The 576,716-nt window shown below is 47.6% G+C and overlaps 7 protein-coding genes and 2 long non-coding RNA genes across 26 annotated transcripts in view; 3 read left to right on the plus strand and 6 right to left on the minus strand.

Moving 5' to 3' along the window:
• Nucleotides 1–77,620: 77,620 nt before the first annotated feature.
• INSYN1 (inhibitory synaptic factor 1) lies at nucleotides 77,621–89,080 on the plus strand. Its single transcript, XM_061447352.1, has 3 exons — nucleotides 77,621–77,777; nucleotides 78,075–78,802; nucleotides 88,380–89,080. Exons 2-3 carry the CDS (start codon nucleotides 78,620–78,622, stop codon nucleotides 89,058–89,060), a joined length of 864 nt encoding a protein of 287 aa, XP_061303336.1. The 5' UTR covers nucleotides 77,621–77,777; nucleotides 78,075–78,619; the 3' UTR covers nucleotides 89,061–89,080.
• An 11,476-nt stretch (nucleotides 89,081–100,556) lies between these two features.
• On the minus strand, nucleotides 100,557–104,121 carry LOC133265700 (zona pellucida sperm-binding protein 3-like). The gene is made up of 9 exons (XM_061446409.1): nucleotides 103,559–104,121; nucleotides 102,674–102,792; nucleotides 102,489–102,592; nucleotides 102,154–102,331; nucleotides 101,956–102,076; nucleotides 101,771–101,862; nucleotides 101,556–101,701; nucleotides 101,184–101,294; nucleotides 100,557–100,721 (listed from the first exon to the last, which is right to left on the minus strand). Exons 1-9 carry the CDS (start codon nucleotides 103,958–103,960, stop codon nucleotides 100,591–100,593), a joined length of 1,404 nt encoding a protein of 467 aa, XP_061302393.1. The 5' UTR covers nucleotides 103,961–104,121; the 3' UTR covers nucleotides 100,557–100,590.
• A 7,659-nt stretch (nucleotides 104,122–111,780) lies between these two features.
• Nucleotides 111,781–118,469, minus strand: CD276 (CD276 molecule). Its single transcript, XM_061447353.1, has 6 exons — nucleotides 117,734–118,469; nucleotides 116,090–116,440; nucleotides 115,145–115,441; nucleotides 113,907–114,047; nucleotides 112,255–112,296; nucleotides 111,781–111,898 (listed from the first exon to the last, which is right to left on the minus strand). The coding sequence occupies exons 1-6, from the start codon at nucleotides 117,780–117,782 to the stop codon at nucleotides 111,834–111,836; spliced, it is 945 nt and encodes a 314-aa protein (XP_061303337.1). The 5' UTR covers nucleotides 117,783–118,469; the 3' UTR covers nucleotides 111,781–111,833.
• Nucleotides 118,470–122,683: 4,214 nt separating this feature from the next.
• On the minus strand, nucleotides 122,684–130,614 carry LOC133265701 (uncharacterized). The gene is made up of 3 exons (XR_009742088.1): nucleotides 129,795–130,614; nucleotides 123,701–123,912; nucleotides 122,684–122,783 (listed from the first exon to the last, which is right to left on the minus strand). It is a non-coding gene; the product is annotated as an uncharacterized LOC133265701 (long non-coding RNA).
• Nucleotides 130,615–136,594: 5,980 nt separating this feature from the next.
• NPTN (neuroplastin) lies at nucleotides 136,595–194,470 on the plus strand. 3 transcript variants are annotated; one of them, XM_061447358.1, is made up of 9 exons: nucleotides 136,595–136,825; nucleotides 162,088–162,435; nucleotides 167,738–167,906; nucleotides 172,330–172,424; nucleotides 181,122–181,255; nucleotides 182,508–182,781; nucleotides 191,824–191,845; nucleotides 192,909–192,982; nucleotides 193,371–194,470. In XM_061447358.1, the coding sequence occupies exons 1-8, from the start codon at nucleotides 136,738–136,740 to the stop codon at nucleotides 192,967–192,969; spliced, it is 1,191 nt and encodes a 396-aa protein (XP_061303342.1). In that variant the 5' UTR covers nucleotides 136,595–136,737; the 3' UTR covers nucleotides 192,970–192,982; nucleotides 193,371–194,470. The 3 variants fall into 3 exon arrangements, with proteins under 3 accessions (XP_061303342.1, XP_061303340.1, XP_061303341.1); XM_061447356.1 differs by lacking the exon at nucleotides 136,595–136,825 and having other exon boundaries at nucleotides 161,967–162,435; XM_061447357.1 differs by lacking the exon at nucleotides 136,595–136,825 and having other exon boundaries at nucleotides 161,967–162,435; nucleotides 191,836–191,845.
• A 22-nt stretch (nucleotides 194,471–194,492) lies between these two features.
• REC114 (REC114 meiotic recombination protein) lies at nucleotides 194,493–217,556 on the minus strand. Its single transcript, XM_061447482.1, has 7 exons — nucleotides 217,439–217,556; nucleotides 216,990–217,195; nucleotides 216,452–216,541; nucleotides 203,198–203,281; nucleotides 199,254–199,463; nucleotides 197,452–197,520; nucleotides 194,493–194,749 (listed from the first exon to the last, which is right to left on the minus strand). Exons 1-7 carry the CDS (start codon nucleotides 217,554–217,556, stop codon nucleotides 194,588–194,590), a joined length of 939 nt encoding a protein of 312 aa, XP_061303466.1. The 3' UTR covers nucleotides 194,493–194,587.
• Nucleotides 217,557–225,056: 7,500 nt separating this feature from the next.
• On the plus strand, nucleotides 225,057–361,406 carry HCN4 (hyperpolarization activated cyclic nucleotide gated potassium channel 4). Of its 2 annotated transcripts, none has more exons than XM_061447355.1 (8): nucleotides 225,057–225,170; nucleotides 290,778–291,201; nucleotides 320,665–320,826; nucleotides 328,634–328,852; nucleotides 341,756–341,902; nucleotides 343,791–344,031; nucleotides 346,451–346,615; nucleotides 359,344–361,406. In XM_061447355.1, the coding sequence occupies exons 1-8, from the start codon at nucleotides 225,088–225,090 to the stop codon at nucleotides 360,897–360,899; spliced, it is 2,997 nt and encodes a 998-aa protein (XP_061303339.1). In that variant the 5' UTR covers nucleotides 225,057–225,087; the 3' UTR covers nucleotides 360,900–361,406. The 2 variants fall into 2 exon arrangements, with proteins under 2 accessions (XP_061303339.1, XP_061303338.1); XM_061447354.1 differs by lacking the exon at nucleotides 225,057–225,170 and adding an exon at nucleotides 262,479–264,025.
• Nucleotides 361,407–374,299: 12,893 nt separating this feature from the next.
• On the minus strand, nucleotides 374,300–562,221 carry NEO1 (neogenin 1). Of its 9 annotated transcripts, none has more exons than XM_061447366.1 (29): nucleotides 561,981–562,220; nucleotides 502,419–502,736; nucleotides 481,898–482,173; nucleotides 477,195–477,348; nucleotides 469,225–469,361; nucleotides 440,136–440,290; nucleotides 439,188–439,308; nucleotides 421,990–422,149; nucleotides 415,076–415,230; nucleotides 414,389–414,537; nucleotides 413,444–413,582; nucleotides 409,125–409,174; nucleotides 408,172–408,316; nucleotides 407,279–407,389; nucleotides 402,851–403,045; nucleotides 401,976–402,071; nucleotides 400,685–400,860; nucleotides 397,731–397,869; nucleotides 394,470–394,577; nucleotides 391,276–391,470; nucleotides 390,416–390,448; nucleotides 385,943–386,011; nucleotides 384,878–385,025; nucleotides 382,930–383,168; nucleotides 382,200–382,292; nucleotides 378,999–379,157; nucleotides 377,469–377,723; nucleotides 377,023–377,159; nucleotides 374,300–375,112 (listed from the first exon to the last, which is right to left on the minus strand). In XM_061447366.1, exons 1-29 carry the CDS (start codon nucleotides 562,093–562,095, stop codon nucleotides 375,029–375,031), a joined length of 4,311 nt encoding a protein of 1,436 aa, XP_061303350.1. In that variant the 5' UTR covers nucleotides 562,096–562,220; the 3' UTR covers nucleotides 374,300–375,028. The 9 variants fall into 9 exon arrangements, with proteins under 9 accessions (XP_061303350.1, XP_061303347.1, XP_061303346.1 ...); XM_061447363.1 differs by having other exon boundaries at nucleotides 400,685–400,908; XM_061447362.1 differs by having other exon boundaries at nucleotides 421,990–422,209.
• A 6,381-nt stretch (nucleotides 562,222–568,602) lies between these two features.
• LOC133266176 (uncharacterized) overlaps nucleotides 568,603–576,716 on the minus strand; it is a 19,415-nt gene continuing 11,301 nt past the window's right edge. For 6 of the 7 annotated variants that reach the window (XR_009742269.1, XR_009742271.1, XR_009742270.1 and 3 more), the window contains 2 exons: nucleotides 572,896–573,042; nucleotides 568,668–571,572 (listed from right to left, as the gene is read on the minus strand). This is a non-coding gene — a long non-coding RNA (uncharacterized LOC133266176). The other variant, XR_009742268.1, reaches the window with a different exon arrangement.

A 576,716-nucleotide genomic window follows, 5' to 3' on the forward strand; every position in this document is an offset into this window, starting at 1 on the left:
AGGGATGCAGGATGTTTGGGGTGCCTGGGCAGAGGGATGCAGGATGTTTGGGGTACCTGGGCAGAGGGATGCAGGATGTTTGGGGTGCCTGGGCAGAGGGATGCAGGATGTTTGGGGTACCTGGGCAGGAGGATGCAGGATGCTTGGTGTACCTGGGCAGGGGGATGCAGGATGCTCGGGTTGCCTGGGCAGGGGGATGAAGGATGCTCAGAGTGCCTGAGCAGAAGCATGCAAGGATGCTCAGGGTGCTTAGGCAGAGGGATGCAGGATACCTGCACAGATGCAGGGCAGGTAGGGGAGACCAAGGATGGGATTTTAACACAAACTCCCACAGCCTCCAGACATTGTCAAAGGACTTAAACACTCATTAGAAGGAGAAACAAAAGCAGGAGACCAGCAAGTGAATAAGATGAGAAAAGCAAACCCCAGGGCAAAGACAATGCTGTATGGTAAGGGCAAATGGGAGCAAGCCATTGGGATGAGAGCTAAAGGCCAACACGGACAGAGAAAATCAGGCAGTTAAACCTGGAAGAGAAGGAATATATTCCACCCAAGCAGCGTGAGCAGGACACGAGAAGGGCTGGCCTGTGTCAGGACAGCTCAAGAGAGCTCGAGAGCTGCAGCTTCAGCTCCTTCTTCATACAACTCATAAAGGAGATAAATTCAGAAGCGTGGCAGCAAAGGGCTACGGTCTCACCACGGAGGCTTCTCTGGAGAGCTGAGATGTGTAACCCCTGCTCGGTGGCCCTGGCCCCTGTCCTCAGCGGATTTAGAAGGTTCAGGTGACAATCACTGTGCCAGTATTTACCCTCCTTCCCCGGCATCCTCCCTAGATGCTGCTGCTGGATCCTGGGGGATGTTTTCTGCTGGATCTGTGGATGTGCTCAGGAAGCTTGGGACTTACCCGAGTGTTGTGCAAAGGTGGGATCCATAAACACAACCGAGGTCCCCAGCATGATGAAGCTCTTCCCCACAGCCGTGCCCATCACACAGCTGCCCCCCTTGGGGACCCGGAAAGTGGGAAGCAAGGGCAGGGAGAGATCCTATGGCCCAGCTTGTCTGTAGCCACAGAGGCCAAAGCCCCAATAACAGAGGATTCAACCCCTTTACTACAGGGATCAGCACTGCTTGGTAAGCTGGATGAGGGTTATCCCAAATGGATGCTCATGGAGAGGTGTGCCTGGTTCGGGGTAGAGGGGAGCTGGAGGCTGTAGCTGGCTGCAGGACACCAAGCCAGGAGCAATTATGGACTTTCACCACCTGGACTCTTTGATCCAAAGAGGAAGCACCCAGAAATTTAGTGTTTTCTGGAGCAAGACTGGAAGAGCCAATGGACCTCATGTTCCCTCTTGACCAGGAGATGGGAGAGTAGGAGCAGCTCACAAAAGCCTTGCTGGTAAGAGAGACAACATCCAGACATGCTCGCTATAGCAGAGGTGAGATCGGCACTGCTGGATGCCAATGGGAAAGGTTCTCCCATTGGGGCCACGCAGGACCTGCTGCCTGCTCTCCAGCCTCTGCTTTGCACAGGCAGCTCAGCAGAAGGATCTTCTCCAGCTGCTTCTTGCCCACCATGCTCGAGCCTCATCTCATGTGCAGTGTATGCAGGTCCAAGCCTGGAGAGAGAGACATCCACCTGTATTGGACACTCAGAGGTTGCTTGCACCATTGCATCTTGCACAGATAAAGGCCTTTGGGATGAAAGCGAATAGGCAGAACAAGCCTAAGATAGGGCAAAGCTGACTTCCTTACCTGCAGGACTCAAGGGGACTCCAAGGCAGCTTTTCTACCCTGATTTTGACACAGATTTCCTGCTGGCACAAGAGTCTCACCATCCCTGCTGCCACAAGTCTTGCTTACGTGCTTGCCTATGTCTGCAAGAAGTTTCAGCATCTTTCATTTCTAAAGCAGTGATTTTGTAACAGCAAGGCACTTGGGGGGAAAAAACCCCACCCAAACCTTACCTTCTTGCTTCATCTGGGTTGATTTATGCAGGTTACATTGATTTGTAACATCAATTTTGCAAGATCATTTAATATTCCTTTTGTTGTACAACTTGGAGAAACCTAAATGGGAGCCTGAATATAATAACACTCTTCACTGAAGAAAGCTCCTTTCATCCACAGCAAAAAGGGCCCAGAGGTTCTTTCCCAGCTCCCAGCTTCTCTCTAATGACATCTCTATCTCCTGGCTTTCTATATATAATCCCCTCTCTCTGGGTCACTTGCCCCATCTCTGTAAAGCTGATGGCTCCAGGCGATGCTGTAGCAGATGCCGGATCAAGCAGTCAAACGCTGCAGCTCACAGGGAGAACACAGGGAGAAAAATGCCATCAAGTGGAGCTGCTGTGGGGGTTTTAAGGTGTTCAAACACATGAGGACATGAGCTGGGGCTGGGCCTGCCAGGGGGTAGCACCAGTGGCTGCGACCCCTTAGCCTGTCACTGCTATGGGGCAAGGACACCCATCCCAGTGTCTCAGTCAAGTAAAACTCCAGCACGGATAGCCCTGGTCCTGCTGCAGCTGATGGAGGAGGGAGGATTTCACCATAACCTCTCCCTCCATCCCAGCACATGATTTTGGAAGCAGCTGGAGGTGATGCAGGACCTCCGCATGGTCTTTGGTGGCACTGACCCCATCCCTCCGGGTTAGGGACCTGATGAGGCATGCAGCTAGCCCCCTGCACAGCTACAGGGTTAATTACCCTGCAGACAGCTGGACACTGAAACTCAGGCCACTGTAACCCTGCTGGGGACCCCATGCTGCCATCAGGGAGCTGCAGGTGTAGGAGAAGCCCCTGCGCTGTGGACAGGCTCCAGACAGCCACAGCTCCAAGTGCTGTGGGCCACAAGAACCTCACGTTGGGAACTACCCCAGGAGATATTTCCACAGCTCTGACTGCACAGAGGATGCCAGGCCCTGGGGATGACAATCTGGCACCTCAGGTACCTCACCTGTACCCCAACTGGGGCCATCATCTGTTCTTGTGGCCTAACAGACCCTTGTGAAAGTGGCAACATCCCAACCCACCCTACTTGGACAAGCAGTTTCGGGTTTCCTGCTAAAACAGCCTCTATTTCCAAGATCATTGAAACCCAAACAACTCAGCAGAAATGCTTCCAGCCTGGATTTGCCCATTCCCAGATGCCTTGGAGATGTCTGGTGTCAGGAGAAGGAAAGAAGAGCCCACGGGATGCTGCAGGGACACGGAGAGCCCCTGCACCCCCTTGCACAGGGAGTGATGCTTAGCACTTCTATAGGACCAACCCCATGCCCTGTCCCCTCTTGGATGACACAACTCCATCCCCAAGGAGACAGGAGCATCCTCTCCCCAGCCTCCCCATACCCTGGGTCCCATACACCAGCTAAGGGCCTAAGAGGTCACCCTGCCAAAAAGCACTGCCCAAAGCCAACCACAAGCCAGCCCTGACCTCCCAGATGCTTTCCAGACACTGCCTGTAAGCCCAGACAGGAAAAGTTCTCTCTCCCAGCCCAGCAAGGGGGAAGCAGACTGTTTTCACAGCTCTCTGCAAGCGTGACAAGGTGTCTGGGTTTGTCTCCGAGCTCTCCTGCCTGCTTCCAGGGGGATGAAAAGCTGTTTTTAGAGGCTGAAAAAAGGAGGGAATAATAAAACAACACAAGTGCTTCAGTGTAAGAATCAATTCCCCCTTGCTGGGCAGAGCTGACTAATCCTGCACTGTAAGAAAGGGAGAAAAAGAAGCCAGCGAGTGAGAAATGCCAGCTGAGGATAAGTGCAGAGCATCACTAGGCGAAGGGATGCTGCTTCCTCAAGGGGTCATCCATTCTCCTAGGAAAACAGGGAGGAAAAAGTCAACTTCCTGGGGGTGGTTTCAAGGCCAGCTTGGAGCAAGCTGCTCTAGTGGAAGGTGTCCCTGCCCGTGGCAGGATGGTGGAACTGGATGAGCTTTAAGGTCCTTTCCAACCCAAACCAGGCTGGGATTCTATGTGGTTTCCCCCTCAGATGGCACCCAGATGGACTTGGTGAGGCTGGGGACTCCCTGAAGGCATCCTCTCCACCGCTGATCCTTCTCACCCTGTTGATGAGCATCCCCTCAGCTCTCTACAAGCAAAGGGAAAGTGGGTCTGGTCAGGCCAGGGTAGCAAAGCCCCCCTGGGGTTCCCACCGTCCTGAAGCTCATGAACCACATCAGCAACCTGCTTGGCTTCTATTGACCACGTACCGTGACTCCCTCCGTGGAAAACACAGCCCCGAGCCCACCTAGCTCTGTTTAATTCCAGTCCAAGTGTGCTTTCAGTGGAGGATAGCAGGCAAGTGCAGCGTGGGTTAGCATCACTCATTAGAAATGACCAGAGAGGAGGAATTAAAAGGGTGAAAACCAGGAGAGGAAACAGGATTGGAATCTGAAATGTCTATGTCCATCAGAAGGAACACTTCATAATGTGACTCCTGGGGCCCAAAGGCAGGTCCTGGTGGAAGGGGTGAGCAAGCAGCAGTGCTGCTGCCCAGCTCCTGGAGTGTTCCCAGCTCCAATTTAAAAGAAGGGGGAGCAGGGAAAGTCACTTCTTTAAACCCAGCACCAAACAGAAAGGGCACAAGAGTGAATTTGTGCTGGTTTCAAACACCCCATGTATGTACAGTTGGGCTCTTGTCTCCCAAGGAAAGCCACTGGGCTGGAAACAGCGTTTGGGGGACTGTTATGGAGGGGTATGGTGCAGTCTTGACCAGTTTCACTCCTCTCCAAGTGGAATAAATACAGGGACCAGGAGCACTGCCCAGACCCAGGGAACCCCATGTACCAGCAAGGAGAAGGAGGGTCTGAGTTGAGAGATGATGTGGGATGAGGCACTCGCCATCTCCCAGCTCTGCAGTGATGCTGATGCATCACCCACTCATAAGAGCAGAAGAAGGGAGGGGATCACACGCCTGCGGGGCAGAGATGTACCAAGGGATGCTGTGAGGCGGCAGGGACAGGAGTTCACCAAGATATGAGGTCCCACCGTGTTGCCAGCCCACATCTCCTCTCCAACCCAAACCCTAGCCCTTTGGCAAGGGGCTAAAGGTGCCCAAGTCGTTTAGCATCTCTTTGGGTTTGCTGATGACCCATTTACAATGGCTTGGGTAGATCTCAGCCTACATCCCATGTATAATGTGATTACAAGGCTGTGTAATTGCTGCATAATTGTCCTTCTTCCTGAGGCTGGTGCACCCTGGGGTTCCAGGCTCTCAATCTTAATTAAAAAGAATAAATCTTAATCAACCTCAATCATAATTGCAGAGCTGAGGGGGGCAGGGGGAGGATCCCTCAGCACACAACCAACCTTTGGGGTGTAAGGGGAACATGAATCCACGTGGGGAAATCAGCCTAAGGAGGTGCCATACCCCATCATTAGGGGTCTAATTGAGGCCTCGCTTACACAGTGCTTTAACTCCTCAGTGGCTGATCCTTTGGCAGAGCAATGCCTCAGGAAGATCCACCTGCTGCAGAGCATTTCCACGCATCCATGCACCCTCTGCCTTTTACACAGAGCTATCTGCCCTCCTCCAGCTGCTGGGAGGCAGGAGCACATCAGCCTTTTCTTGTCCCTGAATCAAAGGGAGTGATGCCACGTCTCGTCCGTCTCAGTAAAGGTGAGCCACAGGAGATTGGGACCCCCAACTCTCCCTTTATCCACCCACTCACAGCCCTTCTGGTTGCAGAAGTGCACTGACTCAAAGGGCCGGGGCAGTGGGATGTGAACCAGCTCCTGCCTGGAAAGCAAGAAGCCAAGTTAATGATGGGGCAGAGCTAATAAAGCCGTGCCAGGATCCGGGTGCCAAGCTGCTGCAAACCAGGGAGCACAAGGGTGAGGAGAAGGGGCTGTCCAAGAGAAGGGTTTTCCAAGGCAGAGATCTGGAAAGAACTGCTGAAGGGATGCTAGGAGTGAAGGCAGGGCTGTGAAGGAGGGGAAGCCACCCAAGGGCTGTGCAGATGCCTGCTGAACATGAGCTGTGGAGAGCCTGCTCCTGGGCATGAAGTCTGTGCCTTGGCCTCATACGGGCTGAAGTGGTGGATCAGACACACAGATGATGGAGGGGTGCTCGAATGCATAAAACGGAGAAAACAAAGAACTGTGGTAAAGGGGGCAGAATATAAAAGAAAAACAACCAAAAAGGCAGATAGATGCGGTTACAATCATAGAATCATTGAGTGGTGTGGGTTGGAAGGGACCTTAAAGCTCACCCAGCTCCAACCCCTGCCATGGGCAGGGACCCCTTCCACTAGAGCAGCTTGCTCCAAGCCCCTGTGTCCAACCTGGCCTTGAACACTGCCAGGGATGGGGCAGCCACAGCTTCTCTGGGCACCCTGTGCCAGCGCCTCAGCACCCTCACAGGGAAGAGCTTCTGCCTTAGATCCAACCTGAACTTGCCCTGTTTCAGTTTGAACCCATCACCCCTTGTCCTACCGCTCCAGTCCCTGATGAAGAGTCCCTCCCCCAGTGCAGAGCTTGCACACAGTGGGAGCTTGCAGATCCTGCCTGGTTTGGCTGCAGGCACCTCTAAGTCTGCCCTCGTTGTTCCAAAGGAACCACCAGTCATCCGGGATACACAGCTGCTAACAGCCAGGATGCACGAGAGAGATGCTCAGGCGAGAAACACTCCAGGGGAGGTTTGCCCGCAGTCCCCTCCTGCATCCTCCCATCTACAGCCAGGATTGCTGCCCCATCAGCCCTGACACATTAGGAGAAAAGCCACTGAGAGAGCAGGGGTTGCACCTGGAGAGCTGAAATGGTGTTAGGTTGCTGGCACGTGAAAGAAGAGAGGTTTAGGTACAACAGAAAGCTCTTTCAGAGTTGTTTTGTTGAGGAGTAACTGGGCCAGATCTCACCTCCTGCATTGACTACTTGGTCTTCACTTGCAGATCTGCCCTGCTCAGTGGCCAGGGAAACCTAAGCAAGTTGCAGAAGGGCTAAGAAAGAGTGAAATGAGGAGGAAAAGAGAAAAGAGTGCTCCCAAGAAGCTTTGGAGAGAGCTGACAGAGGAGGAGCACTCGGCTAATTACGTCCTCAGAAGCCTCACCACTTCCAAGATGAATTTTTGATGGCAGAAATAACAGTTTTTCCCATTATTTAACATAGAAAGGAGCAGCTCTGGAGATTGCCATAGCATCCCCCAGTATTACTGCATCGGGGCATCTCCAGACTACACAGAGAGGTGAAATAGAGCCTTTCCCAGGCAGGTCCTGACCTCGGGACGTGGGACCAGAAGTTAGTTCAGTCTCACATAGACTAAGAAAATGCTCTTTAAAGCAGAGGCAGGGAGATGGGGGCCCACAGGGGTCTGGTGGTGGTGACACCCCCAGGAGGAGACTCGCTCGAGGCCCCACTCGGTAGAGTTTTGTGTTTAACATAGAATACCCCAGCTCCCCAGGGCTCTGGAAGCAATGAGCAAGCCTTGCCTAGCACAGGGCTGCAGGGAGGCAGATGGTGCCACAGACTGAGAGCAGCCAGTGGCCCCAAACACCTCCTCCATCATCCAGCCCCCAGGATGGACTGCATCTCCACACCTACGTCATCTCCTGGCAAGGAGCGGAGATGGGCATTTAGCACCGTGGAACACGACTTCTGCCTCCCTCCACCTGCCCTCCTGGTCTAACCTCCCTCTCTGAACCGTTGCTTTACCCAGAGGACAGGGTACCGCAGCTGGGGTCTCAGCATCGCAATTCAGCTCCTTTTCAAGCCCTCGGAGCAAGGTCTGCCTGGAGCCAGAGGAGGAGGTAATCCGTCATGAGCCATATGCCATGAAAAGCTTCACTCATCCCTGGAGGTAAAGCAAGAAGTGAGTGTAGATATAAAGTCCAAAAAGGAGAGAAATTCTAAAGCTCCAGCTTCAAGATGAGAGGGAATCAACCCACGCTATTTCCAAGCAGTTGGACCCATCACCACTGGGTCCTGCCTGGGATGCTGCAGCTCTGTGCCAACTCAACGGAGCCAAATGATGGGTTGTGCAAACCCATCTTTGTTTTTGTGCAAAACCCCTTCTTTGTTTGTGCAAACCCTGTCTTTGTTTTAAAGCTCCTCCCATCTGATGCCTTCCGGTGCTCTCCTTGTGAAGAAGAGCAATTGTTCTCTGCTGCTCAGGTTTTTATAGACCTGTGCCACCAGCCCCATCCGTCATCCCTTCCCTGTGCTGAGGAGGGATGGGTTGTTTAAGCTTTCCTTGTACACAAGCCTTGCACCCCCCTGACCTCCCTCAACACCCCTCTCTATTGTTGCCTGGGGAGCTCCAATTCTCAGCACAGCAGTTGGGAGCCACAAGACACACACGAGAATGGTGCAAGCACCCTGCCATGCCTGGCTGAAACCTCTGAGAGCGGAAATGCAGCTATTTCCACCTTTAACTATCTCAAACCCTTCTGATCTGGAAGCCTGATGTCCCAGGACTGTGTGTCTGCCATCAAAAGGCAAGTTCAGCTCAGCTGTTGTGCTCTCCTGTCTTCCGGCTCGCCATGGAAGATTAAGGTGGGGGGAAGGAACATAAATGGGAGTTTCTAAGGAATTCCCAAAGAGCTTTTGTCTCCTGCTTGAGAGGGTCAAAGCTGGACCCCAGAAAGGAGCAGGGAAAGGAGGGGAGTTCTTTGACACAGCCAAGACCTCACTCAGCAAGATGGCCTTAAGAGAAATTGAAGGCAGAAAAAGGTGTTGGGATGGAGGAGCCCCTTTGGGCAGCAAACCCACCACCATCCAAATAGCTGTTTAGCTTCTCTGACAGCATCTTGCAGTGACACATTCATCTTTAATGGATTGAGGGCTGCAAACTCTCCCTCCCTGTCCCCAGTTTTGTTCTTAAAAACTGTTCCATCAAAGAGATCTATGGAAGGCTCTGTTCCCAACTGACAAGCCATCTATTTAAAGTTTATATGCCCAGGAACATTCACAAAGACTTATTAATGTAAAACTGCTGAAGGGAGCAAGTCCGTACGCAGCAGCTACACAAACATGTCTCCATTATCATTTAATGCTCCCCTGCTTGGCAAAGCAACACATTCTTGCTTCCTCATCCCATCCTCTCCTACCCCAGTGCTCAGGACTGGCTTATTCCCCAACAGCAAGAGCAGGTAGGTCTGGTAGAGAGGGACAAGACAGCACACGGAGGGCCTCCTCCCTGTGAGGGTGAAGCTGGATACACAACCCACCCTAGTGCTCTGGTTGCAACAAGGAGCAGCATCTAGGAGCTGTCCCTCCTGTATGGACCACGGGTGCTTTAGACTGCGTGGAAGGAGAGGGGCTCTCACCACAGTGGGGTGGATATGGGAATGGCAGAGTCACGTCTCCTGGGCATCGAAGGAGCAAGCAAGTTTGAGGGGGAGCAAGGTGAAACTATCCCCAGTGCATGCTGACAGCTTGGTCACCGTGCAGACCCCAGGAGGCAAATGGATGGGCTGGGTAGAGAAGGAGGGTTGGGGGCATGCAGAGCCAGAAGTTCCCCCTACACCCAGAGGCTGCTGCAGGGCATCCTGCAACCCAAGGACAAGGCTATGGGGTAAGTCCATAGGGTAAGCCTGCTGAGCTAGTCACAGGGAGCTCCCTTGCTGGAGCTCCGCAGTTCCACAAACCTGGAGAGGGTCCTTCCACCCTCCCCAAGCACTTGCCACCAGGGAAAAGCCACCTTCTCCAACCTCGGTTTTGTTCAAGCTGGAAAAAAATAGAGAAATGAACCAAAAGCGTCTTTCCCAACCCGTATCAGCTAAGAAATGCAAGTGATTGCATTCATGTACGCGAGCCCTGGGTGATGTTTTACTCCTGGCATGCTGAGAAGCAAAGCATGACCTTGGCTCCTTGAAATCCAAGATTTATCAGCGAACGCCCACAAAGCTCATCAAGCCAGGCAAGGAGCAGAGCCGAGATGAATGGACAATAAATGCATCACTCTTTCCTCTTCCCGACGCACGTGTAAATAAGTGCAGTGTTCCCAGCCAGGCAATGACATAGCAAGTATGGCCCATCCAAGGTAATTGCTTGTGCTTTTTCTGGCTTAAGCTTTCCAACCTTGGGGTTTTCCGCCTGGAAGAAAAGCCCTGCTCTTCTGATAAATCCCTCTGGCAGCGCAGGTTGTGTTTAGCTTGACAAGAGGACAAAACAATAAAAGTCTTGAAATGGAAGACTAAAGACATTAAGCATGAGAGGACTTTCTTTGTGTTGAGGGATGGAAAAACCTGGGGCTTTGAAGCTGGAATGGCTGAGACCATGGAGACAGGCAAAGCAACACACGCTGGAGAGGGTCAGCAGGGAGCTGCTGGTGCTTCCAACTCCGACCATGACCTTATGCTGAGCTCCCTGTGCAGACCACTGTCGCCAGGTAACTTCATGCTGACACCTCCATCAGTCCCACCTGCTGCAGGCTCTGGGTTTCTGCATCATCCATGACCATTTCCTACCTGGTGCGAATGCCCCCATGCCCACCTCCGAGTTTTGGAGCGATGAGGCAGCAGGGACCGAGAGTTCTGCTCTTAGCCTCATTCAGCCTTGCACTGCTGCTGGCACTGAGCATCTCCAAGGACAGAGCCACAAACCCCTTCTGCCATCAAGAGAGATGCTTTTATAGGCAGGTGAGAGCTCTGCTGTAGGCAGACAGTGCCCAAGGTGGTGCTCAAACCCATTTCTAAGCCTGCAGAGAGGTCATATACACTGACAGCAATGCCAAGCCTCGTTCTTCCCCTGCAGCCAGGAGGGAAAGGTCATCGGGGCTGGCCAAAGGCATTCCCCAACCCCCCACAAATCCATCTCATGTAACAGCCTCAGGTGTTGATTACCTGATGTGGCCAAATGAAGCAGCTGCTGGGAATTCCCACCGGGATTTACGGACACCACCTTGCGGCACATGGGGTTTTGTGAGCACACAAAGGATGCCATTTTTGGTATCATTCCATTTGTTCATAACATTCCTGCCTTTTATGGGGTCAATAAATTTTTTAGAAAGCACTTTTATTGAGCCATTTCCTAATGAACAACCCCAGCAATTGGCTTCTTGAAAGGAGTCAAGGTAATACTGGAACTTTATGTCAATGCAGTAAAAAGCAAACTAATGTTGTTAACTCCTCAAAGTTCACAGGTCCCCACCGGCATGGAAATGCTTTGAGATAAAGGCACCATAAACGTGTTAACGTGAATCACTTAACACTGCACCTTCTGCAGGGCTCAGGTGTGGGTTTCAGTAGGAAACACCCCTCTATATAAGCTCAGCTCAGTGTTTGCTGTGAGGTTCCCCATCTATTGGGAAAGGTTTCCTTTGGACAAGTCGGATGTTGTGTTGGGGCATCCCAACCTGGAGGTCACTACAGGGAGATGGGACCAATGCTGGATCTCACCTAGAAGAAGCAAGAGGAACCTAGAGAAGGAGGGCCAGATTTCACAAGGACCAAAAGAAGGCATGCAAAATACGGTCAGACATAGCGATCACGGGCCAAAACCAGCAGGAGGGAATGGAAAAGGGGACTCAGAGATCCAGACAGCTTTCCAATTGCATTGCCTCACCTTGCAGCATTGCCGATAGACAGCCCATCTGGCTCAGTCCCCGGCAGCAGGGATGGGAGAAGATGTTTGAGGCCAGAAAAGCAGCCAGGGACTGGGAATAGACAAGAACAAGCCCTCAGCTTGGTTTATGAGCTCAAAAATAGCCACCCCCCACAATTAAATCATTGGCAGGTTATTCACCGACGTTGTCAGCCCTGCGCAAGCTCCTCATTTGGAGGCTTCAGTCGATGGAAATCAGGTTTATTCGGGGTGAGCTGGAAAATTACAGGGGGCAAGGAGACAAATCACACTGAGATCACCTACCCCGTTGTTCGCTTGGAGTGAATTATATTGGTTTAAATTCAGACATGAGGTTATACCCAGGATATATTTCCTAGATAAATAAGCCACTAGCCTTTTCTGCTTGTAACCAAGCAACATGCAGACATGTGGGTGTAGGACGCCAATGAATGTTTATATTGGGTATTATAACCTTTGTTTACTGTTGGACCGGCCCTATTCCCTCATTCTGAAGGAGAAAGGAAGGGATATTGCCAAGCTGACTCCTGCCTTATAGCCAAGCCCCACATGAATAAAAACCAGAGCCATTAAATCTCCATTCTCCCCAAGCATCGGATCAAGGGACCCTGCAGCAGCTCCTGGTGTGGGGAGCAGCTCTTGAAACATTTAACACGCTCAAATCAGCAGCAAGTGAGATGGAAAACTAAAGAAAACCACCCGGAGCAGCTTGATTTTCAGCCTTTCGGGTCACAGAGCCATTAAACTTTCATGTCCACCCTTCACCTCCTCCTTGCCCGGCTCTGATCCGATTTAGCAAACACTCAGTCCCAAGGACCGGAACCTGCTGTAGGCGAGGCAGGGAAGATAAATAAGGCACCAGCGCTTTATGGGATGCTGAAATGCAAGATCCTAGCAAAAAGGTGGTTTCTTGGGGTTAGTCTTTTCAGAGTGACCGCCTCTCTGTGCCACATCTCCCTTCCACCAGCCCTACAAGACTGCCAGGGATGAAGGGGACATCAGTGATGCTATTAGAAAGGTAACCACTGTGGGCATATATACATATAGATAACATATAAATCCAAATTAAAATATATAGAGAAACAAAAATATACAAAATTTGTAAATATATATAACATATTTCTATTTTAGAGAAGTTTTCTCAAAAGGATCTCATGGGAATGATTAAAAATATATTTCTTGGGAAGCCATACTTCAACAATACAAAACACACCAAGGAAAACAAAACAGAAATGCCCAGAATGGTTCAAATTAAAGTCCTGTACTTTTTGTCTCCCCCATCCCCTGCATTCTGCAGAACCTGCCCCAGATTCTCCATTTCGCCCAGGTTTCCAACACATGGCAGCAGATTTGGGCTTTCCCTTCTGTGGGGGAAAAGCCAAGCAGGATGAGCAGATTTTGGGGTTTTCTGGGGGTTTCCATCAACCACCAGTGTGAGCAAATCACCCACATTAAAAAACACCCCCCCCCCCCCAAAGCCATGTTTTTGGCTGTCCTCCCTGCTACACACCCCATTGATGCATGGGAGCCATGGGCAAGGCTGCAGGTGAACCTCAGCAGGTTGAAGGTGTGCATTCCCCTTTGGGCACCATCCTGCACTTCGCAGGTTTCCTGCCACGGGTGCTGGGTACAGCAGACACCCCCCACCACCACCACCTTGTTAAGGGCTTAAATGACCTTGGCTTTGCTGCACATGCCTCTTTTGGGATGTCTTTCTCCACTCCAGGAAAAAACAGATCCCAGACACGCAGCTCCGCGGCCAAACCATCCATCAGAATGTGTTCCCAGATGCAGTGGTGGCTTTATGGTAAACAAGGTGCCCTCAGGCTCGGGCACAGCCTGATCCCCAGCACCCAGAAGGGTGCTCTCCCCATCACTGCAGGGGTGACACCCACATTCTATGGCAGGCACCAGCTCCCCCATCCCCATTCAGCATCGCTGCAAAGCCTAGATCTTGGCCCATAAGGAGATATGCCCATACACCAAAGTAGATGCCATGGCCAGACAGCGACACCTCCAGTGCTCCTCCTGACCCAGATGAGCCACCAAGGAGCATTCACCAGCAGTCTCCAGCTGCTGACACCCCACTATGGCACCCATGCAATAAATCCATAGGTAGGGCTCTGTACTGAAGCAACTACAGTGAAGTCCCTGGGCTGCCCAGCAAAGTGGGGACCACAGGTACCAGCTCACTCATGCTTCTTCTCTGTCCTGCTCTGTGCCCTGGTGGCACCACGCTGGGCTGGTCACAGCATCGGGCTCCACGCTGGACACTACTGTCACACATGGCCCTTGGTTGGTTTGTGCAGTGTAGCAAGCCCATAAACACAGAGCAAAAAGCCAGGAGATGCTGATGGCACCAGAGATCAAACCACGGGAGGTTTCACCCTCCCAAGGTTAGATGGGTATGGCTGTGGGATGCTCTCTAACAGTGATACCCTTAAACCAGAGGATCCTCATGAACACCAGTCAAGCATCTTTGCCTGCTGATGGGGCAAACCTGCAACCCAGCTACCCGGGGGGGGGACACGTTTGGAGGATGGATGGGGACAGACCCATGCTCGGAGGCTCTCCTGCAGCCTGCCTGCAGGCTGGGGGCAGCTAGGGTGCAGAGCATGTACCTGATGCATCTGCACCAGCTTTAAAGGGTTTCATTTCACACCACCTTGACTTAAAATTTTACTGCAATTCTTTGCCTGCTGTTTATCCACTTTCACTGCGTTTGGCCTGCTTCTGCAGAGACCTTTCTGGGACACTTTCCAACCTTCTGTCTCTGTTTATCTTGCACCCTTGATAGGGAAAGGGAAAAGAAACCACATCCCAACCTCCAGGCAGGCAATCTGGTCTCTTTGCTGCACGCTGCATCTTCATTCCTGTTCTTGCTGACCTGTTCTTGTCTCTATTCTACCCCCCCCCCCCCTTCTCCCTTTGGCTGCTCTAATAAAAACTGGGTTTAGGAGACTGAAGGAAGAGATGGATCTGTTTGGATGGAGCCCTGAAAGCCACTCTACCTGTCTTTGGTCCATATAAGAGAAGGGCTTCATTTCTGCAACCCCCAAACCCAATTAATATCAGGCTAGAAACTGCCTGACGTGCATGTTTGGAAAACAGTCACATGCCTTATAGGATGGCTTTGCTCTCAGCCAAGGATGCAAACCAGGGTGGTGATGCAGGGAGAGAAACTCCTTTCTGTTCGGACCGCTTTCCTCCCCCTCTGTTGTTTCTGACAGTCCAGAGATCAAACTTCTTCCAGTTCTTTCAAATTCCAAGCATTTTTTTGGACGCCAAAATGGGTTTGTTGAAAGAAGTTGATGTTTCCTTTCAAAGTGCTCAAGAAAGAGCAAAGAAAAGCTTTTTCTCTTGGTTTTTCTGCTAAAGGAAATACCAAAATAATGGACGTTGATGAGCACAATCTGCTCTGCTCCTGCCTGTTTCCATCCCAGGGATGCAGATCCCCAGCCTAAGGGTCCTTAGGACCCCCAAACCCCTGGGTGAGGAGTGGGGCAGCAGACCCCAACCCACAACGGAGAGTCCTGGGTTGTTTGCCTGCCTTCAAAGGCTGGTTTCCATCCAATACCACTGCAGAGAGTTGCAGAACCAGAGGTCTGAGGCTGGCTGGGAAGGGATGGAGCCCTGTACCAGGCAGCAAGGGTCTTGTTGGGGACCTGCTCCCTAAGGGGAGAGCCCATTTTGGGGCTGGAGATTATAAACAGACCCCCAAAATAAGAAGAACCAATGGATTTGGTGCTTGAATAGAAGCCTTCAAAAGCACAGCTCACAGGGTGGGTGCCCCCCACCCCGGGGGCTGTAGCAATGCTTAAGGGGTCACACAGTGTAGGGTGCAGCTCTCAACACCAGCAGCTCTTACACCTCTGTCCAGCAAATTGCCCCATACTGGGCATTGGGAGCCCTGTTCCCACCCTACACCAGTGCTTCACCGGGCACAGAGCTAAACCCTTGGGCTGGCGTAGCAGAGAGCAGCAGAAGGGAAAGAGCAACTCAAAGAGGACAGAGAGGGATAAACAGCATCAAAGGAGCACAAATAACATCACCCAGGCTGACAGCTAAGGGGGACAGGGAGGGTTTCCACCCTCGGTGTGTCCCTTGGGAGCACCGGAGGCACAGGGAGATGGGGCAGCTCCGTCTCTGGAGTAACTCACAGCATCACCCCAGCGTGAAGCAGCAGCTCATGGTGAAGCCTCCATTGGCCAAGCCAGCTCCCAGCAACCTGCCACCATAGAGACCAAGAGCTCCTCACCACCTGCAGCTTATCACCCCCTCCTGCATAAGCACCTCCCTCGCTCCACCCCTTGTTATCTCATGCGTTAAAGTAATTGAGCTGAGTTTGAAGCAATTGGGGGTGCCAAACAGGCTGAGAGATAGGAAGTGTCAGTGCTCAGAGCTAAATTGTAGGGCTCAGAGTGGCTGTCCCTAAAGAATGCTCTGGAAAAGGGGTGCAAATCCCCAAATCAGGCCTGTCTCTTCCTTTAGGGCAGCTGGAAGGGGCGTTACATCCTGTAGGAAACTCCAAAAGTCCATTTCATTTTGGTAAGTACCAAGGTTCCACTGTGCTAACATTCGAGCAGTGTAATGCAACATCTAATGCGAAGCCTCCCCATAGCGAGACCGCAGGAAAGTCCAGATGAAGTGAAAGCAACAGCATCTCAAGGAAACATTTTCACTATCAGAATGAAAGGAGATTGAAAAGATCCATTACAACCATTCTACAATAATGGGATTTTTTTGCTATTATTATGCTCCAAGGAATTTTTTCCAGTTCAATAAATCTGCACATTCTGCAAGAAAACTCCTGCAGCATCAACATCACAAAGTTCCCCTTTGGGAGCTTCTTTCAATATCCCAGAGGCTCAGGGATGGTTTTTCCTGCAGGGAGCACTGGTACGTCCAGCCTGGCACAGCCCTTGCAATGATGAGGGATTCATCGACTGGTTCCCTTCCCAGCTCCAGGGCTCCTCATCCACACCAGGCACAACACTGGGGAAGGAAAAGCAAGCAAGGGACTGTATGTCCCAAGAGCCCTCCTGAAAATAGAGAGGAAAGGGGCATTTTTGAGAAGAAACCAGCAATTTTCCAGGTGCGAAGGTGGGCAGAGGAGACCCCAGGCTGTGCTGAGGCTCCGCGGCTCCCTTTTGTCCATCTGTCCATCTTCAGCCTCATCAGCACCATCGTAGCAGTGGGAAGCCCTCCCCAGGGGCAAACAGAGAGGAAAGAAGCACATCCATCCAAATGCATCCGGCCATGGGTGATGTGGTACCAGCTCACCAAGATGCCCCCCAGCTGGTGATGCTCCAAGCAGTCCCCATTGCTCCAGCGTGCCACAGGCTCCAAGGGCATGGGGAGAAGGGAGATGTGGAAGAGGAAGAAATCCCTGATGTATGCATTCAAGATCATTTTGGTCACAGCAGAAAATTGCTGGCAGCTCCAGCTCTAGCATCTGAGCAGCTGCCATGTGGCCTCCAACCCTTCCCTGCTGGAAGCCAGCCTGGAAATGAGCTGGCCCAAGTACCAACGTCCTACCCGAAGAATGGGGGGAGATTTGTTCCTTGAAATCAGAGCCGGTGACTACCCCACCTGATTTTGCACAGGGAAATCAATGCACAGAGGGTGTCCCCAGAGGGGAGCAGAGCCCTGCAGAGCCTGCCTGGGCCCGTACAGGCTCCCCCAAGGAGATGAGAGCCCTCTGGCAGGGTGAGGAGATGCTGGAGGAGCAGAGTTAAAAGCAGGATGTCTAATACAATTGTACCAGCCTGGAAACACAGAGGAAGCATCATCTGGTGCACAGTCCCTGCAAATGAGCATGGCAACATGAGCCAAGGTGGGAGAGGACCATCTCTCCCATCCCCACCATCTGTCCTGTCCGTCCTCCTGCTGTGCACCACCAGAGTGTACAGCCAGAGCCCAAGTGATGCCCAAACACTTCCTGATGCTTGAAGGCATTGCACTCAAAGCCAAGTGTCCTGGATGGCTGCAAAGATGCTGCGCAAAGGGCAAAGCTGATGTCCCGTTTGTGCCCAGGAGAGGGAAGGGTTGGGATACACTTGCCTGGGTTGAGCCTCTGGTCCCATGGGCATCAGGTACAACTGCACAGCTGGCAGCATCACCCTCCTGCTCCATCCCCAGCACATGCCAACGCCAGCAGCAGCAACGTGGCAAGATGCCATCACCTGGCCAGCGCTGTGTCCCCTTGGCCACCAAGCTCACCCTTTGATCCCTGGAGCCAAGTGTGGCCCTCATGAGGGGGCACCTTGTAGACCCATCCTGCACTCCGGCATCCCCAGAGTCCCAGCAGGGCTGGGTCTGAGCTGATGTCCCAGCAACGGGACACGCTGGCTGGTGTGCAATGGGGTGGATGTCCTGAGCCCATGGCACCGGCGCTGCCAAGGCAAGTCTCATGCTGATGGGCAGCAAACCATCTCACAGCAGCAGATCTTCACCTTTCATCTTTCAACTCCTAGGGATGACTTGCAAAGGAGAAGTTAGCCTGTGCCAGAGAATTTGAGCTCTGCCTCTCACGGTAAGACATGATCAGCCTCCCTCCCTCCCCTGCCTCCCTCCACCCTGCTAAAATCAAATGTAGAAGGCACACTCTGCCAGCCTATCCCCAAGGGGGGCGAGGAGCAATTTCCTCTCCTCTGCATGCTTCAAAGGTGCTCGTGATCTGAGAGCGTCTCCCTCTGGTTCCCTTCCCCTGCAGTTTGCTTCCTCTTCTGGCAGGCTCTGTGCTTCCCATTCCTCCTGCTCTCTCCCTTGTCCATGTAGCTGGAATTGCTGCATGCGGATGGCAGCTCGGCTCAGCTCTCAGAAGTTAGGGACCCTCAAGGACTTTAGTTTCCCTCCCTGTTTTTGAGCTCCTTCCCTACCTATTAACTCATTCCAGCTCCATCAAGCTGGATGTGAGCTCTGCTAATGCTTGGAGAAGGGGAATCCCTGTCAGGCACCATATAAATGGAGGATCCTTTATAATTTGTCATAGGAGAGTGTGGGTTCAAGCTACAGTCTCCACCTATTCATGCTAGGAGACCACGTTCCATTCCCCAAGGTCTAGATAAGCCCCAACACCAAGCAGGTACATCCCACCCCAAGAAGATGCATTGAAGCTGGCGATGAAACTGAATGTCTCCCCAGGGCCCTTCCTACCACATCACAGGAGAGCCATTTCAGATCCACCCTGCAGAGAGAATCCAATAAAGAGACAAACTTGGGTGTCCCAAACCCACAAGAAAATGTGGAGCACGGTGCTCCCTGGGGGGAAGTTTGGGCTGAGAACAAGCGATTGCTTCTCAAACTGCTCTCATGCCCTGGAGCACATATTTACTTCAATGTTTGTGCTCCTTTTTGAGTCCAAATCAGATGGAAATGGTGAAAAATGCTAGTCCTCAATCTGACAGAACTACTTCTCCTTCTGCTGGCAGGCGGATAAGGGGTACAGGCCAAAGAGGGGACCATCTCGAACCCCAGCATGGGCAGCCCATGGTTTTCTAAGCAGAGTGGCCCCCTTGCAGGCTCAAGTTTCTCATAGAGGGATGAAACACTTGGTGAAAGATGCATTCCAGCATCAATGGGGCTGTTAATAAGCTTGAAGGAAACCAAATCCTTTCCTGGTTGCAGGAGGGAGGCACGTTGGTGTCCTACCACCTTGGAGGAGGCTGACAGGAGAGGAAACCACTCAATGTAGGACCAGAACAAGGTTGATTCCCCAGCTCTTCCCAGGATGTTACAACCAAACAGCTTGTCCCACCATTGTCTTTCATAGCTCCAGACTGCATCAACCCGCAGACCAGGTTAAACCTTGTGCATTTAACTGAAAAGAGTAGGAATTAAAAAGCCAAATAAATCACAGTTGCAGGTTGATTTGTACGGTTTAAATAAAGCCTTCCAAATGGAGGCATTATCCACTGGAAACTGTTAATGAAAAGCTAGCAATGTTCTCAGAAGCAGAAATACCCACAGCATGGAGGCAGGACGTCTATTAAAGCCAGTAAAATCAGATGAATGGGGCTCAAAGCTAGTGGTTTTTAATACACCAGTGCAACACTGCAAATTTCAGCTAAAGCCATTTGGAATTAGCTCTGCTCCCAAGGTGTTTCAAAGAGTCATTTAGCAGATATTTGAGGGACTGGGAGGTGCTGGAGTTACAGCAGATGGTGTTTTAATTCGGCTTGTGGAACCCCAAGAAACATCATGAAAGGCAGAGGTGAGTTCTGCAAGCAAGCGAGAGGCAGCAAGTCCTGTCTGCGTATTTGGGAAGTTCAAACGCCATGGGTATAATTGGCCTCATGTTAGCAGCTGTGTTCTCCAGAACAAACACCAACCAGTTGGTGAAATGACCTTCAAAACCTATTTGGACACCGAGGCCAAGACGCTTTAAGTCAGCAATCAGCAAGTTGAGCACTGAAGGGTTCTGGAAAGGTGCCCTCTCTTTGCTGCCCAAGTAGGGTTTGGAGATTCAACGGCAGGAAACTCTCTGCCAAGGATGTGTCAGCCTCTCTTCCCAAGATCCCCTCAACCCTGATGGACACATTGAGCTGTGCTGTGATTGCTGAATCCAAATAGGTGCCTTTAGAAGCATTAGGACTAAGAAATGAGTGAGGAATTAAGACAGTCAATGAGAAGATGCTGGAGAAGCCACCTGCAATGAGACATGTGCCCATGCTAGGGTCCGCAGAGAGTGGCCTTCTAAGCTGAAGGTCACCGGAGGGCTCTCAGCTGCTCTGAAAGGACTCCATGCCACAATAGGTGAGTTTCCCATTTAAGAAGAGTTCTGAAAGCCTAAACTTTAAACTTGCCAGGACCCATTAACCCTCCGTGGAGCCACCAAGCCATGTCACCCAAGGGCCCAGGGCTGGAGACAGCCACCTCCAACCAGTCCCTGCTAGAGGGATGGAGAGGGCATCTCGGCCCCTGCAGGAAGACTGAAAAGTTCCCCCTGAGCAGTGACACTAAAAGCTGCCCTTTTGCTTCTGCTGCTTACCAAGAAAAGAAGGGAAAAAAAGGGAGGAAAAAGAAGTATTTACCCTGTTTATAATATCACTGTAGATCAACATATTAATTATTGATACAACCAGAGACAATGGTAGTCTCCAAACACCTCCCACTGCATCAAACCCATGTGAGGGGTTTCCATCCATCAAAACCCCTGGAAGGGAACAGCCTAAGAACAAGTCTCCACATGGAGGAGAAAGCAAAGGGAGAGGGAAGACCACCCTAACAGGAGAGAATTCCCATGTCCACATCATCTCCAGGAGCAGCAGAGCAAGGAGTTGGTCAGAGGACATGAGCCCTGCACATGGCTTTGAGTGAGGGGTGAAATGACCCCCACCATGGGCACATACAAATCAATGTGGTGGGGTGAAGATGACAACGTGAACACAAGCTCCTCTTTGCTGCAATGAATCCGCTGTGCAGCGGGTGCTCCAGAATGAGGCAGGGAAAGGCTGGCAATGGATTAATAATTCATGCTAAAAAGCTGAACCAAAGCCCTTGATGTGAGTTTGCAGCCTCCCTCCCCGAGTCGGGCGGGAGGGACAAGCCAGTGACAGTCCTTGAAGAGGAACCTGGGCTGGAAAAAGAGGGAAAACCTCCCATGGCAACAGTAAAAACCTCCTCATTTTTCACCCAGGCAGGCACTGTGGTGGGGATTTGGGTTTGTCCCACTCCCAGAGCAGCTCGGACAAGGGGTGCAAGCAGGAAATAGCAGTCCTGACTGAAACAGCAGGGAAAGACCATGGAGACATTGGTCCACAGCAGAATTACCTGCCCTGGAGCCGATACTGGGCCTGGGTCCAGATGTGCAGCTTCATTTTGGCTGAAACATGGCTGTGGCATTCAGCTGGTTCCTTCCTCTGGGGACAAGGAAAGGCCAGTTTGAGCAGCTGGAGCAATTCTCATGCTTGAGGACAACCGTGACACCGTGGTCACAGGGGAAGAGCCCACATCACTGCAGCTCCCTGGTCACCACTGTGACATGGGGCTTCCTTTGCCCCCTGCTCACACATCCCCAGTGCATCACGTAGCAGTGGTGACAGGACTCATCCCAAACCAGCTTTGCAGTGATGGTGGGACGGGGGACCACATCACCCCAGCATGGCTTTGCAAGGGGCACAGGGATGCCTCAACCCTCTGTTAAGCTTAAGGTCACTCCTGCAAGGGACAAGGCAGGCAGAAGATGTGCTGGTTTATCTTGTCTAATTGGAGGCAGCAGTCCAGGTCCTGCTCTGATACCCGGCCAACCTCTGCCCCTGCACAAGCTGCTTCAGTTTCCCTTCATCACCAGTGGCAGGGAGGCAGATGGAGCACACTGCAGTTAGGTGCTGCCCTCCTTCCACACACTCACGGGGAGCTGGCTCCCAGTATTCCACCTCTTATGAAACCTTTCCCACATCCTTGGTGCATCCAGATCTAGATACTCCAACCCCATGAGTTCAAGCCTGCCTTTATTACCTGCAAACAAAACAACACTCAGGTAATGCACACAAAGAAGTTGTAATACTAAGTAGACACCTACAAGGCACCAAATCCATTTTAGTGGTTCCTTCCCATGGTTTAAGAGAGGCATTTTTCAGTGCTGGATGTGGCCGTTTCACTTGCCTTCAGCTGCAGGACTTTGCCCAAAAACCATCCCAACTCTTCTGATGGACGTCAGTGAAGTACTTTTAACCACTGAAGCAAACAAGGGTTTCTTGTGGTCATCCAAGAGACCCCCAAATGTGCTCACTCCAGAGGGGGATTGGCTCTGCAACTGCATGGGCCTGGCCAGGAGGTTTCACCACTCCCTTAGGGAGGAGGTGGCATCTGCCATCACCATGTGCCAGATTGATGGGCCCATCAGCCTTGAAGGGATCTGTCATCACCAGACCAACCCAGTGCCAATAGTTGAGGGGGAAACCTAAGGGAATAAAGACAAAGATGTCTTCCCCATGGTGGGAACCTTTTCAGTTGATGTTTTCATATAGAAAGGTCTCCTGCCCCCTGAGGACCTCCAAGCAGAGGTCCCATGCAGAGAGGATCTCCATGAGATTGAGAGGAGGCCTCCTCCTGCAAACAACTGCCCTGTGTACAAGCAAAGATGGCAGGGGAAGCTCCTGGGGAAGGACCTGCCATGAGGGGACACGTGCTGTGAGGGTCCCCTCTTGCTGCAAGCAAAGCTGCAGGCACAACCCTGCACGTTGCAGGAGCAACCAGCTTGGCCGGCTGCCCCCAGGTTGGAGCCTTGATTGTGGGGAGCCTCCTTTTCCTTCCAACCAATTGTGTATTCCATGAAAGACACAATGAGCCCTCCCCAAGAAACCCCCCAAGACCAGGACTCACCCAGACATCCAGGTTAGCCCTGAGACCTCACCCGGTGGCCACGGTCAAAGAGACACAGGCAGGTTTCAATGGAAGGCGCTTGGGTATGGACTGGTTTTACCTGCTGCTGTTGAGGGTGGCTCCAGGACATCTCCAGTGACAGAAGAAGGGTTTAATCAGCCCCGTTCCAAGTCCTACGTTAATTCATGGGGGACTCGCTACCTTCGGGGCTGTACAGCCACTGAATCCTTAATAGCTTGTCCTCACACAACCCAACTCCTTTATTTTCTGAGCCTGGAACCTTCCTCTTCCTGCTCATCAGCAAATCAGATTTCTTAATAGCAAAGTGAAATAACCTGAGAAGTAATGGGAAAGAAAAAAGGGAGGATTCAGTTTTCCCAGGGACCTTGATCCCTTTTATCATCTCATTGTCTTCAGAGGGGTGGTTTTCTTTCAATCTAATTATGGAGTGGATATGTGTTGCCAGCTGTCTTATGCATCCCGGCTTCCATCAAAACAAAAAGGAAGATAAATCCCCTGTTATTGTTTTTTGATGAGAAATTCAGGCTAATAATTTACATCTGGGAAATAATTTCAGCAACTTTACCTTGTTTTCCTGAGAGGTGTCCCACGGGAGCTCTGCGATGGAAGAAATGGCCATAGGAAGAGGCAGCTGTTGCCAAGAAGAAGAAAGGGATATGCACACCCAATATGCTTCTTGAAGGCCTTGACCCAAGTGTTCATAAGCTGTAATCCATGTGAGGCTTTCCATGGCTGGTGGCCACTTTTGGGGAGGGCTTCCAGCAGGTAGGGCCTGGCCAAGCTTCCTCTGCATGAAATGGAGAGGAGACAACTGTAAAATGGAAAAGGGAGGGTTAGTGGAGGCATGAGGGGTGAATTAGGGATGAGTTGACTGGGACCATGGAGGGAGTAAGAGTGCAACATGAAGACCAGGCTGGAAGGGGCTTGGAGCAACCTGCTCTAGTGGAAAGTGTCCCTGCTCGTGGCAGGGGGTTGGAGTTGGATGAGCTCTAAGGTTCCTTCCAACCCAAAGCAGTCTGGGATTCTGCAGCAAGACATGGTGGGAGCAAGGCAGGAGGTGTGTGCCCTTGAGAAAGGAGATGGAGACAGCAATGCAGGAGATGAGGGTGTGCATGGGGAAGGACAGGCAGGCCAAGAAGATAGGCCTAGGAGAGAAGGTGGACTAAGGTGGAAAGCAATAGGAAGGGGCAGCCATGGGGACCACAACAACAGGCAGCATGTGGCATCCAGTGCTGCCTGGGGATTCAAAGGCAACAGCATCTGATAATGCACGTAACTACATGGCCAAGGCTCCCTCTCCAGAAACAGCCCACCATCTCACTCTCCTCAAGCCTGACGAGGTCAGGGTCGTGCATGCAAACTAAGGGTGCATTTGGTTGTCTGTAGAAAACACTGAGCTTCTCTCTCAGGCAGTAGCGCGCTACTGGCAACATACCCAAGAGGCACTCCATCACTGTATTTACTACAGGAGAAAGGGGTGTCTGCTCTTCTTGATGGCTACTTGTGGCTAATTTAATACAATAACTAGATATTAGTGTATTAAAGCAAACGTATTAGTGCATCTGGCCAATACTTGTGACTTTTTTGCCTCTTGCTGGGGTCACTTGAGCCCTCTTTCCTTGTCATGAAGAAAGGAGAACAGGGTTTAGGCAGTGTCACCTGCACAGGTGGAGTGTCTGTGCCAAAGAAAGCATGTGGGGCTTGGAGCGGGTCGATTCACCCTTCACAAGAGGAAGGAGCACCAAGCTGGGCTAGCAGAAGAGACAATGTCCTGCCCTGGGCTGACCACGTTAAGGTTAAACATCAGCAGGATGATGGGTACAAGACCTCAGCACAAAATCACTGAGAATAAAATTAATCAGGAGCACCACGGGATGCGGCTTGGGAAAACGCATTTAACTGCCTGCCCACCCATCCCTGCGGCACAAACAGCACCGAGCTGCTCACCTCTAAATGAGAGTCTGACCTGGTCGGTGCTGCTGAGAGCTGGTGAGACGCCGTACCTGCCAGGAATGCCAAGATGCCTCTGAGTCACGCGGGCGGGAGCGGGAGGTGGAGGAGGGACCTGGTTTGAAAGCAACCCAACTTGAGGCTTGCAAGCCCTGTGGCAGCTCGGAGAGGAGGGCTTATTCCTTCCCTGAGACCATGAAGACGTCACACACCTCCTTGTCACCGATGGTCCTGCATCGTGGTCCATCGCAGGGATGTGCCTCCGCTCCACATCACATCCCCAAATGTGCAGCATACACAACTGATCAAATTCCTCTCTTATGACACATTTCCTTAAACTGCTCTGTTCCAGAGGAGTGGTCGTGGTTAGGAAATGTTGCAGCATGCAAAAGGTAGGATGACAGAGAGAAACAGCCCAAAAGCTGAGACTTCTTGTAAGAAGATGGAGAGAAAGGGAGAGATTTGATGATGATACATAAGGGCCAGAGAGATAATGCAGAAAGGAACAGGCATAGATTTATATTGAAAGATATTCCAGATAAACAGGAGACAGATGAATAGATATAAATGGATTAGATAAATAGACTGTAGGAAGGGAAAGGGGAAAAATAAAGAATGAATATATGGAGAGAATTTATTTCCCAAATAAATCCTGATCTCCCATTCCAGCCTTTGTTTTGCAGACATAAAACACACCTCCTATGACAGATGGACCAGAGACACAATAAAACTCTTCCTCACCTTTTTGCAGCCTCACAGTGCCAAGGCAGAGCTCCGTCCTGACCCACAGGGAGCTCGCAGCACCACTGGAACTCCAGCACCTCCCAGACCCACAGTCAAATGCTGCTGCTTTGCCCATGTGTGCCTACACAGCACCAGCTGTGCTCAGTATCCATAATGCCATCGATGGGGGGCTTCCCAGCCACTGCTGCTTTATTTCTAGGCCATAGGAAAGAGAAGAAATGGAAGCTGATTTCCTTGTAAAAGGTGAAAACTTGCATGAAGATGAACCTCCTATTTGCTGTCGTGGTTTACCCCATTTTCTTGCTGGTGCACCCTGTCCATCACGTTCACGGGGATCAGCAGACCTGTGAGATGCCTTCAGCCTTTGCTGGCACCAGTTCTGTGCCCTCCAGGAGTGGAAATCCTGGCAAGCTCTCAAACCACAGAAGTTGTGGCTCAGGCCTGCCCGAAGCTGAGGGTAAGAGCTTGTTGTGTGCAGGGCTGGATCCAGCCCAGCCTCACCACAGAGCCTGGCAAGAGCCATGGATGATGGGGAGAGTGAGGAAAGGCTGTAGCAGCATCACAGACCTGCTCAGTGCATGGGTAAGAGGCAACATTCACAAAGGAGAAAACACTTCCTTGCTTAAACAGATGGAGAGATATAAACCCCAGGAAGAGATGGACGGGTAGAGAGCAGGGGTTAGGGGCCATGGCCTGGTGGGAGCCATCACCCTTCCACAAGCCAGGTTTGCAGCGTACAAGCACGCATCTTTTGGAATCAGCTCAAGCAAAACCCTCCTCGAGTCATGTTGCATTTGCTAGAGGGTTTGAGCACACACACGTGTCTCGAGGGGGAAAAATCCCTTTTCTCCTAGTACAAGCCTTCAGGGATAAAAAGCGAGCGCAGGCTGCCTTGCATGGAGCACAACCAGACCCTGCCGTGCAACATCACTGAGATCAAGGGGTCTGCAAAGGATGAGTTATTGAGAGATATCCTGCAATAACATCCATCGGGAGTGATGGATGGGCGGTGCGGGGAGGGCTTGGAGGCTTGCTGCAGGGTTTCTGCTCTGCACATGAGGTGTGAGTTTTGATGGCGGGGCCGGTCCCCAAAAGCACTCACTACCTCGGGGGCTTTGCTGGTGCTGCCGGCACTAAGAGCAGAGCTTCTAAAGGAGACCCGAAGGCTAAACCATCGCAGCAAAAAATCAAACCCTGTTTTCCCCCCACAGGAGTCACCTGCAAGGGATTTAGTCTAAATATATCTCCTCCATCACAGCTTGCATTTCGAGCAGTGCATTAATACGAACAGCGGGACGCTGCTGGAGGCGGGCAGTGAGGGAGACATGGGCTGGAGCACTGCAGGCAGGCACAGGCTGTCCCCAGCGTCCCCATGGGACCCTTCTCTCGCCCTGCCCATAGTCTCTCTTTGTCAGAGCATGCAAGGAGCAGGGCAGGGGCTGGACCATCTGTGGGCCATGGTTCTCAGACAGCCGTCCCCATTTACTCCCTCCCACAGAGATGCAAGCTTGCCTCTGCAAAGCCTGGGCTCAGTGCAGTGCTGTCACTGCTGCTGGGGTACAGCAGCCAGGCTCCAATCCCTGGTGCAGAATAACCTCCTGCACCATCAAAAGCTCATGGACATGCCCAGAGTGGTCCTTGGTGCTCTCCTTCCATTTACCTTGCAGAAACACCTGAGAGGGGCCCAGGTGACCCCATGGAAGGGGAAGTGCACTCAGCATCTATCCCCATGGTCTGGCCAAAGACAGGCAGCTGCACATAGGATCACAGAATGGTTTGGGTTGGGAAGGACCTCAAAGCTCATCCAGTTCCAACCCCCTACCACAGGCAGGGACGCCTTCCACTAGAGCAGCTTGCTCCAAGCCCCTGTGTCCAACCTGGCCTTGAACACTGCCAGGGATGGGGCAGCCACAGCTTCTCTGGGCACCCTGTGCCAGTGCCTCAGCACCCTCACAGGGAAGAATTTCTTCCTTATATCCAACCTAAATCTCCCCTGTTTCAGTTTGAACCCATCACCCCTTGTCCTATCGCTCCAGTCCCTGAAGAAGAGTCCTACTCCAGCATCCTGTAGCCCCCCTCAGATGCTGGAAGGCTGCTGTGGAAGGCTGCTGTGGAAGGCTGCATCACTCCATCCAGGACAGAAGAATGACCTGAGCATTTTTACAGCAGATTTTTGCTATTTGGCATGAAATATTTTCCAGAGCTGCCCAAGAGACTTGGGCACCCCAGAGAGTTGCACATGGGCAAGTGCCAGCCAGGCCTTCCTCCTAATGAATACAAAGCTGGTCATAGAGCCTGCCAAAATCCAGAGTGGAAAAAGACAGAAGGCAGCCAGGGGAACATGCACCAATAAATAAGTTTTATGAAAATCCCCAGCTTTTATACAGTTGCTGAGCTTTGGTGCATCTCAACTGCTACTGAAGGATGCTTGGGGCAGGGTGGGACCAACCCACCTCCTGCATCCGCACATGGCGTTTCTGAAACGACTTCAAAGAAACGAGGGGTCTGTGTTTTCTTTCATTCCAAAGGGTGGCAGGGCACAACCACAAAGATGCCTGGCTTTGCTGGAGTCAAATATCACCTGGAGCAGCATTTCAGCAGATGTTCCTGCACTTGCACGGTGTTGGTGCTGCAGCATCTTGTGTGGGTGTCGCTCCCAGCTTCAGCTGCCTGGGTATCATAGAATGGTTTGGGTTGGGAAGGACTTTAAGATCATCCAGTTCCAACCCCTTTGCCATGGGCAGGAACACCTCACAACAGACCATGTCACCCAAGGCCCTGTCGTGCAGCACTGCTCCATCAGGCCTGATTCTGCACAGTCAGGAAGGTCAGCATCTCCTTTGCCCAAACCAATGGCCTCCAAATCAATCCTCTACAGGAGGATCTGCCCACCACCATCACCGAGCACACGGCTCCTCCAGCCCAGCGTTCAGCTTATACCCAAAACGTGTTTTGTGGGGATGCTATAGCCGCCTTGCAAGGCAAACCCCTCCTGACACTGGAGTCCTCCACTGCCAGCTCTGACACACAACCAAGCTCCTACCAAGTTAATCAGGAGTTGTTCTCAGGGGGGAGTCTACAAAGAGCACCAGCAGGGGAGGGCTTTCCTCTCCCCAGAATAACAAGCAGTGGAGATGGCTCCAGGGTGCCAACCCACCCTCCGAGCTCAACCCAGCCTTGGGAAGGAGCTCCCAGGAGCTGCTCACAGCCACCCATCGAAAACACCCACTTCCAGCCCACTCCTCTTCATGCCTGAGCCCTTTCCCAAGGTCCTGGGACCCTGAAATACATCAGCCCCTATCAATGATGCTTGGAGTAGCTCAGAAACCTCCCCCCGGCTCCAACACCCCTTGGCCAGCCGCGTTTCCACATCTCGCACCAGAAGCTTTGAGCAGGGTAATAACACTGCATCGTTCAAAAGGAGACTTATAAATGTTTGAAGAGCTTGTGTTGGTGGCAGCAGAGATCAAGGGCTGCAAGCAGCACGGATCCACCGCGCTCAAAGCCCACGTTGTCAGCAATTGCAAGCCTCAGTTTGATGTTGCTGCACTCTCAATGATGCCAAATACTCCCTGGTCCCATATTCCCCCTGGTCCTGCCACCCGGCCTGCCCATGGGAATCACCTGCAGGGATCCACCTGCATCCTTTATCCATGCAGATTAAGAAGGGAAGGTCCTGTACTGCTGGTGGATATGCAGGGGTAATGTGTTGGCTTGTACTAGCTCATTTTGATCCCAGCCATGAGTACATCCCTGGATGAGGTGCCTGCAGGCATGCACACAGTGGGGTTTCCTTCTGCAAGAAAATGAAAACTCATGGAAAATTTGGATCAAGTTCATGAAAAATTTGGGAAAAGGTGTTGGTGTGCTCCCACCATAAGCCTGGTAAGGAGGGTACAAGGATGCAGCGCTGCTTGGAGAGGGAAGTGCAGACGGTTAGGGAGAGCAGCAGCATCTCATAGCTTGTGGTATAAATACTTACATCCCTCCCGGGCTAGAAATGTATGTAGACTTATCTATGAAATTACATAACTTTATATAATCTTCATATACATTTATAACCCTCTGGGGAGATGTTATTATGAGTATGTTGTTCTTCTTCCTTATCTCCAACCTGAACGTCCCCTGTTTCAGTTTGAACCCATCACCCCTTGTCCTATCACTGCAGTCCCTGATGAAGAGTGTCCCCCCAGCATCCTTGTAGCCCCCTTCAGACACTGGAAGCTGCTCTGAGGTCTCCACGCAGCTTCTCTCCTCCAGGCTGAACAGCCCCAGTGTTCTCAGCCTGGCTCCATAAGGGAGGTGCTCCAGCCCCTGAGCATCCTCGGGACTCCATGTCCTTCATATGTTGAGGACACCAGAACTGCACACAGTGCTGCAAACGAGGTTTCACAAGAGCAGAGTAAAGGGACAGGAACGCCTCCTTCGACCTGCTGCTCACGTTCCTTTTGATGCAGCCCAGGATGCGGTTGGTTTTCCAGGCTGTGAGCTCACACTGAAGCTGGCTCATGTTGCGGCTGAGGCCACCATGCCCCAGCACCTGCAAGCAAATACATCACATAATCCCACTCCTAACTGGATTAAATTCCTTCTTAAAACCAGATGGCCCCTGGCTGTCCTCAGATTCCCTCCTGAAACTCTCCTGACAGCTGAAAACCTTCCACTGATTTCCTAAGTGCCTCCCTCCTGATTGTCTGTACCGCTCACTGCTGCAACTGTGCATCTTGTTCCATCTGCAGGAACAGCAAAAGCACACCTATTCCAACTTAAAAGCTGTTTTATAGCCCATCGAGGAACAGAGTGCCACTTACATTGCAAACACGCAACACAGAAGCCTCACATTTGGTACTTTTGATGGTGCTTGTGTATTTTAAACCCCGCTTCCTCCTCTGTTTTAAATCACAGTTAAAGTTTGCCTGTGCATATTGGCTACACTTTGGTATCACTAAAAACACAGCGTTTGGGACTGTACTTCCACAGCAGCTTCAACAAAGTAGGGCTGGAAACGCCATGTGCCTGGCAAGAAATTCAGCTTCAGGTGGCAGGGAAGGGTGGATGATGGCAGCACATTGATGAGCATCCTCTTCCCTTCTTCATCTGCCTTTCTATTTCTACGCCTATCAGGGAAGAGTGCAATTATTAATCATTAGGAGAATTCCGAGGGTAATCAGAGTAGGGCAATTGCTGGGTACTGAGTGCCCTGGAGCTACGGCTACATGCATAGAGCAGGGCCCTTACCTAAATGTTCAGTGCTTGCACCCTGTTTCCATTATAACTGAGGAGAAGCAAGGAAAAATTAAGCAGAGTTCAAGAGCTGTGTAGTTTCTGGCTTTTTATGCACATTAAAACACATTCTGCCTGGAGCCACAGGGCATGGATGGGGACCCCAAACCCATCCCAAACACAGAGCCACAGGGCATGGATGGAGACCCCAAACCCATCCCAAACACAGAGCCACAGGGCATGGATGGGGACCCCAAACCCATCCCAAACACAGAGCCACAGGGCATGGATGGAGACCCCAAACCCATCCCAAACACAGAACCACAGGGCATGGATGGGGACCCCAAACCCATCCCAAACACAGAGCCACAGGGCATGGATGGAGACCCCAAACTCATCCCAAGCCCCCCAGCCACAGGACATGGATGGGGTCCACAAACCCATCCCAAACACAGAGCCACAGGGTATGGATGGAGACCCCAAACCCATCCCAAACCTAGAGCCACAGGGCATGGATGGAGACCCCAAACTCATCCCAAGCCCCCCAGCCACAGGACATGGATGGGGTCCACAAACCCATCCCAAACACAGAGCCGTGGGCCATAGCCAGGAGAAACATCAACTGCTGGGGAGTTCCCTCTTCTGACCCAAACCTCCTGTTCTCTGCACCAGGCAGGACAGCCAGCATTGTACTTCTCCTCCTCCTCCTTCTCCCCTCCACTGTTTCAGTTCCACCAGGCTGGTGTGTTCCATGTGCAACACAAAGCAGCCATGTAAAGGTCTGGCAGCCTGCAGGCAGGTCAGGCAGCAGCATCCTCCTCAACAAGGCCAGCCAGCAGACATGGATGGAGCGTTTTGGGATGTGCAGTGACCCTATAACCTGCCTCAACACGTTGCCAGCTCCTCTCCCCCCCCAAGGCAAGCTGCTCCATGAAGCCAGCAGGACATGCGAGCCCACCATGCAGCCAAGTGCCTCTTGTTTTCAACGAGACACTTGTTATCCTTGCTCTCTGCCCCAAGGAGCAGCCCTGGTCCCACCCCATGCACTGAGATCCCCCATGCAGCAAAGCCATGGGAGACCACTTGAGACCATCAAGGTCTCAGAGCAGTCCCTGAGGTACCTCCAGTCCCCACAACCAGGCCACCTTGTCAAACGTGTCATTCCCCCTCAGTTTCTTTTTCCTTTCATTAAATCAGTGTTTTCCAGCAACGAAAGAAAAGAAACCAAGTGTTTCCTCCTGAGAAGCTTTTTCCCACTCCACAAGTCTCTGGGAGCTGCAGTTTCTCTCCTCCAGCCCCAGGACCCCCTCAAACCATCACCACTATTAAAACACAGGGTCTTCTCTATGAGCCCCCTTCACCCTGTGCCGCAATACCCATCCACTTGCCTCAAAACCAAAGGAAATTCAACTTCTTTGATCCCCAAACTCTTGAGGTGTGATTCTGCAACAGCTGGAGACAAGGATTTATCCCTTGCCAAAATCAAGGCACAACCCCTTGTAGCAGCATTGGCCAGCAGCAAAGGGGGGTTCTGAATGGGAAGGAAATAAAACCAAGCTTAAGTTATTCCTGCAAGGCGGGAGGCTGGGGAAATAATGCCTTTTCCTGCTGTTGGCATGCTGCTTTGATCTTTACTTTGTAGTTACCATAGTGACAAATAAAAAAGGCATAGGTGGAATAAACTGCTGGAAGTTGATGATGTCCTATGCGTGTTTCTCCAGTGCAGGCTGCAAACATTCCCCCGGCTGCTGCGGCACGTGTGGCTCATGGGGAGGAGTTACACTCTGCTCTCGTTAAGTGACATACAAGCATGTGCCAGACACAGAAAGCTCCACCACTTGGTGTGTCGTGGTCTGGAGAAAGGAGGAAGAGGGTTTGTCCTGTCTGCAAAAGGAAGCGGTAATATTGCAGCTTGGGAAAGGACCATCATCATTCTCATCTGGGACTAGAGGGGGCTTAGGTGCTGAGGGTGGGGAAGCAGCATAAAGGATATAAACCGGCCTGCAGCGGATGGTCAAAGCAAGAATATCTCCATCATCCAGAGAACATTTTCTCCAGCTGCTCGGAGGTCTGCACTCACATAGCACCAGGCTAAAGAATAAAATACAAATGCGCAAAGGCAAAAAATTACATCCCCCATTGCTTTGCTTTCCCCTGGACCGTTCACCCCAAGGATTGAGCTTTAGGACAGAAAGTTGCTGTCACTTCCAAAAAGGCCACGGTTTACCATTTCTCCTAGAAACCACCCCAAAACCACTGTCCAAGCCAGCTCCTCCTGGTTAGGTAAGATTTAACAGTCCAGACAATCTTCATCCTGGTCACTCGCAGATCTTAACTGGGGTAACCTAACCTAGAGGTACCAACCAACCTCCACCAATGCCTTAATACTTCTTTTCATACTAAGGAGCAAAACCCTATTAGCATCGATTCCTCTCCTATGGAGAGGTTCATTGCACATTTGGATAGACCACAGCATTCTCAGTGAGAAACTGGGATGTGCTCCTGCACTGGGGCAGCACCTCGGACTGACCCATGGAGCTGGCTGCAAGAAGCAATGAGATGATGCTACAGGCTCCAATCATCCTGATTCTCCCATGTACAGGCAATTGAAAATTGCTAATTCCTATGTTCCAATCGATGGAGCAGCCCAAATATTTGCAGGGCTCTGAGCCCAAGTGGCTGCATAAAGGAGCAGAGCGAACAGTGGTGATGCCAGCCCCCCATCACACACACATGGAATTAAATATAATAAACCCAGAGGAGCAGGGCCAGAATCAGCACAGCAGGGGAGCTTTGAGGGCTGAAAAAGAGCCAGGGCAAAAAGGGTTCATAAAATTACAGAATGGTTTGGGTTGGAAAGGACCTTAAGTTCATCCAGTTCCAACCCCCTGCATCGGGCAGGGAGACCTCACTCTAGACCATGTCACCCAAGACTCTGTCCAACGGGGCCTTGAAGGCTGAAGTTACTTAAGTTACCACCTGGACGACAAGCCAAAGGCACCATGGGTTATTGCACCCATCTGGCAGGCAGGGAGGTGGGGAAAAACCCCAGATACCTCTTTCCAAAGTCCCCTAGAAAGAACATAGGAGGCACCAATTGCTCCTGAGCACCCATCAGCTCCTTCAAAGAACCCACAAGGATGGAGCCATGCTTGAGGGATGCAACCAGCCTCAGGTCCTGCCAACCCCTGCCTGGCTTCGCTGCTGTTGACACGCAGCTCTGAAGTCAATCCGTGCACAACTAATACGCTGCATCTGCTGTGTGTTTTGCTCATCATTTGTTTGCTTTAGTTCTGTTGAATCTCTTCCCGTGCTCCCTGGTAAGCTCTAATGATGTGCGGCGGCTGCTGTTGTTGCACCATTACGCCGCGATAATCTTTGGACAATTATTTGCTGGATTCGCCCCGTTGCTGGATGAAATGGTGCTTTTGCCAGCTGTCAGTTACATATTGCTCTGAGCCCAAGCCAGACCGCGGGGAGCCATCCTGGCACTCAATTAACAGTTGCCAATGCCAGGAGCATCCTACAGGAGCAGCTCTGGCTTCAGACGCTCCTTAGTGATTAAGCATGAGTTGAGTCCTAGGGCGATAGGTGATGCTTACAGGTGACTCACCCGAAGTGGAGGCAGGGTTCATCCCAGGTGCTTGCACACTTAAAACCATACAATCCCAGCCTGGTTTGGTTTGGAAGGGACCTTAAGATCATTCAGTTCCACCCCCTGCCATGGGCAGGGACCCCTTCCACTAGAGCAGCTTGCTCCAAGCCCCTGTGTCCAACCTGGCCTTGAACACTGCCAGGGATGGGGCAGCCACAGCTTCTCTGGGCACCCTGTGCCAGAGCCTCAGCACCCTCACAGGGAAGAACATCTGCCTTAGATCCAACCTAAATCTCTCCTGCTTCAGTTTGAACCCATCACCCCTTGTCCTATCACTACAGTCCCTAATGAAGAGTCCCTCCCCAGCATCCTTGTAGCCCCTTTCAGACACTGGAAGCTGCTCTGAAGTATCCACGCAGCTTCTCTTCTCCAGGCTGAACAGCCCCAGTGTTCTCAGCCTGGCTCCACATGGGAGGTGCTCCAGCCCCTGAGCATCCTCGGTTCTTAACAACAACATTTCTTCTTCAAATATTCCAGTTCTTGTTTTCCCTTAACTCCTACAAAAAGTAAGGTTTTCCTAAGCCACACTCATACAAGAAGAGGCAGCAAGAGGTCACCGGTTGATTCTTCACTATGATGTCTGCTGTAAAGGTCCTTGCCCCCTCCCAAGCCAAACTTGTGGGACTCCCCAGATGGAGGAGACAGCCCATAAATCCTCTGTCACAGCAGAGGACAAACCCCATGCATCTGGTGGGTTGGAGCCTCTGGGCTGAGCTCATGGGGGAAAGCATTGCCCAGCAAAGCTGCAAGTGGAGCCTTGCAGGAGAGGAAGGGATGCTTCTGCCCTGGGGAGGCGGCTCAGGCCCTGGCTTTTAAAGCTTTTAGTCTCAAAGACACACACAAAAAAGGAGTTTTTTTCATGCTTATGATTTCAAAAGAAACCCTCCGAAGCTGATGTGACTTGGGGGGGATCCTCCTGGAACATCTCGGAGGTAACGCAGGGGCACATCAAAACACCTGGTACTTTACATGAAGCTCTCATCTTCCCTGCCACCCCTGCTGTTCCTGTAATTAGAGGGAAAGGTCCTTTGTCTCCAAGTAAACCTCCCCTTTCCCTCTCCCTTCCAGAAGATATCAGCTCCATTTGATTTTTGATGGCCAGCTTTTGGGTTTTTTTTATGACAAGCTTGCTCCTGCATGCCCCATTAGCCTGGGTCTGAGCCGTTATAGGCTTTTTGCAGCATCCTTTTCCCTGCGTCATTAATGTTGTTGCACACTAGGTCTTAAATATGCTGCTCCAACCGCTCTGCAGGTGTTCTCAGGGCTCGGTGGGTTTCTAACTGGCTGCTCCTGTTTAAGTGATGGCCACCCAGCCTGAGAACAAGCACAAGCAGCTTTAGGACCCGAGGGGTTTTTCCTCCCCACCTCCTCTTTTAAACCTTCCACTCCTCATCTCCAGGTCAGAAAGGAGAGAGCGGGCACTTCTCATGCAGCCCTGGAGCTATTTTGCCCTAGGACACGTATTAATGGGTTACAGAGATAACCAGCTGCTTACACCTGTTCTCCCATTACCTCTCCATCAATGATGCATGAACCTGTCTCCACGGGATCAACCTGTCCTTGAAAATCCAAATGCAGATAGGGATGAGCAGCTCCACCCGGGCAGACATTACACCGTTTGCTTTCATTAGTGGTGGTTAAATGCATCATTCCAGTCGTTGCAATAACCATCTCCAAAGGGAATGGAGAGGCTGTATTGAGCATAGGCCAGGATGCTTTCAAAGCCTGTCAGCAAGGACAGCCAGGAGAAAAGAAACCAGGACAGGATGTCATGCATAAATATCCAATGGGATAATAAAATGGAAGTCCTAAGGGAAAAGAGCAATATTGCTTTCAACAGTGAACATTTGCCTTCAGATGGCCAAACTTGACCAGAGCCCCAGGACTCTGCGGTGATAGATGAGGGGTATACATGGTCCCAAGCCTGGTGCTCGGTGTTTTCCTTGGATGGAGCTTATGGGATTTCCAGGGAGATGCTGCCACGTCCATTTTGTGTTCCACAGCTGTCAGCAAGCCCTCCTGCCCCTGGTAGCTCCCTTCCCATTGACACTCCTTAGACTGAGAGAGAAAATCAAATAACACAAGGTCTGGGTATCCTATGGCAGCATCAGGACCTGGGGAACAAAACCCTCTTGAAATGAAGGTTGAGCTGAAGCATCACCTTTATGAGCCTGAAAATAAGATCCTGCTTTGAACAGTGCTGCCATCACCCCAAACCCAGGGATGCTGGGAGCTCCTTTTTCCCCTGCTTGGTCCATGATGTGGATCAGACTCCTGAAGTATCCAAAAGCTCAGCAGCTGCTGGAGCATCCTTTGCGTGCCCTGCAGGCCTTATTTATACATTAAGAAAGGGTAATGGAAGAATTAGCTGGGAGAAAAACAACCAGAGAGCAGCAGAAAACGCCTGATGTATTAGAACCACTTAGAAGCCTCATCGCTCTCAGAGGGGTCTGCAACCCCATTTTGTAGCTCACTACCCCAAATCCTGCACTGAGACACCCCTACAATTCTTATGAGCAGGGGAAACAAGAGGCAAATGCATCCTCCCCAGTCTGGTATAGCACAGGGGCCATGCACAAGCTGCTTTCTGGGTGTAAGCACTACCGTTTCTGTGCAATGGACATTTGCTCTTGTCTGGTCTCCAGCAGGATGAGCCAAAGCCTGTAAAAACCAGGGAGCAAAGGACCTTTTGGCCATTGGCACGGCTGCCTTTCAAGGAAAGGAGAAAACACAGCGGGGAGTTTTTGGAGCAGCAGGAGTTAAAGAGTTGTCTTCATCTATTAGCACCACCCAGTCTCACATGGAGTTCAGGAAGAAAAAGAAACGAAGGCAAAATAAGCCTGACAACACCACATTAAACCAGCAGCCGTCCTCTTCTCCCATTACTTTAAACCATGAGCATCCTGCTTTCAGGGATAATCAAAGGGATTTTATTCCCCTGCAAAACAGATGCTCGAGTGCTCAGCACGGTGGTGGGGAAAATGGCCATGGTGCTACCCCATGGCCAAGGCACCCTCACACAACGCATCGAACGAGCATCACCGTCGGCTGCCTCCATCCGTGGTTAAATCAAGCCCAATTATGACAGGTGCAGTTTTATATCACCGTTTGGCTTTTATTGCCATCATAAACGGTCCAGCTGGCATCAGGCTGGCAGCAGTTCATAGCGAGAGAGGCGCTGAGATAAATACAAGAAGGAGAAGGGTTTTTTCTTCCATGCTGTGCCTGAAAATCCATCCCCGCGTCGTTCACACCAACCCCAGGTCCAAGGCTGGCGAAGGGAGAAGCCAAAGCATCGTAGCAGAAGATGCTCACCCACATTTGCTCTTTGACCTTCATCCGCAGCACCGGGGAGCTCACAGCATCCCCTGCTGCTGGGGTGGGAGAACAGGGATGAGAGAATTTGCCTCATAAAGCTGATGGGCTCTGCAGTTCACCCACCAGACCGAAGAGGGTGGGATGGAAAGTGGTCCAGAGCCCCTCAGCAGGAGATGGCTTGTGCCACCCAGGCAGGTATAATGCACGGGAGCGAGCATCCTCAAAGGCAACATTTTGGGTAAATACCTCACCACAGATCCCAAAGGATAAATTCTGCCTGGGGCTGAGGCTACTTTAGCATCTCCAACTCTCCATTGACTTATTCACAGGCCCCAGAGCTTGAACCTAGGGACCAGATTCTGCTTGTTGCTCATCACCTGGGACAGAGTCAAGAGCCGTTGCCTGAGCCAAGGCTCCCCCATTCCCAGGTTACTACAGAGCCTTTCAAATATATCAGGTTAATTCTCATCCCACCCAGCACACCCTGGAGATAGATGGGGATCATGGAATCATTTAGGCTGGAAAAGACATGGAAAAGATCACAAAGTCCAGCCGTTAACCCAACACTGCCAAGCCCATGTGCACCACATCTGCACGTCTTTGAATCCCTGCTGGCATGGTGACTCCACCACTTCCCTGGGCAGTCTGCTCCAGTGCTTGAAGCCCTTTCAGGGAGCTGGGCACCCAAGGAACAACTGGCATTGCTATTTAAGATGGAGGCAAAGAAGGCACTAAATACTTCAGCCTTCTCTTCATCATTTGCTGTTGTGTTTCCCCCTGCATCCAATAAAGGATGGAGATTCTGCTTAGCCTTCCTTTTGTTGCTAACATACTTATAGAAACATTTTCTATTGTCTTTTATGGCAGTAACCAAACGAAGTTCTAGCTGGGTTTTGGCCCTTCTCATTTTCTCCTTGCGTAGGCTCCTAACACCCCTCTAATCCTCCTGAGCTGCCTGTCTCGTCTTCCAAAGGTCATAAACTCTCTTTCCCCCCACCCAGAGTTCCAGCCAAAGTTCAGCCAGGTCTGCCTTCTTCCCCATGTCTTTCTGCACATGGACTCCTTTGCCCTTCAGGACTGCCTCCCAAGTCAACCAGGTTTCCCTAACTTAAAACAGGCCAAAGTCTGCCCTCTAAGAGTCCAAGGTAGTAGTTCTGCTGACCTCCTCCTTTACCTCTCCAAGAGCTGAACACTGTCATTTCATGATCACTATAGCTCCATCACATCATCCATAAACAACAGGTCCAGAGAGGATCCAGCAAGCCACAAACCCAGTTGCCCCACCAGCCTTGAGGAGAACACCTTCCCTGCTTCAGCCCGGCTTTAAATTAACATGGGAGCTTTGAAGTTAACAGGGAAAGGCCAGCCTGCCCCTTCCCCAGCTATTTAGAGCCCGTTGATGGAAGAAATGAACAAACAAGGAGCAAACGTAGCAGGGATCTCCCTGTTCACCCAAGCGATTGCACAGCTCCAAGTAAGCTCCCGGAGGAGGATGAGGTGTCTTGGCCACTGCAGTAGAGCATCGCGGCAGCTGCTGTGCGGAAAGGAGGAAGAGATTTACTATCTCTGGTGCTTGTTTCTCCTTCCCCACCCCCTCTTTTTGGTAATAATAACTGTGAAAGAGGGTGAAGGGGGGGGGAAATCTCCTGCACCTCCCCATGGTGCTGCCTTATTAAAACCACTGACAATTAGTCATTTGACGAAGCAACAAAGAGCCGGCATCGGAGAGGCAGGATTGGAATGTCAATGTGCTAGGGGAGGGATGGGGAGCAGAGGCTCTGGGAGGAGAGCTGCCAATCTCCCTGCAAACCCCACGGCCACCCTTTTCCACCCCACCTTCCTCAGCCTTGGGGTGCAAATAGAGCTGACAGCAAGCACCATGCTCCATCTCCCCCCAGATCCACCCTGACTTGCACCCCTGGCTCAGCTCACTGCCAGATTTTGGCACATGAGTGGGACACTGGGCAAGGAGGGGCTCAGGTCCCCTGAAAAGCTGCTTTGCTGTTAGAAATCATGTGCAGAAGGGATGGGGGGAACCCGAAAATCCCACCCCAAGGCAGCTGGACCCCAATGATGCAGACCCAGGGTCCTTGAGCAGCTTTAGGAGTCTTGTGTCCAGGGATGCAGGCTGGGTGGGATGCATGGATGGATGGATGGATGGATGGATGGATGGATGGATGGATGGATGGATGAAGGCTCGTGAGAAGGACGTAGGGATCAGCCCAGGACTCTCCTTCTCCACACCTCTCCATTCTTCCCCATATAATCCCTCTGGAAAGACTGGAAGGACAATGAGGCGGAAGGGGGCTGGAGGTTTAATATAAGAGCTGCATCACACCAATGCATTCAGTCTCACCCTATTTCACACTCCCCCTGAGCCCTTGGCTCAGGAAAAGCCCCAAAACATAACCCATTATCACCCTAAAGACTCGGAATCAACCCTATAATAACAGAAGCCAAACACATTTCTGACCACAGCAAAATGAGCCCAAGGGGGTACAAGGGGATATAACCCCCCCACACACCCCCCTTAGCCACAGATAAGCCCCCAGACTCCATCTACCCCAAAGAGGATGGAGGGGGGTTCCCAGCTGCCAGCCCTTCTCTTACAGCACCTCGTACCCAGGACATGGCTCTGAATTCAGAGGCAGAGAGCTGCCAGACGGAGACAATATAAATGCAGCCCCGCAGCCCAACAAATGAACAGTATCTTTATTAGCATCTTCCTTTTATTATAGCTTATAAGGGTTTCCCCCCCCCCCTTCATTGCCTTTCTCCTCCTTCTTTTATTCCCATGAACAGTGACATTTATTATTGCACTAGGCAAGCAGGGTGCTTTTGCCCAGCATCCCCCAGGGGACATAAGGCCACCCTGGGGACACTGGTCACCCTTTAAGGAGGGCAGCAAAATATGGCAAAGGAATTGCGATGGACAAGAAGGGGCTGGAGCATTTCCCCCATTATCAGCAAAGAGAGGGGGGAAAGTACAGATTCCCGAGGCTTTGGCTTCCTGAGGAAAGCTGAGGGCCCACCACCCTGATGAGCCAGACACTGCAGATGGAGGGATGACAGGCAGAGCTAGACACGCTCCCCAGCACCAAATATAGGAGACCCATCAACTCCCTCCCTTGGAAGCAGCCCATTTACACTGCAAATAAAAACTGCCTGAGTTGGAGCATCCCTTCATCCCAGCATTCCCAACACCGCATCCCCCTGGGGACCTCCCATGTCCTCCAGCATCTTCAGCCACCACCGTGAAGGCTCCCTCCCATCTCCACGGGCTCCTCTTGGTACCCTGCATCCCAGGGGAGACGGAAATGCTCGGTGACATGCTTAAAAGCGAGCTGACCTCTTTAGCCATGCATGGATGCTGCCGAACAGCCGGCGGGGCCAGGGAAACATCTGTGCTTCCTGATCCTGGGAGACGCAAACAGCCTCCGGGAGAGGCAGGATCAGGCCCAGCGTGGCTGCTGGAGGCTCAGCAATGGGGTCACGCTCAAGAAAGGGGTCCCTAAATCAACATGAATCTGTCAGGGATGTGCCCGTCCCAGCAGAGCCGTGGGCATTCCGAAAGCATCTCCACCTGCTGCTGAGGTCCCCATGGGGTTTGCCAAGAGGAGATTAAACCCCATGGTTTAATCTCAGTCGCTCCTCATGGAGTAAAGATGGGTTGTGGTTGTTGCTGTTGTTATTCTTCTTCCTCTTTTTCTCCCCATCCCGTAGGTGAGGCTTTGCATTCGGAGGCAAGAGCAGATTGCAGCTTTTAATTAAAACCTCTAAGCCTTTTCCTGCTTCGAGTTGCACCAGGAGCAATCTCTAAACAAGGCTCAGCAACGAGGAGACAGCGCTGACTGCTGCTCTGCTTCACAAAATAATGAAAACCTAAAGCAGCACAAGCCACAGAACAGGGAGTCCTTCCAACAATCTGTTTGCTGTACCCTGGAAAATAATAGCAACCCATATGGAAAGCCCACACAGCTCTTTTCCAGGTGCTTTGTGCGGCATGAAATCCATGGAATAAATCACCTGTGTGACAGGGAGGGCTGCCGGGGCTCTGCTCATTTGCTGTGGCTCATTCCTTAGGATGCAAACATGTGGCACGGGGCAGGATTTTCTCCCTACGTGGGAAATGTCACCCTAAATACCAGCAGCGTGGGGCATTGCTGTGGCAGAGCCCTGTTCCCAGCCCAGCTGGGAGCAGGCAGGAAGTGGGGGGGGGAAGAAAGAGGCTGAGGAATATGTTCCAGGCATTATCTGATCACAGGGTGATGGAATGCAATGGGTTTTCTCCATGTTGTTTACTCGAGGTGGTTATGGGGAGACTGGATCCCACAGGGGAGACCTTCATGGGGCAGAAAACCTGGCACTAAAAGGGGAAACTGAGGCCCCACAAAACAAGGTTGATGCTTAAATCAGATACATGAAGGAGAGCAGAGTAACTAATGAAGCCATGAAAGCATTCCTGTTGTGGGGATGCCAGCAGTATTTTAGCTGGTCCACGAATAAAGCCCTGGAGCCACTCGCAGGCACACAGCATCCACCTGTGCAGCCAGCCAGCTCTTCTGTTTGATGAAGGGATGAAGGATGTGGGGCCACGCACTCATAGAGGATGCTCTCCTTGGTTGGCCGGTACCCAAACACCTTGGAAAGCTGTTTTCACTCAGAAAGCACCGAAAGACACTTGGCAACTCTGTTCTAGTTCTGTCTCAGTGCTTAAACCTGGGGGGGTTATTTGGTTTGATTCTTTGCCTGGACAAAACATCCATTTGGGTACCTGCTCAGGCTGCCTGAGCCTCCCCTTCAAGCACGCACATGAGCTGCTGCAGTCCCTGGCATGGGCTCACCACCTTCTTGCAGCATCAAGCAACCTCTCATACCCTAAAAATCCTCCCTTTGAGCTCCCTAAAGTGGCTCTGAAAGTTTTTATCCCTTCTGCCTTTCATTTTTAACCCAGAGAAGCAGATCTCCATGGACAGGCTCTGCTCCAGGCCCTGGGATGGTTTCATCTCCTGGATACCACACATGGGTGGCCAGGACAGAACCAGGCTCCCACATACTGAAAACGTATTGGGGGTGCCCCTGCAGAGCCTGCTCAGGTGGAATGCAAAATGTGTTTAATTAAACTGGGAATTAGAGGCTTTCCAACCTGATGGGGACTAAACCAAGCCTTGCTCTCTGGAGAGCTGGTGCCAGCACCTCTCAGGTGAAGATGAATGAGCTGCTTTGATTTCCTCCCTCTCCCCACTAGGCAGAGCATCCAAGAGATGCTCAGCAAAGACCAGCACAAGCTCAGCACAGAGGTTCAAGCTCCCACTCCTCCTCCTGAACCAGCCTGATGTGATTTTCCCACCTTCCCATCCTTAGGCCACTTACTTACAGAGAGATACGTGCATATCCAGCCAGAAAATTAAGCGTTGTAAAGCAAGGAAGACTAATTAAAGCTCCAGTCATTCCACGCTGCAAGATCAGGTCCGTCCAGCTGGTAAATCAGAGGGGAACGGTGGCTGGGATGTTTGTCCACTTGGCTGAGCTCTTCCAGCCATTTACCTAGCATTGCAAACAGATTATGTGATTAGGAGAGAGCAATTAAGAAGCTCGACCATAAACTTTTGTAATTGATGGGTTCCTTCCCTCCTTTTATACCCGCTCCTTCCTCATAGGCAGCACTGAGCATGATGAAGAGCATCCCTCCAGGGCTAGCATGGGGCAGCATCACCCAAGGATCCACCCTGCTCCTCTCAGCCCAGCAGATATCTGTTTCATAAGGACCCCTATTCCATAGATCCAGATGTAGGTTCCAGTTCCCACATTCCACCAAGGAACAGTGGGAGCCAACCCCCATGCCTGGCAGCAGCCATGTTTTGGGGATGCTCTGGCCCAGCTTGCTCCCCAGGGAGGATTTAACAGCACTAAAGGGCTCTCTAAAGCCTTCGGACCCACCCCAAACAGTGAGAAAAGCCCCACATAAACCACACTCAACACTCGATGTCCCAAATTTAGGGGACTGGTGATGACACGGGGGAACCCCCCTACAAGGACACACACTCTTGGAATCCCCACAGCACTATAGCAGCCCCCAGTCCACACCAGTGCCTTAATAAAGCCACAGCAGCACCCTCCAGGTGCTGGTGGTTGGGGTCCTGCCCCAAGCCCAGCCCAGCTGCTATAGCAGCAGCAATTAGAACCTCCCCCATTAAACAGCTCTATTTCAGGACCTTAAATGCACTGACATGGATGTGGTAACAGTGGGACAAGTGTGGGGCTTCATCCAGAGAGGCAAAGTTGAGGGATGTTGAAAGCCCGTGCACAAGGCAGGGACTGGAGCAGAGGATGGACAAGCACCAAGAAGTTTTTTCTCCACTCAAGTGACTTTTTCTGCCCCTGATGAATCAAAAACGTGTGATCAGTGATGTCCTACACACAGGCAAGAGCTATAATGTGTGTTCCCCAGCCCTGAATCGATGTGGCTGGTAGAAAAGGCTCACGAGCATCATTTTGAGCATCCCCAGCACCTCCAGCTCCTTCCTTTGGAGCCATCCTGCTGCGAATAAGCAGCACCCAAGACCCCTTTCCCCCTGAGATACCAACCTCTCTCCTAACTCATTACTAAGATTGGCCAGTGAATAACCTGGTGGAAGAGAAGATGGCACAGACAGAGGCGTGCAGGGCTCCCTGCTCCCCCCAGGCGGCCCCTGCTCCCATCACCTCACTGGGGAGGGACCAGCACTTACCTCCATGGTTCATATTTCAGGTTTTTGGTGCTGGCTCCCAAAAACGCATGGTTTGAGCCCAGAGGGACCATCTGCTCGGTGCCTCTCAACCTCAGCACTGGATTTACAGAATAAAACCAGCCCAGGGCGTGAAGAATTTAATAATACAAGGTGTTGCATTACAAAGCCTGGAGAGTAATATCCATATTATGGCTATTATTAAATCAGAGCAGCCTCCTATGTTTTGTCCTGCCTGTAATTTAAACAGATCCTTGGCTATATTTGGGTGCTTTCACAGGGAAAAAGCCATGAGTTATAGCTGAGTACCCGTTAAAAGGGCCTGATGAGCAACTTTTCTCTTTCTAAATCCAAATCTAAATAGGAAATATATGTATTTTAAATATTTTATAGGGGTTTTACAACCTCCTAACGCTGCCATCGCCTCAATGGGTGTCTTTATCCCAGCAATGCAGACAATGGGACATCTCACATGGGGAGGGGACAGTTTCACCAGGGGACATTTCAATCCTCAGATGAGGGCATTTTGGAGATCAGTGGAGTTCCAGCCTCTCCCATCAACCTTCCCTCTTGGGAAGCATCAGCCCATGGTATGAAGATGGTGGGTGATAAAAGGGGACTGTGCATGCCCCATGGGGAGGGATTTGGGTCAGCATTATGCAGTAGAGGCCAGTGAACACAGCGTTGGGATTTACAAAGGATTTGTGCTGGCTGGGTTTAAATGCACCTATTTCACCTTTTCTAGCACCAAGGATGCTGCTCCTTGAGGAGGATGATGCTGCAAGTAGCTGGTCCAGCACTTGGCTTTCCCTGAGTGGAAAAGCACTTCACAATGTGATGCTTCATGCAAACTCTGTGCAGGAGGACTGCAGGGAAAAGGGGAATTCTCTTTCTGAATCATTGGAAACACCTCGCTCACCAGGCCTGATGAGGAGGTGATGGCCACTTGGCTGCAAGTGGAATGTGCCGTGCAGATTCCTTAGGTGGGAAGCTAAAGCCTGGGCTTTCCAAATCTAAGGGTTACCATCATTAGCTCCAGCAGGTGAGCTGACATGATGAATCAGCAAAGCCAGGCTCAGGGGCACGACTGCAGCTCATCGCCCGAGCTGGTGGCAGTTTACAGTGAGGCTGAAGGTGGCTCTTCCATGGGGAATTGTGCAGAGATGAAATAACTTCTCACCTTCAGTACCAAGTTTCCTATGGGGAGCATCAGTCAGCAGCGCCACAGCCCAGTCGGAAACGGGGCCGCTGGTCCAGTGCAGGAGAAAGCTGCTGCAGGGGCCCACAAGTGAAATGAGTTGTGTTGGGTCAGTGGGATCCCCATCCTCGCTGGACCCTGCTGGTTTCATTCCCCTTTAGGGAAGCAGGTCCCTACGGATGGATCTCTCCAGGCATCAGGGCTGGGTTGCAGCTTGTCTGAGCAAGGACATCCTGTGCGATGCTGTGACCAAGGTGGTCCCGGCCTCATGCCTCAGTTTCCACTTCTGCTGCACGCGTGCAAGAAATGAGGGGAGCTGTTGATGATAGAGGAGCTCAGCTGAGCAAGGACCATGTCTGTCCCTGCACGCCCACAAATAGACCCTAAAGCCTAAGAAAAGACCTGGGTAACATGAAGCAGGGATGCCACGCGTTGAAACCCCCAGCGAGGACCTGCGGGCAGCCTGAGAGCCGGAGCTAACGGAGCCCTTGGGCTGGCTCCAGGGCTCTCCAAATGGACAGGAAGAAAGCGAACAAAGCCCCTGAATCCCTAAAGAGTGCTTGGCAGGATCAGCTCATCCTGCAGAGCTGGGCTGGGCTCCCTGCGGAGCCCTCGGGCTCTCACAGCCCTCCACACTTAGAACAGAATAGGAAAGATGTTTCGCAGTGGGTGAAAATGAGTTTGCTTCTGGGAGGCAGGAATCACCTTTTCCTGGTAATTACGAACAAAGAGCATCATTTAGTGAACGCCTGCGAGGTGGTTAATTAGCAGAGAAGGGAGCATCTAGCAATTAAGAGGTGTTTTTCCAACAATTCAGGGTAGCAGGGTCAGGAAACAAGAGGAGGATCAGAGGGAGCGCTTGGCTCCTGCATCCACCACTGTGCAGGGACACAAGGGCAGCCCTGGATCCACACTCCCCAGGAAAGAAAGAACAGAGATGTGGCATGAGTTTGGGTTGGAAAACTAACTTCCATGTAGTCCGTCCACCTCCCATGTATTCCTTATGCTGTGGGGCTGCCCCGTGGCTCAGCTTCCCCAGCAACACTGCTAATGGGTATCCCCACTGCAGACCATCTGCTTCAAGATCTCCCATTCCCCTCCCTGTGAGCGCCTCCAGCCTGGGTAATGCCCCCACCAAGGCTCTTCCTTGGGGGCACAGGTGTCACGTCTCTTCCTGTTTGTCCTCAGCACCCCCAGGTCTCCCTTGGCATTCCTGCAGTCGTTGGATTTCAGCAGAGCCCCAGTCCTCCGCGCTCTTGGGGCCACCCCTATTTAACAGGTTATTTGCTTCCCCTTGCTGCTCCACCACATTTCAGCGTCTGTAAATATGTCCAGCACTATTTTATACCATTTTTCAGCTCAGTGACAAAGAGAGCAAAGAACAACACCAACGATCTCCAAATTAACCAGCTTTTAATCCATTTATCACGGCCTGCGCAGGGCTGTGTGCTGCTGGACTTGCATCAGGCTGGGATGCACAATTAAGTCAAACCTCTCACAGAAGTCGAACTGCATTAGGTCAAGTTATCTTTATCAACTGACCTTGCAATCTCATAAAGAAAAATAGGCTCAGGGTTGCTGGGCAAGAGCAGGCTCCAGCATTGTTGCAGGTAGGAGCAGGCAATAACCCCCTGTGTTGCCTGCTCTGGGATGGAGAAACACGTGCCATATCCTTGCCTTGATGTGCTCCTGTCACTTAGCAGCATCACTTTAGCATGTGGAGAGGATTTACATAACCCTCTGGGGAGACAGAAGCCTTGGAAAGGGCTCTCTTCTGCCCCATGGACCAGGGATTGCTAAGCCAGGGAGAGGGCAGCAGCAAGCATCCCTGGGGTTGCCCAGGAGGGGACCAGATCCCCCCATCCTCAAAGCTGTACATGCTGAGGACAAAAGTGGGTGGCAGATGGGGACACCTTGAGCACAAGGGAAGGGCTCAGCACTAGCAGGATGTGCTGGGGACATCCTGCAAACACCATGGGTTAGGATGCAGTGCTGCCCATTTGGGGTCTCCAGAGATGGGTACTGGTGAGCACAAGATGGGGGCTGTGACTTCGATAAGAAGGAGCTGGGGGGGCACTGCCTTCTCTCCCTATCCTCCCTACCTCCCTGTCCTCACTGGCATGAAATCAAAGCCATTCCCTAAGGAGGATCCCACAGCATCTGCCTGAGTCACAGGCTGCTGGTCTCGGCAGATGCCAACCTCAAGTGATGCACAAGCATTGGAAAAAGGGATGCCATCCCTGCATCCCTGCTGGGAGCCTCCAGCCATGGCTCCCCAAAGGACCTCCTCAGCTATAAACCATCCCAACTGCCAGGACTCTCCTTCACCAGGCTTCCCAAGCACTGAGAACAGCAGAGCAAGGAGAAAGGGAGGAATGAGAGAGAGGACAGGAGACAGAGGAGAGAGCAGACTTGTCCTGTTGGATAAAGTTGGGAATGATGAGTATTGCTCTGTTGGGCTGCGCAGCACAGGAGTAGATTTGGGCACCTCTGTGTTGGACTGTCTGGGCTATTCTGAGCCCCCTTTTCTAGCTGAGAAATGGGAACAGCACCAATTTTTCACCCTGGTAGGGGAAAAAATGGCGAGACTGGTGTTTCCAAAGTGCTTGCATGGCTCGGTGCCTACGCAAGCTAAGGATGCTCAATCATTGCACCATGCAAGCAGCACTTTAAAGACTATCAGCATCCAGCCAGCATCGACCTGTGGGCCAGATTTTGGCTCTTTTTTTCCCTCAGTGAGCATATTGGGCTATTCTCAAGAGCCCACCATGAAGCAGAGAAGGTCTCACACTGGTCCAGCATCAACAGAGAAATCTGATTGCAAGTGCTGGCCGCAAATGGCTGCTCCTTCAACCCCAGAGACCATGGCTGAGATTCAGGATCTATTTCCCGTAACCTGGCCCTTACAAGTGCATAGCACAGGGCTCCGCACAGACCCATCTCAGCTTGGAAAAGCCTCCCAGGTGCTCCTATGGGTTGTGGTGGCTCTGGTGCACATGATGGGTGGGTACAGGTAGCTTGAAGAGCAGGGTTTAAACATGCAGCATGGTGGGATACTGAGGTTCACCCAACTCAGTCCTCTGGTACTGATGTTCTTCAGCTGGGTGAAGAAGGAGAGAAGGTACCAGTAGAAGGTGTGTGCCTACCTCTACATGGAGCAGGTAACAGCATGGACACTTGATGCAGAGAACAAGCCAAAAACTGGAGCAAAAGGTATTTGTGTTGATGCAAACCAAACTTTTACGGAAGGATTCAGCAAAATAGAAGAGAAAGAAATGGGTTGAGGACAAGCAGAGGTGTTTTCTTTGCCTCAGGACAGTGTGTTTCTTTCCTCCAGCACGGTGTGTGCTATTTCAGGCTTTCATAGCCTCCATTTAGATCCATTTTCAAATTACAAAAAGAAATCCTGATTTACAAGGCCAAAGTCAAACCCGCTGTTGTTTGAAATGAGCCAGGACACCTGAAACAAAACTTGTCACTAGGAAGGAAATGAGATGCAAGAGGAAAGGTCTCAGAAGCTCCTCCTTCACTTCGCCCAAGAGCGAAGGTTGACCCGACGCTCTGCTCCCCACACTCATGAAACATCAGTGCCCACAAGTTGTGCTCATGGAAAAAGCCACATACCGGCTTTCTTGAGCACCCAGCCCTAGGATGGGATGTGGATGGTGGGACCACCATGAGGACAGACACCCAAGCAGCTCCCAAACCTATGTGGTCTATATGGTTCTTCTAAGTGGTGTCACCTCCATCGAAGCTCATGTCTGCAGGGTCCTCCTGGTGAGTGATGTCGAGGCCCCTTTAGGAAGGACTCAGGGCATCATCTCTGCTTGGTTTTGGGGCAAGCATGGAGGAAGTCCCCTATCCCAGAGCAGGGAGCGACCCTCTGTGCTCCAGGTCTGGCAGCAGGGAGGGACCCACATCCTTGCAGTGATGCCATCTGCATCTCTCCATCTCCTTTATTTATCAGGGAGTTTACTGTGGGAAATCTAATCACCATTTTGGAGCTAATCCCGCTATCAAACCCTTGCAAATCCCTTCATCCAGAAGTTTATTAATATTAGCTCTTCTCAAGCAGAAGTAAATTAAGCGCCTTTACCTCTCGTTTGGCTTTTTGTTCCTCTTCTCCTCACCGCTGTTAATGGGAACAATTCAATTAAGGAACAAATGACTTCCCAATAAAAATCCTTCCTTGCTGCCTCCCTCCTCCTCCTGCTCAAGGACTAAGAATGCTTAATAGGGGAAATGAGCTTGGCTGGTGGTGCTGATGGAGGCAAGGACGAGCCCCAGCAAGTACAGCCCCCACAGGCTCTGGGTATGGGGCAGAGGGACTCAGCTCCTCACAGGGATGGGAACTGCTTGGCTGGGAACAGCCTTTTGGACCTCATGATTTGCCGGGGGAAGATGTCCCAGCCCCAGCATGGCTTGTGCCAGTGCCCCGTTGATGTCATCCCGCTTGGGCACGATGGTTCGTGGAGAGGAGAACCCTTGAAGGCTGCAAGTACCACTGGGGGAAGGGGATAAAGCCAGCAACAAGGCTTGAAAACAGAAACGCTATCTATGGGTGTCACCATAGACAGGTGTCACTATCTATGGGTGTCACCCTGCATCCAAGGGAGCTCAAAGGTGCCCAAGCCCACTTCCAAGAAGTCCAAGTCTGCCTTTGCTGAATTCATCTCCGAGCATCATGCTACAACAGGCATGGTCCCCACCAAGCAGCACTGGAAGAGGAGGCTCAGCAGTGCTGCCTCTCAGCTCAGCTCCATTGCAAAGGCCACGGCCTATCCCTGCTGTCAGAAAGGATTTGTTCAGTGCTGCATGCTCCCTCCTCCACCTCCTGCAGCGACAGGGCAGCTCTTCCCTTAAACCTGGGGTTAGCCTGGGAAAGGAGGTTGCAGATCCCTGTCCAGCCCAGAGTTTGGCTTCTATCTCTGCATCAGTGGCAGGAGGATGCCGTGGACCAGAGATGCCCAGCCACGGCTGAGGTGCCACCTGCGAGGAGAAGACACGTGTGAGCAGGGTCAGGGAGCAGATCCAGAGCACAGAAGATGAATCAACTTGGGAAAGCTGGCTCAGGAGGCACATTAAACACCATCTCCCCACAGCTCCTGCTGAAGTTGCAGGGCAGCCGGACCCAGCGCCTCCCCTCCTTTGACATTCTCCACTTGCACTTCACCCCAGGGCCTGCCTGGGGATGCAGCAATAAGGACCATCCCCATACTTTCACCCCTATTTTCCCAGGGTTTTCCTTCTAATACATCCCACTAACATTTGACGTTGGTGCCTCCCTGCCTCTCCCAGAGATGTGTGGAACAGCATCCCTCTGCCCTGCTCGCTGCCACCAACGGAGGGTGAGGGATGGGCACCCAGCCTTGCCGATGGCCGCGTTTCAGCGGTGGGAGAAGTGATACAGGAATGCCTCTGGGAAGAACCGTGCTGCTGGAATGTCAGCAGCAGTTATTGTAACGGGGGGGGCAGGTTGGGCAGGCAGAGGACAGTTCACGTCAGGACAGATCCTGTGCCTGTTTGACGAGGCCGTTTCAACCCAAGCAAAGCTCCAGCCTCAGTGTCAGGGCTGGGGGCCCCACACCCTCCCTGGGTGGTAGCAGAGGGACAGAGATGGCCCTGCCAGCAGGGAAAGGGCTGCGGGATGCTCTGACAAGGGTCACATCACCCAGACTGACCTATCTGGAGGCAGGAAGGATGGCAGAGCTGCACAGCTCCATTTCCAGTTCAGTCTCTCTGGCCAGGGACCACTCCTTGGAGCTGCTGGAAAGCCTCCAAGGCAGTGCTGCAGCAAGGGCAGAGCTGCTGTGAAAAGATTTCCAGCAAAGCAGGCTGAGCATACCTGCAGTGAAGATGGGCTCATTCCCCATCTCTGGGTCTTCAGCTTCCTCAGGAGACACGTTCATAGTGGTCACATCACCAGCTTTTAGGTCTCCTCCAGGCCCATGTTCCTTCCAGATCATTAAGTTTGGTCCCTGGAGTTACCTACACACAGAGGAATCCCGTCTTTATTCCATCACAGTCGCCACATGCAGCGTGTGCCCCCAGCAAGCGGTGTCTCACCTTAGCATGGCCGAGGTGATGGAACAGCAAGTGCGCTCATGCAGGCACGTCTGCACAGGGACCATCACCTGAAGAACCACAAAAGCATAAGACAGCATCCTCGGGGGGACAGGAAAGGGACTGCTGAGGCTGAAAACAGTAAAAAAAAGCCCCAAAGATGAAGTTCTCTGCATCATTTGCTTCTCCCATACAAGGGAAAGACGCCGAACTGCTCCACAGGGCATGTAACACGGCCAACAGCGCTGCTCTCCCCCTCCTTGGCTCCACTGAAGGGATGGCTGCTCATTAGCGAGTGGTGCTAATTAAGAGAAATGAAGCTAATTTACAAGAGCAGACTGAAGAGCCTCCCCCTGCTTCCCTTTGCACCTCCGAGCAGCTATTCAGGAGGTGAAGCAGGCACCAGAGCACATTGACGTAGCAAATCCTGGCCACAAGTACATCCCACCGAGGATGAAGCAGCTCCTCTGGGGCCCACAGGCACTTGCAGACCCAGATCACAGGAGCTTCGGCAGAAACCAGCCTTTGTTTTACTGACACCACCGCAGAAGAGCGCAGTTGAAAGCCTTGCCAAGCCTTGACGTGCTGCCTTTGATTTCTGCAAAACAAAATGAGGGTTCCACACAGAAATTAATTTCTTTGCAACAAGGAGATGCTTGTCAGGCCCGCTGACATCTGCTGACCCAAAATGGAAACAGAAAGAAAAGAGGTTTTCTCCCCAAAATGAGAGATTCAGTTCACATTGACCCAAATTTGAAGGGTTTTATTATTAGTTTTGGCTCCAGGTGATGAATGGAAGAAGCAGCCACTCTCCCATCACCAGGGAGCATCTAACTGATGTTGTCAAGCATTACGAGCAGCAATAGGACAAGGGGTGATGGGTTCAAACTGAAACAGGGGAAGTTAAGGTTAGATATAAGGCAGAAGCTCTTCCCTGTGAGGGTGCTGAGGCGCTGGCACAGGGTGCCCAGAGAAGCTGTGGCTGCCCCATCCCTGGCAGTGTTCAAGGCCAGGTTGGACAGAGCCTTGGGAGACATGGTCTAGTGTGAGGTGTCCCTGCCCGTGGCAGCGGGTTGGAACTGGATGAACCCAAACCGTTCAGTGATTCTATGAGAACAGGAACATTATAAAACATCCAGATGGGATCACAATTCCCAGATGTGGAAGCTTGCAAACAGCAGAACAAGACCACGGAGGTGTTTTTCCTGAACATCTGGCGTGCCCTGTCACGGGGATGCTGGATGCTGAATCGTGACCAGAATGCTTAAAATCCCTTCAGAACCTCTTCTCCACAAGCTGGTGAAACCCGTTTTGTCCCCCAGAGCATCTTGCAGCAGGAAGTCCACAAGTGAACATCCCATTTCAATGAAACAGCATGAAAGAAATTAGGTGATCTGGGATCTTTAATTAAATTCAAAGCTATAAACCAGGTTACACAGGACAAGCTTGGCCTTGGACCTGCCAGGGAGCTTGGCAAGACCCAGCTTGCAGAGGCAAATGGGGAAGGAGGAGAGAACTGAACCACCAAGGGTTCCTTGAAGCTCTAGATTTCACCTTTAATGTATTTCAGCGCATGATTCAAGCACATTATCTGCATGAAATGCTGCATTAGCATCAAAATGAGGGGAGTTCTGTTCGATATATTAAAGTGTCTCTGATGGGTTTGAAGGTAGCTTAGTGCAAGAGAGGCATTAAGGAAGTAAATGCCACATTTGTATTCAAAAGAGCTTTCTTTTTTCATTTAAAGCCATTGATGTAAGAAGTGGTGCTTAAGACGGGCTTATAAAAGCAAGAGTGCATCTTTGCTATGAGACAAAAAGCTGTGTTGATGGTGAATGGTAAAAGAAAGCAAATAGCCCATTTAGAAGATGTATTTCTTGAGGGTTTTGACATAGGAGCTGGAGGAGAGACAGGGTCTTTGGGTGGCATCAGCACCGAGAACCATATTTTACCCTGAATATGTCCCCACGATGCCTTTGTTTGGTTCACGCCTGGAATTAGAAGCAGTTTTTCCAGGCTGGCCACCCCCACCATCATTTTTCCTGGAAAATAAATAGGATTTATTGACCCAAGTGCCTGGCAAACACCCAGTTTTCCCTTTTCTGTGAAATTTCAAGGCAAAAAAAACACCAGAAAAGGTCTATTTAGGCTTTTCTTAATGTATTTTTTTTTAATGAGGATGGCTTTCTGCTTAACAAAGCAGCTTCAGACGGCTCATTTCAACATCAGAAGTCCTGTCAAAGGAAATGGGACCAATGGATCTGCTGGGACAGTTTCAATGGGCTTGTGCACCAAAATATGCAAGAAATAGCAATACTGCTTCATAATATTCTTCATATCTTTATGCCACTCAACTGAAAAAGTCCATTTTGGAGCGGGCTCTGAGAAAGGCAGGGTTTGACCCCAAAACTCAGACCCCAATCCAGTCCTGTTTAGACCATGATGGTTTTTACTCGCTGTGTTAATGCCAGACAAGGGACATTTTAGCTCAAACCACCGGGATTTCTGCTGAATTTGGGGGATCAGAGTGGTTCAGTTTCCTGCTTTGAAGCTAACACAAACTGCACTGCAAGCTCAGGGCGAGCATTAAACCGGCTTCATCCATCTTTGCCACCTCCGAGGGCAATTAATAATCCCTTGTCTTTCCAAATTGAGAAAGTGAGGGGTTATATTAATTGCTTTTGACCACTTAATGAGTCAGGGAGAGACCCTGGGAAGCTCCTCTTCCTGCCTGAAAATCAGCCAGAGGGAAAAATCCACTGCTCTTGGCTGAGGTGCATCACTTAGGGAGCTACTCATGCCTTGGAGCTGGCACGGGTGTTATCGCTCCCCAGCCATGGGGCTGCTGGAGGTCATTGCCCTGGAAATCCAACCTGGGCTTTGGGGTGAATTAAATCAGTCAGAATGGTTGTTCCCAAGGGAAAGATGCTTTCTCACAGGCACTGGGAGGTTTTAGGGGTGTCCAGCCCTGAACGCAAGAGGCTGGATACACAGCAGGACCTCCAGTGATCACACTATCAACCTGTCACCGATGTCATCCCGCTCTGGAGAGCTGTGCCAAGAGGAAAACACACCAAGGAAGAGTTGGACAGGTTGCAAGTCTTAATAAATTAACAGCCCCTTCCTGCCAATGGCAGTAAATCACAGCCTGGAGCAGGGTCAGCTCTAATCACTCAGCCTCCAGCCTGCCTCCCTGCATGGCACCCTTCCTCCATCACCCAGACAAGAGCCACGAGGATGATCAGGGACTGGAGCACCTCCTGTATGAAGACAGGCTGAGGAAGTTGGGGCTGTTCAGCCTGGAGAAGAGAAGGCTGCGTGGAGACCTCAGAGCAGCCTTCCAGTATCTGAAGAGGGTCTATAGGGATGCTGGGGAGGGACTCTTCATTAGGGACTGTAGTGACAGGACAAGGGGTAATGGGTTAAAACTGAAACAGGGGAAGTTTAGATTGGATATAAGGAGGAAATTCTTTCCTGTGAGGGTGGTGAGGCACTGGAATGGGTTGCCCAGGGAGGTTGTGAATGCTCCATCCCTGGCAGTGTTCAAGGCCAGGTTGGATGAGGCCTTGGGTGATATGATTTAGAGTGAGGTGTCGCTGCCCATGGCAGGGGGGTTGGAACTTTCCAACCCTAACTATTCTATGACTTGGATACCCCAGCACTCCCCACCTTTCCACCCAGCTCCTCTAAACACAAGCTGTCCCAGGGACACCCAGCCCATGGAGCTGCCCCCCACACACACAAGGATGGGGCTGTTGCTTGGAAAAGCATCCCCACGTTTGTGTGGGCAAACCCTGCTCTACCCCAAGGATCTCCCATTCCCCACTTCCTTTCCCGTTCCAGCTCGTTCCCCCCTCCTCCCTGCAGCAGGTTGTCCTGTCACAGGAGACGGGAAGGAAACAATGCGGAGGAAATTGATAAGCATGGCTTGAAACCCAGAGAAAGGGAACATTTGCCTGGGAGAAGCTGTGATTAGATCCGTGTGTGTGTGCGTGTCCTTTGCCAGCGCTCCTAAAAATAGAGCTTGGCTGCACAGACTGTCACACGCATGCAGACATGCTCTCGCTGAGGCTATATTTACCAGTCTCAGACAGCCACATTCCTATATGTGAGCCTACATCCCCCCCCCCCAGACTGGCACTCAGGGTTCACATGGCCAGGAAGGGACCGCAGTGGTGGTGAGGGATGTCCCTGAGCATCCCTGCTGGAATTGAGGCACAGGAAGAAACAGGATGGGGGGCACAGGAGTGGGGAAATTCATTTCTGGAAGGTCCTAGAAGCCATGTGGAATCAAAGGTCTCCGTTTGGAGACATGGACGTGGGGCAAACTTCAGAGGCCACTCAGATGGCCAGAGGGCTCCAAAGAAGCAACCCCAAAAAGAAGTACCTATTCCCCAGCCCTTCCTCCCATATCAGCCCCAAAGCCAGCAGTTGTGGCCAGGTTACGAAATCCTGGACTGGTTTGGTTTGAAGGGACCTTTAATCCAATCCCCTGCCATAGGCAGGGACACCTTCCACTAGGGCAGCTTGCTCCAAGCTCCATCCAACCTGGCCTTGAACACTGCCAGGGATGACACCTCGATCTCCGCATTCAAGTTAAAGCTACGTTCCCTTGGCCTGTCCCTACATGCCCTTGTCAAAAGCCCCTCTCCAGGTTCCTTACAGCCCTTTTGTAGGCCCTCCAAGCCTGATAACTGCACAGCCCAGATATCTACAAGCCATGAGCTGAGGAAGGCTCACAGCGAGCTCCAGCACTTCTCCGATTCATGAGACCGCTGCTTGCGACGCATGGATGTGGGCATGAATAGGTTTGGGAGGAGGAAGGTCCCACAGCTGCTTCTTGGAGAAAGCAGAACTGGAGCATGACCTACATCTCCTGCTGGAAAGCTGCACCTCCGCCCCCCGCCGCGCTGGTTAGCCTCGTGATGAGAGGGACAACGTTGAGACAATATTAGTCATATTCATGCGGTCTCTGAAGAGGACAGTTGAAGACCGAGGTGTTATTATCTACATGTGCCTTTGCAGAGGTTGCACGCAATTAGCATTATTCAGAGATACGCAATTAACGTTACCCAGATACTTGTTTCGGGTGGGAAAATCACTGGTTTTCTTCCCAGAGAACTTGTTCTGTGCAGTTTTCTCAGCTCTGAGCATTTTGGGCCCACTGGGAATTGGAATTGTGCCATTTGCCCCAGCTTGCCCCTGGAAACGGGGCAGCCAGGAGCAAAGGACGGTTCAGCAACGGCAGCTTTTGTTTAACTGGGGGGGTTTGGACAAGCTCAGCATGCCCGCAGACCCAACAGGCACCTGCACACCCACACGGCCCAGTGCCACCTGCAGCATCATTCCCTGGTGACCACATCCCCAGCAGCTCTGCTCCCCTCCTGCCCCAGTCCAGCACTGCCTGCAGGAGAACGTCGCATCTCCAGATCAAGGACCAGAGCCACGGCTTTGCTTGCAAAGCTCCCCCTCTGATGCCTCAGGGTGATGCTTGAGCGGACCCAGGCTGCAGATGGGTGCCCATGGACGGAACAGGGGATGGCAGCTCCAAGGGTGGGCTCAAAACCAAGATGTTCTTCCCTCACAGAGAGCAGCAGAGACCCTCTGGGTCTTGTCTTCATTTTGCCCCATAAAGTTCCTCTGTTTAACCAGCTGGTTGTTGTATCACCCTGTGAAACATCATTAGCAGAGGGTGAGAGGAGAGCTCCGTGCCATCATATGAAGAAGCAGGGGGTGCTTGCTCTGAGTGGGCAGCTTTGGGTGCCTGGGCACACAGAGAGCACTTGTACTCACCAACCTCAGAGCGCAGCACTGGAGGTGGCAGAAGAAGATGCTCTCCAGTGGGGAAAGACCTATGAGGATCACTGTGCTAAGAGCCACTGGGCTTGATAGCAAGCTGAAGTACCCTCAATCATGCCACTAAACACTAAAACCCCCAGCTTTGATTTAGCTTGGTGAAGATCTGAGCTGTATATAAAGAGCATTCAGTAAATTAGGAATATGAGGGTTGTTTAGTGATGACTAGTCCATAAATCCAGCCATTTCCCCACCCCTAGCTTTAAGTTTAGAGCCCTAAGCAAGGTCTAGACCTACTCAGACTCTCTCAGCGTAACTTTACCACCAGGAGCTGTCCTTCACGTGAGGACTCCAGACAATCATTCACTCACAGCCACACCGCAAACACCACGTCGTGCTCCAGGTAGGTGCTTTCTCCATCACTGACAATTTGGTCCCCACACCCTTAGGGTCTTTGGACTGAGTGGAACTGGTCTCCGGAGACATTAGTGCCCTCAGGAGCAGACTAAGGTCAGCAAGTGACGTTTCACAGGGCTCTTTAGGGAAGATCAAGGGTGTTGGGTGTCCGACTTAGAATTGCTTGAAGGCACCAGCTGCTTGGTCATTGTGAGGTACCTTGATGTACCAGTTGACTTGCGATGGGACTGTAGAGCACAGCCCAGGAGACATCCCCATGCTCATAGCGATGCTGTGGGATCACTCATTCCCAAGTCCTTCCCCTGCCCTCCTGGCAGACAAGTTAACCTACAACTACCACCACAGAGAAACCACTCCCCATGGGCAGACATGGGCGGATGGTCCAGCCAAGAGCAGCAGCCCCTGATGCCCTGACCCCACCTCGGCCTCCAAGAGCAGCCAGGGATCGTTGCACATCCAGCCCAGCTCGCAGGGACCACAGGGGCCACCACACAGTCCTGCTCTTCCCTTCAGCAGAAGCCAAGCTCTGCAGAAACATATCCTGCCACAGCAGCACCAGCTCCAGGGCATCCCATGCTGGGTGGCTGCTTACCTTGACAGTGCCCATGGCACTCCCTGCTCTCCCTTGCTGCAGCCAAGGGCCTTTAACAAAGGAATCCCATTCCAGTCCAATCTGTTTGACCAAGTGGGGCTCCTCGATGCCATTGGGGATGGTGGCAGATGAGAAAGGGCTGCATGGACAAAACCAGCCCGTTGCCCAAAAATGCTTGTAAAAAGCAAGCAGGCTGCCTGGGTGCACTGAGAATATCTGGAAGTAGCAAGTGTGACATTGCATCCATCAGGGGTGCAACCAGCACCAGCTGCCAAAACATCATAGCAACCTCAAGAAAGGTGCCAAGGAGCCCAGTACCTGACATTAAGGTCATGAAGACTTCCCAAGGGCTGGAGGCTGAGGGTAAAGGGTGGTTGCAGCAGATGGAGGCCAGAGGAAAGCATCAGGATGAGCTCACCCCTGCTGCAAGAGATGCTGCTCACACGCAGGCAGCTCCAAGCTGGGCGGGCACTCACTCGGTTGCATGCAGATGGCTCCGCAGCCATCCTCGGGGCTGGTAAACCCCTTCATTTCCCCAGCAAGAGCATCACTTAAGCACAAGCCACAGGCAAAGCCACAAGTGGGCTCTGGAGCTAATGCACAAATTATATTTGAGCAGCACTTCTCCCCAGTGCTGCTCTGCAATACAGGGAAATTGCTGTAATAAAACCAGCCTCTCCACGTGCAAAAGGCAGCAGGAGAGGCAGGAGGGAACAGGGGCCTCATGGCCAGGCCAGCAGCAGGGCAGGCCTTTGGGAGGGGATTACACAGCATCATTCACCTCCAAGTACAAGGTGATGCTCTCCCAGGCAGATGGCCAGGACAGGGCTTTCCCACCACCACTGCTGGGACATGAAGAGGCAAAACTCTCTGGACAGGAAGAAGCCAATGGTGAGGAACCCATGCTATGAACAGCCATGAGGTTCTGGTCCTGCTCCTCTACCACAGGCCTCCAGGATGGGCTCCCCCAGGGCACAGTGACCACAGTTTCTTCCTTAGGCTCTTCCCATTGTGAGCTTTGTAAACCTGAGGGTAAGTACCCAATGATGCAGGTCATCCTTAAAGCTCTATAGTCACAGATGGAGCATCTGCAACCAGTGGCAAACCAGCACCAAGCCCAGACTCACTGAGTCTAAGAGGAGAAACCGTCCATTGGGCCCTTCATGTGGAAACCAGGCACTCCAAAGCAGGGTTGTCTCAGTAAGTCATTTAGAAGCGATTACTAGAAAAAGGATTATTTGTGCATATTATTATTAGGACAGTTCCCAAGAGCAGAGCGCACCGCTGGTGACACTCAGCATCCACTTCCTCAGGTGTAAAACCTGCTTGAAACAAGCTGCTCCAGCCAGGATCCTGAGATGAGAAGGCACAGAAGACACCTCAACTACTTGCCCTTGGATGGCCATGGAGCCCCACCGCTGACCACTGGCCCCAGTCACAGAAGACACAAACCACCATGATTCATCTAAACACGCATCCCAGTGTGGAGCATCATCACCCCAGCTACCATCAGTAGCTGGGTAGAAATAAGAGAGCAACCCCTGGAAGAGCAGCGGGTCTGTGGTTGCCAGCCAGCCACAACCATCTACACCCCCAGGGTTGGGAGAAAGGCACAGAAGCTCTCGAACCAGCCCAAAAAAGCCCCATATTTGTCTATTTTTTCTGCTTTATATAGGAGCACCACAGCTGCGAGGCCAAAAATCAGCTCCTGCCCTGGTTGCTGCTGCTTCCAGCAATGTTTGAACTGAAGGAAGCAAAGGGGAGGATCAAACGGCATCACGTTAACCAGGAAGCCCCAGCTCCTCTCCACCCTGCTCTCAGCTCCTGTTGCTGTGCAACCCCTCTGGTTTGGGAAGCTCTGCAATCACAGCTGAGAGTCAGAGATGCTGGGAGGATGCAGAGGGCGGCTGCAGCAGCTCTCCTGCTCCCAGTAACTTCCCAATAGCCCAGCAAAGGAGCACCAAGCCCTTCTCCATGCCCAGCAATAACTCATCCTTATGGCATGCTGGGATACTCACCTCTGGATCCAAAACATGGCTGGAAAACACAGCATGGAGAGGCTCTCAGGACACAGAAAGCCCACCATTCTGGCCATCTACAGAGACTCGAGCAGTGGGGGAGACAAACAGAGCATAGCAGAGCTGCGAGAGCAACCAAAGGCAAACCCATCCTCTGCTCAGCCCCATGGGGTACAGGATGAGGTCAGCCCTTTGCCCCACGGGTTAAGGCAAGGACAGAAAAATCCTGCAGGACTTGACACATGGAGAATCTCCTGGGGGAGCAAGTCACCTGGAAGGCCAGGCACAGATAGAACCCCAGCCTGGTTTGGGTTGGAAAGGACCTCAAAGCTCACCCAGTCCCAACCGCTGCCACGGGCAGGGACACCTTCCACTAGAGCAGCTTGCTCCAAGCCCCTGTGTCCAACCTGCCCTTGAACACTGCCGGTGATGGGGCAGCCACAGCTTCTCTGGGCACCCTGTGCCAGCGCCTCAGCACCCTCACAGGGAAGAGCTTCTGCCTTGTATTCACCTTATATCCACCAGGTCCTGCAAGAAGTATCGGGGAACTGGGTTCCCTACCTCTCATACAAGCCCAGGGCATAAAAAGAAGAGGCAGTTTTCATAGCAGAGGGACCATTCGAAGCTGTTTTGCTGTCGTGGTGGATCCTCCGCCCCGCTCCTGCTTCCAAACTCATGAGCCGCCATCGGAATCTTCCCTGCCAGCAGGATTGCTAATTCTGCACATCCCAAAATAAGATTTGCCAAGCAGCATCCTCACTGTGATTAAAACAATATCGGGCACTAAAAATACACAGCTCCTGGGGGAATCCTGCCTGCCCGAGACAACAAACTTGTTAAGACACAGCAAGGAGGAGCTTCTTTCCCATTAAAGGCAAAGCAAGCACATTCTCCACAATAGGGAGGCCAGGAGGGATGAAAAGCAGTGAGGGGAGTTCTGAGGGTGAAGGAAGGGCAAAAAGAGAGTGGAAGAGGTTTACTCAAGCATGAAATGCCTGTGGTGGGAGAGCCAGGGCTGGGCAATGGATAGTGAACATCTAGTGATGGGGCTCTACACCTGGAGATGATCCCAAGTATCATCTCGGTACCCTCCTGCCTGCAGGAGCTTCTTTTGCTGGTCAGGTCATCTTCCCACATCAGTCACACTGCTAACAGCTCCTGCCAGCTAACAGGCAACGTATCTGTGTGTAAGTGGATCAAGGCATCAAGGCAACTATTTGCATTTTTATTCCATCATCTAGCAAACGAATTACCAGGCAATACCTTCTCGTAGCCCTCAGCAGCGAGGAAGCACCCCAGAGAGCATCTCCCACCATGGTGGCTTTATACATTTGGCAATCCATCCATCCATCCATCCTCCACACATTTTCTCCTCATTTCCAACATATATTCCCCATTGGGTTTTACCCATTTGTTCTTGTGCCAATATTGTCTTGCAGCTTAACCTCTCCCCAGTCCCTTGGTCCTCTTCCTCTCCAGGGCATTTCCCAATGCCTGTGGGCCGTACAACCCAACACTGTTTCTGGGCCAGTGCAACCCAAGAGCTGCAAAGCCCTGGGCCCTTCCCCAGCTAAACACTAAATAATCACTTCTGTGATCCTATGATTAGCGTGGCTGGCAGCCAGCGTCACGTCAGCGAGCCCTTCCAATGGGGATCAGCCTCTGATGGATGCCCCATCACCTTCAACAGCCCGGACCACAGCAAGAGCCTCCCTAGTAGATGCTGGGGCAGGTCCCTGCAGAGCAGCCCCCACAGCAAGCTCTAGTTTTGAACTCAGCCTGCTCGCTGCTCCCTTTGATCTCCCCTTCATTAGTGTTTCTCCTTTGCTTTCAAACGTAATTAATACTTCCCTGATCAAAAGCCCCAGCACAAGGAGAGCTTTAACAACTCCTATTTCACGGTGTGTTCCTATTAAAGCAGGGCTCAGGCAGAAGGGAGGAATGAGACCTCATTTGGAGCCTCAAAACCGCAACAGTTTCCCCTCCCTCTGCCCCATCCCCAGGCTCTCACTGCCAGTGCCAGCCCTGGAGTCAGAACATGCCATGTCCCACTTCCTCCCCACACCCAGCCGCCCCAGCACAGGGTCCCCAGGGGACACAGGACCTACATGGTGGCTGCTTGGGGTCTGGCCAAATGCTCACCTAACCCAGCAGCAGCACCCAGAGAAGAGGAGCAGGGCTTCCCCCAGCACCCAGATGCTCTCACCTCACCCCAGTCTCGTGGAGAACTGTCTTGTGTATACCCTTCACTGGTTAGATATCCAGCCCTGACCTGCTCCAGTTCTTACCACTCAGCATCAGACTCTAACCCAAGCTTTGAGCATCCCTGATCCCCTCCCAAAAGCCTTATAAACTTAACAGCATTGTTGCTGGGTCACTTGACCAGCAGTCAGATGATCCAAGAGCTACATGGTCAAAGCCCCCCCGTTTAACCTCCTTCACTGGCACAGACCCCCAGCAGATATCCCATAAGGTCTTAACTGGCTCTTGGGGCTGTGGAAAGCAGCCACAGGTGCTGAGACTGGGGTAGCAGCACAGGGCAGGAGGTGGTTTTTGAGGTGATTAAGAGCATCAGGCACCCACAAAGCCCAGCTCGGTCCCTCCATCCCAGTGCAGACCCTCTGCAGACCATTAGATGCTGCTTGCAAGGGGCACGAAGCATCACAAGATGTCTCTTCTGCCAGCCACATGCCCCTCACTGACCAGAACCACCCAGGATCAGCCAGAGCCAAGCTGCAGCCCAAGGCACCAGGAGAAAGGTGTAGATGCAACCCCAGGCTTTACTGGGCAGCAGGGGCCTCCAGAGCTGGGGCAGGAGATGCTGATCTGACCTTTTCAGTCAATGATCAGTTTAAGTTTGCTGGGAAGAAGAGAAAACAAATCCATCACCCATGGTGAGCCCTGGACAGGTACATCCGGATGCTGCTAGAAGTCCATCGCTTTCACACAGCATCCCCACAGCATCCTTCTCCCCTCCTGCTTCCCCTGCAACCAAAGACAAAAGGAAAAAGACATTTCCCCCATCAAGGGCTGGCTTTTTCGGGCTCACCAGACCTTTGCTAACCCGCTCATGTCCTTTTGCATCAGCCAGGACAGCAGCACGTCCCCATGCAGGGACCCGCCGGCACCGGCGCCAAGGTCACTGCACCCAGGTGACATTACCCAGCAGGCACATCCAAGGGGTTGGCTTTGCTCCCTGGCACCGGCAACTTGGCCAGACCTTGCAGAGTCACAGAAGGTGACATTTTCCACAGGATTTAACATGCCCTGATAAAAAGCCAGCTAAAAAACCCTCCCGTCTGCTCACATCCCCGCTGGGAACCAGCGCCCTGGGGGAGCAGGCTGTCTGTACCGGCATTTACTGGGGGAAGGAAAGGGAACAAGCTCCTTCCCAAGGTAGGAGCCACAAGAGAAGACTTTTCTTCCTTTGAAAAGGCATTTGGTTGGGCTCTTTCTGTTACTGTGTGCTGTGGCAGGCACAGTGATACACATCTGTTCAAAGGCAAAAGAAGAACACGGCGCTCTGATCCACTCGGACAACCCCAACTGCCCCCCTCCATTACCACGGTTCAGCTTTCCTCCTGCTGAAAACACTGGCTTTTATTCCCCTTACAAACAAGAAGGAAACTGAGCAGCCAAACACACCATGATGTCAAGTCCTGGCAGCCCTCAGGCATTCGGGGAATGAGCCTCTGCCCCTGAAAAGCATGGATTTTTCCTCCTTTTCATCATTAAAGCAAGCAGGAGGATGGATGCTTTAGGGTAAAAACCAGGGAATAGCATGAAGCTTCCTCTGTCAGGAAAACCACAAAACAAAGCCTAATTTCAAGTTGTTTTCACAACCTTCCCCTTGCTTAAAGCTGCTGCCACAGACGCAAATCACAGTCCCCCACTTGGGCAGGCCCGGAACTGGAAAACAGTGCTTTGGAGCAAAGGTTTGCTTTGCTTTGCCTTAGTCTTGTGTTGATAACATAAGAGGGTGGGAATGGAGTAATCTTCCACCTTTGGGAATCGCCCTGGGGAGCTGGCTGCCCGGCTCCTGTGGCTGGAGAAGGGGCTCAGCAGGGCTGGTCCTTCCATAAGGAACAGGGAAGGAGCAAATTAAATGAGCTAAAGGAGATGCAGTGCAAAAAAAGCCCCAAAGCAGAGAAACGAACAGAGCCCAGAGCAGAGAGGATGCTCAGTGCATGCTGAGCGCAGGAGCATCGGGTCCTGCTCCCACCACTGCCTCCTCCTCCTGCAACACAAGGATCCATGCCCAGGGATCACCAGCACAGCCCAGCAGCCACAACGTGCACTCAGCCTTTCTGCAAGCACAGGATTAGAGGCATGGAGCTACTCCTTTGGCTGGTTGGCTGTCGATGCATCCCTTAAGATGCCACACCATAGCTCAGATCCCAGCCCATCCCAAGCTCCAGCTGCTCCCCCCAACTAAGCTCCATTTCCTTCCAGCAGCAAATGTCTTCTACTCCTTAAAAGCCATTCTAACACCACTTTAAAATAACTCAGTTACTCTCAATGTCTTTACCAGCAAGGAGATGCCCCCTCTCAAAGCCCTGGGTAGCTGTCCCCATGCAGAGAAGCCTGTTCAGCATCTGTCCCAGGCAAATCCAAGCCTGCAGCAGGCTGGAAGAATTCATCCAGCCCTGAACACCATCAGGAAGCATTAAAAGGAAAAAAGTCAGGAAAAACCTGGCACAAACGAGGTTTATGCTCCCAGCAGCAGAAACTGGGGAATATTCAAGCAAAACTGAGCACAGGACATTAGGAAAGGCTCCTTTTCTTTCAGTTCTTTCCCGTTTATTTCTTGCTCTCCCACTGTGGTTTCCCAGGATATGGAATGTGTAACCTCAGGATAAACCTCCTCTAACAGATGCACAGAGACAGGGATACAGGGAATTATCATCGGAGGAGTCAGCACTTCAGGCACTAAGTTATGGAGGTTGCGGAGTCTGGGGCACTTTTTTCCCCTTCTCCATTGTTTTCCAGTGGGATGACATAACCTTCTCCAAGCTATTTTTAAGCCCTTGTGACTCGTTTCATCTCAGGACAGATGCTGATCCCAGGAGCCAGGGGTAATTCCTGCACAGTAGCATTATTCCGGGCGAGATGGCACAGCTTTGGCTGGTCACCTTCTATGCAGGCTGAAACAGCTGCTAAAAATACCCAATTTGGGGTGTTTTTGTAACAGAACCAAGGGAGCTGGAAAGAAAAAGGGGAAAATGTCCCAGTTTGTCTTTCCTGATGCATTTCCTCACCGCTGCGCTCACCAGAGGACAGACAGCCCCATTTGTCCTTCTCAGACACTCTCATGCTGGAATCCATCACCAGAGCCAAGGGGTTTAACCCGTTTTGGATAGCAGAGACCTCCAGGACCGTCCCTTTCTTGGGGGACCTCTTCTCAGGACACCCCTTTGAGCCTGGAGATAGCTCTGGATGTGGTATCCTGCATGTCCCTATGGTATCCATAGGGGCAAGGTGCAGGAGACATCCCAGGCTTTGGCCTCTGGGGTTGCTGTACCAGAAGGAAGGGCAGCATGTCCTCCAAGGTCCTCCTCTGCCTCCGAGCTCCCATCTCTCCCCATTGCTCTCCCACCTCTCCCATGCAAGGAGGTTTTAGAGGTCTCAGACTCAAAATGCAGATAGCTGGGGCTAGGGAGGGTCTGTGGGACACCCCCAAGCTGTTGGATTCGCACATGTATTCTGGTTGCACGAGGGAGCGCATAAAGATGGCTGGATAAGCATTGGGGTTTGGGAAGAAGCTGTGGTGCTTCTGCTCCTACAGCCTCAGCATCCCCTGGGGCTTCCCACCGGGAATGAAAACCAGCCCTCCTGCCCGGTCCCAGCCCCTCTTCTCCCTTTCTACAGCTGGACAGGGAAGGCTCAAGGTGGGAGAGAAAGGGGAGAAGACCCTGGTGAGATGCAGTCAAAGCCAGCCCTAAGTACCCTCAGTCTCCACACAGCACCACAGGAGGATGGCTGCCCCCTTTCGTGTCCAGGTTGTCCCCCTCCAACAGATGCAATGCTCTGAGGAGCAGGTATCACACCAAGATGCAGGTCCCACCCATAGCCCATGTGGGTTTACGGGGTGCTGTGCCCTCAGACACAACAGAAAGCTTCCCAACCCCAGCTTCAAAGCCTCAATACATGCTGGAGAGCACATCCCAGAGCCATCCCAGGGCACCAGCCAGCAGTCTGACACACGAGGGTTAATTCTGCCTGACTTCCAGCATGGAGAGAGCTGGTGCTTGGCTTTCATCGTGCAGGAGTGGAACAGGGCACTACCAGGGTGGGGAAGAGCATCCTCCAGATGCACCAGCAGCACCTCACCGCCAGGGCTGGAGCCCAACCACAGCCAGAGCTCGGGGTGATGCGAGCACACACGTGGGTACCACTACACACACCCCACAGGCTCAGACACTCCAGCAGCACGTCCCCACCTCACCCAAACACACACGGCACCCGCCCTCGCTCCTGCCCACGCTCCCACAGCGCTGCTTAAACAAACCATCCCAGTTCTCCCAGGAGCTTTAAGGGAAGCAGTACATAGATACTGCAGTGGCTTCCACACTGAAGCACTCGGCTCCCACCGAAGGAAGGGAGCAGAGCAATGGATAATCCAAGCCTTGGAAAGGTTGATGCCATGATACGGCAGTGATGCTGACTGATGGCACGTACACACGCACACCTCGTCTCTGAAGCAAAGAAGGGTTGAGGGATATTCCTCTAATCCTTTCCAAGTTGAGGATTTAAATCCTTGGTGTTTTCATCAAGTGTATTCCAGCTCACAAGGACGAACAGATCCCCTCTGAGCACGTTGACAAGAGCGGAGTCAAGCATGCTGCGGGTTGGGAGCACTTCTCCACAGTATCCTATCCGCAGCCCATCCCTTACAGGGCCTATAAATCAGTCACAGAGGTAGTTACCTCTGTTTTCCCCAAAGCTCGGAAGCATGCGGCCGTGTTCTGTCAGCCTGCCCCAAAAGGCTCCTAAAGAGAGGCCACCAAAGCTGGATAATTCCGAAAGCAATAACAGGGATGCACCTGGGGATGTCCTCAGGCAGATACAGCCCACAGGGACATCCCATACCCTGCAGGGACCCCATTTCTTCTTGGGGGGATGGAGAACTCCTCCTTCACACCATTCCTGGGGAGCAAGCAGTTCACCCAGCCCCAGGAAAACCAGCTTTTGCTTTGGAACCAACAAACAAGGGTAACCACAGCCACATGATGCCCAAGACACGACAGCAGACAGTAGGAAGGACCTGCTGGTGGAAGAGTTGTAAACCCCGGGCAAGCAGCAGAGTGAGGGACAAGGGACTGACACCTAAGCCCATTTTGCTCATTCCCTGTTGAGCTGGGAAGTGGGGACAGCTCCTCCCTCCTCTTCATTTCCTAAGCGATCCAAAACCCTGGAAATTCCAAACCTCCATAGGCTACAAAGCCCTTTCCACCAGGCTGACACACGGATGGCTCCTCATCAAACCAAACCCAACCCAACCCAGCACAGCCCTGCCTGCAGCTCCCAATGGGCTGAGATGTTCCTTGCCATAGACCTCAGTTGGGAGCATCCCCCGGGGCAGGGGACACCCAAATGAACATCGCTTCATGGAAGGAGGAAAGAAAACATCAACTGGAGGAGGAACTGCAAAAAAGCAGCAAGATGAAGCAGAAAATGTGGAGCCCTTGGCAGTCGGCTCCTCGAGGCTGGAAGGAACACTGCCTTCGTTGCATCAGCTGCGAGAACCCATTAGCATCTTGCTAAAGTCCATTGAAATATTCACCTGGAGGATATCTAATGCTAAGCTGCTGCCAAACGTGAAGAGCCACATTGAGACCCTCCTGTGGCAGCCACCTCCCGCTGGGGTTAGCGGAGGTGACAGCGGGGATAAAGGCATGGCATGAGCCAGGGGAAGGGACAAGCAATGCGAGGAGCCCCTTGCCAGTGCTGGAGGGATGAAACCCAGAGCAGAGCCTGGCTCGTTTTCCAGCCTGGTTGCATCCGTGGGTCCGCACAGCGCAACATGGGAGCGTCAAAACGTGCAGGGAAGGGGTTTTCCAGGCTCCCAGCCCAAAGCTAAGAGGGATGCACAAGCCCTTTCCTTCACCCAGGAGATTTTAGGGGGGATTCTTGACTTCTTCTCCCCCCTCAAAAGCACCAGGGCTGTTATTCCCCTCCTAGCGCTGCCATGGAGGGGAACTAGAAGGCGAGTGGCTTCTGATTAACGAAATACATTATTAGCATCCCAACGTGAGCCTTGCCAGTGCCTATAAATACAAGCCAGCAGTGACTCAGCAAAGCTGTAGCTATTTCCCTCCCCAGTTTCCCAGGTAGTTGCATCTTGGGGTGTGCGTGTGTGCACGGTCCTGGCTCCCGGGATGCTGCGCAGGTCGTCATGGAAACCCAACGCTGCCAAAACCCATCCCTGCTCCAGGAGAAACCTGCACTAAATGTCCCCCTTCAGCAGCAGGGAAACCCCAAGAAGATACAGGACCAGGTTGTGGCATAAATGGGCAGCACAAGGAAAAGGAAAAGGTGGGTTTGGGCTTTTACTAAGCTATTCCTGGCCTTTAAAACAACCTGGGCAGCAAGGAAGATTCTCTGTTGTCTCATATGAGGCTGTGCCCATCACCTTGCTTGCATTCAGCACTCAGCCCAGGGGCTTAACATCATGCTTTATAGTCTTTTTAACTGTTAAGGCTACGTGTGCAAGAGAAACCAAGGGAGATGACATGAAAAGGCACATTATTCCATGGGTTTCCCACCATCCTGGTCAGCTCTGCCTATCACTAATCAATCCTGCCATGAAACCAAGGAGATTTAATACATCTGCCCCCCCAAAAGATCAACAGCAGTAACATTTGGTGTTTCTAACAGCCTTTCACACATCACATTAGCAGACTCACCCAGCCCCAAGGCACAAACCCTCCCTTGTTACCCAGCTTAACAGGTTTTCCTTTGCAGATTCACAGTGCTAAGCAGGCCCCTGGAGCACAGACAGCCCAAGTTTGCCAGGGAAACAAGAAAATCAGCCCAAAAAAACGCCACAAAATGGCTGGCAACCCCCAAATTTCCATGTCTTGGTCCAAGTTTCAGAGGGTTGTTTGTGCCTGGAGGATGCCAGCGCTGGTTTACTGCAGCATTTGAAAAGCCACTGCCACGGGGAAGGAGATTTGCATTTGGAAACTCCCCGTGATTTTGCTTTTCCGTTCCTATTGCAAAAACCAGGATTTAGCTTGAAAGCAGTTTTGTTTGGAATTTCTGTTTTGGCTTCCTAGCAAATCACAACTGGAACAGCACAGCATGGCTCAGACCCTCCTGGACTGGATACCACGGGGATGGGCACTGCTGGGCGAGGTGGGAGGAGCAACCAGCTCCATTGATATTCATATTTCCAGTAGCAGCTTCCAATCCATCATATCCTGGGCTGCATCAAAAGGAACGTGAGCAGCAGGTGAAGGAGGGGATCCTGCCCCTTTGCTCTGCTGTCGTGAGACCTCCCTTGCAGCACTGTGTGCAGTTCTGGTGTCCTCAACATAAGGACACGGAGCTGTTGGAGCAAGTCCAGAGGAGGCCACGAGGATGCTCAGGGGCTGGAGCAGCTCCTGTATGGAGCCAGGCTGAGAACATTGGGGCTGTTCAGCCTGGAGAAGAGAAGCTGTGTGGAGACGTCAGAGCAGCTTCCAGTATCTAAAGGGGGCTGTAGGGATGCTGGGGAGAGACTCTTCATTAGGGACTGTAGTGACAGGACAAGGGGTGATGGGTTCAAACTGAAACAGGGGAAGTTCAGGTTAGATCTAAGGCAGAAGCTCTTCCCTGTGAGGGTGCTGAGGCGCTGGCACAGGGTGCCCAGAGAAGCTGTGGCTGCCCCATCCCTGGCAGTGTTCAAGGCCGGGTTGGACACAGGGGCTTGGAGCAAACTGCTCTAGTGGAAGGTGTCCCTGTGCCGTGACAGGGGTTGGAACTGGATGAGCTCGAGGTCCTTTCCAACCCAAACCATCCTATGATTAAAGAGGAGGTGGTGACCAAAACAAGCAGAGCTTGTCCCCATCCTAAGTCCTGCTCCAGAAGCAGCTGCATCCCCCTGCCCGCAGCCACTCGCTGCGCCACTGCCCTCCATGGCCAGAGGTCCCTGATTAATTATTTATCATTGCACACCATAAATCGTGATGAATTTGAAACAGAAGCCTGCCCGTGCAACATGAGCAAGGTCACCTTTCCCCTGCCAGGCAGAAGAGCTCTCGTGTTCCAGGTTCAACAGCGAGATAGCAGCCCAGCAGGAAAAGATGCTGTAATTACATCCCGCCCTTTTAATGGTCACATTCAGCAGCTGGAGAGTCGGTTTCCCCATCCCAGCAGCACAATGATCCAAACCAGCAAGGACTGAATCGGGTTTGGGGCGACATCATTAGGGAGCATTAAATCCTTAAACCCAAGTCGTCTCCAGGAGCATCGCTGTGGCCAGCACCACTGGTCCCAAGGGATGCTCAATGGGCTCATGCAGAGCTCGGCCCTGCAAATCTAACTTGGCTCTTGGAGACCCCTAAATAATCTTAGGGGTCTTCAAAGCCAGCAGGGCAGCACCTCCCTAAACCTGCTGATTTCATCCTTCCTATCTGTAGTCATGTCCCCAGCCTCACCATGCATCTCCGAGCCCTCACCAGCACAGCTCAGTCCCCACAGAGCTACAGAAGACAGATGAGAGCCAGAAACTCAGAGAAGGGCATGGACAAGGCTTTTATAGATGTAAATGAAGCCCAAGGAGATGGCCTAATCCTGCAGGCAGGCTCTCTGCAGCAAGCAGAAATGAGATTAGCACAAGGTCCCCTTGGCGTAGGTCTGGCCCATCTGCTTGGTATTCTCCTTGGAGAGGGTATTCCCAAGGAGAGGACTGATCCCAGAGCTCCCTGGGACATCTCCTGCCCCAGCACCATCCTACTCAGGTATAATCAACCTGCCAGGTGTCAAATGAAGGTGGCAAAAAGATGTCATTTGGGGCCAAAGCAGCAATTCATTCACAGAACATCACTGCTGATGCTGCAGCCCTCAAAGGGAAAGTGCAAGGGAAGCTGGAAAACCCTCTTCCAAAGCTTTGGGGAGAAGCTTATTTTAGCTTTCAGCATTTATTTGGGTAGGGTTGGGGCTTTTTTCCCTCTGAAAAGCAGCTGGAAAAATCTGCTTTGCTGTCAAGCTCCATCACTGGCTCACAGCCCATGGTCACTGCTGGGGCCTCTCCAAGCCCAGCCTTGCTCCATCCCTGGTACCTCCCCAGCTGGGCAGCCCCAGAGAGACACGAAGCCCGTTCCGTGCTTCAGCATGGTTATGAGAGCTTTCCACTTCAGCCACAGCACTTCAAACTCCAAATCAGATGCTCATGTACAAGCTGAGGATGGCAGGAAAGATGCTTCAGTGCTTGACCCCAGCAGATGCTTTCCAGGATCTCAAATCTAAGACCAGGTTAAGGACCAGAATAACTTATTCCCCCCAGTTCCTGGTACCATTTACCTGCTGCCCAGACTCCCTTATACCTTCCCTGCTCTCCTGGAGCACTTTCAGCCCAAACACAGAAACCAGAGGGACACTGGAGCTCAGCAGGAAGCATCACCTGGGGGATTTCAGCCCCTTGCTTTCCACTGGAGCCTCTTGCCCCCCTCAGCAAACACTTTTATGTCTCTAACAAAGCCACAGATGTGCATTTTTAAGGCTCCTTATTTCAGGCACCCCCAGCTCCACCGGGCCCCATGCTCACTCCCCACTCAAGCACCCATGGATGCTCAGGGGTCTCCCCTCTAACTCCCAGCTCTGTTTGCACAGATAAGCCATCCCCGAGCAGACTCAGCTCCCCTTGCCAGGGTGATTAATAGTGGGTTTGCTGGTAAAACAAAAGGCCATTAAGAACGCTAATATTTGCTCTCCCTACTCCCTGCCTACTTCATTTCATCCTTCGATGCAAGCCCTGCACACTTTCCCCAGTGAGAAATTAATAAGGGCATGAAGCCACATTGATTTCCCCTGCTGTGGTGGATCAGATACATCTGCTCAACCCCAGGCACCCAGCCCCACTGGCTGCAAAAGCGAGGATGGTCCCAGCTCCATGCATCCAAGAAAGGGATGCATCCCAGAACAGGATGAAAATTACATGGATACACTGTCTCCATCTGAGACTGAGGGGTTTTAACATTAAGGAGAAGAGCAGCATTTCCACAGGGCTTTTAGGTCCCATATCCATCCCCATCCCACCCTGCAGCAACAAGGGCCTCATTTAAAAAAGCTTCATTAAAAGCAGCTCCAAGCACTGCAGACCTCACAGCCTCTAAAGGATGAAGAAAGCAGGAGGGAAACCCCAAAGGGCCAAACCCTGGACAGAAAAGCCCCCTTTAGTGTTGCTCACCATTCACCAACGCCAGCTCCTCCACAGCTTGCATAGGGATAACCTCCTCTTGCCAAAACCCTCAGCACAAGAAGAAACCTCCTTGCTCCCAGGCCCTTTAGATGGATGCTGAGGCCCTCAAACCCTTTTATACCAATGTCCCCACCCTCCCCAGGTGGGATGTATCTGGGCTAAAAGCTCTGGAGAGGCAGGTTGAGTGCTTTTGGGTGTATTGGGGTTATGACTTGCTCCAGTGCTTTATACAAGAGGCAGAGAAGCCAGCATCACAGAGACCAGCACCCCTCCATGATGGGATACACGTTTTCCACCAAGATCCACAAATTCAGTCAAATATGACATTTCTCTCAGCATAGGAGCAGTTTCCCGATGAAAACACCTTTGGGAAGCAGCTGTGAACGTTCCCATGTCCCATTCCCTGGTTTCACAGCTCACACCCATGTTGTCCCTCCATTTTAATCCACTTTTTTCCTCTCTACCTGCTTAAAAGCAGCAAGTTGACCTGAACGACCACAGCACGTGGCCGAGCAAAACCATTGCTGCTCAACACCAGCAGCAGTTTCTGCTCCTCATCCTCAGCACGGCCAGGCTGTGATTTGAAACTCAGGGATGCTCTGCTCGCTGGGATGAGCGGACACTGGGAATCTGGGGATTTGGACCCCCCGTGATGTGGCTTTGGGCTGGACTGTAGTGCTGAGTGCGCTGAGCATGGCACCAACACAAGCAGAGCAAGCAAAGATGGGCACCAGGCTCTTCTGGTGCAATGGATTGAAGCCCTCCCAAAGGATCCCATCATGGATCATGTCACCAAAGGTGAGGAATTTCATTTCACCCCAGCCCCAGCCCAGCGGGAAGGGGAGCCCCCTTCACCCGCAGATCCTGAGCATCAAGGACCCCATTGTGCACCGTCTCAGAGATTAACTCCACATGCCATGTTTCAAATGGCCCAAGGGTAAAGTCCATCCGGGCTGTTTTACCACGAGCATCCTGTGGGATTTCTCCCAGGAGAAGGCACCTGGGAGTGCTGCAGGATGGGACTTGAGGCTCTGCAGGCCAGGTAAGGGCAATGGAGATGGGGAAAGGAAGAGATTTTGAAACACCATTTTGAAACACCAGGCTGCTTCAGGGGGCGTTTGCTTCCTCTTTCCCAATTCCCTACCTTATTCTCTGCAGGTTTTCCCTGGGCAGCTGGGACCCGAGGCGCTGCTAACACGTAGCTCTGTATTGTCACATCTCTCCAAGGTAATCTTTAGGGAAAGGGGAATTGACAAACCGGTGGAAACTGACTGACACTCCGATCAAAACACAAAGGGAACAGAAACAAATGGCTCCGCAAAGAATCGCTATTTAATTAGGAATTAGATCTGTGCCAGTGACTCACGGCAGGAAGCGACACAACAGCGGGCTCAGCGGAGGGCACCTGCAGCAGCATCACAGCGGGGACCAGCTCCAGCCCGTGGCTGTGCTGGGACATTGCCGGAGGGGGACACACATGCAGAGGGGACTCCCGCTGCCAGCATCCCCTTGGCTTTGCCAAGCCAAGAGGCACGCTGCAGGAAGCAGCCTGGCGTGACCCTGGGCAATCAGATGCGTGCGAGCCCGAAAGCTTTGCAGAGAAATCCCCTCGCAGCAGTTTTGCTGCTGGGATGGGAAAATCCCAGTAAATCTGATCTAGGGAAAAGCCCAAATAAAGACTGTGGAATGAGGGAGGGAGGGCGATTAGGGAGGTCGGAATAAAGCTGCTCCTCTCTCTCCATCACACTCCAGTTGCAACCCTCCTGTGGGGAAACCCCAGCCCTCCATCAGTAGGGTACCAAAGCTGGGCAGTGCTTGGGAATCCCTCTCAGCTCCTCTGGGAGACATTGAGGAAAGTGAGATGTAATTGGAGAGGATCTGGCAGGGGTGGGGACCACAGATCAGTCACAAGGGACATGACACGCTGAGAGCAGGGTGGTCCATGACCCCCCTCAGATCTGGGCTGGGATGCGCAGGTGGGAAGCAGCATCCATGTGGAAGCTCCTGCTGAAAGCTGTATCCTTCATTGAGTTCTTCACAGGGAGGAATCAGGAGCAAGGCAGAATGGAGGAACATCGCTCCTCATGGCTACCTCTTTGTCCCTGGTGCTGGGTGTGCTGGGGGCCAAGGGTGCCCCTCGGCATGGATGCAGCTGGCGATGGTCATGCAGGGCTTTGGAACAAAGGAAAGCAGGAGCAAAGGGTGAGGGATTCTGCAGGCTTGGCTTCTCAGGTGTCTCATTCTATCCCCTTTCCAAGGGGGAGCTAGCTGCCACCCCTTCATTTCACATTGTCATGACACCATCCAGAGGGTTGTAGGAAACACAGCTTGGGCCTTTGACCTCATGGTGGAGGCTTTGGACATAGAATCATAGAGCAGTTTGGGTTGAGAGGGACCTTAAAGCTCATCCAGCTCCAATCCCCTGACACAGCTTCTCTGGGCACCCTGTGCCAGCACCTCAGCACCCTTACAGGGAAGAGCTTCTGCCTAAGAGCTTATATCAGTCTCCCTCTGTCAGCTTAAAGCCATTGGGCGTCCCTGCAGGGCCATTTCTGCTGCATTAGCTTCACCCCCATGGACAGGACTTTCCAAGCTGGGTTCTTGGGCAGTGCTCACTCAGAGTCCCACTCTCCAGTACTGGTAATGGGTATTTTTGAGCATCTTTTCTCAGTCTGGCTTGGAGCAAAACTTCCTGGGCTGCTGGTACCCATCACAAAGGTGCCGAGCAGATGCCTATGGAAAAGAGCAGGGCATGGATGGAGCAATGCCCATGTCTCAGCCACTGTATTTTTCCCCCACTCTAGCTTATTCAAGTCATCTGGCCAAAATCATTTGGTATCTTCCATCTCCTTCCCCAGCTGCACTGAGTGTGTCTGGAGCTGAGACCTCACCCGCTCCCACAACACCGGTCTGAGGCGGATTTCCCAGGCGCAGCACCTCCACCTCCGTTTTACCACCTCCACAAATGACTGTCCTAATATCCTCGCTGAATTCCAGCTGGGGAAGAGCAGAGGCAGAGCATGAGCTGGCATTAAGCTGCTATTAGAGGAAATCGGAGCCTGAGAGCGGAGGAGAAAGCGTCGTGGCTGTCAGGTACCCGGGTGGCCGCGTGGACCGCGGCTGAGCTTCGGGTACCAATTGGTGCATGGAGAAGGTTCCTGCTGAAAACTTCCCACCAGCCACAGGCTTACCCTGGGAAATATCATTCCAATGGGGCTGTGCACTGAGGGATTGCACCCCAGCCCTCCTGCCAGTGCGGGGATCCACCGCTGGATCCCCATCTGAACAGTCTGTGGGAAGCAGAAGAGCCCCCAAAAGCAGCATCTCACGACGAGCTGCTCGCTGAAGGATGAGTCAGCCCAGGAACACGCCAAAAAGTGTGTTCAGCACTTTTGGACGTACCCGGTAGGAGGCAATAAATAACACATCTGCTGAGAGGCGGCCTCGCCTCCTGCAGACCTGGGATTGCCACCTATCGTCGAGGTTCAGCTCTAGGACAAGAATCTCTCCTTGCTCCCATTCCTGTTAAAGTGGATGGATTTTCCCACTCTGGATCCCCTTGCTTCGGGCCCATGCCCTCCCCTCGTTAGGGAGCATCCCACACACACGTGCACATCCAGGCCCATGGCTGTTATTTTCCTCCTCCTGCCCAAGCAAGCCCGACAGGAGGGCCCCTTGCTGGGATGCTGCTGCCGCATCCTGGGTGCACTGCTGGTTTTTTACAGATGCTGCAGAAATTGGTCCTAAATATGACCCACAGAGTGTGTGGGGGGGGGAGAATTCACATCCAGAAGGGACCGGCTTTAACGAGCCTATTACAGAGCGGGAGCGAAACGAGTGGGGAAACTGAGGCACAAACCTCCCCCCAAAGAAAGGGACCCCCCCATCGCTGCCTCAGTTTCCCCGGCGCTGCCCCCCCCGCTCCGCACCGCGCAAAGGGGCTCCCTGCCCCTTTAAGCCCCCCCCGCCCGGCGGAGGCTCGGCCCCTTTCTCTGACACAGCAGCCGCCGGGACGAGCCGAACCGGGAGCCGCGGGGAGGCTGCGGCCGGGGCCGGGGGCCGGGCGCCCACCGCCGCTCCGCCCGCCCCCCCCCCCCCCATGGCCCTGCCCGGGCCGCCGGGCGCCGCCCGCCCCGCTCCGCCCGCTGGAGCCATCGCTGCTGCTGCTGCCGCCGGTCGGTCCCGGGGGCATCGGGAGCGGGGGGTGCGGGCAGCGGGGGCAGCGGGGATGCGGGGATGGAGGCTGCGGGTACCGGCATCCTCCTTCCGCGGGGATGCGGGGACCGGTGAGGAAGGATGCGAGCAGCGGGAATGGAGGATGCGGGGAGCTGGGATGGAGATGCGAGCATGCCGGGACACCCCCCCCCTCCTCCCTGTGCGCACCCCCGAGCTGGGGTATGCGCTCACCCCACTCCGCCTCCTCCCGTGCTTCCCCCTCACGGGAATCGGGGGGGGGGGGGGGGGTATTTGGGGGCAAGGTGGGATTTCCCCCTTCCTCGACCGAGGCGGGGCTGGGGCTTGAAGCCGGGAGGAGGATGGTGGTGGGAGGAAGCTGCCAGACCCCCCCCACCCCAAAGCGAAGGGGTCCCCTGGACCGTGCTCCCCCGCTGCGGGCTGTCACCTCCGGTAACGTCTCACCCCTTCCAACAGCGACCTGAAGGAAAGTGGCCCCCGGACTCCTCTTGTGCCACGGAAAAGCCCTGAGGGAGGAGGAAGAGGAGGAGGAGGGGGAGGAAGTAAGAAAAGGAGAAGGCATTAAAGAGAAGGACAAGGAAAGGCTTGGGCTGGAGCCAAGGGGGGTCGGGATAGCGACGGTAAGTTCCTGAGCTGCTTGTCTCTCTGTCTGTCTGTCTATCCATCCATCCGGCTCAGCAAGACCCTGCTGTGCCCAGTCTCCTGGTCTCAAACTGGGGAAGGGGCACAAAACTGGGGGGTGACAGGCACAGGGTCAGGCTCCATCCTGCCCCCCCAATTAGGGGGGACCACTGTGGGGGTACCTGGGAGCTTGTTCTCATCCCAGGGCTGAGATCAAAGGCAAGGCAGCAGTGGGCCCCGCAGCTGTCTGCCTCCAGAAGGGATCGCTCCCTCACGCTGTCTGTCTGTCCTTGCAGGAGGGGAGCTTGGGCTCCCCAGGGCACCTGTGGAGACCCCACCGCCAGCACCCAGCACTGGAGCTGGTGACCCCGGAAAGAGGGCCCAGCACAGGGAGCAGCATCGCTCCCTGGGGACACCCAGCCCTGCGTCCCCCTTCCCGGCATCGGAGAGCGGGCAAGGAGTGAGCCGCTGGATTTTAGCTTCCTGGGACATCCAAGGGACTCTTCCTCCTCCTCCTCCTGCTCACCTGACCAAGCAGCACTCACCTCTTCCGCTCGCTCCATGGCCACCCTGCATCTCCCCATGGCCACTGGCTGAGCCCCCTTTGCAGCAGTCCCGACTCCGCATGCTGCATCCCGACCCTGCTCCCCGCTCCGAACCAGAGCCCCCCGACCTCGCAGGGAGGCGAGCGTGCGGCTGGGACTTCCTTGGAGGCAAGGGAACGTTAAGATGTTGAAAGCTCCCCAGCCGAGAGGGGCTGCACGGACGCCAGGCCACCCGGCTAGGGGGGAGCAGGATGGACAGAGCCGTTGGGGCCGGGAACCAAGGCTGGTAGGGAAGGATGGACTCCCAGACCTGCCAGGACAGGCAGCCCAGTGACCACCCCAGCAGCAGCAGCAGCAATTGTAGCAGCAGCAAGAGCAATTGTGAAAGGGAAAGGATCCGGAGCCGGATGAAAATGGTGATCGGGCAACTGGAAGGCATCTTACAGGAGCTCAAGGAGGTGGCCAAGGAGCTCCGGGAGGTAGGAAAGCCCTGGGGTGCCATCGCGTCCCTGCGCGGGTCACGGGAGCCCAAAACATGGGTGCTCTGTCCCTGTCCCCCTGCCTCCGGGGCCAGGCGGGGGTACCAGAGCCAGCTCAGCATCCACCAGCCCCTGCAGGGACTTGGGGGGCAGAACCCGGCCGCGGGGCAATAGGGCATTCAAAAAGGGAGGGATAAATAGACCTGGCTGTAAAATTGCTCTTGACCTTGACACCAGGGTCTGCTCGAGGTCAGGGCCCAGCCAAGGCACCAGCCCTGAGGGTGCTGGTAGTAGGAGAAGCACCACGGGGGTGACACAGTGGGGCTGGGGCAGCCAGTGCTGTTGGTGCTGTTGGCACCGTGTCACACTCAGCTCTGCTCTGCCTTGTGCCAGGCCCCTTTCAAACAGGGAAGTGGATGGAGAGGGGATGATGGGACCCTCTGGCATTGCAGAGAGCCCTGAAATCATGGCATCAGCCCTGGGGGGTGCTGCTGGGGCCAAAACAGCTGGCTGTCAGGGTCCATTGCTCTTGCAAAACCTATTCTATGATTCATATACATACATATATAAAGTGTGGTTGGACTTCCAGTGTGGAGGAATTTCATACTTAAGGTTTGGTGGGGAATTCTGTAGCTCAAGCGTTTGGGCCACACATGTCCAAGGTGGAGGGGAAGGGGATGTGGATGGGACAGGTAATTTAGGACCACTTGCAGGCAATGGCGATGGGGTAGATGGAAAGTGTGTGGTACTCTTCACACAGCTCAAGGCTTGCTTTTGGAGTAGGGCAGGTTGGTGTTTGAATGCTCTCCGTGGCCTGAGCCGAGCCTGGGGTTATACCCAGCACTGTGCCAAACCTTCTGTCCCCCCAGGAAGGGCAGGAATTGGTGGAGGTTTTGCCATGGGGCCACCACAGAGCAGCCCCACATGGGTTGGGGACCTTTGGGTACCACCAAGAGAGTGCTGATGCAGGCGGACCAGCATCATCCTCAGTGCAGACACAGACCTGGTCAGGGAGGCGACATCTTCTAGCCTGAAGCAGCCCCTGGGAGGCAGCGTTCCTCCTTTGGGGTGGTTCTGCTTGGTCCAGGAGATTTTAGGGAGGCTGTTCCACTTGGAAAGCCAGTGGTGGGAATGCCAAATCCCACCACACCACCCCCTGGGGCCCTGTGAAGGCTCAACCTGGCCGTGGCATCCGTAGAGATTTTCCTTTCTCTCACGGCTTTGCTGGTCCTTTCTGCAGCAGAAAGCAAACCCGGCCATCCATAGCACTTCCCCAGTCCCAACGCCACCAATGGGGGAGCCCAAAACCCCTTCTACAAACCTCTGATGGATTAAAACAGTCATAATAGCATTAGTGGGGAGGCAGAGCTATTTGCTGTTTAGCCCAAGCTCACTTCATGCTCCTTCAGGGTCTTAAAGAGGCCTTTAAAGTGAGGATGATGGCAATTGGCCCCTTCTCTTGTGCCCATGGATTTAAGGCCAGGTGGGACCATACAAGCATCCCTCCGGCTAAGGATGCACAGGGGTAAAAAGGATGAGACCTTGAAGTGCTTGGTGCTTCCCACCAAGCTCTAGCTGGCTCTGCAAGGTCCCCATACAGCTCTTGGAGCCAGACAGACCATGAGCATCCCTGCAGTATCCATGGTAGGGTGCACCAGTGTCTCAGAGCAGAGAAGAGGTGGTCAGGAGACACCCATCCTTTGCCCCTCAGCCCAGGGAGACCCTGCTCCTGTACCAGCGAGGGGACCCATGCCCCATGAGGGGCTTCTCCCCTCTCTCCAGAGGGCACTGGGAAGCTCTGAGGCCTGGGGATGACTTTTCCACGGAGCTGGCACATCCCAAAGCACTGGTGACCCCACAGCCTGTATCCCTTAGCTGCCCCGCACACCATGGGACAACAGCATAGAGCCAGCCTTAAAGTGCCCACCACGAGGTGGATCCTGACCTTAAACCCTTCTCAACAGCTCCTACAAATACCCACATGGCAGCAAATACTTGGGTTTATACAGAACAGCACAAACTCAGCACAAGAGCAGGCTCTGGAGCTAAACCACACCGGTCCGACCGGGCTACACCAGGCTCCGGTGACTGCAAGGGACCAGAGCTCTGGTTCTCCCCAAGCCAAGCAGATGTTGGGTACGAGAGGCGTTAGGAACGCAACTCTTTGTCCCCAGGTCACTCAGAGCAAGCTGGATGGGAGCACACCATGGGCGACAATCAAAGCCACCCAGAAAAGTCTGTAGTAGGGACCAGGCTGGCAAACTGTAAGCTCCAGGATATCGGAGGGAGAGAAGTAGAACACAAGGCTCTGTGGTTGTCTGCCTTGCACATAGCAATGCTCTTCCTCAGCTGGAGGGGAGGGCCAGCACTTGGGGACAAGGACCTGGGGACCAATGGCCCCGAGGTCAAGTGGGCTCAGGGATGGGGGTCTCAAATGGGGCTGCTCAGGGCCACCAAAGCCCTTCAGTGACCACAGGGCCCTGGCACTTGTGATATCAGTGTCTTCTCCAATGGAGACACCATGAAGGGTTTGGAAACGTCCATCCCTGCATCCAACCCCTCTGCACCGGTGGCTTGGGGCACAGGGCTGGATGCGCTCAGTGAGGGCAGTGGTGGGCCCGATCATGCTGTGCCAGGGTCACCCATGGGGCTGGAAAACCTTCACTGGGTGATGCTGGACCCGCTCCTTCCAGCTCCAACACAAGGGGAGCTGGGTACCAGGACTTTACAGGTCTGGGAGAAGCAGCCAGGTTAAAACCACCCTGACAAACATTACCCCCAACACCACCAAAGCCCCTGTGTGGGCACAAGCGCTTTCACCCAGGCACGATTCCTGCTCCAAAAGCACTCACCAGCCCCAGCCGGGATTGCGGGATGCTCCGGAGGGATGCTTCAGTGGGTGCCCCGCTCTGCTGGCCCATCCCTGGGGATGCAGCGTGGGACCGTACCCTAGTTCAGGCTCCATCGCTGGCTCCCCGGAGCGGTTCCCACCTGAAGGCTGTCATTCCAGATGTCCGTTAGCTCCAGGATGCTGTTTTACCAGCTTCCCACTCTCCCTGCCTCCCTCCTTCCCTTTTGTGTATATAATTATTCCCAGCGCTCCATGGCAGGGCTGGTTTATGTGCGGGGAAAATGATTATTAAAACCTTTGATTGAAATTGCACACTGGAAGTAGAAGTGAGGCAGGAGGCAGGCGGGGAAGGCGCTTCCGCCGAGCGCTCGCCACGCTGCCTGCCTTCCCACATTGCCTCCTGCCAGCCCCAGCCTTTTCCCGCCGGGATCAGGGTGATGCCACAGGGAAGATGGTACCCAGGAGATCCCAGCCACCTCCGCTCCTTCCCAACCCTAGGGGTTAGTGCTGGAGGTCAGGATATAGGCATATAGGGAGGTAAAACCAATAAAATCCCATATATAGGGATATAGGCAGAGGTGGGAGGTAAAACCAATATCGGGCACGGCTCCCTGTGCGCAACCCCCCCTAGAATCCCATGGGAATGGGGCCTATCAACCCTGCATCCCCTGCTATGGGAGCACCGGGGGAAGCAGCAGCGAGGGGTCCCCCCAAGCCTGTGGCAGGAGGAAAATCCTCCCTGCAAGCCCTCGTGATAATAAACACCCTAATGATGGTGTAATCAATAGGTTCGATTCGGCGTGAACTTCCCTGAGCTGGGAATGCTTGGGAAAGTTCGCAGTGAGAAGGCGGCTTATTATCCTAATAATAACACATCCCAGAGATCTGCGCCGTGATTTTGAACTGTTTAGCAGCTGATGAGCTAACAAATGATCCCGAGATCTGCAGCGTGCTCCTTTGTGAGCAGCAGCTCAGGGAGGAGAGGCCCCTGGAACCCAGCAAGCTCCAATTAATCTTTTATTCCTTATTAAATATTTACCCACCTTTGCCTGCGCTGGGAAGTGGTTTGGGAGATGCGGGATGGGCCCTGCTCCAGGAGCTCTGGGCTGTGGGGTCATGGAGCTTTGGGGTGGCTCTTTGCCCCCCTGGAGGGAGGAATTGAAGTCCAGGGTGATGGCTTTGGGGTGATGTGATGCTCTGGGGATTTGCTGCGTGGTCCCATTGTACATCCCCCCCAGTGCATCAGCTGGCAGCAAAGCACAGCACAGGGCCAGGCGGGTCAGATACAGGCAGGGAAAGCAGCTGTGGAGCATGGGAAAACACTTTGGGCCCCAAACTATGCTGCTGCAGGGGTGCAGCGGGTGCTGGGGATGGATTCAGAGGCTGCGGGAGCATGGGGAGATCTCCCAGGACCAGATGCTTGGCTCTGCATTGGGAGAGCAGTTGCATGTGCAGGAGGGCAGCAGAGGGGACACGCGCACCGGTCCCCTCCTCACCGAAGCAAAGACATCCCAGGCAGCACCACTCCATCCCCCTGCTTTGATCCCCACACCCTGGACCTCCCCCTTCACCCACTGGTACCCCCGCGAGCGCCGATGCTCTGCGCCCACCCTCTTCAAAGGCCGTGCTGGGATGAAGGGGCCGTCAGATCGCAGCACTTTGATCCCAGCAGCTCCCAGCTCCTTCCCCAGCCTCGGGAATACGCGTTACCAATTACCAACCATGAAGCCTTTGAAGTCCACTCTCATCCTCCCCCCCTCATCCCTCACCTTTCCAGCATCTTCTCGAGCTTCCAGGGGGGGTAGCTCCTTGGCAAGAAACAGCGTGGCCAAAACGTGGAAGCTGGAGCCACCAAGCCCAGCTCTGGACTTGATTTGGAGCCACTGACCAAAAATCCCATTCGAAACCAACAGTGCTCCAGGTGTTCAACATCTGCCTTTAGCTGGGGAGGTGAACACCCATCTGGAAGGTTCCTGGGTGCCAGCAACGTCCATGGGTGCAGGGATGGTTTGAGAGGCGAGGGAAGCACCCGGCATTCCCAGTTGGGCTGAATGGTGGGAGCTGGATTTTGGGGTGGGGATGAACTGGTTGTAGCGCATCCTTGCTCCGTGCTTATCCCTATGGGTTACCTCAGGGACATGGGCACAACCCTCTGCCTCACTCCACTTCATCCTCTGGCTGCTCAAAGCTCTTTGGGCAAGAGCGGAGCACCCTCGGCCTCCCAGCACCTGCTTTCAGGGCACTTGGGCACAGCAGGATGAGGCCCTTCGGTGGCGAGAGGTGAAGGGGACTTATTTTTGCTCCCCCTTTTCCTGCTGCAAGACACTGCTGGTTTGAGCAGGGATGCTCTGCTCTCACCAAAGAGGCAGCACTTTGCAGCAAGGTGAAACCTAAAGGCAAGTGAGGATGGGGACACAAGGCACCTCCAGCACATGCTGAGGACACCCCAACCATCTCCACTTGCTTGCAGGGGGACAGAGTGACCCCAGTTCACTGGGGGAGAGAGCATCACCCCAGTATCCATCCCAGGTGTGGTACATCCATCCCTTCCTCCCTCCCCATCCCTCTCATCCTGGCTCCCTCTGACAGCAGCAATGGCCTCAGCCAGGAAAGCTTTGACAACCTGCCTCGGGAAGGAGCAAAGCCCAAATCCTACTTTACATTTAAATCCTCAGTGGGTACCAAGTGTCACATAGGTATTTAACACCCCCCTCCGTCCCGCACCACCATCACCCGTCTAAAATAGACATCACTCCTAAAAATAGCCCCGAGTGAGCCACTGCCGATGTGACACTAATCCCCATGTGCCACTGCAAGGACCGGGATGGGGATGTGCCCCCCCCCCGGCACCAACTGGGCCCCGGTGACAGCAGGTCCCTTTAATGAGGGTGAGGAAGGACCTGGATGACAGGAACCCAAATGGAAGCCCATGAAGATGCTCACCCTGAACCCAGCACTGCAACCACAAAGCTGCTGTGACAGCAGAGGTGATCTCATTTTAGCTGAGGAGTTTCAGCACATCATTTGCTGCCTTATTAAAACCTAATAATAGCTGGGTGTTTCCCAAAGCCAGCTCATTTCCACCTCTTTTTCCTAAGGCTTTCTTGCCACCAAGAAAGAATGGGTCACTTGTCTTCTTCCCTTGAGTTTTGCCCTTTCTCCCCCAAAGAAATGAGGAAGAAAAAGGGGAAAAGATAATAAATCTGGAGGTGCACTGGGAGCAGGAGAAACCATCTCATCTCATTTCCAGACTTTCTCACCGATGCTGATGCGGATGCTCCTTGCCCTCAGCACCCTTCAAAGCCAAAGCTTGAAGGACAGATGGGTCCCTGCCCAGCCCCCATTGCGTGGGCAAGGAAGCAGGAAAATTAAGTTGGAGATCATGAGTGAAGAGCTTAGGTAAAGCCTGCTGCCTTCTGCTGCCTGCGATGAGAGGCACTCAGGTCATTATCCCCAGCACCACCCTCCGTTGGGCACCCGAAGTCCCTCCTTCATCAAGACAGGGACTTGACGTAGGTCTAAGCTCCATCCTGCAAGCAGGATCCAGGGTGGGCTTCGTGAGGCCCAGCCAGGAGGGAAACCACCCATGGGGCCAGCACATGGGGCTGGGAAACAGCACAGCTCAGGAGAGGGCTTCTGGACCAGGGCTGAGCTTATATGGGCTCCTGGGCCATGGGCAGGGTGAGGTCCCAGGCGGGGCTCATCAGGGCTGTTAAGGTGTGTTAGTGCCCATCCCTGTGTGCTCAGGTCTGAGGATGGGATCACTCCCCTTATTTCCAACCCACCCTTTTTTCCCCTGCAAAGATGCGGTTTGGCATCTTTTATTGCAGCAGTCTCCAGTCCTTCCACCTTCAGCTCCTGGTGACCCCCTCTGTCCCATCTCAGAACAGGCCTCCCCATTCCCAAGTCGCCCCAATCCACGTTTGCAGCAGGCAGCAAACGCACACATCCAGCCCCTTCACCCTCGCCCAAACTGCATCAGCGCCCTGTGCCCCTTGGGATTGTGGCCCCATGGAGGTGACGCCAGTGTCCTCCAGAGACGTTCATCCAGGTCACACGGTTTGGAGGCCCCAGGAATGGTCCTGGCACAGCCAGAGCCTGAACGTGCCCCATGCGGCTGATTTAAAAGAGGGGGGGGGGCTGCGTGCGCACGGCTGGATGGCCCCAGAAGCAACTGGGGGGTTGGTGTGCCCCATCCTTGGTGCCATGGCCTCGGGAGCACGGCAGAGCAGGAGCTGCACGGGCAGGGCTGTGGAGCCAGGGAAATTTGGAGCTCGGATATGAGAATTCCATGAAAATGAGGTCAGCAGAATGTAAGGAGCCACTTGGCTGCGGCAGCATCCCCCCGGGCTGCTGGCTCCAGATGCCCAGACATGTTCAATTACCCTTAACTCTGCCCACACGTCCTCATCCACCACGAGGGCTTTGTGAGGAGCCTGCCCGGCCAAGCCACGGCTTATAGCATTGGCCCAAACCTCCAGCAAAGGGCTGCAGAGACCAAGGGCAACCTGGGACAGCAGCTATGGGGTGCCCTCCCTCGGCTACCCAACGTGAGGATGGGATTGGGGTGTCTGAGCCCAAGGACTCGGTTTCCCCTAGGAAAACTGCTCAGGAAAGCATGAAGTTATGGGATAAGAGATGCATAAAAATCACAGAATCATGGAATGGTTTGGGTTGGAAAGGACCTTAAAGCTCATCCAGTCCCAACCCCTGCCACAGGCAGGGACACCTTCCACTAAAGCAGCTTGCTCCAAGCCCCTGTGTCCAACCTGCCCTTGAGCACTGCCAGGGATGGGGCAGCCACAGCTTCTCTGGGCACCCTGTGCCAGCGCCTCAGCACCCTCACAGGGAAGAGCTTCTGCCTAAGAGCTCATCTCAGTCTCCCCTCTGGCAGGTTCAAGCCATTGCCCTTGGCCTGTCCCTACATCCCTTGTCCCAAGCCCCTCTCCAGGTTTCCTGCAGCCCCTTCAGGCACTGGAGCTACTCTAAGGTCTCCTGTTCAGGAGCCTTCTCTTCTCCAGGCTGAACAGCCCCAAAAGGATGGGGAGATGTGCCATGATTCATTATTCTTGGTGGATGAGAAGGTCAAACACCCATTGACAAACCCTGGGACTGATGGAGATGCAGCAGAGCCTTTTGGTGGCATAAGGAGAAGGAGAGGAAACGTGTCTGGCAACATAATGTCTTTTGTGAAATCTGTGGCTGATTTCCACCAGGAAAGGACATGAGGAAGGGCAGCAGAAGGGAAAAGATGGAGAGGGAAAGGCAGTAATGAAAAATAACCAGGAAAGATACTTGTGCTTGGAGAAACCACCTGGGAAAAGCCAAGCAAAGGGGGTGGTTTGCTCCCAAATGTTCCGTGTTCAGGACGGGAGGCTGGGGAGCAGTGGGAGGGACATGGGGCCAGGGTGCCCATGCTGGAGAGGGGGGAGCACATAGAGCATCCACTGGGTGCACAAACAGGTCTGAGGAGTCACCCTGATCCCTGCTCCCCGTCTGCGGCTGCCCACCTCCTGCTTGGCAGCACTGGGATGGATGGGCCAGGCCCTCTGCCAGCTCCTGCAGCGCACCAGGAACACCCCATTCCAGTGCTGCCAAGCTGGATGCACGCATCCTGCTCTGCCTCCCGCACACAACCACACTGCACCCCACACACACACACAGCAACACCCAAGGAACAGCCCTCACGGCAGCGGGGGCTCGGCAGGGACCGGGTTCCCTGGGCAGGATTAGTGCGGTGCTTGGCGCTGGGCAGCGCTGAGCTGGATGGGGCTAAAGGCTTTGAAGGCGGGTGAGGAGTCTCTTGCATCCAAAAGCCTGGCAAGGTCGTTGGATCATAGAATCACAGACTGGTTTGGGTTGGAAGGGACAAAGCGCATCCGGTCCAACCTCCTGCAGTGAGCGGGGACATCTTCAGCCGGATCAGCCTGCCCAGAACCACATCCAGCCTGGCCTGGGACGTCCCCAGGGATGGGGCAATGGGGCATCCACCACCTCTCTGGGCAACCTGTGCTGGTGTTTTACCACCTTCATACCATGCTCCACGGTCCATAGAGGGAAGGAGGCCCTTCCTCCTTCCCTCCCCTCGCAGCCCTGCCCATGGCTCTCACACCACCTAGGACACAGCATCTACTATTTCTAATGCTTTAAGGATCTGCTTGACCCAGGGGTCCATCCCCTGCAGCACAGCAGTGCCATGAGCCCGCCCCCAGGCCACCACAGCTCTTTATATACCCCACACTGCAAAAGATGGAGGACCAGGGACCAACCCCATCAGCATCCCAGCCAGGGCAGGGGGTGACAGCGCTTTCCCCGCAGTCCTGCACCTTCCCATGTATTTGTCCCATGACTTTGGGACATTTTCCACCTTTGCCTCAGTTTCCCCACCCACAGAACTGCATTGTCCAGGGGGAGGAGGTGGCAGCTGCTGGTGGCTTCTCATGGACAAGTGCAAGGGGATTTGGGGTGGCACTCATGGTCCCGGCACCGGCAGGACCCATCCTTCTGCACCAGGTGCCATGGGGTTGATAGGGCTGTGCCACCAGGTGGGTTTTGGTCCCTGCTGAGGGACTCCCAGGGTGGATCTACTTGGGCTGAGACCTCCCAGCTCATCACACCGGTGGTGCCAGGGGACATGGCAGAGCTTTCGGGATGTGCTGTTACTGCGGAGCCCAAACAGGAGGCTCCTGTTCAGGGGCTCCTGTCTGCCCGTCCCTCTGTCCGCAGGTGGTGAGCCAGATCGACCGGCTGACGTCCGACTTCGAGTTCGAGCTGGAGCCGGACGACTGGACAACGGCGACGGCCAGCAGCACGTCCAGCAGCGAGAAGGGCGGGGGCGCCTTCGAGCTGGGACCCCTCGATTTCCCCGCCTCCGACATCCTCTCCGACAGCTGGGAATTCTGCTCCTTCCTGGATACTTCCACCCCCTCCGACCCCGGCGACGGCCCCGACCCCCCCCGGCCGCAGCCGCAGCCCCCGCCGGCTCGCCAGCCCGATTACCGGCTGATGAATGGGGGGCTCCCCATCACCAACGGCCCCCGGGGCGGGGGGACCCCGGATTCATCCAGCGAGGAAGCCTTTGGCGCAGCGGCCGTCCAGAAGATCTCGCATCACCGCCCGGCCGGCACACGGGAACGGGTCCGGTTCAGCGACAAGGTGCTTTACCACGCTCTGTGCTGCGATGACGACCGGGACGGTGACAGCACAGCATCCCCAGGGGATGACGGCCCCGAAGAGCCCGGCCGGAAGGCGCTGGTGGGGCCCCCCTCCAAGCATCCTTCCGCTGGTGGTGGTCCCCCGGCGCGGCGGGTGATGAGGAACAGCAGCACGCAGACCGTAGCCGATAAAAGCACCCAGACGGTGCTGCCTTACATCCCGGCCAAGCAGAGAATCAAGAACAAAAACTGATGCCGGCTCTGCCGCATGGATTTGGGGAGGGTGGGGAGGGGATGTGGGGATCCCTGGGGAGGGACACGAAAATCAAGGAAGATATATATATATAAATATATATTTAAATAAATCGATACTACTAATAAAACTCAACATGAAAAGGTGGCAAAGAAGACGAATGTCCCAACTACCTACCCGTCATTTTTTAAGGCTCAGGGAATTTTAAACTGCTTCTTTTTTTTTAGATCAATAAACCATCCATCATGGAGAAATAACAACAACAACATATATATATTATATGTATATATGTACCAAAAAGGGAAGCCTCTGTGGAGGGGAGAGCCAATGCACCTGGGGTTGTGGCTGGGGGATGGATGGGGAGATGCGGATGCAGGAGGTGGGGGGTGGCTGGACCAGGGAGGACAAATGTCCCTTCCTGGGATGTTTTATCCCTGTTTGGTTTAAGAAGAGCCTGTGTGATCTGCTTTGTCATAGCCAGTGTCTGAGTGGAGCGGGGATGTTACCAGGGACATCAGCCCCATAGCCAGGATGTGGCCCAAGAGGGATGGAGAGGGGCTTGCAGAGAGCAAAGCCACAGCAGTGATGAGGAATCGAGGTGAGGACGCCAATTCCACACACAGTTTCCATCTTTATACCAGGTCCAAGGGAAATATTAGTGACCTCCAAGTCTTGCAACCATCTTAGACGATGAGGGAGATGTCTCCAGCTTTCCTTTAGGTACTCGCTTCTGGTTTTGCCCTGATCTGGAGGGGAAAAAAAAAAGCTAGATTTGCTATGAAGGAATCTGGACTTCCAAATCCACCCTTGGCATTTTTTTCAGTTTCCAGGTTTTGCTGAAGCCTTCAGAATCCAAAGGGATCCATGCAGCACCTCCTCCTGGAGCCAAACCCCTCGTGTGCTCCCTATCTGCTCTTCCTCCAGCAGGGATGCATTTGTACCACCAGCCCTCGAGCATCCCTGGCACAGTGGTGTTTTTTCCAAGCCTGGCAGTAAAACCCCACCACCTTGAGTCCTGATTTTTAATCCAGGTCAGAGATGCTCCATTTCAAGCCTTCTCTCAGGGTCACCCTAAAGCCAGGACCCCCTCTACCACTCAGCATGGCTACCACGAGCAAGGGATGCTCATGTAAAATACCCATTAAAGAGGAGGCAGCAGCAACCAAAACACTCTCTATTCAACCCAAATCGTAGCAGGACAGAAGCCTTTTACCCAAATGGTGTTGAATCACTTTCTTAGGACCCAAGGGATGTGGCATCGCTTGGAGGATCAGTGTACATTCCCACCATGTGCAGAGCCCGGAGGGTTTGGTGCCTCTGATCCAAGGAACATCCATCTGGATCCCCACCGGGACACCCCAAACTGGGACAAAGCCAGGAGGAAGAAGAGCCCTACGGAGACGACTGCGAGGGGAAGATGATGATGCTGCTGCTGCATCAGGTTCCTCTGCATCTCACCCCCTGCCCAGGGCTGGGACCCCCAGGGGAGCATGAGGGAGTTCTTTCACACCGAGCCAGATCCTGCATCACAAAGCAGGGACAGCCGGGCTCGCCCAGCACCAGCATGGGGAGATGTGGGATGGGACAACTTCCCCCTGCTCCCGCCATTACTCTGCATGTCATCAGCTGGTTACTTATTTAAGAGCTTTTTCCAGCCTGGCCCCATTGTAAAAGCATGATTAATAGATGTAGCTTTGTTCTTTAATAACTCGTCCCAAAGGATGCCGGGAGGAGCACGAGGCACAAACCCAGAGCAGCTGAGATGCTCATCAACTGATTCGGACTGGGGGGAACCCACATCCCCGGAATGAGCCAGAGGGGAAACTGAGGCCCGGCGCAGGGATGCGAAGCTGCTCACCTTGGGGCTGGGGATTTAAAGCCAATTGCTGCAGGCAGGGCTGTGTGGACAAGGGCAGCAGCTCCTTCCCCCCACGTTTCTATTAGGAGTGGATTTACAGCCGTACAAGCTTTATTTCACGCTCTCTGATAAATCCAAGTGACGGCGGCAGTAAGTGCTGTATTGACCTTCTGGGCCCAGGGATGGGAAACCTCCACAAACCAGGGGTAAACAGAGATGAGGGCAATTCCCCTGCTCCCTTTGCTCAGGGTAAGGGGTAATAAAAGCCACCATTGACATATAGAGAACCAGAGGCGATGTCCTTGCTGCTCCTGCGCACACCCAGAGGGGTTTTGTTATTATTATATAGCAGGAAAAGCTGCTGGTTTGGGGCTTTTTAGGGTAAAAATCAAGCAGGTGGGAATTTTTATTAACACAAATATGGAGGAACCGTTCTAACTAGAAGGCTTTGTTACACCAGGAGCAAAATTATGCGTGATGTTATTAATTGCACCACCAACCTAATCATCTCTAATGATGTTGAATGAATGGACTTTGGACTTGCAGGGACAAGGTGCAGCTCATCAGGGTTCCATGGCCACAGGGAGGGTGATGAGGGATGGAATGGAGCTCGGCTGGGAAAGCACTTCATCTTCCTCTTTGTTATTGTCACTCTATATTAACAAGTATTATACATTATATATTAACAAACTAACGAGCCTTTCCCACTCAGCATCCCAGCAATATTCCTGTGCTCCAGCCCCAAGCCCTTCCCAGACCTCAAAACCTGTTCAGGAACACTCCAAACAGCAACCAGAGCCGGCAAAGGAAGGGGCAAAGGGCTCATGTTTCCTGCAAGAAGCAATAAAGAAACCATCAGCAAATCAAACGAGGACACGGGCTGCTGGTGATCCAGAACTGCGGAAACCTCTGCCATGCATCCCGCTGGGTTTTGGCCGGGAAGGATGCTCAGCGGCTGCTCCGGCCGGAGCCAGGGTTTGATGGGTTTAAAGCAGGATTTCAGCTTCGCATCGGAATCCTCCAGCTCTGACCCTCCCCACGGCTCCTGTTGGCGTTGACCTGGATTGCGAGCGGCTCTGCTGGGGTTGGTGCTTTGAAGAAACTCCTCTGAGCTCACCCAATCCCGCCGGCTCATGAAATCCAGCTGGGAAGTTTCCCCCTAGAAGAAGCTGTCTCGCCGCATCTTGCTTCAGTGAGGGATGAAAATAGACCCTGGGTGCCTGGAGACTTCACTTCTGAGCTCGCTGACATGAAAGGCAGCCATCAAAGTGGATAACAGGATATTTTCCAGCCTAAGGAAGAGCTCCGGATCAGGCTCAGGCTTTGGCAAGGCAAACTGTGAGGGGGATTTGATGCACTTGGGACCCCAAACAGCACCCATGGGTCGCTGTGCTCACCCCAGCCCCCTGGAAAGCCAGAACCAAGCTGTCCCTCTGCACCGGAGCATCTCTTTTCGCTCAGATCTATGATAATCCATTCTTACATGGAAACCGTTCCCCCTGCAGAGATGGGCTCTTTCTCACATAGCCCTAGCTCAGACCAGGCTACAGCCAGCACCCTTGTAGCTCATCAGCTGGTAAAAGCACCCCTGGATTTTAGCTGCAGCACCTGGGGCTGGTCGCTCGCTGTGGTTGGAAGACAAACGCTTTGTTTTTGAAGGGAGAGGCTATTCCTGTGCCTCTGCTAATGCGCAGCATTGTGTCTTGTTTGTTCCTTGCTGTTCCGCAGCTGAACTGCTGCAAGTGATGTACCAGTGCCTCAGACGATGCTGCTGCTTCGGAGCTGCAAGAGGAGCGCTCCTTCGTCCTCTCAGGGAGTTAAATCCATTTTGTGCCTTGCGAGTGGACCTCCTCGTCTTCACCCCTCCAGCCAGAGTGTTCCGCTCCATGGGGAGAAAAGGAGCATCCCCCAGAGGCTACGGTCCCCATGGGGCAGTGCAGCTCGGTTCTGCTCCGCAGTGCAGTGAGCTGGGGGTCACATCCCCCCCACTTCTCCTTATCTCCAGCCTCAGAGCCTGGTAACTGCCAGACAACAGCTATCTGCTCACAAGAAAAGACTGCATGGGAAGCAGGCAAGGAGCCCTGCACCAAGCAGAGTGGATCCACACTGCCCACAGCACCCCAAAGCTGTGCCCCTGCCGAGCACAAACCCAGCCCTCACTCCCTGGGTTGTTATCGCAGCATCCTGCATCCCATCACCTCCTCATCCCCAGCCCAGAGCACCCCTGTTGCAGGAGAAAGGCGGGTTCAGAGGCACCCCTAAGCTATGGAACAGCCACTCCAGGACTCAGTGCTGGATTATGGATTCACTCCAATGCAGCTTGGCACTAACCCACACACACACCAGAGCAGCTCCCCTGCTCACACTCCTCTCCAGGCTCCATCATCTGAGCCCTCCTGGCAGCCATGGCATGGAGATGGCCCATGTCTGGCTGAGCCTGGCCAGACATGAACCTGACACAGATGCTCATGGCCATGGCACCCTCATTAATCCCTCTGTGGGGGATCAAACTGAAATAGGGGAAGCTCAGATTAGGTATAAGGCAGAAGCTCTTCCCTGTGAGGGTGCTGAGGCGCTGGCACAGGGTGCCCAGGGAAGCTGTGGCTGCCCCATCCCTGGCAGTGTTCAAGGCCAGGTTGGACACAGGGGCTTGGAGCAAGCTGCTCTAGTGGAAGGTGTCCCTGCCTGTGGCAGGGGTTGGAGCTGGAGGAGCTTTAAGGTCCCTTCCAACCCAAACCAGGCTGTGACACCTGAACAAAAGCCCCTGCTGTGCCAGGAAAGGGAAAGAGAAGGATGAGGAGCTGGGATGGATACCCAGCAGCAGGGCAGGAGCCATCATCCCACCCCAGCAATGGGGATGAGGGGCTGCTGTTGTCAGTGGATGAGGATGAGGCAAGTCCAAGGCCAGGTGGGAATGAGTCTGCGGTCAATGCACATGGCTGGAGAGCAGCATCCCTGCAGCCCAGCTCAAGCAGGGACCCATAACTCCAGACTGATCTTAAATGGGCTGGTGGGGGCCCCAGGTGAGGCTGCCCAGGCCATTTAATGCTCCCAGGGTGGTGGGAGGCCAGAGTCGAGGTGAGGGTCTCTGCCTGACGAGCTGAGCTGGCAGCTCCACCACCTCCAGCCCAGCAAAACCCATTGCTCCAGTGGCTCAACCCTCCCGTACCTGCTGCGCTGGGCGCTCTCTGTGCATTGATCGCGTTACCTTGCGCTGTGAACCGCGTTTCCCGGGTGAGGAGCGAGTGCTCTCCCACCACCACTGGGTGGCAGTGGGCACACATGCGCCCGCACCCGAGTGCCCCACGCAGGGGCTGCTCCAGCCCCATCACCCCGGCAGAGCCCTCCGCCAGGCACCGATGCCGTGGTGGCCCCGTGTCGCATCACCGACCGGTGTCACTGCCCCACGGCCAGTGCCCAGGGAGCTTCAGCCTGGCCACATCCTGCTTCCTCCCCCCCCAAATTCAGCCAGAAAGGGCAAATTTGAGCCCCAAAGCGCTTCTTACCTCCATAGCCCGAAGGCAGCCGCAATCTGAGCCTTGAGTTGACCCTGGGACAAGGGGTGCTTGATGGGAGCACCCCTCTAAAAGAGCCCCAGGCCCCTCAGATCCATCAGGTCCAGCTGCGCTTGCTGCAGTCCGGCCCCACCAGAGGAGCCCTGGAGATACTTGTAAGACAAGGGATGACATGCTTGATGGAGCTCCTTAATTAGAAGTCTCTAAAGCAGAACGTACCGGGGCTCCCCCGGCAGAAACATGCCAGACAAAGCATTCATCACGCTCCAGATAAATAATTGAAACCTTGAGGATCTTGGAATGGGAACAAAATAGAAGAGGAAAACCCAAAGGCATCAGCACCAGCCCATGGGAAGTAGCGTTGGTTCTGTGCTGAGTGATGCCCCGGCCTCGCTGGGGAGCCACACAGTGTCCCCAAAGCCACCTGAGCCTGGTGGGACCAGACCGGTTCACTGAAAGCTGTGCCCAAAATCCCAGCAGGTGTCAGGATGAGGTTTGAGACTCTAAAACCTCATACCTGGAGCTGTGGGATTACATCCCCATTGCAGCTCTATGTTAAAACGTGTCTTTTCGTTACTATGGGCTCAAATGGTGGATTAAAACCGATTGTTTGCCCACTGGCTCGTGCAGTGCCCTGGGATATCATCCACAGTCACCTTTGGGATGCTGGAGGATGCCCAGATCTTGGTCTCTGGAAGGAAAAACTTAGGAAACACTTTTGGGAGAAAAACACCAAAAAAAAAAGGCTTGCAAAAAGCAAGCTCCCCTTCCCCATCCCCTCTCAGCCAGAGCAGAGGCGAGGACTTCGTGTTAGCAGCACAGAGCTGAAATCATGCCTGATGGAGCCATTTGCACCAAAGAACAGGACTGAGCGGAGCTGGTCCTGGTCTTCCCAGCTCCCTGGCCACACAGAAGGGATGGAGGGAAGGCTTCCTGGGAGAGTGCCTCCCCCATCACAGCATCAGCCTTGGACAAAACCTCTGGTGCAAGTTTACAGCAGGAAAAAGGTGAAAAGAAGAGGTACAGGAGGCTGCAGAGTGATGCTTCCCCCTGCATCGCAGCCACTTGGGTACCATCTTCAGGTACAAATGGCATCCATGCTCTGCTTTCTTCTTCTTCACCTTTCCTACAAGGAGCTTATAGAAAAGCAAAGCCAGGGCTGGCTGCAAAGCTGGGATGGAGCTGCTCCTCTCACCCTGCCCATGAGCCAGCAGTTGGTGCTGTATTTAACTCAATAACCATACCTTTAGCTCCTGGTTTTCCTTGCTAGAAGGCTGCAATGCAGTGGGGAAATGGGGTGTTTCATGCCAACCCCACGGCCCTTGGGTGCGCCCACCAAGAGGTGATGCTGAAATGCCCAGAGAAGCTGTGGCTGCCCCATCCCTGGCAGTGTTCGAGGCCAGTTTGGACACAGGGGCTTGGAGCAAGCTGCTCCAGTGGAAGGTGTCCCTGCCTGTGGCAGGGGTTGGAGCTGGAGGAGCTTTAAGGTCCTTTCCAACCCAAACCAGGCTGCGACACCTGAAGAAAAGCTCCTGCTGTGCTGGGAAAGGGAAAGAGAAAGATGAGGAGCTTCTTACCCAGAAGGCACCCATAAAGCCTCAGCGGTGGGCAGCATCCCTGACCTTCCTCCTCCTCCTCCTCCTCCTCCTCCTCCAAGCCCCCCCCCAGCACATCACCTGGGTACAGAGCCTGCTGGGAAGGAAGGACTCCACCAAACCCTGCTTTACTGCATTAATATTTGCTGGTAATGAAGGCAGCACTTCGAGTTCCAATCAAATTAGGGAAGCTCTAATGTACAAGGAGTGGTGCATTAATTCGTTAGCAGGGAATTACACTGAATTATCCCCACTAATACAGCATGGCTTCCATTTACCAACGCTGTTTTCAAATGGCTTCTGCCACTTCATTTACACCCCAGCACATTTCTTCTGGCAGCAAAACCCGGGAAGTGAATTAGCTTCAGTTCCTTGGGGAAATGCTTTTGTCTCTCGGATGGGAATAACCACCCATAAGACGTACCAAGAGTTTTCCTTTCGGCTTCTTCTGCACAGGGAAGATGGGTATTACTTGCAGCAAACAGCTCAGGAAACACCACTGGGAAGGTCACTGCCTGTCAGAGCTCCACCAGCAGCATCCCAAGGCTTAGAACAACGTCCTGCTTTGTTGATCATCGCAGAAAGGGAAAAAGGAAGGAAAAAGAACGTGGCAATTCCCTTGGACACGTGCAGGCAGGGCATTAATAACGTATATCCTTGGGAAATGAGCCTTGATGCTCCGCTGCACATGCTTAATGCATGCATTTGGGCAGCAAAGCTTACTGGCCTCCCTAGTGCCTGTTTGCGGAGGGCTGAGAAAGGACACAACTTGTGTCATGTCCCTTGCTTGCATGACTCTGGAGATAAACCCCTTGGCATCCAAACACTCCCCACCTGGGCTAGCACAGGAGCCAGCCCCATGTAACATCAGCAATGCAGGGGCAGAGCATGGTTGAAGCCCCCAGCTGGGGTCTAAGTGCAGCCAAAAGAGCAGGGTGAGATGCAGAAGACACATGGAGAAGAAATAGGATCCTTGGGACTTCAGGGAGCTTATTCACAGGGGCAAAATGAGGGGGAAAAGGAGCCCTTTGCACCACAGGGCACATGTGCCTCAGCCCCCTCTCTAAAGAGCCAGGTCTGCACTGGGATTTAATGCAAGAGGGCACTTGGCTTGGGAAAAGTAAATGTAGAAGGCAATAACTGAGGCAGGGAAGGCCTTGGGCTGAGCTGATGAACCTCCCTGTGGTGGCAGGGCTCCAGGAACCAGGTTTGCTTTGTACTGAACTGCAAGGCAGGCAGCTCAGGGACAACGTGGGAGGCTCCTTCCCTTCCATACTGGGGAAGAAACCCCTCAAGTACGACCCTGGCTGCAGTGACCTGGAGGTTTCCATCACAGGTGGAAGGTTTGGTTGCCTTTGATTGTTTTAAGGCTACCCTGTGGAGCAGGAATCCCTTGTGGAAAGGTCCCTTCTGCTGTAGGACACATGGCAGGGCCATGAAGGGGATAGTCCCATGGAGAAGATCTTTAAAGCCATCAAGTCCAACCTTGACCTCCAGCCTGCCCTCAGTGCCACAGCCCTGCAGAAGCTTGTGCACCCTTCCCTGGCTGTCCAAGCACCCAGACCAGTCCCAGGATGCTGCCATCTCCTTGACGTCAACCCCATGGGGATGGGACCACCTACCCCCAAGGCGCACACAACAGGAGCTCCAAACCCGCCCAGGCTCCCTGTAGGCTTGCAAGAGCAAGTTGCTACAAGCCGCAGCTCACTCGATGGAGTCTTCCATTAATTATTTTGCCCTGCCTTCAATGGTTCTTGCTCTCTAATAACAGATGGGCCATGCCCAGGGCCACCTCTGCGCAGGAAGGAGAGGGGCATTGATGCTCACACCACTTCCACAGGATACCACAACACTGCAAACAAAAGGGCCAGCAGCTCCCTTTCCCCCTGAAATTCCTGTAAACATCATTTTACTGGTTTTCCTGTGGGATAACTTCTTTTCCTTTTAATTAACTGCCTCAAAGGCCACTTGGAGCCTATCACCACCATCGCCATGTAACGGGACACAGCAACCTGGAGCCACCTGTGAAGAACCGCGCTGTATCCCTGTTCACATTATTAATTCCCACAAATTGATTGTTCTTCCAGCATCTTCCAGCTTTCTAATTAAGTCTGTTCTCAGGAGGGTGAGGGAAATGAATGCTAATAAAGCTCAAAAGCAGAGGTATGGGAGAGGGCTTGATTGGACTCAGAGCAGATGAGGTGGGCATCACCCCCAGCATAGGCAATGTACTTCCCCTCCGCATCCAGCAAGGAGCTACACAGGGCTCTGTTAACCCAGGCAGGAAGAAAAGGACCAGCAACATCACCTACTGCAGCTCCAGCAAGAGGGCTCAGTGCTCTGGGGAACCTTACAGGTTCAAGCTTAAACAGGGGAAGTTCAGGTTGGATATAAGGGAGAAGCTCTTCCCTGGGAGGGTGCTGAGGCACTGGCACAGGGTGCCCAGAGAAGCTGTGGCTGCCCCATCCCTGGCAGTGTTCAAGGCCAGGATGGACACAGGGGCTTGGAGCAAGCTGCTCTAGTGGAAGGTGTCCCTGCCCCTGGCAGGGGGTTGGAAAGGGGTGAGCCTTAAGGTCCCTTCCAACCCAAACCATTCTCTGATTCTATGACAGTGGAGCAGCACCTGGAACTGCTCAGCTCTCAAGAGCATCCAGTGACAAATGCCTGCCTGGTCCCCTAGTTCAATAATCACGGCACCATCCTCCATGAGGCACCTTTTGCCTCTCTGCCTCCTTAATCCCTTTACAGCAACCCCAGCTTTGGGAGCCATAACTCCAAATGACCCCCCCAGATTCTCTCCCCCTTTCCTAGCCTGGATGCTGAAGCCATTAGAGGGGCATGGTTTAGCGTGAGGTGTCCCTGCCCATGGCAAACGGGGTGGAATCTTAAGGTCCTTTCCAACCCAAACCATTCTATGATCCGAAGAGGACCATACAGGTAGGGCTGCCTACAGATGACACAGCAGTGCCTCCATGCCCTTAGGAAGGGCATCCCCACTCCCTGCCATGCCCCAGAGCTGTTTCTCAGCATTAGGGAAGCACAGTTGCAGAGCTGGAGCTGGCCCTGGCCTTTCTTGGAGCACCCTGCAAGGAGAATCAGCATCACTGCACTGCAGCCCGATGGCTGGGGGAGTGCAGGCCAAAAGAGCTGCTATCTGTAGGTAATGCCTCTAACACTGTCAGAAGGCAAAAGGCAAGGACCAACCCTGCTGCTGGCATTGCTCTAGGTCAGCCTTGCTGCTTTGCCCGTTGATTCCTAGGGCTAAGAGAAGGCTCCTCAGCTCAGGAAGGCTGTGGGAAGCATCAGGTCTTTCACTTTCCCCAGCACATAGGAAGCAGGGACAGGAGGCCATTCAGACAGAAGGAGGGAGGGGAAATCAAGAGGCTTGGGAAGCTCCCCCTGCAGAGCACACAGCCAGGGGACATTCCTGCTTCTGACGCCAGAAACAGGAGAGGTATTCGTGTTCCTCAAGATCCCAAGAGGCAGAACTGGTGTTCATCCCAGCCCATTAGAGTTGAGACACCCAGAGCTCACACCCAACTTGAATCCCAGCAGGCAGAAGACGCCTCAAGCCTTCAGCAGCCCAAGCCAAGAGGTCAGGTTAAGCCTTGCTGCATAGGAGGGAAAGCCACAGGGCAAGGAGAGCACTCCAGCATCATTTCAAGGCCCGTCTTGTGCCTATTGACTTAAGTGTGATGAGGACTGCTGTGTCCTATAGCACAGCAGGAGAGCCCCCAAGGCTGCTGCAAGGAGAGGCGATTATAATCCAGACTAAGGGCTTCCCCCACCCCTTTATATTTACACTCAAGACCTGTTTAGAGCAGATGGACTGAGAGCTTCCCATATTTGCCCTCTTAACCACCAAGTTCCACCTCCCCATCCAGCCATTGCTCCCATTTTATCCATGCAGCCGAGGCCACACCACCTACAAGCAACGCTCACCTTCTGCCCTTCTCCAACACCAAGTCCCTCGAAGCAGCAGAAGCCACACTCAGCACCCACACCCCCCCCACTTAAAGCTGCCCTTGTGTCCTTGCAGAGGACAGGGCCCCCTCACCCAGGCTGCAGCAAGTCCCACCAACAGAGCTGCTCTTCTCACATCCCCACTGCCACCCCCGTGAAGGCAGAGCAAAAGGGACTTCTGGAGTCAGGAATCCACTCAGCATCTGGGAGCAGCACCAGTTCTTCCTTTACTACCTGTAAATAGGAGCCATACCTTGTCTGCAACCAGTATTTAGGGTTCCTCATTGTCTGCACCAAGGGTAGACCATACAGAGAGCCTCAACAGCAGCACTGGGCACTTGGGAAGGCCTCCTCAGAGAGGCAGCCTCCATCTCCACCAAGCACTGCTGTTTGAGAGATGCTTTCAGGGGGTAACAGCTCTCCCTGTATCTGGTCCATTGGTGGCTTCCCGAGAGCTTGCAGCCACCCCAAGATGCTCCTTACCTGCAGGGTGTGCATGAGCACGACCCCGACACCCAGCCAAGGCTGACCTGTGTCCCTCCTCCCCACTGAGGACACAAGGGGAGGACAGAAGCACTTCTCTTTATTGGGGTGGGGAGTTACAGGGGCACCCCAGGAGGGCAGCTGCATTTTCTGCACACAAGAAACAGTCCCAGAGCAGTTAAGCTCAGCATGGTGGCAGCTGCGAGCACGGCAGCTTGGACCAGCATGGAAAGTCCTTCAGCAGCACCTGGAAGACACAAGAGACTCTCAGGGGCTGCAGCAACAGGACAAGGGGTGATGGGTTCAAACTGAAACAGGGGAAGTTCAGGTTAGATCTAAGGCAGAAGCTCTTCCCTGTGAGGGTCCCCATCCCTGGCAGTGTTCAAGGCCAGGTTGGACACAGGGGCTTGGAGCAAGCTGCTCCAGTGGAAGGGGTCCCTGCCCGTGGCAGGGGTTGGAGCTGGATGAGCTTTGAGCTCCCTTCCAACCCAAACCAGGCTGGGATTCTATAACAGACATTAGAATGTCTTTTCACCACCCATGAGGGGATGGACTCACAGCTTCAGGAAGGAGTCCCCCCGAATGTCTCCTGATGATGCTACCAGAAAGCCTCCCCATGAAATCACTGTAGATTCATGACTCCATCAACCTGGAGCCACCCTCAGGTGAGACCCGAGGACACAATCAAACAGAAAACCCATGCACTTACCATGAGCCTTCCCTGCTGGTGCAAGACCTCCTGAGGAACTCCATAATCCCCGAGCTGAATCAAGGATTAACAGTGGTCCAACCGAGACTTCAGCCTCTGCCGAGGACCCACCTAAGAGGAGATGAACATGACCGAGTTCACAGGGGAGGCAATTCCTGCTTAGCCTGGATTTCAGGGCAAGGTGGACCCTGCAAGAGCAGCTTCCTGGTAGCTGTGAGGGTAAGGACACGCAGCCACCGCTACTTGCTGGGGTAGAGCCGAGCTTGCCCTTAAGGCGAGATGCATTTGGTAAAGACCTTCCAGCATCTCAGCTACCCCATCCTCGATGGTCGCCCTGCCCTGGGGGTGCGCAGTGGCTGCACAGAGCCCTACCTTGCTTGGAGGAGAGGTCTCTCCTCAAGCGTCTCCCTGGCCATCTGGCTGCAGGGTTGGGTCTCTGGGAGTATCCTCCATACAATGGGCAGTTGCCGGTCTCACAGCAGCTACAGATGTCTCCAGTACCCTCCACAGGAGCCCACCTGAAACAGAATGAGCTGTAAGCCCTCTTCTGGAGGCTGGTCCCATCCCTGTGGGCATCAGGTACTCACAGGCTGCTGGCTTTGTTGAAGGAACAGGCCTTATTCAATGGGTCCGGGGCTTGGTCAACTGGGGAGACCTTCAGGTGGCAGGTGATGTAGATCTGGAAGGGAAAAGAACCAACATCCATGACTGAACTTGTCCATGCACAGCTTCTGGACACACTACAGGAGGTGGGATGGGTACCACATCTCACCAAGTTCCTTTCATCTCCCGCAAACCGGAACGCATCAACCATGAACTGCAGCGTTTCCTGCCTTGGCCTTGGAGAGATGAAGGCTGAGGTGGTGTCATCCAATCTCCCATCCACCAAGCACCTGGGCAAGGGTCAGAAGTCATGGGCAGCCCAACCAGCCCCAGGAGCACCACCACCACTCGGCACTGCACCCCTTACCCGCTGAGGTCAACCAAGGCGTATCGGGGTGAGGAGTTCCTGTCTGGGCTCAGAGTAGCAACGCAGTCATCCACAAAGAGCCTCAGAGGTATGTGGTTCCCAGCAGCCACATCCGCCTGGAGGTGCAGGCTCTCCCCCAGCTGGAAGCCATTGGATTGTCTTTCAGAGCTCCAGTCATCTGGAAGGTAGAGCCAAGAACCTCGCACACCCCTTAAGTGAGCAACAACCCCACGGGTCCCTTCCGCAGGATGGGATTTTAGCCCAGATTCAGCCGTTTGGGCTCTCGGCACATGGCCGAGACCTGGCAGGAGCAGGGCAGCCAGGTCTGCACCCACCGTTCATGAGGCGCAGGGAGAACATCAGCTTCTCCTCTGCTGACAAGGTGGAGCGGAAGGGAGCCCACGTGGGCCGGACGGCGCTGCTGCTCACGTTGCTCCTCCTAAACCAGGGAGAGGTGCGTTAAAGATGGCACCATCCCCACGGGTGTGTCGAGGCAGAGACACAGCCCCCATTTGCTCACCTGGGATAGTGGCACTCAATAGGAACCACAGCTGGATTGGTCCTGACAATGACCAGGTTGCCAGAAGGAGTAGGTTTGTAGGACAAGTTCATTTTGTAGATGAAGGAATCGGGGGTCATCTGCAAGGAAGGTTTGGGAGAGGTGAGAAGCCAGTAAAACAAGCACATCAACCAGCACCATCAGATGCCCAGCACTGATCGTGCTAGGACACACAGGCCCACCAGCTGGAAAAGCACAGGCTGTCCTCCACATTCCCAATCCAGTACATACAGGGCACCACGAAGCTCAGTACCGGCATCCCAACAAGGTGCCAGCCCCACAGGTCAGACTTTGGCACCCCAGTGAGCACCCACATGAAGCGGGTCAGGGCTGTGGGACAGCAGGTCTGCAGACCTCCTCCCCAGGGTGGGCTGGGGCACAGCAGCTCCAAGCAGCCCTTCCCCTCTCCTGCTGAGGAGGGCAGCAAGCCCCATTCCCAGTGACACTGCAGTGTAAAGCTCTGCTCGTTTCTCCCCTGTGCTCATCCAGTTACATGGCATGCACATCCCATTACAACTGAGCCATAAACCCATCACAAGCCTTGTTGAGTGTGAGCCTCATCTAAGGCTTGAGGAGCGTACCCAGGCTCTAAGACACAGGTCTGCAGCGGTCACACCACCCCTCGCTGGACATCTACTGCCTCCACACAAGGCCCCTCCTCACCCCAAACCCTGCCACCACCTTCACCGGCTCACTCCTAGGACACACATGAATCGGGCAGCACAGCAGCACGTCGCTCCGACGCTGCCCACCACAACCCCCATTCACCACCGCAGTGCTGGGGTCCATTCCCCACGCAGCACTACCAGCGGTGCCGCAGCCCCTCACCGCAGCGCCCCGCCTCACCTGCAGGGTGCTGCCGCACTCGTGCAGCGCGGCCACGAAGGTCACGGTGCTCTCAGCATCGCTCTGGGCCCCCGGCCGGCACCCAGCCGAGCCCAGGCTCAGCTCCGCAGCCCGGACCAGGCGCCCCGTGCCAAAGAGGTCCCTGTGCACCGTGACCATCACCTGCGCCTCCTGGCACCGCACAGCCACAGGGTGCGGCGGGGCTGCAGCCTGCAGCTGGGACACGTCCACCCATGCCCAAGGCTGGGAGAAGGAAGGAACGCGGGGCCGGCTCCAAGAGGAATCCCCCCGCATCCTCAGAGCCCCAGAGTCCCTTTGAGGGAAGCCCCAGGGACTGTAGGACACTGCTTCAGCCAATGCCCAGCAGAAAAGAGCAACCCCCAGGCTGCCTGCAGACCCCATCCTGACCCCAGGATAAACCAGCTCATAGGGAAGGTGCTGCCCGGGACCCTTTTATACCAGATGGGGACACCTGGGGGCTGCAGGAAGGCCCCCACCCAGCGAGGAGCAACTCAGGACAATGGGACCCAGCTGGGATCATCCCTCCCTCTTAGAGCATGGAGGGTGATTTCCTTGGACCTGCACCTGGGAATTGCCCCGGAGCAGTTTGTTCCAGGTCTCTGTCTTGCCTGCTTGGGGTGGCACCAACCACTGCCACCTCGGTGGCCAACTGGCTACAAGCCCTCTGCTTTTGTCCCTTGTCCTTCTGCCTGTTTCCTTCTTGTTGCATGAGACGGAACCAGTTTTGGCCACCCACATGGCAAGGGCTCAACAGTCAGGCTCCTACAAGCGTTTCTCCCCATATCATCAGCATCAGTGATTCCCCAGATCCCAGTTCCTGGAGCATCGTTGAGGTGGCACGTTCAGAAATGGAGAGGAGTTGGGCTGCAGGATCCACCTGGGCTCTGGCCCGGGGGTGCTGGTAATCTGTCCATGCTGGATTTCATGCCTATCTGCCCTGGGTAATTGTGTGTCAAGTAATGAAGGCATCATAACCGATGTATTTGCATAGAAAGCAGAGGTACAAAAGCCGATAGTCCCATAATAGTAGCTGATAAGTGAATGGCAGGCGTAATCAAGAGATTAATTGGCCCTCGTGTGTTAATTATGCTAATTGGCACAGCTGCTCATGTGTGCAGCACGGTGACTAACGGCTTCACAGCCCCATGTGAGCTGGATGAAGAGCTTGGGGTCACCCGAAGCTGCTTGCTGCAGTGGCAGAGCCCGGCGAGGGGGGTCCCTCTGACATGGGGGTGATGTCCTGTGCACAGTGGTGTGGCTGGACAAGCCAGGAGGGTGCTTTTAGCCTGAGTGGTTGCATTCATGGTGTGTTTGTAAAGGTGCTTTACAAGGGTGCCCATGGAAATGGCGTTTATTGGCTGAAGCATCTTCCCCCTGGCCCGTTAGGATCCATGGGGTGGGATTGGGAAGGGGTGACTGGCACCATTCTCTGGTAGGGGAGACTGCAGCGATGAGCTGGGTGAGAAGAGCTCCCACTGAGACCATGGGGGTGCATCCAAATTCCTGGTGGGATCTCCTTCCTTGCTGGCACATGCATGAGGCACTGGCTGTTATCTCCCTGCAGCATGAATAATGCCACACCATCCTTCTCTGGCATGATCTCCGTGTCCCGGCCTTGTCCCTGATATATTTATGAATGATGAATAAATGATACAACAAGAAAAACCTCTCTGGCAGCTCAAGCCCTCTTTATTAATTCAGCAAGCAGCAGGGTTTCTCCAGCCCCAGCTCATCCCTGTGCTAGGTTGATGTCTTTCATGCCTGAAGCTGGGTTTGTTCATGGGGGCTCCTGCAGCCAAAGGCACCCAGGAGACTGGGAGGTGATGCTGGTGCTGCCCACAGCCCCGTCACCCAGCCTGGCAGCAGGACATGGCACTGGGTGTCCAGGGGCTGATTCACCCAGCCTCCTGCAAACCACCTTGATGGGGACCCAGGTCCACACGCATGGGTGCCTGCACCCCTGTGCTCCTGTTCCAAAGGGAGAGGTGCAGCTCCTCCAGGTACCCCAGGAACCACGCTCAGCCCGAGCCCCGTGTCCCACACTAACAAACCCCAAGTTTCCCTGCTCTGAAGTGGGTTTCTCACGTCCCACAATAGCTCCAGCCAAAGGCTGACAGGTCCAAACACCAGGAGCGGGGTGGTGAGAAATCAAGTCAGGAATCTGGGATGAAATGGGGATGGGAGATTCACTGGCATTAAAAGCCTGAATCTGTTGGGTGAGGAACAGCTTTTATTCTTGCTTGAGTGCAAAAGAGATCAACAGGCAGCAAACCCCCCCATCCACCACCTCCTGGCTCCTGCACCGCAGTGAGGGCTGCATCCATCACTGTGAGCCCTTCCTGGCTGCCAAGTCCTCTGCAGGCTTCCTTCAGGACTGAAGGACATTGAGGACCTTGTCCTTTTCGCTGTCCTTCCCTGGGCCACCAGGAGCTCAGGGTCTTCACTGAGCCCCTGCTCGATGGGGAAGGCCGCTTGCCCCCCATCCACGCTCCTTGGAAAGCCTTCGGCTGAGCAGGACGAGCGCCGCGGTGGAAGCCTTTGCTGCGCGCTGTAGGAAGCAATATCGCATCCTCCCTTTGGGATGGCTCTGTTATGAATTCTCCATTTGTCTACACAATTTCAGCTCGTGAGATGAGAAAAGTCGTTTCTCTGCCAGGCCTGGCGAGGAACTGCACTGTCAGTGCCTTTCCCCTCATCCAAGGGGTCTATTTACCAGGGTGCTTTTCCACTGGAGTGTTAAATACTGTGTTTATAGGGGAAGTGAACCCTCCGCTGGCACTGTTCAAACAACAGCTCCTTACCTGCGGCACCGCAGGCCTCTCTAAGGCTCATTAAGCAACACCAACCTCTCTTCAGTGGTCCCGGAGAAAACGATGCTGCCGCCGAGCCTGCAGCGCACCGGCTCGGATCCCGCTGCCGGGGGAGGATGCGGTGTCACCCATCACGAGCAACGAGGGTAAAACAGCACTGAAATGATCACAACGTGACACTGAAACGTCCCCATGCCAGGCACCCCAAGGGGAAGCGAACCCCGCTTGGCTAACACAGGGAAAGGGGAATGGGAGTTGGGAAAGTGCACATTAATCCTCCTGGCTGGAGACAATTCCTGCACGCCAGGTAGTGCTTTTTCAAGCAGCATCACTGTTTCGCTTCCAACCTCTCTCCAACGACTTCTGAGTCACTGCAATAAATACTCCCCGCGCTTGCTTTCTGCTTCAGAGCCCTTCTAACTGCTGATGGATAAATTGCTGGAGTTACCCGGGATAAATCATGCAGGGCAGACAAATCTGTAATTAAAACGTCTCTCAACCCCTCAGTTAAGGCTGCCTCAGAGGGACCGGATGCATTGCAGCTGCTGGGAATAACCTGCTTGGGATTGGGCTCTGAAAAATGGGTCCTGAGAGGAGAAAGTGACCATTCCACGCAGCTCCCTTGGGAATACCGTGGAGCTGCTTCATTCTCCATCAAAAGGACCGGGGTACCGGGACTGATGGCACAAGTGGGGAGCTTCTCAAGACCTTTTAGTGGCTGAAATGGAGCTTTTGAGTGTGCCAGCGTTTTGCATTGGTGCGTGGAAAGCAAATCGCTGGCGCGGAGCTGGGTGGTTTCTCCATCCCAGTTGTTGCACTGGGAGGAAACACAAATCCTGGATGTTAGACCAAACTGTGGGGAGGGAATGCTGCTTCCCAGGAAAAGCCACCAGCAGAGGTAGAAAGCGATGCTAAAATCCCTCTCCTCCCAGTCTCACAGCCCTGGCCTTGGGGCTTTGCTCCTTGCTTTCAGCAGCAGAGTGCAGGAAGATGCAGCCCAGGGGCAGCTTCTGGGCTCTGCTTTTCCTGCGAAGGCCACATATTACATTTAGAGCATCCTTAAATCAGAGCCAGGCTGCTCTGAGCTGAAGTCAGGTCTGGCCTGGCAATATGGGTTTTACGAATTGGCTGTTTGGGTGCAGCGCAGGAGCTGGATCCTGCTCATCCTGATGGAAGGCACATCACCCCATGGAAATAACCCTGGGTTTTCAGAGCATCCCCGTGGGGACACAGGCCCATCTGTGAACTGGGTCAGGACGAGGGGACAACAGGGACAGGCAGCAACCCTGCCCCGGCACCGCAGGGGCATCCTCCACCCCGTCCCATGCCCCTAAGGTGCTCAGGGGAAGGCAGCCACCAGGCTCAGCATCTCCATCCTCCCCTCTCTCTGCAATGAGGTCACGGGAAGGAGCAGGGATCAGTTTATTGACGGGGAGAAGGGAGCTGCATGGATGGGCGCTGGGGACAGCCTGGCCCAGCAGCCTGCAGTCAGCTGCCAAACGGGACTGCGTGGTTGGGCTTTTTACACACGGAGGGTGCGTGATGAACTCGCAGCCTCGCCTGCTCCCAAGAGAGGAGAGCAAACACGAGCGAGCTGAGCTCCAGGCAGCTCCCAGGGCTGGGTTTGCATCCCCGTTGAATCCCGCTTCCATGCCTGCCCCGTTTGCCGTTACCCTGGAGCAGCGGGAGCAGGATGTTGGGAATGGGAAAACGCCTGCGTCGTGGCTGACCAGCCTTGTCCCTGCCTGGCTCTCATGCACGGCACCCACACACCAGTGTGTTGCATTGAAACCTTGACCAAGAGGCCGGATAGTTTCCTCCCCCCCAAAAAAGACCCACCATCCTGACAGCTCCAAAAGCAGGATGGCACCTGGGGACAAGGGGACAACTGAGCTCCTCCTGGGGTGCTTTACCCCATGCCAAAGCCCAGCGCCTCCTCCCAGGGACAGCGGTGAGGGGCTCAGCCCCAAGCAGAAGCACAGCTTGGGCTGGCCCATCATCCTGAGCCACCTAAGCAGTACTTCCCCTAAGCTGCCACAGCTTCAACGGTGATTTTTCTCCCTCGCCACCCTCAAGATCTCCCTTCCCTGCATGGCCCAGACCCAAAGAGATGCCCCCAAACCTTCCAGCTGGAGGAGACATCCCCAGTGATGCTGGCACCAACTCAACACCTTTAAAGATGCCCTGGATGTGGGGACAACTCACCCCACCACGCACCAAGGAGCTGGGGATGATGATTTCATCCTCAGCCCAGCGCCTCGATGCTAATATTAATGCTGCTGCTGAGCACCGGGTTGAAAACTGCACCAGCTCTGAATGCAGGCTGTAGCTCAACCCCCCTAAATGAACCCACCATCATCCCCTTCCTAAGACACCAGCTCATTTCCCCCTTCTTTGCTTTTAGAAACAGTTCTTCTATAGCACATGATGCAGGCAGGCAGCAATCCAGCACTGGAGTGGCTGTCTCCCTGTGCTGAGTGATGGATGAGGGCAGCGTAAGGGCTGTGGTGGCAGCAGGGGACAAAAGGACAGGGCTGAAAGGGGGACATAAGGGTTTGGGTTGGAAGGACCTTAAAGCTCATTCAGTTCCAACCCATGGACCCCTTCCACTCGAGCAGCTTGCTCCAAGCCCCTGTGTCCAACCTGCCCTTGAGCACTGCCAGGGATGGGGCAGCCACAGCTTCTCTGGGCACCCTGTGCCAGCGCCTCAGCACCCTCACAGGGAAGAGCTTCTGCCTAAGAGCTCATCTCAGTCTCCCCTCTGGCAGGTTCAAGCCATTGCCCTTGGCCTGTCCCTACAGGCCCTTGTCCCAAGCCCCTCTCCAGGTTTCTTGTAGCCCCTTTAGGCACTGGGGCTGCAATAAGGCTCCCTAGAGCCTTTTTTGAGCCCAGATCCCCCAGTGCCATTAACAGCCTCAGGGACAAATCCAGGGTTAAACTCTATTCAGGAATAAGTGGAATTAACTCGTTTCTTTTCTGTGAATTTGGGACAGAACAGAATCAGATGACTGAGAAAACTCAACTCTTTTTCACCTGGTTTTGTGCAGTTGCTTCAATGGATCTTTTTAACCCTTCTTAGACCATGGTGAGCTGGAAATCATTGTCCAAACCAAGCCCCCCCCCCCCCCATTTATTTGTCAAGGCACAAAATTCCCCTTCAGATCCTGGATTTTAAATAAAACCAAAACCCAGCACAAGAGTCCTCGAGGGACTTCACCCCCGGAGCAGGACCAGGGCCATGCCACCTCGGTCACCCTGGCAGCTTGGATGCCCCAGGTACCCAGCAGCAGTGGGAGGACCCCCAGACACGTCCTGGGGCAATGCCCCCCAATCCCATGCTCAGCCCCATGCACCAGCTGGGTTTGTCCTCACCAGTGCTTCAGCCCCCAAAGCAGCACTGTCACCATGGGGAGGCCAGGGGGGCTTCACCCGGCCAGCAGGTCCCCCCCCAACCCTGCCTTTTGTCACCTGGGATAATTCAAGGCAGGAGGTAACCGCCCCGAGGGCACTTTGCATTTAAGGCAGAAATGAAAGTCCAGTGGGAACCACAGTGGTGCAAGGGGACAAAAGTCATCCCCACACATCCCCAGAGTGGTACCTCCATCGGGGACAAGAGCACCAGCTCTGCCCCACCACGCCTGGGAGTCCTGCACGCCCCATCCATCTTCCCGGAGCCTCCAGGGCTCCGTGTGTTGCTCACTGAGCCCATCACCACTCTCAAGGCCTCTGGGCTTAGAAAGGGCAGCAAAGTTTGCCCTGGAAGGCACCTGGAAGGTGGCTGGCTCAGCTGCAGCCACGCAGGAGCAGGAACAGAGGGTGATGGGGAGCGGGGGGGAATGGTCAACCCTGGTTGCTCTCGGCCCCACGTGGGGATGGACAGATGGACAGGGAAGAGCCTCCACCCCACATCATCCCTGGGAAGGATGCGCCAGCCCTGGGGGCTCACTGGGGATAGAGAGATTCAACCAGCCCCAGGGCACCCCAAAGACAAGACTGGGGACAGAGGAGGGTGACGGGGCTCAGGATGAGGGGTGGCAGCAGCTCCGTGCCCTTGCCAGGGGACCTGGAGCTCATCCCCACTGCAGCTGGTGCAGGGCACAGGGCGCTGCCTGGGGGCGTCCCAGCTCCCATCAGTCGATTTCTTGCTCATTATCTGGGGAGAAAAAGAAAAGACTGAATGAAAACGTGCAAAGACGTTAACAAAGAGTCATTCCCAGGCCCAAGTGAATGAGCTCATCCAGCTGATAACTGCCCTGGCCTGTCCTGGCTCTGGAAAACTGGGATCCCCACCCCCAGGGCTGATGCCAGCCCCAGGTAAATCACCCTAGGCACATGTAGGTGTGTTTTTATCCCTCCATCCATCCTCCTGGATAGACAATCCCCCCCCCCACCGGCTGGCAAACCCTGGGAGATGTCATTATCCGAGCTTTATTGCTCCTGTAAAAGTGGTTGAGGTGCAAGCAGGTGTCTTTGACATGGGGTTAAGGAAACAGGGCCCACTGTGGCTGTGAAGCTGAGCGTGGTCTGGAGAGGGAGATAAGGGCAGGGAAGAGGAAAAAAAGGAGGAGAAGTGGAGCTGGCTGATGCTTCAGTAAAGGTGGGAAGAGGAAGGGAGAAAAGGCTTTTATTAACTTACTGGTGGGGAGGCAGAAATGGCATGAGAGGAAAACCAGGGCTGTTAATAAAAGAGGAAGGAGGGTTAAAGGAGCAGAGAAGAGTGGCAGCAGAGGCCAAGCTCTGCCTCTAATAGGAAAGGGAATGAATTAAAAGATTGAGATCTTGGAATGAGGATGAGCAGGGCTGAGCAAGCATGGAACACACTGGAGTGCGTCACAGGGCTGGGGTGCATGATGGGCTGGTGGCAGCACCGAGCCAGGATGTTGGAAAAAGGTCCTCAAAGGTAAAACCAGGAGCTGGGGCTCCACTTCCCACGAATTCCCATCAGGAATTCAGCATCAGGCTCCTGCTGGGGAATTCTGCATGGGGAGGGATGCAGCTCACGCAATGTGAGGACCAACTCCATCCCTTCCTCTCCTCTTGGCAACACTCAGAGACAGACCCAGATTCCTCACAATGACCCAGGCTGGTGGCAGGAGGCTTTTCCTGCCCCCCACCAGTGTCCAAGAAAAGGAAGGATAAGAGAAGAAACACCATGTCAAAGCCATCAACTGCATCACTCCATCACTGCTGGGAGATGCGAGTGGTGGCCAGGGCAAGTGCAGCCCTAACTGGAATGGAAATGGGTGATGGGAAATAACTGATCTAAGAAAATCTGATTGAGAACTGGGGGAGAAAATGAAATAAATATGAACAAATTAAGACACACACACACCCCACCCCCCCAGAATCCAATGATGGATGATGGAGACGCAATAGATGCTTTCCACTTAGATCACCTCCAGTGCTCTGAGGAAGAAACCCTCATCATGAGCCAGCTCATGGTCCTACGCTGTTGCCTGGCAAATGCACTCACCCTCTTTGATCTCTGTGCTCTTCAGGAGCTGCAAAGCTGCAAAAAGCAGATTAGCACTTGGTCAGTCAAGGAGGAAACAACCAAGAGCCCTGTTTTGGGCAACCCACCCCACTAATTGCCGATTTCCACTGCAAACCAACCCTGGTCCCTAAATCTCACCGGCAGGAAGGAGCCAGCATCGCAAGCGGGCTCCTGTACAAGCAGATAAAGGCAATCACTGGGCACATAATTCACCTGTTTGATGACAGCAGAGCATCACAAGCACTCTACTCTTTAGAGATAGGGTGGTGCACTGGGGAGCGGGCGAGCACAGGGGGCTGAGCACAGATGGAGGATGTAAAGCACACCGCGGTGGCACAAGCACATGTATATGATAAGCATCATGCACCCACCTGTCTTGGGTTCTCCCCCCTCCTCATCCTGCTCCTCCGTCCCTGCAAAAGAGCAAGCCAGAGAGTGTGAAGCTCCACCCCAGCTCCCTGAACTAGCTCTGGTGGGTGTCCCTTGTATCGCTGCCATCCCCAGTGCTCAGAGCCACCCATGATCACCCCATATCCCAAGGTCTGCTCAGGAGCAGGTGCTGCGGAGCCACTGGTGATGCTCATGGAGGAGGTGAGTGGCACCCACCTGCACCCAGCACCCCACGGTGGGGATTCCTGCAGCACAAGGCTGGGCTGGCCTGGCCCATCCCCTACAAGCAAAGCAGGAAAAGCCACAGCTCCGGGTGATGCAGCGCAGCCGCTCGCCTCCCTATTTATAGCACAGCCACCATCTGGAGCAGTGCTTGGCAAGGGGCTTAGCAGGGAGACCACGGATCCCCCAACGCCTCCGGGACACCCCATCAGCACTGAGGGATGAGCATCCCCTTCACACCCACCAGCTGCCACCCTGTCTGGGAGCCCAGGAGCTCTGCACCCCATGGGTAAGATCTGCCACCGTGCCAGAAAGCCCAGCAAAAATCACTGCTCCTGCCTCCCGTGGCTGCCAGGCCCACAGGCAGGGGCCCTGCCTGGGTTCTGGCTGACCAAGAGTGACAGCAAAAGGTTATTGCTATGGGCATGCAGCCATCAGTGCAACACATCACGAGCTGGGAGCTGTGTCTTGATGGTAAAGAGCTGAGGTCAGCTGGCCCGGGGCCACAGCTGAGCATCACAGCACTGCAAATCCCCTGGCCAAGGGGAAAACACTCTGTTAGAGGGGGAAAAATATATATTATTTTATATATGTATCTCCTGCAGACCATTCCCAGGATAAAACTCTCTTGGTCCCCACTGCTGGGGGGACCCCACAGCCAAGCATCAGGGGATATGGGCACAAGACAGAGAGAGGAGGAGCGAGACAGGAACCCCTGGGGGGGAAGGCTGCAGGTCCCAGCCCTGCAGCATGGAGCTGGCAGGGAAAGGCTCTGGCAGAGCAAACGCCTCGGGAGGCAGCAAGGGGAAACAAATGGGAACACCAGGAAAGCTGCTTCTGCAGCCATTTCAGAGCACGGCAGCTTTTTACAGCAATAAAACCTCCCTCTTTTGTGCAAACACGTCCCCATGATAATAAAAAAGCCCAAAAATACCCCAAGCCACCAAAGAGGAGGATGCAGAAAACCAGAGCGTGGAGCATCTCTCTCATGCCATTTCAGTGTCAAAGCACTCGGCGTTTCCATGGTGGCAAGCGCTAAAAGCACCTTCTCAAGAGGAGATGCTCCACGCACACCCAGTTGTGGGTACCCGACATGCAGAGGATGCTCGGAGTAGGGAGGTGAAAGGGGGAGAAGGAAAAGTAGGGAGCACTTTCACTGGGGAGGGGGAGTGGGGGGGGGAGGAAAACCCAGTGTATGTTTGAAAGAGCTGCCTGGAGCAATGCACGCAGCCAGCACAGGTACAGATCTGCTGGTGCCCACTGACCCCAGCAGCTCCGAGCATCTCTTCATCCTCTAACAGACGCCACCACCAAGGCAAACCCACGCTGGTTAAAATTTGCCCCGGCTCCCCCCATCCATGGCCCTCTGCAAACCTCATCCCTTTTCCAGGGGGGGAAACCACCACATTACCTGCGTTTTCCTCCTCTTCCTCACAGCTCTCGCGGATCTTCTTCTGGCACACGTAGGCCAGGACGATGAGCAGCCCCACGACGCAAATGGCAAGTCCCACTGTCACCCAGAGAGCCACGGCAGGGAAGGCGAGGTGTTGGCCTTGCAGGGGGAGGAGAGGGAGATACCACCACAGTGAGCAGTGCTCCTACAGGGGGGATGCGTGCCCAGGGGACATCCCTATGGAAGGAGTTGGTGGAACAAGAGGTGGTTTTGGAAGTAAAACCATTGGTGCCTCTGATTAAGGCCTCCCCCAGCAGGTCTGGATGAGCAGAAATAGCAGGTTGAGGCACTCGTTAAAATACTTCATTAACTTTTAAGTCATTGCACATAATGAATTCAAAAGGCAGGCTGAGCTTTCACTTGCTGGGGAGCTCCAAAGAAGCATCAGATGATGCAGCACCTGCTCCCTTTCCCCTCTCATCTTAGCCCAGGAAGGATGGGGACACCTTCCCCAGCATCCAGGACAGCCTGGCAGGGACCGCCAGGACTTGGGGCTATCTCCTGGAGAACCAGAATTCCATTTTTTCCCTATAACAGTGCTCCTTCAAATGAAGTCTTGCCACAAACCCTGCCCCTCCACAGATGTCACCCCAAGGCTGACCATTTGCTCATGAGGCCATACAAAAGCCACCCCCTCTCCCCAGCCAGCAGCATCCACACAGGTTTCCCTGCAAGAGTTTGCTGCATCCAGCCAAAACATTAATGCTCCACCAGGGACCCACCTTCCCAACCCAGTGCTGTACTGAGGGTAATGAAAGAGCAATTAGTGCTGAGGAGCACACGAGGTTCCAAAGGCATCCAGGAGAGCAGAACTAGAATGGACAAGGTGCCCAATGAACTTCTGCAGCCTGTATTTTTGAAGCAGGATTCCTGCAGCTGGGATGGAGAACTCCAAACCCCAGAGCATCCTTAGCATTGCTAAGGAGAAGACAAGCACCGTGCCCTGTGCTGGCTTAGACTGGGATGGGCCAACTAGCAAAGTGAGAGACTAAGAAATAAGGATGCTCACTCTAGCTGGGACGCTGGCCTGGGGTGACAGGGAGGACAGCACAGCCTCAAGTCACCCTTGCAAGTCCACGGGGAGAGAGGATGAGCAGAGATACAGGGCAGCAACCCCAGTAGGGATCCCAGTGCCACCACAATCTTCAGGCAGTGCCCTTCACTTCCCTTCCCCAGTTTGGGCCCCACAGGCTCACCTGTGATGGTGACAGAAGCTTGGGTCTCCTGCTGCAGCACCGGGTTCCGCACCACACAGGAGTAGGTGCTGCTGGGCTCCACCAGCACCTGGAGCATGCTGTGCACGTCAAAGAGACCTTCTTCATTGGCCACCTGGGACGTGGTGATGTTCTCTGTGATGCTGCTGCCCTGGCTGTCCTGCCAGAGGACGTGGGCCTCAGGGTAGCCACGGGAAGCGTGGCAAGTCACCGCTGCCAGATCTCCTGGCTTCAAGTGCTTGTTAGGCTCCAGGTTCATATGGGGCTTGGAGTAGGGAGCTGCAAGGAAGAGGGCAGCCAGCATGAGCAAAGGATCCGGATCATAAGGAACCCAATGAGGCTGGGCAAGGACAGACTCTTCCAGCTGACAGAACCAACCAGATGAAGCCTCCCCAGCTTTGGTTCATGGCCCTGTTTCTGTAAGAGCCTCTACATTACTGCAGGGAAGGGACTGCGGCCCCCACCAGCAATATTTCGGGGAGATTATAGAAGCATAGACTGGTTTGGGTTAGAAAGGACCTTAAGATCATCCAGTTCCAGCCCCCTGCCATGGGCAGGGACACCTCACACTGGACCATGTCCAGCCTGGCCTTGAACATTGCCAGGGATGGAGCAGCAACAGCTTCTCTGGGCACCCTGTGCCAGTGCCTCAGCACCCTCATAGTAAAGAACTTCTGCTTTATATCTAAGCTGAACTTCCCCTGTTTCAGTTTGAACCCAGCACCCCTTGTCCTATCACTACCGTCCCTGACGAGGAGTCACTCTCCAGCATCAATGCAGCTCGCTGGTCTCTAACAGAGACCTGACTTCATGAGGAGACCATGGCAAGGCGGAGAGAGAAAGAGACTCGAGAGAGGAACAAAGCATGATGGAGAACCCCTCTTTTTGGGCAGACATGTAGGGACACCCCAACTCTCCATCCCTCACCTGCCACCTGCAGCGTCACAGCCGCGCTGTTGTGGTCCTGGACCCGGACAAAGCAGGTGAAGCTGCCCTCATCCGAGATCTCCACACGCCGGAGCAGCAGCGAGACGTTGCCCTGGGCCAGCTGGTCATAGAACAGGGCTGTACGGTTGGCGTAGCCCCCACCCTGGTCTTCCAGCTGGTCCCGACCACCAGAGAAGCTGTGGACCAAGCGCTTGGTGTCCGTCAGCTGCCAGATGAGGCTCAGGTCGTTGAGGCTGAAGTTGGCCTCGGGAGAGAAGGAGCAGTGCAGGGTGGCGTCTTGGCCGAAAAGAGCCACCACGGGCTCATCCGGGACCTGGATCTCAATGGCACCTGCAGGAGGGTGGTAAGGGCAAAAGCATGTGGTGGTGAGACCCTGCAGAAGCACCTCCTTAACTCTCCATCTCAGTAACATCAAAGGAAATCAAGTGATGCCCATGGAAGGGACCCAGGGGTAGGTGGCATCTCAGCTGTGACCATGGGCACCTCAACCTGTACCCCACCAGGACAAGCAGCTTGGTTTCTTCCCATGGGTAGAGGACGCAGGTGGGTGACAGCAGTGGGGACACAGCCCCATGTCCCCAGGATGAGCCAGCAGCTCCGGGCAGCACCATGGCCAGGCTGGAAGGCTCTAGATGGCACCAGTGCTCCAGCACAATGCCAACCTCATCCCAGTGCCACAGCACGATGCCAACCTCATCCCAGTGCCACAGCACGATGCCAACCTCATCCCAGCGCCACAGCACGATGCCAACCTCATCCCAGCGCCACAGCACAATGCCAACAACCACGGTGCCAAGCCATGGCAGGACACCAACCCTGCCATTGTATCAGGGAGCAACGCCAACCATGCCAGGGCTGCTGGACCCTCCACACCTGGAGCTGGTCCTGGGGTGCCCATTGGTAGCAAGCAGAAACATCCTCTAAAGCAGACCCAGGGCACTTCATTCACCACAAAAAAGCTCCCCTCAGACCAAGGATTTGCTTTATGTTCCAACCTCAAAACTATTGCAGAACACAACAAAGGTGTTACCTATGGCAAATACCTCTCTGGAGACAACGGCAGCAATGAGCCATTACATTTTAAGCAGGTGGGAAGGATGAGGAGCTGTGGGAAGGAGCCAGGCAGGAGAAGAGTGCTCAGGCAGCATGCCTGGCTCTAGACTCAAGAGCATCAGGTATCCCTCCGGCTAACAGACAATGCCAGTGGGTTTTAGGATGTACTACCCAGCCTGGCCAGAATCACTGCTGAGTGTTCCGAAAGGATTCAGTCCCAGCATCCCTCCCAGGTTGATGTGACGCAGCCTGGGAGACCAGGAGATGCAGTGCACGGGGACAGACCCGGGGGAGTCAGAAACCTTCAGGATTTCCTTCTCCCTTGGCTCTGCTGTTCAGCTGTGCCATGCAGGAGGTGGTGTCCCTGCTCTGAGGGCGGCCCATGTGCACCAGAAGCCATCACACCCACTGTAAGACCCCAAAAACAGCAGAAACACCTCGTGGGTGCTGCCACCGGGGACCACGGGTCAAAGGCAGCTTTGTCAGGACGAGCGTGGCACGAAGGACACCTCCTTTGGGGTGCTGACATGCAGGCCCCACCAACCCCTAAGCCTCCCAAGCCCCACTCACCTGCCAGGCCGAGCACCAGTGCTCTCAGGGCAAGCAGCGGGCAGAGCATCCTTGGCTCGAGCAACGACTGGGAGAGGAAGCAGAAGCGAGCGCAGCCCTGGGTGTCCTCACGGGGTTTCCTCTCTCATTACAAGTACCCTGAGCTGAGGAAAAATAGAAGGAAACAATGAGATGGTGCCAGGGACCAGGGACAAAGAGAAGGGAGAAGACCGGCACCAAGCAGGGGATCCCATGCCAGCAGCACCCGGAGCACCCACCCCGTTGTGAAAGGCAGGAGGGGGTTTGCTTCCAGCCTGGAGCCAGCCAAGTCCCAGGGTTTAAGAAGCCGACGGACCCGGAGGCAGCTCTTGCGCTGGAGGCGTTGGCCGGTGCCCTGGGGAAGCCACGTGAGCCTCTTCCCCTCCTCGCTGCTTCTCCTCCCCTTTTGTTTCTCTCTTTCCAAGCACAGTGCTGGGCTGTTACATCCCTGTGCTCCAAGAGGAAGCAACTCGCTCCCGAGGTCCAAAATCACTAAAAGCTAAACATAAAGAGGTCTGCAGATTCCTGTTTCTGCCAACAGCGAGAGGGCTGCGAGGTTCATCCCCACTCATGACATGGAAGTCCCTGGCATGAGGCTGCCCTGAGAAAAGGGGAATAAAATCAGAGCATCTCGGAGCTGGATGTGAGGAGAGGCGAGGGCAAGCTGCCCGGCACCGCTGGCTACCGTAGCTCGCTTCCCGAGCATCCCTCCCTGCCGTGCCTGGAGCAAGCCAGGCCCCTCGTGACCGGCATTCCTCCCTCATAGCAGGAGCTGCAGCCAGCATCACCACTGCCGTGTCCCATCCCATCCCATCCCGGTGCCCCCTGCTCTGCCTTTAGCACCGACAAGTTCTGACACAATAGCTCCCCTTGCAATAAATCAGTGTCACGGCACCGGTGTCCCGGGGTGCAGAGGGAACTTCAGCCACCGGCTCCTTCATCCTTAAAACCCCTTTAAGTGGGGAAACAGCAGCCCTGAAGCTCTGCTCGGCTCAGTCCCATGGGGGAAACGGAAGCACAGGGCGAGATGGAGGCACGGGGGGGAACTCAGGCCCAGGGGGAAACTGAGGCACAGCTCTGCTCCAGCATGCCCTCTCCTTCCCTCCCGAGCACGAGGTTCCTCTGGGGAAAACAAATTCCCCAGCTCTTTTTCCCAAGCCATATCCCTGAATCTCACCTTTTCCCAAGGGGATGAGCCCAGAGCCAGCCCCAGACGGGTGGGAAGAGAGGGACGTGCGGTGGGAGAGGGTGACAGGGTAGTGCTCAGCTGCCCGTTGAGTGAGTCACCTCCTCCTGCTCACCTCGGAGCGCTTTCCTTTTCCTGGGGATGCTCAAACCAATTCCGTTTTACAGGTTCCGTGATCTGTGAGTCCTGCCAGACCATCCCAGAGGAGTCCAGGGAAGGGGACACCCATGTCCCCAACCCTCCTTTCAATGGGGCTCTGGCCTTTCCATGACTCGGTTTCCCCATCCCTGCGGGACGGGCTCTGCCCCAGACCTGAGCTTCTGTCACAAGCTGGGATCTAACGAACCTCACAAACATGCTCCCATGGAAAACCAGGATGGCTGAACCCCTGGGATAATGAAACCCTCTGTTGCAGCAGGACTACAAGTCACCCTGTTAAATATTAACTACTATTGCCAAAACACTTCCCTTTTATAACACCCCAATTATCAGCTGCCAAATTATCCCCCGAGACGGTGGAAGCGCAAGGAGGGCATCTGCCGGTGTAGGGAGAAGCCCCGGACCAGCCCGGTTTTTGCGGGAGCCCCTCGGTTTGCTCCTCACCTCCCCGGGGTTTGTGCCGGCAAAGAGCCCGGCTCTGCTCTAGACTATTTTTAGTCCCAGCTTAACTTGTGGGTGGGAAGGAGAAGTTCCCCGCTTGCACAGCAGGACCCTGTGGGGCTGGGAGAGGGGCGGTAGACAAGAGGGGTGTGCGAACCCCGGTCCCAAGGCAGTGATTTGGGGTGCAGTGCGTGGCGGTGGAAAGGACGGGTTATTCCTCCGGGACACAAAAAGGGGAACCACCGCTTCCTCCGGAGCCGGGATCCGTCTCACGCCTGGGAGCGTTAAGCGGGGCATTTAGGGATGCCGCCTCCCCTGCACCCCCACGGGCCTCGGCGACGGGAGCCGGTGGGGACACGGCCGGGACCCCCGAGCCCCCGCACAGCCCCGGGGGCAGCTCCATTCATTGCGCCCTCCGGGAACAACGGCCGCGTGCCCAGCCCGGGCCCGCCGCAGAGGGAGCGGGAGCAGCGGCGGCTCCGGCGGCCGGGCCCTGCCCCGCGGGCCCCGCTCCCGGCTGGGACCCACCGGGACCGAACCCCCCCCCCCCCAACGGCTCCGGTCCCCGCCACGTCCGCAGCGCTGCCCCCGCCCCCCCCCAGCCCCGCGGGTCCTTACCGGGAAGGCGGCGGCCAACGGGCGGGAGAGGAGAGCGCGCGCCGCCGTGGGCGGGCCGCTTGCGGGGCGGCGGCTCCGGCTCTGATTGGCTGAGAGCGCTTCCTGCCGCGGTCCCGCCGGGAGAGGAGGAGGGGCCGGGGAGCGGGGGGCACGGGGGTGGGTGCACTGAGATTGGGGTGCACTGAGATGGGTGCACCGAGATGGGGAACGGGGGGCACGGGGATGGGTGCACCGAGATGGGGAACGGGGGGCACGGGGATGGGGGCACTGAGATTGGGGTGCGCTGAGATAGGGAACGGGGTGCACGGGGATGGGTGCACTGAGATTGGGGTGCACAGGGATGGGGGCACTGAGATTGGGGTGCGCTGAGATAGGGAACGGGGTGCACGGGGATGGGTGCACTGAGATTGGGGTGCACAGGGATGGGGGCACTGAGATTGGGGTGCGCTGAGATAGGGAACGGGGTGCACGGGGATGGGTGCACTGAGATTGGGGTGCACAGGGATGGGGGCACCGAGATGGGGAACAGGGGGCACGGGGATGGGGGCACCGAGATGGGGAACGGGGTGCACGGGGATGGGTGCACTGAGATTGGGGTGCACAGGGATGGGGGCACCGAGATGGGGAACGGGGGGCACGGGGATGGGGGCACCGAGATGGGGAACGGGGTGCACGGGGATGGGGGCACCGAGATGGGGAACGGGGTGCACGGGGATGGGGGCACCGAGATGGGGAACGGGGGGCACGGGGATGGGGGCACCGAGATGGGGAACGGGGGGCACGGGGATGGGTGCACCGAGATGGGGAACGGGGGGCACGGGGATGGGGGCACCGAGATGGGGAACGGGGGGCACGGGGATGGGGGCACCGAGATTGGGGCGCACAGGGATGGGGGCACCAAGATGGGGAACGGGGTGCACGGGGATGGGTGCACCGAGATGGGGAACGGGGTGCACGGGGATGGGTGCACCGAGATGGGGAACGGGGTGCACGGGGATGGGTGCACCGAGATGGGGAACAGGGGGCACGGGGATGGGTGCACCGAGATGGTGAACGGGGGCACGGGGATGGGGGCACCGAGATGGGGAGCGGGGGGGCACAGGGATGGGTGCACCGAGATGGGGAATGGGGTGCACCGAGATGGGGAACCAGAGCACATGGAGCCAAGGGTTACACACAGCCAGAGCATTGGGATGCACAAAGCTCGGGAACTACGGTGTGAAGCCCCCCCATCAAATCCGGGAGATGCAGACCTGGAGACCCAAGGGACTGGGATGCACCCAGCCAAGGGTATTGGGGTGCAGAGAACCTCAAAACGGGGACTCAGGCCCCCAAATGTGGGCCTAGGGTGCATGGCAAGGCAGGAGTGTGAGCATCTCCGCTGGGATGAACAAAAGGCAGCTGGAGTTTCCAGCTGCAGGGATCAGACACAGGCCACTTCCCAGGGAAAAACCCGGCTAATGATTCACCTATGCAGAGGAGCTGCAACCCCACACCGTGCTCAGGAAAAAGTGCTGCTGGAGGGTAGAGAGGGACCCCAAACAGTTGGGAGCTGCGGTGCTAGAAGGGGACACCCCTGAGGTGCTTCCACACACAGCATCTCCTTTATACAGCCTCAGGCAGGCACTAGCACCACTCCCAACATACACAGAAGGGATGTAGCCAGAGCAGGGTAGAAAGGAAGAGGAGGAAGAGCAGGGAGCTGGGCTCTTTGTTAGGGTGATTTTTCAGCAGCACGCACACACACCCACCAGATGTTTCCCCAAAGGAAGCAGCTTCTTGGTTTTAAGCTGATTTTCTTTGGGGGTTCCTCAACACCAGCAGCTCTTGTTGTGTTCTCAAAGGCTCCAGCAGAGTCAGGCCATGCCCCAGAGCCAGGTGCCCATGTGGGAGGTTTGGATCCTGTTGCTCCAGAGCAAAGGAAGCTCCTCACCCTTTTTGATTACAGAGGGGAGCAGGAACACCCAGACCTGCAGAGCTTAAAATTAAAAGGCAAATAAGAATAACCTGAAACATGCTATATTTAAAACCATTTGAGTTTTTCCCCTCACACTTCCAGACAGGGCAGGATTTTTCAGTGACAAAGCACACCTTGACCCAAGCACTTTGGCTGATAGCAGCAAGAACGAGAAAGGGTGAAGCCAATGTACTTCAAAAGCCTTGCAACTAAACTGGGAGCCCTGGGCTCCATTCGAGATGTGCCCTGCAGATCAAGTGGCTTTCTCTTTCTGTGCTCAGCCTGGATGTGTGGACAGCCAATGGAGAAGATCCAGCCATCAGCCCCTCAGCGCTGCAGCAGGGAGACAGGGGTGGGTTGCAGGGACCTTCTGCATGAGATGGTTCCCTCTCCCACAAGCAATAGGTCCCTGGACTTCTCCTGCACCAAAGCTCAGCAACCCAAAAATGCAGGTGGAACCGAAGATTTTGCAAAGATGCCCCCCCAAAAGACACAACCTTGCCCAGGGCAAAGTTTCACACCATCACAGCTCCATCACGTTGTCCCTTCTCCCAACAGTTCACATGATCAAAGCAGCATCACAGCTTTGATACCTTAACTGCGAGCGCAACTCTGCTCCTGTTAGTCTTTGAAGATCCAAAGTGAGCATCGGAGCACCAGGAGCTTTCTTACTGTTAAATAAGGAGAAACTAAACAGCTTGGAAACAAAGACAGGTTTTTCAACATCAAAACTAGCTAAAAATTCAAATCCATGCTGTTTGCAAGCCTGCTCATGATTAACAATGAAAGGCCTTCCGGGGAGGGATTTAACCAGTAGATGTTCTCCATCACAAGTGATTGTTTTGGACTAATTTTCCTTCCTCGAACCCTTCAGTACACAAGGCATGTGCATCAAAATGTGCATAGTAATGACACAAAATACAGAGAGGCAAAGGAAAGAACTGCAATTTGCCAGTTTAGTTTCACAGGATTTGATCAAGGGGAGGAAGAATAACCAGAAAGAATGGATGGAGGTACTGGAGCAAATCCAGAGCTTCCCAACAAGGTGTCCATAGCGTGTGGGCTCTGTGCACCCCAAGGGAAGCTTGCATGGCTGTTTCTCCTCCCCATCACAAGCATGGAAATACTACACAGCACCAGCACTTTCCAGCTGCCAAGGATGTAGAAATCAAATCTGCAATGCTCAGGAGGATCTCCTGTGTTTCCTTCCAGCACAGGACATGTGGCACACAGCATCTTCATGACCAATTCAGTACAAGGCAGGAGGGTAAATCCCACCTTGGCTACATGCAGATTTCCAAGCCCCAAAACTACCAGGATCATCTATTTTGGAGCACTTTGGAAGTGAACATCAATCAGCTCTATGCAGTGGTAACTGGGTTACCCCTGTGGGTGAGTGGCTGGAGCTCCTTCAATGCAGGATCCTTGGACATAGGGAAAACAGCTCTGGCTCCTGCTGCAGACTCAAAACCATCACAGTGGCAAAAAGCAAAGGATCTGGAGAAGCAGGAAGGGGGTTTTGAGGTTGCTTTGAACCAAGAGGCAGAGCAGTGAGCCAGTGCCAAGAGAAAACAATCCCAACACTAACCTGGGAGCCTCCCGAGCCGTTTTTGATGAGGCTGCATCCGGATAACCTCAATCCTGCTCACTCAGGAGGAACAGAGCTGGAACACTTTGGATGTGGCCATCCTGAGGCACAGGGTCAGGGCTGGGGATGGCGAATCACTCACCACCACCCGAGCACAGATGGTTTAGGCCTGTGTGTGGAGCAGGAGGCTGCTTTGGAGAGAGTCAGCATTTCTGTGGTACACAAGGCTCATTCATAAGCAGAGGGCCCAGCAATGGACTCCAGATGCAGAACCACCCCAGGGGAAGCTAGCGAGGAATAGAATGAATCCCATTCTGCACCAGGTACACACCAACCCTTCCTCCTCTCCTTCCCAAGCACAGAAACAAGACCCCACCACCAGGAGACACTCAAAACAGGCTTGCAGCCTTCATCTGTCCTTCATATCAGCTACAGCAAATAGTTCCCCTTAAAATCAGGGGGGGGCTTTATCTGTCCTAAATGACAATAGCTAAAAGTGCTAGATGTTGCCAGCGCTGGTGCTCCCACAACTGCAGATGAACCACTCTTGCTGACTTGTGTTGGGATCAGCAGCCCAGATTCACCCTGGGGAGTGGGGCACAGCTCAGGAGAGCTCCTTAGCAGGACAGGTCAGTCCCCAGAGCAGAGCTGGGGCACATGAAGGGGTTTTTGCCCATATCTGGGCTCCAGGGATGTCTCTCTGCCTTCGACACCCCAAAAAACACACCTTCCCCTGCTTCCCCACTTCACACAGGGCCTCTCAGGAGCAGGAAGATGAAGCTGCTCTGTGTGCAGATGGTTTCGGCAGCCTGCTTTGGAGCAGCCGCTGCAGGATGAAAAGGCTCCTCTTTGTTCCAGCTGCATTGCCTCTGAGGCACACAGGGAGGAAGAGCAAGCTGGTAGGCAGAGCTGTGCACCAGGCCCTTGGAGAGCATTTCCCCTCCCCCAGACATGGAAAATGAGCCTTTTTTTCCTGCCCTTTTGTTTCCACATCCTTCCCAGGCATCCCCCAGTCCTTCCACCCAGCCTTGCAGCCATAAGCAGCTACAGCATGAAGCACCTCTGCTGCAGCCACCACCGCTTCCAACAACCCTACTGTGCTGGGACTCATCAGCACCCAACAACCAGCAAGGGCAGGATGAATGAAAACACCTTCCAATACCACCCCCCCCAGTCTAAGAAACATAAGAACTGCTCCCCCAAAGGCATCACCCCTCTGTGCTCATCTCCAGGTATTGCCAGAGCCTTCATCTGTCCCTGCAGCATCCTCTGCTGTCCCATAGCCACCTTACAGCAGCACAGCCAGGGCCTGCTCTCCCTCATCATCCTCCTCCAGTCAAGCTGCGGTGCTGGCCTGGCCAGGAGCAGGCAGGAACAATGCACACATGAGACCCGAGGTGAGAAATGCCCCAAATCCAGCACTGATGGCTTTGCAAAAGGCATCTCCCTGTCCTGCAGGGACTGAGCACCCCAGGTCTGGTCCTGCCATGGGTCCTCTTTGTAGAGTGAGGCAGAGGTGGGAAGCTGCAGAGTCCACCCTAACATGGGATGAAGATTCCATAACACTGGCAGCTCCCTCCCAAGAGGAGGAATTCCACAGCTGGGATGTCTCAGAAGATGAATCCATGCAACCTGTCCAGGCAGACACACTTTCCCCCCTCTTTACCTGATGGATACTCCCATTAAAGCCCCAGCTTTAATTGCTTCCTGATGATGCAGCTCTCCAAACACCACCATGTGACCCTGTACCCATCATCACGGTGCTGTGGGCTGCATCTCCTGACCACACCAGACAGATTGCCAGCTCACAGAGGAGCAGGCAGGGAGCACAGGGCTTTCTGGCTCACTTACAAAGCATGTATTGCATTCTCACCTCCCAGGAAATTCATTCAGTTCAGAGCAGGCGATCTGTAAACATTAGTAAGGTATTTTCTTATCAGGGAAAAGTCACAAAGCTTTTCCCCAGGAACACCTCTGCAAGATTGCTTTCACCAGGACTTTCACCAATTTATCATTAAAAAAAGGAAGTTTTATCTCTAAGGCCTTTCCTTAAGGTGTTTTCTCCAACAGTCCAGACTGCAACAATAAGCAAACTCTACGTAGAGAGCACAGCAGCAACACCACAGCCAACCTCAAGTGCACAAGCAAGGGAAGTGAAGCAGAATAAATACCTGCACAGGGCCAAAGTGGAAGCACAGCACAGCAGGATGGGGTCACCACGTCCCAAAGAAAGCAGTGACACCACAACCCAGCCATGCAGAACTTCAGATCTCAGACCAGCGAAGAACAAACCATGCCTGGTCCATTAGGTATTCAAGCTACTTACACACAAGGTAAGGGATACATGCTGTGTCCACACGAACACCAGGTTTGCCTGAAAGCTGCACAGACTCTTAATGGTGACTCAACACTTCTATTTACCATCATAAGGTATGTGAAGTTGGACTGACCCGACAGCAGAGTGCAACTGAGCTAATGCAAAGCTTTATGCTACTCCCCCCAAAATAGAACCTTAATCATCCCTGGGGCTGACTTGATGTAAGCAGCAGGGAGCCAGAGACTGTATTACATCCTAATGCACTTTGGACCTCAGCTCCTGTGTGGGAGATGCCCACCAGAGACCGTGCAGGGCCTGGCAGAGGCACAGACAGCAGGTCTCACTTGGCAGCCTCCACCCCCTGGTTGCTGCTCACCATCTGCTGTGAGAGCTCCCAAGGCAGAGCCTGCTGTCAGCTGCAGACAGACACACAGCCCAGACTCTCCTGCTCAGCATCCCAACCCCTCCACACCACAGCAGCACCCCTGAAGTAAAGGGACCATGATGCCGTTAGTGTCTCTGCTTTAGACACTCCAAATATCCCTTTCAGTCCCAGTTTCCCAGGGAATCTAAGTGATGATCACAGTGCTTACTGTCCCTCTTCCTCCCTTTAGAAAACTTTAGCTAAGTCTGAAAGGAGGTCAAAGCCTAAGGGATGCCTGGGTTCCTACCAGCTTGGTTAGAGATTAAGCAGGAGTCAGAGGCGCACTCACAGCCCAGGGTGGCAGCCAGCTGGCATCACAGCACACATCCTGGCTCCATCCTAACCATAATCGGTGCCATAGCTGTCCTGATAGGTCACTGGGGAGAAGGAGTTAGTACAGCAGTGGGAAAGGGATGAGCAGAAGGAAAATGAAGCCCTGGGAAGGAATAACCTCCACACTGCTGCTCCCAGAGCAGCTGATTCAGGAAGCTGGGTGCTAGTGCACCACATCTCCAGACTCACCCACACGTTTTTGGAGCCCACCCTTGTGCTGCACAGAACAGAGCTTTTCTTCCAAGAAAAGCCCTTCCCAAAGCAGCTCCTCCATCTCACCACCACCATCATCCTCCTCCTCCTCTTCCTCCAAGGCAGCTGCCTGCAAGGAAGGGAATATGGCAACTGCACAAGTCACTACAAAGCTTGTCTGCAGCTGATTCTTTAGCCTCCTAAACTGCAGCTGTCCCATGGCAACGTGTCAAGTGTATCACATAAAAGATGCCATGTTCACACCATTATCCCCATCCCAGTCCTCCCCATCACCATCTGTTTGGAGCTGGGCCCCCCTCGACAGTTGGCTGGTGGGACAGCAAAAGGAACCAACAGCTTTTTAGGGGATCTTGCAGCACAGGATACACCGACTGTCTCCCAAATATCCTGCCTCCTGCTTAGGAACAGTCCCACCAAGAGATTCCCACTCATGAAGCCAGGCAGAGACGTTGGCATGACAAGCTGAAGATGAGCTGTTTGTTCCCCCACGTTCTGCAGCAGCTTGGTGAGCCTTAGGGGAGGTTTGCAGCACAGACCCCACTGACCTGCTGCAGGATATGACCACAGGTCCTACCTGCCCTGGCCGATCCAAGCAAAGCCCCACCAGGAATGCAGGTGGCTTCAGGACAGTTATCTGAGCTCCTGCAAACACATTCCTCATGCAGCATTTGTTTAACCCTTTAGCCTGTGGTTTGTTTGCACTGTGCTTAAACCAAGCCTGGAGAAGGCCAGACGTCAGCACAAGCCTGAAATAACCACATACCTCTGCACCCTCCTCAGCTGTTTTTAATGGAGACAACTCGGGACCAAGCTTTGCCTGAAGTCTGGAATCCACTCCCAAAGCCCACCAGCACCACAAGGTAAAACACTGTGTATGGAACCTGGAGAGGGGATAGAGGGTGAAGAGATGCTCGTGGTCGCAGTTCCACCCCTGCTCCTAGTATCCCAGCCTCGCTGGAGCACAGCCATCCTCCACCACCCACCAGCCGCAGGCTTTGGGAGGCAATCCAGCCAGGACTGCTGGCAAGGGCCTCTGGACATGAGATTCCCAGCCTTCCTGCCACTCTTCAGGCTTCCCCAGCCTTTCCCCTTGCTCCTGGCACACTCAGAGCTGGTTCACTTCCCATCCATCCACCCCTCATGCTCAACATCCCTCTGTAATGTCCCTTTTAACTCATCCTTTGCTCCTCTTCAGCCATTGCCCTGCCTGATTTATCTATTATTTCCTAAACTAGTTCTGCTTTCTGAAAGTACATGGGAAAGAGGTTTCAGACTTTCCACTTAAATAGGCTTTTTCTTCCACCCATGCTTCCCTGAAACTGTAATTCAAACAACTTTAATTGTACATTATTGTCTTTCTGAGTCGCCCCTATGGATAATTCATCTTCCTTTAGTGTAGCCATAGGGAGCACAATCTTATCTTTCAGCTCCAGCACCGCTGACAGTTTCCTATCTTGTGATACCTTCTGCTCTTTTCCATGCTGGGGCTTTGTTATAGAGTTGATTAAAGCCAAATTGCTTTTTGCTGCAATTTTACTGCAATCTAACCCAGCAATGCCCCAAGAATCAGAGTCATCTTTCACAATGCTCATCCATTCACTGCTATAAAAGTCCTCCCTGCTCAGGGTGGAGGAGCTCTAACTCTGTATCAGCCACAGTGTTTGCCATCAGTTAAGCCTCCCCTGTGAGATAGGGGTGAGACACTGAAGCTGAGCCCCTGGCCACTCAGTGCCATCCCCCATTGCTCATTTTCTCTTATTAATCAAAACCACTTCTGCTCAGAAATTGCTTTACTTTCTGCATCTGCATCCAAAAAGCTCTTCCCAAGCCCTTTCCACAGCAGCTTTCTTGTTTCTCAAAGATGCCAGAGGTCTGAAGCCCAAACATTATCCCCAACACACACACACACCCCCAACCTAAAGCCTCCATGAGAAACCCCCAATTCTCCCATTTTTGCTCATTTCCAGGCCTTAGCAGGGCATGGCACTGACCAACAAAGCGCCAGCCCTGAATCCAGGTTCTGGGGGTTATGAAAGGGTTTTTAGCTACTCAGGTGACTCAAGGACTCCAGCCATCCCCAGCCACCTGGGAGAAGGCTTCTGGATCTGCACAGTGCACGACTCCAGAGTTTCTGAAAGGATTTCACTGCCCCATGCTCCATCCCACCTCTTCCAGCTCCCAAGGAGGGATAGAGCCAAATACATCACAAAAAACCAGCTCTTTTCATTCCCCTGATGCTGTCTTGAAGTCACACTGGGTGAGCCCATGTTGCTGGATGAGGAGGTCAAGCTCCTACCTCCAGGGAAAGGGGTAAAACAGACCCCTTGCAGACCAAGGGTCAGACCTGGCATTGCCCAGGGCAGGATGCTAGCAAGACCCTACCTGCTAGAAGGGGACATGCAAGCCCTCACTTCAGCCACCAATACACAACAGGCACAAAGTGAAGCTGAAGGAATAGCTCTTATCTCAGTCAAAGGGGTTGAGGCTCCTGACAGCCCCCCAGGCCCCACACCAAGGGTACCCATACAGGAAAAAAAAGCTGGCCTGTGAACAACAGACCCATCACTCCCTCAGTGCCAGTGAGGAACAGGCATAGGACTGAACCAAGAGATAAAAGCAACCACAGCACAAGTGGGAGCATCATACTGGACCAAGCAGCCCCAGGGAAGATGACTGGATTGGATGAGGTCCATCTAGAGACAGGAAAACAGAGTTACCTACACAAAATACATAGGCCCCATGTCAGAAAGTCCAGCCCAGGCTAAGACAGACTAACTTACAGACCAGCTCAAAGCAAGAGCAGCTACCTGGCTCCAAGCTTATATGGAGCAATGGGCAGAGGGTCAGTGGGGCTCCCAGGTGAAGCTGCTCAAGGCCACTAAAGCTTATTAGTACCTACATAGCTGAGCTCAATCCTTCCTCATGACTGCTGTTTATTTTAGGGAGAAGGGAGCCTCAAGTGTCATCAAATCACTTTTAGTAAACCATTACATCATTAGCTTATATTAATGTGGCCCAGGCCAGCACAGACAGCCCCATCTCAGAAAGCCTGATCAGAGGAAGCCAGTAGATCTTTTGAAGCTAGAATCATAGAACAGAATCACAGAATAGTACAGGTTGGAAGGGACCTTCAAAGGTCATTTAGTCCATCCCCCCTGCAATGAGCAGGGCCACCTTCATCATAGAAAACCCCATAGGTCCAATCTGACCTGCACCACATGGCATTCAGAAAATTGTAATCTAATTGCCACAAGGCATAAAGGCCAGCTAATACCTTTAGCTTTGATTTAGCTGGTAAAGCATGACCTGCAGGGGATGCTGAAAATAACCCTCATGTATAATAGATCCGATACCCACACGTGTGATGCACAGTCCCCGCTGCACTATCACGAGCAATCTGTGCTGCCACAGGCTGTCTGTCAGTCATAATGAACTTCCCCCTGTCCTCCCCACAATGATCCATCCTGATGCTCTTCATTTCATTTTAATCATCAGCGTTTAGTGAAAGGCATCGGCATTTCTGCCTCGTTGGCTGCGTGCGGCCGGACCCAGGGGGGAGGCAGCAAGAGGCTGCGGTCGATGTGAGCCATGATAGCACAGTTGTCATTGATGTCTGGGTCACTGGGCTGCCTCCAGCTCCCCCAAACCAGGCTTCAGCCCCTATGTGGGTGCTCCTTTAGGAAGAGGTGGAGCGGGGACCAAGAACCATGAGCTCAGCAGGGAAGAGCAGAGGGCCCGGGTGGCACAGACAGATACATAGAGTCATAGAATAGTTAGGGTTGGAAAGGACCTTAAGGTCATCCAGTTCTAACCGCCAAGATGAGGACCCATGCGGCTCACTGAGGTGTCCCCTGATGTAATAAACAGTGTGCAGTGCTTTGGGGATGGCACAAGCTCATCTATCTCTTGAGCAACTGATGCCTGCAGGTTGGGTGACAAGTCCTGAGGATGCCAATGGCCCTGAGCAGCCCCACCTGGGACTCACACCCACACGTGCCTGTGGGCTTTGCAGACTATTTAAGCTTAGCCCAGGGCCCTCTATCCTTGTTTGTGCTGTGCTCCTGGGGTGCTGGCCTCTAGCTGAGCTCTAGCTACACCTGTGCATAATTATGGGTCCTATCGATCTGAATCCTGATCCAGACTGATTTCCACCTTAAATCAAGGTCTGTTTTGTCACCTTGAACCTGCCTGGGGCATTGTCCTGGCTGTGTCTGACTTTGGTTGATCCACCAGAATTGATCCTGAGCTGTGGGCTGATTTCTCAGCTTGGCCTCAAGCCTACCTTACTGCTGTGAACATGCCTGAAGACTGTGGCTCCTGGCTGCCTCCTGCCCTCCTTAATCAGGTACCTTAGGGCTGCTCCATCCCTGCTAGCCATCATGTCCCCTTGCTTCCCCCTGCCTTAGGGAGCACTGTCCTTGGTGCTTCCTGGTACAACAACCCTACTTGCTGTGAGCATCCCTTGGCCAAGGCCAAGTTCACAGGCTAACAGAACTCCAGCCTGGTTTAGGTTGGAAGGGACCTTAAAGCTCACCCAGCTCCAACCCCTGCCACGGGCAGGGACACCTTCCACTAGAGCAGCTTGCTCCAAGCCCCTGTGTCCAACCTGGCCTTGAACACTGCCAGGGATGGGGCAGCCACAGCTTCTCTGGGCACCCTGTGCCAGTGTCTCTGTCCTCAGAGTAACAGATTTATTTCTCATATCTAAATCTCCCCTCTTTCAGTTTAAAACCCTTGTCCTGAATGACCTATGTGTGATAGCCCCAGGCCACCCCCCACAGGACACAGATGTCTCTGCATGCAATCTACACATCCCTGTTCTGCTCTTCCAGATGAAGCCAAGCCCTAGCTGCAGGCACTGCTCAGCCAGGCTCACGCTCACCCTGAGCAAGCCCTGCGCTAATCCATGGGTGCCACCTGCCGTCTACTCCTGACGGCATCAGCCACAGCTTCACCTCTGCATCACTGCCAGCTGCTCCAGATGTTCAGGTTTCCCCCTGAGCCCACTCAGAGGTCTCTGGCTGGGACCCACGGTCTCCAAGAGCAAGTTGGGTGTAACATGGGTGTCCCCCCGTGTGGCTGGATGGAACAGCTCCCAGCGGAAGCAGGAGGACAACGTTATCGTTTTCCTTGGGATAATGAGGTCAGGGAACAGCTCTTGGGTATCTGACTGGAAACTAAGTTATTGGAGGCACTTCCCTAAAAAAGTGGGTGGAGAAAACCAGTATTGTATGGATGAAATAATCACAGTTGAGAGAAATAACTGTGAAGTTGGGTCAGGAAGGGGGGAAGCCCTTTCCTTTCTTTCTGTCCTTCTTGCTCCTTTTCTGCAGAAAAGAAGGTTAAACAAACTTAAGACTTTTGTCCTAACAAAGATGAAATCAAATATGCTGGTATTTGTCACTGGACTCTTTGTTCACACTACAAATGATTCTGATCAACACTACCCTTTCTGTCACAATGATTGTTCTGTGTGAAAACACAGTTCTTTTCGGGAAGAAGGGGGGGGGGGGGGGGGGGATGTGATCAGTTAAAACACTTTGACCAGTTCCGACAGGAACATTCGAACACAGAGCAGGATGGGGGATTGCTGGAAATAACCAAACTGCCGTTACCCAGTGGGGTTGGGAGGTGTAAAGGGAGCTTTCTGCAAAATAAGAAAGCACATCTATATTCTCTTATTACTACCCTGGGAGCTTTCTTCCTTTTCTTCCATTTTTCTTTTTTTTTTTTTTCCAGAAAGCCACTTGTCTCCAATTTTAGAAGCTTTTCCTCTGACTCTCATTCCTCAGAACATGTTTCTCTATAATTTTATGAGCTTTTCCTTTGTGCTTCTTTCCTCTGAGCACTACTTTATGTTCCTGTTCAATCTTTCTCTGCCTCTTTAGGATGAAAGCTTGTAAGGAGTCCCCCATGCAGCACAGCTCTGTCTGTAAGAAGAGCCAGAGAACTTTTGTGGTGACTCACTGGGATAGGTGTCACCTCTGTTTGATAGCTCCATTCTGTTCCTTGATTAGGTTAATGGTGTTCCCTGCCTGCCATTGTGCCTTTGGAGAGATTAATCTGTATATATCTAAGATACATTAAGCGTATAACCCAAAGGCCAGGGATGCTTTTTGGGATGCTTTACCTCCAACTCCTCTGCCATGCTGCAAGGCAAGCAAGGAGCACTGAGGGCTGGGGTCTGAGTCTGGCTGGCCCTATATAACATATGTGCACAGATGTGTTGCATTGTGTTTGCTCATTCATCTCTCCCCCGGCACGCACAAAACAAACATGTTATCTTGATCATGCACTTGACAGTGCAGTCTGGTTTGCAAATAGACTCTGTGTGTGTGTGTCTGGCTACAAGCTGATTGGAGCCTGTTGGAGATGGATCTGGGTTTTCTCTAGCACGTAGCTCTCACAGTATTACCTGGTGTTTCTCAGCCCTGAGAGCAGCTGCAATAGCAGGGCTGTGCTGCTAGACGTCAGCAAGTGCTTTGTGCTCTATCCTACATTTTCAACTTGCCAATAATAGATGCAAATGAAGGTGAGTGCAAGTGAGCCTTCTAGAGGCAAAGCTTGCTTCAAGTGCTAAAACATATCAATAAACACATCTGAATAACAGGGATCTCTTAAGCCCTTCCTGTCACAAGAAGACAGGCTGAAAGATCATGCAGGAAAAAGGCTGATGTTGCTTTGAAACATGAGAATTGAAACTTTAATGAATCTGCTGCCGATTACGTGGGGTTCTTGTTCTGAATCCAACATTTTCTTACCACCTTTTGCTGAAGACTTAAGGAATTATCAGAGAAGAACCAAAACTGAGACATCCCAGGTGAAAAGATGAGCCTTGCTTGAAGGGAAAATGCAGGGATTTTGAGTTACTGTACTTGGAAACTTTGACATGTCAGACTTTCCCCTGCCACTCATGAGCCCTGGAATCACCATACCCACACGAGAAAAGCCTGGGAAGGCTCAGCCTGGTGGAATACCAGCCTTTGTAAGAAACCTCTTTCCTCCCTACCAAGCCACTAGGTTGACTTTGTCGCTGGCAAATCCTCATTTTCTCCACTACAAGTGCAACCTGTTGCAGGAGGAGGTACTCAGACGTGGTAGAACGGGTTTTTACCCTATACTAGCCATGGCTGGATGCTGGAATATGGCAGGAATAGGTCTTGTAACATATATGTTTCAGGGAACTGTAGGAACCCTGTTTGCTCCCCAAAGGGCTCTTGAAGGCAACAGCAAGCTTCAGATCAGGTCTGTCAGCACAGTCCTCCTCTGGCCATGGCAAAGACCTCTTCAGTTTCTTGTGTAGCATGTTCACAACATCTTAGGTCTGCACAATCTTCATTAACCGCTCTGGGTAACCACCTCAGAGCCTTCAAGGGAAACTCCAGCAGAGCAAAGCTCCCAGTGAGCACACACACAGGGTGAAGCTGGCGGTAAGCAGGGCAGTGTGTCTGGGGATTGTCTCCAGCACAGAGCCAGAGGAACGTGATGGGTGAGTTATGCAATTGTGGGGAGAAGATCTAACAACACAAGAGTGTGCTGAGCTGGTTATGGAAGGGGAAAGAAGAAAAAGCCTTCTGCTAACTTTGGCCCAGGCCTCTGGCAGCATGAGTCACTGTGAGCTGCCATGGTTACGAAACAAGTATTACTGTGCAGATACAAACCATGCTCAGAGGCAAGAACATTGCTAACTAGTTCCAAACTTGGAAAACAGCTGAGTGTAGGTAAGGCCTAATGCCGAGTGGGTGTCTGCAAAAAGCAGTTGAAGCAGAATCCTCTGGAGCTAACATTCAGCAGGTGAAACAACCTGCAAAGAGCAGGAGGATGGGCACCACTGTCCGAAACCTTGACTTCTGGCTCTTTCTGCCTATCCCTTCTGGTTTGCAAGGGCTACTGTCAGAACTGTTCCACAGAAAGGGAAGAAGAGGATGTTTCTGCACCATGGCAAGAAAACAAATAGTAGTGTCACAGATGATTCAGCTGGCACGACTAGTGAGTCATGGAAATGCACCATGGAAATGCTCCAACACGGGTTGCACAGCACAGTGGAATCTCTGATGCACATCAAATCTACCAACACAGCATCCTTGGAGAGTTAGGGGCAGCCAGGGTTATATACAGCACTAGCATATGCCCTAGTGCTTCTCACATGTGACCTCAGCCCTGTGAAGCTGCAGTTGTGAATCTGTGATCATCATGAGTCTGAAACGCTCAAGCAGCAACTTCCCCGGCTTCAAGCGAGCAGCAGGCTTTTCATGGAAAAGGTGTGTCCCGTCCTCCTTCCCAGTCTTTGAGTCACACCAACACTGAAAGGACTCAGAGCCTGTTTGCTAACGATCAGCTGAGCATAAGCAGGGCAAGGAAAGGATGAGAGGTACCAAGTGAAGCGCCTGCTTTGAGGGATGAGGGGGAGCAAGGCTGCAGCCTGTGCCCTGGTCACACAAGCTCTCACTGCTGCAGCAGGGCAGGTTGAGGAATGAGGACAGTTTTGGATGTTGCCACACTCCATTGTGGGCACACCAGTGCCTGCAGAGATGTCTGGACTGGAGACAGAAGTGCAGAAAAATCCGGTTTTGAGGGATTTTCCCTTTTTTTTCTTTTCCCACCCCAGCATCCTTCCCTGCTGCTCTGTCCCATGGTCTCCTGCAACTCTCATACCTCCCCACTTTGGGTGTCCATTACAATGATGGGCTCCCATTGAGCTGCAAGCTCTAGCCCTTTGCTTTGACCTGTGAGGGAGAAGAGTCGGAAACCTGGCTTAAATCACTGCGTTAGGCTTGCTGTTGGCTGCGGGCTCCAGCACAGCACAGAGCAACCAGTGCACAGAGCACTTCTGACCTGGAATCGGTGCTCTACAAACAGCAAAGTGCAGCAAGAGCTGCCCAAAGCTCAGCAGAAGCTGTTTTCCAGGGCACTTCTCATGTCTGGCAATCCAGGAGCGGGCTCCTCTGCTTTCTATCCCCAGCTCCACCACTAACCTGGGGCAAACGCTGTCGCTTCTTGCAGCCTCTTATTTGTGCACGTAAGGACAGGGCCCTTGAAGGAAAACACATTCATTATGGTTTTATGCATGTATCTGATTGAGCAAACAGTGTTTAAGGTAAGTTAGGTCTGTTGTGGCTGAACACTTTGGGGTAGATTGCGTTCATCTGACACCCCCCAACTCTGCAGAATGGCACATAAAATCCTAAATTACCTTTGCGCCTATGACCGGAGCCGAAACACCGCCTGCCCCCTTTCCCCTGTATCTGCTGCTCTTACAAGCCCCTGAAGAACCGAACGGAGGAGGCGTGCGGTGCTCCTCACACCAAACGATGGACTCCGCCATTCCCCACCTCCACCTGCCCCGAGGTGACCACAGACACGCGGCCCACCCCGCAGCACCCGACAGCGCCGGTGCGAGGCCCAGGAGCTCGGCGCCTCAGGACGGGAGGCTAAAGGCTGGGTCGGCCGGTAACGGGGCCGGTAACGGGTGACGGCCGCCAACATGGCGGTGCGGGCCCGGTGGGGGGGGGGGGGGGGTCCGGCCTCGCGTCTCCCCCCTTCCCCACTCAGTGCCGCCCCCCCGCCCCGTCAAATCTCGCGAGAGGCGGCGGCGGCGTCGCGAGAGCTGGCGCGGCGCTGCGGTAGGAGGTCGGCGGAGAAGGACGGAGCCGGAGCCGCTGTGCGCCCGCCGGTGCCCGCCTCACCCCGCCGCCCCCTTCCTCCTCCTCCTCCTCCTCCTGGCTCCCCTCCCCGGCCGCGGACGGAAGGATGCCGCGCTCCGGGCCGCTCCCCGCCGCATTCTCGCTGCTGCTGGCGACGGCCGCGCTCCTGCCGGGACCCGCCGCGGCGCAGAACGGTGAGGGAGGGAGGGCGGGAGGGCGGCGGGCGGGGGGGGGCGCGCTGCTGTGGGGCTTGCTATGGCGGTGGGACGAGAGTCAGCCTGGGGGGGGGGGGACGACACACGACACGATAGCCCAGGGCTCGGCGGCTGCCCCCTGAGCCAGGCGGGGTCCGACCCCGGTTTAGGGGGGAATCCCCCGTGTTTAAGGTCCCTCAGGGTGAAGGGAAAGGGGGGCTGAAGGAGAGGGTCGTCCCGTGTGTCCCCCCCACCCTTCCCTCCGCTTCTCCTGAGGCGTCTCGTGCTGCCGGTAAAATGGAACATCTCCTCCCGCCTACTGAACCTGCATCTGCCGGTTTAATTGCTGCCTTAAATCATTTATAATGCAATAAACCCGTAGTTCCTTAGCAACTAAAGAGGTCTCCTGATAGGAGCGTAAAAGAAGAAGGAGGAAAAAAAAAAAACCCATAGCAAGCCACCCTTCTCCCTATCCTCGTAGGATAGCATGAGCTAAATGTAGCGCACCGTGCCTCCTCCCCGATGAGCTTGCAGCCAAGTGCATGACAATTAGTGGCAGAACAAAGTGGGGCCAAGAGGCTGGCCTAGCCGAGCCTCCGGCTCGGAGCGCGCTCCTGCAGCGCGGATGGAACGGCCGCCTTCCAGGGGCTCTGTCTGCTCCAGGCTTCGGGAGAACGGGCTTTCTGGAGCGGCTTCCTCTGCTGCATCACGGGGAGGCTGATGGCAGGGATGCTTTGGCCTGTAAACGCTGTGAAGAGCGGGCAGCTTGGCTCATGAGAGGCTCTCCGGTCTATGTGTGCTAGGAACATATACCTAAAAGGGATGGGTCCCTTACTAATATACCAGATTTTCATTGTTTCATCCTTCTTTTCTGCTCTGCAGATGTAACTCAGTCCTAGCGTTTTCCTCCTGCTGAGGTGAATTTTGCCTTGCAGCATGAGGTCAGCTTCGCTGGCTGTTTGCTGCAGAAGAAACACTGGGGCTTTCAGCATCTTGGACAATAATGGGGGAGATGCAGATGAAAGAAATAATGTCCCAAAGAGCCCAGATCAGAATTATTGCCATTATACGTGCAGGTTTGGCAGTCTGAAGCCAGAGCTGAGCCTTATGTCTCTGTTAACCAAACAGAAGCAGCTGTGGCATCCACACTGTGTGAATGGAAGCTGTGGCTTTCTGCAATATGAAGGACTTTCTGTGGAGCCTAAAAGAGTGTGGCTGAATTCCACTGGAGTTCAATGGGAATTACGGACCTGGCTTCCAGGAGCTCCCAGGAATGAGCTGGCTGGGCTGAGTTGTGGCTAAAGTCTGGTTCTCTGTCATGGAGATGCTGTGTGGTAGCATCCTCACGGCAGGGTTAATCTGCCCGTGCTGGGTTTCCCCTTGTACTTGGGTGGAGGGAGGAAAGCAAGTTAAATGGGTCGTGTGCCTGAAGCTGTTCCTGTGCAGAATTAGCAGGCAAGGCGTCAAATGCTGGCAGCTGCTATAACAGTTCCAAATAGCTGGTAGGCAGTGCAAGCATGTGGTGTTTGACAGTAGTTATGTGTCTGGAGGTCAACAATGAAATGAATTTTTGGGATAGATGGAAAGCCTTTCAGTTGTCTAAATCATGACTTCCATTCCTGATGGGAAGCTCACCAAGCAGTAGCTGCTCTTGGCATGAGGTAAGACTGCAGAGCCCAGGTGGAGCCTGAAAGCTCATTTATTTTTATTTGGTTAACTGGGGTCATCCAAGCAATTAAATGGGAAGGGAGACTCTGCACTGCTGTAGGGGTTTATTCGGGTGAGGGAAAATCATCTTGGAAAGGAGCAGAGTATTCTGAAGCCAACTGAAAGGTGGAGAGCCTTCTGAGTAAGGTTTATTGCTGCTGTTGAATTTTTACTCAATTTGAATGCTGTTCTAACATAGGAAAGCCAACTTCACGGTTGTAGGCCCTCCTGCAGAGGAACTGGTTGGTTTGCTTTATTTCAGCAAGAAATGCTTCATGAGACTGAACAATTCCTCTTTTGCTTTGGCATGAAGAGCAGGTACAGCCATTTCCTGAGTTGTGTGTACTCATTGTAAGTTGTTAGGGAAAAGATGTGGTTTGAACAGATGTGTGCAAGTATGTGAGTGACAACTCCTTCATAACATGTCTAACACACAGGTGTGTGCTTTGAAGGTATAAGGAAGGATCCCAGGGTGTATATGCAAGAATCCCCTTATCCATTATTGATACGGAGCTGTCAGTGTAGTGAAAGCTGATAGCCCAAGTGCTGTTGAATGTACAGTAACACCACACAAGTTTAGGATGGTGAAAGAACCATAATGTACTTGTTGGAGCTGCAGGGCAGTTCACCACTCACCTGGAACAGAAAATGCCCAGTAGGATCCTGAGTGGCTATGGGAAGCTGCCTTTTTTGTCTGCTTCTGACAGGAGATGGCTGAAGAATTGCTAGGGAGTTTTCCAGAGTGAATGTAGTGCGGAATACTCTGAATCAGACTCACCTATGGATTTAAGCTTACTAAAACTGGAATAGCTTTTTGACACTTGCATGGATTGTTTTTTAAAGGTTTTGCATAAACACCTAAAGATCACAGGAAAGTTTGCATGGCAGAAGTGTAACTTTTCCTGAATATTCAGAGGGACTTGTTGGGCTCTTTGAGGCTGCATTTCTGATGCACACCAGCTTGTCACTTGTATCCAGAGCATAGTTTGGTGGAGTAACAGAAGGCAGTTAGACGAGGCATAAGGAACAGCTGGAAAAAGCCAGTCTGTCAAGAAGATCCGTGTTAAACCTGTAGTTTGCCATTGGTATTTGCTGGAAAATCACTTTAGAGCTTCAAAGAGAAAGCTTCTTCCTCATGGAATGGTACTTTGCTTGCTTTTTTGGTGATGAATAACATGTCTTTTCCAGTTGTTGGTTGTTAACCTATGCAATACCTTTGTTTCTCCAGCTCCTTGTTTAAAAATAAAGACTTTAGTGTACTAATACTTCACCTTAGAAGGTCTGGATTTAAAGGAGCAATGCTGTATTTTTTTACTGTCATCTAAAATAGATGCTTGGACTGCCCCCATGAAATCCGCAGTGCTTCTTCAGTGCACCAATATGTGAGTTGGATTGCTAGGAGTTTTTCCAGCGCTTCCATTTTCAGAGCTTTGGTCTGGCAAAGCGCACTTCAAACCAGTCTTTATCATATATTGTGTAGAGAAGGGAAATCTTGCATTTCATCACATCTGTAAAACTGAAAACTGGCTTAATAAAATGACTTGGGTTGTGCAAAGCTGGAAATACAGATTAAGTTAGGTGGCAGTTGCTTAGCTCTGCTCTCCTCCTCCTCTGGATGAGTGAGGAGGAACTAACTAGCTGGCTAAAAATGGAACCTGGCTTTTCTGTTGGCAGAAGCCACTATAGAAGTGACCATAAAGTCAGGGAAGAGTGATTGCTTAAGATGAGATCCTTCTTAAAAGAGCAAGCGAAACCCCCTTCCTTTTATCCTTGTAACGCTATTTCTGACTGCTGATTCTCATCCATTTTGCACGGATTGTATTCTGACATGACTTTAATGGTCTGCAGATAAAACTAAGAACCAGTTTCATACAGCATTTATGGAGCGTGAGTGTGGGCTGAGCTTCGAGGAGAATGTTCAAAGTTCTGGTCTCTTTCCCACCGTTGCCATTCTCCCTCCTACCACTCCTGCATAGGAAAGTTAAGTACAAGCTGTGTGACTAATGCCTAAACACTGAAATTGCACTGAGTTCTGACAGATCTCTGTAACAGGTAAAGAGGATATAACTGCTAGAACTGAGAGGTCCAACAATAGTTTTAATTATGTTAAGAAACACTCAAAGGGAGGGACTCCGTGAACTACATTTCAATGCTGAAATACTGAGTGTTAACTGTCCTTACAACATCCTACTGTATGAAGACTACTTCTTGTGAAATTCATGAATGAGGTGCATTATCTCCTTCACAATGAGCTGTTTCTTTTGCTGCAAGTACTACTTCAGAGGAGGCAATTGTAAGAACTTCCATTGTAAAGGACAATGCTAGCCTGTGATTCATCCTTGGGTTGTAAAGCCACAATGTTCAAGCTCTTCTTCACTTCCAAGTGCTGGAGGTGCTGCAGCTCCCACGGTTGATTGAAAGTTAGATAAGCTGCTTCTGTTATCTATTGGCTGGAAAGTTCTGTAAATCTAACCCAAACCTGTTTTCCTATCAGTTTAGGCTTTTTATTCTTATTCATGCCTTTTAGAATGGGGAGGAGGAGGTTGTTATCTCTCATTAGCAATTCTGTGCAGGTGAATTGTCATGGTCATTCTCGATAAGCTGCATTTTCCTGGCCCTTCTTGGTGCTTTTCTGCACATTTTCTTCAGTCACGTTTTCTGGAGTGTGATGTGTAAAATTGGATGCTTCTAGCTGGGACCAGACCAAGGTTCAGTGGAGTGGAAGGATCACTCGATGTGTCTTGCATATGGCATTCCCCTTTGCATCACAAGACCTTAAGAACAAGGTTTCTTATTGTGAAACATTTGACTCGCGTCCAGTGGGATCCTTTGTGGTGGTCAGATCTTGCATTGCAGGGCTGCTACTTTGTGTTTCTTACTACCTAAGTCGAGTAGTTCTTGATAAGTGGCATCTCACCTGCTTCTGATGTCTTCCTCCAGCTGTTGAAAGTCTTTTATCTTCTGGAGCATGCTCCCCTACTTCAGCTTGCTTTGGTTTTATCTGCTTAAGAGACCCCTGGAGCCCATCATCAGTCTTATTTCATTCTGTTTTCCATCTCCTCGCGTACTGTATCGCATAAAACCCACACACATGATACACCAAGCTACATTAATGAGATTGTATTTTTGGTTATGAGGCCCTTGTACAGGGAAGTATTAAAAGCTTTACTAAAATTAGGAAAACTGCTTCTGTTCTTTCTCCTCTAGAGTCACCTTTGGTTTTTATTAACTTTGTAGCAGGAGGTCAGATAGTCATGGGCTGTATCAAACCATAGGTATCAATACAGCTCGGTTCTTCCCTCCCCACAGCCATTCTGTGTTTCTGAGCACTTCCAAGCAGATTTGTTCTTGTGGGAGACTAAAACTGAATTGACTGGTCTGCAATTCCATGATCTTTCCATTTTAATGTTTTAAACATGGGCACTGTCTGCCCTTTTCCATTCACCCAGCTTCCACAGGGACTGCAGGAGGACTTGAATTAAACCCAGCAGCTTGACACCCCCAAAACTTTCCAAAGCAACCTGTAACCTGGTTTTAGAGCTCTTCCCTGAGACTGTTGATTCCTCTATGATTGTGCTTTGTTTTGAACAGCATATGGGATGGTAGGATCTCCTTCCTGTCTTCTCCATCCACCTGAGCTTTCTGCCCACACCAGAGTTGTGCTGGCATTGCTGCCAGTAACCCACCAGTGGTTTAGGTGCTGCTTCTCCTGCCAGAGCTGGGGGCTGAATGTGCACCTTTAGTATCTGATCCTGCACACAGTCTGTTATTAGATGCTTGAGAAGAACCTTTATATGTTGAGTTAAACCCCTTTTAACCAAGCTGCATCTCAGGATTCCATGGTGATTGTAGTGGCTTGGCATTTCCCCCAGTTAATTCTGGAATATAAAACCTGGCTTGTATAAAGTCAGTTTACACCTTTCATAAAGGTCTAAAGTTAGAAGAGGGAGAATGGCTGTGAAAATATAACTCAAGAGTTATGAAAGCTGCTTGTCAAATACAACATCCAGTTGTTCAAATCACAACAGTTGTCTGAAATACTGTTTGCATGCCTTTACTAATCTTATTTGATATGTGAAATGTATTTTCACTCTAACACTTTTTTGGATGTCTTGTACTGCGTGACCTTTTGGTGTTGAAGGAGATGGAGTCTAAACATAATTCCAGCCTGGATTAAATGTCTGTGTCAAAAATTGAAAGTATTTTATCCCCAATGTAAGATAACTACTGTAGACTTTAAAAGATTCATGCCCAGTTGATAAGCTTGAAGCTTATTTGGTTCATCCCTGTGGTTGAAGTCACCACTTACACTCTGACATAAACTCGGTCAAGAAAAGAAGACAGTAACTTTTGAATCTGTGAAGGGTTCTTCATCATGCAGTGACAGAAGCTGGAGATCTCTGTTAGAATTAAGAAGGGTTTCGAGAGTAAGATGGGTTTCTTCCACACCATTCCTCTTCAGGATGCAGTGGAAAACGGCACCATCATACCAGCACAGTGTTTTGGCTGCTTGAAGGTGTGTGTGGGAAAGTGGCCTCTGATCCTGGGAAGCTTATGTTGAATAAATATGACACAAATGGCACACCATTGAAGAGCTGTAGGTCAGGAGAACCTTTATCCTCCTCTTAACAGCTTTGATGCCGAGATGGGGTGGGATAGCCGAGCTGTGCTTTGCAGCTGCTTTTGAAGGAGGAAGAGGCCTTGTGTCTGTCTTCTCTTTGGAGGTCTAGCTGCGACTTGGGTGTGTGACGTGGAATCTCAGGGACACATGGTTTTTATCAACTGTGCCACCTTTTGATACCAAGTTGAAAACCTTTTGATACCAAGTTGAAAACCTTTTGATACCAAGTTGAAAACCTTTTGATACCAAGTTGAAAACCTTTTGATACCAAGTTGAAAACCTTTTGATACCAAGTTGAAAACCTTTTGATACATTAAAGAAAAAGCAGGGATGTTCTAGAAGAACAAACATTCCAGATGAGGGAAGTGTCCAGGGTAGTAGGTGACTAACTAAATGGATTTGCATCCTGAGACCTTTTTAATAGAGGAAAATCAGATTATAATGTCCCGTTCTGGTTTGAATAAGGAAAAATAGGTCTTGAATTGCTCTAATTCATACAGGCTTTTTTAACATTGCGTGTTTTAAAATGCCACATTACCAAAACTATTGAGTCAAAATGCTACTCAGCGTAGCTAAGTAGTATAGCTACTTGCTACTTACTAATTCCTACATCTTGTGAATTATTGCTAGCTCTGAGTGCACACGGGGATCGTGGTTGCTCACCCTATAGCTTGTGTGTGTGTTTGGAAACTAACTGCCTTCTCTAACAGACTTATTGAAGACATGAGAATATAAGAGGAAGGAAAGTACACTTGGAGCACTGCGTGTACTTCTGGTGTCCTCAACATAAGAAGGATATGGAGCTGTTGGAGCAAGTCCAGAGGAGGCCACGCTGAGGCCACAGGCTGAGAAAGTTAGGGCTGTTCAGCCTGGAGAAGAGAAGCTGTGTGGAGACCTCAGAGCAGCTCCCATTGTCTGAAGGGGGCTACAGGGATGCTGGAGAGGGACTCTTCATTAGGGACTGTAGTGATAGGACAAGGGGTGATGGGTTCAAACTGAAGCAGGGGCGATTGAGCTGAGCTCTTAGGCAGAAGCTCTTCCCTGTGAGGGTGCTGAGGCGCTGGCACAGGGTGCCCAGAGAAGCTGTGGCTGCCCCATCCCTGGCAGTGTTCAAGGCCAGGTTGGACACAGGGGCTTGGAGCAAACTGCTCTAGTGGAAGGGGTCCCTGCCCATGGCAGGGGGTTGGAACTGGATGAGCTTTGAGGTCCTTTCCAACCCAAACCATTCTGTGATTCTGTAATGATCTAGAAAAGGGAAGGTGTGATACAATCAGTGCAAAACCCCAGTTACAGTGGGTGAAAAAAGGGATTTAATTCTGGGAAGTTGGTAAAACTTGCACTGTATTTTAAATTAGAGAGAATTGAACTGCAGAGCTTAGAAAAGAGCTCGAGAAGGCTTTTGGCAATGCTGCAGTCTCCCAGCAGACACCATGGCAGACTGAAATAATTCAGTGAAGGCGTACAGCAGGAGTTTGAAAAACCAGATGCTTGAGTGCATTTTTAAACCCCCAGTAGATACCAACTTGCCTGAGCACTCTGGGAATGGGGGATTTTTTTTTTGCCTGGTTTGTTAGAAAAGCTTCGTGGTGCTTAACCAGGGTAATCAACCTCTGTAGGTGCAAATGGAGAAGTGTTTGAATTCCCATCATACTCGTTGAAAACGAATAATCGAGTGAGGCTAAACTGGTTTAAATGTAGTTATAAATCAGAGCTCAGCTGCACTTTTGCTGTTAGTCATCTTAAATTCATGCAAGTGGTGTAATGGCTCTTGGCTTTCTATGATGCAGTGTTCAAGGCCAGGTTGGACAGAGCCTTGGGTGACGTGGTTTAGTGTGAGGTGTCCCTGCCCATTGCAGGGGGTTGGAACTAGATGGTCTTAAGGTCCCTTCCAACCCAAACCATTCTATGATGCTAAACGTAGTGTGTGATGGCTGACATAATGGTTTAAAATATTACATGATGCTTTCTGACTTGAGGAAAATCTGAAATTAATATTGCATTCCAGAGCTTAAAAGAGCAGTGAAAACTGTTCCAGAGATGGGTGTGTGAGGTAGGGATGCTTGGCCTGGGAAAGAAAGGTGCCTTGATACAAGATCTGAGACTGTGAAGGCCACCAGGAGAATGAGATATGGGTGGGTTTGTTTTCTGTTCAGGGTGCTTTTTGTTAATTCTCCATACAAGAAAGGATAATGAAGAGAACTGAGATGAGGTCTTAGGCAGAAGCTCTTCCCTGTGAGGGTGCTGAGGCGCTGGCACAGGGTGCCCAGAGAAGCTGTGGCTGCCCCATCCCTGGCAGTGTTCAAGGCCAGGTTGGACACAGGGGCTTGGAGCAAGCTGCTCTAGTGGAAGGTGTCCCTGCCTGTGGCAGGGGTTGGAACTGGGTGAGCTTTAAGGTCTCTTCAACCCAAACCAGGCTGGGATTCTATGAACCGTAGTTGAAAAAGGACAAAAGAAACCCTACGTGAGAATTGCTTTGATCTGTGATAGACAGCTCTCTGTGGCACTGTGAAAGCTGGGCACAAGACTGACAAGATCAGCCAGGCAAGGATTATCTTTCCCCTGAATTACTGCTGGGGTGAGAGTAGCAAAAAATCCCCAGTGTTACACAAGGTGGACCACTTTTAATTCCCTGTTTGAGCAGGTTGGAATCGTTGTTACCAGGAGGTGATGCAGACTGATGGAGCAAAGAATTACATACAGTTTGCAGTTACATTGTTGATCTTGGTTTCTGTGTATCTTCCTGCAAGGGTAGCAGATTCCTGTTCGGTTATCATTTGGTTGCTACTGTCTGCTTGAGGTTTTTTAACCCGAATATGCAGATGGTTTAACTAAAGCAGGAAACTGGATAGCTTTTTGTCCTCTGCTTTAAGCCTCCAAGCAGCTGACTCCCACTCTCTCATTTTATAATGTTACCTATTTGTATGATTTTTATAGATGTGTGATGACATTAATTCATATTTCGGGGGTCTAGTTTGAAATAGGAAAAACTTGCATCACGGGATGTAACCTGAAACGGTTTTTAGTTCTGCCCTGATTCTTCCTCTGTGCAGTCCTGTGGAATCTTGATTTAGAAAGGGGAGGGTAGAGCAGAAAAAGATGGAAAAGTATTCCAGTGAGGTTTGAGGAGAGAGTTAAGAGGCTGAGATCAAACGAAGCCAGGAATAAATGACACGGAGGAAAGAAATGTGTATATATAAAGCAAGACTGCTGGGTTTAGTATAGTAAGAAATGTGGTAACAGGATGTACAAATTGCAGCTTTAAGCCAGATAGTCACCAAATAAGCCAGGTTTTATTCTGAGCTTGAGACATTATCCTGTTTCTCAAGTTTGTAGCTGAAGACTTGCAGTGTGGGCTCCATCAAGCAGCTCGGTTTAGACTTGTGATGGATTACCTTAATGACTCTAGGAAATAAATAGGAAGCTCATTCTTTGGAGTGATCCTTTTATTCAGGGTTTGCATATGGCAAGACAAGTTCTGCAGCTGCCTTCTTCCTCTTGTTCTGCCTGCCAGCTCCATAAAGAGCCAGTTCAGCAGCTGGCTGCTGTTGAGGTTTAGCACTTACTAGAAGAGAGCTGCCCTGGGGCAGTGCTTTCAGAGTCCTGAAGCTGCTGAATGTCTTGGGTCTGTGACTCAGAGCACCTGGTCTTTGGAAGCCTCCTGTGGATGGATTCTTCCCTGTGGATGTAAATTGGGAAGCTAGGGCTCCCATCCCACACTAGGTTTTCCTCCAGGGGGGATTGGGTTAGGGGGCAGAGCTGTTGCTGTCTGCTGCACTGTATATGGCCTATCCATTAGAAACAAGGGACTTTATTTAACCTTATGGTAAAATCTGAGTATGTCTTGGATATACTGGAGGACTTGGTACAGGTGTTTCTAAATTGCAGGTGAAAGGGTCATCTTTGGCAATTACTTGAATAAATAAGACACTTGAGTGATATTTGGAAAGCTTTCTGTAATTGCTCTAAATCTGCACTAAGGGAAAGATACATTCAGGGTGCCATTCCTTTTGTGCTTCATTCCACTTTAGGAAGTGGTATATCTGGTGCCTATTTGGTCCTCATAATCTAGAAACTAACACTGCCAGTTATTTCTGTTTCTTGTTTCATTCAGGAACTTGGCTTTTGGCTCTTAAAAGCTTCACCCTTTCGTGCAGGCCTGATGGTGACCATTGGTCTCTGGTCTGACACCAGTGTTTTCAAAAATGCCCTTAAAGCTGCATTCCTCAAAAAACTAGGAGACCAGTGGTGGGTGCTGTTCCTCAAGGGTGGATGTTGGGACTAGTGTTTGTAACATCTTTGTCACAACATGGACAGTGGGATGGAGCACCCTCAGCAGGTGTGCTGATGACACCGAGCTGTGTGGTATGGTTGAAACACTGGAGGGAAGGGATGGGACCCAGAGGGACCTGGGCAGACTGGAGAGGTGGGACTGTGTGAACCTCATGGAGTTCAACAAGGCTAAGTGAAAGGTCATGGCAGTTGGTGAGGGCAATCCTGAGTGAGTCCAGAGGAGGCCATGGAGCTACTGCAGGGGCTGGAGCAGCTCTGCTCTGCAGCCAGGCTGAGAGAGCTGGGCTGGGGCAGCCTGGAGAAGGCTCCTGAAGGGGAGACCTGAGAGCAGCTCCAGTGCCTAAAGGGGCTGCAGGAAACCTGGAGAGGGGCTTGGGACAAGGGCCTGTAGGGACAGGCCAAGGGGAATGGCTTGAACCTGCCAGAGGGGAGACTGAGATGAGCTCTTAGGCAGAAGCTCTTCCCTGTGAGGGTGCTGAGGCGCTGGCACAGGGTGCCCAGAGAAGCTGTGGCTGCCCCATCCCTGGCAGTGTTCAAGGCCAGGTTGGACACAGGGGCTTGGAGCAAGCTGCTCTAGTGGAAGGTGTCCCTGCCTGTGGCAGGGGTTGGAGCTGGGTGAGCTTTAAGGTCCTTTCTAACCTAAACCATTCTGTGGTTCTGTGATTCCGTGAAATACCAAACCATTCTGGTACTGTGAGAGCTCTTCTGCTTGTTATCAAAGGTGAGGGTAATAGGTAATATATATATATATATATATATATATACATAATTTCCTTCTATTGTGTTATTTGTTTAGATTGGTTATGGTACAACTCTTTCTTTTCTTCCCCTGTAACTGGTAGAGGGGATGGCACATGTTAATGCAGCCTTCCCTTCCTGCCTGTTGGCTTCTAGAAACAAAGTACTTGATATAGATGGGACAGTTTGCACCTCTCCCTGTTTTTGAGGGTAGTGAACCTAATATGAGACTCAGATATGCAGTATCAATGGTTTACTTTCAGACTTAATTTGAGAGATTTTAACTGACAGGTTTTCCAACACTTTGCTGCAAGTTCTGTAGTGCTCAGTAGCAACTTCTGGTCTCACTTAAGTATAGAAGATAGTTTTAAGCAAAGCTGCATGTTTTGGGTCTCAGACTCCTGAAGCTCCTATATATAGCAATACCAGGATCGATTTAGTGACCTCAATCTTGAGCCATATGGAGTAAGGGGAAAAAAAAGTCCGTTTTGGTTTCTAGGAAGGGAATCAGTTGGGAGAATGGAACAAAAATGACAGGACAGAGAGAAATAGCTTTTAAAGAGCTATAAAAGGCAAGGCAAGAACTGCAATAGGGCATGGATGAATACAGTCCTGTTTGGAGTATTTTTTTTACCTCCACCTTCATCTCTTCAAATCCTCTAAGTAGAGGTATGTGGCTCTTCACTACCCAGTAAGGAGCTGGGAGTCACAGTTGTTTGTCAGTGGCCTACATTCATGTCTTTCAGCAAGGCATTATCACATTCTTTTTTGTTGTCCCTTTATTTATGCCTCTTCTAGGCAGCAGAATAACTGCAGAGGTGATTGATGCTTCAAACAGCACCTACCAAATGTTAACCTGGCACTGGCTGCTCAGTCAGTACCAGTATGAGCATGCCGTGTCCTGCCTTGCTGTGCTCCCCTCTTTGGGGCCTCAGTGTGACAAAGTGAAATGGCTTTATAATTCCCAAAGGGTTTTCCGTATATTACACTGTTGTCCTCGTTTTGCAGACTGAAACAGGGCTCTTGCCTCTCAGAGATGGAAAATGACTAAATAAAGCTTTTTGGTTTCTTTGCTTTAATGAAAATGTCCCCTTTAGAATGCTCAGCAGCAAACTCTTGAAGGCCGTCAAAAGATCACTGTATGTTTGTCCTTTTCTCACATTCTTGCCACAACCACTGCTGTTAAAGGCTTGATAGACATTGTAAAATAGCTGCACACTTGAATGTGGTCTTTGGTTCAAGAGCACATGAGAAACTTCCTGGTGTTGGCATCGTGTTGTTAAGTATTGGTAGCTCTTTAACGCTGCTGTGATACAAAATAGAAGCAGGACCTTTTCTACTTCACTTTGGGGAGATGATTCAAATGAGATTTTAACCAGTTTGTGCAGGTCACCATTTATATTCTTCTCCAACAAATCTTTAAAATGCCATTAAACACTCTTAAATGTCTCTCAGCTGTGCCTCTGGATTCCCTGGTATGTTGAGTAGGCTGGACTGGAGTTCTAATGGTTCAGGCATGCCAGGTCTTCCACTGACTAGTGTAGTACTGCAGGAGGGTGATTTCTGCATGTGGATTAGGATGCATGGTGTGGGTTAGGCTTGCATTCATCCTGAACTTGAATTTCATGTCACAAATAGTGATATTTGATGTCTTCAGAAGTTTATTTCTATACTAATAATCTAAGTGGTGTCAGTAGGGCATGTGAGATCCAACTTCTGCTCCAAGGAAGGATGTGGTTTATGGTGGTGCAGCTGCGTGTACTGGCACAAAGCAGTGGGAAGGGCAGGGCTTCTTCTATTGGCATGTCCTTATATACATGTGGTAAGTGTTGGTAGACAGCTTGATCGTAGAACCATAGAATGGCAGGGATGTGTCACCCTAGACCAACCTGGCCTTGAACACAGCCAGGGATGGAGCATTTAATGCTTCTTTGGGCAACCTGTTCCAGGGCTGCACCACGCTTGTAGGAATGAACTTCTTCCTTATATCCAACCTGAACTTCCCTGGTTTAACATTGAACCTGTTACCCCTTGTCCTACCACTACAGTCAGTGATGTGGGGATCTGAGTTAGGAAAGGCTTCTTGTGGTCAAAGGCATGTTTTCAGAGTAATAGATGTGTCAAACCAGGGAGAAGCCAAACTCCGCTATAGAAATGGGTTAGGCAAAAATAGGGCTCAAAAATGCAGTGTGGAAGAAGCAGCTCTCCATTGCAAAAGGAGCACGCAAGTTGTGGCATCTCTGCTAATCTTTAATCTATTTCCTTCCTGTTTTCCTCTTCCCTGTAACTGGAATGCTCTTTACAGTGTTCTGGGGAGTAGCTTGTCTTTGGGCTGCCTGCTGCTGCTTGTCTGTGCTTCGTAGCTTGGCTGTCCAGGGAGAGCAGGACCTGGACTGCTAGAGATACTTACTCTGAAGTTAGTGATTCTCTCCAGCTTTGGAAAACATAAACTTCAGAAGTACATGAAGCATCCCTTCTTTAAACCCGTCTCCCACAGTGAGGCCAGTTTTCACATGTTGTCGTCAGGCAGACCCTGCTCTGTTCAGACCTGAACTCTCATTTACATTTAAACACGTTTTGTACCTAAAATGCATTTCACCTTCTGCTAATAGCATTTCTTGTGCACGCAGAGGAATGATTTTTTCCTGGATGCCTGGTTCTCAGCCCTGCCTGGGATTGTGTGACCTCTTTACATAATCCAACCGTTCTGCAAAGGGCATGTCTTTTCAAAGGTCGCTGTATTAAAATGCCCTGCTGCTCCCTCACAGACGAGATGGAGCAGCTCCGACTGCTGCAGAATGCATAAAAGGGGCAAAAAAGAGGTTTTGCCGTTCAGTGTGCATTTCCTTCATGCTAAACAGAAGTGTAATCAGTCTCCTTTCAAACACACCTTTGTTGGAGCAGGAAAGGTCAAAGCAAAATTGAGGAGTACTTGAAACCTTTAGAGCTATACTGACGTAGTCTGAGCATTTTAAATAACTAATCTGAACACAAAGTGTTTTTGTTATCCTCACCAGTGGTTTATAACATCTTTAAGGTGCAAATCTAGTGGCCTTTAAAATGTTAGCTCTGTGGCATGCAGGCTTCAGTTGTGCTGTTACATAGGAACACCAGCCAAATTGAAATTGCTGTCACCTCTGCTGAATTCCTTCCTGCTTATTTCCAGGGAGTGGGTTCCTAGTTGTTAACCATTCATTTTTGGCATTATACAGAAGTCTTTCTGATTTAGAGAGATTCTTACATATTCCTTAGGTGCAACAATAGTATTTCTGTAGTGACTGAAAGAATTAAACTAAAAATGCTGGCGTGTTTGATTTTCTGTCTTCTGGCTGCATGGATGATTGTGAAGTCTTTCTGTCCCCAGGATGTGCCAGGGAAAAGCGTAAATGGAAAGAACAGAAGGATAATGCCTGCCTTTTCTGAGGATGATGCAAGTTTAATCTTTGGAAAAACCTTTGAGAAACGAATCTCCAGATTCTCCATGGAATGAAATCTCTTGTGTTAAATGCTGCTTGATGCATTCAAACCAGCTTCGTGACAGCGTGTGCCCTTTAGAGCAACTAGGCATGGAAAAGCAGCGTTTGCTACACAGTTAGATGGTTTAGAAAGGCTTGGTGTAGCATCCTGAGCTATGCCAGCATCAGGCAAGCAACACCCCCAGCTCTTTCAGATGATGAGTATGGGCACCTGATGCCAACAGCCAGTTTAGTCTTTGTTCTGTAAGTGTCTGTGGATCAGGGGATTTTTTGCCTTCAGATTAGAATACTTCATAGTTCTACTAGAAGGATGAGCAAGGATCCTTCAGAAACCTGGTTACCACGTAGATATCTGATTTGAATGCCTGATCACTTGACTAGAGAATAAAAACTACTCAAGTCACTTGACTCTTGCATCAATCCTCCAACGCAGAGCCCTTTATTTTGTAGTCAGCCCTGGGTAACATTTTCTAGCCGTGCTTAGTAGCCCTCAGGAACATGATGCTGACGACAAGTCTCTTTGGGGGTTTAAGCCATTTTAATGTGAAGTCTGGCTTGTGTTCCACTTGTGTTCGGGGCCTTGCCCCAAGCTGTGATGTGCATCCTCTGTGAGGAACAACTTGCCAGTTTTCCTGGAATCAATGGCTTCAATGGTTTTGTCATTCCCATCTGCTTAACTGGCATTATGTAAGTTGGAATACAGGCACAGCCCAGTGAAGCTCCCCAGACTAGCCCTTCTTTAAAGCACGCGACTGAAATGCCACAAAGCTAAATATAACTCTGTTTAGGATGTTGTCTTCTGGGCTGCTTGGGGTGTATGTGAACTGCTTCCAAGAAGGCTAGGAGTAGCTCTTGACTGATGTCCTTTAACCTTTGAAATATGAAGGAATGTGCTTTTTAAGGTACTTAACAAATGCATGGGCTTGCTGTTGTTCCAGGTACCATTAGGTGTTTCACAGGGAAGTCAACATGTGCTTCAGATTGATCCGAGCTGGCTACATAGCATCATAGAATTAGCAAGGTTGGAAAAGCCCTTTAAGCTCATCAAGTCCAACTGATCCCCAGCACTGCCAAAGCCACCGCTAACCCTAATGGCCTCGTCTCCACGCTGTGTGAACACTTGCAGGGACGGTGACTGCAGCCCTGCCCTGGGCAGCCTGTTCCAATGCCTGAGCACCCTCTGGGGAAGGAATTGTTCCTCAGCTCCATCTAAACCTGCCCTGGTGCAGCTTGAGGCCGTTTCCTGTTGTCCCATCCCTTGTTCCTTGGGAGCAGAGCCCAGCCCCTCCTGGCTCCCTCCTCCTGTCAGGCAGCTGTAGGGAGTGATCAGGTCCCCCTGAGCCTTCTCTTCTCCAGACTGAACCCCCCAGGTCCCTCAGCCATTCCCCATCACACTTGTGCTCTGGGCCCTGCACCAGCTCCATTGCCCTTCTCTGGACCTGCTTCATAATGTTTCTATCTCCTGTTTATCTGGAGAGCATCAGTCCAAGTGTTAGAAGTAAAGGAGAGATTTTTCTATACTTCCTATAGAAGTGAATGCTTTAATGTCATATCTGCAGTGATATTTAAGCTCACAGCACAGGGAAGCATGGAGCTTTCTAGTTTATACTTCTTCAACACCTTTGGGAGGATGCGCTTGAAACAAAAAGCAGACTTTAATAAGGAAACTGTTATGCATTGACGATAGAGCTTGTCCCGATAGAAAATGAGCTGGAATAGGGACTGCAAGAATGCATTTTAGGGGCAAACTGGTGGAAACCCAGCATCTTGTTACCCCAAGTTTGCTCCCCATGTGTCATCCAAGTAGTTTATACATGTAAAGTGCTGCTTTAGTTATCAGCTCTTCTAAATCATTTGTGGAAAAACATAGGAATTGGCAAGTTAGAGATCCTTAACAAAGAGAGCAATTAAATGTTGTCATGAAGCTTTGCTTACTCATTTAAAGTGGAATGTATTTCAGTTTTGTTCCATTCTTGTCTCAGTAACCAAGCAAAATACCAAGCTTCCCAATTCTTTGTAACAAAGACCTAATTCAGTGTTCCAGTTACTTCAGACTATGCTCTTGTACTGCCAGAGAAGTAGAACTTTGTTCTATCCAGCTAAAGAACTAGGGGAAAAAAGATCTGTAAAGCAGCAGGCTGACATCAGTATGGAGCCAAACTGAGGTACTCATTTCTTGTCCTGATCATTCGCTTGCCGGGCATTCCAGACTTGAATCCATTATTGCATCTTCTACCTTATGGAATCAAATATGCAGGTATGGGGTTGTGGTAACCACTGTCCAGAACTCATGAAATTGTGTGTGAATGAGGAAGATGTTGGAGGAGGTTTGAACCAACAGCTCTATATAATAAGGATGTATTAGGGGTGAAAGTAATTTCCTGCAAGTGGAGGTGTGTAGTTGTAATTGCTATGACACACCAGTGTCTCTTCTACCCAGTAGCGTTCCTATGAGATGTGCTTTGATGTGGGGTGTTTTCAGTGAATTACAGTTACCAAGAGCAGCTTATGCACAATAAAAGTGACCATAAAATAATAGTTGCACTTAACTTCACACCACAATGACTTTTAAGTGTTGGGGTTTTGTATTCCAATGAAGCTCTTGAATAGAAGCATCCATGATGTGAACCTTGAACTTCAGTGCCTCAACCTGATGGATGGGTTTTGTGTTTGGTGAGGCAGCTGGACCAGAGGCCCCTCAGAAATCCTTTCTAGTCTGAATTCTCTGGTTTATAACCTAGAAGCTGACTGCTGTGTCCTTTCTCCATCCATATGTGCAGAGAGGTGTCTCTTGGCTATGTGGGACATACATCCGGGATGGTCACACAACAGCAGAGGCTCCGAACCCATTTACTTAAGGACTCTCTGAATTTTACTTAAGCAAACAAATGGAATTAGTTTGTGCATGAATATTTTTGGGTGCCAAATGAATAAGGTTTCCTAATGCACAGAGACAGTAGGACAGTTGGTCTGAACTCAGAAAATGTTAATCATTATGTTCATGGACCTGGAGAAAGTAATCCTCGGGTTTCCCCCCTCTGAAATGATTCCAGTGCTCCATCATGGGCTCATGCATTTTAGATGATGCTCTCTGGGTAAGGTTTTCCTCTGTAGCAAGTCAGAACCTACCTTCAGCTGTTTAAAGCTGCAAGATGCCGTTGCAGGAATTAATTCCATGTGTTGCTGCAGTTCTCAGCATCCTTATAGATGGTATAGGCTCATCTGGCTATTTGATACACATGTCAAAGGGCTGGGCTTTAAACCTGCTTCTGCAGTTGGCTAAAGAATAGGGGAAAAATAGACAAAAAAAGGGCAATTTCTTTTTAGTTTATGGAACTTGGGTGGAGTGTTCTGGGGACTTTAGCTCCAAATTGTGTGATAGGTACATGATGGTTACTTCTCAGTCAAAGAAGACAGGGAATGCACTCTAAAACTTAAACCCATTTCTTACCTGTGAAGCGATTGTGACCAAACCCATTTCTAATCAGTGGTATGATTGCAAGCTGTGCCCTCCCGGTGATGTGAGACTATCAAACCTGCTAGATATGGTGGGTGAAAAGAGGCAAGGTGCTTTGGTGCTCTCTGTTGAGTTGAGGTATCTTCAACTCCTCCATCTGGAGTACTGGCTCTCACTTCTTTGTTTTATTTCAGATACCTCAGTGAAGGTGAGCCTGGGAAAGAAACTAGCCATGAATTAGGTTGCCTTTTTTCCATCCTAAATGAAGAAAATGTAATCCTTTCAGAAAGTGATGGTGGTTTTTTCCACCCTCAAAACGTTTATCGCTTCATTAACACCCTTCAGTGAAGGAGAAGGTGTTAATAGGACTGGTACCAGTTGAAGTAAGTAGCAGCCACCTGGAGCTTGGCTTTTCAAAGCCTGGATTGCAGTAGGAGAATGCTGAGAGGGGAGAAGAGCAGCTTCTTACTGCAGTTTTCTTTGGTCCTCTGATGCAAGTTCTAAATGAGACTGCTGCCATGAAATCAAGGTGAAAACAAAGCTATAGTTAGGACAGAGCAAAGGCAGCTGAGGAGGACTGCCCAAGATCATCTGGGCTTTCATGTTTTAATGAAGTCTTTACAGCTAGCACTTTGGTTTCATCCCCTTTCCTGAAACTGCAGTTTGTCTTGGTCCAGCCTTGGAGCTTGGATCCTTAATTCCACCTCAGAAGATCCAGAGATTTATCGAGTCAGATGTGCCAGTGGTGGTAAGGCTTTGCTTTCTTTGCCTGGGCAGAGCCTAAGGGTACTTAAAACATCATTCCAGCTCTTCCTGTTCTTTTTGAGGAATTAAAAAGTCAGCCTGCATAATTCAGAACACCAATTAGGAAAAAGGTGTGCAAACAGCTTAATGAAAGCTTTTACCCTAGTGCCTATTTTTGGTGGCAGAACATTGATACTAAGGGTCTAGCATTTGCCAGAGTAACATATCAGGAGCATTTTGGGTCTATAGGGTGTATAAATAAATACAGATATATAAATGAATACAGGACACAAAAAACTCCACTTTGGCAAAGATATTTGGCTTTTTGCTATTCCCTTTAGGAAAGGCATTCCTGAATAGGGCGACATTGCCCTCTTGCTGTTTACAGGATGGGTTTCATTGTAATTGTGACCAATGTAAAGTACAGTCCCCCAGTAGTCCATGTTTTATCTGTGTATTGTGAAAACGGGGCTCATTTTTGCACCAGCTTTGCAAGCTCTCTTTTTGAGCTCTGAACCTTGTTTTCTTTCTTCATGTAAGTGGAATCCACCACAAGATAAAGTACAGGATTGGAGCATTACCTTGCTCGATGGAGACATGCACTGCTTCACCCCCGACTATAAACTCGCTTTGTTACCTCTGTATTCCTTGTGGTTGAAAATATCCTTGGAAACACATTGTGTTTCCTTCTTTTGGGTCACCTCTGTGTGTTCTCGTACGTGTGTCCTGCTTTGAACCTCTCCGAACAGCCCCTTCTGCTCTTGGGCTTCAGAGCTTCTTGTTCCGCAACCTTTGCAGACTCTGTTTTTGAGACAGTCTCCCCTTGCCATTTGATGGTCTTGTACTTGTTTTCTGCTTTGATATTCATGCTTGATACACATAAGCCCAAGAGAAATAAGTTTGTTCTGCATCACTGGGGCTTTTTGCAGTACCTGCATTTCATTTTCACCTGGTTGTCTCTCTTTGCTGGACTGGGTTAACATTTCCTTTCCTCAGCTAGCAACTTACCTGCATTTTCTTAAAGCAAAACATAGCTTTGGGTTTTTTTTTAACCCCTTTCTTTAGACCAGACTTAAACTTGGGGACATTGGTATTCTCCCTGCTTTACTTCTCCAGTGGCTTTACAATCAATTCTGTTGTAACCTAGTGCATCTTGTGTTAAGTGTCAGTAACAAAAGGATATTTAGATCAATAGCTCAATCACTTCTGCAGCTCAGGGCTGATACTGTCAGGCACTGCTTTCTGTATGTTCTTAGGCTGGTAGCAGCCTAGCATATTGGTGTTACAATAGCTGTTGATCTCTCTGTCAAGATCCAAATTTGTGTGCTCATCCTAGGAGGTGAGGAAGTTGGGGAAGCCTTTTGGTCATTGCATGACTGGTTTTAAGCTATTCAAGGGGGCTCCAGCTAAAGTAGGACTCAAGCTGCTCTACAGGCTTCTGGAGTTTGTTGAGATTACAGTTAGATGTTTCCACATGCTTGTAATGTGCATAAATTTAATCCTCCAGTTCCATCATCACGTCAACAAGAGGATAAGTCTTGTTTCTTCTCCCACCTACACCTCTTCTAGAGGAACTCGGTTGCTGCCTCTTCTCTGGCTTGTGCCAGTGAGGGCAATAGGTGCAGTTGGAAGGGCATTGCTGGTATGTAAAGCTGAGAACGTAGCTTGGCTTGGCCTTGCCTGCGTTTGTCCAACAGGTAGCTCATAAGTACTGGCAGAAGAAAAGCGACTCTCTAAAAGGTGTCTTCCATTAGTAAAGCCTCCTCAGTGAAATCGAGTTGCTCAGGAGTGGTAAAGCTGTGCCTTTGTGCTCCTTTAAGCTGTCCATCTTCAGGCTCGCTGTCCGCTCTCCTCTTCTGACCTCAGCATTTGGCCAACATGGAGCTTTTCCAGCTTTCTGGCTCTCCGAGGCTGCTGTACATATTTCTCCTACTGCATATGGGATTTTTTGGCTGGCTCTGAGCTTCTCCCCCACTCCCAGTTCAGGTGCACCTGGCTTTCAGAATGCACTTTTTCTCCAATTAGATTTAGTGGTTCTTCACCAAAATACGCATTTTACTATGGGGGGATTGCGAATGTGAGGAGCCCTGCTGGGAACTGGATTTCATTAGCCTTTGGCAGAACTGTATGTGGAGGCTAACTTGTTTCTCTGCTGTTAGAGCATTAGTCAATTGCTTTCCTCGCCTTTATCCTCACAGTGATGGCTGAGATCAACTTCTGCAGTGATTTAATGCTGTTGCCACTTACTCTTTCTGTCCTGCATGCAAATAACCTTCAAGGAATAACGACAAAGTTATGATTAGTTGGAAAGATAATGGTGTACTTGAGTAGCTGCACCTTGGACCACAGTGTGTGATACTTCTTGCATTGTGGTATATCATGAAGACCTCTCAAGCCCCTGGGAGAGATGTTTAACAACAGGTTTTCCCTTGTTCTTTATGCGTGATAGCAACTGGCTTTAAAGGTATCCCAAACCTGAACAACCCTCCCCTTCAAACACCTTTGAATGAGAACTTGCTACATAACAGAATAACTCATTCACGACTATAATGCAGTAAATACAGCTGCTGATAGAATGAACAGTTACAACACAATTTTCTTGTAAGCCCTTGAAGGTGCTTATTCCTGTTGTATTTGACATTAAGGATTCACTGCAGATTTGGGCTATTCTGCTTCTTCCTTCTATATGATCTTAAGGTATGATCTGTGGATTATTGCCTCCTTCCTCCCCTTCCCAAGAGCCCTGACCTTTGTGAGCTTTCCAGTGTTGGCTGCAGTTTCGCTCTGCTCTTGTGTAAAGGGCTGACACTCATACACCGACAATGATTCTTCCTACACTTTACCCTTTGGGAATCAGGCAGCTGTAAATCACAAATCAGGGCAGGTTTTCAGTTTGAAATGGCTCCAGTATAATCACTTTAACAAAACCTTGACCTCTTGGCTTGATCTGTTTGTGTTTTGCTATGTATTTGTTCCCTTGGTGCTCCTGTCTCTAGACCAGAACACGATAATAATGAGGCAGCAGTACTGTGCTTGGAGAAGACCAAGTAAGGAAACTATTGGGCTCTGAAAGCCTCTTATGTAAGCAATGAAATCTGGAGAGTGTCATTTTCTGTCTGGTTTTGAGCAATAATGGAAATCACTGACAATTGCCAAAAAAGCAGGAGCGCTTTACTTCCCAGGCTCCTGTGGTGTTCCAGGGAGTATTCCCTGTAATACGTAGCCTTTTTTCCCTGTTATTCCTCCCTTCCTCAGAAACATGTCTGCTTGGAACTGGCAGGTTTCAGCTCTTTTAGCTCCTAGCTACAGATCTTACTGGGAAATGGCCCTCTGGCAGATGTACAGTAGCTGCAAGCATCGCCTCTGCTTACTGATGCTGTTTGATGTCTTGCCTTTGCTGTTCTGAATGACTGAAATGAAGAACATTAACCCCAGCCCTTTGTAATGCAAAGTGTTTATTAACTTGTATATGGAGGCTTTTCTACTGCCTTCATTCCCATCTGTCCATTCAGGATTTTACTGTAGCCTGGAATACCTTTTTTGAAGAGCACTTTTACCTCTTGCTGGGGTGGGGAATGCCACCAAGTGAGCACCATGGTCTAGTGTGAGGTGCCCTTGCCTTTGGCAGGGGGTTGGAACTGGATGAGCCTTAAGGTCCTTTCCAACCCAAATGACTCTGTGATTGTATGAAAACATATTTGTGTGTTTTCTTTGCCATCTTAATGTGTGCTGATAACAGGGTTGCTCAGATGAACATCAAGCGTTGCATTGAAATATATCATCATCTGAGATGTTGTTTTTCAAGAGGATTTGAAATGGATGGAAATGTAGGTTTAAAACTTCAACCTGGGGAATATTTTCTAAAGGGGCCTATTGCTGCAGTGGTCCAGTTTAATCTTTTTAGATTATTTTTAGGCTTTGTGCAGAAGTTACAGTACTTTTAACAGCTTAGTGAATACAGAACCAGATTCAACCCTGAAAGCTTTTGACAGCTTGTTTTAGTCAAATTACTGAGAATGCTTTTAATAAGAGGATTTACAGGACTTCCATCACTCTCTCATGCCACATATGTCTATTGTGTACCCCAGCAGGAGTGCAGCTCATATTATGTTAAAATATGCAGTTACAGCCTTTTATCCCCGCTACAAAGGCCAGGCAAGGAGGTGTTCTTGAGGAAGTGGTTGCTTAGTAGCCAGGACAGCTGGAGAAATAGGATTGAATTAGGATTTGGGATCACTTGGCCTTTGACTACAGGGATGCATTTCATGATGCATCTTTGTGACAATGAACCTGTAGAAGGTGGATCCCTTCTTGAGCATCTTCCCTGAAGTGCTGTCATCTCTTTGGCTCGTCTCGGTCTTATGGTGGAAGGTAGGAGAAAAACGCTTTGGTATAGGAGGGAAAAGCACTAAGATTTGGAAAGAAGATAGTCTGTGTCCTATGCCAGTGCTTCAGCCTGTTGTGTCTAGTAAACCATGTTGAGGTAGATGTCAGCCTCTCTGTTTGATTGGTGCCTCTGTGGGAATAGTTTTCCTATTTCAGCATCCATTGAAATGGGGACAGTCCAGCAGAGCAAGATCATAACCCAGGCTCCTGTGTTACCTCGAACAGCAGTGTGAAACCAGTGTGATCCTTGTTAACCTCAAGAAGCCACGACAGTGGTCTTGGAGCAGTTTACTACCACGAGCAATTAGAGGCACTTGTAGTGCAATAGCTTTTCGTCTTTCTCCCTGCAGCACTGGATTATTTGCTGTAATATTTGATCACAGAGCTCACCTCCTCTAGTGTTAGAGTGTGAGGCTGGAGCATCCCTGTCAAATGAGGTTGTAATTGAAACCATTTCTGAGGTTAATACTTGCTATTTTTTGAGTGTTCTTGTAGCCGTTCCTTGCAGCTACAGCACAGTTGCTCTTCAAACTGGACTGTGCTGGCAAGGAACAGGCTATGTGTGTACTCTAGGGACTCTTGGCCTTGTTTTCTTGCCCAGATTATTCTTTAGAGATCCATCTACGGTGCAGACTTCCCATGTAGTTGTCAATGTGCAAACATTTCATGAGCGTGGCCACGCAATGGGAAGGGGAATGCTATTTAATGAGTGCACATCAGAAATCTTACCAAGGCTTTAACCTTTCTGTGTTCTAATATCCATTGAACTGCCTTTCAGTCCTCTCCCTGAAAATAAGCCATGAATTTGAGGAGAGGGATGACACAATCTGAGGTTTATCAGCTGTGTGGCACTCTAACCCTGCTTGCTAAAGGGAGCACTGCAGTATATGACAGGTTTGGCGCATAATCTGTCTGGCCAGCTGTATTCTCATCCTGTAGTTTGAGGGGGGGGCTGCTGGGGGAAGAGTCTAGCTTTAAGGCAACACTGTTTTCAATGGATACCTTGGAAAATAGGATTAAAGGACAATTTAAGATGTCCGTGCTCTTAACACAGCTCTAAAGCTGGTAAGTATTGAAGGATTCCATGCCATAATAAAGATATTTTGGCCTGATCACGAATGTCAGCTCAGCATCTTGTTTCAGAAGGCAAAAATCATGTGCTCTGTCAAAATACCTTTGATGCTGTTGATTTCCCAGCTATCAGAAGGGTATTTTGGCCTGTGTGTGTATATAGCACTTTACCATAGCAGGTTGTGAGGCTTCTGGAGCTGTGGTGGTCCAGCTACTTCAGGAAGTAGGTCACTTGGATGTCGGGGAATTCCCTCCCTTGGAGGTCCAAAATAGATGGCAGGAAAGGTCAAAGCAGGGTTCAGAGTCATGAGCTGTGCAGGCCAGAAGGTGAAAGTTTTACCCTTTGTCCCCTGTGTAGATGGGTCATAGGAAGCCAGAAATCCCTGCAGAGAAAAGCCATCTGGCCATGAGCACTCAACGCTTGCCAGTTACAGAGTCCACACAACTGAAAGGGGCTTGAAAACCCATCAGTCTGCTCGGAGGTACCTCCGAGCTGGTGTGTGCTGCAAGCACAGCTGCCACGGATGGATCCCCCAGTGTGGCTGGAGAAGCACTTCATGCCATGAAGCCATGCTCCAAACGGGAGTGGGCTGTTCCAGACTACCTCCATCCACCAGTGCCCAGGGTTGCGCTTTTCCTATGCAAGTTGTGTTACTGTAGATGCTAATGTCTCCTCTAACTCTTTGTTTTCTGCACCCCATTGCTTTGTTCTTTATAAGCTCTTTTGTTTTCTGCCGCTCTGTCACTGCGTTTCTGCTGCCCCTCCCTCTAGCTGGGTTTGTCAAGTCGCCCATGTCAGAAACTAAACTCACGGGGGACGCCTTTGAACTGTACTGTGATGTGGTTGGGAACCCCACTCCAGAGATCCAATGGTGGTATGCTGAAGTCAACCGGGCTGAGTCTTTCAAACAGCTGTGGGATGGCGCTCGGAAGCGCCGTGTCACCATTAACACCGCCTACGGGGCGAATGGGGTGAGTGTGCTGAGGATAACCCGCCTTACCTTGGAAGACTCTGGGACTTACGAGTGCAGGGCCAGCAACGATCCCAGGAGGAATGACTTGAGGCAAAATCCCTCCATAACGTGGATTCGAGCCCAGGCTACTATAAGCGTCCTTCAGAGTGAGTCCGGCACCCTACAGTAGTGGCACTGTAGTATCTAGAGGCAGTCTAGTGACCCTCACCCTCCTGTCACCCCCCATCCAACCCTCTGCTCCCTTGTGCTCTTGTTCTGAACCCAAGACTGCTCCTTCACCCGTAGTGCTGCCGTTGTCTGCCCTCTGTGTCTCTTCTCCTTAGGATCAAAGGACTTGGGAAAAATCTGTGGATTAGTTTCAGAGCTTCTGTGTGAAAACAAGCCCAGTGTTGAATCTATGTTTATTCCCTCCCCCTTAGTGTTATAGTAGGTTTCTAGTCCCCCTAACACTGGCTTCTTCATGAGTGCCTTCATATTTGATTTGTGTTCTTCCCAGGTCTAGCCATTTCATTTTGATTCTGTTCTCTTGGAGTTCTCTCTGAATGCCTTCTCGCATGGTTTCGGTTGCATATATGCTGCTGTACAACTCCTTCCCTTTCAGTTACATGTGGCCTTTAATGGTGAGATTTTTCCATGAAGTCGTGGTGTTTTTTCTCCTTTCTGAATTGCAGCATGTTCCTGGTGGCTTCTCTGATGCAGCAGCACTGAACTGATGCAGCAGCACTGAACCTGATGCAGCTATTTTTAACCCAGCCTATGAAGGAAGGGGGGGGGGGGGGGGAATATCTTCCTCCCCAGTGTTGAACTAATAACATTTAGGTCATGATTTTCATCTGAGAAGGCAATTTTGGACAGCAGAAAAAGCTTTCAAAAGCAGAGAATATAGTTGACGCAGAATGGCTTTTTTTGTTCTTTATTGTTAGAAGACTCTCCTGCATTCAGCTCACTTTTAAAGCAGTCCCAGATGAGCTTGGACATTTATATTGCAGAGGTAGTAGGAAGAACCCCGTTTCATTTGGTGTAAGGTGTAAAACTCTTGCCTTCACTAACAAGAGGAAGCAAATGTCTAATGAGTTATAGGTAGAGTGAACTAAATGTGCAACATGAGCATGGGGTTACAGGAGAGCTTGCTTTCTCTGTGACGTCCTAACATGGCAAAGAGTGTAGGCTTTATCTTGTTCTTGCGCTCTGTGCCTAAATAAACCTCTTCTGTGAGTACCCCTTTGAGATTTGTCTGGGCACAAAGATGCCAAACTCTGTAATTATGTCTCAGGTTTTGGAACACCTTTAAATATCAACCCCAAACTCTTTCTAAGATGTGGTGCTGCAGTCAGTGCTTGCCTGGATCAGAGACCTTCCCTCTGGGAAATGGAAACAACATGGATGTATGTGGAAAAATTGAGAGGAAACCCAAACTGTGGACTGACGTGTGGATTTAAGTGGCACTGGGTCATTCAGCTCAAACCCACTCAGCTTTCAGTCCCACTGCTTGGTTCCTCCTTTGCCCTTTGAGGTCCCAAAGGATTGGATGTGTAGATTACTTGCATGACCTACAACAGCAAGAGCTATGTAATTGGAGGAAATGATACGACCTTAAGACAAAGCTGAAAGATTTGTCTTCTAGGAAGTATTGTCTCCTGGACATCCCCTCTGCCCCTGTAAGACCTTTAGCTCTTCTGGAGCGTGACAAGCCTGGTGTCCTGTGCTCCCCTCTTTGTGACCAGTCAGTGTCAGTAACCTACTGAGGGAAAAAATCCTTTTCATATGAAAAGCCACCATTTGGGATTGAATTACTGTGAAGATGTCTCCATATGGAAAGTGGGTTTTTCCTCTCTCAGGCCTTTGATACTAACCTGCTCCAGGGATTGGAGTTTAACCTTTCATTTACTCCCCAGTTGCTATCATCTTGTTGCACCTGATGTTAATTCTGAAGTGTGTGTTGTGACTTCATTGCCAAGTGCCTTATGCCCAGGGTAATTCTGCTGCTTTGTGGTTTACTCTTGTATTTGAACCAGTTACTTTAACGCTTTAACTCTGTAACGCTGTGTATGAGACCAGCTTCTGCTTGGGAAACAGACCACTTGGACATCAAACTCCTGCAACACCACGCTGGAAATGGTGATAATGGGAGGGAAAACAGGTTTCCGAGCTGTCCCTGGAAGGTGGAGACCATCTGAAGCTGCCTAAAATGTCTCAGCTGTGCTATTGTGTGTGTGTGACCACGATTTGTCATCAAAATGGGAATTTGTGATTAAACACATTGGAGTTTCCAGCTAACGATGGCCAATTTGCTGCTGACTTCACATGGCATCACTGAAACGGAACGTCAGATGTATCAAAAGAGCACTATCCTTTCAATCACAGCTTGTCTCAACTACCAGCATTTGAATGCAGAGAGGCCAAGTGCAATTTGATTTTGAAAATCAAGTTTTAGCCCCAGGAACAAGCATCTGGCTTCTGTCTCATTCCTCATTTAGGTGAAGAATTTCACTTACTGAGGGGTTTGGCTTGGGTTTTTTAACTTGAAAACCTGATCTCACATAAAATGGGCAGTTTGAGTGATCTGTGAAAGAGACTCTTCAGCATTTTGCTTTTTCAAGTGGATGTTCTTTGGGTGTTGCTGTCCCAGTAGTATTCCATTTGCAGTTTGTCCCCTAGAATTAAATGAGACTACAACAGCCTGATTGCTTGTTTATTGAGCTCGATCAGAATACCATAAATTCAGGTAAAAAGATGTAAAGGAGATTGCAGTTGCCTGTGTTTTCTTCACCTAAAAGTTAAAAAGCTGCAAGTCAGGCACAGAAAGCCGCAGCCAATTCCAGCACAGCAAGCTTGGGAGTGCTAAGTGTTGTCTGGACATTGCAGCTTAGCAGAGATGTAGGTAAGAGCTGCAGATCCAGGCAGGGGTTTTTTTTCTAATGTTCTTTGTTGTTTTGTATGGTTTTTGTAGTTTTTTTTGTATGTGCGTAAGGCCTGCAGGGACAGGCCAAGGGGAATGGCTTTAACCTGCCAGAGGGGAGACTGAGATGAGCTCTCAGGCAGAAGCTCTTCCCTGTGAGGGTGCTGAGGCGCTGGCACAGGGTGCCCAGAGAAGCTGTGGCTGCCCCATCCCTGGCAGTGCTCAAGGCCAGGTTGGACACAGGGGCTTGGAGCAAGCTGCTCTGGTGGAAGGTGTCCCTGCCCGTGGCAGGGGTTGGAACTGGATGAGCTTTAAGGTCCCTTCAGCCCAAACCACTCTGTGATTCTGCTTCACCAGTGTTGAGGCCAAGGAGTCCCCTGTCAATAGAACATGAAAGCAGATTCCCATTGTCAGCCCCCTTCTGGATTAAGTCTTTAACTTTCCAGTTTATGTAGGGACTAGGTCCAGGTTTTCTTAGTGCCTTTTTCCTGGTGCTGGCATTTGTGCAGCGCTCTCTGATGGCAGCATGTGTGCTTCCTGTTTCCAGGATCCCTACAGGCTGGTCGCTGCTTCAGGTTGTGTCTCAGCCCAGCACAGACAGCATCAGCATCTCTTCCAGCAGCACTTGCTGGATGTGGTGCTGTCCTGCCAGGGACCTCCTCCTAAAAGGAAACCACAGCACTTATTTTGCAGGCTACAGGCTTGGAGACCCTGCCTTGAGCATCCAAGGAAAAAAAACATTTATTTTCTACCCCATAGGACCCAAGTATGGGGAAAATGAAGCAGAAACTCAGTTGAAAGTACATGGTAATAGCAAAGTGTCAAACCCCCTCCGTTACTCCAGCACCGGACAGTTTTTCTGCACTGAAATGATAGTCCTAGTTTTAAATAGATGTGAAAAGAAGCTGTGTAGCTGAAGAAAGGGGGAATAGATGCACAGAACTGGAACGCCTTTGTCAGGTTATTAGTAGGTGAATGTTTTTATTCCCTGCCTCCCCGGGCAATAGTCTAGTACTGGACTATTGGCTAGATGAATGTTTTATGTTGAAAAATGCCATAGTGGTATTTTCCACTTCCCCTCATTCTGTTTCATAACTGGTGTTCCAAGCACTTTGCAGATGAATATCCAAAAGGCTGCATGGCTGTGACTAAATTTATATCCCAAATATGTTACCAGGAGGCATAACTAAATGTACAGCATTGAAAAGCCCTGTGCTGACTTGCAGAAGTGACAGAGGTTCATCCCTGCCCGACTTCCTCACCTGACCCAGCACCATGGGAGCGTGGTGGGTGAAATGAGCAGCAGGTAACAGCTACCTCTTTGGAATTCATTTCACCCTTGGAAGTCATGAGATGCATCAAAGGAGAGGACACACAGCAGCACTGCCATGGTAGACGCCGCTATAGCAGCGGCCTTTAGCTCAAGCTGAACTATAGCCACTACTAAATGTGGATGTGTTTGGAAGGCTGATAGCAATACTACATTTCCTTCGAGCTCTGTCATCCTGGGATAGGTTTCTGGGATTTACAGAAAACTTGACATGAGACCTTCAATAAAAAGGTCTTTTTTTTTCTCCAAGTTTGGGAAGAAACTTGACTATCCTAAACTCTCATCAACCTTGTTTGTTAGAGGGTAATAGCCATCTACACAATCTTAAGAGAATGTGGTTATCAAGTAAATGTAAGGGCAGTGCCCTCATGCCAATAGTATCACTTTTGAAAGGCTGTCCCCTAAAAAAGGTGAGTTTGTTCCCAGGTAAGGCTGTAATGTGCCACAGCCTGGCTTCAGTGCCTGTTGCAGCTGTCACCATGTATAATGCCTGTGGTCTGCTTGTGCAATGAGGCTTGCCTTTGCTTTATGCTCTTCATAAATGCTTAAGGTTACTTTAGACATGAAATGGTTCCAGACTCTGATTTTAACATGGTGCATATTCTTACTTCTTATTTTTAAGGGCTGCTTTCAGCCATTCTTCATCAGACTCGTGCCTTGTTCACACTCGGATTTCAGACATCAGCAGAGTTGGGCCATTTGAAATATCTTGTGTTCACAGGATGTTTTCCATACGTAGACATGAGCCTTTTTGCAGGAGGAAGTTCAGAAATATTATTCAGAGGACTCTTTAACTTCTCTATAGAAAATGGGTTTATTCCTAAACCTCAAAGTAGAGGAACCAACTTGCGGCCAGAAAGAAGTTTATGCCGAAGGCCTGGCTGGTCTCTTATGTGTGGTCACAGGACATGTATTTTTCCGTGTCACGGTCAGTAGTGTTGAAATAAGCCATTGGTTAATGGTGTTACACAGGAATCTGTAGTGATGTTGAATATTAAACAACCTCAATAATTCCCTCTTTCCCATCTAGGAGTGCTGATCCATAAGGTGTTGCCTTCACCAAGTTCTATTGTGACTTCCTTGCTGTCTCCCAAATTAGTGCACTTACGTTCCTTGTGTAGTCTTTTTTCCCTTCCCAATTCCCCCTTTTGGATTTTAGACTAGCGTGGCACAGTTGCCAGGGAGGATTTGTGGCTATTTAACATGTCCTTTGTTTCAGAGCCCAGGATCAATGCCAGCGAGGATGTAGTCATTCACCTGTACGGTCCGGCTGTCACATTGCAGTGTAACCTCACCACAAGTCCCAGCCCCCTTTCTGCCAGTTATTGGGTGAAGAATGGAGAAGAGATCCCTGGCACTAGAAAACCTTCAAACACTACAGAATACAAGTAAGTCCTTTCGGAATCATCTTCATGGGAGAATGATAAACCTGGTAGAGCTATGGCTTTGGAACACACCTTGGGATTCCAGGCTTCCTGGTTCAGCTTCACAGTGGTCAGATGAACGGAGCTGATCTGCACTAGAGGTTCCACAGAGTATGAATAGTGCTGAAAGAAAGATTCTGGGAAGTTTGTTGACTTCAGTATATGTCTAAAATGAAGATGGATCTGCAGCTGTGCATCTTCATCACAGAGGGAATCCCAGCACACAAATCACTGCTGAATTCAGCTGGCTTAGTCATTTTCTGGGCTTGGGAGATAAACTCTGTGTTCTGTGAGTTGTCAGGTCACTACTATGAAATGATATCGCATCTTGATTAAGCCATTGCAGCTGTATCGCTCATGCTTCTTATTTGTCAGTACTCCACGTTTTCAGCTTTAATCTGTTCCACATGCACATGTTCTGGCTTTGTCTCTACCTTCCATCTAAGGGTGTGAAGGAGAACAGAACATGTGCAGCCATCTCTTCTGTTCCACTGTAGAATCAAGTATCACAGGCTGGTTCGGGTTGGAAGGGACCTTAAAGCTCATCCAGTTCCAGCCCCTGCCACGGGCAGGGACACCTTCCACTAGAGCAGCTTGCTCCAAGCCCCTGTGCCCAACCTGGCCTTGAGCACTGCCAGGGATGGGGCAGAAATCCTTGGAGGGTTTCTGTATTCCTTCAGTGGGGCTATCTTGCCATGGAGTTGATGAGAGCATGTGAAGCTCGCTCTCATCTTGAAGTGGTGCCATCAGAGATCTGTTTTGTCTGTGCCATTTTCTTGCTTTCTTATTTTGTCCTTCCATTTCCTTCACTCCAGGCCAGCAGGGATAGCAAATCCAGCTTTGTGGTCAGTGTCAAGCAAAGATGAAGAGCACTTAAGGAATGTTTTAACCATTGGTGGTAACTCATTCTTTGGAGACATTAGACCCCTTCTGACCCTCCTACTCAGCTCTTAACACCAGGACGAGGTGCTTATGTCTGGTCAGGGCCCACTAAGTTACATATAGTGCTGCTTGTTTAACGTTCCTTGGCTGTACAGTGAAGCAAGGAAACATGCCTACACACTCAGTGGGCTTTTTTCCATCTCTAGCAGAGTACTGTGGGCTCTTTACCACGCTGGTGTTGCTTCTTGGTACAGGATGAAGAGATATTCCAGGTTTTCCTTGCCTTAGTAAAACATCCTTTCATCCACGGGATTATGGAAGTGAGGTTTGATTCTGATAAAGCTGTGTTCAACTTTTCACCTTTTGCTCCCACTTCAGCTCACCTTGCATTAGCTGTTCAGTTTTGCAGTTAAAAAAAGTCTCAATTCCATAATTCCATCTTGTTACTTCCTGCCTCCAGTGTTTAACACTGGGGCTGAGTTTTGAAGGCTCTGCTTTCTTATCTAGCAATTAACTTGATGAGTAGCTTTGTCCAAAAGCACCAGTTTGAGTGGTACAAGAGGCGTTTTGCATCACAGGCACTGAAAATTGCATGTTATTATTCAGGGAACTAAGGATCAGTCTGACTTCTTTGCAGGCTGTTCCAAGCCAGGGTGGACTTTCCCTTCCAAATTCCTTTGTAAAGGAAGGATTAGACTTATTTTCAGTTTTCACTTCCTGGAGAAGAAAGCAGTGAGATGGGCAAACCATAAAGTCCCTTTGCTCCTGGTGAGTGAAGTGGTTGCTGGACCACACTGCAGTCACGGAGACAGCTTGAGAAATGGGTAGATCTGCCCTTGCAGAGTAAAGCTTGAATTCCTGATCATTTTTGAGCTGCTTTGCTGCGTTTTGTGGGTTCAGGCTTTCTGTGGCATCTTGTTGCTGCAGATGATCACACAGTTTGATCTGTTTGTTAACTTCTAGTTTGAGTTAGTTACTCTTTAAATCTAGCAGTACCAAATCCTGCCTGCGAGGATCCATGCAGGCAATGGCAGCATAGATGTGGTTAAAAGAGGAGATTTAACACCAGCATTGGTTAATCTTTTGTATTCTCTTAATTTTCCTTTAAAAAGTTTCAGGTTCTTGGCTTTTCAGTCATTAACATGCATTGGCTGGCTGTAGAATGTTGTTAGTACTCGAAGGTCAGTGTTGTTTGCCATCCAGGAAGCTTCAGAATTTATAGGTGCAACTACTTTAAACCCCTTGCTTCAGACAGCATTAGAGATGGAATACAGTGTTCTTAATTCTTCATTCCACCTTGGTGGAGCTGTTCTTGCTGGAAAGCAGCTAAAATCAGGATGTTCAGAGTTAAATCTGGGGCTTTAGTTCAGCATTTTAATGACAAAGGGGCAAGAATTACTTGTAGTGTATTATTGTACAGGCAGAAGGTGCCTGGAAGTGGTTCTGGCCATCCTGTGCTTTCATTGCAGACTCTTGTCTGCACTCAGCGTTCGGAGGACAGAAGTAGTGAGTTCTTTGCAGACTTCTCAGCAGTTAATTCAGACTTCCTGAGCTAAACCAATCCAGCCCTTGGGGTTTATTTGTAGCTCTTGTTTCGCATCTGCTCAAAAGGCTTCGTCTGCAAAAAGCTGGGCTCCTCCTGAAGCCGCAGGCCTGAAGGAAGCTGGTGCTAAGGAGGCTTGTTTCAGGGGCTTGTCTGTCTTTAAAACTTGGCAACTGGATCAGTTTCCATTTGCTTTAATGATTCATGGTAATAATACTCGAGTACTGGCTCTTGTACTTTCACACTGTAAGAAAAGCAGTCTGTGTAGAACTGAAAGAATACAGCATCTTTCCCCCCAGCTTTTAAGTATTGACTATAATGGATAAGAAACAGCAGCCGTCAGAGTACCGTAACTTAATTGTTAAGGTCCTAAATGCGATTATAGAAAGCCAGGTGTTTTCTGCCTACCCACACTATTGCAGATCCTTAAAATAGATGAGCTGAAACATAACAGCAGCTTCCAGTATCTAAAGGGGGCTACAAGGGTGCTGGAGAGGGACTCTTCATCAGGGGCTGTAGCGATAGGACAAGGGGTGATGGGTTCAAACTGAAACAGGGGAAGTTCAGGTTGGATATAAGGAAGAAGTTTACTGTGAGGGTGGTGAGGCATTGGCACAGGGTACCCAAAGAAGTGGTAAATGCTCCATCCATGGCAGCGTTCAAGGCCAGGTTGGATGGACTCTTGGGCAACATGGCCTAGGGTGAGGTGTCCCTGCCCATGGCAGGAGATTGGAGCTGGGTGGTCTTAAGGTCCTTTCCAACCCAAACCATTCTATGATTCTATGTATTAACTTCATAACCAACTTCAGGCTTTCACCAGCGATTCTGGAAAGTAAGTGCTCTAACCAGTGAAGACCTGAGTCCAAAGGTTGTGTGTAACTGAGCAGCTTTTTCCATGTGTCTAAGCAGTTTCCATGTATAAGGAAGTAGTTGAATTATTTCCTTACAGTGCTCTGTGCAGGGTCGCTCCTCATCTGCATGTGATTTGCTTCATGTGTTTTAATAAAAAAGCAAAGTCAAGAAGCCTTTCAGTAGAGGGGGGGATGAGGAGAACCCGTGGAGATGTAAATTCTGCATCACATCATCATATGCTCCCCTAGTCTAAGATGCCTTTTGTAGCTCAATATCTGAAGAACATATGCATAGAGCTGTTAAGTATCCACAAGCTTTCTGAAAGACAACAAAAGCTGGTGAACTTGAAGGCAGCACCATCTCTAGTGTAACTTCATCTTCATTTTTGGGTGCCTGGCATTTGTCATAGCTCAGCTTTAACTCTGGCTGGTTTGCATCTGGTTTGCCCTCAGCTGGTTGTTACTGTGTCGGTCTTGCCTAATTCTCAGCGGCATCAGACTCCTGTGTGCTGTCTTCCTTCAGGAGTTGACCAGCTTTTGTGTTTTTTCCACATCCAGTTTGAATCAGAGGAAACTGTTAATGGAGCAGTCTCATACCTGCTCTGGAGAAAGGAAAACAGCTTTGAAGAGGAGTGTCAGCCTTGGTTGTACTTGTAGTGTGTTGCTTCCAAGTGGCCATGCTATCCTACTGATGTATAGTAGTATACATCTCCATACTCAATGGAGGTAGTACCTTCAAAGCCTGTTTCCCACTCAGTGGGAGACAATACCTGCCAAGTAGGCTACTGACTTGAGGATGACTTGCATCAAACTAACTGTAGTGCTAGTTAACTGATGTTGGGCTCCTTCTTTGCTTTTGAGCTAAATGCAGCTTTTTCCAGCTAAATTGCTCCTGACTTTCCAGACTAGAGCTCACCCTTTTTCTTGGCCAGCACCAGCCTTTATTTCAAGTAGGTTCATCTGTACACCACACCTTGAAGTAGCAGCCAATAGCTGTGAAATTCAGTGCAAAGATTAATGTGTGTGGGGAAGAAATAAGCTCCTGGCCTGCTTGGGTTTGGTTGCTAACACAGTATTTAACACGGCTCCTGTGTTCTCTCCCTGTCTGCAGGATTTTGAAGCCCAGAGCAGAAGAGTCAGGGGAATACTTGTGCGTGTTTGTGTTTTCAAACTCTCCCATAGCCAACGCCACTATAGAAGTGAGAGGTACTCTCTTGTTTGCTTCTTTTTTGTGTGCTTTTCGTTTCCTCTCCCTGCAAGTGAAATGCTTTTACTGCCTCTGTCGTTTGCTGTGTGTCTGTAACTCGAGGCCTCCCCTAATGATACAGAGCCTGTGTCCAGTCCCTGCTTAGGATTTTAAGGGAAAGTCATAGGGGAAAGATCTCATGGATATGGGAGCGTGGCCATTGCGTTTGTGGCCCACACAAGGGATGCTAAAACACCCCCTATGCTCCTTTGGTAAATCCGGCTATCAGAGGAGAGCAAGCCTGGCCAGCAGGATGAAGATTGCTGTAGAACATGTGTTTGCTCCTGCAAAGGCTGTTGCTTCCTCCCTGTCTCACAGTAACTCAGGCCATTTGAATGCATTCAATGTACTTTGAATTTGTCCTGAAAAGAGTGTGGCAGCTTGGAACTGGTTTTGTCTGCAGGAGCTATTTCAGTTCCTGGGAAGGCCTGGGTTCTGGTTAGGACAGATGCCCTGTGCCAGATAGGGGGTTTCTACTTTCATGCACCCTTTTTTGTCACTGTCTTGTGCATGTTAGTAGCTTCCTGACATCTTCAGGAACCTTAAATCATGGATAGAAACTGCAGAATGTGAAAGGTTTGCACTGAGCTTTGCTGTAGTTGCTGAACAAAACAGCAGGGTTTCTGTTAGATGTAGAACATAGGGGTAATAGGATAATATGAATATATAGGGTATATGGAGGTGATGGAGTTTTACACAGTGTTAAACTCCTGCCACAATGCAGTTGAATAACTGAAAATCACTGCAGGAGCCTTGGTTTGCCCCTTCTGTGCTGCAGTAGGTTGGAATTAGGGCATTAGGGCAGCTTTGTTAACCAAAGGTAGGCGAGTTAACCCAAATCCATGTTTAAAGTCTCACAACCAGCCTATATGTGCCCAGGACTATGCTGATGCTTGCTTGATGGAGGTGTACTTACTGTCAACTCATCTGAAAGTAAGCCAGCATTCTTTACCATCCTCCTTAGAGCCCTGGTTCAATGTGAGCTTCCCCTGCTGCTGTTTGAATATAGCAAGGGAGAAGGAGGCTGCTTCACACTGTGTCTCAGCACCCCTGCACAGTGATGCAGCTTAGCCCCATGTGTATTGTGATCCTTGCTGTTTAAATCAGGGCCACAGATCTGTAGCAAAAGCTGACCTCTTTCCTGGGCATTTCTGGTGCATGGTCAGGCTCCCGAATCCAAAGGGAGGAAGTGGGAGTAATTCAGCAGGCTGTGGGAAATGACAAACGGGCAGTATTATTCTGAGTGCCATCTTTCCTCTCCAGAGAGCAGCGGTTTTGAACCATGCAGACATAAATATTGCCAGAGGAATGAGCATTCTGACTGATGCTGTACCAAGAAAAGCTTGCTGATTTGCTGGGTTGATTTTTCAGATTGCTCTTCCAATGGTCTTGCGTAAAACAACCTGTCAAAATGTAGTGTGGAAGCAAATCTGATGCAGAAGCTGCTTCTGCAAGGACAAAGGAGATGTAAGTCCATGCTCATGCTCATTCTCATGCAGCACAAGTTCATGCTGGCCCAGCTGAGAGGTGTGTGCCATGTGGACACATGAGAAATGGATTAGTAGTGATGAACAATCTGACTGCCCCACTGAAAGCCCTTATTGCCTTGCTGGCAGCAAGCTGAATTCAAACTTGCATTGCACTTCTGGTGAGCTCGTGTGCTGGGTGCTCAGGGTACAGAAGTACAGGTTGGGTTTTCTTTCCTCTTTGGGGATATTTGCTTGCATTCTGCTCCTACACTCTCCTGGCTAAATCTTCTCATATTATCTTAATGAAGATCTTAAGCCCTTTCTGCTTTCTCAAGGCTGCTTTGGGCAGCAAACCTCTTCTAGAGACTGAACTTTGGTACTAGACTGGGTAAGACCTTTTCACAGCTTTGTATGAGTTCTCAAAAGAGCTTTTGGAAACGTTTGGCTTGGGGCTTCTCTGCTGCCAGAGGCAGGGACACAGAACTTGGCAGAGAGCTTTACAGGGACACGGGATTTCATGTTGGAAAAAGCAAAGCCCATAGATCTGACTGGAGTAGTGGCACAAGGGGCAGAGAGAGATGAGTAACTAATGCTACTAACAGCTTCTCACAGGCTCTTTATACATAAATACAGGTAAGTAACCATCAGGTAAAGGGTGATGACTCCAGCACTGCTCTGGGGAAGTTTTGCACCTGCATCTTGCTCAGCAGTCACAATTGCAGGACTTGGTGACCCTGTTCTCCAGCTCCTCCTCAGCATCCCAGAGTAGCTGATGGGCCTCAAACTCCTCCTTGGCAGAGACAAGTACCAGGGCTTGACTCGGGTGGGAAGTACCTTGTCCAGTCTTTTGCAAAGCAAATTGGAACAAGTGTATGCTTCTGAACAGCCACTTTCCTACCAACTCCTGTAGTAATGAATTGGGACTGAATTCAAAGCACCACTTGGAGAACGTTGCAGTCTAATTGCAGTCCTAGTGCTGTACGTAACTTCATTAGATCAGAGAGTATTCCTTTGAGCTAGTGCTCCTGCAAGAGCTGCACAGCTCTACTTCAATGGCATCGCACCCGTTTTCTTGGCTGTAAATGTCTCTGAATAATATCCATGCTATTGCAAAGAATACACAGGCCCTTTGTTTCATTTTCCTTTGCAAAGGAAGGCAGCTTGGGGTAAATGTTGTACACATTCTGTCAAAGCAGTTCTAGTTCTCAAAGCAAACAGCTTTATTTTGACGCTATTTCATGTTACCTACTTGTTCATTGTGATCTATTAGTGATGCATGAATCTTGTTAGGCCGTGCAGATGCTGTAATTTCATGCTTACCTGCATGTGTGGCCTGTCACAGTACACTTGTGGTTAAGCAATTAGACACAAATGTCATTGCTTAACAGCTAATTAAGATGATACTGCAATTTTGAACTGCTGATGTACATAGAAAAGATGGTTCTGACTTGTGGACCAAAATAGGGCCTTCCTGACAACTTGTGAACAACTTGAACAAATGCCTCGCAGCAGATGTAGTCCAGGATACACCAGCACCAGTTGCCTTTTATGTAATGCTGCCCCTTTTCTTCCTGCATCCCTACATGTGTTCTGCAGGAAGCTAAAAATGCAGGAAGACAAGCGTGGCTGAGGGAATTGCTGGACTGCAGATTTCAAGCAGATTTTCTTGGTAACAAACTTCCTAAGGCAGCAGCGGAAAATAGTGGGGTTTAATGTCAATCTCCTGGAATTCCCAGTTGGCTTTTGGCTGAAGCGCCTGCTGAAGACCTAGAGTATCCTCTCCAGTCCCTCTGAGCTGTTAGGGGCATTGAATGAGTGCAGCTCTAAGCCTGAAACGACAGCCTGAGCAATTGGTGATATTAGGGAGCTTCTGCCTTAAAACAGGGATTCTTGTCCCCACGTGCAGCAGAGCTGGCTGGCTGGCAGCACTGCAGGTAACCAGGCTGTGGTGTGTGATGGGGCTATTTCAAGCAGAAGCAGTGATGATGCTCCTGCCAGGCCTGCTCCCCATCTGGAGGTAGGCTTTTGGAATTGCCGTTGCCACACAGCGGGAACACCTGCAGTGCTGTTGCCGTGCGATGCCAGAGCTCTGGAAACGTGAAGATTAAAAGAAAGGAAAATAACCAGTGAGCTACAAGCCTGAGGAATTCTGCCTCTGCAGTCTTTCTGCTCTTATAAAGATCTTGGGGAAGGAGGAGGAAATGGGTTTGTGTCTTCTGATACTCCAGACCATCGTCTGGTGCGCAGCAGCAGCAGTGAGAACCGGATGGGGAAGAAGATGCCCTTTAAGTAGCAGGAACATCAAGGAAGATGCTGATGTATGTAATATGACTGATGGAGGGCAGCTGTCCTCTCCACCCTGCCTTCCCATCAAAGACTCCCTTCTTCCCATGCACCTGGAGAGGCAGAGCTTTTTAGTGCCTCTTCCTGCAATGCCTTTGTGCCATTATCTCACCAAGGGAATCTTCTGACTTCCCTCCTCATCCCTTGCTCATTTTCATGGAATTCCAGACTGGTTTGGGTTGGAAGGGACCTCAAAGCTCATCCAGTTCTAACCCCTTGTCACGGACAGGGACATCCTGGCCTTGAACACTGCCAGGGATGGGGCAGCCACAGCTTCTCTGGGCACCCTGTGCCAGCGCCTCAGCACCCTCACAGGGAAGAGCTTCTGCCTAAGAGCTCATCTCAGTCTCCCCTCTGGCAGGTTCAAGCCATTCCCCTTGGCCTGTCCCTACATCCCTTGTCCCAAGCCCCTCTCCAGGTTTCCTGCAGCCCCTTCAGGCACTGGAGCTGCTCTCAGGTCTCCCCTTCAGGAGCCTTCTCTTCTCCAGGCTGCCCCAGCCCAGCTCTCTCAGCCTGGCTCCAGAGCAGAGCTGCTCCAGTGCATCCCAGCATCTCCATGGCCTCCTCTGTGCTCACTTCACCTTTACCTGTATCCTCCCCAGTTGGTGTTGGTTTCCCAGTGACAGCAAGTGCTCAGCCCTGTCCCAGTCACTGCTTTGGAGAGATATAAACCAGCTTTTTAATCCCCTCCCAGGCTCAGCTGAGCTGGGCTCTTGTTCCACACGTGATACCTGCACTTGGAATGTTACTTACCCGCTTTCATTCTGGCTCCAGCCCAAGCAGTGTGCTGGGAAACGAGTGGCTATTTCAGTGGGTATTTCTTGGAAGATCCTGGTTTCCTGGCCCTTGGCTGTCTTCACAAACCTCTGCTGCAGCTTCACAGCACTGGCCCAGAAACTCATTAATAAATCAGATGCTCTCTTAGCACAGCTGCATCTTAGAGTGGTCTAAGGCATTGCACAGAAAATGCACATCACATTCTCCCTGCAGAACCTTTGGTGCCTCAGCTCCCTGCCCAGGCTATGAAGTTAGTCAGGGATACAAACTACAACACAGAAAAGAAAGGTTCCAGAGCCCTTTTACTGGGGCACCCATAAACCATCATATTTTTAGGCGCTTCTGCCCTTGCTTTAATTTTGTCTGTTAATGGGAAAACTTGCAGAGGTTTTGTTAACTGGGCCATGGTTTGGAGGTGTTACACGTATTAGTAATGCTGGTACCATATCCTGAAACTAGCTGCAAATTAAGGGCTGAATAGCTCCTCGATATGAAGAAATGACATTGTAGTAAGACAAAGCAAGCTCTGGCACAAACCCGCTTTCTGCTGTGATTCAGTTTAGAGCTAGCCAAAGCACTGATGCTTCTCAGAAGTTCGCTCTGATGTGTCAGAATGGCTAAATCCGTATTTATTGGGGTTTTTTTGAGAGCAGTTAATTGAAACTGCCCCTCTTTTTGCTCTTCCATGGGCCCTGGCAAACAAACTTCCAACGTTCTCTGTTTCACAACGTAAGAATGAAACCCTTGCTGCCTTTTATCGGGGCCGTTGCTTGGGTTCATTGCTGCCGGAGCTGACATAGCATGTTGTGCCCACGTCTCGGCAGCCAGCTGGATATGAACAGAGATGTGGATTCTGCTGCTTAAAAGCTGAAGGGAAATCTAAATCCTTCCTGAACAAAACCTGCTTCATTCCGTGCTTTATCCATTACTGGCACCGGAGCAGGAAGGTGTCAGAAGGAGCTTGACTTGATAAGCTTCCCAGGCAAACATCACTGCTGCTAAATCTGAGGTCAGCTGCCAGTGATACGTGAATTGTAGTCTGTACAGCAGAACCCAGCCAGCTGGGTAGAATAAGCGCTGCATTAATGTCTCAGCCAGAACTAGAAGCTGGCTAGCATCGTGCCCTGGATATATGAATACTCCCTGTGGCACTCCCCTCGGAGCGAGGACAGAAATAGGCCCTGTCCCAGCAGAGCTGGAACCGGCTGCAGCAGAACTGCGCCCAGGAGGAGAGAGCAGGATGTGTTCTTGTCACTTGTGCTCTCATTGGGGTGACCTGGGGGAGATGGCCTCCTCTTAACGGCGCATGGTTCCCTGCGGGCTGCCGGGGAGCGTGGGGTGAGGCTGCAGTGCAGTGCAAGTTCACATGTCCTAGAAAGCTTTCCCTCTTTATCTGTCAGCAGCTTTAGCGAAGAAGTGGGCCAGCCGCAGCGCGCTCACTGCGCCCTATTCCCCTGCCAGGTTCTGCTCTGACTCCGCTGTCTGCTGGGAGGTGGCAGTGACAAATGACAGATGGAGACTGTGTGGGGCTTCAGCTTTAAGCTGATGAATCCTATTTCTTCTTTTCCTAATGGGGGTAATTTGTGATGGCTTCTGACAGCCCGCCAGTGCCTCTCTGGGGACTGTCACTGTGCCACCTTCCGTCTGTCTCTTGTGCTCTGCTGCCTCCGGCCTTGCATTTTCCTTAGGCTGGGTGAGGTCTCTGAGTATCAGCCCCAAGTAAGCAACCACCATGGGGAGGTCCCGGGGCTGGCTCCATGCCTAAGGGAGCTTTCCAGGCCTGGCAAGGAAGAGATGAAGCCTCTCAGTCAGTGATGAGGAGAAATTCACTTCTTGTTGAACCACCATCTCATGGAATAAATGCTCTGGAGGCTGCTGGCAGTGGTTTGAAAGGACATTGCAGGTGCATATCGGAGCTCAGTATCCGGGATGTGTAATGCAGTGCACTCAACCCCAAGGCTGATTGATTTTCAGCTGAAAACTTAATTTCCTCCTGGTATTATTGCCTCTTGTAGGCACAGGTAGTATGGGCTCATTTAGCAAGTACAGACTGTGCTGTCCAGCTTGCTTCGGTTTCTCTCCCTGGCAGCTTCTTTTTGCACAAGAGCAGAGAATTATTATGATCTGGTGTCTTCAGGCCATGTTTTATGTGTCTCGGTATTTTTGTCTGATGTGTGCATGAATACATCATTAGGTACCGGTAAAGATGGATAGAACATTGTGCCTTGTTCTTACATATCATGGTTATGGCCAGCATCATCTTGGAATTAGTCAGCATTTGTCTAGCTTCATCCCTTGCTCTGCCTAGATAATCATGTATATTGCATGTTAGCAAAGCTGCTATTTGCTTGGGTAGACTTGGATCAAGTTCTTCCTTCCCCTTCTTCCTTACGGGCTGATACAACCATAAGATTTGTTTAGGTAATGAGCTCTTTTTCACCTCACTGCTGAAAAGGTGTTCACTTAAATTCAGCTGAAGAGTTGATAATGCTCCAAGCAGCATGTCATGGGCTTCTTTACATGCTCAATGGTCACAGCTTCTGCAAAGCTCCCAGTGTGCTGGCAATCCTGTTTTGAGAGAAGCCTGGCTCCATCAGCCTCTCCTGATGGTGGCTTTCAGGTGAATACACACACACTAAGGGATGCTGCAGCTGAAGTGTTCTTACAACCAGGATTCTTCCATCACTCAGAAGCCTAATTCTGCTTCTGAGTTATCAGTCAGCTGCATTTCAGTCCAGAAGGACTCTTGCAGGAGCACGGCGTGGGATGCCTTCTGCATTGGAAAGCCCTTGAAAGATGAAAACTCCTTTAGCATTTAAACGTGCCAAACACCTTTCCTGAAGGGTTGTGCTGCAGCTTGGGGGAGGAGCAGGTTCAGCTGATGCCGGCTCGTTGCACAAGATGGGTTGCTCAGTTTTCATTGCTGCAACTGTGAAATGCAACTGCTTGAATCCTTTTAGCTTGCAGCTGCAGATAAGCTGCCACAAAGCTGTGCTCCCTCCCTGTGTGTAGGGGTTGCTGGGCACGAAGGCAGCGCTGCTCAAACAGACCCATGTAATACATCCTGGTGCCTGGGGGTCTTTTCCTGGAGCACTGGGATCGGGCTTTGGCTGGATTAACAGATCAGTGCCCTGCGATCACACAGCAGGCCACGTGTGACACCATTAGCCAGCTAGAAAGCGACTGACCAGGCTTTAAAGGTGGTCACTACAGCACTGGAGCCATCTGCTTCAGCGAAGGTTCAGCTCGGGCAGCCATTGATCCAGCATAATCTCTTGTGAGGCTGCCCCAGGCTGCTGTGACAAAGGTGGCGGAACAGCAGTGATGTTATCACTCAATGACTTCAGAAGACCCTCTGCTGATGTTCAGGGCTGCGTTTTGCTTGCAATTGCCCAGCTTCACCTGCAACTCTCCTTAGAATATCTGGGTTTGTGTATAGGCTGAATGAGAGGATGCTGTGCTGGAGGGATTTTGACTTCTGCTGCATCACAGGTACCCAGGAGTAGTGTTGCTGTAAGGCGTAACAGGCGTGAAAAGTCACAGTGTGTCTGTGGAGCAAAGCCAAAATCCTGCTGCAAGGGGGAGAATCGCTTGAGTCAGCTTTCCGAAGTTCATGTTCAGACAGTATCAGTGCAAAGTCCTGACGTGGTGAGCAAGTTGTAACCAGAATCGCTGTCAGCTCTTTCAAAGCTGAAGGCACTGCAGGGACCTCCTGTGCGCTGGGCAGGGAGATGGAGGTGTTTCTCAGCTTCCTGCACAGGGGAAGGGCTGGGCTGTCTTAACTTTTGTAGGCTTTTGGTAGAGAACTCGAGTCTGATGCTGAGATTTTTCCCCTGCCCATCAATTTGCCTGGCAAACCAAACCTGGAGGACACAGCTCTTCAGTTGAGGGGCTGCTTGGAATCGCATGGGACTTGCAGTTTTTCTCCTGCAGCATAGGCTCAGTGTGGGAAAGGAACAGCACGCAGGGAACTTGTCACTTACTTTCTGTTCAGCTTCTCCGGGCTTAAAATAACTCTGTCTTTAATGAGCAGCTTGTAAACACGGAGCTTTTCCTTCCCTTTTGCAGCTATTCCCGACATCACTGGCCACAAGCGGAGCGAAAACAAGAACGAGGGGCAGGAAGCACTGATGTACTGCAAGTCCGTGGGCTTCCCGCACCCCGAGTGGGTCTGGCGCAAGAAGGTCAATGGTGTGTTTGAGGTAAGAGAACGGAGACGTCGGACAAAGCCTGCCAGAGCCCCTGGTAAAGAGGGAAGCGAGCACCTTGGGCTAGGGCTGTGTTATTTCGGGTGCCTTCTCCAAACACAGTTCCTCAGAAGCGTTGGTGAGTGAAGGTGGAATCTCCCAGCAGCGGCACGTGCAGAAGGGGTATTTCTGCTGGGGTGTGAATGGAGTCGCTCGTTGCATTGCTGCTGGGTAAAGTCAAGCACTGTGCAGAACGAGACGATATTCAGGGTGTCTGCTACAAATGGCAAGATGTGAGTCAGGAAATGGGACTTAAATGCAGTTGAATATAAATTTCTTAAACTGTTTTACTGGAAAAGATTGGATTTGATTTAATTTAATTAAGATTTAACCCGAGGATGTGGCAGTGATACCTGTTAGTGTTAAAGTCATTGTATTTTTCCATGTAGCAACTGATCTAGTGAGCAAGAGAGTTGGACGAGCAGTTGGAATAGCAGAAGAGAAGCTGGAAGTTGCTAAATCCTTCAGCCCACCTATTTTTATATCACTGTATGATCTGCCAGAGAGGTAGCAATTTGATTGATAGATGAAGAAAGATGTGAAGTAAGTAAGAGGTAGGGGTTGATTGTTCAGTGTTAAGAGTGAGCTTACATTTGAATGGGGCAGTGCTATATGGGTGATGTAGTGAGCACTGCCAGTTCCCTGTGGTGGGGTGCAGGTTTTCCTTCTTGCTCTGGCTGGTGAAGCTATGTGATGAACTGATCCAAGGTGAAGCTTTGGGAAGATCACACATCCATACTTGGTCCAAGTTTTGTCCCTCTTTTAAATTCTTTACGTGTAAGCAACTCTGGAATTCTCTTTTCAAATGTAGAAGGAATGTGGAGCCTTGAATTTGAGCTTCTCTGAACATTCCTGAGGTCCCTGACCACAGATCTGTGAGAATGCCTGTTTCTTTTAAAAACAGCAAAGGCAAAATGCTGTTAGGGCCATCATACCTGAACTGGTTAGCAAACCCTGCCTAATGTGGCGTAGAATAATCTGACCTGGTACTCTTTGCCCTGGGTGCATTTCTTTGTTGTGGCTTTGCAGCACAGCTCACTTTAGTGAGAGACCCAGGACAAACACTAGTGGTGGGCTTTCCTCTTGCGTTACGAACCAGTCTCTTTGCAAGAACCCCTCAAACCTTTTCTAGTTTCCATGACAGAAACGAAAAGGCACCAGAACTTGCTAAAGCTCTTGCTCTTTTCCACCTTTCCCCTTCCATCAGGACATCAACAACTCCTCGGGCAGATTCTTTATTCTAAACAAAGACAACTACACTGAGCTCAGCATCACAAACCTACAGATAAACGAGGATCCCGGCGAGTACCAGTGCAACGCAACCAACCAGGTCGGCTCGGTCTCGGTCACAACCATCCTGCGTGTCCGCAGCCACTTGGCTCCCCTCTGGCCCTTTCTGGGCATCCTGGCAGAGATTGTTATCCTCGTTGTCATCATAGTTATCTATGAGAAAAGGAAGCGGCCGGATGAAGTCCCAGACGGTAAGTGTGCTCAAAGCCGCTTGTGAGGAGGAGACCAAAACCCCAACCAAAGGCACAGTGAACTTGTGGAAGCAGGATGGAGCGGGGCTTTGTGGCAGGAAGGATCAGCAGCCCAGTTGGGTCAGCTCTGAGCTCTTTGCTTTCTCACCTCTTCCCTCTCCAGACATTAGATTAAGCCCAGCACGTGCAGGGGATGCAAGTAAAGTCTGTGAAGACCTAACACTGAATATCCTGCACATCACAGACTGGTGGGTGGGGGGTAGGGATTTCCATGTCTTTAAAGCTTTTGTTGCATGAGGGGTCTCCTGCTTCTGTCTCTTCCCTGCTATAGCAGCCCTGAGAAGCCCTAAACACCAGTCCTAAGGAGTGTAGGGCAGAACAGGGAGAGAGCCAGGAACACGCTAATCCTTGATGGCCCTCCCTCTTCCATGTGGCATCTGCATTGGACACTGGGCAGGTTTTGTAAGGAAACACATTTAAAGGGATTGGGACTGCAGAGATGCTTCAGAAATAAACCATGTTTTTAATGTTAGAAGAGTGGGGGCTCTTATTTTGGTGTGTAACTGAATTTGTACTTCAGTAATGCTCTGGAAACTATATCTAATTGTAACGGCCACTGAGTTACATTTCTAAAGCTTAGGTTTTTATTATCAGCTTTAACAGTAGCACTGATGAGTTAAACTGTGTTTAGTACAGAAATACAAGTAATAACTGTTTCATTTTTGAGCTGTTTCTGCATAACTTCCCCTTTAAAGCAAGGGAGAAGGGGCAGTTTGAGGCTCAAAGGAGTACTTGGAAGAAGCACATTGAGAACCAGGCATTAATGTGACACCAAGCTGCTCATTTTTGTGAAGAGAACCTGTTTTTATCAAGAAACCCTTCCCAGTGATCCTTGTGGGAAGCTCTGGTACACCATCGTGCTGTTGGAACAAGTAATGGAGCAGGCGCTTCAGAGTACACAGAGGGCATGGTGCTGGATCCACAGGGGAAGCACTGAGTCATTAGTGGCTTCCTGGCTTGGAGGAGCCCTCCAGCATGGTAGACGACTTCCAAAAGCAGCTGTGTTGTAGCTTGTGCAGCAGTGACTAGTTGTTGTGGAGCTGCACAAGGTGTGTGTGCTAACACAGCATGACATTTGCCCTGGGGGAGCTGCTGAACCCAGCATCTGCCTCTGAAGTTTGGACAAAACCAACTTCAAGGTTCCTGAGCTACGTTTCAGAGAATGAAAAAACCCCCAAATCTCCTCAAACAGATGATAAATGTTAATATTTCAAGAATGGCTGAGGCTTGGATGACTTCTGTAGCAGATCAAAACACTGTCTTTAAGTAGTGCATACCTAGAGGAAACTGGCTTTTGATTGTAACCTCTTGAGTAGCATTTACTAACTGCTTACAGAGCATGCATTGACTCTGGTCTAGGTGTGTATCCAACAAAAGCTGCATCGTGCATGTTCCTCTGCATAACTAACAGCTTCACAGGCGCTGAGGGGTTTACTGCAGCACTTTGTCCTCAGAGTGGCTCTCAACCAGCCCAGAAAACTTCCAGAAGGACAGTCTGAATCTTCTCTTGCACGTCTCCCATGGTGCTGTGCTACGTTGGCCTGGCTTGGATGGCCGGAGAGGATCTCACCTCTCTGTTGGTGGCTGTTCATAGCTCCCTGCATTCCCAAATTTCATCTGCTGCGGTGTCCCCAGGACCAGACCAAAGATACCAGGTTGGAATGTGAGCATTGCAGGCAGCCTCAAATGGCCTTAAGCCAACAGAAACTGGCTTTGCCTCGACTGGATCGCAGTGCAGCTGCCCTGGTGGCACGGTTAAGCACATGTTGGAGGTGAAGAGGTCCCTACCTGTTAGTTTCAAAGGCTGAAGTTTTCCTGGCTGGTTTGGCTGCTCTTTGGGTGCCTGAGGGGTCCGGGCTCACCATCTCTGACGGAGGAGTCCAAGATGATGAGCCAAGTAACTGAGGTTCCTGTATTTGCTTGCTCGGTCTGCTGGTAGTTTACAGGCAGCTAAGCTTGAGTCTTGGAGAGTGATGCACCTCTGTGATGGGCATGCGTTTTCTCTGCTCACTTTCTTGGAGGACAAAATCCAGTCCTAAATATCACAGTCAATACCTGTGTATTAAGTTTGCCTGGATGAAGAGACACGATTGGCATAACATCTTCTCAGCTGGAGGCTGACTTGAGTCCTACCTTCCCTTGGATACTCTAGCATTTTCCTTAAAGGCATTTAAAGCTTTCTGTGATACCGTGGTGGGCAACACCCTACAAGTAGGGGCATTTGACAAATGCATCTGTGAGAAGCCCTGGATTATCTGCTGATCTCCACCCTTGGATGTTTTACGTGGGCTAGTCTTCATTTTCTTATTCTCAATACCTCGTTATGAAATGCCAAAGTTAACATTTGAATGCAGTGGTGTGCGTATCATGTGGAATTGAAACTCCCTGCTTCCAAAATCATCCAGCCACCTCCGCATGCTGCAGTGAGCAGTAGCAGGAAACATCAGTGAGCCTATAGCCGAGGCAGCAACATGGGCAGGTATTAAGCTACATATTGTATTACTTGATACAGAAATTATCAGGCAACAGCCGTGATCTCTCAGCTATGAGCTGGTTTTCTGAATTCTCTCTTTTAGCGTTGGCTTTGATGTGTTTAAGCTTTAAGGATGAGGGCTGTGGTTGTGCCACAGTCTCAATACAAAGCAGCTGCAGCAGTGATGATCGAGCTGTTAGTGCCTTCTTGCTGCACAGGGAAAACCTGGCAGCCTCAGCAGCGCTTCCTCACTGAAGGCCCCTCTTCCTGGGATGTGAATTTCATCCTTGGACCACTCCAGATGTTTTCCTTAGACATTGAGATTCCTTCACATTCACCACCACTCCACTCCCTCTCCTCCTGTGGTGGAATAACTCCGGACCTCCTTTAGCCCCCAGGTTTCTCTGCTATTCTTCCTTTGCTCTGGAATAGCAGGTAGAAGGAGTCATAAAACCCCTGGCTGTGTTTGTGGATGGATCCTTTGGACCACTGCCTGGTTGATCGTTGTCACCCGGCTTGGCACATCCTCCTGGCTGCAGGCTCTGCATTCCTCCACGTTCAGTGTCTGCTACCAGTAACCAGCCTCAGTGCTGGGGTGGAAGCTTTGTACCTGTAGTCTTGCACCTCTGCAGTGCTCTGGGGTGCCATAGATGCTACCTGAGGGAAAGGTGCCTCCCGTGTTCAGGTTCCCCTTGAGGATCCTCTGGCTGAGGGCTGTGCTGTTGAGGCTCCCTGGAGGGGAGGGTTTCTGCACAGACATAGTGCAAAGGTGACTGATTCAGGGCACTTCAAGGACTTCTTGAAAAGCTTTGGGAAGAAAACCAGTGATGCTAAATGTACCTTCCCTGTATACAGAAAGCTCAGAGCTTTCCTATAGCTGAGAGTGGGAATTTGGCAGGGTAGAAGCGTACCTGCAGCCCGTGCAGAGCCTGGCTGCTGATGGTGTGGGATGAAATGCTGTTGAGCTGCATTTATCTTGTTGGGAGATGCTGGTGCCCACGCTGAGCGCTCACCTCGTGCAGAACCCAGGTGATGTCGTTTCTAGGGCAGGCTTAGCTAAGCCTACACGAGTTACAGGCGGTCCTTTGGGGTGCGCTGTGCTCAGCTCCTTGGACAAAACCAGGCCAAGCCAAACGCTGGAGCAGGATTGCTCCAGACTTTGCTAATAACAACAGGCGGAGTCCTTTGGGGTCCTTTCTACCTTGCTCAGCTGTGCCACAGCAGAAATTGCTCATCTTGCCTCTCAAGCTAGGCTTGAGGGCTCTACCTTCTTGGTGAGCCTACACAAAGTGCCAAAAAGCACTTTGGATAACTGATGCCAAACAGAAGCACCCAGTTACTGGTGGGGGATGCAACGGCTTGGAGACAAACGTTACCTCTCTCCTGGAAGGTGCCTGGGATGCTTTCCAGAGCGCTTGGGAACTCCACCTGGCCAGCCAAAACCAAGGCAATTGAATGGATTGCCTTTCCCCCTCTCTCAGCTCCATGTTCTACAGGCTAAAACTTACCTGTCCTAGTGTGCCCGCTACCTCAGCTCCTCGTGAAGGGGGGAGCGATGGGTAACCTGGTTCTGTTGGAGCAGCTCTTCTCAGCTTTCTGTGTCCCCACAGAGGGAGGCTGCTCAGGTGGCAGGGGCTGGGGGGATAAAAGGCTGCTCTGTGTTCCAAGACCCCTTCCCAAGGGATCTGCTGCCCTTGCAGAAGGTGTTACCTCCATCTACCTTCCAGCAATGCCATGCTGGAAGCGCAAGGCTGCTCCTTTAACTTTGGCATTTCCTGACTGCAGGGTGGGGGCTTTTTTGTTGCATGGACCTTGCTTTCTGTGTGGAGTGGATTTGCTTTTTGTGCCATGGAACAGGGCTGCTCAGTAGCTCCTTTGCTAATGTTTCCTCCTTCACATAATTTAGATTTGTGACTTTGCACCCAGGAAATCTGTGTTTCTGACTAGAAATTGTGGCACTGGGGATGCCTGGTGCAGGTTCTTGCTGTTGTACCTGTGGATGAGGGGCATTCTCATCCTCCTGGAAGGAGAGGTGACTGCAGTGAGCCCCCTTGCATCCAAATTATGTGCTGGAAGGAGGAAGGGAGGGCAGATGGCGCTTGAATTTGTGCATCCTCTGCTTTACACATGGTAAAGCAATAGACAGATCCCATCCGTTTTCCAGAGGGATTCCAGAGGTTTTGTGTAAAACCGGGGTGGGTGGGTGGAGAACGTGCAGCTTCCCATGGCTTTGGGTGATGAAAGCTGCATGACCGTGGCATGTGGAGGCCAGAGGCACTGGCACGTCGCTGCATGCCTGACGGGAAGCGGTTTCAGCAGGGGACTGCTGATGCATTTTGCTCAATGCGAGTTGCTTGGGCTTCCCTTGACAACAAAAGGAAGCAAATAGCTTTTGATTCCTCTGTGGTATAGCTTAAGCTGCTTATTTCTGATAGACGTAGCGATCAACTGTCGTGACCCAGATGTAGTACATGAAATATTCCTAAAGAAAGTGGGTTTCTTTCTCTTGTTGGATCCAACAGCCCAATATTAGCAAAGATGCTGTTGTAAAGGGTGTGCTCTGGGGTAAGTAGAAAGTAAAAACTCCTTCCTGCATTCCCTGCAGGAATATGAACAGTTTTTACTTGACAATCCATATTCTCTCTGACCTTTAGTTCAAAGCCATGAGGTGACTGGGGTTATAACGTGTCCTTTTTCATTCTTCCCTTCTCATTTCTCAGCTTAATACAAAGACTTGCCATTAGTGTGTTTCTGCTCTGGCTCTGCAGAAGCTCCATCCATATCCCCACATTCTTTCTAATGTTGATTTTTTTTCCCTCTTGACTTTCCCTGCTCCTGCTATTACTGTAAGTAATTCCAAGAACAAAATGTTTTCACCGAAACAGTTTTGCCTTGCAACAAGTGAAATTTGGGGGTTATTTTTTCCTTGACCTGCACCTTTCTCTCCCATGCCTAAAGTTCTTCAAGGGGAGAAAATCATCCGATAGGCACGTTGCTGCCAAGGGCCAGCATCATTGTATCACAGTGCTAATCAAACAGCCTGGCTCCTCTGGGCCTTTGTGCACTAGGTATGTTAGAGGAGCAGGGTTCCAGTGTAAGTATCTTGGCCAGAGAGCATCCAATACGCTTCTGCCTTTGTTCCCTTTTGGAGCTCGAGTGTCTCTGTTCACTGCCTCTTCCCCCTCCCTCCAAAACACTCCTGTTAACGAAGGCAAAGGGAAGAGCATTGCTCCGAAGCCAACACGGACTGTGGTGGTAGATGCTGCCTTTGAGCGCAGCCAACCTTAAATGGGTTAATGCTGGCTTTTCCTTTTGCTTATGTGACCCCAAATTGTCATTTTAATACCGCTCCAGTTGGCTGTTGAGCTGTAAGGGCAGGTCTGAGGGTGCCATGTGCCACTGTGAGAGCCGCTGCTGGAGCTGCTGCTCTCAGCTCCTCTCTGGAAGTTTCTTGGCAAGTTTTAAATCGCCAATCACAGAGTCCCTTTGGATGCAAAAATGTGGGTTTTAGTGCTGGAAGGACCCGATAATGTTTCATTTTGGACTTGCACCAGGCTACATGAGGTGAATTTGGTGTTAAAACTAAACCCTGGAGCTTTCCAAAGGGGGTAAAAGAACTGAGCAACAGGTAAAATGCCTCCTAAATTAAGGCTGAAGGAAAGGGGGTGGCAGCACAAACCACCCCCCTTCCCTGACTGCCCAAGCACGAGTTACATTCCCAGACAGTTCGTACAAGTGGAGGAGCTGAAGCAAACCTGATTTGTCATCACCTTGCGATTTTAACGCGCAGATGGTTTTTGCCTGGAAGGGTTGATTGCACGTGTTACACGATGCGTTAAATCCATAGCAAATTCTAACCTTGCCCCTCCAAAACGGGCTGTTTCAGGCAGCGCAGTGCCCACAAGGAAGGCTCAGGTGGTTGGGGTGTTTAACTCTTGTATTGTATCAGCAGTGGGGTTTTTGGAGTCTGCAGGTCCCCTCCCAGTCCCAAAGGCAATGCCAGCAAAAGGAGGGGTTACACACGGTCACCTGGCAGCGCTGTGGGAGCCCCAGGGGCTGGAATGCAGCAGCGTACTGGGAGGACGTGCTCTATGGCCATAGGGTGTCCGTCCTGCGAGCAGCTCGCCTGCCTTAGAGGGGTTGAGTGACGTTGATGCTTGTCGGTTACTATGACTTCTTTTTTTTTTGTTTTTGTTTTTGTTTCCCCCCCTTCAATTGCATCATACCCTTAAAAACCTGGTGGTAAGTGAGAGCTCTGCATGCTTTGGAGTTTGTTTAATCTCCGCTTCAGTCTATACAACGCACAAGCCATAACGTTAACACGTGGTTTTGTTTTTTTTTCCTCAAAACTTCTTCATTCACGTTCACAACTAATTTGGAGTTTTTCAGTTTGCTGTTCTCTTAAACCTTTCTTTAGTCTGATTTTTGTATTGGTTTTTCTGTTGGTCCGTTGCCCCCTGGTTTCACTACGGTTTCGGTCTCTGTCTGTACTGTACTGGGGATGCTTTGCCAGCAGTTCAGTGCCTGACTGGGAGAGAAGCGCACGGAGAAACTTCCCTCAGGCTTCTTTTATCTCCATGTAGGTTATAGATGGGAGAGGGATGAGCGGTGGTGATCCACCCTGTAGTCTTAAGTGTTCCAATAAGCATTTTTGTTGGCTCTTTGTTAGGAAAACACCCAATGGCAGCCTTTATAAACGTGATGGAGTTGTTTTTTAAGCATGCAAAATGACTTAGCTGCAACAGGCATGAAAGTATTTTAACAGAGAAGGAGAACTGGTTATTTGCTAGTGAGAGGGAGCTTGTGTCTTCCTGGTGCAGTTTGGTATTCCTGAAGTGTGGCCAAACAAACTCTCAAAGATGTCTGATGCTTGTCAGAGAGCCAAGGTCCCGAGTGCTAGTGCAGAGCGGCATCGGCAGCATCCGGACCAGGGGAGGGAGGGAGGGTGCTGTCAGGCCGAGGCGCTTCCCACCCGGAGTGCAACTGGCTTGAAGATCTTTTGTGAAGCAAAAGATGTTCGTAGAAGGAAGTTCTAGATTTACTCTACTGTGCTTTGTGTTTCAGTACCTGATGTGTCTCTGTATATCTCCACTGTATATACAACAGCACATTGATGTCTGGTTGTCCTTACTAGTCCTAGTTCTCTCTGTATCTTGTCCGGTAGTGTACTGTTGCTGGTAATGGACTTCTGTGGACACTGGTGTGTCGCTAGTGTGTTACTTTGGCTGTAAAGCTCTTGGTTTGTGGTTAGTTCTTTCTTTTCTTTGAAGTATTTATTTTCTGTTCCGGTCACTGTCTGTGCTAGCAGTGGCTTTGCCTATCCGTTGCCTTGAAGGTACAGGTGGAGTAATGTCCCCTTTGACCGACATTACTCCTAGCGTGTGCTCATGCGGATGCCCACACTGTTGAAACTGTAATTTCCATACCTGCTTCATGTGCACTAAGCACCCTTGTGGAATCCTGCTGAGAGTTTCTTAAAGGCTTCAGTGACACATCCCTCCAACCTGAGGTGGGAACAGCAACTGCTGAGTGCCAGAACCAGCAGGTCCTGAATTGGTCCCCTCAAAATACCTCTACAGGAGTGTTAACCTTTTGGATTGATTTTTGTACTGCTGTTTAAATGCACTTCTGCCTTCCATATTGCAGCTTGGGAGCAAAACAAGGGGGTTTCTAATTCAAACCCCAAAGTTCAATTGGTCACTAATGTTAAACATTACTCATTGGCAGAGTTCTTCCCAATTCTTTAAAGAACAGTTTTGCCGTGAGACACGAGCAGAACAAGGCCGTGTCTTGCATAGCTGGTGTGTCTGGAGGTGTTACAACACCCCTGACCCTGCCTCTTGCCAGCATGTTGAGCCCTGTCGGATGCACGCACGATGCCTGCCGCTGCCCACGGACTGCGTTTGGATACTTGAACCAAGTATTGAACCTCCAACCTCCTCCTAACCAAGTCCGATCTAATCAGACCTTGAGGAAAGCGGAATATGTAGAGGTTGGATCAGCCAGGGGAAGACGAGCATGTGGTGTATATGCCCTGTGAGGTATATACCAGTAATTACCCCTCAGCAGTTGAAGAATGGCTTATAAAAAATACTATCTATATTAAAGCAATATCAATGCAAGCAAACAACCAGCAGGATTTTACAACTGAATCGTTGGTTTGTCTTCTCATCTATTTTTTTATGAGATTGAACCACTGGAACTTGGGGACAAGATGAGTCTTGACCATATTGCAACAATCTGTCCGCTACAGTTGCAGTTCTTCATGACCAGCATCCCAAGTGTTAACTAAACGCATTGAGGCAACATACCTGCCATTAAACCCTGAATCCAGACAAGCAGCTCCATGAACCTTTGCACTCCCAAGTGGAATGGCCTTTAATGCTGTAGATAGATCGGTTTGCTGTTCGCGGCTTGGCCAGTGCACGGTGCAAAGACTGACTCTCTTTTTGTTTTCTCCCTTTCCTTTCCTTGTCTTTCCCTGGATCACACCGGAATTCTTGTTGCAGATGATGAACCAGCTGGGCCAATGTAAGTGTGTTTTCAGAAAAAAAAAATACTACTTGGCTTAATCTGAGAGTTTAGGGGAGTTCACATGATACAGGGTTGATATTATGTGTGATGTTATTATTGGTCATAGAATCCCAGCCTGGTTTGGGTTGAAGGGACCTTAAAGCTTACCCAGTTGCACTAGAGCAGGTTGCTCCAAGCCCCATATCACAGTATCACAGTATGCCAGAGATTGGAAGGGACCTCAAAAGATCATCTAGTCCAATCCCCCTGCCGGAGCAGGAATACCTAGATAAGGTTACACAGGAATGTGTCCAGGCGGGTTTTGAATGTCTCCAGAGAAGGAGACTCCACAACCTCCCTGGGCAGCCTGTTCCAGTGTTCTGTCACCCTCACTGAGAAGAAGTTTCTTCTCAAGTTTAAGTGGAACCTCTTGTGTTCCAGTTTGTACCCATTACCCCTTGTCCTATCATTGTTTGCCACTGAGTAGAGCCTGGCTCCATCCTCGTGACACTCCCCCTTTATATATTTATATACGCTAATAAGGTCACCCCTCAGTCTCCTCTTCTCCAAACCTGGCCTTGAACACTGCCAGGGATGGGGCAGCCACAGCTTCTCTGGGCACCCTGTGCCAGCGCCTCAGCACCCTCCCAGGGAAGAGCTTCTGCCTAAGAGCTCATCTCAGTCTCCCCTCTGGCAGGTTCAAGCCATTCCCCTTGGCCTGTCCCTACATCCCTTGTCCCAAGCCCCTCTCCAGGTTTCCTGCAGCCCCTTTAGGCACTGGAGCTGCTCTCAGGTCTCCCCTTCAGGAGCCTTCTCTTTTCCAGGCTGAACAGCCTAGCTCTCTCAGCCTGTCGGAGACCCCTTAGGTTGTTAGTGTTGCAGTAAAGAAAAGGGAGAACTATTGGCGGTGCTCTTGTGAGGTGAATTGCGCTGGGTGAGAAGGTGGCAAGATACAAAGCCTAAACGTATTGTCTTTAGCCACTTAGGAGGAAAGGTGCAATGGTGTTTGACTGAAGTACAAAGACTTTTTTTCTTATGCTTTTGCTTGATATTGGTGCATTTTTTTATGTTATTTCTCCAGGAAAACCAATTCTACAAACAATCATAAAGATAAAAACTTACGCCAGAGAAACACAAATTAAAAATGCTTATCATGTAAGTATGACCTGTGGGCACCTCTGCAATGGGCAGGCTAAACCCTCCTCCTTCTGTAGCGCTTGGGGTGCGTAACAGGACCTCCTCCCTGCATTAAAACACTGTGGGCTGCTCGGGCAACGGTGCTGGCCTTTTGCGCCCTGCTGTCCAAAGATATCCCAAACCACACAGGTAGTTTAAGACCCCACAAGCTGTCAGGCTCTACATCATCCCTACTATTGCTCATGAAACAAACCCCAGCCCCTGCCTCACTCAGTGTTAAAACGCAGAAGCAATCCAGTCGGGAAGCCTCTACTTTCCCTTCGTTGAGCGCTTTGTTTGCACGCTGTTTGAACCGTTCCCACCACTGCCGGGCATTGACTAGCACCTTTTCTCATTTCTTTTTTAGAGCTTTAAGTTTCTGAGAGACTGATGGCAATATGACCTGCTAAATTTAAGGGTTGGAACTCTTGGTTCTAGAACTCCAGTTCTGTCTGATTTTGTTTTCATTTATTTTTCTCCTTTTCAAGTGAGCAACGATATGACTGTCTAAAGCATGCCTTATTTAGCCTCTCTGCAAGGATCACCTAGCCAGATACATTTTAATAACGCTTCAGTGTAGAAGGTGTAAACTATTTTGGGCTTTGATGTGCTGTGAATGTTGCTTTTCTTCTTTTTCTTTTTCCCCTCTTTTTCTTTCTTTCCCCTCCTGGATCTATTTAACCGGTAGAGGTAGTTGGGCGAGTCCCGCATGCGCTATTTTTTACTTCCTGTAGCTGTTCAACCGGGCTCTGAACCGCACCGCTGCCATCTAGTGAGACTTTTTGTAAAGTACAGCAAAACGGAAAAGATATATACAGTATATATTTATATTTTGGGGGAGGAGGGGGTAAAACCAAAATCCAGTAATCGTGTTTCATTTTTAAGCTGCTGATATTTCATTCCTTACTGTATGTCTGAAAGATGAGAGAATTCGAGTGTGCTGGTACTTGGCGAAGTAATGTATCTTAAGGGCTTAACCTCTAGAGAGAGACTTGGGTGTCCTATGATCAGACTTCCAAAGGCAGAAGGGTCGGACGTGGTGGTGGAATGCAGTGGAAAACAAAAACCTTCAGTTTATAAATATATATATATGATTGCTTTTTAAGTGATGATTTTTTTTTTTGTTAACTCATGTAAATTCTCAACTCTTTTTGCACTGATGTGTTCAACATATTCTTGTACATTCAATTCAGGCAAACTTTTGTAATTTTCCTTTTTTTTTTTTGGGTTTTGTTTAAATGATGAAATGTTACAGCATGGTGATATTCTATGCAACTAGTTATACTCTTTAGTTTGACACTGTAAGTTCTCATGATTTAAAGATTGTAGGAATAGACCTAACAGGGTTCTCATGATGTGCGTAACTGTAGATGCATGAACTTGTGTTCTGTGTATTTGTTGAAGTGCAATGATGTATAAAAAGTGGATTCACCTGTTTTTAAAAATAAAACACTGACCAAAAAAAAACAACACCCCCAAAAACCGTGTGTGAGACTTACTGAAACGTTTAATCCCACGTAACCTGCGTATCCCTGTGCCGGGAATCCCGGAGCCTGCATCCCAGCAGCCACAAGCTGGTGCTTCTCAACCTTCTGTAAGCTTTTGCAGTTCCCTCTCCACGGCTTGCACAAAAGCTGGGAAATGCTGATCCAGGAGGCAGAAGCGGATGAAGGGCCCCAGCTCCTGGGTGCTCCACATCGGGTGCCAGGGCGCAGGGGGCAGCTCAAGGTTCTTGTTCAGCACAGACTGGGGAAGTAAAAACCAAAGGGTTGTGCTAATGCAGGACAGAAAAGGTGTAGTAACGTTTACGTAGTTAAAGGTAAGTGAAGGGTAGGTAGGTAGGTAAGTTAAATGTAGGTAAAGGTAAGTGCAGCTACATCAAGGTTTTTTTTGGTATTTAATAAAGATGCATCTGCCATGTTATTTATGCTGTTTGGATCCTTTCAGTCGGGTCAGATTTCTCCAAGTAATTCTATCTCTATAGGGTTTTTTTCTCTGTCTTATTTTCTTCCCTAGTTCCCTGGGCTTCCTCTCAAAGATCCACTCCGTGTTAAGAGAATAGGATCTGGTACAAAGCACGTGTGCTGCCACTTGAATTGTGTGAGGGTAACCAAGTGTGCAGTGCAAAGCTCTTTGTTTAGCAAGAATTCCAGACTGGGTTGGGTTGGGAGGGACCTTAAACCTGATCTAGTTACCAACCCCCTGCCACGGGCAGGGACACCTTCCACCAGAGCAGGTTGCTCCCAGCCCTGTCCAACCTGGCTTTGGTGGCTTTTAGAAGTAAATTAGGGGGCTTTTAAGAATTAAAACATCCTTTCCATGCAGATTTAACCACCTCCTCCTGTTTTTCCCTTGGTGGTGGGCAAAGTACGTCCCCACTCAGCCTCTGGCTTTCTCTACCCATCTGCACTGAAGCCATTAAGTTACGGATGCATTTTGGACACTTGGGAGAGCAGAAGCAAAGACAATCGTGGATGTGTTGCTTTCCCCATGAGGTAAGTGTGATGTACAGAGGGAGTTAGTGATCAAGGTGAATAGTTCTGGTATCAGGGGAAGTTCCCAATGCTGCTTAATCTGTGCCTGGCTTTAAATAACTTCACATGCTTAGTTTGGCCTCTTTTTTTGATGTGCTGAGCCAAGCTTCTGCTGCTTGAACCCAAAACAGTACAAGACAACTGGCAGATGGACCAGGCCCACTGGTGCCTGGAACACAATGGGGAGGCAAACAAAACTGTAGCAAAAATATGATCTTAGTGTTGGTTCACATCCCAGGATTGTTCTTCTGGTGGAGAAAAAGATCTTTCAAGATTGTTGAGATATATTTTTAAATAAAAGAGAATGTTTAAAGCCAGTGCTTCTGCCAGCTTCCTGAAGTGGTGGGAATGGAGATCCTGAACTCCAGCACATCCCAGAGCACCAGCTGAAAGCCTGTTTGATGTGAAGAAGTTCAGCCTTTCACAAAGCTTGTGTGGGTCAGGGCTTGAAGCACAGTTGTGTTGACTTCAGTAGTAGAGGGACAAGTAAAGGAGGATGTAGTAAAGCTACTACACCACAGCCATCTTGTGCTGGGGAATAAAGTGAGAGATAGATGAATGTGTGTAGTAAATACAGGCCTTGGGCAGAAGGCTTTGTTTGAAGTGGGTATTGTCTCTTGTCTTACACAGGGACCACAGAAAAGCAGTTTTTATGAGCTTGAGTTGTTTGTAATGGTGGTTTACAAGCTCTAGTATTGCCTTGTAAAGCAGAGACTGGTCATGAAAAAGACAGTTGCTAAAGGCCAGCTGCCTTGTTTGCTCCCTCTGGCTCAGTGCTGCACTCTTGCTGCATTGTATAAGGATAGTACCAAAGCTACTGGGAATGGAACAGCAGGGCATGTAATACAGCTCTCACTGCTGAGGAGGGCACAGCAAGCTGCCTTCTCAAAATAGAGGTGTTTATAAAAGGCTTTTTTTGGGTTTAAAAGATGACAGATTTGTAGTAAGAGCACAGGAATTGTCCCTTAATACTACTGATGAGAAGAAATGTTGAGCTGATCATGCTCTGAATGTGGAAGAAGGGTAAAAAAGATCCATTGAAGCAACTGCACAAAACCAGGTGAAAAAGAGTTGAGTTTTCTCAGTCATCTGATTCTGTTCTGTCCCAAATTCCCAGAAAAGAAACGAGTTAATTCCACTTATTCCTGAATAGAGTTTAACCCTGGATTTGTCCCTGAGGCTGTCAATGGCACTGGGGGAATCTGGGTTCAAAAAAGGCTCTAGGGAGCCTTATTGCAGCCCCAGTGCCTAAAGGAGCTACAAGAAACCTGGAGAGGGGCTTTGGACAAGGGCCTGTAGGGACAGGCCAAGGGGAATGGCTTGAACCTGCCAGAGGGGAGACTGAGATGAGCTCTTAGGCAGAAGCTCTTCCCTGTGAGGGTGCTGAGGCGCTGGCACAGGGTGCCCAGAGAAGCTGTGGCTGCCCCATCCCTGGCAGTGTTCAAGGCCAGGTTGGACACAGGGGCTTGGAGCAAGCTGCTCTAGTGGAGGGGGTCCCAGCCTGCGTGAGGGGATTGGAGCTGGAAGAGCTTTAAGGTCCCTTCCAAGCCAAACTAGTCTGGGATTCTATGACTGATGTTTCCAGATTTAAGCTATGACTGCTGATGTCATTTCTGCAGTAAAGAGAATGACAAAGCCACTTATTTGGATGTGACATCTTGGGTGTTTGCTCTCAGTGTGTGGTTTGTTCTTATGCAAATGGCATAATGACACCATGAAATACCTGGGTTTGCAGCTTATTTCCTAGCTCTGGATCATTACAGGAGATCCCGTGAGTTTTGTTGGTATAGGTGATGGCATCCTGATGTTCGGTGAAGGCTGGTGTTGATGGAATGTGAGATACCTCGAGCTCTTTCCATGCCCAAGAGATTCAGGTACAGGGTGTAAATGTTAGTTGTATTGTTTTTGCTTTACCTGGGCGAGCTGTGGTACAGATCTTCTTTCTCCAAGGCCTGCACAGGAATCTGGTAGAGGCTCATCTGGCTAGAAAATGTCAAATGCAAATAAGGGCTTGTTACCAAGCAGAGTGTGGGTATGTGCAAGAAGGGAAGTAGTTCCATTTTTAGAGATAACAGGGAGAGAATGTGCTCAGCTACCTTCTGCAGTAAAAGGCAGCTTGTTCTGGAACCTGAATGCACATCTGCTCAAGTCTTTACACATGAAAGACGTGAAGTAATGGGCCTGCCGTTAACCTGTCATGTCTAAGCTAAGCTCAGTTTGAAACTGCTTTCTGGAAGTCAGTTTCAAGCGGCTGTGCAGGAACACTCACTAGGAGCGTGCTTTTTTCCTTCCCATGGGCCACATCACTGAAAAGATGCTTGAAGCTGTCAGTTCTATTTTCTGAGTGAAGTTTTCAGTTTAACCTCTGGAGCAAGAGTTGCTCATCCCAACAGTATGACTGCTGGGCTTCTGCTACCAAATGCTTTCTTTACCTTCCATTCTTTGCTTTAGCTTATCAGGAAATGAGCAAAGCCCAAAGTATAGGTAATCTGCTTGAAGAACAAATAGTATATCGTCACTATCAGCTGTTGAAGGCCTCCCTTGTGCCTTCCTGGAAATGGTGAGAGCCAGATTGACACTTTCTCTACTAAATAGGATTTTACTGCGTGGTAGAGTAGGATCTTCCTAGATTACACCATGAAAATGATGTAGCTGAAAGCTTTGACATTCCTTTTTCCAGGCTCAGTCTCAGTCCTGATATTTTTATCCTGTATCCAAGAGCTTTCCTGGCTAAGTTAGTGCAGGGATGTTTTTAGAGCTGGTAAATGTGATCCTCTGGATACTCAAGAGAGCATATATTTAAGAGGTAGTCATCCTCAGAAACACTCTCTGTCTTTTGCCTTTCCCATTTACCTGGAGTCTTTGTCTTGGAAAATGGAAACACTCAGTTTGTACCCAAAATTGCTTTCAAATGTGTCAGGTTAAGATCAAATTGCTCCAATTGTATATTTACTTAATGGCTCTGATCCTGTACCCTGTATAATACATCTGAAAGTGCCAGGTTCCCAGTAGCCTTTGCTGGAATCTACACTGATGGAATTGTAGATGTGGGGGTTTTGGTAACTATTCAGCTCTCCTCTGCTGCTATTTATTAACCTCAGCAGAAACCACCTTGATCTTTCACCAAACCTGAGTGGGAATTGGTAATTCCCTATATTGGTATTCCCAAATAACTACTACTTGGCTGGAGCATTTGCAGCTGTTTCTTTTAATGGTTACTAACTTCCTCGGTTTGTCTGAGTCCTGCATAATTTGTTCTCTTCATTTCCCTAATGAAATGTAAGTTCAAACCCCAGAGCAAAGGTTTTACCCTACATATGAATCCCATCCCGTCTGCATGCTGATATTCTTCCTGTGATCACATGAACTGTATACTGATTTTCGTTCTTGGTGACCTCTTGGAGGCCAAAATGAGAGAATTAATAATGCTCTGAGATAACTTACAGTAAGCTTGAAGAGCTCGAACCACTTTTGAGCATTGTTAACTTCTCTGAGGTAGGCTAAGAAATGGGAAGATGGTGGCTGGCTTCAGCAGCTCACCTCCTGAATAACTCTCTCTCTCTAGGTTTCCCTGCAGGATATTTGGATTTCCCAACTCATTTCATAGAGATGGTCTCATAGTTGCAAAAAAACTTTGCTTAGAAGTCAGATTTGCCACAGATCTAACACTAAGGGTTAATTATTTTTCTGTCTGTATGTTGTTGGTTAGTTACTGCCTGTAGTAGCGATGCATTTAGTTCAGCGTTCCTCACCTGGCTGTCACCGTAGGCCAGCTGACTGAAGCTGCGATAGAGCTGCTGGCTTTGCTCCTCGGTTCCTTGCACTGGCACGTACTCTGTGAGTTTCTGAACACAACTCCAGCAGTTTGCCAGCATCTCTTCCTTTGAATCACCACCGAATTGAACACGAAACATGCGGCCTTCGTTCTGAAACCAAAGAGAAAAGAAAGGAATCCCCTCAAAATGAGTTAATTCAATTCCTATTTGGTAGTTAGGAAGAAGGTGATACATGTTGTGTTCTCTGCACCAACTTTAAAGCACAGAAACAAGTTTTCCCTGCTCTATCTTCATTATTCCCGGCAGCTAAACCAGACTGATTCCCAGTTTGAAAATCAGTTAAAATCAGTCCAAACTGGTGAGTAAGACCATTTACCAACTAACTGAAGGTCTAGCCAAGTCAGAAAACCTTGCCATGACATGAGTTTTTACGTGTATAGCAGGGAAATAAAGTTCTTCCTGCTGCAGCAAGTAGTGTCCTATATGGACAGGATATGCCAGCTCTTGAAGAGTTATTTGTGACAACAAATGAAATGACATTAAAGTAAGTGGAAGCTAAACTGAAAGTTCTGGGAATAGTGTGTTCCAGTTTGGATTTATGTTACTGTCTGTGCCAAAGCCTTACCAGCCTACCTGGGCTGCCTCTGTGTAGCCAAACAGGTAAATTCAGTTTAGCACTCTACCTGAATGCTGCTGTTCCTTGAAGAGATGCTAACCCAGCAGACTGGGAGCACAAGACACTCCAATGCATTACTTCAAATAGTGAAATAATACTGGAAAATAAAAATAAGAGGTAGCTCTGACATCTAACCCCCCGTTTTAGCTTGTGATGCTGTACCATAAATTTTACGTACATGAGGTTCAGGAAATGGCACTGAAAATGGAGGACTGAAGAGTATGTCATGCATGGTAAGAATGTCCTATGCGCACTCAACTGATCGAAGACAGATGCTATTGAATGCTTTGGTTAAGGAGTGAGTTAATGGGACTTCTGGTTTGATTTTGAGGTTTCAAATGTAAACCACAGGCAAAGTGCTAGAAAAGAAGCATGTTTTTCTTGGACTGAGCCAGCTTATTCATCCTTCTGTGGCGTAAACATGAAAACCTTTTTATAATGCCTACACATGCTGCTAGATGACATGAGTACAAGCATATCTTTCATGTTACAGGCTTCATCTCACAGGTAAGCCAGCTCTTGATGACAGCCTTTATGTTTCTATGCATGTTATTTTAAGATGCTTGTATTGCATGAAGTGATTTTGGGGCAGTGTAAGCAAAAAAGCTTGTCTCAGTGCCTTTCAAAGGGAAAAAGCTAACTGGAACTGGAGCACTCATTTTACCAGTGCGTGGTTACATTACCTCTAACTGAGATGTCAGCTGGGTCAGACTGACATGGCACTCCCACACACAGGTCTTGGCTAAGTGGTGAATTCTCATTGAAATGACAGGGATCTTGCGTCTTCATTTGAATTCCTCCTGGAGACTTTCAGAGAACACTTGCTTTGGTTAGCCCTGCAAGCCCCAAATCACTTTTCAGTCCAAGGTATTTGTGTTGCCCTCTGCTATTCCACAAAGACTACTGAATACTTAAGACTGCAGTTTATAAACACCAGTAGACTTTGTAAATTTAACACTTTTCCTTTATGGAAAGAGAGGGAATGCTCAAATTCAGCTATGATGATGCCAAGTTTTAGCATAAACTGAGTACTGGGCAGTAACACCTGAACCATACAAGGGCTGAAGTATTAAAGAACCTGGAGGTCACTTAGATGAGGTAAGAGGTCACTAGAGATGGAGCTGCACAAAGGGCAGTGGCAGCCACACAAGGCAAGTGTAAGACACAAGGTGCATCTGTGTTTGGCTTTGGAATTACACACTCGTGTGCTCCGCTGAATAAAGCTTCCACTAGTACAGCTGATCTGCAACACAGATCTTCTCTACAGATCTTGTTCCTTCAAGTGTATCAACACTAAGCTTCTCCAAAGAGAGTTTATAAACTCCTGCTAGCTAAGAGTCCACAGTGCCCTATTAAAACCACATTTCTTAAGTAATCAGTAAGCTTCACTACCAGTGTAATGTAATGACTTGTAAAAGCAAGAGGTACAAGGTAAATCAGACATGAGAGTCATATTTAGTTGCCCATGCTCCTTATTTGCTCTGTGCACTCAGATACAGCAACCGGTTTTTGGAAACCCTGTGCTCCTCTGCTTGAATCAGCTTTGATTCTTCCCTTACTTAGGTTTAGCAGGGATAGGATGTAAAGCCTTACACAGTGTGGCTGCTTCCTGAAACACGTTGTGGAAGATCAGCACAGGAGTTATATGCACAGATGTCCCTTAAGAAATCACTTCAGCTACAATTTAGGATACAAAGCAGAGGAACGGTATGATAGGACCAGTGCAGTGCCACTAAATGCAGTTTGTCATGTGAATTTATGATAAGTAAGCATTAAGATGCACAAAAATAAGACTCTTGCTATCCCTCCTTTTTTTGCACTGTCCCTCAGAGCTTTGTTTCAGCCTCACACTGATTGTGCTGTTCATTTCTCTTTATTTCTTGTGAGATGCAGCAGAATCCCTTAACGCTGTGCTGGGGAACTGGTTCTTGGCACTGGAGAGGCAACTGATGATGCACTGACTGAGCAGAACTATGACTGCAACTGCTCAATAGTCAACTTCAGTGAGATCCACTTTTTATAAGCATCTGACAAAAATCAGAGGGCCAAGGTGGTTTAAGCTCAGGCAAGCACAGCCCATGGATTTAAAATGGTTTCAGGTATTTATGAACTTTCTACAGGCATCATCAGATGAAGCTGATTCTGAAATGAGTCCCTCCTTACATTTGAACAACGTATGTTATGCCTCACATTGGCTTTTTTTCTTGCAGTTCACAAGGCATTCCCCCATCTGCAAACTGTATTGTTTGGTTTGTAACATCCTCTGAAGAAATCTCTGTGCATCTTTAAAACAGAAATCAGGTAAAAGATCAAAATACAACTCAAAGGAATTGTTACAGTTTTCAGCTATTCTGGATATTGCTGTTCTCTGTCATTACAATAACACAGCCTGTACCTGTCAGGAGAATGCCAGAACATCTCTGATAATTGAGCTATTTTTATGCCCTAATAGCTCTGGGAATGGGGGAAAGAGTTAAAACCAGTCTTAGCAACTGCTGAACAAGGGGCTCAACATGTTCCAGAATTCCTGTTTCTGGCTTAGAGATGAGTTCTCTTGTCAAGAGAGAATTAAGCTGGAGGCAGCTGTCTCTGCTGAAACAACAAAGCCTCTTAGAAACTATCATGGAAGAAAGGAGAACTCATTTGAAACTGCTCCAGTGCTTAGTATAGATGAAATGAAACTTCTCAGGGTTCATCTAAGAACCAAGAAAACTGGGATTTATAAGCAGGCTCGTAACAAGCAAGTGCCATTTAATTAAAGGCTTTTCTTGAGATCTGAAGGGAAGATCAGAAACCCAGGTTCCTTCACAGCCCTGAAGCACCAGCCTGCCAGTACTGTGCCAGCATCAGGGGCCAAAGCATTTGTTTAGATACTTCATTTGCCAAACTGAAGTGTGACTCAGAACTGTGTTAGCTAAGAGGGACCTTCATCAGGGACTGTAATGATAGGACAAGGGGTGATGGGTTCAAACTGAAACAGGGGAGTTCAGGCTAGATATAAGGAGGAAGTTCTTTACTGTGATGGTGCCCAGAGAAGCTGTGGCTGCCCCAGTGTTCAAGGCCAGGTTGGATGGGGCTTGGAGCAAGCTGCTCTAGCAGAAGGTGTCACTGCCCTTGTCAGGGGGTTGGAACTGGATGATTTTAAGGTCCTTTCCAACCCAAATCAGGCTAGGATTCTATTAGAAATACTAAACCCAACTGTGCTTACCTTGGCCTGTGCATGAAGGAGCAGGCAGTCTGCTTTCCTGACTATCTTTAGCCACTTGTGGGAATCAATCAGTGAGAAACCTTCCTGCAATAAAGCAGAACACAAACGGCTCACAGAGCAAACATGCACCACTCAGAAGTCCACACTTGTTATGTGAGGGAATTTAACCCCTAATGAAGATGAGTCACCTGCATCTGTGCAACTTCTGTATCTGTAAAACAATTACCAGTATGTCATTTTTAAACAAACAAGGGATCGAATCTGTAGCTCCAGTTCCAACGTTGTCAATTATGTTCTAATTTTCATATATACTTTACATTTAAATTGGTGCATGTGATGGAAGTCTCCACGAAATGCACAATAAAACAGCCACAACGGAGCTTGAAATCCTTCCTCATCCCGTGAAGTTGCCCGAGAGGGCAGCAGAGGGCAGGCAAACCTGGGGAATGGGCTCGCAGTCGGTTTAATTGCTGCCCAGAGGCATTTCCTCCAGATGGCATTCAGGTAAACAAGAAGCAGCTTTGATCGCTTGATGATGTCTTTATACGCCGGTTGCAGTAACTGTCAGTCTCTCCCAACAAGATGGACTGCTCAGCACTGTGAAAATACCCTGGGAAGCTGAAAACATGAGATAAAAATGGCAAGGCAATGGACTGTGTCTCCCAAGGTACCTTCCATGGACTGCCACATAGACATTATTTAGAAAAGTCGGGGAGGGAGGGCAAAACCCAAATTTAAGGGCAGGGAGGAAATCACTTATTTGTTTTATCTGAACTTTTAATGCCTTCAATGACCATGGCTTATTGCATAGGCTGCTTTTCCTACATGTCCTGAGGGTCAGAAACCACAAGCCATGTCCACCCTGGACTGCCTGCAGTGTATTTTTGCAAGTTACTACATATCTGCCACAGGTCCAGGCAGGGAAACCATCTGCCTTTCTATTTTGGTACAAGAAGTCACCTCAGGCACTGCTGGCACTGGCTTTATAGTCTCATGGAGCAATCGTGTGTAGATTTATAATTGAAATTCTACAGAGAATGTCTAGAAAGCATTGAAGATTGATGTTTTGCTAGAGAAGCAAAGCGGATCACAGACATGAGGCTGCTCAGACACCAGCTATAACAGACTCCAGAGTGGTAAGGCAGCAAGTTCTGAGGTTCACAGGTCAGTGAATTCAGAGCAACAAGAAAGAAGAGCACAAAAACCCTGTCCCTTGTTGCTTTGTGTGAAGCTGAGAGGATCTCTGCCAACATCCAGGAGCTAAGTGTGGCGTAGATCCTGGCAAATGCATGGCAATACATTGAGATTATGGTCCATTTCTGCCTTTCTAGAGGTAATGAACTGGCTCTAAATCTGCTCTGGATGTATGCACTGGCAAAGGAAATACTAGTATCCCTCCAGACTGCTGCTCCACCAGGCTGACAGAAATACAGAGCACACAGCTGCTGTGGCACTGTTCTTGGGCAGGCAGCATCCAGAGCTGCTTCACATTCCGAGTTGGGCTTTGCTCAGCAGCATTGCCATGAGCAAAGACAGATGGCAGTGTAAGACTGATGAGGAATACAGACCAAAAGGCAGCCTAGAACTGGGCAGAAGACATAAAATGTTTCCAATATGAGGAGAGAAATGGCAGGGCTTTTCTAAGTGTGATCTGATGTAGATACTCATTCTCCAGGATCATACTTGTAAGAACCCTGTATTAAAAGAAAACAGTTTCCTACATCTCTGATAAAAACCTAAGTTGCTCAGAGGAAGGACCCTAAGAGGAATTAAGCTGAAGCAGGAAACAAGCACAAGACCTTTCCCAAATCTTTCAGAAGCGGGCAAGATGCAATCCCACCATACATGAGGTAGGGAAGGCAATGCTGCTGCTCTAGCCTGCCAACCAGCTAGTCCAGCATTAACTGGGAGATACTTTTGTTCTGATTACACATTTCAGCATTCCAAGAGCTGCTGGGTGCTGAGGCCTGTGGTTCTGGAAGGTGCTGTGTGTTATTTATGAATATTGTTATTATTGTATCATTTAGAAACCCTGTGGTGCTGAATGACACAGGAACCTAGGAGCAGTCTGTTTCCTGCTAGATTGCAAGGCCTTTAGTCAAAGCCTACCTTAAGTAAGAATGAATACATATATATGTATATATATATAAGAAATGTTAGTTGTGTACCAGCTCAGCTCTGCTGCCTTCCATCAATCAGTTTGGATTCACTCATTTATGAGACGACTGTTTCCAAATGAAACTGTACTATGTGTAAGCAATACCTTAGGAGGAACTTTCTGCCACAAATGTTACAGACTCTGCCCTTAAATTACAACCAGTATTAAAAAAGACATACCCCAGCTGCCACGCACAGAGAGACACATTCACCAGCTTGGCTGCTACTTAATGGGCTCATGCAATGCAAATAGAATTTTGTTGTCAAGAGTTCCCAGTTCACCATGAATATAATACATACAGTGATAATCTCCTGGATTAAGGAGTCACCTGGGTATCCCCCACCCTGGGAATATGCATGTGGAAGAAATGATGAGTTCAGCATGAGATCAAAGGAATTTTATTGTACGTATTAATAAATATCCTAGTGCATAGCTGACAGAATGGTCCTGTCTGCTAACTGAAGCAAGACTGCAGAAGACAAAAGCTGAAGGCCTCAGGCAAGAGCCCGCTTGCACCTTTCTGGTTCAGGCTTGGCAGCACCATGACACACAATTCCCAGAAAACAGAGTGATCCTCTACTTCCAAAGGCCAGGCTCCATTTCCAGAGAGGCACCAGTGACACCTCCTTAATCCATTAATTTCCCCAGGTAAGCTCCCAAAACACAATTTAGGGAGCAAAACTAGCTTAGTAGCCCTCACAGTGCCTCTGCAGGGGAAAAGAAGGGATCTGGGGAAAGCACTTTGCTGGGGAAGGGCAGGATCCTCTGCTCTCTGAGCACTCACCTGCAATACTGCACAAAACAGATGGCTGAAATGACCTGCTGCTTTCCTCAGATGGAGATGGGTCCCCAGTGTGACCTGTCTAGGTTCCACTGTCCCATCCAGAGCTCTGCACCATGGGCCTGCTCACCACACTGAGGTACAGTGAGAAATGCTTTCAGAAACACTATTTACTGTCTAGGTTTAAAGTGTGATTTGTTAAGTTACAAATATCAATGTTTTGGATCTCTAATAGTCTAGGTACTATTATTATTTAACATTTATACTGAATACCTTAACTTGTTCTTAGAAGTGACTAATTTGGCAGCAAAAGAACAGAAATATTATTTCCAGGTATCTACACAGTGTGGTTAATACATCTGATAAACATCTGCAGCAGAACAGAAATGCTGTACTTGAGAAGACTGTCAAGAGACAATAAAAATAAGGATGTGAGAGCAGACAGTGTGAAAAAGCTTGTAAATTATCTTCAACTATTACATGGAACACTAAAGAGAAGGCAAAACTGAGATGCTTTGAGAAAAGCGAAATTGGAAAGCATGGTTACAAGTAAGTGTTTTGATGATGACCTCTTTGATAGGGATTTAGTTATTAGTAAATTGTTACAGTAAGAGCAACTGTGCATGCTTGATACTTGGCACATAGGTTATAATTCAAATTCTTGTATATATCTGAAAAATATTAACTCATTGCCTTTCCAACAGAGAATGAGAGTTGCCACTTTGCACTTCTAAAATGAAAAACTGCTTACTCTGTAAAAAAACCATAAAATTCTTCCTTTCATTAAGGATTGTAGAATAAAAATGTAATTCCAGCTTAAAGTTAGAACTTAATTCCTGATATGAAACATGTATTTCCTTAGATCAATACCATACTTAAAACTCATGGGTCATTGATGACTGTCACTACTCTTTAGAAACTATTCTAATAGTTGCGTTCAGAAGAACTAGGGCAAGAGAAAATTAAAGATCAGGACCCTTTAAAACTCTTTACTGCTGCCAGTCACCAGTGCACACAGCATCCCGGAATGGTTTGGGTTAAAGGGACCTTAAAGCTCATCCAGTTCCAACCCCTGCCATGGGCGGGGGGGACACCTTCCACTAGAGCAGCTTGCTCCAAGCCCCTGTGTCCAACCTGGCCTTGAACACTGCCAGGGATGGGGCAGCCACAGCTTCTCTGGGCACCCTGTGCCAGTGCCTCAGCACCCTCACAGGGAACCACTTCCTTATATCTAGTCTAAATCTACAATAGGAATGCATCATTATACCAAACACAAATGGGGAAGCTAAGGCAGAAAGAATCATAGAATAGTCAGGGTTGGAAAGGACCTTAAGATCATCTAGTTCCAACCCCCCTGCCATGGGCAGGGCCACCTCACACTAAACCATATCACCCAAGGCTTCATCCAGCCTGGCCTTGAACACTGCCAGGGATGGAACATTCAGAACCTCCCTGGGCAACCCATTCCAGTGCCTCACCACCCTCACAGTAAAGAATTTCCTCCTTATATCCAATCTAAGCTTCCCCTGTTTCAGTTTTAACCCATTACCCCTTGTCCTGTCACTACAGTCCCTAATGAAGAGTCCCTTCACAGCATCCCTATAGGCCCCCTTCAGATACTGGAAGCTGCTATGAGGTCTCCATGCAGCCTTCTCTTCTCAAGGCTCAACAGCCCCAACTTGCTCAGCCTATCTTCATACAGGAGGTGCTCCAGTCCCCTGATCATCCTTGTGGCCCCCTCTGCACTTGTTCCAATAGTTCCATGTCCTTTTTATGTTGAGGACACCAGAACTGCACACAATGCTCCAGGTGAGGTCTCACAAGAGCAGAGTAGAGGGGCAGGATCACCTCCTTCGACCTGCTGGTCACGCTGCTTTTGATGCAGCCAAGGATACGGTTGCTTTCTGGGCTGCGAGTGCACACTGAAGCTGGCTCATGTTCATTTTCTCGTTGACCAACACCCCCAAGTCCTTCTCCTTGGGCTGCTCTGAATCTCTTCTCTGCCCAACCTGTAGCTGTGCCTGGGATTGCTCTGACCCAGGTGTAGGACCTTGCACTTGGCATGGTTAAACTCCATGAGGTTGGCATCAGCCCACCTCACAAGTGTGTCAAAGTCCCTCTGGATGGCATTCCTTCCCTCCAGGGTATCAGCCAAACCACACAGCTTGGGGTCATCAGCAAACTTGCTGAGGCCGCACTCAATCCCACTGTCCATGGCAGCGACAAAGATGTTGAACAAGACCAGTCCCAACACCGATCCCTGAGGGACCCCACTCGTTACTGGTCTCCAGTCGGACACTGAGCCATTGACCACAACTCTTTGTGTGCATCCATCCACCGAGTGGTCCATCCATCAAATTGATGTCTCTCCAATTTAGAGACAAGGATGTCGTGTGGGACAGTGTCGAACGCTTTGCACAAGTCCAGGTAGATGCCATCAACTGCTATACCCCTGTCCATCAGGTCTGTAGCCCCATCATAGAAGGCCACCAAATTGGTCAGGCAGGATTTCCCCTTAGTGAAGCCATGCTGGCTGTCACCAAGCACCTTGTTGATTTTCATGTGCCTTAGCATGCCTTCCAGGAGAATCTGCTCCAAGATTTTGCCAGGCACAGAGGTGAGACTGACTGCTCTGTAATTCCCCGGGTCATCCATTTTCCCTTTCTTGAAAATGGGGGTTATATTTCCCTTTTTCCAGTTGTCAGGAACTTCACCTGACTGCCATGAATTTTCAAATATGATGGCTTAGCAACTTCATTCACCAGGATGATTCACCAGGAATTCATCATGGGGATGGATTTCATCAGGTCCCATGGACTTGTGCATGTTCAGGTTCTTAAGATGGTCTCAAACCAGATCCTCTCCTACAGCGGGCCCAAGGTCTTCATTCGCACAGTCCCTGCGTCTACCTTCCAAGAGCTGGGTGGGTTGATCAGAGCCTTTGCCAGTGAAGAATGAGGCAAAGAAGTCATTCAGAACCTCAGCCTTCTCCAAATCCTGGGTAGCTAGTTCTCCCGATAGATACTCAGCTTGTCCAAAATAATCATGTCCACAGTACATGATTCCTTCTCCTCTTTCAGAGAGCAACCATAGGACTTTTAATAAAAAAACCAACCTTTCTCTTGCTTTGCAGTGTACAACCACTGAGCAGCATTAGCAATCTGCTCATTTCCCTGGTCTTCTGTCATATGTCCTCTTTTATTCCACAGGGACCTTCCTCTACCCAAGGCACTGTTGTGAATATCAGCTCAGGAATTTGGTGCATGAGGTTTCAGGTACTGCAAAGAGAGCTTTGAAACACCACAATGTCTGCTGCATGCCCGCCTAATTAATGAGTTAGAATCTACTGTATCCAGAGCACTGTTAGATTATTAGAAGCCACGAGGGGACCAGGAGGGCATGAAGGACATTTAGTGTACACTTTAAAAGATCAGGTCACAAATCAATTACTCTGGATTAATTTGATCCTATTAAATAAGTCCTCTTCACAATTGTAATTTGTTTAACTTGTAGGGTATGAAGAATGCCAGCATCAGGATTAATGGCATCAAATAAACCACCGAAATAGAATTCTCATGATGTACTGATTTGAAGGAGGGAAAGGAAAGAAGAGTTGTGGTAAACAGAACATGATGTATCATCTTGAGAGTATTGCCACAAATCTACAGAGATGCTGTGGAGATATTCCTGTAAAATTCCATTATCGACAGTATGCAAGTATAAGATTTTTATACCAGAAAATAGTCAGTGTGTCAGGTAACATTGCAGCAAAAACAGGCCCTAATAATATGTTATAGAGTTTAACTCCAAATGAAGAACTTTGTTTAAAAAACACCCCAACAAACAAATCACAACACCCTCTGATTTGCGTTACACCTTGGGGATTTTTGTTCCCTTTGCTCTCCGTTTCATGCAGTTGAGCACACAAGCAGATTGTATTTTTAAAGGAAAACAGTTGTTTCCTCATTAGGACAGTTTCAAGTATGTCTCTGGCAGCATCATGAAAGAACATCTGAAGTGATCTTGAACGTGTTCCCGTTCCCCAGAAGACTGCCCATTAAATTAAATAATATGTTTTCTTTGAGCAGCTGATGGAAACACTGACCATGTCCACAGTTATTTGTTCTAGGAGCATGGAAGTACTTCAATGACCAGTTCTGGAGCATTCTCCAAAACTATGACACCTCACCATGTACAAGTGTACACAGCACAAGGTATTTTTACTAACCTACGTGGTTTATAAGTGCTGAGACTCAGTGCATACATTGTAGCATTCTTTTGGGCAAGAAAACAGTTATTTCAGCTTCCATTAGTATAAAGACTGCTAGAAGGGAATTCAGTAAATATTCTATTATTTTGTTGCTCATGAAAATAATTCTGTAGTCTTCTGTATGTGCTAAAAAGAAAAATCAGTTCTTTGGATACGTAGCTATTTCTATTTTATAATATATTTATAGGATCATAGAAGAGTCATATTCTTACTTGACTCTAAAGAGCCATCATTCCTTAAGGGAAAGGCTTCTTAACATTCTTGCTGTAAGAAAATAAGAAGGACTAAGAATATATAAATACATCTATAACAGAGAAAATATTTTGGTATCAAGTCAGGAGCACTGGAATATTTTTCCTAAAATGGATCATGTTAATCCAACCAACAGTAAAACAAAGTTTTCCATTTCCACACAACTCTTTCACCTCAGTTTTGTGCAAATGGAGTTGTAGTGAACGTTGTACATAAATAAAAGGCAGACATCAAAGAGGATGATCTACTAAGTAACTAACTTGCACAAAAGGTATCTCATTATCACACTGACAGGAGAGAATGTTACAGGACATAGTTTATGTATTTTAGTATTTCATAAATCATCACTTGACATGAAAAAGGTCTCATGCAAGAACCACTCAACAATGCAATAAAAGATGCCTTTATCAAAACAAAAAGGTAGTTGTTGGAACCATGCTCACTAGGAGAGCAAACCTTGGGAGCTACACTAGCATGTTAACTGTGAAGCTGCTCAGCACCAGCCCAGGCAACTGCTCACTGCAGAAGAATGAACAAAGAAAAGCTCTAAGTGAAATACAAAACTGCTGAAGTCTGGAAGTTCACAATTTCAGTAGGTGACTGATTGTACTTTTTCTGGACTTCTTAAAATGCATCCACCCATGATACTATCAGCATAATGCAGAGCTTCCTGGCAGCTGAAAAGGTTCATCTTGGCTTGTGTAAGATGCACGTACCACTGAGAAAAAAAATGCACTCTGGCTTTTATCTGCCTAAAGAAAACAGAAGGTACCAACCAAGATAGTTTGCATTTACTGATGCACTGATTTTACTACATTCCTTGCTAATTATAAACCAGAAGAGATAAAAATCTATGTCATACTACAGTATTACCCAGTATAAAAGCATCCAACTGATAAGCTTTCTTTGTTGGATCCTGGATAAAATCTTTCTTTTAAGAACTCTTACTTAGGATGGTTCATGTAGGAATTGTTGGGGTAGGGTGAGGGTTCCAGCTCTACCATGGCTGGGGCAGTAAAAAACCTAACAAAATAGGAACATTCACCACAGAATGAATTCTTGAATTTAGTCAGCAGTCCAGTTCATTCTGGGTTACTGTTAGAGGGGACAAATATCCCTTTATTATTGATCCATGGAAATTTGACAAAAATACAATATAGTTGTTCAAGTTGAGAAGGAAGTGGTGTCCCTGTGACACAGGTCTTGTGCCTTACTGCGTTCCTATGCAGAGGTACAAGGTACAAAGTTAACTGTTACCCAGTTCCCTCAAAACTAGGAGCCTGTAGTACATCAAAAGGTCTGAAAAGTGGGAATTAGGAGATAGATCAGAAGACTAGACATCAACAACTTAAAGGATGCAATTACTACATAGCAAGAAACAGTTCGGAAGGAATTTTGATGGGAGGCAGCACGTACATGGTGGAGAACACCTTGGCAATAAATAGCAGTAGTCTAGGCCCGCAAGTAGAAATTAGGATACACAGTAAACCCACAAGCTGAATCATTCCAACAATTGCAGCATTCTGTCAAACTTGATATATTCCCTCTGGAGCAGAAACTTGTGCATTATCCTCAGTGACAAAATGTCCATTAGAACAGACCCCCAGTGAGAGGATTTGGTCTGTGACAGATTCCAAAGAACTATATGTACTTAGTCGTGCAAAGCCTGTTTAAATATTGTGACAGGGTTCTGACAACTGACAGATGGAGGCTAGAGGGAGATAAAAAACAGTGCATTAACCATTTCTACACTCTGATTATGCTTACAGCAATAACCAGACAGCTCAATATTGCAACTTTTTTGTTACAGAGCATCTCAATGAGGAGTTTGTAACATTTCACCAGTGGCCTGCCCAATTCTAGCTGCTTTGAGTCAACTGGGAGCTGCTCTCAGCTGCTGGCCAACAACATCATGGCTGGTGCTGGCTTTTCCCTGGGCATCACTGTCATGAAATGCATGGTTTAGGGTTGCTCAAAGAATAACCATCAAAGGTATTAGCCAAGAGCAGTTTTAGTATGATTTATAATAGCATGACTTAATTCAATGGCAACGTTCATGCTATTAGTTATTACCTGGATGAAGTATGCAAAGGAAAAATCAAGGTAAAATCAAACTAAAAACAATTGATACAGGGACCAAGGAAGCAAAGGGTAAGGGAGACCCTCCACTAAACACGAGGCTCAGAGTAGACTCCCTCGCTTTCTAAACTCCTGACTGAGTCTAGGTGCTGCTGGATCAATCTTGTCTTAGTCTCAGACTTGGTCAATGGCTTATATCTGAAGGGTTACAGATGTACCAGTTCACCATGGAGGGAAGTTTTACATGGTTTTTGTTTAGCAGCAGTTTGAAGGTTTAAGGATCTTATAAAGTGAGTCACTAGAATATATTATAGTTGCTGTAACAATCTATACACACATACAAACACATACATAAATACATACGAAAGTACCTGTAAATAATTTACTGGGGGGGGGACTTCAGTCCAGGGAAGGAGTGTTCCAAGGCTGTCAGGGATAACCGATTGTCCCCTTCTCACTTCCCACCTTGGTCAGGGAACAGGAGTCCTTGATAACAATCAGTGCCTCTTTCCTTAGCTGTGCAAGAGTTCCCAGCATGGTCAAGGAATGCTTCCCCATTCCCCCCAACTCATTACACAAAGGCCAAGTCCTGATGGAAATTCCTGAGATTGTAGAGCAGCCCAGAGGATGGGGAGATGCACCACCACAATCATCTTTCTGTTTGATGATACTGGCTGCTTTACCAAAGAGATTCCATAGACTGTTCTTCAAAGATACCCATAGATTGGGATTATCCCAGGAGAAGAATTTTATCACTGTCTATCAGACTTGAGTAGTGTTGGGAAAAGGGACACACTTCTAGGAAGGTATATGCTCAAGGAACAAGCTAAGCAGATGTGCTGGACCAAACCCCTCAGAAACAGGAAACCTGACATAGTTCTGAAGATGCCTGCCCAGGTTCAGAACTAGCAAAGTGGGTATTTGCTAGGTTTTCAGTGAGTCAGGGATGCTTAAGAGGAACAGTGGGAGGACTGGAACTGTTTCAATCTCTGAGAAATACACAGGCATGGGGCATATTACACCAGCGCATTTCACACCAGTTTAGTTTTGTACTCACAGAACACATGTACAGCATGCTCCCAATTGCATGGACTTGAAGAAGTGCAACCAAAGGAGTTGTCAGTCAGGTTTTAAGATGCTTATGACAGCAGTTATGTGTAACTTTGATCATACACTTAGTAAAGTGGTGTTGGCCTTAAGGTTAGTATAGAAACACTGTTAAAATACATGTTTTAAGAAAAGAAAGTTGTTTCTTTGTTGGCTTGGTTTTTTGTTTTCTTTTAAACTCAGTATTCTATTTCAGTCACATTTACCACGTACATCTGTTCCACCTCTGTTCTGCTCTATTCTTTGCCCGTGATGGTTACTGCAATATATTAGTGTCTCTTAGAAGCTGAAACACACCTGATCTCAGAAGTTCCTCATCCGGCATTTCAAGCAAGATAGCTGTCAGGAAGATTCACTAGCCACTAAACCTAAGAGCTGCAAGAAGTGCTTTTCTCAGCCAAGTCTTTATAAAGGTTTTCTTGTACTTCCTGAACTCATCCCTTATGACAGTATGTTTTTATCTGCCCATTGTCACTTGCCAGATTCAGCCTTTGCCAGGCGCAGTCTTTGAAGGGCTAAAGCTTTCGTTGGTTCCTTTTTTGCTCTGTAGTTATTAAAACTTCCTTTCAGTTAGCTTGTTTGTGGTTATTTCAAGGACAAGGAATGTAAGTCTCCTAGTTACTAAACAGTTACAGCTGTGTGATAGGGATAATGCACCTCTCCTGGACCAGCTCCAGGAGAGATGCATTCTGCACCAATTGGTTCAAGCAGTATTTGGTAAGAAATGGCACCAAGTCTCATTTCAGTTGCATTTCTTTGAAATATCTGGATTTTCAATGACTCCCTTAACAGAACTGCTAAAATACTTTCCAGCTTCCATGTTTACCCTCATCCAAGAACATTCCAGGAACTTGCCCTCACTAAATATGTGAGCCAAATAGATTGTCTTTTGTGAGGGGCATGCAAACTGACAGCCCTCCATTGGCTCATTTGTTATCTATTCAGCTTTCTTAATACATAGGCCAAAACCAATTAAGTGTATCCTTGGTTCTCCCTCTACAGTTACAAGATATTTCTGTAAGTCTGAGACCTTTTAAAAGGCACAGTAAAAATTAATTTATAAGCTAATACATATTTAAAGCAATACATATTTAAAGCTACAATATACTTATGCATTCTGTATTAAAAAACAAGTCTTTGTCGTCTTAATAGTGCCTTCCACCAGTTTGGACCTGCTTTCTAATATATTTATTACCCAATTCTTACTTGTTACCATCACTCAGTATTGGTGATACACACTTAATTCCACTTTCCAGCACAGGTTTTCTCTGTCATGAAGAACAAACAAACTCCTTCTAGATGGAGTGTTTCTTTTAAGCTATTCGGTGTCATTGTGAAACCTTTACAGTTTAGTCATGCTTAAGTACAGACAAACCAGTTTACACAGCTCTGGAGTTGTTATTTTGTCTTCATGGACGCCAGTTCTATGTTAGATCATATTGCCCAACATAGAAAAAAAATATACCCTTCAATAAACCAAATTATCAAACCGAAAATACTAAACCAAACCCATTGGCAAGAAATTATCTGGATCGTACAGCAAATCTTATAGGCAATTTTTGTTATCTTTTTAATCGGTTTCGTAAGTGCATTTTCTCTGTTTTCTTAGAATCATAGAATAGTTAGGGTTGGAAAGGACCTTAAGATCATCAAGTTCCAACCCCCCTGCCATAGGCAGGGACAACTCACACTAAACCATATCACCCAAGGCCTCGTCCAACCTGGCCTTGAACACCGCCAAGGATGGAGCATTCACAACCTCCCTGGGCAACCCATTCCAGTGCCTCACCACCCTCACAGGAAAGAATTTCCTCCTTAGATCCAATCTAAACTTCCCCTGTTTAAGTTTTAACCCGTTACCCCTTGTCCTGTCACTACAGTCCCTAGTGAAGAGTCCCTCTCCAGCATCCCTATAGGCCCCCTTCAGACACTGGAAGGCTGCTATGAGGTCTCCACACAGCTTCTCTTCTCGAGGCTCAACAGCCCCAACTTTCTCAGCCTGTCTTCATACAGAAGGTGCTCCAGTCCCCTGATCATCCTCGTGGCCTCCTCTGGACTTGTTCCAACAGTTCCATGTCCTTTTTATGCTGAGGACACCAGAACTGCACACAATGCTCCAGGTGAGGTCTCACAAGAGCAGAGCAGAGGGGCAGGATTACCTCCTTCGACCTGCTGGTCACGCTCCTTTGGATGCGGCCAAGGATACGGTTGCTTTCTGGGCTGTGAGCGCACACTGAAGCCGGCTCATGTTCATTTTCTCATTGACCAACACCCCCAAGTCCTTCTCTGCAGGGCTGCTCTGAATCTTAGGCAGAATCATGAAAAATCCCACATCTTTCAACATCAGCAGCACTTAGCATTACATCTTAATGTAGATCTTTTATAGCCCCAGAAAAAAACCTGTTCCTCAGTATGAAACAATGCATTTGGTATGATTCTGATAAACACAGAGAGAAAGCAGCCAAGCAGCCCAGGAGAATTACCATGAGCAAAATAAAAGTGGCGCTTTCTTTTCAGTGCGAGAGAACATGAGGCTGAGAAGGGAAATTAAGTTAATGCTGATGCTACCATGAAAGGAGAAATGTTTTTTATACGTGAGAAACTTACCAGTACAGTTCGCCCTTGGGAAATAAAGAAATGGCCAGATACAACCATGGTAAGGATAAGATGGCCTGATTCTTCATTTGATTCAAAAACCTGTTCAAAAACAAGAGAGACAAATTAGAACTCCAGCCTGGTAAGTGCAGAATCTTTTTCCATTTCTAGTGCAAAATGAGAGGCTTCAAAGGTTATAATTTACCTCTCACTACTGCACCTTGTGCCACAGATTAGAGGCACATTTACCAACTCCGTATACAGATTTAACTATTTTAAGCAACCACCTGGGTTCTTCCAACCTGATCTCTAGTTTTTAATACCACAGACCCCTGCTGAAGGAAGCAATAAACACCAGTGAAACACTATCACATCACTGATGCGTTCACATGAATAATTCATGAAGTAAAGTACCTCCGATGCCTGCATTAGCTCTGGACTTGCAGAAGTATACCTCACTTATTGCCGCTCGTCACGCAGCGGCCTGCTAGACCCCACCGAGTCAGCCACTGCCACCCCGGGCAGGCAGCCTCCCCGCGCCGCCCCCCACCTTCCAAGAGGCGGCGTTCTGCCCTTCCTCATCGCGATCCGCCGGGGGCAGGAATCGGCCGTAGCGCTTCAAGGGCCACGTTGTGGCGCTGCCGAGGAGGGAGGTGTCCCCCGGCGCAGAGCCCTGCCCCGGCTCGGAGCCGCGGCCCCCGCCCGCCGCCGCCGCCATCCCGGCCCTGAGGGGAGGTGGCTCTCCACAGCACGGCGCTGGCCACCGGGGAAGCGGGTTTGAGCGGGAAGTAGGAGCCAATAGGAGGGGAGAAAGAGCGCGTGGGGGGGGCCCGTTCACCAATCAGCGGGCGGCAGAGAAAGAAGAGCCAATGAGGTAGCGCGCTCGAGCCTTCTCTCAGAGATGGGTGAAGGCGGGCTGAGCTGATGTCGCTCCGCTCTCCTCAGCGGTGCGCAGTGCTGTGCCGTCTCCTCCTGTTCCTTTCCTTTCGAAGGTATTACTGCTCCAAGGGGAGCGAGCATGCTGCCTCCGCCTTTTCCGAGCACCCTCCAGGTGTACCGGTATGGTGGGGCCGAGGAAGAGAGCAAGTGTGGAGCCCGTGGCACATGCGGCCGCCATTTTGTGTGTTGTGAGAACCCGGCTGTGGAAGCGGGTCCCGATGGCGGCGTGCGTCCTTCCTCAGCTGAAACGTGGTCAAGCCAAACTCAAAACTGCCGCTTCACTTCTTAAAGGTTGGACTTGATGATCTTAAGGGCTTTTTACAACCTACCTGGTTCTGTGTGTGATAAACATAAATGTATTGGCTTTCACAAATCATAGGTGTGGTTATGTGGGTGTAACTACGAGTTTACAATAACAAAACTCGATAAAAACACAAGACTAGACAAGTTAAAAAGATTCAGATCTCTTGATCAGAGTTACACAGCAAAAGAATTTGTAAAGGTAAAGAAGGGGGGGAGCTTGATATAAGGTAAGCTAGTGCCTGGAAAAAACATAGAGTTAAAGTACTTTTTTAGCTTAACTTGGGTTGTAGAAAGAGAACAATGTTTATGTTGTAAGTCTGTGGAATGCAGTGGCCCTGCTAAGCATGAATTAATTGTTTCACACTAGTCTTCTAAAGTATCTTTAGTATTAAAGAACAATGTGTTGTAAGTCTGTGGTGACATAACAGGATTTAGTGGCCCCACTAAACGTGAATGAGTTCATCCTTCTACTTACCAGTTAGTTTAGAGACAGAGCCTCCCAAACATCTGCTAGCTTGGGGTACTCCTTGTCTGCCCATCCTGCAATAAATTTTGCAGGCAGGTCACACAGTTTTAAATCTTTGCTAGTTATCAGAATAATTACAGATAGAGCTGGTTGTGTGATTGCTGGGGGTCCAGCTGTGCCAGAGGTGAAAAATACACTGTGAGGAAGACTGCTTACTTCATCCTCAAGACCCCTGCCCACAATCACCACAGAGCAGTGCGCAGACGCCAAGAGGAGGAGACTTATGATAATAAATTCTTGAAGCTACTTATAATATCCCCCGCCTATGTGCAGGAATTATGAATATATAACTAATGTAATACTGAAAGTATATAAACCTGTAACAAATACTAATCACTTGTGCCTCTGGCTACGGTCACGCGCCCAGTGCTGTTGCTTTTGCTCTGTTGACTGTCCCTCAATAAAACCTTGTTATCTATGTATTTCACATATGATTCTTGGTGCAAGGCGCTGTTCTTGCTTCATAGAACTTCCAGTAGTGCTTTTGTGGTACCTGGAGTGGGATCTGTCAGAAAAGGGGCTCTCTTTTCAATGTGTATTGTATGTTGTTAGCCCAGGTTTATACAGCTGGATTAATAAATCATAGTTGCGCTTCCCTCCCTTCCTACTTTGCTTCCTTTCTGCTATTAGGTTGTTCCTAGAATTAGTTGTACTGCACTTTCTCTAGAAGAAAAACAATGGTAGTGAAATGACACAGCAAGACTGCACTTATGTATTCCATTTATAGTAAATATCTTGATCCATTAACAGTAAAACACCCTGTGCATTAGCGAGGCAAGGTCATTGAGGGGGCATGGAAGAGCCAGTTCCCATTCAGGAAGAAGTGCATGGGAGCCGACTGATCTGGACAGATTTAAGGATGCAGGGCACCACTAGCTGCCTTTAAACCATCTGCATGCTTGAGGGTATATGCCAGTAGCTTTGATCCTGGTTCTGAGCATTGCCTACTGCCAGCAGCTCATACCTGAGCACAGTGAAGTTTGTTAAGTATTCATGCTTCATAAATGAAACAGAACAAAGGAGTTTATGCTGTTTTTTAGCTTTGTTGGTTCGTATGGTTCGTATTTACAATGCTGGCTTGGCTGATAGGAAAAAGATTAAAGTGGAATGGAATAACTACTGTCTCATCTGAAAGAAAACCTTCAAGTACAAGGTTAACCTGTAACTTAAACTGTGATGGTTTCACCTGTTAGAAAATACTTTGTTATGTGGCCATAATGTTTTTCATCTGATGGTACACCCTCAGAGCCAGGTTACCATCAGAGGAGCTATTTCCGTGATAAACAGTTTTACACTGTTGATCTGAAAGCTTTGCAGATAGGGAAACACAGGCAGAAAGGCATTAAGTGATTTGACAAAGTCATCCAGAAGAGTCAGTAGAAAACAGGGAATACAGCATGGGCCTCCCAGCTGCCAGTTGCCTTCTCTAATCACTGCTTCCCCTGGAGGATTCCTCAGGCTGCGCTTGTCAAACATTCAAAATTGGCCTGTAGATGTGGGACCTTGTTGGAAACTACTGAAGAAGCTAAGTATTATTGTTAGAGAAAGATAGTATGAGTACATATATACCGAATATGTATAATACATTATATATAAGTACATAGGCCGAGTCTGTTTCCCACTAATTCAGCTAAAGTTCTGTGGAAAATTGTTTGTTTGCAGCATCTTCAAGTGTTTAGTTTCCAAGAGTGATTTCTCACAGATGTGCTAAAGGCTTCAGCAGGAGGAAAGTAAAAGCTCTATCTTTTACCAAAACAGAAATTTCCAACTGTGGTTTGAAAGAGGCAGAAGTAAACCAAGAGGATCAGATACTCCCATAAAATCGTTTAGTAATAATGTATTATTGCATTGGCATGTGAAAAGGAGTTGACAGGGGGATGCAAAGCCAGGCAGTGTGTAAAAGGCTGTACAAATTCTTTTCTTCACAGCTTTGTTGGGGCATCTCATTCATATATGCTCAGTTTTTTTTGACCTGAAGCTCAGCCAGTGCAACTGCACCATGACAGGGCAGTATCTCATGCTGCTCTCATTTAGATGTGCCAGTCACAGCCATGTTCACTTTGGATGCTGAACCTTAAACACAATTCTAGCACCCTGTAATTTTCTGATCATAGTTTTTTGCTTAGCTGGGGTCTGCTAGTTTGCTTTTAGTTTTTGGACAGTTATGTTTTTACATGTGTATAAAGTAAGGTTTGAAATGGGAGAAACGAGAATTGCGTTAAGATGGATACACAGGGTCTTGCAGATTGTGATTTCTCTGAGGAACTGCAAGATTAGCCTGTGTTCAGAGTAGATGTGTAGGAAGATGGTAAAATTGTTTTTGTAAAAGGCCACAGGGGTTGCCAATTTTGTAAAATTACAGATTAGAATGGAGGAGGAGACTGGTAGGTGAGCCTGCCATGTGAAATTACATTTCATCAGAGACGAGATAGCAAACCCCATGTACGTGCTGAGGATTCATCATTGTGGTGTACTTCAGATTTGCTTGAGACTTCGCAGGCTGCAGTGGTAAAAAGTACTTCTCTCACTGCAAAAGTTCCCAACCCTGTTAATAACTTAGAGAAACTGCTAGAAGCAGAGGTCTGTGCAGGGAGAGAAATCCATTCTTTTCCTGTGCTATACGGATTTGATGCTGTGGTAATACTTGTTCTATGTATAGTAGTTGATTATGGACTAGACATTTTGCTGAGCTACCTAAATTAATGATTTTTAATAATAGAAGTGGTGATAACAGCAACAATAAAAACACATTACCAGAACTTTATTGTCAAGTGCGAGTGTAGATTTGCAGCAAGTGCAAAGGATGGACCGGAGTAACTAGTACAAATGGGACAAATAATGTATTAAAAACAGAGGCTACCAGGTGCATGAAATGGATAAAACGAGCAACCAAAGGTACATTTCAGAAATTTTGGAGGTTTCCCTCTGGTACTGGCAACTTATCATCTGCTTCTACCCAGCTCTGTTAAAGAGAGAAATAGGATTACTCACAGTGGCAGGAATAACAGGCTAGTGAAATTGTTCTGTTCAGAATACTTGATTTATTGCTTTTTTATAATAAATGGAGTTACCTTATGCTTTAGTTGCTTTATTAGTAGTTGTAAGGCTTCCTCCATAACTGACAGGTTCATTCCATTAATCAACATCTCACATAGTTAGTTATACCTCCTTTCAGCTGAATGGGATCTGGCAGTCAGCAGTCTCACTGCCCAGATCTCTCAGTGGTGATGAAATTACAGCATCTCAGTATTTGATTATGGCATAGCAGTTCTGTACCCATCACTAAAATACCTTCATCCAGTTCTGTCAGCACATGTCAGCATTGCGGGAGATGAGTTCTCTTATGCAGTAATTTGAAGCCAAGAACTATGTGGTGTTCTGGGTTGAGATGAAGGGCTGTGCTGTCCTGAGGAGTGTCAGGCATCGCACACCTATGAGACCTCCTTCCCCAGCTGTTGTGAACTGCAGTCACTGAATTTAATCATTGGTTTTATCCTGTTTCATTTTTTTTCTTTGCCAAAATCTACTCCTTGCAATGAGCTTTCCATTTTCAAATGACTACCAGGAACCAAATCAGTGAATTTCTGACTGAATGCTCTTCAAGTATTGTTGTAAGGTACAAGTGAAGTCTGATGCCTTGTGTCAGGCATCAGGCTCAAATTGTAATTTGCAGTTATACTTCATAGTCTCTTTTTTCTCTTCAGTGCTCGTATCAAGATTAAGGTTGGATTGAGCACCTTAAGCACCACAGGAATTCAAGGGTCCTTCCAGCTTTATGCCTTCTAGAATGTTAAGGAGCTAATCCTTCTCTTTTTCCAAAGTCAAAACACTTTCTCCAGTGAAGTCTTCAATTAGCTTTTTTATTCAGAATTTATTCAGTTTTAGTGTGTCTCCAAAAATCGATTCCGTAAGTTCATATATTGTTTCTGTTTATCTAATTGTGCTATTCTGGACTTGTCAAGTGGTGTATGTACCTAAATGACATATTCATCTTATTCCCTATATTATTTCATAGAATTTCATACATTTGTGGGGATGCTTGAGATTTACAAGGAAGCAGCAGGAGCTCATAGAGCAGTGTATGTGGATGTGAACAATTTGTTATATGACAAAAAAGGAGCCAGTGTAGGTCTGTGGTTTGTGTATCTTAATTGTCCTTGCCATGGGATTTGCTGGAGTGTTCCAAATTGAATCAGAAGCTTTAAATACGTAGGTGGATACATATGTTAAAGAAGTCTGTCTGCATGCGGGCTGGTGTGCAACAAGTGGAAGAGCCCTGTGCCACATCCTTTGTCAACAGCCAGTGTTGGCAGAAAGCTTGTCTGCGGTCAGCAGGGACAAAGACACCACTAAATCTGCATGAAGACCCCTTGCTTTACGATGACTTTGGCCTTGTCATGTGTTTAGAGACTGTGTTCCATAAAAGGCTTTAGCCTTAAACTTTTTCTAGGGAAGGTCATATTTATTCAAAGCATAATTTACTTGCATTCCCTTTATCTCTTTTTAAGTTTTCTAACTTTAGCACTCATGGCACAGATAAAGGAGCTTCTGCTTCACAGATTTTCCATTTACATAAAAAAAACCCACCCACAAACACCCTTCCCTGTCAGTGCACCCATTCTGCTGAGTGCTTTTCATTTGCCGTGACCTTGAAAACATAAGGGCATTTATTAATTAATTCAAATTTACAGCTGGGTGGAGGGGAGGACTGCAGATTGGAGATAAGCAATTTGTGGTATGCCCCTTGTTTAATGAGGATCCTAGAAGGAGAAATAGTCCTTGCTATTGCCAATATTTCCCATTCCAATCAAGTGTGGTTTTCATTTAACCACTGGTTAAATATTGACCTTAGCAGGATGAGAAGAGCCTGGACTTGGAGTAATTACTGTAAACTGAACACCTGACAGTTCTGGATATGGACAGGAGCTGTAATTATCTCTTCTTTTTTAAAGTCTTGCGCTGATTACCTCTGGATCTTTCCTAACACAAGCCTGTGTGTTCTGCTATAAACACAGAATAATAGAAGGGACTTTGGACTTGGATACAACTCTGCCAAGGTTTGTTTCTGCCCAGACATATACCGGAATGTTTAGAGATTTTGTAAAGAAAGAAATACAGTTGTTTTTTTTTTGTTTGATTGGTTTTGTTTGTTTGAGTTTCCCTTGCCCTCATTTAACTGGTTTCAGCAGTATTTGCAGTGAGCTTGTAGGGGAAAATATGTCTTTGAGTCATTCTTTAAGTCTCAGCCCCAAAGCTTGTGTCGGGGGGAGTTACGTGTGCATAGAGAAAGGAGAAAATACGTCTTGAACTTTTGTGTGTTCTCAGAAAAGGATATTCTCTTCTCACCACCCACCTTAATTCTGAATTCTTCTTCTAGTCTACTGGATTATCATGTAGGACTCAGTGAAGCGGGTGAAGAGAAGACTCTAAATAATATAATGTATCTGTGCCTTTTTTTCCGTGCCTGAATGGAGAATATTTCCATTGGAACAACCCGCATTACAACCACTTAGAGCTGAATAGGTTCAAGTCTTAAAGCATCCTGTTCCAAATACACAGCCATTTAAAGTAGAGGGAAATCTTTTCTAGCTGTTAACGTCATGAGATTTTGACATTCATCTGAATAGTTGCTATGCTTTCCAATAAAGATTGTACTATGTGGTACTCTTCAACTCACCTTGCCACGTTCAGGTGTCCCTCTGACATTTAACCTGGAGTATGCACCACGCAAGAAGCCTCTAGTTCTCTGAATCCCACGCTGTTTAAGAAGCAAGCAGTAGAATGATAATTTAATTTACTTGCTTAATCCCCCTTATGTTTTATATTAATATGAATCGCATTATAGGAGCAGGGATGTGCTTATATAACACAGTATTCACCTTCAGCTAAAGATTAATGTAGTTACTCATATTTACCATATATAAAATGGAGGTCTTCCTCTCCTGCAGCACGGTGCAAGTAACTTCCAGGAGAGGTAGTTAAAAATTCTATGCTAGGAGTCTCTGAGCCAGGGACTGGGTTATCAAGCATTTGCAGTGTAATAGATACTGGAGGCATTCCCATCTTGGCAAAGATGACAGAATCAGGATGTGTAGAAGAATATTAATTGGAATCGTGTGGTTATGCAGGAAATCTTTCTTTGCTCCAGTTTAATGACCTCTTCTTTCTCCAGACCTCTGCTTTGACACTGGATTGCGTGTAGTACAATGTAGAAATTCTGCTGTACTCTAATGTACACTGTTGTCAGGTTCCCTTTAGCCTGCGTTGGTGAAACCTCACTGGCAATAGTAGTGTGAAACAACATTACAGTTCCTGCATTTGACTGACTCAAAGGCATTCAACATAAGGGAATATTCTATGAGGTTATAGAATAATTCTATGAATTATATATTCTATAATATTCTTTAATTCTATGAGGTTACAGAATAATTCTATGAATTATTATCAGGCACTTGATATCTCCCTGTTCCTGAGTGCCATCTTCTTGTGTATCGTAATAAATTTATCAATCTCCCGTGCTGCCATATGATACAGGTGGCCAAACATAACTCTCCGCCATTGTCCCTGATTTTATTTGGAACATTTTCCAAATAAGCAAGAACTACTAAGTTTGGATGTTTCTTCAAGATACAGTTTTATAATAACCCATTTTCATCTCTGAGCCTGCCTTAGTACCTCTTGGACAGGAACAGGTTTTGATTTCCCATGTTTTTATAGAGCCAAGCATAGTATCACCATTTTGTACATTGAGAATGTCTTCTGTCCTCTCCAAGTTACATTTTTGTTAATTTTAATACATTAGGCAGCAGTTTAGTTCTGTCTGATTTACTTCCTGCATGAAAATTGAGAGACCTATTGTCATTCTTTGCAGAACCCATGTATGTTCCCAGTCATTCAGCAAGTTCACAGCAGAAGAGTTTTGCCAGCTTCGGCTGATTTCTTCTTGATATTGTTTGGCAGAAGGTAAGAATGAGAACCTCTCAGTCTTATTTGTTGTTGTTACACAAGACCTCAATAGGGCAGCAAATAAGCACAATCTTAGTTGTTATTCTCAGAAAAAAAATATTAAGTGTGATAGATGGAGTGCCATTTGTGATAGAAGATATTTTGTTTTCCTATCTTAGCATTCCAGAGATAAGGTCTTTTCTAACATGTAACAACAACCTGATATCAGTGGAAAACTCAAATGTCATTTCACATAAGCTCTCACATAAATCAAGAAAAAATGTAAATTTTAAGATAGCCAAACAGAAGCGAGGCTCAGGGTCACAGCGGAAGGTTGGAGATCATTCTCAAGCTGCTTCTTCCCCTCACATGCTGCAAAGCAAGAGGTTTGGCTTTTTGTTTTGTTTAAACAACATTTTCATGGCTCTACTACATTCATTATAAAGGTGGCTGTAAAAATGTCTGAATTCCAACAGTGTTAATGCCAGTTGGTTTGTATCTGTGCTTTAAGAGGCTGATGGAATATTTAACTGAAAGGGTAAAAGACTGGAAGGAATTTGTTTTATATTGTGCTTATGTTTCCAGTGCCTCAGAATCTGCTTCATGTTCTGTGTAATGGGACTCTGAAAGCAACTGCTTTAGGGGATCTAAAAGTCACCTAAACTTTCTACCACTCTGGCATTTCTTGCCCCCAAAAGATGATTTTGGTGTGATTCCTACATATCCTTCATGTATTTCTTCATGCTCCCTGGGTGATCAGAGAGACTTATTAGAAGTAAGGTATCACAAAAGCTGCAGCATTAAATGACCTTCAAAGCAGAATGAAGCTTGCTGGCATGATGGTGAGCTTTGCCTATTTGTCTTCGTAGTTACAGCTTGAAAGTTGTTTTTACGATTTGTGCTCATGGCCATGAAAGTCCAGTCTAGCTGTATGAAGGATGGTTTCATGCCATAGAGAAGGTACTGGGCCAGATGAGCATGCTGTCCTTTCTACTTGTAGATATCTCACTAATGGAGTAAAAACCATTATATCAGAGGCTCAGTACTTAAAATAGCAATATAGAAGCAATTAGAGAATACTTGGCAATTTTAAAGGTATTACTGCACAGTGCACAGTAGAGAATACTTAAATTTGCTTTTTTTGTGTAAGTGCAGGCTCACACTTGCAAGTAAAGCTAAGCACTCAGAGGAAATGATCCTTCAAATCTGTCTGGGCTTTTCATTTCCCTTCAAAACATCATAGCAAGGTGACACCATCTGTAGCTTGTCTTCTCCATCAGGTCTAAGTTTTGTAAGGCTGTTGTTTCTTAATGTATTAAAAAGCAACAAAGAGTAGGCTGTAAATACAGAACACATAACCTGACCGTATAGCAGTGCACAAGTCATCTGTGGACCTCTTTGCCATAGGGTGTTGTGGATGCCAAAAGTTTACGTGGGTCTGAAAAGCGATTAGACAAATGCGAGAAGAAAAAAAAAATCTGATGGGCTGTTGTTTGACAGAGTCTATCTAGAGATGAACTTTACAGCCAACATGGCCTTGAGCCTGCTAGAAACCTTGAGAGTATACTGGGGAAATACAGGATTTCCCTGTTCTTATAGTGGATCTCTGAGGAAAAGTAGTCTTTACTTTAGTCATTATTCCCTCCCTTTAAGAATAGTTAGCAGGCTTTCCCTAGTAAAGTAAGGACCTTCTTTCTCCCTCCTTGCCCCCAAAATGCAGGGAGAGAGAAGTACAAGAAACAGAGACCCGGAAGAAGGACAAAACCAAATGAGTTAAGAGAAAGTGGTGAGGGTTAAAGAGTGAAAAATAAAGGGACAAGAAAACAACTGGGGGACACTGAGCAAAACACTCCCAGGAATACTCACTGCTCCCTCAAAGTAGCCAGCAAGATAGTGGATTCTGAGAGGTTTCATATCACTTCCTGGTGTGACAGAGGGCAAGTTTGGCTAAAGTCAAGAGGATGACAGGGCAGTCTTGCAACTTTAAATGGGATGAATGTACATAAAAAAGCGAGGGTAAAAACAGCAGAAAGAGTGCATTCTGGAACATGAATGTACGCAGGTGGTGTCACTTTGTCAAAGGCAATGCAAGTTGGAAGACACTGCAGACTGCATCATGAACATGCCTACTGGCTGTTGCTGTAGCCTGGAGTCTAGTGAAACAAATCTTTACCTTGCACATGTATGATTGTTCTACTGTTTGGTCCTTTTCTTAGTTTAAAATCATGCTTTTCTAGTTGCTTCTTTGAATAGTAGAAACCATACAGAAGCATATGCTGTATTAGCCATGGAGGAAATCATTTCAGATGCAAAATCCAGGCACCAGTCTTTATCAATATTACAGTTTGGGGGTGGGATAAATAAGTAAAAAAAAAAAAGCAGTTTCATTCATCCTGTTAAAAGGGATGAACAAAATCTCTTTATTCAGTCTCTAAAGACATCCAGACAAACCAAATGAGAAGAAACTCTCAGTGTATCATATACAGCAACTGGGGACTAGGATTTTGTGAGTTTTGCACATATACGACTCGTTCCACCAGCATGCTTACATTCGTCCTCTTGTCTCTTACTGCTTTAATAATAAGCCTTAAAAACCCAAAGAACACATGTCGTGAAACAGCTTCTGTCTGTTACTTAATTGCTAAGTGACTTTTTCTAGATTTTCCTAATCACTTCAGCCCAGGCACCACTCATCTGTATTTAATATAACCATGAAGTGCCACTCGATTTCCCGATACTGAGCTCTGAACTTGGCACATCTTGCACAACTTTATCACACAGTTGTTATTTCCATGAAGAAGGATTTTCAAATCATTCCCTATTGTCAGAATGCAAGCAGACAAACTGGGTAAATCCTCAGCTGCATGAAAAATGCCAGGAGACAACCATTAGAATCACACTGTCGTACGCTTTAAATGCAGATTTTTATCTTGCCTTAAAATGGTTGTAAGTTTGGTGAGAATAACCTTCAAAATCAGAGGCCAGCAAGTGGTGCAGGCCATGGGGAGACACTGCTTGCAGTTTTCAGCATGGGTTTGGGGGGGAAAAGTATTCAAGAGGTGGCAGTTTTCTATAGATCAGAAGAGATTCTTTTGCAGATCTGACCATTTTATACTGCTTATCACACCGGTGTCACTAGCTAATGTTGCACATCGAGCACCAGCATTGGTTTAGGTAGCCATCCCCCCAGCTTATACCTGTGAGCCAGAGAAGAAATTGGATAAGAAGTGCATGCAACAGGCAACTTTGACCTGATTCACAATACAGGGTATCTTTCCCTGTAGTATGGGTTATAAATGTAACTCTGTATCGCTGTAATAGGAAATACAAGATTATTAGCAACTTCCATTCATGATGGAAACTGAGCAGCCTCATAGCCAAGCTCATGGACTTAAACTGTCAGGAATTTTCTCCCATTAAAGCACATAGAAAACATCTTTTCACAATATATTTGATCAGTTTTTGGAAGTTCTATCATCAGCTCATGAATGTGTAAATGAGTAATGTTTTCTCCCTAAAAATCTCTCTGGAAAAAAACACTAATCAAGGATTGAGAGGTGAGAGTTAAGGGTTCATCCAGTTGTGATGAACTATGTAATTTGGAATGCCTTAGAATGTGTTTGCTTATTCCATGAGCGCTGTGGGATACTTTATAAAGCAATGAAGAGATGCAAAAACTCGGCCTTGCTATATGTTCAAATGGAATAGACACAGGTGAGCAGCTGCCCTCTTACTCCATGAAGGCTGTCTTGCTGGCATTTTATAGACACCAGTGCTGGTTTTTAGCATCAGCACTAGTTCTTGAGCCACTTCATTGCCTCTTTTGGTCTAGGATGACAGTAAGTGTAGATGCTCATAGTGTGCACGTAATATTTTCCAAGCTCTTAATTTGTAAGTTAGACTTTTTTACAAGAAAGGTGGGAGTATCTGTTAATGCTGAGGATCTCCAGCTTCTCAAGCTTAACCTGGGTCATGTGCCATAGGGATCATGGTACTTATTGAAGTATATGGATATATTATTGCAAGGATATAGAAGAACCTTGAAGAAAGAAATGTCCAAAGAGGAGTTAAAGTCTGAAGTCTAAATAAATAGAAGGCAACATACTGCTCTATCTGGGCGTTTCAAAATGCTCTCTCAAACAACGTGAAGATCCAGAAGACACTGGCAAGTCATTGCCCATGAAAGAGAACAAGTCAGGGAGTTCAGGTTCCAGCTGACGCTTTCTTATGTGAGAGTTTACAAACTCCATTACACTCATGTTAACTTCAGAACTGTTCTTGCTGACTTTCTCCATTGATATGCATTGCTTGAAACTTGATAAAATAGAAAAAGTAATTATAAATTTGGCTTGGAGACAGGAGCTATGCCTGGTTGGATCTGTGGCTGCTCAATATTCATTCCTCTTCTTCCTTTTGCACAGTGGCAGGACACTATTTATTTTTACAATTGTATTGAGGTATTTTGTGGACATTATCAGATGATTTGTAATCTCACCACACGAAGAAGCCGTTCTTGATCAGTCCTCAGAATTCAGACCTCAAGGAAAAAGGAGGGAAAAGAACAAACTTCATGTGGTCATATTGCTTAGCATACAGCTGTATGATGGATATAGTGAGGAAAGCGGTATCGCAATCTAGGTAACACACCTGTGTGCTGCACTAAGGAATGCTGTCATACAGTTTCTTGAGAAACAAGAGACTCTGTTGGGAACAAGTAGCCTGACTTGTCTACCATCGGCTGTAGAATTCAACCTCCTGCTTCTTACTGCAGCTTGTAGGTGAACTAAAGCATATCTCTCAGATACAGTGTTCTGATTTCGTTTGAAAGCCGTGTTTTTCCTCAGTCTGAAAAGGCTAACTTGTTCTGCCATGTATGGCAAATGGATCCGTCTGCTTAGCCACCTGGAAGGCCTCTATTTTTAGGCTCTTTCCTTGGAGCAGTTGTAATTGGAATTGACATACTGCTAGCTAAATTTATGGCACACTGGGCAGTACTACCTCTGGAGCCACACGAGTTGTTGGTTGTTCACAGAGGCCCTAGCAGGAGCCAGTTTGCTTTTTCCAAGCTGGAAAATAAGCACTAAAGTTGAGCTAGTGTAGGACTTGCTTTCAGCAGGCAGAGCTGAGCAGTCTTAAGTTAGTTAAAAAAGCAGAACAGAAGGATGAAGGGCACATATCTAATTTGTCTGGGAAGAGTTCAGTTACCAGTTGATGTTTGAGCAGACACAAGTGACTGTAGCCTGAATGCTGCTGTTTAATTTAGATACCTAAAGCCTTACCCATACACGGCAGGTGGGCAGTTTTGGCTAACATTGTTCCATTGTTATTTTTTCTAAAGTAGTACCAATAGCCATTATGAATGTACTTAATTATGAAATTATTTCTTTAGCCTGCTCACACAATTTATGTGAGCTTGATTGGGAAGTAATGTATCTTAAACTGCACAGTATTTTGTACATGTGTGTGGTACCTGTGCATACTTGACTGATGAAGTCATATGGATGACTTCTTGCTTTGGCAGTTGCTCTTGATCCCTTTTTATGGCAGATTAAACATATTGAACTCTTTTGTTACTTGAAGGTGTTTTTTCCCCAGATCTTCACACTTCTTCCTCACTATCCTGATGCTTATAGTCCATGGTCACAAAAGCCATGCCCATGCAAGCAGTCCTTTTCAGGGCCATTGCCTTGTCAGGGTGCAGTCCCCTACTCTGCAGCTATTTCCATAGTTTGTTTCTACATGTATGACTTTGCATATTGCTGTATTAAATCACACTGTTAAATTGTCTCAGTTTACCAAAGTGCTTTCTGTATTGTGCTGACAGATAAATTATTTTTCACTTTGCCAATCTTTGTTTTGTTCAAAACAAGGAATCTGTAAAGACTTTGCATGTATGTGGATCCTCTGGGGGTTAGGTTGAATGTCTTCCTGTGTGTATTTGTATGTGCAGATGCACATTTATTTGCTTTGTTATCACTGTTAAGTGTTGGATCTAGAGCTATTATTTCTTTCCCCTTTTTCCCAGAATGACTTTGACAACAACTCTAACATAAAGACAGATTTGCTTGGAAATCTGATTTCCTGTTTGTTCTTGTTATGTAGTAAGAATAAAGTCTAATTTCTGCCCCAAATTCTAATTTGGCAAGAAGCCACATGCTAAAGCTTTGCCAAATGGAAAACCTGTGCATTCCCAGGAAAGCAGTAACACCTGTATTTGTTGGTTTTGTGCATCACTTGTACAAATGGATGCAGTTTAGGTGCTGGGTTTTGTTAAATTGTGAACAAGGGAGTACTTTGATTCTCCTTAGTCAATTTGCAGCAGCCTTTTCCTGGCTCTGAAATACTGTCAGAATCTCAGTAATCCATATCCTGCCTCTAAAACATTCGTTCACTGAGTTTAAAATGATTTCCAGTTAGTTTTGTGTTCCGAAGGCTGGCAGACCAATGTATTATTCAGCAATTTGAACTGACGGGAAGAGTGTTCTTCTGTAATACACATCTGCAGCAGTACCTAGGTAGTCAATAGAGTAGTCTGTTTGGTCTCAGACTTTTTGTTGACCCAGTGTTTATGCCCCAGATTTGCAATCACATCTAGAAAATAGGTAACGTGAGGTGCTTCATGTCTGCTGACATAGAGGACTGGTTTTAGGGCATGGAGGGAAGTTGCAGGGTAGTAATTTCTCTGGGATTATTGATACGAGGGCAAGAGAGAAAGTGATAAAATCTGTTTGTTGATATTGCTTGCAAGGCAGAGCAGAGTGGTAGTCTTTGCCTTTCCTCTTCGCATCTCTATTGCGAGATGTTCTTTGTGTAGCTGTGAAAGGGCTTAATGAATGAATGAAGAGCCTACAACACAGAGCCATAGAAACCTGGGGGTTGTTTCCTGGTTTGTCCCAAAGCCTTCTTTGCATTGGAAAGATACTGTATATTCCTCAGTCTGTGCTGTACCTCTGTCCTCCAGTTAAAAATTGGGAATGCTTTATGGTTGTAAAGAGAGAGAAGTAATGCTAAAGTGAATTCACAGTTGTGATCTCTTCCTACTGCAAGGGGAGGGAGGGCAGTGTGAGTTGATAGTTTAAAACTACTTTCTAAGTAACACTAAACTTTTTTTATATCTCTATTAATTACAAAGGAATCCAGCTCTGGTTGCTTATTGTGATCATAGGAAAAGTCAGGAATTTCTGACAGCTATGTAGTTTCATTCCAACTAGGATCTGTTTTCCAGATAACGCAGCAGATGGTTCCCGTCAGTCAGACATTGCTACTGTACCTCAACTCACCAAACACTGTAGTTGTTCAGAAATTCAGGGCAATTGTGGTACACACTTTGACCCTACTTGTCAAAACAATCAGGAACTCAGGGAAAGGGTATCTGCCAAGGCTGCAGCATATTCCTATGGGATATGGAAACTTATCCCCTGTGTAATGGAGGACATGATTAATTCTGACTGCATTGACACTACAAGGTTATTGAATAGGATTTCCTTGTGAATGGGCAAATCCTCTCCCAGCAGAAAACCATGTCAGCGGTGTCTAGCATACTCCCATTGCATTCTGAAAACCCACACCAAGGTTGCATAAATCCAGCTCAGGGTGCTCACAGTTCAAAGTAACAGAAGCATCTACAGACTTGTGTGTTCTGTAGTATTATGAACTACAAAACAATATGGATAAGGCTCATTTTATTGAAGAAAAAATTTAGCTCTGCAGTCTCCCTGTGCCTCCTCCGTCTCTGTATTTTCGATAGCAACCATCCATTAGCCTCTAAACCTGGGATTTTAGTTCATGCTCCTGTGTCCAGAGACTGTTGCACTCGAGGCAGTATATAATCACATTCCACATTTTAAGCAGCTTAACAGGTCACTGGTTCTGTTCATCCTTCTCCAGGCACAACTTCAGAACTGCCTGGAAGATCAGCCCATAAGGGAAGAACAGGTGACAGCAGTTAGAGCTGAATGGGGCAGCTGTCATGCTAGATGATCAGGTGGAGAGCTGTCTTCCTCAGTGCTTGAAGCCTCTGCTGTTTGAAGACACATGCCTACACTTGACAACTTCAGTTATTTAGTTTATCAGGGGACTGCAGGAGCTTTTCCTGGTGGCAAGGGTAGCATTTATTTCTCTAGTGTAAAATTTTGCCTGTCAGATGCTCACACCGAGGCTGGTCACAGTATAGCTCACTTCACAGTCACTGGAGAGAACGAGACACTACCAGAGTGTCCAGCCCATTAGAGAGTTGCACATTTAGAGTGATGAATTGTGCCTCCGTTGATTATGAAGAGAGATGAGTAAATGACTTAGATCTACACTGCAGGCATCCATGTTTGATCAAACAAATCATACATCTGAGTGATGCATTCATCACTATTATCCTCTAGAAAGAACCACAGACCTTGACAAATCTGCTCACTTTATGCTTCAAATGCAAGATGCACATCATCTTGACATTTGCCAACGAATCTGTGTGCGTGTAGGTGGGTAGCAACTGACCCGCAGATACTTTTCCCCCTACTGAGAGTACGTAAGCAAGTGACAGATGTTACTCGTGGTGTTCTAAGCGCTGTTGAAAGATATTCTGGTGCAAGGTAATGGATGTAGTATAGATGTGTAGGATTCCCACTGAACTCAGTAAGATTTAAGTCTGCATTAAAACTGCTTGAGTGTTTCACTGTCCCCTTAGCAATCGCCTTTCTGTCGCTCCATTAAGCTCACTAAAGTCAGTGGGAAGACTTGCAGCTGTTAAAAGTCACAGAGAGGTAGCTGTTGCCTCTCACAGTTCTAAAATCTTCCCGTTGAAAAGCTCTGCCAGTGACTCATAAAGGCTTCTCTTTCTTTATGCCCTTTTCTGGAAGGTACATTTTGATGGACAGAGTAGTGTCCTTCAGGAAGGTATAGAGAGCTGTCAGTACCATTTGATCCTTTTCTGGTGCCACAGAACTAGATACATCAGCACAGAGTAGTTAGCAGGATTGGTGTGATTCCAGGAGCCCTCTTTAGTCTCTGGTTATGTACATTGTCTGGGAAGAGTCTACTGCTTACCATGGTCAGAATACAAAAAAGTACTTGACAGAGCATAAAGTTTCAAAACAAGTAAGAAAAATACCTGATTATTATATTGGAGACCTTCCAACTCGAGTATGTAAAAGAATCAACACGTTTTGTACTTTTTTTTCTTGCTGTAAGATGTGTTAGCATATGGCAAGGTTTGAAATCTGTTGGTTTAAGTCTCCAAATCCCTGCTACAGCTTTCTAGGTGCATCAAGCCCCTTAGGAGATTATCCATTAAGATACTGGGTACTATTAGGGGTGTCCTGTTTAGTGGAAGAATGATGTTGGGAATCACCTTGTTTAATACAAGTTCAAAAACTCAGGGCATAGAGCTGTGGGAAAGGAACCAGTCCAGGGTGTTTTCTGTCCTCCAGAAGTCAAGAAGTAGGCTATGGGGCTTTCAGACTTCAAGTACTAATATTTCCTATACATAAGTGCTAGACACAGCCTACATGTCCCATATTCTTCAGTAGCAACTACTATATTAAATCTTGTAAACATATAAATCAATTAAATGATGTTGTTATTCACATTGCTGTAGTGTGAAATCCGAGAATTATCCTTTTGCTTGGACAGACCTTACTGATCAAGTAAGGCTTTTTCCAAGTAAAATGTAAATTCCAAGTTAATTTTGGCCTTTGTTGCAAAGAATAAATAAATGAGCAAATGTGTATCGGTGACACAGCACTGCATAGTTGTAAGGTGTAATAGGGACAAAACACAATATAATTGGGGCTGTAGGGAGACCTTTAGAAGCAGTGGGTTTAGTCCTCAAGTATTAAAAAGTTAATTAGGTTAAATGTTATTTTCAGCATTGTGCTTATTCCAAATAATTGCCTGATCTACTTATTTCTGCTTTTGTGTAGTAACTGGTTATATCGTTCCTTCTGCTCCTGAGGTCTGGAGGTAGGAGCTTTGCAGCTTGCTTTATCAGTGCTTTTGCTACTTTGATTGTCACTGTGGGGTTTGGGATAGGTTAGGGTTCTTCTCCTCTTAGCAATGTTTGGATCCATTTGCGTTTCACCTTGTGTGTGTGTAAGAAAATGCCCTAGGCCTATAAAACCTAAATGTTCTCAGAAGTGTAGCGACCGATACAATGATGTTGGAATGTATGGCTTTAAGCACTGGCTTCAGTGATACTTAAGTACATTTTTAATGCCCAGCATAAATGCTAGTTTGATACTTTTTTATCAATTTATATGTCAAAATAAGCATTTCTACTGGTGCATCTTCTTTGAAATACAAGAACTTAACCCTCAAGTATTTGTTTCTTGATGTCTGGGAGGCAAGTCCCCACTTAAGCAGTTAACCTGCCTTCAAGAGAAGGGTATTAGTGAATGGCTGCTTATCTGCAGTAAATCTTTTCCAAAACACAGTCAGCTTTGGGCCTGAATACACAGGCTTCAACTCTGCCCTCAGTCTGAGTAAATAAACAGGAATTCATGCCAGTGTCATCAGTGGACTTTATTATATGTAACCAGATTTTTAAATCATTGTTGTTCTACCTTCTGTGGTGGAATACGGATTTCACATTGCTTTTGCCATCTGCAGAGGATGGTTGGATCATTTTTGCCATGTAAGTGAAGAGCCCACTGGCAGAAATCGGATATATTTTTTGTCCCGACTAAGCTTGTCAGCGGTGGCAGTTTAAATACAGTTTCTTCAACAGTATAGTTAGGGCTCATTCGTTTTTTCTTTTGATTCTCAAAATATTTGGTACTTCTCTAATGCAGCAGCTTCCAACATCACAGACACAGATTGTTATTTATTTTGGGGGTTGGTGGCAGAAGATAGCATTTATCGATATATTTATATGTAGAAGATCATTAAGTGAACTGTTAGGCAGTCATCATTTTAAAATAGGTCTCTTGGTTTCAAAGGCCTTGTCTGAAACACTTGAAGGGGTAAAGCTAAAGTAGATGTTCTTTCTGAAAAGATCCTGAAGCTGTAGCTCAGTCCATCTGACCATGAGCGAGGCTGTGAAGGCATCCTTGTATATCTGTAGTAGGTGGTAGAGAAGTCTGATGGGAGTAGAAGAGAGAATAAGGTGATCAGGTGAAAGGAAATATACTCCTTAATAACATTAACTTGCTTTTGGAACCATGATGTAGGCCAGTTAAGGATTTTGAGATGCCATTGGTAGTCAAGGTACAAAACTTCATTTTATACTGACTCCCAGCATATTTTTAGTCCGTGTTGCTCAACATCACTTGTCTTATGCCCCAAGTTACATCAACATGGGCTGGGGAAGGAGCAGGTTGGTTTTTGCTGTGTTATGAAATTCCTGGTTTCACTTTAGAAGGTTTCTTTCTGTAGCTGGAAGGGGTAATTTTTCATGAAAGCTGTAGGTTATAGTGTGTATAAAGAGTAAATCCATACCACAGATTCAAAAAATAAGCAGATTCCTGGTATTCTAGATCTAGGTGGGTATGTGGGGGTTGTGTGCAGCTTTCTTGCAGGTGTCTTTCTGAATAGCAGTGGATGTGGTGTATGAATATCTAAGTGGAATTTGTTTTAAAAGTGCACGATTTAGGTTGGGCATATATTGGAAGAGAAACCCTGCCACTGATGTGTATTTCCTTGTTCACTGCCCACATACACGCATACATACATGCATATCTATATAGAGACTCTGGAAATAAAGCCTCATTTTTGAGCTTGTGTTTTTTTTGCTACTCTGATATTGGATTAAGATAGTTTGACTGCAACTTTGGATTATTGCCAGACAGGGATCATTCTGCTTTCTTTATTCTACAGTTTGTGTAGTCGAGTATTGCTGCTTGGATTGTGTCTTGCTCTGAGAGTGCAGCTGGGGTGAGATGTGTTGTGCAGCAGCTTGAGATTGCTCATGGTTAGCAGCAGTCGATGGACTTGTTTTACTGTATCCCAAGTCAGTAGGTGCCTGAAGTGCAAGGGAAGGTTTCATGCTGTTCCTGTGTTTGCTTTTTAACAAGTATCACACTTTGGACTCCTCTGAGAATGCTGCTTCTATAGCCCTGTCCTGGTTTTGACTTGAGATAAAATACTGGATCACCACTCGTTAAGTTCAGTATGAGCTAAAAGACCAAATTAGAGAAGTAAATACATGCTTGTGAAGGAGTACCAAAGGAAATGCATCATACTCAGACCAGTGCAGTGTACAAAGTATTGCCAAAGCTGGTCCGCATTATTGCACATACTTCAAGGCTAATACAGACTCAAACTCAAAAGAAACCTGAAAGCTTTACTTCAGTGGGGAGAAAAAAAATTCTATAAAATACATGGTGTAGAAAATGGCTTTTTATCCCAGTCTGATTGCCAAGAGGGTGCCTCTTTGTACAAGACACCATCATCAATTGTACCTTTCCCCCAGGAGCTGTTTACTGTAAAAATCTATTTTCAGAGCTATATGTAGTAGCAACAACAAGAAAACAGGCAAAGAAAACTGACATTTTACCCTTCAGGTACAGAGAAAAGGACCTATTAGTGGTTGGGGATGCTATTTTAGAAGCATTGCCACTGTCCCACTTATTCACTGGTCTGATCCATCCATCTACCTTTCAAAAACCTTTAACAATGGTAGGAAAAAAAGCCTTTAGAATGCGTGTCTTGCTGCTGTTTAATTGGTGTGTTGGGTGACTGAGCTCAAAAGACTTTTTCCTGTCAGTCTGTGTCCCAGTTCCTGCACTGCTGTGAGAGGCTGTCCTCACCATGTTCCTGCTGTGTGCAACACAATGCTCCAGCACAGCTGCAGAAGACTTTGGGTCCCTCTGCTGTATATTGCTGTCAGTGACAGCAGGAAGATGAACTCTGTTGAAAAGCATAGTGCCTTTTTTAACTGCAGGAAAAAGCCTCATTTATTTCTAACTCCAATGAAGAATTGAAGTACTGCAAGGGCCAAAATCCCAGTCTCTGTAAGCCCTGCTCCTCACAAGCCTGCTAAGGCTTTTGACTAATTTTAAGGCTCCATGTTACTAGGGCCTGTAGGGACAGGACAATTGGGAATGGCTTTAACCTGCCAGAGGGGAGACTGAGATGAGCTCTTAGGTAGAAGCTCTTCCCTGTGAGGGTGCTGAGGCACTGGCACAGGGTGCCCAGAGAAGCTGTGGCTGCCCCATCCCTGGCAGTGTTCAAGGCCAGGTTGGACACAGGGGCTTGGAGCAAGCTGCTCTAGTGGGAGGTGTCCCTGCCTGTGGCAGGGGTTGGGACTGGAAGAGCTTTAAGGTCCCTTCCAACCCAAACTCTCCTGTGATTTTATGGTGATTCTGTTTAAGGGGCATTGGTGTGCGGGGATTTGAACAGCATGAAGTTTTATCTAGTTTCTGTTGCCTATCAAGTAATTGTAGAAGCTGGAAGTCACTGGAGCTCAGTGCACAAATCCTGACCTTCATTTTATTTAGGTAAACTTTAGAGCAAGGAAATAGGCTTTTGAGTATGTGTGACATGTAATCCTTACAGAGTTAAATCTGTTCTGGCTTTAAGGCGGTTTTGTTGCTGGAGATCTTCCCCAATGTGATAGTTACTCTTGAAATTTACTTTGCTTAGTAGCTACCTAGTGTTTAGACTGGAAACTAAGCAAGTGTAACTCTGGTGGAGTCATGAAATGGCGTATGACCCTATTTGCAAATTTGGGATATTAATGCTCTTCTTGAAGAAGGCCAAGAAGAAGTATATATAGTTTCCTAGGAGGAAGGCTGCTGGGAAGATGACCATCGTTGCAGTTCATGTGCTTGACTGAGGCACGAGTACAGGTTGTTGTGAGCTCAGCACTGTTAGCAAGTTTATCTTCATTGTGTTGTACTGATGTTTTATGATTTCATTACTTTAAAATCAATATAGCACAAAGGCAAATCACCCTATGATATTGAAGCATACTTCAGTGTACCCACCCATCCTTTAATATCTTTAGAGAGGCGTATGTCCTATTGGAAGTAGTTTGTGCCTATGTTGTGAAAAGCTTAATATGGGAAAGTGTGGCACATGCATCTTTCAGATTACTTACCTGCCCAAAAGCTTGTCCCTTTTTTCAAGTGACAGCACTTCCATTGAATAGGTATGATTTGCTTAATGATAAATATCTAACAGCCCTGAAGACTTTCACACATCTATCAAATGTTTCAAGCGGAAAAAGTTGTCCTGTGCTTGTATGTGCTGCTCTAAGAAGGGAGAAAGTTTGCTTTCCGTGGCTCATCTGGTTCTTAATAGGCAATCCAGTTTTTGTCTGGGACCAGAACCAAGATCATTTAATGCTCTCTATCCAGTACTCAAGAGCAGATGTTGGTTCTGGCTGTCCACTGATGTGAGCAATGTGAGCTAGGTTGGTTCTTTAGGTTCTCTGCCTCAGGTTGAGTATCAGTGCCATTCTTTCTTGAGTTGCTGTTGTCTTTCTAACCCTATCCCAGATCGATCAGATCATTTCCCTGTCCTAGTTAGTATTGAGACTACAGTTTAATTTTATTACTAACAGTGAGTTATGTGATGAATGTGTGCAAAAAGAGAGAAGTATGAATGAGAAAGTAATTGTGGAAGAATTGTTACTTTATTTCCACCCACAAGCATCCCTATCCATCTTATCCACACACACCTTGCCCTCACAAGGAGGTTGTAGGTGAAATTATACCAACTTCCAGGGAGCAGTGAAGGCGGGGCTGTTCCACAAGGAAAGGCAAGCCAGCAGCTGAGGAAGACCACAGCACAGGCAGGAGCAGCATCCTTCCCAGTGGGGCAGAGTCCCTCAGGGCAAGCAGGCCAGGGCTGGTGACAGTAACAGATTCTGTCAACAGTCCAGCCATCCTCAGGCGAAGAACAAGCCAGGTCCAAAATCAGTCCAGCAAAGCCAAATAACAACTTGAGAACATGCATGGAAATGGGTACACCTACAACATAGCTCAGGTCAGCAAAGAGCAAGTCTTGTTTGGGTAGGGCTCATGGGACACTTAAGGTCTTGTTGGTGCGCTGAGGACCCTGATACTACAAAGCTGAATCTGTCTGTGAAAGCTGAGTGCTGACTCTCCTGGTGCCTCATGTGCTGGCTGGCATTGTGAATGCAGAGTTCTGTTCCCTTCATTCAAATGAAATGAATCTACTGAAGCCAGTTACAGTCTGACCATTGCAAGCAATTTATGGTAAAGCAATTCTGTTGTTTTCCAAAGTGTCATCACAAAGCAATTTGAAATCTGGGTTTATTTTCCCATTTCTTTAACTGCTGTTTCCTGCAGATTCTCAGAATAGAATAAATGAGGAGCACATAGCCATAAATTACTCTTGTTGAGGCTGCTTGATGTCCAAACCACTGCAGATAGAAAGAAACGTCATGCCATTGTTATGGTGACAGTGAAGGATGATGCTTTCCCCCCCCCTCTGCAGCTCCAGTGATGAAAATTCAGCTCTCATCTCTCTTTAGGCCGTGATGTACGCCAGCAGCTATTCATTAAGCAGCAGCAGAGAATTTGCATCCATTCCTACCACATACCATTTACTAATCAACAACTGGAATCATTTTCTGAAGGGAGAAACTTGTTTCTACCTTCCTAAATACATACAGCAGCTTGGGGCAGAGCCGTCTTTCCTTCCTGAGCTCCTAACTAATTTTGAGGCAGCCAAGTAACTGACTGACTTCCTAAGCACTCTAGTGTCTTCATCTTCCATGGACTGCTCCTGACCTATGCTTTTAGACATTGCATCTTCTGCTCCACAGGATACTTTGCTCCAATTCAAGACTAATTAGCTGTTCCCCAATAGAGAAGGTCCATATTTCAGTCAGATGCTACAGCTGATGATAAGTCCTTTCAGTGCTATATACACTGTTCATTTCAGTGCTATACACTGTTCAGTTGGACTCATTCAAGTGCTACAGAAGTTGCTTGTGAAGGGGGAAGCTGTGTTTTCTCATTTGGTGGTGGTGTTGTGCACTGTTTAGTCATGGGTTCTGTGCCTTGGGTCTGCCCGAGGCATTGTAGCTACAAAAGCTGTTTTAGAACATACTTTGCATCCTGATTCCTGAGAGTTAAAAGATGATCTGACAACATTTAGTGCCATAACTGGTCTTCATGTTCCCTATTTTAGCACATTCTTAGTAAGAGAGCTTTGTGATAATCTTTCCCTAATCCTGCAGAAACCTGTTTTTTACTAGGCTGCCAAGGGCTGTGAGCTGTAGAGATCGGATTTGGGATATAGATGCACTCAGGAGCATGGTCTTTCTTAAACCTCACAGGGTCTTCCCAGGAATGATCGCTCTGATTCTCAGCCTCTTCTGTTTGACTCTTATTTTTGGCTACTGAGTAGAGTCTTTGAAAGCGAGGGATTCCTCCACAGATAAGCCATGTTCTGCTTCCGAGCCTATTGCTTTTCCTTTTCCTTTCTGATGAGAGATAAGCCCCAATTCTACCTTCCCTTTCTGATCAAAGAGAAGACATCGGCCTGACTTACAGCTCCTATCCTCCAAAACAACCCAAACATTCCTGTGTAGCTCGATACACTGAGCCTTGTGCCACTTTGGACTATACTACAGCTGGTGGCCCAAGAACAGAGAGGTGCTGGATCTTCTTTTTCTAACAAGATGTCTAATTTCATAGAAGAGGATATAAATATTAGCAAATAATTGGTCTTCTGGTTAATAAAGGAGCCCATTTACCATTGTCCCTGGAGCAGACTCTGGGTTCTGTGCAGTGATCTCAGATGCAGAGAGCAAATCTGGCTGCTGTTTATGACCTACACTGAAAGGTTTTCAGGGATTTGATCTTGAATGATTCATGAAAAGAGTTGATCCCTAAGACAGTCTGATAAGTATTTCAGAGTTGTGGCAGCCTCTTCACAGACTTTATTCCTGTTGCTCAGTTCACAGCTTTGAACTCCTTATTAGTCTGTTTTCTTTCTCTCTTTGCCCATAACCAACCTGACTGAACTCAGGGCCAGGCAGTTCTGTCACTGTCTCTATTAAGCTGACAGCACTCGATTCTGAGTTACCACAACAACAAGGATTACGTGACAAGCAAATGAAGACCCAGTCAGATAATGGAGTTTTTAAAATGGGGATTACTGGTGCTGAAGATGTAATGGTCTCTTTGATGCTGTTACTATCTATAGCATAAATCCCTCTCAGTCTTTGGCCTATTGACCTGACACACTGAAAAGGCTCCTTTGCAGCCCCTATTGTCCAAGGGGAAAAGCTTTGAGCACAGACGTCTTCAAGGCACAGGAAAAACACAAGGCCAAGAGATAAGCTTGGAAATTTGAAGGCAGTCCTTTCAAGCAGAGTCCCAGAGTTTTAGTTGAAACCGATCTCCTGATTGTATCTGTGTTGCTTTTTCTCCAAGGTGTGCATTCAATACTTTGTAATTTCTAAAGATATCCTGAGCTGCTCTCCTTAGGGCCAGAGCAGCAGTCTTGCAAATCATCATCTGCTGAAAAGCACTGTCTGATGAGATTTTGGAAGAACCACTTGTCCCTGATACTTACTGTACCTCTTGGAGTATTGACAGGCCTGTGGTATAGAGTTACTCAATATACGCCTTTATTACCTAAGAATAAACAGTTGGACTTTGGAATAATTAGGACTATTGGTCTTGGTTTGGGGAATACCAGTTAATGGCAGTGGAACAGTTTGTAGAAAGGTGAGAATTTTTAGCCTTTGTCCATACCATAATGCCGTCTCTCTGCAGAGCTGTAATGTAAAGAGAACCTTTTGTGAGTTCCTCAAACATGAGCCCTTCGCACTTCCTTCTAGAGATCTCTGAGGTTACCTTAGAAGTCATTGTCAGGTCCATCATATTGTGAGGAAATAGGGGATGTCATTCTCCCTATTTTCCAGCTGTAAGGTGAAATTCTTTCCTAAATTAGGGTAACATTTTGCTTTATAGAGTTATGAAGACTGTCTTCAGTAACTTAACAGGCACTGACTGACAGACACAGTCTCCCTTGCTAGGTTCTCTGATCAGTCTGGTTTGTGAGAGCTCTGTGGGGATATCTGGCCATTAGCAAGTGTTGGCCCAGTTTCAGTTTGTTCAGAAAATGGAAATATATGGGCAAAAGAAAACTGAGGGGTGAGGGTGAAGGGTGTGCTTGTATAGAGGTTGCTTCCCTCAGTTTGGACTTCACTCCTCAGCTGCGTTCAAGGACAGGCGCATGGAAATTAAGAATAGTTGGACTCATTCAAGTGCCTTTTCATACAAGATACCTTATCATCACTGTCACTGTGAGGCTCTGTTCCATAGCAGATGCTGTCACTCAGTGCGTGAACAAGCCTCCTGCTGATGCCAGTGCATTTGTTATGTTCACTGCCCAAGTTCACGGAGGCTGGTGCTGCTTTTTTCTTGTTACCGTTTGATTCCTTTTTCTTGTTGCCTCTTTGCAATTAAGAGCTCAAAAGAGTTGTCCAGGAACTTGAAATAGATGAAGTGTTCTTCTACAGTGACTTCAGAGTGTTTTCCAGGGCAACTGTGCTTTCCCTTTGTGTTGCAGCTCTGTGTATCAGAGCCAATTAGACATTTGTGTTCAAGAGCTGAATTTCCACCAGTTTTCAACAGTTCTCTCTTACTGGTTGCACAGGTCATGTAGCAGCAACATCTCACTGTTGGGGAGCTCTGTTGGGCTTTAGCCTATGCTGCCTTTATTCCATTCCCGTTCCCTTCCTTCCCATTATAGTACTTTATAACAAACTAAATTTCCCTCCTTGTTTTCAAACCCTTCAACTATTGGTAGGTGACTGTCACAGGCCCTTGGTCATTGCTGAGCCAAGCTATATATATTTAACCTCTCTTCACAAGTTAATCCCTTCAGCTCCTAATCACTTGTGTTGCCTTTTTCTAAACTCTCTATGAAATCAGTCAGTCAATGTCTTCATGACAATCAGGAGCCCATCACAGAGCACCCTGTTGTAAATGCATTTCACCACAGTGAGGAAGATGACATCTTACAGTTTCCTTGTTTCATAATATAATGCTGCTGCACATTCTCCCTAAAAATGGCTTGGTTTTTTTCCTTTTTGATGTTCTGTTTTAGTGAAAACTTAACCTCCAGTTTTCTGTTTGTCCTCAGGTCTTGCCCGTGGTCACACAGAGTAGGACTTAGGGGAGCTACTGCCCTCAAGTTATTTGTAAGAACAATCCAACTTCTTTTGATTAGTTTTTTTTGTGGGGAGGAATGACGGCGGCCTTATTTATCAGGGTAGATAGTGGCAGGACTCAAAGCATGCCAGTTTAAATAGAACTAGATTCAGGAGTCATGGCCAGCCCTGAGAACAGAAGAGGGAAGCTCTGGTTACTAATTCTTTGCATCAGCCTTTGACCTCACACCTCAGATACACAGGCACCTTCCCAAACAAGGCATGGCTGTGTCTGAAACCGTGTGCTTCTAACTGCCCCAGGCAAGATAAACACAATCACCTATAGATTCCTGCTTGTCAGTGTGCAGGCACACCAGAGCTGGTTGGCTGCAACCTGCAGCCTTTCCCCCGGAGGGAAAGCAGAGTTCATTCCCAAAAGCAGCTCTACGACCTCTGGACTGCACTGCGTGAACTGGTGTGTTTAGATTGGAGCTGCTTGAGGTGTTATGTGTTACATAGACAGTGACAAGGGGAAACGCTGCAAGTGGAAAATTAGTTGACGTATTGAAGTGTCGTAACAGAGAAAGAGCGTTGGTGCATTGAAGGGGATTGGTATTGAGGAGACCTTGGTCCTACACCTGCTGTCACTAGTGATTAAATCACCTTCCCACCATCATCCCCTCTTTGCTCTCTGACCCTTTAACATCAGCCCTCTGAAACAACAGCTGCCTGTCAAGGTATGTTTTATGCAGTGCCTAACACAGCAGGGCCTGGTTTTAGCTATAAATCACCACAATGAAGCCCATCACAATAGAACAAACTACAGAAATAGAGCAGACTGACAACCCTTCACTGAATTATTGAACTACAGTGGGGCTAAATTCCACTGAATCTGCTGTGGCAGCATAGGGAGTTTAAGTAATGTAAACCATGTATGAGTTGAGATACTCTGTGACAACAATACAGGGACATAAGCTGGCCACAAGTAAAATTTAGGCAAAAAAGTAGGAAAAGAGATTTCTAAACATCAAGCCAGGGATGTTCTGGAAGAGCTTCCCATGAAGGAAATTAGAGGCAAAAGACCTAACTTCTTGTACTAACTCTAAATGCCCTCTTTAAAGTTTGTTATTAGTAAGAGGATATAAGGCTTACTTAATACTTTATACAAGTCATGAAGTTTAGGGACAGATTCCCAGTCCACATCTTTCTTTCTCAGAGCTATGTCAGGTCTTCATTCTTTCTCTGTTCTTTTCCAGCTTTCATTTCTACACTGAATTTCATTCAGTTAACTTAAAAAAGAATCTAAAACAAATCTGTGCAATAAAGCTCTCTCAGATCAGAGCGTCTGACCTGTCCATTCTAAACCTGAGAGGCTGTGTCTTCACAGGCAGGACTGTTCACAGGACTTTTGTCTGGAGTACCTTGGCATAATGCAGATACTTTGTCCCTTGATTGCACCAGTCAGCTTCAGGAAGTTTGCAGCTTAAGTGTATAAGCAAATGCACATTGTTCACCATCAGTAGGAATGGAGGCTCTGCTCTCCTGCTGCCACATTTGATGTATGCTGCGTGCTCCCTAGGACTTGCCTGTTTCTTAAATAGGTCAGTCAATATGTAAAGTGGAACTGTAGCCACTTATCGCAGGCAAGAAAATCCGTATCTTGGGTTTCAGCACAATCTGTGGGACTTCAGTGGAAAAAGCTACTTTTGTGAAGGAACAAAGCAGGGAGGAATTTGAATCTACTTTAGAGTAGCTGTGAAACTCCGCTTGGTATCTGCCTGCCTTTGTCCCACCTAACAAAGCATTTGTTGTAAAGCTTATAGCAGAACAACAAGCCCCATACTCCTTGGACTGTAAATTAGCAGGAATTCTACTGGAGTGGATCAGTGGCCCTATTGGGCAGTAACATGTTTCTGACAGGACTGCTGCATGCGAAGTCCAGTCAGAGCCAATCATAACCTGAAGGCCCAGGCAACACTTTGTAAGGGATGTGTCCACAGCATCCTTTTGCAGCACATTTGGCAGGGTGGTGCTGGCTGGCAGATATGACAATCTTGCAGAGACCCTGCACTTGAGGAATTGACACTGTATGTGGAGTTGGAAATACAGACTGGATCGGTTGTTTCTGTTTGAGGTTGGTTCAGTCTGTGATTCACTGCTGTGTCCCTTCTCACACGGTGTCTTGCCCTGGAAGGCGAATCACAGCTGCTTCATCCTGTTTTCAGGGAGTTACATATGCTGCTGAAATTAGAGTCCCGAGACTCATCTGAAGGTACTATCTGGTACTGCCCAGTCGGAGCCCAGCACAGAATGTTCTTCAGGGCTTCCAGTGCTCCCTTCTGAAAACATCTCAGCAGCTTTCCCAGCAAGGAATCCCTTCCTGATGTCTCTCCCTTACCTTGCTATTTTGTGTATCAGAGTGAATCTGTTCAAAAGGTTACTGCTACTGAAAACGGGAAGCTTTATTTCCCCAGCCACCTCCTACGCTCTCCTGCTTTTACTGCCTCTGGCTTTCGTCGGGTGCTTTAATAAACTGATGTAGTCTACTAATGTCAGACAAGCAAAGCAGCAGAATGAACAAACACCACTTTTTCTCTGAATTAGCAAACAGAAATGTTTGTGAAGGTCCCACGAGTGCAAGAAAAGGAGAAGGGAGAGCTGAACTGGAGGATGAAGAACACTTCTTGTCTTTCAACATCTGCCAGCTGGTAGATCAGTGTGTGAAACTGCAGTTTCATCCCCTTATTTTATTAAACATTAGGAAGAACTGAAAACCTAGAACTGAATTCCATGGTTCAGGGAGATCTCCCTCCTAATGATGCCAAAGTATCTACAGGATAATTACCCTGGACCACATTCTTGGCAATGTTCAAGGCCATGTTAGACAGGGCTTGGAGCAACTTGGTCTAGTGGAAAGTGGCAGGGGGGTGGAGCTGGAAGAGCTTTAAGGCCCCTTCCAACCCAAACCAGTCTGTGATACTATGACCACGAGGCATGCGAATGTAATTTCCCTGGTTCTAGGTGTAATTTGGCAGAGTTCAACCCTTATTTGTGAATATTCTTTTCCTTGAGTGGAATTAGGCTAGTCCCATATATTAAAATTAAAACCCGAAAGAACTAGCTTGTCTCAGTGCAACACAGTGTGGGGATTATATGTCTGTATTGAGGTTAGAATTTCAGCATGTTATTCTGGATGAAGCCTCTTCTCTTCTGCTTCAGACTGGGCCCGGTTTCATCTGTCTGGAAATGAGAGCTGATGGGGTTTGATAAATGGATGGAAGGGCTGTCCACCTCCACTGTGAGCATCAGCCTCAGAATCTCACTTATATAATGTGTTCCTCAGTGATTCACAGCAGCAGTCCTGGCAGGCGCTGGGAGAACCATTCTGCTGCTCTCTGGTGGTAGAAGCACACAAAAAAGAAGAGGCCAAAACTGTTCTGCTGCTTCAGGACAAACACATCCGTGACCTGAAAACGGCTGCCAAATTACCAACTGATACCTTGGAAAACGGAGGTATCGAAACTACCTGAGAAAAACCCAAAGAAATGGTTTAATCTAGCATGAATATGCATAGTGTTACTTGAGTGTCAGAACAATCATTATGCTGGAAGCTCTTAAAGTGAGAACTTTTTGCTTTTCCAGAAGCCCTTGCAGGGATGCTTTTGCAGAATGAGAAGTTCTCGCTGCCAGTCTCATGGCCCAGGAACGCAGTTGCTCGGTTTGGCTACAGCCAGTAGATAGCAGCAGTAAGCAGTCACTCACCAGTCTGCTGCTGCTTTGTGCTGGGATGGGCAGAGCAGCAGCGTCTGGTCAGCAGCAAGCAGTGTCTCGTGCCAGAGCTGACCAGCCCTGTGGTGTGGTTCATCAGGGAATAAAAGCAGAGTGTGAGGCTGCCTAGCATGTTGAAAGAAAGGGGCAGCAGCAGCAGATGATCATCAGCATTGGCTGCCAGGTGCAGCTCAAAGGTTGCTCCTGGCAGTTCATGGACAGTCGGGGAGGTGTAGCTACCTCCTCAGGAGAGCAGGGGTCCTGTATCTACTCAGAGCTGACTGATGGCTGGTAAGGGTCTCTCAGCAGGTGCATGCTATCCAGAGACTGGAAAGCAGAGATCACACGGTAAAACTGGAGGCAAAACTAGAAATGAAGCCCTCACCTCCCCGCCTCTCACCTCAGGGGTGGCTAACTCTGGTTAGCATCCACTGAGGACAGCAGCAGCATTGCACAGTGTCTGACTCCTTGTGCTGCCAGAGCCCCCATGACGTGTGTGGAGCGATCTGTGTAACTACCACCCTGCGGGAAACTGGGGTCGTGGTCAAAGTAGTAATAGCAGGGAGGCTACAGGCTGAGGACGCAAGCCTTAAACACGCACCTACAGACACATCGCTGTAAACATAGTTGAGTCCCTACTAGATTAAAGGTGAATATGGATTTTAAACATGCATTCATTTCAGAACAGTGACATGTACTGGAGCCTCTTTAAAGTCCTGTATAATCAAATAAAGAGTTCTCTTTAAGGCTTGCTTTAACATAGGCAACTCAGAGTGGAGGAGACAGTGCTGGAAAATTGCAGGTTGTTCCTTTCTCCTTCCCCATCCAGTGGAAAGTAAAGAATATAGAATCACATGAATCTCAAGCTTTTTCCTACAGTCACCTGCTGACATGTGAGCAGTATGTGGTTTGATACCTGGACAGGCAGTCCCCAGCTTGCCTGCCTCAGTTGCTGGAGTATCTATTTTAATCAATGTCGTACAGCACCCTCTTCTGCTGAGAGGGGATGAGAAGTGGAAATCCCTGGTCTGTCTCTTTCCGTGTCTCTGAGAGGCATTTATGTACTGAAGAGCAAGGGAAGTATAAAAACTCAATTACAGCAAATAGGGGAGAATCAATAAAGGAATGAGAAGCTGACAGCACAGAGATGGGGTTCATCTCCACAGCAGAATCATGACACATGACATTACAAGAGCATAGACTGCTCAGCTGAGTTATCAAGATTGATATTTATGATGATGACTTGCAGTTGTCCTGTTTAAAAACCACACCTATTTGGTAATGAAAACCTGCTGGCAAGATCTGAGCAAAGAGGTGAAATTGCAGGCAGAGTAAAATAAGATCAGTAAATCAAATGCTTTAAATCATCAGTGAGGCACACTACAATTAGGGTTGGATTCAAGAAGGCAGAATTATTGGAATTGCAAGCATAAATCCATGCCATGCATGTGCTGGGAAACACGCTCACCTCCAGCATCTCCAGCCTGACCTCTGTCAAGGGCACAAAGGTAAACAGCTGTATTCTAGCATAATAATTCCCATCAACTGTTTCATGTTTCAGTTCAACAGAGGCTGTGCAGGCTTTGAGGATCCCCATTTTAGGACCTTAGGAGGACTCTCATATTTTGTGTCTTCACATCAGCTTTCACATAAACTTCATGGGATACAGTCTGTGGTGTTCATGAAGACCAGGTGGGTGCTGCTGGAGCCTGAGAGACCTCAGCTGACTTTGCATGGGAGATTGTTTGTTGCTATTGATCTGAAATTCAACCCAACCGTGAAACATCAGTGCCTTCTCCCTGGCCTGACTATGAGCCTTCTGTCTTTTGAAAACTTCCAGTTCCTAACCATATATTTGCCACTGTACAGTAGCCACAGCACAGGAACTGAAGGTGAATAAGGACCACTAAGTAATGCAGTACAAGCTCTTGTATACTGCATTGTTACCTATTTTCTTATACATTCAAAGAAAAAATGAGAGACTACCTAGTCATAGAATCATAGAATAGTTAGGGTTGGAAAGGACCTTAAGATCATCCAGTTCCAACCCCCTGCCATGGACGCCTCACACTTAGACCACATCACCCAAGGCTCTGTCCAGCGTGGCCTCAAACACTGCCAGGGATGGAGCATTTACCACTTTTTTGGACAATCTGTTGCAGCGCCTCACTATGCTCACAGTAAAGAACTTCTTCCTTATATCTAACCTAAACATCCTCTGTTTCAGTTTGAACCCATTACCCCTTGTCCCGTCGCTACAGTCCCTGATGAAGAGTTCCTCTCCAGCATTCTTGTACCCCCTAGCTCCATGTCCTGCTTACATTAAGGACACCAGAGTCATGAAGTTCCAGCCTGGGATTTCTTTGTGAGTGGTGTCTACTTAGAACATTCATATTGGATAGAGATTGAAGCACGTCACTCCAGTTTCAATGGTAGGTCAGATTTAGTAAAACAAGCATGTCCTGAAATGCATTTTGCAGGAATGCTTAACAAAAGCTGCTTTGAGTTCAGTGACAACAGCTGGATTTTGGTTTTAAGAGGCAGTGTTGAACAAGCACAAGTGGAGAGAAATAGCTTATTCCAATGGACTGATTAGGGGATGAGGAATCAGGAAATCCTGTGGTTTTATTTCCTGGCCTGCCGCTGCTTCATGACAGGCCCTGGTAAAATCTTTTAGATTCTCTGTAGTGAGCATCTTATTTCATCTCATGTAGCATTAGAACTTGCTTCAGTGAACAGTGACAAAGCCTAGCAGGTACAAATGTGCCTTGCTTAGAAAATTTGGCAGAGCACATGGTTTCCCTCTTTCAAAGGGAAGAGAGAGGAAAATAGAGAGGAAAATACTGGTGACTAGCATTGTCCCAGCAATGCACATGAGAGTGATAAGAGCTGTGTATTTTCTGTCCTCACTATGGGAGAAAACAGGTCTAAGAGTGCCTCTGTCTAGTTTCTCCCTGTTTCAGGAAATCCTCTCTCTTTGGTCCCTTTAACAAGAGGAACTAGAATGATAGAGTGTGTTTATTGGGAAAGAACCCATCAAACTAACTTGGATTTCTGGGGATCTTTAACTTTTTAGCTTTCTTCCTTGTAATATGCTAGAGGACGGTGACTAACAATTAGGAAGAGACAGCAAAACTGTTACAGGGTTTTAATTCTGAGTCCAGCATTGACTTTGTTGTGGCAGTCGGGGCCAGGTTGCCATTTTTCCTCCTTTTTCCTACAGAAACTAAGCAGAAGGTGCTGAAGTGAATTTGTCTACCTACTGTAAGTAGCATCTTTGGTACAAAGCGGAGTGACCTTATTTCAGTAGCTCCACGATTTTCATTCTGTGTATACTGAACCACTGCTGGAGGGAACTTACTTAGTAAATGAGTAGTTGGTCTTCACAATGGCTCCATGCGCTTTTTTAACGTGGCAGTTTATTAGACATTTTACTTAGCTACAAGGCATTAATAAAACACAAAAAGCTAAAGCTAACTTCATTGAACCTGGAAATCTGTGCAGTAAAGTTACACAAAATGAGAAATCTCTTGGTTTGCATTTCCTGTAGGAAATGAACATTATGCACCAACAAAGTTTACCATTTGTAGCTTTTAATTTAGATTCACCATTAGGCCACACTGCCACACTCCCAGCAAGATACCTGCGAGGAGCAAAGAGATGACCTCTGAGAATCCATTTTCAGTCCCTCTTTGAAGCAGATCTGTATTGAAACTGGAACTGTGATGGTCCAGCCTGGTAGAAGCTCTCAATACTCAGCCCATAAAAATAAAAAGGTCTGTATGTGCTCATGTGGGCTCATAGGACATGCTCATAGGACACTGTCATTTTCCATGTAGGCATAATAGGAGTTGCATCAAGAGTATGGGAGAAGCCAAGGAATAGAAAGGTATTGTCTCAGCTCACAGATAGAATCACAGACTGGTTTGGGTTGGAAGGGACCTTCTAAGCTTATCTTGTCCAACCACCTACAGTGAGTGTGGACATCTTCAACTACATCAGGTAGCCCAGAACCACATCCAGCCTTGCCTGGAATGTCTCCAGGGATGGGGCATCCACCACCTCTAGGCAAACTGTGCCAGTGTTTCACCACCCTTATAATAAAGAGGTTTTTCCTCACATTCAGCCTGAATCTCCCCTCTTTTAGTTTAAAACCCCACATCCTGTCGCAATACATATGTATATATATATATATATACACACACACATGATATACACCTTCTGTGTAGACCGAGACTTACACAACTCAGTGTTCAGCCTCCTGTTCTTACTGCAGCTCTGCTCTGGAGAGAGATTTTCAAATAGATCACTATAACCAAAACCAGAAGTCTGAACTTCTGAGGACCAGAAACCTCCTACAGGACATGAACTTGGATAAATATGACCTGCTTCAGTCTTACTTGAGAAGTGTGAAAGTGGCTTCTATAAAGAGGAGTCCTAATGGTTTACAAAGGTCTCAGACATCTTTGAAGGGTCATCAGTAACTGGAGTAAATGTGATCTGATTCCTACTGTCCCTTTTCAAAAGGCTTTGGCAAATCTAGTTTTTGAAGAAACTAAGCAGCCAAATGGGATAAGGGAAGGTTCCAGCATGCCTGACTAGTTGGGTACACAAGAGAAACAGATGGTAAATGACCAGGCCTCACAGTAATGCCAGCAGAGCTGCTCAGGGATTCGTGCTGGGATGTGGGCCATTCAGCATATTCACAAATGACCCAGGAAAGGGTGTAAGCATTCCAGTCACTAGCACTGCTCCTTTGCTTTTCCAGTTTCTCTGGTTTTAATGTGTAGAGGAACATTATTAACATTTATTCTCACCTCTTGTGTGGTACAACCTAGGACTAACTGAAATTAATTGCAGATTCAAGTCAGGTATCTGGGATTGAGCTAAAGCAGGTCTCTTATAGGAAATACCTAATTTTGGGTTTAAAATTTCCTGTGACAGAGAATCTCTGAAAATCTCCATCATGTTAATCTAGAGGGCAGCTGCCCTCAACATTAAAAATGATTAACTTAATTCTGGCCTGAAGGTGTGTAGCATCCAGGCAGCAGCTCTTTTGTTACAATGTGCTGGTGTGAGGATTCCTCTGGGGTCAGGTCTCCACCTCTCCATGTGTGCACTTACAGATTATTATCAAATAATTACTTCTACTTCCTTTTGCTTAACCAAAAAAGATTAAGCTCCCAGCATCTTTTCTATTAAAGTGCTTCTTCCAGTTCTTTTCCACTGAGCGGGATCTTCAGCTCAGATCTGGGGCTAAAACCCACCACAACCAGCAAAGACAGTTCTGAGTGGTTTAATCACCTTTTGAGTGTCTTCGGCCCTGGGCAGGCCTTCCAAGCACAGACAGAATGACCAAAGCAGCTCTGCCACCACCCTCTTGTAGAGCAGGGAGTGAGTGCATGGCCCAGGGCTACATGTTTGAGGGCTGCAGATCTGTCCCTTGTGAAAAGCCAAAGGCCACTTAAAAGTCCCAAGAAGATGTTTTAGCAAGTTAGTGTCAGCCCTGGGCTTGATGGGAATACCAAATCATGTTGAATCTCACATTCATTAGATCTCACAGCAAGACTCAGTCTTCTCAATGTATTCCACTGCAGCCTTCTCCCTGCTGTAAGAAGTGAAGCATTCTGGAGTACTGGGAAGTGTGGGGACACACACCTGATCTGAACCTTTTCCCTGCTGAGAAGTTGGAATTTAGAAAAGCAACCACAAAATTTGTGAGTTTTCCCCCATGCCCCTCTTACTGATGAACTGGATGTTTTTGTCACCACACAGTGCTAAATAAATCCTGTCACCTAATCCTGTTAAGTGAAACCTGCAAATCCAAGGAAGGAGAAGTCTTGCTCCAGTGAGACAAGGATTTATGGAGGGTTTTGCAGCATGGTGAAAAAACAAAGACAGGATTAACAAGGACAGAAGTGGCTAATAATATATACACCATTTTTCTTCAGGCAGACTTTGAAGAGCAGCCTGTGGAGCACCCACCGTGACAGGACGTTGCTCAGAATGGTGTTTGTTGTTGTTGTTGCTGCTTAACCTTAAGTGCTTCCTCTGCAGTAGAGTATGCACTGAGATGTCGCCAGCTCCAGCGTGCTGTTTAATCTGACATTCCTCTATGGGAGTAGGAGGAGAAGATGGTTGCAGTATCTAGGTCTGCTTTACGAAGCTACTTTATATGAAAGTAAGCAGCTTTTTTCTTATGGCAGTAGCAAACAGAAGCACTGAGCAGACATAGATGGGTTTTGCTAGTAACTTTCTGCTAGACAACATAGGAACATGTATGCCCAGGGAAGCTGAATAGACACATATACTGGGTGATCTCTGGCAAGTTCTTTATGCCGGACCCAGTGAAGGTCAAAGGTGGGATGTATTGCAGGATGTCACTCCTGTGAGCCAACCAAGCCCATTGGGGGACATTGAACCTTTCAGTCCTGTGCCTTGGTGGCTCTCTGGGGACCACGGGCCAGCCAGTGTGCTGAGCAGGAAACAACCCAGGTGGGAGGGGAATGCTGTAGCCACAAATTGCCTCTCGCCATCATCTCGCTGCAGCTCAGCCATGTGCAGGGGTGCACATACCTTCCCATCAGCTGGAACCCTGTCACCAAGATGGAAGCTTTATTTAAAAAGAAAACAACAGACAGTTCTCACTTTCCTCCTAAACTGCAGCTGGTGAAGCAAATGTCACTTTCCCATTCCCTTAGTGTCCCACAGGAAGCATCTTTGTGAAGTTGCTCCATTGAACACAAGATTTAAGGTACCATCAGTCAGTAGGAGAGCACAGGAGGGAATATGATTCTGTCAGCTAATGGGTTAGGGAAAAAGCAGGAAGGCCTGTCTGCTGGTCGTGCTCCCAGGAATGTTTCTACACATCACACAGGAAAGGGTTTTGTCTGTTCAGCCTGGAGAAGAGAAGGCTGCGTGGAGACCTCATAGCAGGCTTCCAGTATCTGAAGGGGGTCTGTAGGGATACTGGGGAGGGACTCTTCATTAGGGACTGTAGTGACAGGACAAGGGGTAACGGGTTCAAACTTAAACAGGGGAAGTTTAGATTGGATATAAGGAGGAAGTTCTTTCCTGTAAGGGTGGTGAGGCACTGGAATGGGTTGCCCAGGGAGGTTGTGAATGCTCCATCCCTGGCAGTGTTCAAGACCAGGTTGGACGAAGCCTTGGGTGATATGGTTTAGTGTGAGGTGTTCCTGCCCATGGCAGGGGGGTTGGAACTATATGATCTTAAGGTCCTTTCCAACCCTAACTATTCTATGATTCCATGATTCTATGAAAAAGGAGATAAAGTCTAGGAAGCAACATGTGGAACTGCTGTGTCTTGTTCTGCCCTTGCATTTAGCAGCACAGAACAGTAACATTAGCTGCAGTGTGCAGTTTTCTCATTGATTTCCCCCAAAAAAAGCCTCAGTGTTCACAGAAGAGCCGGGTGAGAGGGATCCCTCCCCCTCACAAACACACACACACGAACACAAGGCTACCATCCACCGAGACACATTTATACAATGATGAACTGATCCTATCAAGGCAATGGCCTCCAGAGCCTGTAGAGCTTTATTTAAACTCTTACACAAAGGTCAGCGGAGTGTTGAAAACAAATGAAAGCAGAGGCTGTGAAAACGGATCAGTGGGAGTCCCTGGGTGGACTTTGGGAAGTGCCACAGCGTGGGGCAGGGCTGGTCTCTCCGTGCCTGTGCAGAGCCCAGCACAGCCTTGCTGCTCTGCTCCGGCAGCATCTGAGCATGTGGCTGTGTTCAGTCAGGGCCAGCTTGTGTGCCACTGTGGAAGGTGAAATCTTAGTCCTTAGTCTGTAGGCCTGAAAATGAAGGAGATGCCTGTGTGAATAGATGTGGCTAGCAAGGAGCATCCAGGGAAGAAGAGGCACAGAGAAGAAAATGCTCTGTCTCCACCTTTTTGACTTGCACTTCCTGTTATTAGGATGTCCAAATCTCATTTTACTACTGGCAACTTGGGTAATACATTGGTTCCTAAAATACCAGCTAAAAAAACGGGGGGGGAGGGACCAGGAAAAGTGTATTTTCTCTTTTTTTTCTCTTCTACCCATGCAACCTTCTTGTTACCCAAACCAGCAGGTTTGGCTTTAGCTTTCAAGAGAAGGAAATTCACTTTTTGGTAAAGATAAGGTTTTCAGAATGTCGCCGTAGTTGGTTAAGCAAGAATGGCCATAAAGAAGCTTATAATGAAAGTTCATACCCTCCTTAGTGGCAGCATCACAGGACAACTTCCTCACACAGAAAGGTGAATGTGATGCAGACAATTCTCTCCTGACCTCTTTTCATGTTCTTAGTTTCTTCTCTTCTGTTTTGGATCCACCCTTCTCTGTCTCTTTTCCATGCTTTGGGACCTTTCAACAAAGCCTTCTTTAAAACTAAACAAGCAAAAAGGCTCCAGACCACAGTGAACTGGCATTTGAAGACCAAGAGGTTGTTTACTCTGCTGCTATATTCTGCTCCTGTGCTGTTTAGACTGGGAGTGGACTACCTTCCTCTGCTGGGGTTTTGAGATCAGCCGGATTTTCTAGACGTTTCAGTAGCACCCATGATTAGACAGAAACATGACAGAGAGAGGCTCAGACTGGACCGGGAGTGCTTTTCTTGATCCAGAAGTGAGGTAAAAGCTTGATTAAAGAAACACTAATGTGCATGTGTACTCGTAGGCAGGTGCAAACTCAAGGAAACGATCTCCCGATTTAGGATAGCCATGAGATCCTTCTGGATTGGAGTGGGTTGTATGCAGTGCCACTGTAGGGCTGGCTTCTAAAAGCAAAGCCCCAACAGAGGAGGCCTTTATTTTGATCTCACAGAGTTATTTGTAGCCTTATCAACTGAAGCTTATTTCCCTTCCTCTACTTATCTCCTGGCTCAGCACAGCACTCGGCATTGCTGACAGTTGCACACACTGCTGCTGAGCAGCAGACATGGCAGTGGCACAAATCACTCTCTTGCAAGATAATGGGAATGTCTTGAGGACTCAGGCTGGCCTAACCTAGTTGCTTGTTTGTAAAGGATGTACTTCTGCCAGTAAGGAATGAAATGCAGGCAGAAATACTCCATCTCCCTTGCCTTTCGCCATGGTTTTAATGGCAGGGAAATTCTACTCCATTTAAGTTGCTGAGTGGGAGGGATGACTACCTGAAGCCCCCTCTGTGGGTAGCAGCATGAGCAGGATATCAGTGAGGGGCAGTGATAAAGTATAATCTTCTGCTTGAAGCTCTCCCACTGCCATAGTGTTCAGACATGCTGGCTAAAGCTTGGTTTTGCAATTTTGCTATCTTCAAGAGTTTAGAAAGTCTGAATAAGCATGGAAATGTCTGAGTTCTCCAAAATCCTGACATGACTTCTAGTATCTTGTCTGAGGAAGTTTATACAGTCATGCTTTGTATCCAGCAGTCTGTCAGTTCCCTCCTACTAATACTTCAGCTTGTTTGATGGTTTAAAACAAATTTAACAGAGGGATTTTGTCTCAAAAATACTATCTTCCTATATATTTGTGAAAGTAGGTAGTAAAGAGTAAATAGAGTAAAGAAGAGTAAAGAGAGTGTTCCTCTTGAGTCATAGAAACATTGAATTAAAGGGTAATTTAGGTTGAAAGGAATCTCTGAGGGCCTTCTGCTCCCAGCTGCTGCAGCCTATGCACCAGCCTTAAGAAATGACTAGACATTAGAGAATCCACAGCAGTACAATTAGGAATTCTGGAGGAAAAGTTGGTGCAGAATCCTGCATGTTAGACTCCAGTGACAAGGCATAAATCTACAGGATGTTTCTTTCATGGTATTTTGCTCGCAGAGATCTTGTTTCTAATTAGTCTTATTTCAGGGTTTGAAATCTTCTACCTGTCTTCAGCAGTTTGCTGCAGGGAGGTGCTGTTAAGATACATCCATTAGGAATTCTTAAACCAGAACTGTTTGAATGTCTGAGAGGTGCTATGGCTTTGAAACTTTGCAGTTGCATCAACAGCATGATGTTGAGTTTGATTCACCAAGGAAGAGGAAGAGTTAAAGTCAGCCCTGACTGCATTCACCTCGCTAAGACCTGCCAAGGTTGGGGGCTTCCATTCCTGTTATTGGAAACAATAGTACATTTCCATCAAATCTAGCCCTGCCTGAGAATCCATAATATACAGTTCATGTAGGCAGGAGATCCATCGGTGGGGACAGCCTGCTGAAAGGGATCCATTATTCTTTGTGAGGCCACAGCTCATTAAATGTGGGAGAAAGGCGCTATTTTGAGCAGGAGTCCTTTGCTAGTCACTGAGCTGATTCCAGTCTGAGCAAACCTCCCCATGCTGTCCCAACCCTCTCCTGATTAATTCCAGATGAGGGTAGAAAAACAAGCTAGTGCTTGGGTTTGAAATAGAAATTTGATGGAGTAGACATTTGGAAGGCAAAGTTTACTGAAGTCCAAGATACAAGCTTAATATGAGCATTTCATTGTGAATATTGGAAAATTTCTGGGTAGAGTTTAGACCATAATGTAAGAATGTGGGTACTTTGTAAACTAAAAATGATTGTGACTTAATCATGCAGTTGCTGTAACCTCAGATTCTATGTCGTTTCTCTTCCTCACAGCTTCATACCTCACTACCTGTCTCTGTTTTTCTAATTCTATGAAGGTTTCTATTCTGCAAGAGGAATATTAAAGGTCAGATGGCCAGACACTCATGCTAATTTGTTTGTAGCTGTGATTTTTAGCTCCTTGCTTCAGTGAGGGTTACCAGCTATTGCAAAAACATCCAAGCATCATGAAACTCTGGGAGGGTTATTCCCTGAGTAGTCTGGGACTTCTTTCCATAGATACCAACACAGCTGGTTCTTTGGATAGCATCTTTTTTGCAGTCCGGTGGCAGAGCTGCTTGTTGGTTATAAGCATGTTCCCCACAATGTGTCTAGATAAGGGCTCACTTTTTAATCTTGGTTTTAAGGGTGAAGAGAGTGGGATTGCTTGAGATTCGTTTGCCACTGCAAGCTGGAATGAATATCACTTTCCAAGTACTTCCTGATACAAACTTTTGTGTGCTGTTGTGCATCTCCTGCTGCTGCCTCTCTCACCAGGCTCCACAGTCCATTGTTGCTAGGGACCTGTTCAGTATCTCTCTGCTCCCACTGATGGACTTTGAACTGTTCTTTCTCCCAACCCGAAACAATTCTTGTGTAGCAACAGTGGACTTCTCCTTCCATCCTGAGATACAGATCTGTGGGACTCCTCTCTCCCCAGAGTCCAGCATCCTGGCATGGATCTCACATCCCATTGCTCAGCTGTTTCCTTTATCCTGGCCAAATCTTCAGCTCCCCTCTTTGCTGTGGCTTAAACAGGTTTCAACACATGTTCCAGCAGTTCAATCCCCCACTTCACTGCTTTTATAAGGAACATGGTGCAGCAAGAAAAACACACTGCCTGAATTTCAACAAGTACGAGTGTGACAGCACACGTGGGTAGTTAATAAGGGTGAGGGAAGGTAGGATTTGTGTATTTATGGTGATTATTTCTTTATTATCTTCTAGGTCTGATATCAGCTGCCAGGGCAGCAAGTGCAGACTCTGCCACTGAAACTCTGAGGTAGAATTTCCCTGCTTTGTAGTGTTGAATATTTCATGAATTTCACACGTCAGTTATGAGTTACTGCCTGCCTGCGAGGAACAATAGGCAGCTTTGGAAGGACTTGCTCCCATTCTTCCAATCTATAGCACATGTTTGTGGACTCCTTTTTCATCTGAGAATGCAATGATTCAAGGATGATGATGAAACTCTCCCCCATGCAGCATGCAGAAAGCTTGTACTGCTGCTTTCTGTACCCTGAGCCAGAGGACTGCAGTTTTTATGGCTCTCAGTTTGTTCTTCTATAGTCCTGAGCTCCTTTGGAATGGGGTTTTTCCCATGTGCATTGCAGCACTGGGTTTTTATTAAAACAACAGCACATATACGTTTATAAATATGTATATATAAATACACATATAGACATAAATGTATACATATATATATGTATATATGAGGTGGCAAAATCCCCTAAGAAACAAGTGAATCTTTGGCTGCTTCGCTTGCGTTCTCCCTGCTAAATCCATTTCCTTTGTATCTATGCCAAGTCTTAGATCAGTAGCTGACAAATACTGTTTACAAGGAGATCATTTCCCTCAAAACCAGTTCTCCCTTTTCCTGGCAGGTGGGTTCCCTATACCCCCTTTGGGGGTGCTGTGCAGGCAATGATAGGCAGGACCTGGTCCTACAGCAGTGCTGGCTCTTCTGAAATGTGCCTGTAAAGGTCTGTTTGCTGACATGGAAAGAGCTGCCATGCTGACAAATGCTGACAATAAATAATGTCCATGATAGTAGTTTCATACCATTAGACAAGGATAATTCCCAGCCTCCTGCACTTAATTCTTGGAAGGCTCTCAAATAAAGTATCATTATTTTGAAGTTCTCTGGGCACAAAATTGTCATTGCATTTTAAGGACTTAATAACATCCGCAGAGTTTGGTACCTGTAATTCCTGGAGCCAAGCGTTTAGAAGCATTTAGGAACCCATACTTGGAGACAGAGCTGCGGAAGCTTGCACCTTCTGGTTTTTAGCACTTTGGGCTGTCTGTTAGACAAGGCCTAGATATGTTACAGCGCTGTCATTCTTATTTCTGGGCATGGGGATATCTGTGTGCTTCTGGAACAGTGCAGCAGTCAGCCTGACTCAGTCTTTGCACCTGATAATTTCTGTCCTAGCTACAGAAGTGATAAAGGAGCATTCTGCAGCTTGGATGCTCTGTTGTATTCCTTCTCCACTTCAGGCTGTAAGAGAATCTTGTTTGTGTCACCAGATACAGCAGCGCTTGGAGAACAGTCCCAGAGAGGCCAGGACATAAAGAGGGTGTCTAGAATACCTGCAGCTGAGAGAGGACAAACAGCTTGAGCGTGTCCTTTATTGCTCTGTCATTCTCTGGGAACATTAGGGACTGTGTTTAAAAAGCTGCATCAGTTTATGCACCTCATTAATCAAAACACATCCTTTTGGAAGGCAGTTGATTGCAGCTTAGGCACAGAAGTGCTTGCACCTCAGCATCCCTAGTGCCTGGAGGAGGGAAGAAGGGGAGGAAGACCTTTCATGCTGTCACTGGCTTGGTTCACATTATCTAATCTATGGGAGCATTTGAAAACTCAGATTTATTTCCCCAGAAAAGCTTGTTCTACCAGAAATTGTAATGCAAATAATATTAAATAATATTCTCACTGGGTAGCTTCACTGAGGAGTATTTCAAATGAGTCACAGCCCATCTGGGTTGTGCCAGGAGGTGGGAGGATGAGAGGAGCAGGTGAACGCTTCAGAGAAAGGATTCAAGTGAGAGCAGGCAAACAATGATGAGGAAGAATGTGCTGTGTATGTGTATGGTGGAGTCACTGCTGATGCCTGCATTTCTTTGAAGTAAGAGCTTCAGTAACATCTGCTGCTTTAAATGCCAGAGGTACCTGAGGCATGTGGCAGGGGACTCCTGGAAGGGAAAAGGGGAATATTTGCTTATGAAAGCAGAAGTACAGGCATGGGTGAGGGTAAACAGATTCTTCGTTTAACTCCACTGGTTTTAAAGGCTTTACATTAGGAAATCATTTGAATCTTAAGAGCTTCTTAAACACAAGGGAATAAACAGCCATTCCCAAAGACAGAGAAAGCAGGACTGATTGCCGCCCCTTTTCCTCTCAAAGAACAAAAGGTAGGGAAATGCCTGATTTTAGCCCTTTTTCCCCACTGCTTTGGCCTCTCTTATATGAGGTGCATTGTAGCCCTCAATGAGAGGAAGCAGGACTCCCATGCGGAGCTGTCACTTCCCCAGGACCAGCCTCCCGGCAGCCTCACTAGCGGAGGGCGAGTGTGCCGCAGAAAGTGCTGACTCAGGTGCCCACTGGGAAGTGGGTTTCCCCGTGTCGTGTGGCAGGGAGAGCCCACGCATCCCTCCTTCCTCGCCATCATTCCAGCAGGGGAGCTCTTCCAGATGCAGCTTGCCTCTCTTTTTATTTATTTGTTTTTGGAATGATTTCTACAGCTCCAGCCCCACAGTGGAGGAATAGTGCTGCTTTGCATGGCTAACGGGGAGGCAAGGCAGCCGAGCAAAACCACACCTTCCACGCCAGGGATACTTTGCACACAGGTGTAAACCACAACGTTTTCCCCAGCAAACTCCCGCTGGGAAAGCCGGGCACTCCCTGCTCTGCATGCAAGTGAGATTTTCAAGGTGAACCGCTGTTTAGATTTGGATTCACCCTTTCTCACAACCTCCCCCCCCCCCCCCCCCGCCCCGTGTCTTCACAGGCAAACCTGCAACAAAGCCACCACAACTCCAGAAGGAGCAGGGACCATAAGCATCTAAGAGGAAAAGGAATCTTCTTGCTCCTATTGTTCTTTTCATGTATTTTATTGTATGTTTATGCTGCTATTGTTAAATCCCAGCCGCCCGCTACTTCTTGCCGTTAAACCACGGGTGGATCCAGCCTGGCACTGCTGGCTAAAGCCGAGCCACGGGTGACTTTGGCTCCGCAGCAGGAGCTCTGCAGCTCCGCAGCAGCAGCGTTGCGGTGCCCGCTGAGGCACACACCCCCTTGGCAGCCAGGCGTTGCCCTTTTAAGAAGCCCGGGTGCTGGCTCAGGTAGGCAGAGCCTGCGTGCAGTAGTCGCTCCTATGGCAACCCAATAGAATGGGATCACTTCATGAATATTCCCAGGAGCAGGAGCTGCATGAGGAATAAGTGATGACAGTGATGTAAGCAAGCAGTGGCTGCTGCAGGTTGCAGTTCATTGTGTTACTGGCCGGCAGGTTGAGGAGTTAGAGGCACCCGGGCTTGAGCTTGGCTTTCTGGATGATGTCTGCCCGCCGGGAGACACGGCACATTTGCATCTCGATGCCAACATGGCAAAGCGGCTGCTGCTGCTGCTGCTGCTGCCGCCCTCCCTCACCTTCCAGCAAGAAGTGTATGGCTCTCCTCTAGACTTCTTGCCGGGTGCTCTGGATCTGAACAGACAGGGATTGCAGTAACACTCACCAAGGGGAGACAAGCAGCAAGTAGCCAAATCGGGACGACAGAGGAGAGGGGAGGCTTTTTTTGCCTTTCCTCTTTTTTTTTTTTTTTTTTCTTTTTCTCCTTCCCTTCTGGATGCAGAGCCTGTGTTTTGATGCAGAGCGTGTGGATGCCACAGTCTGGTAAGGAGATGACACGCCAGTCTCTGGTCCCTTCTGCCCCTTGAGCTGGGAGCAGGGACCTGGGGGCAGTGACGGTTCCCTTCCTTGGGCAGAGCGGGGGGGGGTCTCTCCCTCTTAACTGAGCATCAGCAGCAGCAGCCATGGACAAGCTGCCCCCCTCCATGCGGAAGAGACTCTACAGCCTGCCCCAGCAGATAGGACCCAAGGCGTCGATCATGGACGAGGAGGAAGACAGTGACAAGGACACCCGGAGGAAAAGCATCAGGCTGAAGCCTCTGCCTTCGCCCTCTGCTGGGAGCACCCGGGCTCTCGGGGGAGACCCTGGCCGAGGGGGTGACCCCGGCCTCGTGGAGACAGAGGCGGGCAGCAAGGGTGCCAAGACCAGCACCAACGGGGACTGCCGCCGCTTCAAAGGGAGCCTGTCCTCGCTGACCAGCAGGCACCTCCACGACGCGGCTGAGGAGAAGAGGCTGATCGGCGGCGAAGGGGAGCCGGCCTCCCCCAGTGAGGACAAGAGCCCCCCTGGCAGTTCGGAGCTGGAGCAGGGGCTGCCAGCGCCTCCCCCACCAGCGTCCCCCCCGGAGCTCCAGCAGCAGCCCCCCCGGGCTTGCTCCTCTACCTCCATCAAAGTGGAAGGAGGTGGAGGGTGCGACCAGATCACCCCAGATGAGGAGCAGAGGCTGGGCCAAGCCGGTTTCATGCAGAGGCAGTTTGGGGCCATGCTCCAGCCGGGGGTCAACAAATTCTCCTTGAGGATGTTTGGCAGCCAGAAGGCCGTGGAGAGAGAGCAGGAAAGGGTTAAGTCTGCTGGGTTCTGGATCATCCATCCCTACAGCGACTTCAGGTACAATCCCCCCCTCCTGGCCCACCCAAAACCAGCTGGTCTCCCCTTCCCCTCCCGTGTCCAACTCAGACCTTTCTGCACAGTGCACACACCCAGGCAGAACTTTCCTTCATTTCCTAGTCAGAGGAGCTGGAGGACACATCCAAGATCTGCTCCAGCCAAACAACCTGCAGATTTCATTTCTATTTAAGCTCAGTTCTAGTGACCCCACACTAGCGGTAATTCTAAATTGTGTTTTTAAGCCAACAGATGTATTTTCACATTGGCTTTTTATAAGGGAAATCCTCTCTGCAAGTTCAGTGTAAATGGGGAAAAATGTTCCCACCTGCTGCACGACTCTTAGACTAAAAGTGTGGCTGCTGCTGCTGCGTAACTAGTCCTACACCTCCAGTTCAGAGCATAAGGTCTGCCTGATTCCTGCTTCAGATCCTGGTTTTGTACCTCTTGAGTCCTCCCCCTTGTTCCCAAAGAGTTAGGGCAGGATGTTGCTACTGTTGCTGTTCTGTGCGGCTTTGTACTGCAGCATCACTTGTCAGGAATTGGGATGTGCAGGGGAGAGCAGCAGTCATTAAGAAGGGGCTTAACACCTTCAGAGTCTTACGGAGAAGGATTTCCTCTTTTGCATCTGCAGATCCATATTTGCAAAATTCATTTGGACAGGGAATAGTTAACATTGTCTTTGTGAAAGTAATGGCTTGCTTTCACTCAGACAGCAGCGTTTCCATGAAGATTAATAAGGACATTAACTTGTAAACCCTACAGCCATTTTTTATGGAGTTCTGTATAGCAGAGAGGTTGGCTTTGGGTATTTCCCTGTCTCATGCCCAGGTGAATCGTCGTCTGCAATATGTATATAAAGTACTGCAATCAATAATTAATTACTTAGCGCAGTCAATGGCTAAGGTTTATTGCTTCAACTTTCATTACAACTAGCTTGCACCTCACATTTAAAAGCACACAGAAGAACATTCTTCAAACACATATGTATCAAACAACACGATTTTATGGAATTCTTGGACTCTTCGTGAAACCTTCCTGAATACAGTTAGAAAGAAAGATAATGGCAGGAAGGAGTTGCAGGGTGGATTTGGGTGCCCAAAGACGGAAGCTTCTTGATACTGCCTACTAGGGGTTTAGCAAGCAGTCCACATGCTTAGAAGACTCAGCACTGGCACCAGATTCCTGCACATTTACTTGGATTAACAAATGTTATTAGAAAGCTCTGTGAATTGGAAGACTGCACTGTCATTTGAATTCAGTGCATTCCAGTCTCCCGAGCACACAGCTGACCGAGCATATGAAGGTTTCCAGGAGCTACATCATGATACATATTCCTTGCAAGTACAATCTTACTCAAACCCAGATGGGAAAGAGTCTAAAATTGCCTCCCAGTTGTGACTGATCAAGTCATACCTCACAAACATGGTGAAATGGGAGAGTCATTACCTTTAAAAAGAACAAACCCAATTTCATACCCTTGGCTATAGTTCGGATTATTTGCTGTGAGTCTGAAGTTTAACTGCTTTGCTTTCCCGGGTTATCCTAGCAAGGTGTTCTCAGTGTGTCACACCCTCAAGGAATTTTGGCTTTAATCTCTGGGTTTTATTTGGGTTTATACAAAAGTAGCATTCACTTTGTGTACCTTTTATGATCTGTACAGTGGATCCCTTCCCTTCCATCTTTCTGACTACGTTTTCAGCACAGAACCAGGCTGGCAAACTTCAGTGACAGGATTGTAGCAGTAGCTGAGGTAACCACCTTGCCCAAGGTGAGATGCCCCTAAGGGTTTATGTTTTGAAGATTCTTAGTGAACCAGTCCTGACTCCTTAAAACAGCACAGGAGACTAGGAGGTGAGTTTTGATTGCTGAGGTACTCGGCTATAGGGCCACTCCTAGCCTTGCACAAAGGACTGAGATATATGGGCAAGCTTAGACTCTGCCCAGCCAGAGGATCACACTGAGGCTGCTAACAGCCATTCGTATGCATGCAGCTATATCTGTATATATGCATGTGTGACTCCTTGGTGTTAATAATATAATCCTCCCCAATGTAGCTTTGTGCAGAGAAAGCACAGTGAGTTAGGTATCTGCACCCTGATGCAAGACACTCTCTGCTTTGGGGTCGGATTCATCTGGCTGCTTTGTGTTTTTTCTCAGTTAATGCTAGAAGCCTTGCACACAGAAATGTGCCTTCTCCTACTGTTCTATACCAACATCAGATGGAGCAGTGGTACTGATTGTACAGAGAGGTGGGGAGGAGTTGGCTGTGCTACCTACCCTATGGTCAGTATGTGTATTTTCCAGGGAACTTTGTTCACCTCTGCTTCTGGGTCACTTGCAGCATATCTGTTTGAATATGAATATGCTTAGGGAGAATGCGTGGGCTTCCATGAAAAATGACCTCTGAACAATGGCTGCCTTGAAGGAGAAGAGTGGGAGCGCTCCCAGATACTCTTTGGGTTTTGTATTCCCTCCTCCTCTGAATACTGCTAAAGCATCTGTCTTGGAAACATCTCACATGAATAATAATATTGTCTGACCTCTGAAATGCAGCAGATTGCACCAAAGAGCAGATATTATCAAACTGTTTGCAAGAGCTCTATCCTTGACCCAAAGGACTCTCTTTTCTGCTTTGAAAATTACGCAGTGCAATGCGTGATTGCTCCTTGTTACAGATGGATGCAGAGTCTGGAGCATTGGGACCTTATCTCCATTATCCTGCACTTCCCTGCCACCAAAACTGCACAGCAGCATTTGGTGGACATGGTTCAAGTTAAATATTCAGACCCAGATCTTGGATTCTGTCTTTTTGGAGAAACGAGTTTCGCCTCTGAGAGTGAGCTGTATCTCCAGGCATTGTGGTAGAGCTCCAGACCTTGTCTCAGTACAGCTTGAGATGGGAAGTTTTGAATGGAACTCTCCAGTCTATTTACTGGAGCTCAGTTCTGCTGCAAAATGACATAGGTGTCATTCCTCTGCCTTCATGGAATTGCTTCTCCTTCACAGTATGTGCGAGAAGTTCCTGGTTTAGCATAGGACAGAGGCTTTCATCATAGGCTTATTACATTATCCTTTCAGCATCTAACATGGTTAATTCCAGTGGCAAATCTATGACCCTCCAAGAGTAAAGCAAATTAATATAGATTAAGGCTGTGTTGATTCCTGCTTTTAGTCCATTGTGAGGGAAAAAGACACCAAACGACCTTTATAAAACCAAGCTCCCTGCCCCTGAGTACTCATGACTAATGCAGTGGACTAGGTCTGAAAGCACTTAAAAGGTGGCTTAGCGATTTCTAATGAAAATAAGAATCCTAGCTCCACTTCTGAGGTGCAGCTGTGTGTGCCAACAGCCTGAGTTTAGTTGCATCTGGGGTTGATTGCCCATCAGTGCAGAGCCAAACACTATTTCCTAGATCAAGATTTATCTGTGACTTTGAAAGCTTTTCCACTGGGTAGATAGAATTGTAATTTACTGCTAAGAGAAAGCATTGATCCAGTGCAATCGGTTTAATAAAAAAATTCCAGACAAAAAATGATCTATCTGGTTTGTAGCTGACTGAAGCATATTGGGTGTAGCTGCTCTCCAGAATTGCTTGTAAAAAGGTGTAGCATACTGCTTTTAGAAAGGCCTGAGAACAGAGACACTACCCGAAGGACCAGAATAGTCCAAACAGTGGCTGTAAATAGAACTGAACATAATTCACTGCCCAGTAATCTATTAACTGCTTCACAGAAAAGAGAAGCTGCTGCTTCCTTGAAAACAATGGAAAATATCCCACTCGGTAGCAGACCCAACTTCAGATTTTAGGGTTTGTCTTTTCATTGTTCTCCTTTACTTGTGAGAGTTGTGTGCAAACAGATCCCATTTTTCATCTGCTTCCTCTGCCAGAGCCCCCTGTCTGTCTGGGAGCCTGCAGGGATTTCTGTGACACCCAAAGGTAAGGATGCTCAGGTAGGGGAATTCCTGCAGAATGAAGTCATTTGCTCCCCTTCCTGCTGCTCCAGACCTCCGAGCAGTGTCATTCAGGGACACTCGTGGGGAATCAGTGGGATTTACTAATTCCACTACTCAACACTGAACTCAATAGCAGTGATGGGATTGAGCAAAAGTGGGGAGGAAGCGTGTTTCCCTTTTGCACTCTCTTGAGTAGAACCGATTCCCTGCATTCCTGATGGGAATAGTGCTCCAGCAATGGAGTCTGTTCTTCCTAAGCTTTCACTGTGCTGTGAGGAGGGTGAGCAATGTGTGAAGCGTACAGCACTGCTTCATGGCTGCAGGTCACTTGGGTGGCTGGTGCTCTCCCTGCTCTCAGGCAGTAATGCCCTTTTCTGCAGCCCAGAATGCTGCTGCTTGCACCCGCCTTGCCCACAGCAGCAAACTCCCCTCGTATGACTTGCCCACTGCTCATAGCAAGCTAAAATGCAAGGTGCTCACTGTGTGAGCCTTATGTCCACCAAACTGAAATCTGGGTTCAGAGAAACCTCTGCTTAGGGGGAAAGGTCAGGGACACGGTTGCATTCGCAGCAGAACCTGTCATTAGAAACAAAACCAAAGTGCAGCTCAGGCCCAGGTTTATTGCTAGGCAGCTCATTGACTGTGCTGGCTTCTTTTCGTTTTCATCCTGATGGCAGTTGCCTCAAAATAGTGTGGGGACGCTGCTGGCTGAGGAGGGGGAGATGCTTTCTTGAAGTCACATCTTGCTGTCTCTACTGCAGACAACTTTTCTGCCAATTCCCAGGGCAGCTGTGCTGGAGCAGAATGAGAGGAATAATATGAGAGATAATCCAAATCCCACTGAACAGCACGGGTTGGATTTCTGTTCTCTCCAGTGGGCTGTGAATCAGGCCGCAGGAGAAGAAACATGGTTTTGTGACCCTAAGCTAAGGAGACCAAACTAGAGCAGCCACACTTCCCATGGCCACAGGCAAGTCATTGCATCTTCACGTCATGATGGGGAGGATGAAAACTCCACACTAGACAATCAGTGTGGGGATACAGATTTTAGTATGAGACAAGTTCAATGGTAGAAAAGGCAGCATTTGAAATAGGAAGGCCTTGGTAGGAGAAACACCTCAGTGTGTCACCATAATAAGTTTTAAGACTATAATCATATAATATTACAGTACTTTCATGTATGTTCAGGTGCAGAAACTGAGATGAAAGTGTATAAATAAATGCTAAAATGAGAATTGAGGTACAAGATTCTGCATAAACTTAATTCAGGCCCTTCATACATCTCTCTGCCCCTGGATGAGCACATTATCTCTTCGGAGAAGCCCATCCCTCATCCAGCGCACACAGGGATGGTTCCTTTGTGAAAAACATTACCTTGGTGTAGTCAGTTTGAGTACCTGTTTTGCAGAGGACGTAGCATTACGCAGCATACCTTTTGTTCAGAGCTCTGCCTCTGTGGGAGCAGTCATTTGGAGGATTGAGCAGCCAGCCAGAGAAACCCGATGCCACCCACCCTCTTCCCAAGCCTCTGATGTTGTTAGTTTAGCTGTTGTTACAGCAAACCCCCCCAACATAGCTGTGAATAATGACATAGTGTTCTCTTTAATCACCACGTAAGAACATTATTGTAATCACAGTTTTGGGTTGAGTGATTTGCCTAACACCTCTGCAGGAACTTTTTGGCAGAGATAGGCTCTCCAGGGCACCGCTCATCTGCCCTCGCCATCACATCTCACTCTGCAACTCCTTATCTCTTTCATTGCAAACCTTCCAGATAGTGCAAGAAATGAGCTCCTGTAGAAAATCTCTCTCCTGCATGCGTCGCCTCAAGCCCTTCCTCTCATCTCAGGTGAATTCTATGGGAAGAACTGTTTTGAATCTTGTCATGACTGTAACAACCTCTGTTCTGCTATTTCATAACCTGAGCTTTTGACTTTGCAGTCTCATTTTTAATGCAGTGCTTTTGTACAGTTGTTAAGGTTTTAAAAAACAAATCAGTCCCTATCCTCATCACAATCGTCTCTCTGGATTCATTGGCAGGTGTGGATCTTGTCAAGGAGATGCTCCACTGCCCTCTGCTCTGAATTAAGCAATGGCTGTAGCACGTAGTTACAGCAAAGCAACGATGATGCACCAGGTTCTTGGGTTATTCTCCAGGCTTCAAAGGGAAATACTCTGCTTATTACAAACTCTGTCCTTGTTTTCTCCCCATCTTCTGCCCCATTGTCTCGAACCTGTTGTTTTCCCCATCCCTCACTTCATGTTTGTGTTTCTTATCCCACCAGTCCCATCTCCATTATCTGGGCTTCTCAAGGCTGATTTCTTGGCCAGCCAGCCCTAGGTCCTGGTACCCATTTACCATCTGATCACTGTTTTCCACCTGGCTTTAGTTCTCAGTAACACCCCTCCCGTGCCCCTGCAATGTTCCAGTTGCAATATACTGTACTTGGCTCTTCACTGAGGCTGGTTCCCTCCCTTGCCAGTCTCCATCCTTCAGGGTGTTTTTCTGGGGCCTCTCCACAGATTAGTTTAATCTCCTTCTCTATATTCTTAATTGCTGTTGTCCCTCTGACTCCTCAGACTATCTGTTTTCTCAGGTCCTTCTTTCCTTCCTGATTTAAGAATGGATCATTTTGCCTGGTAATTTAACACCCTTCCACATTATCTCTTTCCATCCGTGGACACTTCCAGCCCAGCAATGTTTAGGCAAACTCTACCCATTTTTTACCTTTTAAACTTGAACTACCTCGATCCTCAGAGCTAAGCATTTAAAATGATGGATTTGTATAGAAGCACAGTCTCCACTGCATTGGTGTGAAATAGATTTTATTTGAGGAAAAATGTGCTTTCTGAAGGTGTTTATTGGTAGGCACACAGAGAATCTGTGTAGGACTTTTCAATATTGTTCTAAGCAGGTAAAGTGAAGTTTTCAAGACAGGATTATTCTGGTTAGGTAATGGTGCTAGTGCTTTCTGTGGCACTGAGGTTTTTCTGCTGTAGAGTCACTGCTGCTGTACTGAAAGCCATTTATTACACAGATAAAAGAGGGATCTGTGTCTGGGGGTAACAGTGTCATTTTAGCTTGAGATCATTGAAATATGTCTTTGTTTCTGATGTGTTATGAGCATCTCATTAGCAAGCCCATGAATCCTTCAGTTTGCTCTTGAACCCAACTGTCTGAGCTCTCCTCTGCCAGAGGATAGATTCCTCCCTTTCTCCTATGTTTGAAAGCTGTGTTGGTGCCAAGGCAGTTATAGGTCAATTGAGTTACTGTTAGTTCTAATTGGCACTCTAACAAGCTATTAAATCCATTTACCTACAGATGAATGTCACTCAAAAACAAAGGTGCCAAGTCCTTTGCTGTATTGGAGAACTTCAGAAAGCCCCAGTTCCGCCAGAGCCACTGGTGAGTGTAAGGGAAAGGCCAGGCTGTAGGGAAGTGGCCAGTGAGAGCGGAAGATTTCACCCCGAAGGTTTGTGCCACGAGGTCCGGGCTGTTCCTGTGTGCAGGGGGGAGACTATTGAATTTGGGGTCAAGAGGAAGAATTAAGAAAATCACCAACTCAGGCAAATGCTGTTCCCTGTTTGTAACATCACATGGATTTGTTTCCATGTGGAGAGACCTCCGTCCTCTGTTCCTCTATTGGTTCTCAGTGGCCCACATGTATTCCTGTGACTGCCGATGCAGGTGTAGGATCCACAACCATCTTTCAAATCAGGCAACATTGGCTAGGGACATTACTACCTTTTTGGTGTCTGGTGATCTATAACTCCATGAGATTTACTTGCTCTGTGTTGCAGAAGAGTCCGAGTTACTGTGGTGAGCAGGGTTGATTTAAGTTCTGTTCTGAAGCATTGAGGTAACCTCTTCCTTCAGCAGCCATACAGTGCTTATTCCCACATTATCCCAGCATTTCTTAGTGAGACAGTTGTAAAACAGTAATTTTTCAGCCTATAAGTCAGGACAAGGTTTCTTGACCAAGCGGCACTGCAAGTTCACCCTGAGGTCTTCAAATCAAAGCTGCTTTCTATATGACAAGCAGTAAGAGCTGCTCAGGTATCCTCGCTGAAGCGGGCAGATGAGAACGCAGCTTGGCTCTGAGCAGCTCTGCAGTGCTGACAGCAATAAAGCCAGGGTTTTGTCAGCAAACAAAGCAGTTAGGACTCCAGAAAGAGAGAAGAGAGAGCAGATGTGTGCTGGGCTAACAAGGTGCTATTATAGAGACCTTGTTCTGCCCCTTTTCCCTCGTAAATGGTTTGCTACCTGGGAAGTCCCTTTACAAATTGAAATTATTCATTCCATGCAGTATATTCACAGTGGCTGACATCAAATATGGTCACTCTGTGCCTAGTACCAGCACGAGGCTAGTAAATCCAGGCTGTTCACTCCCGAGGAGATGCTGCATGCAGCAGGGGAATACAGTGCCAGTGGGAGCAAAGCAGAGGAGCATCCAAAGGGGAATTGCAAGGTCAGCTTGAGGGCCCATCACTTGGACATGATAGGGGCACAACTGCTACCCCAGCGACGCACAAAAGCTAATCTCATTTGCGGTGCCTCGTCCAAATGTGCTAATTAAGGATTTAAATCTCTGCCTCTTTGGATGGAGAGGTTGCCTGTGTTTATGCATCTATTGTCACAGAGCTTAGAGGCAGGAGAAGTGCTGCAGGTTGCCAGCTCACTCTAGTGTAGGAGCTGTAACTCCTGGGGTTTTGAATTTTCACAGCTGTGCTCAGGGTTCTTGTGACGGCCAGGAAATCAGTAGCTGTACCCTGAGTAACTCCTCACCGCTGGACCCAGCTCCAGGGAGGCGCTGGGTGCACAGGAGCTCCGGTGGGATTCAGGTTTCCTGGTCAGAGCTGCTTGAGCACTGTCACAGGCTGATGCTCAGTTCCACTCCCTGCACGTCTGGGGGATGGAAAACCCAGTGAAGTGCAGCTGGGTTTCCCTGGCTGTGGGAAAGCAATGTCTTGGGAAGTTATCAGCGCTCAAAGCCTGCGAGGGAGATAAGGGCTGCATTCCCCAGACTCGGGGACTCCACTTTCCTCAGTGCCTTCCTCCCAGTGGCTGTTCTTCACACGTGATTTGAGGGCAAGGTGCTAACTCATCCCAGCTCTGCCATCAGTGTCACCCGGTGCAGTCTCATCTGCAGAGCAGGGGTGTGTGCGCCTGCGTGCGTGTGTGTGTGTGTGTCTGGGGGCCAAGAGGGAGCGCAGGCCCTCTGTTACCCAGCTCTGCTCTGCTGCTTCTCTCCCCTGTGTCCACCTCTGGGATGGTGCAGAGCACCACTGGGGTGTGTGCTGAGCGAGTGCAGGGACGTGGTGGCTCTCTGCAGAGAAGCAGGAGTTGCATTAGGCAGGGTGAAGCAGTGCAAAGGTGATGTTTCCTGGCAGCGTCAGGGCTTGGACGAGCTCTCCCAAGAGTCCAGATGATAAGAGAAATGATAACGATGCCTGACTCTATGCAGGTTTTTAACAATAGCAGACCCGCTTTCATTGAGCACTAATCCCTGATGCTTGATCTTTCCCCCTTTGCTTTGAAGCACTAATGCATTCATAAGTTAGACTTCTATTAATAACACGAGGAGTATTTTTCTTCCATCTCTGGTTGTCTGTGAATTGTGGGGAGGGCAGGAGAAAGAACCAGTCTAGATTACAGCTCATAGGCTCTTCACCTTGATGCCTCTACAAAGCATTTGTTTCATTCTCTCATTGCTCATTTAGCTGCATATACACTTGGAATCAGAAGCAATGGATAGAAGGACAAACTGGAAGGCAGGTCAGGCATCTTGTGGAGACTCTGGGAGCCATCCTGAACAGAATACACTGTGCCTTGATCTCCAGGTTTGAAAAGGGGTGATGGTACTGGCAGGGGCTGTGGAAGATGCTGTAGAACTCTGAATGATTTTAAAGTAGCAGAAGATGCCAGAGTCAGCAAGGTGGTGCTTCCATGTCCAAGAGGTGGTTCCATGAGGCTTTCTTCATGACTGTTCTTTTCTGTGTACTGCTGTAGATTTGGTTACATCTCTTGTCCATCTTTTGCAAAGACCTCAAAACTGAGCAGATCCATGTACTGGGAGGGAATTTCTGGGTAATTGGGTTATTTGTCTTAGTAAGGAAACCAGTTACCAGTGCCTGCACATTTCCAGTATGGTGCTATATTGTGTAGCACATTTAGAACTAGGCTGGGAAAAGATAGAAAAAAGCCTGCATGGGAAGGGAGACAAAAGGAACTTCACCTTTTGTGTCTGTAAATGAGAACTGTGCAGCACCTGCATGGGCTTTGGAGAGGCTCTGAAAAGGAGATGATCCTGAGTATTGCAAGCTGTGCATCCCTTTTCTTTGGGAATACGTGGCCTCTTGGCTTTAGTAGACACTCCTGAATAAAAGGTCTGGCACAAGGAGCTGGCAAACAGGCTGCCCTTTGCTGTGCTGTGGCAGCAAACATCCTGTAAGCTTGCTGACTCTAAGCTGATGGGAAATCTGTTGTGACCCCTGGTTTTCAGCACGAACCCAAATGTGCTTCAGGGCATGCCGGCCATGGGTGAGGTGATGCACTGTGTATGCTGTGGTTAGAGAGCAACTAAGCCCGTTCCTCAGCTGGGAATCAGAGCAAGTACCTGGGCAGAAGACATGCTTAAATCAAACTCCAGATTCAGGAGTGACTGTTGGCTCAACCCTGACTGCACTTGGAAAGTTCCTGGGCCTCGGCTTTGCAAAACCTCCTGTGAAGTTAGATCTAAGGCAGAAGCTCTTCCCTGTGAGGGTGCTGAGGCGCTGGCACAGGGTGCCCAGAGAAGCTGTGGCTGCCCCATCCCTGGCAGTGTTCAAGGCCAGGTTGGACACAGGGGCTTGGAGCAAGCTGCTCTAGTGGAAGGTGTCCCTGCCCGTGGCAGGGGTTGGAGCTGGATGAGCTTTAAGGTCCCTTCCAACCCAAACCAGTCTGGGATTCTATGAAAGATACCTTGTTCAGAACTTCTCAGTGTATTCCTGTTATCACTGGGCTCCTCTGCCTTTGTCTCTTTGCAGCCCAGGCACTCCTGTCATCTCCTCCTGATCCATCACCCAAATAGGGTGAATTCCTCTGGCTTCTTGTTGTCTAGTTGGGCCAAAGCCTTCCAAACAAGGGCAGCTCTGCTGGTTGCATGCGCCTTTTGCAGCTCAAACAGGAATTGGGGCTAACAGTGGCAGATGTGGGTATGGCCTAGGGCTCCTGCTCTTGAACAGGGGATCTGGAAGCCTCATCTGCAAGTAAATTCACACAGCAAAATCTGCACTGCAGACAAAAAAACCTTTGCCTTGACATCATCTGCCCTGCTCGGAGCTCCGCAGTCAGTCAGGAGAGCAGCGCGCAGCTTCCAGCCTGGCTAGCTCGGGAGAATTAAAACTAAGCTTCCTCATGAGCTAATGCGAGCTGTTCCCACCCCAAACACAGGCTGCTGGGTGGCTTTGTGTCTGTCTAACCATTACTGCATGTGGGTGGATATGTTATGTATGTGTGAATGAGTCTGCTTTGGAAATGGAGACATAACATCGGGGGTGCAGCTAATAATACAATGCCTTGTGAGTGATGTGGATGTGAAAAACACAAAACAGAGCTGAGCACCTCGAGGATCACTCTCTCTGGTACCACAGGGTGGTGATTCCCAGGTCCAGGCCACTGCTACCTCGCTTTTTTTGCTCGTCTTCCCACCCTAAAGCACCTCAGATGGCTTTCCAGTCCTCTGCTGAAATTGAAAAGCAGGGGAGAAAAAAGCAGTGGGATGTCTCCAAAGCCCAGTCCCCCGATGAACACAACCCTCTTTGCAGGGCAGAGCAGCTCTTACGGAGAATAGGAAATGACAGAGGTGTTGGCTTCTCCGTCAAGATGAAGCATTATGCCCATCCACGAGCATGGCTGTGGGACACTGGTGTATGGAAGTCACTGGGGGAGTGGGGAGATGTAACCCCTGTGGCACTTGGCAGCTGATATTATTTTCACAAGGCTGAGCTGTTTTTAAACCCTTCCTTTCGTGTAATCATCACACATGGGTTTTCTCAGTCATGGCAGGCCATGAGCATTTCTTTCCAGCTTCTTAGAAACAAGCTGTGAAAGAGCTGAACGAGATGCCTTGGCCTTAGTCATTCACTTTTCCTCAGCTTGGACCACAGACGAGCTTTGGGCTTTGCTTTTGGGGCACAGCCTTGTGGCTGAAGGTTCTTTGAGGGAAGGAACAGCTCTTCCAAGTCAGGACAGGTAAGTGGAAACTTGTGCCTGCCGCAGACTTGGCTACTCAGGTCTGCGCTGCAGGTAGGGATAAAGACACAGCGCTGGTGACACCTCCAGTTGGAACGGTTCAGGATGGAGCACAGCTTTCCTACAGCTGCTCACAAGAAGAGGGGAGAGAATTCTTCACAAGCTCTTTGAAACCTTGTTTTTCAAAGGGAAGATACATAGCCCCGGGCAGCTCAGAAGGCAGAAGGGAGGATATCCCTGATAAAGGAGTTTTGTAGTAAAACCTAACCTGATCATTCAAAATCCATGGCTGCTGATGGAGCAGACTACGAGCAGCCAGCTGACACAGTGAGTGGTTTTAGGACAGTTTGAGTAGTATGCTTGAGTTGTATTCATACCCTGCCCTGAAGCACTAGTTGTGTGTGGTTGTGCTGTGTACTGTGGAAGTGCTGCGCTTCCCCTTAGCATTAGCTTTGCTGCAGTGCAGGGTCAGATGATTCCTCCACATGCTGGGGTTCTGCTGGATCCATCATAATTTCTTTGAAATTAGTTGTTATCAACAGATAAAATGTATGGAGCCAAATTCCATGGTGAGAATCCACTGCAGCTAGTGGGGGTGACACTGGGAACCAGTTTTACTCCTTGGAGCTACTTCTCGCCTGTGTCTCTTGTGTAGGTACCTCTGAGGCTCGTATGGGCAGTGTCTAGCATGAGACCTGCTAATGCTGCATTCCTGTGAGATACCAGACTGCATTCACATTTTGGTGTTTGTGGAGTGGATCTTCAAGCAGGACTCAGTGAGGCTGGTTCTCTGTTGCTCCAGTGGAAGTAGTTTAAAGCGCTGAATATTCTGCTCTTTGCCCACAGAATAGCTATTTCTGATTCAATGTCTTTCATAAAGGAGATCCCTAAATTACAGTCTGAATATCTAATGATAAAATGGCTTTGGATGTACTCGAGGGCAGAGCTGATGTGCTGTGCCTGCACTCCAGTGAAAGACCTGCTGCTGTTCCCCACGGAAACCAGGGAGTGCTGAGGATGGGGGCTCCAGGGACTTGCAGAGCTTTCTTCCAGGTACCCTCGTCACTGAGCCATCTTTATACTTCTCTTTCTCAGCCTTCCTGTATCTACTGAGCACCAGCCAGTTTGGCTGAGTCATCTCACATATATTTTTGGTGGGACAAGTTTGAAAGATAGAGAGGAAAAGGCTAACTTTTGCCTTACTACTAAGCTTACTTAGACAAGGGCTAGATTAAATTCTGGGCTAATTCACATAATATGCTAGCACATCCCTACTCCTGCTGAAATCAAAGGCTACAATAGCCTTGAAATAAGGCCCTGTGTATGTAGAAGTGTATTTCCTGTTTTAGAGAAGAGGACCTTTGAGAGTGCATTCTTGTGTTGCTCCTTGGAAAAGCTGGAATTCATTGAGACATTGCTGCCATCCTCGGTGTCCAGAATGGGGCAGGGAACAGGCTTGCCTCTAGGCACCACAAGCAAAGGATTACACATGCCTTTTCTTTTAAGACAGGAAATCTGAAGAAGCCTGGAATAGTCTTTTGTGGCTGTAACTTTCAGTACCCAGAGCATGGTTTGGTTCTTTGAGGTTTTCTTCTTCCAGCCTGGGAACCAGAAGTCCGTATTGGTGAGGAGGGCTGTGGCATCTGCAAAGTGCTGTTGCCCATCTTGCCCTTGGGCTTCAGGCAAGAATAGAACCTGTCCTCACCAAAAGAGGAGGAGAGAACAGAAAGAGCTCCTGTCTAGAAGAAAGGGGATTTAAGATTTAAAGCGGGTAGATTGAAAATGTACACTTGGATCTCCTTTGTCAGTGGAATCTGTACCTTAAATAGGCAGGAGAGAGCTTGAACCTGTGCCACTGTCCTTTTGGTAACTATTTACTGTGTCAACAAAACTACTTGCACATTTCGGGTATAGCTGAAGTATAAGGTGCTATGTAAGGTAATTCTATAGAATGAGGTTATTATATATATATATATAAGGTAATGATATTGGTCATATGTCCAAAAAGATTGTGATTTCACATTCCCTTTGTCACATGTCTGAGCCCTGGTGCTGATGTGCAAATGCAGAGAGGTTTTTACATTATTTATTGGGTTTTCATGACTATCGTATCTGTACTGTCCCAGCTGCTTGTAGAAATAGCTTTGTAATATTCCTGTGAAGTAGCAAGTATATGTTCCCATTTTATGTCTGGAAAACTAATACATGGAGAAACTGCATTCTCTTCTAGTGAGTTGTTCACAGACTGTGAACTTGAGTGGTGGAGCCCTCGGTGACAGGACTGTCCTACCTTGTTCTGCAGTGTCCCTCCTGGGAGGCTGGGAACTGGCAGGCTGGAGCCTCTGTGTTATGTATTGATGGAAAATGGGCTGCATCAATCTGAATATATTTCTGAAACAACTTGTTTCTGGCAGGTTGTTCATTCTAAAAATACAGTTATTTCTAATTGCTGAGCAGAATGCTTAATGAATTCTTCCTTCCCAAGAACAATTCATCAAAGACATGATTTAGGGCCGGCACTTGCTCCCCCAGGGCTCAATGGCTGTGTTCCATTGACTTAAATACAGCAGATCAAGGCCAGCCCATACTGGAAAAGATTTATCTAAGTGTTTTTTAATGGTGCCCATCACTATTTGTCTGCATGTCTCTGGCAGAAAAGTGCTATATGTATTGGAGGAGCAGCACTGGACTGTATAGTACAGTTACAGTAAGATGCTGTGTTTTGCAACCAGTGTTTTCCCGTTTTGTATATATTTTTTAAGAGAGTTATTATGCAAACTCTCATTGATCATCGTGGGCATTCAGAATGGTGAGGAAAGGAGCTGCAGTTACAGCTTGCTCTGGAAGGTTTCTCGGCTGGACTCTGTGGGTCTCTGAGCCCCTGCGACATGGATTAGAGCTCTGAGAAAGGAGAATCTGCTGGGCATCCCCAACACACCACAAAGATGTGCCCTTTCTGCATGTCCTGGAAAGAATGGAAGCGATCCATCAACATCCTGCATCTTGGCAAAAGCCACATAGGTGTGAAGTGAAAAGGCCCAGATCCCCAAGAAGCTGCTCTCTTGCAGGAGTGTTCCGTAGCACCCTCCGTGCCGTGGAAGATGAAAAGCCAATGCTCCTACCAGTCTAACAGGAGGGAAGAGGCCTCTTATGCCTTGAATGTAGCCACTGATGTTTTCTACTCTGAGAGAATTCCTCCTAGGGCAGGTGTGCCTGGGGGTACCCTTTCTAGGGAAGAATATATTTTAAATGAGCAGTTTCTGATTTTCTCATTCTCCTCGCTCAGAGTATGCACCGAGTCCTTGGTTTTTTCCCAAGTCTCCTGCTGCCTTTCGACTTCTGCTGGGTTCCCTCATTTCAGTCAGTTCAATGCAGGGCTGTTTGTGGGGCCAACAAATAATAGTTTCTCAGAAACTTAGAAAAGGCTTTGGAGCACAGTTCCTTACATAAGGAGCTGCCTTTCTGTGGAGCTGAAGTGCCCTGCAGTCACTCGAACCGATTCAGGATTCCTGATCTCCTCCTTTCTGCTGTGGACCTGCCCGTGAGTCAGGCACTCAGGAGATAACCACCTCTCTGCTGCAGACCTGCCTCCGTTTCCCCAGCTGCCAGTGCTGAGGGTGAGCCTCAGCCACCTACATCAAGAGCTTTGAGGTCAAAAGGAAAAGAACCTCTTGTGAGCTACATACCGTTTCTGTAGGTGCAGTGATTAATTCAGCATCCGATGTTAGGAGGGGATAGTGGATTCACGTGGATGCCTTAGCTAAGCACAGCCTTGGCACAGTATGTTTCTGCTGAGACCTAAAATAATCAGAGGTGGTTGGACTTTTTTTTTTCTCTTAACTGCTGCATTTTTAGCAGGTGATTTCATCTCTTGTCCAGGGTCTCAATACCAGGATCACAGAATCACAGAATGGGTTGGGACCTTAAAAATCATAGAATCGCATCCCTTGAACACTGCCAGGGATGGGGCAGCCACAGCTTCTCTGGGCACCCTGTGCCAGTGCCTCAGCACCCTCACAGGGAAGAGCTTCTGCCTAAGAGCTCATCTCAGTCTCCCCTCTGGCAGGTTCAAGCCATTCCCCTTGGCCTGTCCCTACAGGCCCTTGTCCCAAGCCCCTCTCCAGGTTTCCTGCAGCCCCTTCAGGCACTGGAGCTGCTCTCAGGTCTCCCCTTCAGGAGCCTTCTCTTGTCCAGGCTGCCCCAGCCCAGCTCTCTCAGCCTGGCTCCAGAGCAGAGCTGCTCCAGCCTCCTCCAGCATCTCCATGGCCTCCTCTGGCCTCTCTCCAACAGCTCCACGTCCCTCTTGTGCTGCTGCCCCAGAGCTGGATCAGGACTGCAGGGGGGTCTCCCCAGAGCACAGCAGAGGGGCAGGATCCCCTCCCTGACCTGATGCTCTAGGGCACAGCCCAGCACATGGCTGCCCCCAGGATGCCAACAATGTTAGGTTTGTTTGGGATTCACTGAATAACTCCCTGCAAACAAGAGTTTGATGTTAGCAGCGGGAGGGCTGGAGAGGAAAAGTAGATTCTGCTTTTGCAACTGAAACACACATAGCCACCAGTTCATTACTGTGTTCCATGTCTTACTCCCTTCCACCCCCATCTTCTCAGAACAAGAGGCTTATGGCTGGCACTTTGTGCTGAAGCTGGTCTGAAGCAGTGATGCCAGCATGAACATTTCCCACCAGGGCTGGAAGTAAAGCAGTGTTCTTCTGGTGATTCTGTATGCGAATTGTGGTGATTGTGGATCTGGTGATACTGGTAAGTGTCAGCTGAGGTTTGGAAACAGTATACAATATATACTCCAGCCATCCCTATCCGTGGTCCATACACATTGCTCCTTTGGCTCTTCCTCAGCCTCCAATGCTTGAAGCCATACTTCGGAGAGTATGTACTTCACAGAGTATCTCATTGAGTAAATGGCTTCATGTAGCTGAACAACAGCCACATCAGATTCAGGTTTAAGCCATCCAGGCACAGAAAGCTCTTTCTCTATTCTTTGGTCTTTCATCATAAGGTGATAGGATGTAAATGGCCAACTACCCAGACAAATGACATGCAGAGTTGTTTCTAAGGCACCTTAAACCCACTGCTTAAACCTGCTGCAGAGATGGTTGCCTGGTGGTGCATGGTTCAAAGGTTATGGTGAGCACCCCAAACCTGGGTCTCTAGGAGCCCCTTTGAGAGCCTGGATGTTGTTAAGAGACCTTCTGTTTCACCCCACTTTCTGTGGGGAGGCTGGAGTTGTGATTCCTAATCGACACCAAGCTGTGGCACAGCAATACCTAGGAGGAACATTTTTAGCATCTCAGATGGCTGGAAGTCTTTTTGTCAGCCTGGTAGATGACTTTGCTATCTGATGCATGCTTTTGTCACCTCTCTGTGGGCTACTGCAGAGCATGAGGACATCAATTTGTCAATCCAAAGCAAAACAACCGCTAGCAGAAAGCACTGCTCCCCACTTTGTAAGCTGTGCTTCTTACCTAGTTATGATTCATGTCATCTCTCTGCCTTAGTTTAGCGTTTAATTTTAGTAAATTTGGGTTCCTGGTGGTGAGGCTGACATCCTAAACTTGCATTATGTCAAGAGAGCCATGTCAGTACAAGCCAGTTGTGAATCCAGCCTGTCATCCTTGTAGCTTGTCAAGAAGAGGAGTTGGTGGCAGATAGCTGTTCCATCAGTTGGTGTCATATGGGCACAAATCAACATATGGCCCAGTATTGCTGCTTTTTGAGACAGTTCAGGACTCTCTAGTGCAGATTCACACTCCCAACAGCCTGCCTGAAGCCTTGAATTTGACTCATGCTGCATGTTGGATAGGAGCCAGGGCCTGGACTTCATAGTGTCACAGCTTATGCATGTCTTTAGGCTTTAGCCCTTCACGTTCCGTAACATATTCATGATGACTTGGAAGCTGCAGCCCTTATTGATCTAGCTGTTCACTACACAATGTATGGCATGTTTCCATGGCAATAGGTCCCCTGAAAGTGGCTTCCTCCCTTTCCTCAGTTTATTGGTCTTTTTCATTATTAAATCATCAGAGATAAATGCACACAGAGAAGGGTCAATGGCTGGATCAATGGGCAGCAAGCAAAGAGGAACTTTTCCATATTCATGCTAAGGATAGATTTCAGAACATCAAATAATGCAGAATTGCCAGGCCTTTAGCCTGTTGGCCTCACACATAATGCATCCTGGGAGCTCTATGAAATCAATACATCTAACACCATGAAAACCTTTGGGATTCAGCATGGTGGGGGAGGAATCAAGATTTACGCGTGCAGTAGGGTGGGAGACGAAGAGAGGGTTAAGCTCTATGACCTGGGCTTTCTGCCGTGGAAATGGAAAATTGTCCTGAGTTCTTTGACTCTGGGGGATGTGGTGTGCACGTTCCTTCTGATGAAGTTTGATGAGGCAGCCACGCTGCTAATCCCAGACCACCAGCAACTGGTGTCATCTGTAACCTTCCCTCAACAGGGAGCCTGAAGTGGGCTGGCATAGCGGCAGTAGGGAGAGGAGTTCTTGCAGACGCGTTAGAGCTTCGTTTGCCAGGGCTTGCTCTGACCTGGTTTCCTTCAAGGAGAAACACGTTCTTACAAGTCTCCCACAGAATCTGCGCCATGTTTGTCTTCCCAGAGTGTCTGCAGCCACTGCTCCAATGAATTTCCACTGCAGAGCAGTTTATATCTTTGATCACCCCAGCGGTGCTGTGGGAACAGCAATGAATTACCTGGTTCAGTGTGTAAATGTTAGTCCTTTGGGCCTTCAGCAGGAGGGGGAATAAACTTCCCCACAGTAATACCCACAAAGATCTCCATGCGCTAGTAATAGCTGCATCCAGGCAAGTGAGAAAATAGTGCTAATGCTGCTTTTAGATGGAAATGGGGTGTGTGCTCTCTTGGCCTCTATACTCCAAATATAGAGCCAGAACAAACGAAGTCTCTTGTGGCTGTCTCTGTGCCTGTGTGTGCATCCCTCAAAGTGAAATGAAACCTTGTTTATTTTTACCTTTCTGGGAAGACTGGCTTCTAAGTATAGCTTTAGGATATGGTTTAATTTGTCGGGATGGTGTTTGCTGGCAGGAAGGCAGCAGGAGTTGAGGAGAGTGGTCAGTTGACTGCTCCATGCAGAATCTGCTGTTCTTGTGACGCGTTTGTGTGTGAGCATTACTGGAAATGGGGTGCAGGAGCATATTGTTTGTGTGAGACACAGTGTGTTTGCAGAACAAGGCCTAGGTGTAGGTACATTTGCATTTATCAAATGGCAGGTTGCACATAAACCTCTTGCAAATGCTTGCACAGTTTCTCTTAAGCACAGTGCAGGTTTAGGTGGTAGACATTTATGTTGCAGATTAGATGTTCAGAACTGTAACATGCAAGACACATGCAAGCCAGGCAGCAGTGCTGTGGCCTCCATGAACTTCCCTGCCATGCTTCAGACTGTAAAGAGAGGACACCTCCCAGGGTTTGCTCAGTCTCCAGGAAGCTGAGCTTCGAGATAGCACTGGCTGTGCAGTTCACATACAGCATTTGGAGGAACTTGAGTGGAAGATAACAGCATCTGGTAATTAGAGTGCTGTTGTCCCAGCCAAGTCACTTGAATTCTATCAGCAGCTTCCCTATCTGAGGCAAAGTTAAACACACTCAGGAGAAGGGGTGTCAGCAGCTCCTGGGCGTAAGAGTCCATTTTTTATTACATGCTTGAACCATGCTTCTCTTAATGTGGTTTTGCTTCATGACTGGTGCACTTCAGCACAAAGATAATGCAAAGTGCTTGCGTTTAGAGGCAGAAAAACAGGAAATGTAATGAAGCTGTTCCAACAAGGTCACAGAACACCAGGACTATCTGCCTTGGCTGATGCACAAAGCCTCTTTTAAACTGGAGGCAAATGGAGGCAAATCTTTACCTCTCTGAGGAGCCCAACAGTAGAGTGAGTGTAGTGTAGGTACTATCAAAGAACTAATAATTTAAGCTAACTTGTATTAATACAGTGCATCGTGGCTTGTAAGTTAAAGGGCATAATTCGCAATGTACTCTGTTACAATCGGTTAAATGCATCAATGCCTCAAACGTGGTGTTTGCAAATTGTCAACTATTATAGCTGGAATAAAAATGCCACCAAGTAATGTGTACATTTATATTTTTACAAGGTAAAAGAAAGGAAATCTCCCCTTTGCTGCTACTAATCAAATTGTAGTGTTTAACATGACTGGAAACCTCTGCTGAAACTAGGCAACTCTCTTTGCTGGATAGCAGTTCTAGCTCTGAGTGAGTTACTGAAGTCTTTAGTGTCTCATAATCCATCTATTTGTAATATGGGATGCTAATATAGTTTAATTGCATCTCTTGGAATTTAATGAATGTATGGACATCACTTTGAAAAACGCAGGTTGCTGCTCACTGGTTGATGGTGTAGTATTAGATTTAAAAAGTGACCCTAAAAAAGCAATGAAAAGCTGCCAGGCTGCTTTGCTGGGCCTGCAAATGCCACGGTAAAATATTACATAAGCAATAGCTTCCTTAATATTCCACTCACCCAAATCCATGTCATTATATTTTAAGGTAGTAATATGAGTGCATCTGTTAAACTGGAAACACAGAATGCAGTGCTGCAGCTCCGGGGGGACTGGGTGAGCAGTTAATGTGGAGTGGCCATAATCAGTGGCTAATTACAGACCTTGGGAAATATCACTTCTCAAGTGAAAATGTCAAATTGAATTCTGTCAAAATTTGGTAGAAGTCAACACATGAGTTTTAAGAAATCTTGATGTGAAGTGCTCCGAGGTGTGCACCTTCTGTGCTCTGTGCTGTCCCTTGTGTAAGCACTTAACATTCACCACGAGCTAATTGTCCTTTTGCTCCTGATGACACGGAAGCTAATCACAGAGAATCCCAGACTGGTTTGGGTTGGAAGGGACCTTAAAGCTCACCCAGCTCCAACCCCTGCCACGGGCAGGGACACCTTCCACTAGAGCAGCTTGCTCCAAGCCCCTGTGTCCCACCTGGCTTTGAATACTGCCAGGGATGGGGCAGCCACAGCTTCTCTGGGCACCCTGTGCCAGTGCCTCAGCACCCTCACAAGGAAGAGCTTTGGCCTAATGTCTAATCTAAATCTCTCCTCTGTCAGTTTATAACCATGCAAAATTGTGTCCTATCTTAGTAATTCAGTGATACCTCTTACTCTCTGACAGCCAGCTGAGGTTATCATGATGACTACAGCATCTGAGCTCAGCAGATGAATGGTTCAGACTACCAGCTGGACAGGGCTCCCAGTCCTGCCTCTTTGCTGTCATCATGACAGTTGGAACACCTTGTGTAGGTGCCGGTAACAGGAGCGTAGCCCTTTGCTGCTGCATCAGCCCTGGTGTTTCTCCACTGTTCATTTCCTATGTATTTGCAGAGCAAGAAGGGATGGGCCAAGCAGGGCTGAGTGAGCAGCAGCAGGGAGGTCTAGAGGAGGCTGGGACACAGCAGAGCTCTGTTCCCCAGGCTGGCATCACACGTGGCTTATGATCAGTGCTCTCAGGGTTTATTCAGGGTGGCAGAAGATACATATTATTTGCATAGATTGGTCAGAAGGAATTAAAACTGTCATCTTCTTTAGCTAGGGCCCTCTAATCATTTCCCCTTATGCAGCACATGGAATATTGTTGTAAGTCATTGGACTCTTTTTTTTGTGGATATGAATTTCAAAGAGGTTTTCAAGTGCACAGGTATTTGTGTAACTCCCTAAAAATAAATGAATTCTTCTCACAAGTGAATTCTTGGCCCCAGTGGCTGGTTAACTGTCCTTTAGTGTGTTTAGGAGCAGTGAATCACCATGTTCCTCCTATTATCTCTGTGCATAATACAAAGTTTGTAACTCTCCAGTAGCAATACGCCTACTCCTCTCTGCGAGAAGTAATGCTTCCAAAGCCAGGGAAGGAGCTCTGCCTGCTGTTTCCTTCTGCTCTCCCTTCAGATAGCAGTGTGAATGGCTGCTCTCTGGAGTAAACTTACCTCCCACTGTTGCTGCTCCAGCCACACTGACACCCATTTGCTCATGCTCTTTGCAAAGAGGGTTGCTATTTCTAGCCTAACCAGCGGTACTGGGAATTGCAGCACAAGCTTTTTCCTGTCAGGATAGCTGCTGGTGAGCACAGCAGGGTCTGATTCAACGTGCAGTCCAGAGCGGAGGAAGGAGGAAAGGGCAGATTTTCATCAGCTTCTGAAAGGAATAAGGTGCAATTCCTCCCAGTGGAAAGCTGAGGATGGAGATGGCATTCGGGTCTCAGCAGGTGGCACTCTGTTTCTTGAGTCCGCACCGAGGCAGTGCTCCTGCCTGGGCTTGGAAGAGCCTCGGGTCTGTCTTTGGTGTTGGTTTTAGCAAGAGACACTCATTAAAGAGCTGCTCTTGCAAGGCTGGAAGGGTTGGCCAGGGTGTCTGAGCGCAGTTCCATCGCCGGTGGGAATATCCTGACTCCTGTTACTTTCCAGTTAGAAGCAGTTTCATTTCTTCTCCCTCTCTCTGCATTTTCAGGCAGCGCCTCAGTTCAACCCAGAGTTGGCTGCCTTTCAGCACAGGCTGAAAGCGTCTAAAAGGCGGTGGTAATTTAAAGGTGAGGTTGCTCCAGTCTATTTTCTCTTGACAGTGCAAACACCACAGAGCAAGAGCAGAACTTTGGGCCACAAATGTGCCCCATTGGGGCAGGTTTTGGGTGCAATAGTGACGCTGTGATGCTGACCCAGATAACCTCTGCAGTTCTCTTCAGCTGGTCACAATCCTTCCTGAGCTCATGCACTGTAATGGGTTGCAGTGCATCACGGAAGGGTTTTGAAAGATCAAGGTTTATTCCATTAAAACCACGACATCGAAAAGCAGTATTCTGAGCCTGCTGTTCCCTCGTGCACTAGACAGAAGGGAAAGATGATCTGACTTTCTGGTCAAAACCCACCTCCAGAAGTGTATGTGCTATCAGATCAACTGACTGACACCACCTCTGCTTAAAGAGCATAAAGTATGTTCTTAAATTGTCTTTGCCACACTGAATCTCAGATGTATTCTGTTACAGCTAAATAATACATTAGGAATTAAAAGCTCGGCAGTATCAGTGCATGTTGAAGGGTGATTTTCAGATCTAAGAAGCATGTGTAGAGTAGGATGTAGGATGAAAAACAAGTGTGTTTGAACAAGACATCTGGTTTCTGTAGTGCTGGCAGTTCCCTGTGCTGTGAGCTGCTCGGTCTCCCCGAGTCAACTATAATCAAACAATGCATTCATATTTATTAATTTTTTATGTAGGCTTTTGAAAAGAGGAAGAGATGAGAGAAGAAGACAGGATATCAGAGGAGGACATCCAAGAGAGTGTTAAAAACCTTTTTCAAGCCATACAAATAGCTTCAGGTCTGGTTAAAGAATCCAATTCAGGCCCTCATCTTCACTTGGCCTCAGACTTCTGTGGACAAATCCCATTCAGCTTCTCTATCTGCAAGACAGGGATAATAACTCTATCTGCCTCTCATGGGTGCTGCAGAGCCAAGTTCATCACTGTCAGCTCTGTGGAGTCCCTGGGTGAAAGGAATAGCAGAAATACAGAAAGCGTGGATTATTAATAGCTGGTGCTTGCCCTCACATACATCACAGGCACCCTTAGTCATCCTGGCCAGTAATTTACAGGGAGTGAAAAGATGCTCCTCCACGTAAATACAAAATTACACATGGATGGTATTACAACTCTGAGGTGTCGTGGTCACCCAGAGTCTGTTCAGTCTAAATCCAGTGGTGCCACCCTGAGCAAATGCTGCTTCATCTGTGAAACTTAAAATGTGCAGGAGCTGTGGGATCTTAATAGTCAAATTTGGGCTTGTAGGCTGTTACAACATGAATTTCCTGTGCCGGGATTGGTGCACAGACCAAATTCTTGGGGGGTTTCGGCTTTTTCTGCCTCCTTCGTAAAGTCCAAAGGTTCTCTCCTCCCTGGCACCTTGGATACCCTTTTATTAGCAGGGGTGCACTGATACTCTAGTTTGCCTTTTGTGTTTTGTAAGTGGTGCCTTTAAAGGTCAGAACTGAGGGGAGCCTGTGACAATAATCTTGAGGCACTAGTACACCCTGGAGGAGAACTCTGCTTTAAGAAACACAGGGCAGTGAATTTTCACACTTCATCTTTGCTTGCCAGCATTACAAACCATGACTCTCTGCAGACAGATCAGCAGTAATAGCAGACTGGGACTGAGGAACACGTGTGAAGTGAGTCTGAGGATCTTAGAATGGGAATAGCTGTAAGAAATGCCATAAATCAGGATGCAGGACAGCTGACCGTGCTATGACTGTGCTGACTGCAGGAGTGGGGTAACAGGAGGTGCTAGAGCCAGGCAGAAAGCACTTTACTGGGGTTGTGTGTATGGAAAACATCTTCCTGAAGCTGCGGAGCCATCCTTACCACTGCTGTCACTGTCACCACTTGCCACTGAGTATTGAAATCACCACCCAGTGTGAAAATAAGAGGCACAAGGATCCCAGGCTCTCTGAGGAAAGCCTCTCACTGTTCCATCCCTGCATGTCTGACCATGGCTGCCTCATGCTATTCATTTGAAACTCAGGAAGAAATCCTTTTCTTTGTGCATCTCCTTCTGTATCCCTAAGGCAAATTAAAGATGGCTGGGAGGTTATTTGTTTTCAGTGCTAATACACACACTGCGTCCAGACTTGCTGCTCTTGTGGGATTATTATGTAGATGAATTGACTAGGAAAGCTGCAGCATCATCTCAAGCCCTTCCTGAGGAAGACCACGACATGGATTTCTGCTGTATTAATGTACAACACTGTGTGACACAGCCCAGCTCTTAGAGACGGACAAATCTCATTGCTGGGTGTCTACCAACACCAGCTGCAGCCTTATGGGTGAAGGACTGGGTGCTGCCGTGCCTGCAGGGGCATGGCACTTAGAGAGCAGGGCAGAGATAGATGATGGCATAAAACCTCAACAGTGGATTATAGCTTTGCTTATACTGAAGTCAGTTCCTACCAGCCTCTGCTGAATGTTCTGAGAACTGCTGGTGTGGTGCTGGGTTGTGACCTGTCTGTACCTGTGTAATGCCTGCAATCTTAAATATGCTATAGGGGTTTTAAAGCATACTCTGCCCGTTTTGTTTTTCTGATGGGAGGTTTATGAGATGGGTATAGTTGCCTCACTATAGAGATACTGCTCTGTAGGAGCTCAGAGGCCCAGCTGAACAGCTCTTACCAAAGCTACATTTTGAGGATCTTTAAGGCAAATCACTTCCTCCTGAAACACCTCAGTGATTTGGGCTGCAACCTGTCAGACAGAGAAGCAGCGCGTGCATGTCCTTCAGCAAACCCAACAGTTCCCTGCATTCTATCCCTGTAAATCCAGACTCATGCCGTTGACTTCAGCACTGTTGGGAAGGTTGATTTAAAGGAAGGCTCAGTTCTCTCCCTCGTGTTAACCTGCTCAGTGGCCTAGGAAGTTTGTCTTACTTGGTACTCAAGAGATCAGTAATAATACAAATACCATGCTGATAACCAGCCCTGATAGTCTCTTTGCTCCGTGCCCTTTGCTCATTTGCTGGGACAAGTGCAGTTTAATACAAGTTATTCATGATACCTCACAATATTGTAGTAGCCACCCTGTAATCTACAGCGTGGAGCTGATGAAATCTTGGCAGTGTGAAGCCACAACACGTTGGCATCTCTGTATGTGAAACATTTGGAACACCACTGTGGTGGGCAGAGGCTCCTTCCTGAGACTCCTCAACAAACTGGGAGACCCAGGCAGGTTTTTACTCCTCACTCTGGGTGAGTTGTGGCAACGTCGTTGTGTATCTTTTACACTGACACCTCAGGGAAATCTTAGAACAACACTACTGACTTGCCACTGCAGGGAAGAGAAGGTTCTTGGAGACTGCTCCATGGAGCAGCCGTTAAATGTTGTCATTGCTTACTTTAGAAAAGAAAGAGATATTTTCAGGCATGTGCCTCCAGGCTTTATTGATGATGCCTGTACAAACAGGGGTCTGTAGAGTGTGGACTACCTCCTCAAGTCCAGGCTCAGCAGAAGCTTGGCTCAGCCCATAACTGAGCACTGCAGATCACAGCCCAGTCTTCATTTCCATCCTGATCCCAGTGCTGTCAGTGCTTGCTGCTTCCAAACAAAGATCAGGCAGTAGCCCGAGGGTGTTAACCCCAAGTGGCTTTACTGATACGTGAACTCTGAGGCCTTCCACATGCTTGTGTTCTTTATCCCTTTACCTAACAGTCATTGTAGTAACTGCAGGTATGTCAGTCTCTGCTCGGATGGCTCTGAAGTCCCAGTTGAAGTTTTCAAGTGGGCATGTTCATGCCTGTACTCAGTTCCTTTCTGAACCCTCTAAGCCAGAAGATGAGTGTTCCTGTGATATCAAGTACGTCATTAGCAGCTTGTGTGCTCTGAGTACAGACAGACTGGCAGAGCACAGGGAGTGATTGGCAGTAGAGGCATAATAAGCGCATTAGTTATGTTGACCTGGGCTCCCTCATCTCCCACACTGTAGCTGATCTTGTGTGTTTCTGTCTTGCTGTCCAGGTTTTATTGGGATTTGACCATGCTGCTCCTGATGGTAGGGAACCTGATCATCATCCCTGTGGGCATCACTTTTTTCAAGGATGAAAACACTACGCCGTGGATTGTCTTCAATGTGGTTTCGGACACGTTCTTCCTCATAGACCTTGTCCTCAACTTCCGAACTGGGATTGTGGTGGAGGACAACACAGAGATCATCCTAGACCCACAGAGGATCAAGATGAAGTACCTGAAGAGCTGGTTTGTGGTGGATTTTATCTCCTCCATCCCTGTGGACTATATCTTCTTGATAGTTGAAACCCGCATTGACTCGGAGGTGTACAAGACAGCCCGGGCGCTGCGCATCGTGCGCTTCACCAAGATCCTCAGCCTCCTGCGGCTGCTGCGGCTCTCCCGCCTCATCCGCTACATCCACCAGTGGGAGGAGGTGAGCAGAGCCTGGGGTGCACTTGCATCCTACATCTTTTCTCTGTTTATGCTGGTATTACACAGTGGTGCTTTCTTTGAATGCCCATTCTCCTGCTTTCTGCCAGTGTGAATGCTAACAAATTGTGTCTTGAGTCTGATGCTTTGCTTTTAGCAGGTTCCTGAGAGGGCCTTCAGCATATTGGTGTGTAGTCACTTGATACTGTACTGTCTGCTTCACCATCATAATATATATACTCTGTAGAGATGATGTATCGGCTGGGTGGACCCCCTGCCACAAGTGTGGAGTTACAGAGCTGCCAGTGAGTGGAGCAGTTAGCCAGACACCAGGGTCCTGCCCTCCCAGAGCTCCAGAAGGTCCAGAAACGGCTCAAAGGAAAGGTCTAGATAAAGCTGATTTGCAGAACCTGTGGCACTTCTTCTTTGACATGCTTATCTCTTAAATAAATGGCTCAGTGATGTATTTATAAACTTCTTGCTTTCTAAATTCTCTTACTCTGTGTTAAGGGGAAGAGGAAAGAAGAGCAATCTGCTGATAAATAGTGTCTGTTTAAAGACATAGAATCATAGAATAGTTAGGGTTGGAAAGGACCTTAAGATCATCAAGTTCCAACCCCCCTGCCATGGGCAGGGACACCTCACACTAAACCATATCACCCAAGGCCTCGTCCAACCTGGCCTTGAACACCGCTAGGGATGGAGCATTCACAACCTCCCTGGGCAACCCATTCCAGTGCCTCAGCACCCTCACAGTAAAGAACTTCCTCCTTATATCCAATCTAAACTTCCCCTGTTTAAGTTTTAACCCGTTACCCCTTGTCCTGTCACTACAGTCCCTAATGAAGAGTCCCTCCCCAGCATCCCTATAGGCCCCCTTCAGATACTGGAAGCTGCTATGAGGTCTCCGTGCAGCCTTCTCTTCTCCAGCTGAACAGCCCCAATGTTCTCAGCCTATCTGTCTTCATACAGGAGGTGCTCCAGTCCCCTGATCATCCTTGTGGCCTCCTCTGGACTTGTTCCAACAGTTCCATGTCCCGTCTGAGGACACCAGAACTGCACACAATGCTCCAGGTGAGGTCTCACGAGAGCAGAGCAGAGGGGCAGGATCACCTCCTTCGACCTGCTGGTCACGCTCCTTTGGATGCAGCCCAGGATACGGTTGGTTTCTGGGCTGTGAGCGCACACTGAAGCCGGCTCATGTTCATTTTATCATCAACCAACACCTCCAAGTCCTTCTCCTTGGGCTGCTCTGAATCTCTTCTCTGCCCAACCTGTAGCTGTGCCTGGCATTGCTCCGACCCAGGTGTAGGACCTTGCACTTGGCATGGTTAAACTTCATGAGGTTGGCATCAGCCCACCTCCCAAGCATGTCAGGGTCCCTCTGGATGGCATTCCTTCCCTCCAGGGTATCAACCGAACCACACAGCTTGGGGTCATCGGCAAACTTGCCGAGGGTGTGCTCAATCCCACTGTCCATGTCAGAGACAAAGATGTTGAGCAAGACCGGTCCCAACACCAATCCCTGAGGGACCCCACTCGTTACTGGTTTCCATAAAGGTCTGGTTAAAAGCAAGAGCCCTGTGCTGTTCCCAGGGGAGTTCCCATGTGGAGGTTGAGCTGTCGGGCATAATTCAAGTGAGACCACAACCTTACAGGTAGGTTGAAGATTAGTTAATTTTCCTGTCTCTGTGCTCTTCAAAGCAGAGAGAAAGCTCTAAGCATCCTTCTCCACATGTCAGGAGCATATTTCCAGGACAAGGAAAGCTGGTCAAGGCAGGTACGTCTTCCTCCCCGTACTTCCTCTTCTTCTTTGGAGCAGAGCCTGATGCAGAGCATGATCTGATGCAGAGCATGATCTAATGCAGAGTGTGCTCCTGGGAATGTGAAGGGAAAGCAGCCATGCAAGTCATGGTTAGATTGCACCGAGCTGTCAGAACACTAATTCGTGATAGAGCTGGACCTCCTCCCAGCATCACTGGCTCAGAGGGGGAGCACTGGTGCACACTTCCGCTTTGTGGTGGTACGATTTGTGACTGCTTTACTTGCAGCAGAGCAAAATGCCTTGGTGAAGTTTGGGATGATGTTGTGCAAGGTGCTGTTCAGTGCTGTTCAGTGCAAGTTTCATTTGCTTCATAGCACAGGCAGGCAGGAAGTGCAGAGATGGAGATAAATAAAGCAAAAGTGTCCTTCCCAGTGTGACTCAGTAAGTCAGAGACTGAGCAGAGCAGTGAAGTGTCTCCAGGTCTGTTGTCCTGTCCCTTGGCTCTGTTGCTGCTCTGTCCTCTAATCGAAGAACACTCAGGAAAGGCAAGGTGGTGGCTTAGGCTGTTGTTAAAGTTGCTCCTTCATACAGATGTGCACATAGCTCCATCCGTGCAGAGCTCCCTGCTTGCTTGTCTCTGCTCCTTGACTTCCTTTCCTGAAGGCTGTTGAAGAGTATTTAAGTATATTTGCTGTTGATTGTACTGGATTTGTTCTAAACCATAATGAAATGAAAGCAAACCAGAGCCCTTTCCCTGCCATCTCACCCACTTTTCTCTGAGCAGCCATTTCTGGTTTCAGGCTGGTGATGCAGACCAGTGGGGCATCTCACCCTTTTGCTGGCTGTGGTGGGTACCAGGGCAGCACAGCCAGGAGCTCCCCAGACCCCCCCTGAAGAACTGAGTCCTGGAGTGATGCAGTGCTGCAAGCGGAGGGGACAGATGGTGCTGGATTGCAGTTTGAGACTGCAATGCAGACTCTGATATGCATTGCAGAGCCCAGCAGCCCGAACACCATAGTTTTTCCCAAGCAGCAGTTTCCTGGAGAGAGTATGATCCTAGGAGGTTTTCCACCCTCTCAAATCAGGGAGGGAAGCAGAGAGAAGAGCTCATCCCTTGTTGGTGCAGTGCACGCTACCAAGCAGCAAGGAGAGAGGGAAGAAAAGTGCTTCTTCATCTTTGTGTGGGAGTAAATGGTTGCGCTCCCTGGAACCACACTGACAGTTCTTTCTTCTTCTTACTCTGAAGTGCCTACTTACTCTGAAAGTTCCCATTAATCTTCCCTCACTGCACAGATCAGCAGTGGTGATCTGGAAGTGTTCATTCCTGTAGGACACAGCAGTGTTGGACTAGACTTCCTCGGGGTGTGCGCAGGGGGCAGGTTGCTGTGCAGGGTTAAAGGGGGACCGGTGGGTGCTGAAGACTTTCCTTCTCCTTTGCTCCCCCCCACACTACCCCACTCAGTGGCTTATCTGATAGGTAGAATCCTCTGTTAGGCTCTTTGCATATGACCAGATAAGCTAACTAAGACTTCAGTAGGGCTCACTGGTCCACTGAAGAAGAGTCTGTGTGTGAACAGGACTGCGTGAGGGGCAGTCCGAGGCAGAGTTAACAGATGGAGTAGTCAGGGAGGGAGCGTGCTGCCTTGTGTCTGGATGCAGCATCACTGCTCGCATGTACTGAGCTTATGCTGGGACTTCTGATGGAGCAACCGCTGCTGCCTCGCTTATAACTGGTGCTGAGACTCTGGGTCCTGCATGAGGGGGAGAGGGCGATCCAGTGTACACAGAGATGTTAATCTACTTACTCTGCCTCCAAGATGAACATTCCATCTGTGCATTAGTATAGTTCTGAGTGAGTACAGGGATAAGTGGTCCCTTCCTGAGTTCACAGTGAGCCTCTCCGTTTCTTCCCCTGCAATTGGCCATGCTCTGCATGAATTTATCACTCACCCTGCAGTGAGGAGAGAGCAGCTTCTCTAAGGCTGCAGTGCTGTAAAGCAGCCAGGCTCTCACCCGTTCCAGATCAGTGCTAGTCAGGAGCCTGTGGGCTCGAGAGCCAGTGGTTTGAAGTGCCAGCACCACTGTGGCTCAGCAGAGCTCTGCTCTGACATCCTCCCCAGATCTGAACCAAGTGCTTTGAGGCCTGCAGCTGGGCAAACAACCTGAAGGAAACAGAAAAACAAAGAAGCAAAACATTCTAATGCACCCGTGTTCACTGGGGTACGAAAATAAGCTAAATTCCAAACACAGCAGTTTCATTTGCATGATCCATTTTGCATGAGTGGTCCAACGCATGACTTCACCAGTAGGGCAGGATATAAATAGAGTCCTTCTGAAGTGTCTGCCATACCTACCCTGCAGTGGGAAGCTTGGCAGCAGTGGAGGGAGGCACACTGTACTGGCCAGAGCCTTGCCTCCGTAGCATATTCTGAACTTCAGTGTCTGGTAGTCACCAAGTCTATAGGCAGAGATCCAGGAGGGTCTGTGTGCAGGGCTGTACAGCCAGAGACAGAACAAACATAGAATCATGGAATCAACCAGGTTGGAAAAGCCCTTTAAGCACATCCAGTCCAACCCCTCCCCAGCAGTGCCAAGGCCACCCCTAACCCATGGCACTGAGGCCTCGTCTCCACACTGTGTGAACACTTGCAGGGACAGTGACTGCAGCCCTGCCCTGGGCAGCCTGTTCCAATGCCTGAGCACCCTCTGGGGCAGGAATTGTTCCTCAGCTCCATCTAAACCTGCCCTGGTGCAGCTTGAGGCCGTTTCCTCTTGTCCCATCCCTTGTTCCTTGGGAGCAGAGCCCAGCCCCTCCTGGCTCCCTCCTCCTGTCAGGCAGTTGTAGGGAGCCATCAGGTCCCCCTGAGCCTTCTCTTCTCCAGACTGAACCCCCCCCTGTCCCCCAGCCGTTCCCCATCAGACTTGTGCTCCAGGCCCTGCACCAGCTTCATACATGGGTTCTCCTGTCATGCCGTGTTCATTCCCAGGGAAGCTGTTGTCATCTTGGCCTTTGAACCACTCCAAGAGCATTTCAGGGTGTCTGGGCTGCTCAGTGGTTCCTGACTGGGGGAACGTGGAGGCACATTGTAACATCCACCTTAGTCAGGGAGTTGGACCTTCACGCTGTTGTATTGGAGAAACTGTTGAGAGGAAGCAGACTCTGAATATTAACATCCTACAAACCCATCCCAAGGTGCGAGGGGTTATGATGGGAAGGGAAGGAGCTAACTGGGTTTGATACATATCACAATGATAAGATTATCATAAGTAAGAGGATTTTTGCTGATTTTTGTCAGAAAAAAAAAATACAGTTTTCAAATTTTACAGCTGGAACCTGAAGAAAAGGGCAATTTGGTGATTTTCAAGCTATTACATCAATGAAAGCGTGAAAACTTTCCTGAATGCTGTCCTTTTCTTCCCTTGAGTTTTCACATTACATAGAAGCTTGAGAATGGAGGGAATGCATCTCGTCAGGTCTGTTACTGGGCACATCATTATGAAGGGTGACCTCACTTCCAGAAAGATTTAGAGAGATTCAGAACATTGATTCAAAGGCTAGAAGGGCCTTTGTGGAAGGACTAGGAGAGAGCCTCTGAGGCTGTGAGAATATGGCTCCCAATTGCTTTTCCTTGTGATGTGAACAATAATTCCCTTAGTTTCTTCTGACCTATTTGTAGCCTTCTTCAGGTTGGATATATGGATGAAATTCTTCCCTGGGAGGGTGCTGAGGCACTGGCACAGGGTGCCCAGAGAAGCTGTGGCTGCCCCATCCCTGGCAGTGTTCAAGGCCAGGTTGGAGCAAGCTGCTCTAGTGGAAGGTGTCCCTGCCCGTGGCAGGGGTTGGAACTGGATGATCTTAAGGTCCTTTGCAACCCAAACCATTCTGTGATTCTGTGATAATGTGGCTAGTGGCCTGGGGATGTAATGTTAGGCCAAATCCATGGATTCTGAGAGGCAAGGAGCCGGGCAAAATGGTTGCTCTGCAGTAGCACAGAAAGCTCCCATTGCACAGGCAGTTCCAAATAGCTTAGCAAAGTTTGTATTGCTATGATTTGCAATTCTGTCATGTTCAATTGCAAGGCAGACCCAGGGGAGTAACTCATAAAACCTCTGGCCACCCTGGAGTAAAAGCAGACTCAATAAACACTGGTAATGTGGCAGGGAGGGGGGGAGGATGGGCTGGATTCCTTCCTATATTTGCATTACCTCATCTATGAAAGCAGCATTTGTCTTTAATGTCATTAGAGGAGCTTATTACAGCCATAATGCAAATTATAGCAATTTTCCCTCTTCCTGCACAAAGTGACCCAAAACTCCAGCATCTTTTCCTTTTGAGGAAACCCAGGCTGAGCTGAAATCAATGGCAAACCCCTCTTGTTGATGCATTAGAAGATTGTACCACATTGAACTGTTTCTGCTGTACAGCACATCTTCGTGGAAGGAGGACAGACCACAGAAGAAAACAATGTTCTCTGTTCCTATCCAGGCACTGGATTTCCCCTCACTTGCCCACAGTCACCTAGTGATCTGTCCCCTGCTCTGTGCCAAAAGACACCTAAAAAAGTGGGGTTTGGTGGGGTTTATCTTTGCCATAATGCAAATTAAGCTCCCACCTGGGAAATGAGAATAGTTTCAAAGAGAGAATATCATAAAGAAGGGGTTATAATGCATTACAAGGAGCCAGGCAAATATTTGCATAGCTGCACAGCTACAGAGGTTGCCATGAAAAAGGAAAAAAAGCCTTTTATTATTTTACAGTTTCCTTCTGGCACTGCTTAATGTGTCTGCTGTCAACAGGATGCTATGACGGGGAATAGATGGCTTGAGGGGTTGGGATTAGGGCATGGAGCCATTTGTCGCTAGGTCCATGGTTCAGATCCAACTTGTAGCAAGTCATTTGCTGTCTCATGGATGGTTTTTCTTGCATCTGTTCTAAGTAGCCAGGTACCTGTGTGACAAAATCATCACTGGGGCTGGCCCTGGTAAGCCTCAGGCTCCCTCTAGTAGCAGCTGTGGGTTAAATTCCCTCTTCCCCCCCCCCCCCCCCCCCCTTTCTGCAGTGAAGTCCATACTGGCCAGGGTGTAAGGCTATGTTAGTGCCCAGGTCTAGCCTGTACCCAGCCCTGGTTCTGAGTCACAGGGGCCACCAGTCTGGGCTTTGATGCCGAGATGGAATTATAGAGGTTTCAAAAGAGAGAGGCTGATCTCCTAATGGTCTCTAATCACTGTGATCGCTGGTTGCTGCTCCAGCCTTTCATTTTCCTCTTCGCTCAGACTCCTCCCAGCCTGCTCCTTACGTGCCCCTCCACTGGGCACCGTGGTGAGTTTTCCTTTCTCCTGGGGAGCTCATGTCCCTGTATTTCTCTGCCAGCACCAGCTGCCTGCAGCTCAGAGCCCAGATCCTGCCCAGCTGCCTGTCATTCTTCTTCAGGCCATTGTTTGTGGAGGGGGTTCCTGGCAGGCTTTATCAGTGCTGTTGTGTTGCAGTAACAGAGGGTCCTCAGAGAAGTGCTGGCGTCTGGCATGATGGTTTCTAAGGTTTAGTACCATTTAGGCTGCATGCGTTGGGGATGGGGCATGCTCCAGCTGCGGCCATGGGGGGCCCCTCAGCACACTGAGAGCCTGCTGTGTTCTGTCATAGAGGTGATGTGTGAGGTGGTGTGATACCAGGTATGTTTGTAACAGGACGAGGGGGCTTCACAACCTTGTGCTCTGACTGCAAAGCTTAAGGAGAGCTCTAAATCACTGAAAAATCTGGTGAGCTCAGGAAGCAGCAAAGGCAGTGCCTGGGTCCCTGAACCTGTAGGAGCACAGATTCACACTGCAGTAGAGCTGTGCCCCATAGAAAAAGCCCAGTGAAGGCCAACCTGCGAGGGCTGTACTCTCCCTGGAGCTGGAACTGAGCCCCTCGGGTTGTGTATGTAGGCAGCCTACTCTGCAGAGCCTTGTGTCGGTATATGGCAATATAGCACATGCATGGTATGTATGTGATGTGCATATATATAGTGCTGTTGTCAGCAAGACGGCTGATACAGCTCCTAAAGCCATTCAGAAGGAGATTCTTGTTGCCATTTGGGTTGCTGATCCACTGCCAAGTCTGGTTTTGCCTTTTGGGAGTATGGGAATCATACGCTGCCAAACCCACCGTATTCTTAAAGTCAGTGTGCTTTACCATTAGCCTTGGCAAGTGGTGGTAAACACATTACTCCTCTGGTTGAAGGTTCTTCCAGGAAGGCGCTATTGATTGTGTTTGTAGCAAGTGAAAAGCTTTAATGAGGTAGTTGAGGAGAACAGCATTTCCTCACCTCACTTTTTGTATTTAGCAAGACAGGGTTGGAAAAGAGCGTGCCAAAACCCTAAGTTGTGTGAATAAAGCAGGAGCTTGGCCCAGAATAGGACCATGGAAAAAAGACAATCAAGTTGGTTAACGGGGGAGGGAGAAAAGGGGATTTTGGAGCGTAAGGAGGAGCCTGTCGATGTGGAGCTGTTTTTACCAAGAGAGGTTGAAGTCAGTTACTTCATCTCCTCGCAGAGCATCCTCATGTGCTCCGAGCCAGTCACTGGGCAAGGGAAGTGCCAGGTGGGACCTGAAGCTGCTCCTGCTGAAGTGGGACTGAAGGAAAGCAAATCCCTGCTGGCAGGAAGGGAAAATACCCCACTCACTGGCATGAAGGGTTTAGATCCTGGAAAATCTCTCAAGAGCTCTTTAGATATGTGTGTGGTTTCTTCTTGTCTGGTTTACTTTGCTCGCCTCCCCCCTTGAAGCTGTGGGCACTCTGAGACACCACTGACACCAGAGGAATCCAGGGTAGCTTTATTCCTGTAGGTGGATAGGGCCGGTGGGAAAGAACAGGCGATTGCAATACACCTCACTGACCACAGACACAACAGCCCTTGGCAAGTGCTGGTGTGTTGTGGAGCTCAAGGCAGAGCAGAAGCCTGAATCCCTCTCCCAGACAAGGGTCGCTGGGCTGGAGTGAGCCCTCAGGCTCCAGCACCACCCCTCCATAATGCTGTGAGTTAAAGAATTCAAATGCCTTGCCATGCAAAGGCAAGCTCTTGCCTTTCAAAGGTGCTGTGCACTTAGGGAGGGGGACAGGGCAACATCAGCCATGCAGAAGGGTCAGGACCCTTCCTGCCTTTGGGGATGCACCAGGGTTGGGTGGGATGGAAGTGGCTGCCCCTGGCCGCTCTTGCTGGGGAATGGAGGAACACAATCCTGAGGCCAAGCTTTGGCTCTGAGTGGATCTCACTTCCACTCCAGAGGAGAAGTTGCCAGTCCCAGTGCAAGACTCTCAGCAGCACATTGTGTGTGGGGAACCGGAGCCAGAAATCCCGAGCCCTGAGAATGTGTTTGGTTTTTACCCTCTTTTTCTCTTGCCGGAAACATGCTAATGCAATGCAGACAGCTCTACTTTCCCTACTAGCTCGAGGTGAAAGGAAGAAGAAGTCTTTGTCGAGAAGGACAGGCTTCACTCCTGAGCAGGGCACAGAGAGTGCGAAGGTTTAATGGGCAGGAGCCTTATTGATGAAGTTATTTTCTGAGCACCGCTGTGAAAAGAGCTGGTTCGAAGACAGTTTCAGGACATGCAATTATCCAGTTTGCCAGCTTAATGCATCCAACTTAACCTCATTTTTCTGAAGCAGAAATCGATGTGGTAACTCTTTCGGAGCTGAGAGATGACATTTCATTCTTGCTTCTCTCTTAAGGATGCAGATTTTCAAGCTTCCTCTTCTGCTTTAAGTCCCCCAGTTTTGATAAGCAGGAGTACCCCAAGGGCTAGAGGAAAGGGTGAGGCAGTTTCCACATTCCCAGAGACACAGCAGAATGGCAAATGTTTCTGCAACCTCTTTGCAGTTCCTGTCAGAGTTTTCCTTATTGCCTTTTTGGAAGAGGACTTGGAAATACCTCTGTGATTTCAGTAGGAGAACCTTTTATTCACTTTGTTCAAGCACCACAGAAGCATTCTGAAGTGTTGGCAGCGCTGATCTTCACCCCCGGTTTTCCTTCCAAGGAACTCATGTCCCCTGTTCATCTCTTCCAGCGTCTGTCACCTTCTCTACTCCCACATGGCCAGGGATATTTTGGTAACTATTCCTCCCTTTCCTCAGTCCTGCAGAGCCGCAGCTGCCAGAGCTGTGAGCTGGGTGATGCCTGTCCAGAAGTTCCTCAACAAGAATGTTCCATAAAGTGGGAAAAAGATGGGAGTCGCCCTGCTTTTCACTCACAGACCTCCTCTCCTACCCCTGGCACTTCCAAGGCTCCGTGACTCAGCGGTGCTCAGCTGGGTGCACTGCAGCATCCGAGGGACGGTGGTGGCAGCCGGCCACACGCTGAGCAGTGCTGAGCTGGGTCAGCTGCAGAGCAGCCTGGACCACGCAGCACTCTCAGTCCTCACCTCGGTGGTTCTCTACATGATCTGGTCAGTCAGGGGCAGAGTGCAGTGGGTGTTTTGTGCACAGACAGAGGGAAAGGGGAAGGAAGGGACGTGATGGACTTGGGCTTTTTAACCTAAGAGAAAACTCTTTTCCCTGAGGATGCAAAATGGCAGTGGTGGCCCTTGGCAGAGCCATGTAGCAGGCAGTTCCCTGCTGACCTGCTGGTGGGTCTCTCTTTGCCATTTCCTCATCCGGTATTTATGAAGGAGAAGCCAGAAATCAGAGAGGGTCTGATCATTCTGCCTTTTGTGACAGCTGGAGAAAGAGAGATGTGATCTGAAAACAGAAACACCACAAGTATCCTGCTGCCTTCCTTCTGGGCTTAGGATGAGCCACATGCCTGGAGTCCTGTAATGTTCCTCCCCACAGAATGAAGATGATAATGTAGTCACCTCACAGATCTTAAACAACTGCAGTTCATTCACACTTCTGAAGTGCTGTTAGGGCTGGGATGTGCTTGACGCAGACCCTGAGCATCCCACTGAGATAGGATAGAAACATAGGCTTCCCTGCTAAGTAACCTATAGGAGGTCCTTCCCCAGGGCTGGGGGAGACTGTTCCTATTCTTCCCTGGAAACAGCCCTGTGTGGGCCATATGTATCTTTATCTTAGCACACCCTTCTGTCTCAGGTAGCTGTTCGTTGTTTTGTGATGTATCCTCTCCCTTGACCTGTTGACTTGGGTTCATCAAGGTGGATGAGCGTAGAAGAGGATGTTATCATCACATGGTTTACTCTGTTAGTTTGAGGGTTTAGGAGAGAAGGGGAAATGTGGGGAGTGTTTCTCAGGTTCATCAGCCAGGATGGATCATGAAAGGATGATGGTTTATGCAGTGTGTAAGTGGATTTGGTGTAGAGGGATACTGGTGTGAGGGAAATGGTGTGATGAGTCAGCTGTGGGCCAGGAGCTGAGCACGCCTTGAAGATGGAGAAGTGACTAGGTGCAGCGGGGGCTGCCCTGACGTGGATCACTTCAGGTGCTCCCACCTGGGGAGGATGAGGTGAGAGCCTGTCCCTGTGCTGGCAGTGACAAGCAGTCAGACAAGCAGCAGCAGCGCTTCCTTGTAAACGCTGGCAGGAAGCTGGGAGGATTAACGTCCCTTGCAGCAGCTGAGGGGCCTGCTCTTCCCCAGGTCCCTGGAGGGGGTGGGAGCAGTTAACAGCAGCTGTGGTTGTTGGGTTTTTTCCTTTTCATTTATATTTATTTATTTTTCAGCCAGCAAACTGCCGGGTGTTAATTCCTCTTGATTTGCTGTGGCTCAGTGCAGCCCAGTTTGGAAAGGCTGTCCCTCCAACAGGGTTTATTTAGACTCCTTCCTACTATGCATCACCCCAAAATCCACTAATTTGCTGTACCCAACAGTGTGTCTGGCTTTTCTGGTGCTACAAGGAATTAAGCTGAAGTTGTGTAGTTTGTCTGTGAACTTGGTGTAGCCAAAGTCCAGAGACTTCTGTCAGTGATCCCCAGTGAAAGGTACTGAAGAGCTAAAGAAGTTTCAGTCATCCTCTCATCCCCAGCACCCAAACCCAGTCCTGTCTACTGGACCCAGCTGATTTTGGCAAGTAGCAGGGTGAACCTAGGAGAGATGAGACATGCCAGCGTGACTGCGTCACTGACAAAGGTCCTCCCTTTCAGTGCCAGAAGGATGCAGCATCCCCCTAAATTCACCTAAATCTTCCCTGAAAGCTGGGAGTGGTGGTTGGGAAGTGTGCCTCTGTACACTGGCATGTTGTTAGAGCACATCACGGATGCTGGAAAAGCTTGGGAGCAGCCCCTGGCAAAGCCTTACCATGGCACTTACCATGGTCCTTATGTGCCACATGGAGATGTAAAGAGACCATCTAGAGCAAGCCTGGGCGGCTCCACACTTCCCAGGGCCTCGCTGCCTATACCCTCAGCAGCTGGAGGGGGATGTTCTGCTGGTGGGTTTGGGTAAGTGGGTTGTAATGTGATGAACTTTGGGTATCACATGAGCTCAGTGCTTCCTCACTCTCCCTGTATCTCCATCCGTGCCTTGTGCTAGAGCATCTGTGGGAGATGCAAAGTGGCTAATGAGTCATGGGGAGCTTGTGCCGTGTCACCTTCCTCTCTATTTCCATAGTACTCTTCCATGCAAAGGAAGGATAAAAAGGGCTGACCTTTGCATACAGGTGGAGAGAGGAAAATAACACATGTGATTCAGGTTGGTTGTGCCTTCTGCAGGCTCTTTCCCCTCCCCACAGGCCTGGCCCATGGGCAAGTCTTGCTCCTCTGCACTCTGAGCTCTTCTTCAAAGGTCTGTTCCCTGCCAGGAGGCAGACATCCTTCCAGCTGCCTTTTCAGCTAATAAATCACCTCAAGCTGTAGGTAAGAGGACGGGCACCGGAGAACCTTTCCCTTTAGTTCTCTTCCCTCCAGATGGGAAAGACATGTTTGTATTTTGTCTTCAGCATAAGGCAGACCTGGTCCAACTCTGGAATGTGAAGGAAATAAGGAAGGCTGGCAGGGCCAGGGGAAAGCAGAATGAAGAGGGCTTCTGTGAAATGAGGCAGTAGAAATGTACTTCAACCCACAGAGAACAAGTGGGCCACAGAGAGGGGAGCTGGGCTTTGCTGTTGTCTGGGGGAAGAGATGGCTTCTCCAGCATGGAAAGCAGGTGATCTCTCTCATGTACCTGCTGCGAAGGAGAGGGGTCAGCACATAGCAGTGGGCAGATTGCAGCTGCCTTAAACAGTGCATGTGGGGAGAGGGCAGCTACGCGTCTGAGGAATCTTTCTGGAGCTTCTCTCATGACCCTTGGGAATAATGTTGCTGGAGATGAGATGGAAGCACACAACGATGATGCTTCTCACATAGACATTTTTGCCCCTCTCCTTGCCCTCTTCAAGGTCATTTTAGCAGCCAGCCAGGAAGGAAGAACACAGCCCACCTTAGGAAGATGGAAAAACCCCTCCAGTTTCCATCCTGCCTGGCTGTGAGTGCTAGGAATGCAGATGGTGGGGCCTGGAGCCAGGCTGGAACATGTTCCTCTGGCCTTTACCCTCTTCCTCCTCCCCCTTCCTGAGACACAACACACTGCAAGCTCCTACAGGAGATGGTGCCTTTAAAAGGAACCTTATCATAAAGCACTCTCCCCTTATCTGCAGCCTTCAGATGTGGATGTGCTGCAGAGTGCTGACTGGGGACCTGCAGCAGCCTTCCACCTGCTGCTGAGGAGAGGAGGCTCCCTGGACCTCCCTCCCAGCCTGCCTGAAGCAGTGCATCCACTGAAGTAGCCATGCATGGTCAGGGGACTGCATCCCTCCCATCTCCTCCGGAAGAGTCACCAGCATTGCAGAGCAATCCATACGGATCTCTGCTGGCTGTGCTCTAGGCTGGGTATGCACAGCCCCATGGAGGGGGGCCCTTCCATGCCACAGCAGGATCATAGCCTCACTGAATACCCATGGGCTTAGCAAGAATTGCATTTCCATGAAGCCTTGTACTGCTCCATCCTCCCTGCTCTTTGTAGACCTCCTGCTGTGGGCTGCAAGTGCAGTGTGGCAAACTCCAGAGGGGGAAAGCCTGGAATGCTCTGCCATTTCCTTGCCTGGTAAATGTTGCTCAGACAGAGCTATTGCTGGCTGCTTTCAGCCTTTCCTTCCTACCTCTCCAGCCATCCCGGCCAGCAGCAGGAGCAGGCGGAGGGGAAGCAGCCTCAGAGCCCAGCGTTTGACCCTGATCAGCTAATGGGGTGAGGCAGGGGAGAAGAGCCAGGGCTACAATCAGTTGTCTGAGTGAGGAAGAGCCTGTTTTGATTAGCTAGCAATTTTTGTGGTCATTTGGAGGAAAAGCTGCCTGTGTGTGTTCCCTCCTTCCCGGGGGGGCTGTGAGCTGAGGGACAGCGCCTCAAAACTTCCTGCAGTGCCTTGGGAGGAAATACTCTGTAGTGACATCTTTCAAACAGAAGAGAGGCTATTTCCAGGCTAAAGGGGACGGAGCATTTCCTCAGCATGAGGGCTGGGCATCAGTAGCTTCTTGCTCCCATCACTTGTCCGCAGATCATCCGGAGCTTCCCCGGCCGGACGGCTAGCAATCAGCTCCTTGCCTCCGAGGCTGGCAGCTCCACACACTGTGGGTTGCTTTACGGAGCCAGGAAGGTGGGGAGGTTGCATCGATGTGCCAGCTTAATTGACTGCTGGCACAGAAAAGGGGATGTGCTGATGGATGGGAGGCAGCTGCCAACCCCAGATGCCAGCACTGGCATCACAACCGCAGCAGGAGAGAGGACCAGGAGCAAGCCTGGGTGATGGTGGGGAAACAAGCCTGTGGCATAATTGTGTAAGGGGCTAGTGCAGAAGTCAGCATTGGAAGCCTCGGAATGCGGCAGGCCAGGTGGCTGGGAAGCTTGACTGCAAGGGCAGTGCTCCGAGTCCTCATCCGGAGCCTCCTGGGAGCAGGGCAGCAAGCTGTGTGCTTTCTGCTTACTGCTGGCAAGCCTTGAAGCCAGGTGCTAAAGGCACAGCTCCCCATGGCTGGAATTGCAGGAGGGCAATGTCAGCCAGTTCACAGGCTGAGCAGGGGGAGATCCGCTTGGTTCCTGAAGCGGTGGCAGCTGGAGGTCATCTGTGGTCATCAGTTATAGCGGAGGCATCCCTTCATCTTGAGCCCATGTGTGTGTGTTTGTGTGCGTGTATGGGGGCTGACAGCTTGGCACAGCCCAGCTGGTGTGCTGGAGGGTGATGGGACATGCTGGCCAGACGCCTGTCACTGTGCCTGGCCATGGCTGTCACTGCTGGGCTTCCCCTTCTGGCTTTTGTGGTGATAAGGATTTGCCAGGTCACCTTGGGTGGAAGCGAAGAGGTGCTGGGTTGGGCAGATCCTGCTGCAATCCTAGCTACTCACAGAAGCCTCCTGTACTCCAGGTCAGCCCTGGTTTTGATGCCCTAAATGCTGTTGCTTTCTGCCTTTCTCTTATCAAGGTACTGCTGCTGAGAGAGCCTTGTAACGAGTATTTTTCCTTGGTGTTCAGTTTTGGGTTTCTCTACACATGTCCCTCACCTCATCCCCAATGATCCTCACCACTTTCCTCCTCATCACCCTCCTGGCATCCAGCAGATGATCAGAACTCATCCTCAAAGAGACAGTTGCCAAATTCTTTCTCATTAGTCTTGTCAAAAGTGCTTGCATCACCCATATTTAGGCTACAGATGGGAGATGGGATCTGTAATGAAATCCTGATGTTCAGATCGTCTCTTGTCTCTGTGGTAGGCAGAGGCTTAGATTCAAATACCAATCATTTGCTAAAGATGTGGACACCAGGCTAATCCAGACACTGAGGTGCCTGGGCTTTTGGGGAGATCCAACCTGAACCCAACAGATGTTCTTGGAAGTTTAGTGAAAAGAGGCAAAATCTTCCATTTTGTGAGATTTCAGCTGTGTCAGACACGGAAGGGGGAAATCAGATCCCATGCCAAGCCCTGAACTGATGGAGCAGGCTCTTATCAGGGTTTCATATCAGGCTTTCAAATCTGAGGAGGTCAAATTTAGTGTCCTGCATTTGCATCATCCCATACTCAGTTTAACCTTGGGGTTTTGAGGCATCCCACCGCTGTTCCCAGGCTGCTGAAGTGACAGGACTGAGAAGGCGTTGAGATTGCCTAAAGTTGGGTTTCAAAATAGCCAAAATGTTTCTTAGCCCATATCGCTCTAGAAGAATTTGTCTGCAGCTTAATTCCCTATTCCCTTTGTGAAGGGGAAACACCGTTACGTGGAAGGAAAGAAACTAATAGTGTTAGTTAATGCAGAGAGTCATGTAGTCCTGGTGCTAAAGCTTTCTGAAACGAGGACTTTAACATTGCCTCGGAAGCATGTCCTGCCCTGCTGGTTCTCCTTGCCTGCTCCCGTATGTTGCAGCTGCTCCTGGTGTCTCCACCCTCTGCCTGCCATGCTTGAGTCCTCATTCATGTTTCTTGCTCTGCCAGAGCTTTCCAGGGTCAGGGATCTGGCTTCATTTATAATCACTGATGACACTTCATAATAATTCTGCCTTAGGTTAGACGTGCTCATGGAAAAGATGCTCATTATAGTAAATGCAGACCACTGAAGCACTGCACTGGTCCCTTCTCCATCCCTTGCAGTATGGCTTGCTCTCCAGGGCAGAAACCTAGTGCTGTGTTGCAGCTGTACCACTCTGCTAGTACTCTTTTTGGGGGGAGAAAAGGCAATGTCAGCCTTTCTTGATCCCTGCTGTCACCTCAGCACGAGACTGCACCACTTCTAAACTCCCAGCTTGTCTAGTGTCTGCTCTGCATCTGTGCCAGCACACATCCAGACACGGACTCCACCACAGCCTGGATTCGTCCAGAGTGAAGGCCCTTGAGCACAGCTCTCTTTCATGTGCTCTGGAGGCATCAAGCATGACTGAGGCTCATCCAGAAGCAGATACCCTGAGAAACTCAGCCCTTCCAAATTCACTGTTGACGCTTTGAACCAGTTCTATAGGCTGCCAGGGATGGAAAAGAGTGTGCCACGAGGCTGGCTCCACACAGCCACTGCTTGCTTGGAGCTTTCCAGTGTAATACAGCCTGTGTGTGCACAGTCTGTCATTACATCAGAGAAGGCAGCAGAAGCTGAAGAATGATCCAGACTGCAGAGGGCAAGGCAGGAGAGGTCGAATGAACAGGCTAGGAAGTGAGTTCCCAAAGGACTCAGCTTTCTTTAAACCTGACCAAGAAACCAAGCAGAGTAAATATGAACACTTAAAGCAGCTCCCATTTCTGTTTAGTATGGTTGCTTTACAGAAGCTGCTCCAATATAGCTTCTTACTGCCTGGTTCTCTGGTGGAGGGGATGAAAAAGCAGAACTGGGATTGGGGAAGAGCAGCGTAGAGACAAGCACTAAAAATAATATAAATGGACATGGTAGGATAACTGAGTATAAAAATAGCCCAATTTTAGTTATTTAGGCTACTTCTACACTGTACAAGTAAAGCAAATTCAAAGAAAACTGATGAGAATGATGGAGAATAACCTGGAATAAATGAAAAGTTTGAAATTCTTTCCTTTAAGGGGAAGGTATTAAATGAAGCCTCTAAAGTAATAAGTGAGCTAGAAAAAGATGAGAGCCATCTATATTTCTCCTGCTGTATTCAGCAAATATATGGAATAGTCAGTGAAATTGAAAAGGCAGCAAATTCCAAATGCATTCAAGGAAATATTCTTTCAGGCAGGAGGTATTCAGACATCCAAAGACAGCACAATTTAAGGGCAGTTTGGAGGTTTATGTTAGCTCTAAGTGTATCCAGAGTCATAAGGGAGACAACAAGAGCTTTGGAAGGTTAAACCTCACTCCTGCTTCCAAGTTTAAATCAATCTCTCACTCTTAGACGTTGAGGTGAAGTCTTCCAAGGAGGTGGGTTATCATCCCTGTGCCCTATGGGAGGTGAGCAGTAAATCAGGAGGGAGTGGTGGCTCCCCTTCCCATCAGGATTAAAAGGAAAAGTTGAATAGCTACATCAGCAAAGCCATTTCAGAAGGAAACTAGGCAAAGATTGGGCCTTAAACAAGTAGCTTTGTTTAAATAATTCTGTCAGCAGTGTACTTTTTGGAGAGAAACACCATAAAATACTTGCTGATCACATGGTGCCATGAGAAGAAAAGGTTTCATTAGGACTTTGTTGGCTTTTGTGTGAGCATCCTGCAGTGCCATGGTGGCGTCTGGGTCCATTCCAGCTCTGACAGACAGGGCCCTAGGACAAAATGCCTCTTCCTTTCCAGGGGAAAAGGATAAAGACCTGCCTGGGGAACTGTGTAGCCTTTTAAAGCACTTCCTAATATCTTCTGCTTTTTTGGCTGTTTGGTTGGTACAGGTTTGCTGCAAAGCAAGGGTTGGAAGATTTATGTCAAGGACAGAAAAGCCCTATACTGTGAATAAGATGGGGGGACTTTCCTCTACATTGATTTGAGCCAGGGCTCAACCTCAGGCACAGAAGGGACAGCAGCAGGTTTTTAGAAAACCCTTGCATTTGCCTGAACATACAACATCCCTGTCAAACTCTTCTTATTCTTATTACTATGATTATGATAATGATAATATTATTATGTTATGCCCCTAAAAGAGCTGTGCACATCTCATCCTTCTCCCAGGCTGCAGCTCTGGGGAGTTTTGCCTTGAGACCTGTCACCAGGCAGCATTTCCTGTTGAATTTCTAATTAAAGTGGCAGCCTTTAGGGACTGTGCTCCTGCCCAGCATATATTAATGGAGCTTTAAGAATGCTTTAGGTAGAGATGCTTTTAATAAACGTCTTTGTTCTGACTACGTTCATTTGTCTAGAACGTATCTCCAGCCACAGCAGGAATTAACCTGTCACACTTTCATAAAGAGAATTCATACTTGCAGAAATATAATCTGCACTGCTTGTTGGTTAAAAACCAGTTTTCCCTGGCCCAGATTCTTCACGCAGATGCAAGATGCACCCAGGCACTTCCCCATGGGAAGGTCGCATGGGAGGCTGCCGGCTGCGCTTCCCCACCACCTCCTCTTCCTCCTATTTCTCTGTGTCTCCTCTGTGAAGGTTACAGGAGGGAGCAGGTCTTCAGAGGTGTATTACTCAGGGAGTTATTTTCACTGCATTATTCTTTTACAAGCTGTCTTCTCTCAGGCTATGGTACTGAAAAGGTTACATTGCTGTTACTGCTCTAAAAGGCGGTTGTGTCCCTGTTACTTGTCCTGGGCCGGATGCGACATGTGTGACACTGCAGGCAAGTGAGTTTGCATCACTGCGCAGTGAAATCTTGTGGTGCTCTGCTACAAGGGACCGAAGAGCAGCCTACCCAGCAGCCTGGCATTCCCCTCTTCGGAGTTTGTCCAGGGCTGCAGTAGAGAATCTTCATCCCTGTGGTGTGAAGTGCAGCCGTGGTTTCATCTGCCCTGTCGGAAGTGGTCCTAGTGAGGAGTGAGTGCTCAAAGCGGATCAGTGGAGACTTTGCAGGGAAATGCTCAGCCCATCTGCAAATCAGGCCATTGTGCTGAGCATCCTCAGGCTGTGAACTTCAGTCTCTGTTAAAATACAGTGTCACCAGGGTTGCAGGCGGAGGAGCTGCATTATCTTTGCTCACACTCTCTGCCTCGTGGCACATGAAACCATTCCAGTCTCCAGGCCTGCCAGGTCACTTCCTTTCATGGCTGTTACAATCACTAACAGCATCAAAAAGTCAAGGGTGGAAGTTGTGCTTGGTTGCTGTGGTTGTAATCAAATTAAAGTAGAGCATTGAGTTAGGTGGCAAGTACTCAATCTCCCTGCAGACCTGAGCCATCCTGCCAGGCTGTTGGGCTTTTGTACACAAATGTAACCAAACCTAAGGCAGATGGAGCATATAGAAATCCACATTATCATCTCTATTTAAAAACAGGAGGGAAAACCACCATCCTTTCAGTCAACAGCAAACTGATCCTTTAAACAAATGCTAGCAGCAGAGGTGAGGAGAGATCTGTGAGCAGCAGGTCTTGTAAAGCACCCGAAGGACCCATTCCATTTTGGGGTGTGCATTTTTTGGTGCAGGTTATTTCAGCCTTACAGGCATCCAGATAGGGCTGCATAGCAGGTGAATATGCATATGCTTTACTCTCTGCATTGCAATGCAAGCTGAATTAAAGACATATCCATTGATGAAGAGTAAACTGTGAGCCGTGGAGTTCAGCAAGTTTGCACTTGCTGGGCGTGCCCTAGTGAGTGTATGTTGTATCTCAGGTGCGATCATAGGAATCTCGAAGTGACAATCCTGTTTTAAATGCCTGTTCTGAACTTTAAACCCACAAATTCGAGTGTGACTGAAAGAAGTCTGAAAACAAAGGTCACTGCTAACCTCTGTGGTGACAGCTTCTCTAGAACATGAACTCGGGCTGCGTCCAGGCAAGCTGGATTTGGAGAAGACAATTTCCTGCTCATTGGAAAGGTCTGTTCTCTTGATCTGATTTCTTCCTTCCGAGTTCCGGCAGTGTGTTTATGGATACAAATCTTAGTTCTCAGGGTCAGGCTCTTTCCTGTAGGTAAATGGGGACAGGGAGGCACTGTGGAGACCAGACATTCATTTAGTCCTCTCTCCTGCTCTTAACGGTGATGAAGTGCTTCATGTGATGAATTCCAAACCGAGCATCTCTGAAGTGGTCTGCTCACAGGTAGATTTATTCCTCTGGGATTGTTTTTTATTAAGCACTGCAAAGGAAGAATATAAACCAATTTTTTAAAGTTCTTCTTAGCCATTTACTTATTTAGGTATGTATTTAATATCCTGCCGAGTTCCTCGCCTGCAGGATTCCTGGCAGTGCATTCCACAACCTAAACTGCACGTGGCTTGGAAGAAAGAGCATTTTCTCTCATCAAGTCCTCTTTCACTTTGCTAAAGACTCATCTTGCCTTTGGGTGAGAGAGGATTGTTAAGAGCATTAAGCCTGTCCCATACCACTGATGTCTGTCTGGGGTACAGGTACCAGCCTGTCCCACAAGGTGTTCTGTAGTTACTGGGTTTTAACTTTACCTCTCAACCAAGTAAAGCCAGCACAGAGTGGAAGGCAAACGGCTTCTAAGCAGGACGTGACATGGCCCAGCTTTGGGACCTGATGTTGCTGCTGGGAGGTAAGAAGCCTGGGATCCCCTTCCTCAGGACACCTATTTATGCAACTTCATTTCCTTGCCAAGAACAGATCTGTGCTCCTAGGGAAAGAGTGCTGCTGACCTGGGTAACAGCGTAACCTGATCAATAATGCCCTCAGTCAGGATTCTCTCTCGTCACTTGTCCATGCTAACGGGTTGGATTGCATTTGTGCTGGTAGCTCAGTGTACTCAGGTGGGTGTTTTCCCACTCATAGCTCAGTGAAGGTTTGAGGAGACCACAAATGAGGTCCCTGTGACATGTTCTGTGGCGTGGACTCACCTCCAGCACCTGAGTCATGCATCGATTACCTTATTGTGCTGCTCAGCTGCCTTTTCCAGCCAGGAATACCTTCACTGAGTGCCAGTCCAGCACAGAGCCACAAGGACCAGCCTCTCAGGCCACTCAGTGCCCCTTCTTGATGCCATTTCTAGGTCTTGAGGCTCCAGTTTCAAACCAGTTGTGTTTCTTGTCTTCTCCTCAGGTATTTTTGCCTCCTTTCTCCTCAGCCTCCCAGATACTTCTTTCCCTAGGCGTATCTATGTATAGCTCCTGAGCTAGACAGGCCTTTTGCCTGATGACTGTGGTCATTCTTAAACTTCCAGAAAAGCCTGTGACCTATTTCCAGAAATGATTCATTGCTGGCCTCTCAGAACTACAGTTCCCAAAGATGCAGATAAGAGCCATGAGAGATTAAAACCCAAAATGCCTAAGCAGGTGAGATACCTAATTCCCACTGAGAATGAGCCACCTAACCTACTTACAGCTCTGGGGCTTGACTTTTTGTCTTTTTCTAAAGGCATTTGACTATGTTGAGAGCATATGAAACCTGAGCTGTAGGTATATGAGAACATCAGACCCATGGAAAAGCAAAGGGTCGCTTCCTCCAAAGATCTTAAAGTCCTGGCCCTGTCGTTGTGTTGCTGCCCTGGGAGGTGACAATACCATCATTGCTCCGCACTAGAGGCAGTAGCCAGCTCCAGTCTCTGCTAGCTAGCACCCATGGGAGCCAGGCTGAGAGAGCTGGGCTGGGTCAGCCTGGAGAAGAGAAGGCTCCTGAAGGGGAGACCTGAGAGCAGCTCCAGTGCCTGAAGGGGCTGCAGGAAAGCTGGAGACGGGCTTGGGACAAGGGATGTAGGGACAGGCCAAGGGGAATGGCTTGAACCTGCCAGAGGGGAGACTGAGATGAGCTCTTAGGCAGAAGCTCTTCCCCTGTGAGGGTGCTGAGGCGCTGGCACAGGGTGCCCAGAGAAGCTGTGGCTGCCCCATCCCTGGCAGTGTTCAAGGCCAGGTTGGACACCGGGGCTTGGAGCAAGCTGCTCTAGTGGAAGGTGTCCCTGCCTGTGGCAGGGGTTGGGAATGGATGACCTCCAAGGTCCCTTCAACCCAAACCAGGCTGGAATAGTGTGCGACACAGAGCTCCGTTCAGTGGAGGCCCAGCCCAGCCCCACACGTGTTTCCATGGAGGTTCATGGAACACCAGGCAGGAAAAGCACCGACTTCTGCTAGGAAACATTTTTAAAGCGTGTGTCGCGTTGCCGTGGTGACAAAAGTTCTTCAGAGGAGAAAACTGGAAGTCGAGGCTGTGGATGGTGGCATGGGGAGGGGAAGGGGGGCTGTCGTCATGGCAGCCTCAACTCCGAGCGTGCAAGAGGCAAAGCACATGGTGGTGGCAGGAGCTTGGGGTTTATATATATCTAGAAACATCTGCCATTGCTGCCAGCTTTCGCAGTGCTAATGAGTCCTGCTGCTTCACCTTCCTCTGCTGTAAATATCTGCCACAGAGACATGAGTCTCTGAGGGGGAAGGCAAGGAAATACTTCTCTTTGCCTTTCATTTTCATATGAGCTTTCTGCTGTTCTCTGTGGCCCCTCAGCTCCTACCTGGAGAAGAACTTCCATTAGCCAGAAGCAAGCTGCCTGGGAAGAGTTAAATCACCTCGGGAGGAGGTAGAGGCTTGCATCATGCTCTTGCACAGCTTTAAGAGCAGCAGTGCTGCAGGATCACTTCTCTGTGCCCTGCATGCACACACACACTGGCTTTTTGTGGGGCTGAAGTGGCTGTTCCTGAATGTGAGAGGTACCTTCTTGGGCTCTACTTGGTAGCTGTAATCCATGGGCAGTGGAGATCGAAGCTGGCAGCACTAGATTTGGCTCCAAACTTTGCTCTCGGCTTCCTGTGCAAACCTCTGGCAAGTGGCTTTTCCCTTCTCTGTGCCTCATTTTGCCCACCTAGAATAAGGGAGCTCACACGTTCATGGGAGATAGAGCAGACCAGATTAATGTCAGCAGAGCCCCTGGAGACCTTCAGATGGAAACTGCCACGGCAGCACAAAGGATTATTATATTGGAAATGCAAAATCTACTTGGATATCTCTCTTAACACCTGGCACTTGGTGCACTTCCCTCAACCTCCCTGTTCCAGGCAGCCTGAGACAAGCATACTCCACAATATCTTCCCCCGTGAGCCTTAAACCTAATAAATCACAGACCTGATTCTCTTCTCGCACTGACTCAAGGCAGCATCAGCAACTCTGCTGACATTGATTATGTCATTTGGTGCAAGGCAAGCATAAAAAGAGATACAACCCCAAACTCTAGACTTCGTCTAAAACTTGATCTTCTGGCTATAGTTTCCCTTGCTGGCACAGCAAAAAGCAGGCAAAACCAAATCCCACACCACCCCAAACTGTCGAGCGCATCCCTGACTCTGCACACTGCTTGCAGCTGTAGCTGTGCACCACAGATGATTCCCCATCTCCAGTCCATCTGCTGTGTGCTGCCTGGTGCTTGCAGCGTTGTCCCAATACAATCTGGATCCCAAAGCTCCCTTCCCCCTGTGCACCATTCCGCCAAACACAGTGGGATCAGCAGAGCCCAAAGCTGGCTGACCCAAAGCTGAAGCTTCAGACAGGACTTCTGTTTCCCCGTATGTTGGGAAGTTGTAAATAAGCCCAACTGCATTCCCTTACATTTATTTTTTTCTTTACCTAAGCTCCTTCTCAGTAGGCCAGGCTGCTGTTCCTGAGTTGCCTCAGAAATTCAGAGTTTATGTATGTTTTCATGGCAAGAACAGCATTTTGTCCCTTCTGCCCAAAGAACCAAACGTGGTAAAGCTTCTGGAGTAAAATTAATCCATGGTTTGGCACAGCTTAAATGTGACAGCACTGGAAGAATAAATAGAAAGTCGGGGAGGAAGGAGCAAGTAAAGGGGTTGATGATGCATTTCCCATGGCAGCAGCAGGAGAAGGAAGCCAGCAGCTGAGATCCTTTGCGTTGCTTTGCTGAAACATTGTGTGAGGGGCTACTCAACAGGCTGATCTTCTGTGGGAGCTCTTCTTGTGCATCCTTACAACGTCTGAGTTGCTCAGGGAGTTTGTGTGTGCCTTACGTATGCTCGTGGCTTCCATGCCTCAGTGCTCTAATGTGCATAATGCTTTGTGTGCCTGGAGAGGGCTCTTCCTCCTGGGGCAAGGCCATGCTGTGAGTTCTGCGTGTGGTTTGTCTCTCCCTCCCGTCAGCCTCCCACAAGGGATCGAGGCTCCCAAACCCTTCACCCCACACGGGCTGTGTCAGTCGGGGCTCTTGCTGAGCATGCCCCTTGCCTAAAGAATTGCTGCTGGTTTGTGGTAGTGATCCCTAACTGAGCAAACCCACCCCCTGCCCAGCATGAGTGAGGGCTGCCACTGTTGTCCAGTCTCTTCTCGAACGAAACAGGATGCGGCCCACACAGTGCAGAGGTACTGTAGCTGATGATGCAGGGACTTCGTGCAACCACCATGCAGTGATCTCTCTAACACTGCTTTAGGCTCAGGAAAGCTCTTCCCAGCAACCACCTCTCCCCAGTATGTCAAGAGATTAACACTGAGGCTTGGAAAGGCACCCCATGCCTTTCTGAGAAACATGTATCTTTACCTCTGTTACCTACAAAAGCCAAGGAAAGAAAGGAAGGAAGAGTGAAAGACATGTCAGCTTGCTTCCCCATAGTCCACAAATACTCTTCTTAAATGTGAGTAAACATGTATTTCCTCACAGCAGAACAACCTTAACTCTGACGCTGGAGCACTCAGAATGACATGTTTTGATTCTCTTTGGAGATTTGTGGTGCCTTTTAAGTTCTTTGGGTTTTTTAAAGCCATAAATTAGGAGTAAATTCTTTGCTTTCTATTAAGCTGGAGCCACGTCACAGCTACTTGATTATCCAGGGGGATTTATCACTGTTGTATGTTAACCATAGTGTGGATACAGATACCAGCACTGGCTCAGGACCAGCAGGCTTTCTTAGTTTGGATGCAGTGCTACAGAAACACAACTGTGTTGCTAGAAGAGGTAGTGAAGGGCCACAAGCAGTGTCACTGCTTTCCTGTGGTGCAGAATCTGTTCAGAAACCCCATGCGTGGAAGTCAGCTCTGTGCAGAGCCAGCGCTCAGCTGAGCTGCTGGGGATGCTGTTAGCTCTCTCTGACAGGATGCTTAGGTCCAGCCCAGCTGTGCTGGCTCCAGACAGAATCAGTACTATGTCTCTGCCTCCCAGACCCTCAGGAAAAGTGTGCCTCCAGTGTGTGCAGAGTACCACAGCATCCTCTCACTGTGCTCAGGCTCTCGGAGCACTCCAGCCTCCTAGACAGCCAGCCAACCTAATGGCACATCACTGTCAAGGGTCTGAGGAGTTCTGGTGCCCTCTTGGTTTGGATGGGCACAGCAAGCCGTGTGCCACAGAAACCAGCACACCTCGTTCAACATACAACTTGATTACAAAGCCCTTGTTTCAGTGCCAGAGCCAGACCCCACTCCTCCAAGGTGTCCTTGATTTCTTCCAGCTCAAGTGATCAGGTTAGAGGAATCCTGCTGCAGTAGAGAGTACTGCACAGAGTCATTTGGGGCTGACAACAGATTCAGGCTAATAGGATCCTGATCGCTTCTTCTGAATAAGCGGGATTTCCAAGATGGAACTTTTATATAACTACAGATGACTTTGAGGAGGAAGGTTTTGATCCTTCCGCTCTCCCAACCTGCCCTTTCAGAAAGCATTGCAAGGTGTTCTTTGGCTGGAAGGACAGGGCTGACTTTGTAACAGGGATTCTGAAGCCACAGCTTGTTTTGGACAAGCAAGAAACAGAGAATAAATACCCTTGGAAAGAGGTGCTTTTAGTGTGAATCTGTGCTTTGTCCTTCTTCTCCTCCCTGCCTTGCTCCAAATGACAGGCAGCCGAAAGGCAGAAAGCACAAGCAGTTCCAGGGGCAGAAGGAGGTGTGATGCTGGGCCCCAGCCTGGCTTGTGTTACAGCAGGACAGGAAAGCCCGGAGTGTTCACGATGAAAACCAGGGGAGTTCTAATCACCACTCACATTCCTCTGCTTGTGAACCAGCTATTCCAGAACGTTCCTTCCCCACCTCTCTATAGTCTGCTTTAGGGCACCGCAGCCTGGCTTAGCCACTCTCCAGCATGCTACTAGAGTTAGTATTCCCTGCAACACACACACCTCTTTACAGCAGGAGCTGCTCCTCTGTGAAGGGTGTTCATTCACACCCCTTCAGGTATTCCTGTGTGCTGCATAGTGAGTCCTTCTTACTTTTCCCTTGCATGTAAATGCAAATGTATTCCAAGGAGTGAGTGTGAGCTGGTAACTCCCAAGACTGCTGTTTGCATTGGAATTGCCTCACCTGCAGTTTAAATATTTCCAGTTGGAGTTCGTTATCCAGGCTTACTGTATGGGCAGCAGAGAGAAACAGGAATTCCCAAGGAGCAGAGAGCATCTCCTTTCAGATGTGTCACCCTCTGGGTGTGTGTTTCCATCCAGTGACTGTAGTGAAACAGTTTAGATCTCAAGGTATGAAGTAAGTAAGCTGAATCCACCCTTGTGGATTCAGCTGATGTTGCCTCTACCTGTGTGGGAAGTGCTGGGGCACTCCTGAATGTGGGCAGTCGTGAATGGCCTCCGAGCTCCATATCCATTCACCTTTCCCCTAAACCATCCATTCCCATAGGCTATTCACCCTCTGCTTTAGATATATTAAAGGCAGAAGCTCTTCCCTGTGAGGGTGCTGAGGCGCTGGCACAGGGTGCCCAGAGAAGCTGTGGCTGCCCCATCCCTGGCAGTGTTCAAGGCCAGGTTGGACACAGGGGCTTGGAGCAAGCTGCTCTAGTGGAAGGTGTCCCTGCCCGTGGCAGGGGTTGGAGCTGGATGAGCTTTAAGATCCCTTCCAACCCAAACCATTCTATGGTTCTGGGAAGAAAGGCACTTCCTAACTCTGACAGGGTTTCTCCCTGCCCCTGGCTGGAGTCCCCTTGGTTACGGAAGGGCTGGAGCTCTGTGGAAAACACACATAGGTGGGAGAGGAAAAGTCATTAGCACAGTAAAACCCTGGGGACACAAAAGGTCCATTCAGAGATCCTTCACAGGCTGCTGCTCTGACTTCATTAACAGGATCACCCATGGCTGTCACTCAGGCTGGATTCACTTTGGGTCATCAACATGAGAATGAGCATTTCTGCAATGGGGGAAAAAAAAGATGAAACCAGTAGGAATTATTCTTTATGAATGATGTGCTCAGCTTTCATACTGACCGATTGAGTCAGCTTCAAGAGCTGCATTTCCTAGAACAGCCTTTCATGCTGGATTTTGGAGATTTTCTTCTTTTCAGCCCCAAAATATCACTGAAATGGCCTTTCTCCCACTAAGAGACTCTGTGGACTCCAGCTGCCTCTTGGATGCAGTGGGAATAATGGAGTTTAGGAGCAGTTATCCAAATCAATCGTCCTGGTTTCCACCATTCTTCTGTGGCTCCCTCCTGGTCTGGCCATGTCACATCTCGCAGTGCATCTTACCTCCTGCCAGCAGGATTAGGTGGGGAAGTGTTAAGATCTGCTGTGGAAACAGGCATTCAAATTGCACAGCTCCCTCTGACAACAGTGACGAGCCAGTTGGGGCAGCTCACCTGACAAACCAGGATTCCTTCCTTTTATAACTAAGGCCTTTTTAGCTGCTGGAACAGACTCACGCTGTGGGATGAGAGCAGACCGATCCCTGGCATAGGCAATGATGGCAGGTACGTACAGTCAGAGGGGTGGGAGGAGCAGGGCTGTCTCTGTCAGAGCAGCAAGGAGCTATATGGACTTAGCCATCCAGTCACATAGCACACCTATGGCCTGTCCCCTGCTTCAGATACCTCCCTGACAGACATCTCCCCTCCGGAAGCAATTCCCAGGTGCTATCTCATCCACTGCATGCCTGGCTCCCTACACAGAGGCATGGTGGAGCCCAGGCAGTGCTCAGGAGGCTCACACTACAACTTCCTTTGCTCTCTTACATCAGCCTGTATTATGGTCTCTGTGCCTTTTGGTCTGTTGCCTGGAAGGGAGGGAATACCAGGGTGGGAATGCAGGAATAGACTGTGACATGCAGCCACATCCGATGCCCAGCAGTCTTCTTTGCTCCTCACATTCCTCTGCTTTTCGTTCCTTCCACTAAATCCAAACAGGACGTTGTGTCACCAGATTGGAGGCTGTGCTGCGAGCAGCTGGGCTGCATGTGCCCTCATCCATGGGGAGGCCTCCTGAGAAGGCACCTGACAGCAGTCTCTGGTTCATTCACATCCAGCTGTCCAAACATCTCACTCCTCCTCCACCAGGCACAGCACGACCATGTGTGGGAGCAGTGATGAGGCTCCAGGGCAGGCCTGGAGCATGGCTGTCAGGCCTCCATCCATCCTGGCTCTGTCACAGATTGCCCCCACATGTCCCTTCCAACCTCAACCATCTTGTGATCTCTCCTCACTGTGGCATGCTGTAAGGTATGGAAAACCAAACCTGGGTGATACGTAGCTCAGGATAGCAGTTGCTGCATGCCCTGTGTGTCTTAACTGTCATCACAAAGCTGGGCATAGGAGAGCCAAGCACCCCCAAAATCTCCACAACCATCTATAGGAAGAAGATGGTGTCCATCAAGAAATATTTGACTGCACATGCAGCTTGCACTTCCTCATGTGTCCTGCTTATGACCGGTACTATGGACAACACTGGCACAGAACTGATCCCAGAGGTGTGGTTGCTGCTGCCTGGTCACAGGTTCTGGGTTTCCTTGCTAGAGCTGCTCTACAGCTCTGCCATGTTTCTCTATTCCTTGCCCACCTTCACATAAGACTGGAAGTGATGCAGCAGCAGAATACAAGAAATACAGGAAAATAGTTGAATCAGGTCCTCTTCTAGGAGTCTCAGCTGAGCCTGAGGCCATTCCTTCTTGCATTTCATACTTGCAGAAACTGTATCGACAGCTTCCACTGTGGGTCAGTCTGTAGCATCCATTCAGCAAGAGCAGAAATCAAAGAAGGGCACTGCAGTTTAATGATAGAGTTTATTTCTGACAAGTGGCTGATGAGGCAGAAACATTTGCAACCAGCTTATTTTACAAAATGAGTTATGAAGCTTTTAACGTAAATGAGAAGGCAAAATCAAAGGGCAGAAGGGTCTATGATGATGATTCTGTATTTTGGGTTTTAATCTGTTTTTCAGCTGGTTCTGCTGACCAGCGCTCAGCTGATGCAGCCTTTTCTGTTACTTTAGCAAGGTTCTTGACCCTATTACTGCACCTAATGATGTTGGGTTGGTTGGCTGGGGAGCTGCCATCTAACCTGCTCCCTGTTGGCCCCTGCAGATCTTCCACATGACCTACGATCTGGCCAGTGCCGTGGTGAGGATCGTGAACCTGATTGGGATGATGCTGCTGCTGTGTCACTGGGATGGCTGCCTCCAGTTCCTCGTGCCCATGCTGCAGGATTTCCCTGACGACTGCTGGGTGTCCCTCAACCGCATGGTGGTAAGTGCCTGCCCCTCTTGTGCCCTCACAGCCCTAAACCCAGGCCCTCGCTCACAGCATCACCATTGCAGCATCTAACGTGGCATCTCCCGCTTCCCCCCACCTCCTTTGAGGGTTTTCCCCCTCTCTCCAGCCCCAGCGCTGTGGGCATGGAGCTGCGGTGGAGGCAGTCTAGGAGGCTGCAAGGGGAGGACCCAGCCCCAGCGGAGCCTGCTGCGGGCTGCCTGCGGCACAAGGCAGGAGCGGGGCTCCCCCTCCCGGCAGGAAACAGCAAAGAGCGAGGATGGAAACGGGTTTCTGCTGGGATCTGGGCAAACGGAGCCAAAGGCAGGAGGCAGCTGTTAAGCCTTCTCCGGCACATCCACTTGCAGGGTCGGTGTGATCACCCACCCTTCTCCGTGAGGAGCTGCACAGTACCCCATTAGAGTGGGCTGAAACAGGCTCTGCCAAGCCACAGTGCAGCCTCCCATCACGGGAGCAGCAGCCAGACTTCCCAGTAACATCCCAAGCTGTGCTGCTCACTGCTGTTCTCTGAGAGGGAGCTTTATACCATATGGTAAATGCATGGGGAGTTCATGGTGTCTTCCAACCACCTTGCTGAGAATTCAGGCTCTTTTATTCAAAAGGACAATGTCCAGTTGATGAAGCAGCAAAAACTGACAAAGCTTAAAAAATTACCTCTTATTGCAGCTCTTAAACCTCCACATTCCCCCAGCCAGTTCCTCCTTAAAAGAAATAATAATCAGGCAGTCGGGCAGAACAGACCCAATGTAACATGGATAAAAGAGCTGCCAGGTTTCTGTGCCTCCCCCTGTAGAGCTGTGGGCACATGCTGCCCATGCCTGAGGATGCTGAGCAGCCATGCAACAGTCGTCTGTTTGCTGTTCAGTTATTCATTTCTTCCCTCTGCAATAATCATTCACTTCCTGCTTCTGAAAGGTACCAGACTGACACTTCTGGAGACTAGAACCCTTTATGTATCTACAACATGCAGGAGCTGCCTTCCCCCATGCTGCCTTTATATTATTTATGTGGCAGGAGAAATAAAAGATCAGGCCCCATCATGCTAATGCTGTTCAGGTTCAAATGGACATCTCTCATCCTGCAGAGCTCAGAGGTGCAGACAGAAATCATCCCCATCCATAAAGTGACTTGGCCATGGTGCACTTGCAGGACAGCTTCAGAGCAGCAGGTTTGAGCCGTGTTTCCTTTAGCCTCACATTTGTGTGGAGGCTGCTGCCTGATGGCAGTGCATCTGTTTGCTTTTCCCATCAACCCTGGGAGAAGAGGTGAAATCTGAACAGTCAAAACACCCAGGTCTACTGGGAACTGATTTTGCTGATTCAAATGGGCTCTTGGACACCTCTCACTCAGGGTCTGTAAGGCCAGAAAACCACTTGTAACCAATGGAATGAAGAGCTGCAAACATTAGGATCAGAGCCTGAGCAGGAGGAAAACAAAGCTAGGAAAAGAGTTACCTGGACCAGACTATGATCACATCCTGCAAAAGTCCATCAAGGTAACTGTGTAGTGAAGGGAGTCTTGAAAGGTGGCAGGAGACAGAACAACGGAAGAACAGATTTAACCTGGGCACCTTCCTTAGCAACAAGGAGAAGGAGAGGGAAGGATGGGATCCCACAGGCAGGAGGGCTCAGCACAGGCTCCAGGAGGAGCAGGGTAGAAAGTGGCTTCCACTCCAGACGCTGTACAGGAATGTGCCAGCCCCAAAATACCTTGGGTTTAGCTCATTGAACTGAGAGAATTAATTCATCTGCAATCTGACTTTCTTCTCACAATAAGGTTCTGTCCTCTAATCTCCTGAAATTTCCAGATGTGTCAGTGGGCCATTGATGGATGTGGATGACATGATTACTGCAACACCTTCAATACAGCCTATAGTGAAGTAATAGGAGAGGCCACTGAGGCAGGAAACAAGAAGAAATCAGTGTTCTGAGCTGATTTCTCAGACTTTGGTGCCAAGATCTTGACGGTGTTTTCGAGAATGGCTGTTTGCAAGCTGGGGTGGATGGGGTTGGGAGGTGGGAGTCCAGGATGGCATCTGTCTGTGACAGGTTGTGGTTTGTGACATTGTGGTCATGGCTTTGAGGAGATAAATACGCTTGGTGCAGGACTGTCCTGCTTATACACAGGAGCCAAAAAGCTGGGATGGAACCAGTGTAGGAATAAAAGGAATCTTCTGAAGCTGCTACAGCCAAGGGGAGCTGAAAGTGAGGTGCCAAATGCTTCGGAGGCTTTCTCCTCGAGTATGCTGGTGCTGCTGTTCCACTGCTCCAGCATTTCCCACCTAGTCACTTGGCAGTCCATAAAACCACCTCTGATTCCGACACAGCAGGGAAAGAAGATTCATCACCTCCAATCTGCTTCCTAAATGTTTGATCCTCTTCCAGGGCCTCTGTGAAGGGTCTGGTGGTGCCAGATCACATCAGGAGCTCGATAAATCCCTGGGTCCAATTCATCTTGGTGTTTCCTACATGCATCATGTAGAAATATGAGCAGTTATAGGAGTGAGTCTCCATGTGACTTCTTTCTGAACTGGCAGGGAAGGATGTTTGCAGCATTAATTGCTCAGCCCCATCTCAGGGGCTCCAGCATTGGCTTCCCTACAGGGCACTTTATTAAACAGGAGAACTACAGTGAGTCAGCCGCCGAGCAGCATGTGTGAGAGCAGCAGCATCTCCCCAAGACCCTCTCCTGGCAGCTCCTCACCCCAGACATCTGAGCTCTGCTGAGACCTGAAAGCTGCTGGAAACATGTGGCTCACTCCCCTGGGTATTGTGCTGAGCTGAGGAACCCTGCCGAGAAGGCAAATATCCCCCTGTCAAATGCAGTGACCTTGCATAGGGAACACTAATCATCTTCCCTCCCTTCGAAAGGAGAGCAGCTTTCCTTTTGAGCTTAAAGCCTCCTCCGCACCCCAACACATTCCTGTAGTGATGCTGATAGAAAGGAGGAAGAGAAATGGATGCTGCATGTGTTGTGGAGGACACATGGATCTTCTGTGTGCTTCTGAACTCCCCCAAAGCCTCTGCTCCATCTCCTGCCCTCACTCAGCAGGCACATAAATTGTGCAGTAGCTTATCATGGTTTACAGCACCTCTCAGGGAGCAGCAAGAGTAGGGCTGCTCCAGCATGGGGTGTAAGTCAGGAGCCAGAGGGGAGCCCCGCACAGGCAGCACCCTCACCAACTAGAGCACTGTCCTATGAGCTGAAACAGCATGGGCAAAGCAGGAGTGACCATTGACCATTCCGGGGTGTCAGTCACATCCAGGGTCTATCCAGCGAGTCCACTTAGGAGCAGTAAGAGATGGAAGTAAGGCTGTAGTGTGATGTTCAGATCCCAGGGCTGGGCACAGATCCAGTTCAGGCAGGGTCTGGGTGCCCAGGCCTGCACTGAAACGGAGCACCAGGGACATGGGGTGCGTGCGTCAGGGCCCTGGACAAGGGTGATGACTGGGGCAGTTCAGACTGGTGCACTCAGAGCCCTCAGAAGATCTCTTCTGTTGGGTGAAGGCCATGCAAAGCTTTCATTGGAAATAAGCCCAGAAGGGGCAGGTTCTGCCCAGTGTGAATTCTGGTCTGTCATCTCTGTTTCCCATCCCCCTGTTCCATTCCCTTAAACTGGATCTGAAGGTGTTTTCCGACCCCAGCAGTTATGGTGTTGTCCAGGGGAGGGCAGTGATGTTCAGAGGCCTTACTGCACAGCTTGACATTAGTGTGGAGTAGCAAACCCTGAGTAGCATCTCTGTGGCCGGGTAAGATCACTGCTGAGACAAATGTGGGGCTTCCCAAGATTGAAATATGGCCTTTCACTACAGACAGTGCCTTAATACAGTGAGTTATTAGTGGTGTAAATCAGGCGTAACGTTGTGCCCACGGACCATGCCCCTACCCCAAGAATTTGCCAGTGCTTCTCGGTGTCTTTACTTCTTTCCCTCTAGTCTTCTCTAGTGAGGCTTCAACCAGGCATACTCACATGTACACCAGACCCAGAACATCCTAGAAGACACCATGCAGGAGAGATCCGAGCAGAGGCATTGCATTCCAGACCCTAATCCCAGAGGAACCCTTACAGTACTGCCAGTGTGGATGTTAAAAACAAGCTAGGCTGAGAAACCACTTCAAAGTAATGTGAACTCCCTTTTGGAAATACTCTTAATGCCAGGCATGTATCTGGGATAACATCGCCCTTGACTGTGTTCTGTAGCTTCACTTTAGCTGGCTTTGAGATTTGGTTAATGAGGAGCCATTTGCTCTCTGCAGTTTAAGGCCTCATTGACCTGCCCTAATGGGCCATTTTAGCTACTCCAGTATGTTTGAAGTAGTACAACCCTCCCACTCTGGGGACTGGCATATATTGGCTAGAGGGCTATGACAGTAGAGTGTAGAGCAGGCCTAAAAACTAAAGATATACTCAGACCTATAAGCAAAGAACACATATACTGTGCCATGAGGATCCAGTGCTCTTTACAGACATTGAAAGAACTCAGAGGTTGTGTCATGAAAGTAATTGCTCTGAAAGGTTTCCCCTCCATGGAAGTGCCTCTCTTCCAGCAGTCCTTGATCTCTTCTCACAGCAGATACTCCCTCAGGATATTTGTTTTAGAGGCTCCATGTTCTCCTCCAGCTCTCACCCCCAGCCTGTCATTAACTCAGCGCTCTGCTCTTCAGCCTGGCGTGAAGCAGGCTGTCCTCACCCGGAGCTCTGCTGCTGCTGGGAACTGGGCTTGAGGCTTGGAAGTCTAATGTTCCTAGGGAGCCAGAAGAGATTCTGCAGGCTACAGGGGCTCAGTGATGTTGGATGTTGTAGTTTTGGATGACTAATTCCTACTAAACACTGGCAAGCTTCCTTGTAAGCAGCACTTTGAGCAGCAAGTTGCTGGAAGAATAACATTTAAAACCTGAACCTGCCTGACACCAGCTGTTCCTCTTAAGCTCTGATCATTCTTTGCCATTAAAAACCGTGGCAGTTTCCTGAGATACCAAATTCCAGCTCAGCTATTCTTCTTGTGCCTCCCCAAATTCCCTTTGGAATTTCAGTTCGGCATTTCTGCTCTCAGTTCTGTTGTGGGGATGTGCTGCCCTGTTAAATGACTGCCACACTGACCTCAGAGGCAGCACTTCTGCAGTGTCCCAGTGAGAAATGCCTGGTGGGAAAGGAATTAATCTGACAAGGAAGGGATGGGCCAGGATCCTGCACCGGTAAAGCACCTTTTAGGCAGAGGTTGGTCAAGTGCGACTGCTCCTTCCTGTTGTCTCAGGACGACTTTCCTCCTGAAGCATGGAAAACAAATGGGCTAAAGCCATGGAATTTATAGCCTTTACCATTCTGTGGGTGCAGGGGCCACAGCTTTACAATTACCAGAACTGCAGGGCTGAGGGAAGGGCACTGTGGTTCCTGGAAGAGTTAATAGTGGAGATGCAAGGCTGGCTCCATAAGGTGTGCGAGATGCTTGATGACTTCACAGATCAGAAGCGGGTCTGCAAAATGACCCAAACCTTGGGTGGTGGAAAAAATGGGTCCCCCCCACTTCTTTGGCCAGGACTCTAGGAGCCATAGCATAGACATGGGTGAGGGAAAGGAGCAGATGCACTCCTCTGGTGCTTGCACCTCAGGCAGCCCTTCGCATCCAATCTTTCCTGCTGCCCTAGCCAGGCAGCACAGTACAAAAGATCTTCACCCCTGCCTGGCTCCCCTTTAGTCTGCAGTTCCTCACACACGGGCAGAGCCAGGAATGGAGACAGCAGTGGCCACACTGTCTCTTGTCTCTGTCCCTTGACTCCAGGGTAGTTTTTCCAGCTCAGGAGGTGAGCAGGGTCCTGCTTTGTCAGGGAGGGGAGCCCAGACAGGCCGGCGCCAGGCGGGAGCAGCTTCTTTGGGGCTCTGAATGTGGTGCTTCTGTGTCCTCTTCACTATCATTTCTATAGCTTTGCCCTTCTTGTTGCAGTATGAATCGGGCCTGGCTTGCATAATGTAACTGGATATGGCCCAGGTAATGCTATCACCTGCCTTTGTCCATGTGGTTCTCACCTAACCAAGCATTAACACTCTCCAGAGGTTCCAGCTCTTTGCCACAGCTTCTGTTCACTACTTGTAAGCTCAGTGAAAACTTTCCATCAACATTAGTGACACTGAGGGAGCTGTTTGCAGAGAGCTCCTCAGCACCAGGCTCAGTGTGATGAGATACCTCCAAGGTGTCCAGTAAGCTCCAGGGGTCATAGCATCACTGGTCACCGGTGCTGTGGCCGCTGCATCTCTCGAGATGGAGTTCACAAAAGCATTGCTTCTGTGTTTGACAAGCCACAAGCCAGGCGTTCTGTACAATGACCTTCTAAGTTGCCACGGCATATGGATTTACACCCATAATGTTCATGCCTTCCTGGACCAGAAAGAAGAGTGATGAAGGTACAGGTGATGTGCTGTGATGAATGTCACTGGAGCAGAGGTATTTTTTCATATACCCTGTGGCAGCACTGTGTGATGACAGTGCGTTTACATTACAAGGTTTTGTGGCAAGGACTTGCTAGTACATACCCACAGGATAGTAAATGCACCTTGAAGTGTTCCACAAACTCAAGTTCATCAGATTAATCATGAAACTTCTGTCCCATGATGTCATTGCTTGTGCTGGTTGCAGTGGGAGAGCACAGGGTGTCTGGTGAAGCCCTTGACTTCAGCTGGCTTCTCTCAGTGGTTTATTGCACCTCCCAGATGAGAGCATTTGTAGTTTTCTCAGCTCCCAGAAGAAAGCCCTGTTTTACACTGAGAAGAACTCGCTCTCTGGACATTATCACCCTAATGTTCTGCCTTTCCCATCTCTTCAGGTAATGACCAGAAATCCTGACCATTTCCTAAATTGCCAGGAGTGATTTTCCCCACTCTAAGGCACCATGCTTAGGCTGTCTTTCACCAGTTCATTTGCTCATGTGGATCACTTCAGAAATATCCCAGTTTATGAGGAGCAGCATGTCACACTGCCTGCCTTCACTGCTGCAAAGTTTTGCTGGAAAGAGTATGCAGAATGTCTACAAACGCTGTCCAGAGTCAGTTAATGTCAGATGACCAAACTTACTGAATCATAGAATCCCAGCATGGGCTGGGTTGGAAGGCACCTTAAGCTCATCCAGTCCCAACCGCTGCCATGGGCAGGGACCCCTTCCACTAGAGCAGCTTGCTCCAAGCCCCTGTGTCCAACCTGGCCTTGAACACTGCCAGGGATGGGGCAGCCACAGCTTCTCTGGGCACCCTGTGCCAGCGCCTCAGCACCCTCACAGGGAAGAGCTTCTGCCTTAGATCTAACCTGAACTTCCCCTGTTTCAGTTTGAAGCCATCACCCCTTGTCCTATCACTACAGTCCCTGATGAAGAGTCCCTCTCCAGCATCCTTGTAACTCCTTCAGACACTGGAAGCTGCTCTAAGGTCTCCATGCAGCTTCTCTTCTCCAGGCTGAACAGTCCCAGTGTTTTCAGCCTCTCTTTGTATGGGAGGTGCTTCAGCCCCTGATCATCCTTATGTCCTCCTCTGGACTTGGTCCAACAGCTCCATGTCCTCCTTATATTGGGGACACAAGCATTACACACAGTGCTGCAAGTGGGGTGTCACGAGAGCAGAGCAGAAAGGCAGGATTATTGAGTGTGCCCAGCACTTCCAAGCCCTCAGAGAATACAAATGCTTTTTTAATATGTAGAGCTGCTTTAAACATGGGCTTTGGGGTCGAGTGGTGGCTGTGCTTTTCTGGAATGTGAATGCCTGTCCCAGTGCTGAAGCTCTGTCTGTCTGTCTCTCTAGAACGACTCCTGGGGGAAGCAGTATTCCTACGCGCTGTTCAAGGCCATGAGCCACATGCTGTGCATTGGCTACGGGCAGCAGGCACCCGTTGGCATGTCAGACGTGTGGCTCACCATGCTGAGCATGATTGTGGGGGCCACCTGCTACGCCATGTTCATCGGCCACGCCACCGCCCTCATCCAGTCGCTGGACTCCTCGCGGCGGCAGTACCAGGAGAAGGTAAGGACCGGGCTCCGTGACCCTCATGTGAGGCTTCATGTATGGAGGAGTCCAGGGCTGGCAGTAAGCTGGGTGAGAGGGCGGATCTGTGGTGCCTTCCTCACCACGGTGGTTTATTACTTACCCATCTCCACATAGGGGAGCGAAGGGATGGGTAATTCATCCCTTCCCTCAAAGCTTCAGGTGCAGAAGGGTAATATCAGGGCAAGTGGGTGATTCTTGTCTTTCTTTTTAGATGAACGTTATCAGTGTCACTGGTGGCATCCAAAGCTGCAAGTCACTTTTTCCTTTCCGAGATCTTGTTTCATATCCCAAGTGAATGTTCCAGAATGCGTGGCTCTGTGTAGCAAGTACTAGTTGTAAAAGTATCCAGATGATTCACTTCAGTGCTCAGGAGTGAAAATACACAACAAACCCCAGAGCACAGATCAAAGCTCAGGAACTCCCAACAGGTAGCTCTTGAATGAATTGCACAGTTGTTGAATTGCATAATGGAGGCATGGGCAGAAATGTCACAGTGATCAGTTAGCACTGCGGTGGCAGTGAGTGGTGGTGGCGTTAGGGTGGTGCTCTGTGTAAGATGATAAAGGACAAAGTCAGTCATCCTGATTCAGCTGATGAGGGTGACTCGTGGGACTGCATCAGTTCCTTACCTCGTTCCATGCCTTTGGTGTACCGCTGTCTGTACAATGACATTTCGTTATCTAAAGCAAAAGTGTAGTGATGCTTTGCCATCCAGCACACAGGCAAAACGTCTGCCTTCAGCTTCTGCTTGAAGTTGCAAAAGCAACTGCCCTCAGCAGGGCTGAGGATGCTGTAGGCATAGGCAAGGAGATGTTATGGTCAGGGTGCTACAGAGATATGTGGTCTGATGATTAAGAAGAGGAAGAATTATTTGCTATGCCTGTCCTGACGAGGCCAGGTCCAGTTGCTGTTGTTCAAGTGGGTCAACTATGGCTAAGTGAATTTTAAATTCAGAGTGGGCTAGGAGCAGTTTTGTTATGGGGTTACAATGCTGGGCCACAGAAAGAGAGTAGGGCAGAGACTGAAAGCAAAGAAGACCAGAGGGTGAATCATGATTTGAGGAGAGGGAAGATCTCAAACCACAGCTGGAGGTAAAAGAGGGGAAAAGCCCAGGAGAAGAAGGGTGGAGGACTGGGCTTTGTGTAGAGTTTTACCACTGTGCTACAGACTGGCTGCAGTAATTCTAATTGGGAGTGTGGCATGCCAAAGGAAAGGACACTGCAACACCAGGAATGAAAGCTGATCAGCTCTGTGTATGCAGAGTAGTTATTCAAATGTGTTTGAAGCAGCATAGAAGTGAATGGCTGATCTGCAGATCAAGCCACCTGGCCAGCCTCACTGCAGCCAAGGTTCCACCTGCAGGGCTGGGCACCACGGCTTTCTCCTCAAGCCAGGTCCAAAGACAAGGGCTGAACTTGACCTTAGAAGTTGGATTCCAGTCAGTGCTCAGGGAAATCCAGAAGGGCAGCAGGGACTGTGGGGGGATGACAGAACAAATGTGAAGTGTTGGAGCCTTATTAGAATGGAGAGATGTGAATGACAGCGTTAACAGATCCAGGAGGAAAGCTTGGTGGCAGAAGTAGTGGATAGGGGATTTAAAAAAGGGTGTATTTCACACATGGTGGTGATAGCAGGTTCATTTCCCAAGGTATTCTCCTGGGATTAAAGCCTCAGGGATTGAGTACCTCCACTTTCCCCTTGCAAATGGGCCAAACGATGGCCTAAACCCAAATATGTATTCATTTCCTGCATTCCTTAGCACTTGAATAGCCATGGTGAAAATGAAGCTGCTTTGTGATTTGCAGCCTTGCAGCTCAATTTAGTTCAGTCCTCGTGGGACAACGTGTCTGTTGAAGCATAAGCAAAGAGTTTGAAGTTTGGAGGTCGATTGGTAGAAGCAGGCAGCAGTTTAGAGACACTTCTGCTGAGTACACCTTTGGCTGCAAACAGGGCACTGGGGGCTTTAGCAGCTCTTCCAGGAGTAGCCAACGAAAGGGAAGGCAATGGGAAGGAGGAAGAGTAGCAGAAATAGCATAGTAACAGGACAGGAGGTTCTGGTTAGTAGCTGCACTGAGAGGCTTTGCTTTGTATAACCTTCAAAACAAGGCTCAGGATCAGGAGTGAGTTTGTGGTGACGTTTCAGATTGTCATGGGCTCTGCCAAACCAGCTTGTTTGTCCCTTGGACAAACAGGAATTTTGAGGCGAGGAGTAAAAGATGTGCTGTCTGGTGCTGTCTGGTGCCTTCAGTCGCAGGTTTGTCTCCCTCTGGCTTGGATTCATCGAACATTTGGACATTCAATCCCTGTCCTGTGTAAGTCTTCTCCTGTAGCACCTGAAATGACACTGTGCTGGTTTCTGCATGGCAGGGAAGCTGTACAGGATCAATGGGGTAGTAGGAAGCATGGAGAATTTGGATAGGGAATTTGCACCCTCCGAGACAGTGTAGTGCAGAGGTTTGTGAGTACGAGCGGTGAGTCCCACCAGGCACAGAGCACTCACACCAGCTCAGGCACTGGTGGCATGAACACCCCTTGAACAGCCCTGAATCATAATAGCTCTTTAGAGCTGGCACTCTGAACTGATTGCTTTATTTCCAGGCCCAAAGGCAAAGTTAGAAGGGACCTCTCTGTCCCGTCCTGCATTCAGTGTTATGTCCTTAGTCTTGCCCATACTCACAGAGAATCAATGGCAGGATCAGGAACTGACTCTTAACCTCTTTACCAAGCTGATTCCTTTCTTCTGGGTTAGTTTGCTGCCAGACTAGAGGAGGCCAGTGAGTGCCAGAGCTGGTGCAGGGTGCTAGAGGAAGAGGTCCATAAGCCACAGCAGAGGCACAAAGCCCTTTTCAGCTATTCATGGGTTATCTCAAGCCTTAACATAGAAATTCCTAACCCTACAACTTGCAGTAGCTGTGGCTCATGAGAGAGGAAGAGTGTTTCCTGCCCAGGAGATAAATAATCCAGAACAATCTGCAAGTTATTGTCATGTTTTTTGCAGGTTCTCATTAATTTCTCTGCTTATAAAGCTTGGCTGGATTAATATTTATGTCAAGTCACCACACACAGCCTCCTCCTCCCCAGCAGATTCTATAACCTTGAAGCTTCTGCTGCTTCCTGCAGCCAAGCTCCTTGGAACAGAGCAGGGAGAGACTCTGGGCTTCACTCTCCCAGGGTGCAGGCAGCGATGGGCATCATGCAGAGAGGATCTGCTCCCCTGTTATCTTCTCAGGTACATTCAGAAGAATGCCTGATGCGAGGTAGGAATTGCTGCTGTCAGCATTGCAGAGCCCAGCAAAGCTGTAATCTCTCCTTCCAGAGCTTCACCTCTCATCAAGATCTGCCTGCCACACTGGCATTCCCTCAGCTCTCTGCTTTCCACATTCAGTCCCCTGCTTCTCCTCCCCTCTGTACCATCACTGTCTGAACTGTCCAGTGAACCCTGAATTATCCAGTGCCTCGTGTTCCTAAAGTACATATTGAAAATGGGTGGATACTTAGGTACTTGTGTATTCACTTAATACTCTGAAGCACAGTTGCAAGGGGACTTCCCTACAGAAGCACTAAAGGCATCACCTTTCAGTTCTTGAAACAGCCCTGCTTACCCATCAACAGGCCTTCTTGACACACCCAAGGTCTGGCTGTCCAAGCAAAAAGCACTTTATAGTCCAGATATCAACATAGCCCTTCTGTCAGCAGCCTGAATTCAGCAAAGGGTAACTGGGGAAAATGTAGTCACTGTAAAGGCTGAAGCAAGACAACAGGACCATTCAGTCTCTGTTGGGACAAAGCAGATTTTAGACCAGTGTTCATTAGAGGGGAAGTGAGACTGCTGTTGTGCCTGCCTGCTGCAGGGAAAGCTGGGGACCTGGCTTTGGGCTTAGAGAAATTCACGCAAGGAAACTGTTTCCAGTGTTATTGAGTGCTGAGATGCAGACAGCAGGGATCCCTAATCTGCCTTTGTCGGGAAAGCTGGGAGGGTATGGCCACGAGCTGGACTGCTGTGTGGATTGCCCGTCTGTTCTTTAGTCTCTTCCTCAAAGTACCTGAAACTGCCTGAGACACACCAGGAGGTGAGAGGAACCCTCAGCCTGGCCTTTCATGGCTACTCCTTTGGATTTGGGCTCTTTTCCTGTGCAGGTTGGTGTTCTGAACAGCCTCCAAACAAATGTGTGCAGGGAATTGGGTGCAGAGATCCTAGCTGGGGTCCTAGGTACAGCATAATCACATCAGCCTGGCTCCGTGCCCTGGCTGCTAGCCCCTCTCCAGCCCTCCTTTAAGCAGAGCTGATTAACCCAAGCACTGCCCTGTAACAAAGCTGTATTCAGCCTTGTGGCTCCAGGAGTGGGTAAGCCAGTGCTACCTTGGGGCCAACACAGCACAGAAGCATGAAGATAACCAGTGTCAGCATGGAGTTGAGCAAAGAGTTCCATTTTTCCCACACTTACTCTCCCACAAGGGTGGGAAATGTGATGTTCATTACCAGTCTGAACACGATTCGAAGTGACATTCCCAAGGTGATTGGTCACCGATGTCTGTAGGTTCTCAGGGGTCGTTCCCAGATTCCTAGTGTTCAGAGGGGTTATATGGAAGACCTCTTCGGAGCTACTGTCAGTTCTGGGTGTCAGGGAAGCTGCAAAGCTCCCTTACTCTTCTAGTAATGTGTATGAAGGAGAGGGAAAGATGTGCAGCTCTCCAGAAAAACATGTCTGGAACATTTAATCAAATGGAAAATTCAATCAAACTTCCCAATTGGGAAAAGTTTGGAGAGCCTTGCTTTATCCTGCTCTGACAGCACTAGTTGTGTATTACCTCAGCCTGTTAAGAGATGGCTTCAGACCTGTCATGTCCCATGTCACTGTCAAAACATTTGGGGTTGATAACAAGGCTTGTAAATGATGGGCTTTATGGACTGTGCCTGCAGTGAAGTGTCTGTGATGTGCCTTGGGCTTGGGCTCTCAGCACTGCCTCCAGGTAGCTTCTGGAATCAGGAACAGGTTTTCTGGGTAGTTTGCAGTGCATAGGCCCAAAGTGAAAGGAACAAGGTTTGCATGCAGCTTAACAGGAAGGGTCCAGCTTCCTAAAGCTTACTAAGAATGGATGGAATAGAAACGGGTGCCCCATCCCCACCTTCTCTGCACACATGGGACAAGTCCAAGGAGGCTGCCAGAAAATTGCAACCCAATGTAAGCTGGGTCTCCTTTGAGTTGGGATTTGGACAAAATATCCCCCAGAGGTCCCTTGTAATCAGTCTCTGACAGCTTTATTCAGTGGGAACGGCTGGCTCAGGAAGGTACATACATCCAGTGCTGCAAGGCAGCTGTACTTTTGGATACCACAGCCACCTCAAGAGTATTTGTAAGAAATAAGTACTGGCATGGTAGATCAATGATTCCTTCAGTTCAGCTCAACCAACACATCAGCCATTCGTGTCAGTTGTTTTAAGCTCCTTTTCATGAGAGACTCCTGGGTTGTTATAAAGTGGAAGTGTGTCACTAAGAGGAGCCCCATTCTGAAGCTGTAAACCATGCCTTGTAGATACCTGAAGCAGAGATTTCAGTGCCCAGCTGGGGAATGTGTCCATCATACAAGCAGCAGTGCCTGCATGGAGTGCATGGCTGAGACTGAGTGCACATACGGTTCCCTCTCCACTCTCAGACAAGGGGAGGAAGGAGGCAGTAACTTTGCAGTGTCTTTGTAGCACATCTTTAGAGAAGGGGAAGGAAAGCTGCCTCGTAGATTGCCTTCTGCCAGCAGGTTTACATTGGAGATAGGTCTCAATTTGCAGTACTGGAGATACTGTGATTATAGCTGGGCTTTTGACATCTTCTTCCTGAGAGTGGAAGCCTTTGTTCTTTATTCTGTTCTTTGCACACCATCAATGCCAGCCTGTTCTGAGCAGTATGCTTGTGCACACACGTGGAAAGGGCTCTTGTCTCAGCAGTTCTTTGTATCCCAATGTGGGATACAACAAACTTCATTATCAGTTTTGAAATTCATTTTGGCACTTGAAGTGTAAGTAAATAACTGTCTAGGTTAAAATGGACATTCTCAGCTTCCCTGCTGAGCCATCCTGGCAAAGGTCTTCTCCCAGCAATGCTGATCTTAAACTGCAGAGACTCACTGGTCCCTGTTCCCCATCTCCGACTTTGGTGGCAGATTTTATCTCACCTGATGATGGAAATAACGTTGAGCTCTTTTTCCCCATCAAACCTCCAGTTAAGTGGCTCCAGTCACAAGACCTGACACCTCCAGCATGAACTATGAGTTTCACAGTGTTTCATGAATGATGAAAGATTCATTGATGAGGTCCAAAAGGTCCCTGCGCTGGACTTACGCTGGTATGTGGCCTCTCAAACCCAGTAAGGCACTCTCTTCAGCTGGAGCCAGTCAAGGAAAACAGGCTGTTTCTGTGGCCATGATATACAGGTTTGTACATAATACATTTGTCATTGCACCACCTTCCTTCAGGCTGAGCACTTGTAAGAGCAGACAAAGGGGGCCTTCCCCACAACATTTAGTGCAAAGATGTTCATCCTAAAGCTCTTGGATCTGCTCTCCTAGACCCCTAGAAGGTAGCAGCCATTTCCATTGCTGGCAGCAGTGGGTGATGCACACTCAGTGCTGTGCTAACAGCACCATCTCCTTTGTGTTCCATGGCTTGTGCCGCAGCTGCTGCAGCAGTGCTGCTGATGGGTGAAGTAAACAACTGTTCCAGGAGCCCATCATTGACCAAGCTCAGTCTGTTGACATCTCACGGGCCAGAAACGAAGCATAATCCTTGCCTAAATAGGTGCTGATTAACAGCAAGGAGAGGCAGCTCTGGCAGCTGATCATTACAGTCATCCTCAATGGAGTGAATGTTGTATGGAAGAAAGCTCCAGGAATTTTCTGCTAGTGTCTGTGGTCTTTGGAAGGCAGCAAGAGATAAATAGCCTGATTCTAGGTAAGGTGGTTTCTGAAGGTTACCACTGCAGTAGGGGTAAAGCTGTTCCATGTCTTTCAGCATGTAGCGTGCCATGGTACAAAGAGTAACGTGGTCTTTGGACTCAGAGCCAGGAGCTCAGAGCCAGGACATGCTGTTGAGCTTCTTGCAGAATGCAGGTAGCTGTGGTAGATTCTAAGAGTACATGGCTGTAGGTTTAAATTTAGGTCATTAATCTGAAAGCCAGATAGCACTGATAAAGTCTGGTGCTGTGCTAGATCTGGTCCGAGTTGTTCTGGTTGAAATAACCACCCATTCCTATACAACAGGGTACAGTTTGCCTGTACTCAACTCTGAGCCTCCCAACCTACCCCAGACTCCCCTCATGCAGGCATCCTCGATGTCTTTCCTCTTACTAGTTCACTTAGTTTCCTTTGGGCCTCTAAGTGAAGGAATCCAGATCCTGCTTCAGCCTCATCCCTGGCTGCCTGGGGCCTGGAAGGTACAGAACGGACAGCATACACCTGACTACAGTGCCTCTCAATCACTTTCCTGTTCCCATGGAGCAGACAACCCTGAGCACATTTAATTTGGTTGGAAAACAGCAGGACAGTGCCCACAAGCATGTGTGTAGAGCCAACGGCATTCATAACTGTTGGCAGACTCTGGATAAACTGCCATAACCTGCACCAGATACAGTTTTCAGCAAGAGTTCAGGAAGAGTAAAGTTAAATGAGCAAGGACTGACGCTAAATACATTGCAAGCGTGGAGATGCGTAAAGGGGAAGCAACACAGATCACACCAGCAGTGCAGGCATGAGTTTGTGTTACAGACTTCCACTGTTCTTCATAGAATCATTTGGGTTGGAAAGGACCTCAAAGCTCATCCAGTTCCAGCTCCCGGCCATGGGCAGGGACACCTTCCACTAGAACATGTTGATCCAAGCCCCATCCAACCTGGCCTTGAACACTGCCAGGGATGGGGCAGCCACAGCTTCTCTGGGCACCCTGTGCCAGCACCTCAGCACCCTCACAGGGAAGAGCTTCTGCCTTAGATCTAACCTGAAATGTCTGACCTGCTTCAGTTTGAGCCCATCACCCCTTGTCCTATCACTGCAGTCCCTCATGAAAAGTTCCTCTCCAGCATCCTTGTAGCCTTTTTCAGATACTGGAAGCTGCTCTAAGGTCTCCACGCAGCTTCTCTTCTCCAGGCTGAACAGCCCCAGTGTTTTCAGCCTCTCTTTCTGTGAGAGCTGCTCCAGCCCCTGTTCATCCTCGTGGCCTCTTCTGGACTTTCTTCAACTGCTCCATGTCGTTTTTATGTAGAGGACAGCATTGCAGATGGGGTCTCACGAGAGCAGAGGCACAGGATCCCCTCCCCGAGCTGCTGCTTAATCTCTGTGGGTGCAGCCCAGCACACAGAGGGGTTCTGGGCTCGAGCACACGCTGAAGCCAGGTCATGATCAGCTTCTTGTTGACCAGCACCTCTCATTCCTGGAGTTATTTGACTCCGTGACAATGTGTGTCTTGATCATTTTGAGGAAGATGGAGATGTGGTTGTAGAAGACATCCTGAGGGTGGGGATATGAATGACTTAAAAGACAAAAAGGAACTCAGCATTCCTTTGTTTCTAGTGATTACTGCACGGTGTGTAGCTGCACTGGTTTAATCCTCATCACAGGTCAGAGAAAATAAAACAAAGATGCTACTGTGGCCTGTCAGGACACTTTGCCTGGTGATGCTCATGACTTGATCTTTACCCCTGTGAAGCACTAATCCATTGCAAGAGCCACAGCGTTGTACCTCATGGCTGCTGATGTGGATCTTAACCCAATATCTCTGGATATATGTTACCAGTATTCAACGTACGGTCAGTGCATTATCATTCTTCACTTCATGGGAAATGCATTATTCAGCTGGAGCATCTTTCTTCTTACACAAGTGCATCTCTGTTGGCTTCCATGGGGTCCAGACAGGGAGACTGTGAACGAGGTTAAACTCTCCCACAGAGGTTTCAGCCTGGAAGGATGCAAGCAGTGCAACAGCTCTGTATAAGTAATGTGTATTTATTGATGGGTAGATAGAGATGAGCATCCAAAGTGCCTTCACTGGAGTGGGTTATGTGTGTGCCTGTGTCAGCATCTGTGAGTATGTGCAACTGTGTTTGAATTAACTGAGGTGCAAAAATGGAATCAGTGTTTCTCTGGAGCCCTGAAGAGCGACGTGTATGGACCAAGAGAGGGCCCAAAGAGGTGTCAATTCCAGGACTGGGATGGGAGCAGCTCTCCTTAGATGCAGGGCTATTTTTATAATCAGAAGTAAAGCAAGGAAATAGTCAGAGTCTTTTGGCCAGTGATTTATTACAGAGAGGAGGATTCATGACAGAGATTGAGGGCAGGGAAGATGTTAAAGCTATTTAGTTCCCTTTGGACTGTGAGTGATCTGAGCTTTGGTTGAAGGGGAGGGGAGTGGGGAGACAACTAAGGAAGGTAGGCAGCTGGGGAAGGAAAAATACTCAGGCGAATGGTTTCCCTGTGATATATTCGTATCTCCTTTAAGGGCTTATTTCAGGTAAAACAGACTTAAGAAAATGGTGTAGGATTTAAATGGACTCAATTGTCTTCAGAGAGATTGAAATAATTCCTAAATGAGTGTTTTTAGTTGAGCACAGAGAGGCCGCTAATCTCTCTGGTTCCTCGGAGCAGGGCTCACACTGGTGACACGGAGGCAAGTGGGAAGATGGAACAAACAAGTTCAAGGGGGAAGGAGACAGAGGAGGGTGTCAGGTGAAGCAACATTGGAAGGTTCTCAAAGGGCTGCCACCTCAGGGGGTATGAAGTGGTTTTAGAAGGTGCCAGATCTTCAGGGGACCAAGGAAGGCCTGTAAATTCAAGGTTGTCAGGCTGACGCCTTAACCCCCATGTACTGCTGATGTTTACCACACAATTATCCTTCCCCCTTTGCTTTGTACCATCACTGAGTGTTGCTGATGGCCTCAGGATAGAGCTCCTTTAGAGCTTAAGCTGAGAAGAGACATGCAGAGCCCACTGCACTTTGAACCCTCCCTCACACAGGTTTAATAGCCTTTTGGTTAGTAGCTCTGAATGCTCCACACTGCAGGACCGCTGGCTTCAGCAGCACCAGGGAAAGGAGGAAACCCCACCTGACTGTAGTTTATTAATGCAGAGAGACTCCATCTCTGCACAAGGGAGAGTGAAGAGCTCACAGAAGTCCCCAGCTGGCATGGGTGAGAGGAGGTGGCACCAGCAAAGACAGGAGAGCCAAGATGTGAACCTCTTGTTAATGATGACAGAGAATTATTGTTTCTTACTTCACTTCTTCCTCTTAGAACTGTGTTCTTCATTTATAATCAGAAGCAGAAGGTTTTTTTCCCCTGGTGAAGTAAATTTGGCCTGGTTTTACTCCGAGTCTTATCTAGGGACAGTGATTCTAGGAGAATCTGACAAGCCCTAGAGACTTGCAGAGCAGGAATTTATTGCTTTTCATTGCAAAGCAATAAATCCATGTACAGTAGTGAATAAGCAGTGTCTGAGAGGCCCCATCCAACCTGTGCTAGTGAATCTAAGGATCCTGGGGGGATTTGTCCTGAGAAGCAAAGGTCAGTTGAAGATGATGGCAGAGGGAAGAGGGGCACCAGGCAGGCATCTTGTGACCCGGTCAGTCGTCCACTTCAAGACGTTGGGCTAAAACTGAGAAATAAGGTGATAGTTTTGGTAAATAATTTAGCCAACAAAACCAGAGCATTAAAACGAGCCCAGCTGTTTGCAGCTTGAGAATCAATTTAACAAACCCCAAGTCAGCAAAAGCTAGTGTAATGATAGCCCTTTCCATAGTGAGTGTCCTGTATGTCCTGTGTCCAATTTGACAGGTCTCATGGGTGTCTCAGATGCTAATGTGTCTCCAGTGGCAGTAGACAAGCCATGTTTAAAAAGAAGACAGGAAACCTGGAGAGGGGCTTTGGACAAGGGCCTGTAGGGACAGGCCAAGGGGAATGGCTTTAACCTGCCAGAGGGGAGACTGAGATGAGCTCTTAGGCAGAAGCTCTTCCCTGTGAGGGTGCTGAGGCGCTGGCACAGGGTGCCCAGAGAAGCTGTGGCTGCCCCATCCCTGGCAGTGTTCAAGGCCAGGTTGGACACAGGGGCTTGGAGCAAGCTGCTCTAGTGGAAGGGGTCCCTGCCCGTGGCAGGGGTTGGAGCTGGATGAGCTTTAATGTCCCTTCAGCCCAAACCAGGCTGGGATTCTATGGTTCTCTGTTTGAGCCAAGACCTTAAACTTTGAGCATTTAAGAGCATAACCCACAAAAGTGTAACCGGGCTCACACCAGCATGTTGTCCACATGGGACATGGTGGTTCCTGCTCCCTTTATCTCCCTTGTTCATGACTGCAGCCTCCATGCAGCACCCAGTATCCTGCCAGGCCCTGCAGAGCTTCAGCAATTCAAGCAATGGAGTGCCATATTCATTGCCAATTCCGTGCTTGGCTCCCGCACCCGAGGTGGTGACTCGCTTGACTTTGCTCATGCTGTAGTGATGATGAATATTTACAGTCAGCTCCTCCGCTGCTAGCTCCAGACACAAAGCTCTGGAGATGCCAGGAAACCCCAAGTGTCTCCTCTACCACCTTGGCTTCTCAGAGTAATTCCTGCTCCTCTCTGGTGCAGATGAAGTTGTTAGCATGCAAGGCAGCAGGAGCACAGGCTGTGCTGGGAGCAGAGTGACACGGTGTGTGCAGGGGAGAGCTGCAACGAGCACAGGTTTGGTAATTAGGCTCTTCAGCACAAGCTGCAGTAAAGGGTTATTCAGGGACAGGTGTCTCGGGGACAAGAGGGGAAAGAGGGATGGCAGAAGGGGAGCATCGTCCTTTTGTCAGCATTATTCAGTATGGTACACGCTCAGGATCATGTTCTTTACTGCAGACCAGTGGGAGGGGAGCATAACCATTGCAATGCACACACCTTGTCTCTGCAGCACCTTCAAGGCAAGTGCCCTCGAGCCATTTACAGTCCGAGGCCCTTAAGGAAGTGTCATTTATTCATAGAAAGCACCATTCATGCCCAAATACTGCTCTGGCATCACTCATAGTGGGCCCTTGTATTCCCCTCTAAGTGACATGATGGAAACGCAAACCATTAGATGAAAGCAAGGACAGGTTAGACAGCAGAAGTGCATGGGGCAGTAGAGACCCAAGAAAGGTGAAGAGAATGTGGGGCCCAAGGTGGGAAGGCAAAGGTTCTATCATACGTGGCAGCCAAGGACACAGAGGGGAGGGAAAGCGGACCGTGGGTATTGCAGCTTCAACTGAATAACTCAGCATGCGAGTCTGTGTGTGTCCTTCAGTTTTATCTGTGGCTATGAACATCCCAGCCTGAACCACGTATGGCTCCTGGTGCAGTGGGTTCCTGTGCTTGGCTGAGGCCTCGAGGGGCTGCACATCACTTACTGCTCCAGAGCCAGACCACCAGGTCACTGGCCACCATTCCACTGTGTGCTGTGGAAAAGCCTTCTGCTGAGGACACCTTGTACTTCCCTTTTCTGATTGTGCACAAGGGTTTTACAGGCTTTGCTCAGCAATATTTGCTGCGAGGAGATGCCCACCTGAGCACTTTCTTATCAGTTTTTGCAGTGTCTGTAGGGGAGGACAGGCCCTGGGCTGCTCAGCACCCAGGGAATGAGGAGCTGCCTCCGCAGTGTAACTGTCTGAGGGTAAGTTTAAAGGTTAAAACGTGGTACAGCCATTTAGGGAAAATAACAAAGATAAAACAAAGATGCCTGCACTCTCCCCACACAGCTGCTCTCTCCTGCACCAGATTATCTGCCCAGGTCTGGCTTGACATGAAGGGAGCAGGCATGGGTATGGTCTAGTTTGTGCTTGTCCGTGAGTGGGCACCATTGTTGCATGTGCTGGTAACTCCTTCTCTTCCTCTCTTCCTTGCACAGTACAAACAAGTGGAGCAGTACATGTCCTTCCACAAGCTCCCTGCAGACATGCGGCAACGCATCCATGACTACTATGAGCACCGCTACCAGGGGAAGATGTTTGATGAGGAGAGCATCCTGGGAGAGCTGAGTGAGCCCCTCCGGGAGGTAAGGAGGTGGCACTGAATGGGCAATGCATGTTCCTGTCCTGTCCCCTTTGGCAGCTGGGGAGTTCCCAGTGTGCAGTGTTCTGTCCCAGTGCTTTGCAGAGGACACCACCAGCGATGGGAGTGGTGGGAGGCCAGCTTTCCCGTTAGCATTGTCTCTGGGTGTGCTCTGTGTGTCTGATCAGCCATAAAGGTCCTGTTTCACTTGGGGCTGTACCTGTTCTGTGCTGTGCCTACCTTTCTGGGGGAGCAAGGCCAAGAAGAGCCGGGTCTTCTTGGGTATGTCTCCGTGGGAGAGAGTTTCACTCAGAAGGAATGACTGTCCTATCCCTTGGTGTACGCCTGGTATTCCCTTGATTTGGTCATGGCAGAAGTCAGGGCTGTGGAGAGAGAAACCCAGGCCCTTTGGTGTTTGCAGGACTCCTGCCTGAGTCTGTTAAAGGCTGCAGCACAAGTGATGTCTGACGTAAAGGGTGCAGTGTGCAGGCTGTGTTACCCACCCAGCATGTGAACAGGTACATCTTGTCAACTTCTGAGGCTGTCGTGATATCTGGCAATGTCATCCCCTTTCCCAAAGTGCCCCTGTAGGAGACACTCTGGAAGGTGTCATTACCTCACACTTCTGGAAGCCCTTTTCCCTCCCCAGACAAACATGCATGGCTGCTTCCGACTTGTGCTCCCTAATCTGTATCTCATGTATTTATATAAACCTCTGTGCAGTGTGGTGGCCTCATCTGTGCTCCAGACATCAGCTGTAACAGCACATAGAGTCCAAGGAAGGAGAAACCTTCCAGCAGGGCCCACACTTCAAACAAGCATTTACAGAAACCCCCTTCCCTCACTGAAGCCCGGCAATGCAGGTTCTCCCTAGTTTATGCCTCCAATATATTATCCACCAGCACTAGAAGAGGTTTTCCTTTTGTCTTCTTCCCCCCAGTAAAGCACTTCCATAGGAGAAAGAAGAGCTGAGGACCTACCAGCCTTACTTTAAAACTAGTTTGGTCAAAGACTTAAAGGGCAACCCTGAAAAGAACCCCAGTGAGGAGCAGACAGATGCTTCCCAGCCCTCCTTCTTCCTGCCCCAGTCATCCAGGTGCCTCTTCCCTGCTTGGCTGGGGTGCCCAGTGCTGAGGTGCTTCACTCAGTATCACTTTCTGCTGCTCTCCAAGTCTGAGCTGGCACAGAGCAGCTCCTGTGCAGTGGAAAGTGCTGTCACTCCCTGGGAGTGACAGCCAGCCACAGGAGGAGGCACAGTCCCTGTCTGCTCTGGACAGCTGAACAGCTCAACTGGGTTTCCTTCACCAGAGGCTGATGATCCATCCATGCCCAGTGACCTGTGGGCACCTCTCCCTCCCCTCTCTTCACCCTATCCCCATCTGCCTCTGAGCTCCTTGGCACATTTGTGCTGTTCAGCATCTATTTGACAAGCAAGGGCAACACAGACCGTAGGGCTGCCAAGGTGAGTTATAACATTCTCCCAGAGAGGAGCCCTGAGCTTTTTCACCCAGCATTTCACTCGTGCTCTGCACCTCTCTCCTAGCCCAAGGTTTCCTGCAGAAAGAGGTTTACTGTGTGTGTTTGGGAGGTTGGGGTTTTTGTCCCTGCTCAGAGAGAAAGCATATGAATGGAAGCAGTGAGGCATGAAGCTGTCAGCCTCAGCTCACACTGTACGTGCTCTGAGCATCCGGGGCCCATTCCAGCCCACACTAGGGAAGCCAGACAAAGGGAACAGCATTTCCCCCCTTACTTTATAGTGTACAGTTCAAGTGGGGAAACTTCATCATTTATTAGATGTAGACTAAATATATGTGTCTTTTTCTTCCCCAACTTTCCTCCCCTTCCCTCCCTTCCCCTCTCTTTCTTTCTCTCCTACATCACATCATGCTCAGGAAATCATAAACTTCAACTGCAGGAAGCTGGTGGCTTCTATGCCCCTCTTTGCCAATGCAGATCCCAACTTTGTGACATCAATGTTGACCAAGCTGCGGTTCGAGGTGTTTCAGCCAGGGGATTACATCATCCGGGAGGGCACCATTGGCAAGAAGATGTACTTCATCCAGCACGGGGTGGTGAGCGTCCTCACCAAAGGCAACAAGGAGACCAAGCTGGCAGACGGCTCCTACTTTGGAGGTGCATGTCGGTCAATCGTCATTACACAGCAGTACCCACTGTGCTCCTTAGCTTGCCCTGGGTGCCCTGGGGTGGGAGCACGTGGAGCTGCTTCCCCAGGCACTTCTCCTCCACCCTCTGTTCATCTCAACTGTGTGGCAGCTTCCCGGTGTAGTAAATGGTGTAGTGGGAAATGAGTGGGACTCATGGGCAGTTCAGGAGTATAGATAGCAAGTAGCAAAACGGAGAAGGGAAACTGGGCTCTTGCACCTTCATTTCTTTTTGCCCTAAGCAGACTGACAGATCTGTGAAGCTGAGAACCTAAAGGGAAAAAATGGAGCATTCTCCAAGTGCATTCCTGCTGTTTTCTAGTCCTGCTGTCTGGCATCTATTATATGAGGTACAGGATAAACGTGGAGGAAAACAACATAGTCCATCTTCCAGCCTGTGGCTCAGCAAAATGATGGGGTCAGCAGGCAGAGGTAATCTGTCAGCAGCAGAGCTCGGGAACAGGGGAACTGGCATGAGATCAGGAAAGCCTGTAAAAGAAGATTTGAGATAGTGCTCTTATGAGCAACACAGAGAAATCCATCCTGTCAGAGCCATGTGAAGACCTCACTGAGCCCCAGACAGCCAGCTCTCTGGTAGATGCGTGTTTCAGTGCACACACTGAATGCCCCAAAATTAATGGCTTACTGAGAGGGGGCAGGAGGTAACCTGCTTTGCCTTCCCTTCTCTAAAGCCTTTTCTCTATTAGAAAATCCCTATCATGCATTTCCTACACTCCTACGCTCAGTTCCTATGAAACAACCTGTCTGCATCTACCTGGAGTGCAAGGACTCTGCATGTTCCTAACAAATTAGGTCAGTTTGCTGGGGTTTGGAGTTCCAGGATTGGAGACAATGCTTTGGGATAGACCCAGAATGAATCCTTAGCGTGGTGTTGTGGCTTGACACCCAGCATGCAGCACAGAGAAGAGTGCTGTCAGTCTCTAAGACACGCCATCTGTCTTCAGGTGTCTGCCTTAGATGCCCACAGTCTGTGTGTAATCAGTGGAAAACCAGGAGACAGGAGCTCTCTGCTGAGTGCATGAGGAGTGTCTGTGCCAAAGTCAGACAAGGGCTTTCTGTTCTGTAATAAGCTGAGCACCCTCCTAAGAGTAGTTGACTGCAGGCTGAATAAACCAAGAGTTAGTAGGTGCCACGAACTTGTCTTTTCCTGACAATCTGTAACCTTGTGTCATATCGTACAATCCCATACTGGTTTAGGCTGGAAAGGACCTCAAAGGTCCTCCAGTTCCAAACCCCTGCCATGGGCAGGGACCCCTTCCACTAGAGCAGCTTGCTCCAAGCCCCTGTGTCCAACCTGCCCTTGAACACTGCCAGGGATGGGGCAGCCACAGCTTCTCTGGGCACCCTGTGCCAGCGCCTCAGCACCCTCCCAGGGAAGAGCTTCTGCCTAAGAGCTCATCTCAGTCTCCCCTCGGGCAGGTTCAAGCCATTCCCCATGGCATGTCCCTACATCCCTTGTCCCAAGCCCCTCTCCAGGTTCCCTGCAGCCCCTTCAGGCACTGGAGCTGCTCTCAGGTCTCCCCTTCAGGAGCCTTCTCTTGTCCAGGCTGCCCCAGCCCAGCTCTCTCAGCCTGGCTCCAGAGCAGAGCTGCTCCAGCCCTTGCAGCATCTCCATGGCCTCCTCTGGCCTCGCTCCAACAGCTCCACGTCCCTCTTGTGCTGCTGCCCCAGAGCTGCAGGGGGCGTCTCCCCAGAGCACGGCCGAGGGGCAGGATCCCCTCCCTGAGCTGCTGCTCACGCTCTGGGGGTGCAGCCCAGCACACGGGGGGTTCTGGGCTCAAGCACACACTGGAGCCGGGTCATTGGGAGTTTCTGCCAACCAACACTCCCAGGTCCTTCTCAGGGCTGCTCCCTCCAGCCTCCTCCAGCCTGTGTTAGTGCTGGGCATTGCCCCAGCCAGTGCAGGACCTTGCAGATATCTACAAAAACCTTTGAAAAGACAGATGTTCTGGTGTTGGGATCAAAGTTATGCGCAGGCATCAAGCCACAGTCAGCAAAGAGCCTTTACTACAAATCCAGAGAGAGAACTAGCTTCAGCGAGAGCACAGCTTCACCTTCTCCTCCCAGTGCCCACGAGGAGCTGGAGAAGGACAGCTTCTCCAGTCTGAATGCCCAAATGATATCTTTGATAATCCGCCATCCCAAAACCTGCCTGGCTAATGGGATCGTCAGAATCATGGAGCTGTGTTTTGGGAGCAGCTGCCGCAGCTGAGCTCCCGGTGCTGTAAACCGTTACTGCACACGCAGGATGTTAGCCCTGCTGATGTTCTTAGGGGGAGAGGAGGAAGAGTCCAGCTGGAGAGGCGACAGGGTGGCAGGAAAGTGGTGATGTCCGTCCCCATGTGCTCAGGCTGGCTCTTTCCTTGCAGAAATCTGCCTGCTGACGCGGGGCCGGCGCACGGCCAGCGTGCGAGCAGACACCTACTGCCGCCTCTACTCCCTCTCCGTGGACAACTTCAACGAGGTGCTGGAGGAGTACCCCATGATGCGGAGAGCCTTCGAGACAGTGGCCCTGGACAGGCTGGACAGGATCGGTGAGTAGAAGGTGGGGGGGGGTCTCCTTCCCGTTGCCTGCTGCTCTGGCAGCCCATCTCCAGCCTTTGTCCTTAGGTCCTTTGATGGAGTTGGGAACTGAAGGAGATCATAGAATCATAGAATGGTTTGGGGTGAAAGGTTAAGGTCATCTAGTTCCAACTCTGTTGCCATGGGCAAGGATACCTTACTCTAGACTATGTGACCCAAGGCGCTGTCTAACCTGTCTCTCTGTGCCTGACTTCAGCTCCTACCAGGAGCCCTGTTCACAATCAGTTAAGTCTGCATTCTTCTCTCTCTTTGCTCCTTACACCTAAACATTTTTTGCCAGCCTCTGCTTCCATTCATTCCCAAGATCAGTGTGAGGCCATGAGGGCCATGCTGGTGCATTCACTAGAGTTTGAATTTTAGCTCAAAATCCATAAACATAGTCAGTAAAAACCTCCCCCCCCCAAAGCAAACACAAGTAGCCAAATGGTCTTAATGCCTTGTTGCAGCACAGTGACCCCCACCTTGTCCACTGGGAGACCTAAGCTCTTCTGCAAGCACCCCTGTCTAACTAGGGAAGAGAAGGATAACATTCTTTGGTCACAACCAGAGATGTCTTAACACAGAGATTAAGTGACTTATGCAAGGACAGGCAGGAATTCTTTGCAGAGTTGAGGACTGAGCATTTCAGAGTCCTGTGCTAACTCCTTTAGCTGCTTATTTTACATCTCTTCACAGTGCATTCATTTTCATTGCTTTCCAGAATCCAAAAGGTCAATGCAGGGCTGAGTACAGTGCAGAAGGAGAGGAGGATGATGGGGTGAGGAGGGTAAGGAATAAGCTGGCATCCCAGCAACGGGTGCAGTGCCTCTGGGGCTGCTCATGCCAAGAGCACTGTATTCTGGGCATCTCATTACCTGCTGCAAATCAGAAGTGTGACCCCTGAGTAAAAGGGTAGGAGCTTAATATGTAGAGTTTGGCAGAGTCTATGATAATGAGGCCCTAGTGTAAGTAGCAAGAGTCCCATCATTTAGGTTATTTAAATTTCACTCTAAAACTGCTGAGAAAATGAAATGTCAGGCGCTGGCAGGGATGGTCTAACTTGACTTTATCAAATCTTCCATATTTAGGTGGTCAGAACTGCTCAGGATCCTAGCTTGATGCTTTCTTTGGCTGTGTGTCCAGGTGGGCAGGCTGTCCTGTGTCTGTGTGCTGCTGCCCACCTACCTAAAATTCATGGAAAATTCCAACCCAGCTGAGAGAACCTCACGTGCTTCTGCCATCAGAGGAATTCCTTCCTTCCACAGGCAGCTGCAAAATATCAACACCAAGTCAGGAGGTAACACAGGAACCACAGGCCCTTTGGTGCAGAACTCTGGCATTAGCCTCCCCTCCTTTTGCCATTCTGCTGACCTGAGACACCATCAGTCCCTGTGTCGCAGAAGAGGCAGAACTCTTCAGGGTCAGACACTGAAAATCCTTCTGCTACCCTTGTTTCCCTGGCAGCCAGACCTGAGAGCTGCCTGTTCTTTTAACTTTACATCCTCTACTGTTGTGAAATAGCAGCTTCGTAGCGGTTTCCAACCCTGTTGTGCCCTGCAGTCTTTGGTTTGATTTTCCTGAAAGAGCCTTAGTGATTTATGTGTACCCAGCTCTTTAAAATAAGGCATTTCTTCACTTCCCTCTGAAACTTGCACCATCCAGAAAGAGCAGTGCGTTAGCTGTGTAACAGCATCTGACTTTTTTAGGTGTCAAGATGACTGCATTCTGCTTGGTCTCTCTCTGAAAGCAAAGGGATTATTCGACTAGAGTGAAGTTAAGAAACAGAAATTCATAAAAGCTGGGTATGAACAGAAGCAGGATCATGGTTTTGGTTCCTGTTATGTTCTGCTCAGGATTTGGACACAAGGTGGAAGCAAATGGGAGCCTCTTTCCGAGTCAGTGGTGCATTCACTAGCTCCCTCCTACCCAGACAGCAACATGTCCTTGAGAAGCCCATGCGTCACTGAGAACACAAAATGTTTCAGAGGGCTCTTCCACAGTTCTGGTATCAGGATAGGAGCCATCCAGTTCCCCCGTGCAGTACAGGGAGAAAAATCTCAGTCCATTCAGTCACAGTGGCTGCAGAGATTTTTACAGGATTACCACCTACATGGAGGATTTGGAAAGCATGGTCTAAGCTTGTCGAGGCAGGAGGAGGCAGGATCAAGATGTAAGACGTTATCCCTTGAAGCAACAGCAATAATACTGGTCAACAGGAGGTGTGATGATGCAGAGCAAATGCAGTTTGAAAGCCTGTGGCTAAGGGGAAAGTGCAGGGCAGATGCCCTATCTCCTCCTGTTTGTGGATGGGCAGTGCAGCAGCTTGGAAACTGTCATTGATGGTTCTGCAAAGAGCATGTTGGTGGATCCTTCTAACCTCTGTTGTTAATGGGAATTGGTAGTGGCATCCTGCCTGTTCCATATATTGCTTGGGAAGATGTTTTCCAGAGCTCTTTAAAGACTGGCAGGTGTTATTCTCCATGATTTGACTAAGGCTGGGTTCTACAAAGACTTGTGTCTGAGTAACTTCAGACTCTAAAGAACTCCTCACCCTGCAGAATATCACATACCCCACTTTCTGCAGCTTCAAATGGAGACTAGAGACATTTAGGCTGATCACTGATTAATGATCATTTTATCACACATTAAATCTTCCATTTTTTCTTGTTAGTGACCAAGCTGTGACAGTCTTTGCAGTATTTCTGCGGGGAAATGAGTTGTTCTTTTCTCCAGTGAGTAATTCTTTGTCTGACGAGCATTTGTGAATGTCCCAGTTTGTGATGCACCACTTACTTACACAGGTCGCATCGTTCTGTTCCTGCCTGGCTTTGAAACTGGCTTTCAGTGACCACTGAAGCTTAAAATTAGATTTTCACAAACATTTGCACTTGTAAAACACAGTGTTCGTTGAAAGTAAATACAAGACAGGGCGTGAGTATTGTTGAATCAAAAGTCACTGATGCGTCCCCAAAACTACTGAGGGACAATTACTTCCAGTGGTGGCTGTGCTGTAGTAAACACCATCAATGTCTGGGTGAGGTTGCTCCCCATCCGTATCAAGGTCACTGGTGGGAGCTGACAGTACATTTACAGCCAGAAGAAGTTACTTGTTCTTTTGCATCAGGCTTTTTTCACCCCCTAGTTTGAAATGGTTACATTTTGAAGGCCAGTTGTAGATGTTTTGATACAAGGATCCCAGTTAAGTCAGGACTTCCATTGCCTCCAGTCATTACAGATGCTAAAACACCAGAAGCTCAGACAACGCAATACGAGTCTCCAAATAAAAAATACTGTTGTGGTACAAGAGTGTCAGTTTGAGATCTTATAGTGGTGGAAGTTTTAAAAGCTTTGTCATGCAAACAAGCCACAAAAATAGATGTTCCCAACCCTTTGCCTGTGCAGCCTCTTTGTCAGCTCGTGACCATGCTTCTGCAATTGAAATCCTGTTGGGTTTGTGACCCCACTTGTCCAGGTCATGACTAATACTGTGGGATCTGCTGCCTCAGAGGAAGGGCTGGTGTTAGGTGAGGGGAAGCATGAATGAGATCTGGGATCCATGCCAGGCTCTGCCACACATTCCCTCTTTGTCCTTCGCGTGCCTTTGCTCTGTGCCTCAGTTCCTCAGCTCTTCCACAGGTAAAGTAAGGCTAACAAAAGTGGAGCTTGGTCTTTGAATGCCTCTCCGCTGCCTGCTCCATGGCAGGTGCCCTGCAAGATCAGATGGATAAATGGAACAGGCTGAAATGTGTATAAATAAACCAAAATGAAGTCAGCATAAATTTTATACTGTATCTACACTGTAGGATAGATTTGTTTACTGTATGCAGGTGAGTAGCTCCAAAGAGCTGCACATGTGAAGTGAGCAAGTAGATTTGGTTGTGAGGAGAGATAGATAGATAGATAGATAGATAGATAGATAGATAGATAGATAGATAGATAGATAGATAGATAGATAGATAGATGCTTCTTATTCAAGACTGCTGATGCAGGCACAAGTGATGTAAGGATAGAAGTTCCTCTGTCCCAGGTATACAATGCTAGAGTGTGTGCTCTGGGAGAAAGCGTTCTTTCAAACTCACATTGACCTCTTCCTTAAGGCAGTGAAATCATAATCCAAGTGCTGAGCAAGAGAGGTTGCAATGGCTGACATGAGGTAACACAGTTCTACTCCATTTTGTCTTCCTGGTTATCTGAATAACCCACAAACGGGACTGCTCATGAGGACTCAAATTTCAGGTACCACTCTGTGTATTCGTCTGACATGAAATCCTCTCCCCTCATTCCAGCACTACAACTTTTACAGTCAGCAGAGAGAAAAAGGCATATAGAGTATGACAGGTCTTCTGCTATGGTGGCTAGCTGAAATGGCTTAGGTGAATCACCCCTGGAAGTGCTGTCTAGCCCAGGTATGCAGGGTAGGAGCTGGACTTCAACAGGAATTGAATAATGGAATGTGAAAGCCAGTGTTTTCTGTTTAGCCTAAGGCAAAACACCAGCAAATCAGCAGCCATGAGTCACTTCAGCTTAATCAAGGTGAATTGGCAACTGTGTTCATCTCATAAAATGCCATTTCTCTTGCAACTCTAAGCAGAAAATAAAGCTCAAGACACCCCAGTAGAAGGGACAGTGCAGGGTGGTGGTGGGATATCAGGAGACCTGTCTTTAACTTTGTAAATGACCTTGGTTTACATCAGTTCATCCCAGCCCATGTCCCTTGCAGGGTGCAAATTCTCCAGAAAATTTGGTCTTCTGGGCAGGAGTCACTACTATTGCAAATGAGTACTGGCTAACGGGGAGAAGTGGAGCAGTGCTGGGAGCGTTGTAAGAGATACTGCATAGTACTACCTACTATCCTGGGCTCAGCAGTAGCAGTCATTTTTTCTCCTTCTTAGTAGCTGGTGCAGTGCTGTGGTTTTGACTTTCAGCCTGGGAACAGTGCTGATAACACCGATGTTTTTAGTTACTGCTCAGTGATGGTTACTCTGACCAAGGACTTTCTGAGCCTCATGCTCTGCAAGGGAGGAGGCGAAGCAGGGAGGAAGCAGAGACAGGACACCTGACCCAAGCTAGCCAAAGAGGTATTCCATACCACAGCACATCATGCCCGGGATGTAACTGAGAGTTACCTGAAAGGGCTGGTTCGCTGCTCGGTCGGGCTGGGTATCAACGGGTGGTATTGTATTCTCTTCTCATTATTTCCCTTATCATTATTATTATTGGTGGCAGCAGCAGTGGTTTGTGTTATACCTTAGTTACTGGGCTGTTCTTATCTCAACCTGTGGGAGTTACATTCATTCCATTCTCCTCCCCATCCCTCTGGGAGTGGGGGTGAGGAAGGGAAGAAAGGGGGGGAGTGAGCAAGAGGGCTGCCTGGCTGACTTATGGCCTGGGCTTAAACCATGACACCTGCCTACATTGGTCACCCAAGCTGTCAGTTCCTTATATATAAAGAGAGCCAACTGCACAGATCTTGGCTATCTATCTGCATCAAAATAAACTACTTTTTTAGATCCCATTTTACCATTCCATCAACTTTAATTTTCAATCCTCTTTAATTACATGAAGTAAGACTTGCTTCCCAGCCACTCCTCTGGCCTCATGGGACTTTTCCTGCCTTGAAGGCCATTCAGTAGCTGTCTGCAAGAAGAGCAGGCTGCAAAGCACAGAAGTGACAGGAAACCAGTTCCAGAATGTCTGGAGTCTTCCAGAATGTGTCCTTGTCACAGCTGTTAGTGCTAGGAGGGCACTGCGAATTGAGTGCAGGAGCTTTGGCTCCAGATAAAAAAGCACTTCTGCCACTTTGAGGAGAGCGCAGTTCCTTGGCTTCAACCACCAGTGGTAAGAGCGAGCCAGGACTCTGTGCTTCAGGCAGCAAAGGGCATCCCAGGCACTCCAGAATTGCACAGCTCTTACACCTCCTCAGGGATATTGACAGTCACATTCCTCTAAGAAATTCTGTACTCAGTTTATTTTTCTGCAGAGCTCTGTATGATGGGCATAAATGTGAGGAGTGGAGGCAAGAGCTTCATTTTTGTTTACCTGTCATGAGGTTCATCAGCTCACATTATTCACCATTTGACCTACAGCACTTTGGCCCAGTTAAAAGGGATGTTCTGTCTATTAAGATTTGCCATATATTTTGGAAGGTACTACTTGGTTTATGGAAGAAGGGGAACAATCAATGGCAGGGCTGAGCTGTTCAGGGAGGGAAAACCTCCCCTTGGAAAGATGGGAATTGTCCATTTTGAAGTTTTGAACGCATTATTGTTGAAGATGTTACCAAGAAACATTCGGTGACCCTCCCCAGTACAGTGTGCTCTACACTGATCACATTGATTTCCCTTTCAGTGTGGCTTTCCTGCAATAAAACCCCTGCGTACAAGTCTAACTCCATGTAGTTTTGCAGAGGACAGAACAGGGGAAGAGAGCTTGTTGTACCCTGGAGCTTGAAGAATTTGGCTTTAGCCCCACAGCGTATGCAGCCTTGTGCATATCAGGGCATAAGAGCAGTAATGATAATTACTGCAGAGCACTTTGAGAGCTGCACGTCGCAGCTGTGATGTATTGACACAGCCAAGCTCTCAGGGATGTTCATCTGAATTGGTGTCTAGAGCAGATTTGTTAACAATGCTGAACGCTTCTGTGGATGCTCCTAGAACTAATCCAGCTGGATCAGCTTTGCTTCCAAGCTTTGCTTCCAAGGGTACTTCAATTGTGAGCAGAAGCCTTCACATGATAGTTGACACAGTTCACTGTGGGTTAAGTTACATCTGAGAGAAAGGCTGGAACAGGAAAGGCAGCCCAGATTCTTACTGGGAGTTAAGAATTATTTTGAAATCTCTGTTCCAGCTAATTTCATACCATCATGAAATCATGGAATGGTTTGGGTTGGAAAGGACCTCAAAGCTCATCCACCTCCAACCCCTGCCACAGGCAGGGACACCTTCCCCTAGAGCAGCTTGCTCCAAGCCCCTGTGTCCAACCTGCCCTTGAACACTGCCAGGGATGGGGCAGCCACAGCTTCTCTGGGCACCCTGTGCCAGCGCCTCAGCACCCTCCCAGGGGAGAGCTTCTGTCTAAGAGCTCATCTCAGTCTCCCCTCTGGCAGGTTCAATCCATTCCCCTTGGCCTGTCCCTTCATCCCTTGTCCCAAGCCCCTCTCCAGCTTTCCTGCAGCCCCTTTTGGCACTGGAGCTGCTCTCAGGTCTCCCCTTCAGGAGCCCAGCTCTCTCAGCCTGGCTCCAGAGCAGATATCCCGTTATTTATTTAATGTGAAAATGATTACCACAACAGAGCAGCTCAGGGTACAAGTAACCCCCAGGCAAGGGAGGGCAAAGACCACCAGCAGCCGTCTGAGCAGTGTGTTCAGTACCCAGTCCTGTGAATTAGAAGAAGTGAGGAGCTGGAAGAAGTCACCGCGTGGCAGTGGGCAGGCACCATGACAGCAGGGCAGGCAGAAGGCAGGCTAATAAAGTGAGAGTATTTCAAATCATGCAAATTCAGAAAGTGATTTAGTGACCCGAATTCTTCAAGTGCAGCCAGTGGGCTTGGAACTGAATTCTCTTTAATTTCCTCTGTGTCTGTGCAGAGTTTTCACAACAAAAAGCTAATTTTGATGATTTGATGGAAGAGTTAGCGTTGAGTGCTGGCTCCTTTTGTGCAGTCACCTGAGCTTTTCTCCCTGTTCTTTTGTGTGCTCTCTGCAGTCGAGAAAAATGTGACTTTGCGATTCGTTATTAAGCGAGCAACATCTATTTGCTTAGTTTCCATAATTTTACATACCCAGCTCCACTTCAAAGCACCAGTAGCTTTGCTAGGAACCTCTAGGCTCTAAATAGCTTCCTTTTTTAACCCCCTTCTATTTAGCCTATTGTTACAGTGAGGAAAATAGGGAGCTTTTAGAACCCAGAGCACTCCATTGATGGTACTCATTTTTTTCTGACTTAGGGAAGAAATCATATTGAGAACAAAAAACATCAATTGTGCCATGGAGACCCTTGAGTCTTAAGTCCTTTGCCTGATGTTGCTCCTGTAGCTGCCTCAGTCCTGTTAAGGCACACATCCAGGCCAAGGGGTTGCTTTGGAGCCACCCAGTCCTCCCATTATGTTAGCTCAGTACATTTGGATCGTGCTTTTGGGGTTAGGAGAAGTGCTTGGGTAGATTGTTTGTCTCAGTACCTTAGACTCAGCACTTTTTGTGGGATAAAGAACATAGAAGGAGAAACTCTAACATGCAGCCTCCCCGCTTCCGTGATGAGATTAAATTGGAAAGGGGAGTCCCTTTTCCTTTCTCTTAATGAAGCTTCTCCCCGGCTTAGCAAGAACACAGGGCTCCACCGTGGTTCACTGAGCACAGCTCTAAGCTGAGGAACATCATTTCAGTTGGGGTTACATGGGGCCAAACTAATCAGTTCTCTGATTGCTGCCTTTACTGCTCTTCTCTTGAGGCACGGGATGTGGCAGTAAATCCAGAGCAGCAGAAAGGAATTTGAAACCGAAGCAATTCAATATATAAGATGATGATGAGAAATAATCTCAGAACTACCTCCCTAAGCAAAAGTGCCTCCTACTGCCTCATCCCACTGTTGGCTGATGTTCATGCAGGACCTGAGACAGACCTGCCAGGAAAACATCTTCATCCCACCAGCGTTCTCCTGTTCTGATCTGGTGCTGGTTGGAAGGAGGATTTGCTTCAGAAGCACCTAATAAGACTTATATCTCTGTGTGGAAACATGATGTAAATGATGCAATTCATTAGAATGGTGGAACCCATGAGTTCTTCAGTTTGGGAACCAGCTCCAATTTGAATAATGACTCTGACACATTCCTCTGCCCTTCAGTAACTGAAAGAAGCTTTTCAGTCATTTGGTGGTTAATATTCTGGAGCAGAAATTTGAGACTTTCCTGGCAAAAGAGGAAAGCAAAAGTTGATCTAATGAAGAGATTAATAGATTCAAGATGGGCTCAGGAAGATGGGGAAGTGGAATGTAACGGCAAAGGAGAACTGAAACATTCTGGTTTAAAAACTAACAAACCTCCTAATTCCAAGGGTTTCCATGGAATTGTTTTCTCAGTTTGACACAAATTTCAGGAGCTTTGATCAAAACACTTACAGGAAATCGTATGTATGTTTGGGAAATGTTGGCATATTCTCTGTTTAGTGCTCTGCCAAGGACACCAGAGGCTGCTGAGCAGCTCGTCCTGTGTTATCAAGAGCTTGGGTTATGAAAACATCAATCCCCTCAGTTCATCCGTGCAGCTCTGATTAACATCACTTGGGTTCTCATCTCACTTGAGGGCAGCCTTGAAAATTGCAGGTTATTCAAGCACAGACAAGCAAATCAGAAGCCAAAGATAGGTGATATGGAATTAAAGGAGTGAGCTGAGGTGTAATGATGGAAACACAGAGCAGTTGATGGTATTTAGCTTTCCGGAAATCTGCATTAGCAACACAGAATCAGAACCCCAGACTGCTTTGGGTTAGAAGGGACCTGAAAGCTCATCCAGTCCCAACCCCTGCCACGGGCAGGGACCCCTTCCACTAGAGCAGCTTGCTCCAAGCCCCTGTGTCCAACCTGGCCTTGAACACTGCCAGGGATGGGGCAGCCACAGCTTCTCTGGGCACCCTGTGCCAGCGCCTCAGCACCCTCACAGGGAAGAACTTGTTTCTCCTTTTCCTATCCCTCATCAATCCTCCTCAGCCCGGTTTTGCTACTGTTTGTTATCAGGAAAGCAAATGCCAAAAGGCAGCTTTTTTGCCTGCCTGCTTTGAACGCAGCGTGTTGACTCCCATCTACATCCTGACCTTGCAGTTGTGCAAGGAAGCTACGGATTCCCCATGCTGGGATTTGTACCTTCAGCTCTGAAGAGAATGATTACAAACCTGCAGCTGAATCCCTCTCAAACTCAAGTATGCTGGCCAGGTTCTCTCTTGTTATTCTTATTTAGGTAGGGTGTTCCTTCTCTCCAGACCACAGCAGTTAATATTTCTGTTTCTGTGTAATCAGCTCTTTGTGATTAATGTGTTTGTGAGCAAACAAATGTCATTTTAGTAGATACCAGGTGGAAATTACTGTGTGTGCAGCGTAGCTCTAAGCCATTCACTGTATATTCACTGCAAAAATGCTCTGAAGTTTAAAGGTGACATTCATGCTACCTCTGGTGTGCCAGCCTGCAGGAAGGGCAGGTAGAACTGGGATCACAGGAATACCAGTGCTGTCTATTCCAGTCCAGTTTACAATGAAACAGGTATTATACACTGTTTATATCTCCTACACATTCACTTCCAGTGCAGACAAGCCTTCCAGCAACTATAATGACATTAGGAGCTCCAAACACTCCTTGCTTTCAGAACTGTGTCCTTCCAGGGGCTGGTATTATTCTTCAATGCAGGAAAAGAAAGGTCAGTTCATGTGCCTTGATGTTTTTTTTAGGAGGGAGTGAATAGCAGCAGGTAAAACACAAAAGCATTAAGCATCTTGCTACCCACAACAGACATTGTATCACAAATGCACCAGTTGCAGAACCAGAATCAGTTGCTAGAGCCACATCTTGTCCTTTATAAAGACAGAAACACTTTAAAAAGTACAAGGAAAAATCCTTAGTGTGTTCTTCCAATGCTTAACTACAATCACAGTTAGATTGCTCCTGCTTTCTTTAATGGGCCTGTGTAAAGTCACAGTATCTCACGAGTCCTTCTGGACCTGAAGAGAAAGGTCTTTAACAGCTTCCTTTGTGAAGTTTCATATAATCAGTATCAGATCATCGCTTCTCTGACAGGATTGTACTTACAGATGTTTTCAAGCCTGATCCTTGTGGATATTTTCTGTACCTTTTCATACCTTGCAGCTGGACACTAGAACTAAACCATCAAACCTAGCATGATATGTGGGGTGAAAGATCCATTATACACTAAAGAAATAAAAGCAACACTAGGGATGTCATCTGTGCACAAACCTGTTCCTACATCATTGTGTAAAGGTCTGAGGTGTGACTGGTGTAGGACTGAAAGGAAATTCCACTGGAACCTCACTGGGAACTACTACCCAACGTGGCAGCCCATTCTTAACCATTCCTTCTTGGAAACTAGCAGCTGACCAGTTTAAACCGGAATGCTGTAGGAGACAAATGTAGTATCATTCCATGAACTTAGTAGATAATATCAATGCTCTTGAAAGCTGTGATTTCATGAGTGTGAGACAAGTTTAATGGACATGAGCTGTGCCGCCAGCCTTTAATTCCTAAATCATGACATGATTTGGGGGTTAAAATACAGAAAATGAGGCCCTTCCCCATCCATGCCTCCATCCCCTGCTCTCTGAGTCCACAGCAGTTGGCACCCTGTCCTTTGTCTGTTTGCCCTTGTCCTGTACAGGAGCTAGAAGTGATCAGCCAGGAGAAATGAATCAGGTTCAGGAGGAGGGCGAATACAGCTTCTGATCCAATCCAAACTGGCTGGTGCCTCCTTTGGAGGTGACCCTTCTGCACTCACCCCCCTGAGCTTCAGCTGCAAAGTGAGCTGTGTACAGACACGCAGCCGTAGGGCCGGGGTGCCCCTGCACACACAGACCCACGCAGAGACAACACACAGAGCAGTTCTGGGCTGAACCCTTCAAATCCAAACAGCTTCAGTAGAAATAGCAGAGGTGCTGCCATCAATCCAAACTGGCATATGTTGTCAGGAGAGAGGTCCCTTGAAAAGGCAAGAGCAGGCATCTAATCTGCACTAATTTTATACGAAACTCATTCAAATCAGCATACACCAGCTCCTTATCAACCAAGTTATTGAGTGGCACGTTAGGAGAACAGAGCTTTAGAAGGCATTATGCACAGAGCCTGACCGTATCAGAAACGCTCTCCTTTGAGAAAGCATTTGTGCCCTGGTAAAAGGTCATCACTGGCAGCATCTCCTACCCCATCACTGAATAGTTCTGTCCTTCAGTCTGGGAGAGTGGATCCATGCAGACCACACAAACTCTTTACACCACTTTTTCCAGCCCACTGCAAAGGTAAAGCACATGCTGCTGTTTTGCTGCAGGCTTGGAAATCCAGCTGGACCATGCAGTTCGCTAGCCTGCAGTTCCTTAAAGTCTGGGCTAGAAGAGCACAGCCAAGATGCAGCATGGCTGAGGTCTCTTACTTGAGCCAGCTTGAGCTCTTCCAGCACGCAAAGTCCTTCTGTCCCTTGTTCCTAGAGAAATCTCAACTCAGAGCACTCCAGAGGGAACACGTTACATGACACAGAGGAGGAAAAGAAGAGTAACTGAAGACTCAGGAGACTTCACTGGACTTACATTTATGAGGTTTTCCTTTGCAAACACACACACACAAAATTGCAGCCTTTGGATTTATTCTTTTTTTCTAATGGAAGTTCATATTATGAGGTTAAAATGGGAATCTTCCAGATTCATGAGCTTTGCTACTCATCTGCCACACTTACCAAAAGTGGCTCTACTGTCTAACTAAAATTGTGTGTCCTGTCAGGCACATTTTGATGGGATCTTTAACACAAGATGTTGATCATAACACAAAAGCAGAAAATGTGATGCTTGTCATCTTGTAGCTGGAACACTGATCCTGTAATGACAGTGGAGGGGAGGCAGTGCCAACAATTTGAGGGAAGTCTGGCAGGAAGCTTTGAGGAACCCTCCCATTCATTGACATCCCAGAATGACTCTTTCTCTCTTCACTTTCACTACAGGCAAGAAAAATTCCATTCTGCTGCACAAAGTCCAGCATGACCTCAATTCGGGTGTTTTCAACTACCAGGAGAATGAGATCATCCAGCAGATCGTGCAGCACGACAGGGAAATGGCACACTGTGCTCACAACGTCCAGGCTGCCGCCGCTGCCGCATCCACTCCCACCCCTGTCATCTGGACCCCACTGATCCAGGCACCCCTGCAAGCTGCAGCAGCCACCACTTCTGTCGCTATAGCTCTGACCCACCATCCACGCCTCCCAACAGCCATCTTCCGTCCTCCCGTGTCCGTCCTGGGCTCCTTGGGACAGCAATCCAACCAGACTCCAAGACAGCTAAAACGAATCCAGTCTCTAATCCCGTCCACGGGTCCTTCTGCCGTTGGCTCTCCCTCCAGTACTCCGTCCCAGCTGCATACCCCAGGAGCAGAAACCCCTTCCTCCTCCTCCTTCCACATCCAGCAGCTTGCAGGATTCTCAGCAGCCGCTGGCTTAGGCCAGTTCCAAGTGGGATCCCCTCCAAGCGGCTCAAGCCAGGTGGGTTTGAGCAGCACATCCACAGCGGGACTGAGCCAGTTCCAACACGGGAATTCTGGATCCCCCTTAGGTACAGCTCAGTCCTTGCAGCAGCCGCAGCAGCAGCAGCAGCCAGCCCTTTCCAGCAGTGGATTTGGGCATTTCCAGCAAGCCGCAACTGGATCCCCATCAACATCTCTCACCCAGCTCTCATCAAACTCACCCCCCAGTCTTCTCAACCAGTTCCAGCCCACCACAAGACCACTGCAGGGGGGACAGTTACAGCAGCTCTCGGGCAGTGGGACTTTGGGAGGAGTGAATCACTTCCAGCCCCCTCCTTCTTCCAGCTCTCCATCTTCCAGCCTAAGCCAGCTGGCACAGGGCTCTGGTGGGCCGTCCTCAGGCCTGTGCCAAACACATCCAAGTGCATTAGGATCTTTAACTGGAACGATAGCCCAGCTCCACCAAGAACGGCCACCTTTTGCCTCCATGTCTCCACTACAGCAGTCTGGTGTCGCCTCTCCCTGTTACACCCCTTCTGGCCTTAGTCCTCCTAGTCAGAGCCCAGTAGCAGCAAGAACTTTTCAGTGTGGCCCTCCCGGGGCCTCGGGTTCTCACGGCTCTTTGCTCCTGCCCCAGACCGCCAGCCCACCTTCGCAGATCCTGCAGGCCAAGAGCACGCCGCCGGTGCCGCCGGGACGTCTGAACCAGGACATCAAGTTGATTTCTGCTTCCCAGCCATCTTTGCCCCAAGAGCTGGCTCAGACACTGAGCCAAAGCTCTCATTCCTCTAGAGAATCCATTTCCAGCTTCTCTCCTTTCCCTGGGGGAGGCACTGGACTTCTTGGGAAGCCTTGTAGCTCAATTCCTGGGCGTGTGACTTTACCGCGTCAGCTGTCCTCAGGTTCTTTACCCCATCCGCTGGTGTTTGGGGCCAGCACTGCAGGCGCTGCTTCTCTGACTGCTGGTGGGAGGAAAGAATCCATAGTGCTCACAGGGGACCTGGAACCTGTCAGATCCAAACTGCCCTCCAATTTGTGAGGACTCCTTCTGAGAGCTGGTTCTGTCAGCCCTGCAGTTCAGTTCCTGATCAGACTTCCATGAATCATGTTTTCTTCTCCCCCTCCTTCCCATTGCTTTTTTCTCCATGTCTTTTGTTTAGGTTTAACTGTGATTAGAAACAAACAAAAACCACACGAAAAAAAGAACAAAAAAAGAAGCTAGCCAGGTATTCTTAGAGCTATAGATTTTTGGTCACTTGATTTTATAGAATATTTTAATACATGGAACAAAAGGATATGAGCAAATTTAATCCAACGAGGTAGCACACAGACAAGGCGTGTGCCTGAGCTGGAACATGTGAATGCTCAGCCATAGAAGCCACCAAAAAAAGGTTTTCCTGTTGAGACAAAGATCCGAGGTTGATGTGAGCCATAAATGAGAACATCAGGTCAGGCCTGTAGCTGGTGATTTTAAGACAGCTCTGCTTGGCATCGCTTTGAACCTGAACCTGACCCACAGCACCTGGTCATGGGGGACTTGGATGGGCCCTGTGAGCGTCAGGTTTTGCTTCCTCCCAGGTTTTCCCCCTGTGACCAGCAGGCTGCAGAATAAGCAAGCAGAGGGGGAGTTTCAGCAGCATAGTCTAGGGCTTTCAGAAGGGCTGAGCTTCTGTTCGGACTCCATCTGAAGAGGACGGAGGTGACCAGCAGGTGGCCTGACTTCAGATGCTTGTCTCTTCCTTACTCCACTGATGCTGTAGTAGGAACAAGAAGCAATCCCTTGTAAGTCATAAGCAGGGCAGTGAATATCCCCTCTGTGTTTCTGTAGGCATCGTGGATGGCGTGGGCCGTGGAAGAAGGTCTGTCTCTGCCCCACACCAGGCAGCTGGCCTCAGCCAGCAGGAGAGCCCAAGCACAACCTCTCCGTGGTTCAGAAAGCTGCCTTTCAGGATGGGGTGTGCAGAGTAAGGGAAGGGATGAAAATAGAGGCAGCACTAGAACCTTCCCGCTCTCATTTGAGTGTCTCAGTGTCCAGGGGCTGACTGCTTTGAAGAGAACTAATTAGAGAAAGATTGGGAGGTGGGGTGCAGCCACTCCAGCCTCCTTAGCCCAGGGGAGTTTGAGCTTTGAGGCACCCAGGGTAATTCTGATGCCCAGGTGAGAATCCTCCATGTTTATCCCATTAAACCAGATTAGACCAGAAATTTAGCCAGCCATGGGCCATGCTTCTGATGGGGGAATTGAAATCCTTTGCTTGATTTCACCAGCAATAAGAGTCTGCACCTAATTGGCTTTGGTCTCACCCTGCGGGTGCAGCATCACTGGACACGTCTGGGGCCTGGTGGGCCCCTTGAACTGGATTTTTGGGGCACCCCTGACTTAAGGCTGTCAAAGTGGGGTGCAGACAGTGAGGGGCCGTTGGGTGCACCCAGCACTGAGGAGCTACAGCCTTTACCTCGAGTGCAAATATCTCCCTTTACGTTGACCCTGGTTTGGTCTTTTGTTTTCCCTTAGGCTAAGAGGTGTCTCCGGCCACCTCGCTCTAAAGAGTCAGGTGCTCAACTTTTCCAACACCCATTGCCCATGCCCAGGCTCCCTCTGCTCCCAGCTCTCATGGGATCCCTCCAGCCCTCAGGCAGAAAGCAGGACTTCATGCAGCAGTGCCAAACCCCTTGCTGTTGTTATCACAGGAGCAACCCATGTCCATAGAACCCCCTCTCTCACCTCCTCTCCCCAAACACTGGCTGACAGTTGGGTTTTTGTACCAAATTGTTTGCAAACCCCTTGACACATGCCTGTATCTCGGATGTTGCTGCCAGCATTCCTGGCCACTCCTGCTTCAAAGTGCTTCGGTGGCTGAGGGTTCAGATGTAATCAGCTTTGGTCTTCCTTCAAGGGTCAGGGCAACTCCAGAAATGGTCTTTTTTCTACTAGCTACATACAACAACTAACTACAATGTGTGAGTGTGTGTGGTGGGAGGGGTGCATGTGTGTGTGTATAGATTTTATATATATCTATATATACACCTTTTTATATATAGCATACAGTTATACACATATGTAGTCTATTTATGCACATGTGTAAGCACGCACACACACACACACACATACATATATTTATATCTATATATATCCTCCTTTTCAAATACCTGTCAGTTTTGACCCTCCTGTAGGCCTGATGGGCAGCTGAGAATTCTACTGCAGAGATCCTGCTTTTCCAAATATGTACAGGTTCATCTTGAAACCAAATCAGTTGCTGGAATTGAAGCAGACTCAGACACTCTCGTGTTCTCACAGGGATGAGGCAGTTCCTAGGAGGAAGACTCACTATGTCCTTTGAAGTTTTATGTTGTTTTAGCAACCTTTCTCCCTCCATATTCTAGAGGGCCCCTAGAACGAGCATCTCAAGAGGTTGGGAGCTGAGCTGGTTGGGTCTGGGGTGTCGAACAGAAGTAGGTGGGAAGGGTCTTCAGCCCAGCAATGCCAAGCCCTCATGGATGACTGTCCTGCGACCGCTGCATTGGTACTTGAATCTCAACAACCCCTGTGGACACTCTGACAGATGGAGGTGCACAGAAACACCCCGAGGGCTGTCTCTGTCTCTGGGTGTTCCATCCACCACTCTGGTGAACATCCTCCTTCGGTTGGGCTCTTCTGCTTAGTTTCTCAAGGGGATACTGTTTGATTTGCCAGTTCTTAGCAGCGCAGTAGCCAATCTTGAGTTACTCCAGCTGGACCCCAGTCAGCACTAGGCTTGTCTCTGTAGGTGGAACTATATTTATTATTATTGGGTTTTTTTGGTTGATTTGGGGGGGGGGGGGGGGGGAGGGGAAGAGTTCTTGGGGTGGGGTTTGCAATATAAAACACACAATAAAAACCTTAGTAAATAAAAATGTGAAAACCCCATTTCTCTTGCTGTCTGCTTCAAGTGTGAACTTCAGGCACCATGAGATGAGGGTTCTTGAACCCTTGGGTTAAAAACCCAAAGAACAAACCTTGGGTGACATTTCAGACCTCTGTTTCTGTTGAGCAGGGGAGACGCAGGGGTTTGCCTCACTTCTGTCGGTATGTCCCCTAAAATCTGGTAGTTGTTCTGCAAATGTATGTATGACAATTCATATCTTCATATTCATAGCAGATACGGAAGTGCTGGCTGACATGACCTTGGAGAAGAGCCTGAGGAGCCCTGTCACAGGAGACAGACATGAACAGCTTTGGAATAGGGACTGTTGCAGGAAGCAGCCAAACAATGGGAGGAAAGAAGCTGTTCTGAGGTCTCAGACTAAGCTGTATGATGATGCCGAGATCAGGACCAGGTGTGTTTTAGAAAGGTAAAACTAGACTCAGCTCCCAGCTTTTGTTTCACTCCCTCTTTGAGTCTTTGGCCAAACTCACTTGAAGTGTTACACCAGAAGTTAATGCTGCTGGTGGCAGCTCACAGAGGAGCTGTGTGGCCTCGTGCCCTTTCTCCATCGTCAGAAAACCATAGGGCAAAGCAGCCGAGCTGTGGCAATGAGGTGGAGAGAGAGACCCCAGCCTCACAGCTTCCTCTCCTCCCACCAGTCAACACCAAGAGCCTCATCTCTGCCTTGGTGACAGCCTCACTTTCACCTCTCCTCCTCTGAAATCTCATTTGCTTTGTACCTGCCCACCCAGGGCCGGGATTTTGCCCTCTGCCCGGCCTCTGAAAGACTTGAGTTTGCTACCAAACACAGCAGCAGCGTGTCTGAGATGAGGACAAGGGCCAGGACCCGCTTTACCCCCCGTGCTGGAGATGGCAAAAACATAAAGAAAGGAGCTGAGGGCCATGAGTGAAAGCAGTGTTTTGCAGAGGATGCACAGACACACGCACCGACACAGCAGAGCCCAGGTGCAGGCCAAGGAGGACGCTCCTTTTCCCTTCCTTCCTGTTAGCTCCTGATGGCACAAGGAAACTGGAGACGCTGTGAGTCTTTCTCCACCAGTTTCCTGTACTTGTGCGGCTGCAAGTAGAGCTGATGAGGAAAGAAGAAACCACACTTCTTCCTTAGAAAGTGACGCTCCCTTGATACCAGATAGCTCTGCCCTGGTGGGTCCCTTGTCCTGGAGGTTCGCTGAGGAAGTTCATGCACTAGAATATTTGGTTTGCCTTTGAAAATGAGTGTCAGTGTCAGGCTCTTTTATTTTGCATGCTGTTCTTGCTAAGAACTGCGATTGTGTCAGTCCTGCCCAATCAAGACTTTTTTAAAGTTCAATTTCACTCAGTATTTGCAAACTTTGAAGGCTGGAATAGACCAAAATCCAAGTTCTGAGCTCCTCAGCATCCCTGTGAAAACTGCTTTTTTTTCCCCTCCAAGAACAGCCATCAGGGATTCCAGACGTAGCCCCGCTGCTGCAGGTGCAGAAGGGTGGGCAGGACTACACCAGGAGGATCTCATGCCCTTCCTGTGGGCAGAGGCGATCATTGCAATACAGTAACCATGAGGTCCTCATGACAGGCATGAGACTGCATAGGAGTCAATGACAGGGCTTAGCTTCATCATCACAGCCAGTACCACGTCCCTGCTCTAGGCCACTGGGGATGAGGATGGCATAGGCAGCTTTTCCCTGACCAAAGCAAGGCCCTGGCTCCACACTCTGGAGAAGCCCCATCAGTTGTTTAAAAGCTTTGAAGGGTTTGACTGGTTTAGCATGTGTGTTAGTGCCTCCTTATTGAAAGGACCTAAGACCTAAGACCATGCTCAGATGTCATGATGCTTGTGCACGGGCTGTAGGGAGCAAACTGGTCAGTACCAGCGCCAAGTCACCCTCTGTAAACAGAGCGGGTTCTCCACCTCCTGATCACCCCTCCCTCTCCTGCAGTGCCTTGTGAAGACCCAGCACAGCTCAGAGTGGATGAAAGGCAGTGTCACCACCTCCTCTGAGTTCTCCCTGTCCCCACTCCCAGCCTGGCCATGGCTGTTCCTGGGGATTTCAGCCCTTGGGAAGCTGTCCCACTCGGGCTGCCCACCCCACTCACCATCAGGAGCTGGAGGTGGTTTTGCTGCTGCTTCTCAGCTGTGCCCTTCTTTGGTCACATTTCTGCCTTTCCCCACGGTTTGTCAAGCCAGGTTTGATGTGTGCAGGTGCCCCCTTGGCTGTGCAGGCTGTGACCCGCAGTCTGTTCGGTTCTGAGCTCCTTCCTACACTCAGCAATGTGCAGAAATGATGTCAAGGCACTTAGGCACAATGTGAGCAGCTCTACCCCCTCTTTGCGGAGGCAGAGGCTTGACTGAACGCCTCTTTTGCGACAGGAGAACAAAGGGGAGAAGCTATGGACATGCTAAGGTCCTGGCCCCGAGTCCCAGCTCAGCACCACCCGGTTTTCAGCACAGACCTTCAGTGCTGAGGCCCGAGGCCCCAAGTGTGCTCCCTGCTGAAGGCGTTGGGCTGGGAAGCCCCTGGGGGCACACACAGTGATCCTGGGTGAGCATTTTCTGCTCTCAGCAGCACCTCAGTGAAGCTGGGGAGGAGCTGAGGGTGCCTCAGAGGCAGTTCTGGGTCCTTTCCAATGGCCTCAGCCCTGCCTCTGCTCTCAGGGGACTTTAAACTCTGATTTTAATGGAGCTGAATATGGTGCCATCTACTATGGGCAAATCAAGGGAAGAAAACCTGAGCTTGGTTCTGCCACTTCGGGTTGCAGGAAGGTAGATTGATTTTCTGAAGAAGGCCTTGCCAAGCAGCTGCCTTCAGCCTGCAGCTGCCATCTGACCCCAATCACCAGCACTGCCTCTTCTCCTCAGGTCACCTTTTAGCAGGCACCTGATTAGGGAAGACATTGAATGAAGGCTCTCAAAAGAAGATGCCCTTTTGTTTTAATGGAGGAGGAACAACAGCTTGATAGGTTAAAATGGAAGTTTTAGCCTAGCAAATGCCATGTCCTTTGTAGGTCTTCTGCTGCGTGACCTCTTGTTGTAATGGGCACGTCAGGACCTTGTGGGCCACCTCCTCCAGAAATCCCCCCTCCAAGGCTATGCATGGAAGGGAATGGGAATGGAAATGGGAATGGGAGCTGCCTGAAGCTGTCCTGCAGCACTGAGCAGTTAGCATCTCCCAGCGTCACGTGTTTAAACACCTTCCCCTTTCTGGAAAGCTCTTCCCCCTGCCCGTGCTGCTAATGAATTAGAAAATTAATTAGCCTGCTCTTCAGGGGTCATTTTTCCTCCCTTCCCTTTTATTTTGTGGTTTTGCAGCTTCCTTCAGCTGGGATGGGAATGGCTGCGGCTCACCCACACTGCAGGAGAACACATGCTCCCCCTCCAGCTCTGCAGACACAGCGTGCAGGACCAGTGGGGCCCATCAGAGCCCTCCCCAGAGCCGGTGCTGGCTCTCAAGTGCCCACTGTGGCCAAAGGATGTTGTCAGCTCCAGCCCTGTGCACACTGATCACTGTCAGCTCCTCTCTGCTTGACGTGTTGGGGAGCTGGAGGTAGGAGCTGCTCTTTGCTATTCCTGATGCTCCAGTTCTCCTCAGCAGCCTGGAAACATCCACCTGGGAGGAGGGAGCTCGCTCCTACCCCCAGCATGGGGTGAGGAGAACAGCACATCCCAGCACTGCTGGAGCAGGTCCACCACAGTCAGAAGGGCCTGGCTGATGTGGGAGGAGGATGGAGGAGAGGCTTCCATGCTGCTCCTCTGTAAGGATATCTGCTTCCTCCCCCCGGGAGCTGCCTGGATGTATTGCCAGGAGCACAGGTCCCCTGGCCACCACCACATCTGTACCGATGGCTGCACTGCCAGACAGGAGCCATGTCCCTGATAGATTATCAACCTTCCCCCTGGTGCTTCAGGGCCCTCTTGCAGCTCAAGGTTTGTGGCAATGATTTAGTACCACATCACTGTAAGCCTTGTGCTCCCAAAAGCTGTAGCAATGAGGGCATATACACTTATCTCTAGAAAGATGCTTAAAGTAGCTTTAAATCAGCCCTACCATCAATGCTCAAGTGTGACCCCAGAATTCTGTGGTTGAAGCTGTAGATACCCCAGGGATGAACAGGAGACCTGGAGGGACTTTGTGCATGGACACAACACACACTTTCCTCCCTGCCTCCAGCAAAGTGGTCTCCAAAATCACAGGGTTTGGAAAGTACAATCTGAATTTGGTTCAAGCAGCATGAAAACAGGCAGACCCGTGCCCCGGGGCCTGAGGAATATCCTCTGAGAGCCAGTGAGTCACAAGCACTGGGGACCCAGCATCCACTTCTCATTTGTCAGGATGCTGCTCTTTGCCTGCTGGGTTTTACTGGAGCTCAGTGGCTCACAGCCAGGCTCACACAGCACCTGAAACAAGGCATAGGGAAAGGGCTCCATCCTCCATCGCACCTAAACTCTACTGTTGCCCAGCCCCTGCCCTGTTTCCAGCCCACAGACGAGCCAGGCCAGGGGCCAGACCCAGCCCAGGTGAGGAGCAGCATTGGGCTGGGCACTCAGGCTGATGCTCTGAACCTGGGAAGAGGCCCTGGCCTTGGGAATGGGGATGGGAAGCACCTGTGGGAGGTGGAGCTCAGGGGCAGGCTCCAGCCTTACAGCCCCTGGCTCATTGCAGCAGGCTCCTGCAGCTCTGGTTAGGGGTGGTGGGATGTGAGTGGGTCAGTATCCAAAGCTCACGTTTGGAGGCTGCTGGGAGCACGTGTGAAGGAAAGGCTTTGTGCTTGCACCTTGTCGGCGCTGGGGATTCTGTTGCCCTGGCCATGGAGGTGGCCCTGGGGGATACGGTTGGAGTGAAAGGGTCTGGAAGGTGCCGTGTGCTGCAGTGTGTTGGTAACTGGGCCCTGTGCCCCGTCTTTAGGGTCCCTTCACCAGGTTTGGTGCTAGGACTGGGCAGCATTTCCCCCCCAGCCCCCTGTCAGAGTGCATCATCCTTCCAGCTTCACCAGGGCCCCGGCCCCACTCCACCAGCAGCGGGGGGCAGCGGTGCCGCAGGGTCCAGGAGGAGCCCCTGTGAAGCTCCTCCTCATCTGGCTGCGCCCGCTCCTGGGCTCGGCAGGGTGCGGATAACGTGGGGCAGCCCTCGGGGCTGTGTGGGGCTGGCGCAGGGGTCGCGGGTGTCGCCGGAGGTGCTGCAGAGACCCGGGGGGAGCTCTCCCTGGCAGCCGCTCTCTGCGGTACCTCCGTGTCCTTCCCGGTGGCAGGGTTCTGTCGTTACAGGGCTCCGCGTCCTCCCTGCAGGCGCTGAGATCGATCGGAGCAGCGCAGCACCGGGCTGCGCCTCGGGAGCCGGCAGCAGCTGCCAGGGAAACCCGCGTGTAGGAGGGGAGCGCCCCGGCCCCGCCGTCCTTGGCCGGATGAAGTGGATGCTGTTGCCATGGTGACTGTGGGGGGGAACGGGCTCTGGTGTTCTCCTCACGTACGAGGACGCCAGGCTGGGATCCGGAGGATGCTGGGCGGGGGGAGACGCAGCCATGCCCGGTTCCACTGGGGAACCCCCTCCCCGGGTTCTCCCTGCACGTGTCTGGTCACAGCCTGGCTCTGCTGCGCCCAAGGACCAACCTCTGCGTCCTGCACCCTCCCCGGGCGGTGCTGCAGCCCCAGGCCTGGGTGTCCACACCCCGGCTCCCCTGGCCTTCTGCAGGGTGGGACCTGGGAGGCTGAGCTCTGGCTGCAGTGAAAGGGTTTTAAGGGTCAGGGCTTCCCACCATGTGCCTCTGAATGTCCCAGCTCCAGCTGCAGAGGCTCTGCCACGGGGGGGATGGCAACTGAGGTTACAAATGGGGCTACTCCTAAAATGAAGGAAGGCAAAAGGGACACAGCAAAACCCCAAGGCAGAGGAGCATTTGACACTCGAGTCTTCCCTTGAATGGAGCCCACTAAGGGTGAGTACTGCTGATTTGGATTAAGTTAACGTGTGATGATTTTAGCGCTGCATCTCTAGCACATCTCATCATTCTCCCAGCCTCTGCAGTGCAGGGTACTGTAACCAGGGCTCTCCAGTGTCTGGTTCAAGTGGGGAGGGTTTGCAGATGTTACAGCAGCATTACATCATGTTTCCAAGGCGGGCAGTGGTGTTACTGGTGCATTTGTGTCTGGAATGGGAGGGCTGAGGTTAAAGTGCCACCATGCCCAGCCCCCTGTGGGCAGTGCACCCTGCAGCATCCCCCTAGCCAGTGACCACTGAGGGTGGGATGTCCCGAGACATCCCTGGATGGGACACAGAAACCCGTCCTAACGAACCACGAGGGAAGTCAGTGCTTGCTCTGAGTTGCAGCCCCACGGAGCTGGCTTTCCTGGCCGCTGCCCTGCAGGGGACTTCTAGAGGAGGTCTGGAGGAAAGGCAGTGCCGAAGAAGGTTGGGAAACAGGAGCTGGAATTGGGAAGTACCTGGAAACAGCTGATTCTCAATGACTAAAGGGCAGGGAATAGGTTATGTGTCCGCCTGGCACTCCCATCACATTCAGGCTTTTCCTGCTTTTAACGCTCATGTACGTGTTGCCACTATTCCACACTGGCTTTCCTTTTCCAAACCTGCTGGTCCTGCTTCTGTCAGCCCCTGCGCATTTCCTTGCTGAGATGACTGTCCCTTTGGCTTCCAGGGTGCCCATCACGCTGGGGAGCTGGTAAGCTGTTTCCGAGGCAGGAATGTTGCTGTGCCTGCTTACGGATGGTTTTAGAGTCACACCGCAGCTCGGCATTTGTCGATTAAGAGTATCGCAGTGTCCGTACAGAACACGGGATGTGTCCTCTCGGAGGTGGGTGGAAGAAGGGTGGAGGCAGGAGTTTTGCTGAGCAGCTGTGTTCAGCAGCAAGTCACCGCTGCCCTCTAGTGTCCTGCGGAAGGGAACAATACCCAGCAGGTACCGCTTTTACCGGCCTCAAAATGGGCTGCTTGCTAAACCGGTGCTTTTTTCATCGGGCTCGATGTGCAATGCAAGCAGCACAGCGAACCTAGCAAGGAATGCTCGCTTTTAAAGCTAGAGGTTACCGAGTATCCCAGCCTGGGTTGGGTTGAAGGGACCTTAGAGCTCATCCATTCCCAACCCCTGCCACGGGCAGGGACCCCTTCCACTAGAGCAGCTTGCTCCAAGCCCCTGTGTCCAACCTGGCCTTGAACACTGCCAGGGATGGGGCAGCCACAGCTTCTCTGGGCACCCTGTGCCAGCGCCTCAGCACCCTCACAGGGAAGAGTTTCTGCCTAAGAGCTCATCTCAGTCTCCCCTCAGGCAGGTTAAAGCCATTCCCCTTGGCCTGTCCCTACATCCCTTGTCCCAAGCCCCTCTCCAGGTTTCCTGCAGCCCCTTCAGGCACTGGAGCTGCTCTGAGGTCTCCCCTTCAGGAGCCTTCTCTTCTCCAGGCTGACCCAGCCCGGCTCTTTAGAGGACAGGGTTGGTTTTCTGTCTATATCCACTTTGTCTGTCTGCATCTCAGATGCCTTGTGACACTCCCACCACAATGACTGATGTCTTTGTTCCCTATTTCTCCTCTCCTCTACGCACACACATGCCCACACCCCACCAGTGCTGGCATGGCTGAGAAGTCCTGACCAGCTTCAGGATCATGGCATCCCTCTGGACTTCCAGGGCCCAGCTCCCACCCAAGACCTCCGTGTGGCTGCACAATTTAATGAGTGACCAGGAAGATGTGACTAGCAAAATAGCGAGGGGTAAAACCAGTGCAGTAGTTCCTTTTGCTGTGTGCAGGGCTCAGGGTGAGGAATGGTCTGAGGCTGCCACGAACATGGGATGCAAGTAACAGGGGAGAGTGGCTGACGGTCAGTGTGAGGCTGTAGTACTGAAAGGCAGAGTCTGGAGTTAGTTTGAGGACATCAGTTACTGCGCTTTAAACTCTATGGACAGAAAGTGCTATATTCTAAGAATTTCAGTAGTGGTTTTCTGTGATTTACTGGTTTACTGAGGCTATTAAAGGCCCTTTGCTTATTTAAACCCCTCTTTTTCTAATGCTTGGTTTTAAGAAGGTGATACTTTTACTGTTGAGCTCTGAAACGAAGGGGAGTCAACCAGAAAGCTGCTACACGCTCAGTGTCTGCCCAAAGATGGGGCAGGAGGGAATCGTTCTTCTCTCTCTGGAGGACACAACCTACTAAAGCACAAGGGAAAAGGGACAATAAAATACCAACGCTGCTCCCCGCAGATGAAGGAAAAAACGTACAGGAATCATTACAAAGAGAACAAACTCTCCAAGCAGACCAGAATGGGGTTGGATTAAAAAACGTGTATTGGATGGCCAATACAAAATCATAAACATGAAGGTATTAAAAAAAAAAAAGCCATCGAGTATACAGCAAATACTACAGGAAAGCAAAGAAATGGTACAGAAAGGCAGACATCTACAGCAGTCCTCCAAACAGGCTACATGAGAATCAGAAAACAATATACAGGTTTGGTTTGTTTCCCCCCAGATGGCTGGGGGAAGCTGTCACTTACCAGCTTGACTATGACACTACAAGGATACACAATGTCCCGAATTGAAAATCACAGGGGATGTAAGAAAACGTAGCATTAAAATGTGAAAAAGTGCAATACAGATTGTACACTGAACTGAATGGGTGGTGGATTTTTCCTCTTTTTTTTTTTAACCTTAAAAAACCAACTTTGAACAGTTGTTTTAGCATTAAAAATATTCCCCCCTCCCCAAATTCAATGCCAATATTAACATTCATGGTGTTATACAGAAGGAATATTCACAAAGACCCACCAGCTAAGAACACTGTGTATGTAGGATGGCATTTCTTTGGGTATAGGTAAAAAATAGGCAAAGGAAAACATTCCCCTTCCCCCCCCCCCCCCCCCCCCTTTCAGGACAAGGTGTGGATTTTAGTATTTAAATACATATTCTATAGCTTATTTTGCCCCAAATTGTATTGATTAAAAGTTCCAATCATCATTTTCCGGGTGGCCTGTGGTGCTCTGATTCATTTCCTTTCCTTCCCCCTCAGGAAGGAAACCCAGCAAATGTCCTAGAAGCGATGCCACAAGGAGTCCAGGAACAGAAAGGATGTAAAAGTACAACCCAAGCCCTGTTGCTCTCTGGGGGATTTCTCAGCTCTCCCTTCTGCTGACAGAGACCATGAAAACAGGCCCAGAGCTTTACTCGGGTGGATGAAAGGACAGGAATGAAGCAAAGTTCTTGGGTTTTAAATTTAAGCAGATGACAGCATTTCCTCTTCCTGCTCTAACAGGTCCAGACATCCAGCAGAGATGCTGTGGACTACAGCAGCAGCACCTCTCGCCTGCAATGCCTGTTACCTGCACGTCCCAGCTCCCACATCTGACTGCTCAGGAGGAGTCAGTAACTTGTGAGCTTCCTTTCAGCCTAAAGGTGAAATGGCACACGAGCTCCTCAGGCAGCTGAATGCATTTTCTTTTTTACCTAAAATCACTGCAGAGTACAAGTTTGGATTGGAAGGGACCTTCACAGCTCACCCAGCTCCAACCCCTGCCACAGGCAGGGACACCTTCCATTAGAGCAGGTTGCTCAGAACCACATGCAGCCTGGCCTTGAATGTCTGCTGGGATGGGGCAGCCACAGCTTCTGTGGGCAACCTGTTACAGACTGCCCAGAGACAACTTCTTGGGTCGGAAGGGACCTCAAAGCTCATCCAGCTGCAACCCCTGCCACGGGCAGGGACACCTTCCACTGGAGCAGCTTGCTCCAAGCCCCTGTCCAACCTGGCCTTGTTAAAATGGCTAAACTACAGTCCCTCTCTTCAAGCCAGGGAGAAAGAAAACCCCCTTTTCCTCCCCTCACACAGGAGTTCCCTTGTATCCTCCCTTCCTTTCCAGACAGCTCTGCGCCGGCACCCCAGCCACTAACACCGGTTTTCATCTCAACTGGTTCCAGAAGTGTAAAAATAATACACTTTTGCCTTGCTTCTGTCTCTGAGGAATCCTTAGGGAAGGGCTCTTGTTTAGATGGCCTGGGCCAGAACTTCAACTGAGTGGCACTGGGAACATCTGCAGTGTTCTCAGAAGTACGATACGGTGTAGTGCTGATGAGAACAGGTCCCCACAGCCCAAACCTAAGCACTGCCAGTGAGGAGCTGCTGCCTCCCGGCTCGGTGAGCTCCATCTGCACGTCAGAGCTTCACGAGGAGAACTGTCCACTACCACCAACACAACAGAGCCAAAGCAAGCTGCAGTGTCATCTGAACACAAGGATTCACCTTACTTTACAGGAGGAATCAGGACTTTTAACGTTTCTCAATGAGACTCTCACTGCAAGTCAGTAACCAGGGACACAGTATGCTGAAGGTCCACGGAAGGACGTTACAGAAGATGCTATCATTTTCTTCAGTCTTTCGGGTCCATGGAGAAAGACAGGAAATCAACAATAATGAAACCTCCCACTGGATCCCCTCCCCTTCCCCAGCTACTTTTCCCCCACTCAAAATATTGAAACGGCACAAAAAGCGACAAACAAGCCTTTTAAATTACATTTCAATTCAAACAGAGCGGGAATCTCACAGTGATGAGAGGAGAAAGTCAGGCTTTTAATAATTATAATATAAAAATAATAAAAAAAGCTTACAAAGAGCAGTGCAGCATCCCAAAAAGGCCATGGATTAACTGCCAGAAGGGGACGTCAGAATACGCAGGGTAAAAAACAAAACAGAACAACCCACACTGGCAATGAATTTCCATACACGATAGAACAAGCAGTCAAACTTCAGTCTAGGCTGTGGAAAACAACAGTTTCTCCTTTTTCTTCTTCTTCCTTTTTTTTTATTACAATTTTTTTTTTCCTTTTTATAAAAAAAGTTAAAATAAAAACACAAATAAAATTGTACATAAATGCCAATGTCCAACACTGAAAAGGCAGGGCAATCACACCACTGAGACAAAACCTGACCAGAAATAAAACAACCCTCAAGTCCACTTTCTTTCCTTTAGTCTGGATGCTGGAGCTGAGCCTGCTGCATCCCACCCTGCGCGGTCTCAGCAGGTCACTGGAATTCAACTTGGCAAAGACTTCATTGCAGGACGATGACAAGAAGGGTCATCTCTTTTTGACCAGCTGTAGCCCAAACGCTGGTTGGTTCCCATTTCCATGGGCTGTCCCTCGTTCTGGTTTTCCTTTAGTTTTGTTTTTTCTTTTCCTTTTTTTTTTCTCTTTTTTTTCCTCTGTACAATTCCTTGTGTTCCAAGGCTGAGTCCCAAGACTTGTGACACTGTCTGGAGTCATGTCCCGGTGAGGGCGGTCATGCTGTAGTGATGGCATTAAGGTCCTTCATAAGTCCTTCCAGGTGGGCCATCTCTTTGGTCAGCTCATCCGGTTCATAGTTCTGTGGGAGATGGAAAGAGTGACTGAGGGTAACCTCTTGTCTCTGAAGAGGGACAGAGCAAGAAGTAACGAGAAACAGTCAGTGATTCTGGAGCAGATTGTGACCCTGACACATGAATAAGCAGGAACAGATTTATTGACAGTTACAGGAATTAGTAACTTGAAACAAGTCTCTATTTTAAGCACAGATCTCTTTGCAGCAGTGATTCATAGTTTCACTGACTTTTAAGGCTGTGACCAGCTTATCTGCTTTCCTTGTATCAATTCCTGCTTTGAGATAACAGCTTCCTTTGAACCAAAGTAGGTATTTTAGAAACATCTTCCCAGCTTACTTGGAAAAAAGGTCAAAGGAGAACTGCTCTGAGAATCATTTTGCTTTGCTAAAATCCTACTCCATTTTTAGCCTCATCTCTGTAGCTGCAGCTATACTGATACAGCTATCATCATCACCAGTTGGACTTGATCACCTCAAAGGTCTTTTCCAACCTACACCTATCTATGACTCTATTCTGCCATCACTGCATGGATGCAGATAGATGCCATGAACTGATTCATCTCAAAACCCTTCCTAAGCTGACCAAGTCTTGCCCAGTACCGTGTGGTTTTCAAGCCCTTACATTCTTGGAGCCTTTCTCCAAACCCTCTTTGCTCTCTCAGCACCACTTCCATAGGCAGCATCCAGGCTGCTCGTGGTATTCCAATGCCAGCTCTGCTGATGCCAGATCAGAACCTGCTTCATAGTTTCTGCTCTGTAGGTTTAAAGGCCATTATTAGACCTTATGGCTAGAGTCTAATATTCAGGCTGCTGCTCAGCTGATTGCAGCCTGTACTTATTAATGAAGAAATGTATTAATGGCCATATCTCAGTATTACAAAGTTGATGAATAAACTAACGAGTATGTTTTTGGTACCAACTGAGGGAAAAGAATAAAGTAGGAATGACAACAAGACAGAAGGGCAAAAGTGCACCAAATCAAGGCTGCATACAGAAAGGAAAGCAAGAGGGTGACAAAAGGAAAGGGCAAGAAAGAAACAAGAAGTAATAATAATGATCAGCATTTCCTGTGCCAGTAATGCAGTAAGTTTTTGGCTTGCAATTTCAATGGAAAACAGCTCTTCCAGTGCCTGATGCCCAACACCTCTCCTTTTCTTAAAAGCTGCCTCCAAAGAAGCTCAACAATTGGATGCATTTTCCCCCCAAAATCAGAACACTCCTATATGAGTATCTAAACCCAGATGTGGGGAGACGGCTCATCACCCTGAGGCTGAGGCTCATTCTGGCACTAATGCGAACTCTTCCAGCTGCAGTGACACTCTGGCTGCTCTGCAGCAGTGCAGCAACCTGCAGCTGCAGGACTTTCATAGGATCCAGGCACAGTATGCTGGCAAACCCAAGCGAAATGACTCACATCTCAAAGCCAGCATGAATACATCATCTTCAGCTGTACAGGGAGCAAAAAGGCACTGCTGGAGGCCTTCAGGTCTGCAGACAAAGATGCTCTTTATATCAAGAGAGGCAGGCAAAACCAAGACATGTAGGGCACTACAGCTCCAGTATGGAAGCCCAAGTCATAAACCAAAGCTCCCTTAGGCACAGAGTACTATGAAGAATGCAAAAATTAGGTACTGTGTAACTAGGAATGAAGGCATGCTCTTAAACTTTCAGATTCAGAAAGGACTTGAAAACTGAAGTGCCTATTCTCTGAATTTACTGCCTTGTGTACAAAGTATTTGCACTACGGTTTTGGATATGGGTTAACCAGCGCTTGGTGGAAGTCAGAGGACTTGTTATCCTTTCGACAGTCTCAGTGCAGACATCACTAAAGCTTCCAAGTGTCACCTAAAGAGAGATTCACCACAGTTTGATCAGCACTGCCAAAGAAAGCCCCTGGCGGTGCTAAGAGTACCTACACTTTCTGAGTCCTCAAGCATCCTGGTGGTCTCCTGCACATCAGGGGCACTGGGGACTACCACGGGCATAGGAGGTCGAGTTCTTCCTAAAGTCCCAATCGATGCAGTCTTCACCGAGTGAACTGGATGGGCAGGAGCTTAAAATAAAGTGTTACACGGTTATACCACAGTTGTACCAGATAATGAATTGTTTTGCCTGTCCAGAAAGCTCTTGAAAGCAGGAGAATAAAAAGGATTCTATTAGAGGAAAATAAGCACTTCGAATTATGGAGTACCGAGTTTGACATTTTGTCTTGCTTATCGATGCAGATAAAAGGGCCTTGAAAGACAAAATTCACCCCAGCCTCTGGCATATTTCCTCTGATGCCCAACGCTCCCCCTCACCCTTTCGGAGCTTCTCTCTTTTCCTTAAAACCCCCTTTTTGTGCCCGCTGTTCCCTGCTCACCTTGCTGCGTTAGCAGGGGCGTGCTGGGCAGCGCAGGGTCGTACGCGGAACCAGCAGGTGGAACGGCTGGCACTGCAAAGCTCTTCAGCGGGTGGGAAGGACGCACGTGGGCCGTGGGCAGGTTCTGAGCCGAGTCCTCCTCTTGTGCGTTAGCCAGGTAGGACCCTGTGGTGCTTTCCAGGTCCTGGTGGTCAGCACAGGTCTGGGATGAGGAAGCTGGCATGGTGTCTGTGCTGGGCGTGTTCCGAACAGATTCTACAACACACACGACAAGGAGAGGTTTCTTTTCTGTAACAGAAATATCCTCTGTGGGCAGATGAAACCAGGAGTGTCTGCAAGTACCTTTTCCAAGGTCACTGCTAGAAGCTAAGCACTGAATTCACAGATTAACCATCTGTGTAGCAAATGACACCAACTCTGTGTAACTGCTCTGTTCTGAGGTGAATGACAATGACTGTCTAATAACAGAATAAGCCTGAGGACTGAATGATTCCATGGGTATAATACCAAACCAAGACTTACACTGAAACAGCCACATGGAGTAAGACCTTGAATAAACAGCATGAAACACAAATCTTACTTTACCCTGGAGTATTTCACAGGATTGGCCTTCTTAAACAGGTATACATAATATGTGCTGACAAGCCAAACTGCTCCTGAGATAGACTTGAAATCCCTTTACTTACTGAAAACCCTTTACTTGCTGCCTTTATTTGCTTGTTTTCATCAGGCTCCACTCTGCTGAATCTACTGATCTAAGAAAACTGTGAGATGGTGTCTTCAATTGAGGGCATCGTGATCCTACCTGGACCACATGCAGGGAACGATCTGGACTGTGAGAGCTGCCACTTCAGGAGTACAAAGAGAACAAGGGAAACCTCCAACTTGCCATCTGCCTGGGTATTTGCAGCCTCCTGAATTGCTTCCATAAGGAAACAAGTTGTTGGCTGTGGCACCTTAGTTAAAATGTAACCTTAAGCTTGAGAAGCTCAGAATTCACTTCATCTCATGATATTACTTACGTGCAACTTAGAAGTACCCTCTCACTGGAGACATTACAAGAACTACAGCAAATGCCTGGGCTTCAGGCCTGAAAATCCTGCACAGGAATCACCACAATTCTCTGTGTGCTTCAGGAAGATCAATCAAAGCCAGCTCTCAGCAGCAAAGGCTGGATTTTTGTCCTCTCTTGGTTTTACGTGGAACTAATTAGGATAAAAGTTGTTGTATTAAGTAGATTAAATGAGACTTAATCTGATGTTACAGACTCCATGGCTGAAGGCTCTAGAATAAGGAATGTTCCTACTTGAAGCTATATATAAAACATTAAGCTTCCTTTTCCGAGGACATCATCACCTATCACAACATCTGATCTACACCACAAACTGTTCACAGAAAACCCTGTCAAGGGTTTGGTCTGCCCCCGCTCAGGGCACACCGCAACAGAGACCAACCAAGTGAAGTGTCAGGCTTTGATTGCCACTCATCGTTCCATTACGAGCAAAATCTGTCTGCTCATTAATGTCTCACCTGTGGAATTGGCCCTGTCTGAATGGGACATGGATGTGCCAATCGGCCACGGGTTGACCTGGTGATGGAGATAGCTGCGAGTTGGAGAAGCGAGGCTGCCGGAGTGGAAATGATGGTGAGGGTTATCGAGTGAATGGATGGGATGAGCACTAATCACAGCTGTGAATGAATACAAGACAGAAAAATGCTTAACATACAGACAAGCATGCACGTGTAGTGAAACACCACATCCCTCCCATCCCACCAAGCCCCTGAACAGGGGACGCAGGCTGACAGCGAGTAAATCTCAGCAGGTTCACAGTGACACCAAGATGACCTGTTTCAATCCCAATTTTCCAGCACTTCAGCTCCCTCCCTGCCAAACCACATAATGGCTGCAGCTCTGCATTCCAAAGCAGAATCTGGAGGAAAACCTGCTCCTGTGAAAAGCCACATCCCTGGGAAGTTCACCTTGCCACCTAAGCCAGCTTAACCTGCTGGGCTTTGCCAGTAACTCACTGGGCTATCAGACCTACATCACACGTATCTTTACAGGTCAACTTGTACCACCTGCTCCTAATTAAGATTGTGATGAGCTGTTTCCAGGAAAAGTTCACATGAAGAGCTAAAATGTGGTGTGGTAAGAAAAAACCAGCCCTTTGCTTCTTAATATCCTTTCAGGTTTTTGTATTCCAGTTGTCAAAGGAGGAGCTAACCAGGCACACCCCATTACTGCGAATTACACTAAAACTGAACACAGTGAATTACCATCATTTAGGATTTAAGAGGTAAATAACTATGCTTGAATAGTAGGAGGCAAAAAAAAATCCATAGGAAGGTATCTGCAGGCAGTCTTTAACACACGAAATGGTCCTCCTGCCTTCTGCTTGCTGAGAAAGGCCCTCACGTACCAGAGAGTTTTCTGTGGAGCTTCTGCAAAAAGGCATCTACAGACATTACATCGACGTTTCCACTTACTATAAAATAGAAACCTACAGCTGGAAGCCCTCAGAGCTTTTGCAAACAGAATAAAAAAGTCAAAGTCACAAACCCAATCTTCAGCCCTCAGGCACCAGAAGACCTTACACATCCTTCCTGACATTCAGTGCATCATGCTAACCTGTCACAGCAAGCCAGCTATGTCTGCTTCTGGTTTGCTCCTTCTGGACAAGGCAAGATCTAATAAAGAGGGGGAAAACAAAGCGGTTTTCCAAGCAAAGGCAGCAGGGCTGGTATCACAATGAGAAATCAAAGCTGGGGTTTGTGCTGCAAGGAAAAAGTCATACCCACAACTCAATCTGCAGCATTATCACATCAGCTTGAGTACAAGCAAAAGGTAGAACTGCAATATACCACCTCCCTAAAATATCTATCACCACTCTATCACTTCTGTCAACTGTGTATCTTTTCACCCTAGGTGGGACTGATCATGGAAGATGCTGAGTATCTTTCTCACTGAATAACACAGTACCAGGAGTACTTTGCTACGCTGTTTCCATGGAGCACTTGGCACCTTTCACAGCACCAGCTCCTGTATGGGTCTATCTGATGCTCTGTGTATCCAGTGCTGCATCCTTTTGAGAGAAGAAACACTTAGAGGAGTGCAAGGTAAGACTTACTGCAGTCTGAACTTGTTATGGAGTCACAAAAGCCTGAATTCAACATGTTTCAGCACCTGGCATAGGACAAGAAACCACCAGAATCCAATAGCTGCAATGCCCTTTGTTAGATACCCATATTTGACAGAAGACAAGCTACAGATTATCAGTGTCAAACCGCATCCTCCACTCCTTCCTCACACATGTAACACCAGGAGGAAACAAGGAGCATCACTACTTATTTTAAAACTAAGAAAAAAAAATACTACTCTTGTAAAAAGGTTGGAAAATAAGGAAACAGTCAGAGATTCACAAAGTGAGCTAATCAGGTCATCAGGACACTTGAGAAAACACGAAGAGGCCCCGTAAACCAAGTGCTCACTTCAGCTAAATAGAGCAAAAATACAGCTGAAACACGCTGGACTGGTGTGAAATCATCCCACTTAACAGAAAGGTCAGGGTAGCAATCACCTGGCACAGGGCTGGCCACGACCATGGTGCTCAGGGAAGTCTAAGCTCAGACTAGAGAAGCACACAGTGATTCTGCCTCATGGTTCTGTCTCTGCATATTAACTTGGGTGCATTTTACCTGTGCTCTCCTGTCAGGGCTCCCAGCTGTTCGGGGGTTTAGCCAAGTCTTTTTCCATCTCAGAGTCATCATTGGAAAAGTAGATACATTGTTTGATTCTAATAATTAAAATCTATTTCTACTGCCTCAGCAATATTTCAGTTCAGCACTTCTGCTCAAGTCATCATTAAGTGATAAGGAAATGCAGAGATAAGAAATAAAACCCCAGATATCCTGCTCATTTAAAAGTATGCTCTGCCAGACTCACAACATCTCAGGCTCTGTCAGTGCTCTAGCCATGTTCTAATCAATTTGATAACAGACACATCATGAAGCAAAGCTAAAGTACATACTGCAGGCTTTTGGTAGCCTTTCCAAGAGATGAGCATGTTACTCCTTCACAGAATCACAGAATAAATCACAGAATAAATCACAGAAGGGTTTGGGTTGTTCCAACCCCCTGCCACGGGCAGGGACACCTTCCACTAGAGCAGCTTGCTCAAAGCCCTGTCCAACCTGGCCTTGAACAGTGCCAGAGCCGTTCCTTCTGCTTGGCAAATTAGGGGACTAGCTCCCAAGCAGGGATGTCTTGCACTGAAACACGCAGTGATCTATCCAATTCTCTCTTCCTAATTCACTACTTCAGCATCATTTCTGAAGCTGCTCCTGAGCCACTGTGAGAAGACAGATTCTCAGAGGACAGACTCACAGACAGAGAACAGTAAGCATCCCTGTTTAATTGATCATGTTTCTCAGTGACACAGGCTCTCCCTAAACTCCACCTGCAGCCACCACTGCTGGAGACTGGGACAGCTGGGCACATTCCTAACTCTTCCCCACTTTTGCAGCACACCTCCCCTTGCTCAAATACACCTAATCCCGTTTTTCCTTTTAAGGGTACCTTCTTTGAACTGTTCCACTGCAGATACAACAGAATTACTTAGGAGCAGTAAGTAGGAAGGCAGTATGTGAGTGTGTGTCTGTGCATATGGCATCAGCACGGTTGTTTGGGTGCTCCCCATATCAAGCCAGCTAGTGGGTGGGCTGTTGACTTACGTTGAGGTGGTTGAGAATCAAAAGGCATCATCATCTTGGGCCTCATCCCCCTTCTTCCTGCCAGCGTGGACATGCTATCCTCTGACTCATGCCCTGAAGGAAAAACACTGAAGGTTATTTACCACTGCAGCAAGACTTCTGTGGTACCACACCAGACTGCTTCAATCCTCCTCTCTTTATTTCTGGGCTGTCCTCTTTGTAGGCAGTTCTGTGACTCAGAACTGATAAAAACAGCTCTTTCATCCTTCACTAAAAGGTGGAGAAGAGGACAGTTAGGGTAAAGCTTATTGGGCACTGGAGAAACTCTCTGGGCCGTACTGCAAAACCGAACCTCAGGCAGCGCAGCTATGGGGAGTGAGCGGCAGTGCAGAGCCACATGCTGGCTGGTTAACAAGTTAACCATTCCCCAGGTGAAAACTCACCCGCACCTCAAGAGCCAAGCAGCAGCTGGTTAAAGCACCAAAACCTGATCGTGTGTTTGACCACTGAGAGAACGTCACATGTGTCTCAACTACTTAACACGAAACACTTGCTAGATGACTACTATTTGGTATTTACCAAGGGATAGTCATGATTTAACTCTTGGGCACACAACTTTGGCACGAAGAGTGTGACCCATCCTTTTCAGAGGGCCCTATAAACTAGGCACAAACCCAATTCGCTACTTGGAAAACAAGAGCAATTTGTCAATAAAGTGATTTCACCAGATAGAGTTAACTTTAAACCTCACCTCTGTAGGAATTCCGCCGCTGATGGATATTGCTGTCCATGGAATTATCAACCGGGGTGATGTCTTGGGAGTTGCGAGGGATTGGGGTATCGGTCATGATTGGATTGGGATCTGGAGATTTATCAATAGGTTTCAGCTCCAGCCTTTCGTGATGGATCCAAAGGTCAGGGGGTTTGACATCTTTGGAGTTTCCTTTGTACTTGTGGGACCCGTTCACTGATTTGCAGGCAGCTCGTTTCCTTGGGAAGGGAAACAAACGGAATGTTCTTACATAGAGGATTCCTTTCGCTCATTGGAAAAGGCAAATTTGCAATGTGATTTCCCTCAGATCTTGCATCCAGCTGAGCAGGAGCTGCCCACTGGGCAGGAAGCTTTGAATTTTACATCTGACACCTCAAAGCATATTCTGCAACATGAAATTTGTCTCAAATGCTACACACGCTGCAGAACTGTGCTCTGCAGCCTGAGCCTTCACTAACAAAGTAAAGTTCTCAGTACTTGTGCTTATTAAGAGAATATTCTAAACAGGAAGCGTACATCCATCATGCTGTGCCCATACTCCAGGGTGTACGACCAACCTCAAACAATAGCTTGTGGGAATAGTGGGAAGAGTGCGCAGAGAGCTGATTACCCCAATGGGATGGTTAACTTTGAAGATTAATGACAGGAACGTTCATTTCACTGCTGCTCAGGACACACACGTCTGACTGAGGAGCTTTCTCACTGCTGCTGAAGGGGGGCAGCAGCAAACTGTGAGGCAGACATGAGACTGGGCTGGATGGGGCTTGGAACACTCTGCTCTAAGTGGAAGGTGTCCCTGCCCATGGCAGGGGGTTGGAACCGCATCAGCTTTAAGGTCCCTTCAGGCCAAACCAGTCTGGGATTATGTAACTCTATTGGACATGCCATGCAGAGTTCCAGCACTTTCCTTCACCCCCCCTCGCTTTGGACCCTGGCAGTGATGGAGGAAGGCATCCCTTCTGGGTAGCACGTTTCCTAGAACTGGCTAAGAGAGGACTAAATACAATTTTGAAAGCTATCAGTGAGCAGAGCCTCTGGTGAGGTGATTTGCAGGCAGATGTGCTCCTGGCACCCTGCTTTAAGCGCTGCAACTACAACAGATCAGAAGGTTATTCACTGGTTGTGGGTTGCTGCACGTAAGAGAGGTGGCATTTAGGACTGGAGAAACAAAGGCAAGAGTTCACAGGGTTATTTCTGCTCTTTGAAAACAAAATGCCATGAATTTTGCCCTCTCCCAAGCATATCCCCCAGTTGCTCAACCACCACTCCTGTATCCTTGCTCTCCTCTCTGCAAAAACTTGCATTTTTGCAGGACGGTTCACCTTCAGCAAAGCAAGTGGAGATTATCTTCCAAGCCTGGCTTTTCATCACTGTCTTAAACCTCTCTTTAGCATAACAGAGTCTTTTCAAACTTAAAATAAAAAAGCTTTCAGCTCTCTTCAGTCCTTTTGAAAGAACACGCAGGAACAACCTCGTCAGGAGCCTATACATGGAAGCGTTGCTGCTGTAGTCTGAATTCAGATGCTCTAAATGAGGGAAGAATTCAGATACCCATCTGTATTTTGGAACACTTTTCTAAGGAGTCCAGCACCAGGCTCCAATTCCACTCCAGCATCTAGCTAAAAACTGGGTATTATCCTGCACAGCCTATAAAGCAACTCCACACCATAAAACACCTGCTAAGAACAGAAGTGAGAGCTCTCACAGCTCTAAACAGAAGGACTGGCTAGTGCTTGGAAGCACTACTTTAACCCTCCTCGGAGAGGAGCAGTTGTAGGTATTCATGAAGGCATTGCCCCAGCTTGCCTCTAAACTCTTGCTGGTTTGTAAACTCTGCTGATTAGGGAATACAGAACATGACCATCATCATCATCATCATCGCCACCACAGGCAGGACAGCTGTCCCAGTGCCACCCCAACAGCTTACTTCTTTTGGTGAGAAGTTGTACGACGGGTGCAGAAGACGGCGACTATCACCACAATCACAATGGTGATCACTCCGACGGACACTATGATTACAAGGAGCATGTTGCTGTCCAAGGGAGAGGTTGGGCTTCCATGGGGACTGTTACTGCCTGGAAGAGTTTGAGATGAGAGAAAGGGGTTATTTTTCATGCAGAAAAAATCCTCATCAAAAGCAAGCAGACCCCAACAAAGACTTCTAGAAGCTGTGTGGAGACCCCAGAGCAGCTTTCAGTATCTGAAGGGAGCCTACAAGGATGCCAGAGAGGGACTCTTCATCAGGGACTGCAGTGACAGAACAAGGGGTGATGGGTTCAAACTGAAACAGGGGAAGTTCAGATTAGACACAAGGAAGTTCTTTACTGCGAGGATGGTGAGGCCCTGGAACAGGCTGCCCAAAGAAGCGGTGAATGCCCCATCCCTGGCAGTGTTCGAGGCCAAGGTGGATGGTGCTTGGAGCAACCTGCTCTAGTGGAAGGTGCCCCTGCATGTGGTAGAGGGCTGGAACTGGATGCTCTTGAGGCCTTTTCCAATCCAAACCATTCTGTGATTCTATGCTCAGAAATCCCTAGAACTGGTATTGGTGTTCCACAGTGGGCACCCTCCTCTGAAGGACTCGCATTTCATGTCGCGCTAACAAGCAATACCTTAGGGCAAGGCTTCCACAGTGCAGAGTGCTGATCAGGAGAAGGATTAAGATGACTTTTTAAACTTCCTACTATGTTCTTCCTGAATTAATTTTACACTTGTGCGCTCCAGCAGCTATTTAAAACCAAACTGGGAACACGATCTGCTTATCGTGCTTCAGACTGAAATGTAAATGCAAGCAATGATATATTTTTCCATCTACCCCACACAGCAGGCGAGAGCACTACGACAGAAGTAGGAAATGATGTCTTGAGTGGGAACAACTATCATCATAGAGAGAAAAAGTTCCTCAAACAGATGTAATGAGTACCTTCAGGAGGATATGGCATCACTTGGTGAAACACCAGAAGACACTGTGTTTAGACTGAAGAACAGCACTTACCACCCAGCGGCGGTTTGTAATCTGCTCCTATGTCCACGGGGCGGCTTCCTTTCCCTGCAGACCCTGAAGCTGAAAAGGGGATGCAGGGGGTAATTGTATATACATATATATCCACACCCACACGCATAAACACACACTGGAGCATCTCTAAGGTAGCTCTTCTCAAACTTCCTCCTTTTCCCTTCCCTACAGCAGGATTTGCCTTGGAGCAGCAGCTGTGCTTCTCCCTGAGAACCACTTCTTCAAAAGAGCTATTTAATAACCAGTTTCCCACATTACTATTTTCCCAAGTAAGCTCAGGAGCCTCTCCCGTTACTCATTTTTAAAACATAATATTATGTGCAGTAATACACAGGTTATATTGAGGCAAATGGCTTTGCCACACTTGCACAGTTAATTATCTCAAAGCAGTAATTACATGGTTTTTTTTCCCCAATACCTAATTACAGACAGTGTGGAAGACTGGAAATAAATGGAGGATCAAAACCAGGGGAAATCCATAAAAACCTGCTTTCAGCTTCTCCTCATTCTCTTCTGCTCATGTCACCTTCACCACAAGTGACAATGAGGCATCACAAAATGGGTTTTGGGGAAACCTGGGAGAACAAATCTGTTTCTAAGCTTTAAGTTTAAAGGCTGATGCTGGAAGCAAGCCCATCTGCACCTCAATAATTACAAACTAAGGCAAATTACACAGCCCCTCCTGAACCCTGGCTACTGCTCGTGGGCTCCTCGGTGCTCAGTGCAAGAGCTGACCTCCCTGCTGAGCTGCTGTCCTCTTGGTACTCTACCAGGTATTCTCCCTGCATGATTCAGCTCTAACTTAGATCACTTGCTGCTGCAAGTCATGAAGTCATGAGTTTGCCTCTAGTGTTAAGTTAGCAGAAAGCTGCCTACAGATAAAGATACACAAAGCCCTGGTTCTTCTACTTCTGCATTGTCATTAAACTGCACTAATGCAAAATGACCACGAATGAGGAAAATACTGCAGGAGGGTAAATGTGCAGCAAGATGGAAAGAAGGCATTCCTCTGGTTACAGGAATCCATAATCCTTTAGCCATTTTTACACTGTTGTGCACAAACTGCCCCAAAATCAGCAAATTTGGCACTTTCACAATGAGGAGAAGGAATTCTCTCAGTTAAAAACCCATCCTAGTCAGGAGGTGGTAAAGGACGTGTAACAAATGGAACCTGAAGCCAAAGCCTGTAAACTGCTCCCTGTGAAATAAGAACAGTTGGGAAAACCAGCAAAAGGAACCAGCAAGGACACTGAGCAAGCCCTGGGAAGGGCAGTAGGAAGGAACCCTACAGGGAGGAGTCAGATTTAGTCTACAATAAATGAAGACATACTGCAGGACAAACCTAGACTCAAAAAGACGCACTGCACGTGCCAGCCTGGAGAGGACTCTGCCTGCTCTTCTAGAAGTCCTGGACTAATCATTTTGCAGCAGCAATGCACTAATTCAAGTGAGTTTTAAACAGCTTCTATTGTATGAAAGGATGTGAAAATCAAACAACCCTAGGTGGATTCGCTGAATTGCTGAACCTGGCCCTGAAGATCTCTTGGAGCACCAGAAAAGTGGGAGAAGGGGGAGGGGGCAATAAAAATAACTGACAAAGGACAAACAGATACCCTATGCAATTCTGGTGCAGCAGCTGGAGCCTCAACATAGGCAAGATCATGGCAACGGTGGTTGATCAGAGACGGTGGCACACTTCATGCCCATCTTTCTGTTTTATTAGCACAGGTATTTTCCAACATGAAATGTCAGCCCACGAACGTGGCTGCTAACAGCAGCTATGCTGGCATGCTGTATTTAGACTTCCATAAATCACTTCCCTGAACACCTGGTTAAAAATAGCATCCTAAAAAAAGCCATGTGGCACTAATAACGAGATTAACAACAAATTCACCGATAAGAATAAGAACTGTACGTGCAGAGTCATTATTCACAAGGGATATTTCTCATGAGTACTGCAAGGACCTGTGCTTGGCCAAGGGAATTCATATCCTGATAAATCACTGCTCCTGAAGTTAACAGATGACCTAAGATAACGGAGGAGATAACAAGATACACAGAGTCACCTGCACAGAGCAGCAGGGATCATGTAGTACGCTTGGGTGTAACACACTGACGTGGTGCAGTGTATCATGGGGTCTGCTCTCTCTGAACCATCTATATCCTCACGCAGCCAGCTGCTGCTGTTACAGACCCCCCTATGTGTGAGTATGGGTGACAAAGGACATAAACCATATGGAAATGATAAAAACATGAGAAGGCAGCGATAGGGAGGAAGCAGTGTTCTGCAAACAGCTGTATTTTCAAAGGGTGTTGGGAACAATTACCAGTGGCAGCTCAGGAATGCCTGATGTTGGCGCTGACTGTGTGGTGTCAGCACCTGCACACCTCCAAAATCACAAAGGTAATTAAAGATACAAGTCCAGGATTCAAACTAGGATGAAATTCAGATACCTGGAGTACTGTGTTCAGCTCTGGGACCCCAACATAAGAAGGACATGGAGATGTTGGAGTCCAGAGGAGGCCATGGAGATGCTCAAGGGCTGGAGCAGCTCTGCTCTGGAACCAGGCTGAGAGAGCTGGGCTGGGGCAGCCTGGACAAGAGAAGGCTCCTGAAGGGGAGACCTGAGAGCAGCTCCAGTGCCTAAAGGGGCTGCAGGAAACCTGGAGAGGGGCTTGGGACAAGGGATGTAGGGACAGGACAAGGGCAATGGCTTGAACCTGCCAGAGGGGAGACTGAGATGAGCTCTTAGGCAGAAGCTCTTCCCTGGGAGGGTGCTGAGGCGCTGGCACAGGGTGCCCAGAGAAGCTGTGGCTGCCCCATCCCTGGCAGTGTTCAAGGCCAAGTTGGACACAGGGGCTTGAAGCAAGCTGCTCTGGTGGAAGGGGTCCCTGCCTGTGGCAGGGGTTGGAGCTGGAGGAGCTTTAAGGCCCCTTCAACCCAAACCAGTCTGAGTCTATGATTAGGAACCCGACCAAGATGCTTCTCACTACCTAATTCCTGAAACCAGGGACCAGCAGTTTAGCCTTTAAATTCTGGGGAGCTCAGTACCAGCTCTGGGCTACAGAAGCGTAGGGAGAACAATGTAGCTTAATAAAGAAGAAAAGTAAGGGAGAGAAAAGAAGGAAAACCACTAAGGCCAGAGTCAATCCCACTGCAGCTCTGTTTCTTCCCAGTCTCAAATAACTTGCCTACTGCTTCCTGAAGGACACAATGCTGCAATTCAGCGGTACTGTCACCAAACAGGCTCTTCTCTCCAGCTTGTCTTCTCCTTTTCTACATTTACCCTACCAGGATCTATAATCCATGAGTGCTCTTCTAGGAATTCTGAAACAAAACTCTCATGGCTTTTAGGTAGAGTTTTCTAATCTATAAATGAATCAAGTTGTTACTAGAATATGCTACTTCAGGATGGTAACGATGGATGACAAGCTTTGGTTATCTGCTGAAATAAGGTTAGACTAGTGCAGAATGGAAATAGCAGCTTCTATGTAGGACCTTTTTATCTTCCCCTATTCCCTTCCTCTTGCAGCTGAGCACTGCCAATGACACCATGAGGGTCTCTTCCCCTGAGACACACCTGAATCTCAGCTTGCAGCTCTGTTACACAAGGCTGGATATGAATTTACCCCATTCTGCCCAGTATCAGCATCACGTGGCACACAGAAGGTAAAAGCATATTTAATAAATTACTTCTAAGTAACAAGTTGAAAAGCAAGTGAAAAAACCCCTCATGCTCAACCCCTTTAGGATCTATTGAATTGTGTGTCTGAGTGCTTGCCAATGTCCTTTTAAACTCATCCCTTTAGACTAATTCTTTCCCTTTTGATTGGGCTTGTAGGTTATTTGGAAGAAAGCAGCAACAGCCCCGGGACATCCACCTTATAACTCAATGTCATAAAGTCAAAGCTGCCATTTTTCAAGCTAGGGGTTTAAAACCTGAGGCTTTTAGTAGCTAATGCTGTGCTCTTCAGGAGCGCCTGGAGTTTGAAGGAGCTGACAAGCAGAATCTCTCTTGCAAAAACCCTTCCCAGAGCAGGCATATTGCCTTTGTCTTGACCAGAATTATTGCTGAAGAGCTCAGAAAACCGCACTTGTGGCAATTAGGTGACTGATCTTCCACCTCAATGTACTGAGATCTTGCCTCAGTGGTCAGAGGGCTGTCTGCAGTTTCACTTCACCCAAATTCCCTTCGATAGAATGATTCAGCTCTGGCACAGGCTTGTCCCTTCATGTGACATCTGACCGCAGGGATCACTTTATATCCCTACCACCCCAAACACAAACAGGACTTCCAGCTCTTCCACTATTGAAAGCACAACAGGAACTCGCTCATTTACAGTTAGAGCAGCAGACAGTTGTTTCATTTACAGCAAGCAACAACAGCACATGGACAGGGAAAACAAAACGTGTGAAGGCTGGAATAAAAGAGAGTGTGGTTGTTCATTTACCTTGATCATTAGGCATTTTATCTGAGGATTCAGCTAGTGGGACAAGCACAGGGGAGGAAAAAACAAGAGAAAGATCACAAGGCTTGAAGGAGTGAGAGACAGAAATCAAAGTTGCACATTGCCCAAGCAGACCAGGGGGAGCTCCCATTTCTAACCACCAGTGCTCACATGGTAAAGGTACCCTTCAAGAAATCTACTCCTAACGTTTTATATTTCTCTCTCCTTTGAGTACTTTTTCCCAAGCAATGTGCATGTGTTCCACTTCATTAGTTCTTGATTTAAGAGCTGCTCTATCTCATTATTCCCGCTGTGACATCCAAGTCACCAGCACACAGCTGCACTGCTGGCTCCAACTGGAAAGCCTGCAGCTTTGTACTGCTGGGGCGTGACACACAAGACCCACGACCTTAAAACATCTAAAAACTGCTTTCCTAAAAACCACCTTTAGGACACTATAACTAGGTGAGACCTGAGTGCCCACCAGTAACTGAGAAACACCACAATGAATCAAGCAGCTGAGCAACATTTGCTTATCTATTAACTATATGCAAATAGAAAATTCCATTGAAGTCAAACTCCGTTTGCTCCTCCTGCCTCTTCCAATTTAAACAGGCTCCCAAAGAAGTGGTGAATGTTCCATCCCTGGCAGTGTTCAAGGCCAGGTTGAACAGACTCTTGGGCCGCATGTGTGAGGTGTCCCTGCCCATGGCAGGGGGTCGGATCTGGATGAGCTTTAAGGTCCTTTCCAACCCAAACCACGCTGGGATTCTAGGAGATACAAAATTCACACTACCCTGACCTTACAGGAGTTGCAATCAGGAAAAGCAGAGGAAGATCCCGAGACCTCCGTGGTGATTTACCTTTGGGGGTCCTGAACTGAACTGCCTCAGACATTGGCCCCATGCCCTTGGAGTTGCGGGCCTGAATTTTGAAGTAATAGGGTGTGTCGAGGGTCAGCTCCTGTATCTGATGGGTCAGTCTGTTTCCCACGACGGGTTCGATAACCCAGTCGTGTATTTCAGCGTTCACATCCGTACTGTAGTAAATGATGTATCCTATCGAGAGGGAAAAGCAAAAGGATTTTACACATGAGCGAACAGGACAGTGGTAAGACCTCACAGAACATATTCTATTGACTTCTCATTACACACAGCTAAATGAGGATGGGATTTCTCTTACTTTTTCAGAGACTAAGAATGCATTCAAGTCTTAGCCAGCCAGCCCAGCTTAAGTTTTAAACCATTCATAAGTTTGGGTTAAGAGGAAAAAAGCCACTGAAAAGTCAAAATTCCTTCTGACCCCTGTTCACTGGATTTGGAGAAATTCTTCCTTTCCATCTCTTTGCCTGCTCATAGACCAAATAACGTAAAATAACATAAAGCTGTTATTAAAGCATCCTCAAAGTATTAATATTTATAAAACCAGTTAACGTTAAAACAACAAAAGATTCTCATGCACAGCTGAAGAGCATGTGCTCAATGGTTTATAATGGGTTTATTTTTCAGGGTCTAAATAAAGGTGATGATCAGAAGAGAACTGAAGTTATGCGCATGTCACAGGCATGGAAAAGGTATGAGCTTTGTTACTGAATACGCTGCAATTACAAACCGCTATGAAGTAAAAGCTTTGTAACTTTTCTAATATAGGAAACACAGAGCCCCAGCATAAAATGAACACTTGCACCACTACAGGGCTGGGTCTCCAGCTGCTTCTTTGTCCCACACACTGCCAGGCTGGGGTTATAGTAAGGAGAAGGCTTAATGCTTGCAACTTGTCCAGGTCACAAAGCAACATACCTGTAACTAGGCCAAGAAGGGGCAATATTTTATATATATATATTTATTTTTATACATATATATATACACATAGAGATATACATACACACACGCAGATATCTATAGTGACAGTTAAAAGCACCATATATAGTATAGTGGCACAAGAATATTGACTTAAATTGTGACTGTACCAATTTGTCAGCAACTATAACAATGCACAAGCATCTGGAACCCAGACTAGCACAGTTCAGCATTTCACATCCATTCCATACACATCAAATGGAGGTCAGAGCTGAAAAAAGACAAGCATTCCACAGACATGCTCTCCAGGGCAGGGAATCCCATCATCACTTTGTTTTTATGGTGGTGTTTAGTGGACAGAAAGGACTAAGCTGAGTTAATGACTGACTGCAGCCCAGAACCACCCCCGTGTGCTGGGCTGCACCCCCAGAGCATGAGCAGCAGCTCAGGAAGGGGATTCTCCCCCTGCTGTGCTCTGGGGAGACCCCCCCTGCAGTCCTGATCCGACTCTGGGGCAGCAGCACAAGAGGGACGTGGAGCTGTTGGAGCGAGTGCAGAGGAGGCCATGGAGATGCTGCGAGGGCTGGAGCAGCTCTGCTCTGGAGCCAGGCTGAGAGAGCTGGGCTGGGGCAGCCTGGACAAGAGAAGGCTCCTGAAGGGGAGACCTGAGAGCAGCTCCAGTGCCTTGAAGGGGCTGCAGGAAACCTGGAGAGGGGCTTGGGACAAGGGCCTGTAGGGACAGGCCAAGGGGAATGGCTTGAACCTGCCAGAGGGGAGACTGAGATGAGCTCTTAGGCAGAAGCTCTTCCCTGTGAGGGTGCTGAGGCGCTGGCACAGGGTGCCCAGAGAAGCTGTGGCTGCCCCATCCCTGGCAGTGTTCAAGGCCAGGTTGGACACAGGGGCTTGGAGCAAGCTGCTCTAGTGGAAGGGGTCCCTGCCTGTGGCAGGGGTTGGAACTGGATGATCTTGAGGTCCTTTCCAACCCAAACTATTCTATGATTCTGTGAGGAGCTGCCTCTCTCACTGCAGGGGCTCTTCCCACCAGAGGGCACCCAGCGCACACACACATCCCTGCCAAATGCCTTGTTCTGGTAAACTGAATCTCCTATTTGGGAGACTCCGACTCACCACAGAATGATGTATTTTTTAGCTGTAAACTGCTACTTACGCAAAACCTAATAAATACTCTATGAATAAAGGTCAGGTTCTGTTTCACAGAATAGAAATTGCAAGGAGATGTTTCAGGAACATATACAGGCTGGGGCTATTTGTGCCTATTGTTTCCCACCCCTACTGACCACTAGCAGCCAAGCCCTTTAACCTGTAGTTATGATAAAGGCTCTTGTTTCTCCAGTCAAAGCTTCTTTCCTATATAGAGGAAAAACATCTTGCTGATAATAACACAGAACTGGCTTTGTAACCAAGGGTTAAGTCTCCAGTGTTCTGCCTTTTCAGAGAGATCCAACTGGCTTGAGTGTCCTGTCTGGAACCTTACCCGATCTCGGGTGGTGACAGCTTCCAAAGGTTTGATTCCGAGAACAAAAGCAAAACCCCACACTGCAAACTCTGCACCACTAAAGGTGCTTCAAGCATAAAGTCTGGGGTAAAAGCAAACAGCAAATGGAAGTGAACTATTTCGGGAAGCCTTTAGAAATGGGATTCCAGGCAGAAACCACCAAAGGGAAACAGTAATATTTTCTGTAAAATGATTTCTCCTACGTAGAAGTGATGTAGTTACTGAGACAAGTAACAGTTTACTCCTAATGGTTTTGTCAAGGGACTAATAACTGACTTTAAGTCTGTTCCACACCACAAAGATGACACAAAGGTAGCAATAAGCACTGGGGTGGATTCTCCTAAATAAATTTCTGAGGGGCCAGAGGCATTACCCCCACGGCAGGGGGTTGGAACTAGATGATCTTAAGGTCCTTTCCAACCTTAACGATGCTATGATTCTATTCTATGATTTCTGGAGGCATGCCTTTAGAGGAGCACAAGCTGATGGAGACAAAGGTTATTAAGATATTTAAACTTCCAATTCTCTATCTGGTTACCTCCAATTTCACACTGCTGTTACTTTCTATCTTAATATATTTTGACTGGGTACAAAAGTAAATGATTAATCCGAACAACTAAAGAGACTGACAAAGGTAAACACCTCTTGGTTCGCTCTATGAACATGCTCACATGGTTATGCACGTTATATTCTGCTGCTAACCAGCATCGTGTATAGACTTCATTGCTCATGCAAACTGCACCTGTGATTTTGCCGTTGGCTTCCGATGGAGGCTGCCAGTTGACAATTATTGTCCGAGGTTTCCCCTCTTTGCTCACCACAGTCACATCTTTGGGAGGAGAAGTGGGAACTGCAAGCAAGCAGACAGACTCGTGTCACTGGACAGATAAAGTAACCTCGGAGACATCTGTCTTTGTTTTACCGTTGAAAAAGGCACATACAACAGTAAAATCTCAGAACATTCCATCTTCAAATAAATCCACCACTGTGTGTAGTGGTCTTACCGATTTACTCCATTCAACCAGCAAATGCCACCTGGTGTGCAGCATCTCCTTTCCAGGAGGAGGTATCTGCTTCTGAAGAGCCAGATGATCTTCAAGGTCCCTTCCAACCCAAACTATTCTATGGTTCTGCCAACAGATACCGTGATTCACAACTGAGTAAGCCCATGTCTCCAAAACCACAGCATCACTGTACAGTTCTAACGGCTGGGGTCAATGACTTCCAACTGAATTTCTTCAGACACCATAAAAATGACACAGATGTGTGAAATAAGTATGCTTTATATGAAATACCTCCATATTTTCAGGTTTATGGTGGGACTGAGTAATGCCAATTTGCCACTTAAAACTGAACCGGCGAAGGAAGCCCACCTGAGATTTAGAACCATAATCCATAGTTGCTGATTGACTTTAGCAAGGAATTCAGTGTAATTTGCAAGGGAATCTGCCTCACCATTTGAAATCCAGAACTATCTGTGGAGCACACCTGTCCAACCCTCTTCCTTGGGCTGCCAGAGAGCAAGACTGAGAGAAAGAAAGAAGAAGAACGTGCTCCCTTCTCCCATCAGCCTCCTCCTGCCTCACACTGAGGAAATGGCACAGGTTGCTGCAGCGCCGGCCTGAAATGTGAGTCCTTGCTTGCTGTGAACTGAGATTTCCAGCTGGGACTCAGATTAATGCATCTGGCTGCACAGAGCCAGCATCTCCAAAGGTGCATTGACCAGGCCAGGCTCTGCACAGCCACATCGTGGAAAACAGGAGACTTCTAATTAGGTAACTTCTAGCAAAGTAAATCCGCTGTGGATATTTAACACTGTAACAGTAACATGTAGTGCTTCCAGGGCTTTCTGCATTTCAAGAGCTTTAGGGATATTACCCATTAGAAATTAATCTGTACATCCTCTGAGATGGCTGCCTACTAACCCTGTGCACAGAGCAGGGGGAATCCAGGGGTAGCAAAAGCTCAACAGTTACTGTACCTATTATCCCAGACTCTTACAAACACACTCAACAAACATATGGCCGTAAGGCACAACTCCAGGCCCTACAGTAAACTTGAGACTAAAACAAACCCCAGGACTAGCCTACAGGAGATTTCTAACCCACAGACCAGCACTGAACCCAGTATCCTGGGTTTTCCTTCGGCAGGAGCTGAGGTGCAAGTCCTACACAACGCTGCTACTCAGGGGTATCCAAAACCATCAGTCACACACTATGGAATTTGTGAGTGATATAAATCACAAGATCCATTATGAAAAAAGACATTTAGCCTTCTGGGGGTTATTTGTTTCTTGGCTTCCAAGCTTTAGGTCACATTTGCAGATATCCTTTACAACCATCCCGCATTAACTTTCTATTCAGATGAAGTGAGGTCTCCTGTATCTCACCCTCCCTCTGCAGATTTCCGAGTTTCAAATGCTGCTTCAAGAACTTCGTTCCTGCAACTTTTTCTATCCCCCATGTAGTTATGGATGAGGATTGTGTGCGTGTCACCAAATAACCTGGGATGGCCACAGTCATTGGAATGGGAAAGGAGCTTCAGTCCAGATCTGCCTCCACATCATGGACTTCCCACCAAAAATGAAGACAATGTTTTCAAAAGCAACTGAAGCCCACTAAAGCTTTATGGGGCTTCAGAATAAGTTAGATTTCTGCTTATAACCTGCTCTTACTTTTTCTTATGCCTTGCTATAGAGTTATTTGGATCATCTCAACTAATTCTTTGTGTGCCTGATTTCTTTTTGCTGTATTTTATTTAGTGTAAGAACTACAGGCTAAGTGGGACAGGCTCTTTCTTAATCCTTACAGTTCATATCAAGAGAAACCTAAGCATAATAAGCAGTCAATTTAATTGCACAAAGATCATGTAACACTGCAGGATAAAAAGAGCTAATGAGGGACAGGTCAGGTGCACAGGTCCCGCACCTCCCCGGTACTCAGCAGACACAAGTTCATCCTGGCATCTATAAACCCCTTTCTGTTCTGTACCCCGAGCTTCCAGCATTTCTGTGGCACTGAGGACTGCACTGGCAATGCCTCCAAGGCACAAGAATTTAGGGTTGATTTGGATGTCTTAACTTCTACTGGGATTTCTGTTAGCTCACTTGCCTCGTGCGCCCCCTCTGTAATTCTATCAGCACAATGACAGGTTTTAATTATTATTTGCTGATTGTGTGCAGTTCTGGTGTCCTCAACATAAAAAGAACATGGAACTGTTGGAACAAGTCCAGAGGAGACCACGAGGATAATAAGGGGCTGGAGCACCTCCCATATGGAGACAGGCTGAGAACATTGGGGCTGTTCAGCCTGGAGAAGAGAAGGCAGCATGGAGACCTCATAGCAGCCTTCCAGTATCTGAAGGGGGGCTATAGGGATGCTGGGGATGGACTCTTCATTAGGGACTGTAGTGACAGGACAAGGGGTAACGGGTTCAAACTTAAACAGGGGAAGTTTAGATTGGATATAAGGCAGAAGTTCTTTCCTGTTAGGGTGGTGAGGCACTGGAATGGGTTGCCCAGGGAGGTTGTGAATGCTCCATCCCTGGCAGTGTTCAAGACCAGGTTGGACAGAGCCTTGGGTGAGATGGTTTAGTGTGAGGTGTCCCTGCCCATGGCAGGGGGGTTGGAACTTGATGATCTTAAGGTCCTTTCCAACCCTAACTATTCTATGATTCTATGTATTTTCTTTGTATTTGTATTAACGTGCTCTGATATGCTCCAAGTATACACTTCTTTCTTCTCTCCTGCCCACGAACTGTGGTACATTATTCATTACTCCTCTGTAATTTGCTGTAAATTCTTTTGCATGCAATCACCCCTTTGAAATCTGAAGTGTGTTGTTGTTGATTTTAATCAGTTTCTAAGCTATAAAGATAAGAACCTCCCAGCAAGTATTCATCAGCATAATCATTTTAAACACATGCTTTCCCTCTCCCAGAACTGTGGCATACTCCGTTCATCTCACTGGGACTGCTGGCCCTTCCAGGGAGAGAGGAGGAGTACCTAATTCAAAAGTCGTTCCATGCGCCGTCATACTCCAAGTACTCGATCTTCGCCCTTTAGTCACCATCACGGAGAATTCATACAAGGTGTTTGGTTTCAACCCAGTCACTAAGTAGCTCAAAGTGGTGGCGTTGGCAGTCTGAAAGGGAAACAGAGTCAGTAACTTCTGAAAGCATCAGTCGCTGGCTCCCAAACGCCCTTGGCTTAGGTAAGTGCTTAAAGCATTTTCATAACCAGTCATTAAATCTGTAATGGTTTTGCTCTGCCATGAAAATTCATTCATCAAGAATTAAAGCGCAGTTGTTTCATCCTCAACTAGAAATGCTTTCTGCAATCAGCAAGAGCATTTAACAGCAGTCAATTAGAAATTAAAGGGGAAGAAAAAAGGCAAGACGAGGTCTTGGACACACTTGTGTGTGCAGGGTAAGTCACTGTGATTAGGGGGGTTCATTTACAGCAGTTCATTAACTGATCTGGCGAGGGAAAGCACTGAAGCCCAGCTAACAGTAACAGTCCTGCTTGAAATCTCTGCCTTCCACATTCCTGCTACAACTTCCAGTCAATTTTTAACACACGTGAAAACCAAAGGTACAACCCCACCTGAAGGTACAAGGAAGGACAAGCTCAAAGGAGAAATCTTCTCTACTTAAGATTTTAAAACCATCAATCCTAAGATTTTTAAAGAAATATTAAAGGTCTTTCTCAACTTAGTTGATTCTGTGACTCCTACACTTTCCATTAGGAGCTGATGCACCCCGATGAACAATAGCACACCAGTTCTTCCCCTCCACAATCCCTAGGGAAATGCCTAACCACACTTAAGCACTCGATTCTGTTTGTACCACTTGTCTGCTCGTAGTTGCAGTCCTTTTTACAGGCTCAAATTGTGGTTTTAATCTACACCATTGAAACTAGGTGGTGTTCCCTGCACATCACATTGAACGGCAGTGACACACGAAAGGCTGAACTGGAGCAGGAGACTTTCCTGCTTTCTTCGTTTTTCAACCCCACTTACTGTTGTTAAGCTCACAACTGTCCCATGGTACTGAACACTGCTCACCTACTAGAGAATAAACTTCATAAATATTACCTTGTAAAGTTTATTTTCCTTTTATACAGTCCTAAAGATCCGAGTTAAGATTTAATACTTCAGCTTACACTGGAGTGCACACCAATACATCCTGGGTAGCCTGTGAGTAGGACAACCCTGACCACCAACAAAGACGCCTGACACTGTTCAAAGCACAGCAGAGTTTACTAGCTTCAGGAACTGCATCACGTCTGTTCCTGGGTTTATGTGCTCTAGACTGACACTGCTCCTACACAAATTTAAGGAAAGAAGGCTCTGTAAAAGCAGAACCTCTTAACTTGTGTTTGAAGTCATTACTTTTCCTCAGTGAGTTTGCAACTGTGCAGAAGTGGGGAGTAAACGTAGGAAACATGAATGAACTATACTTACTGACAAGAGGGATGGATGAAACGACTTTATGTTGAGCTGATGTAGCACTGGATACCAGAGAACTGACACCAGCATACAACTGCTGTGTGCAAGGTGGTGGATCAGAGGAGCTCCGATGCAACAGGCCAACAGCCCCCAGGCATGCAAGAAACAGGAAGGCTGCGAGAGCTGGCTGCAACAAGCAGTACACTAGCTCACACTTCATAAAGTTACCCAAGACCTGACTGAAATGCAGCAGCTGATGGAGCAACGCTGCTGAAAAAGGTTTTGCCTTTCTTAAAAGTAACCACCACTGTCCACCAGAAGCTTCATTTGCTTCATTTACTTCATTTACCACAGGGTGGGATTTCCTAGCATTTAACTAATGAAACTGCAGTATTGTATAAACCACTCCTGAGACATCCCCTCCACAGGACACGGGAATGAGGGCTCAAATAACTTGCCTTTAGAGGGAGAACACAGATATACACAGCTTTTCATTTCCATTAAAAAACCCTGGTTTGTACCAAGATTGCTCTGTGAGAGCATAAAGGGAGCTCCACTGGCTGAAGGTTTTAACAACCATTTCCTTTGAGTCTCATTTCTAATGTGAAATCTGAAGTCAGCAGTTTTGAGGCCTCCTGAGAACTCTGAAACCTAAAAAACGATCCAACCAACTGACTGAAGAAAATGCAAAGCCATAAAGCAAGCCCCAACTCTGCTTTTCAAATCAGAACACCAGATGAAAATCAAGGGAGGCAGGGCCCTCATGAAGTTACTGTCACAGACGTCGTACCCATGCAGTTCACTGTCAGCTTTGTATGAACAGGAAAGGTTGCAAAAGGAAACGTAAAGACACCCTGCATGACTCTCCCCTGGAACTCAGATCTGTTACCTGGAGAGAAGCCACTGGTAACATGTTCCTTACTAATGTGTTACTGGCTCCTCTAAAGGTAAGTCCCCATTTACGGATGTGATCACAACTGGGTGAAGCAGAAAGTATGAAACTGTCACTGTTTCCATGGTTCCACAGCAGAAAGTAACCATGGAAACATTCACCTTTGCTCCCATGGTGGCCCTTCCACTCACACCAACACCCCACACATGCAAAAGCGAACACAAAACCAACTCCTTCCACTAAGTCTAGATGAATCTTTGAAGCAATGATTTAACTGAGCAGAACTGCTGTGAACCAGAGAAGCTGTGGCTGCCCCATTCCTGGCAGTGCTCAAGGCCAGGCTGGACACAGGGGCTTGGAGCAAGCTGCTCTAGTGGAAGGTGTCCCTGCCCGTGGCAGGGATTGGAGTTGGATGAGCTTTAAGGTCCCTTCCAACCCAAACCAGGCTGGGATTCTGTGAACTCGGTTCAGACATCTCAAATAAAACTGAGCCCACCTCTACACCACTTCCTCAGCCCTTGTCTTTCTTTACTCTGCTTCACTTAACCCTGCCTCAAACACGAAACTGCTTGTTACTGACTGAAGGCAGCTGTGTTAGTGCTGGGGAAGCTCCGATACCTTGTACTTGGTATTAGCAGGAATATTGGTTTTCCAGCGCACTGTGTAGTAGCGAGCATCTGTGATCTTCTGGTTCTTCGGCAGAGAGTTGTCTGCCCAAGTGATCCGTATGGTGTCATGGCTCAGGATGGAAGCCTGAACTCCCACTGGTGGCATCATGGGAGACGGATCTGGCACTGGAGTGTATGGAGCATTAATAACAAACAAATCAACCTCGGAAGTGTCTAGGGAATTGATGGGTAAAAAGTAGTGTATTATAATTAAAAAGGGAGAAGGTGGCATTTTAATGTAAAACAAAACAAAAAGGGGAAATGCAGGGTTGTGCAATGAAATGAAAGGTGAGAAATGGAGAAAAAGAGAGAAAAGCCAGAGTTAATAAATAGGTGACATAAGACAGGCTAATAAAATTACTCTTGCATCGTGTTCCCTTCTTAAGACAGTCAGACAACATATATATGCTAAGATATATACACACCTAACATATTAGTGTTCAGTGCATTCACCCATGGCCTAAGAACCCCCAACATGCAGTAATTTGAACTATATTTGACTGAATGTCCATTGATCCCTCCCCTTCAGAAAACCATGAGGAAAAAGAGCTGAACTCCTAGCTGGGTAACTACCACTTCATAAAAATGAAGGGGAACTCCCAGCACCTTTTACAGACTCTTGATGGTGCTCAAGTTTCCAACGTCACACAGACCTGCAGTAACTGCAAATCTTCATAACTGACAAGGATTCCAGCTACACAGAGTGACTGTGTGACACTGAGAGTCTAACAGGGAGCACACTGAGCTACAGCAATGTAGTAGCTTGCTTGCAAACCAATTTCTCTGCTTAAAATCTTTTATTAATGTATTACAAGAAACACATATGCCAGGAACTTGCTTAGTGTAAGTGACAAGACACTGAGACTTAGAGGAAGAAAATGCAGGCATCACATTCAAAACCTCAGTGTAAAAGACCCTCAAAAATCTATACTTGTCTATACTATAAAACACAAAACAAGGGCCTTCAGAACTGCACCCACAGGATGTGTGCCGAGGTAATGGTGGTGAGGTGCTGGCACAGGCTGCACAGAGAACCAGGCTGGGATTAGCACTTGAAAGGTAAGTGCTGTAACGTACAAATGATACCAATCTGAGGTGGCTCCATGAATGGAGGACGTGTGAACGCAACCACCACAACAGCAAGGCCACTCGGTCACACACCAGCACCACGAGCTCAGCCTCGTGCAGTTCATGGAGGAGTTTGGCTGTGCAAGACACTGAGAGCAGCCACTCGCCCTTACCCGAGTGAGGCCTGGTCACCGCGCTCTCGTAGAGAGGGATCCCTTCCCCAACGTTGTTAAAGGCTTTCAGGGTTATGACATAGTGGGAGCTTGGGTCTAAAGGGAAAGAACAAACGCCTTAAGTCAAGCTCACATTGAATCCCGTTTTCTCCTTCTCTTTGTTCAGTATTTTATGACAGGAATACATGAAATCCTTAGGCTGAATTTCCACATAGACTTTCTGTTAGTGCTCCAAAGTTCTCCTACAGCACAGGTCTGCAGTCTCAGCAAACCTTCCTCAAGCACAGTCAAAACAACAGTGAGGAAAAACATCTTTAATGACTGTTTTAAGTTGCTCTATGATAAAATCACTCAAAACTCCTCTTTCATAGAACTTCCCATAGTTTGTGACACTGTTTATTTTGCTTTCAGGATATTTTACCTAACACAGAGAATTCTCTGGAGGATTGAATCTCCAGTTTTCTTTCCACGTAGATGCCACTGTATCTTGGTGACATTTGAGTTTCTTTTTTGCCTCAGGCCACCTGTTCTGCAGCTCCAGAAGGAGAACCAGGGAACGCTGCTCAGCATGGAAGCGTTTTAATAAGTGTTGAAAAGAAAGCACCACATCAAAACGCACTGTGCTTCAAACTCAGTGGATGTAGGGTTCTGGGGTTGGGGGGGGGAAGGGCTATTCCTCTGCCTCTTTATCATCAGAAAATAGAGTTTATTTCAAATTTATCCACAGTGTGGCATCCACTGCAATAGCTCAATAAGGAACAAGATCGCCTTAAGAACACACATGCAGTATTAGTTATTTCTAACTCCATAATTAGAGAACTGTGGCAGCACTGAGAGGTAAAACCTGGGCACGAGTGTTGATTCTCTCCCCATACCTAGGTTTTCGATGGTGTAGTATCTCTGTTTGTAGTCCACCTTGATGGTCTGGGCGTGAGGGCTGCCGATGCCATACCCGATCGCATAGCCTCTCACCACGATATTCTGGTTTTCAGGAGGAGTCCAGCTCACGACAATGCTGGTGACAAGGGGACGGACGTGCAGGGAGCTGGGAACTTCAGGAACGCGGGTTTCTGTTAAAGAAAAATGATGGACTGAAAGGATTCCTAAATAAAGGTAATTACATAAAGACCTATGAGCTAGGAAGGTCAAACGAAGCACTTTACTCTGTGTCTGTACTGAAATGAATACGCTCCAAAGGAGGAGCGTCGTTGTGCAAGAGAGAGCAAAGACCTCTAATAAGCAGAAGAAAATTAACACAGATTTGTAGACTAGTACATTTTAATAGACCCTCTGTTTAAAAGAAAGGGCAGTTGTACTGAAGGGAAGCATCAGATCTGCGTCAAGGCAGATGTTCTGATGTTTGTGCATGTTCTAGTTTGTCATTCCTCAAACAGCCATGAAATTTATCACGTCCTTCCCCTCCAATCTACTTCCAGCTCCATCACATCACTTACCTGAGGGCATTACAATAATTACACTGAAAACAACCTAATGATGAAAGCAACACTCCTGGCCTTCAAAAAACTACTCCAAAGCTCTAAGAATTGTCCATAAACCACTGCTGCATGTGCTACAAAGGTTTCTTCTGGTCTGTCCTACACTTGTCACTGTTTAAATCCTTGGGCCTCTTTAACATAATTCACAAACTATAATGCACCTGTACCACACGCAACACAAATCCCCTCACAATCCACCAGAGCATTGGGACGGGGATCCCCGGCAGAAGAACTTCCACAACACGGCACTGAAATCCCCAAGTATTTTTACTGGATGGTGTTTTCCCCACTGCCGAGTAGAACTTCAGAGCAATCTAAAAGCACGGCTGCACCTACTGCTGTCCAAGCCCTTGTTTTATCATCCCCCAAATGAAGTAAGAGCTTTTGTCAGGCCACTGGAGCCTGCTGTATGTCGGCAGATGATAAATAATTCTGTGCAAGTAGAAGGCAAGTTCCCTGCTCTAAACCAGCACCAGTTCCGAGGGCTGTGCTTCCTGCAGGGATTTCATTTTAATGAAACATGCAGCGGTTCTCTAAAAGCATTTAATAAAGCACCACGACAGGAGGATTATTTGGATCATAATATGCCACTGGCCTGCTTGCCCAGGGAGTTTACAGTCTCCAGCTGACACCGCTGATCAATTGAGGTTCACAACTATTAACTACAGAAAAGCTACAGCACTGCAATACGGGAGGGGACATTTTTAACTGCACACGAGTTAGTGCACAGGGGAGAGACTCTGCACAACTGTTCAACACCTCTGGCATATGGGCTCCTCGGGGGCCTTGCACCAACTGCAAAACGACACGGCCCCCCTAAAACTAAACTGTAAGAGTCTGGCTCCCATTTCCATTGATGACACCAGAAAGTGAATTAGTTTCTATTTAAATTCAATGGAATAAAAGGGACTTAAGCCTCACATGTCCAGTAAGCCTGAGAAATTAAAGCTTGGTTGTAAACAGATTTGCATGGTCCTGAAATTATCCACATGAGCTTAGTAAAGAGAGAAAAATAAAAAGTACCATAGAATCCAGCCTGGTTTGGGTTGGAAGGGACCTTAAAGCTCATTCAGCTCCAACCCCTGTCACGGGCAGGGACCCCTTCCACTAGAGCAGCTTGCTCCAAGCCCCTGTGTCCAACCTGGCCTTGAACACTGCCAGGGATGGGGCAGCCACAGCTTCTCTGGGCACCCTGTGCCAGCGCCTCAGCACCCTCCCAGGGAAGAGCTTCTGCCTAAGAGCTCATCTCAGTCTCCCCTCTGGCAGGTTAAAGCCATTCCCCTTGGCCTGTCCCTACATCCCTTGTCCCAAGCCCCTCTCCAGGTTTCCTGCAGCCCCTTCAGGCACTGGAGCTGCTCTCAGGTCTCCCCTTCAGGAGCCTTCTCTTGTCCAGGCTGCCCCAGCCCAGCTCTCTCAGCCTGGCTCCATAGGAGCATGGACACCTTTTTTCCAGCATGCACAGATAGAAAGATCTCATGCATGTATACAGAATCATATGGACACCGTGTTATGTTGTAACATTAATTGTGAAGTTTTTATTACTTAATTCATTGAAAAGAATATGCATAAAGAAAGTGAGAATTCCTTAATTTCAACATTCCCACTGGACAAAAATGAAAATGGCAAAGCCCACACAGAATGAAAAGGTTCTTTCCTTTTCCCTCCTACTGTCCTGATTAAATTTAGTCCTGATGCTATCCTCTGGCAAAGTACAATGAACTCTGCTTCAAAAGCAGAGCACACTTTCAGTACCATGTGTAAGTGCTGCCTATGTGCAGAGCTCTGCTGAGGTTTGGGGAATGAGCGGGTTCTCATTCTGCAAGGTTGTGTCACAGCCAGTTAGAGGAAGACAGACACAGATGAAAGGGATTTCAACTCCAAAAAGGCATTTAAAATAACTACAAAACACAACTCTACCCTGAACACTGGGCTTTGCACTGCTCTTGATGAGGAAGTGAAGAGTAAGCAGCAAGAGGATGAGTATTAAGTCAAGCATCAACTTTGCATTAACACAAAGATTGAAGCCCCGGCTCTCAAGAGCTTTCATCAGCTGACTGTCGAGGCAACCTTCCAACAGCACAGAGCAAATACTGGAGCTCTTTCACTATTCTGTCTTCCAGCTGCCAGCAGAACTGAATCTCAAGCCACACAGATGTGAAAGACATCACGGGGCCCTGCAGCTACTTTAACAAAGCCAAGAGGGAAACTGGCCTACAAAAAAGCGCAAGCTAACTTGCGTGCAGGAGCACTAATTAAATGCTTTTCTGAAATGGGAACAGTCTAACCAGGATCAGCAGCGCCATGGAGGCAGCTCCAACGAGATTCGCCTCATCCTTTTTAAAATAACCACTTTTCTTCCATTTTAATTGCTCTGAGATTCCTGGGAGATGCTCACAGATCGGAATTCTGTATGCCACACCTGGATCTCAATTCTGCAAGAAGCAGGTTCCCACCTTTGAACTGTTCTGGTGTAGTAAATAACCAACATCTGGTCCAGCTATCAAGGGTCAACAGTTTTCACAGAACATTCTCTACTTTTAAAAACCCTATGTGTGGAAAACAAGATGTTAACGTGGTTCTGTGCACTGCATATCATGAAGCAGTGGAAGAGACTTGACCTCTGATGGAAGATAAAGGTCCGTCCTAGTCTACTGCTACCAGTACTGGAGCAATAACAAAAGCAACAATTCTTGTGGGGCAAATGTTCTCTTTAGAAAGAGTCTCAGCAAAACTAGAAGCCCAGGAAAAGCATTCTAAGGAAGCGTGGTACCAATGATGGGGAGTTTGCAAAGGTCTAGGGCTGAAGACAGTGCTTTCTGCTCTTTCTTTGCTCCTGTGTCAAATCTGATACAGTCTACAAGCAACCCAAGTCTGTACCCACACTGCAGCCAAAAGCACTGCACCTCATCAGCAACCACATCATGCCTTCCAACAGCCAATTCATTCATTAGGGACTGCAGTGATAGGACAAGGAGTAACAGGTTCAAACTTAAACAGGGGAAGTTTAGATTGAATACAAGGCAGAAGTTCTTTACTGTTAGGGTGCTGAGGCACTGGAATGGGTTGCCCAGGGAGGTTGTGAATGCTCCATCCCTGGTAGCGTTCAAGGCCACGTTGGACAGAGTCTTGGGTGACATGGTTTAGTGTGAGGTGTCCCTGCCCATGGCAGGGGGTTGGAACTGGATGATCTTAAGGTCCTTTCCAACCCAAACCGTTCTATGATTTTATGATTAAATCTCCACTCCCAGCAATTTGGTGTACACTTCCATGGTTTCATCAGCCTCACTGGAGGGCTATGTAAATACATCTTCAGTGTTTTACTTCGCAAGAGGAAAAGAGTCCTCCAGTTTCAGTTTCATAGCATACAAATCCCTGCATATTAACATGATGAATTTTATTACAGTATAAAATTTGGGCCATTATGATTGTTATTAGTATAATATGAACCTTACTTTGTATTATTATTTAAATATTGAATCACATCACTGACACTGTCATTCATAATCAGGTATTTCTTAGCAGAAAAATCTTAGTGCCCTTATACAGTTCTACAGGAAGTGTAGAAGCAGAGCTTAATTTCAAGCTATTGTATGGACTCTGCAAGAATTTTGTGTTAGAATAGAAATTAATTTCAGTTAATCATAAATAAAGCACATCGTACAATTAGAATATAGAAAAACCAACTGAAAACAATCAGTTTGCCTTCAACAATGACAATCAAACTTGAAAAAGGCAATAAAATTCATGTCCTGCCCATGAATTCTAACGGTTTTGATGTCACAAATATGGGTACACTCCTGATCTTACCATCCAGATCACTCTCAAATGTTTCTGCTGACACCCAGTCGGTCGCTGGTCCGGTACCATTGACAGTCAGGGCAGCTACTCGGAAGCTGTATTCTGTGCCTCGTTCAAGACCTTAGAGACAAAGAGTACCCAAGATAGCAAACCAGGGATTCCAACTGCCTTCCACCCCACTGGTGCCACTGGAGCATAACAGGAGGTCAAGAATGGAAATGGTAGTACCCACACCCCAGCTTTGACCACAGGGTGTAAGAGCTGAACTGGAGACCCCCAGGGTTGTGACACTGGAAAAGCCTGTGAGGTACTGTTTGCATCTGGCTTTAATTCCTCCCAATTAGTTAAAGTACAGAACCACCCACTCCATAACTAAACCCAGGTGAAGAGTATAAACTATGCAGACAGTTTGTTTCCTGTATGGAAGAGTGTATAGTCAATAATGAAAGCAGTATGAAAATGCACTTAGAATTTGATATATGGAACATCTTCAACAGGCTTTGCTGCTGGCAAAAATACACTCTAGTTACAAGCACAGATCAACTGCTGCTGTGTGAGAAAACCAAAACTTCCTGAAGTCACAGCTGGAGTTTCTGAGAACAAATCAAAACATCTTGTTAAAAAGTGCATATTCATTTTCTGCAGAGGCACAATTCCTTCTCTTCGGACCAACTGTTCATTTACAGAGACTGAACAACAAGATCCAAATGAAGCCTTCCTCCTGGTCTATGTACTGGTCATTGCCAGCCAGCCCACACTACCTCATAACCTACACACTCTCATTTGAAGGGTTTTCAGCTTTCCCCCGAGGTAAGAACCCTGTGCAAACACCTCAGCCTGAGCCCACTAAAGGCACCTAACCCCCCCCTTGTGCTAACAAACACTGGCAGATGATGGCTCACCTTCAATGAGCTGATAGAGCTGGGTCCCACCGATGCTCTCCGTTACATCGCTCTTGCGGGACACCTTACGGTAGCGGATCTTGTAGCCAGTGATTTGCCCACTGTGTGTCCCTGCAGGAGGAGGCTGCCAGTGAAGCATGATGCTCTGTGGAAGGCAGAAGGTCATTACAATGTCATCACCCCCCACACAGCCACAGAAACTACCCTAGTGCCAAGAGTTCATGAGACACAGGACAAAGTACTGCATTTTCATGTAGTAAAGCAGAGCCTGTATGTAACAAGTAAAACCCTACGATTCAGCAGCCACCCAGGTCATACACGTGCCTACAGAAGTTCACCTTGAAGCATTCGATCCTGTTAGACCTTTTGATACAAACAGCCCCCTTGGTTTTCCCCTTCACTTCCTTCAGGTTATCTTAAGATAGGGTTTACTGGAGGATCTATCACTAAGAACTGGTATTTTCTCTAAAGGGTACAGGTTACCTGACCTGTAGTTTATGTACATGAAGTTACTTAGTTTTAGTCATACAGGTGGTAAAGAAGATATTTGGAAGCTGTCAGAAAAGGCTTTTTAAAGAATCTCCATTCATAATCTCCAAAGTCACAATGCCCAAGTGCAGAACTTTCTCTTTAAAACACCCAGGACTCTACAACGTTAACCAATAGTTAATCAACAGGAACATGTTTGAGCCATGGTGTTTCTGGCCTTTGTGGCTGATGAAACCTATTTCATAATTAGCCTCCGTGCCTTGGTGCATTGTCATCGTCTTCACTGCATTCCATGCATACAACCCACAACAGGACTGGAGTTTCTAGGGCGTCAAGCACCACGTTCAGATATTCTCCTATACAAACAGCTGAAAAGCAGCACAGTAGAAAAAAAGACCCCAAATTGGGCAAATCTAAGCCCTGCCAAGCTTTTATTTACAAAGAGGAGATTCTCCCCATCTTACCTTGGAATTGCGGACCTCCAGCGTCAGATTCTGTGGTGGAGCACTGGGGACTAGAAACATTCATGGAATTACAACTCCAGACTTGCCACATATTGTACCAAGTTCTGTATTTTCATGCACAAATGCTCTCTGCTATCAATCATTATGAAAGTACAAACCCTTCTGGTTGAAGACACTGTATAAGAACTACAATATACAACCAGGTACTTTATGACATGCACTGACTGGCTTAGAGGCTTCTGTATCGTTGTCTGTCCAAGAACAAACTCACTTCTTATTCAGGTCTCTACTTACTAAAGGTATCTAAATAACAAACGGTTTCTATTTAAAGGTACTTCCCATGAACTCTAAGAAAAGAGATCACATTCTGTACTGTTCTAAATCAAATCTTTAATATTCATGCTTGATTCTGAGAACCCCCATGCAAAATTCCAGCCATGGATTCTGTGATCATGATTTTCGGTAACAGGAAAAGCTCAGGGTCAGCTCATCCCTGTGTTACCGAAGGGTAAAGCGCATCACAAAGGCAGGTTCTGCTTTTAAACTTGGCTCTTTGTTAGTCCTTTGCTAGCTGTAGCAACTCGCTGGTCACAACAGTGTAACTCCGTTCGACAAAAGGCAATGTGAATGGGAACCTGAGAGCACGGAAGCCCTGTCACAGCACTTCAGACTCACAAGATGACCTCAAAGGCAGAGATAAGGGTCCCTGAGGCTGCAGCAGAGTACAAGGACCAGGATGTAGCTCACAGGGTAAAGGCTGTCCCAGTCCGAATTAAGTACTTCCCAAATAACTCACCCCAGCTACAACAATACCTAAGAAAACACCCCCCAGTGCAGAAAGTGAGAGGTACACTGGGCTGGAGCTAAATAAATACAAGTATGGCGGGGAGGGACTCTCCATCAGGGACTGTAGTGACAGGACAAGGGGTGACGGGTTCAAACTGAAATGGGAAGTTCAGGTTGGATATAAGGAAGAAGTTCTTTACTGTAAGGGTGGTGAGGCACTGGAATGGGTTGCCCAAGGAAGTGAATGCTCCATCCCTGGCAACGTTCAAGGCCAGGTTGGATGGAGTCTTGGGTGAGATGGTTTAGTGTGAGGTGTCCCTGCCCATGGCAGGGGGTTGGAACTGGATGATCTTAAGGTCCTTTCTATTCTATGGTTCTATGATTCTAAATACCCATCTTCCACTATCCCACAGGTAAAAGGGAGACAACAAGGATCTGGTTTTCCTTCTCTCTTGCCAAGTGAATAGAGTCTGAAATGAACAGACGAGGGATTAAGTGCTAGGGCCTTTAAAAAGCCACACAGGTTAAGAGAAGAAAATGAGGTTAAGCTTTTTTTGCTGTTTGTTTTACGTGGCTGGTGCCTACTTTCAGAGCAACCTTAAGAAAAGACTCAAGTTTCCCAAGAAGAGATTAATAATTAGCATCTATATTGCAAATGTGGCAAGAGAAGGACAATCAGCAGCACACAGGAAAGGATACATGCACACAGGTGTACTCATACACACTTACCTCGCCATGTGCACAGCTCATTTTATGTCAAGGTAAGCTTAGACTCAGACCAGATGAAGAGTTTAACCAGTCCAACAACTGGAATGGATGTTCTATGGTCAAGGTTCTTTCCATCCCTAGCTAGTCTATGATTCTATGATAGCCCACGCTTCGACAGCAAAGGCCTGACCTCATCTGGTACGTTGTAGACAGGTGACCCCAGGCCGGAGGGCCATGATGAGCTGACAGCTCAGAGAGCTGTGATGACCCATAAGGACAATGTCCTCGCTCAGGGTGTGACACAGGGATCACGTTTCCAACTGTAACACACAACTGCTTCCCATAGATCAGGAGGATGATGAGAAGAGAGGTGATGCTTACATGCAGCACGTAAACTGGGGTTCACATTGTAATACCTAAAAGGGTTACCCTGCAACAAATCACTGTAACAGATCAGGAGCAAAAACCTACACAAGAATGCAGAAGCTTGTTAAATAGAACCTAAAGGAAGGTCAGAAAGAAATCCCTGCAGGAGACACAGAGAGAGCTTAGGGACACCACAGAAAGGGAACTCAGAAGAAAACATGCATTATTCATCTGGAAGGATTTGAGATTGAAGGGGGAGAGCAGCATGGCTGTAAGGCTGTAAGCAGCACGATGACATCCTTCAGAAAGCTTTAGAAAAGCCATTTCTGTTGGTTAAACATGAAAACTGAAATTGGGCCAGAAAGAACTTCAGGAAAACCTGACAGCGACATTACAAGTAATAACAAACTCTTCTTCAAACAACTAAGGAGCTGGAAACCCTTTAGAGAGGGGCTAGTGAATGGTCAGGGTATGACAAATAAAGGAAGAGATAAGGCCACACATCTATCTCTGTGTTTGTACTGAGTGAAAGGAAGAGGAGAGGCTCCATAATAACCCTTTACAAGGGACCTGCAGGATCTCTCAAACAGAAATGTCAACACAAGGGATTACAGAAAAGTCAGACAGGGAACAGGAGCGTGTGGCCAGGGTTAGCTGCTATCCATCCAGGATTCCACAAGGAAGTTGGGAACATGACAAATGTGTAACCTCTCACAAGTTACCTTGATACTGGGAGGTGGCAAATTCAATGTGGGATTTACAAGGGGTTCCATTTGAGAAGCTTCGAGTGGAAGTCAGAAACCTGTAGCAGGCAAATAAACTGAAGCTACAGTAAGTGTGAAACTCCCAGATGCACGGAGCAATAATACATACTTGTCACTTCTTACAGGGAAATCCTGCACTGCAAACCTGCTGGAGAGCTCTTCGGGAAGGGGACAGGAGAGAAGTCCTTGCCTGAGCAAACAACTGGTTCAAAGAAAGGAAAGAACAGGTGGGACCGTCCACGGTGATGACCTGCGGAGGTGCACCATGGAATGCACCGACACCCCTGTGGCTCAGCACACTGGAAGCGATGAAAGGGGATGAGCAGTGAGGTGACCGAGGTAAGTGCAGACAAGGTCTGATGGTAAAGAACTGCAGAAAGACCTCAGCACGTTTAGTGCCTGGATATTAAAGTGAGAGATGAAGTTCACAGTAGATAATGTTATGCACATGCGAAAAAAGATCCCATCTCTACGTGCAAAACAATAGCTCTCAGCAGACCAATTCCATGAAGATTCTCAGCAAACCCAGTGCTCAGAATGATCCAAGAAACAGGCAAATGCTGGTCATTACACACTTGCATCTTTGATACAATTTTAGTCCCCTCTTTTAAAAGCAGAGAAAAGGAACTGTGGCAGAAGGCAGGGAAGGGCACTGGAGGCTGAAATGGCTCCAGGGAAGGAATGGCTAACCATGTCTGTGACTTGGGAATCCGGGAAAGAGAGGGATGAGGGAGAACACGGCAAAGGTCTATGAAATGAGGAGCAGGACACAGAGGGCTGATGGACACTAAGACACAGCAGGCTCAGAACAGACAAACAGGGGTGATTTTCACAGTAAGGTCATTGGTAGATCTTTGTGCGTTTGATGTTGCGGATGGTAAAAGCTGACGTGGGTTAGAGAGCATGCTGAAAGGGTTTCATACAAGAGCAACTGAATTAGTAAATACACAGAAACCACTGCAGGGTCAGGAAGTCCCCCAGGAACGAACTCGGGCATAGGGAGTTTGGGACAACGCAGCTCTGCGCTCATCTCTTCTGGTGTGGGTCACTCCTGGTGAGAGGATCCCAGGCTAGGCTCGCTTTTGCACTGACTGCTCTCATATAGGGGTCAACTTATCCGTAAAAGTTAACATGAACTCGATTCATTCCACACTTGACCACAGACCTGTAGTTGCTCATGTCACCTCTTTATTTGCCTCACAGAACAGTTACCATTTTCTCTTCCATTACTGTATGCAATGGATTTAATAGTATGTGTCTAAACAAAGACACACAACTTCTTCCCATATAATCACAATTAAACAAACCCACTCCAAAAGCAGAACTCTGGTCGATGTGTAAAAATACTGCAAAACCTGACAAATAATTTGGAGCCCTTGCATTCAATACACTTGATTTTCTGACTGCTTTTAATACTTTGTAGACTCAATAACCCATGAAATAAGCTCCTGATGTTGAGATGAAGGACACCATTGTTTCATAAGCAGAACACCTGGTACTTTTGCAGGTACAGTAATTTTCCTTCACCCAATTTAGAAAGCCTAAGGGGGAACTTTCAACTATGTATGGCCCTATGCAACAAGGACCTTTTTAATAAAACAGGGCAGCAGTGAACAAAGGCTGGTTAAAAATTCACTCAAAGGAAATGACTGGATAATTCCTGTAAAGAAAAAGAGCAGGGATAAAGCAGCTCACCATCTGACAGCGTTCGCACAACAACATCCTGGGTGGAGACACCGGGGCCGTGCTTGTTGTACGCTACCACACGGAAACTGTACTCTGTGTACTTCTTTAAGCCGTTAATGGTGTAGGAGAGTCCTGCTACATCAACATCCTGTGCATAAGGAAGCACACAGGTGAGGTCAGAATCATCACTATTAGACATGCCTTACGAGTTTGAGTAAAGCAATTCTTCAAGTCACCTGGCAAACCTGCCTGTTAGTAACAATTCTCACTATGTGCTCAACAGTGGGATGCAGAAGAGGTCATTTTACCTGAGGAATACATTCCTATTTAAAACAGATGTAAAAACTTATCTTGAAAACTAACAAAAATACTCTTCCTGTAGCTTTTTAAAGCTGGGATCATACTCATATGCCATCAGAAGGAAATTAAATGGCTGGGATTAATCCTCCCAAAGCTGTGTTTATTCTCAGGCGGCAGCTTGTACTTCTACAGAACACACTGGATCCTCCCAGTAGAAATTTAATCAATAAGATGCTCCACACTATCAAAATATCCACCAGTGAATCAAAGAGCTCAAGTAGTAAGAACAGCTCAGACTAAGGATCATGCTAAAAATCAGGAGTTAAACTATTTTACTACAAAACCATAAGCATCCTTTGCACTGTCTGAACCAGAGGGAAGATGGTTTTCATGAATATTTGTGTTCTCCTCTCATGATATGATGGACTTCCCCAAAAAGCTGCTCTATGCTGCTGAGTATCTAAATAAGTTTAATTCCAAGGCATTTCATGCTGGATTTTTCATTCTTAACATTTCCTTTGTTTAGGCCATAGGATTCAGCCCATCAGGGAGATGAACGCTAGCTGCGTTTAGGAATTTAAGGTAAAAGCGTACTAAAAGGAAACAGGCTGTTCCCAGCATTATACACCCCACAGGAAGGGCCGGGCTCCCTACCTGCTCAGTGTCCTGCCCCTTCTCCATGTAGTAGAGTTTGTAGTTCTGGATTTCACCATTGCCTGACAGCGGCGTTTCCCAGGTCACCGTAACGGAGGTGGGGGAAGTGGCTGACGCTCGGATGTTGGGTGCTGGACCAGGAAGCTGAACTGAAACACAAGTGTGAAACTCTGCTCGTCACCGGGCTGAACCATCACCATCTGCAGTGGCTCAGCATTTTAGCCTCAACTCCACTACCAGTGAAGGTAAAAAGATGTGTATTTATTCCCATTTCACACAGATTCATTGGGGCACTTAAGGCGGGACCCAATTTCTGAAGGAGATCCTGCTCCCAGGGTCAGATTCCGTTTATCCTGAGCGATTCTAATGAACAACAGACTTCACGTTTGCTTTAAGTTTTCCTTTTGCCCCCTTTTTCAGTTAATGACCATTTAAAAAGGTTCTTATAACAGAAAGTTTTGATAATTTAACAAGGAATTTCCTACCAGTTCTTAATGGCGAGAATAAATCATGCAAGCTCACCAACTTGGAAAATCAGTTTGAAACTACGATCTGCAAGTTGATGGTTGCAAATACAACTTTTAAGAGTACCTACTTATTCTGGGAAACATCAGGAATGAGAAAACCACCACCACCACCACACCATGGATCCCAAAGTCAGGAAGCCTCCAGGTATTTAGCACGTACCCTCAGGCTGAGTTGCCACCTTCAGCGGTGCTGAGCTCTCCCCAGGGCCATGCTTGTTCTGAGCCACAACTCGAAACACATAAACTGTTTCTGGCATCAGGTTTTGGATCATCACTTGTGTCTCTCCAGGACGACTTGTATTTTCGACACGTTCCCTTTGGGAAACAAAAGGGTTGGGCACAGCGACCATCACTGATTAGCAAGAGGGGTTTTGAGGGGTAAATAAAGGAATAGTTGCTCCCAAGATGTATCCTGTATGAATATATCTAATGCCTTAATGAGGAGGTTATTCATACAGCAATGACTAGACAATAAAACAAGAATATGCCAGAAGTACATGTGATAAACAGCTTCTGATTTTGTAACTTCTCTTCAGAAAACAAAGATGCACTGACCTAAAAGAATGACTTACACCCAACAACACAAAACTCAGAGTAGCTTCTTTGTTATTCCCGTAACAGAGCACGGTAATTCAGGGACAGCTTTTCCTACTAGTGTGAAGCCAGAAGAAAAGCTGGTCCAGGAGCACGCACAGAGTCTGGGGAGGTTGAAGGCATCTCTGTTAATATTGTGGGGCTGCTTTCTGTGTGTTTGTCAAAGAAGCTTTCACCGCATCTTGCGGCCTCCAAACTCCACTTGGTTCCTCCCTAATATTTAGACGATTTGCAAACATCCACAGGCTCTGATGTGCACAACAGCTGTGGCCTTTCTGCTCTTCCCACAGAGGCAGTGGGAACAAGAGCCAGCTCTGCTGCTCATCAGTCTGAGGTGGGAGCAGGAGCCGCCCCTCAGCAGTGCTCGATGCTCGTGTTGCGGAAGCACCATGGCCTCACACCCAGCACAGCTCAGGAAACTCCATCAGCTCTTATGGAGCTCAGGCCTGAGGGGGAGATTAAAAGATTAATCATCAACCAACTACAGCCTTTATTTCATAGGCACCGCTGCTGCCATGTGAACGTGCACAGAGCTGCGCCTGGGTGACGACACCTCCGTACCGGCTTCCCTCCAACAGCAGCTCCCTACCCCTGTACATACAAGTAAAACCAGTGTTACTGAAGAAGAAATCAAACCCTTCCCCACTGAGAACATAGAGGGAAAATGTGCCTGCTCTGAATGCAATGCCTTCCCTTTTGTCTGCTAGACTTCGTTTCACTCTACAGCAGAGGGCAGGCGATTCTCATCTCGACCATTAGCTGCTATTAAATCATTTTTAATGCAGAAGCCCAGGCATAATCATTCCACAGTCTCCCCTTCTCTACATTCCAGCCACGATGGGGCCAAAAGCCCCATTTGTAATTTATTTCTTTCTAAATCAACTGGTCTGGTTGACTTACCATAACCTGGGTGAAAACAGGATGAACTCCCTGCTTCTTTCTGCACTGCTTCACTCTGACTATACAGAGGGAGACTACACTTAAGAGTAACTAAAGAGCTATTTGAACAGTTTCTAGAATGTTCTCCTTCCTGCAAGTTGAGCTGAAACGGCACTGCATAAACAGCTTAATTTAGATCAGATTTTTAGTCACTCCCTTCATGAAATGAGCACCATCATCATCATCATCACACATTGATGGACACGCTTTTACAAAAGGCTGCTCCTCTTTTCATGTTTATAAAGTAGTTTTTGCAAGAAGGAAGCAAGACCCATGCTAACAAACTACCCTTCCCTGCACAGACTGACACTGGGGTAGGGAAAGAGAGAAACGTTTCCTCCCCTTTCCCACTTCTAACCAGGGCAAAAGGCTTGCCTGAAAACGCATTTTCAGCTGTTACCTTTAAGAGGTGCCCGAGATGCAATGATGGTATCAGAACACCCCAAGGAAGTGCCAGCTGATTCACAGCTGTGCTGCAACATCCACCTCCCACTGACATGCAAGGCTTCTTGCATTTGCTGCCTCCAGTGTAAAGGCCCTCACTGATTTTCCTCAGAAATTCCATCAGCAATCCAAGGGTATTACTTAAAATTACCCCAAAGTGAAAATTATTTTAATGGAAAGACAACATCTCTCAAAAGCCTAGAGACACGGCACTGGGTTGCCATTTGGGGCAGTAAGGAGGAACTGCAGCCTCCCCTCCCAATGGGATGCCCAAAACACAGGCAGATTAATTAATGTTGCATGAATCTCTCTTTCCTGCCCCTCTGCAGGGAGCCACGAGCACCTTTTATGAGCTCGGATGTGTTCAGGTAGGCGTAACAGGTACCAAACCAGATGGTCTGTATGAACATCCCATTACCAGACAGAACGTTATGACTGTTCTAACTCATTCCAGTTTAATCCCCAATTAAAGAGCTCTGTAAACTGGAGTGAAGGTTTAAAACCTCTCTCAAGTACTGAAGGGAAAAAGCTTCCAGTGCAAAACCAGGAACAAAACCTGGAAATGCGAAGTTTTGAGATATACTTGGATATATGTTCAACATCTTTGTCACTGACATGGACAGTGGGAAACTTGCAAGTTTGCCGATGACCCCAAGCTGTGTGGTTCGGTTGATACCCTGGAGGGAAGGAATGCCATCCAGAGGGACCTCGACACGCTTGTGAGGTGGGCTGATGCCAACCTCATGGAGTTTAACCATGCCAAGTGCATGGTCCTACACCTGGGTCGGAGCAATCCCAGGCACAGCTACAGGTTGGGCAGAGAAGAGATTCAGAGCAGCCCAAGGAGAAGGACTTGGGGGTGTTGGCTGATGAGAAAATGAACATGAGCCAGCTTCAGTGTGCGCTCACAGCCCAGAAAGCAACCCTATCCTGGGCTGCATCCAAAGGAGCGTGACCAGCAGGTCAAAGGAGGTGATCCTGCCCCTCTACTCTGCTCTTGTGAGACCTCACCTGGAGCATTGTGTGCAGTTCTGGTGTCCTCAACATAAAAAGGACATGGAACTGTTGGAACAAGTGCAGAGGAGGCCACGAGGATGCTCAGGGACTGGAGCACCTCCTGTACGGAGACAGGCTGAGGAATTTGGGGCTGTTCAGGCTGGAGAAGAGAAGGCTGCGTGGAGACCTCATAGCAGCTTCCAGTATCTGAAAGGGGGCTATAGGGATGCTGGGGAGGGACTCTTCATTAGGGACTGTAGTGACAGGACAAGGGGTAATGGGTTAAAACTGAAACAGGGGAAGTTTAGATTGGATCTAAGGAGGAAATTCTTTCCTGTTAGGGTGGTGAGGCACTGGAATGGGTTGCCCAGGGAGGCTGTGAATGCTCCATCCCTGGCAGTGTTCAAGGCCAGGTTGGACAGAGCCTTGGGTGACATGGTTTAGTGTGAGGTGTCCGTGCCCACAGCAGGGGGGTTGGAACTGGATGATCCTTTCCAACCCGAACCATTCTATGATTCTATAAAGATGACCCTTCAGGAAATGACTGCAAGGGAGGATTGTCTGTGCAGCCGGGTCAGCTGAGAGCCTGCCAGGCAGCTCTCAGAGACACTGTGACAGGGTGATCATACACAGCTAAACCCCATGTTCCATGTTTGGAGCACACTGTGTTGAACCATGGCTTTAATGCTGTTGGGCTACCTCACCTCCATGGCGTAATCTGCCCCCTTGTAATAGCCAAGTGCTAGCTATTTCTTCTCTTTTTGTCCAAGTCCTGACAGTCTGGAGTTGTTCTGCTCAGTCCAGGTCTAAAGCTTCAGAGAATTAAACCTCCCCTGGCCCCCTACACACCTGAATTTCCCTACCCTTTACAGGGGAACCTTTTCAAACTGGATGAAATAACCGAGTGACCATACAGTCTATAAGGATTCAGTCATTTCCCCCGATCAGATTACTTCAGTCCTTCCAGAGACATCCACATAACTGCCTCAATAAAAGCCACGCTGAAGTCTTCAAGCCAAGGTGAAGATATGCCACCTGCTGATGACATTCTGCAGTCACTGACACCATCAGGAACCAGGCACCTTACAGCTGATGTCTGTGCTTTGAAATGCTCCTCTGCCATGAGAGTTTCAGTTTCTCTGCTAAAAGCAACCTCCACGTCCTGCAGATCTTCATTCTCACCCCTCAGCAGACACAGCTCACTATCAAACCCAGCTTTAACCGTTTCCTAAGCACCAGAAGCAACCACTGTTGGCAGCACTGGCATTTTAGCTGCAATTCCTTGTTTGTTGCTGTTTTTATAAATCTTCTGGAACTTTCAACTCGGGCCAACAGTTTCTGCGAGCAGACATGGGGGTTAAAACATGAAATGAATTTCTCTGGGCAAAGGGTACCCCTTGGCAGCAGAAGCAGTTTGTGGCATAAAACCGACATGCGGTGCAGGAAGAGCCTTTTGCAGGCTCACCCAGCAAGTTCTTGCCACCTCAACAGTCCTCTAAATCATAGAGCCACAGCCTGGTTTGGGTTGGAAGGGATCTTAAAGCTCACCCAGCTCCAACCCCTGCCACGGGCAGGGACACCTTCCACTAGAGCAGCTTGCTCCAAGCCCCTGTGTCCAACCTGGCCTTGAGCACTGCCAGGGATGGGGCAGCCACAGCTTCTCTGGGCACCCTGTGCCAGTGCTTCATTAGTCCAAAGGGCAAAGTTAAGGAACACCTTCCATGTTTCTGTGTGTGTCTCCACTCACTGAACAGGTGAAAAGAACAGGAATGTAAATCAGCAGTGACTGAGGCAGCTGGTAACTAAGGAACCACACGCCTCATATATATGAGGGCTTAAAGCAAGCTGCTCTAGTGGAAGGTGTCCCTGCCCGTGGCAGGGGGTTGGAACTGGAGAAGCTTTAAGGTCCCTTCCACCCCCCACCAATCTGTGATTCTATGCTGTAGTATGCACAGATACTGCTGGGATTTAAGTGCTCCTACAATTCACAGTATGAAGATGACTCTCTCCAGCCCATTAAGATGGGTTACAGATGTCAGGGTATCCAGCTAACCCTTTCCATCTTAGATGTAATTTTCTCAGTTTTCACAAGCCTGATTTAAAAGGTAAATAAATCAAATACTGAGCCTGATCGCTGCTCAAACACAAGCGAGGCAGAGACAACACTTTAACTACTAAAAGGATCCAGTAATGCACGCAATGAAAGTGGTATGTGTAGGCAAAAATGTAATGGTATGAGGAGATGGTACAAATACACTTAAAACCATAAAAGATATAGGATCATATATAATTCAAGGACTAAAAAAGCCATCATTTAAGTAGTGCTTTATAGTGCTGAGAAAGAAAAGAGGGTTGCACATCCAAGCTTCACTTCCAAATTTTCTGATTTCCAACTGCTTAGATGTATGCGATGCTCATCTTAATTTAATACCCAAGCAATGTTTCCATAAGGTCCAACCAACTGGTCAACAAGTACCATGTAACAGCAACATGCTAAACAGATTTTTCTCCCTTTTTAAGAAGATTTTATTGTCCTGATTGTCTAAGTGCAGGCTGAAAGGCTGGATTTCAGAGTGGGTTTGTATCTGTGCAATGCGTGATGCCAACTGTCTCACAAAAAAAACTCCCCAAAAGCAAAGGAGTGGTGAAGTTGAGAAAATAGTGAATATGTGCTAATAAAAGGCTTCCAGAGCCTGCTCTGAACCCTAACCCAGAAGGACACTCAAGCAAACACAGATCCTATTGAAGGCAATGGAACCACCTGCTTCCATCTAAGCACCAGGTTAAGTGCTTTGCTGTGTAAGGTTCTGTGGACTACAGGAACCCAAGCCTGCAGGGCTGCTCTGCAAGAACTGGAAACAGCATTTGCTGCAGGTTTTCCTATAACCTTTTGATTCGTGCACCACGGGTCTAGAGATTCCTTTTACCCTTTGTTCTGCACATGCTCTTGGCACAAGGAGAGTATCTGCTAGATTTCTATAGTCTTGCATGGAGCGGAAGGGGATGTGTTGTGCTTCCTCCAAAGCAATACAGAGAGGAAGGGAGCCTTCTCCAGCAAATGGCTTTCTAAAACCCCACTGGGTTACAACCAGGGACGTGGAAGAGGAGCGGCAAGAAGCAACAATGGCTGGCCAGATCCCACATTTCCTTCCTGTTTCCCTTATAGTATCTCCAGTACAACTGAGTACTACCCAAGTAAGGAAGGAGCAAAGCAACACTGGTGAGGCAAAGAAACCCTTTCCTCATTGCCTCAATGAACGGCCATGAGCCTGGACAAGGGGCCTGGCCACTGAATTGAGAGCATGGCAATTCACTGCAAGTAGTGGTGAGTTTTGTGTTCTCTTTAAATGACTTTCTCAACTTGGATCCTCACACTTTAGTAAGCAAGTAGATGTTATTTTTCTCTTGAGTAATGAATCTGATCAACAAGCTAATTTGCAATTAAGCATTGCTCAAATGACTGCTAGCTCTAAGTTCTTTAAAACCCTATCACACCAATTTGAAACTGTAATTCTGAGCAGTAGAGCCTGTCAGGAAGAAAAAGGGGTTGACTGAACTAAACCATTGGCATAATATGTCCCAAATGCTTCAGATTCATGGCATTCCTCTTGACAGGGATGACTTGGAGAGACTCAACATTTAACTAACCCCAACCCCATGGTCCTCTCTAGAATCAGACTCTGTCCAGAGCTTTAAAGCATGAAGTGACCTCTTGCTCTCAGTAGCACACAGTGTATCTGGAGGGTGTTTCCAGGCCTATGGTGGGCGGCATTTACAGCAGAGGCAGGGTACCTGAAGAGGTGTTACTGTCTATGCTCGCTCTTAGTGCCTAAGCAGGCTACTAAAAGCAGGTAGCAACTGCTTGCAGTCAACCAAAACCATGCACAAGCATCGCCTCTATGACTATGTATACATGCAGCGACAAAGCAAATAATGCACTTTGTTTAACCAGGGTGCAGGAGGGAAGGAAACACAACCCCTCACCTCCGCCGTCCATCAGACTTGGAGCACTGAGAGCTTTTATAGGTTTATAGTGCTTCTAAGCAAAGCTAGCGTGAAGAGCAGCAACGAAAGAGCTGTGTTACACGTCGAGATCTTTACCTGTTTATACCTTCCTTGGTGTAGAAGATTGAATAGGTGAGGTTGTCTCCTTGAGGGTCAGATACAGGTGTCCGCCACGTCAACCGGATGAAGCGAGTGGAGACGAGGGTGGCCACGACATCCCGCGGGGCTGAAGGCAGCGGTCCTGTTGTCGCTGGTGCTAGATGGTCATTAGTGGCACTGGTCAGTGAAGTGGGAGGTAATGTTGGGATGGCAACATCTTGTCATGTGCAAACATTGGGGAATATGAAGGGCAAACATCACCACGGGTTAAAAAAAAAAGAAAATAGAAAAAGAACACAAAAGAAATAAACAAAACCACGATGGGAAACAAAAGAAAATGAACACACACAAAAAAGGCCATTAAACTGAAGGCTGACATGCGGGCAAAGGTACTACTGGAAACTAATGGGAATATTAAAAGACACGTCACTGTCGAGCAAGCAGACCAGATCTCCACTGTAATGGAAGTGGCAAGGGAAAAGGAAGGGTGAAGACTGGGGATACAATATGACCTCATCAGAGGACGTACCAGCAGCAAACAATTCCCATTTCCTTGTAAACCAGATGTAATACCCCCCCCCCCCAAAAATACCCAACTCATTATTTACTTAAAAATACACCCAGACCCAATGCTCTATTTCATTACCATGCAGGATTCAGTTATACTGATCTCAATCACAAACAGCCACAATAACTCATCCAGGTCATGCAGTTAAACACTGAGGTCAATTCACATGGTTAACTGTGTGGGTGCTGCTGCTGACCATGGTAAGATGTGGTGACAAACTTGGTATGGCAGCAGAAATAAAGACTTTCTCCTCAGTTCCACCAAGGGCACAGTTTCCTTTCCAACAAGGCTTTTCCTCCCTCTCCTAACATGTATGACCTCATTGTACAGAGACATTAACAAGCAGAAACAACTCTTGCTTCAGACTAGATGATGACTTCATAAACTTTTTTTGTGGCAAGTCATGTACATCTCCCTGTATTATCACGTGAAAGCCAGGGTAAAGCTCTGGGATTATTACATTAAAAGGTTACAAGTTAACAGGCACGAGTTGTAGGGTACAAAAAGCTCTTCTCCAAATCCTATTAAAGTAATCCATCCGGTAAATCTAACAGTAATATTCTGAGCAGCTGGACCCCAATTACACAGAGTATTACAGGCAGCACAATTAGTAACAGAACCCTAAAGCTCAGGATACCCTGAATTTTTCTGTATTCTTAACTACTTACCAAGCTTAAGCCACCTGATGCCCTTTTCCACATGGGAATCTCTGCTGCCAAATACATTTATTCACTTATTATTTATATAAGCTAACTAAAACTCCTCAGGTTTTCTGCAGAAAGCAGTTCAGGGCTAGCACAGCTTTAGCTGAGAGCTGCAGCACCTCCACCGAACACACCACCGGAATATGTGTCTTGATAGACAAGGAGAAAACTGCACACAAAGAGGGCTGGCTAAAGCCGAACACGTTAATCTGCACAACCAGACCTTCAGGCAGACACACTGAGACATGGAGAAGTCTTTCAACACCCACCTGGCTTTAAACTGTACCACCCCCCCCCCCCCCCCCTTATCCACCAGCACAGCTACTTCAATACACAAATTCCATATATCCACTGTTTCAGCTGAACTGCAGGGGATGAATTTCCACTGTGTAGGCTTCCAAAGAAGGAAAGGCTAAACAGCAGCATCAGACTGATAGCCTTCAGTACAGCAGCTGTCTTTTAGAGCTCTAAATGGAAGTCATGTACCTTCCACCACCTTACACGAACACTTTGGTTTCTCTTATTTGTCTCAGTCATACTGCCAGGTGACCTGCTTCAAATCACATGTTCTTGATGCCAAAGCTGCATCTTCCCTATCTTTAAACATCATTCTATTTAGTAAAAATGTAATACAAATGTTTTTTTAAAATAATTCCATTGAACCAAAATGATGAAGTTTCTCTAAGGAAAATACTCCCCTGATAAATGTTTAAACTTCACCTGCTTCATCAAAAACACATCCCACACACTCATGTGTTTGTCTTTCGATATAATGCAACAGATCCATCTTCTACTTAACTGATCTGCACGTGGTGCCTCAAGAACCTGCAGGCATCAGGATGGGAGTCTGGGAGTGCTGCCAAGAGCTCCCAGGTTAACAGGAATCCGGCTGTATCCTCACGCAGGACTCAGACCCAGAACTCCTCCTCCTGCCAGCATTACAGTAGATGGGTCAAACACACCAACAAACTACCGGCCTCTGAAGCAAACGGACCCACATCAAAGCACAGGGGCTTGCAAATCCCATGAGGAAGCTCAACAACAAACAGGCACGAAAGCTCACCCCGGGCAAGCTGCAATTAAATGCCAGCTCGGAAGCAATCTGGTATGTGGAGAGCTGGGGAATGTATTGAGAAGACCAGGTTATTTCCTTTGCTTTTCCCCCTCTTCTTCCCAACTCCTCAAGTGCCATTGCACCCTGGTTTGTACCCAGCCGTGTGAGCAGAGGGCTCAGCAGTGCAGAGCGGTGGTGATGAGTAGTTATACTACCATCAGCTTTAATGCTGATAAGGGAGCAGCTTTAGAACTTCAAGCTTTTGAGCATGGTGTAACAAGTAACATTAACTTACATTTAATCACTTTGTATAAAGTACCTATGCTCCGGAATACTCTTTGCAGGCCTCTTCCTACACGGTTTCACATGGATCTCAGTTCTGAGCTAAGTACCAAATACACCTATTCAGCAAGTGACAGGCTTTCCATGCTAAGAACATGGAAAACTAGTGACACTGCTGCATGCCAGATGTGTACACAACAGATTAATCTTTGCAGCCACTGCTGACAGAGCAGTTCCTGCTGTTTCTAAGGGAGCAAGAAAAGCCCTCATTCAGTTTGGCATCACGCAACGGCTGTACAGGTGAGGTACAGCATGCTGTCTTCAGCAGCATCTGAACTAAGTCCTTGAGCAGAAGAGCTGATGTAAATGAATCACTCCTTACACAACAGCTCCACTGCAGTCAGGGCTGGGAGGGGAAAGTGAGGGTAAACAAATGTTGCGAAGAGGACACACTAAAAGTGCTGTGATGCCATTTCAGTCCTGGATCAACAGACAGCGAAAGTCACTTGCTTTATCTGTGGCTAACAAAGTTAAGAAATAAGTTAAAACACAGCAAGTCTCAAGCAGTCCTTTTCCTGCTTTGCACAATGACTTTTCTAACATCTGGATTACACATTTCTCAACTCCCTTCTGTCAAACTGCTCTTTCCAAGGGTTTCTTCTGAGCAGACATCACCTATTGCAACTGTTTTATCAAAATGGTTTGCAGGGTGAACAAGAACCCACAAGGAGCTGGACTCAAGGGGTAGATTCAGGTTAGACATAAAGCAGAAGCTCTTCCCTGTGAGGGTGCTGAGGCGCTGGCACAGGGTGCCCAGAGAAGCTGTGGCTGCCCCATCCCTGGCAGTGTTCAAGGCCAGGTTGGACACAGGGGCTTGGAGCAAGCTGCTCTAGTGGAAGGGGTCCCTGCCCGTGGCAGGGGCTGGAACTGGGTGAGCTTTAAAAGCTCCTTCAACCCAAACCAGGCTGGGATTCTCTGATTCAAACAAATAACCATCAGTGACGTCCCTAACTTGAACCATTCACTGGCAAAACCACGATGTTTTAAATTGACCAGCACAAGGCCACCTGTGCCCATCAGTCTGACGCTCTGATGTGGTCCCCAGCCTTTAATCATGCACAGAAATGACTCCCCCACTGCTCCTGCCATAATTCTCCGCAGCGAGATCACAACCCCTCTGCCCGTATCTCTGGTGCTGTTCTGTTATCAGCACTTCAGGATGCTGATGGGATCTTTTCAAAACAACTCTGTCAAACATGCCACGCCTGAAAAGCGGCCACTGAAATGCTCTGGCTGTGAGCTAATCATTAGAAATACTTTCCACAATGTCCAGCCCCTCCGGTTTAGATTTCCTTTTTCCTGCTTTTCTCCCTCCTGTGGTATATTATTGGCCTACTATGGTTTCCTCCAGCTCCGGGCAATAACATTCCAATTATACCATTGAATATACTACACAAAGGGGAAGCCGAATAGGAATGTTATCTGCATGACCTGGGACAAGTCCAGTTCCCTTGGCTAACCCATATGTACAGCAAGTATGTCACTGCTACAACCCACCTCAGGAAGGTGGTATTGAAATGGATGAAATTAAGCAGTAAAACACTTTAAGAACTACTTAGTGGCCACATTTAGACTTTTCTTGGCCATATTTAAGTGCTCACCAAGTCACAGCGCATGTCCAGTGAGAGCAGCAGGGATTTGTGACCGAGGGTTGAGGCTACACTTACATTGGAAGGCCACAGGAGAGGCAATGATGGGTGAATCAGCTGTTTCTGAGAGCTACACCTTCCTTTATAGGTTTCACTTTGGACTAGCTCTTTCCCTGGACAGAGAGCATCTTCCAGTTCAGTTTCATCCCAAAGACATGGACATCCAAGACCACTCTGAGGTGCAACTCAGTGGGCAAGGAAGAGGCATGGGTGGGAAATATCAGGGGTAGAAATGAGAACTTTCACACTGATGCACCCTGAGAGGCCACAGAGGGGTTAAGCAGAGAACAAGAGAGACCCAGCCAACAGGAATCTGGAGCAGACAGTGGTCTATGTACTTCCACAGAAGAAAAGGAAGCCCTCTTGGGGTTTTATAGCTTGTAAACATACACAGACTCTTTGCTTTCAGCCACAGAGATCTACTACAACTAAAACCAGCAAATTCCTCTTCTGTCCAAGGGCCTGCTGGAGAAAACATGACCTAGGACACCCACCTCTCCAAACTCCTTCACTATTTTAACTGTATGCCCCAAGGAAAAAGTATCTCTGAGGCACCAATGGGTTTAATTTTGACTTGGGGTATTTGGATAAAAGTGTTTATGCAATATAAAATATTTTTCACATAAATTGCTATTTGGCCGATTCCTGAAAGGTACTCGAGGCTTTCAGCCGTTTCTCTCACTTGTCCCTGGATGCACTGTTCTCCTAAATTCAAGCTTTAGTGTATGGCATCACTCCTCCTGCTCTGGAGTAGGGTTCAGCTTTGATCAGGATTAAGAAGCTGTGATAGCTCAGACAGTCATAGTGATAACCATTGATTTCCTTCTATACCCTTTCCCTCGTAATATGTAAAAACCACAGCAGTAACTGCTCACAGTGGGATAAGAAATAATGACATAAGTCCAGGCTATACAACTATCCATTACAGTTCTGCTTTCTTTACTACTTTTTCCTGGTTTTTTTAATTGTATCAAATTGGCATCCTTCCTCAATTGCTTAGTTCATAAATTTGGGAGGGAAGGGACATCATCTTCTTATTTCTAGTAGTTCCCTGCATGGTAACACAAAGAAAACCACGTTAACTGGCCCCAAGTTGTTCTTACAGGACAAACGCCTGCACCGCCAGAGCTGGTGCTTCGTCTCAACAGCTCAGCTATAACAACTCAATTACTTCCTTCCCTTGGAAAAACTAATTAAAGAACTCTATCAGACTCCTTTTCTGCTACTGCAAGGTGCTTTCATGCAAAGCTGAATGAGTGAATAAACAGACATGGAAAGAAGAGTGGATTAAACTGATTTCTGCTGTATATAACAGACATACATTTCCTGAAGCTCTTGGATTTCCTAACAACAACCAAGAGCACCTCCCTTTCCCTAGTGTAAGGCAAAGATCTACATCTGCCCGATGCCACCAGGAAAAGATTAAAAAAAAAAAGTATTTCAGAGAAAATTCAAAATTATACCAATAATTTTAGACAAAATTGTGCTTCCTGAGATGACCTAAACTGCAGGATGTTGTGATGCTGCTCCATGAGGAAATCCCTCAGAAAGAGAAAACCATGCGAGAACATTCAGACCAACACCTCCAGGAAAGCACAACCAGGGCCAGCTGGACAGAAAGCCTACTATGCCTGAAATTACTCCTAGCATTAGAATAGCACACAGTTCAGAAATGCCAAGCACGTCTGCTGAGCAACTGACCCCACAAAGGGAGCTTCATGCCTACATGACTGTGTAACAGCCCAGGGACAAGGGGCTCCGGTCTTCAAACATGCAGAGCCTTTATGGTTGATACTGCAGTGTTTGATACGGGCCTTGCTGTGAGGAACTGAAAAGCCACTAGTAATGCCTACCACTGGATATAAAGGACATTTGATACCAAAGCAGACAGAGAAATAGGAGAATCTTTGATGAGGGCATTTCTCCAGTGACCCGTTCATGTTGTATGACACGTTCACACGCCAACAGCATCTTCATGTGCTGTTTCACCACTTTGCCTGGGCAAAGAAACCTCCAAGCTGTCAGCAATTCCGAGCCCTGGGCATATCTCCTATGCACTTATGTGCTGGACTTACTAAACCCAGTGCTTTTAATGTCTCTGGTCTTTAAAATCCTTTTGACTATAATACACAATCAATGAGTGATGGGAAAACAAGGGGATGCTGTCTGGGAGCTTACGTCTGCTGAATGGGAGAAATTCCTCTTGCATGTTGTGGAACTGGCTGCACGCACATATATAAACAGATAAAGTCCTGTCTTGGCCTTATGGCCCAGACTACAAAAGTAACTCACCCCACCAGTCCAGCAAAGAGATCACACAACTTTCTGTGCAGGGTACATAGAGAGCTGAAGGTACTCAAAGGGTCTGACACATGCCAGGACTGGATCAAAGGCGGCAGAACTACACTTCCCCCTTGGGATGTGAAGAGTCACTGGATGGTCCCAGCTGCTCACGAAACTGCTGCCTGAAACAAGGAGGAGTTGAAGCAACTGCTCAAGGGGACAGATGACACCGACCATGGTGGCACAGTTGGAGGACTGAGCCAGGCCAAAGGGAAGCCTCCATCCTACCACAAGAAGGAAGAGGACTGAGGGTAAGAACCCAACACAGCTTTCACTGAATCACCTTTAGAATCACAGAATCTGCCAGGTTGGAAAAGACCTTTAAGATCATCACATCCAACCGTTCCCCAGCACTGCCAAGGCCATCACTAACCCATGGCACTGAGACCTCATCTATATACAACCATCCTGAGGAACAGACCCTCTCCCAGCTAAAAGCAACCCTCATTTTCCTCATGCAAGCAAATGCAGATGCTCACTGACTTACTCCTGCCTAAAGCAGGCAGGCAAATGCCTTAATTTTTTGGTTTGTTTTTTTTTTTTTTTTCAATTTAAATTGCCTTAAATTCGTTTACATTCCCATGGGAATGAGAAGTGGTATTTATGCTTCACTCAATGCACACGACTGGCATAAAGCTCACCAAAAATGCATAACAAGCAAATGCCCAACTAATATCCAGTGACTGGGATTTTTAAGCATTGATTTGGCCCCATATACTAATGTAAAATGGACACTGATGGGCACTGAATAAATGGAGCCTGCATAAATATACTGATAAACACGTTCTGCCTGGAGCCTGTTTTGGAAAGGAAGTCATAAAACCTGCTCTGATAACGAATCCTCCTCCCATTTTCATTTCACTATGAAATGCTTTGGTGTAGAGGAAGCAATTTGAGCTCTTCCTGCCTCATAAAGCCACTGTTAAAAGGTGTGACAGAGCTATTGACGTAGTGCACAGGGCAGGGAGCCCGCAGGGGGAGGCAGCAGGAACCCTACAGCTCTGACCCGATACTGGTGGTGCAGGGCAGGATGAGAAGGAAAAAGCCCTGTGTGTGTTTGGTCATGAGACTCACACTGTGAAAAAGGAGGACAAAAGACAAAACATACCTGTACCTGGGGAGTTTAACATTATTGCCAGCAGGTTTTGTTATCAGAAAAATTCAAACCGTAACAACATATTGCAAATGATGGACAAAATCTTAAAGTTCTATAGTGAATAATTCATCTTTTAAAAAGATTTAAGAAAACTGGAGGGTTTGGGGTTTTTTTAACAACCATTCATTGAGGAGAGAGGGAAAAACCTGAAACAAAGCACACATACAGAACCCAAGGCAATAAAAATGCATGTAAATGCACAAGAACCTGGTACAGGTTATCTTCCTCATGGAAATATGCAGAAACTGAAGTCTTACGCAGAATAAGAAGAAGCTCTTGAGAACAGCAGAGCCTGCAACAGTGTGTTGTAATTTGACTTTAATAACAGTTGGAAAGCAGTGATTTTATTTCCATGTTTTCTATTTGAGCGCAGCTCTTTATGGAGCAGTTACTAATCCAAATACTACTCATTTTTACAGCAGCCTCTTGCATGTTGGAAGAGTTGGGCAAGATTGCTCCCCGAGCCACAGCTTTCCCTGGGATGCTGCCCATCGCTCTTGTTATCACCTTGAGCAAATCCCATTCCCAGTCTCACCTTCCATGTTTTTCGCACCGCTGTTCAGTTGCCACTCACTGTTTGCAGAGCCAAAGTAACAGGGCCAGAGATGCTGTCAGCTCTAAAAACTACACATAATGAACAAGAACCATTTCAACCAGCCGGGTTCAGGGCTAAACCCCTGCTGTGCCAGCAGGGCTGCACCACTGCACCAGTACCACCACCATCAACCTGCATTACCTGCCTGTTTTAAGGATGTATTTGCAAAGAAACACCATAGGGTCGTTGCTCTTTCTCTCTTTTCTCAGCAACAGCCTAAACTGAAATAAATCAACCCATCCTCAAGTTGCTACCGTTCAACATGGCTTCTTGTAGGTAACTTTGATAACCCTTGGTTTTAAATTGCAATATTTCATTTAAAAGACTGTTAAGACTCCTCAACGCTCAGGCTCTCTGCAGCTGCCAATGCAGAGGGGGCTGCAGCACACATAATTTATCCCAGGGTCAGCCTACATGCTTATCTCTGAGAAATAACTTGGATGGGAAAGAATTTCCCTTCATTTGGGATCTGCTGACACTTGAAGCACCTCTAGCACCAACTCTGGCAAGTTGCACCTGCAGCAGATGAGATGGAACAAGCTGCTTGGATGGTAAAACTGTACTCATTTCTGTTAGTCTCTTCATCAAACATCTACGTATTTAACTATTTGTGTACATACCCAGTGAACTCAGGTTTTCTTTATCTAGATCGATACATTTATTTTTTTTTTTTGTATATTTGTGTAAAGAACACCCACCTTTCCTCTTTCAGGCTCTAAGCACATAGCAACACTATCCAGTGGGGCACTGGAGAGTCTGAGACACAAGAATCTGAGTTCCTCAAATGAGTCTGTGGCAACAGATGCCACATTTGAAACCCGGATTGCTCTGGTCACTGACCATTGCTGAAAGCTTCATTTAGCCCCTTCACTAAAGATATGCCAAGAAGAGAATCATACAGAATGCATTTGTCTTTTAGAGACTTTGGATCCACAATGAGTTTCATTTTCATTTGGTGTGGAAGAGCGGCAACAGGAGAGGGGAAACAACCAAGAAACCACCACACAGGATATTTCTAAGGCAGTGAGAACAGGGATAACTTGCATCCGGTTCCAACAGTGAATGCCCACCATCAAAACTGGAATTTAGATTTGTTAGATTTCTTTTCTTTCCTCATAATCCTATTCAGGTTATCTTGTCAAGACTGCTGGAAAAATAACTGACAGCAGCAATAAGAGAGCCTCCTCCTCGATTCAGATATTCAGCTGTACGAATCCTATTACATATGCAACCAGAGTGTAAACCAATCATTTTCCCTTCTTCGCCAAATGGCATTCAGCTGTCTCTGATATTACTGTATAATTTAGCAGCTCTGAAAGATAAGCAACCAATTAGGATCATATCCACACGTTTGTTCCCCCCGCTGGTGCGAGACGGACAGAATCTGAGATTTTCCCTTTACAGCACCAGGCTGGATCAATTACAAATCACGGCTACTCCTGTCAATCTCCACAAGCCTGTGGGTGAATAAGAAAGGCAGAGGGAATCTTCGGTAGCTGTCACAGATCCCAAGCTAAAGCTAATCCTGCTGTTATAACTCTTCATTTCAACAAGAAAAGCCATAAAACACACTGAAAGCAGGCACCCTCATGATGCAGCGAACACATCCTACGCCTACAGGTGATGTTCTATTTTCACCTCTAACTAGAAGCCAGGTAAAGGCAGAGGAACAATGAGCTGCCACTTGACAAGTGCAGGTGCTCACAATGGAGCAGCAATTACATAAAAAACATGAGGATAAATAGAAAATGGAATTGGTGGATTTGGTAAGTGCTGTTTTGGTATGTGTGTTTGCTTTTATCAGTCTTTCTGGTAGCAAAGAGACTGTTCTCAGACTGAAAAACTCCACTGGGAATCCAGAGTAAGCCAAAAGAGCTGTTAAAGAGCCCATTCCACAGCTGCGGTACCACGTATACACATCCTAGTTCATTCCATTTCTCCTGCATAAATACAGACAAAATACAGCTGAAGAACAGAAAATGTGTATTAGCATGTCGAATGTTTCTCAAAGAACATCCAAGCTTTTTGCGCCTACAGGTTCCTTCTGCACCTCTGCCTCATGTTCCTTACAGATTATTCCTCCTCACAATGGGACACAGCATTTCTTTAAACACAAGTAGCTCTTAACCACTAATTCCAGTCATGAAAACCAAAATTAAAGAGGTGACACAGCCCAAGCATTTCCAAGTGTAACTGTGTAAGCAGTGACCGCTGGAACCCAGCAGCCTTACACCGAATCATGGCACACATGATGGGATCTGAGCACCTTCATGAGCTTCCACTTCTTTTTTTGGCCAAGGCAACTGTAAATACGGTCATAAACTAAGAAATGAAACCAATAAACACATTCAGAGCGCCCTGTAAGTTTTGTTCTGCTTCCTGCGACCCACCACACACAGCAAACATCCATCCTTTAGGAGTTTCATCTACATTAGAGCCGTTTCTTCAAAGCGTGTGTGGAAACAAGAACAGTCGATCGAACACACAGCACGAGAACTGTTGGGCTCCCAATTTCGTGAAGTTCTAATTCAAGCAGTTTGAGATCTACTGTGGTTTAGTTTAATCAGTTCAGCTTCTCAACAGGACTATATATAAGCAGGGACCGTAAAGAGCCCTAAATAAACTACTAAATAAATAGCCGTTTATTTAGTAATAATACTAGCCAGAGGGACTAAATAAAGGCTCTTTTTTAAACAGGGACTGAGTCAAGAAATGACTCTGAATTAAACCAGCTTTCTGGCAATTCTGCATAGCCATGCAGCCAGGAGAAACACGAATGCTGACTTTCACTGAGGAATAATAGCTAAGTAATGTAAATGAAAATCAAACCCAACCAAACCCCCTATCTTTCAGCACTGAACATACTGCTCTGTTTACAGAAAATTAGCAATGAAGTGTACACAGCCACTAACAAAATATTCCCGGAGTTTGGCTTTGGTTTGACAAAACACTTTGAAGTCAGTTTGTGATTTCAGATGCTGTTTATGTTCCTAAGCCACAACTTTCAAAATGAGACTCCCAAGCTGTTCATCCATCATTCACATGAGGCCCTTTTGGTATCATGAGTCAGGGATGGAGGCAGCAAGTTTGGAAAAGATTTCACCTACACCCAACACAGGCACTGCCAGTATTTCTTATAAACTTCCTTATGCCATCAGTGTGAGGTCCCTGCCTAGTCTTGTTTCTAAAGGTATTTGTTGTAGTGGATTTTACATCCTCCTGCTTTTGGATCTCCCCACAAGAGCAGATGGGATCTCTCACATCTCACCAGGTTTTGACTCCCAGCAGAGCCTGGTACCCTTTGGTCTTGAACACTGCCAGGGATGGGGCAGCCACAGCTTCTCTGGGCACCCTGTGCCAGCGCCTCAGCACCCTCACAGGGAAGAGCTTCTGCCCAAGAGCTCAGCTCAGTCTCCCCTCAGGCAGGTTAAAGCCATTGCCCTTGGCCTGTCCCTACAGGCCCTTGTCCCAAGCCCCTCTCCAGCTTTCCTGCAGCCCCTTTAGGCACTGGAGCTGCTCTCAGGTCTCCCCTTCAGGAGCCTTCTCTTGTCCAGGCTGACCCAGCCCAGCTCTCTCCAGCCCTTGCAGCAACTCTGAACACAAACCACTTCTTTCTGAGCAAAGAACTAGAACGGTCTTCAGGATGAATACCCACCAGGGGAGCAATACCCACCAAAGCCCTTCGCTTTTACTCAGTGAACTTCTGTTTATCTTGCACTGATGTTTCACCCATAACACTGTGTATTTTTCCAGTACTTTTACTGTCCCCAAGAAGTCAACACAATTCCATGGACTGAGAAAGTATTACCTCAAAACTCATCATTCTTGATTCACAGTATGTAACTGCATACAAAATACTCTAAATAAGTAACTCTGTAAGAGGTGAGAGAGCCTCAGAAGTTACATTTGATATCAGTGGAATCACCCAAAATGGATCCCAAAGTAACATGGGAGTTGTCAGCCTCTAGGGCTCAACCACTCAGGGTACAACCTAAATCTATGTCATTTTCTACAGATGGAAAAGTATCCAAAAGTACCACCGAGTTTTTCACAGTGGAGCACAAGCCTCTTCGTGCTAACGTTTGGACTTCTTTCAGCAGAAGCCAGCATTTGTCAAACAGAACCCATATGTGCCTCCTATGGCAGAGGAGTGGAACTGAGACGGCAAACAGAGTATTTCCTCTATCTTGATTTAAATAAGGCTTTTGACATTGCCTTGTGTGACATTTTCCACAGCAAGCAAGTATCCTCCAGAGAAGGCTACTACAAAAGGGCTGGAAGGATCAGATGTGGAAAAGAGCTCTCAGTGCTTTGGTGAAGCCCTGACCTGAGCCAAGCCAGAGTCTTGTCCATCCTGTTTCACTGCTGTGACTCGAGAGAGCTCATGGCCAAACTCTGGCAGAGAAGGACCAGCATCAATGAAATCGTTCCTGCAGCAGTGACTCTGGATGGGATTAAATTACACCAATTTAGGTCAATAAATGATGTTTTCTAAAATTACTCAGAATTAGGATTCACATAATGCAATTCAGCGAGGAATTAGTATCACCCAGTGCAACTGAAGTGGTGTCATACTGTAATCAAATTTGGTTTGGAATGTCAAACTGCCACCAGTAGCAAACACTTGTTTCTCCTAAGGAGATCAGCAGGGGAATAAATACCACAAACTTGTTATAATTAGACTATTACATTAAGGCTACACAGAGAGATAAACAGGGTCCAGCCACCCCTCTCAGACCACTCTTCCTGAATCATGAAATACTGCTGCTTAGGAGGGATCTCAGGAGTTTACCTACGCAACCCCTCACCCGAGCAGGGCCACCTTTAACCAGGTTGCTCAGGCCCTTGTTCAGGTGTGACTTAAGTATCTCCAAGATCACTACAGAACCTCCTGCCGTGGTGCACTGCTGGTGTACTACTGGGTACCACCAGCACGGTCCAGTCATTCACTTGAAGATCTCACTCCTACACAACTCACAGATGACAAACACCTCACTTCTGCAGTGTAAAAGAGCTAAAATCCTGCAGTATATTACCACACTCCCTTTGAATTTTGAAGGTGATACAGCACATCTCGGTAACAGTCTGAAATTGTTCTCTAAATAACGTGGCATATTTATTTACACTGATTTGTCTTTATACAGCATTCAAGAATCACTCCTTTTTGGTGCCTGCATACTTGTCAAATGCCTATCACATGGGGGTGACAGGGAACCATCTGCCTCCCTCCCCAAAGGCACCTCCTCTTACTTACTACCACCTGTTCCTTTTCCAGTCCCCAAATGGCAGTTCTGAGCCATGCCAGTTCCTCTGGAGAAAGCCAGGTTACAGGTCCTGGATTTGCTCTTCAGGCTCCTCACTGCCATTTAACCTTCCCAAGGAAAACCCATTCCTGACGTTTTGACAGACCACACAAAGGGACGCTGGAAAAAATGAACTTGTAATTCAGTGAGGACATCAGTAAACCTGATCCGTAACCGAGATAGTCAGGGCTGACCCATCAATGGACATAAAAAAGGCTGGGTTTGCGTAAAAAAGGAAGGGAGAGATTGGAGGTTGCTGAGAACATCACTCCCAAAGCACAACTGAGGTTCTTCCTTCTCACTGGGGTATGCAGGAGTCTCCATGGTAGCATCTGCAGGACATAAGAACAAACCACCTATCTCAACACGAGTCAAAGAGAGGAGCATGGAGATGCCAAATGCTGGTGGAGGGCAAGTGCAGAGGAATGTGGTAATTGAGGCAATTCACTTTCTTTAGGCAGCTCTTAAATTCTCCCTAAAAGGCAGCAGAGCCACAACTCCAGTGAAATTCCCCAAAGGGGAAGGCAGGTATCTGAGAAACAGGGACACAATTCCAAATCTCAAAGCACTTGGAATGCAGGTGGGATGCTTTTCAACTCCATGGCAGAACTCTACACCTGAAGTACAGAGGACATTGGTAGAAGAGTATTTAACTCGGACCATCTACTCAACACCTATTCCCTCTCTTCCCGCTTTCAACCTTCTCACTGCTGGAAGAGTTGCCCTAAAACTCTTGATGCCACAATCCTTTTGTATGTTCCAGGAAAAGCAAAAGTTGTGGTTTCTGTACAGCCAAACCATTTCCAAGCACAGTCTTTTCTATCAACAGAGAATTACAGAGTTGGAAAACAAAAAGCCTCTCCAATAAGCCTTCAACTTCCCCTTTTTTAGCTAATTAAGTTTTAATATTTTCCACAAATAACTCCACATCTAGTGCAAGCTTTTCAGAGTCCACCCGAAAGACAAAAAAGGACCGAGCCAGAAGAAACTTGGAGCAGATAATCACAATGTGCACTTTATGCCTGTTGCGTTTAATGATAATGCTACCCCCTATGACTGCAGAAAATCCAGATGTGGTATTTGACTTTCCCCAAGACCCCCAAGAAACCCTCAATGAAGCCACGGATGGAACAGCACCACTGCAGAGAGCAAAGTGCAACACAGTGGAAGATTTCCACGGGAAAGGTTTTGACTGAAACAAACTCACATACAGAAGAGCCAACCGAGTTCTGATATAATACAGAGTGCAAACATCTTACTGGTTTATTTCTATTTAACCTTTCTCATTGTATCTCCCTCAAAGTCTGAGTAACTCTACTTTTTCCAGCTACTCAAACTCACCTTTAATGGCAGCAACTACCTCCTTCCTTGCTGTCTGCTACACCATGCTCAATGCTGTGCTCTCTTTACAGATGCCCACGCTATAGACTTGGCCCAACCCTGGCCCATAAAGAAATTCCATAAGGCCTCTACTTTCTAATTTAAATTTAATTAAAGATCAATTTGATAAGCAAAATGGCTCATGGGAAATAGTCTGCAAATAGCTAGTCTGGAAATTGCCAATTCCATTTTGGAAGGAGAAAACAGAACAGCAAGGGAAGGGGCAGGCTGCTAATTGGGAAGAACTTCCATGAACACTTCACGTTTTCTCACTGAAACTAATTTCTCAGTTGGCAAAGTGGATAATTCCCATCAGGAGGGATGAAATTTAGAACAAAAAGCATTCTGAATGAACAACTGAAGTGTTCAGAATAGGTTTTTCTCAAAGCAGTGGGTTTAATTTTCATACCAAGGTAGCTGTCCTGAACTGCTGTGTATGATCCCTTCACCACTGTTCCCTGAACACTGCTCCCTTCTTTGCCATTCACATACTGTGAGAAGGTATTAAAATATCAAAGAGCTGTATTTGTTGACTGTTTATACCAGCTTTCACAACTAAGACACAGCATGTTCATTCCTACTCGCACTACTGGTTACGCCACTACTCAGCACCCAACCAAATAAAGTGTGCTTTTGGTGATGTACCATGTGTTTATCTCTACCACTGGAGAACAACAACTAAACTGCATCTGGGTTACACAGGGAGTGCATTGTTAAAACACTGCGGGCCATGTAACAGAACAACAGGACGCCGGGGTGTATCTTCACACCCGAAATGAGACTCCATCAACACTGCATCCACAATCCGTTGGCAGCATGCAAAAGAGAAAGGACAGCATTATAAGGCAAAGTCCTCTAATGGAACAGGACAGGTTGCCAGAGTAGAACAGGAAGGAGAAACCACTGGGCAAACAACATGGGAAGGAAAGGAAGAAAAGTGAGACTACAGGAACTGAAATAATAACAGTAATAGTAATTTATAACCTACTACTGGGAGCAGGGTGAACGTACAGACTCGGGCAGGGCTTCAAAACCAGAGTACATTAATTATTCAGTATTTTTCAAACATGGAAAATATGGAATAATGCTTCCGTTTGGAAGATTTGGGAACAACTGAGGTGATTCATGCAGAGAGCAGAAAGAAAATTACTTTTACTGAGTTTTCTGGCAACCTCATGACAGTAGGCTGCTGCCAGATTCAGGCGCCTACCACCACTGGAAGGCTGAAACCCCACAGCTCTCTAGGATTAAAGCTACTGAACCCAGCAGAGGGCACCTTTTGTTCCCCAAATCCTTTTGGGAAGTACATGCATCTATCTCTTCAGCCCGCAAGGAAACATACCCACATCCAATTGAGAACTCAGAAGAAGCTCTAAGTGCACAACTACTCTTCAAAAGATTCAGAAAAGAAAAGCTCTCTCTCTGTGGCATGCTCTGCACAGTGAACACCAAACCCAGGTCTAGCAGATTCACATCTGTTAACACTACAAGCATAAAGTTACATCATGCCTCTGACCATCCGTAAGGCTTTCCACCCAAATAAAAGATTACAATTTGGAAACAATACCCTCTAAAGCCAGGCAACACAAGCCCTCCCTCCCCCCCAAGTAAAAATGACTGTTGTCTGACTTGTCTCTCCCCTTATCCCTCTTATTAGTTTTCTTCTTTCTGCTCTTAGAAGTTATTTTAAAGAACTGTGTGACCTGAAAGAGCAAAACAAGCTGATGCCTCAGGAACAATATTTGTACTATGTTTTTTTGGGAAGACAGTAGGTTTTTAATAACAGCAATTATGCTCTTTTAAGATCCAAAACACAAAATGCAGAGCATTGCAAGGGGAGCATTGTTAGTAACTTGTTTAAATCTCAGCATGCAACAATACTTCAGATAAGATACAAATACAAGGTTGATCCTATGGAATTCCCCAATTTCTCCTAGAGTAACGTTAGGTGCACGGAAGATGACACTGACTCACTCATGTGATTTAAAAAATCCAACCTCCTGCAGTAGCTGAGCCCCAGATACAACACATCACATGGAAAAGGCCCCCTGAAATTGTTTTTCCCCACCATTTGGCATTCTACTGTCATGATTTATCTTACCAAGGTCAAGTATTATCAGCTGGGCTCCAGCCTGTGCATTTCCAACATCATTTTCTGCAATGCACTGATAGAATCCTTCATCTGATTTCACCAGACCCAAAACCTGCAGATTATGTTCTTTCTGAAGAGGAAAGGGAAAACACAAGGCTTACGAATGGGTTGCAACTGCAAAAGCACTGCTGTTATTATGGCACATTGCTATGACAGACACAACTTCCAAACGAGTAACATGGAAAAGCGTGTTTGGAGTTGCCCTCAGATTTCACCTCTCTTGCGTTGAATCTTCAAATTACAGGGTATCAAAAAGCAGCAGCAGCTCTCATTAATGACTATGATTTTGTAGCATCACATATCACTGGCAACTCATACCATTTCCACAGGCATTTTTATGACATTTTAGGCGGTGGATGCAAGCACGCTAAGTGAGATCACTGTTACAATCCTGCAACCTCTGGTATCCAACCAATTACCCGACCATTAAGTTCTCAACTACGCCTCAGTAATGCCTTTGACTACATCTAAAATTTCCCTCTAGAAGCACCAGAACTCACGAGCCACAGCTCAGTTATATTTATATTTAAACTCTGGCAACTGGCCCTGGTTACAGATGACTGCTGAGAGCAGTCACTGTTCGCTGTGAGCGTGTGCTTCGACTGGTTCAGCCAACAAAGTGTGCTCTGTCAATGTGTGTGTGTCTGTCTCATGGAAAATCTAAGCCATAAAGACATCACTTTGTACAATATAAGCAACATGTTGTAGTGTTTTGGTAAAGTGACTGAATTACGGAACATTAAAGGTTTCAAGAAGCCATTTCTCCTCCAGGCCCCAAACATCAACAGTACGGAAGCAGGAAGCCTATCCTATAAAAGAACCAAGTTTCCATACATGTATGCTAGAGGACTAACAGGTCAACAGCTCAGAAACAAGCAAAATGCACAATATACTTACAATGATTTTGAAATAGTCACTCGGGATAACCATGTCTCCGTTCTTGACCCATTTCACTGTTGGAGTCGGTTTTCCAGTCACCTCACACTCAAAGACAATGTCCATGGATTCATGGGCATAAATATTTGCCGGTCGCTTCAGAAACTCAGGAGGAACTTCAAATAAAATGGAAGAAAGACAAAAGAGGGTGTTAGCATCCACAGAAACACTGGTTGTGCTCGTACGCAACCACAGAGTAAGACTCAACACAGTACAAGCAGCAGCAATGCGGACAGGAAGTTTCAGATCAGGGTTTGATAGAATGATATAAGCTCTATCACTGCGCTATTTCAAAACTAGATCTGGGCCACCAGCCCACCAAGACAATGGCTGTTTATAACTCTTCCCAATAAGCTACACTTTGACACACGGTAAAATCCAGCTGGAACTCCCCCAGACACACAACACTAGAGTGGAATCAGGCTGCATTGTGTACAACATCATTTCACTTACACTTGATCTGAACAATTATTCAGATAAAATCCTCCAGTTGACACAGAAGAGTTTTTTCAGGGAGCTCTCTGGACTCAATACTTAAGTCACTGGGTAAGCAAAAGCTGAAATTATATTAAAATGGACATAAAACTAAGATGAAACTTTCCAAGGGTACCACGGGCTTGTGTTTAGTGAAGAAATTCAGCTTAGCAAATAGATAGTGCTGTACTGATCCAAAGATTTTATTCTCTGGTTTGTGCGAGCTCAAGAAACTGTGTGCAGATACTTTTGTATCACATTCCAGTGCCTAAAGGGGCTGCAGGAAACCTGGAGAGGGGCTTGGGACAAGGGCCTGTAGGGACAGGCCAAGGGGAATGGCTTTAACCTGCCCGAGGGGAGACTGAGATGAGCTCTTAGGTAGAAGCTCTTCCCTGTGAGGGTGCTGAGGCGCTGGCACAGGGTGCCCAGAGAAGCTGTGGCTGCCCCATCCCTGGCAGTGTTCAAGGCCAGGTTGAACACAGGGGCTTGGAGCAACCTGCTCTAGTGGAAGGTGTCGGGGTTGGAACTGGAGGAGCTTTAAGGTCCCTTCAACCCAAACCAGGCTGAGGTTCTATACTGATCAGTACTGCAGCTCTATATGACCAAAGATGTGTATTTCCTAACAGCAAACCAGACAAGTTCTTCACTCAAGACATGTACAAACAGTGGTATCTCTGGGTCTCTGCTTTTAAAATGTCCTGATGTACTCTGAGCAACCCTAAGGATATGTAAAATCCATAAGAACTCAGAGATACTGAACTTTCTGGTAATACAGCAAAGCTGTTGGCTGTGTACTAGCACTCAACAGTGCTTTAGCTTGGCAGTAGAAAGAAGAGCTGTTTGCAGCCACAACCAATTTGAATATCATTTATCATGAAGAACATTGAACCTATTTATTGTTCTTTTACTACACCACTGACATTAGGGCAATTTGCTTACGATGTTGGCAGGTTTAATTGTTCAAGTTCCAGGAAGTCAAAGCAGCCTTTTGCCCTTTAATATTTATCAAAGCAAGTCAATCTGGAAGGGCCGCAGAGTTTAGACAAACATTTTACACGCTCCACCTATCAATGGGAGTTATTCCATGCTAGGGAATAAGGAATCCCAGGTCATGGTTTCCTTCTTCCTGTGAAATCATTGTAAAGGTTTGTAGGTGGATTTAATACTTTTAAAACAAGCAGCTCTTCAACACCCCCCCCCCCCCCCAAGTTTTGCATTATAAACTAGAGACCATTAGCATATGGCAATATTTATTTATAGAGCAAGATGATGCTTCACTCTCAGATAAGCATGTAAACCTATACCAGAAACTGTGTTCAGGATGTATATGTATCTTCACAGCTCAAACTCTCACATACTGGAGCAAAAACCTGGATATGGCTGCACCCAACTGGCTGGGACTGCAGACATCCATTTCACATCACCTCTCCATGATTTTAACACACACAACTGAAACTCCACCTTAAATGGATTTAGATACTTGTGTACTTACTACCTGTATCAGACGGCTGTTACAATGACATTTGAAAACCATCTTCTGCATTTATTTGTGACCAAATTACTTAATTCTTTATGAAAACAGCGCCTTTGATTTGAAATCACATTCCTCCTCAGCATTTGTCTTCACTGTGAGCTGCACTTCCCATACTGCAGCCTTGATTTGGCAGGCTCAGTGAGCCAGGGGTGCTTGGTCCTGGTGTGACAAGCCCCCCACACACCCTCTCACATACCCTCTATATTTGCTCCGCTTTGAACTGCTCTTTGTAGGCTGCAGACTTCCAATTACTTGTGTGTCATTTCAGAGGTGTCTTACCGGGGACTTGAAAAATGCCATAAATACAGTGTTATCACTACAGCAAGTATCTTGCCACATTCATTCTGCTGTATTTGCCCTTTCTTAGATGCATCACACTGAGATCAGCCTGTGATAGATCATTGCTCTCTCACTGTTGGCTGTTTTTAGCTAATGAGTAATTTTGTTCCAGTCTGCTTGATCAATAGCTTATGTTCTCATTCCCGTTCAATCTCCTTCTCCATATGCATACAGACACACACACACACACACACACACACACATATCAGTTCCTGAAATGCTTACTGAGTTGATAAAAAGGAATGTGAAAATTGGACACATGAAAAGTTCAGATTTTCCATGGATGTACAATGGCTCCCGTTTTCATAGCAGTAGGTACAGGATAACATGTAATTCCTCAGCCATGTATTAAACTTGCCACAGGAAGCCTAATAAACACAAGTCAATGACATCCCCTGTCACAAGCACAAAACTTGGGTTAAAAAAAACCCAAACATCTGACCACCTCAGGATACATGGAAACTGCTGCCCTTAGTAGCTACACCGTAAAACCCAAGGACAAGAAACGGGATACACATGAGAAGTTTAATGAGCAGCTCTTGATACAAAAAGATACCTGCTCTGGGTTCTAAGCTGCTTTTGCCAAAGTTGGTCACTTCATCAAAAGAAGCATTAGGACACAATTTATCCTTAATTAAACCATGTTTTAACCCAGTTTTCCAGTTACTTCTTGTATTTGATGGTTACCTCTGAGGAAAGGGACCTGGGGGTCCTGATAGACACAAGCTCCATAGGAGTGAATGGTGCGTAGCTGCAACAAGGAAAGTCAACAGGATGCTGGGGAACATCAAGGGCATCACCAGCAGATGCAAAGGTGTCACCTGCTTTACTCAGCACTTGTTAGGCCACACCTGGAATACTGGGTTCAGTTTTGGTCCCCACTACACAAAAAGGATGCAAACGGGCTGAAGAGGGTCCAGAAGGGCCACAAAGAAGACTAAGGACTGGGCAGCACGTGAGGAAAGGCTGAGAGCTGGGACTGTTCAGCCTGGAGAAAAGGTGGCTGAGGAAAGACCTTATCCCCATGTGCCAGTATTTAAGGGTGGCTACAAAGGAGACTGAGACTCCCTTTTTTCAAGGAGTAACATGGAAAAGCTGAGGGGTGATGGGCACAAGTTACTCCCAGGGAGATCCCGACTGGACACAGGAGGAAAATGTTTCACAATGAGAACAATCAGCCACTGGAATAATCTCCCCAAGGAAGTGGTGGAAGATTCAGCTGGACAGGGTGTTGAAACACCTCATCCAGGTCGTGCTTTGCTTAGAAAGGTCGGACCAGATGATCCCTCCAACTTGGCATTCCATAATTCTCTTTCAAAAGCATATTTAGACACCCTGTTATTTCAGAACTGATGAGCATAAATGGCACAGAGGAGGCACAGATACCCAGCAGAAGAACAAACAGTGATAGGTTGGGAATGGTCACTGCTCATCTGAGAGGTTGGGAGATGAGTAGAGGGTGAGGAGGAGGCAGGAGCACCATAAGGGAACTGATGGACCATCCCATCTCAAACAAACTTAGTACAAAGTAAAGTGCTGGGCTCATTTCTGGTTTCTTCACTGATGTTTAACTTGGGATGAAGACATTCAGGAAGTACTCAGGTTTCTTTGCCAACTGATAGAGCTTTAACTCAGGGCATCATTCACAAGCAGGCATTACCACTGAATCCTAAGAGGCAGTATTTTTGGCCACAAAAAAAGAGAGTTGAGCTATCCTGTTACCTGCTCTCAAATATTTCTGATTTAGGAGATTAAGATTTTGAAACACATTACCTTTTCAGAGTGACTTTGCTTTTCTGGTTTATGGAGCAAATGCCAAGCTGCTCACAAGGGATAACAATATGAGAAGAGCTCACATTATTATCAATTACTTTCCAGTTAATGAATTTTAGAAAGGTTTTAAAATACACTTTTATAGTTTAACTCCATCAGATTAACACAATGCAAGTACAGATGTTTGCGGTAGAGAAGTTACATTGATAACCAGGGAGCAAATGAGCCAATTACCATATCAAATAAGATTCGTAATGGAATATTATGTGTTCTGTTACCAAACAGACAATTAAACTGCAAAGAAGACTTGGCAGCTCTGCCCACTCTTCTATCCCTCTTGATGTTAGCACGAAAATAACAACTACTTTAATTGCAAGGTGCTTGCACAGCATTTCACATGTGCTATGGGACCCTTCGAAGGTCCCTATCCAAGAGCAGCTCCCACCCTTTTGTAGACTTATAAGACAAAATATTTTGATCATAACAGCAATGAAGGAAACAAAAAAACCCCAATCTGTGCCAGCAGTTGATTCTAGCTTCTAAGCTAAATCCAAGGGAAGGTGAAACACTTGGAAAGCAATATGTTTTTTTAAGCCAACAGCTGTAAAATGATGGGAAGAGCTGAGGAGCTACACACATGCAAGAGGAATTGCACGCTGGTTGAAGTGCAAATGGGGGTGGATGCTGGGCACAGATCCCATCCCGAGTACAGGTGACCAGAAGGGAACGGAAACAAGTTGCCCCAACTCTCTGCTCCTCTGTCTCTTCAGGTCTAAGAGTGGTGAAAGGCATGCTGCTGCACAGGGCTGAAGCTCTCATCTTCACCCTTGTGTGCCAGCACAATCCAACGCAGATTCACACAGAAAACACTGGCTCAGGATCCACATTGCCTGTGCCTTGCTTTTTAAACACTCAAGGTTCAGAAACCTCCCAGGAGCTACGTGGAGAGATGACAGCAGCATCGAGTCTGGACTTGACAGAACAACCAGTTCTTCAAATGTCCTGTCAGTGGTCACTGGCCTTTGCCTGCTCTCTCTCATTAAGAGGGACATTTTGTGGCCTTCAGGGGCAAAGCTGAAAGAATCTATTTTCCATTCAGCCATCTGCAGTGCTTCAAATGAGAGGGAAATTAATTACATTCAACCCTCCTCTCCATCTCTTGAAGAGGAGCTTTCCTTTCAGTCTCACAGTCACTGATGGAAGAACAAAGGTCTCTGGTTTTGCAGCGCCCTTTCAAACCTGAAGCATCGAGCCAAGCCTTGTGTACAAGGAAAGGGAAAATCAAGTTGTGCACAATTAACTAACCAGAACTTTCAACTCCCTCAGTTTCAAGCACGATGAACCTTCTGCTGCAATAACCACATCAAAACTGCTGTTCTCGATAAAGTCTCACATTTGTGCATGTTAACCTCTCCCAAAAGTCAAATCCCTACACCTAATACCCCATAAGGAGGCAGAAAACTACAGTGGTGGCAAGGCAGCCATTCCTGCCGGTCAGCCTTGAGCAACAAAGGAAACCCTGCAGAGGCAGAGAAGGGGCCTCAAGCAGGCAGGGCATTCAGACCATCACCACAACAACATCTAAGAGTTTGGAATCATTGTTTTAAGAGTATCCAAAAGACAACAAAGTGCTACAGGCCTAGTGCTCCTCAAAGGACAGGCAACTGCACTCCTGCCTCACTTCCTGATGCAGTTAAAACACTCCCTGTTGTACATGGGGTGCAGAAGAGTCTCATTTTCACACAGCAAACACAGACTGAAACTTTACTTGAGAAAGTCTTATTTCCCTTTTAAAAAGCCTTAATCAGTACACTGGTGGCCCAAGCATGGCATCAGAGAAAACCATCAGACAAAACTCTACCGGGTTCAGGCACCATCATCTCTGTTATGCTGCTCTGTTGTTTCCCCACACGCTCCATCACCTTCCATGCTGATGAATTACTTGCTTTGCTGCCATCCATCCATTCACCAATCTGCAGATCCGACTCCACTGTCCCTCAGGAGCTATGTAAGCATCTTTTATGTACAACACGCTGTCTCTAGCACAGGTGAAACAGCCTCTTCATTGACCTTCCCTAACTGCGAGTCAAAACTCATTAGCACCAGTAGCCAAAGGAGCTTTTCACTAGCCTGAACAGAGCACTGGGAAGTCTGGAGAGGTGAAAAGCACCATCTCTAAGTGAGGAGAACTTCTCCTCTGATTGCTGCTCTACCAACAAGCAACCTGAAGCCAAACCCAAGATCTCACACAGCACTGCAGTATCACAAACTGACAAAACAACCTGCACTAGGATTATGATTCCTGATTAAGCTGGATGCATATCTTTGGTTGCTTGCTGTTTTCTATAGCATGAACAAAGCATATGCATTAACACCACCACAGGACCATTCCCCCTGCACACTGAAGCAGCGTTATACAGCCTAAACCATCCAAAGGACTGCAATACAACTGATTTTCCAAACAGGAATCGTCAAGGACAAGACCAAAGCAGCCATTTCAGCTCCCTCAGCCACCTACAAACACCCTCAGTGTCGTTCCACCCCCCCGATTAGGTGCATTTTCCAAAGTCACACAATTAAACCACAGTTCTTACCAACATCTCTTCACCTCCCCTCCTCTTCCTACGCTTTTGTCCAGGACAAATATTCCTTCAGCAATCGATGCTTACCATTCCAATACAAAAGCATTTGCTAATGCCAAAAGTTTCCATGCACTCCAAATGGCAGATGTAAAAACTAAGTAGACCAGATAGATTTTCACAGCATATCTCTGGTTAATCTCAACTTCAGCATTCTTGGGCAAATTACTTCCACTTTACAACCTTTTTGGTTCGGTTGATACGCTGGAGGGAAGGAATGCCATCCAGAGGGATCTCGACACGCTTGGGAGGTGGGCTGATGCCAACCTCATAAAGTTTAACCATGCCAAGGCCATGGTCCTACACCTGGGTCAGAGCAATCCCAGGCACAGCTACAGGTTGGGCAGAGAAGAGATTCAGAGCAGCCCAAGGAGAAGGACTTGGGGGTGTTGGTTGATGAGAAAATGAACATGAGCCGGCTTCAGTGTGCGCTCACAGCCCAGAAAGCAACCGTGTCCTGGGCTGCATCCAAAGGAGCGTGACCAGCAGGTCGAAGGAGGTGATCCTGCCCCTCTACTCTGCCCTTGTAAGACCTCACCTGGAGCATTGTGTGCAGTTCTGGTGTCCTCAACATAAAAAGGACATGGAACTGTTGGAACAAGTGCAGAGGAGGCCACGAGGATGCTCAGGGGCTGGAGCACCTCCTGTATGAAGACAGGCTGAGGAATTTGGGGCTGTTCAGCTGGAGAAGAGAAGGCTGCGTGGAGACCTCAGGGTAGCTTCCAGTATCTGAAGGGGGCCTATAGGGATGCTGGGGAGGGACTCTTCATTAGGGACTGTAGTGACAGGACAAGGGGTAACGGGTTCAAACTGAAACAGGGGAAGCTTAGATTGGATATAAGGAAGAAGTTCTTCATTGTGAGGGCGGTGAGGCACGGGAATGGGTTGGCCCAGAAAGCTGTGAATGCTCCATCCCTGGCAGTGTTCAAGGCCAGGTTGGACAGAGCCTTGGGCGAAAAGGTCTAGTGTGAGGTGTCCCTGCCTATGGCCTTAAGGTCCTTTCCAGGCCTAACTATTCTATGATTCCAACTACATTTCTGATTCTGTGGGGAGAATCCTTACCTTGTATTTCAGTGAACAATCAGAATTACCACTAGTGTTTAAACTGGACATTTTAATACAAACCCTGTTTCGTATCAGCCCAAAATGGTAAGTCCAGAGGAATTCTAATTTCTCCTCCAGGGAGAATAAGATACTCGATGAGGACATGCTAGAAATTCAATTAGAATCCTTACAAACTTCGTTTTAACAACTGCAAGTTTGTTTCTAAGAAGGCTGTATCTCTGCCCTACAATGAGTGTCCTGTTAATCCATTCAGCCACTCCTTAGGCCAGTATTAACACTTGCAGCACATAACTCCTTCTCCAAATCTACCTGTCAAGTGAGACTCCTCTATTTTAGTGAGATGTTTGATTTAAACAGGATTTAAAAATCTTGGCTTTTTTTGTGGTAAATGTGCTGAACTGGAGGGTGCTTTAGTGGATGGGTCCAAATCAGACCCCAGACATCATCTCATCGTCTGGGATAAGCTCATCTTTCAGCGCTAACCCCAGAAGACTTGCATTATGTACAGAGTGCATTTTATTCAAACTAACAGCAATTTCCTTGGTCACTTAGCTGAAACCAGGCAATTTCTGCCAGCCAGCAAGCTCAGCACAGAGGGCAGACCACTGAAAATGGTGTATATCTTATAGTGCTTGCGAGCACCCATGGAGCAGGTCCACTAGGTTACCAAAAAAAGGCAGAGCGTTGAAGTCTTGCGAGGCAAACACTGAAATTAAACAAATCTAGGATAGATTAGAACATTAAACTCTTAAGGTGAGAGCAACAGTTGTCAGATGTCTCAGTCATGTCTTACATTCACCTCAATCTACTTCATGGTACCAAAGCGTAATTACAAAGAGTCAGCAAGCCCTCTGGCCTTCTAAATCCACGCTTTTCCAACATCTTGATTCTGGAGTCTGCTTCAAAATGACATGGCATCCTTGACCTCCTGCCATTCCCACCAAAACACAGATAAAACACATAGATGGATGTTTCACAGATGAAGTTTGGATTACCCTTTCATTCTATGCTGCGCTTGTACAAACTAGCTGCTTTTCTTCAAGTGTATCTTAAAATCATGGAAATTACACTTTAAATGGGGAATTACAATGTTCTTCCTTAAACAGCAGCAAAGGTACACGGATAAGGACTCTGAAAAGAGTCTGAAAAGCAAGCACCTAATGTTGTATGGTTTTGCTTATGTGGACTATCTGGTGCTCTACAGCTTCCTCCACCCATGCCTAAACGTGTACTCCACAGAGATATGATTTCAGGGCAGGGGGTGGCCAGAGTGCATTTGAATTCATTTGAAAACAAAGACTGTGCACCTCCAGTGAAGCTGCTGAAGTACGAACTCAGCAGGCAGCCCCTGGATAAACATTTCAGGAGCAGAAACGACAAACCAAACCACATTCAATGATATTACAGCTAACCAGATAAGGATGAACAATAAAGGGAAATTACACTGATCAATTAGAAAGGTAGAATAAAAATGTCAGGATATAATTCAATAATATCCTGCATTTATTTTTTTCAGAGAGCAATAATAAAACGTGCACTTAAGGAAGAGGAAGTAATAGCAATAAACACTGCAGGGAAAGGTCTGAGACAGAGATCAGAAACACAACCACGAACGAAACAAGACTCCCAGGATCATCACGGCGCGACAAGAGGCAATCACACAAGGAGGTTTAACACCAGCTCCTGAGATTCTCCTTCATCCAACACACTGCCCCAGCAGCTGAGCACCACCACTGAAGGAAAGCAGGAGCTCTGTGTTACAAAAAACAATGAAAACGCTCAACGACTCAGAAAATTGGCTCCAAAAGCAGAATGGAAGCCCTGGATTCAGTTATCTGAGCAAAGGCAAGATGGAGCAGTCATGCAGTCGGACACCTCAAAGGGGTTAAGAGAGCTTAACGCATAAATACTGCAATAGAAAGAAAAATGGGGGGTGTAGATAGATATTTATATGTGTGTATATATATATATCTATATCTCATTCCTGCACAAGAACAACTCCTACACAGGAGTAACATCTAGATGCATGCCCTGTTCTAAAAAAGTTCGTATTCTAAACAATTACTTGCTCACTCTTCCACTTTGCTATGAAAATGGGTTCTTTTCAGTACAAACTTCATTAAAATTAAAACAAAAAGAAAATCTCTAAAGTAACCATTATGAACTTCTAAATATGTAGGAGATGACATTTTCAGGAAGAACTCTCATTAAAAGCTGTGAGCTTGGCACATGGATTTGGACTGCAAATCATGAGAGGTCATGTACACAGACCCACTAATGGAATTGGCTGGGAAGTCTTCCAGGTGCACAAGCATACAGTGGGCTCTGGAAGCATCCCATATACTAGCAGTACTTTTATGGTGTTCCTAAAATTCTATATATCCAAAAGGTATGTGTAAATAATGTCAATGATGGTCAACTGGCCTGATCAGCAACAGTAACGAGCATTTGGAGAAAGAACCTTACCCAACCAGTACCTGCTGAAGATGCAGTGCCTGCTCTGTACTGCGTTCACAGACATAGAATCACAGAATTCCACACTGGTTTGGGTCAGAAGGGACCGTAAAGTTCCTCCAGTCCCAACCCCTGCCACGGGCAGGGACACCTTCCACTAGAGCAGCTTGCTCCAAGCCCCTGCGACCAACCTGGCCTTGAACACTGCCAGGGATGGGGCAGCCACAGCTTCTCTGGGCACCCTGTGCCAGTGCCTCAGCACCCTCACAGGGAAGAGCTTCTGCCTAAGAGCTCATCTCAGTCTCCCCTGTTTCAGTTTGAACCCATCACCCCTTGTCCTACCACCACAGTCCCTAATGAAGAGTCCCTCTCCAGCATCCTTGTAGCCCCCTTCAGACACTGGAAGCTGCTCTGAGGTCTCCACGCAGCTTCTCTTCTTCAGGCTGAACAGCCCCAATGTTCTCAGCCTTCCATCCTTCAAAACATCCTTCACAAGGTAAAACATCTCTTTCCCCACAAAATATATGCAACTAGATTGAACACACAGTATTTCCCACACATTTAACACCACTATATTTTATTACAATTGTTGTCAGTTTAACTGGTCCAGCCATCAGACAGATTCATCCACAGTTTCCCAGATTTCCCCAAAAGTCTTCTTAAAAACCTCATGTCACATTGACCAAATCCCTTGAGTCTGATTTTGTTTCCTTAGTCTGATTAGCCAGCTGAAGTGATAGGTTACACACCACACTTGGAAACAGGATTTCACACTTACACTCGCTGAGAAATTGTGAGTGAGCACCATCTGGTCCTGATGCTGACTTACTGTTCACTTCATGGATTTGATTTGAAATACATCCTCCCAGCTCTCCAGTTTCAGGTAGCCCCTCCCCAGCTCCCTCTCCTTTTAAAAATAGAATAAATATATATAACAAATAAAGCTTCCACTGGGGCCAAGGACACACAGCAGGAACTCGCTCTTCTGCTTCAGGCCATCTTCTCCCCCCCTTCTCTTGACATTCAGTCATCTGCTGACCCTACATTTTCTTTAGCAGGCTTCCTGTCTCCAGCAAGCTTAGAGAAGAACTATTGGAAGATTTGTATGCTATTAGCACGTAACTGAAAGCTTTGTCTTCTTTTACTTGTACATAAGCATGAGAAAAATCATGTTCTTTCCCTTGCTGTTAAGGGGATTGCTGGTGGGGGTTTGGGGTAGGTTTTCTGCCTTTCATTATACTGGAAATTGGGGCAGGCAGCTCCTGGGACAGCTGTCATGGTTTAAACCCAGCCGGTAACTCAGAACCACGCAGCCGCTCGCTCACTCTCCCTACACCCCCGCCCCTTTCCTCCCCCTGCTCCTGGAGGGATGGGGAGGAGAATGGAATGAATGTAACTCCCACGGGCTGAGATAAGCACAGCCCAGTAACTAAGGTATAACACAAACCACTGCTGCTGCCACCAGTAATAATAATGATAAGGGAAATAACAAGGGAAGAGAATACAACTGCTCACCACCCGCTGACCGATACCCAGCCTGACCCGAGCAGTGATCGCGCCCTTCCAGGTAACTTCCCCCAGTTTACGTGCTGTGGTATGGAATACCTCTTTGGCTAGCTTGGGTCAGGTGTCCTGTCTCTGCTTCCTCCTGGCTTCCCCCCCTCCCTGGCAGAGCATGAGACTCACAAAGTCCTTGGTCAGCATAAACACGACTAAACAACAACCAAAAACACTGGTGTTATCAGCGCTGTTCCCAGGCTGAAAGTCAAAAACACCGTGCTGCACCAGCTACTAACAAGGAGAAAAAATGACTGCTACTGCTGAACCCAGGACAACAGCCCCTTTGGAAGACTTTAGGTGTGCTGCACAATGTCACAGGAGAAACACATGGAAAGTATCATGGAATTCCAGACTGGCTTGGGTCAGAAGGGACCTGAAAGCTCATCCAGTTCCACCCCCTGCCATGGGCAGGGACACCTTCCACTAGAGCAGCTTGCTCCAAGCCCCTGTGTCCAACCTGGCCTTGAACACTGCCAGGGATGGGGCAGCCACAGCTTGTAGTAAAACCCCTCTATGGCCATTTATAATTTTAGATACCAAAGATTTATTTCCTTTTTGTTAAGCTTGAGCCCCCCTTTGTGTATGGACAACCTCTGTGAAACTCCTGAAGGCACAGTCTGGGATCACCATGCTGTTATCAGGGAGAACTCTGCAATTAAGGAAGAACTCATAACAACAAACAGATGACAAAATGGATTTCTATATAAAAATGAGGTAACCAGATCTTCTATCAAAGCTTATCAAGTATAATAAACTGAAACAGAGCTTGCTCACCATTCTTAATAGTGGGGTATTTCTGATTATTATTCCAGGCAAGCCTTCAAAGCAACTTCTAGGATGATTTTTAGAAGTGAAAACCTGAATCTAAGCCTCAGTAATTTAAAACACTATGTTCATTGTGTCTATGTTTTATTAAGCCTTCCATCCCCAGTCCTCCTACGAGGAAACCAAGCCTGTTTGACCCCGAATCTATTCCAAGTACCACGGAAACATCTGAATCAGGAGAATGCTCATCAAAATTTAAACTTCTGACAGCAGCACCAAAGGCAATGAAAATTTTATTGAATTCCAGAGCCCTCATTTTCTATACAAAGAGCACCGTGGTGAAGAGGCAGCAGACAGCCCGCTGCAATGACAGCCTGTGGCCTTTAAGCCCTTGCTTCCAACCTTTAGTGTACGGCTACTCCCAGTTGAAACCCTCCACTTCAGCTACTACCACACCATCTCTCTTGTACCCGAAGCTGCAAGAGAGGTTTGGGATATGATTCTGTCTAGATCCACCTGTCCCCTCTAAAATAAAACCCCAACATGGATCCTCCATCTACACCAAGTCTATTTAATAAATGATCTGCAGCACTTCTTCAGTCAGTGGAAGACAAAACCCTTCTGGCATTTATGGATATTCATTCTGGATAGCAGGATTTTTTTCCTTAAAGATATGTTTAAATTAATCCCCATCATCACAGGCTCATGTCATGGCATACAAGTTCTTACACATCCACCACAAAGTTTCAGTTCTCAGTAAAATCTGTTATCACATTATCATTACTCATTTATGGCTGTATAAAGACTTTAAAAGGACGACAACCACACTTAATGCACGGCATGCAGTCTTACCATGAAGTTAGGAAATGGTTGTGAGCGCTAAGGATGAGCTTTTCTAACAGATTGTGAAACAAGGGTTCTCTTATTGTATGATTACTGCTATAGGTAAAGCTGAGGCCTCCAGCTACAGTGAATGACACCCAAGCGCATTGGTAAGGACAAGTTTGTAACTTGCCAAATGGGAAGCTGGCAAATTCTCCACAGGTATTTTCTTCCTTGACTGCATTTTTCACAAACAAACCCGAGTTCACATCTTTTTGTTCACATCTTTTTGATCAGTGAAAGAAAAAACAAACTTGATTTTCAGTTCTTTCATTTTGTCAAAGATGCCCAAGAGAAGGGAGATGCCTGAAGAAAGAAGAAGGGGCTGGAGAACAGAAGGACGGGGTTAGAAAGCCGGGCCAAGGGGGATAAATTCAGGCACAGACAGATACAGATGGATGGAAGAAGCACAGCAAGAAACAGCTGGACAAAGGAGGTGAGAGCGATGGGAGTGCTGATAGCACCATGATTTGAGAGGAGCTCAGGAGGGTAGGGATCAGCTGAGCAAAGAACAGGACCCCAGAGGGACTAATAGAATTTAGTAGGACACTAGAGACAATCAGTGCAGTAGAAAAAGACATTGATGAATGTGGCACAGGAGTAAGGGCAGGGCAGGCTGGGGCCTCAGGGAAAGAGGAGGACAAGGCTGGAAGAATTCTGCCTGCACTGCCCCATGTGAAGGGCAGATGTCTTCAGCTGCTGTCCCTGTCTGTGCCTCTCGGGTGGGCCTGGGGAGGTGGATGTTTCAAGGGCAAAGCTCTTTGTGAGCAGTGACTGCAGCCCATCAAGTGGTGTGATGTGGGCTGGTGGCCGGCTGGAGCAGCAGAGCCACTCGCCCCTCATCAGTGCCTAATGCCCATCACAGCTCTAAAGGGATGTATTAAGAGATGCATACTCCGAAAATCAATGCTGGAGTGTCTCACACTGGGCACTAACACAGCTGGATACATTTCATCTTAATTTTTCTATGTCTCAGTCAATTCTTAAAATGGATTCAATACCACTTCATTTCAGCAGCGTGCAAATATGCATTCATTAGTGTTTATGAATGATTCAGGTTCCATGGTGCTGAATACCAAAACAGAGATAAATATGGATTTGAGCTGAGCATGATAAATAAATCACGGAACTACCCCCAAATAAGGAGAAAATAATCAAATATTGAATATTTCTCAATAAAGCAGTATATGAGGTTTGCTCATTGCACAAGGCAGCAGGACCCTGCGGAGAAACAGCAGGAGAACACGTATGGTAAGATTTTAAGATGTTTATACCCTCACGCCATAACAAGAGGCAAGGGGAAGGTGTCAAGGTAAAGACAGCAAGCCTTGAAAGTTCTGATCCTGCAATATCTGCCTGTGCAGCCTTCACAGTGGGCCAGTGCATTCATGTGCTGGACGAGACCAAGAAGCTGCGAAGGCCAAAAAGGAAACAGATTTTGATGATAATTTCAGATATGAACCCATCTGTTCACTGAATACAGATTGTCTGGAATCACCTGGGGAGAAAAAACCCAGAACACAGGTCTGCAAACAGTAAAAATAACTGATTGGTTCCACCGCTATACTAAGCCCCACTCATATTTACTAAACTGATGGGAACTTCCAACACTACCAGGTGTATCCCTATAGTAACTGCCCACAAGGAAAAATGCTTTTTTCTCATCAAGTAAAAAGAGCGATGGAGAGTTTATGCTTTTCTGGGTTTTTTTGCTTGTAATAACACCAATTCTGTAGGCTTGCTACAGAGTTATCCAATCCCTTTCATTTCCAGATCAATGAATGTAGGCCTATCTTCATATCAAAGTCCCTTCTAATTTCCAAATCCCCAAAATAACCTTAATTACAATCCACTTCATAATAGCTTCCACATAAAGAACAAGCAAACAAGCTGAGACTCGGCAGTTTGAAAGGGAACAAATGCAAAGGATATAATAAAGGGCTATAAAATCATGTCTGGTGCCAGGGGGATAAGGACAGATTGCTTCAGCATCTTCCCATGCAAGCTAGGAAAAAGAATATCCAATAAAGTTAGCAGAGATCAGTTCAAACCAACAAAAAGAAGCTGCTGCTCCTACCAGTGTCAGGGGATGCTGCAAATACAAGATGTTTACATGGGAGAAAAAGGGGCAGGAGATGGATTAATAGGACAGAAATCCATTGGGAAGAGCTAAATCATGTAGAAGCTACATACAGCTCAAAACCCCCAGTCTGCAAATGGCTGGAGAATGAGACATTACTCAAGGGAAGCAACAAATATTCTTGCCCTTTACTTGAATTCTCCCAGCCATCTGCTTTGGACACCGTTAGGAACAAGACACCAAACACATGGGCCTTCCGCTTGGTTTAGCACAGCTATTGCTGTACTGCCGTGGTCCCTTCACTCACAAAACCATGTGCATAACAACACTACAGTGTCACACACCTCCCTTTGCACAGCACTGCTATTAAAATAAGAGGACTTGGAATGCGTGGCCATCCCCGGCCCTGACAGCAGACACTTGTTCAGCCTCCAGAGCCTTGGGACCAAAAGCCCCCAATTCCTGCCCATCCCGTGTGTTGCTCCAACTTACTCTCCCTATTCATGGTCCCATGTCAGTCACACTCCTCACTGAAGCAAACAGGACACCTCAGGCATCAGAGCTGGCAGCAGCCACATCTTACAATAGGAGGCTTAACTCATATGTATGATACCAACTGAAGTGTCAGCTGGGTAAGGTAAAGCCTTACCCGGCGCTGTTACCAGCAGGATTTTCCCAAGGGAGTGCACTAAGAGAGCTCTTCAAGTGCATTATGGAGAACACACTCCTAAGGTGGAATGTGACTGAAGGGAATAGATGCTTTCACATCTTGGACACTCTGCATTGTATTTGAGTTGAGCTAAAGGTAGAATGGATTTGGGGTGTATCTTCCAACTTCTCTAGGATTGACCAGAACTATAACTGTGCTGTACGAAGCCAGGATGTTCTCCCTTCCCTTTTGTGCTTAGTTGCACAAAAGGACATCTTCTCATTAATTTCTCAGCTTTCTAGAAAGACCAAAGTTGGAATCTTGGGGTGTGTTTCTTAACGCTTTGCAAGAATCAGTCTCAAATGGGCAAGTTCAGTGAATACAGGTAAGTCTTGCTGTGTGTTAGTGTAAAACTTCTCCTTCATATGCACCATCTTCCTGCACTTTAAAGACATTTAACTTTGAAAACAATGATCAACAACTATAATCAATCTGAAACTAAAGAAACCAGGTTTAAGTCTTGCAAGAGAGCCAGCTTTAACATGTGAAGTCACAACATTTTGCCCAACTACTCAAACAAGTGATTTAATGTTACTGTATAATTAATATGATGATGCAGAGCTTTACAACCAGTAATACAGAGAAAATGGTCAATGGAAACCACATAAGAGGCTTCATAAAAGCTTTATTCCTTGTATTTCTATTGTACTTGCTTACCATCCAGCTGAGTTTTATACAAGTTAATATGTTAATTGTTTAAACCCTCAGTTTTTGTGACTCTTCGGGTTGATGCCTATCTTATTCCAGTTCTGATCAAAAGTAGCATGGAGATGAGCAGCTCTGAACATCACTCCTGTAACGGTTAATCACACTAATGATAATTCAAGCAAATTAGTAGAGCAATAACTATGCAACATTCAGATGAAGCGTATGACTGGAAGGAAACCTACAGCCACTGCCAAGGACAGACACACTGCAGCTCACAAACCCTCAGCAGCCTGAGCTTGCATAACAAAACTCACTCCTTTTCCATCTCCCAAAGCCTCCCGTGGTTATCTTCCCATCCTGCGCCATGCAAATTCCTGCCCGGCCGTCCAAAACAAAGCTTCAACTCGTTATTTAAAGCACAATGATTTGGGCTCTCTTGTTTTCTGCACCAAAGAGAATACAACAGGATAGTGGTCCTGCACTGTATTTCTATTATCTTCTCACTAGAACCCCATCCTGAGACATGGTTTATTCTGTGTGGCTTCTCATGATGTGCCAGAGAGGAAGCAAATAGGCAAAAGCTAACGGCTATAAATCAGAGCTATGTTACTGCTGACACTGTCAGTAAACAAAGTTATTAATTATACATGTGCTGGAAAAGCTGAAGAAAAATTATTTGCCCAAAGGGCACAGGAATGTCAAAATTATGCTTTAAAAATTGTCCCTAAAGCATCACACGGAGCTGGTAATGAAACATTTGAATTTACCAAAATGGATGCTTAACTGCACTGGCTCCGCTCTCAGACGCTCTGAACTGCTAAACTCATCTCCAAAGAGATTTTCATTACAAAGACTGACATATTCTAAATTGCACTTCTAGCCTCTTGGCTTCATCACTATGTATAAAGCCTGCCTTCAGTGCTCTTTGGGTAGATTGTGCAACTTGCATGCCTACAGCCACTGCAGCCAATACATTTATTGTACTATATATAATATTATTATAAGATAAAACTTTACGAAGCCTATGTTCTGTGTATTAACTTACCAGTTAATAAGGTTACAATAGGTTGTTCAAGGCCACCTACGTTGGGCCTTTCAAGTGTTGTGAGTTAGGATGAACACAATAGAACCCTTATACTCAAGTTGTATTTACAGAACTAAATACTTGACTGAAACTAAAACCATCTGATGCAAGTCAGAAGCACGCAACCTGTGGAATGCCACTTCTGGAGCACAAGGGTGCTCTGAATTACCACAAGGCATAGTGATTTATGGCCTCCCTTGTAAGTGCTTTGGTGAACACTATGCTGAGACTGTACCTAAGCTCCTAAGAATGCAACAAAAGAACAACCATGGAAGAAATCTTTGAGTCAGCCCTTGAAAAATGAAAAAGATGAGCAGAGCTGCCAGGAACTGGGACTGTCTCCTGCCACTTCCTAGCCATTAACTACCCTGCTGGAAGCCGAGTTTCCTTCCATCTAGTCGCTTGGATTCTGTTCACATTTTCTTGCAGGCCTCCCTCCTTCCAGTACCTTCCTGAAGGTTGAGCCTCAACGTGTCACTGAAGAGCACGTAGGGACTTTATTATGCAGATCACACCTGCCTGAAAGGCTTTCACCTCTACTACAATCCAGCATGTTTAATGCCAACTGACACTAAACAGAGAACTGTGTTTAGTCAAGGAATCAAGACTTCATGGTGGTTTTCTTTTGAATTATTCTCCTCCTAAAGACAAACTCATTAACAGCAGGCCTGGGTAGGGAATAAGTCACCACAGCTAACAGCCCGCCTCCTTACAACCCCATCGTTTCATCTTTGGGATAAACTATAGTCGTTGGCAGGGAAGTTTTCATAATGAGACCTCTAGTAGCTGCAATAACCTAGTGGCCATTAGAGAAATAAATTATCTGCTGGTATGAGAGTCAGCTTAACTATCATAAAAATTTAACTTGAAAGAAACTATGTATGCTTTATGGGATGGTCTCTCTCGGGAGACTTGCTGAAGTAATGCACAGTGTTCTGCAGCGTTTCCAGCTCAACATCACACTCAGATCTCAGCATGAAATTTGGCAGCACAAAACCAATGCAAGCATCTTTGTTGGAATGGAAAAAACACAACCTTCAACCCCATAAACCCAAGAATCAAACTTAAATTCAACCAATTAAACACAGAGGACTGACCCTGATGTACAGAGAAAATAGCTGCAATTTAGGGTACAATTTCTATAAAAAGAGTTCTCACTTGGAGGAAGAGGCATTTTAATGAGCTGCTCAGTTCACACATTCACATTTCGTGGAAGTCTTTGGCACATGCAACTTAAAAATTACTACTGAACCTTTCCACTTTTATTTTGTAATTGAAATTCTGACATCTCTTTGATAGGGAATAAAGCCAATAACAACTAACGCTATAGTTTATCTCTGGTTTCTGATGACATCTACTACATCAATCCTTAATAAGGATTCAAGAGCACTTGGAAAATGAAGCCATTGGACTTACCCCACTGGATGACCTTTCCTACACTGCTGCCTGAAAACCACACACCATTTATACTATCAGGTCTGTTGTACAGAGGATGAAATTTCCACCCAGTAATCATTATTCCTCCTGCCTTACTCGCAAGGAACCTAACAGCACCCTTCATGCAGGGTACCATGTATATTCATGCATGATATGACAAAGTTCATGGAAATAGAGCTTTTTGTTCCAAACAGTCTATCAGAAAACACATCACAGAATCAACTTTAGACTCATGGAATTGTTTAGGTTGGAAAAAAATCCTTAAGATCATCAAGTCCAACCATTACTCCAGAATTACCAAGTCCACCACTGAGAGCCTCATCTATGCGCAACCTCCCATCCTGAGGAACAGATCCTCCCCCAGGTAAAAGCAATCCTCATTTTCCTCATGCAAACAAATGAAGATCCTCGCTGACTTATTCTTGCCTAAAGCAGGCAGGCAAATACCTTTTCTGTTTTATTATTTTCATTTAAATTGCCTTAAATTCATTTACATTCCCATGGGAATGAGAACTGGTATTTACTCTTCACTCAATGCACACGACTTGCAAAAAGCTCACCAAAAATACACAACAAGCAAATGCCCAACTAATACCCAGTGATTATAACTTTTAAGCACTGATTTGGCCCTATATTCTAATGTAAAATGGACACTGAATAAATTGAGGCTGTATAAATATACTGATAAACACGTTCTGCCTGGTGCCTGGTTTGGAAAGGAAGCCATAAAACCTGCTCTGATAACGAACACTCCTCCAGAAACAAGCAGAACCTCAGTAGAGAAAACAGAGCTGGCAGCATTCACACTGTGTCTTCCCAAAGTTAAACAGTCATCTCCACAGTATGATTTCTGATGGGCATTTTAGTGAGTGGAAGACTGGTGCCTGCAGCACGTGTCTCTAATCCGCAGTTTAGATACTTGAAATCATCACATAACCGACTTCAGAATCAAGGTAGTAAATCCTGGGCCAAGTAAATCCTGATCCAAAAGCACATTTTTCGGTTGGAGACTAGACAAATAGCTCTAAATTTGAAACTCAGGCAAGAAAAAGCATTTTCTGTAACTGACTGTCTAGGCCAAAGGTATTGATAACAGCATTAGCTTATTCTATTTTAAAAGCCATTCTGTGGAAATTTCTTTCCATAAAGCAGCAGCTGGTTCTAACCCCTGCTAAGATGATCCTTCAGTTATTAGAAATTCTAGCCGAAAGAGAAACCAGCTTTTACAATTCCCATAGTTCAATATCAGTTTCTACATTGTAGATATTTAAGACACTGCTGCTTAATTTAGTAACGTTTTCATTATCCCCAAGGATTACTCGAGAACATTTACAGGGGAAACCATTTGTGTAAATTGTATGGGTTACTGATCATTTGGTTTTGTCTCTCTTAATGGTATTTTTTTATTTTTTTATATATATGTCTATATGTATGTTATATATATATTACATGTTAGATATGTAATATCCATTATACATATTTAGATATAAATGCTTATATGTAAAATATATATTTGTATAAATCACAAAGCTGGATTTAAAGTCAAGACCTACCTCATCTTCCTTGCATGTGCAGTTCTGGACATATTACCTCCCACCCACATGCAATCCAGTTACAATTACACAGCCAAAAAGATCTCATCTTTGTCCTCACTAACACCTCACCATTTGGGGCTGTTCTACAACTGGTTTTCTGGTGCCAGAAAAGCCCATTTGAAAACTATGCAGTGCCTACATGTCACAAAAACAATTTTCCCCTAATGCAATCAATCACTAGTTTCTAATCACTAATCAAATTGTCTAGTGAATGATGGGTGTTTCATGTAAAGAACCTCATGATAAGGATACTGGAGAGGGACTCTGCATCAGGGGCTGTAGCGACAGGACAAGGGTTGATGGGTTTAAACTTAAACAGGGGAAATTCACATTACACATAAGGGAAAAGTTCTTTACTGTGCGGGTGCTGAGGCACTGGAACAGGCTGCCCAAAGAAGTGGTAAATGCCCCATCCCTGGCAGTGTTCAAGGCCAGGTTGGACACAGGGGCTTGGAGCAAGCTGCTCTAGTGGAAGGTGCCCCTGCCCGTGGCAGGGGGTTGGAACTGGATGATGAGCTTTAAGGTGCCTTCTGACCCAAACCCATCTGGGATCCTATGATAAATGCTTGTCAGGTACTCAGAAAAGATACTCTTTTAAGAGCAAAAGCCTACCTTGCAATACTATTATCTACCAACCACTGTGGCTCCATCTGCACTGGGCTGGTACAGGCAGCTTCTCCCTGTCCACACCCAGAGAGCTGCCACATCCATGGATCTTCCTGCTGGTTCTCAGGAAGTCACCACTGCTGGGAAGAGCACGTGCTGGAAGGTGGTGTTTCTGGATGCAGCAGGAGCAGGGCACTCCCAGTCACGGTGTGATCAAAGAGTGGGAATGATTTCAGGCTGACAAACGTGGCCTTTCCCATCCTGTGCCAAAGCTTCAGAGAGATGCTTACACCCATTTCCAGTTCCCCATCCTGGTCTGCAGTGGGTGGAGAGCTGCACATACCACACTCATAACTCTGCAGCACAGTTCAAACCAAACCCCATCTGTTACTGTAATGAGTGCCTAGTCTGAAGCCTCCAACACCTCCTCATCGACCCATGGATGGGTCATACCAGAGGGGCTGCACCTCTACAAGACACACACATAACCCTTGTCTTCAGTACCAGGTTTCAATAATCATCCTGTACTTGCCCTGGCCACAGGAGTTAGACACTGCTCACATCACAGCACAAAGCAGGCAGCAGCTGCCTCTGCTCACCCTGGCCCCAGGAAAGGTCACAAAACCCTCCCAGCCCTGAGCTTCACAGAGCATTTGCCCCCTTTAAACACTGAAAGCCAGGAGTGAGCAGCAAGGCAGAGGTCACTGCCTGCAGAGGATCCCCCGTGCCTCTCCTTACAACATCCCATTTCCATGGCTTTGTAGCACCACTACTGAATTTTAAACACTTGCACTGCTCCAAAGGAATCCTCCTGCCAAACCGCACCAAAGCTCATGCCTTACTCTGAGCTGCAACCGAAGAAAACACATTTTTGTGCCCCTATTCAGAACTGTGGCCAACTCTTCAGCAAGCTTTAACGTCCTCTGCTCCTGAAACATGGCAAGAACTGGACACGGGTTTCTCCTGGTGTTAGGTAAAAACAAGGCAGACCAAAAGAATTCACAACAGTTCATCAGCTCCAGAGGAAGACTCAGAAAGTGGGCAGAGGCAGCTGGAGGTTCTCTGCACTCATGTTCTGTGTACAATAGTGGGCATGAGCAATGAGCCCACGGTATCTTTAAACGCAGCAAAACCTCCATGTTTTGCTTAATGCAAAGAACCATTTATCGGTGTGGACATTCACAACTGGTAATCAGAATTAGGCACTGCATGCACATGGTCACTCTTGGTCTCCAGGTAAAGCCTGAGCAACTGGTAAAGTCTTAACCAACCACCTCCTTCCTGCCCATTCCATATGTGTTTCTCAATATTTGTTCATAACCTTTTCACTGGTAACAGGCCTTCGAGGGTTGAAACAAGGACAGGCAGCCTGGGAGGAACACAGAGAGACACTCAGAGCAGGCAGGGATCAGGGTAGGAAAGCATCTCCAGAAGGGAACAGGAGATCTGGTCACCCGGGCTGAGGTACCCAACAACTCCTTTGCCTCCATCTTCACCAGCAAGAGCTCCAGCCACACTGCCAAGCTGCAGAAGGCAAAGGTAGAGAAGAGAAACCTCTGGGGAGACCTTAGAGCAGCTCCAGTGCCTAAAGGGGGCTCCAGGAAACATGGAGAGGGGCTTGGGACAAGGGCCTGTAGGGACAGGCCAAGGGGAATGGCTTGAACCTGCCAGAGGGGAGACTGAGATGAGCTCTTAGGCAGAAGCTCTTCCCTGTGAGGGTGCTGAGGTGCTGGCACAGGGTGCCCAGAGAAGCTGTGGCTGCCCCATCCCTGGCAGTGTTCAAGGCCAGGTTGGACACAGGGGCTTGGAGCAAGCTGCTCTAGTGGAAGGGGTCCCTGCCCGTGGCAGGGGTTGGAACTGGGTGAGCTTTAAAGGTTCCTTCAATACAAACCAGGCTGGGATTCTATGATTCTAACATTGGTGTTGAACACAAATGCGAGAAGCAAAAACTACTTGCAAAGTATCTATATTTATATTTAGTTGAATCCATAACTGAATCCACAACTGCACAATTCCATGAACATTAAACTATACTTAAGAGCAGCAGCAAGGACTATTAGAAAGTCTTTTGAGATATCAGAATGAAGCACAATGGTACTGACCCAAATCACACCTTCACCCTCCCCACCTCAGATTTCTCTGACCTACTGCACATCTTTTATATCACTACAGAACAAAGACCATTAATGGAACTCACATCACAGCCTCAAGGAAAAGAAATAACCTGTACGAAGCTGAGGGGTTCTTTTTGCCATCACCAGCTTCCCCAACCAGAATAGCTCTGAGATAACCAGAAAAGACAATACTTTGTCCCGAAGTCAGAGCCTTTGACAGCATCAGGTTTAGTGCAGTTATCTGCTGAATGTGTAATTGAAGTGCAGCCTGTTATCAAGATACAGCACTGAGCTTAATTAGAAACAGAAATCGATGAAGATAATCTAGAAGCTATGAGAAAGGTTTTAGCAATTTTCAGTCTTGGGTCAAATTTCTTCCCTAGATTGTTTCCAATAATACTGAAAGCTTATTGCAAAAGTAAGAGTTACCCAGATGTATTATTCCCTTGCTACAGGACTTAATCCAGGGTTTAATGTGCTTTCCCAACATCTACAATTCCTTGAGAAGGATGGCATTACCTTTAACAAAGCACCCACCTCAGCTAAGACTAAATGTGCTACTGGAAGACAAGTCTAAGATTCTTTACCTTAAGGCTCGTCCCTCAGCAACTGTTTTGGTTTGATTTTAAGCCAGTCTTGAGTTTAACTCAGGCAGGTTAGGAAACAAAAGTGAATAAAACTGCAAGATGAGGAAACTAAATGACTGAATGGCTTGAACATTCCCTCTCTGCAACCCCAGTGGTCAGTACGGTTCTTTCTTCTTTACTTACACTTTCCTGGCACATTTTCCTCCTATTTTAATGATAGGAGGGGAGCTGTTTGACCAAAGACTTACTTCTCAAGTGGGAGACAGTTTTCAAGCTGTTTTACAAGCCTCATCAACAGCTCTAGACTACATAAACAACAGTAAATCAAAATAGAATGCATATACTGGTAGAAACATAACCACAAGTAGGTTTTAAGCCAAGATCTTCAAATACAAAAGCTTAAAAATCATAACCTGCCATCAATAACTGATGCGTTTCTTGGACTAGAAACACACATTACACCATTGGCAAATGGAAGCAGAACACCCATAAAGATTCCAGACTGCTTCTCTCTGAGCATCACCTCTGCAGGCTTTTGAGCGTGCCGAACCTTGCTCCGAGTGTTTAAGACCACAGGTTTCACCATCCTGGATGGCTCTGCATGTGCCACATGTTAGGTGTGCCCAGAATCATGGAATCCCAGGTGGAAGGGACATCACAGACCATCTGGTCCAACCTTTCTAGGTTGTTTCAGCTGGTCTAGTGTAGACTCACAACCAAAGACAGTTCTGCCTCGACACAACATCATCTTTCCCAATCCGAGTTGTGTCACTGACTAGCAATTTAAAACCTATTGGCAGACAAAATGCAGACTTTATCTCACTTGCTTTTATTATCTACATTACTCCCCAGCCCTTGCACAGAAAGCACAAGTGTTTTCTTACGCTGCAGGACCAACTGCAATACATGTATTATTTGATGGAGTAAGGACTTGCCATTATTACAATTCCAGCTATACTGAAAATATTTCCAGGGTTTCCCTTCAAAGCACAGGATTGGTGATTCTATCAAAACACTTATTCTGCATTTGGTTTTTGCATACAGCTTGCCCTGGCAGCACAAATGAGGTAGTGATCAGCCTGTTGCTGTGTAGAACCTCCAATTTATCATTAGAGACCTGTGAATAAAACTTTCCTATCTTTAATTTTAGTACATTAACACAGCAAGGCATTTAATGCCCAGTGTTTAAGATATGCTATCAGACACTGAATGCTGTCTTACATTACTCAAGAGCCAAGTTTCTGCTCTTCCAAACAATCATTGCAAGGTAATAACAACAGAAGAGCAGCGATTCTCTCTCTTCTCACAGTAATGCAGTGATTCATTTCTCTTCAAGCCTTCAGACCTGCCATATCAATTTCATAAGGAAAATGGAATTGGGGGGGGGGGGTTATTGTTTTCTGGTCTATTATTAACTGCAGTAAATATTTCAACAGAAAGAGAAAACTCCCTCTAAACTCATTATCTGCAGCACAAGTACCAAGGCAGGCGACGGGAAGCTCACGCCGTGACCTAACTCGAGCCACAGCATTCACAGAATCCCCAGGGGTGCCGGGCACAGCAATAAATCTGAAGCATTTCCCAGATGAAGAATGAACTTCTGACCTTCCCAGCATTTAACTGCCTCTATGGCTCTTCCAGGCCACAGGTTTGGGACTGAACAGAAGCCAGCTGATTGCATTTTAAATACATTTACTTCTTGTTGCCCCAGCTTTTCTTTCATCACTTTCCACCTTATCTAACGGAAATACTACAGATTCCTTCATTGCTGAAGGAGGCAAAACAACTTTTCTGAGCGATCTCGATTCATTACATGTGATGTAAATAAATCTGGTCCCCAGCGCCATTCCTCCTGCTGACAGCAAGGGAAGAATTCTGTCAACACAGTTAACAACCTTGACTTTGTACCAAAGGTTTTCAGACAGCAAATTATGGCCGCCCTTTGTGGGAAGTAACCCGCCTTGGCGAAGGTACCTTCGTGGTGCTCAGCACGAGACCATGATGACATGCTTTTTGCACCCAAGAGTAAATCCAGGAGAAGTAAGTACAATGCTGTACAGACATTTATCCACTTGACTTTTGTCCCTAAACACTATCTTCAACACGGATGGGGTTCAGAAATGCTCCATTTCAGCCCCTAAAGTCTCAACGTTGAGGAAACACGTTTGTATAGTATCCTTCTGGACTCATAAGTACCTTTATTAGGAAGGATTACTTGACTAGAAAGTCACGTTTCCAGAGTCAGCCCTTCAGGGATGTATGCAGGACATTTCAATCATTTTCTAAACCCAACCATTAAGGCAATACAAGTATTTTTAAATGACGCAGGGTAGCCTGTTCAACAAGGGGTACCTAGTGCAAACACACATGCAGCACACCAAGATGCAGGTATTTCTTGCCAGCTGAGCACAGCACACAACCCAGATACACCACACTTCATGGTACCCTACCCTTGAAAGGTGAAAATCAGCCAGTTCATCCCTACTGCCAGGGAAGAGCAAAGATGCAAGTAATCATTCCAACACAGAGGCTGCTTGGCAGCTTCCTGCCACTGGTACCACATCACAGACAGAGCCTGTTAGCTTCCAGGGATTTAGACCCTTGTCAAAAGATACAGGAAAGTGGGCTTTGAGCAAAGTGACATCTAACAAGCATTCTTTGTATTCAATGCCCAATTTAAGCTTACAGCTTCTAACAGTTAAGAGGCATCAACAGGAACACTGCTTCACTCTCAACTGTCCTAACACTGTCAAACAATGGCATCTTACCCATGCTGAACTAGAGATTTACTCATCTTACTGAACTGGCATTGTGAAGTGGTAACAGAAGGGAAAAAAGAGATTGACTGTCTCAGTTCAACCTCTAGCATGGCACTGAATCTCCACACACACTCAGGTACTTGGAGAGAGGCAGAAAAATACACGAGGCAAGGGAATTAAATACCCCAAAAATGGCTTTCTCATATGAGCTTCTGCCAGACTAACTTCTAAGAATGACAGAAAAAGCTTAAATTAAGCAAAATCATGCAGTTATTAGGTGGGAAGAGATGGCAATTTTTCTAGTCCAGAAAAAAATGATACAGGGATCACAGAACAGTTATTCAAACTATTCAACCCTTCACCAAATTACAGTAATGCAGAAATACAATTACGCTCTCCAGCAACCTCCCAAAGGAAAGGCAGAATTAAGATTACAACTAAGAAGTAAAATCAGAACTGCAACTTTCCAAAATGTATTCTCTGTCATCTTTAATCTATTTTAATACTCGAGCATTAGGAGAAATCTTTGGGGGTTTTTGTGTCAGGCATATACGAAAACTTCAGCATAAAAGACCTGGCAGAACCTATTCTGTATCTTTACAATTGAATAAAGAAATCATTTCCATTAGTTTAGATAAGGAACAAAAGAGTTTTCCCAAGCTCACTTTCATCCCCCGAGTGACCTGACTGTACATCCTTCATTAAGGTTATAACTCAGTCTTATCTATCACTTGCTTAGCTTAATTACATCATATCATTAATATCATTAATTCCTGCCACTGCCCATAAAACTCACAGCCTCGTGCCAATTCTGCAAAATAGGTCAGAACTGAATTAAACACAGCACACCGAGCTGCATCAAACCACCATCGAGTGCCACACTGCATCAAGCACGCAAGGATCTCAGAAGACAGAGCACCATCTTCAGTCTTCTGGCTCAAGAAACAAGGGAATTAAAATGTGGAAGGGTTTTTTTGGCATGATCGGAATTTCTTGGCTTACACAACACTCTGAGTTAAAGTAGAGCTCTACTGCATCTGAGCAGCCTCAGAGAGACTAAAGGCTTTGGGGCTTCTTCCCCAGCTTTGAAAGAAGGGCAGAATTGGCCACAATGCTTGACTTCTGTACCAGTTACCCACAGAAAGCAAGAGGCATGCTCAGAGAGCCAGTGCCTAGACCAGGGGGGATAAAACACAAGGTGCAGCTCAAGGTACAGGTAACAAAAGGAGAGTATTCCCCTCCATGTGTTTGTTAATAAGGTGCAGAACTGCTGCTCAGTTTTACGTAGATGTGGTTAAATAGAGCTGCCACACAGCAGAAATGCTGTGAGTGTCAGCATAAACCTCCCTCCATATGCCACTTCCTGAAGAGGAATACTTTGGCTGGTCAATACTGAGCAACTCTTGTTATCCCTTCTTAATTTCTGTAACTTCTCCACCTCTTATGTACCAGAAGCATACCTGGAACTTCTGAAACACAGCTAAGAGACAAAACGTATCATCTGAAATATATATCTATTTAGTACTAACTCAACAGTATATTTAAGGACTATGAAAAACTTCATATATGTCCTTGACAAGGAAGACCTAAGTCACAGCACTGTAGGTCAGTTTTCAGATAGGTCAGAGCAGGGCTGATCACTTCTCCTCCTTTAGTTGGCACTGACCACATTTAATATTAAATGAATATATAGCAGCGTTTAACCGTGCTCAAGATGCATTATATAAGCAAATTCCCATTTAAATCCTTGTGAAATTAAGAGCAGTTTGAATGATAAATCAGAATACCACATAACAGTATTAAAAGAAGCAGAAGAGTGCGTTTTGTTTTGTTTTAAATGGGGCACAACCCCCACAACACAGGGTCTTTCACTGACCACACAATAAAACTCCAGCAAAAGGTCACCTGGAGATGCGTTCTGTCTGAAAATCAGGTATTGGACCTACCTTGAACTGTAAGTTCTGCTTGAGCCTCGATGGTGTCGTTTCCACTGTCCGCTATGCAGGTGTAGGTCCCAGCGTCCTGTTCCGTAACCTCGCTGATCTCCAGGCTGCCCCCCGCAAGCAGGAGAAACCTTCCAGAGCTGTGTAAAACACGACACGGGTGAGCTGACAGACACAAGGACTTCAACTGTGCCACCAGAGAAGCACACACAAGCCCAAAACATCTACGCAAGCTGAAGAGGCGTTTGCACACAGTATCTGTAGGTGCCATTTACACAGAGCCATGTTAGGGCAAAGGATTTTTAACCAGAGAATCAAATCCCACACCCTGGCTTCACATTTAAAATGAAGTTCAACTACATCGATTCCAGAAGAGCAGCTCATCTTTTGGCACTTGCAGCTTCAGTTGCTCTTAATCAAATGTGATCCGAGGTGTTTAGAACATAGCAAGAAAAACATCAGGAAAATGAAATGGCACAACCACATCATTAAGAAAACCCAGCATTCTGCGTTTACAGCTGGAGTAACGTGCTGCATGAAAGGCTGTAACATGGCAGACTTAGACCTGGACAACATCAGGAAAGAGGCACACGTGGTGTAACACATAGTAATTGCACTTTGGCAAAAAGGCAGCCACTCTGTCACTAAGGTGCAATATTTCAGAGCAAGATACAGGTTAAAGACATTTTCAAGATACAAATTCATCAAGATGACAACGTTTCTGTACAGAATTTCCCCCCTTGTAAAGCCAGGGGGAAGCATTTAGAACTCAGTCCTTAGAAACTACCTGCTTTTTATGCTTAATGTACTAGATACATGTGGCATCTTATACTAAACATAGTACCCACAGCCAACAGCAATGTTCTTCTCTTACTGCAACCATGATACAGAAGTTTCCAAGATCCTTTATCACTCCAAGTAGCAAAAAACAAAGAAAGAAACAAACAGATCAACCCAACTGCTTTCTCCATTTGAAATTTTAAATTCTGTTAGTAGAGCCAATGCTTTCACCTGCTTTGAAAGGTGAATTGTTAGGACACGAAGACTTTTGACTCACCTAACTAATTACCGCATTAGTATTGATTTATGATACTACTATAATTGTTGATCAATTTTCTGATTCAATACATTAGAAGCAAACAAAATGTTTATTGGAACTAAGTGAAGGAAAGTCTTAAAAGCATCCAGAGAGATGTCCTACCCAGGTACACCATAAGGAAAGGCATCCTGTTTTCATGCTCTAGTAACAGGAGGATTACACTTGGTTTTCTAGTAGCGTAGTGAATTTGAGCTTTAAAAGGAAGAATGCCTGAAGAAAAAGTAGAGCAGCATGTGGACTGCACTGCAAATGGATGCTAGCCAAGAGGAGAACAGCAAGAAGTTTGTCATTAAAATCTGTTTTGGAACTGCTTGACAGTGCTTCAAGGACTACATACACATTCTGTATATATTTTATTGTCAGTGCAGCCAAAAAAAAGGCAGGAGCCTTCTATCATGAAATATGTAGAAAAAAATAGGAGCTTTTGTGGTAATAAATAGTGATCGATGATCCATCTCCTACTTCAAGCAAGAAAAAGTGATACAAAGGAGAGGCGAACAGGAGCTGCCAAAAGCACCTCACCTTTTCCCCATCTTCTTCCAATTTCTTGTATTCAAAAACTGTAGTGGTAGGACAAAGGGTGACGGGTTTAAACTTAAACAGGGTAAGTTCAGCTTGGATACAAGGAAGCTCTTTACTGTGAGGTTGGTGAAACCCTGGCATAGGGCGCCCAGAGAAGCTGTGGCTGCCCCATCCCTGGTGGTGTTCAAGGCCAGGTTGGACAGTGTCTTGAGTGACATGGTCTAGGGTGAGGTGTCCCTGCCAATGGCAGGAGATTGGAACTGGATGATCTTAAGGTCCTTTCCAACCCAAACCATTCTATGATTCTATTTACCTGTATATCTTGCCTAGGTAAAATCATTAGTTTTAAACCACACAAGTCTACTGAAGTTAGCATAAAGAAACTGAACCTAGACACCGTGGATTACACCACCTCCAAGGCAAATCTGACCATCTAAGAAAGTTCTAAGACCATCTAAAAAGATACAAGAAAATTATGCCCTTCCTCATACTTGAACCTCTGGATTTCTACCATTTTCTGAATATTCCATCATTACCAATCTCCAAGCAACACGTGCCTCATGATGCTCATCTTCTCATCGCCAGCCTCTGGAAAAGTGAAGCAACATCTGCATGGGGAGGCAGCAGACTATCGAGGCAGACTATTTATTAGCCAGCAATTAAGATGTTACTAAGACTATTAATAATTACTAGACATTGTTGCATTAGGCCACCAAAGTCAGTCATACAGGACCTCAGAAACTACAGGTAACATGGTAGCATTTACACGGATTTGCCTTTTTGCCAAGAAACAAGGTTTTACAGTTTTCAGTCATCTCGACTGTATGCCATGTATTTCTCTATTTCCCTCAAGAAAACCTAGAGCTGAGCCCAGATTTTACCCATACGTGATGCAACACAAGTTCACCACTCTTAAAAACATGGAAGAAGGAAATCAACTTGTGAGACTCCCTGGTGATTCCTTCTGTATGCATAAAGCTAGGAGCTTAAAGCAAAAGTGCTTTGGTAATAAAGTAAAAACATCTTAATTTTGTAAGGACAATGAAGCACTTCCACAGAAGAGTGAAGCAATCAGATTTCAGACACTGGAGACAAAGAATCAGCTTAATGTAAAAATGATAACATAATTTAAAGTGTCATTAAAACCAACAAAGATTGATCATTCGAATGTCAGGGAACAGGAAAATCAAATTCAAATCTTTTATATGCATTCTATACAGCCCTCAGTTACACACTCATACACAATTACTGGAGCTATTTTGGATACCCACTCACATGATTTTTTTGTGTTTCATTATCACAAAACATAGTGAGTCTTTATTAATTTACTGTATTCAAGTAGCCAGTTATACCCTGAGGTTTTGGCTCCCCCCCTTTTGAATTACTATTCCCCAAGCATCTTATAATCTATTTGCAGTGTTGGTAAAGTACAGCAGATAAAATTAGACAGCAAATCACATTATTTTGTGGAATCTACTACCAGAAAAAACTCCATAATTACTCTATGTTTAACCTTTACCGAGCTGAGCAAGTATAATTCACTTAATACAAACCACTCAGAGTGCCTGGCAAACAATAATCTGCAATCATTAAAACCGTCACACATTTGTATGAAGTACTAATGAAAACCCCCTGCACTAAGAGTACCTATGTGATCGTACGTTTAAAGACTTCATTTGAATGCAAACAGCAAGAGCATAAAATGAATGGCACACATGGAACCACAGCTTTGGGATCTCCTCACTTCAGAACACAATTAACCACACAAACCTGTTAGTTTTCGGAAGGCATTTTTCAGTGTAAGATTTCACTGTACTGGACAGCTCAAAACCACCTAAGAGTTCCCTGTACTTGAACAGCCTTATTAGAACAGGATGTTGTAGTTCAGAGACCTTTCAGCTGTTAACTTGTGCGTTCACTTGTAATTTCTTCCGTATCAATGTCCAAATACAAATCAAGATACACAATATGTGCTCTTTGGGCACACACACCGATCCACACACCGCAAAGGCTGCGAAGCAGAACTTCATCTTCCAAACACATGAAACTCTGTGCCTGTCTTGCACGCTCCAAAACCCCGTCTTGGCATCAAAGCTGCCAAAAAACTACTCAATTTGGATATCGAATTTCCCTTATAGTATCGGGTAATACTGACAACATGGTAGATCTTACTTTAGAAGGTTTTCTGTAAAGGACGTAAGTTTTATTCAATCAGCTTTATGCTTCAGTGACTTTCCTCGCTTCCTTCCATTTCTCTCCACATTTCCTATGCTCCTGGCAGAGAAATTACTCACCGAGTTCATGGAAGAAGTCCAGCTGAACAAGCAGAATGCACATTAGTGTTGCTGACTCACACACAACAGGGCAGGTGTCCACTGGCAGTGCTCTCCAAGAACTGTGTGCAATATCCCCTATACCTCAAGATTATACCCACATGAATCCATCGACTCTAGAGGCTGCCTTCATATTTTGAAGCTCTAGCTTGGAGCTATGAGCACCAACAACATAAACCTCAACCTGAAGCAGGGTTTAGCCTTTTCCTTTCTTCTCAATGTAGTTTTGAGAAGACTATCACATATCATCAAACTACTGCTTGGCCAGCAAGCCAATTCAATGAAAAGCTTCCATCACAAGGCCAGTGCTTTGCTCAGTCACAGGTTATGGGGTCCAGTTTTCAACTTGCTGATTTTTTTATCTCTGAAATTGTGAACGCTGGAAGAAAGGCCTCAGAGGAGCAGACCACAACCAGACAGCAATGCCTATAGAACAGCACACAGGCAGTGCAAGCATACACAGACCCTTCCTCCAAAGAGTACAGAATCATAGAATCATAGAATAATTACGGTTGGAAAGGACCTTAAGATCATCAAGTTCCAACCCCCCTGCCATGGGCAGGGACACCTCACACTAAACCATCTCACCCAAGGCTTTGTCCAACCTGGCCTTGAACACTGCCAGGGATGGAGCATTCACAACCTCCCTGGGCAACCCATTCCAGTGCCTCAGCACCCTCACAGGAAAGAATTTCCTCCTTAGATCCAATCTAAGCTTCCCCTGTTTAAGTTTTAACCCATTACCCCTTGTCCTGTCACTACAGTCCCTAATGAAGAGTCCCTCCCCAGCATCCCTATAGGCCCCCTTCAGATACTGGAAGGCTGCTATGAGGTCTTCCCTCTCTTCTGTCAAGAACTTTCCACCTTGGTGTCCCCCAGCACATTTTGGTGCCTGAGGTTGTTCCTCTCCAGGTGCATGACTTTGCACTTCTTGCTGAACTAATTTTACTTACTCTTCAGCTTCTGAGGACCAAGGCTTCCAAGACCTGGGTATTTTGTCATCATTGTTGGAGCTCTTGATGAGGACCCAGAGAGCCAGCAGTCTAACTACCACTTCTATTGCTTTAAAATCTTTCAGTTAACAAGTTCTGAAAGGCTTCCTTCAGACTTTCTAACAGTTTTACTACACTGGCAACTGTCAGCATTGCACTGAACTTCACCGCTTTCTCACTCTACACTCCAAGCTTCCTCCTTTTTCACTCTAATTTGGAAACTATTTTATCACAGCAAGCTCATTTCACAATATATTGCATTACAGGCTGCTTCTCTGAAGAAGTGCCAGGACTGCCATCATTAACACTGACTCTTATTTATCCAGTCACAAATCTTATTGCCGTCTTCAACACATACTTCATTGAAATTAAAACACCCTCCCTTGTTTCAAGTCTCCTAACAAATATTTAATTTCAAAGCCCCATCACTCATTCAAAATCATTGATTTTCCTATAAATGCAGGGTCCTATCCATATTCTGCTTGAAAGGAAAACATTTCATTTTGTATTTGATCAACTGCCACCACTTAAAAGGGAGTAAAAATCAGGCCCAGCCCTGACCATGCTATCCGAGTTCTGCTTCCTAACCCCATCCACACACAGAGGCATGCATCTATATACATGTGTGTATACCTACATATACGCATGGGAATGTGTGTAGTGTGTGTGTGTATAGACAAAACCCACGATTTAAGAGCTTTTCCCAGACAGAAGATACATTAAAACCTGTCTGGATGAAAACAGTTTTCTCCTGGGCTAACGAAAAGCCCTGCTAGTAAGTAAAGCCATTTATATCAAAAGGGGATTTTAATACAAATTAAATGTGCTTTAATTTGTAATTAAATTAACAGACCATGCATAACAAGCTACAGTAGCTATTTTGAAACAGTCTACCTGGAGGCTTTACTCCAACAAAGAATCTTAATTTTCAGTTCCAGAGATTTTCCAGTTATTCTAGTCAAAAGAATAATACAACAGTTGCCGAGTTAAATGAAGTTAAAGAACTTTTTGCTGTCTCCTCTTTGAATCCTTCTCTGTTAAGCCACCGCCATGAGCAGCAGACCTCAGAGTTTTGGTACAGTTTGATCTCTGCAACAAACTTTACTCACTCATCTTCAGCCAGGCCAGAAAGGTTCTGTAAGTAACAGCAAGTCAAAGGAAATACAATTTCCACTGGTCATACCCCTTATTTTCCTTTTAAGCTGTATCTTTGTGCAGAACAAAACATTTATTTCAAATGGAAGAGGAATATTTCTTTGTCTTTTCTACTTTATCCTCTTTAGGGAATACACATCCAAAGGATGTGACAACCAGCAGATTCTAAGAGCATCCGGGCACCCACAGCTTTCTGTTTGGGAGGAAGCTTTCTTTGGGCTTGGTAGGAGTACAGAAGCTGTTAGTAACATGATTTGGGAAAAACCAGCAGCCTCATGGCTCCTGCTCCTGCCTTACCACACAGTGTCCACGGGATGATGATGGGACGATGCTCAAGGAAAAGCTGCACCAAGCCAAGAGCTTATGTCAGCGCAGAGGAAGTGCTCTGCTGAGTGCCCACAGCCACAGCCTGACACACAGGCCACGGCAAGCAATCAGCCAGCATCCACCCTTGTAACAGAGACATCACACCCCAAACTAACGCTCAACATCCTGACGGACATGGTCATACGTGGTTCAAATTGTGCACACAGAAAGAACAAACGTGTTGAATGTTAAGCCTCAGCTCTCCAAGAAAATTTCTCACTCTGAATTTTGAACAGAAAAAATAGTATCCGTGAAGCCCTCACAAGTTATCGTGACAACCTGCACAGAAAAGTTGTGAGGGAATTAACAGCACTGTATTCAGAGCAGGATTTCAGTATCTGGGCACTAGATCAAAACCAAGAAGAAAATAGCTCTTTAGGAAGTGACTTGAACTGCCCTTGTGCACTGAATGTGATGGAGCCTGAGGAAGGGGGGCTGCAAAAATTTATGAAGATGTGACATGACATCATTTTACAGAGAGGAGAAACAAATTAAGATCTTACCAGGATCATTTGTTCTGACATTTCATCACATTTGATTGTGCAACTCTAATGAGCCTGTTCCATCCTCTGTACGTGAGTGATTTCTTATATTTACAAAAGAAGAAAGAACCTAAATCATGTGCCATCAGGCTGACACCAACACAATTCCTGCATGCTACTGGAACTGTTAGCCATTACCCACAGAATGCTGCATTCTCCAGATAAAGACAGTTCAAATTAGGAGCTCCTGGATTTTGTTAATTTAAGAGTTGACCAGAGATATATTACTACCACTAGTACCACAGACACTTGCACATACTTTAGCTGCTTTCTGTGTCAGCCGTGCCACAGCATAACTTTACCTCTTGTTGCTTCATGATTCACTTGTTTCCACATTAATCTCACTGCTGACTTTGAGGAACACTGAGAACATCCAAGTAACCTGGAATTTCCGTGTTCTAGTATGCTCATAAGATGGACAAAGATTTTCCTGGTAAGATTCGTTCTGCTTTCTTCTATTTTCTACCCCATTATTTTGAATGGCTACACCAGCAATGACAATGTGTAAAAGAGTAGTTTGCACTTAATGCATTCCTGAAAGCCCACAATGGTTTTTTATTCATGCCTAAGATTTCAATATTCTGGTTTAATGAGAAATCACGAGATTCTGCTTTCAACACTTAATCCTTAAATGCCTGTGGAACATTCAAACACACACTGAACATTTTCACTGCAGAAAGCGTAATGCAAGTGCAGGGCTTGACACATCATATACCAACATGAAGACATTTCAGCTTTGCTGCAGCGTCCTTATTCCCTTAAATGCTTCTTTTACTCCAGTGGCAATCTAAAAGCAATATATACTCTAAGAACCTTTGTGCTTTAAATAAGATTCCTTGGTTTCAGGTACCTGCAAAAAAGCCTATGATGAGATTGCTCCACAAGCCTCATGAACTACCTTACTTGTCCTAACACTCAGTCTAGGAGCACTCCAGCACAAAAATACATATTAGCCATTACTCACCCTTCTGTGATAAGCTCTTCTTCGTTTCTTGTCCACCTGATATATGGAACTGGAAATCCTACAGCAACACATGGGAAAACCGCACTTTGCCCAGTGAGCTTTGTCAGTGAAGAGGGCTGTCTCACAAACATCAAGTCCTGCGGCTCCTCCGGATCTGCAAATATGTTGTAGATGACGAAGTTGTTAGAGAGGCAGAACCAGAAGATGCCCATATTACTAAAAACAACCCCAAAACCAACCCCAAATGAAGCATCTCATTTCCTTGCTGCAGCTTCCCAGGATTCAATCACCATCATACCCATGTAAATGGTTTTCAGTAAGAGACCTCCCCAGCCTCCCACGGGAACAGCTCCCTGCCATTGCCTCCAGACATGCAAACTCAATTCACCACCGTCAGGATTCTGACTCTGCAATCTCCCTGAAACTGGGACTTACATCAGCTAGTAGAGATTTACTAAAGAAAGGTATAGGCTTGGCTTTGTCCAGCCTGATTTACCAGGCAGCTGCCAGAGAGAGTGTTTTTAGGCAGTGGAAAATGAAATTACTGGAGCAGAGAGTCAACCCTGACTGCAGTAAAACTACGAGGTACCTTGCTCACTGAAGTAATACAAGCTTTACACTAAAACAAATATCAACCACGGTTTTGCACCCTTATGGAAATGAACCCTCTGAATTAGTTGTGGGTTTGCTTTGAATGGAGCTGGAACGGGTTTGGTTTCTTTTTTCCCCCTTTAAGAACAATCACAAAGCATGTATTCACCCAGTCTTTTACCACAGGAAAAGGCCATACTGACTGCGAGAATTGAAAACATACCCACCAGTAACGATTGTCCAGCAATCTACTTGGAGCTAAACTACCACAAATAAATATGCAGAACAAAAGGCTATTTTCTTACTTTCCCCAAAGTATGGAAAATGACTGTTCCAAATGTAACCCGAGGAAAAGGGTCTGAAATTTTAACGGCAACTGAAATCATATTATCAAGGGGCCCCCTAACACCTGGGCAGAAGATGCAGTTTGTACCTTTTGCGTCTGCCGTAACTCCACTGTATGCTTTGCACCATGATCAGAGCAAATGTGGTCCTTCACACCAGCTACGGCACTCCTGCTGCAGTAGTTATCCTACCTCTTTCTGCCAACTGCTCAACCCCCCATGTTTACACTGCATTCTCTGCTAGATTCTCAGTGCTCAGATGTTTGATGACAAGTAAGCTCCAGAACCAGCCAAGGCCTCGAACTCTTTTTGTCCACCTAACTGAGAACAAACTCCTCTGTACCTACACTACTTTCGCTCTCGGAAGCACATTCTGTGTCTTATTGCACCCATCTCAGCCCATCTCACTTGGGAATTTCTGAAAGTGGTTGGGTTTGGTGTTCCTCAGCTCAAAGTGCTGTGAACACTCACACTAAGCTAAGGGTGTGCATGTCCTCAAAGGTATCAATGAGGAGCTTGCCAGGGTAGTCAAGAGAACTACACTTGTTGGATCCTATTTCAGACTTGTCCTAGGCAGAGGGATCCAAACTTGGCGCAGTCCTGGATCGCACCATCTGGCTCAGGCCCACACACAAGCTACCACGATGGCTCTGCCCACATTCCCACTAGGAAGTAGTCTGCTTGCTCCAGAAATAAGACCATGTGCAAGCAGGCGGGTAACGAAGCGAGAGCGACCCGGAGTAGCGCACGGAGCAAGCCAAGCTGCAGAACATGGATGTAACAGATTGCCAGCAAGCAATCACTGCACCCAGGAGAGGAGTGGGCGTGATTCACTGGAGACAGCACTCATTAATGCTCCAAGCCCCAAAAAAGAGCTCAGGTCTCACATTAGTGGGAAATGCTTCAAAAATGAAGTGATGATTTCCCTTGCATTACTCTATTTCACAGTATGTGCTACTAAGAGCAGAGCTCAGCAATGTACCCTCCTGCTCAGTGGCAGATAAAGGCAGGCAGACTGCTCTATGGAAATGGCTATCAGAACAAGCACAACATTGTCCACAGATGCAAATGCGTGTGCTAGAAGACATGGTGGGTATATTGCAAAGCCTTAGAAGCAGAGCAGTGTGGTCACTGTCAGGCACACATCAAATAAGGATTTTAAAAGGGAATAAATCCAATGAAGAACAGATTAATCCATATCTTTCAAAACACATCTCAGACCAAAGAGTCAATTATGGGGGCACTCAACATTAAGAGAGTTTTCTGCTCAACAGTGTAATCCCACTCTCAAATACATGCCTGCCAGGAAGGATGACACAAAACTTCAGTATTGACACTTTCCAACTCCTGACCAAGCAAGGAAACAGCATTATTTGAATCCCCTAATAAAGTTCTACTGCATCACCTTCAGCAGGACATTACAAAAGCAAGTAAACTATATCTGGAGCCAAAAGATTTTGAAGGATCAACACAATATGGAAGTTTACCAGGAAATCTTCTATTGCCAAAATGAGAAAAGTCTTAAGTGTTCATTTGAGGGGTTGCAGAAACATGAAGGCAAACCAAACCAAAATAACTCACATAAGCACCTTTTCCAAAAGAGCTATGCTTCAAAAGCTCCATCCTTAGTCAAAGAAAAGATGAGGCTTTCTGAAAAGAAAGCTTCAAGAACTTAATGAAACAACTTACTACTTCAAGCATGATTCATATCCAAAGGATAACAACTCAATTGTAAATGACAGCTGCAATTGTAAAAGTGAGGTATTTTAAAGTGTATTTTAGCATTTTAAGTAGAAAAGTGACCATTATGAGAAAGGCCTACAGGAAACCTGGAGGGGGGCTTGGGACAAGGGCCTGTAGGGACAGGCCAAGGGGAATGGCTTGAACCTGCCCGAGGGGAGACTGAGATGAGCTCTTAGGCAGAAGCTCTTCCCTGTGAGGGTGCTGAGGCGCTGGCACAGGGTGCCCAGAGAAGCTGTGGCTGCCCCATCCCTGGCAGTGCTCAAGGCCAGGGTGGACACAGGGGCTTGGAGCAAGCTGCTCTAGTGGAAGGGGTCCCTGCCCATGGCAGGGGTTGGAGCTGGGTGAGCTTTAAGGTCCCTTCCAACCAAACCAGTCCAGGATTAAACAGAAATATTCATTGAAAGGGACCCTCTGAAGGTGCCACCACCTTCTTGAAGTCCACCTGTAGCCAACACTGGGCGGTCAAGGTCAACTGTGCTATTAACCCTGAAAGCCTCCAAAGATGGAAGTTTAGGAGGCCTCTCTGGCAATTCCCCAAAATCCAATCAGAATTCCATCATGAAGACTAATTCAAAAGAGAAGGAATAAAATTCTGGAAATCATTAAGAAAACCCATACAAACACCAGCCTGTATTTTCCTAGTTTGGGAAAGTGCAATTCAATTTCTGTCTCATTCTTGGTCAACTTTCAAAACTCTTGGGTTATAACATCTGGAGACACAGAGCTCTGCACAAGTGTTGTTTGAAACAGAACTAAATGGAGAAGCAGTTTACATCAGGAATGGACCTGTGTTCTTATACAGATATCCTAACATTTCAAAGTAATAAGCAGAGGAGCCAAACCCAGCAAAATAGAAAGTCATCGTCCTTTGAGGGGCCTGGAGACTTCCCAAAAGGGTCCAATGATTTCCTAAATATCAGAACAATTGATGAGAGAATAAGCACCAGATTCTTTTTGGACACCTGGGACTCAAGCCTGAGAAATTTAGAAATCCCCAAACATTTATACTCAAATACACTCATTTATACTCAGTCAACTCCCTCCCAACAGCTCTCAATGACTTTTTAAAGGAAATCTTTCCCCAAAAGTCCTTGAAAATTGAAAGTTAAACATAATAAACAAGTATATGCATGTCTGGGCCTGTCTCCAGCCCCTGCAGAGAGGTCCGACCCCGGTAACTGATGGTGCTTTCCTGCTTCACAACTGCAACATACGGGTCAGTCTCCCCAAGGGCCAAAATCCTCTAGCCTATAGCACTCATCCTCAGCTATGCAGCAAACAAAACCAAACCAACTCCAACCACCAGCTTCTACCACTTCACACTTAGCTCAACTTAAAAATACACAAAAACCCAACAGAGTAGATTCTCCTGTGCTCCACTTCGTAAGTCTTCTTGTGCAGTTTTCCACATCTAATGTCACAGAACCACAGACTGGTTTGGGTTGGAAGCACCTTAAAGCTCATCCACCTCCAACCCCTGCCACAGACAGGGACACCTTGGAGCAGCTTGCTCCAAGCCCGTGTCCAACCTGGCCTTGAACACTGCCAGGGATGGGGCAGCCACAGCTTCTCTGGGCACCCTGTGCCAGCGCCTCAGCACCCTCACAGGGAAGAGCCTCTCCCTTATATCCAACCTGAACTTCCCCTGTTTCAGTTTGAATCCATCTCCCCTTGTCCTAACACTGCAGTCCCTTATGAAGAGTCCCTCTCCCACATCCTTGTAGCCCCCTTCAGACAGTGGAAGCTGCTCTGAGGTCTCCACGCAGCTTCTCTTCTCCAGGCTGAACAGCCCCAATGTTCTCAGCCTGGCTCCATACAGGAGGTGCTCCAGCCCCTGAGCATCCTCGTGGCCTCCTCTGGACTTGCTCCAGCAGCTCCATGTCCTTTTTATGTTGAGGACACCAGAACTGCACACAGTGCTGCAATTGGGGTCTCACGAGAGCAGAACAGAGGGGCAGGATCCCCTCCTTGGACCCTTGACGTATGTTTTAATTATTCATTTTTAAAAGAAAAACGGATGACTACCTGGCAGAACCTTGAGCTCTGCTTCATCGCTGTACTTGGGGGTCCCCCCGCTCTCAATGACGCAGCGATAGAGGCCTCCATCCGTGTCAGTCGCATTGCTGACGATGAGAGCCCCGCTCGGTAACTTGTACACACGCTCATCCAGGAGGACTGGCTGCCGGTCCTGCTCCCACCTCACAAACGGTGCAAGGTCAGCGTTCACTTCACAGTTCAGGATTGCACTGCTTCCTTTAGGGACAGACGAGGCTTCGGGCTGGCTGCTGAACCTGGGAAGGCCTGCAGATAGGAAACAAAACCGAGTAATAAGTTAGAGGTGTTCTGAAGATGACACCAAAGCTCTGAAGCCCAAGTCAAGATTCATGAACGTAGTTTTAAAAACATTAAGCTGCTCTCCAACTCATTAAAAATCTTAACATTTGATACCATAATGCTAACCATAGCTGGTGCGAAGGCAAATGAAACCAGTAAGAAAAGTACCAGTTTGAAAACGAGTCAAATGTCAGTAACAAAAGAGAAGTCTTTTGAGTCCCCAAAAACAGGAGACATACACATAACCTCTCCTCACTTCTCCAGGCTGCTGCTCTACTTGAGGAGCAGACAGCACAGAAGTGGCAAAAACACACCTGGTACATCTGAATTTGAACCACATTCTATAAGAGCTCCTTGCAGTGAGACACAGATTGCTCCTGTGTTCCTTGCAGTGGAACACAGATGCACTCTAGTACTCACTCAGGAGATGGGAACAAGGAGAGGAGCTCCTGGACGCCTTCCTCAAGTTTACAATCTACACAAGATCTTCACTTACTCCCTGCAGCTACAGAAAGCCTCAGCTATGGCACCATAAGGTAAAAATTGCACTTGCTCCCATGCAGAGTTCTCTCTCTTGTGTCAGGGTAGCCGAGAAGTGGGTTTCTCCACAGCTGCCATGCTGACGTGGCAATGAACACATCACTATTGAGTACAAATGCTCTCCAGAAATACCCGAAGCTGCTAAACGGCTTCACATTTGGCTTGAAATGGGTGGCCATGGCATGGTGGTGGTGGATGGGGAGCTGACACAGTGACCTCTGTGAGAAGAGGCTGGGGCTAGTTCCACAGTGGCCCCACAGAGGCCACAGCTGAGCCAAGCACTGGCGGTGGTGGCACCTCTGTGGAAGCACATCCAAGAACAGGGAAACGTGCACAGCAGCTAGGAAAGGGTGAGAAACAGCCTGCAACAGACAGGTCAGAGCAGGGGGAGGGAGAGGAGAGAGGGCAAAGCTCCAGGGGCTGCTGTGGGGAGCCCAGGATGGAGCGGGAGGCAGAAGAGATGGGAATGAAGATGGGAAGTTAAGCCTGGGAGATGGGAAGAGATGAGAAGAGGGCAGGGAGAGGAGGTTTGGGGTTTGTCTCTTTTCTTACCACCTGATTTTATTTTAACTGGCAAGAAAATGTCATTCATTTTCCCCAAGTCCAGGTTGTTTTGCCCTTCACAGTAACCATTGAGTGGTGCAGCTGAGAGCTGGGTGGGCAGCCAGCAGCCAGCCAAGGTCAAACCACAAGCAGTTTGTGCAACAACTTCCCACAACAGACAATGTCAGATCCTGAAACAGAAACACCCTGTCCACCATCACTGGTGTAAGCAAAGGGTTCAGTAAATAAAATACAATAAGGAGGGCGAAACAGAGGTCAAAGCACAGGACAGGAGGAAGAATCACATCCTCACTCTCCACTTTCCACGGTGGTTTACTGTATTATGAGCTCCCTTTGCGCAGTGTGCACAGAGGTGGTTGTTGGGTTGACACTGACCTGGGGAAGGCAGAGCTTGCTTGCTGGAGGAACAGGCTCAAAGTCACATTTTCATTCTTTCTTACTCTCCCACTTAAAACTGTCATAGAAAGAGCCTGTTGGTGCTCCTACCCCTTTCCCTCTAGATAGTGCACAGCTTCAAGTACATGTTCCGATTCTCTTCTTTAAAGTCAGAACACTGTGGGCCTTCAATATAAAAGATGAAGAGTGGGACCGCAGGTTGCACACATTAAACCATCCTGGTACAATTATCCCAGCACACGGATAGAGCCTGCTGGGAAGCAGCAGGCACTGGTAACCTCCAATTCAGTGCTGCTGCACAGAGCCAAGACCCAGAGTGGAACACAAACACAAGCTCTCTCTGCAGCTGATACCTCAGCCATCACTATACAGGAATGAGGCTGGCAGAGTTTAGCTCAGCTCTCGCCTCTTCCACTTCTTCTATCAAGCTTAAGGGCAAAACCCCTTATTCATAATATCCCATTTTGTCAAGTTTGGCCTCATTTATCTCTTGTGAAGATGATTCATCCGCACTGTTTTGGACACTCATTTCCAAACAGTTCAACCCAATATTGCTACAAGTCTCACCTAACACCCCTCAGGACTACACTGAGAGCTTGACAGTAGTAGGACCCATTTTTCTGTATCTTTAGATTTATTTCATAAATACCCAATTCAGCGCTTTGAAATTCTTTCTTCCTTTAAAAAGGGACAACAATTACTCAGATCAGAGACTTTAACCCGATGAAGTATGCAAACATGCCCATGGATGAAAACACTGCCTGGCTGTTAGTGTGAAGGGGAAGAAAAGGGATGAACAAGTTCTCTACCCCTTGTGCCTTAACTTCGTACCAAGTGCTGCTTATCAGTTACATACCAGGGTGAAAACACCATCTCCTGTAGTTTTCTCTGTCCATATTCACCACATTTGACTGCACAAGGAAGAACCTATAACAAGTGTTGCTTTAGTTACATGGTACATTCCATCACTTTGAGCTTGAATCCCTGTTTACTTTCAAGTACATCCCACAGGTTTTGGGAGGGGGTTGTTTGGTTTATGAACTGCCTATCTTCCCCTTCCAACTTCTGCAGCGGTTTTTGGAGAAGCAGCAACATCTGATGTCATGTGTTCAGGCTCTTCTCACTTGAATGAAAAACTTCTTTACTCGGTCTTAGAATCGTTTGTTACTGGCACCCACTTAAGTACATATTTCAGTACATACTTTCCATAAGACATATTTCACCCATAGAAAACTAAGTCTGAGCCAGGTCAATAGCACCAACTCAAGTGCTCTGCAAAGCCAACCACTTTTGGCATGAGCAAACCCACAAAGCACCACCTTCACAACCTGTATTTAACAGGAGAGCTAGGGTAGAAGACCAGATCCACTATCAGGTGTCCCCATGTGAGAAATCAGAACTGTTAACACCAGGAGAAGCAGCAGCCATGTACCTGCTCTCAGGTTATAGCCAATCTCTGATGCTACAGAGAGGAAGCAAACTGAACATGAAACGTGTATGTAATTGGGGAGGGGGTACAAAACCAGAGACCTTCCCAATCCTTCAGAATATCTGGACTGAATTCTAGCACATTACATTTCTGTTTCATCAAGCAACTCCTCTCACAACCTTGTACAGGCCCATCTCCAACCTGTACATATTCTCTCCCCTCTTGGAATACTATGTGGAGCCTTCTTCCACAACTTCAGTCCTCTGAGAAGAAAGTTTCCAGTTTTCCCTCCCAGTCTTTTTTACAACCAACTTCCAGTCCTTTGATCTTGACCTTGTTTTGGTATTAATTATTTTGCATCTTTGATATTTATCCATTCCTCCCTCCCCCTACGGTATTCACAAGAATAAAATTCAGAGCTGCTTTCAACTTCCCTTCTGCTTAATGAAGCTACACCCCTTAGTGTGTTTTCCTCATTCCCCTAGCCATCCTACCCATGCTTAAAGACCCAGAATCACCTGAGTAGGAAGGGACCCAGCCAAAGCAGAGTCAGCTACAAAGTCAGAGGAGGCTCAGGGATTTGTTCAGTCCAACTTCAAAAATCCCCACGGATGGAGGCTGCACCACCTCTTTGTCAACCCATCCTAACACACAACTGCCTTCATAGCGAAGAACTTCCTCCTTAAATCCAGTCAGAACCTCTTTCGCTTCATGCAGTATTCAATCCCTCTTACTCTCTCACCAGCACTGCTGGCAGAAGGACAAAAAGAGACAAATTGAAGTGCCTGTTGTAATTTAAGATCACAAACATCCACAGAACTATAACACAATTGCTTCTCTGTGTCTGGTGAAAAGCTCTTCCCAAAAGATGTAGCAATCACGTTAGCTCTGCACACCAGCAGGTTACAACCACCACAAAACCCACCAAGTCGCCTTCCTTTCTCTTCGAAAATCACCAGTCCCTCTGCCCCAGCTTAGCACAATACCAACAATACTGCTGCCTGTGTCTGCGGGACTTTGCACAGTGTGCTCGTAACTGTCACCATCATTCAGTCTACAGCATTATTCCACTCTTCCCATAAGACCATCGAGGCCACAGCAAAAGGAACAATTTGCCGCACTTGCAAGTTTTGTAGGTAAATACTTTGTTCTTGCAGCAAAATGACTGATGAGGATGTTGAACAAGATCTTTCTGAACTGATGCAGCTTTCCAGTCTGAACCCATTCCGTTTCCGTCAGGATTCTTATGAATCTCACTATTCTCAGTTAAACTGCTCTCATTTTGACCTTCAATAATTGCCACCGGGACAGCGTATCCAAAGGCTCTGTCACAGCACACCCACCGTTTCACAGCGCTCCGAGACATCAACCACTTCATCAAGAAACTCAGATGTGAACTGTGGACAAAAGTCATGCTACAGTTTAACCTTCTCTCCATGTCCTCTGTCTTAATTACCCTCACCTTCAAAATCCCTTGCAAAGGGCACAGTGCCGAGATCAGACTGATGGGTCTATGATTACCCCTTGCCTTTTGGACACAGGCGCTACACCAGCTCTTTGAGAAGGATGTGCCAGCCCTGGAATTCACAATTCACGAGGAATCTTTATCAAGAGACATGCACTTTAAGCCAATTCTTTCAGCAGCCTGGAAGGGAGCACTGCACCTCCCTGTCTGCTCAGCCGAGTGCTGTGACTTCTGGTTTCATCCTGCCTGTCCCAACCTCCGCACAGCTACCATCTACCCAATCTTATACCGGCACAAGCAGAAACTTGGAGAACTAAAGCCCTGCAATTTCCAATATAAAGCCTAACTATGCTTTAATTTAAATCCCTTACAAGTATTACTCACTTTTTGGATGAGACAGGCATCGGCTATTCTGTTGCGTGCAGGTGCTCCATTAACGTTAAACACGCGTTACTTCAGATGGTTTCATTACTCACTAGCAATGAAATTACAGATAGTTTTCCAGGTCATCTTAAGTCTTTATTTGATCATAGTCCTGTGTGTTTTTAAAATATACACTTTAACCGAGGCTATTATTTTGTCCTAAAGAGTAATTTTCTCTTGTTCTACAATTATTTGCAATTTGCACTGCTCAAAAGGCTCCATTGTGGAGAAGGAATCCCTCTGATTCAGCCAGCAGACAACCACAAACCAGGATGATGCTTTTACAAAGGGTATTCTAAACACAAGCCTCAATTACTACTAATACTGAGCCCTGTGTATAAATACAGTAAGAGGTCACCGAGTGCTGGCATGCCTCCTGCAGCAGGATGCTTCCAGTCCTGAATCTTTCCATTACAGAGCTTCTCTTTTCCCTTTCAAAGTATCAATTCATGGATCTGTAACCGCATAATTCCTTAACTTTCCATACCAGTTCTGAATGAGTTACCACATAAGCAAATTTATATAAACTATTTTTTTAAACTATAAACACACTTAAAACTGGTTTTTAAAGTTATATTTAAAACTTTGGATTTTTTCCTCAATGGTTGGAGTTTCCCAATCACTCCAACCAACCAGACATAGCAAGGTGATCTAATGACAATTCTTGGTCACATTTCTAACCCCACTCTTCCCCACATGTCGAGGCACCCAGCTGAAGATATTACTGCATCTTCTCATACTGATACATTGATACTTCGGGGTTCTGATGTTCAAGACAACTTCTCCATGTTTGTCCCTACATTAATCATCCTGTGGCAGCACACATACGTATCAATTTTAGGACCCTGAAGGAAAACACTCCTGACCCAGCAGGAACACAGGTTAATAAACTCGATTTAGGAAGGAGGATTTTCCACTTGGAATGTTCTCTAAACTCTGGCAGGATAACACATAAGCAACACTGCAATTCTCACACGCATACAATAGCAATTAGATGTGGTGCAAACTTCAGATTTTCTGCAGGCCAATGCAAATGGGGTTGGGGGGAGTCAAATGTGTCCCTGTTTACTCCTTCCCTTTTGTCTCTCCACTCCCCTCATCAAAAGGGCAGAGCAATGGTGGGAATGTGAATGAATTTACTTCATGCAAATTTGTTCCATTCAGTGGCCTTCCCAGTCCAAGAACCACAGAGATTTGCAGCCCATTGTCTCCATTTGTGACAAAGATGTGCCTGGAAGAGCAGCAATTCCCATGCTCCTGGAAAACACAGATGGCAAAAGTTCTGCCGGCAGTCCACAGCCATCAACAGAGCCAGAATTTCACCTCCTGGGCTTTGCAGAAGAGGAGGAATTCACTGCTCGAGTCACATGCTGATCTAGTTCAGCCGCCTCTCTGCCACCACGGGCAATGCCAATCATTTTCAAGCAGGCTGAAAGACAAACAACTTCTGTATTCAACAACTATTAAATAACTCACTATATAACAACTCCCTATTCAGTGTCCTGGCTAACTTCAGTGTACGTGCCTGCCTTCTGCTCTAAATACTCAGTCAGCAGTCGCTGTATATGTTCAATTTTGTTTAATGCGGATGCTGTCACCATACACACGTTTGACCCTCTTTAGAATCCTGCTAACCTTTTGGCATCAACCTCACCAAATCAAGATTACAAGAGAAAAGTAAGCAAAGAGAGTAACTTTCTTGTCACTAGGGCAACCAAAGGCTGCACAGGGAGTCAGCCTTTTTTCCCTGGCCATGGCAGGGTTGTGAACCTTTACTAGTGGTCACCAGCCTGTCTGATCAAGCCTTTGCAAGCACTGTTGTCCGGCGCCTGAGTCTCCTCTATTGCTACGCCACAGCCTGGCATTTCACACAATACCGTGTAGAAGCTTTAAACAGTTCTAAAGACACACACACACACACTACATACTTATGCAATTAACTGCTTCCCAAAGCTGGTTTCAGGCTTTTCTGTAGCATCTCAGCCTGCTCAGCAAATGTTTTCCATTTTTTCCCTTGGTTATTCGTATTGTGGTCTGGAAAAATGAAAACACATGAGCAGCTGACTTGCCAAACCTGTTACCTTACTCTTACATCGGTTTCTCATCATTTACCCAAGACTTGAGTAGCACCAAACGCAACCATTGCCACCCTCCAGCTTCCATCTTACAGTCCTGCTGCACTGAACCGCTCTGTTCCAACACAGACACTGGGAATGGGTATGCAAACTGCAGGAGTTCAAAGCACCGGTTCTCGTTTGCCTAATCCGATTTAAACTTATGACAAATCCATAACTCTATTACTACTTCACTAAAACAGCCTCTTGGGAAGGGGGAAGGTTTTAGCAATGCAAGTAGGTGAAGGCTACAGGAACACGGTAGCCCATTGTTAGAACAGCTCCAACATCTGCTGTCCTTTAGTGAAGCAGTGGATCTTGAAATGCCACATATTTTGTCAGTGCCTCAGCTTCTCACCCCAGCCCTGTTAGAAATTCAGTAAGTCCAACCATCTGTGGACACTTCATTAAATTATCACAGCTCCTTTCCTTCCCCTTTGCTTGAACATTATTCAGCATCATTTGTCTGAGCGGCAGAGGTGTGAAACATGGTTTAAAATACTCTCTGGTTAATAAGACACATTTGACGAAACTCACCAGTGAACAGATCACACTTTGTAATTACAAAACATCGATGGGCAGCAGAAGTCCAGCATTACCTGAATTAAGATAAAACCAGCTGCTTCTAGTCCTTTCTACAAAGAAGAAATACCAACAATCACATCATCTCCCCACCTCGCTTAGGCAAACTAGAGCAGAGAGAACACAACCTGGCCTGAAATCAGGCGAGAGACAACTACTCAGGGGAGATAAGAATATTAGAGGAATTATAACACGAAGGGAAGAAAAGCTACCAAATACCCCTGCTGGCTAACCAGAGCAGGAATTCTGTGGAATACACAGCACGGATGTGAAATCCGAGTACATAACCAGAATCTGGCTTTCTCAAACACAGCCTTGGCAGCATAGTTACCATGGTATATACTGATTTGATAAGGTACCCTTTGATCAGAATTAAGAAACAGAGGATGGCACTGTGCCTATCAGTAACACACGCTGATGTATCTACCTCTATGCATACATATATATTAATATCTACCCATACGCACACAACTAACACAGAGTGAGCTGGTGTGAGCTCAGAGCTGTTCTGAACTGGCAACTGCATCTGAGATCTCCTGAGGTCCCTTCCAAGCTCAACCATTCCGTGACACTGTGATAAGGGGAAGCTACCCAGAAAGCTATGGAGAGGTACAGCACAGTATTGCACGAGCCATTGCACAAGGAGGAACAGAATCACACCTGTCAATACAAGCTATTTGTAATGGGGAAAGTTAGAGCAGAATTGCTCATGCTCTGGAGCACAGGGATAGATGACACAGATTTGAGGTCATCACCGTCCCTCTCAGACTTGGATCTGAGCATCACCACTGAACCACAGACTGAAAACAAAAACTATGCAACCACCCATTAAAATCTTAAGAGGGTGTTTGGACCAGTAAAACACATAAGAATATTCTAAAGTTCTACCTGACAAAAAAGCTGCTCTATTTTAGACAAAAAGTGCTTACATAGTACCAGTGGCAGACTTTGTAAAGCCTCATTCTCCGTAAGCCCAAACCGAAGCACAACGGCGTAAGAACACAGCCATGCAGATACCAGAAAAAAAACACAACCTGATGTGACCACAGAAGATCCATGCCGAACTTGAAGCAGGACACAAAGCTCCCAGTACCTGCTGAACTCTGTCCATCAACACAAAGGAACGCAGAGACAGATCCTGAGCTCTGGAGAAGCTTTGCTGAACAACTCTTTACACCCAAACCAGGACACAATAATCCCACATGCACTTCTCTCACCACAGCTTGACAGAAAGACATGGGACAAATGGCAGTAAGATAACCTTGGTGAAACCACTAGGCTGGGGACCAACAGCATAATACTGGGTAAAAGGTAAAGGGGATGAGGTGAGGACATCAGTCCATGGCACAGCAGAAGGCCAAGCTGCAAGAAACAGCACAGAAACACCATAGAAGTAATTCTGCTAATGGAGTAGCTAAGGTACTAATAGTACATGACTAATAGTACCAGTAAAATCAGAGATGGGACTTGCAAATGAAGGGCCAAAGAAGCTCCAGCAGCAGCACAAGGCAAGAGGAAATGAGCCTGACCTATACAGACACTGAGAAACATGCTTAGTGGACATTTCTAATGGCACACAAAAACGAACTGAGGGAGTGCAAACTACAGAATAATTCATTTCGTACTGATCAAGATCATTCTAACAGCGAGGACAATGGAGAGAGCCCTGGGGGATTTTAAGAGAAGACCTTCAGATAAGGTGTGTAGACGGCCCCATCATTTAAGAGGCCTTAGGTCTTCATCAATAGACTGCCTAAAGAAAAAGAGAAGTACAGGCTCACAATTACTCTAAAACAAAATCAAGAGCCATAACAAAAGACGACTGAGATCTGAGTATTCTGGTGAAAGAAAAGAGCTTGACAGGCGAAATAATTTCAAACCCAGGCACGGCTATCAATTACAGAGGCTCATGTGAGCAAGCTATTCAAAGAAGATTAATGTACAGAGGGGACTGTCATGATAAATTTATCATGAAGCTGAAAGAAAGAAGAGATCACTAAAACTTTTGCGGGCAACTCTACAGGCAGTGACAAAGACAGCTGGGACCTGACAACAGGCATTTACAGATAGGAAACAACCTAAACTATTTCACAGAGAAGTACTCCAAAACCAAGAATAGCAAAGAAACCCCTCAAAACCAGAGTGCTCAAAGGCTGGTTTAGCAGGAGACATAAATACAAAGGGGAGAGAACTTCTACAGATGCAAACATGTAGCTGAAAAGATGATGCCTAGGTACAAGAAGGAAGGAGGATGTAAGGAGCAAACGATGTGACCAAACTGCAGCTGTCTCAAAGGGACCTGCAGAAACCCAGCCAAGGTGTGGATGAGCACACCACTGACCTTGGATCATGCACAGGTGCTGGGAGTTCAGCTCATCACATCAGAAATAGGGGTTTAAAGGTCTCTCCATAACAAAGCCCTTCTTTGCTTTAATGTGTTCCATCTAAGAACAGTCACACAAGAGCAGACTGATGGTGCATCTAACCCAGGAATGTGACTCCAGAAATTATTAGAGGAGAAAAAGCAACCTCTTTACAGCAACCTATGAATTATCTAGAGACATTTCCCCATCCTCCTCCAAAAACAGGGGTTTCTATAAGCAAAGAAGGAGTTGCAAGGGCTCTTTTTAGTAATTTTTAATATTATTTCTAATGTGCTTGTGTGAATGATGAGAATGATGCTTTTAGGTCTGTTAACCTTGAACTAACCTCACTGATTCCAATCACAGCAAGCTTCATAACTTAATTTTACCTTATTAAAGTATTTTCTCCATTTTGTTTCCTTTTCAGTATCACAGACTTACAGAAAGGTTTGAGTTGAAGGACCTTAAAGCTCATCCAGTTCCAACCCCTGCCACGGGCAGGGACCCCTTCCACTAGAGCAGCTTGCTCCAAGCCCCTGTGTCCAACCTGGCCTTGAACACTGCCAGGGATGGGGCATAAACTATGTGTCATTTAAAGTTCCTCTTGGATTTCTATTGTGAAAACAAGGAAGAATGCATCTTACACACACTCCTGCCACGATGCTGCGCCTGTGTCACCCTTCGTTGGGCTAGGTGTGATAGTACAAGTTCTTATCATTTCCAAAATGCAATTATTAAGCTGATGCAATGAGAGCCTTCACTTCTACACTAACTAAAGCTGAAATGTCTCATTGAATCCCACACTGGAAAACACAGCGAGTGAAGAATACAGGCTGCAGCCATCAGTCTCCTGACAGTTTGGGATTCAGTGAGCAATCTATGTGAAAACCTGTCACACAGAATTACAAAAAAGGGATTGCTGCTGCTGACGTGCAGAGCATAAATAAGGGGAAAAAAATACATATTTGAATGACAACATTAACAAATGAGGAAGCTGATCTAAACCAAGGGCAGCTTCCCTTCCTGGTTGGGGGTGCTGAAGGCATCATCAGTATGCTCTCACTTGCTACTTCTGTATCACCATCGAGAATCACCCATCAACTACTATAAACACAAGTGATCTTAGAGATCTGGCACTGAGGCTCCCTCTCACAGAACTGATGCTTCTCTGGAGATTAACTACATTGCCTCCCATGTTTTCAAACCAAAGGTCAACATTTGAATGTATACTGCAAAGAGCTTTCATTTTGGATGATTTACAGTAAGTTTATATTATTTGTGAAGCCCATTACCATAAAGACAACTTTGTCCATTAACCAACACACAAAAGATATTTGCTTTGCTAATTACAAGATGCAACATTTTAGGTTGCAAACTGGCAGACTGATAAAACCTCATCTTTTCGGTTTATAATCACGGGGAATGTTGCACCCAAGATGATGCCGAATTAGGAAAATCTTCATGGATGACCACAGGATTGAAGCACTTCTGTGCTGGGTGTGCAGGAATCAAGATCAGCTGCCACAAGCATCTTACACAAGCTATCACTGCAAGAAGGGAGATTTCCACCACACCTAAATGGGATAACTGGTCACAGACAGCCAAGGTTTCACCAACCTGGATTCTTTTCCTGCATTTACTCATCATAGAAATGGATTCATAGTCATTCTGCCCCTCTTTTCTGACTGGGCTTGCCAAAGGACCTCTCACTGCACTAACCATTAACTCCACTCTAGACAATACACACAAGTTTGGGTTCTGACCAGTAATACTGAATTGCTTCCAAAGCAGAAAGCTCAGGCACAAGAGTTACAGATCTACTGACCCACACAACTGGGCCAGAGACAGTATTAGTCAGAGTAGCTGTCTGATTTTTATTCAACAGTAGGTATAGTAAACTTGAAATACAAAAGCTTAAGAAACATTCTTTTGTTTAAAACAGTGGGTTTAGTATCATTCAATCAGCAAACAAAATCTCTTCACGCAGGCTGTAACTATAGGTGTCAATGAAGAGAAGTGTACAACTCTGCTGCCTTGGGCTCTCATCCAGGGTTAGAACCAGTCCAGCTACTGACAAAGTGCACAGCTCTGTGCTCTGGATGCGGGAGGAAGCTGTCCGACAGTAAATCATAACAACAAACTGCTTTCCTACGAGCTGGTAGAGAGAACACAGCACTAAGCAGCAGGATAAGTTAACTGGACTGACAAGGACTTGAAATCAGGAATTATAGGAAGCAACTCCTGGCATGTGCGCCACAAGAGTAAGGGAGACTGACCTGTTGCTGCAGGAGAGGGAACAGATCCTGGATCAGAAGCAACACTTCCTCCTCCCAGATCTAGAGAAGTTACTACCTGATACCCTGCTGATCCACCTCTCCAACGTTTTCAATTCATGCATGAAATGACTCTGATTTAGTTTGGTGATTATCATTTTTAACAAATCATTTCAGTCATGAGCAATTCCAACTCCTCTCCTGCCACAGCCCCTAAAAAGGATTAAATCCAACCTAATTCTGGAAGTAAAATTGTGCCCCAACTCTTCACACCATGTGAGAGTCGTTCAAGACCAGAGTAAAATCCATTCTGGTTTGGCATTTGTTTGGGTTTTGGTGGAAAGGAAGAAGGAAAAGGCAAACCTTTGCAGGTTGCACACCCAGAAAGTGAAGCACTCTAGATCATAAATCACTTCAACCACTTTGGCTCCCATGTTCCAAAGTTATGCAGCTACTGTTAAAACCCCAAACACGTAAATGAAAGCTACAAATTCACTTCCATAACCTTACACTGAAAATACCTGTAGTAGTCCTGAATCCGGACCTTTGCTTTCAGTCCAGTACTAACACAGACCAGTCCCATGGCTCCCATAGATTTTTATTCCTCCTTTAACTGGACAAAGGTGGATTGTAAGAGTTTAGAATGACAAAAGTAGAGCATTCATTATCTTAAATGTCTAAACTCTCGCACTTTCAGTAACAGCTGACAGAAGCTGTACAAACTGCAGGGCTGTTAAACCACCCTTCCCATTTCCCTGCCATTGACAAGAAACGCACTTTGCTCTAAGCCAATGTATGAAAAATGCAGATGCTTTTTCCAGGGAAAATGGATCTCTGCAAGGAAAATTTATGGCCTATGGCACTTTTACTGCTTAAGTGCTCTTCAGCACCCTCCACTCAACTATCTGTGCTCTTAGGTTTTGCCAATTCCAAGGTACAGAAAGTTCTTTATTCATGAAGATCAGATCAAGATTTTTTAATCCTCTCACTCAGAAAGGCAATCTGCAACACTGAGTACAAAACGTACTCTTATTTCTCCCCTATCTCTGAGGAGCTGCTATATGCACATAGTTTTCCTCTCAGCCCCTTCTCTCTTACCCTTCAGGAATGGCACAGACACACAGAGGATGGTAAGGAATAAAACGCTCTTTGGTTGTGATCTTCAAAGTTAGGAAAGCTTTGCAGAAGGGAAAAGATTCCAGAACTGCCCAACCTGGCTGCTTTTACACGGTTCTGAGTAGTTATGGCAAAACAACTGGGTAAAATTTCAACCCGAAAAATTGGGGTTTTGAGCAAAATCGTTTATATAGAAGTGATTTTTATATTAAATAGCTAAATACTGTAACATACCAGAAACTAAGTTCTCCCCACCACGAGACACCTCTTGGATGATGCGCTTTGCAGAGCTTTAGCTTTAACTGCAACAACACATCCATCCAGGCCTCTGCTCTCCCACCAGCTGTGCTCAGGGAACATCCCAGATCACCATTTCTTGGCCACAACTTTAGCTGCTGCATATCATCCAGAAACTGTAATGGATCCAGAATTACTTCTTTCTACATGGTCTTCTCTCAGCATACTCATTTACAGCATCTTGGTATGTTATAAAAGGTAATATTCTAAATTTACTGGGAAGAAATTCTTTATTAGCCCATAGAGACAAAGGCAAAGTACAGAGATGTTCTTGAGGCCATATAATGAGCCTGCAACAGAAGCAGAATTAGACATCAGCATCTCCTGGCTCATAACTCAATGATTCCTCCAAGCCACATTAAATACCACAGTAGCTGCTCATCCAGGCCTCCTGTAATTTCAGTGACAGTTACACAGACAGCTCTTGTAGTCACCAATTTGGAAGCCCAAAGCTAGATCCATTCCAGAAGCAAATAAACCTTATAAAGGCAATCCAGTGAGCTCAAATCTGGACTGGTTTCACAAGTCAAATTCATTCTCTCCATCTGGTGCATTGACACCATGTAAATAGCGCTGCTCAAGCACAACTCAAGGCCTGCCACCCTCATTACTGGGAGATGCTGGGCAGCAGGTTGGAGAACACAGTTCACATCCTTCCTCTTTGGATCTTAACTCTCCTCTCACCAGGGAATCATCTTCACTTCCTGCAATCCCTGAACAAAGGGGTGCTCTACCTTCCAAGCTGTACAAGACAGGAGGGTGCAGTATCATGGAGCAGCTCTTTCACCACAGCCCTGTCCCATTTCCTGGCTCCTGAGAGTTTGAGCCCACAAGGATGGGAACAAGTCAGCAGAAGGAAAGTAAGGGATTATGTACCATGTAAGATATAGAACCTTACCATGTACAAAGGGAGAGGTAACTGCAAGGTCAACACATTCTGACTTTTAGCCTTCAGACACTTGAACTCACAGACAAAATTATTAGTACAAAGGTTTGAAATGAAGCAGTGAAAAACAGTGCAGATTTTATTAATGGAGCAGCAGCAGCCCCTCCACCATGCCACAGCAGCAGGATCCGAAGGCAGAGGCTCCAGCAGCCCAGTAGAGTGAGCTCCATAATGAGCTGAATGAGCTGGCAGGAGGAGGAGCATTTATTCAAGTCAGAACAGCAGAGAAGTACAGAGAACACTGAGGACACGATGCTGAGGAGCAGAAGATGCTGGGGCACAAGGAATTAAACTCCAAGTCTTTCTTCCAAGTATGTACACTATGTACTTCAACCCACACAAGCCACTCAAGTGTTACTGGCTGTAAATGGAACAACTGGAAGCCCATCGCAGTCTTGGTGTTCGTGTTTTCCACACAGGCAGAGCTTGAACTTCCACCATGACACTCCTCAGAACTGCTTCTCAGGAAGAGCCAAGGCTCACGGTGGATGGTGCAGCACCTGCAATGTGTTCAGCTGATTCCAAAGCAAATACTGTGGTTTTACTAAACACAAGCCTGCCTTTCCCGATTATTGAGCTCTTTTAGGTCTTGGTACTACCTGGCATGAGTATTTCCCAACAGCAGTGATTAGGCTGTACATTTCCTAAAGCTAATTACAAAATAAAGGTTTGAAAACAGAATTCCTATGAAGACAGGCTGGAGGGAAGGGACAGGATCCAGACAGACCTGGATAGGCTGGAGAGATGGCCCTCTGCAAACCTTACGAAGTTCAAGATCCTGCACCCGCATCAGACCAATCCCAAGCACAAAGAGAGGCCGGAGGAGGCTGGACGGAGCCCTGAGGAGCAGGGATTGGAGTGCTGGGTGAGGAAAAGCTCCCCAGACCCAGCAGCACACCCAGAGCGTGAGCAGCAGCTCAGGAAGGGGATTCTCCCCCTGCTGTGCTCTGGGGAGACCCCCCCTGCAGCCCTGATCCAGCTATGGGGCAGCTGCACAAGAGGGACGTGGAGCTGTTGGAGCGAGGCCAGAGGAGGCCATGGAGATGCTGCGAGGGCTGGAGCAGCTCTGCTCTGGAGCCAGGCTGAGAGAGCTGGGCTGGGGCAGCCTAGACAAGAGAAGGCTCCTGAAGGGGAGACCTGAGAGCAGCTCCAGTGCCTAAAGGGGCTTGCAGGAAAGCTGGAGAGGGGCTTGGGACAAGGGCCTGTAGGGACAGGCCAAGGGGAATGGCTTTAACCTGCCAGAGGGGAGACTGAGATGAGCTCTTAGGCAGAAGCTCTTCCCTGGGAGGGTGCTGAGGCGCTGGCACAGGGTGCCCAGAGAAGCTGTGGCTGCCCCATCCCTGGCAGTGTGCAAGGCCAGGTTGGACACAGGGGCTTGGAGCAAGCTGCTCTAGTGGAAGGTGTCCCTGCCTGTGGCAGAGGTTGGAACTGGGTGAGCTTTAAGGTCCCTTCCAACACAAACCAGGCTGGGATTAAAATGAGAAACAGTAACACAAGGAGATTATTTCATCAAGGTGGGAGGAAAACAAAGTGCTTTTTGAGCTAATGCAGCTCAGACATATCTAAATACATACAACACAGCTACATCAACACAAGTACACAAGTTACATATAAAGCTCAAAGGCAAATACCTAATGCAAAGGTAAATGAAGAAGATGGATTCACTTGGGGGAAAAAGGCACAGAGGTGAAAAATAATTTACTGGACAGTCATTAAATGACTACATAGATCCAATATTAGAAACTCAGTGCCACTGTCATGCCTCAGAGCTTTTAGGTCCTCGTGTATCTGTTCTCTCAAACAAAGCTTTAAGAAAGCTTTCACTAAGTACTAGTAAATAGTGACTGGAGGAAAAAGATGCCAGGAATGTTTTTAAGCCAGCATCACACTTCTTCATAGAACACATACACACTTCTTTTTCCAAGAGGAATTACACAGTTCCTTAACGTTTTGTAAATCTTTTCTTTAATCCGTGTTTTGTAAGAGCTATTCCAACCCTTCCCCCTTCTTAAGATCTAACAAGCACTTAAGTGTGGCAGACAGATTTGCATTTCAAAAGCCAATTAAAACACACTGTAGTTAGGCACTGATTAAAAAGTGGTGGCTTTACATAAATTAGGCAGTTCCTTTGACTTCCCCTAGTTCAAATCCATCATAAGAATGGCAAAACACTCGACATTATATGGACTATATTCCCACAACACTGCGTCACTCCCCTATGCTCAAGTCTGACGGGTCATAGTCTGGGTTCAAGGCAAGGAAAACCCCTTTTAAAAGCAGCATGCTATCCAGCAGCAGCTCACACAATTTGAAGTTACAGACTAACCCTACTGATGTAAAGTATTCTTCATGCTCGCATACCTGACCGTAACTTCTGACTTGTGTTTTTGTATCACGTGAGAAATTAGGTTAAAGAAGGAAAAGATCCATTTCTGTGGGAATCTCAGCCCCACAGAAACTTTGCTTCCCACACCTCAAAACCACCCGCAAAGTAAAGGCTTCTCATCTACTATCATGCAGGGAGAAGGTTCTTTAAAAGCACAATGCCAAATGCATGACAAACCTGCCAATCCCAACCAGCATGAATCTTCCCCTGCCATGACACATTTACAGCGCCGTGTCACACACACAGACTGAAGCATGGAACCAAGAAAGCAGCTCTCCAACGTGAAGCATTCAGTCAGTGTGTGAACAGTCCACGCTCAGGTACGGACTGTGTACGGTTTGGTTTGCTTTTTGCACACAAAGGGTGACTAAGCCTCGCTGTCACCTCGCAGCCCTTTGTGCTATCAACTCCTGTCACCCCATGGCAAGGAATGAGCTGCACCTCGTAACACTCAAACTTTACATCCAAACTATAACATATAAAAAGTCCTTACTGAGCAGTTTTTACTGGATTTGTTTTGCCCTGGCCTACATTACTCCCCAGAACTGAGCATTTTCAGGCAGTGAAGTCAAGAAGCCATTAAAAGATGTGAGCTCTGCTTTGGAATATCCTTTTTAAGAGATCAGGTGCGTTGCAGTGCAGCGTTCACACACCCCATACATATCCACACACCACTGCTCAATTAAGAGGGGAATTAGCTGCCTCCCACTGTTATCTCAAGGCCAAGGAGAGACCTCACCATGCTAACTAACCCCACACGTACCACAGCCTAAGAGCTCCCAATTAAAACAAAGAGCGAGGGAAGACATTAAAAGCAACTGATGAACTGAGGGATTCAAATGAGGTCAGGAAAAGCAGTATCATTAAACCAGAATTTAAACGCTCCCCCTCTTATTGCAAAGCCTTTAGCAACCCAAGCTACCCTTCCCCCAGCTACAGGGCTGAACTCTGCAGTGCTGCATGGCTCTCGGCACTACGCTCAGGCAGTAAATCCTGCTACACCTATCTCCATTTGACAAGCCTTTTGGAGCAGCAGAACAGCTTATGCACCCTGCAGGCAGAGGATGCTCTTGGGCAAGTTTCTGACCAAACAGGACGGCACAAGGCAGCACAGAACATGCATCAAGAGCACTTCCTCTAGTTCTGAACAACCAAGATTAGAGTTTTTATTGCGTGGAATCCATCAGTAACCCCCTAATATTGCCATTAGGCCAACACAAGATAAAGGGGCAACAATTTACGTGCTAAAAATTTGTACTGGCTTTGGTTAGACTAGATATGGTCAAATTTCTACTGAAAATTGCGAAAACAAAACTCAGCATTGCACCGATGTTGCTGCTGGTTTTAACACTAAAAGGCTCCACTGTTTTAAAACCTATCAATTAAAATACTGTCTTCAACATTAATACAGAAAAACCTGAACTGGAAATTCTGAAGGCATTTTGGATTACCTTCATTTTTAACCCCATTACCCTCACCTAATGATCATGCAGAGCAGGATGGTAACAGAAGCAAGATGCTGAGTGATCTCATGTAGAACGCAGCACAATTAATCACAACAGCAGCGATGGAAGAAGGTGGTAATTGCCTGGGAACTGTTTTTATTGTCCTCATTGCCAAGAAACTCAGAAATGTATTTCTCATTCAGAGACTCCTAAAGTCACTCCTAAGGTATAAAACCCCCCAGTTTTTCATTTCTGATGTTCCACAACAATGCTGCAAGCTAACTTAATGGAGACAACATTGGAATATAAATGACAGCAAGCAGCAGCTCTGGGAGATGCTGTAGCACTAGTCAGGAAGAATTCATTACCTCCAGACATTTATTAAGCAAAGAAAAAGCCCACTGTTTGAAAAAGGCTGGCAAACATCATTAGAGACACAAAAGAAAATTGCTCCATGGGCTTTTTCGGAGTTACACTGCCTTTTTTTTCCAGTTGGTTTTTGAAGTCTCACTCTTACAAATGCTAAGTCTCTTCCAGCTACACCGTTTGTAAGACACACACAGTCTGACACTTCCAACCTCCGAGACAGAAGGAAACAACATTCTGAACACAGATCACTTCCCAAATCAGTCTTTATTCTAATATGCAAACTTCAGTCACCTGCTGCTTCCTACCCCCTAAATAAAAGCTATTAGTCTAAAGGTCACTCAAAACCCCAAAGTGAGGTGATGACTTGGGTTCCTCAACCTCTGTCAGGAAAGCTCTAAAAGTTTGTTACTTTCCAGACTTCCTGTTGAGTATCACACACCTGAGACTCAACAGAAAACTACAACCCCCGAGCACTCCTGCCTCCATCCTCCACCAGTTCCTCAGACACTGTACCCATCTCCAGCTTTTAGGAGCTTCCCAAATGTTTCATGGCAGAGGGCAGATAAATGTCAACCTAAAAGCAGGCAGAGAAAGTCATTTTTTAAGGGTGTTTATCCCTGTTCCTTTTAAATCTTCTAAGCTGTAGTAAATCTAGATTGTGATTACATGCTCCTGACACTTCTTTTTAATCCACCCGTCTCAGTTTTCCTGATCTTCAGCATTTCCTGAGAAATACCCACACATTAAACCACTTAGATGAACAGAACACATGACAAATTTCAGCTACCAAAAGGAGAGAAACGGTCCCAGTTTCACTGATAACTGACTGTCGTGGTTTAAACCCAGTCAGGTAATTCGTTCGCTCACTTCCCCCCCTTTCTTGCCCTCCCCCTGCTCTCGGAGGGACGGAGAGGAGAATCAAAAGAATGCAACTCCCACGGGTTGAGATAAGAACAGTTTAGTAACTAAGGTATAACACAAATCACTACTGCTACCACCAATGATAATAATGATAAAGGAAATAACAAGGGAAGAGAATACAACACCTCACCACCCGCTGACCGATAACTCGCCCCCCAAGCCCGACCAAGCTCCGACCGATACCTCCTCCAACCCTGCAGTCTCTCAGCCCTTCCGGCTAACTCCCAGTTACATCCTGGGCATGACGTGCTGTGGTATGGAATACCTCTTTGGTCAGTTTGGGTCAGGTGTCCTGTCTCTGCTTCCTCCTGGCTTCCCCTCCTCCCTGGCAGAGCATGAGGCTCACAAAGTCCTTGGCCAAACCAAAACATCTCTATCAGCTCTGTTCCCGAGCCGAAAGTCAAAACACAGCACTGCACCAGCTACCAAGGAGGAGAAACATGACTGCTACTGCTGAACCCAGGACACTGACAAAAGGAGCTTTTCCTTTCCTGGAAAGCACCTGCCTCTTTTTTGCATGGGAAGAGCACACATCAACATTATCATGCTGTTCATGGTACTTCACAACGAGGGAGAGACTCACCTGCTACAGTGAGCTTTGCTGTCCTGCTGACAATGGTCCCCAGGCTTTCCACAGTTGCCACACATTGATAATATCCTTCATCAGGTTTATTATGCTTGGAATGCACCACACTGTTTATTAATAAAGATCCATCTGGCAGCAACTGGCGCCGGTCATCTGACACCAGGTTTAGGAAAGTCCCATCTTTCTTCCATTCGATTTTTGGGGCGGTTTCACAATAAGCTGAGCAGTTCATTACAACAGAGGCTCCACGGACTGACAGCACGTCCGTCGGCTCCACCAGGAAGTAAAGAGGAGTGAAGGTTCTCACGAGGGAGCCTGGAAAACACAGATCACAATGTTGGGGTTAGTGCTCTGCGGCTTTTCAACAGCCTCATTTCGAGACCTCACAATGCGCAATACTGTCTCCTGAACATACCAGGAACGGCTTCATCTATATGCAACAGGATTTTCTGCTTTGGCTATATACACCGATGGGCTCTTAAAGAGGTTTTCATCTCTAACACATTCAGCTGCTCATATGGCAGCTCCTGAGCAATCCACTGACCAACACAGCAGTCTGCCTCGTCGAAGCTCACGCAAGCTATTATATGTGCTTGAGTACCACGTTTATATCAAACGACATGAAGGCTCCTTGCTTGGCCTTTTCTGGTGGGGGTACCACAACACACCAGCCCAGTCACTTGCTCTGTATAACGAAGATTAAGAAACATTAGGAATAATTCAATCCTAAAGTGTTTCCAATTCTGAGCTCAACACGCCTCGCAAGTGCCATAAAACAGTGCTTTATTTCCACTGGAGCTCAGGACAAGCATGATTACTTTTCCATTTTAGCTATTCCCAAAGGAGTTCTGTAATTAACATCTACTTTGCATTCAGAAGTGAATTTTAATTACTGTATATCTGCTGGATTTGGTCAGGCAGAAAGATTATGTGTCAATATCACTTTGGCTTGTCTCAACTTCATCATCCACAGAGGACAGAAAGAAGAGTAATGTGCCCAGAGAAGAGTTTTCCAGATAACATAAAATCAGGTTGAGAGAAAATGGGGTCTTTAATACCAAGACTCCCACCTGTACTCTGACAAACTCCACCTTTCCTCCACTAGGACTAGAAGCGGGATGTACTAGAAGCATCGTGGCAATACAAATTGAGCCACTACCAGCTGTCTGTCAGCAAACCAAGAAGGACAGTGAGCAGACTAAAAGGTTAATAGGGCTTTTGAAGGGAGTCACTTCAACCCAGAGCTGCAAGGATTCCTCCTCTCTTTATGGCAAGTACCAAAGGGAACACTTACAAACCACACAGCCAAACTTACAAGGTCTGTTTGCAGGGCCTAGAAAATCCTCATTTTCCATAGACACAACAACTAAGCAACAACCCTCATGCATAAAGCATATTTTGCAAGCACTGTGCCTACCAGTGTACTCTCAGACTGCAGCATCACACTCAAACCCCACTTGGCTAAAAGTTTTTAAACTGCCTTTTGAAGCCCCAGGCTGGGTTGAGACCAGGAAGAAGATGCCACCAGCATCACTTCTCCCACTTGATCTGGCAGTAAGCAATACATGATCCAGTTAAGAATATGGTTTTCCTTTTGGGCACTTTAATAAGTTGAAGGCAAAACCACAGCGCTTGGGAAATGCATTGTTTGAAAAGGGTTAAAATATATTCCCAAACACAAAATGAAGCTTCCTCCACACACACTGAACCTTTCAGAAAGGGTCAGAAAAATACGCCTCTCCAAACTACTTCATCTGTCACAGTAAGGTCAATAACGAAACACTGAAGTATGGCACGACCACCTTGAAGAGGAACATCTACTGAATAATCAGATTTGTTTCAGCAAGTCACAGAATAATTATGAAGCCTGGTTTCTTAGGAAAAGCACAAACACGAAGGAGACCTTTCCTTGTAAAGGAAGTCTGTCCTGGTAGCATTTGAGCTTCTTCAATTGCTTGCATGTTATAAATCAGCTTCACCTTCTGAAACAGCCTTCATTAACAGAGCGATAGGACTGCCTCTATCACTGGATTGCACAGAAAGCCTCTCGTCCCCAAAGAGGCTTCGGTTTCCCCCCCGAGAGGGACTCCTGCCTCCTGCACAGAGCCTCGCTATTGTCTTTGCTGCTCAGAATTCACCAAACTTCCAGATAACGCAGGGGTGGTGGGAAAGAAACAACAGATAAAGTCTGCTTTTGTTGGCTGTGTCATTCAAATACTCTTCTACCTTCAAGAATCCAAAGAGGAAATAAGGGAATAAAGCATAGAAAGGCTGAAGTTTCCCCAGTGACAGCAGCAGTCTGAGGCTGGAGACCTGCTATGTTGGTATGCAAATCCTTGAGACTGTGTCTTTCCTAAGGATAAAAAAGCACAGGAAAAAAGCCCCAGACATACACAGCAACAACACCCAAACCCAGCCACAGAATTTCTAGGTGCTGCTGTGCTCGTTTGCTTTCTACAGTCACACTCCCCGACGCTCAGCTCTAATACACCAAATGGCAGAAAAGAAACTAGAGTCATGAGCAGCATGAAAATACTTCAACCTGTTCATGAGGATCACCCTCCTCCACCACTCCAGACACCTAAAGGTGCTTTTTAAAGTCAAATTACAGCTCTCCAGGCCCTGGGTTTTTCAGGATGAAGCATTCTACACAAGCTCTCAACCTTGTCCCCCTTTCATTCACAAGCTTCATGTTTTCCTTTTCCAGGCCCCTACCAGAACAAAACGCATTCCTGAGTCTTGTTTTTCTCTGCCCTTATCCTCTGGCTTTTCAAATAAAACCCAGGAAATCCTTGAAAAGAGGAGGCCAGCTCCTGGTTTGCCTCATCTGGCTTTGGTGCAGATCAGAGCAGATCAAATCCAATGGAGGGGATCAGATTGGTCTTACCCTGCAAGTAAGAAGGTGTCCAAGGAACTATTGCAGAGCGTAGAGCAGAGGATGTCAAGAGATCGCACACAAGAAACAGCAGCACAGAAGGGAATTGAGACTTTCAGGAAGAATGGGAAGCAGATTCCCAGCCAGGTTTCAGAGGCAGCATGAATATAGCTCTTGCCAAGAGCTGTGAAGACATAGCATAGCCTGCTTCAACTCCAGACACTACCATGCTCCTGCACAGAAAGCAGTGGATAAAAAGGTAAGAGGGTTGGTAAATAACCATGATCCATCTTTAAGGAAGGTGAACTAGAACTGAGACCCTTCTACTAGCCCACAGGCTCCGTTTGGAGGCAGGGGCACTCTGGGGAAGTGCTGTCGGGCTGCAGCCACACGCAGCCACCTGAGCTCAGACTGTTAAGCCCTGATTCAGCAAGGGAAGGTTATGTACATACAAGACCTTAATAAACTTCTATATTGGGTCAACAAGTCCTTTCTCCCACTCCATCAACGTACTGATTGTTCAGCTAGCAGAACGTACAAAAAATGGATGCTAACTGACCCTGCATGATCTGGGACAAAATGGGTGTATTTTGTGGAGGAAGATTCTACCTTTGGGGAGTGGAGGGTGTACATAGGCTTGATTTCAGTCTATACTGGCACACTTCTTTTTGCCACTGTGGGCATGGGGAGCATGCTGTTCATCTTTCCCAAGCCTTGTACGTATTTGAGGACTTAAGGCTAGAGAAGGATTTTTCTTTAGGCTTAGCACTTCCAGTCTGGCACTAGGTAGAAAACCTAGCACACTGATCTGTAATCCTACTACCGTAATCCCTAGACACTGATCTCAGCAACTTCTGTAAAGCCTCTTCTTCTCCATGTAATGTCTGACTAGCTGATTACTCTTCCTCAGTGTATTAACTTGCACTTGGCTCCTCCAAACTTCTCCTCCTTCCAAAAACATAGACCAGTTTTGAACTCTGGCGTTGTCCTTGCTCTTCCAGCTTTAAGTCATGTGAAACTCTAACAAATAGAGCTGACTGTCATGCAGGCTGTGAGTGAAAGGCATTGACAGAAGTTTACTCAGGACACACCAGAGCAAAACCCCCATACAAAGCAGCCTTCATTGCCATTGTCTTTGCTACTTCTTTCAACACTTACCCATTCCTTTTCGTAGCCACCCTACAATGAAGCCACGTTTCCCTATTTCCTCACAAGAGTGTAAGGAGATGGCAGTGGCTGAGGAAAGAATAAGGGGAGTTCTGGCTTTCTATGAAACCATTTAAACAAAGGAAATTAGAATGGTCTGAAAAATATCTCCTTGACAATTCCCTGTCAATTTACCCTCCTACTCACATCACCCTGCAGGAACTGCAGCCAAGCTGACTACTTTCATACATCCCCAACTCCTCCTCTCCTCTCATTTAAAATAACAGGGGACTTTCAGTCCTCCTTGCAGCTTTTCTCTCCTCAAACTCTTGAAATGAACCAGCAGTTCTGCCACTGTTGCAGCCAACATAAAACTCATCACACAGACCTGAACTGGAAGTGTTTAGCAGTGAAGTACTTCTAGTCCTTTGCCAAGCCTGGCTGACCTCTTTTGCTCTCAGTACTGGATGAAGGACTGCAAGCATGCACCTCTCCTCACTGAACGTTTGGTCGCAGAAGGACCAAACACAGCACGTTTGAGATGTGACACTGAGGGCGCAAAGTTCAGAGGAATCTGCCTGACACGTTTCCCCAAAGACCACAAAAAGGCTTTTAAACTCAAAAGAAGGAAGGTTTAACACAACACTTTCAGCTGCAGCAGGTAGGTAAGGCGGAAAGAGCTCATCAGTCACGCTTTCCAAAAGCTCTGTTTTCAAAGAGGGGTATTCCTCAGTGGAAAAAGAGAAACCCAAGACTTCCCTCAGCCTTCTTTCCACAGCTACCGTGCCTACAGAAGGATCACATCCATTTTTTGTACGTTCTGCTAGCTGCATCCCATTTTGGGCAGTGCTACACCTTTCACAAGGCTGAGGTGAGGAAGTGCCTGCCATAGTAAATGCAAAGCGGCTGCCCACTTGGGCAGAAGCCTCCCTTTGTTATCCATTTCATTTCGGAAAGACACATGCTGTCCAGTATCAAACTTAAACCATTTACAGGTGTGCTTTAACAACTGCCTGACCCGAGCTCTGCAGAATTATGGCATTCAGGTAAGTACCTTCAGACAAAACCACTCTCATCTCAGTTCCACTTAGTCCATATAAGTTACCTGACACTGGCACAGGGCAGTATGTGACAGGAGACTGCCCTACTACCAGGGCTAGAGATTCAATCTGAATCCACTCTTGCCATCAAAACTATTTGGCTGCAATGTTTTCCTGACAACAACCACCAACAGCATTCACAGGAGAGGAATTTAACACCGGATTTCACCTAACTTCGGGAAGGTAACCGCATTCCATTTTACACGGACCAAATGCAGTAACCATCCGGAAGGAAAACATGCAGCACAGGTAAAATTTCAGAGCCACATTTTCCAAACAGGATGATGAATTAAGGCAACCAAACACATCTTTCATCAAAAGTACCTGACTTAGACAAGCAGGACACAGGATTCAGTCGCTGGAAGGAGTCATACAGGGCTTTGATGAAGACAGATTACTTTTACATGTTGAGGAAAGACATGTCAAGAGGGAGGGATGACACTCATCCTTTTAAGTCAGACTCCAAAGCAATTTGAGAACACACATATAACACCCTTGAAACTGATGTTTGAAATGGAAGCATTTGACAAAATCCTCATCAGACCAGCAGGAACTATTAGAAAGCCCCCTCACTGCAAGTCAATGATAAAAGATCCAAGGTCCCCAGCTGCAGGATTCAACTTCTGAAAGGCTTTTCAGCAGGATTTAATTAACATTCCAATGGCCCTTGTACTCCTAAAACCACCATGTCATGCCCTTCCTAGCCTAGATCATAAAAGCTGTCTTCAAGAATTAGCCAAATGTGGTTTAATTGAAGATGTTACAAACGCTGTTCGTGCAAGCTGCCAGCAAGAGCTCACAATGAACTTGGTTTGTGGTTGTGCTGAGCTATTCAGCACTACAGAGCCCGTTGTCTACATGGACAAATTGGTACCTGCATCCATCTCTAAATAAAATGTAAGGATTAGAAGGTTGGGGGTTTGCTCTTTCCCTGACAGCACTGGGAACATTTGACACTACCCAATAAGCACAATTTCTGTCTGATAGTGCAATATGCCACAGCAGAACCAATCTTTAGACAAATACATTCTCTGCTTAATATTACACCTTTCCCTTACAGGGAACATAAATGTACAGCTCCTGACCAAATTAAAGTGCATTAATGACAATACACATCAACCAAAGAGCTTTAGATCTTACATTTTATAAAGCACATCCAGAGCTCAATGGTATACATGGTGGTAACTAAGTTCTCTCAGACTGGAAAAGGAAGGTTAAGTTCTCTACACTGCATTCTCTAAATGCCATTTCATTTCTTTCTTTTCAAAGACTCTACAATCCAGGAATTACAAGACAAAAATGATGCTGCACTTAAGCATCAAGAAACCAAGGAGAACGTGTCAGAGCTACCCCTGACTGCAGATGTACAATATAAATCCTGCTGGTATGTTAATAATTCCAATGGTAGGCTGACAGTGGAACCTGGGAGAGCAAGTGATGTAACATTACGAGATAAGTTATGCCATGTATAAATCTAGCCTTTCCCAGACAGTAGATTCCTTTGTCTTCGGCACAAACAGATTTCCTCTTTTTATGATTTAATACACTGCAACAAAGATATCCATCAAAAAGAATGGCTCATCTTCACCCCAGCATCATTAAGCACTGTGGGCTAGCAATGATGTCTGAGGAAAGCTGTGGTGCCTCAGATCTGTCCTGGCCCACAAAGAAAGGGGCCATGTTCTGAGATCTGTAAGGGAGAGACATCCTGTTCTTTGTGATGGGGAAAATAACCCGTACAGAGCCCCTTTCCCCTTTACTGAAAAGGGCTAATTCTCCACTGCAGAAAGCCACGAACAAAACTGCTTGTTCAAGCAAATTCCCCTGAAAGCAAGCGGCATAAAGCAGGATGCTTTTGTCCTCCTCTCTTCAGTTGTCAATCCTGTGTGCAGGTGCCACCTTACAATACAGGCCAAGCAGACAATGCTGAGGGAATCTTAAGAGCCCAGGATAGCACCAGAAAACTTGTACCTCAATCATTCTCCTCTCTACAATGGGAAGTTCAGAGAAATGATTCTTTACAGTCACTGTAAAGAGCAGCTATCTGAACACCACCAGGCCTACGTGCAGCCCGTCACCAGCACACAGATCAGAGCTTCCAGGCACAGGGACTGTGCCGGTTTGCTGCCGTGGCTTTCCAAAGGCTGCCATCCAGAAACATGCGGTTGTGAAAAGGCAAAGCATTTTTTGCATATCATCCTCTAATGGCTTAATGTTACCGAGCCGAGATGGTTTGTGACACCATGTGCTAACAAGAACAAAGTCAAGATACTCATCCTCACCACAGGGATTACATTATTTCTGTCTACGTTACAGGCTTTGCCTTTGATACCCTTAGAGCATCCTTGCCTTTCAGACAGCACGGTCAATAAGTAAAGAACAAACTCAAGCAGAGCAAGCTACATTTTGCAATGATGCTTTTTCAGCTTTGTCGATACTTCCAGTTATCTTTCACTTGTTAGTAACAAACTCGTTGGCTTAATCTGAACCCACCTTCCCGACAGACCTCAAGCACAGAATCGTATTAAAAACAAAAATAAAAGAGCCCATTAAAAAAAAGTATGAAGAAATAGAAGGAAAACAGATCCAAATGGCATAGAGTCTGCCTGCAGGAAACCACTGACAAGTGAGCATCCGTGCATTCACTCCAACCACTCCTGCTGTAAGTGATAGCATCTCCTCATATATTATTAAATAATGGGAAGGAAAACAAGATAATGATCAACAGCAAAATCCAAACACAGATTGTAATCTCGGATCTCAAATGTCTTTGGAGATGCATTTGTGCCTGGTGTTCAGTTGCACAGCCTTTCTACCACCTCAAGGGAGCCAGAAAGTCTTACCTGGCTTTTGAGCACACAGAAACAACTGCTATTTACAGTGCTGCCGCTTCACTGTCCACAGCTGGGTGACGATGACTCCCCTCAACAGCCAGCTAACAAACGCCGCCACGCTGAGTCCCAGCCCTTGCACCCCTGCACTCCAGGGCTGGAGTTCCAGGAAGCCTGGAAAACTGCAGGGGCAAAGGTGGCACAAAGCCCTCGTATAACAGCTTCCCCTTCAGCATGACCCACTATCGCCACTTCTCACAGTACTCCTGTGCACCCTGTCCGGAAGGACATCCCTAGAAGGGAGATGCTCCTCCCTTGCCTGGTCCAGAGTCCCACTGTTAGACAGTTACCTTCTTGCAAGGATTTCTTTATCTGACTTGAACCTACACTCAAACCTAGAAACAGCCACCAGCCATGCTCCAAAATCACATTCTGTTGGCTTTCCTGTCCCTCCTGATGCACAAGGAGGAAGAATCCTTTATAACCATTAAGACCAAAAAAATTGGATGCCTTTCAGGTTGCTTAAAAACAACCCCTGGGTTTTCTAGAATTCACATTGAGGAAATGAATCCCACAAACCCCTCACTTTTGCAAGGAACATCCTTTCAAACAGATTTTGCTTTTATAAGTCAAAGGAAAAGCAAGATACCACCTAATGCCATGTATTTGAGTTAAGCCAACGAAGGAATTATTCTGAATATCTGCACGGCAAAAGTTCTTTTCATACCCATTTCAGAAGCAGGGCTTAAAGGATTTTAGCCACTTTTCCCTTTTGCTGTGGAACTACCAAAGTCCCATCTCATTTCAGAAACTATCAGGTTTTAGTCAAACAGCCAATCTCTGACACATCCCTTTAAGCTTGCAGAGGATTTAACCATGACACCATGCTCTACTTGATGCAAAAGACAACACCTTCCTGCACACAGTATCCCCTTTCTATTGCTATTAATGACAGAAATGAGCTGGAATAAGGAGGTAAAAACATTTTTACTTAAATTCCAGGCACAGAAATTACCGCAATCAAAATCTCCTGGCATCAGTTGCACAATACATGATCTAAGGTGGAGCTGCAACGCTTTAGGGTGATGATTCTCAAGCACCACAAAACCCAGCGTGCACTCTGCCTCCTAACACAGCCTTCACCCAGTGACAAACTCAGAATCATGGAATCAGCCAGGCTGGAAAAGCCCTTTAAGCTCATCCAGTCCAACCATTCCCCAACACTGCCAAGGCCACCATTAACCCATGGCACTGAGGTCTCTTCTACACAGAACTTCTATCAAAATAAGATAAACCTTTCAGATTAAATCAACACAATATGCCAGATGGGGGGGGATATGCCCATTCTGGAATGCTTTCTACACCCCTTATTCCCCTGCAGTTTTCTTCCTCAGACCTTAAGCAAAAAGATAAAATTAGTTTCTTTGCTTGTGACTTCCCCACCCTGGTGAAACCCCATTACCAGAGTCCCCAGTTTACAGCTGTCAGCTTGGTAACTCTTACAGTGATCTGACTTCAGAGTGCTTATAGTCTTCACATTCGTCCTGATCACCTCTGAAAAGAACAGCAAGCAATGTGCACTTGTTAGCAGCAGCAGGGCTTCCTTTGGAATGCACATCAGTTACAGAGCACATCAGGTACAGGGGACCAGAGTTCACTTGTTTATTGTTTAATTCTTCCAGTGGCCAACTCCATTACTCGTCAAACTGGGCCGAGAAAAGGCACATGCAGCATTTCTACAAAAGATTACTAGAGGGCACTGTAAAGACACCTACAAAAGGAAGAAAATTCATTTCTGTTCATCATGGTGAACAATAGCACTCTGACTTTTCTACAGAAATAGGTGCCATGTGTTAGCTACTGCATTGTTATAGCAAGGAAAGAGCAATTTCCAGGTTTTTTTCCTGGAGTAATGGGTTTCCTTTCCTGCAGTTCCAGTCTTCTGGGCACTCAGGCACATCATTTACCTCTTCAGATACGGGCAACAGGAAAAACAAACAGTGGCTTCAAAGGGTTAAACCGCCCCAAACCCCCATTTGTAAGACTCAAAATACATAGCGCACACACTGCAAGCAAGATGCTAAACACCTAGGAAAGCCTTCCCCATCCTCTCTCAGTTACATGCTGTTTGGGTTTCCATCAAATCACCCAGTGCTCACCCTGGTGCTCAGACCCGAGTAACTGGTTTGCCCAAGCCATGGCTAGAGGAGCCGTTTAGCTCCCTGTAATGGGAGCTATAAAGGAATGGAGATTCCCTGGTGGTTTGCAAACCAAGCCCCGATAAACAGGGAGTAGGTTCCTCGCCTCAGTCAGGGTTTTTGCCAGACTGGTACTTCAAAAACGGGCTAGAATGTAAATACAGGGCAGAAATCCCCACACATCACAAGAGCTCTGTGCTGAAACAATTACTTACATTTTTTCCAAGCAGTAAACACACTGCAGTACCTAAGAGCTCTGCAGGAAGGGGAAAGTAACACTGCTGCTTCTCTGGCTCCAACAGGGTTATGGGGCACCCAAGAGAACATCTTCGATGCAGCAAATTCATTTAAAGCTGTGCTTCGACTGAGCCAGGAGCTCTGCTGCAATGCTGTGCCTTTCCTCCAGCCCACCCACCCAATTCACTGCTTCATGGCAGTGACTGAGATTACAAAGGATGCTCGTAGGAGACGTGTGAAGGGCAAGGGGAAATGCTGTTATGGAGTCAGGGGTGTATCCAGTCATAGGCAACAGTCAGAAATGGCAGACAGGCAGATACATGAGGAGGGAAAGAGGAAACCTGGTTTCTAAGGGAACTTCAGGTGAAAAAGAGTTGAACATTAAAAAAAAGATGCAAAAAGAACCAAACAGAGCTGTTGAACACCATTTCTAGTGTCCTTCTAAAGAGAGAGACCTCTGTCATGCTTCATGAAAGAGGAACAAATTCTTAACAAATACCTTTAATGTCAGATCAAGCAAGGACTATCTGAGAGGACCTGGAAACACAGGAACAGCTGCATCAAATCAGAGCAAAAAGAATCCTTTTAACTCAGTGTCTTGTTGCAGTAGTTGAGAGCAGAACAGACGCTGCAAAAACTGCCCCAAATTCAGCCTCTGAGCATCTTGCCGCTTGCAATGAGGGGCTTCCACAGCTTGGTAGCTCTTGATGGACAACATGCTACCAGCTACCTCTGAGCTGCTTGGGGAGGATGGGGAGAGGAAAGAAAGGAGGGCAGAGAGCGAAACAGTAAGTTCCAGCAATGCATGTAAGGGTCCCTAATTCAAGGGAGTAATGCTGAAAGGTGAAGACAATTGGTTAATTCTGGACACTCTTTCATCCTACAGCCCCTTTCACTCCTCTGGCTTCCTACACTAGTAAAGCAACCACTATTGTAAGGTCCAATCACACTACTGACCCACAATATAACACAGTATAATAACCTTAGCAATGTATAAATGAAGATTTTATTGATCTTTCAGGATACTAGTAAAACAAATTAGATCAGTCGAAAAAGGAAACAAACCCCACAAGAAACACCCTGCACTGGTTTTAAGCATCTTCCTTTAAGAAGATTTACACTAGCTTTTCTACCCCATAAAATTCAACATGTGTGGCAGAGTTCACCACAGGGGTAAGTTCAGCTGCAATAAAACTGAACCTTCACAAGTTTAAGTCATGACACTACTCTTGTAAATGCAAGCTGACCAACTAGGGAGTCCAAAGTTGAGACCTTCTTTAGCAGAAGGGTTTGCAGCCAGGTGACAGAGACATCATCACTCACACAGAAAGGACAGAGATGCAGCACGTGCCCTGAAGTGGCACAGAGAACTGCCACTCATTCCAGCTACACCAGCACCAAGAGAAATAATGCACCGGGGAACTGGAGAAAAGGATAGATAATCAGTAGTGCTGCCTGTTGAAATCTGCTATTGGGTGTAGCGGTTTGCTGTACCTGTGGTCTGAAAAGCCCGGAATCAAAGCTGAACAGTCTAGAGGTAAAAACCTGAAGAGATGCCCACTTTTGTTCTGGCTGAGGAAACAAGCCTCTGGTTTATCTCCTCTGACCGCGGCACATGAGAGCATCCACATTAAGTGCACACTATGTAAAACCTTCCCTGGATTCTCCATAGCCTAAGTTCTCCATGGTTTTAACCACATCCATCCCTCTGTTTTTTAAACTGAGGGTTGACTGTTCATGTTTAAGACCCTGCTAGCACTGTACTAACCAGGGAAACAAAATGCTTTGGGGCAGTGCATCTGATGGTCACCGAGGACAAGCTACTGTGGCTGCAGCTAAATTCATTTCTCCAGGGAAAAATGACACTCAACATCAACTGAGTGACAGAAAAACCAGCAAGGCACTTCACACGAGGAAAAGATAAGAAATTTGCCTGGTTTTGACCCCTTGGAGGTTATTCTTACACTGGAGAAATGTAAGAAGGAACCTCGTGATTTAAGAAGTTGTCTTTCAATCAAGTGGAGAACGGAGGCAGAAAACACCTGGATTCTGTCACACAATTAATGCTTCATTTTCACTTCTCTATACAGCTCGGGCAGAGCACTGCACAGAACGACAAGGGGTAAACCTCTGAAACAGCCACACCACCCCCCTGCACAGGCACTTCCTATGTCTGTGGCTGTGGGGGACTGCTGCACCACCCCAGGAACAGGAATTTTCCAGAGATACAATCTTTGGTAAAGACCTTTTTGAGTCGAACATTTCCAGCCATACTATACCCATACAACCCATCCAGAAGATTGCATAAAGCACTTTGCTGAAATTGAAGCCAGAGATCATCAAATCATGTACCCCCTGCCCCAGCCACTTTTAATTTCTATTTACATGTACCTATACGCTTCACATACACTTTATCCATACACACAGTTTTATATGCAAGCTACACACATAGACACCTATAGCCATGCACCCCTACCACTGTCCTCGATAACTGAGTATTTCTCAAATCTCAGTTACTTGTTTTCAGGACAAGCATTTAAAAACCACACATCAAAAACATCAACCAAACACAGCACGTCAGTACCATCAACATGCCGTATAATATCTATAAAATATGTTTTACAAAAGCAGAATGTCACTGAGGCAGGTTTCAGGGAACCTCAGCAGAGGGAGAACTTGTACATAAATGTAGAGATAAATGCAGGAATTAAAATAATAGAATCCCTGTCCAGTTTGGGTTGAAGGAACCTTAAAGCTCCTCCAGCTCCAACCCCTGCCACGGGCAGGGACACCTTCCACTGGAGCAGCTTGCTCCAAGCCCGTGTCCAACCTGGCCTTGAACACTGCCAGGGATGGGGCAGCCACAGCTTCTCTGGGCACCCTGTGCCAGCGCCTCAGCACCCTCACAGGGAACAGCTTCTCCCTTATAGCCAACCTGAACGTCCCCTGTTTCAGTTTGAACCCATCTGATATTGAGATCAGCTCCAATGTTAACAAAAAGAGGGTAACTAATCACAAATGAAGAACATTTTAACTACAGCCAAGAAGGGAAGAAGCTACACAATCACAGATCAGTGCTCACCAAGAGTTTTAGCAGCAATCCAAACACACATCACCAAGCTAACAACTCCTTCAAGTTCCATTATTTTTTTTCCCTGTGTAGTAGATAAAACCTGCCCATTTGTCTCATCTCAACAATACACCATCTTTACAAGTTCCAGACACTTTTTTCATCCTCTCTATTGCAAATTCTCCATATAGATCCTGGAAACATTTAATGCCTGTTATACAATTTGGCTGAGTCAAGATCAATAATGCTTCAAGAACACTGTTATGATTGAAAACCAGAGCAAGGCTGTGGCTGGCCTAGATACTCCCTGGTGGGAACGGAGTGGGAGCTATGACAAAGCTGCCCTATAGCAAACCTGAGCTCTTATAGATGAACCTCCCTTCACATACCAAGCCAACACACAACAGAAATGGGTGCTACTGATCCTTTATTATGAAAGGCACAAACATAGAATCATGGAAAGGTTTGGGTTGGAAAGGACCTTAAGATCATCCAGTTCCAACCCCCCTGCCATGGGCAGGGACACCTCACACTAAACCATGTCACCCAAGGCCTAATCCAACCTGGTCTTGAACACTGCCAGGGATGGAGCATTCACAACCTCCCTGGGCAACCCATTCCAGTGCCTCAGCACCCTCACAGGAAAGAGCATCCTCCTTATATCCAATCTAAACTTCCCCTGTTTAAGTCTTAACCCATTACCCCTTGCCCTGTCACTACAGTCCCTAATGAAGAGTCCCTCCCCAGCATCCCTATAGCCCCCTTCAGATACTGGAAGGCTGCTATGAGGTCTCCACGCAGCTTCTCTTCTCCAGGCTGAACAGCCCCAACTTTCTCAGCCTGTCTTCATACAGGAGGTGCTCCAGCCCCTGATCATCCTTGTGGCCTCCTCTGGACTTGTTCCAACAGTTCCATGTCCTTTTTATGTTGAGGACACCAGAACTGCACACAGTGCTCCAGGTGAGGTCTCACAAGAGCAGAGCAGAGGGGCAGGATCACCTCCTTCGACCTGCTGGTCACGCTCCTTTGGATGCAGCCCAGGATACAGTTGCTTTCTGGGCTGCAAGCACACACTGAAGCCGGCTCATGTTCATTTTCTCATTGACCAACACCCCCAGGTCCCTCTCTACAGGGTTGCTCTGAATCATGATCCGAAACATGATCTGGAATTAAAAATTAAATGAAATCCAGGTCTTATTTACTGCCGCTTCGTTATTTCAAGGGCACTAAACATGCACAGAGTAGAGCAAACGAGGGCTCTTTATTACTTTTTTAATATATGAAATCAAACAGCTATACATCAGGATGGCAACTGCGGACTATTAACAACATATCTGTATTCCAAACAGATCTATGAAGGAAACTAATTGCACTAATGCTTTATTGCAACTTTGCAGTCATGTTATTTTACCCAGTTGACATTTCTCCACAGCAGATTCCTAAGCTGTGAGCGAGCTCTTCATAAGCCAAGGAAAGCTAAAATACCCAAATGTCTCCATCTAACTCCCTATTCTTGATGGCTCCGCTTTCACAAGGGGAGTGGTGTCTGGTTATCTCCGCTGCTCTACAAGGGAAAAGGGAGAAGGAAGGCACTAGGGTCACAGTGGCATTCCAACACTTCCCGGAAAGCAGTGGAGTTGTATGTCTAACTTGACCAGCAACTATAACCCTGGGATGTTAATGGAGAGTGTCTACCTGCCACAGCTTTCCCTATTTGATCTCAGTTGAAAGTACAGTAAAATGAGGTGAAAGACCAGTTTTAACTGCTTTACACAGATTCTTGTCTCTTCTGCATGGGTATTAATGAAAAGCCTTCCTGTTTCATGTTCTGAAGGCAAACACAAGCTTTCATCTCGCTTGTTTACCAACTTCACCTCCCGAGTTCCCATGAAACACTGGAGCTTTGCTTGGCGCAGTTTTGTCAGAAGAAAATAAAGGGCCTAACACTGTAGCTCTGCAAATATATTAGCAACAATATTTGCAACTATTAGCTTTGCAAATGTCATAAAGAGGTGCAAGGAAAAAACAGATTTATCTGTTCATTTAACATACAGCTTATTTCAAAGTGGGAAAGCAAGTGTCTTTAAAAGGAACTTACACAGGAGTGAAAATATAAATATTGCATATATTAGCTGGATTATCATATAGATATGGGCATTACTGGATTATTTAGGTAGTCAAATACTTGAGTAAAGCAAATTCATAGGTCATCATAAGGAGGAATTTATTTATACCCCTTTTATCCCAATTTCCCCATAACTGTACAAGTTCTCATCTCACTCTAAGTATGTAAAACTTCACAATTTGGCTGACTGAAAGTTGGGTTTAGCACACAACTTCCCCTTAGACTCAGCTGAGAGATGCCTCCCTACAGTTCCATATTCATTCTGCGTCCTACAGAAGGCCCAAACTGGAACAGCCAGCACAGGTCCTGCGTTACAGCCACTACAGACAATCATCAGGATCAGACTGTTGATGAAGGTTTCAACTGAGGCTGTTGTCACTTGTCCTTCTGCACCACGGTGGAAGCCTGGCTCCAGCTCCTCGATACCCACTCTCAGGTACCAGTGGGCTGCCAGGTTGTCCAACCCTCACCCGAGCCAGGTGGTGCCAAACAAGCCCCCCAGAGGCACATGCTTCAGCTCTGGCCATGCTGGGGAGGGCCTAGCTCCCTGTGTGACATAATGGGGAGCCCAAACCTGGATGCAGCCTGCAAGCTCTGCTCCAGCTCATGCTGGCTGCGCTGTGTCGGCATGCACAGACAGCTCCTGCTTGACTATTTGAAAGGTTCTGGGTCAAGGGTTTTTTTCTCTGCTTAATACAAAGCAGAATTTATCAGCTCAAGCAGCATCAACACAGAACGGGGCTCTGCACCCTGCATATCGCATTAGAGATCAGAGCTCAACTCACGCACCTGCATTTTTAAGCTGTTAAACAAATAGACAGACCTGATGGAATATTAACTTGACTAATTATGGCAGCAGAACCCCAGAAGGAACTAACAGCTCCATGGAAAGCAAGCAATACCTGCTTCAGCACTGACAACTGCACAACTTCCAGACATGGAACAGATGGCTCCAACAACCTGTGCAGCCTGTGCCGATAGCAGCCTTGGCTTCGGCTCTGCCTCCTGAGTGTTTAAGATGCAAAGAGGCTTACACCTGACTCGGGAGAGCTGAAGTATGAGCTACAGAACACAGCTTTTAAGTAGAGACAGACACAAAGTATTCAGACTTAACATTTATTCCAATTCATAGACTGTAACCAAATCTAAAGTGTTCTCACTAAAGAAACATTTGCCTTCATACAGCAAAAAGCTCTTGAACCTGTTCTAACAGCAGAATCAAACTAGCTGGCAGCTTGCAGCCCAAAATAAGATTTCTTCTGATAACACTTCACAAACCCAAATGTGGATGTAGTTCTTTGGGGAAGGGACCTGGGGAGCTCACCACCTCGGCCACCTGCTCCAAGCAGGGTCTGGTTAGGTGAGGCTGCTCAGGGACTGGTCAGCCAAGCTTTAAGCTGGTCCAAGAATATGCAGCAATACAAGACAAGCAGGAAGTGTGTAAGCACCCAAAGCAGGAAAACGTGGTCAGATACATGCCCCAAACTGGCTTTCCATTATTTCATTTCTGACCTATCGTAACAGCGAACTTGGGTTAAATATCTTCAAATCACAGCACAGAAACAGCAGGAAGCAGCGCATACAGTCACAACAATGGCAACATCAGGGAAGATGCTTTTCGAGGAAAGCAGAAATAAAAACTACACGAAGTGCCTGATCCCCGTTACCATACTCGGAAACAAGAAGAGGGACTCATGGAGCGAGTCCAGAGGAGGCCATGGAGATGCTGGGATGCACTGGAGCAGCTCTGCTCTGGAGCCAGGCTGAGAGAGCTGGGCTGGGGCAGCCTGGACAAGAGAAGGCTCCTGAAGGGGAGACCTGAGAGCAGCTCCAGTGCCTAAAGGGGCTGCAGGAAACCTGGAGAGGGGCCTGGGACAAGGGATGTAGGGACAGGCCAAGGGGAATGGCTTGAACCTGCCAGAGGGGAGACTGAGATGAGCTCTTAGGCAGAAGCTCTTCCCTGGGAGGGTGCTGAGGCGCTGGCACAGGGTGCCCAGAGAAGCTGTGGCTGCCCCATCCCTGGCAGTGTTCAAGGCCAGGTTGGACACAGGGGCTTGGAGCAAGCTGCTCTAGTGGAAGGTGTCCCTGCCCGTGGCAGGGGTTGGAGCTGGGTGAGCTTTAAGGTCCCTTCAACCCAAACCAGGCTGGGATTCTATAAATATACTAATGCAGGCCAAAGATTGAATCTGGCAACAAGCAGGACAGAGCTGGTTCTCAGCAGAACAGCACTCAAAGCAGCAGCTCCCATTCATCCCAGAAGCAGGATTCTGCAAAACCTCTTTGAACTAAAGCAACGCGTTCTCAGAGGACCCATGAGGCTATAATAAAACCTCACCTCAACTGAACACAACCGCTTGACTGTTGATCTTGCTGACATTGTAATTACAGTTTTGCTTCTGCACCCAGTGATAGTAAGTGCAATGCGGTCAAGTCCAATGACCAAGCAACAACGTGCACCTTGACACAGGACTGCTCGCTACTACAATGTCCTTCAGTGCCCCCGGACACCTTTCCACATCAGTGCTCGACCCCAGCTAAGCTCCAACCCACAGAAGCTGATCCGTTAACCTATGATGGAAGCTGTTTGGGATGTGACTAGGTGTCTCTCAGCTCCACTACACTTAACAGTAACCAAAGTGCAGAGTAAGGACAGCGTGCTCCAGCTTCCGAGACACGATTTCTCCCTCCAAGGTCAGTGGTGGCCTCTGCCAATGTAAGCATGGAACCCAAGGATCTAAACACCACCTACAGTCTTCTTTTCATTCCCTTTCGACTACAGCCTACTACATCCTGCCACATCTAGTTTCCTGCTCTGTTTTAGGTCTCTAGCTAGAAGGAAGGTAAGGTTTCTGCCATATCCTTTATGTCTGCATCACAGTCAGGGCCTGCTGCAACAAGCTTTCTATTTTGAATAATCCACATTGATAGAAGTGCATTTAAACGTTACCCATTTTACACAAATAAGTTAGCGTGAGCACTGCAGCATGAAACAAGTTCCAAAAGGTGTTACAGCAATGCTTTTCCCAGATGCTTTACGAATTTCTGCCTTAATTTGCCCCAGTCATCAAAATACTACCTTTAAGATAAAACCACAACCATTTTCAGCTCCAGGGCAGACCTGCTTCCTTCTCATAGGCATCCACCACTGACCACTGGCAAGTCACTATTATAAAGCTAAGAATTCCTTTGGACTCATTTTCCCTGTCAGGTCTGAGGTTTTATGTAAATAGCCCATACAACCTTCTCCTGAGAAACTTCCCTAACTCAACCATACATTAATCACAGTGTAAGCAGGTAATTCGGTGGCAGTCCCTGCTAGGGCTGGTATTAACACTTACAAGCTGTATTTTAAGGGTGAGAAAAAGCCTTTTCTCCAATCGATTCACAGCACATGAGTACCAGCACAAATGGGAAGCTGTCTTCTCTAGCAGAGGTATTCACACTTCTTAAACAAAAGAAAGCCAAAGAATAAAAAAAGAGTCAAATAATGCGTGGTGGGGTTTTTGTTGCAATTTTTGGTGGGTTTTTGTTTTAAGAGCTACAACCATTGAACAAACCTGCAGAACCACCCCCCTTTAGTTGACAAAGGGATGAAATGGAGCACTCCAGGAGAGCTAAGCGCTCCTGTCACTGTTAACCATGAAAGAGTCCCAGACAAGAGCATGTAAAATCACTGCATCAGCTCCGGAACAGAAACATCTGCTGTTACAGATCTGATTATAAGAGGAAATGGACGAAGTGAAGTTGGGAACTGGTCAAAAGCAGCATGTCTGAGGTGATGCACTTTAAGAACAGCACCATTGTGCACGTACAAATACAACATTAATACATCCACTACCGTGGGTTTTTTCAATGAAAACGTGACAAGCTTCTGTAAAACACTGTTTACCTCAGATTTTCTGGCTTTGAATCACCCAATAACATGCACCGCTGAGGTCCTCCTCCACTCACCGCGCTATTACCTTGCGTGCGCACAAGAGTGGATACAGATCAGACTATTAAAATGCTTCACCCTTATTTCATTACAGTTTCTATGCAGCAGAGATTTCTTACAACCACTATTAAAATGTAATTAATTTGGCACCCCAAGTTTTAAAATGCATGGTTTGCATGGATTAAAAGTTGGTTTTATCTTTGCAACTATGAAGTATCTCATTGCTAAAGCAGTCAGTGCTCTTCACAGACACGTGCAGTGACCAGGCAGTGCTGGGAGACAGCATGTCTTACACAAGGAATCGATGCCTTGTTGCATGTTTTCAGCCCTGTGAAGTTTGGGGAAATGAACTTGGGCTCCATCTTACCAGTTTAACTCTTTAGATGTATAGAGAAAAGGTACCACTGGATGCTAGTCTTACCTGTTTTCAATTGGTGATCTAGGTGAACTGTTTCTACGAGGATGTATTTTATTTGAGCTCTCTCCTTGGGAACTACATTTTTCTAGAGATACCCTTTGGGACCACAAAACATAGAAGGACACAGTCAAACAAAAGCTCTACCTCGAACAGGTGAGTGAGTCAAAGCAAGGCAAAGTACAACCACACAGCACAACAAAAGCAGAGGGGTACTGGTGGCACTGGACAGAGAGCATCTTCTGGTGAGCAGTCAGCATCATTTGCACTGATGCAAGTGAACTTTCCAACATTAAACAAGGGTGCATAAAGCCAAGTACACACACCAGGAACCCCCAGTTCAAGTGAAGGTTCACCTCTTGTCTAACAGTTGGTGACCCTGCAGTGCTGCTCCCCAGAGCTTGGCTGTCGCAAGTTCACTCTGCACCAAAACCAAGCCCCTGAAAGGCCAGTGGCTGAAAGCCACCGCTCCAGCCCCAAAGTGCTCTCAGTGCAAAGGTCATGTCCAAACAGCAGGCTGAGGAGGATGGTACAACAAGAGCCCATTAAGTTTGCATAACCTGCTTTCAGCTAGGGAACACACTTGTATTAGCATGGTCAAAACTTACTATTAGACCAAGGTGTCTGCGATATCTCATCGATTCAATTAAATATCATTAATTTTGCATGCAACTCAGATCATTCTCTAAACTCTATGCCAAAAGTATCATTTAGTCTTCACTAAGTGATCAGATGGGAAATGGGAGCTCTTTCCCCACTATACCATGATACAGCTCAAGGTTAAGCTGCAGCTCACCAAGGATTGTTAAGCTCTGCCACAGACCCTCACCTTTGGGAGCCCCACACAAAAAGGTCTGTATTTTATTCACTCCAGATTCTTCCCTTACCACCCAGCTCCTCCTTCCAGCTCACCACTAACCCTGAAAGAACGAGACAGGCAGAGCTACTAAATACAGACAGATTTACACTGTGCTCACAGGGACTCAAGGAAAATGAAGTTCTTCAAGCTACAGTTAGAGCATACTGTAGCTGGTAGCATACTACCAGCCTACACCACCACACTGCTTTGATGTTGAAATTTAAATTAAATTCAAAGTAAAACAAGCTGCATTTTGAGCACTGCTCATCATTTCACCTGTGCAACATCAGAATGAGGGCAAAACCAATTCCTGCCTTACCTTAACAACTGAGTACCATAGCTGTGTTTGGCCACTCTTCTATTACGTGTGTGCAGTGTTGGAACAAACCTACTCTAGTATTTGACAGCTAACAACCAGACTTGCAGAAAACCTGGGTGATTTAACACACAAAATGACAATACCATTGGTATAAAAAACAGCACAGGAGAGGCACTGGAGTTTAGCATAGCAAAGAGTGTAGGCTAGCACTTGTAAAGTAGTATGGCAAATTACATCTGCAAGGTAATTCTGAGTACAGTCATGATCTGACATTAATTTTTCTATACTTAAGAGAAAGAACAAGCCAACAGCTAACATGAGGCACAGAGTGAGACTGCCGGCTGATGCCAGGAGCCAAGCAGACACAGGGCCAGGCTGTGGCTGGCACACGGATGCTCCTGGCTGCTGCCACCGAGCACACGTGGCACAGGCTGGGGCAGGTGGAACAGGAGCTCCTGGGCACAGCACCCGAGGTGTGCAGGCTCAGTCTGGTGCTCTGCTGGGATGAGATCGCTGCCCCAGGGCATGGGCAAGTGATCTCTCAACCATGGTCATTCCTGGTGGTTAATGGCACGGTTTTCGTATGTTATTTAAGCACCGAGTTCAAAGACATGAACACCCGTCCTTCAGAACTCACCACAACTCTACACATGCTCACTAACTGATCTTTGCCTTATAGCTACAGCAGCTCCTTGGTTCAGTCCTTTCAGGTACGACCTTGGAATTCTGCACCCACTCCAAACTGTGTTCTCTTTCACATTACACTGCAGGAAAAGGAATATTAACAAAACCCAAGTCATAAATGTTTCCCTCATCACTGCAAAGCTGCACATTAAGGTTCAGCCTTCATCATCCTGCAACTATGCCTCTTAGATCACAAGTTTCTCATAAGACCATTTTTCAGCATAATTGGTTGGGCCATGAAAACATTTTTTCCATGAGAACTCTTCAGTACTTGTGGTATTTGGAGTCTCCCCAGATCACTGATCCATTACTGATCTGGGCTGAAAACACCATCAATTTTTCACTGGACTACTGACCAGACTAGGTCAACCCTGCAAGATATCCCGAGTATTAAAAACCTGCAAGTACACAGCTGGAATGAGCTACGAGGGTATTTCCAACCCCATAGAAGGGAAGGAACTTAGAAAACAATATTTAAACATCTTGCTGGCCTGCAGCTACTTACAGGAGGGCTTCAGCAGCTCATGTACTACTGATGGCAGTGAAGAATGGGATCCCCAGCTGATGTTATGAAAACTGTTTCTAGAGAAGCAGACAACTTCCCCCAGCTTCTGCAATCAAACAGCCTTTTTTAACTCGGGAACACGTGTCTGAAGACACTTTCTGTATCGGTACTCTCACCGAGACTGCTGGTACACTAGGACTGAGTGATGAAATCTGGATTTTTAAACAGCTCCATTCCAATACATTCTATTCTTTTCTTAAAGAATTATTACAGTTTATTGTCCCACAATTTATTCTAACTCGAAGCACCCTAGCAAAACTGCTTCCAAGATAGGAAAGCAAGCTTTACAGCTTAACACAAGGTTTCCAGCAGGCTGCACTGCCCAGCCTGCCCCTGAAGCAGGAAGCATCCCTTCCCCATTTTTTTGCCCAGTGGTTGAAGAACAGGCTCTCCATGGAAGCCTTCCATGGACAAGGAAAGGTTTCATGGGAGCCGCCCCTGCCGCAGCAGCCCCCAGCCGCTGGGAATGCCATCCCACCGTCTCCATGGCTACTCCAGTTGAGCAGGGAGCCTGTTACAATAACCAGGCTGCACATGCTCCGCGCTCCCTCCCAGAAGGATGTGCTGATGGAGTGGGGGAAGACCCCCAAACGGAGGTAAATGCAAACCCCCACTTCGGCTGAAACAGGCTCGGAGCCTTGCAGTCATTCTTCCATCCCACCAATGGGAAAACAAACACAGGTTATCTCAATTAAGGTGAGCCACGGAGAGATGCACAAGTGGCAGGAGGTCAGGGGAACTTCAATATGAAGGATAAGTGGCAAGTACCAACTTCTGCTTTGCCAGCAAGGCACTTCCATTAGCTATGGCAGAACTGGAGAAAAAGAACCTCTCCATACACACTTGTACTTTCTAAAAGCTGGTATTCACAAAGTCAGTGAGGTTTTCACCCAGAACACACATGGAGGCTTGCTGATCACTAGCTGCCATGTACAGAGCACTCTCTGGCCCCAGGCTGTAGTGTGCAGTATTTGCACTACCCAGTCCCTCTCTGAAAAAGCCTCTGTTTTACTTGCTCATTCCCTGCAGTCTAGTTTGTGAAATGAAAATTAAAATAAGAATACCTTACCCTCATGAAAGCCTTGGAGTTGTAACTCTGGCTATTAGCTACCGTTTGAGACACTGGTATCTGACTAGTTTTCTGCTACACTTCTTTAAATTAGTCTATTATAAGATTCGTATTGAAAAATCAATCAGGAAGAGCTGCAGGTAGTCCTGGCCTCCTTTTGTGTTCCCAGGCACATCAGTCAATCTGAACTAAAGCATCGTCATTGGACTTGCAGCCTGCGCCACAAGTCCCGAACACAATGATATCACTCATCCAGCTCTGTGTGGGATTTGCAGAAGGAAAAAAGCATTACGATTCCTTTTAACTGTTATTTCAGTAGCTACACTAAAACATGAGCGCTGTCCCCACAGCAACACTGAAATAAAGAGAACGACGAGAACAACAGTTTTCCAGTCACACCACTCCAGCAGCAATGCTTTTTCTAACTAAGCTTTCAGCAGTCAGAAATGGGAAGGATTCTAGGCACAGAGCCTGCAATTCAAGTCCGAAATATCTTTGTTAGCAGCAGCAATGAAAAGAAGAAAAAAGCCCACAAAATTCCTCCACTTCAAGCACAACCTCAAACCATATGCTTCCAATCCTGGAAATCTTTGGGAGATTCAGTGCGTTACACAGCTGCAGCCGAGCTCGGAGTGAACGCTGCAAATAAATGCTAATGAGATGCTTATAGATCCTGAACAAATTGATTTACTGAGATCTTGTCGAGTGTCTCCTATCAAGGGTCTGTCAGGGTAAACAACCAAATCCTTACAAACACAAGTGACTATTCATTACAGCTGGAGCAAGAGCTTCAGTTCAGGAAGATAAAAAAGCGCCACGCACACATGCAGGCACATGTTACTCCAAAAGGACATTTATCCTTCTGAAACCACCGTTAGACTTCCCTGCCTTTGAAGAGATTTGCCAGCAAGGGAGGCAGTGAAAGGTACAGGCTAACACAAACGTACAAAGTTTAGCTCACCAGAAATTACAGATCAGTTCGCAAGGCTACAAGTACATTTAAGCACCCAGAAAACAGTTGTCAATGTAAGAACTGCTCACACATAAAGCTTCAGAACCAGCCTAGGAAACCAGATGCATAGCGAGTTTCTATTCATGAATCAAATTGTTTTACTGCACATTGGTTTAGCACAACCTGTGTGTGTAACCTGTATCTTACAAATCCAACAGGTAGTAAACCCATTCTCTTGAAAAGAATCTTACTGTTTGTAAGATAACATATGATTACGAATGTAAGTTCCATAGGAAATGAAGTAAAATTTCAGCAGCTATAGATGAGAATGAAAAACAAGTATGTTTCTAATTTAATAAAACTTAGATGACTGCATGGTATTCTAACTGTTCAACATGGAAAACCGTAGCATTTCCTTTTGGCAGGTTACTTGTAACACATGAACGTTTAACAACCTTAAACACCTTATAGTGGCAGGCAGGAAAGGTGGTAACATGCAACCTCTGATGATGGAGAGTTTCACTTACAGAACATTAGACTGAGAAAGTGAAGTTGCCAAAAGCAGGATAAAAATCCAGCCCCGGTTTATTTACACCAATGGCCTTTGGGGAGGTTACCACAAAAATACTTGGTAGGAAAAGCCAAGAAATGCAAAACCAATCAATCCCTTTCACTCTCCACAATTCCACTTAACCAAACCTGGCAGCTTTTAAGGGAAATGAAATCAGTCTCCAGCTCCTACTCAAGCAGGAGCAGCCCCAGCCCTACACTACAGCCCATGGCTGTGGCTGGAAGCTGATCTGCAGAAGATCCTCATGAAAGGCTGATGTACTCTATTACTACTACTACTACTACTACTACTACACACTCTGCAGCTCTTCATGCAGCAGGCACTCACAGGGAAGCACCTCCTCCTTACCAGAGGAAGGGCAGAACTGTGGGGTTTTTCTGTACCACAGATCTCCACCACTGACATCTCTCAATCACTTGCACAAAGCAGAGCATCAGCTGACGTTGAGAGCAAATTCCCTTTGAACTAAATGAAACCAGCTCCTCCGAGGTGTCAGATTCTCCATTAGGAGAGCTCACCCAAAATCAGGTATGAGTCTCCAGATTTTCAATGCTCCTTATTTTAAGCAACATAAAGTGATTTCAATGTTTCTTGTGGCAATTAGGAGAAACTCAAGGTTTTCCCCAAAGAGGCCCAAACCTCCCAAGTGAATGACAAACGCAGTTCTAGCAACTGCACACTGCAAAGAGGAAAAAAAAAACCTGTCACAGGAATTCTCTTCTAGGAAAAATAAGAGCTCCTACTGTTCTGTGTGCAAGAGATGCTTGTCAGGAAGGTTCCTGCTCACGTTCCATCACATTCCTGTGAAGGTGCACCACTGCCATGTTATGACTTGCTTCTGCATTATTCTCTTTGTGCTAGTTTTGAAGCACAATCAGCCAGTAACTCCCTGCCCTCTTCAAGACAGTGATGGACAGAAACAAAAGAGAACTTTTTAAACATAAGCCATTTACCGACTCAGTGCAAGGATGCTGAAATAATCAGGAAGCTCTTCTACCTTCCTTCAACCACTTCACAAGCCTGAAGTACAACACAGCAAATACAACACAATAGGACGTGCCCTTTGTGAGAAGCACTCAATAGTTCTGCAAAATACATACTGGGGGGGGATTACTGCAACCGATGTCCCCATCCCACCCCCAAATGTGGGTCTTAAAAAGATCAACTCACTGTTACAGGCCACCCACAATTTTTGTATACTGCGCCCTGACCAGATGTATGGTGGTTTACCAGTTTGGGGGCCTCTTATAGGCTGAAAAACATATGGGAAAGCAGTTATAGAGATAGGCACTTCCCAAAACACTCAAGCCAACAAAAACAAACCCCAGCTATCTGCAGGCAGAGGCTCTCATCAGCTCTTGCCAGGAAGGTCTTTCAGCAGTAATCTTATTTTTGAGAAAGGCAAGACTGAGAGAGCAAGGAGAGAGAAGATAGTGTCAAACCAGCAGAAAACAGTTCAGTCTCAACCTACAGCAGCAGTCAAAATGAAAACCAGCTTACTCCGAATGAAAATGGCAAAGGAAACCTAAAACCATGTGAACTGACAGTTACAGTCCTCCATACAAAAACTGACCCAGCTCGGAGCAGTATTCCACCTCCAAGAAGGGAAACAAAACACCACAAAGAGGATGCATTCAAAGAGTAAAGGTGCTAAGAGCAAAGTCTGCTGTATGAAATCAAGGTACCATTTAATCTCGGAAGCAAGTTTTGCCCTCCTCCATTCTTCTTGGCTGAGAGTTGTCTCAGCATGTACCAGGGCGAGTAAGATAAACTCATGAGATGCATGCCAGCTACCACTGGAAAAGGTTACTACTTTAAGTTGCTTAAAATAATCAGTCTTCCTTTCCTAACACTGGACAATTATCTCCTTTACTCCAAGGTGTGAGCAGGAATAAAGAGGCTGCAGAGAGGCAGAGCTTGTATTTATTGTCAACACGGATGGATGCCTTCCTGCAGCTACAAACCAAAAATGCCCATGTTTGCTGGTATTAGTTTTTCCCCTTCACCTGCTTGATCTGGTTAATTCATCTGTTCCGCTTTCATCCCATTTCCACAGCACTGATGGAATGGCTCAGATGTGAAGCTATGCAGCACAAGCAACAGCTAGAACACTGCAACTGCCTCAGTCTGTCTTCAACTGTGATCAAAGACGAGAGGTAAGAGATGGTGGCTTGGAAAAGAGACATGTCAAACTAATTACAAGTAAGCAAGCCAGCCTGTGCTCTTCTTTCTACAAAACCTACAATATTAACTGAAATAACTACCCCAAAAGGCACTGATCAGCTTTTCAAATGGAAACTCAGGAGAATGGGAACAGTTGAAAAGAGACCAGAAGGGATTAGGAGATGATCCCAAACCGAGTCACTGGGTTTGGCTTTCATGTCTTCTTTTTAAAAATCTCTGGGAAAGAGACTGAAATTAAAACATAAACAGAGAAAACATTGTTGAAGATAAAACTCTGAGTATTCCATCTGAAGTTACAAACATTCATAATGGTACCTAGTGAGTTCAACAGGGCTTTGCCATTTAAACAGAGGTTAAGCTGTGGAATTTCAGAAACTGAAAGACCAATCGGATCAGGAAAGATGAGCAACCTTTGGGGGGTAGGAGCATCAGCACTGGCGGTCTGGATACTGTACTTCCATCCTCCACAGAACAGCAATGCTATTTTAACCATACATAAGGCAACTGCTGGATGTGGATTAACACCACCACACCAGACTCAAAAAGAAACCTATTTCTTTACTCCTGAGTGCAAAGTGAAGGCTCCTGGGAGCTTCGCTTCCCCAGGATGCCATTTGCCTTTCAAAGAAGTCTCACTGAACAAGCTGAAGCTGTTATTTAACCAAACGTAACAAACCCCGCTAAGGATTTCTTCTTAACCTCCAAATATGCAAGTGCTCTTAAGCAAGTGATCTGGAAAGATGGGGATCACCAATACAAACAGCATTCATTTTCCACATCTGGGAAATGAGTATTCTTGAAGGTTGAGCATTTTTTACAGCATTACATAAATTACAGTACCTTTGCGATGCTGCAGTTGACAAGTTAACCCAGTATCAGCTCGGAAGCCAGTGCCGGAAGTCGCATTTTAGCTGTTCCCAAAGCCAAGTTTGCCTTCCCCAGGAGAAAACCTGTTCTCTACACTCAGATTAATGTGTACCTGAAAGATATGCATACATGGGAGTCCCCCAAACCACCCCAACACTTAAACTCCATTTGTAACACTCCTTTTCTATCGTCTGAACCACTTCACTATGTTGCTCTGCGCTTTAAGTGGACTAGAATAAATACCATCCCACACCAGCATGTAAGTGTTTGATATGAAAAGTATGCTTCCAATCCCACCAGCCTATTTCTTTTCTTCCAGGTACAGTGCAGTCACTCAGAGCTCCAACTTCCACTCATGCATTTCAGACTGGCCCCTTCTTTTGCTCCTGCAAGACACGAACTCCTAAAAACCTATAACCAGCTCTTCCAGAGCAGTGCTCCACAGCAGCATGCACTGCAGAAATGGTTTGAAGCTGGAGGGGAGGCTCATTTTCATTTGTGTCTTCAGGGAAAACTTAAATAAAAGCCACTGATGTGCTACGTAGGAAGCTGCAAGAGCAGAGATGGAACATCCGGATGTTCACTCTGCCCACAAAAACATCGGCATTTTTCTAAATATCCAAGGAGAATATTGGGGATTTAGCCTATGCTAAAATCCTATTACACAACTTAAATGACATTCCCGTGTCTTATCCTTTCACTGTTTACCTCTTTAGAAGTCAACCAAAGAGCTTATGCTCTTTGGCAGAGGCATCACATGTGTACATACAGGACCATACTTGACTCGAGTCTTAACCACAATTCTTACACATAACTCCAACACATCATTTGGTTTTCCTGAGAAGGAGAAGGGACCATCATGGGAGCAGCAGCATTCCAGCAGGTTTAGCCCATGGATAACTCTGACACCCAGACTCAAGCTTTCTCCCTTGTAACCCAGCATCCCCTGAGCTGCAGACGAGTTACTGCGCAAGGTGTGCAAGAGGAAATGCACTGCCCAGCATCCAGCTACTTCATAAAGCATTCCCACAGGTAGCACACTAAACACCAGGTACTTCCAGCAAACAAGTTTCTTTTCTAGATTTAGAAGATCCATTTCAAATCCACCGTATTATTACTTCCAATCACTGGAAACGTATCTCATGCTTATAAAGGCACTGTACACTAAGCACTGCTTCAAGCCTGAAAGGTTCAGATGGAACAGCATCATTTCAGACCTAGGGAGCACCAATCTCCTGTGATACACACTCAGCACAACCGGCACAACCTTCCCAGCTCCTAACAAAAACATTACAGCAGGCACTCAGCCTAAGGAAGTGCAATCTCCTGGCAAGAGAGGCCATGGCAACTGCAGCCGATAGCCTTACTCATAGCTCCTGCTAACCGATTTCTCATTCCTTACTCATGGGAGTTCCCTTGCATGCATCTGACACCAAGAGACATCAGTGACTTGAGACACCTCCAAAAGGGCACCAAATAAAATGTTTATTTGCAACTGAGATAAAAAGAGGTTTCAGAGTTTTTAATGGAAAATGTAACAAACACATTCCACATCCTTTCTAAAACGTGACCTTTCAGAACACCAGCGCTATTCTGCTCATGCTAAGCAAAACCTGAGCAATCATGAAAATAACAGAAGCATTTAGGTTGGGAAAAACATTTAAGATCATGGAGGCCAACCACTACCCCAGCACTGCCAAGTCTACCACTAACCCATGTCATTTAAGAGCCACATACTCCACAGCTCCCAGTACAAATAGGAAGCATGGGCCATAACTCCCTCTGCAGTCAGAACATCACAAATTTAACATGAACTATGCATTCTACCATTGATGCGGGTAAGAACTTATTAGAAACCTCTATTCAGATCCAGTACCTTCAGCGTAGGCTGAACTCACAGGCCTTGAAGCTGAAGCCTACAGAAGTGAGGCATGTAGGAAGCCCCCACCAGAGGATGGAGATTTTACTGAGGAAATTAGAAGGCAACTCAAAAGCAGTAATTATTTGCACAGAATAATGCCATGAAATATTAGAATGCATTTCAATTCCTTATGCTGCCTCTGTCCACCAGCTCCAATTACAGATACTGTGTTTTTAAGACAAGTCATCGACCACTTCACTGGACGACCAACAAGTGTGGAAAGCTGCCCACCACAGAGACTCTTCTGATCACACCTGGAAGACTCTCAAGGATGTATCTGCTATCCCAAAACATGCTGTGTTGTAGAGACACAGGCTTGTGGCTGTTTTTAGGAAGCAGTCATATGTAAACCCCGTGACTGTTGGTAAACAAGCACTGAACACCACCACAGTAAAGCTGGTGGTGTATCAACAGTTCACATTCCCAGTTATGCAAACGAAGGAGTGACACTCCTCTGTTCTAACTGATACGGCACAGCAGTGTACTAATAAATAAGAAACACTCCTAACAGAAGAGAACCTGCACAGTATGCCACAGCAGCTCCTGCATTTGCTAAATACAAGACTCCATGAATGAAGAGGTGTAGGAACAGGAGCATAAAAGGAAGCAGAGAAATAAATGCATGACAACAGCCAAAAGCCCGATTTTTGTTTAAGTGCATGCATTTCATAGAGTTGCCTCTACTTTGGATAAGAAAACACAGATAACAGTACACTCTGTACTGTAGTTGAGACCTACAGTTCAGTTTCCAGCAACAGCAACATCTTCCCCCCTCTCCCACCCAAACCTGAACATTCTCTACCTCATTCCCCTTGTACTCCTCCCATATCCACACTACAGCTGTCAGATAAAAACCATAGGGGGTAAATCACTGCTTAGACCTCCGCTGTCCCTGTCCTTCACCAACACACCTAACCCCTTTCTGAATGTGATGCCTGCCTCCAGCCTCCTGTGGCAGCAAGCTCCAGGGGTTCCATCCCCGCTGCGTGACATGGTTCTCCCTGTACTGTGTTTTTAACTGAGCTATTGGTTCCACCAAGTAACTCATCACTGCAGCACCTCAGGGCTTGGTGACGAGCAATGTGCACTCATCTCACCCCTGCTCCAGCCTCGGCCTCCTCCACCCCAGAGCCCTCACAGCTTTCAACCTTCTCCCCTCTGCCTCTCAGGAAGAAGCAGTAAAGCAGGAGACCAGAGGTGCACAGGCCACCAGTGTTTTATGGAGCAGTGAGTGTTCTCCATGCCCACCCTCCCTACTGAACAGGGTGCTGTGCTTCACCAGCGTGCCTGGCTGCCGCCGCGCGCGGAGCTGGTGACACCATCGAACAGCTACCACGGCTCCACGAGCTGTACCTGCAGCTCTGAGCACAACAGCAGATAGGCTGGATTGTTCCTCCTGTCAAAGCTTTACACACACTGAAATCACGCTGACGCTCACCTGCTGCCTTTTCCCCACTTGCTCGATGCTGTAAGGTCCTTGGGAAGCTCTTGGCCACCAGCACGCCCCAGAACTAGCCTGACCCACACCGGGCCCATTTCAGTGCACAAGAACACAGAAGATAACTATGTGTGTTTTCCTCTACTCCATTTTCATAGCAGCTAAACATACCAACTCGAAATACTTACAGTGCTTTGCACTGGGTTCTGCATGGTAGAAGTACAGCAAAGTTTTACAGAGGAGCATTTTCTACTCTGCTATTCTGAACCCCAACACATGCCTGCACAAGCCGATACCCACTCTGGCCATCTTTTCTGCACTCAATCACTACAGACATCAGTTTTAAAAAGCTACAGTAAATTACATGCTATGCCCAAGGCAAAAAACCTGAAGACAAACTAACAGGAACACGCTTTCAAATCACAGCAACTGCCTTTTAGGACCACCACAGCAATTAAATATTGACACCATTTTCCTTTATACAACTTAAAGCAAATTCCAGTGACAAGTCATAATACTACTGAAAAATACACATGCTATTGAGATGAGCTAGATGTCTCAAAGCCCTCCTTTCAGCCACGAAACCCTAGAGCTTTGCTATTCTTTCCCATCAGCAAGGCTGATACCGCTCCTCCTCGTTAGCTGTCCTTGCAAAAGGGTGGATACTTTTAACCATCGTGGCTGTCTTTGCAAAGGCATGGACTACCCATCTTCCCGCAGTGTGGTGTTCCCAGCACTTCAGTGCCTGAAATAGAGTCTGTGGCACAAGGCTGGGCATTTTCTGGAACTCAGTCTGTGACCCGAGGGGAAGTGCTACGGTTAAACCCATAATGACAAGTCCTGAACATTTAAAACCAAAACAGAAGACAAAGCGAAGGTGGAGAGTAACAGTATCTCAGGATTAGCCTGATCATACACATACAGGTTTTTACCTCTCGGGTAATTGCTAGAATTAGAGAGACAACATAATTTCACACTTTCTTCAAAGTATAAAGCAAAGACATTCTTGAAACATAAAGCGACATGAATGTGACAGAAGCAATCAACACCACAGGCTTGGGGGATCTAGAGGTTTAGGTGTTTGGCTTGTGGGGTTTCTTTTGTTCTTTAATGAAACAAAGATCTCAAGAACTTCAAAATCACCAAGTTGGAAGCTATTGCTTCATAAATGTATGAAAATATCACAAATTATATCTTGTGTACAGTACACAACTTAAAGTGACAGCCTAAAAACCAGCCTTCATTGACACGGCACACACCACGAATCCTTTCAAACGGGACCTCCCTACGGTATTTAACAGTAGTGAGGGATTTTATGCACCTTGGTTTTGAAACCAATAGTTCTAAAATGCAAAATAACTTCTTGAAAATTCAAATGTAACTTGGTATGCAGCAATATCACTCGATTTAAGCCATGGAAGAAAATTTTTAAGTGAAGCTGCATTAATTCCTAAACATAGGAACAGCATATGAATAATTTATTGATGACTTTTGCTTCATGTCAGCAGCTTTGCTGGATGAAGTGATATTTATGAAGTCCCCCAGGACACCAAGAAGTTAAAGATGGGCAAAGAAACTGCAGCATAACATCACTACCTTTGCAGAATGATACTTCAGCTACGTAGGTGTCACGGGTGCCTTCCTAACACGAGAGTTACACAGAGCCAAAATTCATGGGGCCGGGAGAGGAGAGTAATGAGCTTATCCCAAGGAAGTTGGTCCCTTTCAAGCCACTGGTAAATAAAACCAGGATCTTTTATGCACAACAGGTATTACAGGAGGGCATTACCATTTTGAGTGGCTTGCAAGCTCTGCTTTAAGCACACCCCTGCAAGACAGACTCAAAATACCAAACTACTGAAACTTTGGCTGCTGATCACTCCGCATTTGAGTGCTACTACAATATCTCACCCATAACCAATATAAAACTTAACTTCAAATCTACTCTGCAGTAGATTCTCTGAAGTTCTTCCCCATATCTGGCGCAGAATGGCTGTGCCAGCAGCAAAGATGGCTCTTCACTAAGCACAAAGCAGTTCTCTGCCAGAGGCAGGACACTGAGAACATCCAAACAAATGGAGAAAGAAACACAGAAATCCCAATTTCATCTTTTACCCAAAGCCAGCTCTCTGGGCAGAGCCTGACCACTGTTTCCAGGACTTCTTTAGAATGGGAACTCTCCTCACACAAAACACTCCATCAAGCAATGCCTGTGGCTTCAGAAACACGGTTCACATCTACAGAAAGAAGAGGTTTCATTTTTGTCCCTCCTCCCAGTGTAAATAATGTCTCAGACTGCAGCGACTTTGGATTAGGCCCGTCTCGTCAGTAATTAACTACAGCTTTGTGGTGCAAAGCATAGCAACAAGGTGGATTAAACAAAATCCCTTCTGCTACACCACCAGTTTTTTTACCCATGCTGAATACACATATGCACAACTGTTAAAAAGGACATTACTTGTGCCCTTAAGGTTGGGGGGTTGGTGTCCTCCTTGAATTTAAAGAAATGCTTTATAAACACATGGTTTTTGGTAACAGTTCAATAAACTGAAATCACTGCAAACACTACCATCTTTAAACTGGCCTCAAATCTTATCTAAGAGCTTTATCACACAAGTTCTTTTCAAGTCTTAGGGATTTCAAGATCCTAATGCATCAGGCAAAAAGCAGTGAACAACAATGCTGCTCTATCACAGCTGGGGCACTGTGATCCATTAGCCTCGAAAACAGATGAAACAGTAACAGACCCTCCCTATATAAACTTACAGCCATCCTCCACCCATAGATTACCCATTCTACTAGAACAGTTATGAATTACAAAAGCCTGCATTTCAGTTGGAATTGTGACTCGTTGAGATGGATGCAATGAGCCACAGACAGCATTTTTGTACTCCCTGTGTTTTTATATTGCTGTAACTGCAAATCTAAGTACTTGAGGTACCACATCTGCAACTGGCTTGGAAGGGAAAAGAGCAGTTTGCAAATCAGATCCTTTGAAAAATTGTTTTAGCAACTGAATGTAGCAAACAATGAAATAAAATACAGGAATCCAATCAGCTGCAGCCTAAACTGACTTGTGTGCAAGAGCACTTTTCTTCAATCAAAACCCTCTCCCAGATAAATCCTGGATTGCAGCTGGTTTGTCCACTGTGCGACCTTCACGACATGATCCAGTTTCTTCTGAGGTCAATGGTCATCAGGAGAATTAACACAAGTTTCTATCCTGAAACATAAGAAAAATCACTCAATCTGCACACTTTTTGTCCATTTTCAAATCTGACCCTTCATTTTACCATGTCTCCAATTGCTGTAGCCCTCAGTTTTTGCCTTAGGGCAACCAGGTGCATTTGGTCAATGTCCACACACTGATTTGGGGAAAGATGCTTGCGGCTTCAGGCAGTACAAGAGACACTGCGTGACAGCAATGAGCCATGTGTGCAACCATTACAAAGTGATACACAAAAGTCCAGGTTTTTTTGTCTTCTTCAAAGCAGGTGCTCAGAGTATTTTTTATTAAAAGGCAGCTTTTTTTTGTGAAGAGTGGAACAAATTCAGATAACGACAGTTCTGGTACTTGTGGCTGGGCAAAGGCAGTAACTTTATTACTCAATCCCATATTTAAATAAACACCAGTTTGAACACATCCCTATTGTAATCCCAAAAGCTGCCAAGTGACAGACTACATAACTCTGGCTGCGTTATCCATTCCCTCACTCAGCGACTACTTCACCACTGCTCTAAACAGAGGTTTCCTTCCCTTCAGCAGCACCTACAAGAGGAAGGCGCAAGCCTGGACCTCTTTAGACATCATGCACCTAGCAAACAAAGGATGAACCAACTCTCCTTGTTAGTCTCAGGGAAACTGAACTCAGGCAGCAAAGAGGGTGGTGAATAGATAAAGACAGTTAAAGGCAAATAGTTCGTGTTCTTCATCCCAGCAAATATCTGCAACTCCATACAAAGAGAACTGTTCATATATGATCTGATAGAAAGCCATTATTTCAAGGAGACTCACAGGAGAGATCCTTTAAAAGAGCTGCATCACTTCTGGACATTTTAGCTAATGAATTATGCTGTACACAAACAGCTCGAAGTAAGTGAAAACATGAGCTCAGAGGAAGCAACTGCTGTTGCTCAAGGTTTTACAGAACACACCTTTAAAGGAGAAAGGGCTCCCTGCTGATGCCAACACAGACATCCCATGAAACACTGCTGCTTGAGGAGGCAGTCCCATGGACCCTTCTGACACCGAGAGTCCCGAGTACCTTCAAACACAAACTACAACCAACATTAAGAGGCGATTCCAGAGAAAGAGCATAAAGCTTGGCGAAAAACTAAACTCTTACAGAGAAACAGACAGAAAATAGAAGCTCTTTTGGGAAAAGGTTTTGGAAGCCTGTTAGCAGTTACTTCATCCTCATGGAAAGCTTCTCACAAAAGTCACTGATGCTGGCACTGCTGGGAACTCAATGTGTGGCAAATCTTAAGCACAGCAGTAATTTATAGTAAATCCTGTGTAGTACATAGTCCTACCCATATACCATTGATCCTACATTTAAGGTTTCCCTTTAGGCTGAAATCTGTGTTTTCATTCAAAAGCTTTACCCAAACTACATTTTGTCAGTATTTACTAGACTAACAGAGTTTAATAAATCAAATTCTTGTTTCTTGTCCATTTGCTTACACATACAGAGGTTTCACCAACAAAATCTGCTACAACATTGGCTCATGCAAGCTTTACACTAGAAGAGCCAGCATGCTGCAAAGCCATTCAATACATAACCACAAGGGCCACATCAAAGTAATTCAGCATAACCAGAAAACATGCTAAGTCAAATTAAGCCCCAATCCTTTCATTAGTTCATGGGGAATTCTATTTGTGCTCAGGCATTCTCTACTTAAAAATTACCAAAAATAGCCCTTTAAGGGTTTGCTGCCCATTTTCTTAGAGCTTGACTGGCATTGGCACTGTTCTTACAGCACCCAATATATCTTGTGCCTGTAACACAGCCAAGATGTAAGTCACATAAGGACACCAGAACCAGCACAGGCCAACTGTGTGCACTGCCAGGGTCAAAAGAAACAGGGTTTTCATGAAGCTTAGTGTCACCAACCTCAGTGTGTCCCAGGGAGTCTTTGCTGTGATGCACAAGCACAAGCTAGCCTCCCTCAACTTACTGTCAGCTTCTGCTGGACAGGGGCTTTCCTTTCCTTTCCTTTCCCACTCAATAGAAATGGGCATCACCTCTTGAATTCTACAACCCCAGGCTCAACACATTGCGAGTTCAATCTAAACAGAGGGAACTCCACAGATACTGGGTAATCCAAAGGGAACCATGACTAAAGCATGGTAAGAACACTCTCCCACGTTCCCACGCTTCTCAGGTGAGCTTAGGAGAATTGAAGTTCCAACAGCAGACCCTCTAATGCCTTCTGCCTGCAGCATCCATCTTCCTTTTCTTTGAGCAGGTTGCACAGACCTATGTGCATTCCACAGGAAACTCCAGCCCTCCACAGAACATAGCTGGACTGCACGTCACAGTAATTTTATCAGCAAACACAGAGTTTTCTTCCCTAAAATGCAATGTCTCAGAGAGCTGAGTGGAACATGCTTAGCACATTTATAACTGTGAGAGGCACATTATGTCTCCAGCTTGGGGAATGGGTGAGGATTCTCACAGCAGCCGATCCTTGACCAAAGAACAGATCCATGCAAAGATGAATCCATACTTTAAGTGCAAACTTAACATAACTAATGGTTACATTTGCAGGCTTTCCCCACAAGTCCTCCTCAAGAGGGTTAACAAACACATAGCAGCTCCTGTGAAAAACAACCAAAATAGTTCAAGAAACAATTACAGTTAAGATACATCAGAACCTTCTCACATGCAGACTACAGCGGCATCTGCACATCAGCAATGTGACAGAAGTGCCCAGCATTTGAAATCAATGGAACTACCACAGCAGCTGCATAAACCCCATCACTGCCAACAAAGAGAAGGCTAAGCAAGACATCAGAGCATGGTATGGACCAAAAGAAAGGGCAGGTGGGTTCTGGTAAGTACATGACTTCTCAGCTAGGACTTACCCATTCTGTAGCACAACACCTACCTTCGCTGAGGAATACTTTGCAGGAATAGCAGCACAGTTCTGAAGACAAGCATTTGCTGCACTAACAGGAAGAACTGGCAATACAGGGACTTGCAGAATGCTTCCTAATTGAATTCTTTTCAAACCTCTTCTTGAGGGCTCCACAATTCTTTCAGCTTTAAGACATTTTTAATAATGTGAATTTTAAACCGTCCTCATGAGGCTCTTCTAACTCTTGCACAGCAGAAATCTATAAATATCGGATCAAATTCTAGCACCACTTCTTACATTATTAATTCTAGAATAAAACCGCTTTCAAAGTTCTTTTCCTTTATCAAATTACTTTCTAAACCCCAGAGAGGGGCAGCAAGGGACAAGATGAACGCTACACATTCAAGCTTAAGTACTACTTACACAGCACTGAGCCTAAAGGTCCCAAAGTTTGGATACTGCTCAATTTGCTGCTGCAAAAACATACTTTACCACAAGTCCTGCAAAGTTTCCAGTGTATACAAGAAGATGTATAGAAGGAAGGAAAAGAAACATTAAACAACCTTCTAGAGTTCATTAATGATGTCCTTAGTTTTCTGCTCTCTTCAGAAGTAAATCAGTTTAATCACACCCCAATTAGTTCAGTTCAAGCAAGCATGGCAGCTACTGAACAGGAAAAACAAATTGAGTTTTGCTAGCTCATTCTGCAAGCTGCTGCAGTGTTTAAACCCATCGAGAGGCCAAAGCTACTAGAGAACCCAAAAACCCATGCTCAAACTGTAATTTAGCTGAGCAGTGACAACCAGCTGTATGTCAGAGATGGAAACAGCAAACAAGCCCAAAATCCTTCTGCCCACCAAACATCAGCCATTCTCATATCATTTCTAGCTGCTTTTATGTAAATAAAGCTGGGTTTGCACATGTGCATATATGTGTATATACATGCACACACACACACACACACACATACATGCACACACACACACGCACACACACACACATGCACACACACACACACACACATGCACACACACACACACACACATGCACACACACACACACACACACATGCACACAGAGAATCCCTACTTGGAGAAACCCCGAGTCTGTATGTGCCAATTTTAAGCAAATTTGACAGAGGTGATTTCAAAGAGGTCCCACAAATTAATTAAAAGCCACAATCAAATGAAGAAGGAAGATTTCCTGCTCTCGAGAGGAATGAGTCAAACTTTTTAGACCATCAGAGAACCTGCACACTACTCCAATGCTAAGTACATTGAAAGAATTATTCATTACACTGCTTGCAGAATTACTAATTACTTCTCTCCTTCCTCCCAGATTTGTGTTACAGAAGCAAAACAAAGCAAGGGGAACACTGAATACTACTCTGAACACACACCTGTAGCTCCACAGCAGCACCACACATGCTGATGTAAGTCTATCACATTGCTTCCTGACCAGCTGGACAGCAAGCGTGCAGTCTGCAGCTGGCTAGGACAGCTTCTTCCCCTCCCGTGCTCCTGTTGAAGGTGTTACCTACAGCTTGCTGCATCTACAGCTGAACTTGTAGAAAATCTTTAATCAACACCAAACACAGCTGTCCGCTCCCTCCCAAGGCAGAAGGTGACGAAGGAACGGCAACTGGGCGCAACTTCTCTCACCAGCTTGGCCAGCTTCCAGCATCACTCCGTGAACCTGTTCTGACTTTCAAAGCAACTACTGGATAAAGCTCTTGCTACAAAGGCAGAATTTCAATCTGTGAAGCATCGCTGCAGCGACATTCCTCTGGGATAATGCAGATCTCATGGCACGAGTGCAGCAGAGACACAGTATCCCCTCAAACAGTAGCTACGGATTTGCTTCTAGGAGGAGAATCCCCAAACTAACTCTGACCACATGTAAAGATAGTCAATCTCTCTTACTCCATGTGGCCCACCACAGGTTTTGCTCTCTGTGTTGCGGCATCTCAACAAGTCGGACTAAGCTTCAGGGAGAGGAGAGAGAAGATGAAGCAGCGGGTTAGGGTTCTGAGTAGCACAGTCTGTGCAGCAGCAACGGGCAGCAGGAAAGAAGCCTGAAGCAGACTACAACATTAACATGACAAATGTGGCTCTCTGCAGCTTCAAAAACACGTTTCAGCTCCCTCAATAACCTTCTGCTGGAGTCTTTTAGTAAAAGAAGTTAAGAGCATCTGTGCTGCACAGCAGAAGTGCTGCCACAAAATGTACATGTTAAAGTTTTTCCTTCGCATCCTGAAAACTAGAGAAATAGTTCAAATTTTCTCCATTCTCCTCAAGGACATTCTCAAATTCAAGAGACATTTCTATGTGCGATCAGATTTCGGAAAAATCTGAACTCAAACGTGCTCAAGTTTCAAATCCGCCTTGTTCAAATACTAGAAAAAGCTACTTGTCGTCTACATCACGATAAGGAAGGAGGAGAGGCTGGTTTCTGTAACACTCGCAGTCAGCTCACCAATCGTTATTCCACCTGAGAGTCCATACCTGCTTGGTGACAGCTCTCCTTTACGTGGACAAACAACAAAGAAATCACAGCTACTCCAGCAGCCAAAGAACAAGCTTTAATCATCTAAAAATGTCTTTATCCTCACAGAGTTCTGTTCTCCACAAACAAAGAGAAAAACCATAAATGCTATTTAGTCACATAAAAGATACTCCTTGCTTTTAAATTCAATCTGATGTAGTGAGGATAACGCCCACCACACCAGCAGTGCAGCAGCACAGTGCCTCCCATCCTGCATCACACCCACCAGGCCTGGCTGGCAGGGGAGAGCCAGGGAAGGGGGGAAATAACAAGCAAACCCCACATTATGTCACTCTGTGACATAAGTGTTACTAGAGAGAACGCTACACAGGCAGCAACTGTAGGGCTGTTCTCAAACGAGGTTTGGTTCAACTAGGGAAAACCAGGGGGGCCCCTAGCCAGCTAGACGGTAACATACATACAGGAATTCATCTTCTTCTATGGCTCCTTCTCACGCCTGCCTCTCTTGTTACACTTCCTTTATTTTCTTTCTGTTCAACCTGGTTTTCCCCAAACAGAAGTACAGGGAAGTTGATGAGGTGGCTTTCACAAATCAAACCGGATCAACAGGAAAACAATGAAAACTGGATTCGATTCTATCAGCACGGCCCATTGCAAAGACGTGCCATGAACCATTCTTCTCGGGGTGGGCGAAACATTTTAACAGCCCGAGCTCTAACAGCACTGGATATCCCATTTCTGACATCAGCCTATAAATATTTCCTATTACTGAAGGAAAGGGCATTTTTCCCAAGCTCTGTGGCATGCAGGTTGGTGCTTCTGACGCCTGAGCACTTCACACAGTTAGGAGACAGGAGCAGAAGTCTGCAATTCCTAATAACTTCCTGGATATTTTACAATTGCTTCCTCTCAGGAAGTTTATCCAGTCTTTGCAGCTCCAACACCAACAATCCTTGCTGAGAGGTAGACTGTCCAAGAATATTAAAAGCACATTCCTATAATTCAGGCGCAGACCTGGTTCTGGCTCACTAACAATAGGTTTTTCTTTTGACCAAACCCATTGCTAGAAGGAAGGAGAATAAGAATAAACTGATTAGGGAATGCCCAATGTCTCAGGCTTTTTATAGTTCATCTGCAAGCACCACGGTCTCCAATCACACACAGAAAAGCAAACTGGGAGACAAACCTGAAAGAAGTAATACACAGTAAATCACCACAAATGGGGGGGGGGGGGGGGGGGGGGAGATTTCTTTCACTATACATTTAACTTAATGCTTCTTAATTCTCCAGATCCCTGTTTTCCCCTCATCTTTAAGGTAATAAATAATTCCTCCCAAAACAGTGACATACCTGCATGCAACACATCCCTTTTGTTCCATTTCACACAACAAAACTTTGCCTGCAACTGATCTTACTGTGTAGCCTATAGTTACTTGCTAAGATTCCACCAGCCTTGCTTTCCACAGAAGTGCTGTACTCGAAATAAAGAACAGGTCAGCACAACTTCCAAGGGAGGATTTCGTCAGGTGGTGGCCTCTGAGTGCTCAGTCAGACCAAAGGAAGGAAAAAAAGAGAAAGGACACAATCTATTTGTCCCGTTACTCTGAAGAACAAGAGAACAGTTTCACTGTGCCACGCCATCCCCACTTGTTTTAAAAGCATTTTATCCATACAAACCTTGCCCCCCCGCCCCCCCAAAGCCAGGCTGATAATTTTCAAGATGACACCATGTAATCATAACACCAAACTTTTATGTCTGGAGCAAGAAAAATATTTGATGTGTATCATCAATCATACTGCTCAGAATCCATCTGTATTAATTTGTTACACATTGTTACATTAGAAAGATTTATTACATAAAACTACTCAGCATCAGTGTCAAGCTGCTTTTCTAGAGAAGTCACCTGAATGCTGCAAACACATGGGAAACTTCTTTGGGTTTGTTTTTTTTTAAACCCTATACATTAAATGCTCTTGACGTGGAAGTTTCCCCTGTGCTGCACTTTGAAGATCTGCTGAACAAAAGTGTCTATAGTTGGTGAGCAGAACAGCTTTGATCACAAGGTTCTCTGATCTCAGCCTCTCATACGCGCTTCTTCACGTACAGACTGGAGCAGAAGAAACAGCGGCCCTGATTTTTCTGTTCCTTCTTAACATTGGAAGGTTGCATCTAGTTCAATATCTACAGAACTTGCATTGAAGTGTCCGTTTCTTGCACTAGCGTAATGCCTGACATCTGCCAGGATCCAGCTGGTCACTTAAACTCTACTTCCAGTGCTTATCTAGTGACATCCCACTCCTACTTACATGAGTCTTTTAAATGTCAGGCTTGTACTGCCAGAGTGTTTAGCTGTGCTTTAATACAACTGTTGGTTTGAAAGCAGGCAAAACTTTAAATATCTAGCTTTTTAAAGGAAAAGAAAAAATCAGCTTTAAATGCTACCCTGTGTTTAAAGCATATTTTAGCCACCTTGCCAGAAAATACGTAAATAGGATTAAATAAAATGCACAGGAGTTCATGGCTCAGGAACGGCTTGGAAATGAGATGTCAGATTTTGTAAAAAGGGAGCACACTGATAATTTCTAATAATTTATTTTCCTTTCCTGTTATTAGTAACCAAATCCACAAGGGAAAAACATCCTCACTGGAAGTATTTCAGCAAATAACTAAAACATTTTGCCACAGACCTTACCCATACCCGCCGTCTCCTTTGCGTGTTCATCAGTTCGATTAACTCTGCCTCAGGATGAAGACTGCTCATCACTTCTGCAGCACTTGGCATGCTCAAAGCTCTTTAACAACCTTCACTAGTTCGGGGTAACAAGATTATCCTTTAGTCCCGCTTCTGAATCCTACAAATGTGGCAGCTTCACCATCAGCTTTTCACAAAAGAATGTGTAGTAAATGTGGGCAGCTAAAACAGCACTAGGAAGGACACACATCATTACTACATCCCACTTGCAATTATGAAGGAGGAGAGATACTAACTTATATCCCTTTCTCCACTCAGAACAATTAAGAACTGAGTCTTGCTGCAGCTGGCTAACTGAACACAACACACCGAGTGCACCCGAACAAGCAACTGAGAAAGTGGGACAGAGGCAACGAGAGAAAAATGAGATTTTAAAGAGAATGCACATGCAGAAGTTCTGCGCCCAGAGCTCTTAACATAGGATAGATTAATAGAAACTACACAAGTTGCACTCTAAGCCTGGAAACGGCTAAGTGGGGAGCAGAGGGAACATTAGAGCCAAGTTTCAGTAATTGACTGTGTATGCTTGCACGCTCTATCTTTCCCCTCAAACTACATTTTGCCTGCATATGGTTTCTCTTTCTGCTGCTTTTCAAGTGATTTACTCTCTTCAGAAGGAGAATTAGGTCTTATTTTGATCAAATATTTAGGACCTTTCAAATGTTAAAAGCCACAGATTACAAAGAAGGAAGGACAAAACAGTAAAGTAAGATCAAAATTGAAGATAAGCCACTAATATTGAAGTAAGGAACGAACAAACAACTAGCAAAACAAGATTCAAAGGACTAAAAGGCTTATCTGCCTTCCTTGCAACGTCTGGCTCCTTACTGCTAAACAACTACTGCGAAGATCTGAACCACACAGGAGCTGATGAAAGGGGTCTGAATATAGGTCAGCAACAGGCTGCTGGACCCAGCCATGGACGCTAATTAGATCACTTTCAGTTATTAAAAACAGAGAAATGAAAATCCCTCCAAACGCAGGGTTTGCCCCTCAGAGTTTTCTCTAATTGTCAGTGGCCTTTGCTTTCAAAGCAGCTGGTTGCTGCCCCAGCTCTCAAACCGTCACCAGAACACACAAAACACATCAGTGACCACGCTAAGGGGGAACCTCCATCAAACAGAACACTGAGCAGTATCTGCAGCAACACACAAAGACCGGGGGAGGGGGTCTTTAAATATGGTTTCAAGATCTAAAAGATTCCTTAGTTTTCCTAGGAGAACACTGACTGGTTTGTCTGACACTGCCAAAACCCACAAGGCCAAGAAAAAAACCTAAGCCCCTGACTTCCCCCCCACCCACCCCAAAGCACACAGTATAGCTCAGTTCATACAGGGCTCCTTGTACCAGCTTGTTTCTGCCTTCTCTTCTGCGGAACAAGCCTTTATGTCTCCATAGTGGAAAAACCCACTGGTTTATATCCTTCTGGAGATGTATGCAGCCAATTAAACTGTAAAATAATACCTGTTTCAAAGTCTAAGTCAAAGGAACGATACATTCCTGGCCTGGGCCCCGAGCCAAGGAGGTCACCTTACACCCTACGGTCACGCGGGAACACTCAGGTTCTGGAGTTTCCTATTTTGATTGCCATATAAAGTAAAAGTGGAGGCTGAAAGGCTGAAAGATTGCGCATGCTTTGCACACAAATTGTGCTTGTTTCTCAAGTGATAATGTTCATATTCTGAGGAACAAGAAAAGACAGTGCAAGAGTTCATAGTGATTGCAAGCCATTCAGAAAGGCTCTGGAAAGTGACAATTTTTAGTCATGAATAAACTATTATGTGACCAGACTATATGCATAAGAATGGTATAATCTGCACAAAACAACAGCGAAACACCACATTACAATAAAACCCACTTGTCAAAGGAACAAGCCAAGGAGATTTATTTCCATGACAGCTGTTATGAGAAGACTGACACATTTTAGTTTAATTTCTAGTTCTCTTCAAAATAAACAGCACACATGCAAAGTGCCTCCTGCCACTAACAACAGCTCCCAGGGACAGGGCGCACGCAGGGGAGCACAGCACCCAACCAATTGCCAATGCAGTTCCATGTCTCCAGAATGCCTTTAAATTCATCACCAAAGCATGTAAAGATCGACAGGAAAAGCACACTATGAAAGGCAGCAAAAGCCTGCTGAAGAAAACAAGGGCACACAAGGATCAATTTGCCAGTGTGACCAAGCATCACCAGCCCCACCATCAAGTCCTGCCCACAGCTGAATGAGGTTGTACTGGAGCCCTGATGGCAGCCCCTGCATCCACTGGCACTACTTGTGTCAGACTCTTGCAGACAACATTCAACAACTACACCTTTACACAATGCTTGAAGAACTCAATACCGCCCCAAATAACTTCCGTATTTTGGAAAGGAAGCAAGCAGCGTGGCTTAAACAGCAAGACCTAGTGCTGCTCCCAACACACACCTCCTCCATTCCCAGCCTTATGGAACGGTGCAACTGAGGAATCCGATCAGCACCTTTTCTCCCACCCTTTATCAGAACAGCAATCACATTTTAACAACTTAAGCTGTGCTGTTCTGCCCTCTAAGCTCAGGCCAGCAAGAGCCAGCAGCCTCCCAGCACCCTGGGCCCCATACACACATGCCCTCCCAGGAAACCTTGATTTCCTTTGGAAGACTGCCTCTGACAGCATAAGGGTTTCATACTTGCTGAGGCCCCACAGGGTGAGCTTGCCTGTACTGCTCCACAGCCAGACACAAGGCCACTGTGTAAACTATTTTTAAGTAGATCTTTGTGCTACCATCGTGCTTTATATCCACATTTAAATCTGTATGCATGGCACCCTCAATCTCAGACCAGTGCAGATTAAAAATGCATCCTGAAGTTCCCATGCCACGTTGATTTTTGGATGGACACTCCAAATCGATTCTCCAAAATGAACACTTGCGTATTTTTGTGACATCTGTCTGACGGAAGCTGTTGTGCCCAATTCACAGGTTGTAGTCTGAATTAGTGAACATAGTTACAATGCTTCCTCTGGAGGTTTCAAGACACAAGCAGCTAGCTGGGCTGCATTCCCACAAACAGCTCCAGTTTAATATGTTAAGAACTATTATTTAACCCACATGAAAAACCCCTGCAATGACTATATACATTTAATAAGTTTAATTCCTTTGTCAGATCCATACCACACCACAGAACTAATATGCACATAGAAGACACTTCTCTACCCGTTTCTTACAATGTCCCAAGAACCCAGGAAAGCCAGAGACAGATAAGAAGTATTAAAATCAATTTTTGGCACAAAAAAAAATTCTGTATATTGATTAGCTCCGCAGAAAGCTGCTCAGAAAGTAGCTTTCATAGAATGAATTGACTTAACATCGGCATCATTAACATCTATCAATGAGATTCGTAACATTTTTCAAGCAAAGGGCTACAACATTGACTAATGTGTGGATAAACACCATCAAGAATGCACAGCTACATTTCCACCTAACTTGCCCATAGCCCTGTATTTTGTAATGTTCCAGAATAATGTTTTAACTGTTTAACCTCAGACATCAGAACAGTAAATCTGTAGGTTCCAGTCATGTGTGAAATCAATTGTGTTGACAGAAATACAATTTGAGGCTATTTACTTCTTAGAGGCTTTTCTGCATTTGTCTTTAGGTTAATGAAATTCACTCAGTAATATATATATACACAGGATATGTATCATTTCTTGCCAAGAAGTAAACTCGGGAGCTGGATCCCTATATAAATCTACAAGGCAGCTTTCCACCATGAAAATGTTCCCAGTGCAAGTGTGAATAAAGAACAATAACCCCCTAGAAAAGCTGCCACAACACATTATGAAAAGCTTTGTCTTTGACAGCCATCACGTTGGCAGGAGCAGTTTAAGCTCTCGGTCTTTCCAGAATTTATCACTGTTAAAAATGGTTATCATTTTGTTACAACCATGAACCAAAGCTGGCATCGGAGGCACGGCGGGGCAGGAGTCGCTTCAGGTAGCGGTTAGATGTCATCCTGGTCCGCAGTGTGCACAGGTACAGAAAGGCATTTAATTTCTCAAGCAAATAAAGCCGTGTAAACTCGGCCTTCATCTCCACAAGTCAAGGGTGCTGTGCTTTGTGTAAGTTACTCCTCACCCCGGGAAAGAAAAACCTGCTGGGCTCTAGCCACTTCTTTCCCGATGCAGGGCAGCGCAGCAGCCTCTCCCCAATCACAGCTCAATTCTTGCTCCTGCTGCTGCTGGCTAACGGCTTTTCCAGCCCCCTGCTGCGGCCTCAGACATTCCTCTGCTCTGTCAAGCAATGAAAATATCAGCAACAGGATTACAGCAAGCCTCGGACAGAACGGCTGGCTCTCCAACATCCAAAGCCTCGGAAGGCGCACGGACACATCCAAGGCCTCAGAAGACGCACGGACACCTTTTGGGGTTCACAATACTGGTGGTGACTCTAAACTACAGCCATTAATGGCTTTTTCTCTTTTGTGAGCTTCAGAGAAATTAAGGCCTCTAAAAATTCTGTGCTACTTTTGCAGCATTAAAAGGCCTCACATTCCCACAGGATGCAACCAAAGTTTGTTTGTGCTCCTTAAGCAAGGCAGACTCTGCTCTTGCACTAATATGGACTATGAAAAGAAAGAGAGAACGAACAAGCAAAATTCAGAAAGCAAGACTTCCCTTCCTATTCCGAATCTTGCTGCAGGCACAGCCGGCGACTCCATTGTTCTTCTATTCAGCCTCATACCGGAGTGGTCAAGGGTTAAAGTGGTTTAAAGAAAAGCCTTAAGAAAGAACAACATTTTTCCGACAAGGAGGAACAAGAGGAACACTTGAGAGAGGCTCCGAGCACCATGCTAATTGAAAGAAAACAATCCCGAGGAAGGAGGCCCTCTCTCCAGCGTTCAGGTTTGAATTTTACAGTCAGCTCCTTAGCCAAGTCAATGTATCTAAATAAAATTACTCCGTCACAGTTTGGCTTGCAGGCCACATTATGGTAGGAAGAGCTTCATAATTATACTCCTGTTCACATATTTCAAAACCCTTTCAAAGCTTACTTGAAAAGCTAATTGTTGGCAGCTAGGAGGAGTGCCAATGCTGTCCTCTGCAGTGCTCTCCCCAGGCCTCAGGAGCCCATTCACCTGGCAGCTCCAATCCCCTCACAGAGCCCCATGGCTTTGCAGCGAGCCATAAAGCAAATACAACCACCTCCTCCAAAACCAAACCGTATCTCTGGGACTTCAACAAGCGAAATCCCACGACTACAAAGGAGGCACACTTCTGTATGCTGCATTAGCATTAAGGATGCACAAATTGTAAGCTTTTGAGAATGTAGATAAAGAGCTCAGTTTGCAAATCCAGTGAAGGAGGAATAAACACCTCACCCACATAAAATCCAAAGCTCAGCATGATGTGTTACTCATTCCCACTCCAATTTGCACAGAAAAGAGGGAGATACTAGAAGATCTGTCAAATTCTTGTCCTACCATCATCTAACAGGGATTGTTAACTACAAGACTCGCATACATTTTCCTAGTTGTTGAGTCTTGTGGATGACACAAACCAGGTTATGTCCACATCCTGGAAATGCAGTGTGACGATCTTTATTCTTGTACACCAAACATCATGAAGCAACTTCCAAAGGATCTTACGGGATATTACAGCCATGCTCAAAAATACCTCCAGATTAGCAGGAGGGTTCCTCAAAATTTCACAAGCTCAATTTAAAATGACTGTTCTATGAACGAGAGAGAGCAGGTTAGACTCTCCAGGGTAGCTCTGATTTCATTTTCAGTCAAGCACAGTTGGATAACGAATGATGCCGGATGTCACAAACAGTTCTAAACAGACTCCCACAATAAACACTTTTACTGTTTCCAGGGAAGCAAAGTTTGAAGGTGCAAAACCATGTAACACAGTAATTAAATCAGGGTCAGTGCTGGCTTTACAGAGGCAAAAAAAGCTAGACATAGAGATGACAAAGCTACTTATCACAGAAATACTTTTCTAATCTTATCAAGAAGCTGTGAAACCCAGCTAGCAGTGAGCGTGGAGGCAGGAGCTGGGAAAGCGCACTACAGAGTTTACACAAAGCCGAGGGCTGGGAGGAGCTAACCTAGAGAAACAGCAGCCACCTCCCCCAGCAGAGTTCAGTAAAGCAGCTCCGCATCAACGTCTACCAGCAACACCGCGCACCTCATGCCTTGGGGGAAGTTACGAACTTCAGCTTTCTGGTACACCAAATCGCTTGTAAATGCAACGTTGTCCAGTTGCTTTTTTCCTGCATCCAAAGCCTGCTAAGGAAAGGAATACTCAGAGATTGCATTTATGAGCTATTTTTGCCGAGTCTTGCCACCATGTTAATCAGGTTTCAAGTCATGCATGTGCTCACTGGTATACTGAAACACGGACCAGTTACAATTTCCAAATTAGAGGGTTTGGTTTTTTTAAAGTTGATTTTTGCCCAACTGGCCTAATCCAAGCTCCTGCTTTCATTTCACCTCGTTTGTTGTGAGCAGCAATGCACCTGCAGAGGACAGAATTACCTTCTTCTGTCAGTCTTTCCCCCTACATGTGAACTGAAAGACTCGTGAACACATTGTGTGTCCTAAAAACGTTTAGATAATGCCACCTCAAAATGAAATTACTTCTACACAGACACCACCGAGAGCTGTGTTACAGCCTTGGAAGAGTATATAAGCAATTATAGAGCAAGCATGGGTGCTTCCGATTCAAACTGCTATAAGAGACTGTGTAAATGTAACAGTTATCATAAAAGGTAGAAGAACAAATTAAATGTGGATCTCCTTTTACAGTGATACCCAGATTATCACTTGGTCAACATCTAAACCCCCTCCATCACCTTTTAGAATGAAGCAAAAGGTGCTTGTGTTACCAGAATTCCCAAACATGACCTAGAAAACGAATGACAGCTTCCACAACCACAAACCCAGCACAGCACTAACAACAGGAATAGTTTTGCTTATTTGCAGAGAATAGGTAATCATTTCCCACCCGCACAGCACCTCTGGAAGCCCTGAATGAGGATTAAGTCCTGTTTCTGAAACGACTAACAAGAATGTTACAAGAACAACTGACACAGCAACACCACTAAGGACACTTTCCTGGGCACTAGGATGCAGACTATTGCCACATCCTGGCATTGCCTCTCAGGTGTTCCGAGCAACAACATGATCTCTACCCTTCAGTCTTCCACACATCTGTGGTAACAGGTAATGCTGGACAATAACCATTCAGCTGTGAAAAAGGAATTACGATGCATGCATAAACCTTTCCCCAGTTGAAACCAAAGTCTACCACCTTTTCTGACACTACCAGACAGCATTAAACGTGTCTGAAATCCCCGAGTGCATTTCATACTACAGCCATTTCTTGATTTTGTTCTGTGAGAAGAGTCACACAGCTTTTAAAAGACACACGAATTGCCCATCTTTGGGCTACTGAAACAAACCATCAACTCAATCTACCATCCACTTCCCCTTCTTAATACAACTGACATGCAACAAGACAGCACAAGATACAAGAAACTAGATGCTAGTGACACAGGTAGTTCACCAAATGTGTTGTGATTTGAGGTTCAGATCACAAATTAAATCCAGCTCCTTTGTATCCCAAGGGAATCATGCAGTGAGTCCACCTTTGCATTTGGTCATAACTCAACAGGGCACTTGATACCGCCAGTAGGTGTGAGGCAGAACCTACAAAGGCCAATTCTGATTTTGGTTTTGTTTTTTATCGAAATGAACACCCTCAGCCCATCACACCCCCTCCTCCACTCACCTTAACCAACAGCCCTCAGCGTGCAGGGGAAGAATGACACAGTTACTCACATTACAGCGGCTAAACTAGATTTAAGCAAACAATATGCTCCACGTGTTAATCTGTAATCATAACAGAAACAATAAGTTGAGAGTCTTTTAAGGCCTTCTGCATAAACAGGAATGATTCGCTCACAGGCTTAAATTTGGGAAAAACATTTCTTTAAGGTATCACAAGACAGAAATAAAGGCAAAAACCTGTTTCTTTCAGGTCATTTTTGTTCTAATAAAAAAGCAAAGGACATCCTTGAAAATATTACGCTAAGGTAATAATGCCTATGCCTGACAAATGTGAATGCAAAGATGAAGCTCCAGAGCATCAGCTCAGCCTCTGCTATGGAGTCATGACCAGTGGTGCCTCCACAGCAGGTTCCATGGAGAACAAAAGGGGACAGATCAAAATGCATGTGTAGACCAGATCAAGGACAGACACTTTCAGCAACCATAACACTGGCTTTTTTCCTTTAGACTGATTTCTGCAGTAAAATAAAAAGCTGGTAACAATAAATAAAACCATTGGAAAACACTATGCTATTTAGAAAAACAACACTTCAGATTTGGGGCAGAAATGGCTGTCACCATGAGCACAAGATCCTCCAATTGAGCTGAACCAGAAACAGCTTTTAACTAGCACTACCTATAAGGAAGAACATATCAGATCCTGCTTTGGATGCATTTGATGACTGGGTTCTTGCCCTTCCGTGTTCAGAAACTGTCTTCTCCCTCCCAAAAAGCCTCAAATTTTAAATATGCAAACCTCTGTTCAGATGTTATGGCATTACCTTGCCGATTCCGACTCCTTATTTTAGGCTAGGCCTACAATATTTACATCACCTATGAGGAGTACCACTTGTCTGTACTCAAAGATGACAAATTGTGAGGTGAAGAACACTGATTCACACTGAATAAACCTGTCTGGTAGTTTTAAAATACTTACCCTTGTGGAAAAGAAGTGCAAGATGAAACTTGCAGCTTTATTCCCACTTTGGAACCAAACAAATGAGATTGGGGAGGGGGGGGGGGGGGGGGGAAGCAGCAAACCAGAAGTCATTAAGACTAAATTGAGAATTCATTACCAATCTAAAAATGATTTTTTACAAAGCACTTTAGTAGCAAATTGTTTTCAAAATAATAATGAATGCTTTCTGACTAAATTTTAGTCTATAGATGTGAAATGAGTATGCTGTAAGACATCATAACATTAAAGATAAATATGGTGTCATAAGACACAAGGCTTATTTCATTCACAGTACTTTTGGTGTTCAAACACTGAGGCAATCTCTATCCCCACCAGAAAAAGCAGCCTCCTTCCCCACATGCTCACATCACCCTCTCCCTTCTGCTAACACAAGTTCTCAGGCAGGCACATGGTGCAGCAGAGTAGGGAACCCATCCAATTCCCTACGTCCTCCACAAATGCTTGTGAAAGCAAATGGAAGGGCATAGTATGCAGGTCCTCCTCCTTTGAATGGCACTGCCAGTTTGAAATGCTGGAACTAAGCACATGAAAACAGGATTAACATTTGGCTAGGACTCCCTATCTGCTGTGCTTCCTATCTGCCCAACCACATTTCTAATAAAAGATTCACAAACTGATAACAAAATACCTGGATTTTCTGCAACCAGAGCACTCACAGCCCAGCACTGAAAAATCCCAATTCCAGCTGCACAGGAGCATACGACAAACTGTTCAGGTGTCCCATCACATCAAAGCACATTTCTGGATGCAGTTTTCCATTATTTCCAGTTCTCTTACACATACTTCCTTGTCTGTTTTCAAACAGGAACATTTGGCTTTATAAATTCCTTTCGGAAAGATTTCATCCTGTTAATTCCCAGCTTTCCTCTCTGCTATCTACAACCCTGCAACAGCCAGCGGTTTCAAGCAAGTAATTCTTTTTTCTAACCAGTGTGACAGTAACCACTTAAAATTTAGAAGGCAAGCTATACTCTGCTCCTCAGTACATGCACAAGAGGCTTTAAAAGTCATGACAGGTCTAATGACTTCAATGACTTTTGGCAGCCTGTTCTACTTTTAGAAGGGATATGCCAACACCTCTATTTGTGGCCCTCGCCTATCTCGATACAGTTACATTATAAGGTTTCACTACGGAGCAGTGTTAAGAAGAGATGTTCAGGTTCATGAAGTACAGGGGGAAACTGAGAAAGGTGAGGTTTATAGAGAAGGACTTGACTCTACTTCGGCCCAAGCAGAAGCAAGCTGCTGGGCCATTACACTGAAAACTGAGCTGAAAAAAGAGCTGGAAGTTGCCTCCGAGTGCTGCAGCCTGTTACTGATGTCAGTAGCACCACGGTGTTGCATGCAGAACATCAAATAGATGGAAACTGTAGAAAAGCACAATGTCTGTTCAAAACTACATGAAGTCTAACTTAAATAGTTCAATAGGAAAGAAACACCAGTTAAGCCTATATTGTTAGAAACCTCAAACTTCACAGTACCATACACATAGTAGCAGCACTGCATTTTTCACCTCTAGGTCACCACCACCATCAGACACATGTCAAAAGGGTTAAAAGCACATCAAAGAAGATAAATTTATCAAAGTGTAATAATAATACTAATGGAAGACAACTGTGCTGGCTACTGACAGATGCTTTGACCCAGTGTCACAAAATGTGACAGCTTCAAGGCATGTAAAAAAGACATCAAATAAAAACAAAGGTAAAATATGAAAAGCCCACAAATACATAAGGACAGAGCTAGAATCAAAAACACTCAGAAGCTGTCCTTGCTTCTAAGCCAAAGATAAAAAAACATAAATAGGTGGCAAAGTTCAACAGAGTCGTATGGAGCAAGCAGAATTACCACCTCACTGGAACCCAAAAGTATATAAAGTACATTGGTGGTTAGAAAACTAGGGAGAGATTAAGCAAAATCTGAAGTGAAAAGTGAAAAAGCCCAGCAAGTATATGCAGTCGGGGGGGGGGGGGTAAGGCAATAGTTAAAAAAAACAATTAACAGAAGCACAGCAAGATTTACAGGTAACAATTAAAACTTACCTATTTTAACTACAAAGCGCAGTAGCACATTAAAGTGGTGGGCAATTTAACCACAGAACAGTTTTTCCACTTTTAAAAGACCTCTGGAGTAAACAATATGGTGAGGGCATACCAAAAATTATTGAGCTCCTATGAGATACAAAGTAACCAAACTGTCAAAATTCATACTATAAAAAGAAGTCATTCACGTGAGCCAACACCTATCTAGTGCACCAGGGAAAAAACGTCAACAGATTAAAACTTGCAAATGAAGAAATTCAGCTTAAGCAGAGCATTTGAGTTGCTTCTGTGGTAAGCAGTACCGAGCCAGCTGCTCCAACTACTCAACAGCAGAGAAGATTCACTGCTAATGTATGCAGAAGGACGTGTTTTGAAGGAAAAAACTGCTATCCTGCAATTCACTGTTTCCTGATCAACTTACCAACTCAAGACAAGGTTTTACTGAACTCTATCAAAACTAGACTGCAAAAGGAATAGCAAAAATAAAACCTTAACATCATAGAGCATCCATAGGTTCCTTCCTAAAAAAGCCATGCTCGACCCTGGTCACATCACAATAGCGAACCAAAGCTGAACTGGGAAAGCCCAAAGACTGGCAATAAGAATCAGCAAACACCATAAAAGAATGCACAAGTCTGTATTTGGAGCCCAGCGAGCTCCCAAGCTGGAGAGCCCCTTCAGAACAGTGCCCCAAGGATTTCAGCTGTGCCAGTCTTCCTACTAACACGTCCAATCCCTTTCAGGTACCCCAAAAGATCCAGAAGCCAGGAGCAGAGTGATACTGGCCAGTCACAGTGTAAAAATATAAACTCCTTTTGCTCTGTAGCAATTTACTTCTTAATCGGATTGTTAAAGGGGCATTGAATAGTTTTCATTAAAATTAAATACTGAATCACTTTCTACACAACTCAAACATCTCGTGGCTGTTGCATACTCCAGGGAATAACCCAAACTCCAGTAAAGTTCAGCAGCAGAACCCTCCTAATTCCTCAGTTCCTTCATTCCCTTCGGTAAGGGCAGCTTTAAAATATATATATATTTATATATATATAAAGCTATTTTAATTGATGCAAAAAGAACTTCTCATTAATTGATAGTCTGCTTATTTTGTAAAATTAAGATATTCTCTTCAGGATGAATACTAAGTGGTAAAAAAGCCATTTAAAATTAAAGCACCTAATAGACCATAATAGACCATCTAAAGCCTGGCTTTCAGATTTCCTAAAGAACTCTGCAACGACATGCATACAAATTGTGTTTATCTATTTATATGGAATTAATCAGGATTACCCCTTTCATCTTGGCAATTTAACTGGAGAACTAGATCAATAGCATCCAATCAGTAAAATATGACTGTTGTTTCACAACGCTGATACATTTTCTCTATTAAGAGCTGTTTTGCCTTTTTTTTTTAGCTCAGCAGCCTTAGAGCACTACATTTAACTGTTTGAGGCACACAGTGCAGCACGCTCAGCTCAAGTGCCACCCTCTGAATACCCGGGCCAGCATCCCTCCACCCAGCACCTAGGCTAAGCAAACACATACTGCTGCCGCAGCTGCCGGTTCCCAGCACTGCACTAAGACTTGAGGGGTTGAACACCCAGTTCTTAACATTCCTAGGGAAACACATAAACCTATTCTGTAACCAGCACTGAAGCTGAACGCATGAGAACCTGCGATCTTGGCTCTAAAGCCAGTTGAATTCTAATACTGCAGGCACCCTGCAAACTAGCTAAGCAGAAGTGGAGCAAAGCTTCCCTTCCACCAGCTGACATCTTGACAGCAGTGCAGATTCCTCATGGGAATTGAGCATTATTTAGTTATCAGCATGAATTCAGTTATACCTCCTCAAAGACAATGCAATGTGAAACTTTAAACATCCCACATATATCAAAACTGTATGCTTAGCCGAGGTAGCTATAAACATATTGTTCTACACTTTATACACAAAATTATTTCCATGCCAAACTAGCGATGGTACAAAAATGTGCTTTCAAGCCTTGTGTCACACTCAGGCTGATGCTGCACAAGGTAAAAAATTTTATAACTTGGGAGGAAAAGCTTAGAAACACCTCACATTGCTCTTTGTGTGGCCTTCTTAAATTCCCCCTCCATTTCCATGCTCACTTAATCACCCTTCTCTTGGTGAGGCATCAAAGCTCAGTTCAGTACCTACAGAGTTGTCCAGTTTCTCTGAAAATCTTTGGTGAATGTTAATGTCTTGTCAAACACGAGGACATTTTAGCATCAGGAATAACCAGATACTCTTATTTACATCAATAAAAATCTGTTGCGTGCGATTTCCTTACTTAAATCACACTGATAATTTAGCAGGAGATAACTAAGCCAAGTGATGAGAGTATTTGTTCACTGGTTTTCACTGCGGTAAGTATTAGGCACTGGTGTGTACACACACCTTGCAACTGTGTGCAATTAACATTTAAATTGGTAGTTTATTAGGACAGCTTCATAAGCAAGTCAAATCATTCTCTTAAACAACTCGCACTGCAAAAGCCACTTTGGCACTGACAGCCAGGGATAAGCAGCAAAGCACCACCACAGCCTCAGCAAAAAGCATCTCAAGCCAAGGATTATTAGAACAGTATTTATTCACCCTTGCAAGAAACATGCTCCAGCATCAGACCTTTCCACTGCTGCCTATTTATACGTGCCAGAAGCAGTGGTGTTGGGCTCTGTGCAGCACAGGAGCTCTAAGTGGTCAAATTGCTTTTAGCAGATCACACACATGAGGCTGACATATCCCAGATTTATAGGAAACAGGGACATCAACTGGAGACCTGCATTTAAGTGACTTGGGATGTAACCGAGACCTGAATATTTCTAACCTATACTTACCTTGTGATATATTTAGAAATAATCAAGTGCACACAAAATGGAAACAAATTATGACTTATGCTTCTAAGGAACCCAGACAATCTATGCTCCCATTTTCTTTACTTCTCACACTTCAGAAGCAGCATCAAAGGGGGAATGGCTTGAACCTGCCAGAGGGGAGACTGAGATGAGCTCTTAGGCAGAAGCTCTTCCCTGGGAGGGTGCTGAGGCGCTGGCACAGGGTGCCCAGAGAAGCTGTGGCTGCCCCATCCCTGGCAGTGTTCAAGGCCAGGTTGGACACAGGGGCTTGGAGCAAGCTGCTCTAGTGGAAGGTGTCCCTGCCCGTGGCAGGGGTTGGGAATGGATGAGCTTTAAGGTCCCTTCAACCCAAACCAGTCTGGGATTCTATGATAGAACAGCACACACTGCACCAATGATCTGTAATCATGTGGCTAAACACACCTGTGCAGTTCTGAGTCTCACACAGCTTTCATGCCCAGTTTCTAACTACATTTGATCACGAACTTCCAAAACTGCCAGTTTATCCTGTAACACCAAAATACATGTTGATTCTGAGGACTTCACAAATACCAGGGAGAGACAGAACAAAACTCCCACTTCTGCATAATCTACCTTGCAATCTTAATGGTGTGCATAGGTTATCACAGCTTTCCTATCAAAAATTAAAAGGGGACACCAACTTCAATCATATACTTACTAATGCAAAACTGTACAAATCAAAATTGTGGTGAGTTTTGAACAGTTAACAGGAGGCAGGATTTAGCTTAATTTGGTCCTTCTCTACTACCGATTTTCTTGGGTTTATTCCCTTAGCTAAGTGAAATATTGTCCCCATTCTAACATCAGTAGCTCATTTTACCTTACTTGCAAAGCAACCAACCAGTCTAGAAAACACACTGATGTTTATATGGAAAAATAAATGAAGTTAAACACTTTTTTCCCCAAAAATAATTCAGCTGCTCTCTTTTCTTCTTCAGAGAGCAATGACTGGTTATTTACAGATGGAATCAAATGTCACCCAAACATACACAGCTACATAGAGAGAATATGGGCTTCCAAATCTATCATTTCTGCTCATTTAGGTCCCCTTCACCAACACCAAAATTAACATTTTTTTCTTCTTGGCATTAAAAACCCTACCATTCCAGACACAGCAAGCAGCAGAGCAGTCTGTACAAGCAGAGACACAAGTCGTGCAGCTCAACTCCAGATAGACCTAGACACTGGGAGTTCCTCTGCCTCTCCAGCCCTTTACACCAACCCAACAAGCCTCTTCTGAGCATGCTAAAGAGATCAAGCTCCATACATGACACAGGACAGAAGGCAGCACTGTCACACTTGAATCTCAAACACAAAGGGGATTACCTTCATGCTTGATGTGAAGTATCTGTACCAGACTCCCTCCTCTCCTACAAGCAAAGAAGGACTTGAGTGTCCCTCTCCCACCTGCCAAATATGAAAGTATGTGGAACATCCTCCAATTAAGAAAAAACACGAATATTCAGGTGGAAAACAGTACAAATGCAAATGGAGTTCATCATTATGCATGAAGGATCTTATCCTCATTAAGACTACCAATCAAGAAAGCCTCTCCCTCTAAACAACCAGTACCAACACCCTCAGGGTGAGGGAAAGCCTGGCATCTGGTCCTCACCGGAGAAGAAACAGGGCAAGACCCATTGACGTGTCACAAAACAGAAAGAGGAGAGAGTAGGAGCTCACCAACTCCAACTTCAAAGGCCTCCATAAGGAAGCTTCCGAATTCCCGCTCTGATAAACAGCCACCTTCAACAAAGGTTTTATGTCCCATATTTTAGCATATCACTTCCCCTTTGCTGACTTAATTCCCACATTTGACTTCAACAGCTAGAACCTCACCTATCAATCTGAATTCCTCAACCATAAAGCATTTTTTAACGTAGCAAAGAGCAACCAACCCAATAACTACAGAGAGCTCTCCACAGAGCAGCGAGTACTGAAAAAGACCTCACACATCAAGAAGTAACCTACCTATTACACACATGCAGTAGATCCTTGAGTCCAAGTACAATACTTTCTAAAATACAAAAGAATAACTGCTGCAGACCTGGAAACTGCAAAGCCTGTACAGTGTAACAGAATAAACACATCCCCTGTCAACAGGAGTCAGCGTACCTGGCTGCATCAGCAGTATTCCTAGGTGAGGACTATCACAGACATTACTGTGTGATTTGGAACAAGACAATTACACCATTTAATAGCAGAGTTTAACCAGTCTCACTTTTCCACCAAGATAAAAACCACTCATTTGAGCAGCGTTTTCCAAATCCCACTTGCAACGAGCTTGCTTTTAAACTATCAGGATGCAGCCTACAGGGGAGGATCTGAAAAGAAAACCTAGCATTCAGCATTCAAGAGCAGGTTTTCTTCTCAGCTCTCTACTAGCTTGTTGCTGACAAGGGGAAAAATAACAAGTTACTTTTCAAAGTCAGTATTTTGCAAAATGTGCAGACAACACCACTGCAAACCTGGGGAACCTTCTATGGTTTAACAGCCTTTTACAAGAGCGTGTTCAGAAAGCTTCCTCATGCACACCCGGTGCTTCATTCACCTGGATGAGATTACGTTTTCCGTAGCCTATAAAGAACCGGGATTCAATAACGGATCGTTAGAGGTAACAATGGTAAAAGGTGTGAGAACGACAGCGGCTGAACCGCTGCCAGACCGCTCATTTCTGGGCTATTGCGGCGCAGCTTCCAGTCAAGTTCCGCTCTCTCCACAGGTTGCCCGACACCTCCTCTCCGGTAAGGGGTCCCTACCGGTTCCAGTAACACCGGCCGGGTCTTCCGAGCCCAGAGCGAGCCCGTTGGAGCTCGCACTCGTCCCAGGTGAGCTCCCGGCCGCAGAGCACGGACCGCAGGTGACTCGCTCCAGCGTTCACGCGGCGGTAACCGGGTTCAGGTGCCTCCCGCTCCCCCCCGCTCCGCGCCAGCGGTGACCGCCCGCTTGCGGAGGCAGCAGTGGCCTCTGCTGGTGCGCGCACCGCGCCGAGCCGAGCCCACACCGTCCGACCGCAGCCCCGCGCCGCCGGGACCCGCTCGGACCGGCACCGCCCCCCCACCGCGACGGCTCGCACCCCCTCAGCGGCCCCCCCCCCGCCACCTCTGACAGGGTCTCGCCCAGCCCCTCACCTGTGAGGAGGCTCTGGGAGCCGCTCCGAGCGGCGGCGCCGGCCGGGTCCGGCTGCCCGAGGAGGAGGGCGATCCAGAGGGAGCCGAGGAGCCGCCGGGCTCTCCCCGCCGCCATCGCTCCGCTCCCCGCGCCCGGCAGCCGGGCACCCAGCGCCAGCCCCTCCCCCGGGGGGGGGCTCCTCCTGCCCGCTCCGCCGGCCGGGGCGCGCTCCTCCGCCGAGCCCCTGCGGCACCCCCGAGGCGGCGGCGCTGGGCGGGCGGCGGGGCTCCCTCAGCCGCCGCGCTGAGCAGCGGGGGTGGCGCGGGCGGTCAGTCCATGGCGGGCCGGTCCCGCTCCCAGCGCCGCCGCCGCCTCGCACGGAGCCTGAGGGGCGCCCGCCGCGCGCCCCGCCCCTCACCGCCTCCCGCCCACACCCCCCCTCCCCCGCCCCGCCCCGCCGCGCGCATGCGCCCCGCCGCTCCCCTCCCCTCCCCCCCCCGGCCCCGGCGCGCGCGCCGCTCCCGCCGCCGACCCTCGCGCCAGGTGTGCGCGCGCGCCCGCCGGTGACACCAGCGCGCATGCGCGGAGGGAGGCGGGAGCCGGCGCTGAGGAGCGGGAAGCCCTCGCTCAGCCCCTGAGGGGGCTCCGGGGCGGGCGCGGCTTCGGCTTGGGGTCCGTGCCCGTGCCCGTGCCCGTGCCCGTGCCCGTGCCCGTGCCCCCGGCGGCGGTGCCCACTGCCATGACCGCATGTTGCCCCCGCGTAGCCGGGGCCCTGCGCACATCCGCAGGTGTGGCCGCGCACGGGGCCGCAGAGCGGGGTCCGTGCGGGCGCAGCGGGGCGCGCTGGGCAGTGTGGTGCCGGGGTCCGGCGGCGATCGGGCCTCCGGAGCTGCCGAGAGCAGGGAAACCTCACTGACCCCGGAAAATAACCTGCGGGACCTTGTTCGGTGTGTGTGGGGAGCGGAGGTCCCCGCTGCTCCGCGCTGACTGCGGCCTTCACAACGAGCCTCTTTCTCAACAAGCCAGAGGATAAATAACTGTGAGGAAAAGACCAAACGTACTTCGAAAAGGCAAATGAAATGTTTCCATCCTCCTGGGGGTAATTAGTTTTATACAGCATTTGCCATTCAAATCCAGATCGTTTGAATGCTGCAGCATCACCAGCCGAGTTCACTCTTGCCGCTGGGTGCTGTATCCTGACAGAGGACACAAAAACGGCTATAAACGTACACTCCCCCTTCATTAATCATGTGAAGTGTACCCTGATATTTTTTCCATCTCAGTTTGTTGCCCACTAAATTACATTGTTACTATGTGCCCGCTATCCTCACTCATTTTATTATTGACTAATTGAATTGTCTCTTTCCAGTACATTAATTACATAGGACTCCAGAAGCAGTAACCACGAGATAAGTGAACCCGTGGGGCACTGCAGGAGGTGAAACACGGGTCCATCCGCCAAAATGGGTGATTGTGTTGCAAAATGGTTTAAAACTAGTTTAAAATCACTTGTTTCCGAAAGAAACAGGCCTCTGCCGTGGTAGTGAGACTCCTGCTAAGGCAGAAAGGAAGGATTTCAGGGACATTCACCTTGCTACGCTCCGTGCCTGTGGCGACAGAGTCCTGCTTGGTGCAGATGCCTCTCTATTCCCATGAAATTACCCCTGATCCAGCGGGATTTGCAGTGGGGCAGACGCTGACACATTCTGCAGGGCACCAAACGCAGGTGTGCGTGCACAGACTCCGCGACACGCAGGACTGATGCACCATCGCCGTGAGCCCAAGCTCTCAGCCCATACAGGTGTCTGGAGTGCTTCTCATGGTGAAACTTCATTATTCTGTAGTTCTGCTGTCAGGAAACAGGGGTTTTGTCCTCCACTAAAAATATCCCGGAGCGTTTTCTCAAGGATGAGTAATTACCTCCTCAGAAGGATGTTTGGGTTTCGCCGTATTATGCTTGCCGAGCTCCGTGGATATCTGATATGCCAGAAGGATTACCAGGAAAGAACTGTAATTTATACAGAAGGTTGAAGCACTGATTAAAAGGCAGGGCTGGTGGCATAACTCCTATTAAAGCTGGTTAGCAATTCCCACCATAAAATCCTACCTTCAGTCACTGTTAATAGTGCCAGACTAACCACTGTGCTGAAATTTAAGCATCTTAAATCCACCCCTCGGGTTAAATTATAAACGTTTCTTCTTTCATTCCTTCTGTCTGGGATCTTGGATTCTGAAAACAAGGTCACTTTGTGAGAGGTGTTCCCTCAAAATCCACCATGGAAAACCCGCCTGAGGATCCTCTTTGTGCTCAGTGGGGGGCTTACCAGCACATCACAGCCCAAGCCTGTGGGAGTCAGAGCTGGACCTGCAGTTCCAGTTCCCGACTGCTCCAGACCATGCCAAGCCTCGGAAGGCAGGAAGGGCAAGCAAGGAACCCGTCCTTCCAGTCCTCTTGGGAAACACTGAGCAGAAAGCTCCCTGAATAACATGGGATGGGGACAAGAACTGGCTCCAGGACGAGTAAGTTGGCAGGCACAAAGGGCCTGGAGAAAGACATGTTCTCCACAGCAGTGAAAGGGAACAGGGAGTTGGAAGAGGAAACTGGGTCTGCCTGAGGGAGGGATAAAGCAAAGCCCACATGCAAGAGTCTGGAGGCCAACCTTCTGTGGGAGAAGACTGCCGGGAGAAGGATGTGCAGCCCAGGCGGAGTGGGAGTTATCTGTTTTCTGGCTACGGGCTGAAGGAGAACTTGCTGGGCAAAAGGGATCAGGCAGGAGAGCTGGAGCAGGGCAAGGGAGGAGGATGTGGGACCCTGAGGGGGTGTGTGGGATGCAGCAAGGGTACCAAGAAAAGGGAATTCTGTAGAGATAGCAATGTAGAAATGGAAACATTTCAGGGACAGACTGCAATGGGTCAGACTGAGGAAAGGAGGCAGAGCAGAAAGCTGAGGATTTAGGAACGGGAATGAAGAGCACCTGGAAAACTCCCATGTCTCTACTGGCAGCAAGTGTCTGAAATACACTGAGAACATACCTCATCCTCTCCAAGTGCTGGACCTCATACAAGCTATTCTGTTCCTCATACAGGATAAGTTTCCATGCTGCTGCTGGCCTACATCAATGGCAACACAGGATTAAATTGCTGGGGTTTTTGGTTACCTCTGAATGGGGGAGAAACACACATGTATTAAACCAACAATAATTAGGCTACAAAGTAAAACACTCCCAACTTACGAAGTGACCAGAATAAAGGCTGCCAGTGCTCAGACACTGAACCAAGGTCAAGGTAAGTGCCTGAGCAACTTCCACTTCATGTACTCTAAAACTGAGATGTAGGAATTTCATGTACCCTCTGACTAACTGTGGGGAAGGCGAGTGCAGCACTGCAGCGAGGTGGGTACCTGCTGCTCCAGGAGGTGCCTTCAGCCTCAGAGCTCCTGCAGGATGCACAGCACAGTGCTCAAACCAGAGACTTGACAGGGCTGCACTAATTGTGCAGGCTTCACTTCCGAGGTGCCTGGTTTGACATTTTGAAGTCTGATTTGCAGAAGTGAAGAGCACTTGCAGATACATCAGCAGTGAGTGAGAATTTATTCAACTTTTGACTAAATCAGATGCTTTGCCATGTTATATTTTCTGACAAAACCAGGCCATGAGTATTTCTAATTGGATAGCTAAAATTAAAAGATACATTTTTTAGTATTCTGCCTGTATGCCTAAGTTCCTCATCTGTAAAATAATGCTCACACCAGTTCTCACAACACTACTGAGAAAATGAATTGGAGTTTGTGAAGCACTCGGATACCATAGTGACAAGTACCATGGAAAAACCCAGGAGGAAATGAATAAATCTGTCTTTAGAACAATATTTGACTAGTGTGCAGTAAATAAAGCACAGGCCACACAGTGAACAGTGACGAGAAAATACAATTATTACTTAGTACAGTCTATTGTGTACAATGAGGGAGGCCGGGAACAGCGTGTGATCTAATTACAATTAAGTAGTGGCTCATGATGCAAATGCACAAAGGGGACAAATTAATGTCGGCACTTCTAAACTTTTACATTCTTGATTTAAACAAAACTAGCCACTTTTAGGCTGCAAATGTGTGATATACGGGTACAAATCGTTCCCTCACCCTTTAATAGTCAGAGATACTCTATTTACCTCGTCTACCGCAGCCACTGTTCAGTGGGAAAAGTAGTTTTCTCCTCTTGCAGATCTCTCAGCCTTACAGCCAAGATTTAATGCTGTCATTCACACGTTGACATCCTGCAGTTCTCAAGTCAACATTTGCCTTCTTTGGGAGTGTGTGCATGGTCATTGTGTGGACAAACGGTATTTCCCAGAGAGGGATGCCGAGGAAGACCTTAATGACAGCAACTAAAGTTTTGTCTTGTGCTTGAGGTGCTTTGTGTTTCAAACCAGCTATTGGGTTTGGTGCAGTTCTTATGGAGCAATGACAGCTTCACTGATCTGCTGCGACTCCTCTGTCCTGAGGCTAGAACTGACTCCTGCTGAGATTTGGAGCCACTTCAGAGCTGCTGTAAATTGCATGGGATTATCTGTTGCCCACAAGAAGGGTGATGAAATTAGGATTCAATTGTTCAGTGGTGCTCTGGTTATGGCCAATTTTCTGATCACAATTTCTCTGTTGCTTAGCGGGATGCAAGGTGACACTGAATCATTGCACCAATTTATTGTTATCCAGAGGATTTTCCATCGCTGGGCATCCTCTAGCAGCTGGTTAAGGCAGGTTTGGGATAAGAAGGGGCTGCAGTACAAATAAAGACCTGGCTCATAAAATTGAAGAGTTACAGCTGTGAGATACCTTCAGTTTAACCCGCTGACCTGCTTCCATTGTGTGTGAGGCACCAGCTACATCCACTGATGACTCCTGGCAGTGATGACCTGTCTGATGGTTCCTACATAGGTCTCCATGCCAATTCCAGCACCATAATGCCAGGAAGGTGCATATCTTTCATCATTCAGGAGGGCCTAGATTCTCCTTTTACCATTCATTTTTCACGTTTATTGCTCCTCAACAGATTCAGGGAGGGCCATAGATGGAGCCAGACCTTCCAATAACTAAGGTTAGTTCCCTGGCAAGTTTGAGAGCAAGAAGGAGCTCCTTGGCTTGAGTCAGTGGTGAAGAGAGTCTGAAACACGAGCAGAGCAGTTGGTGTGAAATGCTTTTAAAGGCTTCAGTTGCTGAGCAGAGGGAGCTGTTGAGGTTTAATCCAGTGTTTGTTTATTTAGGGATTTCAGATGTAGATAGAGGGAACCTAGAATCCAAAAGGCAGGGATTACTGCATCCAATCCACACTTGAAGGGAAAAGAATAATTTAATTGTTATCAGCATGTGCATAACAACATGGGCTATGGCTGTCTGGGCATTCAGGAGAGAAATGCAGGTAACCCCAAGGGGAAAGCCTGATGTTATTGCAGTCAACTGGATTTTTCCATCCATTAAACCAGTGTGAGATTTCATCTCTGGAAGCCTGTCATGGGATGACACTGTGCCACAGGCATTCACATTGTTATCAGTGGCACTTAGTTTGGCATTTTTCTCTGTTTTGGTGGCTGTCATATTGCCTTTGTTCTCAGACGAGACCATTACTGGAGACAAACTGATAATGGAGTCTCCACTCCTCTTCCCCACCTTCAATGCCGTTGCTTTTCCAGTGTCCCACTTCTCACTGGGGCACTGTAACCCATCTTTGGCTGCAAGACTTTGTTGCTTATCCAGTAAGAGAAGAGGCAGATGATCCATGCCCTCTCGTGTGAACAGGATCAGCCTCCTCTACAGCTTAAAAAACACATAAGCCAAATGAGGATTCCAGGTGGTGTTTATCCCAAAGCACTTCCAACAATCCCACAGGAATGTTAATTACTGACACCAACAATCTTGTTCTCATTCATATAATGGGAGTGCCTAAAGGTCTTACCTGACATTGGGTCCTATTGTATTAGACGTGGTAGGATCACACACTAAAAGCAAGTCCTTTCCCCAGAGAAGGTCAGCCTGGCAGGAAGGCTGAAGGAGGTCAGAAGCAGGGAGAGGTGGTGTGAGTCACCAAAGGGAGCACAACAGGTCCACACTTCACATCTCCTGAGTCCAGCAGCTGCACTGCTGTGTAAACACTACCCCATTTGCTCCTGGTGCTGGTGCCAGCCAAGGCAGGGAAAGGAGACTGCAGTGGTGTGAGAGCAATTCCAAACGGAGAGTAAAAACACGGGGAGGAGAAAGGCTAAAAACAAGAAGAAGAGAATTGACAGAACATGGAAACAGTCATTGCCTCTGGGCTTGGGGAATCAAGGAAACTATCTCAGACCAGCAACAGAGGGTGCCTGGAAAATATACAGCCCATTGCTCCTGGTTATCCCAGCACACTTTACAGATACCAGTTAAACCTGCCCTCTGCCCAGGATGGCAGGTCACTAGCACAACCCTGTCACTTTGAGTTTTGGTTCCCTGATAGGTACAGCTGATGTCTTGGGTCATATGGCTGGAATCCTTCATTTCCCCTGTTCTTGGCACAGTTGCTCCCTGCTTCACTTCTCCCCACGTGCAGCCCGTACCCCCTGCACTCACACAAGAGGCTAAGGCATGCCTCCCGGTGGCTTCCCGCTGCTATCTCTCCCAGCTCTGGAAGCCATTCACTGCTCAGGGGGCTCATCACCTGCACCTGTGGAGTCCTGCGAGTGGGAAGACAAAGCCATGTTACAAATGGAGCAAGCCTCATGCATCAAATTGAGACTAGACAGATCCCACTGTTGGGTCAGCACCTACAACTCCCACAAGTGCTGTCACTGGTCAGTCATGGCTGGTTTGTATCTCAAGCCATTTACTGCTTTAGGTGTTCAAAACTGAATATACATATTTAATGCTTCTGGGAGCCCTAAGTCACCTCTGCTTTAAATGGCAGAAACTGGAGGCACAGAGTTGTTTTAGAACCTTCTGACAGAATAGCAAACATGAACAAAATAACATTAGTCCAATAATTTAACAGTTCAAAACCAGAGGCACCCATCATTGCTATGATGTAGTGAAGACAGGGACAATGATCTGCAGCAATGGGAAAGAATATGGACACTGGACAACAGGCTGGGACAGGGACAGAGTCCTGTTTGCTGGAATGAGCAATTATCTTGTTCATACACATCTCACAGTCCTTTAGTTTTGGGTCTGCTTCCTCCTGCTGGAATGCTCCTTAAGACCTCATCACCCCTTCAGATGCTGCGAAGGAATTTCCTATAAATATAGTGGGGTTTTCATGGAAAAAAATACTGGACTTCATTTTTACCATGTCACTTGAAAGAGGTACAAGCTCAAAGAGTTGTAGAATGAAACTTCATAGCAGGTCTTCAGGTTCATGCATCAGGTACATTGCAGACCTTACTGTGCAGCTTTAGATGTCAATTTATCCATGCATGAAAGTGCAGAGACCCAATCTGACTCGATCCATTAAATTCAACAGCTCATTACCAATGCCATAAAGCAACAGATCCAAGCCTTCGTTTACACAAGGTCTCTACTCCTCAGGCTCATCAGGTGCCACTGAAGGATGCCTGGAGTCCTGGAGGACTCACCTTTTGCCATAGACCTCCTGCCACACGATCTGTGCACCATGACCACGGTGTCTCTCAAAGCACCTTCCCACCAAGGAGGGCAGGGGGTCCTGCAGCTGTGGCTGCCCCATCCCTGGCAGTGTTCAAGGCCAGGCTGGAGGGGGCTTGGAGCAACCTGCTCTAGTGGAAGGTTGGAATGAGATGGTCTTTAAGGTCCCTTCCAGCCCAAACCGTTCCATGATTCTATGCTGCAGCTCCTGGACATGCTGCAAAAGGCTGGACAAGACCTTGTTTGGGCAGCTATCGGAGGAGAGCATGAAGGTTTCTTTCCAGAGAGCAGCAACAGCAATAAAGCCCTGATTTGCTAAGGAGAGAAACAAGCTCTGTTCCCAGCAGCTTCTAGTCTGAAAGCAGAGCTATGCCTTGAATCATTCTGCATACATTTAAGTTTTAAATCATTTCGAGCCTCCTGCAAATTTTAAGCATCTCCAAGAACAGGGCAAATCTGCCAGCATTTCTTCCTAGTTTTCAGCTCTGCAGCTTCTTACCCCCATTAGTGCTGCCTGAATCTGTCTCAGATGCGGGACTGAGCAATTTGGAGACACGAGGACAGTTTAGAAAGAAAAGAATCCATTTTGTGCTGAGCAAGATACTGGGCTGACAGCTCCAGCAGATAAAACGTGGGCAGCCTGCAAACAGGTGAAACGCTTCGCTCCTGAAGCTGTCAATCTGGCGCTTCGCACTGGCATTAATCTGGGCTTTTTTGTTTAAACATCCCTTTAGGGCAACAGTTCTGGAAGAACACAACCGTTCTCCCATTTTTCCATGCTCCTCCCAGGGGCCTGGCGATCAAAGCCATGAGAGCAAAACATGCAGCTCCAATGGGATACAAAATGCGGGCACTCATGGCATGAACCCTTGTATCTTCCCCGCGGGCACGCTGTGCGTTAAGCACATCAGGAGCTATATGTCTGCTGTCACAAGGTGGTTTTACCACATATTTTTATTTCCTCAGTACCTGAATGGCAGCTTTAGAAATCAAATTAGGGTCAGAATGCTCCGGTGCAGCCCCTGCCTGAGCCACTAAATCAGACCAATTGAAACAACAAATATGCCTGAATAGCAGTTCCTTAAGAAAACGTTGCCCTTACAACACATCGCTTTTACTTCTAGCGTAACCTGACTGGGCTTATTGACTGCCTGGCATTTCTGCTGCTGCCTTTGAGATGTATTGATTCTAGGAAATATGAAATGAGTTTCAAAGAGGTCAGAATGTGACTTTGTGTCTAAGTGAGACACAAAGATGTTCAGAGATACTAAACAGAGCAGGAGACTAAAGGATGCTCACCCACAGCGATAGACTGGTGCTTTTTGAACATCACTGCCCACTGAGTAGCCTGGCCCAGGAAGAGGTGAAGGGGCTAAGCCACCTCCTATAGAACAGGTAGGATCACTACCAAAAACTGGAAAGAATTCAGACGCTTGGAATAAATTTCCATTGCTAAAAATGGGGAATTGGTAGAGAAAGAGGTTAAGGCTATCAGAAGTACCCTTCATTTCTGAAGCACAGAAGTGTATGTATTCAATAAGAAATCCATTTCTCAAAAAGACTCATTCCATGTTCAGAAACCTACAGCGAGGGCTGAGGAGAAATTGAACTTTATGTCTGTATCATCTGGAATGAACATTTACATTCTATGGAGAAAAGAAATGACATTTTCCGGACGCGAGCCCTCTGAGGCAGGTAACAAATAAGATATATTTGACAGGGGAAGAAAAGCTTTCTCACAAATCTGGTGTTTCTCTAGCCCCAAATGGCTGCAGTCTGCCTCTAACACCCTCTTTCAAGCTGATGCTTGCTTCATGACCTGTTAGTGTTGTCTAAACCACCTTTCAAGTGGTGGTCCAGCTTTCTCCATTTGATCTCTTGCCCACTTACCAGGTTTCAGGTAGGACTCATCTGCTCCTTCTGGGATTGCCATCTCAGCACTACTAGTAGCAAGGCACTACTTCTCACACTGCCAAGTCATTCAGGAAGCACTGCTTTTGGAGAATGCAGCATAGGGGATGACATGGAACAGTATTAGTGCCATGCTTCTGATGTTTACTGCTTCTACTGCTGTTCAAGTGTGTTTTTACTAAAGAGCACAGCTCATGTATCATGCTTAGCTTAAAAAGAAAGCTGTAAAAAAGTACCAGTGAAATACACCAGGATGAAACCCTCATGTAACACTCCTATTCACTTATTCCCTTTCATTTTCTTAAAGTATTCCATCCAGTTTCTGGCAAATGCAGCAGACCATGGAGTACGGTGCCTCCAGAAACCTCCCCAAACAGCACATGCTGCGCACAGGCTCCTGCTGCAGGAAGTGAGCAGTGAGAACCCTGACACACAACAGGGCAAATACTTCACCAAGAGCAATTTCCAAACCAGAAAGATGAATCATGGACTCATGGAATGGTTTGGGTTGAAGGTACCTTAAAGCTCACCCAGCTCCAACCCCTGCCATGGGCAGTGACACCTTCCACTAGAGCAGCTTGCTCCAAGCTCCTGTGTCCAACCTGGCCTTGAACACTGCCAGGGATGGGGCAGCCACAGCTTCTCTGGGCACCCTGTGCCAGCGCCTCAGCACCCTCACAGGGAAGAGCTTCTGCCTAAGAGCTCATCTCAGTCTCCCCTTTGGCAGGTTCAAGCCATTCCCCTTGGCCTGTCCCTACAGGCCCTTGTCCAAAGCCCCTCTCCAGGTTTCCTGCAGCTCCTTAAGGCAATGGAGCTGCTCTCAGGTCTCCTCTTCAGGAGCCTTCTCTTCTCCAGGCTGACCCAGCCCAGCTCTCTCAGTCTTGTGCCGTCAGTTCTGACACACAAAAGGTTTTACTAATTTCCAGTTGATGCAGGTGAATGACACCAATCATGTTAGATGTGACAAGGCAAAGAAACCTTGCACTTCACCTAAGAATGGCAGCTATAATATATGTAAAGACTGCCTAAGCACAGAAAGCTCTGATTCTCTCACCTGAATATCTTATTTGCAGTGCTGAAAGGGTAACTGAACTCACCTAAGAGATCCTGACTGGGTTTTGGAACCATCCACACAGAAGTAGATTTTTTTTACTCACAATTAACATGGGCATCAATGAGCCCAGTACTGGATCTGCTGCACCACAGGAGCCCACCTTTCTGGCTGTGGATCTGTTAAAGCAGCACTGAAAAGTCACCACATCTATACTAATGCTGACTGAGAGATCCAGTAACCCAAACGTCTACAGGGGAAGGGAGCAGGACCTGTAGTGTTCAGAAGCAGCCTGCAAAAACCTGCACAATGGGCCTGAAGAGTGGGATGAGCAACAGAAACCAGTCCCCACCTTTAGGGAAAGGGTAATGCATGCGATGACATCAGGAACACGGGAATGCCAACGCAGCCATCAGCATGGACAAAATCCCCCTTCCGAGCACTTCCTGGGCCTGGGGAGGGTGGGTGACACCGCAGCAGCACATGAGCAAACCACAGCCTGGAAGAGAAATAGACATTAACTCATTAGAACTTGCATACCAAGTTCTGCAGTGCTGGGAAATCAGTTAACCCCCCTGAAGAGGAACAACCAGACTCTTGCGATTGGGCAGTGAGTAAAACTGCTCTAAGTTGCAGTGGGGATCTTCTCTCTGAGCAAAGGAATCCACTGTTAAGTGTTTGGGGACACAACAGACAGCAAAATGGTCTGAAATATTAGCAGCATAGATGCTTGTTGAAAAGCCTTGTTCATAGGAGAACACCTTCACCAGGGCACCTGAACAGGAGAATGAGGATTTAACAATACCAGGAAGCCTGCACAGGGTGCTGTGTAAACCTGAATGGCGCTCACACATGCGAAAGCTCATCTCCTGACGGAATTTCTGCATGGAGTACGGCAGGCACAGAGGAAGGGGTGAAAAGGCTCAGAGCTCTGTGAAAGATAAGAGGAACTGCAGAACGGAGAGCACGTGGACATCCACGGGTCACCAGAGAAAGGGGAAAAATGCGGCCCTTTGTGATCAGAGTCAAGCACAAATAAATACATAGGGAAAGAACGTAGGTCTGTTTCCTGCAAAGAGTAAAGTTTGGGGGGAAGCGGCCTCTGCCAAATAGTTCTCTCTGCTGGAGGCATCAGCAGGGTTCTGACAGGCACGGTAGGAAAACAGACCATACGTTTGTGCGTATTCAACAGCCCCTATGGGAGACATCATTTTCTCAGGCTGCCGTCTGGGTTGTGTTTGGCACTTGAACTGTTTCATGGCCTTTGATAGCCCAGGGTCTGTGTAGATGATGTTTTGTTCTGAGGGAAGAGAGCAGAAGCACATGACCACAAGCTCTCATCAGCTTTGGAAAGACCCAGACCAGCAGAGCTTCAGCAACAAAACTCCTTTGTAATGGAAATGCCATACCTAGGCATGAAATTAGAAAAGCACTGTGTACGAGCAGATCAGAATAAGATTGAAGTCATCCCCAGCATTCCTGCCCCAGCAGAAAAGGATGCAAAGTTAAGATACCATTGACTAGTGAACTGTCTACCCAAATCAGCTGCCCAAGCAATCAGTGACGGATCTTTACGTGCAAGAGTAGACCTGACATATAGATCTTCATGGGGAAACTGAAAGGAGCTTATCAATAGCCCCAGATAAACAGAATTAAGGGCCAAACTGGACATAGACCTTTACAGACCGGTGCTGAGTGAGCTGATTTCTCTGCATGCACTCTCACTACTGCTTATGACCCTAGTCAGGCATGAAGATTAATGCCTACACAGAAAGCATTTGCTTTCCACTTTTTGTACAGCACTTGTAGGCTGGTTTTGTCTGGTTTCAATTAGAGGTAGTATTAGTCTTTACTTACAGTCTTAGCTGCGTGTAGTCTTGCTCTCCCTGTCCCGTTCCAGAGGAGCCTGAAGTGGCGCCTTGCCATCCTCACTGCTATGATGGTGAGGAAGTGAGTTCCATAATAAGACTCCTGTTTACACCCCAAATTGACCAGCTCTATTCATGTCAGAGGGGTTGCCCCATTTGCAGTGCAGTCTGAAACCCTCTGGTGCTCCAGACTCCAGAGGGGCAATGACTGTTTCTCAGAGTGAACTCACAAATCACTGGGTAGGGGGAGATGTGGGAAAGTGATGCAAATTCCCTTTGCTCCCCGGAACAGCAGCGTAAGTGGCCTCACAGGAGCATCAGGAGGAGTTTCAAAGCTGCCCTTGAACGTGGGATGCTTCCTGGGGCATCACAAATGCCAAAGAAACTGTGTTTAAGAGTGTTGCTAATTACAACTGCTGCGTGTGCCATGGGGACACCAAAGGGTAGAGCCTCTGCCATGGAGGCAGACGCTCAGGAAGCACAGTACACTGAACAGCCCATCAACTGCACCGGGCAGGTCGGTGTGTAAGTAGTGAGTCTCTGAAGATGTGTACACTGAGACAACACACAGAGGGCAAGCATCTTCCTCTCTGACTCCACTCACTTTCTTATTTAGGCTTCTGTAGTCAGAAATTCATTATACAGTAATAGGGAAAAGCTGGCTCCCTATGGAGAAATACTGCTGCAGAGCCCAAGTGGATCATGTATCTTTTCCATCAAGGCCTACAGAATAGTCGGAAGGGTGTCCCAACCATTGCTATAGTCCCATAGAAGCCAAGGGCAATGTTCTAGGGATCATCTGGCCTTTTCTAGGCAAGGTGAAAAGACGAGATTTTACTTTGAAGCCTGGGCTGCACACGGTGGTTTGCAATCATGCACAGGGCATCTATCTACCAGCACAGGTGGGCAGGCTGGTGGAACAGCTACTGCCCTCCTCCAGCACACCAGATCATGCTGATCCATATATTTTAGGGAGAAACACCAGCCAGTCTGTCAGGAGCTCAGCAGAAAAGGTCTCTATGGGAAGACATCCCCCAGGTGCCTGTGAGAAGGCCCAGGAATAAGTTAAACACTGCAAGTTAGGACTCTGCCGTGCACAGGAGCTCCCGCAGCAGGGAAAGCCAAGAGCAGGTTTTTCAGGACTCCTTTTTGGACTAAGGAGCCTAAAAGTTGTGCACATTTCTCTTCAGATGTCTCCTTGGGTCTAGCCTTAAATCTCCCTTTATTCCAGTGGAGAACAACTGTACTCCCAGGGGGTTTCACAGTGCCAATGTAAACCCCAGTAATCCCTCTTCTAGACCTAGGGCTGGAAAGTACTGCACAAAAAAGGCTTCTGCCTTAGAAATAAAATGAAGGTAAATGAGGACATCAAGTAACAGAGCCAGCATGAAGGCAGTGAGGGGGTTCAGAGGAATGTAATAAGCTTGAGAAAGGTAAACCTTGGGATGGAGGGCTGCAGCTGATCTCGGGCTCCTCAGCACAGCAGACACGGCTGCCTCGGTGCTGCACAGCTCCACGTGCTGCCCCTCATCGAGGTCTCTTGTTGGCTCCAGTTTCGCCATGGAAGCTGAAGAGCATTAAACTCTTCCAGAGGACAAGCACAAGAATCAGCAGACATCCTTCCCCTCAATAAATAGAACCTTTTCTAGCAGAGGCTGTTCTGTGAGTTATTGCAGAGCACATAATAGTCCCTGTATTTGCCTGCACAATCCCTGCGCTCCCCAGATCTAACTCATTACCGTGCTTAGCGAAGCGCTTTGAACTGCCTCGAGCATGAAAAGCACCATACAAGAACAAATTTTATTCTCATATAAAGGTATTAAGGCAAGTTAGAGGCATTATTGACGCACATGATATGTTATAATTGCCAAATGTTCACAAAGGCAACATCCAGCCTTTGTGCGGGGAGCTGGAGGGTACCTGTGTGCACAGTGTCTGAGTGCTTCCTCTGCTCTGCCCAACAGCGCCCCTGGCTCCCGCAGACAAGCTCAGCTTCCTAAACGCAGCCCTTTGGCTTGGGAGAGGAAGCAGGGCTCTGCTTGACCTGGTTTTTAAAGGGAGACACAAGCTCCTAACACTAACTGCTGGTTAGTACCTGGCTTCATCCAGCTGCACCTCAGTCTTTCCTGACCCATCATTCCCACCCAGTTATTCCTGTCACCATCACAACCCAACCCAACACCCCCAGGGATCACAACTGCATCCCTGCACCTCAACTGAAACATGTGCCACCCTCTTCACAGCCCAGCTCAGCTGTGACCTGCAGCACCCTCTGTTGTTCCCTTCCTGGAGTTCACCCAGCTTG

Source organism: Pezoporus flaviventris, unplaced genomic scaffold, assembly GCF_033815535.1.
Source record: "Pezoporus flaviventris isolate CSIRO_AGI_PZ_B2104156 unplaced genomic scaffold, CSIRO_AGI_Pfla_v1 ptg000006l, whole genome shotgun sequence".
NCBI lineage: Eukaryota > Metazoa > Chordata > Aves > Psittaciformes > Psittacidae > Pezoporus > Pezoporus flaviventris.

Excerpts from the sequence above, each read along its gene's own strand:
- CD276 (XM_061447353.1), bottom strand. The coding sequence starts at position 117,782 with ATGCTCTGCCCGCTGCTTGCCCTGAGAGCACTGGTGCTCGGCCTGGCA. Across the intron at positions 115,442-116,089 it reads TGTGACGCTGCAGGTGGCAG|CTCCCTACTCCAAGCCCCAT; the intron begins GTGAGGGATGGA and ends TCTTCCTTGCAG. Across the intron at positions 114,048-115,144 it reads AGCTTCTGTCACCATCACAG|GCCAACACCTCGCCTTCCCT; the intron begins GTGAGCCTGTGG and ends TCCCCCTGCAAG.
- NEO1 (XM_061447360.1), bottom strand. The coding sequence starts at position 562,095 with ATGGCGGCGGGGAGAGCCCGGCGGCTCCTCGGCTCCCTCTGGATCGCC. Across the intron at positions 385,026-385,942 it reads TTACAAACCGCCGCTGGGTG|GCAGTAACAGTCCCCATGGA; the intron begins GTAAGTGCTGTT and ends AAACTCTTCCAG. Across the intron at positions 379,158-382,199 it reads TGATTCTCAACCACCTCAAC|CTGTGATTAGTGCTCATCCC; the intron begins GTAAGTCAACAG and ends ATTCATTCACAG.
- HCN4 (XM_061447354.1), top strand. The coding sequence starts at position 263,322 with ATGGACAAGCTGCCCCCCTCCATGCGGAAGAGACTCTACAGCCTGCCC. Across the intron at positions 264,026-290,777 it reads CATCCCTACAGCGACTTCAG|GTTTTATTGGGATTTGACCA; the intron begins GTACAATCCCCC and ends CTTGCTGTCCAG. Across the intron at positions 344,032-346,450 it reads AGACGGCTCCTACTTTGGAG|AAATCTGCCTGCTGACGCGG; the intron begins GTGCATGTCGGT and ends CTTTCCTTGCAG.
- INSYN1 (XM_061447352.1), top strand. The coding sequence starts at position 78,620 with ATGGACTCCCAGACCTGCCAGGACAGGCAGCCCAGTGACCACCCCAGC. Across the intron at positions 78,803-88,379 it reads TGGCCAAGGAGCTCCGGGAG|GTGGTGAGCCAGATCGACCG; the intron begins GTAGGAAAGCCC and ends CTCTGTCCGCAG.
- LOC133265700 (XM_061446409.1), bottom strand. The coding sequence starts at position 103,960 with ATGGGGTCTGCAGGCAGCCTGGGGGTTGCTCTTTTCTGCTGGGCATTG. Across the intron at positions 102,793-103,558 it reads AGTGCGGCAGCACCCTGCAG|ATGACCCCCGATTCCTTCAT; the intron begins GTGAGGCGGGGC and ends CCTTCCTTGCAG. Across the intron at positions 100,722-101,183 it reads ACCAGCAGGGAAGGCTCATG|GTGCTGCTGAAGGACTTTCC; the intron begins GTAAGTGCATGG and ends TGTGTCTTCCAG.
- REC114 (XM_061447482.1), bottom strand. The coding sequence starts at position 217,556 with ATGGCGGCCGCATGTGCCACGGGCTCCACACTTGCTCTCTTCCTCGGC. Across the intron at positions 199,464-203,197 it reads TCCTTCATGCACAGGCCAAG|AACGAAGGCCGCATGTTTCG; the intron begins GTAAGCACAGTT and ends CTTTGGTTTCAG. Across the intron at positions 194,750-197,451 it reads CTGTACCACAGCTCGCCCAG|TCTGTGCTGAACAAGAACCT; the intron begins GTAAAGCAAAAA and ends TTACTTCCCCAG.
- NPTN (XM_061447356.1), top strand. The coding sequence starts at position 161,976 with ATGCTAATGTCTCCTCTAACTCTTTGTTTTCTGCACCCCATTGCTTTG. Across the intron at positions 162,436-167,737 it reads TACTATAAGCGTCCTTCAGA|AGCCCAGGATCAATGCCAGC; the intron begins GTGAGTCCGGCA and ends CCTTTGTTTCAG. Across the intron at positions 182,782-191,823 it reads GCCGGATGAAGTCCCAGACG|ATGATGAACCAGCTGGGCCA; the intron begins GTAAGTGTGCTC and ends TTCTTGTTGCAG.